The following is a 576716-nucleotide window of genomic DNA, read 5'->3' as shown; positions in this document are numbered from 1 at the left end:
CTGAGAATATTACATGTTGAAGCTTGTCTGTAAATTTGCTAAACCAAACTGTCTCTCTTTAGACAAGAATCCTCTCCTTGTTAGCATTCCATAAATAGCACATCTTCCTCTCTATTTTTCTACCTCATCTATGAATAGACTCAAATTTTGTGTGTGCTGTGGAGTGGAAGATTATGAAACTTCCTGTCTTTCTTCAAATATTGTATTGTGGGTAAACTTATGGTTTCAGCTGAGGCTTGTTCAATAAAGTTCTATCCCAATCACTGCTATAAGATTTGGGGCTTCTGTTATTCCCTCAAAGCTTCTATTACAATACAGCAACGGCTACAATGATGAAGCTGTTGCAAAAAGAACATTTTCAGGCTAGCATCTGCATCACAAAGCCAATTCTAAAGGAAAATTCATGCGGCATAACCAAGATTCAACTCATATTTTCAATTACTCCCCAACCACCTACTTCAGTGTTCTGCAAAAAATAACATGGAATTGCTTCACTTTTACTAAATTTGGTATTGAGATGTAACTACTGCACCTGTAACCAATCAGATATTTTAAAGTTAGGGCAGCAGACAAGTCGTAATGTACAGAGGTGAAACTATTTCTATAAATGAAATAATTTGCTCTTGAGCACATTCCACTTTACTGTACGCACGCACATTCCATATCACTGCACCTATACCTACATCGCCTTCCGCAAATTCAGTGCTGTCATGTGATTTATCTGTCAATGTAGAAAAGTTATAATGCTTTAAATCTGTTCATAGGGCAGTTCTTCATACCCTCCCCTTGACTGAGTGGAGCAGGAAGGGATAGAAAAGACAATTTAGATAAGCATCTTCAAAAATACTAATATTAATGCATGCTTTCTTTGGATTTCGTGTAGACTGATCCCTTTCCCCACTAGAGGAGACTCCCAACCTGGCTGCCCACCCTACTGCTACTGCTACTGGTCCCCTCAGTCCCCAAGCTCTGTTTTTGGTGACACTTTGTGGTCAACCTAGTTAGCAATTTTGAGCTCCCTCATCTGGAATTCTTCTATGGCAACGAGTAGGCTATGGGAAAGGAGGGCAATCTGTGTTGTGCCCTGCCCAGAGACATCCTACCACTGCGTCACTCCCCAGCTACTGCACGGCCCGTCATAGCAGACTTAGCCAAGAGGGCTGAAGCCTGGTAGACTCCAGCAGAGAAAGGATGGACCCTCAAAACCCCTTCTTGGAGAGACCTGTCAAAGAACTGCTGCAAGCTTGCAGCACCTGGGGACTCAGTCAGTTGAGTGGCTGACTCTTGACTTCAGCTCAGGTCATGATCTCAGGATCATGAGATTGAGGCCCATGTAGGACTCTGCATCAGGCATAGAACCTGCTTAAGATTCTCTCTCTCCCTCTGCCCTTCCCCTCACCCACCAACCCCTGGCTCAATCTCTCAAAAAAAAAAAAAAAGGAAAGAAATGGAAATGCTACAAATTCTTTTTAATCTTAACTGGAGTGGGGCAGAAAAAGAAAAAGAAAAAAAAAAGAAATCCTTTTTTGTCCCTTCATGCTAGTCTAATGTCACATTAGGAGTAACATCCTTTTGGCCTTATCTACTTAGAGTCTGGCATTTTTGTTCTTGACAGTGTGTGTTTGCCAAAGCAATGATTACCTCTGGGGAAAGGACTAACAGGTAAGATGAGGACAGGGTGAGTAGGTCATCCAGGAAAGGCATATGGATATTTTCCACTGAAACCTCAGATACCAGCAGCCTCCGGGTTAACATTCATCGAATCTTTTCTTGTGTTGATTTTATTTTCATACTATAATATTTTGAAGTTTACAATAACCTATGGGAGATAGTGGGCTCTGTAGAAAAAGCAGAGCTTAGGAGACAGGCAGATCAGGTTGTCTTTAACTAGCTGAGTAATATAAGAGATTGAGTCTTTCTCACAGATGGTTTGTGAAGTGATCTTAAGCACTGAGCATGTAGAAAATTAACTTTTTTTTGTATTTTAAGCATTCATTTAAAATATTAAATTAGTTGATAATATTACTATTCAATTCAACTGGCCATTCTAAAACTTCTGCTCTAAACTGTCAGTTCTAATATATAGGTTGATTAAGCTCTAAAATGTCATCGATCAGGTATTGGCAAAGATGCAGAGAAATTGTCAGTCTCATACATAGCTCATTGAAAGGCAGTTTGCCAGAAGGAAATAAAATCCTTTTATTATGTGCACTTTAACCTAACAAATATACTTCTAAAAATTTATCCGAGGAAAATAATTGTTTAAGTCTGCAAAAATGTAGGTGTAAATACTTTTATCATAGAACTTATACAACTATTAGGACAAATAGGGAATTAGTTAAATAATTATATATTCACCCAGCATGTATCTATAGAAAAATGATGTAGTTCTATTTATTGACTTGAAAAAAGTCACCACCACACAGTGTCTGTCTGTACATGCATACATAAAAATACACACTACAGGGGCACCTGGGTGGCTCAGTGGGTTAAGCGGGTACCTTCAGGTCATGATCCTGGCATCCTGGGACAGAGCCCTGCTTCAGGCTTCCTGCTCAGCAGGGAATCTGCTTCCCCTTCTCCCTCTGCTCCTCTCCGCAGCTCATGCTCTCTCTCTCTCTCTCTCAAATAAATAAATAAAATATTTTTTAAAAAATCATACACCACATACATGTGCACATGCATGTACACAAACATATACCACATACATTCTACATCAGTATTTAAATAAATATGGAAACATCTGGAAGACTATATACTATCATCAATGGTAAACATAAGGTATCGCTATGGATGACTCAAAAATATTTTTCTCTATCATTGAACTTTTTGTAGTAAATATGTATCTTGTCTTGAATTTCCAAGAAATGGGGATTCATGTGCAAATACTTTATTGAAGAAGAGCTGTCAAGAAAGAACTTGGAAGGAAATGAGATCATTCTTTCTCAGAAAGAACTTGGAAGGAAAAAGGAAGCAGAATAGCAAAGAGGAAGAAACTGAGCCAGAATGTCAAGCTTCAGCCTCATCCCATGGGAAGTTTTGGAGCAACACAGAGTAAGCCCTACCTCCACATCAGGAAGCCAGCTCTTTGTATGGACAGAGTCAGCCCTTGGTGATCAACTACTCCCAGGAGTGTGCATAAGTAACCTCCTGAGCAAAGGGGCTCCCTTGGGCTTAGGGCACTTCATTGGAGAGGGGAGCAGTTTTGTCAAGAGAAACCAACATTCATGGCAGCTGTGGGGAAAATGTACCAGATTGAAAAGGAGATCTGTGTAGGGCACCCAGTCTTCTGCAGTCTCTACTTTGCACTGTTTAAAATTCTTGCATTAAATTCACTACATCCAGGGGCACCTGGGTGGCTCAGTGATAGAGTGTCTGTCTGCCTTTGGCTCAGATCATGATCCTGGGATCCTGAGATTGAGTCCTACATCGGGCTCCCTCCAGGGAGCCTGCTTCTCCCTCTGCCTATGTCTCTGCATCTCTCTCTGTGTCTCTCATGAATAAATAAAATATATTTTTTAAAGATTTATTTATTTATTCATGAGAGACATAGAGAGAGAGAGAGAGAGAGAGAGAGAGAGAGAGAGAGAGAGAAAGGCAGAGACATAGGCAGAGAGAGAAGCAGGCTCCACACAGGGAGCCCGATGCAGAACTCGATCCCAGATCCTGGGATCACGACCTGGGGTGAAGGCAGATGCCCAACTGCTGAGTCAACCAGGCGTCCCAAAAAAAAGTCTTTAAAAAAAAAATTTACTACATCCAGACACAGGTTCTTTAGAATTCATATTGGTCATAAGAGCACATAAGTGGGAATTACATCCCTCCATACCCCCTAAAATTGATTCTAAGACCATAGCTGAGACTCATCATCTCTCTCATCTGTCATCCTTATTAGATCCTTCTCTTCCTCTGACAGTAACTTACTCCTGGTGGTATAGATGTCTTGCCTAGTGGTCTGACCTAGTCCCAAGGAGCCTGATCCCATGGCTAGCAAAGTTGTTTCCCTTCCTCACAAACTATCATGAGAGTACTCGATGCCCAGTGGGTCATCTGGCTGACAAACATACTCCCTCCTTTTCCTCACTATGTAGCAGCATCCCTACTTCCCCCAAACGATCAGGGTCAGTAGCCTGGCCTTTACAGTGACTACCTGTTTTGCCTACTGGCCTGCTGGCATGAAAATCCTAAGTGACCAATAGCAGCCATAGTTTTAAGTTTAGTGGGACTCTGGTGCCCCTGGGGAAAGTGTGAGACCTACAGAGCCTAAAGTTGCTAGGAGAGAAGCAGACTGTTCTAGTGGGACATTGAGAATGACAGTGAATGAAATCATTCCTCCCTCTACCACATACTTCGGCTCCCTGCTTACTACTTATCAAAATCTTTTAATATCCATTATTTTAAGGTACATACAGAAAATGGTATTATCTCCAAGCTGGCATCTCTGCCACTGCTTCAAGCGACACCTACTTTTACCCACACCTACTTTCCCATACAGTTGGTCCCTTAGTCTGAGGCAGTATCAGTCATTGCTCAGAAGCATCCCAGGGTGTTGGGGTGGGGATAACCACCAGAGCAGAGCTTGAGCCATTAGCAACTAGCACTCCCAGCAGCTGGAAGATAGGTACAATGTCCCAGTAAAATAGATCTGAGCAAGAAACCAAGAAGTATATGACTTCTATAATTAGAAAAATAGCAATAAAGCTTAAAAAATATTTTATATTCAGCTACATTTTTAGAATGTTGTACATTTAAAATGCTTTAAAGTATAAAGGTGTTTATTGTCCTCATTTATTAATTCATTTATTTATATCATCATGGACTTACAGATATTTTATACTTTGGGTGATAATCCAAATAAATTATTTATCTCTTTTTCTCAAATTGTTCTACCTTTGGCCACCAGGAGCTTTTCAGTTGGTTCCTGTGCTTCTTTGGAATACCACCATACATGTGGGTGCTTACTTCAGTTTTTTTCAGTGAGCATATGTATTTTTATTGATATTCATATAACAAACAAAATTTACCATTTTGAAGTGTACACTTGTGTAGTTTTTAGTATATTCACTCTATTGTGCAACTATCATTTCTAATTCCAAAACATTCCATTACCTCCAAAATAAATTCTATAACTATTGACAAGCCAATATTCTCCCTTCCCCCAGGTCCCGGCAACCAGTAATCTATGGATTTGCCAATTCTGGCCATTTTATATAAATGGAAGCAAACACAAAGTGGCCTTTTGTATCTAACTTCTTTTACTTAGCATTATGTTTTCCAGGTTCACCCATAGTGCACCATGTAACAGAACTTCATTCCTTTTTATGGCTCAGTAATATTCTATTGTATGGATGTATCATATTTTCTTTACCCACTCAGCCTCCAGTGGACATTTATGTTGTCTCTACTTTTGAGCTAGTATGAAAAACACTGCTATGAACATTTTTGTGCAGGTTTTTGTTTGTGCATTTCTCTTCAACTCTCTTGGGTGTATACCTAGGAGAGGAACTTCTTGGCCACCTAGTATTTCTATGTTTAATTTTTGAGGAACTAGAATATAAATTTAAGTCCATGAAACATCATCATTCAGCACTATTTGTTCACTGTCATGTATCATTCATAACTTTCTTGCCAAAGAGAATTTGAGATGGTTCAGATTAGAAATGTAAAATACACATCTTTAAATGTTTATTTATTTGAGAGACAGAGAGAGATAGCAGGAAATAGGAGAAGTAGGGAAGAGAGGGAGAAGAAACAGGCTCCATGCTGAGCAGGAAGCCTGACATGGGGCCTGATCCCAAGACTCTAGGATCATGACCTGAGCCAAAGGCAGACACTTAACCAACTGAGCCACCCAGATGCCTCTCAATATTATAGTCATTTTAAAAATTATTGTAGTAAAAAATCACAAGATATGTAATATATGCATAAGTCTTTCTTACTCTTTTGGGGCTATGGGTTCTTTCGAGACTCAAATGGAAGCCATGGAGCTAGCTTAAGAGAATCTGATATTCAAGATGGGGAGGCCCTTATATCTTGAACATGGGATAAGATGGATTCAGTAAATGAGTATTACATTTGATTTGGAAGTTTCCAGGAGCTAGAGAGCTCCTCCCACAATAGAAAGGAGATCCCACCTAGTGTCCCTAGCTCCTTGTTTCACAGCTGTCACCCAACTATAACTTTACCCTACAATTTAGCAGAGCAGAAAGCAGAAATACAACTGCATAATTTAAAACTGATCTTAGGAAATCTCTACTCTTAAAAGTTCATGGGCACAAACCAGTCTCAGAGACCTAAGATTAACTGGCCCAGTTCCCTGCCTGGAGTCAGCCTGCCTCCATGCTGCCAAGATTAGCTTACTCACACCATCTGGAATGTTCCCTGCCACATCCCAGTTTAGAGTCTATGTGGACCTGTTCACCAGTCCCAGAGAGGAGGAGGTTCTTCCTTTCCATGGTACCTGACCTAAATTATTTCCTATTACTGAATTGACCTCTTCTCAGAACTGACAATTCTTTCAGGGTATATTCTGGCACAATGATCCAGACAAGACAATCTCAACTGTCACCATTTTCTTTTCCCATCAGACTTACTTAGTTTTAAATTCCATTGCATTGAAACACTGACATCCAGTCATTTGTTGACCCTGGTTGGCACCAGTCAATAAAAGTGCACATCAATGCACTTATGCACATCAATGCACATCAATGTCCAATTCTACACTCAGTGACATCATGTTGTTTAGTTTGAAATGGACCGTTGCAGAAGTAGTTACACCATGGGAATTGGCAAACATTACACATCAGGGCTTTTTTTCCCCCAAAGAGCCAACTGTTAAATCCTTACCAGCATACCACGACTGACACCCTAATCCTACACACCAAATCTTACCCAGTTATTCCTTTTACAATGCTCTATCTAGCATCGTGCCTAAATATTTCACAAACCCATACTTCAGGACTGTCTCCATTTCACAGATAAGAAAAGAGATTTAGAAACACTAACCGTCCAAAGTTACACAGATAGTAAGTAGCATATATGAAACTCAAACTCAGGTCTTTTTGAGCTCCAAATCTACATATATGTGTGCATGATTTATACAGTAATGTTCTTAAAACCACTCACTAGTATGGTATGAAAAACATTACATATATCTATATGAACTTGTGCATTTGCGTCTTATACCTAGGCTGAAACACAACAAAAAAAATAAGTTAGAAAAGAATATTTCTTTGATGGTAGTTGCTAGAACAAGGCAGCTCTACTGATCTTGCAAATTAATTTGGGAAAAATTTTTTATCGTAAATCCCTTTTTGCATGCTATCCCTCATCACCTGAGGGATTTAAAGACTAATCTGAAATTATCTCATTTCATATGAATTTCTTCTTATTCCCTCCTCCTCGATTTATAGCTCCCCTTTATACCACTGTTTTAGGCTCTTTTATTCAAGGATCATTTTCAGTGTTGATTTGTGTTGTTTTCACTATACTGTGAGCACCCAGGTGATACTCATCCTGTTCCCTTTCAGTTCCTAGAACAGCACTGTGCACAGTCACGTCTCAATAGATAGTTGCTGAAATGAAATGAATTCATCTCAAAATGACCCCAAAGAGCTGATATTTGTTTTCATTTGTTTTATGACCATCCCTTTCACCTTGCCACAATGACAACCTATTGCTTCCATATTCAATACTCACCTTTTTTCTAAAGTCATAACACCCTGTAAGTTTTAGCATCAAATCACATATAGGGCAGAAATGCTATTCAAGACACTGGGCACTCTGTCTACTTGCTATAACATGGCACAACCCAAGAGTTTCTGTCTAGTATTACTTTACTATTTCCCTGAAGAGAGTTACACAGTTTATACTTCCTCTAAACAATTGCACAGAAGTGTCCCACACTCAGGAGAATTTGTATTAGGGAAATATTTTATCTCCTCTGTCTAAAATTATATATTGCTAACATGTGAATCTATAAATCATAGAAGGTCAGAAAGAAGCATTCTTAATATATGTTTTCTAAGTCTTAGCAGTTGAGTCAAAGAAACTGTATTTGCCAATAACCTTAGCCATCAATGTTCTTGTCTCTGAAGATCCCTGAAGCATCAATCATTATATTCCACCACTGGGCCTCCTTACCTCCAAATATATTGTGTGTTGCCATATTTTGTTTTCAGGCCCCCTAGGATTGGAGGGTATAAGGTTCTCTACAAAAGTACTCAGTATATCATTAATCTGAATGTCTTGATACTTGTCATAAGGAACAAAATTGTTTTCTTTTCAATTTCAGCCAGTTAATCTTACCTAGAAGCCTTTGTACCAACCTACATCATTTTTCTCCCATCTCAACCTTCAAAGGGACTTCTGTTGTTGTTAGACTTTTATACTTTGTAGCCCTTACTCATAAATCATCTACCTAGGCCCATAATCATTTAATTTTCCTCTTCAGTTAACTCTCTCTAGGTAGTATAAATCAGATTATTACATTATGTATTTGTATAATTTTCCCAAAGCAAGTCAAAGAATTTCTTACAAACATGATCCCATGAACCATTCTCACAGCTCTAGATAAAAAATGTGAGGGAAAATAGATATGTTTAGTTATGCAGTAAAGTGAGCCATGGAACATTTCAATGATGCTAAATAGTATCCTATATAAACCAAACTGGCTAAATCTTAGAATATCAGGCTACTACCCATGTTTCTATGGACAAGAGCATATGCATTCTGTTACCTTGAGAATACAGTGTTCCTGTGTGATTTCATAGAGCAGCACAAAAACACCATTTACTCTGGTTCCCTTAGAAATAACTTGCTACATGCCTCTAGCAAGTGGTTCCATGATGTTTATTTGTTGGTATTGACCCCGGCCATTCTGGCCTCTTGACTGCCATCCTGGTTCTAGTTCAGGCTGAACAATGCTACACATCTTGAGATATGCAATAGAGAGAAATGGTTAAGAGCATTGGCTTTGCTCTTGGATTTGAAACTCGGTTCCACTACTTGAACACATTTCTTCAAGCTCTTATCTTGCTGTTTCCTCATCGGCAAAAGGAAGGTTAGTGATGGTCCTCATAGGATTTCTGTGAAGGTGGAATGATAGAACACATGTCAAACCCCTGGCACTGTGTCTAGCCCAGTACCTGTTAAGGAACGTTGGCTATAATTACGATGATGATTATTTTTCTTATCACCAGCACTGCCCTAGCAAAACTGCTAATCTGCCAACAGTTACTGCATTGAGCAAATCCTACTTGTGTCCTGGAGAAGTATATGTAACCAGTTTTGTGCATTTTCTTCTCCCTTCCCTTCTCCCTATCCACAACTCACTTCTTTCCTTAATTTAACTCCAGAGAAAAAGACTTCAGCATCCAGATTTCCTCACCTCTAATCCAATACCCTAACTCTCCAGAATAAGGCCTAGGCATCTAACAGAGTAATCCAGGGATTTAAAAAAGAAAGAATCCTTTTTGAGAAGCAAAACATGGATTTGGATGAAATCTGGCTATCATAGCCTATGAACATCCCTCAGGGCTGCTTTAAAAGAAACTATTTTTTTGCCCTTCTGTATACAGAGACACCTGGGATTCTTTCAGCAAATTAGCAATGATGACTTTCTATTTTCTATCTCCTTGCCCCCACTAAAATCTGCTAATTGTCCTTGGAGGCCATTGACAAGACATGAGAAACACCTTATGGTCCAGACCATCTCATTTCCAAGTGCTTATTTCATGTAGTCCTGTACTTTTTGTGAACTAGATGGAACCACACAAAGCTTACAGATTTGCATTTCTGATTGAGTTACTCAAAATAAATTCACCATTATAACCTGATGTAAGGTATGAATTTATCATTCAAAGAGAAAAAACTAAAACAAACCAGCAAACAAAGACTTATAGTTTAACTGTAAGTGGGTTAGCAGCTCAACCAGGGCAATTGAGACAGTCAGGAGACTGAAGGACCCAAGGAGAGAAAAAGCTGATTTTTCCTCTGCTCCCTTTCCTGCTTCTGTTCTCACTAGGACCTGTACCTCTGTATAGCCTTAATATATATCCTCATTGTAAGGGACAGGAAGTTAGTGATTTCTCTGGAGTCTTCCAGCACATTAGATTACACCTTGTCTCAGGAATGGATGGGCAAGGCCAGCATGTCATATTCCAGGACACTGGTGCTCACTAGATGTCAACGTCAAGGCCTCCTGGCTCCAGGGAATGAGTGACTTATGACAGACACCTGGACCCTGTACCTGTTCAGACCAGTTCCTAGAAGCCTAAGAGGACATATGCACCAGACCACAATCATCAATAAAAATCCCAAAGTTGAGACTCATGCCCCTTGCCTTTCTGAGTCTTTGAGACCCTCCATCTGTGTCTGCTCTCTCTCTCTCTCTCTCTCTCTCTCTCTCTCTCTCTCTCTGTATCTTCAGTAAACTCTGCTCTCACTTCCTGCTGGCTTGCATTCGATTTCCAATCTGAGTGAAGCCAAGGACCTTCTTGACTGGTTCTGCAGGACGACCCCCCCACCCCACCCCGGGTCCTTGGATGTGCCCTGACTGCACCACAGTGATGGTGATAAAAATAATGATTATAACAATATTCCTTAGCAAGTATCATGAGAGACATAGTGCAAGATGCTCCACATGCATTTTCTTATTTCATCCCTGTCTGAAATGCTCCTGCAGGCATAATTCAGAAAACAATGTTACTCAGTCTCCATTGAGTGGCATTCAGGCACCTTTCAGAGGTTATTAATCCCTGTCCAGAGATTGCCCTCACTCTCAGAGGCCAAAGTTAGCTTGTCAAATTAAAAGGAGCAGGAGAATCAAAGATTCATTGTCTAGTTTCCCGTATATTTAAGCAAATAGAAGATCAAAACTTCCTTTAATGACTCAGGTTTTAACTCCAAAATCCAACATGGAAAAAAACCAACTGGATTCTATTATGTCTTCTAGCTCAAAGTCTTCACTAAAATTCCAATTGGCTACACTTTAAATGTGGGTTTCCTCATCCTGTTTCTAGTTAAACATCTATGCAATATAAAGATGGAAATGTCTGGATATTGAGTCAGGGGCTGATTTAAAAGTAAAAAGCCATGAGAGGAATGGCCATTTATTGGATAAAAGGTTGAACTATAACAGGGTTCACAACAGGGACAATATTGCTCCCCCAGGGAGCATCTGACAATGTCTGCAGGCATTTTTGGTTGTTAGAACTCAGAGCAGGGGGGACTGCTGGCATCTAGTGGGTACAGAACAGTGATGCAACTAAATATGCTCAATATAGGATGCATAGAACAGTCTCAAAGAATTCTCCAATCTAGATTGTCAATCCTAGCCTAGAAAAATGTAAAGTTCCTTCCCACAAGTATATTCCAATTCTCCAAAACTCCTCCAAAGAGACAGTTATACACCTCCATTGTAACCAACTCTGCACTCTCACTCTTTTTCAGGCAAGGATTACTATAGATCAAGTGAAAAATGGGCAGGAGGTGGGGAGGAGTGGTGAGAATCAGTCTTTCTTTCTGGGTGGATGTGAAGTGTCCAGCGAGGAAAGTCAAAGGTTGGAATTAAGTAGATCTTGAAGAGATAGGGAGAGAATACAGGACTGGCCCTAGAGAACACGGTGAACTTTGTGTCCCTATCCCCTCCATCTGACCCCAGTTCCTTTTCTCTGGCTGCTTTCTCCTCCTGGCATGTCACTCTCAGTTTTTGCTGTAGGGTGTTCCCCTTGCAGAGGCTACTAAATACCGATCTCCTCAATGCTCTTTTAATCAAAGAAACCAATCCTCTATTAGATAATACTTGTCCAGAATGTGTCCTATATGAAAAGAGGACAAAAATCAAGATGGGGCAGGTTTTTATCCAAACCTAAGCTAAATGTTTACATGCACTATCACAATAGAAGCAAGACATGTACCCTCAGCCTTGATCTATGGTGAAGTGCCTGACATGCCATACAACTAAGTAACTGACCTAAGATCATATGGTTAACCAGTGGTAAAGGTGAATTCAGATCTTTCTGTTCCTAAAGCCATGCCTGCCCTTTTCACTTTAACACATAGCTTCTCAGGTCACATTTTGCCTTCTCTCTATGAACTGGTGCATGCATCTAGAAATCTCTGAAGGGCTCATCATATGGTAGTAATTACAAACATACAACCATTTTGGCTTGACACATCTTCCAGTGGGCAGGTTCATCAATGCCCATTAATCGGGTCAAGTAGGCATGACATTCAACCACCTATGCAAAGTATCATACCTAGAAGGACTTTGAAGTATAATTCAAGCATACAAGTCTTCCTAAGACCAACTGCTCTATATGTTGGCAAATTGAACTCCAATTAATAAATAAAAAAATAAAATTTAAATTTAAAAAAGACCAACTGCCAATCAATACCATTTATGATTGTAATCGTAAGCTAAAGCCTAACCTGCTTTAATATATCCAGCTCATAAATGGGACATCAGTTCCATACTGATCTTGTTTGATTCTGAATCAAGCCACTCTTCTCTCCTTGAACTTCATAAATGCAATGAATTGTATATCTATAAGCTGTTTCCTTAGAAGGCATGAAGGAGAAAGTAGCTTTCTGTGCTCAAAAGGTAATACCTAGAAGGCACAAGGGCCTCTAAAAAGCTCTATCTTTATCCCATAGGTTCTTAATTCATTAGTGGGTTTCAAGAGGCCCATGTTTATACAATTTCATACAAGTATCCATTTTTTCTTCATAGATTTGATGAAAGCTTTCTTCAAATCCTCAAAGATAACCACGGTACCTAAATTTAGAAATCATACTCTCTCCTATCCTATAGAGCTTGTCCTATAATTTCTGCTCTTATTCTATTGTCCTGAATCACAGTATAAGGATTTCACTCCTCACTACTAGCCTCAGGTACTGGGTGCATGAGGACAGGAAGCATCCTTGGATTTAGACTCTCTATCACTACATGCCCAAAAGTTCTGGGGATCCCACGGTCTATCAAAAAGCCATCTCTGAGTGCAGGAAGAGAATTGGCCTATTAATAATTGATGTTTTAAGTTGAAAATGGTAGAGTAAATGTGACTTCCTTCAACTTGTTTCTGGAATCTCTGTGGGAATTCAGTAGAAGTAGAAAATTCAAAACTTCCTGTGTACAGTAGCAATCATGCCTTTTGGCAGTTCTTTTTCCACAAAATAGTCACTTTTCTATGCGTAAAATATTAAGTATCTTAAAATGGAAAGAAACCTTAAATATCTTACCTCCGAATCAGATCAGGAATTTGATCAATCTTTCAATTTCTCTTGCTGACAGAGTTATCCCACCTACATCTGGAACCTCTCAATATAAGGTCTTGACTTGGTTTTTAAGGCAGCCTATTCCAATATTTTAAAGAGAGTCCAAAGTATGCAGATCTTCATTCTGTTGAGTTACAATCTGAACCCACATAATATTTATTCAGTGTCATTTATTTAAAAATATTTCTTGAGTAGCTACTTTATGGAAGGTACTATGCTAGGCCAGGGAGGTAATAATGCAATTGTGGCAGACACTATCTCTAATCTACTGGAGATTAACATCTAGCTAAGGACTGTGAGCCAGAGGATACCCTCCCCCACAGGACAGTCTCAACATCTGAGATGGATGATCAGGATCCCTCCAATTGTCTCTCTTTTCTAGGTGCTATATATTCATTTCAAGTGTTTTACAGACTACTTCATTATCCCAGTCAGCCTCTTTCCACATTTCTCAGTGGTCATCTGAATAATGTGTCACCTAAAATAAAATGCAATACTCAAGCCTGGTGAGTCTAAGACAATAGATTGATTTATTGGACAGAGCCTAGATTATGTATTTCATAAAACTTCCCCCAGATGATACTGATGCTCTAATTAATTTATGATGGGTAAAGAGAACAGTGGAACCCATGAAGAATGCCAAGGTGACTCTCCAAAGACTCAGCCAGCCAAAGCAGAGTCCATTATTCTCACCCACCAGTACTGCTGTTCTTGAATGACAGCAATGAGCCTCCACCACTGGAGTCATGTCACCACTTCTGAGCTAAGCATCCCTGCTAGGTGTAGTACCCATGTCAGCTCCAGAATCTAAATCCAATCATACCCTCTGCCCAGCGCTTCTTTCTTCACTCCCTCCAGATACAGATACCTAAAGCACTCCCCCAGTAAAAGTCCTCAGCAAAAAAATGTCAATCTGTTTCCTGGGGGAATCTGGCCTAAGACAGAAATCCCTAGGGTGCAGGTTTATATTAGTCCAATTCAATCAAGTTCTAGAGTTGAAATGGCTCTTCCAAGTTGTGACTTGGCATGGCAAGTGGACCAGATCTGTATTGCCTACATTGTCTAACTGGTGCCTGGGTGTGAATGTGCCTTTAGGCATGGCATCTCTCTTCAGCTGTCCACAAGTCCCAACAGATGAAAGGATTGAGTATCTAAGCCCTATGGGTGGTGGCCCACAACATCCATTACACTCCCTGAGTGACGACATAGAGCAGTTCCATCTACCTGTACTACATAAATAAAACTTGTGTGTGTGTGTGCGTGTGTGTGTTTAACCCTGAGATCTCATTGCTGATTTGTTATTGGCAGCACACTTAGACACTACACTGCCTAATAAACCTACTTCCTAACATCACTAGAAGAATATATGAAAATAAATGTAAATCACCTTATATGAGAGGGGCCTTATCCAGCTCTTTCAGTGTTTGCACTTCTCAGTTCCCTGCATGATGACAAGAGTTTCAAGAACTGACTCTATTTATAGTGTTACCTCCCCATTCCTTTACAGTTCTCAAAGTGTGTTCCCTAGACCAGCATCATCAGCATTATCTGAGAACTTACTAGAAATGTAAATTCTGAGTCCCATCCTGGAGCAATTAAATTAGAAGCTCTGTTCTCCCTCTGCCTATGTCTCTGCCTCTCTTTCTCTCTCTCTCTCTGTATATCTCATGAATAAGTAAACAAAATATTAAAAAAAAAAGAAAGAAACTCTGGGCACAGGGTCCAGAAATCTGTCCATTGACAACTTGTCTAAGTGATTCACATTCATGTTAAACTTGACAAGCACTGCTCTAACTCATTTTCTTAGTTTCCGAGATTACATTCCTGCCATTCAGGACAAAGCCATGAGGTCATGGAGTGTCCTTCTTGCATCTAGTCTCTTGTACTACTTCTTATATTCCTTCATTTTTATTTATACTCCATGATCCATAGAAAAGTGTCTTTAAAAAAAAAAGTGTCTTTTTTTTTCATAGACTATGCCCTCCTCCAGGGTAGGTATTAGCTATGTTATTTTTGCATATCCATTGCTTTGTATGGTTCTTTAAAAAAATAATAATAAAAAGGGCTTTATTAGCAAAAACCATTAACAAAAAGAAAAAGTCAGTTTCCAGGATGAGAGATGATATTGGCAAATGATACATCTAATAAAGGGTTAATGTCAAAAAACATTTTTAAAAAAATTATATAACCCCAACAGCAAAAAAAAAAAAAAGCAAATTATGTGATTTATAAATGGACAGAGGACCTAAATATACATTTTTCATTCTTTTTTGTTTGTTTGTTTTTGTATATTTGCTTTGTTTGGTTCTTACACATAATGAATATTCAAGAAATTCATTCCATTAATAAATATGTGGCACATACTGTTAGCCATGGATTTTTCTAGGTATATCAGAAAATTCATATTTTTCTATTTATTTATTTTTAAAGATTTTATTTATTTATTCATGAGAGACACACAGCGAGAGGCAGAGACACAGGCAGAGGGATAAGCATGCTCCCCACAGGAAGTCTGACATGGGACTCGGTCCCAAGACCCTTAGATCACGCTTTGAGCCAAAGGCAGACGTTCAACCACTGAACCACCCTCAAAAAACTCATAGACAAATAACCTAAAAAAACGATGCAATAAACTGATGCAGATGCTATAGCAAAATATCATTAGTAATGATATTCTTTGTGTCTGGCACTCCCCTCAGTGGTTTGCATGTGTTAATTCACTTAGTCCTCACAGCAATCCCATAAAGTATGATTCTAGGAAAAGAATACAATGCATCCTAAGGAAAAATTATTCCTTTGTTTAGCTATAATTTTTAATGAGGCCTTTGGTTATGTAATGCAAGACCACAGGTCAATCTGGGGTAAAGAGGACAAAACAAAGGTAGCTAAAGTGAAAGATGATGTAAAAGGTTGTCTTCTTTGGAGGTTGATGTTTTGATAACCGATTTTGTTGTCTCCTGTGCATGAGTTGGGGGCGACAGAATACATAGATATATGGTAAATGTCTTAAAAATCAATACAATCTTAGCCCAAAGACTAATTCTCTAAGGGTGATGTTTTAGATACTGGGAACAGGAATGGAGATATTGAGGTAAGGGGTAAGGGATCTTCAAATCAGAGTGCCTAAGACAATCAGCCTGCTTTACCTTTAAGGTGGTCTTCCTGTCATTTTCCAAAACTATGGAAAACATTTCCTTCATGTGGCACTTCAAGCAGAAAATTAAGAAAGTTTGTCTTAAAATCTGAAATAGTTGTTGGAAAGTCATATTTTAATACTATTAATACATGGAATATTTCTTAGATTCCCTATCCTGAACTTATTTCTCAACAGACTCATGACTGGTGTTTGAATTATTCACCTCTATTTACACTGAGCAATTAATTCTCCCCAGTGTGATCTGACCATCTCTGAAAGGCTATATTATCAGGCAAGGAAAAAAATCCATAATATTGGGCAGCTAAAATGATTTTGTAATTAGCATGACATGGTTTTCTATAATGTCACATTAACTCTGAGCATGAAAAAAGACTGAATAATCGAGCTTGAGATGTTAAGTAGACCCGTTTCCAGCACATGTGAAGGAAACCATGCATTATCCACCATGTTGCATATATCACAATGCCTACTGTCATCAGAAATACAAGGCTAGGAATCTTTGAATAATAGGAATCCTAGGAAATCCCTAGTGTGGTAGATTGTAGTGATGGCCCCAGTTCTTCACTTCTCCCTCTATCTACATGTGATTAGTAGTTCTACCCTTAAAGGAAGTAGAATATATTTCCTTCCCTCTGATTTAGGGTTTCACCTCCGTGGGTTGCTTTGGTCAACATAACAAAGCAGTGGTGATAGTCACATCAGGCTTCGACTAGGCAATAAGAGGCCTTGTTTGGTTGTTCTTTCTTTGTTGACCTCTGCTGTCTCCATGAGAAAAGCATGCTCCACCTGCAGGTCCCAAGAGGAAGATGAAAGACTTGTGGATGAGAGCCACAGCAGGCAGCCATCCTAACCAGGCTCTTTCTAGGTGAGGCAAATCTATCCCCTCTGCAGGCGCAGTGTGAGAAATAAATGTTTATTGTTGAAAGCCAGGGACAGTTTGTGTTATTATGCAGCAATACTGTGGCCATGGTTGACTAATACCAGGGGGCATCTGTTTTTTGTTTCAAGATGACTTCAAATGCAAACTTGAAAGTCAGCAAATAATGATAACTGAGTTTCACCTTGAACTGTATTGGATACATTGGATAACCAGAAACAAGGAAACTAGAAACAAAGACTAAGAAAAATACATGGCTCCTTGAATTGGCTTTCATTTCAAAGATGATAACAGAGAAGAATCCAGTTCTCTCAGTGAAACTCAGGGACTACCGCTTGACACTTTTAATTAAAAAGACATTAAAAAATTAACACAGAACTCTTCCCACTTTGCTCCAGGGCAGCTCATGAAAGATTGCCTCTTCACTATCAGAATGCATAATATCTATGTCCAGGCCCATCTGCTTCCCCTTCTACAGGAAAGATTGTGAATGTCAGTGCCTCCAGTGAGAAACTGTCCTGTCGAGGCTTAATTTCCTCAGCACTGATAACATAAAAGCAATCTGGCAGCATAAATTAGTGGATGATTCCAAAGCACACATTTTTGATCTTCTGCCATAAGCCTGACAGAAATCATAACAGTCAAACTATTTTTCACTACCAAGAACAGAAAGACCTATTTGAAAAAGCATACTCCTGTTTTATCTTCTAAAAAAAAAAAAACACCTGTGAGATGCTGGGGGGTGGGGGTGGGGGCGTAACATCTAGGACGGTGCTTCTAAAACACTAATCTCCATACAAATCATAGCCAGAGCATGTTTAGAGTAGATTCTGATGCAGTAGGGAGTGGAGGGAGTTCCAAGATGCTGAATTCTAAAAAGCTCCTGTAGGCGGCTAATGCTGCTGGTCCAGATACCTCAAAGGGATCATTCTTCATCCATGAGCAATCTCTGTGAGATGAGATTACCCTGAACTTCAGGACTGCCTTTCAGTACTAGGAAAGAGTATGTTGTAGTGGAAGGAATGAAGCTCAGGGTCAATTTAGTGGGTTAAGTAGCGAGATTTAAATCTTGCCTATCTACTCAACCTGCCACATATTCTTAGGTGCTCTGCTACATGTCACTCAGATAAAATGGAAATAACCATTTCTTTGCAGATAAAATGGAAATAACCATCACACGAAAGGAGTTAATCTGGAGAAAATCTTGCTATGTGGTCATCGGTCAATAACGTGAGCTCCCATCTTTTTTTTTTTTTTTTTTATTTACGATAGTCATACAGAGAGAGAGAGAGAGAGGCAGAGACACAGGCAGAGGGAGAAGCAGGCTCCATGCACCGGGAGCCTGACGTGGGATTCGATCCCGGGTCTCCAGGATCACGCCCTGGGCCAAAGGCAGGCGCCAAACCGCTGCGCCACCCAGGGATCCCTCCCATCTTTTAATACAGTAACATCTCAATCATAATCTCACTTTCCTAATTAACTGTTGTATGTTTGGAGGGGAGCTGATGCATGTTCTGCCTCCTGTTTCTTTATTTGGATTGGGACAAAATGCTTCAATCATAAGGAGACATGGAAACAAGACGTTCTGAGATGTTGAGATGGTTAGATGCTATTCATCTGATAAAAAAAAAAACTTCATTAAAGGCACACTGTCCGCTGAAACTGATGGGTGCTTTGAAGTACACAAAGACAAGATTTCACACCCTAAAGGAAGCTAAATTTTGGGAAAGATCAGATTGCATTTTGTTTGGATGGTGTTATCTTTTTCTTGAATCTATTTAAGACTTCCCTGTATTCTGGGACTGAATATATTTCATTAGTATTGGCCTTATGCTATTAAGAGGTATTGGGTTTTATAGAATTAAAAACATTTTTTTTTCCTAGAAAGGGATTTTAGAAGCTGTCTTAACCAGTTAGTTGGTTATAAACAAACAGTTAAGTAGTCTTCATGCCTAACAAATTAGATTCTTCTATAGTTAAACAGTCCTAAATGTAACTCACTGGTAAAATGTCTTCTGAAGTGATTAGGATAAATAAAGGTAAGTGGTATCAATGAATAGCTCTTAGTGTATATTTTTCAATGGGAGGAAATCGTTGAAGTGATGGATTCTTGGAAATAACTTCTTCGTTGCTGATTAATCATGTACTACCACTAAACCTCATAACATTCATCTATAAAATGAAAATTAAGAGTATCTACTTTATATGATTTAGGAGGAACATAATAATTGTTCAACAAATAATGACAGTTACTTATTATTCCTTGATCACTTTTTTTGTACACTTTTCATATGATACCAGGTTTCTCAAGTCAATACAAGCTAGAAAAGTTGTTTCAAAGCCTTTTAGCTTGTAATTTCCCATGTAAAACACAAAGGGAATGTGGAACTCACTTTACATGGAAGTTTTTATTAAATTCAATCATTACTCTTTAGCTTTTCAGTACACTTTCTTTGTGGACACCTACTTACTTCCTTACAGAGCTCTTATACAAAGCATCTTATAGTCTTCTCCCCTGGAACTGGAAAGCCCCCACTTACATTCTGTCCACATGCCTAACCATGTACAGTCACCTGTGCCAGCAGCTGCTAAAGCTGGTGATAAGCCCAACAGGGCCCTTAACTAATAACAAAGCCTGAAGCTATGGAAAATCACATAGTTGGAAAGCTTCTCAGGAAATGAATTGCAGAGATGTGAAACTGAGACCCACGGGTGGGATTTTTTTCCAACTCTGAATGCCAACCCTAGGCTTCTCTAAGTTGGCAGAGTTTGTAATTCAATTGTAAACACTCCTATTATATATCTACGGAATTGTAACTGGATTATACCAAAGGATAGCCACCCCATGTACCACTTTACAATATTAGAAGAAGGTCAAAGAGAATGTGGGAATTTGAGAATTTTTATGTTTTTGCAAGAGTTGTTTTCCTTAATGGACATGCTTGAGATTCCTAGTGTAATCATTTGCCTCCATTTATTAAACACCTACTGTAGTCTAGATACATAATAACATTATGAAGTATGTACAGTTTTATCATGCCAATTTACAGATGAGAAAACTACAATTCAGAAAAGTTACGTATAATTTTGCCCAGGTCAGAAAACTGTGAACTGGTAGAGCTGAGATTTATACAGTCTCTGCAACCTCGGGATCAGTACTGGCTCCAGCATATAAAATTATTTTTATAAAACCACACCAATATATTAAGAAAGTGTCCCCTTTTAATTTGGAAAATCAACTTTACTTTAATATTAATGAAATAGGAAAATCAAATAAATGACAACCTCTAGACCACCTCTAATTGCCATTAAAGTTTCTCCCTCCAAATCTTTTATGAAAGTAGCACAAGAAACATTTGGCTGATTGGAGTTTCCCATGTCATTCATAAACCCCTATCTAATCTGTAGGGAAAATAGTGACTTAATGAGTAGTCAAATATCAAGAGAGTTGAGGTCAAGGAAGAGGGTTACAGAGCAGAGATCTTGGGGAAGCCACAGAAGACAGGGGGTCATTGGGAAATGGAAGACTCTATCTAGCAGGTCTATATAGCCATGGAAGAAATTTCTATGTGAGGAAGAATTTATTTTACTTGCAACAAAATTAAAAAAAAATAGCTCCCTTAAAGAGATCTGCTTTGCTGAGAAAATATTTCCTTAAAATCTCTTCAGGGCAGGTTTAGGAAGGGAATGTGCAGGGGTGGTAGCCAAAGGAAGGAAAGATAAGAAGGAAGAATGTGGTAGACTAGAGGAAAAGGATGAATCTGAGAGGAGCTTAAAGAAAAAAATGTCAGTTGGGGAGTATGCAGGATAAAATGCAGTGTGCTTCCTGAGGCGATCACTGCTCATGATCTCTAGGATTTTCAGTAGAGGCTGCCAAAAGTATTGAAACTGATAAAGAGGTGGGTTCCTTGTCATGATTGATGGCACTGGATGAGAGAACATCTGACTTTGGGTTACATCCAGAATATGTTAGCTAATCTCCAACATCACAAGAGAAAAGGACTCACGCTATACTCGGATGTGGGGAGAATTAGATCTTTTGATTCCTCTGAAGTTGACAACATTTAAACCTGTCACATGCCTCATGCCTTATATTGTGTTGGTAACATAGCTCTGTCCTCATCCTATAGCTCCTGTTAGATGAGAAAATAAATATGCCAAGGCAAGATTTACTTTAGAAGCATCTTTGTACATCCTGTGATGTCCAGTAGATATAATACTTGATACATTTTTACATTAATGAATAATTTAATAAATTAATGTTCCAATATATTTGGAATCCACATTAAGTTTATAGCTATATGTCCTTGGGAAATTTATGTAACCTCTTTGAGTCTTCATTTCTCTAAGTGTGGAATTAAGATAATACCCACTTCATAGACCCAGTGTAAAGATTTAAAGGAATACTCTTTGCTTGTAGGTATGTATATATAAAATGCACGTAAAACATTTGGCACAGTACCTGGAATGTGGAAAGTGCACAAATCGTAGGTATTAGCTGCTGTGTTTATGTTATAAATATTTTTGAGATTTTGTTTTTGTTTTTTTTACTTTTTTGAGATCTTGACTTTGATCTGAAGTACAATTCCATATATTGGAAATCAAGAATTCTCATTATATTTCTGCCAGACCCCAAAGTTGATTTTCTCTTTTCTCTGTCCACCTCCTCATTCCTGTACCCAAATTTGATACCACTCAGAATTAAAATAAGTGTAAATTGGGTCCCTTCATAACTTCTCTAACAGGGGATCCCTGGGTGGCTCAGCGGTTTAGCACCTGCCTTTGGCCCAGGGCGTGATCCTGGAGTCCCGGGATCGGGTCCCACATCGGGCTCCCTGCGTGGAGCCTGCTTCTCCCTCTGCCTGTGTCCCTGCCTCTCTCTCTCTCTCTCTCTCTCTCTCTCTGTTTGTGTGTCTTGTGAATAAATCTTAAAAAAAAAATAACTTCTCTAACAATTTCTTCCCATCTCCACACACACATATACCAGTACTTACACATTTTTGAAAAATTCATTATTTGAGACCATGTAGCATTCCTACCATCACACTAATCCCATCCCCTCTCTTCCTTTTCCCATTTTCCTCCACCTTGGAAAGTGACAAGAAAATCTGTTCTTTTAAGCAGTACACTGCTAGAAAGCCCACTAGGTCTAACCTTTAATTCTAAGTGCTTTTCATAACAAATAAAGTTGTTTTTCCCAATGGAATTCTGATGAAACATTCTGATATGTTATCACTAATATAATAAGGAACTCCCTGATGGTGAGTTTCACTAAGCCTATAATAAGTTTACCAGGGCAGCTACTGAGTCTTTTCCTTCTTTAGGGTTCTTCACAAGTAGATATAGATTAATGTGCTTGTGCAGAAGAGAGTCTGACTATTTTTCAGCTTGTCTCATAATATAAGAGCTTGCATTTATAATAGGTGTTTTCATAAATGATCTCAGATAGAAGGAGCAAGACTCACCAAAACTCAGAAAGCTTTAGATACCTAATTAGCAGCAGAAGAAAGACCAGAAATCGGATCTACAGACCCCTAGTTCTATGTTCTACCCACTACATACTACATTATACCCAATGCCCTAGCACAACTAAATAAACTTCTGTAGACCTCTGATTAGAGACCAGGAAGTGCCCTCCTTCCTGATCAAGGCTGACCTCAAAGTTCTAACTCCTTTATTTCTATTTTAGTTCTTAAAAAAAAAAAAAAGACATGCTTTTCTTCTAAAATGATGCAGTGTTTGGAAACACCCCCAAGAAAGTTCTTTCCTTTTTTCAAAAATAAATCTCAAGGTCTGGTTTTGTTTGTTTGTTTGCTTGTTTTTGGTGAGGTTGCTCTTCAAAAGGACCTGGTGCACTTGGGTTGTGCAGCCATCTGCCACTACATGCTCAAGTATTGTGGTTAAAAAACTCTGGCCACCCTGCCTTTGATATAGAAGAACCACATGGGGTTGAGTCATATGCTGTGGAGAGAACACAGCTAATTATGGGATGTGCTGGGCCCAGAGAATATGTTAACTGCTACATAATTACACCTGCAATCCAAGGGGACAGAGTCATGGAAATCCAGTTAATATAAAGAAGTCAACATAAAAATACTCAATTCTAAGCCACAAACTACTGAAATATAGTTCCATTCTTAAACTTCTATTCACATGAGCTTCCAAACTTAAGATCTGGTTTGTCATCAGGGATGTTCATGATCCTACAGCATTTTTGCAATTAAATAAAACATTGCTTTAACAATTCTCGGCTGTGATGGTTTGAATGAAGATGAAAGTTCTGGAGACACAAGACCTTGATTCTAGCTTCAGCTCTCCAACTAAAAACGTAAGAGACCTTGTGCAAGTCACTTAATTTGGGGAGGGGGGGAGGTTGTGGGGAGAGTGTTTGAAAGACCGTTTCAAGTATCCCCTCATGACATATAGAAATAGTCCATTTCAAAGGACTTATTGAGCATCAAATTTATGTCAGGTAACTGTTGAGAATTCAAAGATGAATAAAACATAGTCTAATAGCTAGTTTCACAAGGTTATTACACTTTCTCTGAATGATCTATAATTTAGAAAGCTCAGGACAGTAATAGAAAGTTTACCCTTTGGGCATTTTCTTTATTTTTTTGACAAAATTTCAACTCAAATTCTGATCAAGGAAAGTAACTTCTCACGCTTAATGGATTAAGAAGTTGAATGGTGGGAAAACAAATAAAACTTCCACTGGCAATATTTCATGGCCACATTCAATGATGCCTAGACTGTATTCTACAAATTTCTATCTATAGGACATAAGTCTACAGGCTGAAACTAGAGAATAAAGCAGAAGAACCTAAAAGAACCCTAGCACAATAGTGTATTATACAGGTGTATTTCTGTGCCTGTGTGTATACATGTAACTATGTAGCCCTGTCTCTCAGAGGTAGCATGGTGTGACACAGTCGTGGTTCTTAACCTGGGATCTGAATTATAATCATCAATGGAGCCTAGGTCATATCATAAAGTTTTCATTCAGTAGATCTGCTCTTTACTCATTCTGATATTTTGGCACCCCTACCAAGTTTACAAAAGAAATATGGGAAAGTTGTGGCCTTGAATTTTGAAAAATCTCTCTGGTTTGTATTTATTAATTTCCATATGGAAATTGTTTTGTAGGATATTAGGAGAAGCCATAGTTGGAATCAGAGTTTGAATCCCTACTATGTTGATTAATTGACTGAAGGACTTTGGCAAATAACCTAACCTCTCTAAAATTCAATTTTGTTTATTTGTAAAATGGGGATAATATCCAGCCCAGTTCTGAGGATTAACCGACACAATTTATATACCTAGTTCTGTTAGAGGCACTTAGTAAACTTCAAGGAATTATGATAAAGGTAATACTCCTGAAATGGATCTACAGACAGGGTTGTAATGGAAGAAAACATGATTTCTGATGCACCATCAACTCTCAGTAATCTATAATAATGAAAAAATGTTATTGTAGAAAGGAACATCATTAACAAATAATTTAAAAATCTCATTTTCCAAAATTAAAATCTTTATTGTTTTTAATTATAAAACATATATGTTCACTATAAAATTTTTAAATGATATAAATATGTATAAGGTAGAATTATAATTTTATCCTTCTCAACTCCAAAACTCAATGATTACTTTTTATATGTTGTTAGGCATGTCGGTGTGTGTTTAACAAATTATTTTAAACAAAAATGGATCATGTTATATACGCTTTTCTACAGATTGATACAGCTCTGTTGAATAATATATCCTAAGCCTTTTATGCAGTTACATTTTACAAACAACCTTTCATTGTTTTAACATGATGCATAATATGCTATATGGATATACAAGAAATATTTACCAACCTGCTTGAACATTTAGATTGCCTGCAAATGTTTTTTTTTAAGATTTTATTTATCTATTTGAAACTAAGAAGGAGGTGGAGAACATGAGGGGTGGGGAGGGGTAGAGGGAGAGGGAGAAGCAGATTTCCTAATGAGCAAGGAGCCCTACATGGGGCTTGACCCCATGACCCTGAGATCATGACCAGAATTGAAGGCAGACACTTAACCAACTGAGCCACCCAGGCACCCCTTGCCTGCAATTTAAAAATCACAAATGCTATAATAAGCAAAGACTGTACTTTGAAGAATGGTATCTATTTTCTTCATTCTTCTAAAAATAGATTAAAGCATTGTTGGAAGGAAAGAAAAAGTGAAAACTTTATTAATTTATCTACTCATTTGGTGTGTATAATGTTAACATATTTGTGAGATTTTTTGGTTAAATTTTACTGGTAACTTTCCAGAATGAGGCTTAACTGGATTGGACAGCACTCTTGGAAGACATGTTTGTGTAGCCTTAGATAAAAGCTACAGAATCCAATAAAACTGGCCTTCACTGAAAATGAGATGAATCTAATCTAATGAATCTAGTCCTTGGCTTCCAGAATTATTCTCATACTTCGACATCTTGCAGATATCCTATTGTGAACCACCTCTAGAGCCAGACAGCACAGCTACTCAAATGATATGCCAAGAACTTAACCAGGCAGACATCCCAGGATCTTAGTTCCATTTCATAGATAAAATGATTCGGGGATATTTTTCTACGGTGTTGACTTTGGGACTGTGTTGAGCAACTCAAACATTTTAGAGGTACCAGTTCTTGATAACATTCTGGCAGATATCCCGTGTGAGTAGACACCCTGGCTTGGAAAGATTATTCTCTTTTCTCTAGGGAGCCTACATACACTATATAGTTTCAATCAAAACTCCATTGAGATTCTTCAAGTGGACATTTACTAAGCTGCTCCTAAAGTTAACCAAAAGAGTACCTGTCTAAGAACAGTCATGAGATTTTGAAACAAAAACAAAACAATGGATCAAATCAAAATATAAAGTTATAGTTATTAAAACACTGTGGTGACAGTGTCAGGAATAGACAAATAAATTGGAACAGAATATAAAAGTCTGGAAATGAACATCTATAAGAATTTATTATGTGATAAAAATGACACTTCAATTTGGAGGTAAAATTATGTGCTACTTAAAATGTAGTTGGAAAAATTAGATTCTATTTGGAGAAAAATCAGCTAAATATTTCATTATATATACAACAGAATGACTGAAATGCTTAAAATAAATCTTTGAAAAGTATCAGAAGGAAACATACTAATAAGATAATAAATTGTAACTTGAATCATGAACATATAGCACTAGAAAAAACCATAGGATGTATATTACATGTATATAATTACATATATTTCCATAGGATATATATATGTATATATATATATAATTATATATATTTCCTATATATACCTATGAAAGTCTTTCTAAGCAACACACAAAACTCAGAGGACATAAACACAAATATTGGTAGACTTACCTAAATCTTTCAGCTTAGATACTTTGAAAAACATCATGAAGATCTTTAGAAAACAAGGAAGAGTAGGAGAAAATATTTTCAAAAAATCAATACTCATAATATTAAAAGCTCTTACAAAGCTCTAAGAGTAATGTAACAAGACCACTAGGGAAATGTAGAAAACATTTGAACAGATAGTTCAAAAAAAGAAGGAAGGCAAGTCACCAATAAACATTAAAAGACATTTAATCTGTGGTAACTGAGGAAATAATTTCTTTAGATTTATTTTTTTATTTTTTATTTTATTATTATTTTTATTTATTTATTCATGAGAGACAGAGACAGAGACAAAGACAGAGACACAGGCAGAGAGAGAAGCAGGCTCCATTCAGGGAGCCCCACATGGGACTCCATCCCAGGTCTCCAGGATTCCACCCTGAGCCAAAGGTGGCGCTAAACCACTGAGCCACTGGGGCTGCCCTAGATTTAGATTTATTTTTTTAGAAAGAGAGAACACAAGCAGGAGGGGCAGAGAGGGATGGGAAGAGAATCTCAAGCAAACTCCATACTGAGCGAAAGAGCCCAAAATGGGGCTTTATCTCATGGCCCTGAGATCATGACCTGCACTGAAACCAAGAGTTGGGCACTTAACCAACTGCACCATTCAGGTGCCCCTAAACATAACTAAAACCATACCAAGATGCCGTTTTTCAGCAATCAGATTTACGAAAATTAAAAAGATGATGTTTGGTATTGGCAAAAGTGCAAGGGCAAGAAATAGATACTTTCATGTTCCCTATGTAGGAGGACAACAGCCTTTTGGGGGTATAATTTTGTAATGTTCACCAAATTCAAATACATTTATACTTTTTCAGTTTCTCTCCTACAGGACTACTTAATGATGCTTAGATATTTATGCAAGGGTGTTACTGTAGCATTATTTTCATAGTTAACTATGTAGCACATACCAACTCCATAAAAACATAAAATGATTGACAGGATGTTTGGAAGGCTCATGAGGGAGAAACCTGGCTTGTTTACTCTCTACAGCTCAGTTCACTAAAAAGTCTGGAGGAGATCCAACATGAAAAGGAATGATATTTTTTCAGATAATCCCTCCTTTTCAGGAATGACCTGAACCCTATGTACAAAACAGTCAGGCTTCAGTTTCATACCTCAATTTGTGTTTTTTTCCAGTCCAAAGTCAAGAAAAATTAAACGAATAAGAAGTTCTGTGTCAGTGCCTTCTAGTACTGATGTCAGAAGTCAAATGTACTCTGACATCTTCATCTGAAAACAATCTTTCATGGCAGTGTACAAAGCCACATATTTGCTCAAGTTAGGAATAAAACTGTCATCAAGGAAACATTGTTCTTTTGGCCATGGTCTTATACCCTCACCAAAAGATGACTAGAATATTCTTTTCCCTGCTGTTCATTAAAGGTTCATGTAGTTCCAACTTCTACAGTCATGTTTATCTACCTAATTATATAGTGCAACCTGTGTTTGGAAGGCTAGTTCTGTTTTATTACAGTTTTCCACAGACAAAACAAAAATACTCGTTTAAACTTATCTATTGAACACAAAAATCACCCTGCTTTCCTATTCAACTGATACTAGTGTTGGATTTGAACATTAAACTGATGATGGTAGTGTCTGTCTGGCTGAGCAGAGATATTAGGCCCAGAGAACCACATCATCTCTTCAAAAAAGTAGGATATGACACTGCTTCTTGGATCACTGGGAAGAAACCATTCCAGTTGTTCTAAACCCATATTTGCTCCTGTTACGGATAAACCTCTCCCCTAAAACCAGGAGACCACGACTTCCCAGGATGGTACATGCTTCCCTTTCTAATGATTAGCACTCCCACAGCCTGATCTGGATCTCTAGCATGGTATGCTCTTAGAGTTACTTGCAAAGGGAGACTCCACTATGAAATATTGGATATTCAGGAAAATGATGGTTAAGGCTTAGCCCGTAGAGTTGGACTACTGAAGGAAATCTCAGCTCTGTCCTTTAACTTGTGTGTCTTTGAGCATATTACTGAACTCCTTCAGCATCAACTTCCTTATCTGTAAAATGGGAATAATAAAAGTACTTGCAGGATTGCCAAGATCAGGGCAGCCCGGGTGGCTCAGCGGTTTAGTGCTGCCTTCAGCCTGGGGTGTGATCCTGGGGACCTGAGATCGAGTCCCACGTTGGGCTCCTTACTTGGAGCCTGCTTCTCCCTCTGCCTGTGTCTCTGCCTCTCTCCCTCTCTGTGTCTCTCATGAATAGATAAATAAAATCTTAAAAAACAAAAAGGATTGCCCAGATCATTAAATAGACTAGTATGATGACCAGCATATAAAAAGTGCAAATAAATAAATAAATAAATAAATAAATAAATAAATGTTAGCTGTCATTGCTAGCATTCTCGTTATCTACTTGCACACCCCCTGCTTTGGTCAGACTCACTCAGCAAAACAGGTCACACCAATTCCCATGAAGCCAAAGCACTGCTTGCAGGTTTCCCAGGCTGAGAGCAAGCACATCACATTGGAGACAACTCCACCAACAAGAAGGTGAGCAGGAGAAATTCCACCCTGAGTCCCAACCATGCCTGCCCCTCCTTCTATTTCACTTTCTTAGGATCTAGATAAAAAGAAAATAAGTGCCGTGACTCCATGGCACTGTGTGTATACCTTCCTTCTAAAACCAGGCCCTCCATAGACCTAATTGCGCACATATGTCCTTTGCTAGATTGTGAATTAGAAGGAGGAGGAACCAAGTCTCCTTTCTCTTTGTATTTCTTTTGGTGATTTGCCTTGTACTGTGTCTAGAGAAGAAAGGAAGGGAGAGAGGACAGGAAGGAGGGAGATTTGTAAGCAAGAAAACTGGACCAGCCTAAGGTAAAAGGGGATTTGCCTTATTTCCCAATCCCTTCATTCCCAACTGTGAAAGATGTTCTTCCTCTTGGTTCATCTATGCCTTACAGCATGCCTTAGCTTGTCTCCACCATGCTTTGGATTCCTTCCCCCATCTCTCTATCAGAACTCTCTCTCTCTCTCTCTCTCTCTCTCTCTCTCTCTCTCTCCCAAGTAGCAATCAAGTGTGAATGCATTAGTACTCTAAAACAAGGTACTAATAAATCAATGTAACAGAAAACCAAAATCCTTAACCCACCAAAAGCTCTCCTCTACAAAGAATCTAATATGGGCCATTATCATGAGGCAATGTCAAGTCCTGTACCAGGTGAGTGAGAGAGAGATCCCTATGTGATTTTCCTTTCTCCTTACTTTCCTCTAACGGCTTCTTGAAGTGGCTCTGAGAAATGTCCCTGTAGGATCTGAGTAAGTCTGGCCACCCGCTGCTGCTATACTAATTCCATCTTCTCTGGTTTTTCCAGAGCCAGCCTTGAAAGAATCAAAGTTTGTATAGAAAGTATTGTGAGAAAAAGCCACTGCACTGTTTGCAGAACTCTATCAGAGAAACTGGAGAGAGCTGAAGGGCTATCTACTTGCTCCTTGGGGCCAGCAGCAGCATTGTTCTGAATACAATCAAGTATTTGATTTCTTCGCATGACCACATCCAACCCCTACAGACAGCCAAGGAGTAAATATGACCAAAGGCTGGTACTTTCCCTCAGTTGAAACCTCCAGCTAAATGAATCACAGTACTTCTATGAGAAAGTGAGGGGAAAATCCACCAATCACTTGTCAAAAAACTTTAAAATAGAACTAAGGAAGTAGCTAGGGGAATAAAAAGAAAGCCTAGCAAATCATTGCTTTTCAAATGGCACCCTCTCAATGCTTCAAATCGCCTTGAGTTCCTTGGATTGGAGCATGCATTTCTCTGCACTGATGGACTCTGTTCAACTAGAGTGTAAACTGCCTGAGGCATGGTAGTCACAGTGGATTTGGTGAGCCAGAGTGCCTGGGTTTGAGTACAGAGTCTGCCACTTTACCTTAACAAATTTAGACTAGTTTTTCCATTTCTGTGGACTTCATTTTCATTTTCGTAAAATGAGGACATTACTATCTACCTCAAAAAGTTATTGCTGGTACTGCCTCTATTAAAACCACTATGCCCAGGCATAATCACTAATGATCAATAATTAGCAGTTCTTATTGCTGATTGCTCTCCTCCAAATACTGAGCCCAATGCACTGAAAATTCTCAGGTTAGACGCGATTCAGTAAATAAATCCCCAGTGTTACCCCATGGAATTGCTACTTTGGTGAATAAATTAAATAGTTCAGAACAACTGTATCATCATCTTTTCTCATTTCTGCTTACCTTATCAAACAATTATTTTCCTTATTTATTTAGTGGTGGTATATGAAATTTTGCAGCTCTATAGGTATAAAGGGAACTTAAATGTATCAAGGGAATTATTTCTTTATTCAACAAACAATTTTGAAACAGTCTTCTAGACACTGTGAAAACAATAAGAAAATGACACAAAGATAAAAATGCCTAAATCATTATAACTGGCAATAACAGCTTAGATCTGTTATCCACCTTGTAATAAGCTCTTTACATATATTAGCTCATTTTACCTGACAAAAATTGGCAGGGTGATGGTTATGTCCATTTTAGAGAGAAGAAAACTTAAGATTCAAACAGACTCAATAACCTTGCTTAACATTTTACAGCTAGAATTTTCCAGGGCTAAAACCTCCTTTGTTGCTTCGGAAGTCTGTTCATTTTCTACTCTCTCACTATCCCTCTTTTAACATCTCACTAGAATGTCAGACAGAATGATATAAGCACTCTGTTGGAGGCATGAGTAAATTCCTGTGGAACTCTGGGAACAAGAACAATGAACTTGGATGATGGAGGATGAGGGCACTTAAAAGGAACCATATAAGGTAAGTGGGATAACAGAAGAGAAAGGCGAAGAAGAAGGGGCTCCAAGAAGTGAAAGCTATCAGCAAAGCTCAGCAGTATCCATTTGTTAGGGGTGGGGGTGTGTGGAAGTAGCCTACGTATCAGGATATAGAAAATTAGCTGCAAGATGGGGTGAATTACACATAGATTAGAACAGAATTTCCAGAGTGTTGGAAAAGATGGTTTTTTAAAGACCAGACAATCTTTCTGCATATTCACATACCTTGTTGTACAGCTGAAGGAAAGATAAACTTGAGCCCTACCTTAAGTTTGGAGACGCATTACAATTTCTGTTTGAGCAAGTCTGACTTGATGATGTTTGTACATTATTCGCGCAGACCCACACCCAGATACACCTACACACACAATGAGCAGCTGATGCCTAAAATAATCCTACCTTGATCATGCGCTCTCTCTATTCATTTTCTGCTGTAAGGCAAGATATACAGAGATTATTCTCAGTTCCACAAATAATCAATGAGCAAATATGTGTATGATGAAGTCAATCTGTTGCAAGACCTAAAAGAGAGAGAGTGCTTATTTTAAAAGTGGCTCAAAAGCAGGTGTTTTAAGAGGAATACAGGGTTTGGAGACTGACAAGCCTGGGCATCAATATACAGAATGGGCAGGGGAAATTTGGAGAACTGTGAACCTTTAAGATGGCCTATTTCCCCCAACTTTCTAGACAAAAGGTTTAGGGAGACCTAGACCTGCACTAGAACCCACCATCCATTTGGCCCTGGACTCTCCTACTACTTCATCATTTAGTTGTTCTGAAAGCAGTGGCTGCTTCCTCTAGAATACATCCCATTTGCCTCTACAGGGAAGGCTTTTTTTGGCTACAGTGAAAGGAAAGTGGGAAGATAAAACAAACTTTAATTCATCTGTTCTTACTCATAGGGCTTCCCATCAAGGATGGGTTTTATCCTTATTTAGAATCAATACTAAGTAAAGAAAGTATAAATATACCAATTGAAAAACTCTTTCTGTGGATGCCTTAGCAGCCACAGTTAAATTGCCTGAGGTTTCGAGACACCATGCATTTTCCCTAGCTCTTATTCTGTAACCATCGAGTGTTAAACTCAATCATTTCCTGGGATCCCTGATGTAACAGCATCTAGATCTGTTCATAGGGCTTAAAAAAATTTTTTTTAAATAGCTCTGGGGCAGAGTTAGATAAATCCCTAATAAACAAATGGAGTTTTAAATTGTTGAATATTTTTCCCCAAGAGATAAGAGCAACTATATTTTAGTTGAGTGTTACCATGCCTGACAAAAGAGGATCTGGGTGAAAGTGAGGAATTCCCCCTGGGCGTTTCCCACTGATTAGCCCTGTGTCAAGGGAATCAAACCTCAGGGTGATCCTAGGGTCTCTGTAGGCCATCACAGGAAGCAGCATAGACTGAGTCAGATGACCTTAATCCATCCCCTACTGCCCCTCATACTAACCAGGACTATAATCCAAGGGAAAGTCAAACTCCAAAGAATGTTTAGATTCTTCATCTGTAAACTAGGAGACTTGAATACATGTGCCCTCTTTAGGACCTTTCTAGGACTAATCTGCTTCATTTCCTTTGGTTGCCCTAGGCAAACAAAATAAACCACAAGGTAAGGGCTCAGAGCTGAGTACTTTGAGAAAATAAAAGGAAAGATGCTTGTTGGGAATGCATCTAAAGGATTTATGGCTGGATCTGTTCCCTGGTTAAGGAAATCCTGAAATCTCTAGGTCATTGAATCTCAAGTAGACCCACTTTGTTGAGGACAATAGGGGTGGATTTATTTTCATAGAAGGTGAAAGCAAAATAGCCCTGAGTGATGAGCCTAGGACTTGGGCTACTCTCTGTGAACTTTCCACTATATTATGCTACCTAGATTTTCTTCACCAGACCTAAAAGAAAGGAGAACATGAAATGATAGATGATTCGGAAAATGTTAAATAAACCATTGTTTCCAGCCTTTCTAAAGACTAGTTCCAGAAGATACTATATATAAAAATATTTCAAGGTGCAAAACGTGGGCTACCAGAAAATTTACCTTTTCTCTTGGAGCTTCCAAATTAGCAAAAACTAATTACCAAATTAGTAGGATCTTAGGAAGATCCTACTGTAGAGAAACCTATACATATTTTCTTTAACTAGCATTTCCTAACTTATTTGGTCACTAAAGACACACTTTACACAAACAACCAATTATCACTGTATCTGATTTGTAAATATATAGAAATGATCAATTACATAGATGTAAGGAAAGATCATTTTACCCACACTACCAAGTGACCATCTCTCTCCGCTTATATGTGTCCACTTGCACTCCTATTACTAATTACTTCATTCAGCATAGGCTTGGTTTTTAGTACAGTATTTGACAGCCTGATCTGTTGTTTCTTCATTCCAGCTTCTGAATCCAAACAATTACCTGGCTTAATACTTGCAGGTCTAGGATACTCAAATACTTGTGATGATTCTGTAACTAATCTCTATAAAATTTTTTAGCTATTTTAGTCATTCAAATGTGAATTTCCAAGTTGATCACATATACATGGCACAATTGACTTCTATAGCCCATTGGTTTTGTGGGATGCTATCCAATGATGCACACCCAAAACCTTCATGTGTCAGTGAGAAGTGTGTAGCAAATCTAATCTTTGCTTAAAATATAAACCCAGAGTGAAAAGAAACCACAAGAATCCTCCCTCAAAGCCAATACACACAAATCAGGGTAACCAGTTAAAGGCTCATGGTCATCTGTCCAGTGACCTATCTTTCCCTTTGGGAGTTGGTTAAGTTCCAGATAAGTCCTGGTGGGAAGGATAGATGGCAAGGAGGAATGAGTCCAGACCAGAGTGACCAGAGGGGCCATGTGGCCTGGAGTGGCTCCAGGCAGTCCCGCCCAGCTCCAGCTGGAATCCCAGATGATAAGGTCATAGGCAGTAACAAGTAGCCAATACAAATGGGCACAGATAACCAGACTTAGCCATATGCACATGTTGATCAGCATGAACAAAAACTAATTATTTAGGATGAAGTATGTTGAGGTGAGGACAAATGTATATGTGGGCAAACTCTCACTCTTGTGTACAGTTTTAAGAATGTAAAATGGTGCAGCCACTATGGAAAACAGTATGGTGGTTCCTCAAAAAATTAGAAATAAAGCTACTACATACTACACCCATATCACTTCTGGGTATTTATCCCAAAGACCTGAAATCAGGATCTCAAAGAGACATTAGCACGACTGTGTTCACTACAGCATTCTTCGCAAAAACCAAGATGGGGAAACAACCTGAATGTCCCTTGACAGATGAATGGATAAGGAAAATGTGGTATTTACACACAATAGAGTATCAGTCATCTTTTTTTTTTAGGATTTTATATTTTATTTATTTATTCATGAGAGACACATACAGAGAGAGGCAGACACATAGGCAGAGGGAGAAGCAGGGTCTATGCAGGGAGCCCGATGTGGGACTTGATCCCAGGACTCCAGGATCACGCCTTGAGCCAAAGGCAGATGCTTGACCACTGGGCCACTCAGACATCCCTCATTCATCTTTTAAAAATGAAATTCTGCAGTGTGTTACAACAGGGATGGACCTTGAAGACTTTATGCTAAGTGAAATAAGCTAGTTGCAAAAAGAAATACTGAACAATTTCATTGATGTGAAATAATAAAACAGTCCAATTCATAGAATCAATGTATAGGCTAGTGGTTACTAAGGGCTGGAGTGAGAACAGAAATGGGGAATCACTCATCAGAGGGCATCAAGTTTTAGTTAAGCAAAACAAGTTCTAAATACATGCAGTGTAACATTGCACTACAGTCAATAATCATATGCTCTATACTTAAAATTTTGTTAAGAGGGCAGATCATGTGGAGTGTTCTCACCATGATAAAGCTAAAAGAAAATAAAAGGTGAATGAGAGGTACTTGGGATGTTGTAGGCACTCAACACATCACATTATTATTCTTATAGTCAATGGGCTCTGCTAAGAGGGTTTAGCTTAGTGAATAAGGAAGGGTTAGACCAGAATTAAACATACTGTGTTCATCCTCCTGATCCCTCAGTTTTTATCATCTGTATGATTAAAATTAAATAGAATGATACAGGACATATAGCACAGAGGCAGGTCCTAGCATATAGTAAGCAAGTATATTTGAAGCATTTTTAAAAAATAGGACAGTGTAAAGACTTTACCGTTTTCTCATTATCTGGAAGTTGACAACCTTCAGATACTTTGACACATCTCTCTTGACCTACTCCACTTTTTTTTTTCTTTTTTTTTTTTTCCCAACTCCTTTTCCCTTTTCTTTCCTGCCTTGTCTTCCTTCCTATTCCTCTGTCCTACTTCTTCTCTCTGGCTCTCATATACCAGGTCTTTCCAATGCCTACTCCCCGTGTGTGTGTGTGTGTGTGTGTGTGTGTGTGTGTGTTGTATGAGAGAGAGAGAGAGAATGTTCCTGCTGGAGAAGGGAATGGGTAGGTTCTCCTCCTAGATATTGCTGGTTAGAAGTGAGCCGTGGAATGAAGGAAGGTGACAGGCTCTGGTGACAGTAGCTGCCATGCATTTCAGGACCTGAGAAGCAATGGAGTAAAGATCATTATTTTTTATCTACCATGGAAATGCCATAATCTAGCCCTACCTCCTGCCTCAGGAGAGGACTCAGCTCTTGGCTCAACTATCTTTGATTGTGAGGAAAGCACATATCAACCCATAATACCTAGGTATCCGTCAGGCCTAGACAAACTGGCTTCTTTTTTGTAACCAGAAATTATTGACAACAAATATCTCCCAGAAATCAAATGTCAGTCAGCTATTAACTTGAAGAAAAGAAAAAAAACAAGCACATACAGTTCCTTAGTTTTTTTTAATTTTTTAAAAGTATTTTATTTAAGTTCAGTTTGCCAACATACAGTATAACACCCAGTGCTCATCCCATCAAGTGCCCCCCTTAGTGCCCCTCACCCAGTTACCCCATTCCCCACCCTCTTCTCCTTCTGCAACCCTTTGTTTGTTTCTCAGACTTAGGAGTTTCTCATGATTTGTCTTCCTCTCTAATTTTTCCCCACTCAGTTTTCCTCCTTTACCTTACAGTATCTTTCACTATTTCTCATATTCCATATATGAGTGAAACCATATGATCATTGTCTTTCTCTGATTGACTTATTTCACTCAGCATAATACCCTCCAAAAATATGAAACGTTTCATGAATTTATGTGTCATCTTTGTGCAAGGGCCATGCTAATCTTCTCTGTATTGTTCCAATTTTAGTATATGTGCTGCCCAAGTGAGCACTAGAAGTTTTTAATAGCTCCATAATGATATATACGCAAGCAAACATCTCTCTGGTAGACATTAGCAATTTTAAATAATCTTTTTAAATTAAATATAAAATATATGAAGAATAATATACAAATTACAAGTATAATTATAAGTATTTCACAAAAGGGACACACCTGTAGAACCATCACCCTGACCAAGAAACAGAACATTTGAAACAGCCCAGAGCACCCCATCACCCCCCCTTTCGGTCACCACCCCTGCAGAAGGTCATACTTTGCAAACTTAAAACAACTTAAAGTAATTTGTCTGTTTTTTAACTTTATTTAAATGAAGTAAATCGATCCCTAGTCTCTTGTATCTGGCTTCTTCTGTTCAACATATGGTTGAACGGTTTATCCATGCTATTGGGTGTGGTAACAATCCATCACATTTTCATTGATATTGACTGACCTTAGCAGTAGACTTCAATTAGCTTTCTCTCTCAAATCTAGCACACTTCTGAGTGCTTACCAGCAGGAGCTATGTATGGATTAGAGGCAAGACCAACAATTTTTTTAACTTATAAACAGCTTTATTTGTCCTTTCTCATACAGGCTTCCAATTGGCAATGGCTTGACACCAGCCATAAAAATGGGCTTTCAAATTATATATTTCTTGCCTCAGTTTACCAGGCTCTTTTCCACTGGTCATCTTCAATCTCTTGTGATTACCTCCCCTACTTCACTCACTCTTCCCAAAGGTGTGAATATCAGAGAGTCTGCAATGTAATATCTTTCTTCCCTACTTATATGGAAAAAAAACTACATGGGCAGAGGATATTGGCTAATTTTCAATTGCGGTCTAGCTGGGTCTTCACACTCAAGCTTCACAATTTTATTTGAAGTGCTACAGCAGGGCAGCTCGGGTGGCTCAGTGGGTTAGTGCTGCCTTCTGCCCTGGTTGTGATCCTGGAGACCTGGGATTGAGTCCCATGTCAGGCTCCCTGCATGGAGCCTGCTTTTCCCTCTGCCTGTGTCTCTGCCTCTCTCTCTGTGTGTCTCTCACTCTCTCTGTGTCTCTCATGAATGAATAAATAAATAAAATCTTTTTTAAAAAATGAAGTGCTACAGCATCCACACAATTATATATAAGAAAAAAATTCATTCCCACACATACAAAAAATTATTTAGGGTTGATCTGAGCCAACACTTTTTTCTCCTACTACAGTGGGTAGAGATAAATGAAATTCTACTATAATGAACTAAAATGAGGGCAAATATTACATCAAAATTAGTGGATGCTGAGACACCATGTATGTGGTTAACTCAGGGATGGAAAAAGTCCTGGAGTATGGAATACAGACGGACATGCTAAAAATGGAAGAAAGGAAGCATACCAAGAAATACGGTTGCTCCACAATGTCATTCCTGCCCATCCCAAAGGGGCATAAATAGAAATATTCTGGAATTTAGCACCACTGATATTTAAGCCCAATTTCCAGCAAGGTCAAGGCTAATAGCGAGTTATTTGTTTTACTAACTTAGGTTGCAGTGCCTTGGGTGGATCCGCACCTTCTTCTATATCTCACTCAGCGCCAAGAATACTGTTAGCCATCAACAAAACCATAATAGACTGAGAGTCTTCTCCAAAGGCCAATGAAAACATGCACACTGAGCTAACAGAGACATTTACAGGCAGAGGATTCCAGCTTCCTTTCTGAAAATGCCACCAAGGCAGTCTAGCTAATTAGGTCTTAGTAAGTGACACCAACTCACCAGAATGGCCCACCTACCTGTAGCTTTGTGTGTGTGCACCAAGCTTGTTTTCTATTTATTTGGTTTTTGTTTTTGTTCTTCTGGCTATAAATGAAAAGGGCTATTTCTAATATTTTAAAGGCTCTCTCTGAGATCTGGCCTGTAAATTCACAGTAATTTCAGGGAAATGGGAATGCAATACTTAAGCTTGGCAAAGAATAAATTTATTAATTCCAGGCTATTCATTCCTCTCCCACTTCTGTTATCTTCCCTGAGGAGAAACAGAGAAAAATGATTATGTCCAAGGCCACCCTGAAATGCAGTGACAATTCCAGGAATGAAACTCAGATGTTTCTTTCAACCTTGTCTCTGATCCAGCCTGGGAGTAGGCATAATTTTCCTAGTATTTCCCAAAGAAATGTCCTTGGAAGGTCTAGTTCAACCTTTGTTTGTGTTTCTGAAAATAATGTAAATTGATGGAGATAGGGATTATGGACATGAGACACTAGAGTAACACAGACTCAAAGCTAGCAGGTCTTTCTATGAATAAGAATGGTGTTGACTTCAACCTAGGTGCTTTAAACTAAGAAAGACCACATGTGCTGAATATTAATCCCTGGAAAATTCGGTGAGTATTAATGCAGCTTATATTATTACAAGTACTCAGAACACAGATGTTTCTGTGTCCCTCATATTTTCTTCCACCAAAATACTAGTAGAAAATGATATCACTGCAAATCAGGCCTTTATCTATTCCCCCAAAATAAATTAATAAACACATATATATACATATATTCCAGGCAAAGCATACTAGAGAATTGTCATGCACTACAATAGAGCAGAGGGAATGGGCCATAGAGGCAGATACACCTAAATGCCAATTCCAGTTTCATTTGTTATTAGCTCTTCAGTGTCCTAAACGATTCTCAGCTTAATTTCCTCATCTGTAGACCTGGGACTCATATAGTTATTCAGAGCTCTTTCAATTCCAAAAATCAAAAACTTAACCCATGCTTTCTTAAGCAAAAAAATAAATAAATAAATAAAATACAAGTAAAAATAAAATAAATGTATTGACTATGTAATTGAAAAACCTAGGATCCTTTAGCTTCTGACACACTTGGATTCAGATTCTTTCCCATACGCCTTCTTTCTTCTGAAATGGCCTAATTTTCAAGTATGCTTTCCCATCATTATGGCCCTTAGAACTCAAGATAATATTATAATAGCCCAAGGCCAAGGCAATGAAGACTTCTCAGGTACCGAACCTCATTTACTCTGGTCAGTTACAGGTCCACACTGTAGGTATCACTGGCAGAAATCCCCAGATATATTAGAGTGCTATTATGTGGGTCAAGGTAACTGGCTTCCAGAGAGGCCAAAACAACATCACCTACAATGCATCTCAGAGTTGTAAAAACAAGCAAACAAACAAAACTTATCCCAGTGCCTCTAATTTCCATTAAGATAATAGTATGCTAATTTTTAGGAGTGGGCAAATCTTTGACATGCAGGAAATATTGGCCAGTATAGATTCCACTTAGAACACACAATACAGTTAGTAGTGGCATCTCCATGATCTACAGAATATTCTGCCAAAATGAGGTAAAGCTATAAGGTAAGATTTTCCCTGAACTGAAAGAGACAGAGGATTTATCTAAGCAGGGAAGAATGGAGATGTCATTTAAGGGAAGTAATAAAACAAGTTAATGACTATATATTTTCATATAAGAATGAGTATTGTGGGTAAGATGCACATTCAAAGCAATAGAAAATGGCATATCGTGAAGTAGATTTGTAAATATTAGTAGGAAGAATCTGTATACTTCCAGCAAAAATAACATCTATGGAATTAAGTCTTTAAAATGTCATTAGGAAGGAAAGATTTTTTTAAAGTACTCATTCAATGTACTTTTTGACAAGACACTCCTTATGCTGGTCTGCTTTCAATGAGGTGGCCTGTGTATAAACATAAATCTGAAAAACTAAGTTAAGACCTCTTCATTAAAAGACACAATTAGCTCACTCCAGTAAAGATTAAGATTTATTGGTTTATGCATGTTAATAAAACCTGGCTGCAACTAGAAACAAAAAGTAGTTTAGAATGAGAAAATTGCATTAATATACATGATGTGGGTTCTAACTGGGGCCAAAATGAAAACTATTTCCTGGATTTCAGATAGAGGTCTGTCCAACAAAAACCTTATTTTGAGCATTTTGAAGGTAGACTTCAAATAATAATGAAAAGCAAGACAGACACATTTAACCAAATATAAAAAGAGGTTTTTATTTAAAAAAAAAAATACATTGGGAGTGCCAACCATAAGTAATTTTTGCAAGCAATACTAAGCCAGACTACCATCCTTCCGGTAATGCACCTACATCAGGCACCAAGAATATTTATTTCTGGCTATGATGAATTCAGATGAGTTATTCCATTCTCCAAAAGATGTCTACAGAAGGCTCTCCTGGCTGCCAAAAGCAGTATTCTCTCAAAATAGAAATCCCTCCTCAGATCGACTTAGCAAGTCTGTTATGATAATCTCAGGGAATTTACCAGTCTGGGGAGATTTATTTCATGGAACTGAAGTGTTTCCAAGGTTTGAAGATACTCACTCCATATTTCGGGAAATGAGCATGTGATATATTTTGCATGTTGTCTTAATAAAAGAAGCATTTCTCTTCCTACAGGGTGCCGTGAGCTGGTGATTAAAAGCTGTTGCATGTTCACAATCAAGAAGTAAAAACAGCATTAAAATAAGTGAACATAATAAATTAAAATCTTGAGAAAATGAGGGCATTTTAAGGCCATGACAGCAACACATTAGGTTCCAAAACAAAAACTTTAATGACTTATCCAATTCTTCTTCATTAGTATAAAGTTGTTTCTTTTTTTTTTTTTTAAGATTTTATTTATTTATTCATGATAGACACACACAGAGAGAAAGAGAGGCAGAGACACAAGCAGGCTCCATGCAGGGAGCCTGATGAGGGACTCAATCCTGGGTCTCCAGGATCACGCCCTAGGCCAAAGGCAGGCGCTAAACCACTGAGCCACCCAGGGATCCCCTTATAAAGTTGTTTCTAAATGCAAACACCCTGAAGAATGTCTGCACCAACTATCCATTGAATGGTATGATGGCCACCAACCATCTCTACTGCTTTGGGTCCTGGACCTTTGTGTTTGTGGTCTAAAGGACCTTTCCTCAACTCCCCCCCAGTCAAGAACTCTGAAACCAAAATAGAGTTAATGAGGTGAGTAAACAGACTGAGAATTTTTATTACAAGAAGAGAGTGCATAGCTGTCTGGATGTCTGATTAGCTGTAGAAGATCAAATGGGCCTTGTGGTGAGGCTCATAGGAGAGACACAGAGCCTCATCTTCAAAAGATGGGTAAGGCTTCTGTGAATAGGGAAAATGTAAGCCATGGCTGAAGGAGGAGAAAGTCCTCCAGGTAAATAAGGCCTTGATGGGGACTGGTATGTGCAATGACTAGCAGACAGAGAGAGCATGGCTCTTTAGGAAATTGGTAAGTGTTCAATAGAGTAAAAGAACAGTGTATATTGGGGGAAGTGGGAATAAGAGAGGAAGTTAGAAACATAGGGCAGAAACAAAATCATGCAGGCACCTGGGTGGCTCAGTGGTTGAGCATCTGCCTTTGCCTTAGGGCATGATCCTAGAGTCCTGGGATTGAGCCCCGCATTGGGCTCCCTACAGCGACCCTGCTTCTCCCTCTGCCTAGGTCTCTGTCTTTCTCTCTGTGTCTCTCATGAATAAATAAATAAAATCTTTAAATAATAATAAAAAAAGAAACGAGACCTTGCAGAATCTTGTAGGCCATGACTAGGATCTGTGTTTTATTCTGATTTATTCTATAAATCATCAGAAAATCCTACCATCTCGACATATAAAGCATATCTAGAATCAGACCACATTTAAAAAAATATCTTCATCCCCATCAGGTCCAAGCCACCATCAACTCCTGCCCATTACAGTAGTCTCCTAACTGACCTTCCTACTTTGCTTTGCCCTCTTTAGGCTCTCCTCCAGATTCTCTTGCACCATGATCCTGCTCTCCAGAGCACATATCATCTGACCTATTCTATGCTGAGTTAGGTGTTCCTTGTCTATCTTCACCACTGGAAGGGCAGGAATAAATTGGTTTTATTCACTGCTATAATACTGGCTTTCAGAAGAGTGCCTAGTACAAAGTACATGCTCGTTAAGTTTTGATCATGGAGGACTGGCTTGTGCTTCCTATATTCAAAACTCCTTCAGTGGCTTACAATTTCACTTTGATGAAAAGTTCAATAAAATCTTAAAAAAAAAAAAAAAAAAGAAGGAAGGGGCTTGGGTGGCTCAGTCAATTAAGCCTCTGATGACTTTGGCTCAGGTCATGATCTCAGGGTCTTAGGATCAAGCCCCACATTGGGCTCCATGCTCAGCAGGCAGTCTACTTGTACCTCTGCCCCTTCCCCCTCACTCCTATTCTCCCTCTCTCAAATAAATAAATAAAATCCTTAAAAAAGAAAAGAAGAGAAAAGTTATACTCCTTACTATGGCTCCCAGAGCCCTAACAGGATCTGGTCTTCCAGCTTCCTGTCTACTTTCATCTCCTACCACGTTCCTACTTGCTCCCTTTGCTAGAGACAGACTGGCCTTTCCATTCCTGGTCATGGCAAGCCTGCTTTACCCACAGGGCTTTGCATTTGCTATTCTCTCTGCCTCAAACATTCTTGCTTCACACAGCTATATAATTTGATCCTACACTTCCTTCAAAAATGTTGAAATGTCCAGGCCTGCCCAGAGAGGGCTTTTCTCTACCATTCTCATACAACAGTAGTCTCTTCCTGACACCTTGGGCACTCTCTTCTCTCTTACCTGGCTTTATTTTTTTTTTCATAGTAATGGAAAAGTACCATTTATCATAATTCATATTTCTGTGTGTTACCTGTACAATCCTATAAGATTAATTCTATGAAAGCAGTGGATTTATCTGGGTCAGGATCATTCCTTGGCCCTTAGAACTATGCCTAATTCATGTTAAGTACCTGAATTAGTGAGGAGCTAACTGGGCATCAGAAACTATACCAGTTTGATGAAAGGGAATTTAACATTAAGAAGTAACTACTACTAGAAAGTTAACTCAGTACCTGAAAGAATACAAAGAAAATTCTCAAGTAACAACTGCAGGGAGCAACCTCTCAGGCTAAGGGAGCAAAGGAGCTGCTAGAATTAATAAATCTTGGAGACCTAGAGAGGATCCTTGCAGAGTTGAAATTCTGGGCTCTGTGGAGGGAGATCTCCATGGCTGGTATCTCTGAGCTTTGAGAAGCAATATCGTGGTGTTGCAGGATTCATCAGCCTTTAGTACCCACAGCTCTTAGTCACACCATTTCGAAGAAAGAGGAGGTAGACCAGATGAACAGTGGTGGGCAGCAAAACAAAGTTTATTGAGTGATAGCATAAAACTCCTGGAGAAGAAGTGCACCCAAGAGGGTTGCCCTTGGAATTTCTAAACTTAGGGGATTTTATGAGCTCTTTTGCAGAAATATCTTAAGCAATCAGGATGTGCTGAGTCATTCCAATCAGGGCTTTGGTCACATATCTGTCAACCTATTAGGTTAATGTCTACATGCTGATGGTCTTTTTTGCTGACATTTGAGGGCTCATGTCTTAACTGCCCCTTGCCTGTAATAGTGACAAATACTCTGTGATTGTCTTATTTTAGGTCATTTTGCAGAAGTCATTTCTGCAAAGGCTACAAAACAGAATGCTAATGTGGTCCTATCTAAGCTGCAGAACAGGATGTCAGTTGCATTTTATCTTAGCTGTCCTGACTCCAAATTGTCTTGTTGCAGACCCAGGCCCTGTCTGCCTAAATGTCCAACCAACTCCTAATAGTGGGCTTGGCACCCAGATCACCAAAAAGAGACTATGACAGGATGGGGCTAGCACAATAGTAAGTGGGATGAAATGGGCTTTACTCACACTGGAAGAACTAACTGTACATTGGATCCAGTGCTTACTATGGGGAAAAAACAACTGCTAGGGGATGAAGTATTACTGGAATGATATGCTGGGAACAGAAAGCTTAAAGGTAGTTGGTCAACAGGAAGCTGGGAGGAAGAATATCCCTTCTCTTCAAGCCTGGTGGTCTCCCACTGGAGGCCCCTATTGGCAGAACCCAACATGAAGCCAGCCTAACATGGAGCCACATGAGGCCTGCATAGCCCCAGCCAATACCACAAAGCTGAGTGTAAAGGGTAGGTGTGGAGCTGAGAAACAATAACTTATTGGCATAGTACTCAATAAATTTCTGCTGAAAGAAGTTATTGAAATTTGAATTTCTTAAAAAATCATTTAAATTGCTTAAAAAATGAAACATACTTCTGAATACAATAAATAACAATAAAAAGTTATCCAAAAGACACAGAAGCAATTGAGGCTTATCAAGAGGCTAGGGTCAAGTAAAATAGTCAATTCCTATCAAAAGTGAATAATATTCTGTTTCCTGGAAGCTGAAGCAAAAATGGAAACATGCCATGCATTAAATTTAACTCTAATAGTGGAGAGTAGCAGAGAGGTCTAGAGATAAAGTTAATTTTTCTTTTTTTCCTGAGCAGAGGTTTAATGCTTTCAAGCATGTGTATTTGTCTAAAACTCCACAGTTCAGAACCAGGAAATATGAAATAAAAAGATTTACTCTTACTTAACTTTTATCTCACAGAAGTATGTGTGTGTATATATATGACCAGCTGTTGGCCTCATCTATAAAAGAACATCAACACATAAACTAGCAAATATCTCATTTTAAGAACTAGATATCCTCAGGAGCCATTAGAATGAATTAGGAGCAAAATGCATGCCTGAATAAGAGAATAGATCCATTTGTGGATCCACAGTGACTGAATCCCTACAAAAGACATAATAAATTGACTTGTTGCCTGAGGGCACTTAAAATTGAATGCCTACCAAATACAATGATTTTTGTTTTGTTTTGTTTTGTTTTGCAGAATTTTATGCTGAGTTTTTCCTTATGGAAGTCAGATGCTAATGGACTCACACTGCTTCTTAAATTCACTCTTAGAGAATACAAAAAGGTTATCAGTATAAAGAAGGAAACTGCATTTCTCTTTGTTGCATCAGGAGAAGGCAAAGTCAATTCATTTCATACTTGTGCTATGTTGATAAAGTTTAAAAAATAAGTGCTGAACTTAGTCCTGTTTGACATCACTTAAGACCATATTGCATTTCATCTATATCTGCCTATTCTAATTTTGGCAAATATGTTAAATGAAAGAGGCAGTAATAATTGAGGTGACTGTCTGGAATGCATCAGTTGGTCCATAGACAACTGCTGTCCATAGAATCAGAGGTGGATGATGGAGCAGTGGTGAAGTTTATACATGACCTTGAGATGTTCTTAAACCTGAGGCATATCAGTGCAAGCCCATTAAAAGAAATGGTTTTATTTTCAATTTCAAAAACATAGATTATAAAGACAATCTCAAGAAAATAAGCCAAGCCAGATTCAAAGAAAATATTTGCATAGGATATATCTGATACAGGACTGTTATCCAAAATATACAAAGAACTCTTAAAAACCAATAATAAGAAAACAAACACTGATTAAGAAATGGCCAACTCTGGAAAATGGTATGGAGGTTCCTCAAAAAGTTAAAAATAGAATTACCCTATGACCCAGCAATTACACTACTAGGTATTTATCCAAAGGATGCAAACATAGTGATTTGAAAGGATACATGCACCCCAATGTTTATAGCAGCAATGTCCACAATAGCCAAACTATGGAAAGAACCCAGATGTCCATCAACAGATGAATGGATAAAGAAGATGTGGTATATATACTCAATGGAATATTACTCAGCCATCAAAGAGTAAGTTCTTGCCATTTGCAATGACATGGATGGAACTAGAGGATATTATGTTAAGTGAAATAAGTCAGAGAAAGACAAATACCACATGATTTAACTCATATGTGGAATTTAAGAAACAAAACAGATGAACATAAGAGAAGGGAAGGAAAAATAAAATAAGATAAAAACAGAGAGGGAGGCAAACCATAAGAGATGCTTAACTCTAGAAAACAAACTAAGGGTTGCTTGATGGGGTACTTGAGAGATGGGCATTAAGGAGGGCACTTGATGTCATGAGCACTAGGTGTTATATGCAACTGATGAATCACTATATTCTCCTTCTGAAATTAATAATATAGTATACATTAATTAAATTGAATTTAAACTTAGAAAGAAATTTTTAAGAGGCCAAAGATCCAAGCAGACACCTAACCAAAGAAGATGACAAATAGGTACATGAAAAGATGTTCCACATTATATATCATCAGAGAAAGTAAGTTAAAACTATGACGAGATACCACTATATCCCTATTAGAATGACCAAATTCCAAAACTCTGACAACACTAAATGGTGATGGGGCTGAGGAGCAACAGGAACTCTTATTCATTGCTGGCAGGAGTGGAAAATGGTACAATCACCTTAGAGGATACTTTGGCAATGTCTTACAACCTCTTAAACATCCTCACACACCTGGGTGGCTCAGTTGAGTATCTGACTCTTGATTTCAGCTGGTCATGATCATAATCTCCTGGGATTGAGCCCAGGGTTAACCTCTCCACCCAGTGGGGATTTTGCTTGTCTCCCTCTCCCTCTGCTTGCTGTGTTTCTTTCTCTCTCAAATAAATAAATCTTTAAAAAAAAAAAAAAAGAAAGAAAGAAACATAAAACATCCTCTTACCATCTGACCTAATAATCATGCTTCTTGGTATTTACCCAAATGAATCAAAATCTTATGTCCAGGGATCCCTGGGTGGCACAGCGGTTTGGTGCCTGCCTTTGGCCCAGGGCACGATCCTGGAGACTCGGGATCGAATCCCACATCGGGCTCCTGGTGCATGGAGCCTGCTTCTCCGTCTGCCTGTGTCTCTGCCTCTCTCTCTCTCTCTCTCTATCATAAATAAATAAAAATTAAAAAAAAAATCTTATGTCCACACAAACCTACACATTGATAATTACAGTAGTTTTATTCATAATTGCTGAAATTTGGTAAACTTTGAACACAAACAAGATTTCCTTCAATAGGAGATAAACTGTGGTATATCCAGACAGTGGAATATGATTCACTGCTAAAATGAAATGAGTGATAAAGTCAAGCAAAGAAATTGAGGAAACTGAACTGCCTAAAACTAAGTGAAGGAAGATTGTAACAAATATAACACTCTGGATGTTGATAATGGGAGGAGATATGGCACTGTACTTTCTGCTCAATTTTGCTGTGAACCTAAAATCACTCAAAAATAAAGCTTATTAATTAAAAAAAAAAGCATAAGGTGATTGTGTTACATTGAAACTAATATTTTACCCTAGATTGCTTTCTTCCTTTCTTATTTAAGAGAAAAAAGGAATGGCTCTATGTTTATATTCTTTGCCTTTAGAATGTCTATCTTATAACTCTTACTCTATTTTCTATCATTTCCCTCATGTTCTGTCTCCTACCACTTCTGCTAACAGCATATGTTAAGTAAGGAAAAAGGAGGTAGCAATCAAAAGTTTTATTTGAAATGTGATGGAGATTATTTAAATTAGTACCCTGGAGACTGACTAGTTAGAACTCTTCAAGAGATTCTGATCATGTCAGCCTTGCTAATCTCTCTTCTCATTACAAATCAATTCAAAATCCATTAATCCCTTGGCCTGAGTATGATGAGAGCTTTCCAGAAGTCTCTGTCAGAAACACTTCCTACTTCATGGCACTTCTGGCTCACCATTCAGTCTGCTTTTCCTCAGATGGTCTGATCACAAGGCACAATAGGACAGAGGGTAAGTGGGTCAGAGAGAGTCTATCACAAACAGGACTATATTGTTAATGGTAAGAACAGCTACCTACTAGGAATCACCAAGCACATATCAGACACCATCTAGGTGTTCAAATGCAAGCATTGTGTTCTTTAGAGTGAAGGAAACCAAGGCTCAGAGAGGGAAGGTACATAACTCACAAAAGGCCACAAGGCTGGACTGATTTCTGGATGCCCTGTTTTCAAGTGTCAGAAACAGGACTCCAATTCATTTAGGCAAAAAATGATAAAGTATGACTTTACAAATTCCAAATAAGTTTAAACAAGCAGACTGAATGAGGGTCACAGATATAGCAGGGCCTTAGGAATGTTTAGAATCAGCACCTTGAAGTTTGCAGAGTCTTTTTTGGTATCTCTTCTTCTTGGCCTTCTCCACACATACCTTTGATTCCCTCTCATGGCTGACAAGTTTTCTCCCTTTGGCAGGAAACTGTGCTACCAACAGCTCCGAAGAGTTATATCTTAAAATATCTGCCCCTGCAGTGATACTAACTTTCTTTGCACTTATCAATTCAAAAACTCCTGGCAAAAAATATTGTTTATCCTGCCTCCCCTACTGGGCTAATGAACTCTCTCCATTCCTGAAGACACCATATGGATGATGAGAAATGGGAGCAGAATTGGGAGGAAAATCCAGGAATTAGAGAAGACCCTCAAAAGACAAACTCAGTGATGTTTACCACAAAAAAAAAAAAAAAAAAAAAAAAAAAAACATGATATAGGGCCTGCAAGTATTATTCTCACCATGTAGATGAGGAAAATAAAAGCTAAGTGATGAGAATAAATTAAAATTTAACTGTCTTACCCAACATAACCCAATAAATAAGTTGATGGAACTGTACTCAGGTCTCTCTACATTCACTATGTTTTCATCTATATCTGCTTCCAAACCTATGAAGAAAAAGTAGCTTGGAGAAAGCTGTTGTTAAAAGGGTCCTACACAGCATCTCACAAGACTAGCTAATGCCGGTAAAACTTGAAGTCCACAGATTGGATGAAAGCCCAATTTAACTGGCATTTATCTTCTTAAGAAAATTAGAGATACAACAAATTAATAAAGAAAAATAGCAATGATATTGATTGATTATTACCTTCATGCAATAAAATTTGCTTCTTTATTACAGCAAATACAACTCTGAAAAGTAAGTAAAATTATCACCATTTTTTATAAAGGAAATTGAGACTAAGAGGAGTGGAGATTTTACCTAACACCGTGGTTGATATTCAAACCTATATCCAATGAGCTTCAAAGTTTTGTGCTTTCCAAACATCTACTTCCAAAGAGAAGAAGATAAAACAGGATGTATAAAGGTTTTCCCAAGTAAAAATGATATAAAGTACAGTAGCACCTATATTTGTTATGATCTCAACTAGATGAGTGATCCCTAGAGGCAAAGAGTACAATGGTCACCCATGGTCTCAGCAGAGCTGAGAATTTTGGCAACTGAGAGTGAGGTCTTTAATCCAATATAGAGACTCTAAATCTAAACTAACGCCAGAGATAGTTTAAAAAGACAGGGTCCTCCACCTGAAGAGCTTACATTGTCATTAGGATAATAGACCATAATTTTATATAAAACAGATAAACAGATAACTTATGTTATTAATATTCACTATGAAGAAGTTAAAATAAGAAAGTGACAGTGAGTGAATGTGGATGCTTGGGCTACCTAGTGTTATCAGAGAAGATCTCTTAGGAGGAGATGTGTGTATTTAGTCCTGAATTATAAGACAAAGGCAACTGTGAAGAAATCTGGGTGGAGTTGGAGGTTAGGCATGGGAAAAAGACATGGGGAAGATTGTTCCAAAGAAAAAGAAAATCAAGTACAAAGATCCTGGGAAGGGAACAAGCTTAACTTGCTCACAGGGGAAAAAGAAAAAAAAAAAAAAAAAAGGAGAGGTGAGCAAGATCTGGATCCCCTAGGGCTTGACAGGAGTTTAACATATGCTAAAGCCAGGAGCTTGACATTTTTAATGGGAAGTCATTAGATAGTTTTAACAGAGAAGTGACTTAATCTGCCTTGTTTTTTAGAATGATGACTCTGAAGAAGGATCTGTGTGAGAGAAGGGCACATCACTGTGTGAACGCAGGAGTTCATTGAGGCTGGAGGTCATTGTATAACAGAAATGATGGAGGCTTGAGCTCAAGTTTTAGCAGTAAGATTTATGAGTAGTAGCTAGATTCAGGATACATTCTGGAGAAAAAACCTGCAAGGCTATGTCCAGAGTGTAAAGAAAATAAAGTAATAAAAATCCCCCAATCCTAGAATTTTGACCTGTTGAATTTTTTAGGCTAAGAAAGAAGTAGGGTCAATGAGGTCAAAGTTTGAATGAGATCAGAGAATGTTTGCTGTGGGAATACTACAGGAAGTAAAGTAAAAATGTAGGAGGTGAGTAGAAGATGGTCAGAGGAGGGGAGGTTTGGAATTGAAAATCTGGGAAGTGATGATTACCATCAGTGATGACAAGATGGCTGAACTGGGATGGAAAACAAGACAACTGGAGCTAAAGAGGTCAAGGATCTGGGAGACCAGGGTGTAGGATGGACCATCCACATCCTGGCTTCTGCACTTATTGGCTGGTAACCTTGGGCAGGCTACTTTACATTCATATGCCTCTGTTTCTTCATTAAAAAAAAAAAAAAAAAAAAAAAGAGGGCAAGAGTATACACTATTTCACAGAGCTGTTGTGAAATCTAAGTTCACATATATAAAGTACTTTCTATAGTACCTAGCACACAGTAAGCATCAGGGAGGTATTAGCAGTAAGTACTATGTGCATTTGTATTACATATTTATTGCTTTATTATTGCTTTATTTTTCAAAGGTGGTGAAGGTTCTGAAGATAGATATTAAATATTTACTGCTGGTAAATATGGTAGGCACTGCTCTAAACACTCCTTTAGAAACAACAACAAAAAAATTCATTTAATTTTCACAATGCCCTTACAAGGGAAGTACTATTTTTACACACATTTCATAGTGTAAGAGACAGAGAACAAGTAAGCTAGGCTTTGAATCAAGCAAATCTGATTTCAGATTCTCTGCCCTTCACCACCATTCTATGTGGTGATTTACAGAGGCATAGATGAGGCCAGGAAGTGAGGACACAATCTGGTGATAGATGTGACAGCCACAAGGCAGGGTCATGGGTAATGAAGTCAATGACATGCATTCAAAGAATCTGGGGTTTTGAAAGAGGAAAGAGGAGAGACAGGCTAGAAGTGACAGCGGGGAACAAGGCTTACAAGACACAGAAGCATTTCAAGCATTTCCGACCAAAAGTACATCATGAAAAAACAACTTCAAATTTGGGCATCCAGTGGACTTGGCAGTTCCTTAGGGTTCTGTCCTTGTCATTGTATTTTTATCCCAGGGAGAGGAAGTTCTTGTGAAGCCCTTGTCCTCTATGCCAGCCTCGTTAAGAATCATACTCAGTTTAGAAGTAAGGTTATATTAACCTGGTAAGACAATACTGAAGTAAATTTTATTTGGGGGGTTGGATGGGCAGAGGGAGTAGGATTAGTTCTCAGACCAATACCCATGTGTAAGTAGTTTTTTAAAAATAGAGGAAAACTCAAATTTAGAAACTCTTATGCTTTGTGAGATACTTCAAAAAATGTAACTAGATGCACATTTTCAAATTCAATTTTCCATGACAAGCAATAAATCAATAAATTGAACACTTTTCAAAATCAGTCAGTATAGATAAGGGATCAGCAAAGAACCGTCTATGGGCCAAATCTAGTCCATCATCTGTGTTTGTATGGCTTGAGGGCTAAGAACACCTATTACATGTTTAAATGGTAGGAAAAAAAAACCAAAAGACAATATTTAGTGATATGCAAAAATTATATAAAACTCAAATTCTAAATGGAATAATTAAAATCTCATTACACTTCATCATTAATGAAGTATAATAAATATTTGCAAAATATTTTGATGATGGGAACATCAAACCCAATTAAATGAAATTTATGCCCTCCAAAAGAATTACATTCTTATTCCATTACAAAAAAAAAAAAAGTACTCATGGATCATTATGTTTTTAATTTCATCATCAAAATATAGTGGAAATTTGGTTTCCTTCATGTTACATTAGCACCTCCATAATATTCTCAATTTTGTCTCTTAGCCTAAAAAGTTTAAAAGTTTTGTTATAGAAAAACTTTGCTGACTTTTGATAATACATAAGGGATAGACAAAGTTTAAATTACTATAGGTATCATAACATAAATATTATAATGTGATATGTGGACATCTGTCTGTAAATGTAGCCATTTGATTACATATCCCTTTGGCCAGAAGACATTTATTGAACCAGAGACTATCTTGGTTGCTGAGGATATAAATTTAAAATATATGATCTTGGTTCTCAAGAAAGTCATAGTCTTATTATTTTATTGTTGTGGTAATTCTGGTAAAATTTAAGAACAGAGGATTTCTATAAATATCTCCTTCAAATGAATATGCCCTCCTCTCTCTCCCACTCAATTTCCAGCTTTTATTGGTTATTGAATTTTATATTTCTATGTAACTGTTAAGTGATTCACTGTTTTTCAATTTAGGATGGAAAATGGGAGTTAACAAATGTGACCTCTCTCCTATACCTGTAACTCCACTGGAATGTCTTGTGACCTCTCCCTCCTGTGCTTAACCCCTCTTATGTCATTTAATTTGTTGGGGTCCTAGCATACCACTTGAATAAAGTCATCCAAGGTATGTGTCTCTGCCAAGTGGAACTGAGCATTGTTTATTATTGTTGCAACTGCATTGCTCACACACAGAATCAAGACCCAAAGCCATTTCCATATTTTTCAGTAGCTAACTCCTACCCTTTTCTTTCTAAATTGCCTCTGACATCAATAGCCCTACAGGATTTCAATGTGGGTTTAAGGAACTGAACAACCAATGAATATGAGGCATTCTTGTAGCATGCAATCACAACTTGTGCTTGGCTTTCATAACAAAATCTTGTCCAAAACCATCTCAAAGAAGCCAAAACCAATCCAAAACCACTTCCTAGGTCCACATTGCATAACAAGTGGATATGTTCTTTCCCACCACATGATGAAGGGCACTAGGTAGCTAGATGCCTAATCATGTGAATGGTGAAAGTATTTGTCTATTAGGTTTAGGCTACAAAAATTGTAAGATTTCTGGTTCCATGCTGTTTATTAAACACTTTTCTATTCACATCCATTGCTATTCCTTCTATGACTCCTGAGAAGAGTGTATTGCTCTCTCTCTTCCCTCACATCCTAACAAAACTCTGTGGGACTGGGAGAATGGGGAGTTTAAGGCTTTCACTTAATACTCATTGATCAAGAAACAGAGGAAAAAGAGAGTGAATATTTAAGAGCTGCACTGATAGAAACAAAGGAACCAGGGACATGGAGCTTTTTAACATCAAAATATTTTCCTCATTTCCCAAGTATCTGGCTTCCCTAATCTCTATCAATAAATACTGTTGAGCTCATGTGTCTGAGAAATAGCAAGGATTTGGGAATGCTTACTTGGTTCAATAATCACATCTCTCCCAAACATCTTCTGTGGTAGCAGTAGAGATTCTCTGAATTCTAAGTCCATGGGAAAGTAACCTCCATTCTTCTCCTTTTAGATTACAAATACACAGAACAGGGAGGTCTCCATGCTGACACCAATGCACTTAGCATAGATGGGGGGGGGGTGGCCAATGTGGGAATGGTAAAGGATAAAAGAATGAATTAAAAGCTAAGGAGGACAGAAATCAAGAGCTTTTTTAAAATCAAGAACTTTTTTAAAAGTGTGCAGGGAAGGCAGGATCACATGTAAACACAATGACCAGTGGTCCAAAGCACACAAAGTAATAAGTAGGTCCATCACCTTTTCCACCCTACCATCCAAGCAAAAGAATGACATTTCTTCAACTGATTTGTTATGGTCTCTAAACACACCAGCATTATCAAAAATTTTAAGGGTATAAAAAAGAGATATGTGTTTTAACTTCATGAAACCACTCTGATGCCATTTTGGTAAGAAAGTAATTTCTGAGGTTGGGTTAAGCCTCATCTACACCAACTACCATCAAATCAAGAGTCTTCAAACAACTCTACTTTGTGCATCCCACATCTCTGAGAAGACACCATCATGCCCTAGCTTTCATCAAAATCCTAAAAAAATCTTTATCTCCCCCAAACAATGGCATAAGAAATCATCAAAGTTGCAATTTCTATTTCCTACATATCTCTCAAATCTGCCCTTCCTTTGTATCCACACTGCTACTACTTCAACATAGTTCACCTTATATCTCATCTGGATTTCTGCTATAAACTATGATCCTATTCGCTGAATCTCCTCGGAGACCTTTCTAATTTGCAGACCTGATCTTGTCACCTTGCATAATTTGCCTGTGGGTCTCCCCCAGCCTTTAGGATAAAGTTTACTCTCATCTCCATCTTTACAGTATACTTGCTTAGTGACCTTTACAGAACAAAGTGACATGTTCTGCCATCGTGACATTTTCTCCAATGTTTTATGCTGTCTCATGCCTTTATATCTTTGTTGTGATGGTGGATACTCTTTCCTATATGTCTCATGAAACTGTGTCCTCCATAAGCATAGGGACCATGTATTCTTCATTATTACAGCCATGACATTTGACATAGTGTCTGGCACATGGTAGAATGAGACAAAAGACTGGTAACTTTTAAATCAAGTTGACAATTCCAAAAGGAAGGAGTGTTTGCTGGCTTAGTGCAGATATCACACCGATGAGGGTATAGTTATCTGACAGTCATAAGAAAATATAAGAGTCTTGAAAATTTGGGTCAAGGGGAGTAGGACAGAGTGACTGATAAGCACCAGAGGGGGAAAAAAAGTACTTAAAAACAAACTGTCTACTGCATAATTTTGCAGAGAGCTGGCCCTGATGTGTGGGGTGGTTCAAAAGGAAACTACTGCCCGACATAGGCGTAAAGAATACCAATTATTTTCCTCTTAAGTAGGGCCAGACCAACTTAACAGAAAACCAGAGAGGGTGGGCACAGCATTCCTGGAAGTAGTTGATGACTCTGATGCCATCAGCTGGGTTGCCTAAGGAGACATGATCCAGGAGCCACCCAGCTGATGGCTGGTATACCACAGATGAGCATGCTTCTTGGAAAAGACCTGTGGCAATTAGGAATTCAAGCTTAGCCCCAACTTTTCAGATGAAGCCTTCTAATTTTCCTTTTCCCTCCCCTGAGCTTCTTCCAGGAAACCTGCTCCGTCCTCTGCTGCGGTTGGGAAAGATCAAATATGCTTTTTACCAAAAGGCAGGGCTTTCCTCTCCACCCTGCTCCTTCATGCGAACCCACATGCTCACACAGGGACACTTCTGGGGATCTGGCATGAAGCCACCCCCACTTTGTGCCTATGATCCTTTATGTAGAATGAGAAGACACGAAGTCAAGGTGGAAGGCCAGACCTGCTAGTCTAAGACAATTAACGATGATAGACTAATGTGATCATGAAAAACAGTTTGAATAGAATTTTTTCTGAGATACATTTTGACCCCAGACAGCTTTTGGATACTTCTGTTCCATGCCTTCATAATTTCACTCATGCTAACTAATTTTAACCAAAACTGCTATCAGGAGAACTAGATAAAATAAGGAAAAAAAAATTTTTTAAAAAAGCATGGCCTATCTACAAATTAAAATACAAATTGGCTGGTATAATAGGAGAAAGAAATTTGACTCTGTCTTGATACCAAATCTTTTAGTTCCATATTCCAATAAAATTTCCAAACTTGCCCAGGCATTCTCTACCTACTACCCATGGACACAGAGAAAACCTTCTAGCAGGTTTCTTCTATATATCTGCTTCCTCCATTCTGTGCAATACTGATAACTCTCTCACCATAGAATCATTCCCCTTCCACTTCGGTCCCTTTTGTCACCGGAGCTTCTGGAAGACAGGAATTTATACCAGTTACCTCAACGGGTCACCATTAGGTCACTCTTTCCTTCTAAACACCCCTTCCTGTGTGTCACTGCAGGACTGTAAGCTCATCATGGGCAGGGATCATGGCTATTTCAGTGCATAGAAGTCAATGAATGTGTAAGTACGAGTTGCTTGTCTAATTCGGCCAAAACAGTGGTCGGTCACAAGCTGCCGTGTCCAAAGTTTGCATGCAAAAACACTGTTGCTCTTTACTGAAACCTTCATTTTTCCCCATTAAGTTAAATACTGCAGATGGAAGGACTGAACTGTCTCTTGGTATCAGCCCATGAGAGGGATATGAAGGTGCAGGTGTTACTAGCACTTAACAGGATTTTGAACTTGAAGCATCATGTGGTGGTGATGATGGTTTAGGTTATTTCTCACTCAAAAGACTCGTATAGGAAAGACTCCGTGGAAAAATATCCACAGAGTTTAATCAGTGACCCCTATGAGGCTAGAAAAGCTGGGTAGTCCTGGTAGTGGAGGAACCATGAGGTCACAACAGAACAGTCATGAAGAGAAAAGTGCTGTATTTTATAAATCACAGGGTTCTTGACCCAAGGAACAACTCAGTTTCTTTGACAATCCCACAGTATTTTTAGTCATTGAGCTGGTTAGTTCCTTGTCTGAATAATATTCCTCTTTTGTTTACTCTACTCTTGATTCTTCCTTCCTTCCTTTCTTCCTGCCGTGAAATGGTATGTTTACTGTGTATTGCTAAATCACTACTATATTTATTTGTGCTTTTATTGCCAAGACACTCATAACCCTTTTTTTGGCCCAATCTGAAAGGACAAACCATAATTTAAAAAGAAGGAAAGAAATGAAGGAAACAAAAAAAGAAAGAAAGAAAAGAAAGAAAGAAAAGAAAGAAAGAAAGAAAGAAAGAAAGAAAGAAAGAAAGAAAGAAAGAAAGAAAAGGGAGAAAAGGGGAAAAAGAGAAGAGGAAAAAAAGAAAAGCAAAGAAGAAAAGAAAAAATAAAAAAAAAAGAAAAGAAAAGAAAGAAAAAAAGAAAAGAAAAGAAAAAAGAAATCTGGCTTTTACATTAACAGAAATGTTTTATTTTCTACCTCATTCTGAGCACTTTCATGGTATCTGTATCACTAAGCATTTAACACACATCTGTTTACACTCACTTCACTGATAGCTAGATACTTGTTATTATCCTCAGTTGTATTTATGGAGCAATAAGCATTGAAAAACTTTCCCAACATTATCTCTAATATATGTAAAGACAGAATTTGAACCCAAGTTAATAGGACTCCAAACTTTAACTTGTACTGTTAATCTTCTATGACTTTGAAGTGTGTCTTCATTACATGTAGCTCCCTCTAATTCAGACAATGTTCATCAGTTTCAAAAACATCCCTTGCCTAAGAGAACTGGGTATCATGCAAGACCACAGAAATCATAGATTTCCTCATCCTACTGATGATATAATGAAAACCTAAAGAATTTAAATGACTCACATAAGATGTCAAAGCTACTTCACGCCATCTCTTATCAAAATTAGATTTTCCTATCTTCCTGTTGGGTCTCATTCCTGTTACAACACTAATTTCTTGTGCCCTTTATATCTTTACCATGATTCTTCTGAAGAGCAGTATTTTTTTTTTTCCTCACTTAAGAAGCTTTGTTTTTGGCAAAGGAGAATGAAACATCTCAGAGGGTTCTGTTCAAATATATCATTTGAAGCTATTATGCACAGACTAGATACATTAAACCTTTTGGATGCTTAAGACATCTTGGTTATGAAAGATGATTATGTAAATGAAGATGTTAATTCACACTTTCTCACTTTATAAATTACCCATAGGAATTCACTTGGCCGGTGGATGAGACTAAACACAAGTCAGGCCAATGCTAGGCCAACTTCAAATTAGGCATATTTGTTTTGGATGACTTCCTATGTCCCTTCTACCTTCCCTCAGACCTCCTAGCATTCATCTTCTGCCCTCCTTATGTGTCACCCACTCTTTGGCTGCCCAAGCACACCCTGTGCCAACTTCTTTCTTTTTCACCTCCATTACCCTCTTTCTTCTTTTCTCCAACAGCTCTCCTTCCCTAAGCTGGATGATTTCCCTCAAGGTTTTGAGGAACTCTATTCTTTGTTCCTATGCTTTCTCTTGCCCTTTTTTCTACACTCTGAGAGCACTTGTGACCTTCCAATTCCTCCTTCAACCCCCTCCCTGCAGAAGAATTCCACCAGAATGGGGCATTTGCTGTAGTCCTGGGACCTTTCGCATTATTTCTTTTCCATGATGACTATCTGATCAACACTAAGCTGTCTGAATACCATTCCTTTATGTTCTGCTCTTTCAAGCGGTTAATGAAATTAACTATTAATGTTATTATTATTAGTTAATAATTAATAACACTAATTTATTAATAGCAATGCTCTTGTTAACAGTTATTATTTTCTTAAATAAATGTTGGTTAAATAAAATCAGTATCTCTGCCAATGTGTCAACTTCCTTTTATGTTACCTCACATAGTAAGCAATTCAAAAGCATAGGTAAGAAGCAGAAGACCTTCTAGGAGTTAACTACATTTAAAGACCGGTAGCAATACTGATATCTTTTTTTAAAATTCTTTTTTATTTATTTTTAAAATTTTTATTTTAAGTAGGCCTCACACTTAATGTGGCTCTTGAACTCACAACCCTGAGATTAAGAGCTGCTTGCTCTTCTGACTAAGCTAGCCAGGTGCCCCTTTTTTTTAACAATTTTCTTTTATTTTTCAGTAAGCTCTATACCCAATGGGGGGGGGGGGCTTAAGCTCAAAACCCCAGGATCAGAAGTTGCATCCTCTACCCACTAAGCATGACACACACTCCTATACTTTCTCTAATCACATTATAAAGACATATCACTGCCAGCATCCTTTAACTCTAAAGTTAAGATTATTCATCCAAGTCTTGTTAATTTCCATTTCATTCCTCATTGTGTCTATTACATTTATTTCCAAATAGATGGTTTATAATTTCCAGAAACAGTAGTAAAACCTTTATTTTTCCTTTCCTTTACAGGGTTTGTTTTTTTAATGAAAAAGTAATGTAAGCTTGTTCTGATAATCAACTCCAAAAATCCAGAGGGATAGAAGGGAACCATTAACAATTTCATTCTACCTCATTTCTAGTCAACTCTCAAGTACCAATGTTAAGAGTTTGGTATGAATCCTTCAGTCCCTTTCTCTATGATTTGAAAAATTGTATTCAAAATAAATACATATGTTCACACAAAGATATAAAAACATATAAATAAAATGTTTTATTTATGTTCCAAATATGGGATCATCTTATGCATATGGATTCTTTGCTTGCTTTTATTTTTTTTAAGATTTTATTTATTTATTCAGGAGATATACAGAGAGAGAGGAAGCAACATAGGCAGAGGAAGAAGCAGGCTCCCTGCAGGGAGCCCGATGTGGGACTTGATCCCAGGACCCTAAGCCTAAGGCTGATGATGCTCAACCACTGAGCCACCCAAGTGCCTCACTTGCTTTTATTCTTAATAATATATGGACATCCCTTTGATCTTTATATTATGGAGTACTATAATTTAGTCAACTTTCTCCCATTGATAAGATACACAGGCTGTTTCTAGTTCTATTGCCACTACAAATAATAATGCAAGAAATATCACTGACTATAGCTTTGCATTTACCAGCTATTTTTATCTGTAGGATATATTTCCCAAAATGGGATTGCCTGGGTCAAAGAATATGTACATTATTTTTCTGGAAAAGATTGGTTAGAGCAATTCACACTTCCATGAACAATGTCTAAGAGTGTCTGTTCCTAAGCAGATTTATAATGTGATAAAGTTTTTTTTGATAAAAATATGTGAGTTACAAACAAACAACAGGTCTATGTGGGCTTGTCTAAAATAGCAAGACATGTGGTGCCTAGGTGGCTCAGTCGGTTAAGCGTCTGACTTCAGCTCAGGTCATGATCTTGGGGTCCTGGGATCAAGCCCCAATTCAGGCTCCCTACTCAGTGGGGAGTCTGCTTGTCCTTCTTGCTCTGTCCCTCTCCACCCCAACTCATGCTCTCTCTGTCTCTCAAATAAATAAATTAAATTAAAAACAAAATAAAATAGAAGACTTCTAAAATGAGGGGTCTAAGGCAGAAGGAAAAGAGCCATCTTTCAAGATATATCCTAACATTTTATAGAGGTTAAAGCTTATTTAAAAATAATAACAGGCTGGCTCAGTTGGTAGAACATGCACCTCTTGATCTCAGGGTCCTGAGTTCAAGCTCCACATTGGGTGTGGAGCCTACTTTAAAAAAAAAAATAGCACCAACAATCCTTTTTGGAGTGTGAAGGTAGAGGTGGCCACTTTAGAAAGCAAGAATGTAGCTTTCAGGAAGAGATGGAAAGAGGGAGGATGGTGCTGTCGCCAGGAAAGCCTCAAGCAAATTGCTCTGATTTGATGTATATAGATGAATAATTTGGCCAGTTCCTCATTTTTCCCATTCACTGCCAAGCTGTGCAGCCAATTATTCCCTGAGGTGGGTCAGAGTAGACATAGGAGGCAGTAGAGTGAGTGTGTGTCTAATGGCAGTGTCATTTCCATTGGTAGCTAACAGTAGCTAACAGTGATTGAGGGCTTACAACAAGCCAGGTGCTCTTCTAAGTGCTAAATTCAATTCCCTTGATATCACTACCCACTGTATCACAAACACTCACAAACTTCTTAGCATGTCCAGTCCATCCAAACGACATAAACACCTCAATGGTATGGACTGTTGGAAATCATGCTTAAGCCTGGCCCATACTGCCTGCATCCTGACTTCCTGGCCCTATTCTCTTTTCAATCCCCTGCAATCCTCTGTCTCCTGCCCACATGGCTCCACAGAAACTGCTAAGGTAAGAATCACTGGGTGCCTTCCATGTGGCCAAATTAAGCAAGCATCATTTTCTGTTTAGTCCTTTTTGACATGTGATTTTTGTATGCCTTTGTGAACACAATTCTCATCTCTTGCCATGCATGATAACCCTCTTTCCTGGTTTCCTCCTCATATCATTGTCTTAGCCCAATCTCAATCATGGACTTCTTTTTCTCCATCATTCCCCTCAAAGATTCTAAACTTGCATCTTTTCCCCTTCCCTGGAAAATCCTATCCCCATATCCATGGAATCAGATAAAATTTATTTGCTGCTGATACATGAAGCTAAATCCCCTCACTTCTGAGAACCATATCCTTATATCCAACTACCTAACAAAGGCAACAGATACACTTATCCATGATTAAAATAAAACTCACCTTTTTTTCTTTAAACAAGCCCTTTCTTCCTCCATATTCTCTGCATATCATGACTATCCAGCTAATACTTTAAAATTTAGGGATGTCATTCTAACATCTCATTCTCTCTCAGCCCCCTAAGAACGGTAGCAAGCATTTACTCAATTTTGATGTGGGGCCATGTTCCTTTGATCCATTTCATTGAATAGTGCCCCACAAAATAGCTAGTATAATCCCAACTCCACAGATTATAGAACTTAATATCAGAGATATTACACAACTTGACGAACATCTTAAGGATAGTGGAAGGCAGTGATGGGATTTAAATTAAAAGATTTGAAAAGGTTCAACTACATTAAGTGACTTCTCACCCAAGTTCCAGTCCTGATTATAATTATAAAGCTGTGATGGTTAATTGTATATACCAGCTTGACTGGGGCATGGGGTACCCAGATATTTGGTTAAACATTCTAGATATGTCAGTGGGAGTGTGTCTAGATGAGATTAACATTTGAATAAGTAGACTGAATAGAGCAGATTGTTCTCCCCAATGTATTGGGGTACCTCCAATCTATTAGAGATCTGAATAGAACAAACAGTAGAGTAAGGGTAAATTTGCTCTCTCTGACTGTTTTCAAGCTAGGACATGGGTCTTCTGCATGCAAATTGGAATTTACACAATGAGTTCTCCTGGTTTTCAGGCCTCCAGACCCAGACTGGAATGATACCACCAGCTCTCCTAGGTCTCCAGCTTTTACATATTAGACCATGGCACTTCTCACCCTCCATAATTACGTGGGCCAATTCCTTATATTAAATAGGATAATATATACCTATATACCACAGGTTCTGCTTCTCTGGAGAGCTCCCACTACTAATACTACAGCCAACTTAGAGAGAATTACTATATTTGAAGCACTGGATACTAAGAACTTTTAGGAAATTATCTCATTTAATCCCTATAACAACCTTTTGAGGTAGGTACTATTATCCCATTTTACCAATAAAGAAACCAAGATTCAGAGGATTTCAAAAACTCATTCTGTATGAATGGCCCAACTAGTATGCTGCAAAGAAGTACTGTCAGGATACCAGGACTCAAAAACCAAATACTTAGGTTCTATGTTTTTATTCTCCATCACTACTACTCCCCTGGTCCAGATCTTCTTTATTTCACCTTAAGCTGTACATTTCCTCCCTTTCTATTCCCTTGAACCCACTACATTCCATACATAGCTGTATTATTAGCACATATGACATTATTTCCCTATTATTACTTGTCAGGGGCTTTGTAAAGGTAGATAGTTCATCTTATTCATCTCTATCTCCATGTGAACATCAATACATTTTAGATAAATGGACAGACAGTTGCATATCCTTCCTCATCACCAGGATAGCTTATTCATGAACAAATCTCTAAGGTTTCATACCAGTCACCCATGGACAGAGAGATGGATCAATGAAAAATGAAAAAGCAAATCAATAGAGTGAAATCATCACAGGCAGCTCAGTAATTCTATCATTTCTCATCTGACTCCCTCTACAAGTTCTCAAATAGTAACTTCACAATTAACACAAAAAGGTAGTCAAATGGAACATAAGTTTGTGTTGATTTTGAACACAATAAGGAACTGCAACTGATTATGGACATGGAAAGGATCTATTTCTTTATCCTATAATCACACCCAAACCCACATCTTAGCATTAAGTCTAAAAGAGCTATTCCCTGTCATTAGGACTTGAACCATGAGGTCATATAGTGTGTGTACACAGGATAGTGTTATGTGGTTTTATAAGCGATTTTTTTCCACAGCTTTTTAAAGATGTCAACTTCCTATGAATTAACATGATTGTGGGAACTTAAAGAAGTTTTCAGGTTTCAGAAGGAAATGGTCAATGTCCACCCAAACACCCAAATGTGTAACCACAAAAATTGATTCCTTTGAAAAGGACATTTTTTCCTCTTCCCACAGACATGTCAGCTGAGCAACTCTGCACATGGTGAGTCTAGAGAACCAGTGGAAAAAGGAAACAAATCATGGGCTTCTTCCCAACATGCCAGGAAAGAGAGTCGCAAAACTTTTAGAACATTAGACTTCGGTAAGACAATGGCCTATTTATAAATCTCAGTTCATTCTTGGAGAATCATTAGGTTCTATGCCTCTTGATATTGATGAAAGCTAGTTGGAAGGAAGGCAGGCAGGGACAAACCCCACTCCCCCTCCTTAAGAGGAAACTCACCCTTAAAGGATTTTACAGGGACCCCTCCACATAAGGACCCCTACCCACATAAAGGTAGATGACAAAAACCTGAAGGTATGACAGGTGCATGGAGGGTTAATCAGATTAAAACAGCCCTCCAACAAGCCCATAAAACCCCCTAGACTTAGACACTCGGGTGGCAACCCTCTTGGATCCCCTCCCTTTTTGGGAGCTTAGTACCATCTACTCAATAAACTTTGCTTTGCTGCCCACCACTCTGTGTGGTCCATTCTTCGAAGTGATGTTACCAAGAACTACGGACACTTAAAGGAGAAGAAATCCTGCCACAATATCCCAAACGTTGCTGGTTTCTAAAGATGGCCATTCAAAAAAGATACATTTAGTCATTATTCACTTTGCATGAAAAATTTTTTTTGGTCTATCCCAAATAAAGATGGAATGCCTTATCCATGAACAAATCACTAAAGTTTTATTCCAGGCCAATCTTTTTCCTCTTTCAATGAAAAAAAATCAATGGAGAATCTGACTTGATCTGAACTCAATTCAACTATTCTTCCTTAAAATAGATGAGACAGTTTATCCTTTATGATCTACAACTCAAATGAAAACTTTTACTTATAATCTATCTTTTACCAAGCTGCTAAAAACATTTTAGATAGTATCTACCTCACTAAACCAGATGAATAAAAAAGGCAAAAGTGATAGGCTAGGGAGTGGATTGGCTTCACACCCATTACTCTGACAGAGGCCAACCCAGGAAGACTTCAGAATGGCAGGGTTGCAGGTGGAGTTCAGTTATACCTAAGAAGTCAAAGTACTGGTGTGCTATGTAACCAGGTATAAACAGTTATTAAATGTGTTCTTTGTTTTAGAGGTGTCCTATATATTCTAAACATATAGAGAAAGAGAGTTAAAAAGAAGACCACAGGGGGTGCCTGGGTGGCTCAGTTGTTTAAGTGTCTGCCTTCAGCTCAGGTTAAGATCCAAGGGCCCTGGGATCCTGCAGCATCTGGCTCCCAGCTCAGCCTGAGTCTGCTTCTCCCTCTCCCTCCACCCCTCTGCCATCTGCTCCTGAATGCATGTGTGTGCTCTCTCTCTTTCTCTCTCTCAAATAAAGTCTTTTAAAAAAAGAAAAGAAGACCACAGGCCCAGGTGGAGTCAATTGCCCCCACAAAAACAAACCGAGACTTAATTGCAGTTTCAATCTCTTCAACAGTGGGATATAAAAGCAATCAGTCTGAAAATTTTCAAGACCAATAAAGTGATCTGTCACTGGGGCCCTCTCCATCCAGATCCTGGCAAAGGAAGATGAGATAATCTGCATGATAAGATCTGCTCTTCCCCTTCAAGGAAAGTGACCTTACCTGAACAATCTTTTCATTTGCTAATAACTTGTTGCCCCACTATCCTACAAAAACACCTCAGAGCTTCCCTCTACTTGCTATATGGGATGCCCCCTGATTTATGAGCTGCTTAGTAAAGCCAATTAGATCTTCAAATTTACTCAGTTAAATTTTCTTAACAATAGGGCACCTGGGTGGCTCAGTGGTTGAGCATCTGCCTTTGGTTCAGGTTGTGATCCTGGGGACCTGGGATGGAGTCCAGCATTGGGTTCCCCACAGGGAGCCTGCTTCTCCTTCTGCCTGTGTCTCTGCCTCTCCCTCTGTGTCTCTCATGAATAAATAAATAAAATCTTAAAAGAAAAAAAATTTTAATATACATACTTATATGTATTTTAAACTATATATATATTTAAACTATGTATATTTAACTATATATATAAACATAATATTACATATTCCAATATGTAAAATCTAGTGGATAATCTTAAGCAGAAACACAAGTGTAAAATATACAACTTCAAGAAGATTTTTTTCACCTAGTCTCTGGCCTCAACTTTATGATCCAGTATGAACCAGAGGATTTTTCTTCTCTGACTGTCCCTTCTCTCCAATAATGGTGACTATCCTTCTACTGCCCCTTTTCTTAAGGTTGTCTTTCAATATTCTGTCCTCAACACTGTGCTCTTCCATTCTAATGTTTTGCTTTTCTGAACTGCCTCTATCACAACGTAGCAAATGGCATGCATCAAAAAACAAATATAAAGTGGTCACTTCTGTGCGTAAAACTAATGGGCTCCTGATCTCCTACAAAATAAAATCATACACAGAGGATAATTTGCATTCCTAAAATGAAAAAGAAAAAAGATCCTTAAAATCAAAGACCAAATTATTCATTGCAAGCAGTTAGAGGTGCAAACTAAAGGCTAAACAAGAAAAAAAAGGGAAAAAAGGAAATAAAAATTAATGGGAATGAAAATATACAGTCAAGACAATAAACAAGCCAAAGTTTAGCTCTTGAAAAGACTAAAATGATAAAAGTCTAGTGAAACTAATCAAGGAAAAAAGAGAAAGAAAACGCACAAATAACTACTCACAGAGATGAAAGGGGACAATCACTACCCATTCAGACATTCAAAATATAATGAGAACATTATAGGGTTGCCAGAAAAATATAGGATGTGGTTAAACCTAAATTTCAGATAAGCAACAGATAATTTTTTAGTATAAGTATGTTCCAAATATTGTTTATCTGAAATAGATCAGAATAATTTTATATCTTTAAAGAAATTGAAACTATAATTAAAAATCTTTCCATATTAACTCAGAAAGGCTCCAGATCTAGTTGGAATCATTGAGAATTACATCACACATTTAAGCAAGAAATTACACCAATCTCACATAAAAACCTAACAAAGAACAGAAAGGCAAGCAAGGACTTCCCAATTCATTTTATGCAACCAGCATAAACTTGATAACAAACCAGAGAGCACATTACAGTAAAAACAAATAAATCTGGTCATTTTACTTATTAAAGTAGCACAAAGGACTTATGAACCATAACGATTATATTACACAACAAAGTTGGGTTTATTCTAGGAATGGAAGGTTAGTTTAACATTTTGAAAATCAGACAGTGTTACTCATTAATAGAAAAAATTATGTGATTTTATCATATGTAGAAAAAAAAGCATGTGGTAAGATTCTGATTTGCACAAGGAGGTTTTGCTTATACCTGGTACAGACAACAGTATGACTAGTTGGTTTCCAGTATGCATAAAGTGATCAGAAATATATGTAATAAATTAGCAATTTCAGACTTGTCCCAGGAAAAAAATAATTTCAAGCAAATAAAAAATGCCAAATTGGAAATAGTTTCACTGTGATGTGTATAAATTCTCTGGGGAGTTATGCTTACATTCCTGGAATCCTAAGAATATGATAAGACAGAAATGTTTTGGTTCAGAACACATGAGGCAAAAGTTTCTAAAAAGGTGACACTATGTCTGCTCTGCAATTAGCAGGGTAGTTATAAACCTCTGCCCCATGTCAATGACATTTTGAAAAAAAAAAAAAAAGCCCCATGCAAATCAAGTGAATAGTAAATTGGGTGGAACAGACCAGACTTTAGCTGGGTCTACCTAGCAGTAATGGGGGAGATGTCTGGAAGAAATGTTGAGGAATTCACAAATGTAAGATCATAGAGGTTTAGTGTTGGGTATAAATAAGCACAGTATACAGGTCTGCCTTAATCTATCGGCACAAAGAAACTAAATATTCTAACATCCATGTTGTCATGGCTGCTATTCTTTGTGGCCTTTCTCGCATGGGAGGAAATCCTAGAACTGAGAGAAAGCTCATTCCCCAGACTTGGGTTTCTGGAAAAGAAGGCAGCCTTTTGGCTTAATTGCTCTTGCTGGACCTTGAGCCCACTGAGGGGGGTAGAGAAATAAATAGAAACTTAACATATATCTTTATGTATAAAGAAAGGGGTTCTTCGACATTATTAATATCACATTGTATATTCTTCTTTATATTTAGGTTTTTGTTGTTGTTCAATTTTTAGAGTATGGGAATACTTTCTCTTGAGGCCAGTGTCTCTCTCTATTATGGTTTTCCTGAATCCTGCACTTGAATGAAAGCAAGTTCAACATTAAATACAATGTTAAAAGGTTAAATATCTGGACACAAAGGTTGAAATGAATTGAAAACTTCTAAGGAACATTAAGTAGAGTTGAATAAGATAAAGTAGAAAAGTATTGGGTGGGGCGTGGCACCCTTACATGCCAGAGTTTAAACTTTAAACTCTCTTATTAAACAACACTCCTGGTTCAAAAGCTTCAGTGGTCCCACTTTTCCTCTTCCAATGCTTTCTAACTTCTGTTAATCAGAACCCAGAAATTACACAAGGTGACTGAGGGTTTCAGTAATGGTTGGAGTAAGTAGGGAGGGGACGTGTGTGTAAGTTAATGAAAAGACTGCTGAAATAATATTTCTGAGTGTCATTCCTACTCCAGCCAGAACAGTGAGATAGATTATCTATCTATCTATCTATCTATCTATCTATCTATCTATCATCTATCATCTATCTATCTATCTATCTATCATCTATCTATCATCTATCTATCTATATCTATAGTTTTAACATACTAGTGTGCATAGCATGTTTTATTGAACAAAAAGTAATTCACTTACTTGGTTTGAAACCATTAACTGCTCGATGGTACTCTGTTGCATGTTAGGAACAGGGAGAGAGATGCACAAATACCATTTAGTAAACTATTGTAGTGGTAGAAAGGTACAAGATTAGTAGCTAGATTGCAGATGGAGTGACTGAACTTCCTAGATACTCACCAATCCTGTTCCCTCTTCCTTGTCATATAGGAAGACTCTCTTACCCAGCCTTTTTTGGTGTTAGCTTGGTCCTGGATGGCTGGACGTGGCCAACTGGCTGCAGATGGAAGTGATATGTGGTATTTCCAGGCCTATTCATAAAACATCTTGTCTAATCTTCAGCATTCTCTCATATTCTATATCTCCATCTGTTAGATGGATGGTAACCAGAGCAACTCTAAATCTGGTCGAGGTAGCAATCAGGGAGCAACCTGGTAGATGCTCAAGATGGTGGTTCCTGGAGTCTCCGCTACCAAGGGTTACCATCAATCAGGAACTTCCATACCTGACTTTGTGCTAGAAGCCACAAATGTTAATTGGACTAAGCCACTGAGATTTCAGAGTTTCTATCTTACTATAACAAAGCCCAGTGTGACCTATAAATATAGTGAAAGACTAGGCTGTTCAGCCTAGCATATTTGGCATCCAAAGAATCATTTTTAACATTTTGATGGGGTGCCAGGGTGGATAGATCAGTTAAGTGCTCGATTCTTGATTTCAGCTGAGGTCATAACATCAGGGTCATGAGATCAAGTCCCACATGGGACTACTCACTGGGTGTGGAGCCTGCTTAAAATTCTCTTTCCCTCTGCCTCTCACCATGCCCCCCACTTAGCTTGTGCTCTCTCTAAAAAAAATTTGAAAAAAAAAATTGAAACAAATTTGAAAAAAAACATTTTGAGTAATATTTATCACATGAAATGAAGCAAAGTCAGAAAATAGAAGCAGAATGAATTCTTTATTTTTTTAATTCTTTATTTTATAAAACTTTCTATATGTCTTAAGGGTTTTTTTTTTTTTTAAGATTTCTTTATTTATGAGAGAGAGAGAGAGAAAGAGCATAAGCAGGAGAGGCAGAGGGAGAGGGAGAGAGGATCTCAGGCAGACTCCAGGCTGAGCTTGGAGCCCGACACAGGGGCTGAAACCAAGAGTCAGCTGCTTAACTGACTGTGCCACCCACATGCCCCTTAAGTTTTTTAATACAAAATACAATAAATAGGACAACACAATGGAAAAAGATAATAGATTATTTGATTGCATTGCTATATTTTTTAGAGGAGAAAATTCATACTTACATATTGATCTATTGTAATAATGACAATAAAATTATAGTTTCTGTCATTTTAATCTTGTTCTACAAACTTGTCAATGATTTTGTCGAAATTATTTTCTTTACATCTTTCTGTTCGGTAGACAATATAAATTTTTTTGGGTCAAGAATGCCTTTTAAATTAATTGTAATGTCATAAAGTTTCCTTTGTTACAGGATTTCTTTTCCTTCAGTGTCCCCAGGGTTCTTGGTCATGCTGCTTGGAAGGATGAAAATGTAGACCCGATGAAGACAAGTGGACAGCAAAGAAAAGTTTATGGAGCAATAGTAAAGTTTACAGGGTGATAGTACAAAGGTCTCAAAGAGGGAAGGGACCTGAGAAGGTTGCCGATTTGGTGTTTAGACCTAGGGGGTTTTATGGGCTTGTTAGCAGGCAGTTTTAATCTGATTAACCCTCCATGCTCCTAGCACCCAATCAAGTTTTTGTCATCTACTTATCATATGGAGGAAAAGGGTGGAGGGCTTCTTTCAGGGTGGTGTAAAATCCTTTTAAGGATGATTTTGTCTCAGGGCTGGGCAGTGCGGGGCTTGTCCCTGTCTGCCTTTCTTCCATCTATCTTTCATTACTTTCACATGAAAGAACAGATATACAAATAGCTAAGAAGACTCTTAAATATAAGCATAAGCCTGTCAAAGTTCCATAAAAGTCTCATGTCATAATAAATTCCAGAAACTGCATACTGTCCATGTCTTTTTTTCTTTATCAGTTCTAGTTCCTTCCACATGTTTTCATGATCAGAAAAGTTCCACAGAGCACTTTCACCAGAAATTCATCTTAAATTTCTATTATCTTGAGTAAAAAACGAAGTTTTTCTTCTGATTTAGGACTCATACAGAGATCGTGATGAAAATGATCAGGATATTCAAACAATGCCTTGTTATTTCTCCAGCAACATTAAGACCACTATCTTATTTCTCCAGATATTTTTCTTCTAACTTGATTCCTTAGTCTATGTAAATGTTCAATTCCTTACACTTTATGTATTTAATAGCCTTTCCCTCCATTTTTTGTGCACCAGTCTTCAAGGAACAAGTTTGAAGGTTGCTGTTTTCACTATACCATTAAACTGATTCCAGCTGTTGCAACTGTATTTAGGTCTTTACCACACCAGAAAGAAAAAGCAATTCAGAAAAGAAAAATCACATACAGATATCTTTATTTCCGATGTACTGTTCAAAAGTGACAATATATAGTACCACAGGAGTTGGAAATATAAACTACGGCAAAGGCAAGCTTGAAAGATTCTGAACAATTACAAATTCCCTCTTGAAATGAACTTACTAGTCAAATCCATGTGTGTTGGAGGCCAACAGCATAGCAGGGACTTCTGTGAATTCACTACCATATAAAATGTTTACTTAAGAGATGAATTAAATGTGCTAATTTTAAAAAAGGAGATTTTATTTATTCATGAGAGACACAGAGAGAGAGGCAGAGACACAGGCAGAGGGAGAAGCAGGCTCCCTGTGGGGAACCCAATGCAGGACTCCATCCCAGGACCCTGGGATCACGCCCTGAGCCAAAGGCAGATGCTCAACCACTGAGCCACCCAAGTGTCCCTAAATGTGCCAATTTAAAGCATATATATATATATATATATATATATATTACAGAAACTCAACTGCCATCGTAGGAAATATTTAGAAATTAGACCAGAAAAATATTTTTCCCCACTGGAAGTGCTTAAGAATTGCTGGGCATGGTGATAATTTAAAAGCAGACCAACTGTTCATCAGTTTCATTATGTTTTTAAATTTTCTACAGGAAATGTACCCCGTGATTGTCTGTATCCAGGTGGATTGAATATCCAACCCCTGCTCAAATACAGATGGATGATCACATAACTATCCACTTACTGGAATGGAAAATAGGCAAACCCTCAGCAGACCTAGAACAAGCAATAGAATCAGGAAGCTGCAAATGCCTCTCTTGATGCCTTTATGGTTAAGTTAAAGTTTTTCATCATGATGTTGTGGATAGAGTTTTATCACTCCGTATTCCAGGATCTCCTTAAAAAGTTGAGTCAGTAATAGTAGTCCTAGTTTCAGTAGTTTCTGGGAGAAAAGAGACATTTGCAGAAATTCCTAACCTATATAGTCCATTTCCATGGGATTCGAGTCTTCTCCCTAACAATGAAATGTGGCCTTTTCTTAAACAGAGCCCTGTTCCCACACATTTCTGGTGAGACACACTCAAAAAACCAAACCAAACATAAACAGATAAAATGTGCCTTTTGCTCAGACACAGAAACCACATTGTGGGTGGAGAAATAGGAATGTCCTCTTAATGTCATATAACCCCTGCACCTGTCCCAAAGTCAGCATACCTTCTGCAAAAAGGCAAGGCAACCACTTAGCTCATGGGAAAGAAGAGTGGCCAAACCCACCTGAGTTGCAGTGGCAGAAATTCAGGAAAACATAATGAAGCACATGTTGGAATGTTAGTGATATATGCAATGTCTTCCTTCTAGCTGGAGAAAAATCCTTATTTTTCCTATAAAGAATTCCTTTGGAAATATCTCTATGGAAGAAACAAAAGTCCTAAGATTTCTAACTTCACTTCTGAGTTTCTTCTGTTTTTTCCCCTACCCTGTCTAGTCACCCAGAGCTCAGTTAATCCTCCTGAAAATAAAATACTTTTGCCGTTGTTTCCAGCCTTATTCTCTTGGCCATTATGTTTTCATGCCAGCTCCTCAACCATGATTATATTGATCCGTGTATCAGTGAAACAAAGCTCAGAATAAGCCCGAGACCTTGGGATGTTCACCTCATAGCTCATTTTGACAGATTTATTTAAGGAGGGGTTTTTGTTGTTGTTGCTGCTGGGTTTATAGCTTTTTTTTGCTTTGTTTTGTTATTTTACTGTTTTGTTTCCTTTTCCAATTAAAAATATCTCCAGGTTCAAGGCCAAATTCATATATTTATGTAGTGGATTCCCTGGGATTAGTCTCCATAGGAGCTATCCCTCCTGCCAAGCCACAGAGTGCATCAGACCCTCCCCTCTGTGAAAAGGACAAATTCCTGGGGTTCTGAAACTTTGCTTAGTGCCAAAGTGCAGTGTGCTGTGACTGCCATCTGCTGGCGGGGAGTTGACATTACAACATGGACCATTGTGCACTCCGAGGCAAAATAATCAGGGACACTTGTCCAAAAAAAACAAACTTTTCTCTGAAGGAATGAAAAACTAGTTTCTTCATAAACCTTGTCCAGCTTCAACACCAAAAAATAAATAAATCTTTACACTGTAAAAGCTGAAGAACAGAAGAAAATTCATTTATGGCAGATTCCCAAGAGCTAAATCCAGTGAGGAAATGGGGTTCTGGGCTACTAACCTCTTCATCTTGGTAGCATCCATTATGGAAACCTGGAGGGCAAACCTCATCGACTCTGGCAATGAGGTCCTCCCCTGTGAAGCCTGTTATGGGCTAACAGGAAACCAGTAACAGGGCAAGGATCTTCCTTAAGATGCTGGCAATTTCTATAACCTCGTTCCCCTTAAAAGATCTTGTTTCTTAGAACCCAAATGACTGAAACATAAACACTGACATTTGGGAGGGGGAGAGAAAAAATTTTTTTTTCTCATTATAAAACTCATTCTCCAATGTTTAAGAATAAGAATCACGCTTCAGAAATGTTTACACAAGCGCACCCTTGAAATCAGAGGCAGCCACTTTTGCTCAGTCCTGACTCTTTTTTTCCATCCCTCAGGATTTGTGAAAGTGCACAATTCATGGCAATGAAAGACAGATTCCTATTGCTGACTCCAGTGGGCGTTGCCCCTTATTTCCATGTCAAAGAATGGGAACTTGTACAATTGTGAATAGGCAACCACAGGGAAGAATTTCCCAGGGAGAACACCCCTGATGGTGGAATAAAACTTAACTTCTTGAAAGGACCTTATTCTTCACAGAAACAACACATCCATCACTGAAGGCACTGTCTCCTATTCATCAGCATATATTTCTTCAGTAAAGGCCATGGGAACCAAAACACACTTCAAATTTTGTAAAACTAGGATTAGGTAATTAATGGCGTATTTTATTTTTATTTTTATTTGTAATAGCGTATTTTTTTTTAAATAGGTAGTGTTTCTGTTTTTATTTTATTTTATTTTTATTTATTTATTTATTTATTTTACGATAGTCATACAGAGAGAGAGAGAGGCAGAGACACAGGCAGAGGGAGAAGCAGGCTCCATGCACCGGGAGCCCGACGTGGGATTCGATCCCGGGTCTCCAGGATCGCGCCCTGGGCCAAAGGCAGGCGCCAAACCGCTGCGCCACCCAGGGATCCCTGTAATAGCGTATTTTATACTTACATAAATACAATTTACCCCATCCTCAGCCTCCCCCATCTTAGAAAAATGCCAAACATTGGCTCAGCAGCTTGACCCTCAAATGATGAGAGCCAACTTTGCAAGCTCTGTGCCTTTGCTCACCACATCCGATCCATCTCCAGGTCTCAGCAGCCCTATCTCGAAACCCAAGTCTGTCTACATTTCTCCATATCCAAAAGTCTCCAGCTTAGTCCAGCCTGCTACACCAGCCACACAATAACTGGATCCTATTAACACTCTTCACTTCTCAGCAGTTGGGCTAAAATGATCTTCTAAAATCTAAATGCTCAGGGCTGACCCAGGAATAAAACCCACACTGCACGCCATGGTTTATAAGCCCTTCCATGGCTTTGTTTCTATCTTTTTTAAAAAAAAATTTTTTTTTAATTGAAATTCAATTGATTCACATATAATATATGTTTCAGAGGTAGAAGTCAGTGATTCATCAGTGCTCAATATATCACCTGCCCTCCTTAATGTCCATCACCCAGTTACCCCATGCCCCAACCCCTGTCCCCTCCAGCAACCCTGTTTGTTTCCTAGAGTTCAGTGTCTCTTATGGTTTGCCTCCCTCTCTGATTTTGTCTTGTTTCTATCTATTCTTTATTTTCTTTGCCTTGCTCACTATAACCATTTCAGCTTTCCTTTTATTCTTTGAACTTTCCATGCTTGCTCCCACTTAGGAGTTTGGGTTTGCTTTTTCTTCTGCAAAGTGCCAGATTTTCACATGATCAACTCCTTCTTTTCATTCAGGTCTCCCATTTCAGTACCCTTCCCTGACCCTCCCCTTGAAATCACACCCTCCCCTTGTTTTATCTGCTTCCTATCACTTATCATTACAAACAATGATCTTGTTCTTTTTTTTCTTTTCCTTTGAAAAATGTATTACTTTGATTCTGTTATTAGAAGGTAAATCCAGGGACCTTGCTATCTTGTTTGACCTCGTATCCCCAGCACCTAGGTCAGATCTGGCATATATGTTAAATACTTAATGAATGAATGAATGAATGTGTGGTCCATACCATGCATTTCATTACACTTGCTTATAACAGAGTTTTCTCTTATAAGGAAGAATAGCTGGCTAATGTTAAAACTGATACTAAGTCCTAAAATAGGTTTTGATATGTGTTTAGAGATGGTGCTGAGCTCTGCATGAGGAAGGAGGGTACTGGGAAACCAGAAATAATGTTCTCATTCTTTGCTGCCTCCAAGCGTTTAGTCCTATCCTCCTGACTGTATCTCCAATCAGAAGAAACATAAAAGTCTTGACCTGGACTAGACACCCCCTTCCTAAAAGGCAACTTAGTAAATATGGATTATTACTCTGGTTCTCCCATTAAACAGCCCCCCAAATGGCTTAAGAAAAATCCTTCCAATCACATATATTATTTCTCTGACAAGAATTCTGTTAAATTCTATTTTCTCTATGTAATTATCTTCCCTGAGCTGTTTTAGCAACCTGTATTAGTCACAGTTAGATCAGAGAAGCACAGCCACTAGGAGATTTATATAATAAGGGATTTATTATAGGGATTTGATCTTAGATGATTGTGGGTTAAAGCATTTACTGAGCTATGACTTTTCGGCAAGGGAAGGCAGGTGGTCTCGCATCTGGGATGGGAGGGAGATACAAAGTGGGGGGAAGAAAGCTCAAAAGAAACCCTGTAGGAATGTGCTGGAACCAAGGGAGATGGACAAGAATCTGTATCAAGACCCGTGTCAGGCTCTGTGTGGCATGGAGTCTGCTTGGGACTCTCTCTCCCTTTGCCCCTCTGCCCTATTTCTCTCTCTCTCTTTTTCCTCTCTCTCAAATAAATAAATCTTAAAAAAAAAAGAAAGAAGTCTTTTATGACTCACCTCAGCCTGGAGCTACTCACAGAAGGCAATGGGGGAATGGCAGGAATGCTAGTTCCAGATTAGCTAAATTGACACAATTTAAGTCTACCACATACCTCTTATGACTTGGTACCCCAGGAAAATTTTTGGCTGGCATATTTATGTCTCCAGCTATTGGTTAAAAATAAGTTTTGTGGTGTTAGGATATCAAGGAGAGACACAAGAGAATATTAGTACTAGAATGAGCTGAGAGTCATCTAACAGATCCTCCCATGCATAACATGAAAGATCCAGGAAGGTATAGAAACTTGCCCAGTCTCATAACTGCCTTGGGGCAGTGCAAGCAAGTGGTTTGCCTGTCTGCTAATCCATTATATGTGAGCTGAGAAAGGTATATGAAGCAGAGTGGAAATTCAGACAACGTATCCTTGTCTTATTCCATTACTACCTTGACTCTTGTCTTCTACTCATGATCTTTGCTTTACCTCCATACTTAGACATGTGTCAGTGTGCTGACTTGAAAAATCAAAGACTACGTCTTTCCCATATTATATGTCCATTGCAAGTTGCCAAGAGGTTGCTCTTCCTAGCATTCAGGGTTCCTAGTTGATACAGCGGGTGCCATATTGACCATTGTCAGATGCTGTGCCAGCAGAGAAAGAGCTCCGCAGTGTTTTGCTTCAGCAATTAAAGGCCTGACCCAAAGAGGCATGCATAGCTTCTTCTCATAATTAATTGGCCAAAATGGTCACATGGCCCCATCTAACCATGACAGGGCTTGAAAGTACCACTTAACTAGGAGAGGGTAAACTAAAAATAATTGGGGAAGCCCTAATGACTACACATAGAATTTCTATTTTATTTAAGACAGCAATATCTTTCTTATATTTGAAAAACCTCAACTTTGAGAAAGTTCTTTAATTATTCCATGTGGAAAATTTTGGCAGCAAGTTATAGCATATAAACATTGTGTGAAAGGATTTCAGAATCAGATAAGCATGTAGCATGTTCAATAAAACCTTTGGATGCAAGTAAATTTCAGTCTAGGAGGGTTTCTAGTAGGAAACTGCCATAGTATTCTAGAAAGCATCCTCACACTGAGTCTTACGTATTCACCCTCTCCTTTCCAACAGACGTGAAAGTGAGTGATGACAACCCAGAATAAAAGACCCATCCAAAAGTTCTACAAAGAACTAGACCTATTGTTTTGAACAATATGCCTCCATGATAATGTGTCTTCATTTGCAAAAACTGGATTTGACCATTTAATCTAGGCTTAAGATTCTAATTATTAGGTACTAGAGCATGAATGCTCATGGAAATAATAACAATCTAAATCTGCACTAACCAGTAGCCAATAGCCACAAGCATAACTCTATGTTTAAACTTAAATAAACTAAAATTAAATTAAATTAAAAATTCAGTTCCTCAGTTATACTAGCCACATTTTGAGTGCTCAGTAAGCATGCTCAGTAAGCACTAAATAATACTTAGTGGCTACTGTATTGAAACAGCACAGATATCGAATAGTCTCATCATTGCAGAAAGTGGTTTCTGAAATAGTTGAATGTTCCCCATTTCCTAAAGCCATACTTTCAGAAGAGTAAGCTGACTTCCAAGATCTTAAAGAACTAAATAGAAGAAAGTCCTGGTTGGAATGCCCTAACAGTCTATCTCCAGGATTGGAACACAAATAGCTGGTTTTGCTTAGATTTCTCTCATTGGTTTGATATGCCTTGTATCTCAGTTGCAGAAGGTCCCTATAGCAATACAAAAAAGGTTCAAATTCAAGACTATCCAAGCTAGAAAAGGAAAGCAGGACATCAGATATCCTATCGACTTGTCTCATTTCTACTATTCCTGTACTTCATAGCTTCAGGATAAAACTTAGCTTAACAAACAAATTGGTATAAAATTTGCCTTTTTTTTTCTTTGTAAATATTATAGAAAGTCTAGGTCAAGAGTCATAAGCAATACATAATAATTTATTTTAATTATCTGTTAACTCACTCAAATGCCCCCTTCTACACCACTCAATAAAAATAATGAGGTGGACCAGCTTGGGTTGTGAGGACCAAGAGTTGATGATAAAGAAGCACCCATTGTGCTCTTCCTCATATGTGATATTCATATAAAATGTGCATTGTTCCTCAAAACTGAGGTGAAGTGAGTAAATGATGACCATGGCCCCTAAAAACATGACGTGGCAACTAATCAGGCTTCAGGTCCTTCAGGTTGCTTTGTTTTGGAAATATACAAATACTGTCAAATAAACAAGATGCATTTGCTGCACCCCCAACTCCTAACTGTTCAATCTATGACATTCTTAGCTTCTGTTTAATTAGGCTCCTCTTCTCCATTTATGCAAAGGCTGTTACATAGCAAAGGAAAGCCTATTTTTCAGTGCCTCATCTAAGTTTGCCACGATCCAGTAACAGGACTGAAGATCTAATTATAAATGGCTTAAGTGCCCTATCTGATTTGAACAGACAGAGTAAAAGCACCAGTAAAAATTAAAACATTTCTCAGCTTGAGTTTTATTGAACCATGATGTATTTTAGGCCAAGACATATTCATTCTCTGCAACCCACATATATTCAAGAAGACTTCACCTTTTTTCACAATCCGAAGAAAAAAAAGAAGAGAATTTTAATTTAGAAATTGACAAATGCTTTGCCTTTTTGCAGCTCAATTCCTCAAATTATAATGACAAGATATATGGTTGGACTTAGTGATAACCAAATCACTGTCACATGAAATACCACCCCTAACCCCATATGCATGCACAATCGGAACTTCTCCTCTGAGAAAGAGGTCATCATGGTAGAGGCTTTGTGTTGTTTGCTGTTGTGGTGGTTGTTTTTAATGCCATGGATTTGAAACCTGGAAACCAAGGTTTAAGTTCCAACTCTGTCATTAACAAGTTGTGTGCCCTTAGCTACTAAGTATCTTGGTCTCACTGAATCTCAATTTCATCAGCGATAAAAATGGAGGTTGTCTTGAGCAGTATGATACTTGGACTTTTGAAAATGCTTTGCAACTGTAAATGCTAGTTATGATGTGCCTTAAAATCAAGTCACCAGGAGATGCAAAGCAACTATCTTACCAACTGTGCAACTAATATCCTAAGATTTCACTGTTTCTCACATTAGCCTGCTCTCACTTCATCCATTCACTTATCCACAAATATTTACTGAATGCCTACTATGCCTAGATGCATCTCTAGGGGCTGGGAATGCAGCAGAGGAAGTCCCTCTTTTCCTGAAACCCATATTCTAGGTTAGGAGACAGACAATAGCCAGATCAATAAAAATATGCTCTAATCCCAGGAAATAGTCAGTGCAATTAGGACAAATAAAGTAGCATAGGGGGTGGGGTGGTCAGATTTCTCCGACAAGGCAATGTTATGCAGAGACTTGAATGAAGTGAGAGAATGAACCATGTGCCGTGGGAATGTCTCAGAAACAATGTTCCTGGCAGAGAAAACATAAGTATACACTGAGATAAGAGCATAATTGGAATCTTAGAGGAACAACAAGGAACTGAGTACACCTGAAGCCTAACAGGAGCATGGTAGGAGATGGAATCTAGAACATTTACTACTTGGAAGCCATAGTGAGAAGTGTGAATTTTATTCGGTTAAGGTGAGAGATCCAAAGAGCACAGGAGCTGAGAGAATAGAAGTTTTGATGACCATGGGGAAGAGAGATGGAAGGAATTCTAAGATGGGCCAGAGTGGGAGAAGGTAAACCCTGACACAGGGTCACAATGGGCAGTCCTGAACCACCAGAGCCCTGTGAGTTTATAAAGTGCCAGGGGTGGGTGCAGACAAAGGCACCCATTCCCAAGACTAGCCAATGCCTTCAGGGGGCAGTGGGATCAGTATGGAGAACCGGCACAACTTTTTTCAGAACAGCATTTGACATTCATATTTAAAATGACACTTAAAATATGTTCAGATGCTGATGTGAACATGGGACACCTGGGTGGCTCAGGGGTTGAGTGTCTGCCTTTGGCTCAGGATGTGATCCTGAGGTCCAAGGATCGAGTCCCACATCAGGCTCTTTGCAGGGAGCCTGCTTCTCCTTCTGCCTATGTCTTTGCTTCTCTCATGAATAAATAAGTAAAATCTTAAAAAAATAAAAGATGCTGATGTGAATGTAGAAGAGGCCACAAAAACTCAGAGTAAGAGAATAAAAAAAGACATTGTATGTCCTCCAAATGGTATAATAAAATATTTTTAAATGAGGTTATGTCTTTTTATTATTGCTGTATCCCCAATTCCTCTAGAACATTGCCACCTACATATCAGGCACTCAAAGGTTTGCTGTGTGAATGAATGAGATAAGGAAAAAAGGAAGGGAAGAAGAAAGGAAGAGATGGGGATACTGGTTTCCTAGGATTGCAACAAATTACCACAAACTTGGTGGCTTAAAACAACAGAAACTTATTCTTTGTTCATTCTGGAGGCCAGAATCAAGGGGTTAACAGGGTCAGTTTCCTCTGGAGGCTCTGGGGGAGAATCCATGCATTTCTCCTATTTTTCTGGTGGCTTTTGGCAACACTTCATGTTCCGTGGCTTCTGCCTTTGTTACTTCAAACTCTGCTCCTGTCTTCATATGGAAGACACACTTCGCTCTGTGTCTCTGTGTTTTCCCTTCTTTTAAGAACACCTATCATTGGATTTAGGGCTCATCCTAAATCTAGTGTGATCTCATCACAAGATTCTTAGATTAATTACAACTGCAAAGATGATTTTTTTTTTTTAAGTTCTGTTAGTTTACAACAGGAGGTGTGGACAGACTTTGTTCAGATTCTCTTAACACTATGGTCCAAGTCAGAATCCAAGTCAGAACCCAAGTCAGTCCAAAGCCTCAATAACGCAACATGGCCAACACTTGATAGTGCACTGGGCCTGCCAAGCCCCTTAAGATACTCTTTCTTTTCTTTCTTTTTTTTTTTTTTTTAAGATTTGTATTTATTTCTTCATGAGAAACACAGAGAGAGAGAGGCAGAGACACAGGCAGGGGGAGAAGCAGGCTCCATGCAGGGAGCCCGACACAAGACTCGATCCCCAGACCCCAGGATCACGCCCTGAGTCAAGGGCAGACACTCAACCACTGAGCCACCCAGGCACCCCACTCTTTCTTTTTTTAAAGATTTTTTTTGGTCAGGATGAGGGAGGCACCTAGGTGGCTCAGTTGGTTAAGTGTCCAATTCTTGGTTTTGACTCAGGTCATGATCTAATCCATTGTGAGACTGAGCCCCACCTTTAGCTCTGTGCTCAGCATGGAGTCTGCTTTAGATTCTCTCTCCCTCTCCCTCTGTGCCTCCCCACACTCATTTGGGTGCCCTCTCTCTCTCACTCTCTCTAAAATCAAATAAATAAAATCTTTAAATTTTTTTTAAGAGAGTGCATGCACACATGTGAGAAGGTGAGAGCACACAGAGGGAGAGGGAAAGAATCTTTTTTTTTTTTCATCATATACACATCTCTATATTTATATATTAGATACAGGCACAGGGGTGGGCAGGGGCACCAGGCTGTCCTCGTGCCCCCAGCTCCACTTCTGTTCACCCACACGCAGAGGCAGCAGGGGGTGTTAGATGTGGCAGCTTTGAGGGAGGGGGTTTAGGCCTGGGCCCTGCTCCTCAGGGGGACTAGCCCTGGAGCTTTAGGAATATTCCTTCAGGGAAAACGGGGTGGGGTTTTAATGGGTCAGTGTCCCCCATCCCCCCACCACCCTTCAGTCAGTCCCCGGGCAGCCAGAGCCCTCCCATTCCAGAACTACCAGAGACTGGGATAGCTGGGGTAGACGAAGGCAAGCAGCAGAGGGCGATTTACTTTGGGGCCACCTAAGCCCCTCAGGTCCTGGGAGGGGAGGCGGGGCAGAGGGAGCCTTGGCTTGCCTGGAGCAGGAGGCCAGAGCAAAGCCGTGGAAGGTGGCCAGGTGCACCCTCTGCCCTGACCTGGGCCACCAGGGGTCTGGGTGGGGCACAGTGTCCATTTCCTAACAGTCCGGCAGGGGAGGGGCAGGCAGGAGGCAGAGCCAGGCCCCAAGGAACAGAGGTGTCTGTCCAGACTAGGGGGCTTCCAGCACCCCAGGCTGGAAGCGGGCTGTCTCCTGGAAGATGAGCTCCTTCAGACGCTCCTTGGGTAGATCATCCAGCTCCATGTCGAAAGTGAAAGGCTCCTCAGCCACTGGCTCATCTGTTGGGTCGTAGTACTGCTCCAAGTAGGGATGAGCCAGTGCTTCTTCCACTGTAATCCGTTTGTTGGGGTTAAAGGTCAACATCCGGTCTAGCAGGTCAAGGGCTTTGGAGTCTGACTTGGGAAAAAGCTTGGCCCATGCCACCTTGGTCTTGGAGGGCAGAGACTGTAGGTAGTTTCGGGCCTTCATATTGATGATACAGTTCAAGTCCTCCTGGGATGGGGAGCCTAGGATACCTAGAATGTGGTTGAGCTGGTCCAGGTAGTGCTTGCCAGGGAAGATGGGCCGGTTGGAGAGCATCTCAGCCAGAATGCAGCCCACAGACCAGATGTCGATGGACTTGGTGTAGCCCTTAGAGTTAAGCATGATTTCTGGAGCCCGGTACCAGCGTGTGGCCACATATTCTGTCAGGAAGCCAGTGTGGTCATGCTCAGGATCGGCAATCCGGGCCAGGCCAAAATCGCAGATCTTAAGGTCGCAGGTGGTGTTGATGAGCAGGTTAGAGGGCTTTAAATCCCGGTGGAGCACATTGGCTGAGTGGATATACTTGAGGCCTCGCAGGATCTGGTAGAGGAAGTAGCAAACATGGTCGTTGCTCAGCTGCTGGCTTTTGAGCAACTTGTATAGGTCCGTCTCCATCAGGTCCTGCACGATGTAGACATCCCTCATGGCGTCCAGGGTGGGCGCCCGCAGAATGTCCCGAATGCCAATGACGTTCTCATGGCGGAAGCGCAGCAAGATCTGGATCTCCCTCAGTGTGCGCTGGCAGTAGGTCTGATGCTCAAAGGGGCTGATTTTCTTGATGGCCACGCGAACCTTGCGCACGTGGTCGTAAGCTGAGCTGACCATGCCGTACGCACCCTCGCCGATGTAGTGCAGCTCCATGTAGCGCGGGCCCACGTCGAACGGCTGCCCCTTCACCACCTCCACCTCCCCCGAGACCCCCGGGCCGACCCCATCGGCTCCCCGGGGCTCCCCGCCCCCGCCCCCCTGAGCCGCCGCCGCCGCCGCCATCTCCACTCCTCCCCTCCCGCCTCCCCCGAGGGAAAGAATCTTAAACAGACTTCGTGCACTGAATGAGTAGCCAGAGGTGGGCTCAATTTCCCAACTGGGGGATTGTGACCTGAGCCAAAAATCAGGAATTGGATGCTTAACCAATCGAGCCACCTAGGCACTTAAGTTAAGATACTTTTTCAAATGACTTCATTTCACAGATTCCAGGTATATATGGAGAGGGGAACAGTTTAACCCACTACAGATGATGTATTTTTTTTAATATGATGAAAACTTCTCATAGGTCAGATCTGGTATCAGGAATAGCACCAAGTCTATTCCTACATTTTACTTTCATTGACATATAGCATGAAAAGTTCATTCTATGCAGCTGAGTTTTAAAGGGAAGAATAGTATGTTCTAAAACATTTTAGTATTCTTGATGAAGAATGCTCCAAAAATAGCTAACTAGACTCAGGAAGTCCAGTTCCTTTTTCTTTTCTTTTTTTTTTTTTTAAAGAAATTGAAGATACTAGTTGCTATGCTCACTTTGAAGCATTCTGCCTTTCTGTGATGATTTGTTGATGATGATGATGAGAATGATTATATTCTTATCTTTTACATAAAATTACCTTCTATTAGCAACAGATGCATGGAACAAGTTTGTGCAGTATAAATGTTTAACAGTTAACAAACATCAACTATCACAGGTATGTATTTACACTCTAAAACAAGATACATAACAGTCCAGCGACTACTAGACAGACAACATTCATCAACACAACTCTCAATTGGTAAATGCAATCCATAAGAAAATGCAATATCATGCATTCATGCATTAGATGATCTCTTTCTACAACTTTCTGACACTCTTTGTATGAATACATATTGTTACATAAAAATGAAAACCACATGTGTGTATACATGTGTATATATATATCAGAATTTCCTTTCTGACCTATTTATAATGAGTGTTATAAAGAAAAATATGGCTAATCTCTAAAGTAATAGAATGCTTTAAAACAGGTTGAAAAGTGCCAATTTGGGGAAATCCCAAATGGAGCTGCCATTAGAACAACCATTAAGAATGTGAATCAATGGACATGAAATCCCCCAAATTAGCCTAAGGGCACCAGAAAAGTCTGAAAGTTCCACAGAGTTGTGTATTCTTCTTAGCCCACGGTGTATCCAAAAAGATGAGTCTTTCAAATTCTTCCACTATTTCCCAACATAAAACCTTCCTCTCTGGCAAAGCAGGTATACAATACGCTCATTCTTAAGGTGCTGTACTGCTCCCACCCGAACACAAACCAAAATGTACTTTATTTCTTTCTATTGCATTCTTACTCATGTTTCATTTCTGTTTCCAATGTGAAGGATTTCTGGAGCACCCAAGTCCCAGAAGGACTACTATAGGTGTCACACTCAGTGTTACCCAAAGGGCAACTTTTCTATATTGTTGCTTATATTGTTTAGGTTTCCATTTGTATTGCCTTAATTCGAGTGCAAGCTCCTCATATGTGTAAACCAAGTCCTATAGCTTTATAGACATACCAATGAATAGTTTTTTATACACAGTACTAACTGAAATTACATGTGAAATTAATTAAAAAATAATATACTAGTTACTCTTTATTGAGATATTTGGAAATAATTAATAGTGCAGGAGTGAGGTGAAAAAATTAATGAAACTTCCCAAGGACGTTATCTATGAACAGGGAGAAATTTATGCACCATGAAGCTTACTTATATCCATTACTCACCAATGTCTTTCAATAATAAGCAAGTCTCTTCCAAGAAGAGCTTGTGGTTCTGCTCCTATGTGTGTGTATAAACTCACAGGATACCAGCCTATGGATTTTACACAATTGAAAATAATGCTACCATTAAGTTTCCATATCAGATAAATTAAAACAATTTTATTTCCAACTTCAACTACTGTTCATCAACTGAGCAGATGTTAGGAATTTAAACTGAGAAGAGCCTGCATTACAAAGTCATATTCCTCCCTAAGGCATTATATTATTTTTCCATCTCATCTCAGAAAAGGTCCTTTCTTTGTTCCTATAAGGAGCCACATCCTAAACTAGAATATGGCAAGTTTGTAGCATCATTTTTACTGCCCTCACACTCTAGAACCTTGGTCATCATCAGTAAATGATCATACTACTCTCTCTTAGTAAATGTGGGCTTTGTCTCAGAATCTGTCATTGCCAATCAAACAGACTGGTCGTACAAGATGCATCCTGATTTCAATTCCTAAGCCTAAACTCCTTTCAACCTGTGTATTGGCCCTTCCAGTTTTTCATTCAACAAATCATGACCATTTGGCCATAGTTATGTGGTGTTTTGCCTCAATTCCTTTGCTCAAAGTCTACCTTGATTATGCTGCTGGTTTTCCATCTCAAGACCTAAAGGAAAATATAACCCTTTCTGATAGTCATCTTTCATTTGGTATTTCAGAAGCAATATAGTGCAAATCTGCAGGACTTTCCCTCCCTCCTTCCCAAGGATGTAATGTGCCACAGTTCTATACCAAAAGAGGGCCATTGGTGAAAGGAGATTTTAAAAAGGGGGGGAGGGGGATGACAAACCAAATGCCATTAGAAGACTCTAAAAGTTACTTTTATCCAAAACACTTTCAATTTTAGCACATTCTTCACATTTAATAGTGCTTATCCTCCTGTTTACAGAGAGAAGGAATCACCCTGACAGGTGGATCTGTTCTTCCTCTTTGTGTTTTTTTGGGGGGGCGCTGTGGGGGGTGCTGAGGGGGCGGGAAGCCAGAGGGAGAGAGAAAATCTTAATCAAGTTCCACATCCAACTTGGAGCCCGATGTGGGGCTTGATCTCACAACCCTTAGTTTATGACTTGAGCCAAAATCAAGAGTCAAACACTTAACCAACGAATCACTTAGGCACCTTTTGATGGAACATCCAGCTAACTCTCCAACTTCAAGATTTAATAATTTGTTCACATGCGTATGATCTTTCTTCTCTGAATGTAATATAATGAAACAAATGATTCCTCCTTTAAGTCCCCCCAAAAAAGCAGTGACAAATAAAAGTATTATATTAAAGAGGAGAGCTCTTAAGAAAGTTGCTAATTACTTGACGGGATGAGTGACGGGTGTTATTCTGTATGTTGACAAATTGAACACCAATAAAAAATAAATTTATTAAAATAAAAAAAGGAAAGTTGCTAATTAAAAGAAGCTGAACAACCAAAGATATTAACACACAATTCACAAAAGAAGAAAAAATGTCCAATGAAATATAATATTTTCAACCCAAGAAATGCAAATATAAACCATCATTAATTTTCTTTGTTTTGCCTATGACTTTACCAATGTTGAAAAATACTGACAGGTGCTGGTGCACAAAAGTGGCAATATGCCACTAATGTACTGCTGATGCTGGAAGTCTCTTTGGTACATACTTCCTGAAGAGCAATTTGGCAATAGGTGCTGCATTCCTCTGAGTGCAATCGGGAGAAGAGAAGCCACCTGTACTGAGGCTTACACCATGCCTAGGATCCTGTGGGAGTATAGATCAGAAAGGCTCTTTACAGGAAACCAGAAGTATAGGACTGTAAAAGAGTCACCACTGATACCCCAGTTCCCTGCAACACAGAAATAAATAGTTCTCAGGAAGATACCTGGAGACTGACAACTTCTCTTAGAATTTCCGAAAGTCAGGCAAAACTCCCCTACTGGTTTAGAGAATGGCTTCTCCTTCCTTCCTGTGTGAATGCCTCTCATTGGTAGATTCTACACAAAACTGTAAGCCCAGAGAACCTGAGAAATACACTTTCTGGGCTTCAAGCCCCTATGTTACATGGTTGAACTTAAAAGGTAGCATCATATTTTAGATGTTTCTATCATTGACTCAGTGATTCCTCCTCTAGGAATTTAAAATGAATTAATCAATCTGACTACATGATGCATATGCAAATCCATTCATCATGGCATTATTTGTAATAGAGAAATAATGGTAAGTATCTAAATATCCATCAAGAGAGGATTCGTTAAATCAACGATAGGTCATTCATACAACAAAATCCCCATGTGGGAGACATTACTAAAGGTCAATAATTTCTGATTCTCCTTATCTTCTCAAGGTACACAGACTAGGACTATGTCTTAGTCTTCCTGAAATCAGGTGGTACCACATGCCTCGTTCGGGTCGGATCAAGAATAAAGTGTTTTATTTTACTTCTAGACTAAAGCCATGAAAAACACTCTCTTCCCTTGCTGTAGTGACTCAGAGGTCCCAAAAGGAGATGAGAGCCACAATATGGAAAAGACATGGATTGCTGAGTCATTGCTTTGGGGCACTGGACCCTCAGTCAATGTAAGCAAGAAGTAATCCCTGTGTCCTTAAACCGCTGAGTTGAAGGGGTTAATCTGTTATTGCAGAATAACCTTGCCTGTCCTGACTAATATAATTTATTATTCACAAAAAGATCAATCTTTCTGTTCATCAAAATAGGAAAATGGAGAAAACATATCGTTTTGAGTATATTGCTTTATAAATGTCAAGCTTTCAATAAATATCTTGACTGGAGGAATGAACAGATAAAAGCAGGTTGCAAATAGTATCTATGGTATTATTCCATTTACCTAAAATTGTATGATTATACATATGGTACAAAGACAAAACGTGTAGTGAAGGATGCCTGTTAAGATTCTCATAGGAGTGTTAACTGTCGTTATTTAGAACTATGGGATTTCTGACAACTATTGCTTTATTCTGTACATTCTTCTATATATTGCTTGATTTTCATAAAATGTCCATGTATTATCTCAATAAGTTAGATAATATCTGTATATTAATACTAATGCTAAGAACACAGTAAGCGCTAGCTATAAATATTATCATTACTAACAAACGGAAAATATTTTAAATATAGGTTTCTAAAAATTTTGATAAACTGAAGCTTTATTATATATTCATTGAATTATTATTTTTTTAAAATTTCATTTATTTATTCATGAGATACACAGATAGAGAAAGAAGTAGAGACACAGGCAGAGGGAGAAGCAGGCTCCATGCAGGGTGCCTGATATGGGACTCGATCCCAGGTCTCCAGGACCACAACCTGGGCCAAAGGTGGTGCTAAACCGTGGAGCCACCCCGGCTGCCCTCATTGAATTATTAAAATACAGACTTCGATGGCATATCCAGGCATCCTACAGACTCTGCCCTTGCCAGCAGCATGACCTTAGCGAATTTATCTCTTGAAGATTACTGCTATTCAGACAGGCCCTGGACTCAATACCTGGGTTTGAATTAATATTTCTCTCTTTAGCACTAGTATGATTTCAAACAAATGACTTAAATGTAGGGGGCCTTAGATCCATCATCTGTAAAAATGGAGCTCTATTATCTCCTTCCTAGGGAGGACTAAATGAGCTATTTGTGTCATGGGATACAATAGTACAGAAGTAGAGAAGTTTAACTCTGGAGCCAGAATGTCAGTGCTCTAATGCCAGCTCAGTCCCTGGCTGGCTGTGCTACTCTTGGACATTCTCTTCATCTCTCTATACCTTAATTTCCTTATTTGGAAAATGGGAGTGAATAATAGTATCTATTTAGAATGTTCTTTTGAAGACTGAATGAGTTAATGCTCATTGAGTTTCTAAACCAACGCCTGACACATTTAAGTGCTTATAAGTAAAAATAAGTAAATACTATATGTGATGTGCTTGAAAAAGTGCCCAGCACATAGTAAGCACTCTATAAATTTCAGTTGTGCATAAACTCAGCCAGATACATAGTGAGTACACTACAGAAAGTACATGCTTCTGTTAAGATAAACTAAAATGTTACAGAGGACATCCTTATTCTCTGAGAATGTTCTATAGAAAGTGGATACTGCAGACAAATCTTTCCATTCTCTAGAACGTTCCAGGGTACCATTTTACAAAGGGCACCCAAGGTGTCTATACTGGGGTTGGATCTGTTCCTCTTAAGCCATTCTTACATTCTGAAGTGAAAACGTCATAGTAGGTATATGTGGGCTTAAAGAGAAGTTATCCTCAAATCACAGTAATGGTTTTTAAATTGAGAACACAGACCCTCCAGGGCTCCTCAAGGTAGCTCAGGAACACTTGAGACGTTGGGGGGGTGCTGAGTGGGAAGGGCCTCAAGTCAAATCCCTCTTATACCATAGCAGCTATGCTTATGTCTGTTTTGCACATTGATAGTCCACAGATCATAATAGTTCAGCGTGATTTACTGAAAACCTAATATAATAGTATTACCTATTTCAAAAGTAAATTAGGGTATTTTTTTCTCAGCTAATCTATTATAAAGGAACCAAAAATATATCAGTCATATATCTTAGGGGAGTGCCCAGGTCCTATTCCTTAGGTCTATATTCCCTAATCCTCCAGGTCACAGGAAAAAAAGGCCTTTTACTATCCCTTTCTCCACCTCCCCTCCCACCAAGATCCAAGAACAGATTATCCTAATGATATCTCCTACAGAGACATCTGCAGTTCAAAATTCTAGGCAATGTTGAAACTACATGGAATCACCAAGGAGAGAGATGGAGGCTTTATGTCTTGAAGATTGTTAAGCAAAGCTCCTAGGCTCCGGTGCTGGACTTAAATAAAATAATGATGGTAGATGCCATTCTCAAACTACAGTCCCTCTGAGTCAATCCGGTCTTCGTCAGGGGCTGGCAATGTGGTTGCTTATCAGGACTTGGCATTGAGCACATGGCCTCAGAATCCTCAGCAAAAATGCTTCGTGATTGAGGTGGAAAAAATGAAGTGTAGTGGGTAGAACCATCTCCCCTGATGGATCCGGGCACCGTGATGGAATCATGGTAGGGACCCAAGGTAGCAGTAAGCACTGTGGAGGGATGACTGGGGTCATATTAGCCCCAGAATCTTATCAAATACAAGAGAGCCAGAGAAGGCAGGAGAAAGGGTGGATTTCTATCAATATTGGCAAGAAGAGCCTGGGAGACAGATTTGATTTGGTTTAAACAAATATGTAAATATGACATTATCTGTATCCCAAGCATCATGTAATTAAGAGTGTTGTTTTCATAAGACTTTGGAAAACTGGTTTTAATGCTTAAAAAAAAAAGTTAGAAAAACACTATTGTTGGGCCTTACCACTCCTTCTGACCACACTACACTTTACCTACTTCAAGGAAGGATTCCACTGAAAGAAATCTTAGTTCTTATGGGTTCATACCCCCAGGCAACATATACATGACTTTGCTAAAGTCAAACAGCAGATACCACAATGCACATGACAGGCCTCTATAATAAAAGAGAGAGAGGAAACCCGGGACAATGGAAAGATCAGAGTAGCAGTATCCACATGGATACTGAATATCATGCCATAAAGATAGCTGAGTTCTAGTAAACTGAAGAATACCTTTTTTCTATCTTTCATCTTACTCCCATTAAGCTTGCCTTGGACCCTCAGTCTTTTCAAAATGGTGAAAATACATTGGAGCACAGCTAGAAAATACGGCAAACCTTAGATTTTTACCCTCTGATTATTTCCACCCCAGGAGAAGAACTACCATGAAAGTCCTGTTTCTAGTGGCTAAAATTGAGGCCCTGTAGGAATTCAAATAGTCTAAGGAAAATAAACAGCTGATGGCACAAGTCTGGAGATTAAACTCTCATTATCACTTTTGTCTGAGAGTTCAGAAAGAAATGTGGAACAAAGTCACTGAAGCAGAGCCAGAAGCCACTCTCATTTTGGTACAAGCAACTCCTGCTGCCTTTTTTTTTCTTCTTTTTTTTCTGTGCAATTTATCATGAAAGCATGGCTTCTATTCCAGGGCACAGGGGAAGGCAGAAGTCAATTTTATCCAAATCTTTTGAAAAGAGTATCATGGGTGACTATGGGAGTTAAAACAAAAGAAAAAAAATCACATCTTACACCAGGAAAAATAATATTCAATAATATAAAGGAGATAACTACTACTATTTATGGTCTAGAATTAACGAGGACTCAGGGCAACCAGAAAGGCTTTCTTTTTAGAAAGCTGAATGGTATAGTAAGTGACTCTGAATGACAAAACCAAGGTGGGTATCCTTTCTCTTGAACGCTGAGCACTAGGACAGGTGGTCTTCTTTGATTTCTTCTTTGTTTTGAATGACTTATCTACACCTATGATCTAGCCCCCTGTGTAATGGAGTAGAAGGTTGGAAGTCAGAAGATGGATTATTTGGGAGAAAAAGATGTCAGATTAGATACTCATCTCATACATACATCAAAATGAAATCAAAGTGGAATTAAAGAGTGAAAGGTAAAAAATAAGTAAGACCCAGAGAAAATAGATTATGTAGGGAATATTGGCAGAGGAAGAGTTTATAAGCATAAAAGCAGAAAGTACAAAGAAACATTTTAATAGAATTTGTCACATAAAAATCTATAAACATTGTAAAAAAAATCATGGATAACCAACAGGAAATATTTGCAATGTTTAAGATAGACAAAAGATTAGTATTTATGATACATAATTAGTTCCTATATCTCCACAAGAGTTCCTCTAGTGAAAAAATAGATGACTTAGAGTCAACTCTGAGAAATACAAATGATCAATAAATATATCAACAAGACTTCCACTGCATATATACCTCAAAAAGTTTTGAAATAATAACTACTATTCTCACCAGGTGGCAAAGTTGTTTTTTTTTTTAATGACAAACTCTGTGCTGATGAAGATTTTGAAAAACAGGTAGTGAAAATTAAATGGTGAGGAAGGTTAACTTGAAGAATTTATAGTCTAACTAGTTAAGAGACTGGGGAAAATGGGTCCCACCAGGTCATGGGAAGACCAAAGAAGAAGCTTTCTGTCTTTGTACCTCTAGCATCATGACCACTCTTCTTATTAAGGACAGAGTTCTGGGTTCTCGATGTAAACTTTTCCTTCGTCACGAGCGTGATATTGCTGCCCGGGGCCAGATCATGTAGTGGTGTTTGGACCTCACACATGCCTCATCCTATGGGAAGTATATAATGAGAGCCAGCCTGCAGGCACATCATCTAAAATGTCTACTGAAGGGTAGCAGAATAGGTCACCCCAAAACATGCCACTTTGGCATATTGATTATTTTGAATTAAAGGCACTTAAAAAAACAGCTGATGCAATAAGGACAGACACTGGCCCTCTTTTGTCCCCTTGAAAGCAGGAGATAACTCTCTCATGTGAAAGGTGCCCTCCCTGTAACAGGAGAAGGGAAGATATTCTTATCACCAAAGACAGAGAATTCGAGGACCAAGGAATCTGTACAAACCAACCTTGTTAAACTGACTCTTATCTTCCTAGTTACTTCTTCACTATTTACTACGGTTGTCCCTTGAACAACATGGGTTTTAACTGCACGAATCCACTTCCATGAGGATGTTTTATACTATGGCACTATAAATGTATTTTCTCTTCCTTATGATTGACTTATGATTGCCTAATGATTTTCTTTTCTCTAGCTTACTTTATTGTAAGGATACAGTATATACCAAATATACAAAATATGTTAACTTTTTTTTTTTTTTAATCAGTAAGGCTTCTCATCAACTGTAGGCTATTAGTATTTAAGTTTTCAGGGGCGTCAAAACTTATACATGCCCTATACTGTGCAAAAGTCAACTGCATGTCTAACCCAAACCTCTTTGTTTTGTCAATTCTTCACACATTTATCATCTAAAAGGTATAAAAGCTCTCTACCTTGGTCATTTCTTTGGGTCTTCATCTTTTTGTCAAGGCCCTCATTTACATATGAAAATTTTAATAAAATTTATGTGCTTTTCTCCTGTTAATCTGTCTTTGTCAGTTTAATTTTCAGATCCGGCTAGAGACCCTAAGAAACTTGAGGAAAACTTTGTCCTCCCCTAGCCTACTGTAACATAACACAGTATCTGGGGCCATTGAGCTTGGTATGACCAGCTATGAAGGTCTACACCAATGCCTGTTGAAGGTCTTCATTTTTGTTAACCTAGTAAGTCCATTTTCAGAAATCTAACCTAATGATACAGAGATGCAAACAAAAACATCTGCCCCAGGATTATTAATGGAGGTACTTTTTATTATTGAGAAAGCCTGGGACAGTTTCAATGTTCTCTACCTGAGGAATAGTCAATTATGAAAAACTCAAGTGATGAAACATTAAATAATTTAAAATAATGTTTTTTTAAATAATGTTTTAAAAGAATATTTAATGACATGTGAAAGAACTCAAGATCCTGTAAGTAAAAAAGTTGAAACAATAATGTTTCTACAGTGTGATTCAAATTTTTAAAAAAGGACCAGAAGACAATAAAATATTAACATGGGTTATCTCTGGTACAAGAGATTTACATTGCTTTACTTAATTACAAAGTTAGAAGTAAAAAAAAAATTGTGGGCACCTGAGTGGCTCAGTTGGTTAACCATCCAACTCAGGTCATGATCTCAGAGTTATGAGATTGAGCCCTATGTCAGACTCCAGACTCAGCACAGAGTCTGCTTAAGATCCTCTCTCCTGGTGACAAAACATGAGAGACTCCTAACTCTGGGAAATAAACAAGGGGTAGTGGAAGGGGATCTGGGTGGGGAGTTGGGGTGATGGGCACTGAAGGGGGCACTTGGTGGGATGAGCACTGGGTGTTATGCTATATGTTGGCAAATTGAATTCCAATAAAAAAATTCTCAAAAAAAAGATCCTCTCTCCTTCTCCCTCTGCCTCTCCCTCCCAGTGTGTTCTCTTTCTTTCAAATAAATACATGTTAAAAAGAAAATATATATATATATATATATATATCTGCCTTTTCCTTGCTCCCTCACTCTCTCTTTCAAAAAAAAAATTTTTAACTATTAAAGTAGGATGTGATCGTTAAAAGTAAAACAACCTAGAAGCATATAAAGCAAAAAGGAAAGTCCCCTGGCATATTTCACTTTCATCACAGACTAAGTCAACCCAAGAATGTGTTGATATGTGTCCTTTCAGAAGCTTTCCTAGCCAAATTCATATTCACTACGTTTCAGGAAAACGGAGTCATGTTAGAGTCACACTCTGAACATATTTAGTTCTATAACTTGCTTTTTTATCACTCAAAAATATATCATGGATATCATCCATGAATGTGCATATAGATATGCTTGGTTATTTTTTAACAGCAAGCTCAATTTCTTAGTTTCACTTTTTTATTTGATTTTTTTTAATTTCAGCTTTTCCTTAATGTTTGATAATTCCACAAGGAGCATACATTGTTTTTAGGATCAGAAAAAATTATAAACATTTTTTCAAGACAGGAGTCTACTCCATTGCAAAGAGAGAGAGAGAGTGACTCCCGGCACACATTCTCTCACTATGTAAAGAGGAGAAGCATCCCTTCACTAAGCCATGGAACAGATGTCGACTGAGGACCTGCTGTGTGTCAGGCACCTCGGTGGACACTGAGGAGACAGGGTCTGATCTCACTCAGTGCCTGACTCAGAGTCAGCTGACACAAATAACAAAACTGCACTGTGCCACCACAGCTGGAGTGGAGCAGGGAGTTCCCCACGCCCAGCGAGGAGGTTAAAGGCAGGAGCAGGGAGGGGACTTTGGAGCTCTCTGCAGTTCAATGATTTTCTGTTAATGCCTACTAGGAATGAAATCAATCTTTTTCCCTGCTTCCAGACTCTAGTAATTTAGCTTGGTTTAGCCACCAGTGTGTAATCTCTAAATTAAGAATAATAATGGGTAGGGATTAAGGGAGAATCTGGATGTGATGCCCAGCAAGAGCGGGACACATGGTATATTCAATAAATGACCCCACCCAGAGTGTCTTCCATTCTCTGCATCACACTCCATCAGAAAAGTCAAGCAGCTTTATGTGGAGCTGAGTGATCCCTCTGCCCATTGCTGAAGTGCCATGTTTAGAGGCTCCGAGGCTGAATCAAGGTTCAGTGTGACTATAGTCTACCACAGGCATAGGAGTAGGGAGCAGAGTTATTTGCTCTCCCTACACTTGGATATTTTCAGAAGTGTGAGCTTATTTTAAAATTTCACCCAATGCAAAAAGAAGTAGCAAAAACAGTCCTATTACTACAAAGTGATTTTTTTAAAAGATTTTATTTATTTATTCACGAGAAGCACAGAGAGAAAGGCAGAGACACAGGCAGAGGGAGAAGCAGGCTCCCCACTGGCTCCCTCAATGTGGGACTCAATTTCAGGACCCCAGGATCATGATCTGAGCCAAAGGCAGATGCTCAACCACTGAGCCACCTAGGCGTCCCTACAAAATGGTTTTAAAATACAGTAACAGGTAGTAGGATTGCCTGCAATTCTGGCTTATGGACAACACCTCTCTCACTATATTACACGTCTCCCAAATCCACACCTGATTATGAAAAAAGAGGAGGGCAAAAGAAAATACTGAGTTAAGAGATGAGCCTTGAAGGGACTAGAGAAGCTGACCTCAGCATGGCTTTGAGTCAAACCTACTGTGGTTGCAAGGTTCTTTCCCTAGTTGTCATTGACAAAGCAAAACAATTGAAATATTCAACTACTGCTAACATTGTTAAAGTATGTGACCTCACATATGATCAAGGAAGGAAGAAGCTAGTTCTCCCACTGAAAATGAGAGTCTGTTACTGGCTTGCAAAAGGGTGTGAAACGAACTCTACAAAGCAGTTTTTTTTTTTTTTTAAGAATGTAGAGAAGTAATGGCCACTCAGCAAGTCTAGAGATATTACTATTGTGTGTGCAGATGTGTGTGCTAAAGTCAGGGTCAACTGAAGCACTTTGTAACTAGATTTCTGATCTACTCAATCAAGAATGGTCTTGCTTACGTATCATAGTATCAGTGGAGTTTAGTTTACCCAGGATTGGTTGTTCCTGTATTAACCATCACCCATCCGAAGTTCTTAAATCTTTATATTAGTGGTTCTGAAACCACAAATTTAGAAAAATATCTCCTACTTAATGAAGCCTTCATTGATGTTTGCTCCAACTGAAGTAGTCTTGAGCTGTTCTGAGTTCCCATGATCTTTTATCTATATATGTCTTAGCTTACACCACCCTATAGCTTGCACACAAACGAAGTGTGTGCATGTGTTGAAGTTCTACAAGAGCATAGATCCTATGAAAGCAAAGTCTAGATCTGCTGTCTTTGGGCCTCTCGTTACATTTAGCTCAGTACATAACAGATGCTTGGTAAATGTTTATGATGTATAAAAATGAATATACACATACTAATCACTCTACATAAATGACATAGAGCATTTGTCATACTCACCCTAAGTCAGGGTTTTCTTCACCAACTCCAATGTCTAGAGAGGACAAGCAGCTAAGGTAGATGCATGAATAAAGCAGGTGTGGGGTGCAGCATTTGATGAACTGGTAAAGGCATACTTTATCTAGAGGACAGCTGCTACTCAGCTCCACGTTCTTGCTCTGCAGAAAATTGTATACTGATTGGCCAGAACTTCCCATTTTTTTAGAGGCTGAAAATCTTGATCTATGTGAAACCGTTTGGTTTGAAAGTATTATCAACTAATAAATTTCTAAATGCAGAGCAGGATAAATAGAAGTTGTCTTTGGGTCAGATGCAGACCATAAGCCATCCATCAGCTTGCATCTTCTGTTAGGTATACGAATCATCATGTCCTTTACTCACAGAATTTTCTTCTTTAATTTCTCTCTGCCAGGGATGAGTAGTAATACCCTTCAGCCTGGAAACCTCTATCCTCATCCTCACTGCTTCTGTCCTCTTCTCTCACTGAAGGATTGTCCCTAAGACAGAGTTTGTTGTTATTTGCCTAAAACTTTTCCTGTTTTTCTTGACTATAATTAGGATAAACACAATTTCCAATCCCAAACCTGTGCCTGCTACTCTTAACTTTCTAATACCTATCTTGTATTTTTGCCAAGTGGAGGCTACCTTTTCTCTTTGCAGTACAAGCCACTGCAAGCCTTTTTATCTAATTTGCTTTGAAATACATTGATCTCAACTAAGCTAAGTTTCTTTCACTCCACCTCAACTCAAGTATCCTTCCTTTGTGTCAATCAATCCCCTTCCATATTTTAACTTAGGGTATTTCTCTTTGGCTATTTCTCTTTGGCTATTTTCCCATTGGGAATAGGTTTTAGGTTTCATGTTTTTCCACAGAACTATGCCCTTGACTATATACCCACTAACCCAGAAGCCCACTGGTTCCTTCTTGGTGGACTTGCTCATCCATTGTGGGATCTTAAATGAGTAGCCAGCCTAACTTATACAAGGTATCATTCAATATACTAAAACCCTGATCACCATTTTGTCAACGTGTTACGACTCTTAGGACTCAGAGATGGTGTTAATCTACCTTATTCTTAAAATGTCCTTGACAATACAGTCCCCTTTGTGAACACAGTAGAAGAGGGGCAATTGATTTTGATTCCATAGTTTTAGCAAGAAAGAAGAGCTTCTGAGCCAAGTGTAATACACACATACTTCTACAGAATAAAAGTCCTCTGCATTATCTCATCCAGTTCATCTTTTCAGAGTTTTTTTCCTCTTCCAGAGCCAAATAACCCAAACTATTTGCCATATTTCAAATAGAAATACGGACGTTCACATTCACATTTCTGCTACTCAGCTAAAAAAGCTTTTCACACTAAAAACCTTTAACTAGTTCCTGTCCTAGTATGAATGGGCTTACAGGTCTAATGTAAAAATAAAATTTTTCCGAATCTGTAAAAGGTGGATCACAAAGCATTTACATGATTGGGCTTGAAAATGAAGAGTATGCTATATTAGTTTTTAAAAACGGAAAGATATTAGCACATTTTAAAGCATGCAATAATCAAAATACTGCTAATCAAAATAATATCATCATAATACTAATCAGAATACTACTACTACTAATAATAATAATACTAATAAAATAATAATCAAATAATCAAAAGTAGCCTACAGAAAACACGAATAATCCAGAATAATCTTCTGAGGACACCTAGAGGACTAGCAAGATGAACTAAAATATTCATTCCATGATTAGTCTAGCAGTTAAACAATACTCTTCACAAATTTCATCAGAAGGAAACAAATAATTCCAAAGTAAAATTCAAAGCACTGGTGGGGAATGAAAAGATGGATGTGGGGGGTAAAAATTAACCAGGGAGAGAATGTAAACTTCACAACTCTGGGGGACCTGGTGACCTTCTGAAAATGATCTGTCAATATTAGAGCTTCAACTGAAGCCTGCATTTAGTTAACAAAATTGTGAGTAAATTTAAAATCAAATGTCTATTCAGTGACCGGCTTAAGTCTTTTTTTAAGAGCTCCCATGATTCCTTAAAAAGGGAAATGAACTTCACATCTTACTACCATCATCTTCGAAGTCTTCAGGAGTCTCAAAATTTTAAGCCACTTTACTTGCCCAATTTCATTCGCAGTCATATAGTCTGAACTAAGGTGAAAAATTACGATTGTTTGTTATGGCTTAAATCTAGTTTAGTGGTTCAGAGAATCCCCTCCCTGGAGCAGCAAGATATTTTACCTGAGAATTCATCTAGGCCTAAATGAAAATTTTGTCTTATCTTGTGATCAAGAGTGGCAACTCCATTACTACAGGCACCATAGACATGATCTCAAGTCCTGGCCACCAGGATTGCTTTTGCTTGGAACTTTTCCACCATTCCATCTACTCTTCACTAAGAGAAGGTGATTAAGTTTTAAAATAACAAACACCTTCCTTATATGAAAATGAACCACAATATTCAAACCTCAAAGCTATGTTTATTTTGAAGCAATGTGAAGGTGCTTCTTATTTAAGATTGACTCTCTTCCCAAAAATCATGTTAGTTCTAGCTTTCAGTTTATAGACTTTGTGTTTGGTATTCAAGGTTAACTCCCTAGTTGATTAGATGTAAGCCAATATTAACAGGAGCAACTGCCACAGTGAAAATGAGATGCTACACAACGTTTGGTCTTAAAAATCAAGAACCTATGAGTTAACTAGATGATCTAATCTAGCTTCAAATTAACCACATTAAAATAAATTAAATGCTCTTTCCTCTTCATGTTGCAAAACATAAAAATGTCATACTCTGTAATTTGAGAATGACTGTTCTCATTTGATTCAGGAGATGGTGTGGTATCTTTAATTCTTTTATCAATATTATCCCAGACCAACAGATGGAAGATCAAGTAATTACAGAGAAATGAGCATGTGCTGTACTTATCATGCTTCCCCCCCACACCCTCCCGCCGAAGTTTGCTTACTGAAAGCTGTTTTGCTAAACTCACCAGTCAGGGGGTGTTTACAGCCAAGAAATGACAAAGAAAAAATTAAAGAGCTTGGGGAAATCCATGATATATTGTAGAGGCAGGGACAGAGGACAAACTCACCTCTCTTTTTTTGGTATATTCCTCTGTTGCAAGATTTTTATTCTAACAGACGGATATCCAATAATCCTTGATTTTTTTTCCTATATGGGGAAATTGTGACCTAGATTTTGTCAAGACAGTAAATCAGTCGGCAAGTATTTATTGAGTACCTATTACACACTGAACCCATTGCTGGGCTCTGTAGACACACTGGTGACACCTCAGAATGCAGCCCCATCTACTAAGGAAGCCAGAAAACTAGTGGAGAAGACAAATACTAAGGAAATTATTTCATTTAGTAAATTGAAAAAGTTGAATTTTTGATCATAGCTCTAGGGATCAAGACAAGTTACACGCACTTTGGGTCCTAGCAAAAAATGGAGGCACATTTACGCAGGTAAATGGGAGGCTTTAATAAAGGCACTATTTATAAAGGTGTGAGCAAGATTCAGTCCCCTAAAAGGAATTGTATAGTACTCCAGGGTAGGAACAAGGAATAGTAGAGTCCTCCGGGGTAACAACAAGGAACCCTAGGTCTAGCAATGGCAGGGGGCTCCCTGCTATTACCCGCAGGTCCTTCTCCTTGTCCCCCAACCCCAACCCCACATATATACTTAAAGGAGTAGAGCCATGCTCTGGGGCCTAGAAGAACTGCATGGAGAGGTTGGCCTGAAAGGAACCATTGTCCCAGCACAGGAATGGATTCAACCCTCAGCAACCCAGTAGCAAGAGTTGGGGAATAAATGCCCCAGCCTCACTCTCCTCTATCCTGGCTCCCATTTGTGAATACAGGTCTGAGATGAGGTATAACATTGTAAGGAGGCCATCACAATGCTGCTTTCACCCTAAATCTGGCCCAGGGTAAAGCTAATTAAAGCCACAGGGCAAGAGAGCTTATTGATGTGGGCATGCTGGCCATAGAGCAAGGCTGGGAGAAAGCAGAGCAAATTAACAGAACATGTAGAATAGCTAACATACCTGATTAATTTTTTTAAATCAAACTATAACTGCTCAAAGTTTCCATCAACCTGGTTGGAAAGAAATTCAATTTCAGTAAATGTTGGGTCCCTTTTAACTCCTCTCTGGGATTATAGTAGTATAATAGTAGATTATACTAATGTAGTAGTTTATGTTTTTATGATCTAATCTAACTAGATTAGATCATCTAGTTAACTCATAGGTTCTTGACTTTTTTTAATTTTTATTTATTTATGATAGTCACAGAGAGAGAGAGAGAGAGAGAGGCAGAGACACAGGCAGAGGGAGAAGCAGGCTCCATGCACCGGGAGCCCGATGTGGGATTCGATCCCGGGTCTCCAGGATCGCGCCCTGGGCCAAAGGCAGGCGCCAAACCGCTGCGCCACCCAGGGATCCCCGGTTCTTGACTTTTAAGACCAAAAGTTGTGTAGCATCTCATTTTCACTGTGGCAGTTGCTCACATTATAGCAGAAATAATGTGAGGAGGTCCAGGGACTACCTATATTACTATTTTCTTGATAATGTCTTTTAAGTAAACTTATTTAGAATATAAAAAATTAATGGCCAAAAAACTACAGTTTTAACATGGAAATTATGTATTTTTCCTATATGCAGTAAATAATAAGTAAATGCCTGCCTACAATCCTCCTATATTGTTACCACTGTTCAAGCATTTTTTTGGCTTATTGACTATTGCATTTTATCTGCCTTGGACTCAGGAATGCATCTCCTAGGAGTTGTCCCCTCAGACTCTGATTCTATACCTACCCCTACCCCACTGGGACACAGTAGGACCTTGACCATGTCTTTAGTCTCAGAGGTCACTCTACCTCTGCCCATCCAAGCCCTGGCCTCCTCCTCCCTCTCCATGAGGAGCCCAAAGGTAATCCTTGGGAACAGACTCAAACCTTAAAAGCTCCTAATTCTTCTAGAAATAGTATCAGCTTCTCTGTCATCTATTAGGAGAGGAGAAAGGGAGTCACTAACATCACCTACATATGTATCTGGCCTTCTTAATCATTCATTCTGTCACTAAGTAATAATAGCTGTTATAAGGAGACAAATAGTGGTTAAAAAATTGTTGGGGTGGGGAGAGAGTATGATCTGTGTAAACTATGAGAGAATTGGCTGTAGGCAGCCTTGAGAAAGGTATGCAGAAGTCAGAGTGCCTGAGCTTGGCAGGCATCCTCGCTAATTTTGTAGGAGATCTTCCAAGTTCTTTTGGTACCTGCCTTTTCAGCTCTGCTAATGATGATAAACTGTTGCCTCCAGGTCCACAGCCAACCTTTTTTGCACTGCATATGTGTTTATCACTATCACTTTCAAACAACAGATAGTAATTAGGAAATATGAGTGTGGGATAGTATAAAAACTCACAGGTGTTGTTTTGATCCTAGGTGACATTGACATCCAATTGACTAGGCTTCTGGGGACAGATCTCCTAAGAAATATGTATCAAAGCTATTGATGTTTTTTTTAAAAAAATGAGGAAAATAATTGTCACTTGAGCAATGTACTATGATGGCCCATGTTTAGTGTCCCAAAGTAGGGAGAACTTTGAATCTGAGAAGGGACCACATGACAGGGTTGCAATCATCACATACTGCTATTGCCAAGGAAGTGGCAATAGCCACTTTTTTGTAGATTTGTAGAGGCACCAGGCACAAAATTCTCCAACCTCTTTCTCCTTTCACAAACTCACTTCCTCCTTCTTGTCTCCCATTGACTGAAGCCAATGAGAAGCCACCAGAAAGGGAGGTGGGGAAATGTAGTTCCCACAGATCAGCCTTCCAGGGTGCAGAGCAGAGAAGAATAAGATCAACGTGATGGGCAGATGGGAGATTATTTTAGTTATTTTTATTACCTCCTCTGTTCAGGCTCTGAAGATCCACTTAGCTCAACTGAACCTGAGTGAGATCAGAAAGAAGTATGGCTGAGAGACAGTAAAAAATGGTCACTACCACTGGGCAAAGTATGCAAAAGTGATGTTTTTTCAGTAATTTTCAAGGTAACATACTGACATGGCCCTAAGACTATGATATAAAAATGTGTTAGGAAAAATGTAAAACTGGCCACGAGATGCATATAAAAATATTAAAGCCACCTTTTATTATGGTTTAATTCCCTTAGGCACCACTGATGTAGGTATTAGATACTGAGTTAGTAGAGAATATTTCATAATAGGATGGCAAAGCAGTATTTCTAGAAAATTATCCCTCCATAATCCTCTCATTAGAGTATGTAGGACACAGTGATGCACCATCCAGATTCCTCATCCAGAATGAATGTCTTAGCCCCCTCACCCCATCCTAGTTGCTGGGAATGCTGTTAACAAACAGTTCCCAAGTGTCAGTACTGTCTTGGCTTCCCCAAGGCCACGTGCATCTTCTCAGTCACAGAACAGCTCACATCCCATGACTGATTAACACAGGCTTATAATTATAAAGGACCAACCCTCTGTCCCCACCTAGGGTCAGTTCTGAAGGATCATGCCTTTTTAGGACTCCTTCTAGGGATGGCTACAGCTTCCACTGACACTGTATCTCAGACTTCTCCCTCTGCACAATGCTGCTTACCTCTCTTCCCTTCCACAGGTTGATCCCAAGAATACTTTCTAATAAAAGCCCCAAAATTCTGGTCTCCATTTCAGAATCCACTTTCCTGGGACCCAACCTGTGTCACAGAGAACCCTTAAAACAAAACAAAACAAAACAACAAAACAAAAGACACTTGTATTACTCTTTATTGGAAAATAGTTAAATGAAGAAATTATTTTCCTGCTAATATTTCATTAAACTTTCTGCACCTTAGTTTCCCTTTCCAAGTTTCTAGTTTTGCTCTTGAAATGTACTTGAGAAAATAGACCTGGATATTTCCAAATAAAACCCAAGGCACACTAAGTTTTCTACCAGAAAATCAGAGTGAGAGCAAAAAGAACCAGGGCCAAGCTAGAAAGGAATGAGGACTTAAGAAAAATAGGTAGAAGAGCTACACATATAATAAAAATTTGTTTTTAACTTTAGGGGGAAAAGGAGGGGAGATGAAGGAGAGGGTAATAAACTCACAGATTTATACACTCAGTGGAAAACACACATAAAATGGTAAGTGGATGTCTGGTCTCATGGACTTCCTACACTAGAAATCCACTACTCTTAGGAATCAGAATCCTTTTCCTTTGTGGCAGCACCACAGAAGAACACCAGATTTGTCAGGGGTGCAAGTTCCCTCCACACTGTCTGAGCTCTACCCTCAGGGGATGTCAAAGCCAGAGTAGCCGAGAGCCCTCTTCGGCGATTGATAGGAAAGGTCAATCCTGCAAAATGATAATGAAATCATATCTTATTCTGTGATAATAGAATAATAATAGCTAACTTTTAAGGCACCTTGCTAAATGCTTAGAAAATACCTCATTTAAGGGGAAAAAGAGGAGATGCTGATAACTATAAATCATGTATTAAGTTTTCACTATTATTAAATGATTATGGGTATCCAAAAAAAGTGAAGAAATCAAAGAGGAGCAAGATATAGGGGTTTCTGCAACATGTTAAGTTGGCTTGGCTGAACATTTCCCAAAATTCCCTTTCCTGTATGATTCAGGCTAGGTCAGACAACCAAGGAGGTCCTTATGAGAGATTTGGAGGGCAGTCCTTTCATAGCTCAGATACACTTTTGCTGGTCATCTTGTTAGCCTGAGCCAGTAGCTGAGCTTTCAATGACTCAGTCTTTCCCTGAATCCAACTTTTTTGTTTTCACCTTACAGACATGGGATGGATCTTCCCACATGAATTTGGTTCAGACACTGTGGCTACACATGCAGCAGGAGAGAAGGAAGCGGTCTATTACTCACATAATGAGGTTTTCTGGGGGGAGCAAGGCAGGCTGTCAAGCATCTTGGAAAATGGCTTTGGAAGGCAGGGAAAAGAGATTCGCTGGGAGTTTTATGGTGGTCAGAGGGTGGGGCTGGGGTGATAGCATCCCTGCATGCGTTGGGGCTCATGCAGTTTGAACTTCCCACATTACTCAAGGCAGGGGTGTTTAGTCTTTCTTACCAGCCTGCTAGGTATGGGACAGAAGAAGCGACAGTGGTAAAGCTCAAAAGCTATGAGCAGGCAAACGACAAAAAATGGGATAAAAGAACAAAAGGAGTCAGTCTCTTTAATAGAAGCTTCTTGGATTCCTGGACCACATGTGTGTGTTTTAGCCTATGACTGAGGGCCTAGGCTTTTGTAGAGCACTCATACCACCAAGATCAGAGGCAATAAGAAGGTATACAGGTTTCAGCATATCCTTATGGGCTCCACCTCATGCTTGTTCTTAGTCTCCCCCACTTTATCTCTATCTTCCTTTCAAAATTGCCTGAACTATGTGGACTTTTAGCTCTAGCAGTAAGTACAAAGATAACAGCCTTAGAGAGAATACTTAACCAGCTCCCATCATTGCATATGGCCAAATCCATGAAACAAATATATGTGTGTATGTCTGTGTATGTGTACACATTAGTGATTCTGCTTCTCTGATTGAACTGTGACTGATACAGGAACCCAAATCCTAATTGTTTGGGTTTTGGGAACATGGTTCAAGAAAGGTTTGGCATCTCTGACCACATAATAATCTCATTCAATATATTTAATGGCTCTCATTGGGCTCCCAATTAAGTACACAGGTGTTTAAAGCCCCTACTATAGCCAAACTGAATGCTGGCAGCTCTCTGATCAGACAGGCATATTTACATACACAAAATGCGGTGATGTGGGGAGAAGGCCATGCTCAACTACCACTAGCTAAGAGGCTCTAGCCAATCATCCCTCTTAGCCATGATTAGCTTATTTGTATGGTGGCATGTGTGTTCTCTTTGGATAATCCTCCACTTTATCAGCCTCATTTTGAAAAGCATGTCTTCATGTGTGTAACTGGTGAGGTTTTTTTTTTTTTTTCAAAGAAAGACTATACATATTGAGACTGCCTTAATTATTATTTTTGTTAGAAATCAATTCTCAAGACCCCTCACAGAGTCTGTGTGTCATGATATCTACATATGGATTTCCTCCCTTTCATTTTTCTCTCACTTCCCTTAATATATTAAATGCCATAGCAATTTCTTACAATGCCCAGTTTGTGCCAAGTGAAGATTTTTCATACTTGTAGACAGGACTTAAAAATGCCAGCATTTAAAAGCTTAAGTTCTTATCAAGGCAAATGATTATAGTCATTTGTGTAATTCTTGTTGACAGTTTTCTTTAACTTTGGTCTCCATGTCATAAAAATTAATGTCTATAATTTGCTTTATGTTCCCACAGAGAGGGACAGCAAAAGAAAGAGGGAAAATACCTGCTCTGTTAGAGAGTGTGGCCAGAATTGATCATGTCAGTGAACATTCAGAATAAAATTAATGCTGCTAAGAGGGAAAGAAAAGGATGGAATAAAAAAAGCATTAAACAAATATACCAGGGGAGAAATATAAACTCTACAGAAGACAGGCCTGCTAATAAAAAGATAGAGTACTAAATTATTATGACTCTAAACTTAGCTGAATGATTGTAGTCATTTTTCAATTCCTGTTTACCAAGTCAAATTAGAAAAATAAACTTGCACAATAAGAATAATGGAGACACTGGAGAATAAGTACTGGCAAAATGCATGAGGGGAGTATTTAGAGTAACTGTGCACATAAACATTTGGTCTGGATGATATGCATTCTAGCATAATAAGAAAATTAGCAAACCTCTATTGAATTGCTTCTACTTGTCTTTAAACAAAGCACTCAAGACACACCATAAGATTAGGGGAAAACAGATGTGATATCATTCCACAGAGCAGGTAAAATGGCTGAGCCAGCTACTGTAATTCAGAAACTCTACTCTAGCAATATAATGAACAAATATAATAAAATGAAAAATCTTTAAACAGTTAGAACACAATGGGACCATAAGCAAAAGATAAGATAAGCTTAGAAAGAAAATATCATGTTAGACTGAAGTCATAGATTTTTGCCAACAAATTAGAAAATCAATGACCAAAGGAAATGAAGTAGATGTTTCATAATTGGCCTTTGGTGAAGCTTGTGACAAAATCTCATAAAATTCTATTTGTTAAATTGGTTTGAATTGGCTTAGAGATGAATATAGTCATCTAGACTGAAAATTGGTTGCTTCGTTGAAGGAATATGCCTAGAAGGCTCTGACAAGGATGAGTATTTATATTTTTCAATGCTCATAGATTTTCCTTCATCCTTTCAAGGCCTTGATGAAAATGAGGGTAAAGTTACACATTCAGGCACTACCCATATGCAGACATTAACTTTTATATTTTTAGCTAGCTAAATGGTAGTGTATCCATTTGAAGAATACAGATGTAGAAGGAAATGAAGGAATGGAATAAGATGAAATATTTCTGATAAAGGCATAAAGTACAAAATGTTGGCTGTTTCTGATCATGTCTATGTAAACAAACAGAGGCAGGTGGGGTTGTTTTGTTTTTGCTTTACTTTGGTTATCATCTCCACACAATCTGGATTAAAAATAGTTGGAGTATAACTAAGAACTTAACCCTTGGATGATCCCCTTTCCTCATCCTTGAATGATCCTTGAACCCTGGATCTCTCCAGCTACTCTTCTATCTATCCCCCACACCCACTCTTTCCACCCCAAAATCCTTCTTGTCAATGGAAAAAGAGCTGTCAGGAAGCTTCTCAGAGACATACTTTGTGTGACAACTAATGTAAGAGCCCTGCACACACAAGCCAGGTAACAAATAGAGCCTAGAACTAACTTGCTGATTTTCTCTCACCTAACAGGTGGAAACCAGTAAGGGACAAATTTTATGTGGCAGTATCTCAGGATGTGATTGGGGCCTTTTAGTCACTGAGACAAAAGTAATGAACAAATAGCAGGATTTTGTAAGATGCCTAATCTGATACAGAAGGTAGGAAAAACCATGGAAATGGATAAGCAAAGTAGCAGAGAGGAAGACTTGAACTGGATGTTAAAGGACAAGTAATCAATCATCTGGGATTTAGGAAAGAAAAGCAGGGGAAAGAATGTTCCAGGCAGAGAGAACCTTACATGAAAAGATACAGAAGAAGGTGCACACTGAAATTCAGGTAATTTGTTGTTAGAATGACTCTACACCCTGCCACCATGCCACCACCACTTAAAACTTTTAGTAAATGCTCTATTGTGCATAGGATAGTGGGGTGCATAGGGGATCCCTATTTTGGCCTATAAGACCTATATAATCTGGCCCATATCTAACTCTGCTGCTTTATCTTGCATCCTGTTGAGAGACAATTCTCCACGGGTCACTTGCGTTTCTCCACTTCTTGCAAGAAGTATTAACTGCCCTTTTTTTCCTTTTTTCCTATCTTTCCTTTCCTTTTTTTCTATCTTTTCAAAGAAGATTGTATAGGGAACTTCCCTGGAACTTCGAGATAGTGTCTCCCTCTGGAGCAGAAGGTGATTTGCTTATTGTCCAGCATAATAAAGACAATATCTCCTACAGACAGGCCTCAAACAGGCCTACTTTCCATTTTAAAAGCTCAGATTTCTCAAAGATAACACAAGTTCACTGTGTGTTTACCTCCACCTTGATCTCTTCACATTGTCTATGTCAGGCTATGGTGGTGGCGACAGCAGTGGTGGAGGATGGATGGTAGAGGTGGATGATGCAAATGTGAAGCTCTTGCTACTTGCTGTGTCCTGAGTAATGGAGTCTTTTGTCTCTGATCCCAGAGTCTTGTGTCTTCTGTCAACATCCATAAAATGGTGACACACTAACTTGTTTGTGTACATGTGGAATAAAATCCAAACCCATCACAGCTCTTGAACACTCTCACTTTCTGAACTCTAACATTATTATATATTAGAAAAATCCAAGTTAAGATCACAGAGAGCTATCACTACCTACATATCAGAATGGTGAAAAAAAAATACACTAAATACTGGCAAGAATGACAAGAAACTAGATCACTCATACTTTGTTGATGGGGACATAGAATCATACAGCTACTCCAGTATGGCAGTTTCTTAAAAAACTAAATGTGAGATTACAATACATTTCAGCAATTGCACTCTTGGGCATTTATCTCAGAGATATGAAAACTCTGTTCACACAAATACCAGTACATAAATGTTTATTCTAATTTTATTCATGATAGATAAAAACTGGAAATAGGCTGCTCATATTCAATAGGTGAATGGTTCAACAAACACACATTCATACCATAGAATACCACTTGATAATAAAAGGGAACCAACTATTTATATAACATTTTTTTAAAAGAGAGAGAGAGTAAGAGAGCATGAGCAGGGTGAGTTGACATAGAGGAAGAGGAAGAGAGAGAGAACCTAAGCAGGCTCTATGCTCAGTGTGCAGCCCATTGGAAGGCTCCGTCTCATGACTCCAAGATCATGACCCAAGCCAAAATCAAGAGCTGGACGTTTAACTGACTAAGCCAATCAGATGCCCCAGAAGAAACAAACTGTTGATACATACAACAATTTGGAGAATTGGGGAAAAAATTATGAGTGAAAAAAAGGCAATCCAAAAAGGATTACACATTGTATAATTCCATTTATATACCATTTTGAAATAGTGAAATTTTAAAGATAGAGAACAGATTAATGGTTTCCAGAAATTAGAGATAAAGGAAGAAGCAGGGAGAAAGTTGGATGCTACTACAAAGTGGTGGCATCAGGGATCTTTATAATGATGACATTGTTCAGTATCTTGACTGCTGTAGTACATACATAAACCTATACATGCAATAAAATTCTATAGAAGTAAATATACACACACACATTCGCACACAAATGAAGACAGGTAAAACTGGGGAACTATGAATAAGGTCAGTGGATTGTATTAATGTCAATATCTAGTCTTAATACTGTGCTATAGTTTTGTATAATGTCATCATTGGGGGGAACTGAGGAAAGAGTCCACGGGCTCTCTCTGTGTTACTATTTTTTAAATTATTTATTCATGAGAGACACAGACTGAGAGAGAGAGAGAGAGAGAGAGAGGCAGAGACATAGAGAGAGACAGAGACACAGGCAGAGGGAGAAGCAGGCTCCATGCAGGGAGCCTGATGTGGGACTCGATCCCAGGACTCTAAGACCATGCCCTGGGCCGAAGGCAGGCACTAAACCACCGAGCCATCCAGGGTTTCCCAGTCCGTATTATTTTTTATAACTGATATAAATCTAAAATTCTCTGTATCAAAATAAAAATTTCTGCAACATGTCAAGGATACTTTTTTTGGATAAGAAAGGAAATCTATCACAGGATATTTAAAAACAAAAAGAGAAAAAGGATGAATCATTTCCTGTTTACATCGCATCAAAACCAACCAGTTTAATTCCCTGTTACAACATTACATAATTCCACATTTATTTCTGTGTATTTTGATTGATTCCTCTTGCCTTATTATACTATAAGCTTGTTATGGCAGGGCCATGTCTGGTCTGCTCATTATTTTAGCCCAAGGGCCTGACAGTTTTTAGGTCATCAAATATTATTCAATAAATTAATGAAGGAAATTTTAAGAAGTAATGCTAATGAATCAGATGAAGCAGAATTTCACAATTGGGAATATAATATTTTAAGTACTGATAATGTCAAAGAAAGTGCCAGGACAACAGTGATCCAAGTGCACCCAAGTGTCTATTGCTTCTGCTACTTCTCTGATGGGTAACAAGGCAAGTGATATGGTTCTCTAAGTCTTGACTTCTTCATCTCTGAGGCATCCCTATTAATGGCATCTATCCTACTGGGTTGTTATGAGAACTGAAAGTATAAAGATAAAGCACAGTACTTGGAACACAGATGTTCAATAAATGCTGCTTCTTCTACTAAAATTATTAATTCCACTTTTAAAAGTCATGTTACAAAACCAGTGGGTCCAGTTGAAGAAGGAAGACACAGGTCAGAAGGTTTCAGACTGAAAGAGATTTTTTTTTTTCCTAACAAGTGTTTCTATAGTGAAAATGTTCTATAAGTATATTATTCTAATGGGAGATAAAAACAACAAATCAGTTAAATAAAAGCATTAAAAAATTCATATTCACAAGATATTCCATATTCTGGGCCATAATATATTCTAAAATATTTTTTTTTAAATAGAGACAATTAAAAGTATGTTCTCATCCCACAATGTAATTAAATGAGAAGTCAATAACAGAAAAATAGCTGGAAAATCCCTCAAATATTTGGAGATTATAAAACATACTTCCAAATAACATGGATCAAAGAAAAAGGTATAAGACAAATGAAAAAATATTTTGAACTAAATGAAAATGAAAATATAACCAAAAACTGTGGGATTCTGCAAAAACACTGCCTAGAAGGAAATTTATAGCATTGAATGCATATATTAAAATTGAAGAATGGTAAAAAATTAATAACCTAACTTTCTACCTTAGGAAACCAGAGAAAGAAGAATTTAAGTCAAAAGCAAGCAGAAGAGAAGATACAATAAAAAGCATGAATCAATAAAATTGAAAAAAATAGAGAAAATCAATAAACTAAAGCTGGTTTTTGGAAAGATCAATAAAATTGATAAGCTTCTAGCAAGGTTAACCAGGAAAAAAGAGGAAAGACACAAATTTATCAACATCAGAAATAAGAAAAGGGTCACCACTACTGGTACTGGGGATATTAAAAGAATAATAAAAGAATATTATGATCAATTTTATATCCATTAATATGAATACTTAGGTGAAATGAACCAATTGCTTGAAAGACATGAAATACTAAAACTGACAAAGGAGAAATAGATAATTTGAACAGGCCTATATTGCTAAATAAAAATTTTGTAAAAACAGAAACCATCGAATCCTGATAATTTTGATGGTGAATTCTATAAAAAATTTAATGAATATAATGACATAAGTTCTCTACAATCTCTTTCAGAAAATAAAAGTAGATGGAACACTTTCCAACTTATTCTATGAGATTAGTCTAATATCAAAATAGATAAAGACATTGCAAAAAGAAAAACCATTATTTCTCATGAAATATAGATATAAAAATCCTTCACAAAATATTAGCAAGTATATATATTGATGCTGTATAAAAATAATTACACCATGAACAAATGTGATTTAATCCAAATATGCAAGGCTGGTTCAATATTAGAAAATCAACATAACCTGTATAATAGGCAAAAGTAAAAAATAATATGATCATATCAGTATATTTAGACACAGAATTTGATAAAGTCTGATACTCATTCACAATTAAAACTCTAAGCAAATAGGAATAGAGAAGAACTTTCCCATCTTAATGAAGAAAATGTACCCAAAAATCTATAGGTAATGTAGGAGCCAATGGCAGGCCACTCCAAGATGGGCCATTTTGGCATGAAGGCTACTTTGAATTAAGGAGCCATCAAAATCCAGCAGACTCAAGAAAGTTCTTTATTTCCCCCTATACTGCCTTAAAAGAATTTATGTAGAGGACCTATTCTAGGAAGAGTGCTATCACTATAGAGAACTACATTATGATATGAACTAGGGATGGTAGATAGGAAAGAACCTAGCAAAGCCTGTTTGATCAGTCTTCTCTTTGCCCCAATTGTTTCTGAATGGCCCAGCAAATATTTGTTTACCTAACATTTACTCTTCATCATTCTTTTTAAGGATTGCATTCCTTACCTTGAAAGCCCTAGACCCCTAACCTTTCTCCTTAGTTCAGGATGACAGATATATCTCATGTTGCTTGACTGTCTTTGGAATGTCCATGCTTGTGTGGGTTCCCATATGTGCACTATCAAATCTTATTTTCTCCTGTTCATCCGTCTCATTAATTTGATTCTTGGTCTGGCTAGATATAGAAGGGAACAGGTCATTCTTGCTCTTTGCCAATATTATCACACTCAATGGTAAAAGACTTAGAAAGGGGAACAAGGTAATGATAGCCTCTCTTTACCAATCTTATTCAACTTCACCTTGGAAGTCCTAGCTAGTACAATAAGACAAGAAAAGGAGACAAATAGTAGATTAGAAATAGGTTTGAAATGAATAAATAAAACTCTTATTATCAAGTGACATGATTTCCTGTGTAGAAAATCCCAAAGTATTGGGCACCTGGGTGGCTCAGTGGCTGAGCATCTGCCTATGGCTCAGGTCATGATCCCTGTGTCCTGGGATGGAGTCCCACATCAGGCTCCCCAAAGGGAGCCTGCTTCTCCCCCTGCCTAGGTCTCTGCCTCTCTCTCTCTCTCTCTCTCTCTCTCTCTGTCTCCCATGAATAAATACATAAAATCTTAAAAAAAAAAGAAAAGAAAAGAAAAGAAAAGAAAATCCCAAAGTATCAGTAAAAGATTTGTGGAACTAGTAAGCAAGTTTGGCAAGGTCATGGGATACAAGGTAAATATATATGTCAATTGCTTTCCTATGTATCATAGTGAACAACTGGAATTTGAATTTTAAAAAACAATACCATTTATAATAGCATAAAAAATGAAATAAATTTAGATATAAATTTAATACAACAGGCACAGGGTCTCTATGAAAAAAAATTATAAAATTCTGATGAAACAAATCAAAGGAAGATCTTGAATAATGGAGACAAAATTCAGGTTCAGGGATTAGAAAACTCAGTATTATTAAGATGGCAATACTTCACAAATTGATATGTAGATTTGATATAATTCCAGTCAAAATCCCAGCAAGTTTTTTGTACACAATAACAATTTGATTCTAAAGTTTATACGGGGGCAGCCCAGGTGGCTCAGCGGTTTAGCGCCAGCTTCGGCCCAGGGCCTGATCCTGGAGACCCGGAATCGAGTCCCACGTCGGGCTCCCTGAATGAAGCCTGCTTCTGCCTCTGCCTGTGTCTCTGCCTCTCTCTCTCTCTCTCTCTCATTCTCTCTCTCTCTCTCTCTCATGAATAAATAAATAAAATCTTTAAAAAAAATAAAGTTTATACGGAAATGCAAAAGACCTAAAATAGCCAACACAATACTGAAAAATAACAAAGTCAAAGGACTCACAATATTGATTTCAAATAAACCTACAGATATCAAGACAGTTGTGATATTTAGTAAAGAACAGATTCATAGATCAATGGAATAAAATAGCTCAGAAGTAGATTCACACAAATATAGTGAACTGATCTTTGAGAAAGAAGCAAAGCCAATGTAATGGAGAAAAGGTGATCTTTTTAAAAAGGGTGCTACAACGAGATGTCTTTATGCACAAAATAAATAAATAAACAAACAAACAAACAATTGAACGAACCTCTATACCCTTACAGTTTTCACAATAACTTAACTCAAAATGTATTGTAGACTTAAATATAAAACTACAAAACTAGAAAAGAGCAAAGCAGAAAATCTATGTGAACTGGTTTGGTGGTAAGTTTTTAGTTATAGCACTAAAAGTATCCATGAAAGAAAAAATTGGTAAGTTGGACGTTATTGAAATAAAAAGCTTCTGCTCTGTGTAAGACATTTTTAAGAGGCTGAAAATCAAGTTAAATATTGAGAGAAAATATTTGGAAAACACATATCTGATAAAGGACTTGTATCCAAAACATACAAAGAATTCTTAAAATTCATCAAGGAGAAAACAAACCCAACATTAAAAAAAGATCTGAAAGGGGAGCCTGGGTGGCTCAATTGATTAAGCATCTGCCTTTAGCTCAGGTCATGATCCCAGGGTCCTGGAATGGAGCCCATTGTTGGGGCAGGCTCCCTGCTCAGTGGGGAGTCTGCTTCTTTATCTTCCTCTGTCCCTTGCCCTACTCATGTTCTCTAAAATAAATAAATAAAATCTTTAAAAAAATAAGATCTGAATAGCAACTTCACCAAAAAAGATAATCAGAAAATACATAAGCACATGTAAAGATTCTCTGGGCACATGGGTGATTCAGTTGGTAAAGCATCTGACTCTTGATTTCCACTCAAGTAATGATCTCAGGGACTTTAGATTGAGCCAGGCTTGGGGCTCCATGCTCAGAGTGGAGTCTTCTTGTTCCTCTCCCTGGCCCTCCCTCTGCTCATGTGCTCTCTCTCTCTCTACCACTCTTAAAAAAAAAAAAAAAAGTCTTTAAGAAAAGATTCTCAGCATTGTTTGTCATTGCGAATTCCAAATTAAAACACCATAATTTTACAGTGGAAAATCCTAGCAAATACTATCTTGGCCAAGTGAGCCAGGTCAATATTTTTTAAATTTTTTATTTTATTTTATTTATTTATGATAGGCACACAGTGAGAGAGAGAGGCAGAGACATAGGTAGAGGGAGAAGCAGGCTCCATGCACCGGGAGCCCGACGTGGGATTCGATCCTGGGTCTCCAGGATTGCGCCCTGGGCCAAAGGCAGGCGCTAAACCGCTGCGCCACCCAGGGATCCCGAGCCAGGTCAATATTAACAAGAATGTCACTGATTGTATGTACTCTTACCTGATTCTAGTTATTAGCAAAACATCAGCCAAATCCCAAATAAAGTACATTCTACAAAATACTTAACCAGTACTCCTCAAAACTATTAAGGTCATCAAAAACAAGGAAAGTCTGAGAAACTGTCACAGACAAGAAGAAGCTAAGGAGACACGACAACTGAATGTTGAAACTTTGATGGAATCTGGGAACAAAAAAAGGAACATTAGGTTAAAACTAAAAAAAAAAATGCATAAGGTATGGACTTTAGTTAGTAATAATGTCTCAATATCATTAATTGAAGTGTACCATATTAATGTTTAATGTTAATAGCAATGGAAATTTTGTATAGGGTACAATTTTCTCTGTACCATCTTTGCAATTTTTCTGTAAATCTACAATTATTCTAAGAACAATTTTACTATCATTTTAAAAGCTTTATTTAATGGGAATGGAGTTTCACTTTTGCAAAATCAAAAATTTCTGGAGTTACATTGTGCAACAATGTGAATATACTAAACACTAATGAACTTTACACTTAAGAATGTTTAGGATGGGGGCACCTGGGTGGCTCAGTCAGTTAAGCATCTGTCTTCAGCTCAAGTCATGATCCCAGGATCCTGGGATCCAGTCTGGTGTAGGGCTCCTGGCTGTTCAATGAGGAGTCTCCTTCTCCCTCTCCCTCTGCCCTCTTCCCTTTGTGCTTGCATGTGCACTTGCTCTCTTTCTCTCTCTCAAATAAATAAATAAATAAAATCTTTAAACAAATTTTTAAATTTGTTAGGATGGTTAATTTTTTAAAAGACTATTCATGAGAGAGAGAGAGAGAGAGAGAGAGAGAGAGAGAGAGAGAGAGAGGCAGACTCCATGCAGGGAGCCCGATGTGGGACTTGATCCCAGGACCCCAGAATCACACCCTGGGCCTAAGGCAGGTGCTAAACTGCTGAGCCACCTAGGAATCCCCAGGATGGTTAATTTTATATTCTGCATTTTTCACTATAATTAAATTTTTTAAAATTCCTTTATTTTTATTTTTATTATTTTTAAAGATTTTATTTATTTATTCATGAGACACACAGGCAGAGGGAGAAGCAGGCTCCAGGCAGGGAGCCCGACGTGGAACTCTATCCTGGTCTCCAGGATCACGCCCTGGGCCAAAGGCGTCGCTAAACCACTGAACCACCCGGGCTGCCCTTAAAAATTTCTTAAAGTCTCATTATCACTTTTAGCCACACAGCCAGGAGTTTCTCATTCTCTTCAATTGCTTTTAACATTACATATTAATTCTTACAAAATTACAATTATTAGTGTAGGTTCTAGCATCAATAGAATATTTAGCATATCTAAGCTATGCTAAGCATTTCACAAAAATCCTTCAAGTGAATCTTTATAGCAACTCCATCAGGTGGGTATTACTATGCCTCTCATGTCACGGGTGGTAAATATGAAGCTCAGAGGATTTAAGCAAATTGCCGCGATCTCATCGCTAGTAAGGAGTTCTAATTTCCAGAACTGTTGGACTACAAAAATCCACACTCACACCTACTTTGCTATATTTGCAGATTTCACTTATACAGTTCACAAACTCCAAGTACTAAAACAAACAAAAAAGCACAAGAGTAAACAAATGAATAAATGCCGAGGCAGCAGAGCAGCCAGCCAATTAAGTGGCTTTGAAATCCTTATGTATTTCCCACAACAGCTTTTCACCATTTTATAGATTGTGAGTCACTAACTATGATCGTAATAATACTAATACCGGGTCCTATCACTTCCTTATATTCAATTACTCTCACGAAAACTGGGAGGAAAAAAATGCTATAACCTAGAGACTGGAGACATCCTAAAGGTAGTACTTTTACACAAATGCTATATTTTTAGGAAAACCTGGTCACAAAAGGTCCATCCTAAATGTCTTTTCTCTTGAGGGGACAAAGAGTCTTAGGACAAAGAAGGGATGTAGTACCCTGAAGAAACAGGTTATTTCTTCATTTTGCTTAAAAAACAAATCTGCATTTACCTGTCTTATTTAACTAAGAAGCTCCTGTGACTTGTCAAGCAGGGGCTTTCACTGATGGAAAAGCAATCTCACACTGAGATTTGTAAAATCTCACGTTGCTCTTCTGGCATTTTTAAAAAGGCAGAAAGCTCACAGGAGGCAAAACTGGATACTTCCTTGCAGGTTAAAGTTGGAAACCTTTGAGGAAAATATTTTAAGCTCTGGTTGATGTAAAAATCAGCACCAGAGCTTACTTTTAATATGGAAAATCATAAATCGCTGGAATAAAATCCCTGTTTTGGATGAGGGAGATCATGTGAGCGGAACGTGGAAAACACATAAATAATTTTGAGTAGAAAAGTGAACACATTTTCTAACCTCAAAAGTCTACAGAATCTTAACCCAGAGTCCAAACTCTATGACTTCCTGCCCCCCTTTCATTAATTGTATTTTCACAGACTCACATGAAAGGAAGGCATAACCTCTATTATCAGGGTTCATATTTCAATACAGATTTATTAGCTCTACCCTATTGATCATGTTAGCTGAGGTTTCTCTAGCCTTACTGGTGTTTTGTTCTCTGATTTTCCCAGGACTGAAATGAAGTATGTTAAAACTCTTCTCATTAGAGTATCTCCAGTAGTTTCTGCTTTTTGAAAATTGTTACATGTTATTGGAGGCAGAAATAATAGTAATAATGATTTTTCCATCTTCTTGTGATTTTCAACCTTTAGTGTTACAAAATATCTTTGTTCACCTCTTTTAGTATTGGGGGGCTAATTCCATTTTGACTATGTTAAGACCTTTGCTTTGCTTTTCATCGCAATTGTCTATTCTTTTATTTTTGCCCTCCAAAATCATTCAATTTTAAGCACAGCCCTTTTAAACAGCGGTAAGCAAGAATTTGCTTTTATGGACAATCCAAAAATCATTTTTTCCCTTTGTAATAAGTGAAGGAAGTCTGTTATGTTTGTTGATATGATCTGTGTGTCTGGTCCCTGTTCCATCATATTGTTTTATGATATTTTTTGTTGAACGCAGAAAGTTGTTCACTATGTGATCTTTTCTCTTGCCCCCTCCCTCTTTTTAAGATGTATATACTAAAGTACTGGATAGTAAAATGATATAATGTGATTTTCTTTAAAATGCTTCAACCATAAAAAGTGTTGGCAGCAGGAGATAAGTAAGTACCGATACCACCGACAGATATTGAAGCTGGATATTGTGGATCCTTGTAGTTACCTTTATGTGTCATCAGAAATTTTTGTTTTCGGGATCCCTGGGTGGCACAGTGGTTTAGCGCCTGCCTTTGGCCCAGGGCGCGATCCTGGAGACCCGGGATTGAATCCCATGTCGGGCTCCCGGTATATGGAGCCTGCTTCTCCCTCTGCCTATGTCCATGCCCCCCCCCCCTCTCTCTCTGTGTGACTATCATAAATAAATAAAAAAATTTAAGAAAAAGAAATTTTTGTTTTCAAACATGGTTTGCTTTTTAAACAGTTGTAAAAAAATAATTTCATCTTTTTCATGTTCTACAAAGTTTGCATGTTTTTTATTTACTTTTATAATAAGCCAAGTTCTATCTCATGAACATAGACCTGAAATAATGAAAACTTAAGAGCTTCATAAAAAGAAGAGTTAGTCTCTAAATCAAATAAAGACCTTCTCTATTGCCTCGAGCGCTGCAATAAATTATACATACTGTAAATGAGCACAGCTTCTTTTAAAGTTACAAGAAACAATTTTGTCTTTGTGAGAATTTTATAACTACATCCAATAGCCTATAAAAAGCCTCTCTTGATGCGGTTCCCATGGTGACAGGACATAATATATGTGTCCATTAAATTTGGAAATGTAATGAAGTGTAATAAAAATCTACTTCAGAAAAATACACTTCTCAGCATATTTTTATTAATTAAAATATTGCATTGAGCATTTTTCATGTCTGCATGCCTGACAGCAAATAAAAGCTTTGCCACATATTAACTGTGACTCTTGAGTTTCATCCAATATTAATTGGTACAAAATAGGAAAGGCATTTTTGCAGAGAAAATATTTTGACTGGTGGCCCAGAGTGATTAATGGGTAAACAGTTATGCTTCTTGAACTGTGCATATACCATTTCATATGCCACGAGCAATACGGATTCTGACATTTGTGTCCACAGGGGCAGTAACAGACTAGAAACCAAGTATCGTTAATCCTTGAGGAAGAAGAGAAGTTCTAAGTCCCTACCAGAGCCTTGCTGAGAATATGTGACCATTTTACTTGTGGGGGAGGCAGAGTATCATAAAAAAAGTTTAAGAAAAACCTGCATAAGTTCAACTGACAACAAAGCAAAGACCACAACAAATATCATCCCACTAGACAACTAGAGGCACAGAAGTTGCAAAAAAAAAAAAAAAAGTTGGGGGAGGAAGGGGGAACCAAAGAGTAATGAGCAAATCACTCTCATATTCAACTTTGAATAGTTAGAGTTTTAAGCAGAATAAGAGGAAAGGGAAGAGTCTTATTCCCAGGATGATTGCTCAGTCATCTTCAAATAAGGAGCAGAAAATTCTCAACTACTTCCCATTTGATATCCTCTGTGTATGTCCTCCCAAATTAACAATACCTGAATGACTCTGACACACTTGAAAGCACCTGGAAAACATAACTGGTGAAAGCGTACATAGCTTCTGCTCAAGAAGAGCATGAATATTGCCTCTCTGTGATATTAATCTGAGAGGCATTTGCTTTTTGAGTTCTGTCATATTGCAATGTAATACCTACAAGAATCTTCACTGGCCTGGTTGCTGTTCCATGAAGAACCCAATTGATCAAATCACACTGAGCAAGTAACCAACTAAAGAACTAATGTAAGTGGGACTTACTATGTCATAAACTGTCTCCCAAAAACATTTTTTAAAAACACTCTTATAGTATTCCCATTATGTAACCCACATCTCAAGACCCTAGATAAATTTTCTGGAATTTATGGAAAACACCTGAAAACATCACTGCTCCCACATACACAGGACATTACTCAAAAATGAGAGGAAACACATGGACACAATATCTATACCAGTATAGATATTCTATTCTATTACCAGTGCTCTCTATCACTGAGAGCAGAGTATCAGTAGTATATTAGGTGGTACAGATTTGCCTAGCTGTTGCAGTGAAAAGGCAATCCATAAATGTTTGGAAGTTCCCCAAAGCAAATTTCTTTTCTTACTGGTTCAGAAATTTTTGGAAGTTGGAAACTCCGGGAGTTGCACATATATCAAGGCAAAATGGATAGCAAAAGAAGTGAAGAAACCAAAAACCTTCCAAATCTGGAGGCTCCTGAGGCAATGGAGCATAGCCAATTCCCAACAGCTACTCCTTACCTAATGAGGCACCCTCCTTTCACTAACCATGTGGAGGGATTCTCGACCAAAATACATCACAGTACTCTGTGAGAATTAGAACTCTGGTCAGGCTTCCCTGGTTTCCAACACATACACTCCAGCTCCTGTCTTCTCCAGAGTTTGTCTGAAGCATTCCCCTAGCCCCTGGTGCTTCATTCCACACTGAAGCACTCATCAGATTATCTTTAATGGTCTCCTTCTCTGTGCCTTCCCACTCATCCAACTGTGAGCCCCTTGATAGTGGGAAATGAATTTTTTTTCATCATTCCATACTTGAATACTGAATATATCAATGTTGCTTTACATAGATGGAAAAAGTCTTGATGATGAATTTATAAAATATTGCTTACATATGTATATGGATTCCATAACATTCATAATGGTGCACTCCCTCCTTTGTACCTCAAGATCACATTGTCTGGAGAGTAGATACATGAGGATGCTTACATTGTTCTCTGTACTTGTCTGACTACTGAAAATATTACTAAACTGTCAAATCTGAATATGGAAAAAGAGAAAATACGTATACCAAGTCGCTACTCCTGCCTATTTGTGCCCATTTATTTATTAATTCTTTCACAGTATATTTTTTTGAGCACCTATAAAGTGTTAGGCTTGTCCTAGGCATTGTACATGGAGTATTGAATAAATAGAAACACCTTTGCATACATAGAGTTTATCTTATCTTCTACTTTGTTTGGGGAAAAACAATAAAATAGTAAAATAGAGATACCAAGCAAACTCAGGTTGTGATAAGCACTTACAGAAACAAACCAGAAGATGTAACAGTGTGGCTGGAAGGAGGGAGGGGCAATTCTCACAGATGGATAGATAGAAAAGGCCTCTTTGAGGTTATTACTTTGACCAGGATAACTGCAGAAGCCTGAGGGAAGGAAGTGGGGTAAACTATGATGTCAGAGAGTGCCCCTTGGCTGAGGCAAGATTATGGAAGGTCTTAAAAAATGCTACAAGGAATTCAGATTTTATTGCAGTGCCCCAAGAAGCCATTAGAATGTTATAAGTAGGGAGGAGACAGGATCTTTCTTTAGGAAAGACCACTATGGTTGTTGGGTAGAAATGGAATGTGCTCTGCCAAGAGGTGAAGCAGAGGACCCCTCAGGAAAATTGGGCTGCATTTACTCTACTTCACCCTAATGATTCCCAAACATGGAATATTTTGCTTCCCAAGGGATATCTGGCAATATCTGGAAATGTTCTTGTTCATAACAACTAGGAAAGAGGGTTGCTAGTGGGCAGAAGTCCTGGATGCTGCTAAACCAATGAACAAGACAGCCCTTCTCAACAGACAACTACCCATCCAAAGGTGCCAAAGTTGAGAAACCCTGATTAACTCTATGCAGATCTGCTCTTTGACGTCTGGATTGCATGACAGAAGTAACAGGAAAAACAAGTTATATAAATTACAAAGCATGTATGTTCATGGAAGCACAGAAGCAAACTATGGGTTTAAAAAAAAGAGAGAGAGAGAGCCAATAAGAAGAAACTGTAAAGCTAGATTTAGAGTCATCGCAAACATAGAGTCATCCCGTAGTCCCACCTTTTGTACCAAAAACAACGATGCTTTGCTCTTGAGACCAACTGACCTCCCCTTAGTTTCTTATTACATCGTCAACATGGTGACCTTCATAGATAGAGAATACACATAGTTTTTTCTTTTTTTAGTTTCCTTTAAACTAAATAGCATTCCATTTAGACTATATTAACACTTAGAAATTTTTGATGAATGGCATTTCTTGTCCTTGGATGTGTCTTCCTTTCAATAGGTTCATAATTTGCCTTCAAAATTTGAGCATCTTATTAGTAATTGGGATTAAAATTATTCTTTACAACAATACCTGGACCTTCCCCGTTCATATGTCTAAAAACAGAGACAGATTCCACAACAGACAGTACTGTCACATACCGGGATTTTTTTTTTTTCATGAAGAGACTGATGCAACAGGATTCTCCCAACAAATTATTATGCTGAGTCTCAGAGAAGGTTTCACACTCAAAGAGAGCCCCTGGGATGCTGTTATTACTCTTTGAAGGACACTTGACTTTCACCGAGCATCTGCCTTGTTTAACGTACCTCCACTAAACGTGAGCACCTGTACTGAATATGTTAACCAAGGAAAACAACTAGCAAGAAACCATTCTGAAAGCCCCAGGACTTTGCCAGTAGGTTACAATACAATTTAGATCCTCAAAAAAAAAAAAAAAAATCCTTAAAAATAGGCTTCAGAGGTTTCCTTTAAAGTCTAGATTTTCTGAATGGCCACAATGAGTGAAAATGAACAAAAAATAATGGAAAAACAATGATGACATACTTATATACTAGCATGAACATTAGACCTACTAGAATAAACAGATTCTAACATGAGGCAGACAAAGATATTTAACAATGAAATACAAGTTAATACCAGTGAGGGTGGCAGGATGGGTACTCTCATGCACTACTGGGAAGGAGGGTTTATAAATTATTACTAACAATATTTGTATATTATTCTTCTTATTAAAATATTTGTATATTATTTGTATAATCTGCTTTTGTAGAATCATCTCCAAACAACTTTTTGAACAGTTTATGTTTTATAATCTGATGTAACTTCCTTTCTATCCTAAGTGAGTGATCAGAGAAGAACACAAAGATTTATGAATGAGGGTACTTCCTGCAGAATTACTAATAGTTGAGTGAAATGGTAACTACAGCAGCTAGGAATTTGTCTAATTAATTATAGTTAACCTAAAATATGAAATATTAATAAGTCATTAAAAATCAAGTTTTCAGGAAAACATTGAAGATATTAATGTATCCCTAGAATTTAAAATACTGCCTGGTACCTGATAGTAAACCTTCTAAATATTTGTCAAATGAAAGAATATGTCATTAAATAGAAGAGCACACAAAATCATTTTTTTAATATAATCCACATTCTCTTATAAGCATAATTTAGATAGATAGACCTGTACTGATGCATAGAAAAAGATCTGAAATACTCAGAATTGTTTAAAATGGTTTGGGGTTATGGGTTTATACATCATTGTTATTTTCTTTATTTCTTCCTTTATTTAAAAAATCTTCTACAATAAATATTCACCAATTCTATAATCAGAGTGATCTTTTTGAGTGTGCATTAGAAATATAAATCACCATTCATTTTTGTGGTGTTTCTTACTGGCCTTGACTCCATCTCTCTACTGAGTCTCTTGAGTATTTATGGGATCAATTAATTGAGTTTAAAAAATATTTGCTGATGCTCTGTTAGGGGTCTTCCATGATCTGGGGAGATGTGAATAAGTAGTACAATTCCTACTCTTAAAAATATTATGGTAAATATAAAGTTGTATTACTTATTTTTTTTAAGATTTTATTTATTTATTCATGAGAGACACAGAGAGAGAGAGGCAGAGACACAGGCAGAGGGAGAGGCAGGCTCCACGCAGGAAGCCCAATGTAGGACTCAATCCTGGAACTTCAGGATCATGCCTTGAGCTGAAGGCAGATGCTCAACCACTGAGCCACCCAGGCATCCCTCCTTATGTTTTTAATAGAAAGATAATACAGTTAGGATAAAACTACAGAAAACCTCCTAATGGAAGTAAGTGGCCACAGGCTATCATGGGAACAAAGAGGAAGAGTGTCTTCACCAACATGGAAGAGACCAGAAAGAGGAGGTAAAGCCATAAGAAAAAAGCAATGAGTATACAGTTGTAGAAGCCATGGAAAGATGAGCATAGAAGGCAGCCAGTTGGCGTGCTGCCAAGGAACCAAATAAGACAACACCTGAGATGTGAAGTGAACAGATAGCATGGGAAGCTCTGCTTTTTGGTGTGTATTCTAGTCACATTTTTATTTCTACCCAAGGAGACATGATAAATGACATGTCTACTGCCTTCTCCAGCGTTCAAGCCTATTTGCCACCCCCTACACCTGACTTTGTCAGTAAACACCCCCTCTTCTTGGTTACAGCTCCACAACCCTGATCATTCCATTCTCCACATCCCCAAATCTTCCACCTTCCTTTCCTGCCCAAGAAACACATTCCCTAATGTTTAGGACATTTTAAGACAAGAAAAAGCATCTTAGGACAGGGAATTCGTGACTGAAGCTGCAGAGAAGGTCAGTTCAAACAATGAAGTAACTGGTAAGATGGTAACTTTCAAACAAGACCCCTCTAGCCCTTCTCTGCTTGTTGCCACATCAGGCACAAAAGATTGATTACCTTAATGCAGGCCCTTTGCATTAATAAATACCAGGTCCAATGGGAAGAGCCCCAGCTAGGGGTATCCCAGTAAGGTTCACAGCAACATGCACTTCACTCAACAGCCATACAATTACAACAGTTACTAATATGAGACTATGTGACCAATAGAGCTTAATGCATTTTGTGGCAAAATGTATATATAAGCAACTAATGTGGGAATTTTTTTTTTAATTTCCTTTTTTAAGCACAGAGTTCAGAATTAATTCAAAACATAAGGCAGCCTAACCAACGCGTGGACCACAGAATGTTGGTTTCATGGGATAGTTGTTATAAAAAGCAAGGATCCTAACTAAAAATCTGGGAAACACTGGATAAAAAAGGTTTTTTTTATCATTGTCTTTAACAAGTCAAGGTGAATTGAATTTCTCCTAGAAGATGATAAGATATGTAACATTTCCCAAGTTTATGTGACCACAGAATCTCTTTGTACAGATTATTTTGCAGGCCTAGGGTTTTCTTAGGGAGCATACTTTAAAATTTAATCATAGTACCAAATCATATTTTAAAATTATAGAATCAGGTTAGATCTCTAATCTCAGCGAGGAGTGATTCTAGAACAGCTGTTCTCAATTGTGTCTGCACATTAAATCACCTGAAAGGGGAGTCTGGGTGGCTCAGTTGGTTAAGTGTCCGCCTTCGGCTCAGGTCGTGATTCCCCGGGGTCCTGGGACAGAGCATGTGTAGGGCTCTTGGCTGCTCTGTGGGGAGCCTGCTTCTCCCTCTCCCTCTGCCCCTCCACATTGTTCACTGGTGCTCTGTCAAATAAATAAAAATATTTTTTTAAAAAATAATAAAATCGCCTGAGAAACTTTAAAAATTCCTAATGCCCAACTCTTATTCCAAATCATTCAAATCAGAATCCTCAGAGGTAGGACCAAAATATCAGGATTCAGTAAAACTCTGAGGGCAGCCAAGTTGAGAGCCACCACTATCGAGTCTCCTACCAATGCCGGATGCTCTTCTTCAGCATCCTTGATATCTTGGTGTGCTAGCTCTCCAATATGGGGAACCCCTGTGGCTGCATGACAGAGCGAAACATCCCTCTGCTATATCAAACACAAGATGAAACCCACTGTGTCTAAGATAACATTTATCTCAGTAATATCTTATATTGCTGAAACTGTAGGGCACATGCTACATTCCTATCTTCCATCAATAAATGAATGGCCCATATTTTTTCTCCTTAGTAGTTTGAACATAGTGTTCCACATAAAATTCCCACAAAGGGAAAAACAGGCCTCAAATTTATTAATAAAGTTCTAACAGCAAATATTGAAAAGCTGATATCCAGACAGAGAGTACAGAATATTAACTGTGACATGTAATATTTAAGGGCAGAAATTTTTTATTAATATTTATATACCTAATATGTACAATCGAGAAATCTAAATAGCAGAGATGCTTTTTGCATTATGCAGACAAAGGCCCAGTGAATCTCTCCAGCCTCCAGGGCACAGAGTTAGACTGTCTTGGAGGTAGGAGCTAACACAGGCCTCCTTGCCAAACTTGTCCTTGGTAGGAACCTTAATTAATTTTATTTATAGTTCTACCAAGTACAGCTCTGCTTCTTCTTGGTGAATTACTCAGAACGCCTGTTTAGTTTTAAGACGCTGCTTTCAGTTGAATAGTTAAAATAAAATACGTGACCTCCAGGGACTCCAGCCCCACAAACAACCATTCAAAACTTAAAACCTAAAATCATATGCCTTTGAGAGAACTGAGCAAAAACCATTTTCATAAATGACACCCTAAAAAAGCACTGTCCCCGATTTGGGATGAATGGTTATGTGGTAGGTCATTCTGTTAAAATATGTAATATTTTATTCCCTTCCTTCTCATGGATTTCATGCAAAATTTGCATCAAAGAAAGCAAAATACATAGTGCTTTATCCTTAAAACTGAAAAGGTTTATGACAAGGTAGTTGTATTATTTATTTGAATAATAAAATAAAGCCCAATATCAACCTGACTTGCTAAAACCAGCTCAGCTATCTGATCTTTGAGTCACTAATCTTTATTTCCTTCATAATCCAATTTCCTTTATTATTTGCATTGCTAATGACTGTTTTGATTAAAGAATTAGGGATAGAAATGATAATGCTGTATAATTAAGTATGCAGATTTGGAGCTTTTTGCTTTTAAATGCAGTGTATTGGAAGAGCCAGATCTTAGTAGTAGATAATTTGTGAAATTATATATTGCATTAGTAACATGCTGGCATAGTTAAGGAGCTAAAAATCTCAGGATTATCCCATCTCCAGTAGCTGGTGGTCCATAAATATACCAAATGAATCTAAGTAGGCTTTTAGAAAATCCAATTTATTGAATTAAATATGAGTTTTAATAGCTCAATAAAACATAACTCAAAGATAAATATTGAAAATTACATTGCCCAATTTCAACACAGCAACTCATTGAATTTTATCTCCTTACAAAAAAAACAAATATTATAATTATTTTTCATGACAAATTTGTATCTAATTTAAATGATACTCCTTTGTGAACCTGAGAGTTTCTGTAATAATGGGGTAAAGTTATCTGCTTTTTCAACACAGCTTATTAGGTGTTTTAAAGAATGAATGAATGAATGAATGAATGAATGAATTTGAGAGAGAGGGAGTGTGTGAGTGTGTGTGTGTGTGTGTGTGTGTGTGTGTGTGTGTGTGTGTGACAGAGAGAGAGAGAGAGCACACCCAAGAGCAGTGTTAGGGGCAGGGAGAGAGACAAGCAGACTCCATGCTGAAGTCTCCATATCATTACCCTGAGATCAAGACCTGAGCCAAAATCAAGAGTCAGCTGCTTAATCAACAGAGCCACCCAAGAGCCCCTGCTTATTAGGTGTTTTAAAACTGAAATATAAAGAAGGCCTCAGGGAGTATGTAGCACTTATGCTAAAGAAGAGGAAACTCTGGGAAAGCAGCTGAGAGGATGCAGGAATTGGCATGTATTTCATGTTGTGGTTGGGCCACTGTCACACAGAAGAGGGACTGGACTTTCTCTGAAGCATCTGAGACTAGAGAACAAATAGAGATAGGCTGTAAAACAACATAAGGAAATATTTTCAGGCAGTCAAAATTATTTCAAGAATGGAAAATTCCCCAAAGGAAGTGATTCTTTCATTAATAAAAGCAATTGAGTCCAGGGTTGAAGGACACAGGCAGAAAGATTGAAGAAGAGGTCGGGCATCAGAATCAGGAGTCAACTGGATTACTTTAGAAGTTTGGTTTTATCCTGAGGTCCTAGAAGTTTCTGAGATTAATTAAAGTTCATTGGGGAATATTAAAAATCAAGGAATTTAAATGAATCACTTGAAAGAGCAGAAATCAAAATCTATTGAAAATGACTTTTAAACCAAGGTGCAACCATGGAGAGACACACACATTTTTGTAATTAAATAATTCTCTATTAAAAATCTGTACAAGTGGATGCCTGGGTGGCTCAGTGGTTGAGCATCTGCTTTTACCTCAGGGCATGATCCAGGGGTCCTGGGATTGAGTTCTGCATTGGGCTCCCTGCGGGGAGCCTGCTTCTCTCTCTGCCTATGTCTCTGCCCTCTCTCTGTGTCTCTAATAAATAAGTAAAATATTAAAAAATAAAATTATAAAAAAAACCTGTACAAGCATTGTCATCTTTTTCTATATAAAGTCACTTTTTGGAGAAAATCTGTACAAGAATGGTCTTTCTTGATATGTCAAACTAAAAATTATCAACTATTAGATACTTGCATGCTTATAATTGCTATCCTAGACTTACAGTGATTTTTTTCTTGATTATGTTAATATTTTGTTTTCTTTAAAAGGGCATGTTTAATTGAGAAATAGGAAGTTTCAGTAAGGTATTAGAAGTATGTTTTGACTATATGTAGATATTCACAGAAAAAAGTTAAAAACTGAGACACTTAGATAATTCTTTGTCAAAGCCTCCCTTTCACCTTGTCTGGGTACTACGTAAAAAAAAAAAAAAGAAGAAGAAGAAGAAGAACTTAAATTATGATTATCTAAATTTGTCCTTTAATTTCTCAGTGCAGAAACAGCATATGTATTCCATCATCTGAAAGCTCACATAAATCAATAAAATCAGCATCCTGGATATATTTTGCCAAAAGTAAGAGGGCTCTATCTTAGTGCCTTTCACAATTGTGTACTAAGGGGTATTTTAAATTTTATAGTATTTTAGTTTAAAATCAAATAATTGCTAATAATTATTTAGGGTTATAATTGCAACAGCTACACTAACTATGGGGGTGAAAAGTAGCAAGATTTAATTCTGGTTAAATTAAGCATTGTACCAAGCTATAGCCTTGTAGTCAAAATTAAGGCAATAACCACACACGTTACAAATTTAAAAGAAGAAAAATATTATTTATTCTGCTGCTCCCTGCTAATATCATGCAAGAGAACTTATGAAAAAAAACCCATAATACTTGCTGTGTACCTACCATCTAAGTACTCTATTTTAAAATCACAGCTGTCTTCATTTAAATGTTGTGACATATAGTTAGAGATATCATAGAAGGCCTTACAATGGGATTCGGGCACCATACTCTCAAGATTATTTGAAACTTCAGGAAATTAGTGTATTGGATAACTCAGGTTTCAAATAAAATTTCTAGTTTTTACCAGCCTTCCTCAGTGTGCAATTTGTTGTTTTAGGAGACTGCAATTTTGGGGTCAGGCCAAGTAAACTAGTGTGCCATTAAGAAAAATATGATTCTCTTCGCATAAGGATAGCACCATATACACAGGTGAGCAAACAGCTAAAAGCAGCTATCCTTGGAAGAAAAGGGTAGTGACACCAATTGCTTCTGCAAGCACTTGCTTCCTTCCCTGAGTTCCCATCCTATCCTATCCTATCCTATCCTATCCTATCCTATCCTATCCTATCCTATCCTATCCTCCTACTCAGAGCCAACTGATCCCCTCCCACAGACTAGGCTCTATTCTCCAGGCCCTATGATCAATTTGATCCTCCATCAGATGCATTTCAAGGGTCCCATTTCAGGACTCAGTAACAAACTTTGGGTCAGCTTAACTCTGGCCTGACTTTGGTTCTTTGCTGACTTCTGACTCAGACCCCCATCTTTCAGTTCTGTCCTGATCAGTGATTCCTGCCTCATTCTTCTGCACCTGATCATCTGCTTCAAAACCTGGAAGGTCTGGAAGCCAGTCTTTCTGAGGCTGGGATCCAATACTGTCCTTGTACTTAAGAGAGAGGCTCCCACATATTTAAAGAGTAATACAGACATGTACAGGTACAGGCACACATGTGCTAACACATAAAACTCTGTTTTTGTTTTGTTTTGTTTTGTTTTTTGGTATATTTCCCCATCCCACCAAATCAAATACTCTGAATCACATTGGTGCCATAAAACGTTCAATTTATGGGACTTGGCATATATGGTCCCTCTCAGAATCACTGCAACATCTTTGCTTCAGGTAGAAGAGGTACAGTGTGAAATAGGCATGTAGTCACCTCTCACTTTCAGAAGTGTGGTTTACTCTGCATTCCCTTATCAGCCTTTCCCAGTATGGGACACTAGTGGATACCCCTAGTTGGAGTATACATAGCTCTCTTTTCAAGCCTCTATTTATTAAATGTATTTAGGATGAAGCCATATACTAAAAGGCAAAATGGATCTAGACCTAGACCAGTAGTTACCATTCCCATTGAGAAGAGTCCAGAAAGACACTTGTGACACTGGTATATATTTGGGAGAAATGGTTATGGTTATTCTGCATGCACTACCATATGGTTGGGCCATACTGATTTATTTTGTAACAGGTAGAGCAGGAAAACTGCTCAGAGTTGCTCTGTTGATGTACAAAGTATACCACCTGCTTTACTGCTCTCTGTTAAATATCTAAGAACTTTTGAAAAAAAAATTGGAGCTAGCTTGAACCAACTCATTTTAAAATAGGTCATTTTAAGAAAAGCAGGGAAGCAGGGTGACTGGGTGGCTCAGTGGTTGAGTGTCTGCCTTTGGCTCAGGTCGTGATCCCAGGGTCCTGAGATCGAGTACCCCATCGGACACCCCGTGGGGATCATGCTTCTCTCTCTGCCTATGGCTCTCCCTCTCTCTGTCTCCCATGAATAAATAGATAAATAAATTCTTAAGAAAAGAAAAGAAAAAAGGAAAAGAAAAGAAAAGAAAAGCGTGGAAGTATTGTGCCCTCTCAAGGGCTGAAAGCAACACATGTGGGGAATTTTTATACCAAGTTGATAACATAACTGAACCCCTTGAAGAGACCAATTGAGAACTTACTTTTCTGTCAACTCCCGCCTAGAAGATTTATCTCATCTCATGGATTAATCACAAACTCCAGACTCACTACCTAACTGCCTCCCCTGTAACTCTGCATGGACATTGACTAAGCATCTCACAATGGACATGTCCGAAATGGAGATGATGCTCCCCCTTCCTCAATCTGTTGGCCCTAAAACCTTTCCTTTCTCACTAAATAACACCTCCATTCTTCCAGGTATGCTGGTACAAATCTTGATTTCTTTCTTTCCTCACATTCAGTTTATTAGCAGAGCCTCTCAACTCTTCCTTTTAAATATCCAGAGTGTGATCCCTACTCACCATCTCTACCATGACAACCCTGGCCCAGGCAGCATCATGTCGTACCTGGACTAAAACAGCCTCCTACCTATGGCTTTCCTGCTTGTACTTTTGCTCCTACATGTATCCTACAGAGAATAGGCAGAAGAAGCTTTTAAAATGGTAGGTTGGGTCATGCTATTCCCCTGCTTAAACCTTTGCAATGGCTTCTCAATTCATTATAGCATAAAATCTAAACTCCCCACCAAGGCTTATATGAGGCTAGCTGGTCCTTCCTCTGCCCCTCACCTACTTCTTCCTGCTGACACCTCCTATCACTCTCCCCCTTACCCATTCTTTTCCAGCCGTGAAGGCATCCATGCTGCTATACCCTTAAACACACTGCTATTCCCAGAACTTTACCATGAGTGCCTCGAACAATTTCCCCTGACATCTGCAAGTCTTATGCCATCACTTACTTCCTGTAGGTCTCAGCTGAGTCTAAGCTTAAGGAAACCTTTTCTATATAAAAGCATGTCACACCCATACCACTCCTTATTGCTTTATCCTGCTTTATTTTTCCCAATAGCATGTAATTTATTTATTTATTGCCTGTCCTCTCTCAGAAGATGTAAATGCCTTGAGGGTAGGGACTCAGTATTCTCAGCATCAAACGGTGCCTGATATAGAGCAGACACCATGTATTTGTTGGTTGAATAAATGAATGAATAATGTACTCTTTTGTTTCTAGTCTCCCTTGTAATGGAAGTCTGCATGTTTGTACATCCTTGTGCATCATCTGGAACACATCAGACCTTGATCCAGGCATTCACAATGTCCCAAGGATGGGAAATCTGGAGTTAATCATCCTTTTCAAATTGGCACTGCCCTATGGGCATTTTATCATCCTTACCCCAAAACTGCTGGAAAATCCAGATTGAGTGATGACAATGTTCTCCTAAGGAGCCATTTGCTGTTCATAAAACTCTAAAAAATAGCATCTATGGAACAAAGAGGCTGATGCAATGTTAGAGATACATTATCCTGAACAGCTTAAGATGGCTTCCAGGAATAGGATGTACCATGTAATGGCATAATCACCTAACCATTTCTCATTAAAAGGAGCTTGAGAGAGCATGGGCGCCACACATTCATTTCTAAAGCTCTTTCGTGAAGTTGTTCTTATAGACTCACTGTGGATGTGAAGGAGAAATACAAGATTCTAAATGAGAATTTCTAATAACCTAGAAAATCCTTAAAATATCTCATCTCTTCTTAATGAGGAATTAGAAAAGAAGGGAGTGGAAAACAGAGGGTAGAGATTACTGCAGAGAACACAGCAAATGAATTTTAGACAAATCTTACTCTTTCAAAATGAATGGACTAAATGATTAGAGCAAATATCCTATTTTTTGCGCATTATCTACATAAAGTGCTTGGCTCAGAGAAGGCACTGGGTATTTAGTAGTCATTATTTTATTCTCTGTGACATTGGTTAAGATCACAGACATGGATGTCAGATCCACAAGCGTTAATTCTTAGCTATTCTATTATTCTTAGCTATTTACTCCCTGTGGAATTGGACCAGCTACTTAGTACCTCAGAACTTCCATTCTCTTATCTCGAAAGTAGAAATAATAACACCCTTCATAATGCAAGGACTAAATAAAATATGCAAATAAGGGAATGCATATAGTGCAGCATCTAACTTATAAGTAATAATGACATTTTTAATATGAACAACAGATAAAATAGCAGGCATTGCACGAAGATATCAAGAAGAATGAGGAGTACCTAAAGGATGTTGTGGTTACTCTTCCATTCTTTCAAGTCTCTACTCAACTCCCCCCTGGCAGGGGATTTGAAGAGCTGCTAACAAAAGAAAAGGCTTGGACTCCTATTTCTCATAAAGTATGGAGGGGGAATCATTTCCCTCTATTTGCCAACTGATTTCCCACCTGACTTCACACTAACTTAACATCCCTCCCAGGGTTTGGGAAAGCCACTCTTTGCCTAGGAAGCTCAATCTCTTAGAAGTAAGGTGGATACATCCTTTCTCACAACTCTAATCCTGCCAGTTCCTCCCTTGCCCTAGATTGGCTCTACTCATTACACTGTAATCCAAGTACCCTTGACGGCTTCTCCCCTGCACCTTGTACTTTGTTATAGATGACTCCTCACTCCTCTCTGAAGGAAGAGGCTGGGCTTTCACCTGCTGATCCTTCTATTTGTTTTCACCCAAATGAACTCAGACTTGGCCATCAAGATCCAGCCTGTGCATCACATCCCTGTGAAAGGCCTGCTGTCCTCTCAAGTAGAGATGATTTCTTTACTCCTTTACCTCATCTGTGTACCTTTATACCTTCTAGAACCTGCACTGCCACCGCTGGTTCATCTACAAGACAGGTTAGCATCAGACAGATCTGATTTCTACTTCCAGCTCCCCCTTTACTGTGACCTTAAGGATGCTGTTTAATGTTCTTGAGCCTCAGTACCCTTATCTGTAAAATGAATAGGATAGTATATGAGAGGATTATTTTAAGAATGCAGTGAGATCATGGAAACAAATATTCACTCAGTGCTATCACATAACAAGTATTTTATGGGCAAAGTGTCTGGCACATAGAACTCAGTAAGTCACCAAAAAAATATTTATAAGGCATTTATTATGTGTCGGGCATATTGGGAGCTTATAGTTCAATGGAGGATGTAAGACCCAGTTTCAACATTTAAGAAGCTCCAAGACTATTATTGGAGTGGGTTAGGGAGTGTTGGCTGGAGGAGTAGGAGGAGAGAGCAGGCATGACATGGATTGGATAGTCAAGAAAAGCTGTAATCATGCCACAGTGTGGTAGGTGCTCTAATGAGGTGGGATTACAAGTGACTAGACCCACTCAAGTCTTGGAGGGGCAGAAAGGCTTCCCAGATATTTTGGGATTCAAGCTGAGATATGAAGGGTGAATAGTAATTAGCCACACAATGGTGGTAAAGGAGATACGGTTTGGTGGTGAGTTGGTACTAGGGGAGGCAGGGCATGAAGGATATTTCTTGGCAAGAAACATACAGAAATCAAGACACAAAAGAGAGCATACTGAATTCAGAGAATCAAAGGCATTTTATTATGGCTCGAGACAATGAAGATAACCAATAGTTGAATAAATTAATTACCTAAGTAATTGGTTAACTGGACTCTCCACCCTTCCTACCCTCACTAAGCTCTTATAGCACTTTTCTGATATATGCCACATACATATGGGGACGTGTTCACATCCAGTAGAAAACAATGGATAAGAGCTGGGGCTCTGGATTCAGACTGCCTACGCTCAAATCTTGGCTCTGCTACTCACTGGCTGTGTGACTTCAATTACTTACCTCTGGCTTCCTCTTTCATAAAACTGAGATAAAAATAGTCCCTTTGTGGTTACATAGATTTAGTTACTAGCATGGCAGCTGACACAGAGTAATCATCCAATAGATGTTATTATCATGACAAGTACTCCACCATAATCATCCCTGTGTGTACTTCCTGTCTTCTCACTCAGTTGCATGCTTCTTGGGTCAAGGAAATAGTCTTAAACATCTTCTCTTCCCTGATAGCACAGAGTGGTACTGGTTTAAATGCTCAATAAATGTGTGCTGACAGAGCTATATTAGTTCAGGCAGCATTGAAGAATGCTTAAGATTGTGGATTCCAGAGCCACATGTGCCTAGGCTCAAATTTATGGCTCTTCCATTTACTGACTTTTTGATCTTGGGCAAGTTACTTAATCTCTCATTGTCTTGGTTTTCCTATCTGTAAAGTGGGAATAATCACAATAATGGCCTCACTGGTTGGTTATGAGCATTTAATGGATTAAGCCCTTAGACAAGGGCTGGTATTTAACTAAGAGATGATATAGGTCATATTATGCTCTGTGTATTTGTAGCATCAGAATGGGAAATTGGAACCAGGGTGGCAATGTAAGATGCCTAAATATGCAGCTAACCTAAAGATACAATGGCAACTAGAGATGTGTAAATTCTATGTATTTGTGTAAATCCTGCCCATATGCACAAGTATTCACAACCTCGTTATATTAAAAATAACAGTGACTAATGTAATAGGTCATACATAGATTTCTCCCTGCTTCATACCTGATTTTATCCTATTAATCTTGAGTTGTAGAATCTTGGCTTTAGTACAACCCAAATAAGACACTGGAGGGCTTCCCAGAAAGAAGCAACCAAACAATAAGAGACCACATCTTAATATCCTGATACCAACAAATACCAAAAATTACAGCTTTAAAAAGTTATATATTAATGATTGATCCAATCCTTAAGAGACTCAGTGCAATTCGAGCCATCAAAGTCAGTTCTAAAGCTGGATCAAATCCACTTACCCATCCCTGATTTAGAGCTTATGGATTTTATTCTTCTAAGGATCTGTAATCCAAATATCTCATTTAGGGCTCACAGGGGAAAATGCAATAAAGTGTACAGAATGCTAGGAATTCAAATGGGGAAATTCCTAGCTCCTTAATTAAAGTTGCCAGGATAATGCTTTCTGCATGAATCAGATTCATAAAAGTATAATAACAACCATAGATTTATAGCTGGACAACAGATATATGTCATGCTCTGAGTTACAGCTGAGAACAGAGTTTGTTAAAGCTGAATTATGGCAAAAGCCTTCAACTGAAAAAATGTATGCATAAAATATTAGCCATGATACACACTTAGAATACTCTGCAGTATAATAAAGACAGTTACTTTTAAAGGTTATAAATTAAGAATGCTTCCTTTCGAATGAATTACAATTATCACTTTCTTTTTAAAAGTAGTTGAGCATGTATCTTGTGTCTAATTCCTATTTAAAGGATATATTCTTAACCTCAACATTGCCTATGTAACTTTCTCTTAGGTTCCCAGATTGTAAGGACACAGGTACTATAAAAATGAGAAAGAAAAACATCTCAGGCATCACAATTGGTAATTATTGTGCTTGCTACCAAGCTGCTTCTACATGTTCTTTGATTCAGTGAGCAGGTTTACAAATGTTCAGAGCACTCCTCCCCCAACCATCTTATTATTTTAAGAAAATCCAGGTAGGAATTGTCTAGACAGTAAATATTCACTGGACAACCACCATGAAAATATATTTCTTCTTCCAAGTCAGGAAATGAGAAGAGAAAAATTTTTTAAACATTTGAAGGTACATTTTCATTAAGAAACTTGGGGATTTGAGCTCATAACTCACCTCTTCAGGAAAGGAAATTTGTTGGATGGATTAAGTGACATCCCCTTCCCTGTCAGGTCTGCAAGGGGACTCTCTCACTTAGCCACTAGATGATGGAGTGAGTTCTGGTACCTCCAGTTGTCAGATTTGCAATAATATTTAGCCTTTGCAAATTACTTTACCAACTCCCAAGATCATCAGTCTGTAGTTTTCTTTCCCCCTTGAAACTCAACTTTAGTTCCTATGGGTCTACTGACTTGAGTTATTGTTGAGTTTATCCAAAACTCATCAGCTTTTGCTTCATCAGTTCTTGGCCAGGGCATGATTCACTGCTGTAAGCATCTTTTTTAAAAGAGAGGATATATGAGGATATATGTGTATATATGTATGTGTGTGTATATATATGCTATATATGTGTGTGTATATATATACACACACATATACATATATGCCCACACATATATAATACTATTAAAAGGATATTTTCTAGTTAATTAGGTCTTAAAACCATATCAACCATATCTTGCTTTAAAAATTGCTATTCTTAAAAAAATTGCTATTCTTGAAGATATTCAAGATTCCATTATGTAAGTTTGTTCAGCAGCTCAAAAAAAAAAAAGTTAGGGAATACAAATAAATTTTTGATCACCACTTCTTCTTTCCCTGTGTTACTTTTTTTTTTTTTTACTTTTTTCCACATTTGTGGAAAATTTTGAAATTATAGAAAAGATAAAGAAAACAGTATTGGGATCCCTGGGTGGCGCAGCGGTTTGGCGCCTGCCTTTGGCCCAGGGCGCGATCCTGGAGACCCGGGATCGAATCCCATATCAGGCTCCCGGTGCATGGAGCCTGCTTCTCCCTCTGCCTGTGTCTCTGCCTCTCTCTCTCTCTCTCTCTCTCTCTCTCTCTGACTATCATAAATAAATAAATTAAAAAAAAGAAAACAGTATTTTAAAATTTCATAATTTCAATACACTGAGATAATTACCATTAATATCTTGATACTTCTTTCTAGAACTTTTCCTATGTGCCTTCTAACAGCATTAGGATAATAACATGTATAGGTAACTTTACATACTGCTTTCAAAATGTAACATTATGTCTGAGAATTTTTCTATCTCCATATTCTTTGAAAACTTAATTTTTTAATGGTTGTATAATACACTGTAATGTGGATATGCCTTAATGAACTGAACCATTTCCATCAAGTTTGACATTGAGGATGTATTTAAATTTTCATACTTATATCTTTACTCTCATCTGTAATTAATTCCTCGTTTCTATAAGTGCAAATGTTGTATCCAAAGATAATTTAGAAGGCTACTTGGGACACACTGTCTGCTAGACTATAATCCTTAATTTTACTAATATTGGCTTATTTTATCCTTAAAACAGGCAGGCACTATTGCTATCCTTACTATACAGATGAGAAAGTTAAGGCAGCAAGATTCAGTTATCTCCCAAAGCCACATCACAGAGGAACTGAGCTTTGAATGCAGGTAAATGCTCCCAAACACTGTTCCCTGATGCCTTTTGGGACAAGCTGCAAGACTATTGATGAATATTGTCAATTTTTATAGAGATGCTATAATCCACAGCCATCTGTCAGAGTACACATCTCACTTTACATCACCTTAAATCCACCAACACAAAATATCATTGTTTCCAGTATCTATCTCAAGATTTTAGATTTGCATTTTTTCAACTCAGTTGTTTTTTTTCTGACTTACATATGTATTTTTGTTCTTTGATAAAATAATACTTTGAACATAATTGGAGCTCAAGCATATTTGTTGATTAATTGATAGATTGAGAAAAAAAGATAATCAGTCCAAGTTGTTATCAGTAAGTACTGACTTGGACTACTTGAATACATGCTAGCAGTCCTGAAAGAACAGTGCAGCCATCTGAGCTAGTATAGTTAGAGCAAATACCTGTTAGTATGTACAAAAAGACTTAGGGCATCCATGTGTCCACTCAGGGAGTCCCTCTTTTAACTTGGGCACAAACCGATAGATGACCCTTTGAAAAGCTTACCACTCTTGAAAGGTCAGATAGAAAGCATTTGGAATACAATAAAAAAAAATGCTATCTAGTCCTGAGCTAAATGAAACAGAAATGTTAGAGTAGATCTGAGAGGGGAGAAAACTTGCAAAGGCTGGACCCTGAGCAGAACCCCACACTGTCACATCTGTCTTACATAATTGCACTGACTTGGTTGAGCACATCTTTCTGAGCAATAGTGAGCTCACTCTTTCAGATGAAACCTAATTCAGGAAAAGTAGAAATATTTGCAAATAGTAACATTTTTAGGTGCCTTTTAAGATTTTATTTATTGGGGGAGGGGCAGCAAAGGGAGAGAATCCCAAACAGATTCCTTGCTGAGCATGGAGCCAATACAAACTTCAATCTCAGGACCCTGAGATCTTGACCTGAGCCAAAACCAACAGTCAGATGCTTAATTGACTAGCCACCCAGGCACCCCTAATTTTAATTTTTAAGCAGGAAATGTAATGTCTATAACTAAACCTAATCATTTTCTTTTTATTTCACTTTCTGAAAGTGGTTCATTTTGCTTCATTTTATGTCAAAAATGTAGAAACTACATAACTGGGCTGATTGTATGCTGTGCTTCTAAACACTCTTGGAGTTTGAATCAGATATACTGATGCACATGTAAGTCACTTAATTTTGAAATGTGCCTTATCTAGTTTATTTTTTTAATACATTGTTCTTTAAAATGAGGACTTATTTTTTGTTGCAGAGGCTATTAATAGTAGCTTCTTAAATACAGAACTATTTCTTTTTTTAAAGATTTTATTTATTTATTCATGAGACACACACACACACACACACACACACAGGGGGCGGGGCAGAGACACAGGCAGAGGGAGAAGCAGGCTTCATGCAGGGAGCCCAATGTGGGACTCCATCCCCAGACTCCAGGACCACGCCCTGGGCTGAAGGCAGGCGCTAAACCGCTGAGCCACCCCGGATCTCTTACAGAACTATTTCTCATGCTTCTGGAAACCTGGGCTTACTTCCAGACACCTTTTGAAAGCAAATATAGCAGCAGTTCAAATACTATACTATGTATTGTTTTTCAGTTGTTAAGAAAAATGTAATTTTAAAAAAAAGAAAAGAAAAATGTAATTATAAATTGAATACAAAATTTCAAGACAGGAGCACCTGGATGGCTCAGTCAGTTAAGTGTCTGCCCTCGGCTCAGGTCCTGGGTCCTGGGATCGAGCCCCATCAGGATCCCTACTCAGTGGGGAGTCTGCTTCTCCCTCTCCCTCTCCCCTCCTACCCCCCAATTCATGGGTGCTCTTTCTCTCAAATAAATAAAATCTTAATTTTTTTTAAATATTAAGATACAAACACATCCATTTTCTTCCACTGGGTGCCAAAAGCACAATGCATAAGGCATATAAAATTTTCAAAACCCATCCACACACAAAATGCAACAACATGTACTGACTCTAAAAAAAGAAAATTGCAAAACAGGAATTAATAAATGTTACTGTTATACCTACAGAATGTAACATTTTGTTAAGTATCCAATGACAAACCTTAAGACAATTATATCTAATTTGAAATGTAGCACTTCCCTTATTCATATATATTTGATATGAGTCAGGCCTCTCAAAACAAGAGCACATTAGATCTACAAAGATCTTAAGTTGGTCCTGAGTTTGAAGAGCTACTTTTGTCTAATCAAGCTGTTTTCAAGCACTCCTTTATTAAGTTTTCCTTTCTCCATTAAGTAACATATATAAGATATCAAAGGTATATTTAAGACATCAACAGGTATAACATTTTTACATCTGTCTACGGCCTCTGTAATAAAGGTCAGATGCTTCAGGCATTCACTTCTGATCATATTATTTGGGATACTTACAGTATGATTTCCTTTATTTCAGTCATTGTTTAGTCTTCATTGAATATATAGTTTCCACCTGCTTTTTACTCAGACTCTGTAACAAACTATTCACTGTTCCTCCCAACCGGGCACCCAGTTTGTGGTACTTTGTTTAAAAACAGCTCTAGTAAACTATACATTGTCTCTAGGCTGAAATTCCAAATTCTGGCAAGAAGAAAACTGATCCATCTTGGACCAGTTGCCCTTCTCTGCTCTAATCAACCCTGGGCATGGGGGCAGGTCTGTAACTTCTGTAGACTGAGTATACATAAGTGACAAAGGGGAGGGGTCTTAGCCTGCAACCCTAGATTATAGAGCAAGAGTGAAGAATTAAGTGCCAATGCTTAATGTGGGAAGTGCAAAGCCAGGGCAGCAAGATTGAAGAAAAGGTAGGACAGGATACATCCCAGTTTGCTTTAATCTCCGTTTGTATGCATTGTCCTGGTGGGTTGTGAAAGAGGGATTAGCAATGCAGAAGTGGAGGAGGAGGGCCTTGTGATCCCCCCATGGAAAAAGGCTGGGTGATACTCTCAGCTCCACAAATGAAGCACCATCTTTTTCTTCAAGGAAGAGTATGTGGCGCCAAGTGACCAAAAGATTCTCAAAAACAGAAATCAGGGCCGCAGAGTTGTAGTGTTGTTTTTGTTCTTGTCTTTCTTTTGCCTTAAGAATTTCCATGGAGTATCAGGTTTGGAAGCCACCTAGTTTCAGGTTTACTAACAGATGAAGGTTTTTTATAGTTAGCTTTGCATTTTAAAATACATTACAAAAAATAACTGAAACACCAAGCGTGCAAAATATCATTTTAAAATAAATTTATTGAAAAAAATTGAATGAATTAAAGATTCAATAAATAACAGTACAGAGAGCATTGCAGCAAAAATAGTGGGGGTGGTTCACAAAAGAAGCTCATTCATAAATCTGGTGTTTAATTCCTTGTGCAACATTCAAGATGTTGAAGTTCAGCCTGACCTTCAGCCTGAACAACATAGAAGATCAGTTTCTTCCGCTCCTCCTTTCCCTATGCCTCAGCCAGGTCTTTCTTCTTCCTCTGCTTTTTTTGTTTTGTTTTGTTTCACTTTTTCCCATTAGTCTTGATTCTATCTTGTGAAGTCATAGAGAATTTTTCTCTTGTTTTTTCTTCATGGATGTCCTTTGCATACTTGAAATCAGTAATCAAAACCTTTTGATAGTCTAGTCTTTTACTCAGGGCTAACCATTTCGATGGTCCTTTCTCACTGAGCATCTTTATATTCTCTTGCCTGTCATTCTATGAACAAAGAGAGACAATGCCCACATCTCAAGTATGCATTTTTCATGTGTTTGTTCCAGGAGAATAATAAGGTTCAACAATTCTATGTGGCTCAAAGTTTTGAAATTCTTACATAAAAATCTTCTCATTTGATCCCCTCTGTAACTTCACAAGGTGGACAGGTAATACTGGCCCCACTTATCAGATTAGAAAACTAAGGGACATAAGTATCAAGTGATTTCTTTTAATCAGAAGACAAATAATAAAACTTCTGAGTATAAAAATGGAGTCTCCATACACTAGTATTTTGTTGTTTTCTGCTAAATCTGATATTTATAGTCTTTGGTATCATGAAATTCACAGCACAATATGTAAGATAAGATGGATGGAAACACTGGAAATGAACAGGAAGGAAATAATAAAGCAAAAAATTTAAAAAAGGATAAAAACCTGGGATGTGGAGTGGGGCAGATGAGTAAACCAGAGGGAAATAATGGGTATAAAAGAGGTATAAGATTAATTATATTTGAGTATTTTAGAGTGAACTGTCTTCATATTGGCTCCTTATTTATTTATAAATACGAGTTTAGTTATTTATTTACTGGGAAAAAGAGCTGAGAGAAGGGCAGAGGAAGAGGGAGAGAATCTCAAGCAAACTTCATGTTAAGCATGGAGCCCAACATGGGCTGATCCTGAGATTAGGATCTGAATTGGAATCGAGAGTCAGATGCTTGGCCGACTGAGCCACACATGAGCCCCTTCATACAAGCTCTTGAACTTGAACTTCCTGAAATCAGATCCTGCTGCTTTACTGGTGCTAGAGAAGCTCCCCAGAAAATAAAATGAAATAAATATACTCTCTATAAGGAAGTAAAGAAATCTGAAGACCAGCCCAGGCTTGGTGACTTGCTACGAGGAATTACATTAGTATATAGTTGTACTCACAACTAAGATTTATTGCAGTGAAAAGGATATAAAGCAAAATCAACAAAGGTAAAGGAGCGTAGCGCAAAATCCAAAGGAAACCAAATGCAAGCTTCCAAGGGGCCTATCCTGCTGCTGTCATGCAGGACACACTTAATTCCCTAAACAATGGGTTGTTGCAGCATATTTGAAATACTGTCTCCTTCAGAAGCTCACTGGTGGCTATGACCTAAGTTTTTTTATTGGGAACTGGGCATATAAACACCCACTCCTGTCACATACCAATACTCAAGAATCCTAGAAGGATAGCAGGTATTCAGCATGGATATTGTTTGTACAAACAGTTGTAGGCACAGTGAGCCACTCTTATCATTGAGGGGCCATTTCAGATCAGTGTAAGGAACTCGTCACCATTTAAGTGCCTGGATGCCAGCTAAGGCCAATGCTGCAAGCAAGACTTCCTAAGGGTAGCGGTCTCAGGTCTACATGTTAATATTCCTGAACACACAGTAAATGTTCCTGCACACACAGTAAATACTCTGTCAATCATTACTACAACCCCAGGTTGATTAGGCTCTATTACAGAATTTCTTTCTTCCTCTTGGAAAAAGGGAGCCCAGTCTTTTCCAGTAAATAAATATATTGGGATAGCAGAAGACAAAGATTAAGGCCAAATAGCTAATGACTAAATCCATCTGATGGATATATAAATCTCTAATCTCATTGATGATCCACAAAGAACATTATTTCTCAGTCCCATTTGATAGTTAGTACTGGCAACTGAGCTATTTCTGCCCCTTAAATCCAATCTAAACTTTTCCTTCTTATTGAACTAGATTTTTCTATTTGGCTTAAGAAAACCTTCTATTCACTGTGGAAGTACAGTTGGTGGCAACCTTACAGATCATGGGCATCCATGATCATGTCTGCCCTGAGGTTTATCAGAAAGAAGTGAGCATGGGGTCCTTAGATCACCACAGCAGGCTTTAAGCTTTGACATATACAAATTTTTTTTAGGATTTTATTTATTTATGAGAGAGAGAGAGAAAGAGAGAGAGAGAGAGAGAGAGAGAGAGAGAGAAGCTGAAACACAGGCAGAGGGAGAAGCAGGCTCCATGCAGGGAGCCTGATGCGGGACTCGATCCTGGGACTCCAGGATCACACCCTGGGCTGAAGGCAGGCGCTGAACCACTGAGCCACCCAGAGATCCCTATACATACAAAATTAATTGATTCAGATTACTTGAGGAAAGCATGTTAGGACATCTAGTTTCCTTCAGAGAAAATTGAGTCGCCAGTTAGCTGTGTCTCCTTGGGCAATTAAGCCTCTATACCTCAGTTTTCTTATCTGTAAAATAGGCCTGCAAAGTCCCTTCTAATTCAAATAACCTCTAATGCCATGGATCACCCAACACCATCATGCACAACACCCTTGGCATCATTAAAAAGTTACAATGCTCTTGATTCAAATGCCTTTTATCTAACTCAAATTTAGGGGTGGGATGACAGAAGCCCAGGAGCTGGGTAGATAGGGAGTGACATTAAAAGAAAAAGTGAGAGGAATTAAAAGAGCATCTAAATAAAAAAGTGGTCTTCCAAATACCCTCCCTACTCAGACGCTTTTATTTGGATCATCTAGAACTATTTCTCTGTGCACCAGCTGAACTTCCCCCCTCCTTGGTTTTTAATAATAAACCAGCACATTAATTTTTTAAAACAGGAAATGATAGGGCAAAGACTCCATAAACAGCTGAAATGTTAATCACACAAAGGCTCCCAAAGCAATTTCATTCTGGACTCTTCATGGTTATGCATTACAATAGGAATTTTCATCAGAACACTAGCCCTAGGATGGCCTGCTAGGCAAATGACACCTACCACAGCCTGAATCCCTGGGCCAGCTCTTGAGGGGGCACCCAGGGCAGAACATTCCAAAAAAGGCATATGCACAGATGGTGGTGCCAGTGGGGTGAGGCAACAGAGGGGGTACTTAATCCATGTTGAGGGTACGAGGTACTCTGCGTATATTATCTCAATTGATTTCAACAACTGACTCTTCACAAGGGAATAAGATTATCATGCTCACTTCATAGATGATGAAAAATGAGGTTCGGAGAAGGCTGGTAACTTTTCCAAAGTCACACAGTCACATAGTGCATTAGTATTCCATTGACATGTCTTTGCTGCATAAAAAAATCACCAGAATCTTGGCAGCTTCAAACAAGACAATTGCATTATCTCATAGTTCTCATGGGTCAGAAGTCCAGGTATCAGGTTAGCTGGGTCTCCTTCTCAGATTTCTCTAAGCTGAAATCGAGGTGTGGGCCAGGGCTGTGATTCTTACCTGAGGCTTGCAGCACTCATCCAAGCTTACTGGTTATTGGTGGAATCCATGTCAGGCAGTAGAGGTCACATATTCTCTTACCCATATGACTCCAGTAGGCAGTTTACAACTTGGCATTTGCTCCCAGGCCAGTCAGGCTCTCCACCATGCTCCCCAAGATAATCTTCCATTTGGTTCACTCAAAGTCAACTGGTTAGTAACCTAACCACAAGAATATTATCCAATCATAATCACAGGCTCCACCCATACTCAGGTAGCAGAGATCGTACAGGGTGTGGGACACTAATGGTCACCTTAGAACTCGACCTGCTATGCAAAGCCAGTAAATGGAAGAACTAAGTAAGGCATGACTTCAGGTCCCTTTACTTCTGAAGCCATGTGCGGCCCACATACCTGAGCAGTGTGGGTTGAAGCGGGAGCCTAGACAGACATTCCCAATGGTGGCTACTAGCTTGGAGAATTAGGAAAGACAGGTGAAGCCCCAGTTGGCCTCAGTTACTCAGAGGGAAGGGTGATGGCAAGATCTAGTGCCTAAGTTTCCTAAGTATCATCTCTGAATGAGATCATTCTGAGATTCCTCGAAAACAAACATTCCCTGTAGTGAAGGCCTGAGACCATGGGGAGGCATCTGACTGCCCTACATCCGTGGCTACATTTCCTTACAGATTGGATCCTCCCAAGGCTCTCTCCCTTCAGCTTATTCTTTTTGCCACATTTACAGAATGCCTGCTAAAAGCCAAGAAATGAGAGTCACTGAGGATACACAGATGAAAAGACAAGGCCCTCCCCCAAGATTTTTAGATCTTAAGTTGTGGGAAACAGATGAAAGTGAATAGATATAAAATAAATGTATTCAGGTTCAGGAATACACACACACACACACACACACACACACATTATAAATCACAGAGGAAGGAGCTCTATCTCCCTGGGAAGGTTCCAGAGAGTTTGATCTGATTCTAAAGAGGAAGAGGTTGTTGAGTGGATTAGATGAGAAGTGTTGGGGGAAGGGGGGTTGGATGGGGAGATCATTAGCTGAAGAGGAAACATCTTCCTTAAAACTCTTCAGTGGCTCCCCATTGACTCTTAAGATAAAATCCAGGGCCTGAATATCACTTTGAAAATCCTATATGCTAAAGCTTCTTCTTATCTTCTAGACAATGCCCTCTCCCCCTTAATATCTGTGGTCTGGATTCTTCACTGGGGTTTTCACATGTGTGGTTTCCTCTCCTAGAACATTCCTTACCAGTGTACTGTTACCACATTTAATTCCCCAACCTGTCTTTACACACACACACACACACACACACACACACACACACACACACACACTTCTCCTGTCTAATTACTATCTATTCTTCAGTTCTTGGATTAGATATCACTTCCTCTAGAAAGCCTTCCTCACTGTCAAAGCTCTGATTTAAAATGCTTACTGTAGGTGCTTCTATACATTGTATATATTACCAGCATAGCATTTATCACTGTGTCCTGTACCTCTCCTTGAGGCTACTAGAAGATAAAATACAACTGACTTAAGGGACCAGGCTTACCTTTTCACTCTTCCATCTCCACAGATTACTGGTTACTTAGTAGGTGACCAAAAACTATTTGTTGGATAAATAGATAAAAGGCACAGAGGCATAGAAGAAAATTAAAGGGATCATAGACTAAATGGAAATGAAATTACTCAAATCTTCCACAGCCTAGTTCCTGCACTGGGTTACCTGACATAGACAATTTATATATCTAAATTATATCTACAATATAGGTGTTTGTATATATACATATATATGATATATATATATATGTTAGCCCTCAAATGAAGATTAAAGAAAAGAGAGAGTTCTTTAAAAAAATGCTTAGAATTCTGATTTTCTGTTCAAAACATAGTCAAGAAATGAGAACTGCTTTTCATAGTTGGCCATTCCTAGAATGTTGCTTTGCTGTGATAACAAATGATCCCCAAAATTGCAGTGGCTTAAAACAAAGGTTTATTGCCTGCTCACAATGTATGATCATTTAACTATTCCAAATATCGGGCACTCCAGCCTTGGGCTGAGAGAACATCTTCTATCTCTGATATATCTATGGCCATAGTACCAGAGAGAAGAGACACAATGAATCTAAAATGTTCATCTTAGAAGTGACGTATGTGACTTCTATCTGTATTCCATTAAATAAAGCATGTTCATATGGCCACTCTTGACATTGACAGGGTTGAGACACATACACCTCACACAAGAAGGGGTTCCTCAAGGAGAGAAAGTGAAATATTTGACAAACAATAATATAATCCTTCACACCAGGGATCGGCAGGCTGCAACCCTCTTTTCTGACATTTGGATTTTCCCTTTTTATTTTTTGGCCATTAAACTTTACAATACTGCCCTGCCGTTGGAGTAAACAAAACAAGCTAAGGTTCTAATGAGAAAGAACCAGAATGCCCAAGTGGGGATAGTCCCTACAGTTCACATAGTCACAGCACTATATTTTATGAATGTGAAGACTGACTCAGAGAAGCTGCTGCCTTCTCCAAGGCAACCTTGCATCATGTGAGAGCTATGACCAAGTCCCAAACCACTGGTCTTAGAACTTAGGCTCCTTCTTCTGTGGCCTACATAACATAACCCAACTTAATCTCTACGAACCAGACCCTTTGCCTTGCATACCACAGATACAGTTCCTGCCCTTGAACCTGATTTATGGTCTTGCAGTGAGAATCCTCCAGGGCAATGAGCTTCAATGGGGCTTTTCTCAAACCAGCCCTCCTCACTTTGTTGAGAGAGGCTGTAATTATGCTCAGTTCTTTGCCTGCTTCATAGCTTGGTACTGACATAGTGAGAACATCTACAATAAAAACATCTATGGGGCTTTGTTTCCTTTTGTATAAATTCATTGTCTGGAATCTGGCAGCCCCATATCTTAGCGATTTATCAGAATTAGTCCATTTAGGAAAGAGTGCCTTGTTCAACTAAAACCTCCTCTCTTTATTTTATTCAAATCCTGGTATTGTCAGGTGGCTTCAACAAGCTCTCATATCTATTTAAAGTGAAAAAACAAAACAATTCTTCTCCTAAAGCCTCTCTATTCTAATCTTTTTCATGCTTCTTGATTGTATAATGAACACTGCTTCTTCATCATCATTTTATTCCCCATTGACATTCCATGTAACTTGACTGCATAATCCAAACGCTACCTTCACTTATGAATGGGTCGAATCTTAGAAAGGGTAGCAAATGTAATGAAACAAAGAGCCATTTTTAAAGAATAAAGTGTGGTTTATTTAGACTTTTGTCCTTAGTTTTTAACATAAGCTTTTCAATATATCATGGATTTTATGTCCTTCAAATTGTCTATGAAAAACAAGGAACAAACACTCCAATGTTCTCAAATCCTTACGAAAAAAAGGTATGTGCATACTAATGCACAATATTAGCATTTTGTCCATTCTCTGACTTTTGAGTCCATTATTTTACTATCCCTTGTTTTATATTTTTGATACATTTATGGCTGCATTTTTTTTCTAATGTATTCATGATATTGATGTGCAAGGCTTAGTGCTAAGAAATGAGCAAACAGTAAATATGTGGAGGAGTCTGAGGATACAGAGATTGAGTGATTCTGAGAAATGAAATAAATGTTCAGTGCCTGCAGAGAGGTTAAAGAATGTTTTTTGGCAATTTCAAGATTTGGAGTTTAAAAGGTTGCTTTGGGGTCCCCCACCCCTAAATTGGATTTCGACACCCTCTTCTCATTTGCTAGCTCTGGCAAAGGATACCTAGAAGTAGTTTATGTGGCTTACCTTTGAACAGCTCCTAGGAATTTGAGAAGTGAATTCACCTTCTAATGATTTGTTGTTCTGCAATTTATATCCACACATACACATATATAACACAGGTATAGTATTTCCCTGAGGGTTCTCCAACATAAATAAACTAAATGATGTCATATCAGACAAGGGAAATTCTTCAGAGAAAGCCAACTTGGCATACAGAACCCAGCTATTGGGAGCACGTCTGAATAGGCAGAGTGTGTGCGGAAAAGCTGCTCCCTACAATGCCAGCCTGTGGAAAAGCTGAAAAGTTTGGTTATTTGAATAGGACTATTTTCAGAAGACATCATCAATGACTGGACAGATGACTGGACTAGGATGAAGCAGCCCTGGAAGTCTAAGAACTTAACTTGCTCCATGACTTCATTTCCACGGCTCAGTCTGGTGTGCTTCATATTTGGCCACAGTAACTACACTATGACCCTTTCTCTCTTTACCTAAAAAGACCTGGCATGATATAAAATACATTGATAAACACCAATACAATTCTAAACTATAGTATCTTTTACATATAATTATTCTCCTGTATATAAAGATAGCACATGTTCACTGTAGAAATGCTGGTAAATAAGTATAAAGAAGAAAAATTGCATGAAATGCTACTGCTCAGTCATAAAACTTCTAAAATATTTGATCTATTTCCTTCTAGCATTTTTTCCTAGGGTGCCCCATCTGTATCTCCCTATCTACATACCCACATCACATACAGAACACCCCCATCCCATCCAACACACACACACACACACACACACACACACACAGGGAGGAAGGCATCCTCTATCATTACTAGAAAACTACTTAACCTTTTCACTTCTTAGTTTTTCTCGCTCTAAAATGTGGATAAAAATAATGCTTCACACAACTAGTATAATGACAAAATAAGTGAGTTAGTATATGTAAATGGTTAAAACATTTTTTGGCCATAATGGATACTCAATAAATGTTGGCTACTATTATTTTACTGTATATAGAGTAAGTATATCTTACTGCTTCCTTTTTTTAACTTAATAAAATACAAACTGTCTCCCCACCTTCACTGCTATAACCCTAGTCTAAGCTAGCATTATCCCTCTCCTAGATTACTGCAATGATTATTTACTTGATGTCCCTAGTAGGACCTACAGTCTAGTCTCCATATAGTAGATTACATCATTTGTTACAAATATAAATCAGACCATATTGCTCTCTTGCTTAAAACCTTCCAATGATTTCTAGTTACACACAGAACAAAATATAAATTTCTTACTATATTTATCATTAAGGGATTGGATTCTAAGTCATGTCACAGAACCCTGGTTCACATAGCCCAGCCAAACAGGAACTGGAGGCAGGTATTCTGGAATAAGAGTAATAGCCACATGGCCCCCTCAAGTTCCCAGGCACCTTTTATGCCCCAAAATTGTTAGCCCAAAGCTCTTAGGCTCATGGTCACAAGGCATTGCTCCATTTCTAGGATGTTGTCTGTGTTCCAAGGAGAAAGGAGTAAAAGGGCAAAAGTCAAAGTCCTCCTTCCACACACTAATTTCACTAGACACCTTTATTGCCATAGATGTGCCAAAAACAAAAACAAACAAACAAACCCTAATCCCTACTTCAGGAGCAAGAGACATCAGGATAACCAGTATATTAATTATACACATTGATGCACAACACTAAACTGGTTGTCTCTGTGGGAAAGAAGAAAGATGGGATTCTAAGGTAAGCAACCAGCAGTATCGCCAGCTGCTGGCCTGCAACATCCTTCCTCATTCCCACCCACCCTAACTCTCTCCTTGATACCACACCCAGCCACACTTGCATTAGTCATTAGTATGCACCAAATACCTGCTTGCCTCAAGATAGGCCATTAGCTCTGCTTTCCCTTCTGCCTAGAAGGTTCTGCCCAGTGGTTGGGGTGTGACTGGCTCCTTCTCTTCATCAGGTCTTAGTGGAAACGAAACCCCTTCAGGGAGTCTTACTTGATTGCCTGAGCAAGGTCACCCCTCATCTGCCCCCACCCACCCAATTTGCTTCATAGCTCTTATCACTAGTTGAAATTACTCTGTTTATTGATTTATTTCTTTATTGTCTGTCTCCTTGACCAGGATTACTATGTAAGAGAGCTGAGCCTTCACTCTTGACTATATCCCCCGTGGTCAGATCAGATCCTGGAACATAGGAAGTATTAGATTTAGTGAACAAATGTTGAATGCACTACAATACTTTCTATTTTCATTAAATGCTCTCAAGATCATTTAATAGCTATAAAATATTCCAATGAATGTAACACTATTAACTACTTCCTATGGTTTGCTTCTAGAGTAAACTGAATTCTGGTCCCCCAAATATCCACATCATAATCCCTTGAACTGGAGAATGCTAACCGATACGGTGAAAGCAACTTTGCAAACATGAATAAACTAAGGATCTTAATTTTAAGAGATTGAGCTTAGAAAACAAGGATATTACCTTGGATTATCTTCATGGACCTGATATAATCACCACAGTCCTCATAAAAGAGATGCAGGAGGAGTCAAAGTTGGAAAAGAAGGCAACATGATGACAGAATCAGAAATTGAAATGACAAGCTTTGAACATGGAGAGAGGGGCCACAAGCCAAGGAATATGGGGGCCAAGAGAGCTGAAAAAGACAAGGAAACAGATGCCCTCAGACATCCCACAGGGAATCAGTCCTCATTGTAAAAGCTGCTTGTAGGCAACTAACTTGCGTGATGGAAACCTGAGTAAGGCAGAAGGGGCCACAGTGACCCCCATCACCTTGCTGAACGCAAGCAGGCCCATAGGCTGCCTTAGCATATCCATAAGCCCTAGTTGGCCGATGGGTTACTTACACCTGGTACACAAGTACCAAAAAAGTACAATTCCATATGTTCCTATACTTCCTCACCTTCCCCCTTCAACTATAATCAACTCCTCACCCCACCACCACCCAAAGCCTTGCACAGAGAGTCTCTCCTTTGCTTTCCTGCCCACTGCTCCCTTGCAATGTATTCAATAAACTTCTATCTCCTTTGTTCTCCCCTGGGTAAATTCTTTCACCACCTGTGCTGCTGGCCTCCATCCAACTGGGTCATCTTATACACACCTTGACTTTAGCCCAGCAAAAGTGATTGCAGACTTCTGACTTCCAGAACTTTAAGAGTGGCCATGTTTTTAAAGTCATTGAATCTCAGGGGATCCCTGGGTGGCTCAGTGGTTTAGCACCTGCCTTTGGCCCAGGGTGGGCCCGGGGCATGATCCTGGAGTCCCAGGATAAAGTACCACATCAGGCTCCTTGCATGGAGCCTGCTTCTCCCTCTGCTTGTGTCTCTGCCTCTTTCTCTTTCTCTGTGTCTCTCATGAATAAATAAATAAATCTTTAAAAAATTAAAGTAATTAAATCTCAAGCAATTTGTTATAGTAGCAATGAGAAACAAACACAGATATTTGTTTTCTTCCCCCACTAAGTATTTATCACTGTCATGATGTTGTAAATAACTTCATTTAGATAGGAGTCCAAGATGGTGGAGGTCTAGAAGACCTTACTTTCATCTGGTCCCAGATATTTAGCAGGAGAGCTATTAAATCATTCTGAACACCTGCAAACTGGAGATCTAAAAACAGAATAGCTAAAACTATACAAATAGAAAAGTGACTACTTTCTGCAAAGTAAGAGATGTGGAGAAGTGAATCCCAGGTGATATATGGGAAGATAAACCATTGGAGAGCAGGGTGGGAGCCTCTATAAGTCTCCATAAGCTGGCTACTGGAAAGTGCAGCAGTGTGCAAAATCAGAACTTTTAGAAATCTGCTCTGGTGAGGGACATCCCTGTCTGAAAGGTGCTTAGGCAGCAAAGTGGGGGGTGGAATCCCAGGTGGGACAGCATGGTCTCAGGATCCTTGGTGCCACAGGAAGACCAGGGGTGTCTGAATGCAGCAGAGTTCCCAAGCATTGGAGTGGGGAAGCCAGCTGCCATTAGTGAGCCCAGAAGTGGGCTTTCAGCTCAGGGTTGCTATAAACTGTGAACCATGGCATAGTTAGTGACCATGTTCTGAGCAAGGGCACAAGCGGAAGAACCAGCAAGACCCCTCTTCCTCCCTGGGGAGGAGCAGTGCAGGAGTAAGCCACAGCAGTCTGCAGGGTTTAGAGACTCAAAACATGGTCACATGCCTAAGATAAAAACACTCAGTCATAGGCTAGGTGAGCACTGAGTGTGGACAGAGACCAGGGAGACAGAAGTGATGGACCACTTTTCCCTGAGGGAGCACTGAGGAGTGGGACCCCAAGCTTTCAGCTCTGGGACTGGAGATTGGGAGGCTGCCATTTTCACTCTCATCTTCTAAAGCAGCAGGGAAAGGCTTCAAAAACAAAAGCCACATAGAGCAATCCAGAGCAGATTACTTAGCCTTGCCACCTGGCAAGGGCAGTGTAATCCCACCTGGGGCAAAGACACCTAAGAATCAATGTAATAGGCCCCTCCCTCAGAAGATTAGCAAGAACATTCAGCCACCATCAAGTTTACTGATCATTGAGACCTGCAAAGCTCAAGCGCTGGGGGAATATAGTATATAGAATTCATGTTTTTCTTTTTTCCCCCCATGATTCTTTAGTCTTTCAATTAAAATTTTTTATCTCTTTCCTTTTTCAACCAATTTCTAATTTTATCAACTCTTTTTTCCAAACTTATTCTAATTTTCACTTTTATAGTTACATTCTGTTCTTTCATTGCATTTAATTTTATATATATATATATGTTTTTATTTTTTTATAATTTTGGGATGTAGTTTCTTCTAACAGACCTAAATACACCCAGAATCTAGCGAATGGCTATGTTCTCTTCACTTGTCTGATCATGTTTGCTTTCTTCTTCTTCCTTTTCCTCTTCTTTTGTTTTCTCCTGTTTTGTTAAAGTCTTTTTTTAATTTTCATCTTTACAATCACTTTCATCCTTTCAATGTATTTAATTTTATTTTTATATATACATGTTTTTCTTTTTTTTACAATTTTGGGATGTAGTTTCTTCTAATAAACTGACCAAAATACACTCAGGATATAGTGTATTGCTCTGTTCTGTTCACTTATCTAATTATATTCTTTTTTTCCCCTAATTTTTGTTTTCTGGTTTCAGGTGTCTTCTGATTTGTTTAGCATATATTTCTCTGGGGTCCTTGTTGCCTTTTTAGTATTTTGTTCTCTCATTCATCTATTCTTCTATGAATAGAATGATAAGATGGAAAAATTCACCTCAAAAAAGAGAACAAGAGGCAGTACTGACTGCCAGGGACCTAATCAGTATGGACATAAGATGTTGGAACTAGAGTTCAGAATAATGATCATAAAGATACTAGATGGGCTTGAAAAAATGTATAGAAGACACTAAAGAACCTCTTTCTGGAGAAATAAAAAAGGCTATTAGTGAGATATAATAAAAAAAATGGAGACTCTAATTGCTAGCATAAATGAGGCAGAAAGAAGAATTAGTGATATAGAAGACCAAATGATGGAGAATAAAGAATCTGAGAAAAAGAGAGATAACTACTGGATCATGAGAGGAGAATTTAAGAGATAAGTGATACCATAAAGCAAAACAATATTAGAATAATTGGGATCCCAGAAGAAGAAGAAAGAAAGAGAGAAAGGGGCAGAAGGTATATTGAAGCAAATAATAGTGGAGAACTTCTCTAATCTGGGGAAAGAAACAAGTATCCAAATCCAGGAGGCACAGAGAACCCCCCCTTAAAATCATGGTCATGATCCCAGGGTCCTGGGATTGAGTCCTGCATCTGGCTCCCTTCTCAGTGGGGAGTCTGCTTCTCTCTCTCCCTCTGCTGCCACTCCCCCTACTTGTGCTCTCTCTCTCTCTCTCTATCAAATAAAATCTTTAAAAAAAAAAACAGAAGGAGAGATAAAAAGCTTCCAGAACAAACAGAAACTAAGAACTTGTGATGACCACACTAGCCCTATAAGAAATTTTAAAAGGGGCCCTTGAAGCAAAGAGCCCAAAAGTAACATAGACCAGAAAGGAACAGAGACAATATACAGAAACAGTAACTCTACAGGTAATACAATGGCACGGAATTCATATCTGTCAATAGTTACTCTAAATATAAATGGGCTTAAATGCCCCAATCAAAAGACACAGGTATCACTGGATAAAAAAACAAGACCCATCAATATGCTATGCTGTCTGCAGGAGACACAGACACCTCCAGATTGAAAGTAAGGGGACAGAAAACCATTTATCATGCTAATGGACATCAAAAGAAATCTGAGGTGGCAATCTTTATATCAGACAAATTAGATTTGAAACCAAAGACTATAATAAAGATGAGGAAGGACATGATTTCATAATTAAAGGGTCTATCCAACAAGAAAATCTGATCATTGTAAATATTTATGCCCCTGGGATTCCTGGGTGGTGCAGCGGTTTGGCACCTGCTTTTGGCCCAGGGCGTGATCCTGGAGGCCCAGGATCGAATCCCATGTCGGGCTCCCAGTGCATAGAGCCTGCTTCTCCCTCTGCCTATGTCTCTGCCTCTCTCTCTCTCTGTGTGTGACTATCATAAATAAAAAAAATATATATATTTATGCCCCTAACATGGGAACAGCCAATTATATAAGCCAATTAATAATAAAATTAAAGAAACACATTGATGGTAATACAATAATAGTAGGGGATTTTAACACCCACTGACTGCAATGGACAGATTATCTAAGCAGAAGATCAACAAGGAAACAAGATCTTTGAATGACATACTGGACCAGATGGACTTCACAGATATATTCAGAACACTCCAGCCTAAAGGAACAGAATACACATTGTTCTCAAGTGCACATGGAGCATTCTCAAGAATATATCATATATTGGGTCATAAATCAGAGCTCAACCAGTACCACAAGACTGTGTTCATTTCTTGCATATTTTCAAGCCACAATACTTTAAACTGGAACTTGATCACAAGGAGAAATTCAGAAAGGCTAAAGAGCATCCTACTAAAGAATGAAAGGGTCAAACAGGAAATTAAAGATAAATTTTTAAAAATCCATGGCAAAAACAAATGAAGATGAAAACACAACTTGTTCAAGACCTTTGGGATGCAGCAAAGGCAGTCCTAAGAGGGAAGTATTTAGCAATACAAGTCTTTCTCAAGAAACAAGAAAGTTCTCAAATATACAATCTGACCTAATACCTAAAGGAGCTAAAGAAAGAACAGCAAAAAAAGCCTAAGCCCAGCAGGAGAAGAGAAATAATAAAGATTAGAGCAGAAATCAATGAAACAGAAACCAAAAGAACTAGTAGAGCAGATCAATGAAACTAAGAGCTGGTTCTTGGGAAGAATTAATAAGATTGATAAACCATGCTAGACTTATCAAAAAGAAAAAAGACACAAATAAAATCATGAATGAAAAAGGAGAGATCACAACCAACATCAAAGAAATACAAACAATTATAAGACCATATCATGAGCGACTATATACCAACAAATTAGGCAATCTGGAAGAAATGGATGCATTTGTAGAGACATATAAACTACCAAAACTGAAACAGGAAGAAATAGAAAACCTGAGCAGAACCATAACCGCAAGAAAATTGAAGCAGTAATTGAAAATCTCCCAACAAACAAGAGCCCAGGGCAAGATGGCTTCCTAAGGGAATTCTACCAAATATTTAAAGAAGAATTAATACCTATTCTTCTGAAACTGTTTCAAAAAATAGAAATGAAAGGAAAACTTCCAAACTCTTTCTATGAGGCCAGCATTACCTTGACCCCCACACCAGACAAAGACCCCACCAAAAAGGAGAATTACAGACCAATATCCCTGATGAATATGTATGCAAAAATTCTCACCAAGATACTAGCCAATAGGATCCAACAAGTACGTTAAAAGGATTACTCACCCCAACCAAGTGGGATTTATTCCTGGGCTTCAAGGGTGGTTCAACATCTGCAAATCAGTCAGTGCAATACACTACATTAATAAAAGAAATGACAAGAACCAAATGATCCTCTCAATAGATGCAGAAAAAAGCATTTGACAAAGTAAAGCATCCTTTCTTGATTAAAACTCTCTACAGGGATAAAAGGAACATGCCTTAATATCATAAAAGCCATATATGAGAAAAGCCCACAGTGAATATCATTCTCAATGGGGAAAAACTGAGAGCTTTTCCCTTAAAGTTAGGAACACGGCAGGGATCTCCACTCTTACCACTGCTGTTTGACATAGTACTAGAAGTCCTTGCCTCAGCAATCAGACAATGAAAAGAAATAAAAGACATCCAAATCAGTAAAGAAATCAAATTCTCACTCTTGCAGATAACATGAGAGTCTATATGGAATATCCAAAAGACTCACCCCAAAATTGTTGGAAATCATACAGGAATTCAGCTAAGTGGCAGGATATACAGTCAATGCACAGAAATCAGTTGCATTTCTATACACTAACAATGAAACTGAAGAAAGAGAAATTAAGGAATCAGTCTCATTTACAATTGCACCCAGAACCATAAGATACCAGAAATAAACCTAACCAAAGAGGCAAAATGAAAGAAATTGAGGAAAACACAAAAAAATGGAAAAGTACTCCATGCTCATGGATAGAAAAACAAATAGTGTTAAAATGTCTATGCTACCAAGAGTAATCTATACATTTAATGCAATCCTTATCAAAATACTAACAAGTCATTTCATAGAGTTGGAACAGATAATCCTAAAATTTGCATGGAGCCAGAAAAGACCTTGAATAGCCAAAGGAATGTTGAAAAGAAAACCAAAACTGGTGGCATCACAATTCTGGATTTCAAGCTCTATTACAAAGCTGTCATCACCAAAACAGTATGGTACTGGCACAAAAACAGATACATAGATCAATGGAACAGAATAGAGAACCCAGAAATGGGCCTTCAACTTTATTGTCAACTAATCTTCAACAAAACAGGAAAGACTATTCACTGGAAAAAAAAAAAGTCTCTTCAATTAATGGTATTGGGAAAATTGGACAGCCACATGCAGAAGAATGAAACTGGACCATTTCCTCACACTATACACAAATATAAACTCAAAATGGATGAATGATCTATATGTAATACAGGAATCCATCAAAATCCTAGAGGCAGGTACAGGCATTATCAATCTTTGTGGCTTCAACCATAGCAACTTCTTACTAGACACATCTTGAAAGGCAGGGGAAACATAGACAAAAATAAATTATTGGGCCTTCATCAAGATAAAAAGCTTTTGCACAACAAAGGAAACAGTTGACAAATCAAAAGACAATCAACAAAATGGGAGAAGATATTTGCAAATGACATATCAGATAAAGGGCTAGTATCTAAAATCTATAAAGAATTGTCAAACTCAATACCTAAAGAACAAATAATCCAGTCAAGAAAAGGGCAGAAGACATGAACAGACATTTTTCCAAAGAAGATATACAAATGGCCAACAGACACATGAAAAACTGCTCCACATCTCTTGGCATCAGGGAAATACAAATCAAAACCACATGTGATACCACCTCACACCAGTCAGAATGGCTAAAATGAGCAAATCAGGAAATGACAGATGTTGGTGAGGATGGGAGCCCTCTTATGCTGTTGGTGGGAATGCAAGGTGGTATAGCCTCTCTGCAAAACAGTATGGAAGTTCCTCAAAAAGTCAAAGAGAGAGTAACTCTATGACCCAGCAATAGTACTACTGGGTATTTACCCTAAAGATACAAATGTGGCAATCTGAAGGGGCATTTGCATCCAATGTTTATAGCAGCAATGTGCACAATAGCCAAACTATGGAGACCCCAGATGTCTATCAACAGACGAATGGATAAAGAAGGTGTGAGATTATATATATATATGCCCCCACACAATAGAATACTACTCAGCTACCAAAACAATGAAATCTTGCCATTTGCAACATTGTGGTTGGAATTAGAGGATATTATGCTAAGTGAAATAACTCAGAGAAAAACAATTATTGTATGATCTCACTCATCTGTGCAATGTAAAAAACAAAACAGAGGAATCATAGGGGAAGAGAGGAAAAAATAAAACAAGATTAAATCAGAGAGGGAGACAAACCATATGAGACTCTTAATCCTAGGAAACACACTGAGAGATGCTGGAAGGGAGGAGGGTGGGAGAGCATAGTAACTGGGTGATGGGCATTAAGGAGGGCATGTGATATGATGAATACTCGGGATTATATAAGACTGATGAATCACTGACCTCTACTTCTGAAACCAATATATTATTTGCTAATTAACTGAATTTATATTTTAAAAGACTAACATAAAAAAATAGAGTAATTGTTGTAAGTTTACAATTGTGTTTTAACTGCTGTTAAGATACAAGTAACAGTTGTAAAGTTCATAGAATAAATCCAATCAATTAAAAAAAAAGAACTTCATTTTACAGATATTTTTGTCTGCCTTTTCAATGATTTCATTAGAATAGTTTCCTAGAGGCAAAATTCCATTAAGTAGCACTGCCATACAATTGCCCAGGCTGTGGCTGGCTAAATGCCTGAGTAACCTGGCTGTTTAGAAATCTGCTATTTTTGAACTATAGCCACAGGACCTACAAAGAATTAACTCACTTTGTGGAACAATCACACAAACACAAAGAGATTGCTTTCCAGGGGAAACAAGGCACATAAAAAATAAGCGAAAACAAGGGTACTTTTTTCCTATTTTAACTTATCATTAACATTATAACACAGAAGTGGGGAGCAGGAATGAGTTAAAACCTAAGACCAGAAAAAGCTCAAGTTCTGCTCCAAAGACCTACACACCTTTGATACCTGCCAGATGGGCTTTTGAAGTGTAAAACAGGATCAGTTCCCTAAGGGAAGGCTGACACACAGGTCCTGACCTGTGAATTAATCAGAGAAGGCTCTGGATGTGAACAGACAATGTGGGATAGGGTGTGGTCAGTGTGTAGGCTGCCTCACCAGGGTGGTATTCATGACAAAAGAGAGAAATCATTTACCTGGGGGCCAAGTGACAAGTGTGTGGTCCCTCGGGGCAGAGCATGTCAATGACCCTCCTTCAGCACAGGTAAGGAGCCTGTTGCAAATAATTCAGTATGGGAACTCGTGAATGATTAACTTTTGTGTTCTCCAAAATTTCCCTGCATTCTACCCCAGAACCCTGATTCAGAGTTTTTGTACACCAGCAGCATTACCATTGCACAGGAGTTTGTTAAAAATGCAGCTCTCTAGCAGCATCTAGATCTTTTGGAATTAGTAACTGCATCTTAACAGTTTTGCCATGTGACTCTTAGGCACATGAAGGTTTGTTTTGTTTTGTTTTAATTTTAATCATGTATTTTATTTAACCCAAATTATCCAGAATACCATTTCAACATGTAATCAATATACAGATTATTAATAAGGTCTTTTTTCAAAAAAAGATTTATTTATTTACTTATTTATTCATGAGAGACGCTCAGAGAGAGGCAGACATAGGCAGAGGGAGAAGCAGGCTCCCTGCAGGGAGCCAGATGCCAGACTCAATCCTGGGACTCCAGGATCATCACCTGAGCCAAGGCAGATGCTCAACTGCTGAGCCACCCAGGCGTCCCCTATTAAGGTCTCTTACATTCATTTTCTCATAGGTCATTTAAATCTAGTGTGTATTTGCAGCATATTTCAATTTGGACTACCCACATTCATTCATTCATTCATTCATTCATTCATTCATTCATTTATAATTCAATTTGCCAACATATACTATAACACCCCTGAGTGAAATGAGTCAATTGGAGAAAGACAATTGTCATTTGGTTTCAGTCATATGTGGAATATTAAGAAATAATGAAAAGGACCATAAGGGAAGGGAGAAACTGAGTGGGGGAAAAATTAGAGAGGAAGACAAACCATGAAAGATTCTTAACTCTGGGAAACAAAGAAAGGGTTGCAGAAGGGAAGGTTGGTGGGGAGATGGGGAGTAACTGGGTGGCATTAAGGAGGGCACATCATGAGATGAGGCACATTATGGTTTGAAATCATCAGTCCTAGGGCAGCCATGGTGGCTCAGCGGTTTAGTGCCACCTTCAGCCCAGAGTGTGATCCTGGAGACAGGGGATCGAGTCCCATGTCGGGCTCCCTGCATGAAGCCTGCTTCTCCCTCTGCCTGTGTTTCTGCCCACCTCCCTCTCTCTCATAAATAAATAAAATCTTTAAAAAAAATCATCAGCTCTAAAGCAGAGTCTTTGTTGGCTCCACTCAGTGACGCACCTCTAGGAGTGCCACAAACACTGCCTGGCATTACTTGGAGGTGCTCAGTAATATTTGCTTTATCAATAATTAAATAAGTGAATGCACCAAGCCTTACATGCTGAAGATGAATTTGAAAAGATAAGGTACTTGTGTATTGTTTTTACACACACAAACACGCATGTGCACACATATTAAAGTCAAAGAATATTTTTTGAACCCAGACTCCAGGTGCAGGAGCACAACCTAAAGAAGTAGCTGCAAGATGAATTTTCTTTCTGGCTGTTGTGAAAGCTGAAATCCAGGAAAAAGGTTATGATAAGAGGGCTGGAATGAGCCCCAGGGGAATTATTCTCACAGCTGACAAGAGGACATAGGTCTATGGTTCACCCCTGTCAAAAAGTCGTGCCCTCTCCTTGGGCACAAATGGATCAAGACTCAGAAGAAGGAAATGACAGCCAGGATCTTGAACCAGAAGGGATCTATGGAGGCTGGCTCTAAACATGGATACTAGAGACTGCAGACATTCCTCCTCTGTCCTTGACATAAATGCAACATTGTTGACTTCTAAGAATCATTCATATCAGAGAGTGGTCATATCACCATCACCCAGATGACTGGAAAATTTTGGGCATCACATGAGCCTCCCAGATTGTTGAGTGATCCTAGCAAGACACCTCTGTGATGAATGAGATTTAATTTTCTTTCAGCCTTGTGATACAAAGACCGAGTCAGACTTCATTTCACTTAGAGAAAAAAAAAAAAGAAGCATGAAATTTCCCTTGTTTATCATTTCTTTTTAATTTTTTATTATGAAAATTTTAAATGAAGACATAGGACAAAAGGAAAAATATATAATGATCCTTTATTACCTATCACCTAGCTTCAAGAAATATCAATTTACTGCTAAACGTGTTTCATGTGTACCTCCCACCTTGCATTCTGGTTATTTTTATCTAATTTTTATTAACAGCTTTACTGAGGTATAATATTCATAGAATTCACCCATTATAAAATTACAAGTCAATAATTTTTAGTGAAAGTATACTGATGGGCAAATATCACAATTCAGTTTTGCAACATTTTCATCACCCTAATGCCCCCCAGACTCCCTCCTCCCCACAAACTCCCATGAGTTTTTATAGTTAATTCCCAGAGCTACCTCAGCAACCGCTCAGTTCAGTCTCTACAAATTGTCTCTTCTGGATAATTCATACATATACAGAGAATTACATGATATGTAACCTTTTATTTCTGGATTCCTTCAGTTCTTGCCTTCCTTCTTGAGGCTCCTCTATGTTGTAGCATATATAAGCAGTTTCACTCATTACTGGAGAGTATTCCAATGTATGATGATATCACAGTTTATGCATTTACATGTTGATGGACATTTGGATCTAGTCTGAGGTTTTTGTGTTATAGTAAGACCATGAATGATCATTTAGAAGTTTTGTGTATTATATTTTCACTTTTCTTGGGTAGATATGTAAGTGTGGAATTGTGGAGTCATATAGTAGCTTTCTAAGAACCTGAGAACCTGTCATCCAATGTGGTTGCACCATTTTACCTCCCATCAGCAATGCGTGAAAGCTTCAGTTTCTTTACATCCTCTCCAACACTAACTTTTTTCTCTTTTTTATTAGAGCCATTCCAGTGCCTTGGAAGTGGTATCTCATTGTGCTTTTAATTTTCCAATCTCTAATGTCTAATGATGTTGAGCATCTTTTCATGTAACTTGTCCTTCACATATCTTCTTTAGTGGAAAGTCTATTCAAATAGTGCACCCATGCATTAATTGGGTTGTTTCTCTTATTATATTCTGGGCATAAGACCTTTATGAAATATATGATTCACAAATTTTTTCTCAAGCCAGTATGTGGCTTGTCCTTCCATTTGATTAATGATGTTTTTGAGCCCTGTGACCATGGATGGTGACGGTATCTGCTCATTCAGTGTGCAGGGGCTTCACTCACCAATATTAGTTCATTTGGCTACCACATATGACTGGGAAGCTGATTTCAATGGACACTTCTCAATTTTTACAAAGCACCAAGATCTGCAACTGGTGAAACCAACTCTGGCCCAGCTTCTGGCTAACAGGGTGGCTCAGGAAATAGGCAGCATAAGTGCAGCAAAATCCCTCAGGATTTTGATAACAATTAAGAATTAACATCTTCCAAATCATGAACATGGAATGTTTCTCCATTCATTTAGGTCTTTTCTAATTTTTGTCACTAATGTTTTATAATTTTCAGTGTACACATCTTACTCCTTTTGTTAAATTTATTTCTAAGTATTTTACTCTTCCTCATGCTATTGTGAATGGAATTGTTTGCTAAATCTCATTTTCAGATTGCTCATTGCCAGTATATAAAATTACAATTGATTTTTATAAATCGATCTTATATCCTGTGACCTTTTTTTAAAAGATTTTATTTATTCATTCATGAGAGACACAGAAAGAGAGAGAGAGAGAGAGAGAGAGAGAGGCAGAAACACAGGCAGACGAAGAAGCAGGCTCCATGCAGGAAGCCTGATGTGGGACTCGATCCCAGGACTCCAGGATTACGCCCTGGGCCAAAGGCAGGTGCCAAACCATTGAGCCACCCAGGGATCCCCTATATCCTGTGACCTTGATGAACTCACTTATTCCCAGTAGTTTCTTTCTGGAGGTTTCCATAGGACTTTATATATACAAATGTGACATTTTTTGCATCCTGTGTTTATGCAATAAAATTCAAAGCAAATTGATTTTAAATTAAATAAATTATAATGAACTCAAAATTATTCCAGTTACATTATGTAGTTGCATATGCCTAAAGAGCAAAGTGAGAGAGGTGTCAGTGGGCCACACTGGGAATCATAGGTCATCTGCAGCCTCCCTTACCTCTTCTACAGTCTTATGAGACAGTCTTTCATTTGGGAGTTTTGTCAAAATGTGCCTATTATCTATAGGATTGTGTCAGAGGGGAAAAATCATTGATAACTGCTGACTTTGGAAGACTGCTTGGCCTGAAACACATCCTTAAGGAAGATTCTAGGGAGTCAGATGTGGTCCTCAAGAGCAGGAGCAGCATGGGAAAAAACAAACCAGAAGGTAATGTATTTTGATGTGCCTATATGAAAAGTACAAAAATGTAATAAGAGGCATCTTCCCTACCTCACAGAGGATATAGATAAAATCGGCAAAATTGGCCTTTTTAGTCCTGTTCAGAAATACACAATTCAAAGAACTGGATGAAGTTAGGGAAAAAAGAGGTGTGGCAATGATAATTTATTGCCATAAAAGTCACAAAATCCTATCATAATATAATCGAATCCCAACATATCATTGAGTTAATGTGTGTAAAGCACTTGACTCAGAGTTTGATTAATAGTAAATGTTCAATAGATGGAAGTTGTTTATATTATTACTATTAATTTTGCAACTAAGGTGAGAGGCATTCTGTGACTTTATAACCAGTATTTGTATGGCTAAGAGCAGTTCCCTGATCAATTTGATGGTCATTTCAAAGACAATTATCATGAGACTCTGGAAGTAGAAAAGGAAGTTCAAGATAGAGGTGGGCTTCAGAGGACAAGGTTAAGAAATATGAAAAACACCAAAACCTTATACTAACCACACATGGCAATCAAAACTACCACTGCTTATCCCATGTCCACTGCAGCATTATTCCCAACAGCCAAGATGGGAAAACAACTAAGTGTCCATCATATATAGAGAGATATGTATGTGTGTGTGTATATATATTATATATAAATGTACTATATATATAATGGAATTATTATTCAGCCACAGAACGAAGGAAATCCTGACATTTGTGAGAATAGTTATGGACTTTGAGGGCATTATGCTAAGTTAAATAAGTCAGAGAAAGACAAATACTGAGTGATATCACTTATATATGGAATCCAGAAAAGTTAAACTCCTAGAAACATAGTAGAGTGGTAGTTACCAGGGACTGGGAGATAGGGGGAAACTGAGGAGATGTTGGTCAAAGGGTACACACTTCCTGTTATAGAAAAATCAGTTCTGGGTATCTAATGTATAGCATGGTGACTATAGCTAATTATGCTCTATTATATTCATGACAGTTATTAAGAGAGTAGATCTTAAATGTTCTTACTGCACATAAAAAAAAGGTAATTCTGCAAGCTAACACCATGGTAGCAATAATTTTGCAATTTATAAGTGTATCAAATCAACACATTGTACATCAAATTTATACAATGTTACACATCAATTATAGCTCAATAAAGCTGGAAGAAAAAGACTTCAGAGTGCTTACAGAAAGACTAGTGAATGAATGCGTGCATCTGTATATGTGAGTTTCTATTCAGAAAATCTATTTCAAGCTTATCTATAATTATATTTAATTGCATCTTTAATTTCTAAATTGCCAGATTAAGACACAAGCTCCCTTCTCATTGATACTGCAATTGCCTGACAAAGAGGAGGCTGTATGGCCAGCGACTGTAGTCAGAAGGGGCAGTTTCAGAACAGAGTCCTCTCCTCCTTTCCTCTTCCTTTCATTCCCTCTCCTTGCATCTTCTCTATACTCCTACTCTAGCTAAGCACACAGTCATCTGACCCTGGAGGTTACAGCATCACTGATTAGGGAAGAGAAGGGTTTTTGGCTATGTCTAGTTCATTTGGTTACAACATAGAATCCCAAAATCAAGTTCAACATGGTTGGAAGGTTTTCAGACCCTAAAAGCATGGGGACCCACATCCGGAGACAACACCTCTGTCTTGCTCAGCCCCTGTGCTCCAAGTAACTGAATGAAAGTCCAAGCCTGCCTGACAGGATGGCCCAGAGCAGGGACTCCCAGGAGTGGCCTGAATCAAGTAAGGCAGCAAGAATGCTCAGGTAGCCAGTCCCCCCCCCCCCCAGTCCCCCTCAGGAGAAACAGGCATTGTCCAGGCTTCCTGGCAACAAGGCAGTCCCTGCCCATCTCAGGCTCTCTGCTCCTAAGCAGACAGACAATCCTACAGCCAACAGAGAGAGGAGCCCAGGTTGCCGAAGGAAACAGGGAGCCAGTTCATTGATTTCATATGTGATACGTGGCACAGAGTGGCTGCAGCCTCGGGAAACATGGCACTGAATGGAATGAACATTCTAGACTCAACTTTGCCATGTGGCAAGTGAAGCCATTTCACTTCCTTCTCCGTTTCTGCTTCTGTGTATTGGAAACAATAATTCTTACCTGCAAGGTTGCATCAAGGATAAAAAAGGAGCATACTCGAGAATGCTCTCTGTGAGGTCCAAAGCGCCACACAAATAGGAACCAAAAAAATGACAAGCTGCCTCCATGGTGTGATGTCTAAACTTGGCCCAGATACTAATATTTAAGTGGCTAGAAGCAGGGCCAGTTTTCTTACATTCTTCTAACAAAGGTAATTTTAATTATAAGATTATACATAGTATTTTAATAGAATTCTATGATGTTATTTTCATTTGATTGAAATGAGTATGGTCATAAACTTTTTTTTTTCTTTTTTGTCCCTGAATGGGTCCCTGTACAAAACAACATTGTTTATCATGGCTCTAATTGGTTCCCTTGGTTCAGCCTGACAGTCTCTCAGATTCATCCTTCATGCCACTGCCAGACTGCTATGGCTCAAAGACAAATCTGAGGTTGACTCCTCTTTTTCCCTAAAGACCCATATCCCATCAGTCAAGTCTTATGGATTCTGCTTCCTTAATATCTCTCAAATTCATCCATTTCTCTCCATGCCACCTGACATGCCTCCATTTTAAGTCACTATCATTTCTCATTGGAAACTAATGAAATAGCAGCCCACACTCCTAGGGGCCACTCGGGTTGCTCTTTTATCTCGATTCCTTTCTCCATACTGCCACCAGAATGAGCTTCCTGAAGTGCAAATTTCCTCATGAAACTGCTGACTGGAACCTCTGGATGTCAGCATCATCAGGATGAAACCCCCAGCTGCTGGACCACGTGTTCTGCTCTTTCAGGTCCAGTCTTTAGGTTCAAGCTTGCGCTCAGCTGCTGTGTCTGACCTTGTACCATTCCCCTTGCACTTTCCACTCTAGCCCTTCCTAACTATGTAAGCCCCCCCCCCCCCCCCGGAACATTCTCACCCCAGGAGGACACTTTCTCTACCAACTCCAATACTGTCTTCACATGCCTTATTTCTTACCTCATCATTACCATTACCTCCTTTGGGAATCCTTCTCCAGGCTGGGCCACATGCTCTTGCTCTGCATCTTCACACCATTTACCACTTTCTTGTACTTTTACTTATCTATTTGGTACTAAGGCTCATCAACGAGACTATCAACTCCCTGGGAGCATGAATGGATCCTTGTTCCTGGTATATCCCAATAGTGGATGCTGAATTCTCCTACAGATTTCTTCCCACCTCTTAGCTCCTGTGGATACTGATAACCGATGACTCAAAGCCATGTTCTTTCCTGGGCATTGCCCCAGGCTGCAAAAAACTGCCTTCCCCGCAGTTACAGCCCCCTCTCAAGGACACTGGGCCATCAGTGACCAAATGACATTGGCATTCAAATGTCAATGGACTCCTTTCCTTTTTGGGACAACTCTATAATGTCAGCTCCGGCACTCCCAGTAAGATTGGGCATGGCCTTAGCTGTAATCACATGGAGCACCTGCTTCTCTCCCTGCCTTGTCCTGCTAAGTTTCAAGGAGAAACCGCAAGTGCAGAACAGAAGAAAGTAGAGGCTAAAGGTGTGTTTTATCAAATGGTGGAGGAAAGAAGAGTGTCGGGGAGGAATTCTCATGCTTCTTGTTGTGAAATTTTGGCTGGGGATTTTTAGAACATTCTAGATCTGAGTAAAGTGCATCAAGATACAGACCTCATAATTCAAGCATCATTTTCTCCCACTCTCAAAATACTTCATGATAATAGATTTTAGAGGTAGGAATATTTCACATAAATAATTTTAGAGGCCTTGATTTATGACAAGATCTACATCTTAGATGGTTAAAATCTATACCCTGGAGTTGACTGAGACCAGTTCCAAGCTGTATTACACTCTTCCATGTTAACATCCAACAAATTGCTTAACTTCTCTGTACACTTCAGTTTTTCCATCTATAAAATTGGAATAATAATGTCCATTTCCCAGGAATACTGTGAAGGTGCAATGGGCTTTTCCATCAAAAATGCTTAGCATAGGGCAGCCCGGGTGGCTTGGCGTTTTAGCGGCCCAGGGCCTGACCCTGGAGACCCGGGGTTGAGTCCCATGTCGGGCTCCCTGCAGGGAGCCTGCTTCTCTCTCTGCCACTCTCTCTCTCTCTAATAAATAAAATAAAATAAAAGCTTAGCATAATACCTGACACAAAGCAAACAAATTTAGCTCGTTAATTAACACTAGATTATTTGAGGTGGTTGTGGCACACCAAGTACTGTGCACAGTACCAGAGATGGAAAGAAACAAGATACTTTTAAAGTCTTCAAATACTGTGTTCATTTATTCGATACTTTTTTTCTAAGAATTTTACTTCTGTTATCTCTTGCAGTGATTTAAAGTATGATCACAAATTCTTAGAGAGTCCCTTCAAAAAACAGCCTGATTCTCCTCCCCTTGAGTGAAGTCTAGACCAAGTGGTTTACTTGCAACAAGTAGAATAGGCAGGAGTGATGATCTGTGATTTCCAAGACCAGGGCACAAGAGGCATGTGGCCTCTGCGGGCTTTCTTGGATCACTCTTTCTGGAGAAGCCAGCTGTCCTTTTGTGAGGAAAAATTCAGCAGTCTTATGAAGATATCCATGTTCCAAGACACTGAGGTCTCCTGCCTATAGCCAGCACTAACTTGCCAGTCGTGTGAGGGAGCCATCATGGAAGCAAGTCCTCCACTCCCTCAAGTCAAACCTTTGGATGATGGCAGCTCTGGCCAACATCTTGATGGCAACCTCATGAGACACAGAGTTGGAAACACCCAGATTAAGCTCCTCTCATATTCCCTGAACCACAGAAATTCTGTGAGATGATAAACTATGTTAAACCATTAAATTTGGGGGGTTAATTTGTTAGATAGATAACTGATCCTCAAAAACTCCCCGAGACAGACAAATTGTTACCCATTTTATAGAAGAGCAAATCAAGGGCAGAGAGGTTACTTTGTTTCAATTCACCCAGCTGATACGTGGTGAGAGGCAGATTTCAAACCCAGATCTATAGTTTCCAGGGTCCAGGGTATTCCTGCTCCATCAGTATGCTTCCAAAGGCAAAATCAACAATACATACAGCAGATGGAAGGCAGCACCATAAGGCACCTGAGCCTCAGGGAGTCTTTGTGGTTGGGTTTGTTTTCTTCCTGAGATCAGTCCAGGGAATGACAAAGAAGGACACCACATGCATATGCACATCAGCCTGAGTCCATACAACCCAAGAAGGGTTCTATGGGGAAAGCAGAGGTCACTTTAACAAACATACACTGCATCACCTAAGACACCTAACAGATATTACACCATTAGCATTTAAAACCATGGGGTGAAAATTGGCTGATGATATCCCTTCCTCTCATATGATCTACATTTGCAGCTTTTAGGATGCCTGAACAAAATTAGACCTCACAGAAATAACTTTTAAATGCCGAATTTTTCTCTAACAGTTACCACAGGCTGGAAAAAGCAAGTAGAAGGCAAATCTGGGGCTGCACCATGCAGATGCTTGCCTAATCTTACAAGGCACATCTTGGGTGTGCTACATTCCTTCTTTCCCAGGTGCAATCTAAATCATCTCCTATGTCCCATTTTTCTTTAACTTCTTTGAGTTTGGCAGACATTAGGATTGAGCCCTAGATCATGCCTTCGGGTTTATGAGGACAGTAATCTGTCATCAGCACCTGCAGTGCCTTTTATCGGGCTCTGGCTGCACAAATTCCCCTGACTCTTACTTTCTGACAACTGATGGACTTTTCTCATCTCTAACCACGAAGACTCAACTCCATTCTTTTCTTTTGCGACAACACAATATGCTATTTTTTTCTGCCCCTGGGAAAATGAAGCATAGAACTTGCTTGCTAAAAAGAAAAGGCTGCAGAAGGCTTGTTGTATTACTTGCCACCCTTCAAGGAGAGAGGCATGGGGAATAGAGGTGGGGGTGCTTCTTGGGGCCCATACCTGATATCAATGTATTCAGCTCCATGTTTTGATTTTGGTCTGCTCCAAAACTTCTTAAAGCAGAAACACAATATGTGCAAAATCAGAAAGGCGACATAGTACAACAGTACATAGTACATGGCCTCCAGGGCCAGAATGTGCATTTTTAAAATACTTAGAAGAATTTCTGGCAAATTGTAACCACTCCACATTTGATTCGTATAGGTATGTTACATCTATTGAACAAACTCCCATTTCTTTAGAGACCTACCTCTACTCTCAGATAGGAGTTTTAATTTCCTCATTCAATCCTCAAAAAACAAAAACAAAAACCATCCCAGCATATTAAGGTATTAGAATCCAAAATAAAATGTTTCGAACAGTCTCTCCATCTCCCACATTCAGGACTAGGAATGTATTTTAAAGGCAAAATGTTCTGAATATACAGACATCTGCATGAAGTCTTTCCTTGTAGTCTTTCCTTTGTGTTCTGTAAGTTTGAGGTGCTAGGGGTTACTTAACAGGACTGTATACACACAATAACATGTCCTATATTTGAAAAAAAATTTATTTAGATTCAATTAATAAACATATACTATTGGTTTCAGAGGTAGAGTTCAGTGATTCATCAGTCTTATATAATACCCAGTGCTCATCACATCACGTGTCCTCCTTAATTCCCACCACTCAGTTACCCAACCCACCCCCCTTCCCTCCAGAGACCCTCAATTTGTTTCCTAGGATTAAGAGTCTGTTATGGGGGCAGGCCCGGTGGCCCAGCGGTTTAGTGCCGCCTTCAGCCCAGGGCATGATCCTGGAGACCCAGGATCGAGTCCCACGTCAGGCTCTCTGCATGGAGCCTGCTTCTCCCCCTGCCTGTGTCTCTGCCTCTCTCTCTCTCTGTGTCTCTCATGAATAAATAAGTAAAAATCTTTTTTAAAAAAAAAAAAGTGTTATGGTTTATCTCCCTCAGATTTTGTCTTGTATTTTTTCCTGTTTTCCCCTATGATCCTGTTTTGTTTCTTAAATTCCACATGAGTGAAATCATGTAATTGTCTTTCTGTGACTGACTTACTTCACTTAGCATAATACCCTCTAGTTCCATCCATGTCATTGCAAATGGCAAAGTTTCACTGTTTTTGTTGGCTGAGTAATATTCCATTGTGTATCTAGACATTTTCCCTATCCATTCATCTGTTGATGGACACTGGGCTCTTTCCATAGTTTGCTATTGTGGACATTGCTGCTTTAAACATTGGGGTTCAGGTGCTCCCTTTGAATCACTATGTTTGTATCCTTTGGACAAATACCCAGTAGTACAATTGCTGGGTTGGAGGGTAGCTTTATTTTCAACTTTTTGAGGAAACTCCGTACTGTTTTCTTTTCCTTTTTTTTTTTTTATAGTTTTACTTGAGAATCTAACCCTAAATGGTGACTCCCTTTGTTAAATTTAGTTGTGCATTAGATGTGACTTCACTAGTAAACTAACTTCTTATGTTCCTGCCTGAAATGCTGTAACAAACTGTAGCATGTTTTCTTTCTTAGCTCTACATATATAGCCGGGGGCAGGTTACAGGGTCATTTTTTTCCAGAACTGGTTGAAGACAGAAGTATGGAGTCAGCAATAGTCTTTGGTAATAATCATTTCTACAAATGCTTTGAACACTGTAGAGAGCACCTCGGCTACAGTTTTTGGAAAGATTTATTTATTTTAGGTGTAGGGAAGTAGAGAGGGAGAGAGAATCCCAAGCAGACTCCTTGCCAAGCACAGAACCTAACCTATGACCCTGAGAACATGACCTGAGCCAAAATCAAGAATCCAAAGCTTAACTGACTGAGCTATCCAGGTGCCCCAGACCTTGGCTACCTCTTTTCATTGATTCTACCCAGGTAACTCATGCTGCAGTCTCAGGAACCAGTTCTGATGACTCCTCCCCATCTTTCTCACACCCACAGAAAATGAAAATTCAGTGATGACTTTGAGTATAAGAACAGTGCTGGGCAGCCCGGGTGGCTCAGTGGTTTAGTGCCACCTTCGGCCCAGGGCATGATCCTGGAGACCCGGAATCGAGTCCCACATTGGGCTCCCTGCATGGAGCCTGCTTCTCCCTCTGCCTGTGTCTCTGCCTGTCTGTTTCTCATGAATAAATAAATAAAATCTTTGGGAAAAAAAAAAATAGAACAGTGCTTTGTCAAGTCCACTGATCCATGAGGCAAATAGGACCTGGATTCCTTAGAATTATATTCTTATCAGGTAAGCAATTAGTTAAACCCACTCTACTGCTAACACTTGCCTTCTTATGAGTAATTCCTTTCCCACCACTTATTCCAATAACCCTACATACTCAGAAACACATACACAGAGACAGGTAGGGATTGGGTCCTACCTCTTGCGCCTTCTTAACAACAATGGCCAAATGTACCTTTTTGCAAAGTCTAACTTCTGTTTTCTACAATGGTGGTTCTCAAACTCTAGCATGAATTAAAATCACCTGGAGAACTTGTTACACCACAGACTGCTGGGTCTTACCCTCTTGTTTCTGATTCAGTAGGTCTGGGTTGACGCCCATGAATTTAAACTTTTTACCAGCTCCCAGGTGATGCTCAAATGACCTTATCTGGAAATTTCAAGTTAAGGTGAAGTAATACTGGGTTAGAGTGGGCCTTGAATCTAATGACTGGTGTCCTGATAAGGAAGAGAGATGTAAAAATCAGAGACATACTCACGAAGAACAAGACCATGTGATGATGAAGGCAAAGATTAGAGTGATGTAGCAACACACCAAGGAACCCTGAAGACTGCCACAACCACTAAAAACCAAGAAGAAGCAAGAGAGGATTCTTCTGTAGAGATGTCAGAGGAAGTATGGCTTTGCCAATACTTTGATTTCAGACGTCTAGCCTCCAGGATATAAAAGGATAAATTTCTGTTGTTTTAAGCCACCCAGCTGGTGGCACTTTGTTATGGCAACCATAGGAGACTAATAATACATAGCCATGGTGGGAGTTGAATAATTAACCCAATTTTTCATCCTTCCCTGCACACATTCTTGCCATGGCTTCTTCATGGGGATAGTATATTTCCCCCTGGCTTGACTATTAGATTGGCCATGTGACTACCACTGATAAATGACAAAGGGTAAAAAGTGAACACATTCCAGCTCAGAGCCAGGCTTTAAAAGTCTTGTGTGCTGGGCACTTGGGTGGCTCATTGGGTTAAGCAGCTGATTCTTTCTTTTTTTTTTTTCAAGATTTTATTTATTTATTCATGACAGACACACAGAGAGAGGCAGAGACATAGGCAAAGGGAGAAGCAGGTAGAAGCCTGATGTGGGACTCCATCCCAAGGACCCTGGAACACGACCTGAACCAAAGGCAGATGCTCAACCACTGAGTGACCCAGGTACCCTGCAGCTCATTCTTGATTTTTGGCTAAGGTCATGATCTCAGGGCAGTGAGATCAAGCCCTGTATTGGGTTCCCCATTCAGCGGGGAGTCTGCTTGAGATTCTCTCTTTCTCTGCCCCTCCCAAGCAAGTGCTGTCTCTCTAAAATAAATCTTTAAAAAAAAAGGCTTGCATGCTTCCTTTTGCCCACTTATTCTTTTGCCATTACTATGAGAATGGCTGTCCCTTGAGTAGCCACTGCCCCTGACCTTAAGGTAGAGCTACCCCAACCTATCCATGAACCTGAAGAAGGATAGCTGCCCCAGCCTTTTCCACTTAAAGCCACCAAGCAATAGAAACCTTCTCATCCCACCCTCCATCACTTCCCTAAAAAAAAAAAAAAAAAAAAAAATTAAATAAAAAATAAAAATAAAAAAAAGCCTTGGCCCAGACCTGGATTCTAGACATTGTCCTGCCATGGTGCTACCTGGGCATGATTTTCTCTGCCCTAATTGTGAAATGAGAAGGCTCAGATTCACTTGTCTCTAAGTTATTTTTGAATTCATTCCAGGTGTAGAAATATCTACTTCTGCTGGTATGGAACACTAACACAAAAACAAAATATTAACTTGAAGTTTCATTGGGCAGAATGTAGATCTAATCATGACCGGGTAGTTTATTCACGTACTCTTTCAATTAGTCATCATTTATAGACACATGATATATGTATTATGTAGTTATTACAAGGCAAATAAATAGTACTAGTGGCCTAAACATCGAAGGCGAGCAAAACCAGAGTCTACCCCTGTCCTCACAGAGCCAGTGGAATCATTCACATTACTTAAGTGAAACCCAGGTCTGAATCCTCTAGCAGGGTAGCAGAGGGAGTGGAGAGGAAGCCCACATTCAAGGGATAGGTTGCAAGGCCATGACAAGACTCAGTAACAGAGGGGAATGCCAAATATCTCTTCTCACCCAGGCATTTTCGTCTCTAACCCTTTAGTAAGATTGCTCAATAGAAGCTTCAGATTAAAATCTCTTGAAGTACTTGAAAAACTTGAAAAAATAAAATTCTAGGGGTGGGAGTCCTCCTACCTCCAGAAATTCTGATTTACTTTGTTGGCATTAAAATCATTATTTTTTAACTGACCCCATCCACAAAAATAGGTCCAGAATTGCTGTTTGTTGTATACAGGATGTATCCTGTGTTAGTTTCTATTGCTGCATCACACACTAAATAAATTAACAAATAGAAAATAATCAAACTTAGTAGCTTAAAACAATACTGATTTACCAGCTTACAGTTCTGTAGCTCAGAGGGATGTGTGGGCTCACTTGTATTCTCTGTTCAGGTTTTCCAAGACCTCAATCAGGTGTCATGTGGGCTGAATGCTTATCTGAAGTCTCTGGGGAAGAATCCATTTCCAGCCTCATTCAAGTTGTTAGTAGAATCCTGTTCCTTATAGCTATAGGACTGAGGCCCCCTTCCGCTTGCTGGCTGTCTGCCAGGGGCCACCTGTATCCCTACTTACATGCCTGTCTCTTCAAAGAAGTAACATATGTGTTGAGTCCTCTTCATGCCTGGACTCTCTGAGTTCTCCTTCTGCTCTCCCCTTTGGCTACCAGTAGTAGAAAATTCTTTGACAGATATTAGGTCCACCTGGATAGTCTTCCACTTTTATGGTCAGCTGTGCCTTTTAACATAATACAATCACAGGAGGAATGACTCATTTGTAATGAGTTTAGGGGTCATAGGTTCAGGGGATTCTAGTATAGAATCTTGAGGGTCATTTCTAGAAGTTCAGCCTGCCATATATTACAATGGTAATATATTACTATTGTTCGAACGACAGTAGATCAACTGTTGCTTTACTGCAGCAAGGAGAAGGCATAATCAAAGAGTGACTGGTAAATAGGTCATTTCATCTTCACTGCACATGAGAATCACCTGTGGGTTTTTAAAACTTAAGTGTCCCTATTCAAATGCTCAGAAATCCAGATTCCGTGAGATTAACGCAAGGCTTAAGATTGTGTGTCAGTAGAAGGCTGGTGCACAGACAAGCTTGGGAGCCGTTGATGCTGCCTGTCCCATGGCTTTCTTCTACAAACGTTCTAAGGAAAGACTTAACGAGAGGGGAGAGAAAGCACTTGGATTTCAGTTCCTTCCAGATTTTGAAATGCTTGGTTACAAATTAGGCTGGAAAATTATTTTACCCGTGGCAAATACCCATTGTGTCTCACTGAACAGGTCTCTGGCTACCATACCAAGGATGGAAGCCTTGGGTTTGATTTGCACACAGCTCTATGGACAGAGTTAAAGTATCACCAATGGCATTTAAGAGTGACATACAAGTATTTTTTTAAAATAGACAGCCATATTACTCAATAGTAGGACAAGGCACATATTCTCAGTGACCAGAAAAACAGGTGTACGGGTACACACTCAGAAAGTTAAAAAAAAAGAAATGACCAAGACAAAGGAAATCTAAAGAGTCATCTTTATGGGAAGAATCAAATATTTGTGCTTTCTTAGAATTATTTTCCAGAGTAGTTTTTAGAAATTATATATATACATATATATATATATATATATATGTATGTATATATATATATATATATGGGTAAAAGAGCTGGGCGCTGGGTGGAAGTGGCATCATTCAAATTTCCAAGCTCCTCAAGGCCTTTAAAAAACTTACTACAGTCCTGAGTTATTATTTTCCCAAAACCATTCACTTACCGCTACCAGTCATAACTGCATCTGCGTTTCCACATGCAAGAAAACAAAAGGTTTGGGAACTTCATTTTTATCAGTATTTGCCAGCTCTGGAACCCTATTGCCCTCCACGTGATTCTTTCTCCTGTCTGCTTACAGCACCAACACCGGGGGTTAGGACACAGGGTCAGAAGTCGAAAGAACGCTAATTCTTGGGCGCGGTTGTTAACCGCTGGGCCCCATCACAGACCGCCAATGGGCTTCCAGGCCAAGAAGCTGAAAGTCTCCCAGCTGGGAAGCAAGGCAGCCTAACATCCTCTAACATCCTCAGGTGGGGATCCTGGTTCCTGGATTTGAGGAATCATAAAGCCTTGAGGATGACGCCTGTTTGGAGTTTTTAAGCCACCCCCCACCCCGTGTTAAATTTATCCACCTCTAGCACCTGGAGGCTCGGACAACTGCTCTACCACCTGGCGGGATTCTCCAGAACCCCGCGGAGCCCGGGGCGCACAGCAACAACTTTCAGCCGCACCCCGTGCAGCGGCTCTCTGGCCCAGCCCGCCGGGGGCTCTACTCTCCTCGCTATGCGGTCCAACAAGCCCAGGAGACCCCAGCACAGACCTCGCCGCCTCCATCCCTCCGCACGACCCCCGCCAGGTGCTCACCCGCTTCCAAATGTCAGCGGAGAACTCAATCTCGGGTCTCTATAGTCAGCGCCGAACGAAGCCCAGCGCAGGGCATCTTGGGAACTGTAGTCCCTTCCTCGTCTGGGGATGGGGGAGGTCGCTGGTTCTGCCCACGGGACAACTCCGGGAAGGGTCGTTCCGCCTGGGCCGCCTGCGGCGGGAGCTGCGGCCCGACAGTGCGGACGGGGCGGTCCCCTGCCGAGGATTCGGGGCGGCCCCCCGGGTTAGAGGCACGAGATGGAACTACATTTCCCAGGCCGCCCTGCGCGAAGCCGGAGCCGGCAGCCTCGCTTTGCGTGACCGCGGCAGGTTGGTCCTAGAGCAGATGAGCGCAGAATATTTAGGCGAGAGCGCGAGGAGGGGGGAGCGCGGGGCAGGAGGAGTATCTCGGCCGAGAAAATTATGCATGCGTTAGGGAAGCTCTGAGAGAATGGCTGTGGAAGGTAAGGGACGCTTGGGCGTTTTAAGCTCCCTCTCCCAACCCGCGCACCCCAATACACACGTCCCTGATGAATCTTGGGGAACGTGGGGAGGAGAGAGGGGAGAGGGTGGTGGCGAGCGGGCCCTTTCCTCCTACACCTCTTGGCACTCACCTGAGCCGCGGAAGGCCAGTAGGCGCTTCCTTCAGTTGCTTTGGAAAGACACGGAGGTGCGCAGGACTTTGGGGTTGGAGGCGAAGAGTACCCCGAAGGCGGCACGGTGCGCTGGGAGCGGGAGGAGAGCCGGGGAGACCGGCAGGAGGTCGAAGCCCCGAGCCTCCCCTTTCGCCGTGCCTCGCACCGCGGTCGGCTGGGTGGCCGCCGGACGGGGGATTCTCGTTTTGCACCCCCGACACGTGGGAGGGGACCCCGGCCAGGTGCGTCATCGGGAAGCACGGTCCTCGACCGGGTCCCGGGCCCCCATCCTGCACACCCCCGGCAGCGGCGGCAGCACAGCGATGTACTCAGGGGCGTTGGAGGTGTTCCTACACCTGCCTCTGTTAATACGACCATCTCGAGGTTAGCAAACTTTGCAGAAAAGAAATGGAAATCAGCCAGGAATAAAAAAAAAAAAAAAGAACAACCAGCCTATTCCGTTTGGGTGAATCCTTTTCTCTGAAGACCACCTTCCTCTCTTTTCTAGTTTAATTTTGGCCTTTGGCTTTGCGGTTTTGGCTCTACAATAACTGTCTCCTCCGAATCTCCCGGTTGAAAGCAGGGGCAGGAGGTTGGTGAGGGATTCCCCAGTTTTCATTTTAGATTCTCTTCCCTTGGGACACAGCACAGACTTTTTTTTTTTTTTTTTTTTTTTGTGGAGGGCAGTTCATGGGGAAGAATATGTGGACCAGATGTGTTTGTGATGTCACATTAGAGGTAAAATTGTGCCTGAATGATAAAATAATTGTGTGACTGAAGGAGAGCCTACAGTTACAGAGTTACGTCTCCTGAGTGTGGCTCAGGTAAGGGGCACTGGGATAGGAAGGAGAGGGCATGCGGACCAGCTGCATCTGGCTCCTTGACAAGGGGAAATGAGCCTGTTCCTTGTAGTCTATAGGGAATCACAGGGCTTGCTTCCGTCTTCCCTCCCTGCCCCAGAAGAGAGCAATCAAACTACCCTTACTCCTGCTCTCATTATAATTACTTAACCACCTGAAGTAGCAACAACCTAGTTCTTCTGCTCAGTACCTTACCTCAAAAAACTATAGTCGTTGGACTGAGGTTCTGAGCTTATTTATATTTATAGTATTCACATCCCTGGTTTCTATATTACATATCCTAACATACATGGCTCTGGAAAAAAAAAAACAGCCAAAGAGGTTTGTAAGTTTTCTCAACAGTGCAAATGTACTAATAAGGTGAGAATCTGGCTTTCTGCATTGTTACAGTTGATGGTAAGTGAAATAAGACTTCAGATGAGTGAGAAAAGATAAAAAAGCTAAAGCTCATCTTGAGCTTTGGGCCAAGGTTAGGTTGACCTGCTGGCACCCCTTCTGCCTCACCCTTCACGTGACCTTGACTATCCTCTTTTCACTTTTTTGTGTTCCCAAGTGAGGGACACTCCCACTGGTTGCCAGCCCTCCGTGCATTTGAAAACAATTTCCTGTTCGGTGTAAGAAGTATAAAATTAGTCATATTTCTTGTCTGATGGGTTATTATACCAGCAACGGCAGACCTTGCAAAAACAAGAGCTTTGAAATGAAGTACACATGGACTGCAGAGGCTTATTTTATTTTCTAGAGATTTATTGGTTCAAGTGCTTGTCTCATAGGCAGGAGATCCTGAGTTTGAATCACAATGAGGTCTCAACTTGAATAAAGCAAGTCCTTTATACTTTGACTGCAAAGAGGATTCCTAGTTTTCTGTTTTTGCAAAGACAGTTTGCTCAGCTTAGACTGGGCCCTTCTTGGCTACTCCCACCTGATCTTTCAAACAGCTCAGGAAAAACTTCACCACTTCTGGGAACCTGTCTCAACCCTTCTTACCCTCTGCCTTCCCAGCTCTATGCCCCAGTCTGTGGGAGGTGCCTTCTGCACTATGCTTCCCTATTACCTGTGCTTACACCTATTTTAACATTTCCATACTTAATTTCTCAATAGACTGACTGTAAGACTGTAACCCTTTCAAAGGCTGGGATGTTGTATGCTTTGCTGTCCCAGCCAATATTGCAGTACCTGACCCATCGTAGGTAGGTACTCAGTGAATGATTATGGAATGTATGGGAAATAAATTCATGACCACTTTTGTAACTGACTCCATAAGTGTGCATAGGGCTTTCTTAGGAGCCTAAATGCAACAAGACTTCTGAGAGATTTGAAGGTAGGGGAGATTTTTTTTTTTTTAAGACTATTTATTCATTCATGACAGACACAGAGGCAGAGACACAGGGAGAAGCAGGCTCCCGCTCCATCACAGAACCTGGGATCACTACCTGAGCCAAAGGCAGACCCTCAATCACTGAGGCAACCAGGCACCCCGAAGATAGGGGAGATTTTTAAAGGGAGCGCCTCTCTTTAGTCTTTTGTCCTGATACTTGAAGAATCCTTTAGAAAAGTGGTTCTTATTGGAGGGTAACAGTCCTCCTAGTGCATTATTGGGATATATTGGGGCTACTATTGGTATTTTTTGTCCATGGGTCCCTCAGCTGTGTGTCCCTCAGCGCATGGCCATCCCATACAAAGTTCACAACCCAAAACCAAGTAACAGCTTGTGTCCCTTAGTTCCTTGAGAAACACTGATTCAGAGAAGGAATTTTGCCAGAGGACCTGGATAGGAAATAGGTACTTAACATCTGAACTTTAGTTTCTGTATCTGGGAAAAAGTCACACTATTTACTTCCCAGGAGAGTTGGGACGATTTAATAAAGGAGAGGGCTTACGGGAGGGTGCTTAGAACATAGATCCTCAGTAAAAGTGTTGTGCTCCCATCCTTCTTTAAAACAAACAAACAAACAAAAAAAAACCTTTTTGGCATGTTTCATATCTTGCATTTTCACTTACTCATACAAGCCTAATTAGTAGCAAATTAGAAGGTTTTTTTTTATCTTGTGTAACCTGTTTAAGCTTGACCTTGTGTTAAGTGTATAGTGTTAAAAGTATTAAAGGTGTTAAATAGGGAGGGAGCTCTTTCATTTTGCTGAACCTGTAGCCTTGAGTTTAAAATGACAAAGAGTTGCCCTTTGTTTTTGGCTACCATGGGTTCTGTTTTCTTTGAATTTAATTACAGTATCTTGTTTCTATTCCTTAGCCTGGTGGAGACCCATGCCTCCTGTTTATGGGCAGCTGGGCAGCTTAGAATTGTGCTTTCCAGCCATAGAGCACATGGTCTGCATTCAGGTTGGGATTATGTTTACATCCATTGTCTTTCTTCAAAAAAAAAAAATGTATTTTAGAAAGTTACCCCGAATAGCTGGAAAAATTAGGGCCACCAGAGAGTAGGTAGCATGCAGAAACCACAAAGTAATCCATTCCCCATGGATGGACTGTGTAGATGATTGTGTCCATGAGGTGATGTTTAACAGACATAGGTTGCATTATTATACAGGGAAAGGAAAAAAGTAGAGTCCTCAGGGACAGTGTTGTATTCATCTTTGTATTCCAAGATTGGTGGTTGGCACTTAAAGGACTGCGACAGTTTCACAAATGGGGTAAAAATGCCCCGAAACAAGAGAACAGTATTCCTACTCCTTATTCCCATTTTCTTTCCTCCTTGCTTTAACCTCAGCACTACATAAGGAAAGTGGGGAGGATAAACTTCACGTGTAGTGTTTCTATTTCAGATCTAATGGACTAGTCTCTCTTATGTGGCAGAAAAATGATTTCCAATATTCAGCACTACCCCTCCCCAAAGATTTCAAATGGAAGGCTGTATGCTCTAAATGACATCTGCGTTAGGGAATCTGAGTTTTCTGTCCTAAATGAAGAAATTGACTATCAAATGGCCTCAAAGTCATTCAACACTCAGGTTTTATAGTTTTCCTCCTATAAAAGAGCAAAATGCCCATCAGGAAGATATTGTAAGGATACATAATAGCAGCTGGGGGAAAGGGCAAATGAGCTAGTCAAACACGTATAGCAGAAGCAGTCATAAATGAAGGCTCTCTATTCCACTTGAATTCAGAACTGAATCACAGGGACTCATGGAAGACTGAAGTGCCCTCTTTATAACAAGATTCCATGGGTTTTGGGTTTTGGTTTTGGTTTTGAGTTGGATGATAAAGCAGACTCGCTAATATTGCATCTGAGCAGAGAACATACCCCTCCTAGGAGTGCCTCCCCCTGTATCAGCCTGGGGAGCCATGGAGTATAGGTTCCCGCAGCAGCAAGTGGGACTCAAGGGGAGGATAGAGGCCCAAGCCACGTGTCCTTTGTTCCCTTTTATAGACTTGCATCTCAGTAGTTATTTCCTCTTTTGGAAAGAACCCAGGAGAAAGTAAAGAGAGACTGGAAGTGTCCTCATGGATTTCCCCTTATATGAACCAGAAGGAAGGAGGGAGATAGCTCCTGGTGCTCGCCCACCGACATGTTTCTAACTGCATTTCCTTCTTGAGACCCTCCTTTGTAATCCCGTCTTCTACTTGGTGCTGCTGTGTGTGGGTAGGCACTGTGTCTTAGGCTATGCCCATGGTAGACCCTTCATGAAGCTTGTTGAATGAATTTGTTCATTGTTGAATGAATGACAGGAGGACAATTAACAGGTAGATTATGGATGCTTCTGATTTCCCACCTGTGTTCACATACAGAGTAGGAGCCGTAGAAGCAATGGAAGTTTAGACCGGTTTCCCTAACCATTTCTAATCTGCATCATGATGTTGTTATTCAACTAACTCCTGCCTGATTCTCTTCCACTTATCACCAAGGGGTCTTTTTTTTTTTTTAACCTAAATTTAATTTTGTTCTCTAGTGCATAAGATCTAACTTTCCTGTACCAGCAGCTTCTATGAATCCTTTTAAGATCTGAGCGTGAATAGAAGCCCATCATCAAAAATTCCTGTCCAGTGGAAGAAGCAGGTTCATACCCTGCCTCCATGCTTGCTGGGACAGTGGTTCCTGCCACTTCTTGAGGACCTCTCAACCAGTTCAGACACGGCTTCAGTTTAGTCCTACTCTTTAAAAAAAAAAAAAAAAAAATCATGAGAGAGACACAGAGAGGCAGAGTCATAGGCAGAGGGAAGAGAAACAGGCTCCTCACAGGGGATCACACCCTGAGCTGAAGGCAGACTCATCCGCTGAGCCCCCCAGGCGTCCCTCAGTTTAACCCTACTCTTGCATTGCCTGGCCCAGCCCTTTCTTTCTTAGTGTAGTCTTAAGCAGAAGAAACTAGGGCTGGTGCTCATTAGGGGAGATTGCATAGAACTTTGCTGCCGTAAATGTGTTTTGCTCTGCTGAGTCACAGTGGATGCTGTGGTGACCTGCTACAGGAGGGGTATCCCGGGATGTGAAGCTGGTACTTGAACTCCAGGAGTGTCACATGTTGTGCATTTAATTAGGAGACGGGTAGGGAATTGAAAACTCTTTTCACTGATATTCATAAAGGTTTTGCATCTTCTGTTCATAGCCAAAAGAACACAGCCTGTGAAGTCTCCTAGATTTGGGGAGGGGAGGAGTCTAATAAAGAAGGGAGCTTAGCCCATTCTGTATCTCCTCATCATTACTTTGCCGAAGAAGACCAAGATGCAGATAGGTGGAATGATCTAAGTGCTAAGTACAAGCAGCAAAACGTAGGAGGTATGAGAACAAATGGAGCATTTAGTTCTGAGCTGGATGGGATAGCCTAACCAAGGGGGTAGTGTTCAAGTGAGTTTTGGACCAGGATATTGATGGGGTGGGGGGATGGGAGAAAGGGCGTAAAACAGTGGTGTTGGTAGAGTATTTCTACCAAATGGATTCTCCCCCCCCCCCCCCAAAGTCCTGGTGTTGTGGTTGTTCAGCCCTTTTTGGGCAGGAAAGTGAATGAGGATGCTACTAAGCCATGTCTGGTACAGTCCTCTTCCTGTGGGCTCTATTATCTGCTTGGCCAAACCTCCAGCACTCCCCACAGTCCAGTTAGATCTTGCATATGGTACTTTTGAAACCACAGGAGCAAGCAAGGAAAGCTGCTCTCTTGTAAATCAAGCTGATTTCTCCCCAATTTTCTGAAGTGGAATGTAGCAGCTCCCAGCTCTGAGCTGGCTCATGAGAGCAAACTTGGCTATATTTAGTCTGGTTTTTCTAAAGTGTGGGTGCAAGAAGCTGCTTGCACAGCTTGCCTCCCCGAGTGAAGAGCACAAAGGGGTGGCAGCTGTTGGGTGACAGGGGCGGCCACCTCCCTGACTTCAGACTTTTTTCCAAGGGCACTGAGGTTGGGAGGAGCCAGCTGCCAAGTTCAGTTCTTTGCTCCTCAGCTGCCCTTGGTGCTGTGTTTGGTGCTACTCTTTAGGAAATCCCAAGTCTTCAGTGATTTGACATTTGCTTATGGATGATCCTAGAGTATGAAGCCTTGGCTATAGCTAATCTGGAGAGCGGGGACCGGAATGGGGTCAGTCCTGCTTGTGTCTCACCGTGGGGGCTCTAGCTGTATTTAAATGTATGAGCTCTGCAGCTAGACTGGGTGTGAACCCCAGCTCTGCCGAGGACCTGCTATGTGGGCCTGGGTAATTCACTGAATAGCTCTGAGACTTCTTTACTAATTTAGCAAATGAGAATATTAATAGGAATGACCTCATAGGCATATTGAGAGCATTAGATTAGTATCAGTAAAGTTCTTAGGACCCATTCTGGTAGTTGCTCAATAAATACTCAGTAAATGTTAGACAACGTGATGGCAATGATGTCTCCTTCCTGCCACACTTAAGAAAGCATCTAAGCTATTTTTATGGCTTTGTGATATAGTGTCTGGTATAATAGGTACTCAGTGAAGGAATCTAGGTTCTCAGCGTTGGCATAAGACCAACCAAATGTAATTGATAAAATGAAGCATCTTCAATTTTAATGTATTAGTTGAATATCTGATTCCCTATCATAATTAGGCAACAGAGGGAAGTAAAAGCTATAACAAGACTATATTCACTAAAGGGTCATCACTTATATGATCCCCCCCAACCCCAAAACCTACTTGCCACTTAACACCTGCTGTTTTGTTGGTGTGGCTCTCTAATGGTCTCAGGATCCTCCAGCCATACAATATGTAAATTGTTGCAAAGCAAAGTTTCAGATCTTGTGAAAGAAGAAAAATGTCAAGCACTCTGAAATTGACATTGGGTCACAGCTGTATGATTCCATTAGTTTTCCAGAGCAGATCTGCCTGAGTTACACCAGATGCATTACAGAAGACCATAATCAACCTAATGGTGACTTGATAGGCACCAAAGAAGAATATTAGGATCATTTAAGGATCAAGAAGTCTTTGGCAAAAATTGATGCCCTAATATATTTTTTTTTAGGGAGGGGAAGGTCTATATAAATAGGCCATAAAGAGTCAAAGGTGAAATGAAAAATGTTTTGTCCTGCTTATATAAATCTTTTAGAAGGTACATAACAAAAAATTGGATTATTTTTGTCTAATAACACATTTACAATCATAATCTAAATTTGCTTAAATAAATTTCTCCTTATCTCCTGAGATGAAATATCTAAACTATTCATGATTTTGAAACTTGAGTCCCCATTTCAAATATTCTTTGTTCTATATTAGCAGGTTAAGAAATTTAAAATTTGAGTTATATAAGTATCACTTACATACCATAAAATGCACCTTTTGTAGTTCTTTAAGTTTTGACAAATATAATGTATTCAGTCTTATAACCACTACAATCAAATTTAATTCCTACACCCCAAAATGTTTCCTTGTGCCTCTTTGTGGTTACCCTTCACCCACAGCTCCTGACAAATACTGCTGAGTCTTGCCTTTTCAGAATGGCATGTGATATACTATGTTGTCTTCTAGAATGGCTTCTTTCATTTATCTTAATGCACTTGAGCTTCACCCATGTTATTGTATGTATCCACTCAGTCCTTTTGTTACTGAGTTCTAATTCCCTGAATGGACATACCACAGTCTATCCATTCACCGAATGAAGTACAATTGGGTTGTTTCCAGTTTTTGGTAAACGTGAATAACTACTATAAATAGCTTTTGTGTGAACATAAGTTTCTCTTGTATAAATAGGTAGGAGTGAGGTTTTTGAGTCCTGTAGTAAAAGTGTTTTAACTTTATAAGGAACTGCCAAACATTTTTAGAGTTACTGTGCCTCATGTGTGATACTGTGCCAGATTTTCCTCAGTTTGGATTTTCTCTGCATTGACAAATCATTGGTAACGACCATCTTACAGAAACAAGGGAATTACATTACAGAGTAGAGTTTAGGCAGATGGGATTAGGAGGAGTAGATTTTCAGAGGTGGGCTCTTTGTGCTACATTAGACAAGAGTGTAGCATGGCCATGGCAACTATACATCCTTGGTCTAGATGTTAGTCCAGCTCTCAAACATGGATCTAGCCTAGAAATGCCACTGTTTTTGCATCCAAAAGAAAGCTGTTAAATTCTTGTGTTACTTACTCTAAAAGGGCCTTTTATCAAGCTCTAGATACTGAATCGTTGTCAAATAAGGAAAGAAGCCCCAAATGAGGAAAGGCTTACCTGGGAGAATGATAGGCAAGAGCAGGAGGACAGGAAAGGGAAGACCATGTTTGAATCCACAGAAGAGTTGCTTACCCTGAGTGGGGAACAAACTTACTTGTCCCTGAAAGGAGTGGGCCTTAATTGCCAAGGGGAGTCATGAATTCCGTTTTTGTGAAGCCTAAGAAAAGCTTAGTTGACTGTATCTAGTGTGATTTAAATTTTGAGGATGGCAGGGACCAGGGGCTTGTTTTGCAGCTGTGTGCCATTCTGATCTAGAGTCGAGTCTTTCATCAGTTGTTCCTTTATATAGTGGGAGCAGTGCTTGTTTCACTTGCAAAGACCACTTTTTACCTGGCCTCAAACTTGATATAAGACCTGATGGCAGAATTGTTTCCAAGCACAGTCTTAGAGGTATAATTTGGATAGTAATAAACTAGGATTTCCAGGATTTTTCCACTGGTCCATGTAACTGTGACATAGACCACTTGAATCTGGGATTGCTACAGAAATCCTGAATGCCTGTGCATTACATGGAGGTGAAAATGTTATTAACCAGACTTCAGTAGATGTACCTTGCCCTTGATTTTTGTCTTAGGTTTGCAATTGCCACCTTGGTGACCGGTGATTTGCAGGTGTAGGAGAGAGCAACCAGTCACCAAGCAGTGGAGGTGGAGCATCCCATCTCTCCACCTTGGTTGAGTCAGTAGATGTGTGTCAGGGCCTTGTGATGTCCGAGCTCTTGCTTTCTTTTTTCTATTTTCTGATAAAACTTATCTTTTTTTTTTATGTTGGGGGTCCTTAATAAATACTTCTGTGTGGATAAACTGGGATTGACAGTTTGTGTTGCAGTCATTTGAGGAAGTTTGTGTGGGTATAGCATTTCTGTAGCTTAGAATTAAAATATTTTTCATTTTATATTCACAAATATTAAGCACTTCTTAATAGTTGAGTTTAATAGTCCTAATATGGCTGGGTACGCTGGGGAAAAGAGGTATGCTGGATCCTGACCTCTTTTTAGGTCTTTTCTTAATGACAAAATTCTCTCCTGGGACACTTAATAACACCCACATTCCTAATTCCCTACCTTGGATGTATTGTTGTTGTTGTTTTTGTAAATCAGAAGTGGGGCCTGGGTCCTGAGTCATTCTTACTAAATACATTTGAGAGACCCTGATATAGGGGCAGTGTTCTTGATCTCCTCTTAGGATATTAGATTGTTAACCCCTTTACCACTGTATATACAATTTGTGTACGGACATTACAGGCATTTTTCGCTGGGAAAAAGACTGGGGCTTTCATTCTGTTTTCACAGAGGTGAGGGATGAGTAATATGGGCCCTATGAGAATATGCATTTGACTTGTACAACTTCAGTACCTACAGCTGTGTCTGACACATTGCAGGCATACAATTATTGAGGAAACAAGATAACTAATGTTTTGTGTCTACTCTGAGCCAGGTTCCTGGTGTCCATTCTAAACCTTAGTTTTCAAAATGCAGTGGGTTGGGTGGTTTTCCCATCTGGTAATTGAGGAAATTTAGGTCCAGGGAAGATAGGCTATTTCCCTCAGGCCACACAGCTCATTGCCAAATGTGCCATATTCCAGAGTCCTTTCTTGCTGTACTGTGTCGCTTTCTGGTTTTGTTCTAGTTCAGTTGTTTGGTTCTAGTTTACTAGCTCTGTCATGGAAATGTTAGTAACTTAAGAAAAACAACATTATAGTAAAACAAATCATTGCTTATTGGGCTCTGCAGTAGGAAAAACTCAGGTATTTGGATTGAATCAGAAATAAGGTGTTTATCTGATACAGCTCTGTACAGTTTTACTACTTTCCTTTTAAAGAGCCCCAGGTCTTCAGGTTTGTTTGTTTTCCCATGCTGCCTTCCAGGTTCACAATTAGTGTAAATTTCTACTTGATTTGGACAGGAAGGATTCACTGTGCACTCGTGATAGGCTCAGCACTCTGAATGGTGCAGGGCAATATAAAAGAATCTAAGGCTGTAAACCTTCCCATCGTGAGACTTACAATCATGTCAGAGATTCAAGATCCGTATTGTGAGTGTATCCCAGTAGAAAAGGTGCAGACATGGACAGGGCATGTGGGTAGGGCAGGCTGTGTGTGGGGGCTGTGCTCTCTTAATCAGGGAAGCTACCACACCAGCAGCAATGGCCCACCCACTTCCCTGGGCTCCCCAGGAGAAGTCAGCATAGTTTTAAAGAAAAGCATGAATGAACTGCTACAGAAAGCTTGGTCATAACCTGGAGAAATTGTAAACACAAGCTAAAGTAATAAGAGAAAAGGAAAGGAAGAGATGTGAGAAATCTTTCATAGGGGGAGAGGATGGTAGGATTTGGGATTGTTTTCTTATAGGGTGTGGCAGACATAATTGCTCCTGACTCTCCACTGCCAAAAAAATAAAGCCCAAACTCCTTCCAGAGTCCTTCCCAGGCTATGGCCTTCCTGCTCCAGAACATTTCCCTCCCTCTTCGTTTAGGATCTGCCCTGATAGTCTGTGGAGCCCAGAGATCAGCTGTCTGCTGGCTCTCTGTGTACCTTGGGATCCCACTCCCCACAGCTTTGCTTAGGCTCTTCTCCCCCCTCCAGTGCCTGTCTCCCACGGGTTCATTTGGTGTCCTTCTCCCATCCTTCTGTGCACATGTCTACAGCAAGAGGATAGGTGGGTGTGAGATGGAGATCTTCCCATATGAGAACTGTGTGTCTACCAGGCAATTGCAGTGCTGAAGGGGTAGGATGAGGAAGCTGAGGGAGATGGGAAGAAGCAACAAGTGGTAGCAGGAAACATGTCAGGATGGAGTGTGCCGGCATCACTGATGGTCAACACCTGCCAGCGAGGTGTGCGCTGGGAAGTGTCCACAAGGTTTGGCAAGTAATAAAATATATTCTAATGAAATGGGGAAGCAAATGCATATTATAATTCAAGGTTTAAGTGGGTGATGAGGACACCACTCTTGATGCAAAAGTATTGAAGAATGAGGGAGAAGTAGTTATAGCAAGAGAGTGATTGAAATTAAAGGAGCTTTAAACATGGCGAGAAGACCTAAGGAGAGAGGTGGAGGCCCTTACCTAGCCGGGAAGCAAGTTCAAAAGAAGCTTTTCTCTTTCTTTTCTTCCCTTTCCCTGTCCCTTTCCCTGTCCCTTTCCCTGTCCCTTTCCCTGTCCCTTTCCCTGTCCCTTTCCCTTTTCTTTAAAGCTAGAAATATTTGAGTTTGTAGATGATGTGTGTGAACTGACCAGTGGGGAGAGAGTTTGAAGATACAAAGAAGGGAATATTGGTAGAACAAGGACCATCAAGAGTTTAGATGGATTACCTCTTGGAAAAAGTATGTTTTTTTGTTTTTTTTTGTTTTTTTTCTGGAAGGGGTGGATGGTGCCTGGTCAAATGAGTGTCATAACTAAAATACTAAAGTACTAAACTATCAAGATACACTAATACCTGTACTATGTGATAGGCATGGTCTTAATTGCTTCTCCTATAATAAGTCATTCACCTTCACATCAGTCCTATATGGTAAGTAGTAGTATCATCCCTGTTTGTAAATAATGAAAGGGGCACAGAAAGGTTAAGTAACTTGCCCGTAGTCACTCAGCTGGAAAGTGGTAGAGCCGGAATTTGTTAAAAACAGAAGATGTCTGTCCATTTTCCTAGTTAAGAAACGTTCAGGAATACTGCATTAAGATACTACCATCCTTTGAATTCTCTTTAAAAATGAGGCTACGGAAAGATGACCTTTAAGAACATACAGGTCATTGCTGTTTTTCTTGTGAATTAGTTTATTTTGTAATAACTCCAGGTCAGATATGTATGGAATAGGACTTTGAACTCACAAATGTTGGAGGAAGGTATCATTTTCAGTAGTCCTTTTCCAGAGAGGTTAGTCCTTGGTGAGTGCTTGTCTGTGGAACCAGGTGTTGGGTGCACAGGCCAGCCAGTAGGTGCCCCAAGGGCACTCTGATCCTACAACTTGGGTTTGGGCTTTCAGGTAAACAGTAGGGTTAATGTCCCAAAGGAAAAGTTTTTACTTTTGGGTACAGAGAGTAAACTTGGCCAGTATCACAATTTGCCAAGAAAAGAACATGCTCCCTATTTCCTCCTGTATCTTGCTCCTTTCCTGCTTTTAAAACTTGAAGATTTAGGTTTCCAGGCTAGGCTGCTAATGCCGTTGTCCCGGATTCTTATGGTAATGGAGAGTGATTTTTTTTTTTTTTTCCGGCTGATTCTTGGACTGTTGCTTGCTAAGTGCCTCTGTACACCCCCATGAAATTCCTGCCTCCCTTTGACCTGCTTTGCCTGGCCAGAGTTTCTTAATTGAAACTCAATAGCTGGTAGCTTTTGGCACCGGCGTGTTTGCTAGGGCTCACCCCAAGGCCATCATCAGTGAAATCATACCGCCTTGGCTTTACACAGCACTCTGTGCTTTCCAAAGTACAGTTTCTCATCTGAACCACAGATGATCCATTGGCAGCTGGGACAGATGCTCTTGTTCCCGTTTCATAAATAAGGATGTGAAAGTTCCCTCACCCAAGGTCACATAACATATTGGTGGCAAAGCTTAGATTTAGAACTTGGTGTCTTGAGTCTTTTTATGGCTTCTATTATCTGCTGCCATGATTGAAGGGATGGCACAATGCCTACTGTGAAGGGATTTGCAAGTGGGATGTTCTACAAGGGATCAAGAATTTTTCTGAAATTATAGATGACAGCAGTCAGAGTGGGGCCAGAGGTCCTTTAGTTCTCTAGAGGCACCCAATCCTTAGGTCAAGTAGTGAGAAGTTCCTTTTTTTTCCCCCTCTCCCATTATTTTGTTGATTTGCCATAACTATCTTCTAAATAGCTATATTAAAGTAATATTTAAACATAGATATATTTTTTCCGAATATGAAAATCCTTCATAGTCCCCATAGACAAAAGAAGGAACAAACTAGGGATAACAGTAACTAGCATTTATTTAGGCACTCAATGATACTAGCAGCCAGGGTTGCTCTTCAACCGATATACCCTGGTACAGCTATATTGGTTTTTGATAGCCAATGACTTCTGAATATCTTACCTGTTCCCAATCCCATGAGATGGTTCTTAATATTCTCTCCATTTCCTACATGAAAAAATTGAGGCCCAGAGAGCTTAAATAATTTCCTCAGGGTCACCAGCTGGTAAATGATAAAGCATTCAAACCCAAGTTCAGTTGACTTCAGTGCCCTTATGTTGCCGCTAAAAAAAAAAAAAAAAAAGTCAGCTTCTAGACCACCCCAGGGGAAGTTCATATTTCCTTCTGGGCTTTGTATTAAATAACTCATTATAGCTGGTATAACTTGTCCTTCCAGCAAATCTCAATAGGTGTTTAGTTGATAAAATATTAATGTGTTTGTGTTTTTTGGTCACTGTGTAAATAGAATGAACAATCTCATTCTCTGTAGATACAGCGTTTAATAAGGCCCATGATGGGAGGTCTTGTGAGGGCAACAAATGACTGAGTTTCAGAAGGGTGTCCTCTCATTCAGTCCGTTCTGTCCCTGTGACTTGATGGTCATTTTCAAGGTCAGAGCCATAGAAAATGCCTATTTTTTTGTAAGGTGTGTCTGTTTTGAATAGAATGAGAGGTCTATGCAAGATGAGGATAGGATCCAAGTTAGTTGTAGAATTCCTACCTGTCACACATTTATGTTCCTCTACCACTATTACAGATTGGTTATTCACACAAACTACTTTTGATTATTGCCATGACCTTCTATTCTGATTTTTTTCGGTTTATTCTGACTAGGTTTTCTACACTTTTTTTAAGTTTCATTTGGTTTCCTGGTCTATCTAGTCATCCTGTACTGTGTCCTTGATCTTTTTCCTGTTAGTATGTGGAGTCTTTTTTTTTTTTTTTTTTTTTTAAGATTTTATTTATTCATGAGACACAGGCAGAGACACAGGCAGAGGGAGAAACAGGCTCCATGCAGGGAGCCTGACGTCGGACTCGATCCTAGGTCCCCAGGATCAGGCCTTGGGTTGAAGGCGGCCCTAAACCGCTGAGCCACCAGGGCTGCCTAGTATGTGGAGTATTCAGCCACTTTTATTAGTATTTAAAAAATTTTAAGTCAACATTCGGAAACACTGCAGTTCTTCTTTTCAACCAATATGTATCTTTGACCTCTTACTGGTTTGTTTATATTATATATATATAATCTCCCCAGTAATACTTTATATTATAAAGTAGTACTTTATATATATATCTCCAGTAATAAATATATATATATTTTTATTGGAGTTCAATTTACCAACATATAGCATCACACCCAGTGCTCATCCCACCAAGTGCCCCCTCAGTGCCTGTCACCCAGTCACCCCCAACCCCCTGCCCACCTCCCTTTCCACTACCCCTTATTTGTTTCCCAGTTAGGTGTGTCTCATGTCTTGACACCCTCACTGATATTTTCACTCCTTTTCCCTCCATTCCATTTCACTATTTTTTATATTCCCCAAATGAATGAGACCATATAATGTTTGTCCTTCTTTGATTGACTTATTTCACTCACTATAATACCCTCCAGTTCCGTCTACGTCGAAGCAAGTGGTGGGTATTTGTCGTTTCTAATGGCTGAGTAATATTCCATTGTATACATAGACCACATTTTCTTTATCCATTCATCTTTCGATGGACACCGAGGCTCCTTCCACAGTTTGGCTATTGTGGACATTGCTGCTATAAACATTGGGGTGCAGGTGCTCCGGTGTTTCACTGCATCGACCTCTTACTGTTAATATTTTAAAATTAGGGTTTCATTTTTCAGGTGACCAAACACAAATATTTTATATATGAGCATAGACAAATATCCTTTACTATTTAGTAAATGCTTGCCGTATACCATGGATTTTACTTATTCTGTGTAATATCTGCTACACAGTATTTATTCCCATTTTGCAGGTGAGGAAATAGGCTGTGGGTAAGTCACTTTCCTGAGGCTACTTAGTAAAAAAAATTAAAAAAAAAGTAGAGCCTGTGTATGTATGTACATATGGTTGAAATTATCATAATAGTGGCTAAATTTATTGAGTTTATACTATATGCCAGGGAATATGACAAGTACTTTATAAACTTAAAATTTAGATTTTATTTGAACATAATTTACAAATCATTCTTTAAAAATTGCTTCATAGTTATTACTGTTAGCTTAGTGTTTTATAAACTTACCACTAATTAGAACCAGAAGTTTCTCTCTTAAATCTCCTTCCAGTACATTCATGTGCTAGGTAATCTGTCAATTTCCATTCACTGAAGAAATCCCTGCCCTGCCCCCCCCCCCCCCCCCCCAAATCTGACTTGTTTCAAATAGGTCTCTAGACATGATTCGGCACTGTTTGGACTGCCTTTCACCTCAGTCCTTCAGATGCCTTTTTTGATGTCTGTGTTAAGTTCCCACTTTTAGGACCCTAGGTCTTTGTCCTACCTTGTTCTCACCTGGGTTTTGATGGAACACATTCTCCAGTTACTTCCTGAGGAAAAGGTACATAGGAAGCATGCTTTTGAGAATTTGCATATCTGAAAACATTCTATCCTTGTACTTAATAACCCAATTTTTAAAAATTTAAACTATTTTCCCTTATAATTTTGAGGTTTCTAGTTATCTCCTGGTTTCCAGTCTTTATTGTGAGAAATCTGAAGCCATTCTGATTCTTGATCATTTGCATGAAATATACATTTTTCTTCTTGAACTTATTTAATCTTTGTCCCTAATGTTGAGAAATGTCATGAGACTATGCCTGTTGTGAGCCTATTGTCTGTTGTGTATTTAGTGTTCTTTCAAAGTGGAAACTCACGTCATTCATTTCAGGGAATTTCTTTTTTTGGGGGGGGGGCAGGATTTCATTTGAATTACTTCCTTTTATCTAGTTCTGTTCTTTATTTCTCTATCTGCTATCTTTAAGATGTTAAGATGCTAAAATTACTGGACTAGTTTTCAGTTTCCTATTTCTCATCGGTTCTTTTTTGTTTGTACTTTTCGATTTTTATCTCTCAAGCATCGTTTTTAATTTTTTCTTGAAATTTTTATGGCCTTCTAATCTTTGTGGTTGTAATATCTTTCCATACTTCATTGAGGATATTAATGCTAACATTTTGTTCATACTCTGCTTTTCATGTTTCTTCCACGTTGCTTCCTCCTCCCCCCCCCCCCCCCGCCCCCAATTCATTCTGGTCTCTGTTCTTGTTAGATATTCAAGTGTTTATAGATATTCGGCTCTCTGCTCTTGAGTGACCTACTTAGGTTTTTTTTTTTTTTTTTTTTTTAAGTTCTCAACAGATGGAACCTGTCAACTATGGTCTTCATTATAAGATGTATTGGCTGGATTTTTAGGACCAAGGAGGGGATTATCTTATATTAGAAAGTATATGTCTTTTTTTTTTTTAATTGGACTGGTTAATCACTCAGAAGACCCAGTATTCAAATTCCAAAATCTGATTCTAGAATCTATGCCCTTATTTATTTATTTTCTTAATTTCCAAATAAGGTTCAATGTCTGGGTATAGTTCATTGTATTATTTCTAAGAAAACATCTAAATGTAGATTTTTACAAGGATTATGATTTTTTTGTTTAAAGTTTTTGAGAGAATGTGTAGAAGTGGAGGTGGGTAGGTGGGCAGAGAGTCAGGGAGAAGCAGACTCCCCACTAAGCAGGGAGCTCGATGTGGGGCTCCATCCCAGGACCCTGACATCATGGCCTGAGCCTGAGCCAAAGGCAGGCACTTAACCAACTGAGCCACCCAGGTGCCCCTAGGCATTATCATTTCTGAAGATGATTTAACCAGAAACTTCCATTCACTACAAAAAACATGGTGCGTGGTATGTGCTCAGAAATTTTTTTGTGAAATGAATTGATATTTTACTCATTGCATGAGGCCTTCAGAACAACATGTAATAGGATGTAGAAAAACCCAAGTTCCCTAACTCCCATCCTGGTGCTATGGTGTATGTGCATACACTCAGATGTGACAGAGGTGCTCATGCAAACCCAGATTCAACCTTAAGAGAGATGTCCTGCTCATGGGACATCTTGGGACAAGAGTGTTTCTTTATATTTGGGATCAGGAGTTAATATTGAGGTGGCATCAGCCATGTGTTAGCCTGAAAGAGGAAGAGAAAGGGCTGACTGGGCTCTTAGTAACTTGGCATTATACCTGTAAATACCTGTGCATTCAGGTTACAACATCTCGGATGTTGGACAGCTTCTAGAGAGTTTCCCATCTGCTTTCTGCTTACTGGGTCTTTTTGAACTTAAAATGGAGAGCTATACCCAAGGGCTACCCACAGCTGCCTCTTTCCATCCTGACTAGCTTTTTCTTCTCTTTCCTTTTGTGTCTATGCACTGGTTCCTTATCATTGGAGGGAGAATGGGGTTGGGGCTTGATAATGCCGAGCCAGTGCCAGTCTTTTTAGAAGAGTCAGCTGTCTAATCAAAAGGACATGGCTACCTATCCTCTCATTTTGACATCTGGGCTTGCATTCTCAGGGAGGGCAGTAGAGTCCAGATCAAAGGTGAGTGAGACCATAGCACTAAGAATTTTCTCCCAATGAGAATGTGAGGCAACCTGTTTAAAGATGTGTCCAGAAAAAACTTGAACTTATGATACTCGGTTGGCCGACCATGGTTGGGTTTGTCAGGAGATAAGGGGGAAAAAAAGGAGCTGTACTAGAAAATCAGATAATGGTGAAGAGGGTATGGTGTCTGGAAATACTTAAGGAAAAATCATTTCCCAGGCATGAAGAGAAAAAATAATTTCTGGAGTTATAAAGCTATATCAACTATTTAGACCTGAAAGCATAGTTTGTTGTAAACCTAAAGGTTGTTTAAATTTTTACATAATTTAATATATTCTGTTAATGTCCTAGAGCAAGATACTATTAGAAATTCAAGCATTTAAAAAAAAATGCAACATAGCAACACTTCTCTACCTTTTTAAATTAACCTTTTAAAATAATTGTGATTACATGCTTGTTATATATACTCTGGAAAGTAAATAGGAAAAAAATGATCCATAGACCCACCCTCAAAAGATAAGGTATTGCTAGCTAGTATTTGGCATACTTTTTCTAGCCGCCTTCTCTTTGTATGGTTTTTAGTTTTGCGTAGCAGTCATAAGGCATTTTGCTTGCCTTTTAGTAGGATTTTTTTGGTCTTCAATTGGAGTTGCCTGTGGTTCTGTTCTGATAATGCATGTATGGGATTTATTCTTTTCTTGTCAGGAGGCTGAATAAGCAGTTCTTCAGTTTTTGGCTTGAATAAATTCTCTGTGCTTTTAACATAAAACATTGTTCAGATTAGAAGTGAATAATCCTTAGAGCAAAGAAGTATGATGTATGTTTTACAACCACTTAAAAAATGTCAAATCTAAAAAAAATCAAAAGCACAAAAATGGCTTGGGGGAAATATGTATCACAAAGATAAGACTAAGACTCCTGAGGGACAGACTGTCCTAGGACCACAGAGAGAGTCATCATAGATGTCTAGTAATATTTTTTAAGTATACAATAATTACATGCAACACCATGGTCTCAAAGAAATCTTTATCTAGAGGCATAGAAGAGAGGAACATCATGTCATAGAGGTGCCACTGAAATCAGATAGGAATTCTGGTCCTGCTTGCACTGCTAACTAGTTGCTACCTCAGAGGGACCGGCCCTCAGTATTATCACCAATAAAATGAGGCTGTTGAGCTATATAATTTTAATGAGTTTCTATCCTCCTCTGATATTCAGTGACTCAATGAATTTAGGATTCTGGGACCAAGCACAGAGAACATAAAGATTAAAAAAAAAAAAAAAAAAACAACCCCTAGCAGCTACCTTGACTCCTTTCCCTCCTCCCTCACATCCAGTCAATTACCAGGTTTTACCCATTTTACTCTCTAAGTCAGGGGGTGACAAATAACCACCTGTTTTCTTAAAGTTTTAGTGGAACACAGTTATGATCATCAGTTGATGTATTATTTATTGCTGCTTTTGTACTATAGTGGCAGAATGGGGTAGTTGCCACTGTGTGGTTCACAAAGGTTTTGAAATATTTACTACCTGGCCTTTTATGGAAAACGTCCATCAACTCCTGATCGAAATCACTGGCAAACCTCTCATCCTAACTGCCTTTGCCTTAATTCTCACCTGCTGAATCCAAGAGCCTCTAAAATGAGTTTTCCTGACTCCAGTTTTGAGCCTCCCTAAGGTACTGTGCATAGCAACAGTATATTTAAAAAAAAAAAAAAAAAGAAAGAAACCTTAACACCAAATTTGCTTTTAAAACCTTACATGGTGGGATCCCTGAGTGGCGCAGCGGTTTGGTGCCTGCCTTTGGCCCAGGGCGCGATCCTGGAGACCAGGGATCGAATCCCACGTCGGGTTCCCGGTGCATGGAGCCTGCTTCTCCCTCTGCCTGTGTCTCTGCCTCTCTCGCTCTCTCTGTATGACTATCGTAAATAAATTAAAAAAAAAAAAAAAAAAACAAAACCTTACATGGGCAAGCTGCTGAACTCAGGATAAAATTCAAATTCTTTATCTAACACAGGACGTTAAAAAGTCACAGGACCTTACTGACATCTGAAGGCCTTTTTGGTCACAAGAGACAAGGTGTGGTTTAACATGATACATACACTAGGAATTGGAAAACCCAACTAGCCTTAAGTAGAAGAGGCTGTGTGTTCCCTCACCTCCTTGAGAGCCTGGCTCTACATCTGGCCTGGAGAAAAGTTTAATCCAGATTTCTAGTTATTTCACCTGGACTGCATTTCCTTTTGTTGATTCCTCATGTGTGTGGCCCTCTTCACCCAGAAGCTTTCCTCTTGAGAAGTCAGGACTGCTATGGCAGTTTCTGTCTCTGATCCTTCTGTGCACACATCTGGCAGGGACAGAAAACAAATCCCTTCCCAGTAATTCCCACACCAGCACAGAAGTCTCTGATTGGACGGCATAGGTCATGCGGTCAGGGGTATGGCATGTGCTGATTGGCTTAGCACCAGTTCACATATTTAAACCCTGGAGTTGGGTAAGATCCCACCTGAACCATAAAAACTGGAGAGGGGGTGGTGTTATTCCCAAGCAAACATTGCTCTGTGGTGGAAACAGGGTGAATGGAAGTGGACTGGAACAGAATAACCAAGATTCACCTGAGCACACCGTGAGCAGGATTGCATAGGCGGTCAGAAGCAGTAGCAGTTGCTGTACCTGGGGAGGCCAGCAATCAGTATTCCAAGATTTGGGGATTGTGGTTGTCTCACTCAGTGGTCCTTAATTCTGGCCAGTTGTTAGAAGTGCCCGATGCCTGAGCTCCATGAGGATGCATTAATTTGGGTTCTCTACCGGCTGGCTGGGTATGAGTAACTTGACAAGTTCTTTGAGTTATTCTAATGGGCAAACTGAAGTATTGACTGGGTTAAGGTCTAGATTCATTTACTGATTTTGTGGAATGGGAACAATCCTATTTACCCAGCAGGATTTTTGTATATTGTTGCATACAAGGAATGGCCTACTTAGGTGCTCAAATAAATGGTAGTTTCTTATCTGTGGTTCTTACCTTTACAGGGATACTGTATTAGATCCCTAAGACACAAAATATCACAGAGGAGAGGGGAGTGACCTCCCCCTGCCTTCCTCTCTTTGTTTTTGTTTGGGTTTTGTGTGTGTGTGTGTGTTTGTGCATACACATCCTTTCTTTCTCCTTTTTATAAGGATACCAGTCCTATTGGAGTAGGGTCCACTTTTATGGCCTCTTTAATCTTAATTACCTCAAGTGTCAGGTCTCCAAATATAGTCACACTTCATATGAGTTTGGAGCTGGGAGTGAGGGGACATAATTCAGTAATAAAAGATGTGTATCCTTTGATTCTCTGACAGCTAGGCTTCCCATACCTAGAAAAATGCAGACACACATGTACATCCAACTTTGCATGTGTTTATAGGACTTCAAAGATCGCAGGTAAACAGGAACACTGAAGCAGCCTCACAGAGGAGAACACCTACCAGAGAGAAGGATGTGTATAAAAGAAGGTATGTCATTCTCTTTAGTCCGGTCATTTAACAATTACTTAGTGCCACGTGTGTGTATCAGGCACCGTGCTAGGGTTACAACGATTGACCAGGCAAGACTCCTTCTCTTACCACTTAAAACTTTTGGACACTGACCATAAACACATATACCATCCAGTATCAGTACCAAGTGCTATGTAGAGAATCGAAACAATGAGATGGTGTTTGCCTGGGAGGCTACTTAGATTATGTGGTTAGGAATGTCTTCACGGAGATGATTAAGTGGAGACTTGCGCAACAAGGAGTTAGCCATGCACATGGGAGTAGAGGGCTTCTGGCTGATGAAATGCCTGTTATTCTCTGGCTTATTTTAGTATCTGCTGGCAGAACCACCTCCTCTCTCAGCAGCTGCTCCCCTGATTTGGTTCCGCCTGCAGAGCAAGAATTTGGGATCTGCTCTGAAATAGGCATAGCTACGCTTTTGGAGGTCACTTCCTATCTCTGAAATGTTTAGGTCATCTATTTGAAGGGATAAGACCTATCAACTCCAACATCTGTTGCTCTGAATTCTCATTGACATTATCAGGGTTCAGTCCTATTGTGACTTAGCATGAAATAGAGTAACCATTGTAAGGAGGGGCAGTCAGCACTAGTGATGTGGTAAGACATAAACAATAATTGTATTGTAGTACATGTTTCTATAATAGTATGCTGTGGCTCTGAAGGATCTAGAGGGATCCCAAATGACATCTGGATGGAATGGAGAAGACTTCTAGAAGCTGTGTCCTAAAGGCCCCCCCTGGCCTTAGGATAAAGAGCAAAATGGTATCGTGAATTGTAGGCCCCTGTGGGTCTGGTACCTGCTACCTTCTCCAGTTCTCTCTATCTGCCAAGAAAACCAGACTTGGTTTCTTACTTTAGGTTGGAATCAGTTCTGCTCTGTGTCTGTTTCTGGGATCCAGGTTGAAGGGGCAATAGCTCCTTGGGCATGCTGTTTTTCTGGTTATCACAAGTCCATAAGAGGCCAAAACAAACTTTGTAAGCATTTTTTTCCTTAAGATTTGAGAGAGCACGTGTGTGTGTGTGTATGTATGTATGGTGGAGAGAGAGAGTGAGTCTTAAACAGACTCTGCTCAGAACAGAGCCTGACTCAGGGCTTGATCTCATGACCCTGAGATCAGGACCTGTGCTGAAACCAAGACACCGATACTTGACCAGTTGTGCCACCTAGCACCCCTGTAACCGTGTTTAACTCCACTGCTCACATCTTGTCCACTTCTAGCCATTGGCTAAGTTAACCACATGGCCAAGGCCAAAGTCATTATATACACTCCGCTCTAAAGGAAGGGGAGTGAATACTTATCAAACAGAAAGTTGATCTACCCTGGCATGTAATGTGCTTAAAATGGTGCCCATATAGATCTGCCTAAAGTGTAAACAGTAATGTATTTTTATTAGTCTTTGGGGAAGGGACAAAGAAGGGACGAGTTTATTAAATAAGTAAAAAACAGAGTTGGAGGAAGATTATTCTGTAGGGCAAGACTTGAGCATGTTAATAATAGCCTTATGGGAGGAGTGAATGGGGTGAAGATTGAAGATAGGGCAGAGGTTGAAGATTCAGCTGAGATTTAAAAACATGAGGAGTGATGCCACCTTCCTCATGGCTTTTGTTAGCAGCAGCCAAGGAGACAAATGGTTAGATTCATAGACTTTCTCTGATCTGAGTTCTGTGTACTTGATTTTTCCCCCCTTCTCTTTAATCTTAAAGGAGAGTTTTAGATTGTAACAGTTGGTGTTTACAATGTTTTAATTTCTGTCATATTGAGAACTGACTAGAAGCATGTTTAGAAATAATTTACACCACCATAAAATGAACTGCTAATCTTTCAGAGTGTATTCTTTAGAATTTGTTTTTGTGTATACCAGCCAAGAAGATCTAGACCAATGAGGAACCTGGTAAAATATTTTACAAGCATCATCTGATTTGCAAAGCTAAGTAGGAATATAAATCCTTTCTCAAATACAGTCATGCTTTCTGCCATTTACTTGTGTTGTTGTTTCTTTAGCTGTCTCTTAGGGGAGTGTTTATATGTGTGATTAAATGTCCCCAGGATGCACGCCCACCCACCGGTGTCCAACTGTAGCACTCATGAGTGGGAACATAAGGGCTAGTGGGATATGTTGGCTTGTACCAGCAGTCATCACTTAGCCCCATTATAGGCCCAATATTTAAAAGGATGCAGGTAATGAAGTTGGTAATTAACAACCACATAATTTATTGGATGCCTAATTTTCCAGTAGTGACTTGAAGTGCCCATGTACTGCCCTGTACAGTGCAGATAAATGCTTTGGGAGTTAGGATAAAGTAATACTATGTGTTGGAATGCGGAGAAGGTTTTAATGAGAACTGCATCTTAAAGGATGCTCACATTTCAACAGATGAGTATTGTCACATGTTTATTCATCCTTATTGAAATACAACATTGGCTGTTTCCCTCTGCTCAAAGCATTGCTTCACTTTCTAGTTGTTTGGTGAAAAATCCCAGACTTTTGATCCTAATACGAAAAACCCATACACTCATAATCTGCTCCCTGATTATCTTCTTGTCTCATCTCCATAATTTCTTTTCAAATGACTAATCTTCTTTGCAAATGCACCAAGCTTCCCTAATCTGTATTTTCTTTGAAATCGGTCTGTCGGCTTGAACACCCTCCTTGATCTATGGATGCAAACCTGGCCTTTTCTTCAAAACTTACCTGAAATACCAACTTCTATGGAATCTTGCTTATTCTTTTTTTTTTTTTTCTTGGAAGTAATCCTTTTCTCAGTTTTTGAAATCTTTCACTACTTTCTTTGCAGTTCCTAATCCCAATCTCACTTGCTCTCATGCCATTTACAAGTAACTGTTGGCCTGCTTATTTTTGGTCATTAGCATAGAAGTACTCAAACCTCTAGCTTTTAAAGACAAGTAAACTTTTTAAAAATGTGGACATTTAAAGTTTATATAACTTTTGCTAGTGTTAAAACTCAATGTGCACAGAAACACACCACCTCTTCTCTAATTTCATAAAAGATAAGCATTTAACACCAAAAAATGCAGGGAAGACAATATTGAAGGACAGGGCTTTACACTGCAAACTTTGGCCAGTAGGAAACTCCTGAGGCTATCTGGATTGTTGTTGTTTCATTTTCCATTTCAGTGAGGACCAATAACATGTTCATCCTCTGTCTGTCTTCTCTGGGTAGACATTTGGAAGCCACGCTGTAAACTCTGAGCTTTGCCACAGCTGATTTCCCATTCCCAATTTATCTGGATCTCCCTCCAAAATAATCTTGGGTCTCTAAAATCTTATAACAAAAATAACACTAATCTGTGACACTGAAGCAACCAATTTGGATAATAAAGATCTGACTGTTCTCTAAACAAGAAGTCACTTTTATATACACTTCAGGTCTACTTCTATAAAAATTAGAGCAATAGGTTGAAAGTGCTGTTCATTCTAAGAGAAAAAAATTTATAAAACCCCTAATATGGCATTATCTTTTTTCTTATCCTTGAAATATACATATGGCTATTTAAATGACTAAAAACAATTTGAAAGTATAGAAGAGTCTAATTATTTTCATCAATCTAATTTTTTTAAGTAACATTTACAGAACAGAACAAATTTATTTTAACACTGGGAAGAAAGATATTGATCTTTTAAATTGCACTACCCAGTAGAACTTTGTGACGGAAATGTTCAGTAATCTGCACTGTCCGATATGGTGGTCACAGCCCCACGTGGCTCTTGAGCAAGTGAAATGTGACTGGCATACCTGAACTAAATAAAAAATTCTACATGAATGTAATTAAAATAGCCACGTGATACTAGTGGGCTCCCTTTTTTGGACAGTGTGACTTCAAAGATTGACTAAGGAATATTGAGCCACAATTTGTGATGCCAACTTGGATGGCATTTTATCAGTTTTCTTAGTAAACTTGAGAAATTTCAAAGGAGCATTTTTATTAATCTTTAGCAAGATAAACACACACGTATTAATGACTCTATTGATCTTTGACCTACTTTTCTTCCTCAGGTCACAAGTTTGAAAGATGTGGATTCTCCATATATTAAGATCTGTTCATTAACTCTATTATGGTTCTTTTAGCTACTATGATCTTTGACTTAAGTGTATCTGTGTATACACATAAAAACATATATATTTATGAAGATTAAGTGAAACAGTAATGGGACTGGTTAAACTTGAGCATTCCTGCAAGTCACTCTGTATAGAAAGTGTGAGCAAACAAGCTTTCCTGTCCTCACTCCAGCCCCTTGGGGAAGGGGGAGTACTCCAGTTCGTCAAGTCAAACCGGAACCTGTTAAGTCTTCTGCATGTGTCTGTGATTTGATACGTATTTTTCCCTGAAATACTTTTTCTTTAGTTGCCAGGATTACTTTTTCAAGAGAATTTTTAAAGACTTTAGAGAAGAAAGAGAAGTTTATCTGACCTTTTGTCCTCCTACACTGACATGACCAGTCACCTTCTCCCCCCCCCCCCCCAGGAGCTATTGCATGCGTGTACATGCAGATGTGTATACAAAGGGTAGTTGCTTCTGATGAAATCAAGATCCATTAAGAGATTAACAAGAGCAAAGGAACTAATTAAAGCAGTAGTTATCATTTGTTGAGCATGTAGTCCATGCACCAGGCATTGAGCACTTATTTTTTAAAAAAGCATTTGTTTATTTGACAGCATAAGCAAGGGGGAGCAGCAGGGAGAGGGAGAAGCAGGCTCCCTGCAAGACAGGGAGCCCAATGCCGAGCTTGATCCCAGGGCCCTGGGATCATGACTTGAGCCGCAGGCAGACACTTAACCAACTGAGCCATCCAGGTGCCCCACATTGAGCACTTTAAATACATTTCACTTAATTATTCTAAAATATAAAGAAATTAGGATTATTCCAATTTTATCAGTGAGATAAACTTAACCTAAAGATAAACCTAATTTGTCCAAGGTCACACAGCTAGAGAGTGGTAGAGCAAGATTCATTCAACTCCAAAGCTAAGGTTTTATCAACTAAGCAGTAATTAAGATGTAGAGGTGGTTAAAAGTAGCTTATTCCTGAGTATCATGGTATGGTGAGAACAATGCTGTATGCATTATAAGAGTCCTTGTTTTCATTCCCCTTTTTTCCATTTTCATGGTGTCCTTAACCAAGTTGATTAGCATTCCCCTCCCATCCCTTCCCCCTTCTCCCACTCTTTTTTTTTTTTTTAAAGATTTTATTTATTCATGAGCCAGAGAGAGAGAGAGAGAGAGGCAGAGACACAGGCAGAGGGAGAAACAAGCCCCATGCAAGGAGCCCGACATGGGACTCGATCCTGGGACTCCAGGATCATGCCCTGGGCTGAAAGAGGCCCTAAACCTCTGAGCCACCCAGGCTGCCCCCCATCTCCCACTCTTAAGGGTCAGGCTCTGGCTCCCGAGCATCCCAGGCTAGGGCCTGGGAGGGGAAACACAAGAGAGGGCTCTGACTGTGCATACTGACCCCACAGCCTGGGGGAAGAGATGGCAGGCCAGTGGGCCAAGAGTGTATAGCACATAGGGAGATGATAAATACTGCTGCCAGGCCAGGCACGAGACTCTAGGCCCACCCATAAAGGATGAAGAAGGCAGATGTGTGAGGACACCTGGCCTCCCAGATGGGAATGGAGGCAACTTCAATTTTGGCAATTTGGCTTTCACCAGCCCCTGGAGCCATCCCCACAGCCCTGGCTGGGAGAGGGGGCTGGCTAGGCCCTGGCAAGCTGGGGAGCAGCTACAGCACATCTCACACACTTGCCTGGGCTTATGGGATTGTGGATGGGGGCAGGTACCTGCACATGTTCATACTGACATGGGAGGTTAGAGGATATGACGGCCCCCACAGCATACCTTCCACATGTTAAGGCATCATACATGGTTAGACAGTTACTGACTGACAGCGATGGATGTATTGACCAGAGACCGGTGAAAGCATCCCTTCTTGGTTCTAATACCTTAGTGATATGGGATGAAAAGTCCTCCATATATGTTCTCTGTACTATCCCTACCTCCTCCTCCTCCTGAAATACCAGATTGTAATATGTAGAAACTTCCTAGACGATTAGTCACTTTTTTCCATTACTGTTATTTGACAGGGAATGCTATAAGCTCACCAGTAGAAAGTGTGTTACAAGCTGCAGGTATTGGCTTTTATCTTTATTCATAACCTCATTCCTCAATTCTCTCACCAAGGTGGTTTGTATATTTGAAAGGCTATTCTTCGCTTTCTGATCCCCGCCCCCTTCCATTTCACTTCAGTTTGCCCTTTTTATTCAGGATTGCTGCTTTTAAAGTTTATACTATGTTTTTCCTGTAAAGTTACATTACTATCATTTTGCTGACTTCACAGTTGTTAAAAATGTTAATGCCAAATATTCCTCCATTGTGATGGAGGATGGCAGTAAGATAAAAATAGAGATTGACGCTCATTGAACACTTGGTCGATGTCAGGTGTTGTATGGGTTATTTCAATTTATCAGCATATAGCAAGAAAGAAGAACTTGAACTTAATGGGTAGTTGTGTTGGGTGGGAGAGAGGGATATGAATGAAAACAGGATTCAAAAATCCTTTCTCCATCTAAAAGCCTATCTAAGGTTGGTATTCTGTTTTGTTACATTCTTAAGATACATGCTTGCTATTGTATATTAAATAATAAGTGTCGAGTTCTGAGTTTTGATTCTTTTATTTTTTTTTCTGAGTTTTGATTCTTGTGTTATGTAACCAAAACAAGATACAGAACATTTCCACTTATCAGAAAATTCCTTCTACTTTTTGCAATGAAATCTTTTGACTGTTGAACTCATCCATTGAGTTTTTCGTTTTGGTTATTATATTTTTTAGTTCTAACATTACCATTTGCTGGTTCTTTATGTCTTCTATTTCTTTGCAACTTTTCTTGGTTGAAGCTTTCTATTTTCTCATATGTGACAGGTATAATGGCTCATTGAAGATTTTTATCATGGCTGCTTTCAGATCTTTGTCATATCTGAGATTTCTGTCCTCTTGGTGTTAGCATCTGCTGATTGTCTTCCTGGTTCTTGGTTTGAGTGTTTTTTTCCCCCCAATCAAAATTTGGACATTTTCATTGTATGAGACTCAATCATATTTAAACTATCTGTTTTAGCTGGCTTTAAAACCACTTTAGGGGATCCCTGGGTGGCGCAGCGGTTTGGCGCCTGCCTTTGGCCCGGGGCGCGATCCTGGAGACCCGGGATCAAATCCCACATCAGGCTCCCGGTGCATGGAGCCTGCTTCTCCCTCTGCCTATGTCTCTGCCTCTCTCTCTCTCTCTGTGACTATCATAAATAAATAAAAAAAAATTAAAATAAGATATAAAATTTCCATTAAAAAAAAAAAAAAACACTTTAGGGCAGCCCGGGTGGCTCAGCGGTTTAGCGCTGTCCTTCGGTCCAGGGCGTGATCCTGGAGACCCGGGATCGAGTCCCACGTTGGGCTCCCTGCATGGGCCTGCTCCTCCCTCTGCCTGCCTCTCTCTCTCTGTGTGTCTCTCATGAATAAATAAATAAAATTTAAAAAAAAAAAAAGTACCTGGGAGTTGGGGCCTCCTTAATATTACTGGGTTGTGTTGAAAAGTCCTCTTTCCACCAGGCTTCCTCTGACACCATTTCAGAAAGGAGGGGCTGCCTCATTGCATGGTGGAGGTGGAAGTCCAGCCTTCTCACAGCGACTTGACTGATCTTTCAGGGATGAGGAGGTGGCCTTGATAATCGTTGACAGATATGAAACTCTGGGCCCCCTATGTGGCTTTCTATGATCTACCCTCTTGGAGGTTCTGGAATACCTTAGTATGGCTCCGTGAGGGTGGAAGTCTAAATTCTCACTGAACCTTTGTTGGTATGGGTGGTTGGGTTACATTTTTTTCCGTAATGTTTGAGTAGAGCAGTTATTGTTAAAAGTTTGTCTTTCAAGGCTGTACCTGATGTCTTCTGGCTAAAGAAAGCAGGCTTTTGTCGTATGTGTGCGCGCGCGCACGTGTGTGCATGTGCACGCACTTGTGTTCTTTGGGGTTTCTAGGTTGTAGACTTCTTCAGTTCCAAGTCTGGAATGTAAATGAAAACAAAACCCAAGGAACAAACTATCATGTCTTTCCTTGAGTTTTCGGGATCTTCAATGCCTGCCTTCTCCCTGCCTTTCAAAACTGTCTTAAGTTTGTGTTCTGTAAATCCAGAGTTTTTATTTTTACTTAGTGGGGCAAATTGAGAGAATTATGTCTATTTTGTCTTTTAGAAATCTCTAAGAGGCACTACTTTAGTTAAAAGAATAAAGGCCTGGGCAGCCCAGGTGGCTCAGCGGTCTAACGCTGCCTTCAGCCCAGGGCATGATCCTGGAGACCCAGGATCGAGTCCCATGTCAGGCTTCCTGCATGGAGCCTGCTTTGCCCTCTGCCTGTGTCTCTGCCTCTCTTTCTCTGTGTGTCTCTCATGAATAAATAAATAAAATCTTAAAAAATAAAGGCCTAAGAAAACAGAGTAGATTACATACAATAAAGAAAAATATTTTCATGAAACTTGGTTCACGTATTTACATAGATGTGTTTGGTTATGGGTTCACAGTATAAAATCTGTTTCTTACAGTCTCATACTTAAAAATGTTTGAGTCACCAGTGTAGACAACCTGTTTCTCTGATAACTGAATCCTCTGTTTAAAGCTTCATAGAACCTCTCACTGTATCTGTGGTTGTATTCTCCTCATGAAAGAGAGGAATTAATGTTTGTGCCTTAGAGCTTGTCCAATGCCTTTTCGCATTCTCATGATGACCTATGTTAAGCATTAATTTCTACTGTATTTAGATTGTCTAGTCCATGTATCATGAGTACAAAAGGTGAACATGGTTATCACCCTTCAGAGTAGTCTTTGGGGAGTGAGATTCCTTATAGCAAACTCTCTTTTACAAAGGTGAAATCATCTCTAGATGAATGAGCCAGGGTAAGGGTGTTTGATGGGGCTCAGAGGAGGCAATGTCCTGATACATCTGCTTGTGGTCTGAATATCTGGCTGGGATAGATAGTCATCCAGTCCCAGCTTCAGTGGCCACACAGTAGCTACCAAAGCTCCCATTGGGAAGATTTCTGAGGACAATAAGAGTATTTGGCGGGTTCATCCCTTCATGTCTCATGGTATCTGCTCCCCTTTCTTCTCATCAGTAGAGTGCCTGTCTCTCTGGCCCACTCTTAGTAACAGGTGAGGAGCTGTATATTAGTGGTCAGTTATAGACTTGTTTGAGAATGGACATGTCCTCTTTTAATGCCTCTAATTTGTATTTTACCCCATTCTCTTTGATTGTAGGAAAGGACTCCAACCTGTATTTAGAAGTATTAAGCTTCAGTATTATATAATTTTACACACACACACACACACACACACACACACACATCTACATGAAATATCACATTTAGCTGACCAAGGAGATGTCTGGAAGTCATATTCAGTCTCCTAGCCTGACCCAGTGATAAAATCAAATATAATTGAGTTTATTTAAATTGCTTGGGAGTAGGGGAGTATAGATAAGTAGAAGGTGAGTCCCTCAAAGACTCCTACATTTTTCCTGTTTGTTATGGTGGGGGCAGGGTGGGGGTCTAGAGTTCTCAGATCCTAAAGTCTTCCAGGACATGGATATACTCTACCCTAGAACGGGTCTCAGCAAATTTTTTTGTAAAGAATCAGCTGCTAAGTATTTAGTTTTTGCAGTTTACAGTATATCACAACTGCTCACTTCTCCCATTGTAGCAAAATTGTGGCTGTAGAAAACCTGTATGTAATCATGGCTGTGCTCCAATAAGACTGATGAACATTGATACGTGGATTTCATAGAATTTTCATAGATAACAAAATATCCTCTTTAGTTTTTTCCCTTCCAACCATTTAAAAATATAAAACTATGCCATACATAAACTGACAATGGGCTGGATTTTCCCCATAAGCCATAGTTGGCTGACCCTGCCTTAGTAGATGTCTGCTAGACAGGTTTCTTTGCCCAAAGAAATGTTGTGTCCTGCCAATTAGATTAATCCAAGCTTGTGTTTCTGAGACCTATGTTTCTGGTACACTTGATATATTTTCATGTTAAAAAATTTGTGATAAGGCACCCATGGACACATTCTTATTTGTTCATGCATAAGTTTTTATGCATGATCTAGGCACTTTTCTGGGCACCAGAATCTTCTCCATGAGTAAGAGTTTTGCCATCAGGTCTTTACCATATCATCTAGGTTGATTCTATCTATGATAACTTTTCTCTTGGTAACATGTATTTGTAACATACAGCTTTCTTGCTAGGGTATTACTATACTTATTCAGCTTTCCAAGTCATAATGAGAATGATAAAACCCAGAGCGGAATATTTTGCTAGGATTTTGGTTTTCTTTTTTATCCTTAAGGAAGAGCTAAGTAATTATATATTGCTAAAGTGGAATCGTGTCAGTTTAGAATGGTTCGTCTTAAGTCACAGAAGACCTGAATCAACAGCATCATAAGTAAAGGATTACTTTTCTCATGTAGCATCAAGTCCAGAGGTAGGTAGATAAGAATCCAGTTTGAGTAGCTCAGTGATGATAGAGCCAATGTGACCATTATTAGCCTCTTGGCTTTCATGTTTATAGCCTTATGTTCTATAGCAGCTCTGGATATCACCACTGTATTCAAGGCAGCAAGGTGGTGAAAAGGGTAATATCAAAATCCATTCTCTTGGGGGCATCTGTGTGGCTCAGTTTGTTAAGCATCTGCCTTCAGCTTAGGTTGACCTAAGGGTCCTGAGATCGAGCCCCACATCAGGTTCCTTGCTTAGTGGGGAGTCTGCTTCTTCTTGTCCCTTTCTCCCTCCCCCGACTTGTTTTCTCTCCCTCTTTCTCTGTTCCTCTCTCTCAAAAAAAAAAAAAAAATTCTATTCCAACAGTTACGGAACTGCATCTTTACACATCAACCTTCTGCGTAGGTCCCATTGGCAGGAATATGTTCACAGCCAGATGTAGCTGCAAGGGAGGCTGGGAAATTGAATGACTGTGGGCATATTGTAGGAAGTGGCAAGGAGGAAAACCTTGGGAAGGGTCTGTTAAAGAGAAAGGTCTCTTGTGATGCCCAGATTACTTCTAGAGGGTAATGCTCTGCTGAATTTAACTTTAGAGTATGATAAGATACTTCCATTAATTAGATGATTAGAGAATGTCTGCTATGTATATTGTATGACAGATGAAATAAGGATTGTGTTTTCCAGGAGCCTTAGCTAGAAGCAAGATATATACATAAAATTATAAACAATCGATCTCCATTTCAATAGATAATAATGGAGATTGAAGTACATTCTAAGGTCATGTATTTAGCAGCATTTATTGGGTGCCAAATATGTACAGCTGTTTAGTTTCTACAGGCACACAGATGAGTAAGATGGTTTTTGCAGAAGGCAGTAAAGTAAATCCATTTCAGAACAACTCGGGTTCTGTGACTTAAAACATTTTTGAATTCTACAATTAGCAACTTTTATTTGCTTTTCTGAAAAGTAAAGGCTGTAAGTTCTCTTAAGGGAATGGCAGTGAGTAGGATTGAATTGGTATCTTTCCACCATATTTCTGCTTATTCTATAAACAATGATTGAGCACTTAGAGTAGTGTAGTCACTTGGCTAGGCACTCGGTTTGTAAAGCTTTAATGAGAAGTCCCTTGCTTCAAGGGATTCCCAGTCACAGACTAGGCAGACATGTTAATTTTTGCAGTGCATGGTGTATACAGACATTGGGTGGGTGGAAGAAGAGTTGAAGGGGAGAGGGAGAGAGAGAAGATAAATAGGAAAAAAAGGTGAATTGTCCACATTGCATAGAGAGAATCTGACGGGTGCAAAATCAGTTAATGCTTCATGATGGAAAGAATAGGTGATTTCATATTTCCTGAAGGGTCATCCATGAAAATAAGGAAAGCGTATAATTCTGTCAAATTAGAGAAGCACAAAAAACCTCTCAGCTGTAAGCAGTTTCTGTGTGATAGTAGAAACTCTTGGTGCAGGATATGGAGCAACCTAATAGACCTCAGGTGTGTTTGCAGAGCATCTCTGTTGACAGCAAAGCTCCAAATAAAGGAGCTTTCAGCCTGAATGAGGCTCAGTCTCTTGTTTCATTGCAGGGAGAGTGTGGTGTGGGTGAGGATTAGAGCTAGAAGCTGGATGACTTCTTGACAAGTGGGATGCACTTGTTCTTGCAAATGGAATGCACCGCCAGCATATCCCTTGGTTCTCATCTTGAGACAAAATGCCTGGCACTTCCTCATAGTCTATTACTGTGAGCTCAGTCACATGGGAATGGGATCTCTCCAAGGTCAGGTCCAGGAGGATCCAGGCTCACTTCCAGCAATGAAGCACCTCTTCTGCCAGTCACACTGGGGCCCCTTTTTTTGAAAATATGCCCTTTCCAGGAAAATGCTAAAGTAATATGATTGAGCTCTTCATATTTTTTTAAGAAAACATGTTCTAGTTGAAAAATCAGTGAGCTTATTGGGGGGAAAAGACTCAAAACTTTTGAATAGAATGTCCTTGGAATTTCTCTTTCCACCTATGGAGGTGGTACAGGGAATGAAACGAGGAGGAGTGGGTTGTTTTTGTTTTTGAATTTTGTTTATTATAGGTTACACAGAACATAAAACTTATCATTTTAACATTCTTGAAGCATATGATTTAGTAGCATTAGGTATATTCACATTATTGTACAACTATTGTCACCACCCATCTCCAGGACTTTTTCTACCCCAAACAGAAACTGTACTAAGCAGTAACTCCCCAGCCCCTGGTAGCCAGTGTTGTACTTGGTCTCTGTGAATTTACCTTGTAAAAGTGGAATCATGCAATATTTGTCCTCTTGTGACCAGCTTCTTTCACTATTAGCATAATGTCTCCAAGGTTCATCCCTGTTATAGCCTCTATCAGAATTTCATTTCTTCTTAGGACTGAATGTTCTGTTTTATGTACCACATTTCATTTATCCATTCATCAGTGGACATTGGGGTTGTTTCCACCTGCTGCCTATTGTGAATAATGATTCTGTGAACATGGATGTACACATACCTGTTCAAGTCCCTACTTTCAATTCTTTGGTTGAGTCTCTCAGTCAGATGATAATTCTATGTTTAATTTTTTTAAGGAATCGCCATACAGTGTGACAGCAGCTGTGCCATTTTACATTCCCAGTAGCAGAGCACAAGGGAATGGGTTCATACATGTGAAAAAGAGATGGTAGCTTTGCTCTGGCATCTCAGAACAATCTGAAAGCCTCTGCATTTGCAGTCAAAAAAAAAAAGTCCCTATTAACTTTTTAAAAGGAATTTTATGAAATCTATTTTGGTTTTTAATTCTTGATTTTTTTTTTTTTTTTGAAGACTTAGTATTAGCAATTCTAACATGAAAATGATGAAGGAAGTCCTTGAAGGAAAGACCACACACCCACAGCTTGCAGGGCCCATTCAGTAACTAGAAATCAAGAAAGCACAGTGGGGTCAGGAAGACCAGGGATGCACGAAGAGGGTCTCTTAGCTGACCTGTGCGCTGCTGAGCCCATTAAATTGAGTAAATAACTTGAGTGAAAACAAGAAAGGGCAGCAATGAGGACAGAAAAGAGAACTCAAACAGGGCACCTTTTACATGATGAACAAAGAAATGGAGGTCACAGCTTGTAAAGAGGCCATTGGAATGTTGCTTGATTTGTAAATATTAGGGACATGAAATTTCAGGGAAAACAAAGCAAAGCCTGTCAGAAACGGTTTTAAATAAATAAACCCAAGCACGAAAACCTAAATCAACTACTGGGTTTGCAGGCGAGGAGGGAACAGCTATGGAGGATTAAAATATTTGTGTGAGGAAGATGGCTATGTGTGTAGAAAGTCAAAAACATTGTACTCTGCCTTATGTTATAGTTACCTTACATTTTAAACACTAGATATTTACTAGCAGAGAGAAGCTTCCCTTTGATTTAAGGCATGGTTGTATAAAGAGAAGAGATAGCTGGTTCACTCAGCAGCTGAACAAATGTTTCTTAAATGCCTATTGACCTTCCAGGTTCTAGACTGGAGAGTAGGGGTCATGGAGGTGACCACAGTGGGGCCTGCCTTGAGGGACTTGTAGTTGTGGAAGGAGAGGTGTACAGATCAATGAGCTAGACCTCCTCAGTACAACGAGGGAGATGAAGCACCAGGGTAATACGTGCATGGAAGAAGCATAGCCAAATGGTTCTGGCTCTGGTATCCAGAAACTCCTGGGGGGGGGGGGGGCGCTATCCTTCCAAAACAGCAAGTAAGACTGGGGTGGTGTAGAACCTCTTTCTAGGAGGAGGGTCCAGCATGAGCAAAGGTGAAGGAAGTGTGAGAGTCTGATTTGGTGGGGAAGGAGAACAGAAGGTACTGGCAGCTACCAGCAAATCAGTGGCATTTGTAGGCTGTGAATTGCAAGGCAAGAAGCAGCCAGGGATCATACTGGAGAAAAAGATCAAAGCTGTACATTGATCATCTAATGTCCAAATCTATCCCATGTTAATCTTTCATCTCCCTTCACAAACAGACCTTTTTTTAAATCATGATTTTTAACATACTGAATATTCATTGCAAATAGGCCATTCTTTGGAGATGGAGAAGCTGATTTGTATTAACAGTAATTAACCTCTTACAGATTTGGCTACTAAATTCTCTTTCTCCCACTTTGAATTGGGCATTGTGATTGGTTCTCCAGCATCTATTCTTCCCCCGCCTTCTCGAATAACAGCAATGTGGTTTGAGGAATTGACTTTAGTGAAGGGTCGCCGGGTCTAAGGATAACCCAATCTCCACTGCCAGCATTTTAGTTTATTAATGAGTGTGTGATTCACTTTGGACTGATGAGGAAAAAATAAAAGCTTGGAGGAGGATTAGGGGAAAGAGAACAATGTCACTATTGCTAGATGAGAACTAAAAGCTTGTAACTATAGGTGCCACGAGAGGACCCAGGCTTAGGACATAGGTGATGTTCTGAATAGCAGAATGGAGAGATGAAGAAAAAATAAAATCAGAATCCTCATTGACCGTGTTGAGCTGGCAAATCCACACTCTGAACTTTTATTGTTACTGGACTTCTTGTTCTGAAAGCTAATAATTTTCCTTACTATTTAATCTAGTTTGGTTTTGCTCATCTGAAACTCAAAGTCATCTGCATCCTACATGATGCTTGATTTTTTTTTTTTTTTTTTTTTTGACCTTCAGTAGAGACTTGCATCACTTTTAGTGACTGTACACCTTGGGTCTCCTCTCCTTTATCTGTGAAGTGAATGTAATTCAGTCTCACCAAGTTTTTATGAAGATCATTTGAAATCCAGAACAAAGCCTAAGGAAGGACATATGAACTAATACATGATGAATGTCTACTGTGCACCATGAAATAGGCTGGTTCTTGGCTCTAGGAAGCTTAGAGCTAGAAGAGAAATTCACAGATAATTTTCATATTAAAGGATATAAATAAGGCCACATGCCCAGCTTTGTATAATTTTTTTCCAGCTTTGTATAATTAAAGATTATTCAGTATCTGAATACTTATGGTTTCAGGCACCATGATCTAACATGGTGGGGGCATGGGGATGAGGAAGGGGATTAAGGGAAGGCATATCTGAAGGAGTGTTCTTTAAGCCAAAACCTGACAAAGCAGTAGGAGTTAGGTGAGGAATGGGGAGAACATTTTAGGCAAAGAAACATGACACAAAATCCAGAAAGTGTGAAAGAACTCAATGCGTTCAAGTAGTAGGAAGTGTGAAGAGGAAGTGTGTGGTCAGAGTGAATGAGGGATAACGTGGGTGATGAAATTGGATAGGTAGAAAGGGGACAGATAATGCAGGGCCTTGTTGGCCATGCTAAAGCTTTTTGAACGATGTAAGTATAAAATGAAGCCATTAGAAAGTTCTAAGCTGAAGCATCTCATGATCTGACCTGTACTTTTTTTTTTTTTTTTTTTTTTTTTAATGGAGTTTGGGAGCTACAGTGAGGAAGAGCAGTTGGGCCAGTCAGCAGTGCGGATGAGAGACGTGGGTGGCTCAGACCAGGGTGATGGCAGTGCAGATGGAGCCATGAGGATGGATTGGAGCAGCACTGTGGGTGTAGAGCTTGCTGGACCTGGCGATAGATGGAAGGGACGTAGTGAATCGTGGGGAGAGCCTTGCCAAGGATGACTCTTCAGTGCCTGTGTTACTGGAGAGGACTGGAAAAGGCATTTTTGGGGAGAGTGATAGAAAAACCAAGAATTGATTTTGAACACGTTAAATTTGATATATCGGCGATACACTGGAATTGGGATATTGAGTTCCAGGTTTCGCCTACGTCTGAAGCTCCTAACGGGTCTATCCGGGCTGCAGTTAAAATTTGGATGTCACCAGCAGATTGATTGTTGGAGTGTGGGAGTGGATGGTTCCTGTTAAGGAGAGCATGGCGAGCAGGGAGGCAACCCCTGCCTCACTTCTGGGAAGCCTGCCCTCGTCTCTCAGGTGTCACAGACTCTCTCAGAAGCCAGGTAGGAGGAGGAAATCCTGACCTGAATGGGGGTGATGAGTTGAGAGAAGAATTATAGACCTGCAGCAGTTGCTAAAAGGGAAGAATGCCGAGAAAGGGGAGATAGTGAAGATACTGAGTAAAAGGTTATCAGTGAGGTAGAGACCCAAGTGGGGTGGGAGGAGGGAAGGTTCTGGCCTTGAGTCCTCTGAGGCTAAAGGGAAGGGGGTAATGAGTTTAATCTTGAAGGGGTGAGGTCCCAGGGAGGTGAAGTAATTTACTACCAGAAACCTCAATGCACAAACACACATATGTTGTGTGTGCATGAAGATACACACCCAGTCTACACACCCCTGGTGGTTCATGGACGTCATCTAAGGGGAAATATATGGGTCCCATAACATTCACTGCTATTTTGTTGATGATACTGGGTACATTGGAGGGGCTCAGTAAGTATTTGTTGAATGAATAAATATGTTCAGAAATGGGCTGTAGATTTTATTTGGGGAGGTATCCATGTCTGAGAACGTGGAGAAGTAAGACAGGAAAAGTTGAAGCCACTAGGCTAGACTCCTAGGAGCCCTCCACTTGGGTCTTTCCTTCTCTTTAAATGTAACAATAATAATGGTTTCAAAATCACTTGTTCTTTTGTCTTTTATCGGCCTCTTCTATTGGACCATGAGATCTTTGAAGGGAACACATCTGTCATACATAAAAACATGTTTCTGGGATCTAACCCAGGGACGGCACATAGTAAGTGCTCAGCAAATAGTTGTACAGTGAATGCAAGAGGGTGCACTTGAGCAAATGCTTGCAGCGATTCAGAGGGGGAGGGAAGGAGTGCTCTTCCAGATGGAGGCAGAGACAAGAAGCTAAGTTGCAGGGGTTGAACTATTTGTGCTTGTGTGGGAGGCTGTAACAACCTTGCCTGATTTGCTATTCTCATCTGTCCTGTGGGAATTAGTAACTTGCTCAAGGTCAAACAACTTGGAAATGATGGTATCTGGGTTTGTACTTGAGTTGTTCTGACTTGAGAGCTCAGGGTTCCCTCCATGCCATGTTCCCTGCTCCCCAGATTAGTTCCCATGTTATTCCACCACCTCTAAATTTGCTGCTGCCTTGTTTCTTCCCATGTAGGCCGGATGAAATACTCTGTCATGGACACCTTCTTTGTGGGACTTGTATGGAGTTGAATTTTTTCCTCTCTCCTAGCTCTCCACTGTGGCTTGAATCCGCGGGGTATTGATCACTCTGCCCGGGCTGAAGGCATTAAACTGCAAATTGAAGGGGAAGGTGTTGAATCTCAGTCCATTAAAAACAAAAATTTTCAGAAGGTGCTTGACCAAAAAGGAACCCCCAAGCGACTGCCAACAGAAGCTGAGACGGCTAAGGTAGGTACTAAATTAGGGAGATTCTGAAGTTAAAATTTTGATATTTTGTGGTCCAGCCACAGAGAACTGATGGCACTTTTTCACTACTCACTGTTGTATCTTCAGTTAAATGAACCCTGACTGCTGCTTGGTTCTAAGCAATAACAAACAAAAATGTTGACTGCATCTGCTTTGGAGTGAAACTAAAACACGTTTGGGGGCCATGTCATGTCATGAGGCTGAGTGTGGTATAGAATAGCCTATCAAGAAGGATGCGTTGGACTCAAAGGTGAAAGATTTGTTTGCCAAGCTCAGATTTATCATTTTATGATATGAGGCATGTCATGTGACTATCCAGGCCTCAGATTCCTCTTCTGTAGAGATCATAAAAACTACCTCCACCATTGAGGTGAACAGATAAAATAATACCATTCATTGGCAGGATTTTGTAAAAAGGGCCAGTGCCACGTGTATGAGGGACTTTTGCTGACAAGCACACTTAATTAGTGATGTTTTATTAAATATATGCATGTATTCCAGGTACGGTTTCAAAGACTCTCAATGTACTGGCCTGTTGTGTCCCTGTAACAATTCTGTGAGTAGACGATATAAACAGGACTCTAATTAATGAATGATCTAACCATTTCTTTTGTTTTAGGATCCTTAGTTCTTTTAAGTCTTAGTTGTAGGCACATAACACTCCAGTAAGAAGGGACTGGGTGAGGGAGATGATTCTTTAGCAAGGACAACCTGTTCTAGGGTTCTTCACAATGGAACTGGCAATAGATGGATTTTTATCTGAAATCAGTGAAGATGCTCATGTTTGGGGCACAGTTGAAGACATTCATATTAGCTGGCCCCTTGGAAATTGAAGGAACTTGTCTTCATATGGTATTTGGTTTCTCCCTTGTGCATTCTCTGCAAAGGATTTTCCTTTCAAATGTCTGTAGGAGTGAATCTGTGTGTGCCTTGGAAAGCAAGGATTACGATCACCCAAGAAAAGCTTGAAGTAGACAGGTGACTTTGCTGTCCTACAATAACCAACTCCCTCCCTGCTCCAAATGTCTTCCAAAATCAAATATGATTTTTTTTACCCACAATTTTGAATAATTACATTGTTGCTTCCCTTCTTTAGTGTGGATAATTAAAACTAGTGACATGAAGTACATGCTTGTGTATGTTATAAAGCATGGGAAATGAGTTGCAAGGATATTGCAGATATTTTGCACTGAGCATTTTAGTGGAGAGAAATTGCATCTCATAGGTAATCAGTTGATGGTTGAAGTTTGGTTTCTGAGCAGAGTTGGAAATAAAGTGAGCCCTGCTATATCCTGTTATATTTAAACCTCCTCAATCTCTGATGCTACACAGGCATCTTGAAAGACAAGGGGGAATAAAAGTATTAAGGATCTTTAGGAAGATAAATACCTTGACTAGGATCTTTTCAAAAGGATGCTTAACATATTAAAAGTTAGAGTAAAGAAAAACTATTACTTGTCTGATTTTAATTCAACATTAAACATTTCCAGATTATCTCTTATTTGAAAACACATCGGTAATATAAATTTTTATTTAAATCTGACATGATGTGATAACTTGTGAGTTATTTGGAATATGTGCTACTGTATTAATTCCTGAATCTCACGTTGGTAGCATTTGCCTTCTCTAGATCACTTTGTTTGCTTTGCTAAAGACGTACTTCATTGAGAATGTAGTAGTCCATAATGGGCCTTCAGGAGTAGACTGGACCACATATTAGAGACCAGATTCATTTGAATTATCCAGCTTATCTACAGTGAAAAGGGGTTAAGGAGATTGAGTGTTTTCATATTGAAATCATATTTAGGAATGAATGACCAGAGGCTTTAGTAAAGCTTGGAAAAAGTTTTTATTCCTTTTTTCATGGAGGACCCGATGACAGCGGTGGTTGCTGCAGGGGGTGGGGGTAGAGGACGGAATTAAAAATGAGTGTGATTGCTACAGACCTGCAGTGTTACCTGCACTGAACCTTCTGTGCCACAATGTGAACTTGTTTGGGGTCATGTACAAACACATTTCAGTGTTTCTGTTGCCTTGAGAGGGTTATTAGAGTTGTGGGTTTCCTTTCTTTCTTGGACAAATAATCGAATCTCCGGTAACTTGACCTACTCTAAACTTAAAAACAAAATCCTCAAAAACCTCTGGCTAGAAATGTGTGCATTTAAAGCTACTTAGTTGTATAAATTGGTACACTTTTTCTGGAGGACAGTATGATAGTAGTTATTGAAATTTTAAATATGTGTGATTTTTTTTTCAAGAATTTCCCTCTCTAGGAACTTGTCTTAAGAAATAATCATCCAGGGATCCCTGGGTGGCACAGTGGTTTGGCGCCTGCCTTTGGCCCAGGGCGCGATCCTGGAGACCCGGGATCGAATCCCACGTCGGGCTCCCGGTGCATGGAGCCTGCTTCTCCCTCTGCCTGTGTCTCTGCCTCTCTCTCTCTCTCTCTCTCTCTCTCTCTCTCTCTCTGTGACTATCATAAATAAATAAAAATAAATAAGTAAAAAAAAAAAAAACTTAAAAAAAAAAAAAGAAATAATCATTCAGATATCTAAAAATGACTGGAGGATGGTGGTCACTCTGGCATGGTTTATAATATGAAAATGTTGGGAAGAGCCCAAATGTCCACTCCTGGGTTGCTGGCTAGAGGAACTATGTCCATGCAATGAAATAGAATCCTCCCTTTATAAGGTAAAAGAGACCTATGTATTTATCTTAGTCTGTTCAAGTTCTTATAACAAAAAGGCTAGGTGGCTTATAAACAGTAGAATTTTTTTTTTTATTTTTTGAAAGATTTTACTTTATTTGAGAGAGAGTGCATGTGTAAGCAGGGGGAGCAGTTAGAGGAAGAGGAAGAAGCAGGCTCCCCACTGAGCAGGGAGCCCATGGGATGTGGGGCTTGATTCAAGGACCCTAGGATCATGACCTGAGCCAAAGGCAGACACTTAACTGACTGAGCCACTCAGGCACCCCTAAACTATAGAGATTTATTTCTCACAGTTCTGGAGTCTGGGAAGTTCAAGATCAAAGTGCTGCCAGATTCAGTATCTGATGAGGGACTGTCTCCTGTTCTTAAATGGCCATCATGTCGCTGTGTTACGTGGTGTAACGGGACAAGGGTGCTCTCTAGAGTCTCCTTTAGAGCACTGATTCCATTCATGAGGGCTCCAGCCTCATAACCTATGAAAGGCTCCACCTCTATCACATTAGAGGTCAACTAGCAGAACATTCAATATCTAGCAGTATTTTAGTGGGAACATTAGTGTGATGATATTTTAAAGCGAGAGAGGGGAGAAGGGCACAGTGTATATAGCATGTTCTCATTTATGTAAAAAGGTCTTTTGTATAGAAGTATCACTGAGTCTGGAAAAGTTAATCCACAATTTGAACAGTGTTTCAAATCTGGAGTTGAGATTATGGGGAAAATGTTCACTTCTTTTCTGAGGTTTTTGGTTGTCTTTTTGTTTGTTTTTAAGTGTATAGACTTCAAATCCTTTTTCAGATTGCCCTGTTAACTTGAGTAGCTCAACTGTGACTTTTGCTGTTTGAGTCGATATTGGGCCTTAAAAGGTGCTGTATTTCCTCCCAGGGCTTCCCATTGTTGCTAGTAAGTTATTCACCAAGGGAGTGCGTTTTCTTGGAGACTTTTTGCCTTCATGTGCCTTCAGTTGTGGAGACCATTTTGTGAGGTGCTTTTGTGTTTGCCTCTTTTTGAACTTTCTGGGATGTAACAGCTCTGACCAAGAGTTATGTTACAGTTCCATTTGACTTTCCCTTTGCTACTGATTATGCAAATCAAGGTTCTCCCACAGCATCCCATATGCACTTTCCTGTTTGCAGGCTTCACATAGGGCACCTGGTTCTGGTTCCCCATCCCCATCATGCCTGTGGCCTTGCCACTTTGAGTCCAGCCATGTTGTGTTTTGAACATCACCTGTTCTAGATCCCCAGCAGGCATAGTGAGCTTCCTGAATCTTGACTGCTGTGGTTTTCTGACATCTGTGATTTCAAGTTTGACTTTATATCAACTTAAAAATGTACTTTCTAGTACCTTTAAGTTTCTAGAGCCTGAGGAAGGGGAGATTATAGCATGAACTTTCAACACACCATCTTGACTCTGAAATTTGTATTGCTTTCATAATCTAAAAATATATATATCTTTCTCTCTAATCTCCATTTTTGGAAAAATTCTTTTTTTCTTTTTCTTCCCTTAGAATGTAATTTTAGAGCCTTTGACTCTAATCCTCAAAGACTAGAACTCTAGTTCCAGAAAGAGGTGGTCTGTGCCAGGAGATTCCCATAGCTCTTACAGACCAAAGAGAAACCAGTGGAGAACCAATCTCACTCTTAATTAAGCTTTATTACTGGGCAGCATCAAGTCTAGTTGGGGGGAAAAAAAAAAAGGAGCCAACTGAAATGTGGATCTGCCAAAGATATTTACCGATGTAAATTCTAAATGCTTCTGAACACTTGGGACTCAGGAGAGTGTACACATGCATACCAGAGCTATAGTTATAAGTTTAAGATAAAAAACAAAAATCAGAAAGCCAAAAAATACCCCAAACCTATGTTAACTATTAACTTAGTTTTACAGTTGGATACAGGACAAGAGATAGGTATGGCATTTTCATCTCCTAGGGAAGTGCAGAAATTATAAAGGTACATGGCTGCTTTTGTCTGCTTCCTCATAGAGGGGTATGTACAATTGTGACAAAGGAGAGCCATGGTGGTCCTTTTAACACAGAGAGGGTATGGCCTCTTTCCCATTGATTTATTCTTTTTACCATTGTAGTCATCGAGGCCCAAGACCAACTCCTAGTCCTACAGACCAGGTGTAGTTCCACAGAGCACCTTCCAAGGAAATAGTCCTATGAGAGACTGAGGTCCTTCATGATAGGCCCACACCCAAGGTTTATTAACCCATTTTTCACAAGAAGTTAGGGACAGGGCATCCAGGGAGTAGGCACCAGCGGAACAGAACCGAACCAGTGTTATGAAGTGCAGGTAAAACTCAAATATGCAGCAGTAAGAATGGAAGCAATGAAGTCAAAGAACTTCGAGCCAAGGTTTGGCAGCAGACATCCTCAGGGGTGCTCAGCAGCAGTTTCCTTGGAGTCAAGATTCATGTTTTGGAAACAGATTAGAACAGTAGGTTAGAGCCAAGTTTATGGAATGTGAATACTGCGATGAGGAGCATGGATTTATTTTCTACCTGTGCTGTCCAATATGGTAGCCACTGGGCATATGTAGTTATTTAAATTTATTGCAATTGAATATAGTAGATTTACTTCCTTGGTCCTACCAGTCAGATTTCAAGTGGTCAGTTGCCACATGTGTCCAGGGACTACTATTCTGAATAGCACAGACTTAGAACATCCTAGAAAGTTCTGTCAGACAACACGGCTCTGACCTACAGAAAGCTACCAAAGTTCTCTGGGTTATAGGAGTAAGATGAAAAAGTACTAACATCCTCTCTATTGTCCTTGGGCCTTGGAGGACATTTGCATCAGTCATAAGAAATGTTGAAATAGGAGTCTGTTTTGAAAGTGGTGTTCCCAAATGCTCCAATGATTAGGGTTTCTGTTTCCATGGGAACTTTGGCTGTGGAATGAATCCGCCTATCAGCAGTCAGTATCCTGGCCCTTCCGCACTGGAATTCTGGGATGTATCCTCACCAATAGCCTAAATACAACATTGGGAAATGAGAAACTTTTGCCTTCTAGACTTGATTTTCCAGGTGCTCACGAGGAAACTCCCATTCTGTGCTCTTAATACTATAAAATAAGGATTTCCTATAATAAGTCCTTAGGATGATGATGGATGTATTTTTTTGTCAACAATGGTAGTTCACTAGAGCCTCTAAGGTTGTGAGTCAGTGATAATCAGTAGTCTTGGTGGCTTTTTGAGTGTTCCTTGTATATGCATGACTGCCTAGTATTATGTGTAGGAGTGTGTGTGTGTGTGTGTGTGTGTGTGTGTGTGTAGAGCACGTGCAGGGGAAGGGGCAGAGAGAGAGAATCTAAGCAGGCTCCACTCTCGATGTGGGGCCCCATGTCACGACCCTGAGGTCATGACCTGAGCTGCAATCAAGAGTCAGACACTTAAATGAGCCACCCAGGGCCCCTGTATTTTTTTTTTAAATAAAATGTATATCCTCATTTTGTAGCTAAGAAAACAGAGTATTCAAATGACTTGCCAAAACTTAGTTTCTGGCTAACAACTAAAGGAAGTCAGCATTCAAATATAAGTCAAATGACTCTAAACCCAGGGTTTTTCATTCCCTTGATGTTAAATGTACAAATGACCTATTTATTTGAAAAGAAAATGTAATCTGTTCTATTGAGAATCTGGCCAACTAGGCAGTAGAAGAGGTTAAAAAACAGTACATGTCATCTATATTCCTCAGAGAGAAACACCGAAAATCTTGATCTCTGTTTTATATAAGGGAGAAGCAATGCCAGCATCTAAAACAGTGAATAATTGCCTACATTTGGCTTTGGGATGCATTATGTGAATCTTTGGCAGCAGGATAGCCTTTTCTCATTAGGCTAATATTAGATTTAGTTTGTATTTCTTTGGCACAGAGTTAAAGGAACTGGCCTGAAACTTGGTGCCAGAGGCAGGAGGAGGAGAAAGCCTGGTGCTTTGGATAAGCCACAGGCGGATAAATGAGAGTTGACTGGAGGCGGCTTGTGGACATTTGTAACTACTAGCAGGAAGCATTCATCTGGGATTAAAACAGAAAACTAAAAGAATTTTGATTTGGGTTAAAAGGTGAAGGGTGGATTGGTACTTAACCTTGATCAAATTACATGGCTCAGCTGCCTCTGAGAAGGTCTGTGGCAATTTGGGGATAGAATGATCTAATTCTTGGCTCTCTGTATCTCTTGGCTTGGGGAGCAAGTGAATCTCCAAAAGAAGCTGCCAATCCAATATAATGTCACCAATGATATGAAGGGGCATAACACATGGGAAACATAATGAGCACACACTTTAAGAATTGTCAGAAGGGTCAGAACAAGAGAGACAAGCCAGAATGACTTCATGCTGTGTGAGTTCCAGGGCTCTAGTACAGACTGGGCACTTGGAAAGATCTCAGGAAAAGCTATAGCAAACCCATATTTGAAGAGGTAAGCATTTATTACTGAAGTGTTGAGTTCTGAAAAAATGTAATAATTAGGATGTATGTGAGCCATAGATTGATGGTATGATCAACAAAGAACGAACATTAGGGAACATCTGACCACCTAATATATAGGTAAGGGAACTGAGAACTCTGGGCTTCTCCAAGATTTTGAGACCAAATAGTGGCCCAGTCTAGTGGCCCAGTCTAGCCTGAAACATGGTTCTAATCCATGGCCAGTGCTTTCTACTCTATTCTGACAAATTTATATGAAAAAAGTTCTTGGAACCATTTGGTTAATGCTACTTTTCTGGTATATGAAGACCATTGTGGTATGTCAGTGGCGTGTACCATTTGAAGCTGCAGAATGAAAGGTGATGTTTAGGGGAGATGGAACCCCTAACAGCAGATGGATCAGAACCCGGTTCCACTGATGGTTTTGACACAGCAAAAAGGGCATTTGAGTTCTAGGGAGGCTTGTCTGGTAGCCACTCTGCCCAGATGCTTTTCCTTTCTGAAGATCAGTATCAAACCATGGAAGCAGTTAGTCCGTAACAGTCAGAATTAAGATATTTCAGAATTCTGTGCATCTGCGTTAAAAAAAGGTACATCTCATACCTGAGAAAGAGACAAACATAGGTGGGACTCATGACAGCAGTGAGCCTGTTCTGTAGTTGTGATGAAGATGACTAGTCTTTGATGAGTGAGATTGGAAAAGCCTACAAGTATCTAAGAGCCTTGGTCAACCTAGCTGAGTAAAGAACTCAAGAAGCAGGCAAAGCACAGCCACACATTCAAGTATAAGAGAAAGATGAATGTCAGAGGGAGGTAGAAGAAAGCAGAGTTTGGCCTTTGCCTACACCCATAGCTAGAGGGCTGATGCCGGTTCCTAGGGAGGGGCATTATAGATTAACAAATACACATCTTCTCTTAGCACATACAGTTTTACTCTCTATAAACATATACATGCTAAAATAGCTTCTTTACAAAATACATGTTTAGGAGGATTTTCAAGTAAATCTCTGCTTTCCTTGGTAGACTACACTGTAGTTGCTATTGAACTATAAACACTTGAACTCAGGTGACCATTTAGAACCGGTGTTTGCAATCTTTATATTAAAAAGCCAGATTGTAAATGGCTCTGCATGGGGCACAGGAGGGGGTGTTGCTGTCTCCATGTGACTTTGAGGAAGTGGATGCATTTCACTGAGATAAGTGGTGGACCTGTGGCTTGTATGCATGTCTGCATGTCCTCACTCTTCCACATCACCTTGCCTGTGCCTCAGCCGATGGGAGGCACTAGACACCTCAGCTTCTAATGGTGCACACCCAATATTATAGAGAACTGTGGAGAGAGAAGTGGGAGGTAGAAGGGGTACTTCAAATCATTTTAAACACTTTCTCTGCAAACCTGCAAATGAGCACAACTTATGTACAGTTTGGATATAAATTGGCAAAAGTTTATAGTGGGAAAGGGAAAAAATAATTGTAATATGTAATCACTTAAAATTGCCCTGATATTACTTATACATTTAGAAAGATTTTGTAATAATTGGAAAACAGGAATTCCACTATGTAAAAGAAACAAAATGCAAATGACAGACAGTTCTGTTTTAGAGAGATGGCCTATCATGTTCATTTATTTGCCCCAACTACCTCTTCTGAAATCCATTCATGTTGCTTCTCCACCTCACTTAACCATCTTTTCTCCCATGGACCACAACATAGCCTCTTAATAGGCTTCCACTTCCCTCTTGTCCTCCTGTGATCCTTCTCCACACAGCAATATTGAATCAGAGAAAGCCATTCACCTGCTAGGCATCCTTAATAGTTTTCCATAGCATTTAATGCATCTAGATTTGTACTTTATCATGATTGATAATACCGTAAGACACTGGGTTGTGCTTGCCTTCTCAACTTCACTACATAGCAGGCTCCCTTCTGGTTGTCTGAGCTCCAGACATACTTGTCTTTGTTTCTTGAATATACCAAGGTCCTTTGTCTGGAGAGCATTGGTATTCCCTATCCCTTCTGTTTTCTCCCTTGATCATTGGATGGCTGATTCCTTGTCATTTAGGTCCTAGCTCAAATGTGCCTCTCTAGAGAAGACCAACCACCCTAGCTGAATTAGTCCCCGGGGACATTCTGACCTCACGGTTTGTCCTTCATAGAACTTCTTCCCGTCTGAAATCCTCCTGTTTATCTTCTGTGTCTCCAATAAAATTGAAACTCCTTGAAAGCCGTGATCTTGTCTGTCTGGTTTGCTGCTGTAACATGATTACCTGCTATAGTGTCCAGCACATAATAAAGAATACATTTTTGATGAATGAATCAATTGATGCGAGACAGAAGTCTCTTGCCTCTACTCTCTTGCCTTGTGGTTGTTTAATTATCTTTAGCCTCTCTACAAATGAGCAGAAGGATAAATCTTGCTGCTTCCTATAATGGTGGACCATGTCAGGGGAATACTTTTCTGAACACTGAGTGCAAGTGAGCTATCCTACATAAGGTGAGCAAGGAATACTTCCATAGCCAATATGCTATCGTTCATCCTCACAAAGTCTAGATTGTCCCTAAGCCAGGGAAAATAGCTGTCTTGCAGTCTATGGCAAGCATTCCAAGCTTAAACACTCTCCTACCTCCGTGTTGGGACCTAGTGATCTCTCTTGCCCTCCCGGGTTGGCCAAGATTTCAGATGGCAAGTTTCCTTCACCTCCACCTGTAGCTCTCTGCAGGGTCCTCCTCATAAGCATCGTTTGAATCCCCTAACCTATTCTTTTGAAGTCAGACTTGAAGGAAATAGAAAGCACCAGCTTCTCCTTAAATAGTTACAAATTTCTGATTAAAACTGAAGATCACACCACCGGGTACCAATCAACACCTAAAACATTATTTCCAATTCTTTATGAATTAGAAATAGCTTTCAAGTGTTGCTTTCACAGGTAACCTTAGATACACAGCATCATAGTTGGCTTAGGTTGCTGTAGCAAAATACTATAGGCTAGGTAGTGTAAACAATAAACTTGACCTCTCACAGTTCTGGAGGCAGACAAGTCCCAAGGTCAAGGTGCCAGCTAATTGATTCCTGGTAAGTGCCTTTTACCTGGCTTGCAGATGGGCAACCTTCTGGCTGTGGCCTCACATGGTGCGGAGTGAGCTCTTTCTTCCTCTTTGTAAAAGGACATTAATCAAATGGAGCCCCGCCCTCATGATCCTCTCTAAAAGTATCTCCCAAAGGCCCCCATTACCAAATGCCAGCACATTGGAGGTTAGGGCTTCAAGATATGAATTTGGGAGGATGCACAAACATTTGGTCCCTATCATATCAAACGTGCATTTTGGCCCGAAGCCGAATAGCTCAGTGTTAAATCATTATTTGGCTGAAGCTCAGTATCACCATCATAGAATGAATGCCTCACATACAAGAATAAACCTGAAATATTAATAAGCATGTCTATTTATTACAACTTAATTAAAATTATACCAAGCAGATTTTGTTTAAAATTGGCATTGTAGTTCAGTGGTAATAATTTCTCTGAGCTGTCAGCTCTTGTGGTTTTTACATTGCACATCTATGATACTGAAAATATGCTCTCTTTCAGCTAAGGTCAGTAATGAAACAACCTACATTTTTATCCAGCTCTGTCATTACAGTGTCGTGCTAATGGTGCTATTTCCCTCTCAGGTCATTAAGTTTTCTCCTCCTCCAACAATAACTACTATACTAAAGACTTCTACTCTTGGGCTTGCCATCTTGGTTGAAAGTCATGAGGTAACTTCATTGAAACAATCCCATAAAGTAAAGCTTTTCGTTTTTTAGTTCTTGAAAAGATGCTTTTAAAAAATTCTCAAAGTGAAGCTTAATTTTGTTCTTATCCCTTGTGGTTTTCTTCTTTAAAGCAATGTTTTCACAATATTCATTGTAAAACATGATTCTCAGCTCAACAGCCAGAATGGTCTTGTTAATGTGCGAGTCAGATCCTGTTATTTGTCTAATGGTTCCTTGTTTTTCTCAAAAGCCAACGTCCTTTAGATGTCCTACCAGGCCCTCCCTGTGTGATCTGTCCCCTGCCAAGTCACTCATGTCATCTGCTACTATACTCTCTTCCTTGCTTAGACTGCTCCTAGATTAAACCAGGCATCTTCCCACTGCAGAGCCTTATATTGGTTGTTCCTTCTACCTGCAGTTCCTTTTCCTCAGGAAGCATAGGCCATGCTTCTTCATCTCTTTTAAATCTTGGCTGCTTAACCTTCTCATTGTGGTTTGCATGGGTTATTCTATTTAAATAATGACCTCTTTCCCAATACCCCTGATCCCCTCCCCAGCTCCAGTATACTCACAGCTTGCTAAAACAGTATATCACTTCTTTATTATGTGAATTATTATCATACATCATCTATCAGAGTGTAAAGTCTGTGAGGGCAGAGACCTGTTTTGCTCAGTAATGGATCCCTATGTCTCGTAACCATGCCTGGTATATGTCCTAGAGGTATAGCTATTTTTTTGTTGTTGACATGAATTTTTGTAATCTGTATACATTTATCACTTGGCTGATAAACTTTTAATTGTGTGAAGCAAACCAGAAGAATCTTACTCTAAGTTACATGTCTCATTCTACTGAAAAGGGAATTTTCATACAGCAACAGTAAACCTGAAGAACACCCCTATTTGTGTTGCTGATGATGCTATGGTAATCAGATATGTAAATAACTTGTATGATCAAATGATCATTAATTGCACACAAGCTTGGGGCTGCCAGAAACACAGTTGAAATGGCATTTGGCTACTTGGCCTTCCAAAAACCAAGGTCGAAACCATAGCTAATAGCAGATTTTTGGCCAAATGCCACAACCAAAGTTGGACTCTGACAGCATCTTGTTCTTAATTACGCAGTTTAGCTCCTAATTGTTCACATGTCTACCTTACACACTGTGTAATCTATTTTGGGGGAGGGGGTCAGAATCTGACAGCATTTTCTCATACTGTAGTAAATAGGGTTAGCCCTAAAAATTATATTATTAACACTATAAATATAGGATTGACTCTCTAAAAGCCTGGATAATAGTAACCACTTGGAGGTGGCCAGAACAGACCAGAACTAAAACAGAAGAGAGGAAGACATCAAAACTTGGATTTGTTATAATGCAGGCATTTTTATAGAGGATATATAACTTCACTGTTTTATCTTCAAATTACATAGTAAAACTCACAGGCTCTGGGACCTAGGTTTGATCCCTGCCCTGCTACTTAATAGCTGTACCACCTGGGGCTAACTTCTTGACCTCTTTCTGGCTTCTGTGTCTTCATCTGTGCAGTAGGGATAATCCTCATATTTACCTCACTATGTGGTGGTTAGAATCACTGCAGTTTATATATACAGTGCTTAAAACAGCTCCTGGCATATTGTAAGCATGATGTAAGTTTGCTACTATTGTTATTCTTAATACCATTATCCTCAATCCTCAAAATATTTTGGCCAGATGGATTAGAGAATATACTTTTTTCTTTTCTCTCTCTTTTTTTTTTTTTTTTTTTTTTTTTAGCAGTCAGTTTCAGATTGGGTGCCTACAGCCATACTGGGTTTATCAACAAGTTTTGTTTGCCCACACAGACTTAAAGTTCAATGATTCAACAGTGGAAAAACCCAGAAATTCTTTATTTAAAAGCTCCAGATTTCCCATTTCTCAGACTTAAAAAACCTGGAAATGATAAGCCTAAATTTATACCAGCTGCAGCTGTCAGCAGTTGCCCCCTTTAGATTTGGTTCTGTCCATGCCTGGCCCTCTTTACTCTTTCTGTTTCTAGCTAGGTTTCTACAGTCCGTTTAGTTTGTGACCCTAGGGAAACAGGATCCTGACATAGTATAAAATGTAGACTTAATCTTTTCTCACTCTGTGAGAGTGGCTTCTATATCCTTAAAAATGTTCATGTCATTCTATATTTAAAGTATCTATTAGACCCCTTTTCTGGTGATACTATATTGAGCAAGACAGAAGTGGAAACTGGATCTGAAACATGTACTGTGATGCAAATTCTAATATATATTTGGAAGGAAACCAACTGAGGTCTGAGAAACTGTTAAAAATGTTAAAAATACATCCATGCCAAAAGAAGCAAGAATACTTCTTGGGAGCAAGAACACTTCATGGAACTAGGTCAGCTTGTGCATAGACCCTCAAGTACAGAAGACTGCTTAGAAAAGAAGACCAGTGTGGCAGGTTTACAAATGGCTCAAGAGGATACTGGAGGAGAGATTGTGTGGTTTTATCTGAATTTTATACTTAGTGCAATGGAAATCATTGAAGGGTTTTAGGTAGGCGAGGGACTTGGAAAGAAAAGACTGTAGCTGCTCTACAGAGTTGTTGAGAAGCAAATAAGAGTAGAAATGGGGACATTGGGAAGGGGCTATTGGAGTTTATGGTGTTGAGAGACAATGCTGTGTTGTTCCAGAGTAGAGTAAATAGAAATGGAGAGAGGTGGGCAAATTTAAGTTCATTTTGAAGGTAGAATTGGTAAGACATGATTAGGTATAACCCATGAGGCAAAGGGAGGAATCAAGGATGACTCCTATGTTTCTGGTTGGAGCAGCTAACTAGACATTGGCGTTATTTAGTAAGGTAGGAAAATTGGCAAGGGAGGGTGTTAAAAGGGTAAGCTCTGGGGGGAATCAGAAGTTTCATTTTGACCGTGTTGATTTTAAAATTTCTGAGATACCCAAGAGAACGTATCGAGTAGGTTATTAAACTTGTGAATCTAGGTTTACAGGGGAAGAAGTCTTAGCTATAGGACTACTGAAGGCCATATCTGTCACTGTGTATGTTTGAGTGTGTGCGCGTAGGAACCAAGGAGTCTTCCATTGATCCTTATCTCTAGGAGGCGTAATCCCTTTGGTTTCTCTGACTTTCTTGCTGCTTCTTTGATTCTTCTTATCCTTAACCTGCATCATTGGACTTTGAGCCTAAGAGTTAGACAGTTTAGTTTAGAGGGTATTCGTAATAGCATGAAAGCACTTGGGGAGAAGTAACGAATCCTGTCTTTTTCTGTCTGGCCTAATTTTGACGACTTTCACCTGTAGCCATACTTACCTAGTGAAGAGACTAGTGCATATCATTAGCATTCAGAAAAAGGTTGGGGATAAGCAGCTGATACAGTTTTTAGGCTTTAAGGCTTATTAGCTTTGTATAGGAATGTGAGGGTGTATCTGCTTCTGCTTTCACCAGTGCTGTCATGGGAGATGACACCTGTGTTTATCAGTATCTGCTTCTCTCATGTGCTTATGGACCTCTGCACTTCCCAGTCTCTTAAACTGACTAGTTCTAGACATTGGCCTCTGGAGAGAAAGAAGTATCTACTAACATCAGCTAAACCCTGGAGCAAACTTCATTTCTTTTTGGAAATGACGGCGTCTACATGTTCAGATTGCAGAACATAAAGTCTTCCCAAGGAGGACAGCTACCTAGGAGCTGACTTGTAGCTGACTTTTTGTAGAAGCAAGAAATAAACTTGTGTCCCGAGGTTTCGAGAGATGTTTGTTACTGCAGCCTAAGTCTAGCCTAACCAGATCAATCCAGGTGACATCCGGAGACAGTGCAGTGATGCTTGCTCAAAGCATAAGCTACTCACAGGGAGGCATCTGGCTAAACTTCAGGCCAGATATAACCCCCAGCAAAGATGAGTGTGCTTAACAATTACTTAGAAGTCAGTATTGATCATAACTTTCTTTTTAACAGATGGAGACTCTGCTCTTTTTACTCTCAACTACTGAACTGAAATTAAATCCCTATATGAAGATTTTAAAGCTCTTCTCCTGGGTCCCGGTGACAATTACCAGTGTTGAGACCTCCTTGGGCCTGTGTATCCCTACTGCCTCATTTTGTGTTTGTAATTGATAGCAATTAGCCACCACGTCCTTCTCATTTTGATGCTGTGATTTCCTTTCATATGGTTCTGGCATGTGCTATCAAGTGCTCAGCACTTACAACTGGTCTAAATTGTTAAAAGTTCGAGGTGAATGTTTCCCCCCCCCTTTGTCATGGGGGTGGTGGTGGTGGTTAATCTGCTTAAGTAATTACTTTGTTTTGGAAAAGGTGACCTATTTTGCCCTCCTGAATGCAAATCTGCTTTGCATCTCACTGTTTTCACACTGACTTTCTGAGACACAAGTGCTTCTCCTTGAATGACCCCTTTCTCTCTTGGGCTTCCATGGCTAATATTTATTGGCAACATCTGGGGTTTAGTGCAGTGGAAGTTATTTACAGCAGTGCTTATTAGTGCACTTCTGTGAGTCCTGGGAGTTTCTCGCCAGCTCCGCCATTTTGTTGAGGATGGCCCCCCGTGGAGCCCCAAGATTAGCAGCTATTTTTCAGGAAGCAGCAGGCTTGTGTGCCTTGAGGAAAACTCAGAGGATAGAGGGGAAAGGAATGGTTACAAATAGAATGGACATTAGGAATCTTGTAATCCTGCTCTCACTTTACTGATGAGAAACTTGATGGGTAAAGAAGTGAAATGACTTGCAGACAACTGCAAGAAATAAGTTAGAGACACAAGTAGGTCTCAAATTTTTTATTCTCATTATGACTTTTCCTTCTTGGGACTTTATTCAATATTTATCCAGGATGTTTGCAAAGAAGAAGCTTTTCTTAGATCATAGATCATTGCTTCATCATAGACCATCACTGAGAAACTCAGGTTGTGTTTGGGTCCCCCCAGCATCCTGACATTTTAAGAATTTCTCCCCCTTTCTCCTAGAGATATTCTCCTTAGAGCCATCACCCAGAGTAGGCAGTTGCCTTGAGCTTTGTGCTCTGGAGACGGATGGTGAGCACTACTGCTGAGAGTGGAATGGGAAGGATATGGCTTCTTTTTTTCTTTTAATAATTGTATTTGCTATAATATCTATTCCTTAGTTACCTTTTGACTTGGGGACCATGAGAACTAGATTCTGAGCTTCCAGGTTTCCACATCTAAATATTAGAAGAATTTTCCAAAGAGTAACTTCGTGCTTTATTGTATCTGAAAGCTTACATTCTTCACTGCAGAGGTACTTCCAGTGCTAAATGCTATAGTGCCATGACAGTCCACGGTCGAAGTGGGCTAGAAATATTCTTGGAAGCCATCTCTGTAGTGAGATGGTTAATAACATGGAAGTAAATCAACTGTACAGTACTTTATAGACTATATAAATACATCATGCTAAACCCAAACAGAATTCGATTCTACTTAAACTTCTCCATAGCTGGATCCCTAAAATGTATGTGGATGCCTCAACACTACCCAACATGAAGAAGGTTTGACAGAGAGTGTAGAAGGAGAGAGTTTTTATCTTAAGTAACTGTAGATGAGATACCTTGTCTTAGCAAATCTCAGTTTTTAACAAAATCTATGATTATCTGATTCAGTCAGTAAGGCGCTTTCTTGGCTCTGAGAAAATGAGTCTGGAAGCTTCCCCAGAGTGAGTCCTATTATATTTGCCCCTATTTAGCCTCAAATGTATATGATGATCCCTAAAAAGCATTAGCTTTCTGAATGCTAGCTACTTTAACTTTGTGTATGATGTGGTACTTTGTGAGCTTTTATTTTTAAACTTGTGTTTTAAAGTAAAAAATGTATGTTGAATAGAGAGCAATTTCTTTCAATTTAAAATTGAATTTAAAAAAAAAACAGATTTATCTTATAGAAAAGGGCATAGCTTTGTGTAATCATTAAGTATGACACACTAAGCTTGCTTGTGCATTCTATGCAAAGAAGTTTGAAGGAGAGAATGTTTTTATTTATTTTTATTTTATTTTTATTTTTGGAGAGAATGTTTTTAATTACAGTGAACACTTACATGGCAGTTGTCACGTGTCAGGTGCTGCTCCAAGTGCATTTCATGTGTCACCATTTATACTTCTCGCAGAGTGGGTAAACCAAAAGCCCTCCCATTACAAATCTTAAGAAATATAACAGAAATCTTAATAAATGCAGGCAGAACTTGTAAGGCAGTAAAGGAAGCCTTGCTGGAAACAAGGGGACTGAAAACCAGGAGAAGACTATGAGAGGGCACTCTGATACCTTTGTAGACAGTTGACATTTGAGTTTTAATATTCATGTGGAGTTAGAAGTGAGAGAGTTGGAATGGCAACCCCTGCATAAAATAAGAACTCTCAAAGGGGGAGTATTGGGAATGAGTGGTCTAAAGAGTCTTTCATTAATTCAAGAAAGCAAAAGGAAAATTTTATCTGTCTTAACTTGAGTTCTAGGTAAGGGGATAAAAGGTCTTCCTGGAAAAACTTGACTTCATGTACCTGATGTCCTGTGAGTTTAGGATTTATAATTCCCATGTTCCATGAGCTAATGGCTGAGAAATTAATTCCCAAATTAGTTTTTGTGCTGGTAATAGCCCTGGGACAAGTCCCAGAACAAAAATCTACTCTGAAGGGAGTCTTTTTGAGATATTAGGAAATCAATAAATAGCTCTCCTTTCTTTTCCTCCTAAATTGGGACCCTACTAAATTATTGAGTCAGGCAGCTTAGTCAGAAATTCACCTCTATTCCTGATGAATCTGGTTGGACAAGGTGCAGTATGAGCTTGTACATGCTTTACCATCTAACCTGATCATCGTCTTTATTGAGCTCAACTTCACGGTTACAGGTCACCCACATGGGCTAGGCCATTTATATCAATCCCCCAAAGATTGTGTATGGCCCAGAGTTATCTGTGTCACTGTATAATGGTAGAAGGAACAATTCACTAGTAAGAATAGAACAGTTCTAAAGTTTCACACATTTGATGAAATAGCCTCAAAATGTATGTAAAAATTCCATGTGAAATTGACAAATTTACAATCATAGGAGAAAGCTTAAACTTCCATTTCTTAGTAATTGATATCCTAAGCTAGACCAGTGTTAGAAAGGACATAGATATAAACAACACAACAATCTTAATCTAGTAGACAAAGTTAGAATCTTGTACCAATAATTAAAAACAGGTTCTATTGATGCATACAAGCCAGTAAGCTACACATGGCAAATTAAAAATTCATGTGCTATAACCTAAAGATTGTATCTTACATCCTTGCATAGGGAAGGTCTTGGACATTCAAAAGAAGACATTTACAGAAATGTTAAAGGATTGTTTATAATACACGAATAAGAATGTAAATATCCATGAGAAGATGACCAGGTAAGTTAATTGTGTTGTGTTCCTACAAGGAATACTAAACATTTAAAATGATTAGATTTGAATTACCTGACTTAAAATGGGGAAGTCTCATAAAGGTGAGTAGACAACCAAATTGTAGAATAATCTCTGACATAGTGAGATTTTTGTAAAGTTTGAAAATGTAAAAAAAAAAAAGAAAACAAAAACTGAATGTATATATAAATACTACACTATATAAATAGAACATGCTAAATTTTATAAACAGTATTAGGATATTTTTTCCTGTTTCTTTTTTTATTAAGTTTCTATTTAAATTCTAGTTAACATAATCCAATATTAGTTTCAGGTGTACAATATAATGATTTAACACTTCACAACAGTTAGGATGTTAGGACATTATTTTTAGAGATAGGGTAAACTCAGAGGGAGCAAAAGTGATGGAGAATTGGTTTTACTACAGTGCTTTTAACTGTTTGAAATTTTGTATTTCTAAGAGCTCTGGAGTACAATTAGACGTAATTTCAAGATTTTACGTATCTAAGTGAAACCGCAGACACACAAATGTACAAATTAGCTATGTGAAAAGTCTGTATACCACCGGGACTCAGATTATGTGTCGAGATGTTCTTTAGTTTTGATCATCATGTGTCCTCAGACTGTGGAGCCCTTTCCTAACTACTGTGCATGTTCTCCTGCATAAAGATGAACTTTGGATACTATCATTCTCCATGAAAGCTGTTCTGATCTATCCTAACCCCAGTCAATATTAACCTTTCTAAGTGTTCCCTCAGCATTTTGCTCTTTCTGTATTATGTCCCTTATGTTGTAGTTAACATGGTTGCATGTCTGCTTCTGTCACTAGACTGTGAGTTTCTTGAGGACAAATTTTGTATCTTTATCATCCCTTACTATTAGCATCTTTATACTTACTAGATTCTGAAAATAACCTTAACCAGTTTTATTGACATTTTCAATTCAAAGATTCATGTAATCCAAAAATTTGTCTTTGGTGACAGACAGAAAGACTCACACATACATGTCACTCACCAGTTGGCAAAGGTAGATAGATCATTGGGATGCCCAAATACTGTGACACATGGATGGCCTTTTTTTAGGGAGTCTTAGTCATTTCTGCCACATGAGTCCTGAAGAATGTCCTATGATATCTGAAACTCCTTTGCCCTCATCATGACCTTACTAGCAATTCTAGAAAGACCATGCTTGGGGGCATGGGAGTGACATTTTTGGCTATAGAATGTAAAGGGATGAATGTTGGATCTTTGAGGATATTTTTTTTTAAATACTCTAATTTAAATATTTAATTTTTCCTTATAAGGTGATTGGTTGGTAGATTTTGCCTTGCTCTCCATTTTAAAGAAGAAAATACAGATGAGCACAACAGCAAGGACTCCAAATCTAAATTTTATACCTTTTGCTCCGTGCTCTGTCCATAATTATTTTACCCTGACATTATTCCCCATTTTCAGGGTGTGATTTCTTCCTTTTCTTTTTTCTAAGCCACTATAGTAGAAATAACTAATAACTAGGGCACTCACTGAAAATCATCAAATACCAGGGATTGGTAATTGTGCCCAAAAATCATTTTAAAATCCCTTTACTATGTAGTGAGCTGATACAGTGCTCAAAGATACCTATTACCTAATTTCATGTTGCAGTGAGAAAGCATCTTCACTGGTTGCAGTTAGGTTACTTACAGTATAACGAACATTTTCTTATGGTTTGTTTCTGTTCAGGAAAAGTAATGATAAACACATGACAGAGCCAGGAGCTGGTCTGCATTTCATTGGCACTCTGATATTTAGTGGAAATGGGGAGATGTATAATGTGCTGATCTACAGAGTAGAAGAGCCCTCTTATTTAAACTTTATGGTATTAATATTTTTGAATATTGATTTGGTTGTCAACATGGGCTGTAGAATTCATTCAGCTGTTTGATTCATTTAACAAAAGGTTTTATAATCTAGTATCTCTGTGATCATGTAGAGAAGACAGGTTTGTATGTATATCAATAATACAAAGTGATGCATTAGAAGAAATCTGGTTGGCTTTATTGTGGATGAGTGAATGAAGAGGTGGAGAACTGTTTTGGAGAAAGAAATTTAGTATATTCCTTCTGGCACCCTCTCAAACTGTGAAACTTGGGTAAGAATATCTTAGTTGTTTTATTAGTGATTTAAACAAAACAAAGAATGGAAACCAAGTGTAAAGATAAACAACATCAGGAACATAATTTTTCATTATGTACCCAGAGAAAGTTGTAATGGAAACTAATTCATAATTATTTGATTTGTGGAGCCACTTTGTGTTGCTTGGTTTGCTTTATTCTCACATTTGCTGTGTTAACAAACAACAGATGAATGTTAGCTCTTTTGTAGTTGAATTAACTGATTATTTTTCTCCCAAATTCCTGATTGGTCATCTTAAGGTATGCACCCCTCTCCTGTACATGTACAGACATGGAAAAATATGGTGTGTTACAGTTCTCTGGAGCAACAGAGCCAAAAGGAAAGATAGACATCTATGTGTCTGTGTCTTGGCACTGTGTCAAGACACTAACTAGTTAAGGAAGTAGCTCATGTGATTGTAGAGTCTGGCAAGTTTGAAATCCACAGGGCAGGGGGCAGGTTGGAAACTCGGAGTTTCTATGTTGCAGTTTTACAATTCCTTCTTTGAGAAATCTCAATCTTTGCTCCTAGGGCCTTTAACTGATTGGATAAGGCCCACCCACACTATGGGGGGTTTTTCTTTATTTATTTTTAAGATTATTCATTCATTCATTCATTCATTCATTCAGTCAGTCAGTCAGTCAGTCATGAGAGAGAGGCAGAGACATAGGCAGAGGGAGAAGCAGGCCTCCTACAAGAATCCTGATGTGGGACTGGATCCCAGATCCTGGATCCTGGGATCACGCCCTGAGCCAAAGGCAGACACTGAATTCCCGAGCCACCCAGGTGTCCTTGTGGAGGTGTTTTATTAGGATTCTCCAAAGAAACAGAACCATAAGGTATAGGGTGTGTGTGTATGTATGTATGTATGTGTGATTTACTATAAGGAACTGGCTAATAAGATTATAAAGTCTCAAGATATCTATAGTCATCAATGCACTGGAGACCAAAGAGAACTGATGGTATGGTTCCAGTCCAAAAACCAGTAGGCTCAGCACCCAAGAAGGTCCAGTATTTTACTTTGAGTCCAAAGGCAGGAAAAAAATAAAAAACTGATGTCTCCGCTCAAATCAGTCAAGTGGAAAAAATTCCCTCTTGCTCATGAGGAGGTCTGCTTTTTTGTTCTATCCGGGTCTTCAACTGATTGCCCATGTTAGGACAGTCTGCTTTATTCAGTCTATGAATTCAAATATTATTCTCATAAAACAAACAAAACCCTCATGGAAACACCTAGAATGGTAATTGACCTGATATCTGGGTACCCATGGCTTAGTCAAATTGACATAAAATTAACCATCATAGAGGATAATCTACTTAATGTCAACTAGGTTTTTGTTGGCAGGGAGGTAGTTAGAATTTATTTGGGAGAAAGAGTGCACACAAACAGGGGAGAAGGGCAGAGGGAGAAGCAAACTCCTTGATGAGCAGGGAGGCTGGAGGAGGACTTGATCTAGGAACCCCTGACATCATGACCTAAGCTGAAGGCTGATGGTTAACTGACTAAGCCACCCAGGCACCCCTGACTGAATATTAAAAAAAAAAAAAAAAAATGCTGTGGGATGCCTGGGTGGCTCAGTGGTTGAGCGTCCGCCTTTGACTCAGGTCATGATCCCAGGGTCCTGGGATCGAATCCCACATTGGGCTTCCTGCAGGAAGCCTGCTTCTCCCTCTGCCTATGTCTCTGCCCCTCCCCACCGTGTCTTTCATGAATAAATAAATAAAATATTTAAAAAAAATGCTGTTATAGGAGCATATAGACTATTATTTGACCAAACCATTGGGCACTGAAGCCTAGTCAACATGTAAACTAATCACTGCATAAGGTATATTTTTATCTTTTTTTCATTATAAAAGTACTGTAACCACATTGTAAATTATTAGGAAGCTAGGAAGGAGAAAAAGTAATAAATCCATTACACCACCAAAACTTGTTTTATTTTCATCATCTTTTTAATAAAAGGGTGTATTTTAAAGTATCTTAAAAATACTTGCAGTAATGTTTTAGATGTTCAAAAGGTTTTATCTCTTGCATTTGTTTCAGTGATCAGAGCAAAAACGCTAGAATGGGAGCTGGAGCTCAGGATGCCCATCCCATCTCTGTTACTCACTAATTTCATCAGCTGGGAAAGAAATCTAATCCTCCTAAGCTTTGGTTTACATATCTGTTTATTAACAGTTTGCACTTGGAAATCTCTAATGACCTATCCAGCTTGAATATTTTATTAATCCAGGATTTCTTAAAATGGCACTGTGCATTACTGTATGTTGGAAGGTTGGAGGTAGTACACAGATGAACAGTGCTTACTAATCAGTGTTTTATTATGTATTTGAACAAAAACTAAGCACACAAAATCATGGCTTCCTCATTGTTGCTTAGGGCAGGGTGGAAATTAACAAACAAGGAATCGTTTTAAGGAAAAATATTCAGAAAAAACATATTTTAGACTCATATGGACAAACATTAGAAATGAATGAAGTCTATGTTCTATTGATCTGTGAACCTAACTTGCACTTGAGGTGTTTTCATGCTGCTTTCCAAGAGATCCCTGAAGACCACAGTTCTTTTAGCAGAAAGCAGTGTAGAGAGTTGTTTGCTTAATATTTTACTCAACCTGAATTGAATACAACCATGTGCCAAGTTCTGGCCAGGTGCAGGGATCCTTGGGCAAATGGAATGTGGCTGGCTTTGGTCCTTAGTACCTTACAGTCTCCTGGGGCATCAGGAGTGTCGATGATTAGTTATAACCCAGTATCATATCTGCAGTAATAGAAGTATGTACTAGGGATCCATTTTGGGGTAACAGAGGAAGGACACTATGCCTTGGGGATATCGGGTAGAGCCTCAGTGTGGTCATTCTTGACATAGCTGACAAATTGGAGATGGGCACTCTAGGTACAAAGAATAGGATATCCAGAGGCTTTCAGGAGACCCTTTGGTATTTTCAGATACATATTTTTATATAGGCAGTGCCCATAGAAGATGTTGTTTTCAGACATTCTTCCTAGTTCTAGGTGGCAAGCCTGAACTAATCTTTTAGTATTCATGGATTAGATTCTGGAAGATTTGCCGTTTTTTGCCTACCTGTTACCTGACTTGGGGCTTCTATTTCTCTACTCCTGGGCTAAGTCTCAAGCAAATGTCTGCATATCCTATAAACATGCTTTCTCAACATGGTTTCTGTCATTTAAAAAGAAAAAAATGCAAGAGAAGAAAAATGATACTTAGTGATCTTGGATTGAGGGAAAACTTTGTATCCCCGATGAAATGCCAGAGTTTGGTTTTGTGTTTGCTGGGAGCGTACTGTAAAGCAAACCGATGTGGCCTTCTGTTCTGTCCCAGGTGCCAAGAGCTTGCTGGGCTGGGTTCCCACTGAGTCTGTGTAATGCGTTCCTTCTGTCCCACCCCATATTGCAGATCTGCCGAGGCTGACATCATCACCTTGGATAATAAAGCCATCCCCAAATGTGTTACAAGTCGCACTGCCTAAAGGAGGCATGGAGGTGGGGGGTGCAGAGGGGCTTGCCAATTAGCTCAATATTGTAATTTCATTTGCCTTCTGTAGAAAAAAAAAAAAGTCCTCTGTAGAAATAAGAGTGATTACACATTTAAATTAGAAGTATTTTACAGGGCTAATTTATTGCTCCATTGCTGTCTGCCCTGCAAGCAGATCTGTTCATCTGTTCTCTTGGCAGCCTGCCGGGTTGAAGTTTGCTTTCTCTTCCAGTGGGCCTCATCTGGACACCTTGGGAGCTGATGGGAATTGTATGGACAAAATGGGTGTGTGCTGCTGGGGAGAACTGTTTGATGCAGTGTTAATCAGGTTGAGAGCAGAAGAGTTCAGGGCTCTAATTTCTCCACCAGGGCTGGGATTTACAGGAACTTTGTCTCATTCTACCCCCTTGCTTTGATATGATAGCTAAATGCTGCTGGTTACTGGTAGAGCCCCATCTTAAACATCACTTGGTCCAGTTTTCCCTGACCACCCATAGCATGGGTGAGTCCCCTAATTACGTTCTACGACAACACCCTGTGCTTCTTCCTCAATGCACTTGGTAGCAGCTCCTTTGCTGTCCCTTCACTGCACTGCAAGCAGGGATGATGGCATTTCTCAAGATCGTGCTTTATGTCAGGCTCCTTTCTCAACATTTCTCGTGTCTAACAGTGTAGGTTGAGGTCTAGACCCAGAGCTGCGCTGCTCGTACAAACTCCGGGCGGTGGGGGGTTGTGTGAATGAAGGCAGTACTTGGGCTGGGTTTGGTGGCAGGATAATAAAGTGCCATGGCTTTCAAGTTAGAAATGATCTTAGCTGGGTCTCTTATGAGCTGTGTAACTGGGGGAACTTAACTTCACATATAACCACAGATTGACCCTGACTGTAGCGGGCGCTTGACACATGTTAACTCTATTTTGTCAATTCTAAGCTACAGATTTTGTAAACCTTTCAACATTATTGAAATTAAGAGGCCTCTTGCAATTGCTTGCATATCCTGGTTTAATTAGCAGTGTGTTTTCTTTTACAGGGATACATAAATGTAATGATGCATCTTAGGGGGAATCAGGACTTATAAAGTATGGTAGCTCGCTCTCTTCTATGAGGAACAGAGTGTCACATTCCTCTGCTTCAGTGTATAATACCTGTGTAGCATTTAAAATTGGCTGGGCTGCTTATTTTTTGATATGTATGCTTATATATGTATGCACCTGTGCACATTACACAAATGTGTGTTTATATATATGCAGTTGGGGGCCTCATTCCAGGTCTAGTGCTTTTTCTGCCTGAGGCCTGGGCATCTGCATTCCAGCAGTTGCCCTTGGGGTTCTGTCACGGGTATCATGAAACAAGTCGAGAACCAGTGCCTTCACTTATCTGCTGCTGACTTGATTCTACTTCTGCCTTTTTCTATTGGCTTTCTTCCTCTCTTTACATATGGAATCATCTAGCACAACACCTGGCACAAAGCATGTTCTCAATATATCTAACTTCTCATCCTTACTCCTTCATATTTTCAAAATCGGTGAGTGAATAGGAGATATAGGGGATGGAGTTGGCAGGATGTGTGGAGGAAGCAGGGGAGTAGAGGGAGAGAGCTACTGACTGGCCTCTCTCCATGTTGTTAGCAGGAAATAAGGATTGGAGATGGGGAGAAAGCCAGACACCTTGCTTGTGTACTTCTGGGCTATACCCATATCATGCTATTCCTGTTTCCTTGGTATATTATAGTGTACATCATGCACTTTAGTTTCTATTTGGTTTTTCATGGCCTGTGGTCTGGGGTGAAATCCCTAGAGCAACTCTCTACCCTTTTGGGCTGACTTACCATCCTGACCAACCTAAATAACATGTACCTAAGAAACCAGGCTATAGGAAGGCCTTGTGATTTGCCCATTATTGCTGGTCTTCTGAGTTACCTAGAAAACCCGGAACACAGATATTTCTTGTGTGCTCTCCCCTACTTCCAAGCTACTTCTTCTTTTGGCTTTAAATTGAATTCTTAGACCTTCCAGTAGGAAGATTTTTATGGAACACTGTGCCACTTAACCAAGGGCTCTAAGAGAGGAATGGATTCCTCTTGGTCTATGTGCTCCTCTTAGATCCTTCACCACCCTTAGAACTAATCTGTTTCTGGTCAAAAATACCTGTAAACCTTGTATAGCTAGTAACTTCCACATAAAGTATTGTAGAATAATTAAAGAGTGGAGTATAACCTACCTTTGTGACCCTATATGTCTATCACATAAGTAGTTACTAAATGTGATTATGCAAGTGGGAAAAGGTGGGAATGAGCATTACCATCTGAGAAGAAACTGGTGGATCAGCTTAGATCATGGACAGTTTCAGTCTTGGGGAGATAGGAAATGTAGGTTGGGGACAAATGGTTAAAGATCTATGACACCAGACCCAAGAGCTTAGGTTATTCTGTACATGGTGGGGCCGGATGGGGGGGGGGCAGTTTTCGGCAAAGGAGACTAATGGAGTAAAAATATGTTGGTAAAATTCATTTGGCTCAAATGGTTTGCAGCTGGGAGACGCTTTAGGTGAAGGTGGAACATGAAGATTAAGACTATTCCAGAACTTCCTGAGTGACAAAGATTTTGAATGTTATCAGAAGGGAGGGAATGGAAGCAAAGACTCCAAAACTATGTTATGAAGGAAGAATCTGTGTTGTTGAAGGATGTGGGGTCAGGATCCCTGAGGTTTCCAGTGCACACTGAAATAGGGTGTGGGAAAGGAAGGCTAGCTAGAGGAAAAGAAAAAGGTGATTATTTTGTTTGATTTCATTAGGGTTTGAAATGAAGGGAGCTCTTCTAAAGGGAGGTGTCCAGCTAACAAAGACAGACCTGTCTTTGATGGAGATAAGAGATTTGAAAGTTGTATGCCTAGAGGTGCAGTTGGCATCATGAGTGTGGAAAAATGATCTGAGGATTATAAATGCACAGACTCTGGTAAGGCCCAAAGTGAAGACAGGCCAAGCAGGAAATCTGCAGGGCCCTAGGCATGGAATAATCTATTCCAGGGTCTCTGTCTTCTCAGCAATTTTGTGTGTGTGTGTGTGTGTGTGTGTGTGTGTGTGTGTGTGCGCGCGCGCGCGCGCTGGTGTGGGGGGGGGTACTAGGACCACCGAATAGCCCTTTTTGTCTTCATTCTTACTGTTTAATTATTTTTTTCCCCTCTCACCCTCTCTCATGGATCTACCTTTAAAAAAAAAAGAATTATATTTTATTTTTTCCAGCTTTAATGATATATAACAAAGGCTAGATAACCTACCCATTACCTCAGTTATCTCTTTGTGTGTTTGGTGAGTACGTCTAAGAACTGTTTTCTTAGCAACTTTCAAGTATGTGATACAGTATTTTTCCCCAACTTTGAGATGTAATTGATATATGTCATTGTAGAAGTTTAAGGTGTACAATGTGTTGATTTGATACATTTATATATTGCAAATTGATCACCACCTTAGGGTTAACTAATGCTCCCATTATTTCACATAATTACTGTTTCTTTTTTGTGGTGGCAACATTTAAGATCTACTCTGTTGGCAATTTTCAAGTATATAATACAGTATTCGTTCACTGTGATCACCATGCTATGCATTAGATTCCCAGAAATAGTCACTGTGCTTTCCATTATATTGCCTTCCCTTTTCTCTCTTCTTTTTGTCCCTCCCTCTTTCCTTCACTTTCATTTTTTTCTGTCTTTGGTTCCCATTTCCCTAACCTAGTGCAAAGATGCCTGAGTATTTATTTAGGTAGGCTAGAGACAATATTGGATGCAAGAGGCTACAAACAGAAAGGAAAATGTAGACAACCTTGGGAAGTTTACGGTTTTGTTTTACATATTCCTCACAAGACTACTACTTTGTCCCTCAAGGGCATATTATTCCTCATTATAGAAATAAAAGGCATTTTGTTACATGGTATTTACAGATAGCCTGATATTGCCTGAGTGTGTATAGATTCAGAAATTAACTTTCACTTGGATCTAGTTATAAACAATCTCATATAAGTAATTGTCATAAAATTGTTTTTTTTTTTTTTCCTTCTTTTTTTCCTGTACTCTGGTTTCCTAATACTGGGAATTCTTGCATTACTATATAGTGGCATTGGAAGTTGAAATCTGAATGATACCACCTCCTGCAAATATGCATAGTATTGTATTCCCATAGAAATCAGACTTTAGGGACGTCTGGGTGGCTCAGCAGTTGAGCATCTGTCTTTGGCTCAGGTCGTGATCCCGGGGTTCTGGGATCAAGTCCCACATTGGCCTCCCTGTGAGGAGCCTGCTTCTTCCTCTTCCTGTGTCTCTGCCTCTCTCTTGGTCTCTCATGAATAAATAAATAAAATCTTTTTAAACAGATTTTAAAAGATGTATCAAAGATTGTGCTCCTTCATTGGCACAGTATCTTAAGTACTAATTTATATTCATAGCAAATATCTCAGGGATATTTTAATTTATATCTAAATTTTTATACACAGCAATCTTAATTTTATATGTAGATGTTTTACATCTAAATAATTTATACTAAATCATAAAGTGACTTGATTTTATTATTTTTAAAAATTTATTATTTTTCTAAGATTTTATTTATTTGACAGATACGGAGCACAAGCAGGGGGAGGGAGAAGCAGGCTCCCCCCTGAGCAAGGAGCTTGATGTGAGACTCAATCCCAGAACCTGGGGATCATGACCTGAGACGAAGTCAGATGCTTAACTGAGCCACCCAGGTGCCCCAAAAGTGACTTGATTTTAAAAACAAATGCTGTTTGGAAAGTAATGGAAATAGATGTACTTCTTTCCCCACTGAAAATGAGATCATCTACTTGTAGTTACCCATCTCAGAGAATAGCTTTTTTATATCACTCCGTTTTCTTGCTATTGCCTCAGTGTCCCCAGCACATTCTCCATGTGGCCATGGAAGCCCACTTCTCACTGGCTTAATAGTTCTTTCACCTTGACTTTCTTTGGTTTATCACCCGTAAGATATTTGGCACACTTATCTTTAAGAATCAAAATGCTGAGGGGTGCCTGGCTGGCTCAGTTGGTAGAGCATATATAACTTTTGATATCGGGGTTATAAGTTCAAGCCCCGTGTTAGGCATGAAGCTTACTTAAAAAACAGATTAAGAATCAAAATACTTAAAACCATGATATAACATTTATCTAGTAGATTAATTAGTATATTTGTGTACTTTGTTTGACAGTTTTCAGTTACTGAAGTGTGTATGTGTGTACTTAGTCATGAGTAAATTATAAAGCAACATAAAAATATTCGATAGAGGGAATTTGTCTATAAGGAATTTACAATCTTTTGCATGGTGAGTCAGAGCTTAAAATAACAATCTGTTACCCCCAGACAAAATCCTACCCTCTCCTCCTGCCTATTTTATAAATAAAGTTTTATTGGAATGTAGCTACAAACATTTGTTTACACATTACCTAGGATTACTTTCAAACTATAATGGCAGATTTGAGTGGCCCACAAAGTTTAAAATGTTTATTATAGGGTCCTTTAGAGATGAAGTTCTCTTGACTCCAAGCTTGAAAGCACTAAAGTGTGTCAACTGATGCCCAGAGATTTGGCCCAAGGTCTCATAGACAGACATCTTCAAATTCATATAAAACATTATATACCTACTTGGAAGAGGGCAAGCCAGAAAGACACAGGCTGAAACCTCTACTCTTGGCTGATTGTATGATTTTGAACAGGGACATAAACCCAGAGTCCTAGTTTCCTTATCAGAAAAGTGGACTTAAGGGGTGCCTGGGTAGCTTAGTCAGTTAAGCATTGGGCTCTTGATTTTGCCTCCAGTCATGATCTCGGGATCTTGGGATCCAGCCCCTTGCATCAGGCTTCACTGAGTGTGGTGCCTACTTAAGATTTTCTCTCCCTCTCCTCTGTCTTACTCCCAACCCCCTCTAACATGTATACTCTTTCTCTCTTAAAAAAAAAAAAAATTAAAAAGTGGGCTTAGTGTAGCTATCTACTTCCCTAGGTCATAAGAATGTAATGAAATAACACATATATACTACCTAATATGGTTATGTGATAGTTTCTCTGGGGAAGACTTGCCCTCCTGACTTCAAGCTTATAGGATTCTGCTACCTGACAGTTAAGAGGACTCTCTTGCTCTCTAATTTCAACTTAGGAGAAAGATTTCTGATTGGCCCACTCCAGTCATGCCCACCTCTAGGTCAATCACTGTGTTACCAGGATCCTATGACCTGAAGAAGCATTTCTCATTAGAAAGGGATGCAACATAAAACTAACATGTTAACTACTTGCCTTTACCTGTGTTTTACCTCCTTTTTTGACTTTACCCAACCTTTGCATATATTCCAGCTTGAGATAATCTTTTAAGGATGAAGGCCTAAAGTTCACATGTGTATTTATTATGTGGCTAATTGCAATGGTGCAGGCTTGAAGATTCTTTACTGCAGCATCAGGAGTAGCAACCACAGCAGTTTATGAAGCTCCTAGGACATGCCCAGGGTTATGCACAATTCCCTACCTGCTGGCAATATCAAATTTCTCTTCCACTAAGAAAGCATATGGTGGTGCAAGTGAGGCTGATGACATTACAGATGACCTTGGATCTGCTGGGAGGGTGGGAAACAATCATAAAGCACTAGCCAGATCGAGCACTGCATTATGCTTTAAAAATTACTGATGACAAACCTCATCACTGATCACAATGCACCGGGGACCTGTGTCATGCTAGTTGAGAACCACTACCCTGGAAGAATTTGGAGTCACCTGAAGGTGATGGCTTGTAAAGTGAGACATGATACAAGGTAGATAGACTGAGAGCCTAAAAAATAGAGATGGCATCTGGAATAGTTGAGAGTGTAAAACATCCTACAGATAAAGGGTCTTTGCATTTATGGATCTGTGTTATAGGTCTCTGGTTATAACCCCTTTCACTAGCTTAAGCAAAAAAAGAATTTATTGTAACAATGAAATATATATTCTAGTCTTCAGTCATCTAAAATAATGTCTGACAGAGTGCCTGGGTGGCTCAGTCATTTAAGCATCCAGCTCTTGGTTTTGGCTCAGGTCATGATCTCAGGATTGTGAGATTGAGCCCTGTATGGGGCTCTGCTCAATGGAGAGTCTGCCTGAGATTCTCTCTCCCTCTGACCCTCCCCCGACTCGTGCATTCTCTGTCTCTAAAATAAAATCGTAAAATGATGTCTGGCATGTAGTTGGTGCACAGTAAATATTTGAATGAATGAGTGATCTCAACCAGGAAGTCATTCTAATGAACTCAGACAGTGTTCGGTCTCCAGGTCTTTCCGTCTCTCAATGCATAACACCCGATTCTACTCTCCCTTGCAGCTCGTGTGTACTTCCCAGTCCATATGGCAGCACATGGCCACACAGCTCCTGGGTGGATACTTCAGCCATGTGATAAAGCTGACTTGATTCCCTTATTCCCAACTCTATATTCTGGTAGCTAGGAATCTGATTAGCCCAGTGTCAGTTAGCAGTCCCCCCTTAGTAAATCACCGTGACATAAACATGATGGCCAGTAGCATCATCGCCAGAATCCTGTGGTTCTGGTTTGGGCAATATAGAAAACACTGTAAGACACAAGTTCATGATAGACTGGTAACAGTCCCAGGGGTATCTACTGTGTACCCCATTAAATAGATAGTTAAAAAGTGTGAAAGCCAACTTTCCATGCAGCTCACAGCAGAACAGGATTTGCTAAGGATTGGTTGGTGATTGAAGCTGGAGTCAGAATAGTTCAGTCTTGGATAGAATGTCAACCCTGTTCATTTTTTTTTCTTTGAAGATCCATTTATTAGTATGTGTGCAAGCAGGGAGGAGGCAGAGGGAGAGAAAGAATCTGAAGCAGACTCCCTGCTGAGCACAGAGCCTGACCTGACACTCTATCCCAGGACTCTGAGATCATGACCTGAACTGAAATCAAGAGTCAGATGCCCAACCCACTTAGCCACCCAGGCACCCCAACCCTACTTTTCTTCTGTGGTTATTATCTCTTAGGTTCCATGCCAGCCAAGAGAGCACAGAATTGTCTTTTGAGAAAGTGTCAATTTGAGGCATCCTCATTTTCATGATAGCAGCTAGTTGGTGTTGAATAATAATGCAATTCTATTCCTGGACTTCGTGATTCCATCTCTGAGCAAATGCAAAGCAGATCTTGGCAGGTATATCTATATATGATCAGGAATGCCAAGGCACCTCTCGCTGCTAACGTAATGCAGCAGACGTGAGTGACATTTTTAGGTTGTTTGTACTGAGTATAATAATGTTTTAATGTGGAATGTATCCTGCACTACTCTTGGGAAACAGCTTGGTTTGGTAGAAAGGGTCAAATAGGTTTATATCCCCTTTAGACCACTTGCTAACTCAGAATTAGCAGGCAAGTTCTTCAACCTTTCTTGAGTTTTAGTTTTGTTATTTGCAAAATGGAGATGCTGACATTTCAAGAGAAGGAAATAGACACCTTAACTTATACCATGCGCAAAAAATAAATTTCAGATTTATTCCAAGTTAAAGAGTTAATATGATAAAGCTTTCCAAGTTTCAGAGGGTGATAAAGGACAAAGGCTTAAGCAACACAAGCCTATTGCTAGATACAAAGTCACTGTGAACACAATTAAACACAGCATGGGAAGAGAATTGCGATGTATGTATATTGCAGACGTTGAATTAATATCAGTACATGTTCAGTAAAACAAATATCCTCAACAAATCAGTAAAACAAGCTATTTAAATAAACAGGCAATTTGGAGAAGAAATTTTTAAATGACCATAAACTTAAAGACTCAATTCATAAATGAAAAAAAAATTTTTTTTAAATGAGATTCCTTTGCATAGGATTAACACAAATGAAAACGTATTAAACTGTCTGGTACTGGCAAGTAATATGAAACAACGAGCACTTTCATGCACTGTTAGTGGAAATATTCTTAGCAAAGCTTCTAAGTGATTTTGGCATCGATTATGAGATAGGAAATGTCTATACCCTATGACCCAGCAATTACACTTCCAGGAATCTATCAAGAATTCTTACATTGTGCACAATAATGTATATACAAGGATTCTTATTTCAAAAAAACTTTATTATAGGAAAAAATTTAGAAACAACTTTAATAGTTAAATTATGGTATATCAGAAGAATTGTAAACGAATGTCTACCAATAAGGGGGTTGTGAAATCAATCTTGGTATATCCATTCTGTGAAATATTATACAGAGGTCTGAAAGAATGAGGTAGATCCACAAATAGTATGAAAGTAGCTCTCTGAGACCTATTGGTAAATGAAGAAAGCTGAATCACAGAATGATACAGTACAATCCAATTTATATGACCAGTACTTATGTATGTAAGAATATGGAAAAGAGACACAAAGGGTCACACCCAATTTGATACCAGTGGCCTTGGAAGAATGTTTAAATGTATGGAAGAAAGGATAATAGTAACAGTTTGTTATTATATTGTTTAACTATTTTAGGGGAATCTCTTATTGTTTCTTCTGAAACCTAAAGTAACAAAGTATATTTTCAATGGTGATAATGTAAAGGTAAACCATTAAATGGAAAATACTTAAGACAATGCTTGATTATATAATAGGTTCTTGGTAATTATTAGTGTTTTTTTTTCTTAAGCTAGAAAGAATAGGAATTGTATGAATTAAGAAATATTAGTGCACACTCTGTGTCCTGGGGAGGACATATGTGTGAGGACATTCCAATGTACCTGTGAAGACAAGATCGATTCATAGATAAATTGAATGCAATTTGGATTGATCACTCCAGTAATCTTTACAGCGAGACTCTGGACCATTTACTAGAACCCAAATATCCTTTTCCTGTTGTATCAGCACTCAGTGTAGAGTATATTTTTTATATCCAACTCACTTTTGTTACAGTGTTCTTAAGCCTTACTCAGAGGATTTTGGTACAATCAATCCCCTCTGTCTACCTACTCCCTTTTATGAGTTGGCTCTTGTCTTTTGTCTCCCAGGTTTTGTTGTACATGTACCTTTTGTTTCAAGCTGCCTTGACTTTTTTTAAGAAGACAAGCGTGCAATAAATATGTATTACCTCTGTGTTACCACAAGCTTCCACTAGCGCCACTGTATCCCTTGTTACAACTAAGTTCTTAATTTTCTTTGAGTTAGCTACCTTTTTTTTTTTTTTTTTTAAGTTTAGTGTGGGGCTTGAACTGATGACTCTGAGATCGAGGCCTAAGCTGAAATCAAGAGTCAGACCCTCAACCGACTGAGCTACCCAGGTGCCTCTAGTTAGCTGTATTTCTGATCACTTATCATTCCTCCCCTTCCAAGCAGAACAAATTCATCCTTTCATGAATGTTTGTTCTTCCTTTCTGCATATCCATCTACTATAGCATGTCTTACTTACCTGGCTCTTCATGGCTAGATTTGAGAGTTCCAAAGGGATCAAAGATCATGTGTCTTCATTCATGGGCTAGACACTATACGGATCCAGGACTATAAGAGAAAAGGTTGAGTAGAGCATAGCCTGAACATGCACATGTTGAAGATGTACCATGGTACAATAGTACTTAGAAAGGACATGGAACTGAAAATAATGCTAGTGGGCTTGTGCCAGGGGACTGAAGGTGAGTGGGTATGAAAAGTAAAATAACAGCCTTGCTATCATATGACAGAATGTGTAGCAGACTATCAAAAGCCCAGAGTGAAATAAATGGAATGCTGAGACAGATGATGCTAGAGAGAAGACCGCAACCAGATCAGAAGACTGTAAGTTCTACCTTGGAATTTGCCTGAGAAAGTGGTGGCACAGCATCAGATACCTGCTGTTCTCCTTCCTAATTCTAGCCTAATTGCCTTCCATCTGTCCTGAGTGGAACAGTTATGGGTTAGGCAGGAGCACCTGGTGATTTGCTGGAATCTGGAACCAGAGGGCCAAGTTGGGAGCCAACTCAAGCCTGAGGTGCAATGGTGGGGAGCCTTCTGGGAATATCAGGACACCTTGCCTCCTGGAGAGCTGATCTTGAGAGTGCTGTGTAGCCTTTGAGATTAAAGGCAATGCCATCCCTGAAAGTGGCTCCTGGAGAGAAGCCCTGACCCACCCCCCCACCCCCCAAAGAGCCATGAGGAAGAATAAAAATACACAGGTTGAATATTTCCTTTCATGTGAGCAGGAGAATGCCAGCTTTTTACAGCCAAGGGATCCAAGGAGGAAATTTGATAATTTGTTATGGTATATTAGTCCTAGTAGGCTCAGTTTAATCTGTGGAAACAAAAACCCCCTAAACTTCTGTGACAAAAATATACTAAACTTTTTTTTTTTTTTTTTTTTTTTTTGTCATATTACATGTCAGTAGTCCATGATCTGAGGTCTCTGCCATCAGGGACCTGGGCTGGTTGAAGCTCCACCATCTGGAAAGTCAATGGTCACCATGGCAGGAAAGAGGAAGGATGAGTGATCGCATACTGATCTTTAAATGTTTTCACCCGTAAGGATGCATATCACTTTTTCTCATATTCATTGGATGGAACAAGTGACATTGGTACACATACTAACTTTGGGAGCTAAAGGCAGGGACTCATTTCGATGCCAGAGATAGAGGGAATCGTATATTGGTGAACAATAGAAATGCCCACTGCATTTGGGAATGACAGCTACCAACCTGGCTGCTGCTAGTCTTTGGGCCCATTGTGCCTCCTGCCTCTTTCCAGATTACTGCTTAAAGGGTCTCCACAGTTGGACCTGAACCTCAGGAGTGAATGGAGTTATGTAGGGGCCCAGAAGCCATAGAGAAGAAAGATATGCAGAATACCCAAAATAGGTAGCAACTCCTGCAGGGATTGGCACACTATAGCTATGGACCAAACCTGGCCCAACTGTTTTTGTATGGTCTGCAAGCTAAGAATAATCTTACAATTTTAAGTGGCTGGGAAAAAACTGAAAGAACATAACACATATCAAATGTTTTATAGTGTGTAATGTTTCTTCGAACTCTTTGCGTTTATCAGCTTACTGAATCTTTCTCCAATCCTGTAAAAGAGGTATTAGTAGTCATTTTGGAGAGGAAGTAACTGAAGTTTCTAGATAGGTTAGGTAGGTAGAGCTGATGAGTCATCCAGCTGTATTCAGATCCAGAAGGTTTTATCCCAGAGCCTTTGATGCTCTTAATCTGCTTTCCTAAATGAAAAGTTCTTTAACACTGTGAGTGAATATTTAAGGAAAAAAAGAAAGATATAGGTGTAATACATTCTGGTGAGTTCCCAGGAGAGGTGATCTGATCACTCTTTTTCAGAGAAGTGCCAAAAAAAAAAAAAAAAAAAAAAAAGGCTCCATAGGAAAATGGGGCTGTGTTTCTACCATGATGGTGGGGAGGCCTAACTTTGAACCCCAATTAGGCAAAACTAAGAACCTCATCCAAAAAGTCCCATTCTTCTTATAGGCAGATCTTTTACTTGTATTACAAAAATTATATTCAACTATTGCCATGATATTTTGCGTTTAAACAATGAAGAATCTTGTGGAAATTGATTCTTGTTATGTACGTACCTACATAATATCCTCAGTTTTGCCTACTGGCCCATAAAGTCTGAAACACTTCTTATCTAACTCCATACACAGATTGTTCGCCCCTGCTTTCCTTGAAAGCAGGAGACCATCAGAAATATTTTAAGATGTTTTTTTTTTTAATTTTTATTTATTTATGATAGTCACACACACACACACACACAGAGAGAGAGAGAGAGAGAGAGAGAGAGAGAGAGAGAGAGGCAGAGACACAGGCAGAGGGAGAAACAGGCTCCATGCACCGGGATCCCGACGTGGGATCCGATCCCGGGTCTCCAGGATCGCGCCCTGGGCCAAAGGCAGGTGCCAAACCGCTGCGCCACCCAGGGATCCCCCACCAGAAATATTAATTAAAAGAATCATATGAACACTGAGGAGGTTCAGTGACAACATAAAAAGCTTTTGTGTAGAGGCACCTGGGTGGCTCAGTCAGTTATGCATCTGCCTTTGGCTCCGGTCATGATCTCAGGGTCCTGGGATTGAACCATGCGTCAGGCTCCCTGCTTAGCAGGGAGCCTGCTTCTCCCTCTGCCTCTGCTCTTGCGCGCTCTCTCTCTCTCTCTCTCTCTCTCTCTCTCTCTCTCAAATATTTTTTAAAACTTTTGTGTAAATAAATGATTTTTCCCTTAACTTTTTTAATATGGAATTTTCAAACATACGTGAAAGAGTTAAGAGTGGTGGAATCAATTCCCAGGTGCCCAACACTCAGTTTCAAAAAATGCCTAGCTTCACATATTGCCCCAACTGTTCCCAGATATTGGGGTATTGTAAACAAAGACATCCTGAATTTTCACTGGAAAATATTTCAGTATGTATCTATAATAGATGAGGGCTTCTGGTTTTTGTGGGGTTTTTTGTGTTTGTTTGTTTTTAATACATGGCCACAATACCATTGTATTACCTAACCAAATTAATAATACCTTAAAGTAACTATGTTCATGTTCAGCTTTTCCTGAATTGTCTCTAGAAAAGCAGAACTTAGAACTTAATGGGACACAAGTAAGAGAAGCAGTGAGTAGTAACTTAAGCAGAGAAAAAAAAAGGGGGGGGGGCGGACAATAGGAAACAGTGGAAGATATAAAGAATAAAATGAAGTATATCTGTTGCTTATTATGAACGTAACAAATTCCCTTATTTTCTATAGATTCAGTTAAAATCCAGAAACGTGAAGCACTTTTAAACCAAAGAGATGAAAGATGGTGTAAAATACAGGAATATGCAGAGATACTAAGAAAAATAGGTTATAATTTTGATATCAAGCTTACACATGTGTAAGGTTAAAAGCACTGAACAAGAAGAATAAGGACATTAATTAGAATAGGCACAGTATAAAAGATGCATTAGTCATAAGCATAAATGTACAAGTGAGACTAAAATATAAAGCAAAATATATTAAAATGCAGAGGGAATTTGATATTAGTAAAATTTTCAGAATGTGACCTTGCTGTGTATCTTTCAGGATAACCCAGATCCAGGCAAGCTAAGTGTTATAATAAATAAAATTGAATATATTTGACTTGGGATTCTTTGAAGGGGAAAGGTATGTATATTTTTGTATGCCTGCGGAATACTTCCAAGAATCGATTATGTTCTTAGCCTCAGATTTTCATAGGCCTTGTTTTCTAATAATCTAATAAAATTTTTTTAAAGATCAATATTACTGTGATGGCCAAAAAAGTTTGTGTTATTAAAGTTCTTAATTATCTTTGGATCAAAAAAGTTTACAATTCAAATTTTGATTTCTATCTAAAAGGCAATTACAAGGAGAAAATCTTATACCAAAATCCATGGTGGACATAACCCAAAGCTAAAATCAGGAAATTATATGGTCTTAAACATCAATATTTGAAAAGTAAAGGGACTTAAGATGAATCTCAAGAATTTAAAAAAAGAACAAACTCTAAAACATAGAAAAAGAGAGGTATTAAAGATGGAAATTGTTGAAGTAGAGAATAATGTTGAAAAGTTAGGTAAGTAAAAATCTGAGTCTTTGAAATGACTAATGAAGTTGATAACCTTTGTTGTAGTTGAGAATAAGGGAGGTGGCAAAAAATGTACATAATTAAAAACACATCAAAAAATAAAAACAAAGATAAAACCAGAGGGAACAATTCAAAGACTTCCAAAGGAATACAGCAATCCGTGAGGAGAAATTTGAAAGGACACACATCGAGGACATGAATTCGAAGTCGTCTCTGCTGCTGGCCAGGATTAGAATCCCCACCAAGCCTCTGTCCTGGACCAAACACCAAAAGTAACCACCTGTGGCCTCTGCAAAGTAAACAGAACAGACTCGATTTGGAGGGAAGGCAGAAGAATTGTATGGCTCCTGGTTTTTCCGTCTTTCACCGCCAGCTGGAACCTGAGGGTAGCCTTATCAGGGAACTGTGCAGCGGGTGTCCATGGCCACAAGTTAAGAGACTTCCAATTCTAGCCAGAAGACAAGGGAAAAGGGGGTGCCTTGCAAGCTAAAAAGTATGGGAGGAATCTTTTTTTTTTTTTTCCTCTCACCCCAAGGGTAGCCTCACTGTAGCACCTTGTGGGCCACAGTAGAGGTGCAGAGATCTAAAACCTTGAGAGAAAATTATCTCTGGCCAGAAGAATTAAAAAAAAAAAAAAATGACTGTGGTTCAAACTGTGATGGGAGAAGCTAACCCCCATTAATTTTTCTCTTATCTCTGACCACTTTGCCTAAGAGCAGCCCCATTTATGCATAAGTGTGGACAGTGGGGTATCAGAAACTCAGCCTCACCTTTCTCTCTAGAGGAAAGGGAAGACAAGCTCCTGTCATGGTTGGTAGGCATATGCATTGGTCAAGTTTATAGATTTGAATGCCAGAAAGAATGAATTTTACTGGGTATAAATTCAAAAGTAAATTTGAACCTGAAAAATTGTGTGTTCGTTCACCAGAGGAGGTTTGCGTGAATTATTGTAGAAGATATTAGAAACATGACTAAAGATCTACCATTATGCAACCATGTTCTCTACATATCAGAAATCATTTGATCTTCATACGACTGCACCATTCCTGACTACAAAGGAAGACAGCATAATGTTAATAGCAAAACATGATTTAAAAAAGGTAAAAACAAAACCTACAGACCCACTGTTATATGATTATATGACATAATTAAGCATTGAATCAATAATGTATTATGATTAGGCTTTTTTCAGGAATAGAGAGCTATCCAAGGTAAGGATACATATCTGTGTAATTCATTACAATAACAAAGAAAAAATAATGTATTAAAAGGCAGTTTCTAAACTTCATCAGGTATTTCTAATTAAATCCAAGATTAAGTGGGAATAGGTGGGAACTTAATCTAATAAAGGTTGTTTCCAAAAAAAAACGTAGAGTGGCTAATAGCTTAAATGGCAAAACACTCGAATAATTTCAGTTAAAATCAGGAACTAGACAAGGATGGCTACCGTCACCATTATCATTCAGCATCATTTTGGGGACTCTAATACACTAAGGGAAAGAAAATGTAAAAATTGGCATGAAGAGAACAAGGAATACAATTATATCTTCTTTGCTTATAAAATAGTATGCCTAGAAAATTTAATATGCAGGCTGGTAGAGTACTAAAATTAAAGACTTGGGCCATGGTAAATGTGTAAAAATCAGGACCTTTCTTCTTTTAGCAAAAATGATCTGGAAATAGAAATAGGAAAATATTGCATGCACAGTTGGTGTCTGCAGTTTGCCTGTATGCTGTGGGCAACTACTGTGGGATACTAAGCCTGGGAGAAATATGAACAGGTTTGCATTTTGAAAAGAAAGCTTCAGCTCTGAAGAGACTAGTTTGAAGCAGGGAGACCAATTATGAGGTTCCTGCAGTGATCCAGGCAGAGATGACATGGCCTCAAGCAGTGACAATGGCAGGAAGAGAGAAGAGCAGAGGAAGGACCTGAGCTATCAAGTAGAGAGAATAAAGATTTCCAATCAGCTAAGAAGGAAGAGTTAGAGATGAATCCCTAGCTTCTGGCCGGGAGCCTGGGGGAAGGGATGGGTACTGTTCGATGAGTAGGAATGCAGGAAGATAAGCAGGTTCCATGTGTTGTGGGTAGGGGAACATGTTCAGTTGGGGCATGTCATGTCTCTGGAATATAGAAGATTTCATCAGGCAGGTGATTTTATGTTTGGAGCTGAGAATGAAAGAGGCATTTGAGGAAGACACTGGCTATCAACAGCAGGTTGGTCTGATATGCTTGGTGTGATTATCGGACCAATGTTTCCATAGGAAACTGATTCTCAAATGTGTGGCATACAGAATGTTTTCCTTTCAGCCTTATACATTGGTATACCTCTCCATTTCTCCTCACCTTGGAAAGCTGCTCGGTATGGACTGTGTCAAGCCTTTCTTGCTCTCTGGCTTCTGATTGCCTTTGGTCTTGACTGAATGTTTGAGCCCCTGCCAAGCTGTCTTCTGAGTGGTAGCAGTTCTGTAGCCTTCTGGCAACTGCTCCGTTACCTTGTTGCTTTCAGCCTAGAAGTATTAACAAACAGCTCTCTGCTGGTTGTCTTCTACTTTAACCCTGCCTGAACCTTTAAAAAAAAAAAAAAATCCCTTCATTAAATTCCTCCTTCATTAAATTCCATCACCCATTTGATGTGCTTTTTGTTTCTTCCTCACCACCCCTGGCCAGTGAATTGGCCCCATCAAACTCACCTGGGGTGCCTGTTAAAAATAAGGATCTCTGGACTCCATCACAAAGCAGAATTTCTAGGAGTAAAACCAAAGACTCCAACTTATCAAGCATCTCAAGTGATTCTGATCTGTAGCTAGACTGGGGAACCTTCCCTGGTCGTCTTGGCAACCCTTCCAAGACAGCGCAACATCATGAGCCAGATGGTCAAGGTTAAAGAATTCAGTCCGGTTCTGCCATTGCCTTTGGGTGACCTTGGGCAAACTTTTCATCTTCCCAAGCTTTGGATTCCACAAATGTAAAAGGAGTTCATAGTTCCGACCGTATCTTCTTGTTCAGAGGCTTAAATGAGATAATCCATGTAAAACAGCAGGATGCTAACCAGCTTCCAGTGTTAACCATCGATACTATCCATTCAATCTTCACATTCACATGCTCCTATTTTGCCAGTTTGGGGGCAAAGAAGACTTGGTGTCTGGGTTCAGTCTTGTGAATGACACAGAAATAAAATAATAAATGCCATTAGATGCTTCAATATTCATAAACTTCTAATTTAGGATCTTTCACTGACCTCGACAAAGCTGTGGCCCAGAGCAGATGCTTGTCTACTCTGTCCTCCTCCTGTGGGGTAGGGTTATATTTATGAATGTGATTCCATAGAGATGTTATGTAATGAACATTGGGGCATATAGAAGGAGTTAGGAGCAGGGCAGGTTTCAGAGACATTTGTGCAATGTCACAGACATGTCAAGCTGTCCATCCATTGGACAAGGAAGCAGGGCAAGTCCTCCAGGCACTAACATGTGGAGTCCATAGAATGTGTGAAAGTGTGAGATCACTGGCAGAGGCACAGTTGGGTATGGCAGGAACACAATGTTAAAAGCAGCTGATGAACTTTGCAGCCATTATTTCACTCAATAGTATTTATTGAACTTCTGCTCTGGGCCAAGCCCTGCTGTGAGTGTTGGAGGCACAGATGAGTGCAAAATAGTCATGGACCTGATGGAGCTTATAGTCTAGGAAGAGTTTTAATTGATGAACAAACAAGTAGATATATAATGTGAAGTGATGACAGCTGTCACAGAAAAGTAGTATTAAAAGGGTAAAGAGAAAAGGATATGTGGAGCAGGGTGAATGAATAGGGGGTGGGGGGAAAGTAATATAGGATGACCAGGGAAGGTCTTTGAGAAGATAAGCTTCTTGAATAAGCTAACTTAAAGAGGATGCAGTACTGAAGCCAGTGGGTATCTGGAGGAAAGCATTTGACATAGGGAACACAATACAAAGACACTAAGACAGAGTGTGCTTGATGTGCTGGAGAAACATCAAGGAGCCTGAGTGGGTTGGGTAGGCAGAAAATGAGAAAGGTGATAAGAAACAAGATCAGAGAACCTGGTGGGGGTTGTAGCTCATGAGAAGGCTGGTTGGGGATTGTGAGCAATTTTGCTTTTTATTTTGAGGTAGCAAAACCCAAAGCATCATTAGGTTTTGATAGCATCTGACTTATTTACAAAAGATAACACTGGCTTCTGTGTGGAGTGAGGGTGGAGTGTGGGGGAGTAAGAGGGAAGCAGGGATACCACTTAAGAAGCTGTTGTAAATAATCCAGGGGAGAGTGTGCTGAGTCAGCATGGGAGCAGTGGCAACAGTGACAAATGGCCAGATGTGATGTATTTGAAGATACAGCCATCATGTTTCAGTGATGGATGGCATGTGGGTATAGGCATGAGAGAGGGAGCAGTTACCAGTGACTCAAGGTTTTTGACCTAAGCAGTTGGAGGGTGACACTGGTTAGGAACTGTGAGAACAGAAATCAGGAAATCTTTAGACACTTTTAATTGGAGATGTCGAACAGATGAGTCTGAAGTTTAGGGGAGAAGTCCAGGCTGTGGGTGGGATTTTGGGAAGCATTAGTGTATAATGGTATTTATGTCTTGAGGTTGGGTAAATTCCCTTGGGAAGAGAGAGGACACTGAGGAGAGATACCAGGACTGAATGCTGGGGTGCCTAATATTTAGATGTTGGGGAAACTAGAAGGGATTGGGGAGTCTAAGAAGTAGCAACCTGTGAAGCTGGAAGGGAGGTGAGTTCTGTCCTGGGTACTAAAACGAGATTGTTTCCAAAAAGAGGCGGGGAAGGGAAGGGGGGAAGCAGATGATCCTGATCTGCATTATGACTGAGAATTGGCCATCGCATTTGGCAATATAGACTCAGTCATTAGTAACTCTGAAGAGCTGTCTCAGTGGCATGCTGGGGCAAAAAGCCCAGGATATATGGGTTCAGGAGAGAATGGTCCCAGAAGATTTGGACAACGAGAGCAAGAACAGCACTTGTTAGGCTTTTTACCCTAAAAGAGTTAAAAAGAAATGGAGGTGGAGTTGGAAGGGGCACAGAGATAGGACAGCTGGATGGTAGGATGGTGGGGAAGCTTGGGGAACTCTGTTCTGCTGACTTCTTTTTTCTCAGAAATAAGAATTAGTTTCTCTACAATGAGGACAGATATTGTATATTGGAGGGAGGGGGAAAGCATTTGGATTAGGGATGGTTGTGAATTACTCTGTAGCCTTATTCAGCTGGGGCACGTGCAGGTATTAAGTAGACAGAGTTGGATTTATCTAAGAGTGGAGTTTGGCGAGACAGGTGTATCAGCCAAATGAAAGAAGGGCAAAATATGCCATGTAAGAAGTTTAATTTTCTAAGCCCTGGGAGTCCTCTACAATTACATCCATGTCTACGAGGATAAGTCTGAAAGCAATGAAAAGGGGGAGAACCTGCATTAGTTATAACAGATGATGAGAGCTGATTCTTAATTGATTCCATTTCAGCCACCCTGACATCAGTGCTTACTTTCAGTTTGATGTTCTGTTACCATTCTGGTGATAGGTCCACACTGGGATCTTTTCATCCACGGGCAAATTATACCTTCCATTTGCACAGGAGATTGAGGGAGCATCACCCTTGCCCTCTTCTTTCCCACCCTAATCTTCAGTAAGCCATGCACCGAATCAGCAGTCTCTAAAACGTTTGTGGCTCCCAGAGCTAACTTTAAAACTGCTGTACATCAAAGTGCACACATGTTGTGCCACCCTTTTGGCTCAACTGGGCCAACTACTTTCAGGTACAAAATATATTTTATGAGTTAGATACATATCTAAAAGTACATTTTGTAAAGCCAGATAAAATTGCATTTTCAGCTAGGGAAATATCAAATATCGGAATGACCTCCAAGGACCAAAACAGCCAGGAACATTGTGTATTTTATTAAGTAGAGAGATCTAAACAAAATCCATCCTGTGGGTATGTATAAAACGTATTTACACCAGAATAATCTTAGAATGGCCTCCTCATGGCTACTTGCCTATGCCCTCAGGAGCAGTAGGATATCTTGATTTTGCTTAATTCATGTAAATAAAAAACCTTTAATACATGTTTATTCTATTAAGCTGTACCAGTTTTGTTTGGTATCTGATACATTTGTTTTTCAATGGAGTAACTCGAGAGCCCTGCTGCAAAGGCTTACAGTTAAACTAGATATTAAATTCTGTAATCTGGAATTGTCACCAATAGAGTAAAAGTTCACAGCAACCTTGTAAAAAAGTGTCACTTGAAATGATTGTTTCTCTTTGATGGAAATTTCAATAAAGCTCATGTTTGCTAAGGGAAGATGATTATTTAGTACTGAACTGTGTACCAGTCTTGGTGCATGGGCATTCATATGTAGTTTGATTTGGTACAGGAGTTTTTAAGTTATTGTGAACCTGGCGTTGATAAGCTCACATTTCCTCCAAAAAACTGCAAACAAAGTAAAACACAAAACAGGGACACCTGAGTGGCTCAGCGGTTGAGTGTCTCCCTTTGGCTGGGGGTGTGATCCTGGAATCTCGGTGGAGTATGGCATCCGGTTTCCTGCAGGGAGTCTGCTTCTTCCTCTGCCTGTGTCTCTGCCCCCCTCTCTTTGTGTCTCTCATGAGTAAGTAAATCTTTAAAATAAAACAAAACAACCTCCCCCTGTGTCCACCAAGCCATTAGGAGTGGTTTCTAAAACATGAACTTGAAATTGTTGGGTGAGGTGCTTGGGTTCTCTCTAGAGCTTCCCATCTATCTCTTCCCATTTGCACGTGTGCACACATGCTTGCTCACACTCGCTGACATGTTTGCATGTGTGCTCTGTCCCTCAGACAATCCTTGTTCACTAAGCAGCCTCCACAGTATTGGATTCTGTAAATATGCCAGAGTTGTGGGAAGACACAATTCTCTCTCCTGAGAGCTCACAACTGGGAGGGGAATACTGGGTGGTATGTTTATTACCATATAGTTAGCTAACCAGTACTTCTTGGGACAGGACTTTTTCTATGGACAAATAAATGTGTGTCATAAGTCACTTTAAGATTCCCTGTTGAGGGGATCCCTGGGTGGCTCAGCGGTTTCGCGCCTGCCTTTGGCCCAGGGCGCGATCCTGGAGTCCCAGGATCGAGTTCCGCGTCAGGCTCCCGGCATGGAGCCTGTTTCTCCCTCTGCCTGTGTCTCTGCCTGCGCCTCTCTCTCTCATAAATAAAAATCTTAAAAACAAAACAAAACAAAAGATTCCCTGTTGAGTAATCCAGAGCACATTTGAAAAGTAGGCAAAATACTCCACTTTTCCCTCCCCTTCCAGCCACCCTACACACGATGGAGGGGGGAAAGCTGCTCTTGTGCATTTGTTCGATAGCTTCTGATTCTGGCTGAAGGCCAACAAAGTGAGGTAGTCACAAGGATATGACAGTTAATTACCTGGGAAGGAAGAAGCCTAATAAATTCATGGCCTTATCACTTAGCATTGTTATTACCATTAAGGAAAATAAGGACCTGGATGGAGATCATCAGGAGACCCCAAACAATCATCTTGGATGAAGCTCAAATGTGTGTATTAAGCATAGAAAACGCTGAAGGTCACGCATCAGTCACTTCAGCTATACATGTGCATATCTCATGGCATAACACTATCAGCAATAACATTGTCAAATATGCAGGCGGCTGGAGGATAAATATGGAAGTAGTGTGAAAGGTAAAAGCGAGAATGAAAGAATAAATGACAGGGAACACTTATCTCTCAATAAGAGAAATGATTTCAAATGTGCCCTCCTTCCGGCCAGCTCTGACAGGTCTCTAATACAAAATCCTTCGCATAACGCAGCCTGCATCCGAGAGTTACAGACCCTGTGCTCAGCCACCTCTGCTCAGCAGAGGGATGAAGGAGATAGACATGGCAGCCGGTGGTAAAGGAGCTTAGCTCAAAGGGAGGATCAAGGGAAATGTGACAGTGAGTGCTGGGCAGAGATAACAGCTGCATGATGGATGTTTAGAAATGTGTGAAAAATTGGACAATGCAATAAATAAAATGGAGAGGGGGAAGACACGACCATTTTTAGATCGGCATGCACAATGATAGTTGAGACTAAACAGAAAGAATCGAGCCGCCTTGGACTAGAAGACATGAAGGAAGAGAAATTTATATATATGCATTTAATATATGTTTTAATCATATACACGGAGTCCAGCAAACCTTTGGAGGCTGAACAAATACAGATTGACGAGACTGATGGTGAATCTGTGCTACATAATAGGTTTACCCTTGTCCTAATTATTTTTTATGGATCACTACTCAGAATGGATATAAAAAAGAATGGCTTTAACCTTTCTCTCAGGCTGATTGGAGTTTTACTATCTTTTTTGCTCTTCTTTCTAAATCAATGAAAAAAAAAGTTTGTCTAAGAAACAATAAATTGAGCCACTCTGACCTTTTGATATTTGGATAAAGCAAAAATGTAAGTGATTGTCTTTAGACATCTTACTGATCTTACTGATGTTCTCTTCTCCAGAAGAGAAGTATAAGCCACCTGGTTTTCTGATTACGTTTCCTCAGTCTGGTTCTTTATCTCTTCACATTTTACCATTGGGAGGCCCATATCTTCACAACTAGGTTACATGTTTTCAGAAACAGTTAATTCATGTAAGTTCCCTGGATTAAATGTCAGTGTATAGATTCCAGTGAGCATTTGTATTTTAAAATGGTCTTTTTTAATTTCCTCTATCCTCATCCTCCTAGTGTAGAGGAAAATCAGCTTGCATTGTGTTAGGGTGCTTTTTCTTTCCCTGGAATAATGGCCATGTTTTGAAGTACCTCACACCCATGCAGATCTCTGACCATGCCTGCCAGTTCAGATATTTCAGATGTAAAAATGCTCAGGTAGGCTTCCAAATGATTTAAATTGACTTTTCTGAAAAGTTAGGATTTTGAAGATGGAAAGACTTTTATATATAGTTTTTCTTCTTTGCTAAAAGCTGGTATGTTTCAACATATGGTTGTCCTATGAGGTAATTAAATCCTTAGATTCTAGCAATCTACTTATTTTAGAGAATAAACCAAGCAAATTATACTATGAATACTCTCTACCCCTCCCTCCTCAACTCCCCTCTCAGCTCTGTAATGCCTTCCCTAGAGTAATGCCTAGTGTGGGACCACAAAAAGCTCTTTCATATTGCTGACAATTACCTGAAATTATCAGTAATCATACAAGAGGCAATTATAACTCATAGAAGCACCAACATAATTATTACATCTTTTCACTGCTCTAAACTTAAATGTACTCTGATAGCTTGAGCACAAATGATGTTGCTGTGGCTTTATTAGTCAAAGTATATAGAATTCACAGACTACATGTTAAGTCACTTTAGTCGTGACCTGTGAAAGCAAGTTCTAATTTTAAAAGTGTACAGCTTTGGACAATCTGCGGACCTCTTTCTCCTTTTTATAATTACAACATGTTCATTAAGGCCATACCTTAATACTGACCATCAGATCATCTTTAGGCTGAATCATATTATTTGGAATGCATACCCAAGTTGCATCAGCATCCCTCAACCCAGATAAAAATCACCAAACACTATAGGTCACTTGAAAGCAAAGGTACCGCCACTGTTGTACCTTTTCAGGGGGGGAGCCTGCTTCTCCCTCTCCCTCTGCTGCTCCCCCTGCTTGTGTGTTCCTTCTCTCTCTCTCTCTCAAGTAAATCTTTAAAAAAGTATTAACCCTATAGCTAACAGGATTATATTTTTATGGAAAGGAACTTCTCTTGGTTTATCTCCCCCTCCCCCTTTTCCCATTCCTGTACTGGTACAGGCCCTCAGTCTTATAAAGGAACCTTTTAAAGGAACCCATTGCATAAAGTTTGGTGGAGTCAGCTGTCCCACTTGTAGTGATGGGCATTGATTTAGGCATGGCCATTCCTCATCTTTTTGGCCATGGTGATTGATTCAGAGGCAGACATACCCAAACTAGGTCATTAGAAATTCATATAGGACACTTTTTTTTTGCCCAAGCTAATGAGAGCAGTCTATTTCCTTCAGGTTGGTAAGCTGGTAGAGCGTGAGTCTGGTGCTCCTGCTGACCATCTACTTTGCATTTTGGAAAGAAACAGAACCTGAATGGCACTAAGGCCCCAGATTCAATCATGAGTGAAGATATCCTTTCCCAGTTGTGTGTGTGTGTGTGTGTGTGTGTTAATCACCCACCCCAGTCCATTCTGCAGGCAGGTGGGCAGACATAGCTAATTTAAAGTTGATGGAGTAGCAACCAAAATTATTCTTACAAACTCATGCATTTAAAAAGTAAGACATAACCAAGACATGCTGGTTAATTTTAGAATAGTCTGCCAATCTTGAGGCCATACTGCCTTTGGAAACTATCTAATGTTTGTGTGACTGATTCTGATGTTTTATATGACATGCCCCATCCTTGTGATGGGCAGGCACCAGCAGACACCATGATTACTTGTGGTTTTAGTAATCCATGTTGTGTAAGCACCTGGATGATGTATCATCTGGAATTCCTATGAGTTGCCCTTATGGGTATGATATACCTCCCTTTTATCTGTTTTAAATTCTCAACCACTTACCGTGTACTAAGAACTATTATTAGACATGAGCATTATAACCTTTATATCCCTGGAGGGGATGGTACTATTACTATTCCCATTTTACAAATGAGGAAATTAAGGTGTAGAGCAGTTAGGGAATGCAACAGTGCTAAAACTGTGGTTGACCTTTGAGCCTGACTCCAGAGCACTATTCACCTGACATGGTTTTGGTTTATGCTTATTTGAACTCATTTTAGACAATCTTGCCCTTTTCTTCTTAGCTCCTTTGTTCCCCTGGGTGACTATGTGTAGCACCACCTTTGAGCTTGAAACTATTCAGAAATTAAAATGCTTTCTCCTCCACTGATAATTTGTGGAAGAGGTATTCTTCATATAAGGAAAATAAGATCAGCCTAAAAAGAAGGTTCTAGATTTTCATGGAAGTTCCTGGAATATAGAACTTGTTAGAAATTTAGCCTCTGCACAATCATGTTAAAACATCAATAGCTTGTCTGAAACAAAAATGACAACAATAGCAAAGAGCTACAGATTAGATATAAGGAAAAAGACAACAGGATATGATAATTGGAACGAGAACATTTATAGTTCAACAAAGGAGAAATGGACACTTTTGAGCTCTTGTAGAAATTAAGCTGCCCTTCTATACCAAGGATAGCCTTCAATATACCCAGAACTCCTAGGGTTTCCTGCACCAAGCAGCTATATGTGTCTAATACGAGCAGTATGCTGTAAAAAATGTAAAACCTTTGCCCACAATTTATACAAAATTGAGATGTCATTGCAACAGCCAAAATGACCATAAATGAAATGACTCAGAAGCAGTTGTAAAGTGATATTTAAGGCAGTACATATTAGGTTATCAACTCTAAGGAATACCTATGAGATAGAGACAAGAAATGCTAAGTATGTGATAGAGATAAGAAAGGTTGGAGAAGTCAATGGCAAAATATACATACAATAGAATGTCATTCAGTCTTAACGAAGGAAATCCTGCTGTATGAAATGACATGGATGAACCTGGAGGGCATCATGCTAAGTGGAATAAGCCAGTCACAGAAGGACAGATATCACATGATCTTACATATGGAATCCTTAAAAAAAAAAAAAAAAAAAAAAGTCAAACTCTTGGGTAACAATGGAGTGGTAATTACCAGAGGTTCTCATAACCTACAAATGCCATATTTAATTATCTTAGCTAAATTGGTATTTCATGTGCAGAGAGCACAATGACTTGCAGAGGGTCTATCTATAATCTGCACACTTTGTGAGCCACTTTAAATACATAATAGACAAGAGAGAATGTATACATCTTCCACTTGGCCTTCCTCATCCTGTCACTGTGAAGAGAGATGGAATGGGAATGTCTGGCTCATAGATGGTGCTCAATAAATATCTGCTATGAACAAATGGCAGTGAGGAAACTACTGACTCAGGGGACTCCCTTCTGCCTTCTCCAGACCCTGCTGTAAAGTTGGTCTGAAAACAGGCATATCTTTCTCTACGGGTGCTCCAAGGATGAACTGGAGAATGCATAAGGAAGCACTTTGTAAACGGCACTATACACTTGTTCATAATTCCTATTTTGGTCTCATGGTTCATTTTACGGTATTCTATGGTCAAAAATTAGAGAGGGTCATGCAAGTGTAAAAATAGCTTTAAATGCTAGGTGACCGGAGAAGCTTGCTGGCCTCACAATACTCATTTTATATCAGAAAGGCTACAAACCTGAAGTTTAGCCAACACGTGCACTTAGCTGGTCTGCCCAATGCTTTAAGTCTTACTAAATTAGTTACTAGCATTTAATAACGGCAAACTACACTTAAAATACGGATTTTAAGAAGTTCTTGGAAAATTGGATTTTCTGGAAACTTTGGGCCCAAATTCCCACGTAGAAGTAGTAAGTGGGAATGGGGCAGTGGGGACTCTAGGAGAAGCATTCCTTTTTGGTCAGCTCTGATCCCCACTATTGCCCATTTTCCCTGTAAAACTGAAGGTAATTATTTGCTGCTGTTAAGAGCTTCCCCCCTCCTTTGACCTTCTCTATTGATTTTCATTACCTGCTAGCCCCTTAGGTGGTCAGGTTTGTGACCTTTGTCAAGAGGCTCTGACACCCCCTACATATGATACTCCCATCTTCTCCCTGCCCCCTACGCCTGAATTATTTGCCCTAGAGGCATCTTCTTTTCTCTCTGCAGCAACCAAATCCTATCCTCCTTATAGTTGACTCTGCTGGTTTGACCTGGTCTTTATTCTACCACCTGTACAGGAATATGTATATAGCGTAGTTTGGTGTGTGTGTGTGTGTGTAGGGGGCAGTGTTCGGGGATGAATCCTCTGTCCCCATAGCCTTTCCTGCATCCCCTGACTTTTAATATTTAATAGATCTATTCAAATTCATTTTCCTTTAAGATTTTTCAACTCTGTTCATACTGAGTTATTTATATATTTTATTTGTTAAAATATTTAAATTTACCTCTCCTTGGACTAACTGCATTTGGGATTGGCAGATTTTTAAGTTTTTATGGGCTTTGGTTTTGCAAGAGAAAAATCAAATGACTAGTACATGTCTGGAATACATGAATACTGTAGTATTTATTATGCCAAGACAATTAACTAGGCTGTAGAGAAATAAAACTGGTCCCTGCTTTCAGGGTGTTCAGTCTAATGAAGGTGATACACATATACAATATAAGTACAAGAAAGTGATACAAGTGCTCAGTAATATTAAAAATAACTGACCTTTGTATAGCTTCCATTAGTGCACAAAATGTCTTTCACATGTGTTGATAGAGGCAAAAGCTTTTCAGAGAAAATAATTAGAACTGACTGGAAGGCTTGGGAGAAACTTCATGGAGATGATATTTGAACTTGTCTTGGTAGGTAGGATAGTCTGTAGTCCCACAATAGAGATGAGGTTGGAGGGGTGCATTCAAGCCAAGAGAATGACATAAACGATATTAACAAGGCACAAAAGAGTAAGGTACGTTTGGATATGATTAGTAGATCAGTATAGATGGATCTTAGAAATCAGGGAACTGTGTCCTAGGTGATTTTATTACCAAAATATCTAGGACTGGATCATAAGGAATCGTGAATGCCATGCTAAGGATTTAAGCACTGAAATGAAAAACAGTGTTTCTGGTGACATTCTGGTAATCTTATGTTCTTTTGTTGTGGGCTCATAAAAATATAGTTTGAGTATCTGATATGACCCTCTTTCAATGCAAACTCATGTGTATTTGAATTCTCTGGAATTCGTTCAACCGTAGGTGGTAGAAGAGTAGCAAACTATTTTATGCAGTCAGATAATGGGGTAAATATTTATTGTTTCATAACACTAGAAAGGTCAGTCAGTCATAGATAAAGCATGGTAGATTCAGGGCTCACACAGTGTCATGAATCTCATCTTTTAGGTGTGTTGCGTCTGTCTTTGCTTTACTGTCCGACGAGATATCTGCATGTAGCAGACTCCAGTTTCAAGTCCAGTAGACAAGTGTGTCTTTATTGGAAGTTCTTGCCAGAGTCTTCAGAATTAAGGAGTCACTTTGTTGTATTCATTTGCCCAACTGAGATATGGTCTGAGAGCATTAAAGAAGTGGCTCTAAGGAAAGTACAGATCCTATTTCCAAATGAAAGGGAATGGATCAGAGTTGGAAGACAGAAAGTGTCTACTACTATGCTGTGTTCTTCTCAGGTCCAACTACTGATTTACTCATTTACTAATTCATTTATTAGGATTAGAGGCTCATAGTTCATTGATAGAAAAGGCAAGTTTGATTTGTCTTAATAGAAGTAGCAACAAGTGCTTGCAAAAGGCCAATGCTTTATTCAGTGCAGCTGTGGATGTGTCTCTGGTATGTGCTTTTACAAAATAGATGCTTTTTAAAGTCCTCACAATGGGAAATGATTTAACTACAACCAAATTGTGTCTGTTTAATTTTCTACTAACTGACCTACACGACGTTGTAGGGCCAAATGCAAACCTTCATTCTGTTGAGTTTGTGTTGCATTGTGTTGAGAGATATTTTAAATTCTTTTTTTTTTTCCCTTAAGAGTTTGCTATTGAAGGTTGAATGAATGTAGGGCTTTAAGGAAGAAAGTGCCTTTTCAACCGGAACTATAGAGTTGCTAGGTCCCTGCCATGATAATTGACACAGCAGAGGTTCAGCAAACATTGCTCTGAGGTTTGCATTATCAAATCTACCCAGATTTTCCAATCCACAAAACGTCTATTCAAGCACTTTTTTTAAGCATCAAGGGATTTCTAAATTTGTCAATTGACCTGCTAGACATTACATATTATGGTACCTAAAATAACAACATAAACTGGTTTAAAAAAAGGTAGAATTGTGAAATGGTTTTCTCTTTTATATGAACATTTCAATTTCAATTGCTGTCAGTTCCTCCAAATAGGAATCGATCTTTTTTCCCCCCTCTTCCTATTCCCGTCATTTTGAGTGCTTCCCAGGGAAGTAACCAAATTAAATTAATCTCTGCAGCTTTGAGTTTTTGTATTTATTTATTTATTCTTTTCTAATTTGGTTGAATATATTGCCCTAAGACGTCTCTTTTGTTAACAGTTCAATTTCCTCCTACCATTCTAGATGAGTTGTCAATGATAAGCAAAGTAATATTTGAATTCTGGTAGGTTCTTTGTGAAGAGTAATATACCAGACTGTCACAGTCAGTTTATTCTTTAAATGACGGAGGTATTGTTAATACCTTTTAACTTGAATTTCCTGAGCAACTTCAAGCTTTAATAGTTTTAAAATCAGTAGAAAAGTAACCACATTCATACTTTCTTTGCTTGGAGGAAATGTATTCCATCTACTGAATATGTGAGTTATTAGCATTTTTAACTATTAACCAAATTTCTTAATAGAGGAACCCTGAAAATTTGTTAAATGAATAAGTAGTGCTTTTGGGAGGGGGCTTGGCTGGAGAGGGTTTAGGGATTTAATACATACTAGAGCTAGGTTGTGATAGCTAAACTTGACCAGTAGGTGCCTTCTCCAACATATGAGGTCCCCTGTCCACTGACTATGGCCAGACAAAATGTACACTGCAGAATGGGGAGGAAGGGGTACTTTCATTTATCATATGAAATGATTCTTCCTGGAATTGCCAAACCTGTTATATAAATGAAATTATGACTCTCTTTCATAGGCAGTAATAGAATATTATAAGTGAAATTTCCATAAATATATGTAGTTTCCTTGCTTAAAAAGAAAATGATTGTGGTGCTAAACTCCATGAATGATCTCCTTGTTTTAGTGTGAACTGCCTCAGAATCACACGACATTCTTGTCAGCAAACATTCTTGGGTCCCACCCTAAGCCTCAGGTAGAATTTTTTTGATGGGAAGAGTGGCAATTAAAAAGCTTCCCAGAGGATTCCTCTATAACATAAAAAATTAGCACCACTGGTTATAAAAGACTGTAAAGTACTAAGAGAGTGGCTTGGCCACTAAAATGAGGACAGTGGGAAAAAGAATCATATGTATTTATATGTGTGTGTCACTACATCACCTTGCGTGGTAACTCTGACCCTCTGTATTACCAGCTTTAAATATCAGTATTTAATTGTATCACATTACTGCTTATGATGTTACACTTTAGGGTACTATAGAGGTTATTATACAGATGTCACCTTTCTAACAAGGTTTATGACCTAAGAGAGACAGTAGTCACTGTTGAATGCTTAGGACACATATTAAGGGCAGAAATTTTAAAAATATATTTAACTTACATATAAATGAAAGCTGTTCATGTTATATTTTAATTAAATAAACTAAATATAATCTGGACTTCATGCTATAAAAGGTATCAGAAGGGGTGGGTGTATAATGTTCAATTTTAAGTTTGGGGGAAGCTGTGTCTGGGACTGTCACCAAATCATGCACTCGTACATTTCAGAAATGAAGCCACTTTAAAAAGAAAACCTACAAATATGTTCATTCCTGCCCTCAGAGTCAAAGCCAGTTTCATGAAGACACAGTAAAATTTCTGTTCTTTGGGGAAGAGATTTCTGAAGCTCTTATGCTCTTCTGGTGCATTTCAGGTGCCAGCCACTCGGCCCCACTCTCAACCCTTGCTCAACCACACTTAGTCTAGCCTGTGGGTTTAATCATGATAGACAAGTGGGATTTTGGCTGTCATTGCTTGGGGGTTAAATATTATTAAACTTGGATGGTTGCCCAAATCCATTCACATGAGAACTTTCAAAAAGTTTGAATATAATTATTTGGCACTTAGGAGATACAAACATATACAGATGAACATTTCATTGGACTTATGATCTTTTTGCATCTTCATCGAAGATCAATTTGGAATCACCCAAGAAAGTAATGCTTTTCTTCTATCAGAAAAAATTGAACCTTAAGGGAAGAAGGCTAATATTCTTGGTATATTTTTTATCATCCACTTGCCTCCCAAGTGGCAACTCACTGTCAATATTTAGACCAGAGTGTTATTAAGAATATGAAATGTTATTACAGAGCAGATTTCATAAGAAATTTGATCCATCACTTCAGTATGATACCAGACTTTCAATCATGTTGTAACATTAAAGTTCCATTTTTAATGTTGCCTGGCCCTGGACTTATGTTCAAAGTTGAATAAAATGAGTTTGGAGAAAATGCGTTCATCCTTTTCATTCATACCTCCGCCTCTGTCATGCTCTGACTACCTTTTGACTGCTCACAGGAATTTGGTTTAAAGTAAGACAATACATATTGATTGGGTGCTTGCTATGTGCCCAGAACTGCCCCATATTTAACAATAATGAAAATAACTCCCTACCCAAAATATGAAAAACAAGTACAAGTAACTGGTGATTGTACCAGTGATGTTGAGGTAAGAATATAAGGTCACTTGGAGATAGGAGTCTTTATCTTACTAGACATGCAGTCATAGATAAGTTGAAATGTTATTAACAAGTTAAAGTTTATTCTGAAAATGGTAACTAGATGGGGGGGAGAAAACCTTGAGAAGCAGCTTTAGTCTTTGATTCATTAATTCTTGAAGAAAATTATATTGTCTGGGAGTTCAACTAAGCAGGCTTCATCTTCCTTTTCAGAGAAAATAAGATCTGGCCTTAGAGAATACGTCTCATAAATTGGAAGTTTGAGTTGTTTTCCACTTCTTTTGGGGTCTAGTTCTATATTCCATGCAATAGCTAATATGTAATTGACTCTTACTATTGGTATAGAGTTCAGAATTCAAATCCCAATTAGCTCTGAGCCTTGAGCAAATCACCAACCCTCCCAAGCCTCAGTTTTTCCATTTATAAAATAGGAATAATAGGGAGTAAATGAGATGATGATTGCACCATGCTTGGCATCAGACTTGATACATAATAGCCCTTAATATGTGTTTTGTGGTAGATGTTCTCTGTGTTTTACGTACCTTCAAGGAGTTTTACAATCTAGTAGTTAAGAGGGAGCAGATATTCATGCAGTTATAATTTAATACAAGGTAGAGTTCAACATTAAGTGCTCAAAGCCATAGGAAAATTAGTAAGTTTCATTAATAATCAAGATACTGAAAAATTGAAGATAACAAACCAAGTCATTGATTAGTAGGTAGATAGAATCGGGTGTAGATAAAGAAGGAGTTCAGAAAATCTCTAGGCAAGACAGGGTGTCAGAGCTGGAGCTTGGTTTTCCTTGGGTTGATGCCTCCTCTGATCTGTCTTGCTGCTTTATAGGGACCAGTGTTCTGGTCTGCAGGGTTCTCTACCTAAACTGTAGGGGTGACCATGGGTATGGTCTGTGAGTTCTGTTAGTGACTGGAACAGTAAGCAAGAGAGCTAACATTGACGGAAAGGTTCTTTTTAGGGATAACAATGAGATTAAGGTATTAATTGATGGTATGATGGAAAAATATATATACTCAAATCCTAGTTGAAGGCCCAGGAGATATTCCAGTGACTGCAGCATGGGAGGCAAATTATGCATCATTTTGGGCTCTGACTTCACCTTAAATCTTTTTTTTTTTCTTCACCTTAAATCTTAATGTAGACTGCTCTATAACTGAGTGAGTTCTCAAAGAACATTCTGGTTTTTTAAAAGCTGGTGGACATATTAGAATCTGGTTGTTACAGAAAGCCCAGTTAAACAGTAGCTCAAATATAGGGTTGAATTTCTCACATGAAATGAAGTACGGAGTATGCAATGCAAGACTGGCTTTCAGATATACAATATCTTCAATGTCACAGGCTTATTCTCTTCTCATAAGACTTTTCCATTTTCATAGTTCTCATATTTGCCAAGAAGGAAGGGGATTAAGACCCAAGGCCACATGTGAGTGCCAAGAGAGTCTTCTCCCTTTAAAAATCGTTTTCCTGGAGGCCAACCTAACCACTTACATTCTCTCTCAAACTAGAACTCAGTCCCATGGCTAGCTGCAAAGGATCCTGGGAAGTGTAGTTTACACATTGCTGCCCTGAAAAAATTGGAGTTGTGTTCATAAGAAAGGAAAGAATGAATATGGCAGAAGCCAGTAGCACCAGTTACCAAGGTCAGTTAATTCTGAAAAACTTCAGAATGTGAAGTGGGTTCTGAGACTTGCTCGGCCCCTGTTAATGCTCACCAAAACCTAAACTAAGATTTTTTTGCAATGCTGCCCTATTCTAATAGTGCCAGGTAGGGTAGCAGTTGGAAGCAGAAATAGAAAGAGGAAGTTCATGTCTATCATCTTTGTTTTCTCTTCCTAGTGTAACAAATTACCACAATTTCAGTACCTTATAACAATAGTAACTTCTCACATTTCCGGAGGCCAGAAGTCTGAAATCTTAAAGGAACTACATTCCCCCCAGAAGGCTCTAGGGAAGACTCTGTTCCTAGAGTCTTCCTTGTTCTAATTTCTGGCACCTCTAAGTCCTTGAATTGTGACCATCTCTGTCTGTCTCTGTTGTATCCTCATGTTGCCTCCTGTGAATCCATGTCTTGTCTTCTATCTCAAATCTTCCTGTACTTTTCTCCTATAGGGGAACTTGCCATCGGATATTAGGGCACCTGGATAATCAGGATGGTCTCATCATCTCAAGAACCTTAACTTAATTCGATCTGCAAAGATCCTTTTTCCAAGTAAGGTCCCATTCACAGGTTCCAGGAATTAGGACATGGGAGACACTGTTCAACCCATTAAACCCTCTGCTAACCGCTGAGTTGTCCCAGGTCAGCCTGAACCTTTTAGAAATAGCAACTCAAAGAGTCATCCACCATATGGTGTCACCAGCTGTGTATATATGTGGAGAGGGTCATTAACAGCCAGGTCATCTTCCACTTATGGAAGGGTTGTCTTGAGCGTCTTGAGCACTTAGATGGAAATGGCACTAAATATGTATTCAGTAAAGAGAATCCATTATTGCTGTGTTACTTTTATCTGGGCTTCGCTATAATGCCTAGTCTAGGAGAAGCAGATCATAGGAGTATGTGGTTTTGCTCTGGGTTTAAAGAGCTTGGTACAGAACTGTGTTGTAGATATTGACCTTTCCTTCCCACTCAAGTATAACCTCAGGATATAGTTGAAGGCACAGCAAATATGAATTGCAAAATATGCCAACGGACGGGAAGGATGGGGAATCATACCTGATTTAAATGGTAGCCAAAGATGGAAGTAAACCCAGGAAACCATGTGACATGGGTTATTTCTAGGGCATATTTAATATAAAAAACTGTTTTTTGAGGTCGTAGGTTTTGAGGCACCACAAAAGACAGTTAAATAGGTTGGCTATGCCTTCCACCCAGTATGGCTAACTTACAAAATTTGTGTTCCTGCTCCTCTCAGACTCCACAGAATCACCTCAGGCAACCATTTTATGGTAAGATGAATTTTTCTTTTAGTTCTGCTTTAGGTGTTTATTTTAATTGGATTTTATAGGGTACAGAAAGAGGTGGTAGTTATATATCGACAGGAGAGAATGAGGGAAGATGTGGTTGGTGGTGATTCCCTTCCTACCGCCAGGTGGCGCTTGGTTTCTGAATGTTTAGCCTCACATCATTGTCTTTTTCCTCAATTTTCTTAGAAATGATGTGAGGCAACATCATTTTGAAACAAATAAGTGGGCAGTGGGCAGCCTGGGTGGCTCACTGGTTTAGCGTCGCCTTCAGCCCAGGGCGTGATCCTGGAGACCCGGGATCAAGTCCCACGTCACACTCCCTGCATGGAGCCTGCTTCTCCCTCTGCCTGTGTCTCTGTCTCTCTCTCTGTGTCTTTCATGAATAAATAAAATCTTAAAAAAAAAAAAAAAAAGAAGTGACTCTACATGGATTCTTTTTACCTTGAGGATAAATTTCAGCCTTATTTGAAGGTCTCTGTAGGGTCATAAGGAGGGCTTGCCGGGATGAGCCCTCAAAATGCTTTTGGCTAGAGGGAAGGGGGCCTTGAACCCTTACACTCTTCATAAACATTTGTTAAATGAATAGATGACATACCTTTCCATGAAAGAGCCTCCCCCATTTAAGGCCCAGTCCCAGCCATAGAAATAATCACTTAAGTTTCTTAATTTCCTTTCATAAACACTACTGGTAGGAGAACTTGTTGTCTAGTATTAAACCAAACCACAGTGCATGATACATTTCCTTTGACTTGCAAGAAATCCCCACAGACAGCATTAATGGATTTATTTTAAATTGTTGTTTGTAAAATGAAAGCAAACTCCAAATAATTATATAAAATTGTTTTTTAATGTTTGCATAATTTTTTCATCATTAAAAGCCACTGAGCTCTTTAATATTGAGGCAGAACCATCCATTGAACATAAAAAATTGTTACCTTGATGCTTTTAATATCTCTGCCTCACACACATACACACAGGCATTCTGTGCTTTGCATAGTTATTTATAGTGCTTGTCACATTAGTGGTTTATTCTGACAAATGTTTTGGTGTGAACTTCACTAGAAGAGGGAGTGGGGGTGGGATGGGGGTCCTTTATCCTAAAATGTCCTGGAAACCAAGCCTTTGTACTTGGCTGGCCTTAGAGAATTGGACAGAGGTGCTACTCTCACTTTATCATTTGAGAGACCCTTAAGTGTTGCTATTCTTAGCACTACCCCTGTTTTCAAAATCATTCTTCGTATGGACCATAACTCAATGCTGAAAAACCCTACAAAATCTACTTATTAGGATCAAGGTGTGGTTTTTAAAAAATCTGCCTCGAAATTGCAGAGGTAGCTCAGGAATTGAACAGATGTCTGTTTTGAATTTAATTTTACATACACTTTTACTCACTGAAAACCATAATGAAAATTAACCCTTAGAAGTATTCCAGATGTGCATATACTGGAGACCGTATTTTAACCTGCACTGACTTTTACACAGATATCAGAGAGCAACTTTTCCTGTCATTTGTTTAACACCTAGCCTAACGTTGTAAGGCATGCTGCTAAATGGTTGTAAATTATTGTCATTTTTGTTTCTATGCATTAGAACAATTTTATGAGGAAACATCATGCAAAATTAAACTACTAATGCTAAATATGTATTTGTCTTTCATAAACCATGATTTCAAATTTTGCATTTATCAAAACAGCATGACTGGTCTTTTGACTGACTTTTAAATAAAAGTTGTTACACATTTGAATTTCTATGCTGAAGCTAATAGAGTATCACTTTTGTCTGTTGTAAGACTCCTTGAAAGATATATTTTTAAATAGCTTCCTAATCAAGCTAACAAAACAAAGTATGGTCTTGCTCCTCGAAGTGTGCTATCTACACCAAAAGCTTGGAGGTTTTTTAGGAATGCATGAGCTTAGATCCCACCCCAGGCCTGCTGAGTCAGAATTTTCATTTTAATGAGACCCCCAGGTGATTCAAATGCATGTTAGCACTACACTGGGCAAAACAGCAGATGTGTCAGCTAAGAAACTCATAGTGTGCGGGAGTAGCACATTATCAGCCATGAATACTTTTTGTAAAGGTGCTTTCCAAATGTCGCTCAGAGAGCCAGTGTCCAAGCTGGATAGATTCCCAAGCCACATACACGAAATGATGCTTTAATAGGTCTCATGGGAACAAGAAATCTCTATATATATTTTAGAAATCTTCCCAGCCAATTGTGATAAACGGCTAGTTTTGTAGAAAGCAAGGCATTGGAGAACAGACTTTAAAACTAAATTTTTAAAATTTGGACGAATAGGGAAGGTGCACATCAAGGAAGAGGTCATACTACATTGGCTCTAAAGTGCCAAATCCGAATCAGTCAGGGGCCCTTTGAGAAGGACAAGAAGATGGAAAGGACAAAAAGTGGCTAGAGAGGCATTCCATCCTTCCCATGCCTATTGGTGTCTGTTTTATACAGACCACCATGCTAGACAGTGATAGACAATGAGGTTAAGTAATTAGACACTCTCTGCCCTCTAGCACTCTCTAAGAGAGTAGGGGTGACACGAATATCAATAATTTGAATCCAAGTGAGTATAAATATGAAAACAAGGTGAAATAATTGCCTTCTCACCATAGAGGAAGGAACGATTGGTTTTAGCTAAAAGAATCAGGAATGGCTTTTTGCAGGGAGACTTCTAGGCATTTTCTGATCACATGTGAGAAAGATTGATGTGGAAGGAAAAGCTAGAGGAAGGGGTTCAAGGACAGAGCAGAACTCTGTCATCAAAGGTCTCCTGGGGTCCAGATCAGCAACTGCTCTGAGGTGGGTGCAGAGGAGGAGGCATATGGTGAGAGACACCATAAAAGGGTACTTGGTTGCACTAGCATCAGGACCATGAAACCATATTAAGGACAGTTTTCTCTGGATGCTGGCTACAACCTTGTTGAGTCTTTTAAAGAGACTGAGGTTGAGGAGTTCAGGATCCTTCCCTTCCCCCACACCCCCTCCCCTGCTCATTACCCAAGGGAATAAATGCTTGAAGTTCTTGGCCTTTAACTGAGTCATCTTGGAGTCTGTGGTCAAGATTCATAAATTATTTGTGTTTTTATCCACACTGATCTTTTGGCAGCTTTCAATGTTCATCACTTTTTCTCTAGCACTGGCCAACTATGTCCTTCTTGAGCATGTGCAACTCCTATGCAACAGTATTTTAAGTATTTAGGCTTCCAGAGAATCTTCATATACTATTGTGTCAGTGAAGCTTTAAATCCACCATCTAAGGTGGGTTGGAGAGAGATTATTGCCATCTAACTTTGTTTTGGGGAAGTTAAGTGACTTTGCAGGCATGTGGCTGATAAATCTTGGTGTTGGGAATAGAGTGTCCATTCCATATTTCCACACTTTCCCTTATTCCCTATCATAAATCACTGTGGTAATCACTGGTTCTAGTTAATCATATTTGCTCCTCCTCTCCTGGGTGTGTGGAAGAGTGAACTTTGCAGTTTCTACTCCTATATTGGGCATGTAGTATAGGCAGGAAATAAACTTTGTTGAGTTATTGAGACTTGGGAGTTATCTAGCATAACCTAGTCTATCCTGATGGATACAGCTCCCATATCAAACCACGTATGTAAGCCAGCATGTATCCATGGAAGAGTGAGGACATGGTGAACTTAGCAAGGTGATAAAGCATATACCTAAAACCCTTCACAATACAACCATATACTCTCAGAAAATGTTGTGTCTACCTCTCCCCAGTTGTATTAATCATTTCTACTTCGTATCTCATAGCTCTTGTGCCCGGTCTACACTTGTTGAATAAACATATACTTTAAAGTAAACTCAGTGGATATGTCCTTTCTATCAAGACATGCCTTAGCAATATCGTTTCTCTTCTCATATTTTCCATGTTACATACCATAAGCCATGTGAATTCTAGTTGCCAACACCAACCTTTACCCAGGAATTTAGCGTGGGTAGGATATCTGTATTACCACTAAACTGCTCACCTTGTAGGTTTTAGAAGAAAGGGATGAAGTAATAGTATTAGAAATTCAGAGCAAGAATTCCTCAGCTTGATTTGGTGGTATGCCTGAAGTGATCCATGTACCCTCTAGGAGTGTTGTGAGTGACAAATGTTATAACATCCTGATCTAGCAGATCTTAAATAGATCAGTATGTTATTTTTATGTTTCATTGAAAACACTTCTTCATCTTTTATGTACCATACTAATGAGCCTGTATTCAGAGGAACAGCATAGAGCTGTGTAAACGGCTCCTTAGACTCTTCTGGGCCTGGTGGTCATTGAAACATTCAAGGGATCACAAAACACCTTTCATTAAAATTGAAAAGTACCTCTGTCACACCTGGAATCTGAAGTGGGTTGGGCCTGAGAACTGTGATCACTGTGCTGTACACTCTATGGTAGCACATTCCTCACCTTATTTCAGTCCATTATTTGCTTCCAGTTTTCCTGTTTAATTAGTCCTATGTTGCTTCAGTCTTCCTGACTTTTTTTCATTTCCTTCATACTCTCCATCTGTTTCTGTCTCTGAAAATTTCATTTTGGTCTTTAAGTTTAATTGATGTGTCCTCTAACATTTCATAGTTCATTAACATTTCTTATCAGATTTCTTATATTCGGTTTAACCATTTTGACATATCTAAAAAGTTTTAAACCTTTGATTCAGCCCTCAAAAAGCCATCTATTTTTTGTGTAAATATTCCCAAATGCTTATGATTCATATTTGTTCAATTAAGGCCAAAGTAGATACCCTGTATGATACCTACCCTTGACGTTAGAGATTGTATTTCAAAACTTTTTTTTTTTAAGATTTTATTTATTCATTGAGACACAAAGAGAGAGAGGCAGATGTGACACAGGCAGAGGGAGAAGCAGGCCCCATGCAGGGAAACCGACGTGGGACTCGATCCCGGGTCTCCAGGACCACACCCCGGGCTGCAGGCGGCACCAAACCACTGCGCACCGGGGCTGCCCCTGTATTTCAAAACTTAATAGTAATTGCTAACATTTAATGAGCCCCTAAATGCGCTGGGTACTTTCCTTAAATGTTTTTTGTATTATCTCATGAAATTCTTACTAAAACCCTAAGAGGTAAAAACTATTGTTATCCCCATTTTACAGAAAAGGAAACTGTGACACAGTGTAATTATCAACAACTATGGAGTTCAACCAGGCAGCTGGATCCCGGTCCCATTCTCTTAGCCATTGTAGAGAGTTAAAGAAATCAGATAAATAACTGGTCAGAAATACGTGTAAGTCTTTGAAGATTATCTTCCTATCAATGTCAAAATTCTTGGACCAGTTTTCAGCTGGTCATTATGTACATATTAGCCAACTGAAGTGATCATTTAAAAATTACACCCAACTGAATTTGAAAGAAAAGTATTTCAGAGTCTATATATTTGGAACTATTTTTTAGACTGAGAGAGAAAATAAATGTCATGATGTTACACCTTCCCAAAGCTTTGGAGTTTGGGGTTCTGAGACTCACATGCTGTGGCTTGCTTGGTGTCCAAGAGCCAACTGGTCCTGTATCCACAGGGGCACATACATTCCGTGACAGTCTGGTGACCACCATTGACACATTTAGTTCTCTTCCCATCTGATGCACTATTGCCTGAGCTTATCCTATGTTCTTTATCTTCTAGTGACAAGAATAATGACAACTAATATTTACTTTAAACTTTGTGTTAGGTACTTGTGCTATTTGCTTTCTGGGCTTTTTATCATAGGATTCTTACAACAACTTAGCAAGAGCCATTCTGTAATGCCCCCAGCCCATAGTTAGGGAAGCTGAGCCTAGGGAAACTTATGTAACTTGCTTATAATGACACAGATGGGTGAGTGCAGAACTGGGTAATCCCTGTTCTCACCATATGTAATTTAAGGTGTATGGCAGGCAGTTGTTCACCAGAATTTTATTACACCATACTTTGTATAATATGTGCTAAGTACTCAGAGGAAGGAAAAAGTCTTTGCCCTGACAAACTTATAGTCAGACATGCAGACAAATAATTGAGAAAAAGAGATGAATGGTGTTGGAGAAGCACAGTAGAAAGACCAACCAGGGATCCCTGGGTGGCTCAGCGGTTTAGCGCCTGCCTTTGGCCCAGGGCATGATCCTGGAGACCCGGGATCAAGTCCCACATCGGGCTCCCTGCATGGAGCCTGCTTCTCCCTCTGCCTGTGTCTCTGCCCCTCCCCCCCCTCAAATAAATAAATAAAATCTTTAAAAAAAAAAAAAAAGACCAACCAATTCCTTCGGGGAAACTGGGAACAGAGTCAATATATTTTATAATTGAACAGGAATTTGACCAGAATAATAAGAGAAAGGCATTCAAGACCAAGGAAGCTTCACATGTAGAGGTCTCCTGTCCTTCACTGATTCATTCCACAAATATCTTTGAGTATATGACTTCAATACAGATACGAGGAACTGCCCTCCTGGACTTTATACTTCAAACATGTAACAGCCTTGAATGGAATTCATGAAAGTGCATAACACATTTAGCACATGGCTGCATCCAGGGTTTACAGATGGAAAGTGTGGGAAGCTGTTGTATTTCCTATAGGTGCTGTAACAAATTACAAAAAAATTGTAATCTTACAGTCCTGGGAATCACAAGTCCAAAATAAGTCATATGGGCTAAAATTAAGGTTTTTGCCGGGACTGTGTTCCTCCTGTAGGTTCTAGGGAGGAATCCATTTCTTGGTCTTTTCAGCATCCAGAAGATCTGTATACCTTGATTCATGGCCCCTTCCACCATCTTCAGAGGATAACATCTTCAAATCTTTCCTACTCTGATGCCCCTGCCTTCCTAAAAGGACCCTGTGATTACATTGGACCCACTTGGATAATCTAGGATAATCTTCCCTTAATCACAGAGTGCTTGCAAAGTCCCTTTTACTATGGAAGGTAATATTTTCACAGGTTTCAAGGATTGGGACATGGATACCTTTGAGGGCCTATGATTTTGTTATAGAGGCAGATGGTGAAGAGCTTCATTTAACATACTAGGATCTGGGCTTTGTTTCATAGGAGCTGCAAGAGGATAGGGAAAAATATTTAGAGGCTTTTGCTGGTGAGAGCTGATGAGGGTCTGAAGCAAAGCAGTATCATTGGGAGAGAAAAAAAGTAATCAATTTGAGAGAAATGTAGTATGTAAGGCACTTGGCAGTTAACTGGATATGTGGATGAAGGGAAGGGAGAATTCAAAGATGACCCAGAGGTTCTTACTTGGTCAGCTGGTTAGCAAATGTTCTTAATTTTCTGCTTAAAATGGTATTTTCTAAACAGCTCAGAGTCAGCATAAATATTCAGGGCAGTACAACATTAGCTGCATTTGACTTCTAACAAATCACTGGCATTAGGCTTTTACCTGAGGTTATTCAGATCTTCTGTTTTCATATTTTTATATCCTATTTTCCCCTATTTCCTTGATTTTACTAGGCTATTCTTTAATATGGTATACTCCTATCTTTATTAGATTGCATTTTAGTGTAGTATCTTAAACTGGCCTATGATTGGAGCTTTTAAAGGTATGTTAAGGCTTGACACACACATCTCTGTTTCTTCTATCTCTTGACATGTTTAAGAAAATAACTTAATCTAACAGTCCCACTTCTTGAGTATTTATCCAAAGGAAATAATATCATTGTTTCAGTGAGACCTCTGCACTCCCATGTGCATTGCAGCATTATTCACAGTAGCAAAGATAAGGAAATAATTTAAGTGTCTGTTGAAAGATGTGAGTGGATACAGAAAATGTGTTCCATATGTGTGCATGTGAATTTGACTCCAAAATTCCATGCCTAGGTATATCCAAGAGAAATGAAAATCTATAGCCACACAAACACTTATACATGAATATTCATAATACTTTTATCCATAATACTCCCAAAATATAAACAATTCAAACATCCAGCAAAGGAATGGGTCGACAAATTGTAGTGTACTTCTATAATGGAATTTTCTGTCGCATTAAAATAAAACAGATAACTTATATACCCAGCAAGATTGAATCTTACAGACATTGTTAAGTAAAAGAAGTTATACCAAAAAAGCATATATAAAGTATGGTTCCATTCAGATGAAGTACAAAAACAGGCAAAACCAATCTTTGGTGATAGGAAATAAATATAAGTTGCTAAAGGAGTGGGGATTGATTGGAAGAGAACATGAAAGGATGTTAGGATGGAATGTTCTGGATTTGATGAGGGGGGGTCTTGGTTACATGGATGAACACACTTGTCAAAACTCAAATTGTATTCTTAAGGTATGTGTGTATATATATATATACATACACACACACACACACACACCTTACAGTTTTATATATATATAACATTAAGAAATAAAATACTGTACTTAGATATCAGGCACACAATGATGAGCAAAATAAATGAGGTCCCTACCTTCATGGATTTTGCTGTCGAATGAGTGAGAAAGATGTTAAAGAAGAAACTACTTGTGGGGTAGGCCTTACAATATAGTGGTATGGGAGCATAAAGCAAGGGAAGACACTCAGGAAAGGTTAGTGTCCCAAGGGAAATGACCTCTAAGCGGACTTTTAAAAGGATAAGGAAGAATGACTTGGGTGAAGCTGAAGAGGTAAAGTTGAGGAATTTCCTAACAACTTGTAAAGTGAAAGTTTCTCAAGGGACTGGAGCATGGAGAAGGATCAGGGGAGTGGCAGAAAAGGACTGGAGAGGCGGCCAGGAGCCAGACAATGAAAAGTCTTGTAGATTATATTAAGGGCTTTGATATTTACCCTGGGGTAATAAGAAGGTGGTGTTTGGTGTTACTTGGCAGAATGACATTATTGGTGTCTCAGACCCTGCCAGGTTTTTCACTGTATTCATTTTCCCTTTCTTTAATATTAACAACAATTTTAGCTGGGCATTGCTGGCCAAAATAAAAGCTTTGTTTTCTTGCCTAACTTGCAGCTCTCTGTGGTCATGTGGCTAAGTTCTAGCCAAGGGGATGCAAATGGAAGCATTCTTTGAAAGTTCTGGGAGCCTTCTCTAGGAGAGAGCTAGAATATGCCCTCCTTCATTTCCTGCCTCTTCCTGCTTCCAGAAACTTGGATGTAGCCTTTGACCTTGAGGATGCTGGCCCCATCCTAGGGTTAGATCCTGAGACTTCACATAGAAGAGCCTATGTATCACTCCTCAGTTTCAAACCTCTAGACTTTTGAAGGTGGAGGAGGGAAGGCAGAAGAGAAAGTATCTTTGGAATTTTGCTACTGTGAGGTAAACCTAGTCCTAACTAACACAGTTTGACACTTTTAAAAGATCATTCTGCCTTCATTGTGATTCCTAAACACAAAGTTTCATGTTCCTGTGATATTTTGCTTTCTCTTTTGTTTCCTTGTCCCTTAGAGATAAAGATGATGAAAAGGAAGCAATCCTTCCTTGACATAAATGACATTTGATGGGTTTTGCTTTCAATTTCTTAATTTTTTCAAGTGGTTGGTTTAAGGTATAGAAAAATGATAGACAGGATACACAATTATAAACTAAATTGCCAAGAACATGGGAACTGAATCTCAATAAATAGGTTCCCCCACGCCAGTTTGTATTGAGCAAAGTTGATTAGCATCTTAAATAGGGATGTTACATGACTCTCATATCTAAGTAGTTGTAAAATGTTAACATATAATAATTTGCTACATCAACAGTATCAGACCCCTTATTTAAAAAATACCCAGCTCATAATGACTTACTGCATTTTACTCAATAAAGACTTTCTCTGTCTGCAAGAAGGAAACATAGGGACTGTACATTGCAAAGAAACCATCACTCCTCTGGCTTAATCTGAGTTCTCTAGTATGCTTCTGGAGAACAGAGCCATTTTTCCCCCTCCATCCCCCTATCCCAGTGTCCCACCAGGACCTCAGTCTCCTAATTACCCAGCAATCTGCATAGTCATTTTGAACAATTAAATCACATTACTTTCAGTGCATCAAACAAAAGGCAAAGCTAACATAAAAACATAAAACAAAAGCCATTACAACTGTACTTAGACTATCCTTAGAACAGAAGGATATCATGGAGCTAAAAATGTTTTAAATTAGTTTTTAATGTGAAAATTAAAGGCATTATAAATCCATCATGTGAACAGGATTGTAATTTCCAGTCAATATAGAGAAAAAAAAAAAAAACATCCTGATAGGAAGGGTTTTAAAGCACCGGAACAGATTACTGAAGGAGATTTGTCAAGGTGGTTTCTCTAGAGATCTTTAAAGGGGAAGAAGCTCATCTGTCTTAGTTGGTTTAGAGGAAACTTGCTAGCAGGCGAGAAGCTAAAATTTGCTGGCATTTAAAGGGCTCTTCTATGAGAGTATTTTAAAAATTCTATGCAGAGGGAACATCTTCATGACCTTGGGGTGGGCAAAGACTTCAGAAACAAGTCACAAAAAGCACTAACCACAAGAAAAAACGATAAACTGGATGTCATTAAAATTAAGAACTCCTGAGCATCAAAGATACAGTAAAATGAAAAGGTAAGCAGCGGATTAGGTGAACATATTTGCAATACATAGTTCCAGCCAAGGGCTTGTATCCAGAGTTTATAAAGAAGTGCTATAAGGTAGTGAGAAAAGAGACAAAGACCCCAATTACAGATGGTCAAAAGATTTAAGCAGGCATTTCGCTGCAGAAAGGGATATAGAAATGGCAATAAACACATGAAACAGTTCAGCATCACTGCTAATCTAAGAAATGCAAATTAAAAACAAAATGAGATACCATGGCATCCTTACCAGAGTGTTTGCCAGTTGAAACTGCCAAGGCCAGGATTTGGCCAGGATGTTGAGCAACTGGAAGGCTCACACATTTGTCACTAAGGTATAAATTGATACCATCTTTAAAGAAAACTATTAAACCGTTTATTTTTATGTTTTTGGTAAAGTTAAACAAATACCCTGTGATTCTACAGATCCAGTTCTAGGTATTTTTTTTTTTTTAGGTATTTTCTCAAGAAAAATGAAAGTGTGTCCAAACAAAGACTTGTACAAAAATGGCATAGCAGTTTTACTCAGAATAGTTATGAACTTTATTTATTTATTTATTTTTTAAAAGATTTTATTTATTTATTTATTCATGAGAGACACGGAGAGAAAGGCAGAGACACAGGCAGAGAGGATAAGCAGGCTCCATGCAAGGAGCCCGATGTGGGACTTGATCCCAGGTCTCCAGGATCATGCCCTGAGCCAAAGGCAGATGCTCAACCACTGAGCCACCCAGGTGTCCCTAGCTATGAACTTTAAACTAAGTGCCCATCAATAGAAGAAAGTAGAGGAAATAGTAAGACCAATGTTGGTATGGTCTCTACATGGTACTAAAGAATGAACTATGGATACACATAGCAATAAAGAAAAATCCTAGCACTGAGCACAAGAAGCCAGGCACAAAAGGATGCAAATAGGGTCATCTCATTCATGTGCAATTTAAGAGAAGGCAAAATTAAGAGATGGAGGGAGGCACCTGAACAGTAGCTACCTTGTGGCTAGTGGTTGGGACAAAGGAATTGTGTGACAGATAGGCAAGAAATGGGAGTGGAAACCTTCTATAGTAATGGAAATTTCCAGGGTCTTGACCTAGATTGTGATTGCATGGTATATACATATGTAAAAAAAAAAATCATCGCATTGTACACTTAAGACACTAGTTTACTGTTTATGTACTTCAATAAAAAGGTAAAAATAGTAATAAAATAGATTCTCTGTTGTGGTTCTGTCTGAATCCCTTTGGAGTGTTGTCCAGTATTTCCATTGGATGTATTATGTAAAGCACCTGTGTTCAATCACTTTAGTCCATATACACTGTCATTTTTAAAAAAGTAATTGTGGGGGGCACCTGGGTGCCACAGTGTCTGGCTCTCAGTTTTGGCTCAGGTCCTGAGATCAAGCCCTGATTGACATTAACATTGTGCTCAGTGTTAAAGTCTACTTGGATTCTCGAGTCTCTCTCTCTGCCCCTCACCACCCCACACTCGCACACTCTTGTGTGCACACACCCTCTCTCTGTCTCTCAATAAATCTTTAAAAAAGTAATCGAAGGAAAAAGTAATTGTGGAATGAAGGATTCGAGCATGTACACAATCCATGTGTTGTCAAGGCTGTATTTCTTTCTGGAAGCTCTAGGAAATAATCTGTTTCCTAGTCTTTTCTAGCTTTCAGAAGTCACCGGCATTCCTTGGCTGACACCCCTTCCTCCCTTTTCAAAGCCAACAGCAGGAGTTGAATCCTCATGTCACATCTCCCTGACTTCCTCTCCTGCCACCCTCTTCCACTTTTAAGATGGGACCCTCTCTGATAATTTAGGATAATTTCTTTATCTCAGAGTCCTTCACCTTAAGCCAGCAAAGTTCCTATTGGTATGTAAAGTAACATAATCATTGGTTCCAGGGTTTAAAAGTGGACATCCTCGTGGGTCATCATTACGCCTACCACAACTACCTTCACTAAATTATCAATTTCCCTTTTGTGTCATCTGCTTCCTGCCAGGACACCAGCTGACAAAGCATTGTTTAATTCTATTCCATAGAGATTCTGTGATGTAGATATTGTTTCCACAGATGAGAAAATTAAAGATGGAAAGTAGTTAGCTGTGTTCATATTTACCATACCAGTATTAGGTAATTTTAAAGATACTGATGAGTTTTAAAAATCAGAAAATCCAAAGTTATTTATGCCCGCTACCTCAAGGCATCCAGTGAGGCAACTTAGTTTTTTCTTCCTCCTTTCTCCATCCCCAATCCCACCTCTGCCATTTGCAGAAGAAAAGTGTGTTTAATAAGTTATTGCAGCTTTGGTGTGAATTGGTTTAATGTGTTAGCTCTCAACAGAATTGATGTCAAAGAGGAGATCCCCAGGGCAACGAGGTATTTGCAAACCAAGCCATCTGGTCTGTTTCCTTAATGTTAGTAGGTATCTTGGGCCCAGGGGTCTTTTAGTAGGGAGCTACTCCATCTTCTTACTGCTGATCCTATGTGCTAGGTTAACCAATGTAATATAGGAATCATGCTGGTGAAAGAGCACATAGCAGAGGAACAGTACAAGTGAACAGCCACAGCTGGGGTCTACAGATCATAATGGTACATTTGTAAACAAACCAAGAGCAGATTCCAAGCAGGGAGGCCAGGGCCACCAAAAACATTATTGAGTAGATCCATTAGCATGAAATTCCTACAGGACCAGGGGGCATTGGCTGGAATATTTGCTCTCCATTGTCCCAATACCCAGAGTAAATATTCTATAGATCTTCGTTAAATAAAGACTCTAAGAGAAGAGAAAGAAGTGATGCTTCAGGGTTTGTGACCACTCTTTCAAAGACAAAGCCTGTTTTTCTCTGGTCATCTTTTGCCCCTCTGAGAGTAGAACACTTAAAGGTCAACAAGTATATTGACAGCCAGAGGGAATCAAGGCTCCTCAGGAGATATAGCTGTTGATTTTGCCAGGGAATTTTAACTAATGTGTTATGCTGTGTTGTAACGGTACAGTGATATTTGAACCATAAAGCTATATGAATAATACATATTAATTTACTGGTAATAGAATATCTGAGATCAGTTAGGAAGGACACTTGGCCAACACATTTAAACCCATTCTTTGGATATCCACATGACCACTTCATCCACGTGACTTACTTCACTGGGGTCTCTGTTCATATGTTCCCTTCTCAGATATGGTCCTTTCAACCCTACTCCCACCTTATCCTACTCACTTTTTCCTCCTGGCACTCATCATAGTATGACATCATATGATAACTTTTTATTGTCTGTTTATCCCCACCAGAATGAACTTCCATGCAGATAGACTATCTGTTTAGTTTCCTTTTCCAGTGCTGAAACAATACTTGATACAGAGTTGGTGTTCAGTGAATATTTGCCAAATGCATGAATCTAATTTGACTCTATCTGGTGACATTCCCCTGGCCCATCTCTCTGAGCATGTTTTCTCACTTATGAAATAGGTAAAAATTACAATATATAATTATTTTTTAAAAAATATGTGAGAGATCTTGGCACAGCATCTGGCCCTTAGAAGGTCTTCAAAAATGTGAGCTTCTTACATGTCCATTTTTAATTGTATATGTTCTTCAGGTGTATAAGTGATTTTTGTTATATAGAGATATTAAGAAACTTGTTCATATTGGTCTAGATATGAGCTGTAGTCATCAAATTTTATCATTGAGACAGAAAATCAAAGTTGGCCACTGACCATTAAATAAAACATCATAATGAAATTCACTAGATGGCAATCTTTGTCTGGTATGACAAGAGTTGAGTGATTGACAGAAGTTCTTATTTGTTAAAGCAAATTGTAAATGACCACATTAGATGACACAAGCAGAGCAGTGAATGTAGAAAGTGATTTAAGATTAAGACTAGTTCTTATAATGTCAGTCTTTTTCAATCTACAAATCTAAGTGGTATGTTTCTCCATAAAAAGTACAGGTTAATGCAAAATAGTGTCTCCTTAAAATGTCAAGTGCAGTGAATTACTAAGATGTGGCTGATGGTTTGTGTTTTAACCTCAAACACTCCCAGTTATTGTCTTGATTGTTACAAATAGCAGGTATGCTTTCTGACATGATTATTACTTTATTAAATAATTTTGTTTAATGACCTTATACCTCTTCCATGTCTCTGTAATAATTTATTCATGAGACTCATCATATTCTGCATAAAACTAGCATGATTATATTTGCACCTGAAATTTTTTTAGATTGAGATGGATGGCAAAGATCAGATACTTTAAAAAATACTTTACTGTACTGCCCTCTAATAGCCAATTTTATTGAATGTGAAATGTATTTACTTTTTCTTCATTGTGGCTTTACTGGGAATAATATTCAAAAAGCCAGTGAAAACCCTGTGTACCGCAGAGCAGGCTTTCAGGTGGGTGCTTCTTGTACCCCTTCCAAAAGAGGTTTGTTGTTGTTGTTGTTTTTTGCAAAAGTATCAGAATGTCTTTATTATATGGTTATCTCTGGATGTCCTTAGTTATTGATCCTTGGACAGCTTTAAAGCAAGTAATAAAACATACCTGTTTTACCTATCTTTCATTCAGTAAAAGTTGGAGCTGTAGTGTGGGAAGTGGGATGAGCTGTGGCAATTTAAAATGATCTTTGCTTCAAAAAGTCTCCATTAGTCTAGAAAGAAAACTGAAACAGTGCTTGTTTTTGGATGGTGGGTATCCTCTTGTATCAAGGGCCTGACTTGCTGCATTAAAGGTTCATTTCGTGTCTTTGAAGCTGTGGATCCTGTACCTATTGAATTAAGATATTGTACTCATGACCAATTGTAGGGAATACAAATGGTCATTTAACAAATTTCACTGGACATCCTTTGAGAAGCAAGACTGCCTCGACCCCCTGCTTTTTCAGTAATTAGCTATGTGATCTTGCCTCTTTTGTAAAATGGATATAATAACTGTAATCTACCTCATGGGGTTGTTGGGGGAATTAAATGAGTTAATATATGTAAGGCTTTTGGAACGTTGCCTGGTTCCAAGTAAACACATCTATTGTCTTTCAAGGCACACTGCAGATCCTGTGTTCTGTTTGGAGCCTTCTTGTGTCTCTTCTTTTTCTGGCTGCCTATGTGACTTAATGTCTGAGCCATATATTTTGGAGCTTTGTTATATTTATTTATTTTTAAAGATTTTATTTATTCATGAGAGACAGAGAGAGAGAGAGGCAGAGGAAGAAGCAGGCTCCCCATGGAGAACCTGATGTGAGACTCGATTCCAGGACCCCAGGATCACACCCTGAGCCTAAGACAGACTGATCCACCTAGGTGTCCCTGGAGGTTTGTTATATTTAATGTAACCCTTTCTTGACCTTTATTTTTCCCCCATGTGTCAATCTTGCCCACACATTTATAAGATTATTAAAGGCAGGGATAATAATCAAACATTTCTAAATCCCTCCTGTGCCCCTTAGCCAGCTTTCTGCTTTGGCTTCAGATCTTTGTTGTTGTTGTTGTTTTTAAAAAACAAACAAAAACCTAAATAACCCTCCTGTGCAAAGTCTTTTGGGGTCTTATTTTTCCCATCCCTAGGGAGAATTAGTGAAGTTTCGTTTGGTGTATTTATTTATTTTAGCATTTCTTTATCTCCTAAAACCTATTTCTTTCTTCTTTCCTTCCAGCCAAGCCAGCCACCTAGCCAGCCATTCAACACTCATATTTTTAACCTTTTGCCATGAGCCAAAAACAGTGCTAGGTGTTAAGTATACAAATGGCCAACCTAAAGATAGCCCATGTTTTCATGAAGCTTATAGTATATTGTAAACAAATAGTTGAATACTTAATTACAAATTGTTTTAAAGGCTAGAAAAACTAGAGAAACATAATGTTATGAATGAATAACAATAGGGACCTACTTTAAATTGTGTTGGTGAGGCTGCTCTGAGGAAGTGATGTTTAAACTGAGATGAAAGTTGAGAAGAAACTATCATGCTAAGATTAATGGAGAGAGGGCAGCCCCGGTGGCTCAGCAGTTTAGCACCGCCTTCAGCCCAGGGCCTGATCCTGGAGACCCAGGATGGAGTCCCATATCAGACTCTCTGCATGGAGCCTGCTTCTCCCTCTGCCTCTGTCTCTGCCATTCTGTGTGTGTGTGTGTGTGTGTGTGTGTGTGTGTGTGTGTGTGTCTCATGAATAAATAAAATCTTTAAAAAAAAAAAAAGATTAATGGAGAGAAAGGCGAGAAAAGTCGTGACAGAGGGAACTATATGTAGGGGGAGGCAAAGAGGCCTTCCTGGAACCGAAGAGAGCCAGTGCCACTGAAGCCCTGTGCCTGGAGGCAAGCCCCAAGGCTGACACCTCAGTAGCAGATGGTGGCAATCCCACCTGGGGGTATAGATCTGGCATGTCATGGAAGTCAAGGGAGGGCTAAAGGGTTCCACTTTCTGATTTCCATTAAAATTTTATTTCTGATTGCTATTGTGGAATATTGCTTTGGAGGGGGTTCATGGCAATGTGAGGGGACCTAGAGGCTACTGTAAAAGTAACAGAGAGTTACCATGTTTAATACCATAGGATTATTTTAAATATTACTTTACTTGATTATTCATGTTTGCATCACTGGGTAACGTACTGCCGTGACATACAGTAAGATATGTCAGAAAGCATTGTGAGGGGTATGAATGCCTGACCTAAAGGCCTTTGGTAGCGCAGGCCAGGAAGATTTTTTTCTCTTGTTTGATTGTCTTCAAAAGGCTCACAATACTTTGGTAATCCACCGCTGCCTCCTACTTAGAACACATGCGTGCATGCTGCCTAACTCAACAGATACCAGTAAGCAAGTATAGCATCCCCTCCTACTGAAGTGCACCTGGGAGAGAAAGTCACTTTCTTCTCCTTGCCAGAAAAATGGAATTATTCGTGTTCTTTAAGGACCTTCCCTGTTAAATAGGACTCTGGTCCTACTGGGTTTATACTTTTCTCACCCTCTCTCATTTATACTATTTTCAGAAGGTAATTTGTAGAACTTCAGAATGAGAGGTGCTGTGATAGTGTGTTGGAATGAAACAGTGAACACAAGTGACAAAAATACCTGCCCTTACAGCACTCTATTTTCTAAGAGCAACTGTATAAGAAGATGATGAGTATTCAGATGGGGTGAGAGTATTAAGGGAAGAAATCCTTTGGTTGGGGTCAGAGTCACAGAAGGCATCATTGAGAAGGCACCGTTTGAGCAAATACATGAAGTGTGAATAGAAGAGCATTCTAGATGAGGAGAGAAATTAGTGCAAAGGCCCTGTGATATAGTGTTCCTGGCAAGTCAGAAGAAGGGCAGGGAAAGGAGTTAGCTAAGATGATTGGTAGATGTGATGCAGTGGAGAGACAGGTGGGAAAAGGCCTGTGGTCCACCAGAAGGACTTGGATTTACTGGGAGGGAAACAGAGAGCCAGGGCACAGAATCGACTCAAGGAATTACAAGTGTATTGACTGTTAACTGCTCATTAAGTGACAGAGAGAAAACAATCTACCACATCCATTTGTCTCAAAATTGGTGTCCCAGGTGTAGCATAGGAATTTGCTGACACTGGTCTTGAGTAACTATGACATATTGTCATTGCGCGGGTAGCTTGATATCAAATAATGGAGTGTCAGCTCTTCTGTAATGAGGTCCTGGAGCTCCTACTCCCTGTTAGAGAGAGGCAGGCAGGATCCTGAGGAGCAGGTCTATGCAGCAGAGACCCATGATAACAGGAAGCACCGCAGGCAGCTGGCCAGTAGGAAGAGACTCTCACATAACTGAAGTGGAGAGGCAGCCAGGGTGGTAGTTCACAGCTGGGATCCCTGGGCCAGGCTGCCCGGCTTTGGAATCCAATTCTGCCCCTTGCAAGCTTTGTGATACTAGGTAAGTTAACTTATTTGTGACTCGGTTGCCACAACCATGAAATGGCAATAATTATGGAACCTCTTAGAGTTACCATGAGGACTAGTTACTACATGTAAGGTGCATTGTTGATGTTTTAAATAAAATCCACAGGGGGCACCTGGGTGGCTCAGTGGTTGAGCATCTGCCTTTGGCTCAGAGCATGATCCCCGGGTTCTGCCCAGGGATCGAGTTCCGCATCGGGCTCCCCATGGGGAGACTGCTTCTCCCCCTCCCTATGCCTCTCTCTTTGTGTGTCTCATGAATAAATAAATAAAATCTTTAAAAAAAATAAAAATAAATAAAATCCGCACATCCTCCTGCCCTCTTGGGGCAATGTGGGGGTGAGCTCAAGGAAATGAGATTGCTCTCTGCAAAGCCTTGTTGCCTCTTCCCTGGCTTCTTGTGTGTTCCTCTCTGTCTCTGCAGGTTGATAGCTCTGCAGTTAAGCCTGATTGTTTAGGGCTGTCTTCCAGTCCTGATTGAAAGTGGAACAGCAGGTTTCCTTTAAGGCGAACATCCTGTTAGAAGAAAATATGTTGGCCAAGTCATCATGCTAATTATCTGGGGCTCAAAGGAATTAATTTTCTGGTAGTTGTTGAGCTTGCTGCCTTTATAAAAAAATAATTTATTAAAATAATGTGATATAAGAGGATTTATATGTAAGTAATTGGATAGTGCCTAGAATAAGAATGAAGGCATATTGAGAACTAGAGGTACAGGGTCAGTGGGCAATATTATTGAATATATATATTAATTCTTCATAGGTTCTTAGGTTTTTGAGGGATTGGTACTATGTGATGGATTCCACACTGATGAGAGTGGCTCTTCTTTACTCTAGAATCAAATAATTATTGAGAGAGATGTGACCAAGTACTGAGTATTCCAGGTACTTTTTAAAAACTATCTCCATCACCCCTCATTTGGTGAGATAAACATCTCTAACTAACAATTGGAGGAAACAAAGCTAAGTGGCTCATAGCTACAAATGGAAGAGCCACTTTTCAGAACTTTGTTTCCCAAGACCCCATTCTTTCTTCTGTCCTCTCCTTCCTTGGCAGGTCACTATGGGCAGTGAGAGCAAAGGGCTTGATCTTTTCTATCCTAGTAGGTAACATTAATGTTTCCCAGAAGAATGTTGGATCCTACAGCCACCTATTGTAGAATTGGCCTGGGAATAAGTCCCTGGGTGTATCCTATTATCAATGTTCATTGGAACGTAAAGACTTTAAACTGATACTCAAACCAAAGGATCATCTTAGGCATTCCTATGAAGGTCTTAGCCATTCATATAAAGATGAAACATGAGAAAAATGACAAAGACACTAGCTCAGAATAGAAAAGTGGAAAAAGTAAATAATTTGAGTTAAACATCTCTGGGTTATGTTACTACAAAGGATCTTTTATCAGCTACTGATTTTGCATGGCTGTGTCTCAGAGGACAAGTAGGTCCTATTGAGGATTTGAGTATTTTGAAGGATTGCTATTTGAGGATTGTGAAGCAGCCATCATGAATTGGGCATCAGACAAACTACAGAATCGGGATGTGCTCTGCCCTGCACTCATCCAGGTGAGGGGAAAGGTGTGCTGAGGTGTATAGGTACAGAAAGTAATGGGAACCAGGTGATAATAGGTTCTCTAGGCAGCTTGCATTTGTATTAGTGCCAGCAGTTGGGAAGAAGCATGGGACATTGCTCAGAGCTGGCAGAGAGCCACTTGAGCTAGAGGAACAAATGCCATTTCTGAGCACTAAGGTTTCCTGGCAGCAACCTTTGATATTTGATGCTGCCAGAGTGGGAATGAGGGCACAAAATAATTTTAGTATTTATTTTTAGTAATTTTAAGAACTTGCCTAGTATTGTCTTGTTCCTAGAGCCACCTGTTCAGATTTGTTGAATGGGGATAGAAGTAACATCAAGGCTTTTTGGTTTCCTTCCCTATCACTTGGAAGCCTCTCCATGTGATTTCCGTCCATTCCCTGTGTACTTGTTTGTTGGTAATATCAGCCATGTAGTGGGCTGAACTGTAGTCTGGAAGCTTTGGAATTGTTGGAGGGCCTGGCAAAATTAAAGGTGTCTCACCTTTCTGGGCTAGAGTCTACTTAGATTCTTTATCACCATAAAATGAAAATTTCAAGCACCAAGGGACAAGAAAACATCCAAAACATTCATTCTTTCTCTTTAGTTCCCCGAAAAAGCAGAGTACCCCACAAAACCCAGAAGTTACCCACACTGTTTCTGGACTCCACATCAAAGTGAGAGTCTTACTTTATCTGCATGGTCCAGGGCATGAGAATGAGGTCAGTTCACCCAAGCTTTGGGGAGGATGGCAGAGGCACACCTGCAACATGCAGCTGGGACAGTGCCATCGCCAGTTGGGTGGTCATTCCAGTGTGGGGAGGTGTTCTTAGTCTGCTTTTCACTCTCCTCAGCTCAGGAAATGTGGACTGCTGATGACAAGTCAGTTTTCTTGATGATTTGGGAACAGGTGTAATGGTGACACAGACTTTGCCTACCATTTGGGATACCAAGTGGTGAATGTTTTATACCTGAATTATTTCCAGAGAGGGGAAGGATTTTTCACAGGAAGCTTTTAAGGATTATACTGTCTCTGCCCACTTTGTTGCAGATTCAGGTAATCTTCTGGGAAGGAGCTGCAAGGAAAGGAAACTCCAAGCAGTGCCTTGCTGGAGAACATTGAGTAACTTGTTAATCTGTCAACCCCATCTACTTCTTATGAGAAGGGGAGAAAGGGGAAACGACATGGTGATGTTAGTGGACTTCAGAAATCGGGATTTTCCCAAAAGTCTTCTATAACCAGACTAACCTGTGTCTACCTCTTTTTGCTTTCCTTATATCCAGTTGGACAACTAGTAAGCCCGTTAACATTCATTAATCCAACAAAAGTTAATTTAGTGCCCCTGAGAGGTAGTAGAACTTGGAGGTTAAGAATACAGAACAAAGCTAGACTGCCTGGGTCGGTCTCAGACCTGGCTCTGCAACTAGCTACTTACATGGTCTGGTCAATTAATCATTCTGTGCCTCAGTTTTCACATCTATAAGATGGAGGTGAAGTTAGCATCTGTTTCATTGGGTTAATGGGAGCAGTAAATACATCAAAAGCACACTAAGAACAATGTTTGGCACTGTGATAAACACTACTCAGGAGTTTGTTGGATGATGGTGATGATGACGATGATGGTATTGTTGCTGTGAGACTGAGAATAAAAATTTCTATTATCAAGTGCCAGTGATCATGGGTTGGGGTACAGCCAAGTCAGTCAACAGTTTCACAAATTGGTGCTGTGTTTGTATAGAAGCATGCCGTAGTGTAAGAGCATGGAGGAGACTTGGTATGAGGTAATGGAATGAATCCCAGAGGGTTGGATGTGCCAGCCACATCCTAAGCAATAAGCACTAGTTACCAAGGGGGAGAGCAGTGCCTTCCAGTAGGAGAGCAACATGTGTGCAGATAAGATTGAGAACCCCAGCTAGGTTGGTATGCTTAGTGAGCACGTAGGGTGCAGATGTGGGAGGGGTGAGAGATTGAACTGGAGAGAGAAATAGCCAGATCACAAAGGGTTTCCTAGTTATTGGGTTTCATCTAGAAGGTCTGAAGCACAGGAATGACAAAGCCAACAAATTAAGGAATTGAAAACAAGTAAAAACATCAGTAACTCTTAAAGCATTTTGAGCTGCTTCACTATAAAATCGGGGACTGAGGGACTGCTGGGTGTTCAGTACAGAATGAATAGACTGAATGTTCTTTCTGGATTCTCTATCAATAAGGCAGGAAACAGATGGCATACTCATGTAGGAAAATAACATACGAAAATAAATGTAAAGGAAGAGGCTAGAGGTGTGGGTGGAGTTTAGGAAACCAACAGGGCCTAGTGCGGGGCAGCAATAGATGGGGGCCTGAGAGACATGAGGCAACAGTATGACAGAGCCTGGTTCAGAGCTGAAGCCCTGGATGAGGGGCTGCTGATAGAGGGCAGAGAGGAGGGAAGAGTCATTGCCAGGACTTCTGGAAGCAGATGGGGAGCAAGATACCATTTCCCACACACTCATCTCTTACTGGTACACCCTCATCACTCACCCCCACTAGAAGCAAATGAGTGATGTGTAGAGGTCAGGAAAATGGGAAATAACCAGCGCTCCTCTCAGGACAGACAATTTGAAACTATAGTGAGTCTCCCCCTACCCCCGTGAAAATCCACTGTAAGACAATAGCTGTGGATACATAAGATTGGAATTCATGAAATTTTTCAAACCACCTTCCTATTCTGAGTCAGAAAGTTATACAAGGCTTTAACTATAATCAGCTCCTTTCTTCTAGTAGAGCATCGTAACGGGAAACCGCAAAATAAGTACAATAATTTCACCTCTGCTCTATTTCTTGAAACTCATCTGTGTGACAGCTCTTGAGACTTATTATCAGTCCTTATAACAATCTGGAAGATACTTGGTATTATTCATACTTTACAGATAAGGAAATTGAGGCAGTGGTTTTCCAATGACACTATAGCCATAAGTAATTAATTTGGGATTCAAACTCAATTTGGTTTTTTCGTTTATGCCCTACTGTCTTCAGGCAATAGGAGTCCTTTACATAGGTCCAGCACCCTTCTTTGGGACTGGGTACCTGGGTCTCTGTTATCCTCACCACCACCAACAAAACAGAAGCAACAGATACAAAGACTCAGGGGCGAGGTTGATGAACACTAAACCTGAGCATCTTGAGGAAGAGTTATTTTTGTCTGTTTCAGTGTTGGTTTTATAACAAGACTTTTATGAGATTCCTTCTTGCAAATTCTTTCAGTAGTGACATATTGGTTATAATTTGATGCCATGAAGCATTTCAGTAGAATTACTGGTTTAGCCATGACTTTAATACTATTTTGATGCAACTAAAATTTGTGCAGCATAGTATAAGAATAAATTGCGTCGTGTTCAGGACTGTCCCTCTGCTCTCATCCAAAATGGTGGTGGCTAAAAATCCTTACAACTGCAGAGTAGGTAATTGAATAATTTGTATACCAAATTAAGGTCCAAATGATGCTTTTAATAGCATAATTACTCATAATATGGAAAAGGTCAGCATTCACTAGTAATTATCTATTCTCTATAATTTTTAAAACATGAAAAAAATGCTGTGGCCAGCACATCCAAAGGGGAAAAGGCACTGTAAAACATCCCTGGTATGAGAGAACCATGCTTTATTAAATTAGTAATTTCATTTGAGAGACACAATGTATAATTGATCAGCTAATTCGCCCAAAGCCTTTCATTTAAATGCTGTATTTCAGATTCTTAAATGCACATTTTCAGAGTCTGGCATCATCGTGTGACATAGTTTCTTTAACATCTTTCTTTTCCAGTTGTAGTGGTATGTAAAATAAATGCACATCTTAAAATCAATGGCACCTTAAATCCAATGAAATAGGGATTCAGACCTTTTTATTTTTATGTTTTCTCAATGAGATATCCCTGAAAGACCAAAGAACCTTTGGAAGGAGCTAATGCCAAAGACTAAATTCACATATTCTAATAGAGTCGTTTCTCTGATTTATATCATGTGCCTTATCTGTGTGAGACATTGCGTTAGTACTTTATAGTAGTAATAATCACGATGATAAATAGTATCTTCTGCCTTTGGATGGTGCTTTATAGTTTTAAAGGGGCTGTTGCATGCATCATCTTCTTTATTCTCAGAGTTATCTTAGAAGATAGATATCATTTCTACTTTCAGGCTAAAGAATCAGCAACAATCCCAAAGGTTGGGTGATTCCATTAAGATTATCTAGGTCGCTTTTGACAGAGCCAGAACATGGGTCTCTCTACTCCCAAGTTCATCCCTTAGAGCAGGGGCTTCTGAAGCAGATAGACCTATGTCTAGCTGTTGCCCTGTACTCCAACATGTTGATAACCTGTTTTTTTCCTTCTTATATTTCAACATCCAGGCAACCTTTTTTCTCGTCTTAACTTTTTAATTATATAAGTAACTCATAAATATAAACTCACTATTTAAAAAAAAATAAAATATGGAGTAAAAAGTGATATATCCCAAACCACAGTCCTTTTTCCTAGTATATACTGTGTATCTGTAAATAGCTTTTTAGAATAATTGGAGTTATACTACATTTAGTGTTTTGTGATTTGCTTTTCTTACTTCTGGTATATCTTAGAGATTTATTCATTGAACAAATATTTACTGTTCTCTACACTAAGAAACCCTCATGTCAGTATACATAGTTGTATCTCTTTCTTTGAGAAAAAATATCCCATTCTATTCCATTCTATGTATTCACCATAATTTCTGAAATCATTTCCTTGTCACCAATTTTACTTGTTTCCAATGCAATTTCAGTGACAATGCTAGAATAAAAATATAAAAGTCCTAACACAGGGATCCCTGGGTGGCTCAGCGGTTTAGTCCCTGCTTTTGTCCCAGGGCGTGATCCTGGAGTCCCTGGATCGAGTCCCACGTCGAGCTCCCTGCATGGAGCCTGCTTCTCCCTCTACCTGTGTCTCTGCCCCTCTCTCTCTCTTTCTCTCTTTCTATGTCTCTCATGAATAAATAAAATCTTAAAAAAAAATCCTAGCACATAGCAGTTTGTGAAGTGTGTACACTGTGGGCTAATTCTGTACATGGAGGGCTAAATGATGAGGATACTTAGATTTTAGTTGATTTTGCCTAACTGTCCACAAGGAAGCTGAAACAGTAATGTGTCAGAGTAAGCAAAGTCAGTCCCCATGAACTTCTCTATTTTTTTTCATTTATAAAAGAGGAAATAGCAAACCTAATAGTGTTTTATTCCATAGGATTTCCAATAGGAGTTGGAGCAAAGTAATGATGGCCATCCTGCAGGATTTCACCCTCTTTCATGGATAAGACAAATCCATAAAAAAGTACACAACAAGACAGTACATTCCAAGACCAATCTGTATGACACAGGCAGTTTTAAAGGTCAGAGGAAGACAAGAGGACTTCTGGCTACCATAGGGTAGAAGGACAGAAGAGTGAGTTGTGGCCTGCTTGCTGGGTGGGTAGAAATGCACCAGGCTGCAGCATTCTAGTAAAAAAGAATAGTGTGGACAGAGGCAGAGAGAGAGGAGAGGAGTGTTGGCCCGTGATTCTTGACGTCCCCAGAATCCTATATGGCAGGATGGAGCCATACATAGCCTCTCACCAGATTGAAACTTCTGCATTGCATCTCATTGGTCATGCAGTAAGGTAGGCCACTTTGCTTTGTGTCCCCAGGTTGGCCATTGCATTTTGTACTCCACTGCTCTGCACAGTTACCAAAATCATACACCCATGAGTAGGTTATCAAAAGTCCTGCGTATTCCTCTGGTAGGGAATATTGTTCATAAAAATTCTAGTGATAGAGTTGGAACTGGAGAAGAAAATCTTGTTTATTGCCATTATGAAGCTACATTTTGGTTCAGTGTAGCTGAACTGCTCTGTGCCTAGCATTTTGCTAGGCACTTCTGAGGCAAACAGAGAACAAAGAAGAATGAAGGGGATGAGAAGGTTATGAAACTCTGAACCCATGAAACTAAAACTTTCCTGTTAGAGAATAATGTTTCATATTAACAAAGCCCTGTAAAGTACCTTACCTGATCTCTCTTTACAGTGGGTTATTTTCTGAAGGCATCTCTGAGCCAATGGAAATAATAACAGGATAGTTGAAAGAAGTATTAGCATTTTTAAAAAATATTTCCTTTATTTTTATTTTAGAAAGAGAGAGAACGTGAGTGGGAGGAGTAGCAGGGAGGGTGGAGAAATCTCAAGCAGATTCTGTGCAAAGCCCAACACAGGGCTCAGAGTCACTACCCTGAGATTATGACCTGAGGCCGAAACAAGAGTCAGATGCTCAACCAACTGAGCCACCCAGGCACCCCACATGTTAGCATTTTTAAAAGGGATGTTCCTGCCAGTAGAAGTGGGTTTTTTGTGAGTGTATGAGGACGGGTTGGATTTAGAGGCAGTTGGCAAAAACCCATCTGTCCTTTTACTTTGTGTTACCACTTGGTGAGTCTGCCAAAGATCATGATGATGTATTTTTGGTCTGCTTGCTGAAGCTGTTTGCCCACCATCCACTACCATTCCATACTATGAGGAATTGGGGCTGGGTGTGCGTGTCTATACACTTCCTGTGCTAGGGCAAGCTGCTATATGTTGTTCACTGACTGCCACATTTGTACTATGGACATACTATACTGTAAGAGCTGTGGTTTACAGGGAATGGGATTACCAAAGTAGAAAGAGTTGGTGCCTTGTCGCAGAACTCAATCTCCCACTGAACCAGCATGGTGTCACCCTAGCCTACATCCTTATATGCTGACAGGACTTAGAAAGCCACAAGTCTTGTGATCTCCTCAAAGCCTTTTGGGGTTTTCAATTGGAAGACGTATCTCGGTGATTTGAGTGTGTAGTCTAAATAGCAACACTGAGTCATAAGTACATTGACCCTGTCATTAATAGGTTGAATCCTGCCCTATAAATTATGATCTGAGACAAAAATGCAGATTGTGTGGTTCTCAAACAGATCCTTACCAACTAGCATGTTTGGCCTATGCCAAACTGGTTAAGAGCTGCTTGAGCCCAAGGATGTCCTAGATACAGTGTCTAAGAAGCCTCTAAGGTAAGGAGCTGCAGCCTAGATGTCTTGACACTGTCTACACTGCAGCAAAGATCACAGCTATATATTCTTCTGCAGGGGAGCACACAGATGGTTCTCCCAGTTTTCTACCTGAACCTGGATCAGAGATCCTAACTTTAAAGTAGAGGTAGAGGGATCCCTGGGTGGCGCAGCGGTTTGGCGCCTGCCTTTGGCCCAGGGCGCGATCTTGGAGTCCCGGGATCGAATCCCACGTTGGGCTCCTGGTGCATGGAGCCTGCTTCTCCCTCTGCCTGCGTCTCTTCCTCTCTCCCTCTCTCTCTCTCTCTCTCTATCATAAATAAATAAAAAATAAAAAATAAAAATAAAGTAGAGGTAGAACAGCTTTTGAAATATAAAGCAACAAAAACAGTAATGAAAATAGAAGTAAACCATCATGTAAAATTTTCCATGGAATAGACATTATTCCAAGCACTCTACATGAATTGTACCATGTAATACTTCAACAATTCTGTGTGACTTTACAGACAGGGAGCCAGAGACATACTAAGATCATATGCTCTGGGTTATACAGCTGTTGAGTGATGATTTGAGCCCAGGAAGTCTGACTTTAGGATCCCTAGGCTATAATTGTTAATAAGTGTTCAAAGGGCCCCAGAAGTAGCCATGTGGACAAAGAGGTATAGACAGGAAACAGAAGCATTTGATGACTGGGCCATTGTCTCTGAATAGATGACATGAGAAAATGCAGTCCTGTCATTTCTGTTCACAGCAGCCTGGTGTCGTCTTTTGTGATTCCTACTAGGAATCATTGATTACCGAAAATGGTTTGTGAAGCAATCCAATTAAGTGAGCCAAGAATTACATGTCAAGTGTTACCATCTTTATTTGCTTATGTCAAGTGGAGTCAGAGCCCTTCTGTGATCAGCAAAGCAAGTGTAAAGTGGTTGATTAATTTCTTTTAAGTTTTGTCAAAATTTGTGGGCAGGGAATCTAATTTTCAGTTTAATTTTCCTTACACACACATTCCATTCTTTTTTCTTTCTCCCTATTACTGCTAGCCAGAACACATCATTTGTAGTTTCACTTTACTTGAGTGTTGGGTTAATAATATTAATCTGGATCCTTCTCCCTTCTTATCTCTAAGTAATTTGTAAAGGATGACCAGTTACAGGCCTGCTTAAATGGATGTCAGCCATTTTGCGAAATATCTGGGAGAAAAAAGCAAAAGATTTTTTATTAAATTGTATTTTAAAATATTTATCCCTCCTACACTTTAAAGGTGTGTGTGTGTGTTTATGTGTGATTAATATTTTTGTGTGACTTGCTCCATGCATATTATGGGCTGGAAATACAAGGGTGATAAAATCCACACAGGTTCAGTTTTGTCATATATAAAAAGGAAGACAATAGATTTATTTCATAGCTTTCTGATAAATTACATGATATTTGTAATGTCTTATTCTAAGTACTCAACAAATGTTAGTTAAGACCACATGGCTTCGGGGATCCCTGGGTGGCTCAGCGGTTTAGCACCTGCCTTCAGCCCAGTGCATGATCCTAGAGTCTCGGGATCAAGTCCCACGTTGGGCTCCCTGCATGGAGCCTGCTTCTCCTTTTTCCTCCGTCTCTGCCTTCTCTGTCTCTCTCTGTCTCTCATGAATAAATAAATAAAATCTTAAAAAAAAAAAAAAAACACATGGCTTCAAAGTTGTCTTGGCTTTTGATTCTGGGACCTGGGACTAGCTGACTGTCTTGGTCCAAGACACCCCCTTGCTCTCCAAGCTCACACTTGTGTTGAGACTCCTCTATACTCTTTTCATGTTGCCAATACCTGAACTGTGACTGTTTTCAACCCTATACTGAGATTTCGTCCATAGAAACACTGCACCAGGTCTTAACTCTGAGCTGTGCAATGGAGTATTTGCTGCTTTCTCATTCTTAGTGTAGAATTGTGATGTGAGATGGAGAACATCTTTAATTCCTCTTCCAACCTGCTTGTTTCCCTTTAGTTATCATTAGGTGATCAGTGAAACCTCTTTTGTAGAGTAGATCCATCCTAGAAGACTAGGAGTGTGCATGGGGTGACCAACTCATCGTCCTGTATTTAACTATGGAGATCTTGAGTTCCAGGAAATACCTCCTCCTCCCACCCCATCCAGGGGATTTTTTTTTTTCCTCCAGGACAGCCTCAGTTTTAAAACTGAAAATCCCAGCTCCCAGGAACCTTCTTGGTTCCAGGCAAACAAATTATTAATTACCTTAGATGTGGAAGACCAAGGCAGTCAAGAATGCATACCTCACATCTTATTTGTATGTAATTATTTTGCCATAATAAAAAAATGGAAATTAATTATTCCCTTTGAAATACAATAACTGCCTTCAAAGTTCTCTCACAGAGATGAAGCTATTTAATACAAAGCTCTCCTAAGGGCAGCACCTGAGAGAGTCATGAAAGATCCAGATCTTATCCTCTGCTTTGTATATATTTGAAGCCGTGTATATTTCTTCCTTACTAGTTAAACAGATTCTGGAGATTCTGTAGGACTTTTCAGAATAACAAGACAATAAAAAAGAAGTCCCTTTTATTGATTTAAAGTAAGAATGATAACTGGCAAGCAGGCAGATTCCTTAGGTCAACTGATCACCCTCTGTAAGCCCTTATAAAATAGCCTAGAAAATCAAATAACCATAAGAAGATTGCTTATTAATCATGGTACCAGAGCAAAGGAAGTTGAGTAATCATATTAGAAAGCCATCAGGTTTTATGAGTTCCATTCCCCCCATCTGAAAGCATATGTCAATTCTCAACCCTGTCTATGAAGTATAATAATTACTTCCTAGGTCTGCTCCCCTCTAACCATCCCAAGATTCCACTTTAACATTGAGGTAGATCTTAGACATGGCTCTATGGCTCTTTAAAAAAAAAAAAAAAAAAAAAAAACAAGCAAACAAAAAAACTCTTCAGGTTATCCTACTTTTCATCCAGGGTTGTAGCCAAGGAAGAAGGGAATCTTGACCTTTGCCAATATGTGGGACCCTCTCAATAGTGGATAGTATTAAAGACATGGAAAATCACATACGTGGCCTCTGCTTTACGTCCATCAAGATCAAGCCATTCTGTTAAGACAACACAGCAAATGGTAACATCCATGACTTTCTGCTTGTAATTTCCTGGGGGGAAACTCCATGTTATCTCAACAAAACTGGAGGGTGTTTCCAAACTATTTTTCATGGAGGGATAAATTTTTGAGTTTCCATTTAAAATTGATTAATATTAGCTCCAGTTTTAGATAATGCCATTTTCAAATCTTGCCTCCAGATCTTAGAAGGGCAGCCCACTGGGAGTCTTTTAAGAAACATGGTATTAGGTCTAAATAAAGAAGCCAAAGTAATACCAAATAGGATTGTACATGTGTATCCTTTACTGCACTTTCAAAAGACTTTGTTTCTTCTTACCTTTGGAAACTTTTGGGAGAAGCCTTTTATTCTTAGTTAAATAGCATTCTCCTGGTTAGACTCTAAATTACTACCATTTCCCCAAATATAAATAGCCCTCTACTTAATCTGATTCTTTCCCTGGTTCTTACTATGGTCAGCCTCTAATACCCGTTTTTGGGAGCCACTTCTTTTTCTTTGAAGTGTTCTCTGTAGTGGTTTTGATCCAACTTTCATGGGCAGGTGGCAATACAAAGTCTCTCTGTCCTTGCTATTTCTCATCTGCAGGTTTCTTAAAGTTAATGGTTCAGTCCTATTATACTGTTTTACAGTACAACCAGTGTAGGTTCAGCAAAGTTAACTCCATGACCTATCATAAATACAAAGCAAGTGCATTTCTTTGCAATGATTATTTGAAGCCACTTCTTCCAGCTTTGCTTTATTTCATTTATTTATTTTTGCAAGGCCAGAGGGTGAAGGGCAGTATATATAATTGAAGGATCAGCTGAAATCCTAATCCTTTAGCAATACTGTTGCTCTTTAGGGGCTCTCCTGTAAGCTGCCTCTGAAATATTTTCATTTTTTTAGATGTGGAAACTCAGACATAGTCTCCTAGAGAGATTAAACAACCTCCCCAAGGACATTCATTGCTAGTCAGAGGTTGATCCAGTAATCTAATTAAGGCCTTATAATTCCAGCAGTGTTGCCAAAACCACACTTTTCCCTCCTCCTCCTGCCAAACCCAGTAATTGAGTATGATGACTTGCCTGGCCCCTTGCCCTGGAATCCCTCTGATGCCCACAGCTGAAGCCATCTGACCATATTTAAGGGTTCTACCCCAAGGGGAAAGGTATAGGATGATTAGTGATTGTTAATCAGAGGGAACTTGAGGACCCCTCTTCAGGAGTCAGGTCTTGTTACTGGGGTTTCTTTGGGTTTGACCATTGTGGCAGTGACATGGCCCCATTTTGTAACCTCGTCCTGGTAATAAATAGGATGACTATTCTGTTCCTCTTGGTTGGATTCGCCTGTTTGTCCTTCAAGCCCTATAAGACTAGGCTGCCCTGTCTTGGTGCCTGGCCTACCATCCCATAGTCCATCATCTTTCTGTGAACCTTTGCCAGGAGGTGGGAGCCCTGCCTCCTTCTTCCCACTCACCACCTGCTCACCTTCCACACGACTCTGGCATTCAAATGTGCCATTCTCACTGTGACTCCTTGATAAATCCTTACCTTTATTTCACACCTCCTGGTCTGCTAAGGCTGCCTTCCTGATCCAGTGTTCTCACTGTATGCCCAGCATTTTGCTCCCCCTGCCTGCCTGGGCATCTCCCTATTACCTCCAGCTAGACCTGCCTTGATCTGGGAGTCTATGTCCAGGTTTCCAGTCTTATCCCACCACCTGTGAAGTTCCAGTCTCTTGGCCTGGAAAGGAGCCATACATTCCCTATACCAATTGAAGATTCTGTTTAGACTCAGCATTTTCCTCTACTTTTTCATTTATTTCTTGTAGGACTTAACCTTTTATTCTGGCCTCTGTGGGTAGCCAGAAATTGCCTATTGCATTTCCAAGTGACGTTAGACCTCTCTGCTTTTGATTTTGTAAATTGTCCTCATTTCTCATTTCCTTATTTTCAGCCATGGTGTCAGGTTTGGTTTCTTTTTGTTCTTTCTTCTTTCTTATTTGATTTCATGGAGGGTTCTATTTGATTTATCTTTTCGCTGCATCAATCTAGCCAACAGTTAGATGGATAGATGGACAGATTGGTGGATGAACAAACAAACATACCAACTTTCTGATCACTTTCTTTTTAATACCATATGGCTGCCACACTCAGCATCTGGTATATGTGAAACAGTGATATGTCTTTGCATTTTGTCACTGTCCTTCCACAGTCTCTTAAATGTGGCTAACATTCAACACATGCCTATTATTATTAATAAAGCAAAAACTATTGTCAAATTCAGGTTTGGTGTCAGAATGAAGGAGAGCCTTGTATAAGCTTACCAGAATAACCATATCCTTCACTTTGTGTAGGAAGAGAAGCAAGACAAGGCTATTAAAATCTCTGAAAATAAGAAATGTCTCTAAAGGAATCCCATTATCAGATGTGCACATAGTCCTGAATTGCAGTGTTTGAAAATATTAAAAATGAAAGAGACTTGAAATATAGCAGCCTTAGGAAGGGACAGGCATGTGGCTGGAGTAAAGTTGGGTTCGTTTAATCCCATACACCCAAAACTGACAGAATAAATGCAGATATTCCACAATTTTTAAAACCCTTATAGATGTTGAAGGTATTTCAGTTTCTGCTATTGCAGATTCCATAGCTATGGACACCTTTCTATGTTCGCTTACACATATGGATATGTGTTTTTTCAGTATAGAGACCTTGAAGTGGAATTACACATTATAAACTTCTAGAAAAATGTTAATTTGCACTTGGAAAACACAAAACTAGTCTAAGGGCAAATTCCCACTAAATACTATCAATCTTCTCTATGCTTGTATATTCCTTGAGTGAAAACTCAATCATGGTTTTCCTTTGCGCATCTTTTTACTCATAAACACTGTGCAATAGTTGAAAATGGGGTGACTTTATATGTTTTAGGGTGGCAGATATCTCTATTAAGTAAAAACAAGTTGAAAAGCAATGCATATGGTACTGTCCCATTTGTAGGAACGCATGTGGCTCATGGAAAGCCCTATATTCCTATTTTACATGTATACATGTATAAAATACAATGAAAAGAAAATGTGCACAAAGTGTGTGCTATACCTCAAAGTGATTATACTTTACCCCTGCTGAGAAGAGTGAAATTGGAAAAAATAGTACAAAAAGACTATATGTGGCTCTTTATTATACATCTCTATTGTTTGAATTGTTACAGTGAGAATGCATTCATGAATAACTGTATATAATTTTTAAAAATTGAAACATGCATAGTATAATATTTTCTGTCTCTGAGTATCTGAGCCTTTGTTAAGTGACTGCTAGAATAATAAATTATATAAAAGGAAACATTTATATAATCAACACCCACTATATGGCAGACCTTGTATTAAAGCTGTGAAAGATAGAAATGATAGATAGAACTGTCAGTACCCTTGAAATGTTCATGATTCTGTGTGGGAGCAGATATTTAGACAGATAATTAAGCCTCACTTGGAAAGGGACTCTCATTGGAGAATGTTGCCAAGAACTATGGGAATAAGGTAGGGAGAGATTGGGGAAATCCTCCAATGAGGTTTTATTTGACTAGGGTCTTGAAAGGTATACAGGAACTCTCCAGGGAAAGATGGTGAAAGTGACTTCTAGCAAGATAAAATATTATGTGCCAGGGCAGAGAAGCATAAAAGGGACAAGTGTTTATATGGCTGGAGAAATAGTTCTGGGGAAATGATGGGTGACGAAGCTATGCTGGGTACCAATCATGTCAGGTTTGCCAGATGGGTGTGTAGAAATAGTTGTCTTTCACCTTTGCTTCACCAGCATCCTGTCTAACAGTTTGAGAGACTGCATGAGTATGTACATGCAGGTGTCCCTACTATGAATGGGAACACCACTGCATCCATGTTCATGGCATCATCATCCCTAGTCTATCTCAGTTTTTCTTCCATCCTCCTATACAATTCTTTATCAGTAGTGTTTCTCAGTTGGCTGGTTTCTTTTTTCATCACATTAATATCCTCATGTGGCTCTGTCCTAAAACTGCCTGCTGTTGGCTCTACCTCCTCTCTGACTCCTTGTCACTTTCACTCCTGCAGGTAACAGGCTCAGGTGCCATCCTGTAGGTGCCCAGATCACCCTCTGCATATGTCTGTCTTGGGCCTTTACCACAAACTGCTCTGACCTAATTATCTTTTCTCTCGGTTCTTCTCTTTTGAAACCCTTGGCCTCAGCCCTGATTTTTCATCTTTCTGTCCCCAGCAGATAGCACAGTGCCTGGCATATAGTAAATGCCTAATATATGTTGAATAAATGAATCTTCACTCCATTTAATGGTGGGTTGTTGATGGTCAGTGTGTATTTTTATACCTGGCCCATAAAACAGTATGTTTTGAGTGCTTATTGGACAGTGTAATTATGTGGTTACAGGATGATGTAAAACATAATTCATGGAAGAAAAAGAATAACGAAGATGGAGCATTTGTGAAGGACAATATCCTAGAATTCCGAGCAGTTTGGAAGCCATGATATTACTGGAAAATACATTTCTTTTGAAAAGTGGAAACCTTTCAATAAAATCAACGTTGTAAAACAATTTTTAATTTTCCTTTTCTCATGCTGAGGTTCATATATATTAATTTTAAAAAGACAAAACAAACCTCCAACTTAAAAAATACCTCCAACTTGTATGAGAGTTTCTATTTTACAGACTAATCATATGAAATAAGCCTGCCCACCACATCTGAAAGAGCACTTGCCACAGTTCCTGTCTCCTTTGTCCTGGTCCTAAGCTCTCCTCATCCAGCTTTACTCATGACACTCACCATCATTGGTTGACTTACTTTGTGTCTGTCTCTTACGCTAGAACATAAGCCATGTGTAGGCGGGTGTCTTTTCATTCTTCCTCCCCAGCGCATCTCAAAGTGCCTTGAGTGTAGTGGATACTTGATAGAATATTTCACTTTTGGATGATTCTTCTAATTATTCTATAGAAAATGCTGTCTAACCATTTCATTTGCCTTCTGCCTGATATTAAAAATTCATCATCTTTAAGTTTTTTCTTTCAAATTTCTGGGAGTTAACAGGGGCCACTTATCCTATAGGTTTAAAAACCCTTGCATGCACCTGACACAAAATAGTCATCCATAGTTATTAATAATTGTTTGCTTGTTTAAAGAGGCTCTTACATAATTTGAATTACAATATGCAGAGGCATTTCTCTGCTCTCAGTGTTGCCCTCTGTCCAGTCCTTCATCATCTGAGTGTACAGTTGACTTGTTTAAGGTATAAAATAAAGAAAAATGTAGAAGTGCTACTGAATACGTTAACCATAAAAAATCAGACCACTTTGCAAATAGGAACTACAAAGCTAATGGGATAAATTATAAATTATTATTTGACACCTTTCCTGTATAGCAGGGTTTTTTTAAATAGCAATATATTAATACTGTAAAAACTAGAGCCATGAACTGAATATACACACATACACACAGCTGGGGACTTAACTACTATTTGCTTTGAACAATGGGGCAAACAGAGCATGAAATTAAGTGTTGGGCACATTAAATCTATAGATTTTAAACTTTTTATATGGTCACTTCTCAATGAGTAATAGTAACTTGAAAACTAGTTTGACTGTAAAAAGAATTATGGAATAAAATACATTTGATGAGAAGAAATAATATGATTGAAAAGATAGCTGACAGAGAGGCTGGAATCGCCCTGCCTGCCATATGAAGGATTTCTACTGCTTCATAATCAATAATCCCAAATGACTCTGAAGGGCTCCACTGATGTATAAAAGGTACAGAAAAATAATGTAATGGAGGAACAGAGAATCAGTGGAAAATTAGTTTGGAATCCTCTTCTGGGCTTTTCTTTAAAGGATCATAAAAATGTCCTGCACTCAATTCTCTCTGCTCTGTATATCAAATGTGTAACCCAGATATTTTTATTATTAAGGTAACGTGCTTTCAAATCAAAGAGGTCAAGAAATGCAGAAGATACCTTTGAACTTCCAGTCTCTTTTTGCACCTGCTGAGAATGCCAAATGGCTAAACATTCAGAATTAGGCCCCAGAATAGAAATGGGAAAATATTGTGCATGCAAAGGCAGAGAATGAAGGTTTTTTAATTTAAAAACCTGTGTAAATTCAAGGAAAAATGGAAATGGAATGAAAAATGAAAAGGCAAGCTTATTAAAAAGGAATAAACAGGAGATAGAAAAAATGAAAACCTGAAAGAGGATTTTCGATGATGATTTGTGGGGAAATGCAGCTTTAGTTCAGTAGGGAAACTGCATTTGTGCTGTATTGTTTAGTGTCATTATTCATTCCCACAGACTCTGGATGATGCTTGTTGAGCGGGAGAGTTTTTCTGGTTTTGGATTTGTTCAGCACTTCCAGAGGAAACCAGATTTCATTTCCACAAATAACATTCATGAGCTGGGGAGGCATTGCTCAGTGAGAATTCAAATTTCTGTTTATGGCCCCCACTGATCTTTCCTGGAGAAGGTCGGAAGCCACACAGACCCAAAAGACAAGACACTTTGGAAGAAAGACTGAGCAAATGAAAATGCTTCTCTTGGCCAAGGTGTGTGTATATTGATTGGGAGCTATGATACATTTTCAATTGGCTATCTGTGGCCAGAGAGAATGTGAAGATTTTTTTAATGAATAATAAGTGCCAGCTTCATGCCTGGATCCTAGAAATGACCAGGATATGATGGCATGTTTCCTTTCATGCTATTTTCTGGAAAAGAACTATAAAATGGAAGCCATCAAATCTTTTGTATTTTTGCCATCCTGTGGGTCTGGGTAAATTATGCCACTGGAAAATAACTAATGTGGTTTATTATGTACCTATCAATGAATATGGCTAAAAATATGTTTTAACCAATTTCCACCTGACCCACACTTCTTCAATAACAAGTGGTAGAGGAGGAGTGATGGGAGTAGCAACTGTAGTAGCAGCTGAAATAATAAAATAACAATAGGAGAGACTAGCATTTATTATCATTAGTGCCTGGGACTGATTGACATGTTTTATGTTTATTTTCTAATCAAATCATTATAGAAAACCTATGAAATATATTATCTCTCTTTCCTTTATGGTGAAGCAGAGACTTTGAAAAATCAAGTCACCTGCTTACAATTAAATGGCTAGTCAATAGAAGAACAAAGATGGAGATCCCTGGGTGGCGCAGGGGTTTGGTGCCTGCCTTTGGCCCAGGGCGCGATCCTGGAGACCCAGGATTGAGTCCCACGTCGGGCTCCCGGTGCATGGAGCCTGCTTCTCCCTCTGCCTGTGTCTCTGCCTCTCTCTCTCTCTCTCTCTCTCTCTGTGTGACTATCATAAATAAATAAAAATTTAAAAAAAATAAAAATAAAAAAAAAATGCAAACCTAGATCCCTGGAATTCCATTTTAGCAAAGTTAGGCTGAGTGCCTGTTCACAACATCATGCAGTCTCTCCTATTTAATCTTTGTCAGGCTTATGCTTGTGGGTCAAAGTATACAATGAAGGGGGAAGACCTCTTCTGTGTTATCCAGTACTCCACACATATATAGTAGACATTGAGTAAATATATTTGAATGAATGGGCAGGAAAGAATCCTCACTCCTCCAATTCAAATGCACAAGACTGCTCCTGGGCTTTTCAGGTTGCTTCATTGCCTCCAGTTGTCTTACCCCAAAGCCTTGCTCTACTGTCCAACTGAGATGGAAAACACACAAGGAGAATTTCTGGTTTATGGTTGAGTATGAGAGAAGCTTGGAGTTGCTACTTCATCCTAACAAGTAAAAGATTCAGCAAACTGAAAAATTAGTAACTCTTCTTAAATTCAGAAGAGAAGTGAGGTGTCAGAGAAAATTGCTGCCCCCAAATTGGAGAGACTAACAGGTGAATATAGAGAATCACAACTTGGCTAAGGCGTCTCGGCGCGCGATTTAAAACCAGCTCCGGAGCAGGAGAGCAAGATGGGACCTCCTTGCCCAGAAATCCGTGGGCGCCCCCTCAATGCCTCCTCTCCTTCAGAACGGGTGTTCTCAATGGCCCTGCCCCGGAAGGCCCCTCTCAGTACTCCTGGCACCCCTGTCCTCGAAGACTTTCCCCAGAATGACAACGAAAAGGAGCGACTGCAGCGGCGGCGCTCCCGAGTCCTAGACCTACAGTTCAGCGCAGACTCGCCTCATTTGCTAGCCTCCCCCTCTGGTAGTAGGAATATTGACATTTCAGCCACGATTCCTAAGTTTACAAACACACAGATTACAGAACATTATTCCACCTGTATCAAACTGTCCACTGAAAATAAAATCACTACCAAGAATGCTTTTGGCTTGCACTTGATTGATTTCATGTCAGAGATTCTTAAACAGAAAGATGCTGAACCGACCAACTTTAAAGTGGCTGCTGGCACTCTGGATGCCAGCACCAAGATCTATGCTGTGCGCGTGGACGCTGTCCATGCTGATGTCTACAGAGTCCTTGGGGGGCTGGGAAGAGATGCAGCATCTCCAGAAGAAGCAGAGAGCCATGATGCAGATGCAAGTACTACTGAAACAGGAACAACCAAAAAGGCCCAAAAGCCAAAGAAGAAGCACTCCTACAAAACCATTGAGCAGAATGTAAACAACCTCAATATCTCCGAAGCAGATCGGAAGTGTGAGATTGATCCCATGTTTCAGAAGACGGCGGCCTCATTTGATGAGTGCAGTACAGCAGGGGTATTTCTCTCTACCCTCCACTGCCATGACTACAGAAGTGAGCTTCTGTTTCCCTCTGATGTCCAGACTCTCTCCACTGAAGAACCCATGGAGCTACCAGATTTAGGTTGGGTGGAAATGACAGATTTAAAAGCGCCCATGCAGCGGTGTGTGGAAGATGGCCAGATTTGCCCTTCGCTGGCTGGGTTCCAGTTCACAAAATGGGACAGTGAGACACATAATGAGTCTGTCTCTGCACTGGTAGACAAGTTCAAGAAAAATGAGCAGGTGTTTGACATCAATGCTGACGTGGAGGAGAGTGACTGCGAGGACTTCCCTGATGGGCCCATGGAGGATGACTTTGATGCCAACAATGAGCCTGAGCACAGCATAGCCAGGAATCACACCGAGCTCAGGAGCTGGAAGGAGTCCTGCCTCGCTCAGACCTGCCCGGAAGAAATGATACGTCTTGGGGATGGAGACATTAGGACTATGTGCCCTCTTTTGTCCATGAAACCTGGAGAATATTCCTATTTTAGTCCCCGTACCATGTCAATGTGGGCTGGCCCGGATCACTGGCGCTTTAGACCCCGACACAAACATGATGCTTCCTCCAAATCAGAGTACAAAAAGAAGAATTCAAAGAAAGATTTTGAAATTGACTTTGACGATATTGACTTTGATGTGTATTTTAAAAAAACAAAGGCTGCTACCATTCTGACCAAGTCCACTTTGGAGAACCAGAATTGGAGAGCCACCACTCTTCCTACAGATTTCCTCTATGAGACTGATCATCTTGTCCAGCTATATCTCAAACCAGGCATCAGGTTACTTAAGACAGCTCAAGGCCAGAGGGCAAGAACTGAACATTATGAAGAAATTGGAGACTATGATTACAACAACCCTAATGACACCTCCAACTTTTGCCCTGGATTACAGGCTGCCAACAGTGATTATGAAGAGTCGGATGACTTGTTTGTGGGACCAGCTGGAACCTTTGACCTTACATCTTGCCATCCACCTAAGACAGCACAAGAGAATGGTGACGTGCCTGAAATCCAAGGATTGGACATCACCACTTATGGGGAGTCCAATCTGGTTGCTGAGCCTCAGAAGGTAAATAAAATTGAAATTCATTATGCCAAGACTGCCAAAAGGATGGACATGAAGAAGTTGAAGCAGAGTATGTGGAGCTTGCTGACAAAGTGCTCTAAGCAAGCAGACACAGAGGCAAACCACAGTGAAACTGGAAAAGAAGGGGACCCGGTGAAGGTGGCTGATGAGAAGATGCTCAGCATGCTCACAAAGGACCTGCAGAGGAGCCTGCCTCCCCTCATGGCTCAGAACCTCTCAATACCTCTGGCCTTTGCCTGTCTCCTACATTTAGCCAATGAAAAGAATTTAAAGCTGGAAGGAACTGAGGACCTTTCTGACATTCTGGTGAGGCAAGGGGATTGAGTTTGCCCGAAAAAAGTTGGCAGAAGGAGGCTCATCGCTTCAGTGACCAGGACATCTCCATTCTGGGAGCTGCTGTGTGGCAGGCCTGTGGCAAAGCTATATACCCCACTATGAAAGTATCAGTTGTTTTGTCTGTTGCTCTTCCCTTCTCTCCCTCACAGTCTGGGAATCAGCACCCTGGAACTGTGTCTTTGATTAAAGTTTTCTGCCCTGTGGTGACCACCTAGCAAGGAGGAGATGGTGAGGATACTGTTCTTGATTATGAAAACCTATATCCATACTTTGTATCCATGTCTAGTTTTTGTCTCCTAAGTTGATCTTTGTTATTTTCCACACTTTTGTAGAAAATAATTTCCCAGCAGGCCCTGGTTGTCCTTTAAATAGCTATCTAAGCTATGTACATAAAATACATCACATGTATACTTACAAATGTATATATATTGTCTATCCTTAAAATCATTCTGAATAATGCAAAAAAAAAAAAAGAGAATCACAACTTACCAGAGCAGAAACTTCCATAGGATCAGGCCAGAATGGGAAAACATGAACTGTGGCTGATGAATTGCTGGAGGCTCAGTGTGCATAACTCTGAAGAAGAAACTCCAGGGGGACCCAGTCATTGGGGATATTATACTTTTGTGAATTTTACCTTCTGGAGCTTTACTAGGTTCTCATAGTTTATACCAGAGATGAATTCCCTTGTACATCTGGCAGAGAGAAGGGGAAAGGATCCATTTTGAAATGCAAGAGAGTATTCTGTTTTTAATAAATTTTGCCCTCATGAAAAACTATTTAACCAGAGCCTAACTGACCTGGGAGAAGAAAAATATCCAACTCCAGCCCTTCTAGCTATCCTGTTCTACCTAAAGGAAGGGGGGAACCTTACAAGTTCAAAGTACAGAAGTATAGGCTTACTAAAACACTGAGGGAACTCTAGAAATCTTTCCCCATCACAACTTACCACCACATTACTAAAGATCTATCGATAGCATTTACTTTTGCTTGGTTCGTGATGTCTGCCTATTAAGAAAAAACTACAAGACCAACTAAAGATTGAAAAAGCATCAGAATCAGACTCAGTAGGAATGCTGGAATTACTAGAAATTTAAAACTTGATGTAATTGATAGACTAAGAGGTTTAATGGACAGACAATATGCAATAACGGGCAATGTAGGTAGATAGATGAGAATTCTAAGAATTAAAAAGAAATGCTACAGATTAAAAAAAACATTCTAACAAAAATGAAGAATGCCTTTGATGAAACATATTAGACTAGACAGAGCTGAGGAAAAAATTATCTCCATTTTTGAGGCTATCTCAATAGAAATTTCCAAAAGTGAAAAACGGGGGGAACCCCAGAAAATATCTAGGAACTATGGGACAACTACAAATTATGGAACATATGTGTAATCCCAGAAGAGAAAGAAAAAAATAGGAAGAAACATCTGAAACAATGATGACTGAACTTTTCTCCAAATTAATGTCAGATACCAAACCACAGATCCAAGAAGCTAACAGAACACTAAGCAAGATAAATGTCAAAAAACATATATACCTTCATAGATCATATTTAAACTACCGAAAATCAAAGATTTAAGAATCCTGAGAAAAGCCACAAGGAGAAAACATCTTACCTGTAAAGGAATAAGTATAAGAATTACATTGACTTCTCAGAAACCGTGCAAACAAGAAGAGAATGGAATGAAATATTTAAAACATTGGGGGGCGGGAATTATGAATCTAGAATTCTATAACCTACAGAATTATCCTTCAAAAATGAACGAGAAGTAAAGACATTCTTAGACAAAAATTGAAGGGATTTGTTGCCAGTAGTCCTGTCTTGTAGGAAATGTTAAAAGAAGTTTCTTAGGGAGAAAAATGACATAGGTCAGAAACTCAGGTCTACACAAATAAAGGATAAATTTCAGAAAAAGAATAAGTGAAGATGAAAGAAAAACTTATTTTTCTCTTAATTGATCTAGCAAATATGTTCAAAATAATAGCTACCAGGTGTTCAATAATTATGCATATTCATGTATATGCTTATATGTAAGTGAAATGAATGACAATTATACAAAATAGAGGAGGGAGGAATTAAGATTATTATGTTAGGATAAGGTACTTATATTCCCTTTGAGCCAGGATAGTGTTATTTGAAAGTGGACTTGGATTAGTTAAAAATTTATATTGCAAACTCTAAAAGAGCCAGTAAAAATATTTTTTTAAAGTATACCTGATCTGCTAATAAAAGTGAGAAAAGAAAATCATATAAAATGCTCAGTTAAAACTAAAAATGCTAGAAGAAATGGAAGACAAATAGGAACAAAGAACAAAGGCAACAAATAGAAAACAGTTACAAATATGGTATAAATCCAGCTATGTCAATAATCACTTTGGATGTCAGTGGTCTAAATGCATCAGAGTGGATCAATAAACAAGACCCTATTATATGTTGTTTACAAGAAACCCATATTATATATAAAGACACATAGATTAAAAATAAATGAATAGAGAAAGATAAATCATGCTGACACTAATCAAAAGAAAGTAGGAGTAGCTATGTTAATTCTAGAGCAGTTTTTAAAGCAAACAGGGAAAAACGGGACATTATATAACAGAAAAGGGGTCAATTTTCCAAGAAGATGTAATAATTTATATGCATCTAACAACAGAGTATCAGAACATGTGAGGAAAAACTGATAACCACAAGGGGCAATGGATTAATCTACTATAGAGTTGGAGACTTCAAACCTGTCTACAGAAATGGGCAGATCCAGCAGGCAGAAAATTAGTTAAAAATAGAGTTGAACTCAACAATGCCATCATCAATCAACTGGATATAATGAACATCTGTAGATACTTCATTGAAAAACTCTCAAGCTCTCTTCTCAAGCTCATGTGGAACATTCACCAAGATAGACCACATTCCAGTCCATAATACACACCTTAAGAAAATTAGAAGAACAGAAACCATACAGTGCCTTCTCTTAGACCACCAGAGAATTAAATTGAAATTTAATTAGAATTAATAACATCTTGAAAGTCACAAAATATTTGGACATTAAGGACACACTTCTAAAGAACACATGGGTCAAAGGAGAAATCTTAAAGTGAAATTAACAATTTATCAAAATTCATAGTATAAAATGAAAATAGTTCTTGGAAAATGATGACCTTGAATGTGCATATATTATAAAATAAGATCTAAAATCTGTCATCTAAACTACCACCTTAGGAAACTAGGAAAAGAAGAGCAAATTACACCAAAAGTAAGCAGAAGAAAAAAAATAATAAAAATTAGACAGCAATCAATGGAATCGAAAATAGGAAGTCAGAGAAAATCATGGACACCAAACACTGGTTCATTTAAAAGATCAATGAAATCAATAAACCTCTAACCAGGCTAAGAAAGAAAGAAAAAAAAAAAGACACAAGTTACCAATATTAGAAATGAAAGCAGAGACATGGCTACCAAACCCCTGAACATTAACAGGATAATAAAGGATTATTATAAATAACTCCATGCACATAAATTTGACAACCTAGATGAAATGGACTAAGTCCTTGAAAGACACAATCTACCAAAACTCAAAGCTTATACAATAAGAAATAGGCAATCTGAGTAAGTTTATATCAACTTAAAAATTGAAAAATTTGTGACCTTCTGAAACAAACCACCAGGCCCAGAGGGTTTCACTGTGAATTCTGTCAAACATTTAAGAAGGAAGTTATGCTAATTCTCTAATCTCTTTCAGAGAATAAACACTGAGAGAATACTTCCAAACTCATTCTATGAGGCAAGCATTACCCTGATAATAAAACGCAGAGAGACATTACAAAGAAAGAAAACTGCTGACTGATCCCACTCACAAACATAGATGGAAAAAGCCTCAACAAAATATTAAATCCAACAATGTATAAAAGGAATTATGCACCATGACCAAATAGGATTTACCTCATGTATGCAAGGCTGGTTCAACATTTAAAAATTAATAACTGTAATCCACCTCACAGGCTAAAGAAGAAAAATCACATGATCATATAAATAGATGGAGAAAAAGCATTTGACAAAATCAACACCATTTATGATAAAAAAAAACCTCTCAATAAACTTTCAAAAGAGGGGAATTTCCTCAAGTTGATAATAGCAAAAAATCTAAATGTAATATACTCAATAGTGAGAAAGTCAAAGCTTTCACACTAAGATGAGGACTAAGACAAGGATGTCCTTCTCACCACTATTTTTCAACATCATATTGGAAGTCCTAGCTAAAGAAATAAGACAAAAAAAAAAGGGATGTAGATTGGAAAGGAAGAAATACAACTCTCTTTATTTGCAAATACCATGATTGTGTGTGTAGAAAATAAAAATAATTGACCCCCCAAAATTTCTGGAACTAGTAAGGCATTAGAACTAGGTTGTAGAAGATAAGGTAAATACACAAAACCCAATCAATTTCCTTTATACCAACAAAAGTAAGTGGAGTTTGAAATTAAGAACATTATACCATTTATATTGGCGCCCCCAAAATGAAATACTTAGGTATAAATCTTAAAAAAAAATATGTCCAAAGTCTATATGAGGAAAACTACAAAACTGATCAGTGAAATCAAAGACGACTAAAAAGGAGAGATAGTCCATATTTATGCATAGGAATACTCAATATTGTCAAGATGTTAGTTCTTTCCAACTTTGATGTATACATTCAACGTAATGCCAGTCAAAATCCCAGCAGGTAATTTAGTGGATATTGACAAACATTTTAAAGTTTATGTAGAGAGGCAACAGACCTAGAATAGCCAACGCAATATTGAAAACAGCAAAGGTGGTGAACAGACCCTACCCAAATCCAAGACTTATTATAAAGCTTCAGTAATGAAGGCAGAGTGGTATTATGAAAGAATAGACAAATAGGTCAATGAAATAGAATGGTGAGCCTAGAAGTAGAATTACATAAATATAATTGATCATTTTTTAAAGAATTTATTAATTTATTCATGAGAGACATAGAAAGACAGGCAGAGATCTAGGCAGAGGACCCTGGGATCATGCCCTGAGCAGAAGTCAGATGCTCAACTGAGCCACCCAGGTGTCCCTAATTGATCATTGATAAAGAGGTAAGGGCAATACAATGGAGAAAAGGTAGTCTATTCAAAAATGGTGCTGGAACAGCTGGGCATCCACATGCAAAACAAAAAGAACCTAGACTTCAGCTTTACATCTTTCACAAAAATTAACTCAAAATGGATCACAGGCTTAAATATAAAATTCAAAATCATAAAATTCCTGGAAGATAACAGGAGAAAAGCTAGATGGTCTCAGGTTTGCCCATGGCTTTTTAGACAGGGCACACTAAAGGCATGATCCATGTAAGTAGTAATTGATAAGCTAGATTTCATTAAAATTAAAAATTTCTGCTGTGTAATACACTGTCAGGATGAAAACAAGCCACCATCTGGGAAAAAATATTTGCAAAAGACATATCTAATAAAGGACAGTTATTCAGAATATACAAAGAACTGTTAAAACTCAACAATAGGGATACAACCCAGTAAAAAAAAAAATGTAAACAGACACCTCAATAAAGAAGATATACAGATGGCAAATAAGCATATGAAAGGATGTTCCGCATTAGGCCACCAGAGAAATAAGAATTAAAACAAGTTACCACTATTTACCCATTAGAATAGCCAAAATTTTAAATACCGATAATACTAAATGCTGATGAAAATGTGGAGCGACAGGAACCCTCATGGAAATGCAAAGTGGTACAGCTACTGTGGAAGACAGTTGACTAGTTTATTACAAAACTAAAAATACTCTTACCTTGTAATCTAACAATTACCACTGTTATTTTCCCAAAAATGCTGAAAACATCTGTCCACACAGAAACCTTCATGTGGATGTTCCTAGCAGCTTTCCTAATTATTGCCAAAACTTGTAAGCAACCAATATGTTCTTTAGAAAGTAAGTGGATTTTTAAAAACTGTGGTACCATGAAAACCCTACAAGAGAACACGGATAGTAACCTTTCTCCACTGTCAACCTTAGCAGCATATTCTAGATATGTCTCCTGAGGCAAGGGAAACAAAACTGAAAATAAGCTATTGGGACTATATCAAAATAAAAAGATTTTGCACAGCAAAATCTATCAACAAAAACAAAATTAAAAAAAAAACTCCAGAAAATATCAGCAGAACAAAAATTCAATCTAGTGAATTGGAGAAGATATTTGCAAGTGATATATCCTATTAGGGGTTAATATCCAAAATATATAAAGAACTTTTACAACTCAACACATGCACACACATACACAAAAACAGTTAAAAAATGAGCAGAGGACTTGAATAGACGTTTTTTTCAGTGATCTACAAATGGTCCACAGACACATGAAAAGATGCTCAGAATCACTCATCATCAGAGTAATGCAAATCAAAACCACAATGAGATACTACCTTATACCTGTCAGAATGACTAAAATCAAAAAAGAAATAACAAGTGTTGAGGATATGGAGAAAAAGGAACTATCGTGCACCATTAAAGGGAATGTAAGTTGATACACCCACTGTGGAAAACCTCATGGAGGTTCCTCAAAACAATGCAAATAGAAATACTATATCCCATAATTCCACTATTGGACTTTCCAAAGAAAACTAAATGCTTATTGCAGCATTATTTATAATAGCCAAGGTAAGGAAGCAGCCTAAGTGTTCAATAGGTAAATGGATAAGGAAAATACACATACACACAATGGAATATTATGCACGACATCTTATATAGGCTACATATATAAAAGACCACATACTGTGTAATTCTAACTGTATAGCATCCTGGAAAAGGCAAAATTATGCACACAGTAAAAATATCAATGGTTGTCAGGGATTAGGGAGGAAGGAAGGATGAATTGCCTGAACACAGAAGATTTTTACAGCAGTGAAATTACTCTTTATGATACTATAATAGTGGATACCTGTCACATGCATTTCTCCAAATCATTAGAATGTGCAACACTAAGCGTGAACCCTAAACTATGAAGTCTGAGTAATAATGATACATCATTGTAAATTCTTCTAAATGAAGAAAATGTACTTCTCTGGTGGAGGATATTGATAATGAAAGAGACTGTGCATGTGTGAGGCAGAGAAGTATACGTAAGAATTCTCTGTACTTCCCACTGAATGTTGCTGTGACTCTAGAATTGCACTAAAAACATTTTTTAAAAAGCTATGGAAAAACATAAGGTGAAAAATGATCGTGTCATCTTTTAGACTTTATATATTCTATCATCAAGAAATCAGTCATGATGAGAGAGATTTACTGTATTTACTTTATAGTTCATTCATTAAAGAGTAGTTACTTTGTATCTAGGTGCTAGTTATAGGGAATATTGTAGTAAATAAGTAAATGTAAAACTATCAGATAAGGTGTCAAAAGCATCGTGGGGAACAGTTACCATCTTTTGCTCAAGAAAGACAGCCCTGAGGAAATGACATTTAAACCAAGATGTGAATGACAAGCCAAAGCTAGTAATGAGGAAATCTGAGAGAAAGGCTAGCTTTCATTCATTACCTGCCCTAAAATAGGATAGGCTCCATGTGTTAGAGGAACAGACAAGAATGTCTTAGTCTTGGAACATTAAGACCAAGGCAAACAGCAGTAGTAAATGCATGAAGAAAGGGCCTTACAGACTGGAGGGTGGAATTTGGATTTTAAGTGGAAGGAGAAGACAATAAAGGACGCAATGAGGCCTACATATTTAAAAAATTACTCTGAAACTATGGAATAGATTATAGGAGGCAAATGTGGAAGATGGGGATTTGGATAGCAGATTATTGGGGCAGTCTAGGTGGGAAATGGTTGCCTTTTGAACTGGGTTGGAAGCGGTACAGGTGGAGATAAGCATTCAGGTCCTGAACACATTTTCCATGGGATTTTATGGATCATGTGTATCTGTGTGCTAGGAAGGGGGCAAGGGAAAGCTAAGGAATGAAAGGATTACTGACCTTTTGGTCAGTACCTACCAAAATATAGAAACACTTGTGGAAAAATAGAGTTGATGGAAATCACGCATTCTGTTTCAGGAACATGTTATGTTTGAGAGTCCTATTTGACATCTGAGTGAGCTCTCAAGTAGGCAGCTTGTATAATTGAGTCAAGTTACAGAGATACATTGAGGGAACAGTATAAACTTGAACATCATCACCTTATTGACAGTATTTAAAGCCAACAGGACTTGAAATTACCATGGGAGGGAATATCAACATTAGTAGGGGTACCAGGGCCAAACCATGAAACATATTATTTAGAGTTTGATCAAAGAGGGAGAACTGGCAATAAAGAGTGGCTCAGCGGTTTAGCGCTGCCTTCAGCCCAGGGTGTGATCCTGGAGACCCAGGATCGAATCCCACGTTGTACTCCCTACATGGAGCCTGCTTCTCCCTCTACCTATGTCTCTGCCTCTCTCTGTGTGTCTCTCATGAATAAATAAATAAAATCTTGAAAGAAAAAAAAAAAACACTAGAGTGAATTATATGGAAGCCAGGAGAAGAAAGTACTTCAAGAACAAGCAGTGTTTCCTTTTGTCAGATGCCACTAAGAGGCCACATGAAAGGAGATAGGTTATTGGAAGAAGTGATACCAGAAGTAGCAGCTGGCTGTGGCAAGAATATGTTTGGTGAAGGGTAGGGAGGAAAGCCCAACCAGAGTGACAGCACACGGTGCTGAAACAGATTACCTCAGATAATTCTTTCAAGATAGGTTTCTGTGAAGAGAACAGAGAAATGAGACAGTACCTGGTGGCAGAAATGGGGACCTGGAGATTAGGATTTTCAAAATAAATAGTGGCCCAAAACTAGAAACAATGTAAACATCTAATAGGGAATGAGAAAATTATAGCTTTTCAGTGGAATACAAGTATGTATGTACATGTCCCTGGACGTATGTTCTTTTGTATGGATAAGATATATCATGATAATTTTAAAGATGTGGAGACCTACAAGATGACACACCCAACAAAAGTATCCATTTCCTCATCCAACTGAACCTAATTTGAAAACAGTAAAGAGGGACACCTGGGTGGCTCAGCGGTTGAGCGTCTGCCTTTGGCTCAGGGTGTGATCCCAGAGTTCCAGGATAGAGCCTGCTTCTCCCTCTGCCTGTGTCTCTGCCTCTCTCTCTCATTTCTCATGATTAATAAATAAAATCTTTTAAAAAAGAAAATAGTAAAGAAATATGACAGTAACAATGAGAATGGAAGGGGAGACACCGGTAGGTTTGAAGGTAAACTCTCAGAGAGGCTTTAGACTTGGGGACAGGAGTGAGACACAGTATATAAGATAGGGAACAAGTAAAGAAATATCAAATAGTCTTTGCCTTGCCCTCGTCTACTGTAGGAACAAAGCCCAATGGCTAGATTATTATGCTGCTTCAGGCAAAGAAAAAAAAAGTCTGTTTCTTAAAAGTTTGTTTTTTTTAAATATCTAGATTGAGTTGGAACATATTTATGTATCAGCTCTCTGGAGTGATGTCATCTTCATTGTGGCATTTGGGGAGCATTCTGAGTAATTGGCCACTCAGGCAACAAGCCCAGTGCAAACATACAGAAATCCAAGTCTGGTCTCCATTGCCTAATTGTTTTTAATAGATCTATAAACCACATATTTAACTTACAGATAAAATCAAATATGCACATCAAAAACGTTTGAGAAATACCAACCCTCCCTTTAAAAACTTTAATTAGTATCCTCGAAGCAATTCAAAACAATATTGCATCCACAGAAAATAATAATCCCCAGTGGCTTTGAAAAAAAAACACATCAGAGAATAAGACAGCCCTTGGAAATTAAAATGCAATTTTGAAATAAATTTTAAAATTTAGTAGATGATTTGGCAGATGAAATTGAGAAAAGTCTCTTACCATGTAGAAGAGGGGTTAGCAAAGTTTTTCTATATAAAACCAGATAGTAAATATTTTTAGTTTTCCAATCTGTTTGGTCTCAGTCACAATCCTTCACTCTGGCTTTGTAGTATAAAAGCAATGGGCATGGCTGTGCTCCAGGAAAATTTTATGAACGCTGAAGTTTGAGTTGCACATGATCTTTACACATTATAAAATATTATTCTTTTGATCTTGTTAGCCATTTAAAAATATAAAAACCATTATTAGCTTACAGACCATATAGAAATATACAATGGGCTGGGTTTGGTCCTTGGAGCCATGGTTTACTGACCTCTGTTGTAGAAGAAAAGTATGGATGACCTGGGGGACAAGCAAACTACATTGTAGCATGAATTTATGCAATTGATGGAGTATAAGAAAAATTCTATTTGATTTTTGTCATGGGAAACTTCTTTGAGATTCTGAGCAGATGCAACATTAGACAGCTGAGAATGTGATACAAGAAAAATAAGGGAAATCAGAGCAATTGGTCCAGCATTGAACAGTATTTTTACATAGTCACAATATAGTAAATGCTACTTATTAATTTTTTTTTTTTTTTTTTTTTTTTGTGAGAGGTGAGGGAAGCATGTGCATGAGTGGAGGGGGCAGGAGAGGGACAGATGGGAAGAAAGAGAGAAAGAGAACTTTAAGCAGGCTCCATGCCCAGCACGTAGTCAAATCACGTAGATCTCATGACCCTGAGATCATGACCTGAGCTAAAGCCCAGAGGACACTTAACCAACTGAGCCACCCAGGCACCCCAACTACTTATTGATTTTTTAACTTCAAATCAGTACAGATAATATCGATCTGTTGGAGATGTAGGATAGAAAATATGCACTGTTGTCCTTGACAATATAAAAATACTGCAAATGACAGAAGGTGGGATGTGAAAGGAGATGGACTATTACAAAAGAGAATAAGAACAAAGAGGATCCTTATTTGGAAAGTCATACAGATTTAAATATATTAAGCTTGGAAAAACCACCAGTTAAAAACTAATATTAATAATCCTAACAGCAAACCAGGGAAGGGAAGAGGAAGCTGGCATGTATGTGCTAATTCCTGATCATTCTCTTAAGGATATCCAGAGATAATTATCTAAGTCTAATCAATTAAGAGAAATTGCTATGAGATTGCCCCCCCACCCCGAGATTGTGACTAGGGTTGGAGAAGAGAGATATTTGAGTTTGATCATATCTGTGTGCTATTCTGAGGAAATAATATCTTCCAGTGAGAACAAATGGGACAAGGGACTGGTGTTTTTCACTATACACTCTTTTGTTTATTTTTTTAAACCATGTGCATGCTTTCTTTGATAGCAAAAAGAAGATTAAGGATGGACCGGAAGATTATAAAAGCATAAAAATTAAATTGTTAAATAGTATGGAACTTTTTTTGTTTTCAGGGGGGCATGTGGCCATAAAGACATGTACAGGGACACAGATTCTAGGAAAATAGTTTTTAAAAATGTAATTGCATTAATGAAATAAATCGTAGGTTAAGATTTTCTTTAATTATATAAAAGTCAGTATTTGAGGGGATCCCTGGGTGGCGCAGCGGTTTGGCGCCTGCCTTTGGCCCAGGGCGCGATCCTGGAGGCCCGGGATCGAATCCCACATCGGGCTCCTGGTGCATGGAGCCTGCTTCTCCCTCTGCCTGTGTCTCTGCCTCTCTCTCTCAATCTGTGACTATCATAAATAAATAAAAATTAAAAAAAAAAGTCAGTATTTGAAAAGTAAACATAGGGGCACCTGGGTAGCTCAGTCCATTACGCATCTGCCTTGGGCTCAGGTCACAATCTCAGGGTCCTGGGATGGAGCCCTGCATCAAGCTTCCCACTCAACAGAGTCTCTTTCTCCCTCTTCTGTCCCTTTCCCCTGCTCGTGTACACTCTCAGGCACTTGCTCTCACTCGCTCTCTCTCGCTCTCTCAAAAAAAAATCTTAAAGAGAAAAATGAATAAGAAAAAATCTGCTTTTTCTGTTGTCTTCATCTCTTCTCTATTTTATCTTCCTTATTAAACATATGTAGCAAGATTTTCCAAGTTTTATCAATTGTGGATTGTCAGACTATTTTGCAAATTGACCAGTTTATCTGAACCAGAGTGTGGCCCTGTATTAGTTTGGGTTGCCATAGTAAACTACCATAAATTGGGGGCCTTAACAGAAACGTATTTTCTCAGAGTTCTGGAGGCTGGAGTCTTGAGAGTGCCAACATGGTAAAATCTGGTGAGCGCTCTCATCCTGGCTTACAGATAGCTGCCTTCTTGCTGTGTGCTCACATGATGGAGAGAGAAACAGACCCCACTTTCCGACCTCATTTAATCTTAATTACTTTCATAAAGACCCTATCTCCAAATACAGTCACATTGGGGGTTAGGGCTTCAACATATATGTTTTAGGGGTTAGAAACTTTAATACATAACAAGTTCCATTGAATTGTCATTTGGCTGAATCTAATATAGGGACAAATTGTTTTGCCACCAAGAAGTCATGGAAGTGGGAGAGTAGCTGTCCTTCATGTAGGCTTAACTTTTAAAATCCAAACACACTAAATTCTGGAATCTTGCACCGACTAACTCCTTCCCTCACAGCGCCCAGAGTTTTTAAGCTCTCCAGACCCCAGAGTGCCCACCCTGTCCTGCTAAATACAACTAGAATATTTTCATAATGCCTTAGTTTTCTCTGCTTGCCAATAGTCTGGTAGCCTCAACTTCCCAAGATCCATCAGCCCTCTTTTTTCTGTAAAATCATCAGAGCAACTGCTCAGCCTTATGATCTTTATTTTATCTTTACAACAACTCTGTAAGGTAGAGAAGTTGTTCCTGCTCACATTTTGCTGGTGATGTAAATGAAAGACTGATTAATAAGTACTGCCTTACTATACAGAACTGAAAAATGTGCTGCCTCCCATAATGAAGAGAGTAGAAAGATCCCAGGTCTAAGGGACAGATGACAGGTGTTGATCCTAGCTCTACCCTGGGCATACCCAGGTTAGCACAAAGGCAGGATTGTTTTTCACAGATTTATCTCAATGGATTCAATTAAGGAAGCGAACCAGCACTAGGAACTTCAGTTAAGAGAGCTCATGTCCTTTTTTTCCCCTATGGCCATCAAGCCAGAGTGATATCATGAGCCTCATTTCTTCTTGCATGTTTATCAAGCTAGAGTGATGTCATGGCATAAGCATGGACTGAATGCAGCTCTGAAATTCACTAGCAGAGTGACCTTGTATGAGTTACTTCAACTTTCTAACCTGTTCCTGTCAGCTGAAAGTAATAAGTACTTTTTAGGTTGTTGGGATGATTAAAGATGATTTATCTAAAGTGCTTAGAACAATTCTTCTTATATGCTTTGTTACAAAATTGAATCTAATGTTCTGTCTAGAATGGCATTAATAAGTTTTTCTGCCATGTTTCCAAATATGAAGTGGTCAGACTTGACCAGGCATGTTCTCATAATGATTTCAGAGGAGCAAGCAAAAGTGCATAAGCCCAAAAGGCCTCTTGAGAACTCCTTTCAGACCTGGTTCATCATCACCTTTGCCTTGTTCTTTTGGTCAAAGTAGGTCACACGGCTCCCTTTCCTTCTCCCTGCATCCCCTGGTGTCAAGATAGGGAGAAATAGATGCCACCTTATGCCTGAGGGACCTCTAGCTGTATTCAGAATTCAGAGAATCATTTTGTACTTAGGACATTTTTTTTTTATCAGTCCACCAAATTGTTATTCCCAAGGAATTGTCATAGAAATATGAAGTAAGGGGCACCTCAGTGGCTTAGTTAAGTATCTGCCTTCGGCTCACATCATGATCCCAGGGTCATGGGATCGAGCCTCACATCAGGCTCCCTGCTCAGTGGGGAGTCTCTTTCTCCCTCTCCCTCTGCCCTTCCCCTCACTTATATGTGAGTTCACTCTCTCTGAAATAAATAAAATCTTAAAAAAAAGAGAGAAAAATATGAAATGGTCATAACCATTTTCTGGTTCATACTTGTTTTCCTTTTTGCTTTAGCATGCTTTCATTCATCCAGCATTCACCCAGGGGTTTGACCATAAGGTATATGCTCAGAGCATATGTGTGTCTTTGTACCTTGCGGCAGAGCAGCTCCCATAGGGTATGCTTAGTTGGGCAGATGAGGAATGGGTTTTCCTGCTGTACTAAGATGAAGCAGACACAAAGTATAGTGTGATCCTCTTCTTCCATATTTCTCTTGACAAACATAACAATGTGGGCTCAGAGGAAGAGCAGGCCTTGATAAACTGAGCCATTCAGGATGCCACAGACATCTTGTTTCCTGTTGACTGCCTCTGCGTGTCTGTTTACTCCCTCCTTGGGGTTTTAATGTTGGAAACTTTTATGCCCAGCAGCATGCATTTGGAAGCCAGCAGATCTTCACCAGCATGACGTGCAGGCGTCTGCTTCACAGCTTGTAAATAGTAGTGTCTATGCATCTGGATGGTGCGCCTTTCTAAATAGTTCCGTCAGATGCCTGGGGAGTCCAGGCCATATCATTGGCATGGGATTGGGACCCTTTGTGCATGAATGTCCCTAGAGACAGGGAAGAGCTGATTCTGAGTCTCAGGGAAACCAGTGGCATGACCTATCATGGGAAAACACAAAGTGATATTTGTGTAGTTGCAGCAAAGTGGGTTTGAATAAAGGGACCATCCCTGTGACTCTCCTAATTTGGTATATTTATCTTTCCATGCTTTTTTTTTCCTATATTTTCTCATTTCTTATTCCTATGCTTGCCTTTTTTTTTTTTTTTTTTTTTTTTTTTTTTTTTTTTTTTTTTTTTTTTTTTTTTTTTTTTACTGGTGCCTTCTAATACTTCCCCTTGCCTTCAGTTGTCTTTGAGGTCACTAATCTTAACAGCTCCCAGTGCCTGCAACTCAACTCGAGTCAGCTGGACTCCATAGATCACCTGTGTCTGCTGTACTTCATTGATGCTTCCCTAGATCAGGCTTGGGAATCCAGCAGGAGAGCATATCACTGACATTCAAGAGATAAGAAGATATACTTTCCTGAACACATAGTATGTGGCAGGCTCTATTAAAGTGTTTTGGATAAACCATTTTTAATCTCCACAAATGACAAGATAGGTTTTAGTGTATTGAGGGACATGTTTAGAAAGGTTCAGTGAACTGCCCAAGGTCACAGTGCTAGTGAATGCCAGAACTAGCTTTCGGCCTAGGTCTGCATGACTCCAAATGCCAAGCTTGTTTCATTACATCACTCTCTGTGTCAATCGGAAAAGAAAAATCGAGGATCAGAAATGTGAGCTGTCTTGCTAAGAATTATAGTGCTAGAATGTCTCTGCATATTTGGCTCAGTATAAGAGAAATCTAATTGGAGAAAAGGCTGTTGTAGTTCTAACCTGGGAATGTCAAGAGCACAGCTGGGACTTGAATCATCTTTCTGACACTCAAGGATATAGGAGCTGTGATATATGATGACGGACCAGACAGTTCTTCATTCGTTCAACAAATAATTATTGAGTGCCTGCTATGTGCCGAGTACTATTCTAAAGTTTGGGATTCTTCACAAAATAAGAAAGATCTCTGCTTTTTGTGGAGATGGCAGGCCAGTGGGAAGAGACAGATGAGGATCATAATAGACAAAATGAGTGAACTGTGTAGTATGGTGGAGGATACTTGCTCTTGAGAACGAAACATTGAAGCGAGGTAATGAGTATCAGAAGTGCCAGAGAGAGGAGGGTTGCATTTTTAAATAAGGAGATCTGGGCAGAACTTAGGAGGTAGAACTTGAGCAATGGTTTGAAAGAAGTGAAGGGTCAGTGCCTGGGAGAGGAGCCTCCCTGGCAAGATATGAAGTGGGTATAGTTGGCATTCATGAGCAAAAGCAAGAAGACTGATGTAGTAAGAGCAGTAAGTATTAGGGAAAGGTGGTGATGGTGGCCATCAGAGATACTGGGTCACCAGATTGCTTGAGGCTTTGTAAGCCATTTCAAAGTTTTAAAATAAGGGGGAAAAAAAACTAATGCATCTGTTAGGTGCATTAGGTACCTAGATGAATTGGACTAGGTGTGGCATGATAGTGTTTTTGATCAGGGTTATAGCAATGTTGGTGATGAAAAGAGATTGGAGTCTAGACATATTTAAAGGTAGACCCGTGGGGGCAGCCCCAGTGGCCCAGCGGTTTAGCGCCGCCTTCAGCCCAGGGCATGACCCTGGAGACTTGGGATCAAGTCCCACATTGGGCTCACTGCATGGAGCCTGCTTCTCCCTCTGCCTGTGTCTCTGCCTCTCTCTGTGCCTCTCATGAATAAACAAAATCTTTAAAAATAAATAAACAAACAAATAAATAATAAAGGTAGACCCATAAGGCTTTGCCAACAGATTAGATGTGGAATACAAGAGAGAGAGAGAAATATATGTTGAATTTAGGATTTGGGGCTTCAGTAGCACAAAGTATGGAGTTTACCTTATTAGATGAAGTGAGAAAGTCAGTTTTGAGGGAAAGGACAGGTCAGTTTTGGACATGAATTGAAATGTTCATTGAATTTGAAATGTTTATTAGATCCGCAAATGGAACTGTGAAATCTGTTGTATGTGATTCTTTAGTTTGGGAAGAATGGGGGCTGGAGATATAATTTCTGATTTATCAACAAATACCATGGTTTAAAACAAAAAAACTACGAGACCCAATGGAGAGCACCAGTACAATGTGTGAAATGGAAATCAGTGCATAGAGTGGTGAGATTTGTCTTGCATTGCTCCAGAGGGCAGGACTCAGAATCCATAAGAAAGAGGATAGAAGTCTGACTTTGGCTTCAATACAAAAAACTATTTTAAGCCCTTAGAGCTTATTAGCAATGGAATAGCCCATTTCACAAGATTTTTTTTTTTTTTTTTGAGATTTTATTTCTTTTTTGAGAGACAGAGTGAGCAAGCCAGGGGGAAGAACAGAGGGGGAAGGAGAAGCAGACTCCCCGCTGAGCAGGGAGTCCCACATGGGGCTCGATCCCAAGGCCCTGGGATCATGGCCTGAGCCAAAGGCAGACTCTTAACCAACTGGGCCATGCAGGTACCCCAATGGGATGCATTCTTTGATGCTACAAATTTTCAGGGAGAGTCTTAAACCTAGATCATTGTTTTTCCAAATTTTGTACAGCTCTAAAAAAAAGTACCTTCAATCACTATTGGTCTTTATCCAGGTAGCTTACACACAAACATACCTTGATATATTTATCGTAGTCCTAGCTTACTAACCACCATTTTAGATGTCTTAAAGTGGATTGGATTTTTACCTTGGGTTTAAACTTGAACCTACTGACTGTTTAGAGTCCTCTAGAGACTGGTTCTGAGCATTTAGGAATGAAAAAGGCCATCACTAAATTCAGGATAAAATTAAGGAAAAAATTAGGTCAAGTTTTTTTTTTTTTTTTTTCAATGATGTACTCTAATAATGTCTTAGAAGAGTGGTTATCAAACTTTTAATCCCAGGACCCTATTATGCTCTTAAAAACTTTTGAGTACCTGAAAAAACTGATAATTACATGGATGGTACAAATATGGGAGAGTAACCAATATGCTGATTAACAAGGATTCCAGATGATGGGGCGCCTGGGTGGCTCAGTCAGTGCAGCATCTGCCTTTGGCTTGTGATCCCAGGGATGTGGAGTTGAATCCCACATCAGGCTCCCTGCTCCACGGGAAGTCTGCTTCTCCCTCTCCTTCTGCCCCTTCCTGCTGCTTGTGCTTGCTCACTCACTTGCTCTCAAATGAATAAAATCTTCAATTTAAAAAAAAAAAAGGATTCCACATGATGTATTGAAACCTGCAAAATAAAGTTGAAGTTCTTAAAATTTTACTTTCAGGAAAAGAGAACCCCTACTTTGACACAAGTTCCTCTGAAGAAGACTCAAAATTATAGATTTCCTCTAAGTTCAGTGTAAGCCAATGAAATGACTTTGGAAAAAAAAAAAAAGAAAGAAAGAGGGATCCCTGGGTGGCGCAGCGGTTTGGCGCCTGCCTTTGGCCCAGGGCGCGATCCTGGAGACCCGGGATCGATCCCACGTCGGGCTCCCGGTGCATGGAGCCTGCTTCTCCCTCTGCCTGTGTCTCTGCGCCTCTCTCTCTCTCTCTCTCTCTCTCTCTCTCTCTCTCTCTCTCTCTCTCATAAATAAATAAATAAATAAATAAATAAATAAATAAATGAATAAATAAATAAATAAATAAAAATTAAAAAAAAAGTCTTTAAAAAAAAAAAGAAAGAAAGAAGATAGGTAGATAGGTTTGGGTTTCAATAACATATTTCCTTTTGTAGTCAGTACATTTAAGATCCTTCTTAAGGCAATACTAACAAGCTATCATGCCCCGTAGAGGAGAATGAAAATTTAAAGGTCTAAAAGAGATGTATGTGAAGAACAGTTGAAGAAACTCATAATGTCACACTGTTTATTTGGAAAAATTCGTAAAGTTGCTTCCCCATTACTGTTGCACAGCTTAGAAGAGATGAACACCGCAATGAGGACATATGGACTGACTGAGGTGATGTTAAAGCAATGGTCAATTAAAGACCAAAAAATGTGAAATATCACTACATATATTTATCTTCTATTTATCTGAGAGGAGATTTTGCTTTTATCTGTAAACTTGCTAGCAGTGAGATATCTTCTCTTGGAGGGTATAAAGTTTAAGAAGCTTCCTTCATTTTAGTTTCATTTAAACCCAAGAATGACCGAGTGGAGCTCAGAAGCTATCCTGGGAACAGAATAGAATAGGAGGGAGAATCATTAAAACTTTCTAACTACCTCCTTAACTCCTGAAAGAGTTAAGGCAGCAGAAGATGGCATTATTACTACTAGAAAATCAATGAATTCCAAGTCAAGGATTCTGTGAACTAGCCCATCCTTCCATCTTTTGGGGGGGGTGAATGAGCTTCAAAAGCTGTGCCTGGAGACATAAATACCTTGTTGTATGCATGTTTGTCCTTTTCTTCAATCTCTTTTCCCCATCTTGAGTAAGATTACACAGTGGTTAAACCAATGGAAAAGAAGACCGGATTCTAAATGGAGAACATTGCACGATTGTAAGGGAACTTGCAAACACCTGTTTATAACGAGAGGCTGCAAATGTGTTTACCACTTCCTGGTATTTGGGCACAAAGCTCAGTTTGACTTGCCAGTGGGTATAAATGATCTATGAGTTCTCTACTTTTCCCCAGTTAGCCCACTGGGCCTCCTGTAAGCTTACCTACTTGAGTTTATACAGCCAGTGGGAGTGTAAAATTGCAGTGTTCTCTTATAAATCAAAACCTAGTATATTAAAGAGATTTTATGTTGCAAAACAGGTAAGGGATAATCGAATGACAAGATAAAATTTAACTTGAAAAACATTTTGTAACATGTTCTTTCAATATCAAATTTCCTTAAAGCATTTAATTATTTTATAACTTAGAAAAGCTTAAAGTTTACCTCCAAGAACTCAAAACTTAAGGGTTCTCTCCATGTAAATACAAATTAAAAATTACTGTAAAACAGGGCTGAAACGTTGAATAACAGTAAGAAATCATTTGCCCAAAAAAAGTAATTTGCAAACAAACTTTCCCTCAGGGATGCATCTTCCACCCCAAGTGAGATCTCCTTGTAAAATAGACCCTAAAAGCTCCTGAAGTGCATTTTCAGCTTGTCTATAGAAAGGCCAGGACCAATTCAGAGAGGAAATGCCTGGGATTCTGTTTGGTGTCACAATGCATGGAGTTAAGATAACAAACTGCCTCTGGCTTCTTTCAGGGCAACAAAACAAACTCAAATTGTCTCCAGGGCTATAAATCCAGTGAACGGTATGGTAGACCTGAGCCAGGAGAAAGGGAACTGGGGCAAATGTTTTTTTAATGTTTGCCTTTGGGCAGGATGGGTTTTTTTTGTTGTTGTTTTTTTGTTTTTTACTAGTTTACTATTTCTAATAAATATGAAATACTCTTTGTTTTTGTGAACTGTTTTGGTTTTGGCTCCCACTGGGAAACACAACATATCAGAATATTTTTGGCTAGAGTCGCATACAAAGAGAGCTGTGAGTAGAGCAGAGGAAAGGTGGGTGGTTGAAATAACATTGTGGAGCTATTAAGTTTGACGATGCTGCACCTCCCGGTGGGACAACCATACATGGATTGACATGAGTTTAGCATATGCTCCTCGTTGTTCCAAATTGCACATGGAGGTTTAAACTCTTTAAAAGGATCAGGTTATGGCATTCATGCCCCAGATTTAGTTGCTGTTGGAGATAGGGCAATCATGATAGGACAAGTGGCTGAGGTTCACCTAGGTGCTACGCAAAGAGCAGCTCAAGCAGAAAAAATAAAGTCAGCTCTGAGAATCCATAAGCAGCAGCAGACTGGGGCAAGTGGAGTCATTATGCCTCTTAACAAGTTGATGTGTAGCAAACTAATAATTTCATAATAAAGCCAAGGCTAAGAATCAGCTAATAAATGGGGCCAGTACTTTTATCACTCTCTGATTAAGAAGAGACAAGCAGTGCTTAATGATAGGACTCTTCATCCCTCCCCCATTTTATTTATGCCAGTTTACATGGAGGCAGATCCCTGTAGGTTCCTGCAGTCTTAAAAATCTATGCCTAAGGCTTTGAATTAATTGCTGTCCAAGCAAGTGTTACCAAATTACTTCTTAGTAAGAGTATACTCTGAAGGCAAAACAAAGCACCTCCTTGAGTATTGGCCTCAAAACACCTGAATTTATGACAAAGGGAAAATCTGAGACAAAAGCAAACATGGTGGGCTGATAAGGCGCCTCCTGAGTCAACTTGGCAGGAATGGGTTAATCTCTACCTGAAGCTCTTTTGAGGGGCTTTGACTTGATGCTGAGAGCCCTCTGTTTCCTAGGAAGGGAGCAAGTTAAAGATGGTCTTTCAGAAAGTTCAGTATATTAATATACAAGCAACTTCATTCGCCTGTCTTTCCCTTCCTAATTTACAGCCATCTATGACTGGTTTATAGGGGTTTTCAAAAGATGTGATTAGCTTTCCTTGCAGGAAACTTGTAAAGGGTTTCAGGGTAATGATGTGTCAGCTACGAACTCATTCAGCTAATCTGAAGAAAAGTTTTAAGAGCAGGAAGGAGACAGATTCAGAGGTGCTGACTTGTGAAACACGACAGTGAGTGCATTTCTAGCTTAAAAGAGCCAAAATTCAAGTTCCTAATCATGTAAAGGAAAGGAGGTAATGATGAGCAGAAAGGGAAGAAACTGAACAACAAAACATTCACTTATTTGTGCCATCCACACCAGAGGTCCTCCTTGCTCATCCAAATTAGGAAAGTGTTTGATGCAGTTGCATACAGAGCTTGCAGGAACATGGCTAGCAGCCCGTGACTCGAGGATGTGAGGTGGAAGAAGAGGCTGACAATGTTTGACTAGGAGCCACATGAGCACAATAGAGTGGGTAGAGAGCAGCAAAGAGCTACCCTTGAAATTCACCGCTGGGTTATTTTCATTAATACATTCACTTACTCCTTGTGGCTATGTAGCACCTATTAGAGACAAGGCATTCTGAGACCACAGTTACAACAGATCTGTCCTCAGCAGCATATAACTAAGTGTTCCAGTTATTACTGGTGTTGCAGAACAAATTATCCTGAACTTAGTGGTGAAAGACAGCAATCTGTGATGCTCATGGGTTACATGAGTCAGGAATTCACTTAGGGCACAGTAAGGATGGCTTGTCTCTGCATCGTGATGTCTGGGAGCCTCAGTTGGAAGACTCAAAGACTGGTGGCTGGAATCATCTGCAACTTGTCTACCTACTCATTTGTTTGATGGTTGGTGGTGGCTGTCGGCTGAAACATCAGTTGGGGAATTGGCCAGAATTTCTACATTTGTCTCTTCGTGTGATCTCAGCTTTCTCACAGCATGTAGTTGGGTTCCAAAGCTGAGTGCCTAAGAGGATGAGCTAGGCAGAAGCTGTATCTTTGTGACCTTGCCTCAGAAGTCACACAGATATCATCAATTCCACTACATTCCATTGGTCAGGACCATCACTAACCTTGCTGAAATTCAAGGAGAGGGAACATCAACCCCAAATATCAGTGTAGGAATGCCAATGAATGAATTTTCAATGAATGAAAAGCAGCTCTGTGTATGGATGTTTATATATGTACATGTATGTGTATATATATATACATGTATAAAATCATCTATCACAGAGTGAAAAAAATTATCACAGCATAAAGTAAAAATATTGTGATGATTTTGTAAGCCATGGTCCAAAGAATCGTACAAATGGAAATATACTAGCAATAACAAAGCAAAGAACCACCTGAGCACTATGTTTCACAAATGTAAATTGTACATGTCATGTCTATTATTATTTTACCATCTCTCCTACTGTTCCCTTCATTTTTTAAAATTTTTTTTAATTTTTTTTTAAGTTTTATTTATTTATGATAGAGAGAGAGAGGTAGAGACACAGGCAGAGGGAGAAGCAGGCTCCATGCACCGGGAGCCCGACGTGGGATTCGATCCCGGCTCTCCAGGATCGCGCCCTAGGCCAAAGGCAGGCGCCAAACCGCTGCGCCACCCAGGGATCCCCCTTCATTTTTTTTTAAATTGACCATTCTTACAAACAGAGGGTTGTGGAAGGGGAGGCGAATGGGGGGGGGGTGAGGTGAGTGGATGACTAAGGAGAGCACTTGATGGGATGAGCACTGAGTGTTATACTATATGTTGGCAAGTTGAATTTAAATGAAAAAATCTAATAAAAATAAATAAATTGATCGTTTTTGAACAAATTTTTTAAAACGAACTAGATATTACTAAAAATTTTATTTTTTACCATAATTTATTTACCGTAAAACAAAATTAACCTTAAATATAACTAATATAAAATTGAACAGTTGTTAGGTTTGTTGCTTTCTGATGAAGATCGTAAGACTGAAGCAAGCCCTCATTGTCAAAAATGTTAGCAGGTGTTTGAAAGATATTAAATCACAGTCAAACAAAATTGGGACTGTCTTCTTCCCTTAACCTGAAAGACTGAAAGAGAAGTAAAAGCAAATGATCTCTAATGAGAAGGTCAGTGATATTTAAGGCCAGGTCTATGTGCCAGCCAACATCCTTTAAAGAATTTTTGATTTTATAATCCTATTTGTTGACAAACACTGACCTGGAATGATTAAAAAAATTATAAATAAGCTTTCATCTTGCGTCAGCCAAGTTGCTGGGATCCATGAGGAAGACCAGCATCTGGCACAGAGCTGATGCATGTTAATTAATGAATGAATTTGTAACCTGCCATCTGTCAAAGGCTGGGTCCTCTGCACCTCTGTTTTGTTTTGTTTCATAAACCTCTCCTGAAAGATCTAGTAAGCAATAAAAGGCCTTGATGAGTTGGCTTCTACATCAGGTTTAGCCACCCCGTTATCTGATTACCATTCTCCACGGGCTGATGGAATTGACTTTTTTGCTTCCCCTCTATGGCATAAATAATTCCTAGACTTTACAGGACCACTCCCAGGCCATCTTACACTCTTTAGTATGTAGGTATCTAAATCCAACAACATTCATTCCTAAAATAATTATTAGCACCTGTCAGGGCTGCTGTTGCACTAGACCCTAGAGGTCTCAGAGGAGGAGAAATGGACACTTTCTTACAGTACAGAGAATGGCCACTGGGGGGCAGCTATTTCACCCCTAAAATTTAATTAATTGCTTAGCAACAGCATTGTCTTGTTGTTGAAGTATTTGTCAGAAAACACTACTTCCTGGGGATTTTTTGCTGGTAGAGATGATAACTTGAGAAAAAGTATAATTTTTATGGTCTTTTCCACCTAGACCTTTTTTTCTGGTTTTCAGGGGTATGGAGAAGGTCTGTAGAGGTTAGGAGAAAAACAGCCAGATCCTTATCTTCAAGGATTCCAGCTGGTAGCCTTGACCACACACACTAGGACTTCTAACAGTAGTACCTTTCGAGACGTGGTACTGGCATTCACAGACCTTTTCCTTCTTCATTTATAGTCGGCTACGGTGAAGCTGTCAAAACCAGTGGCTCTGTGGACTCAGCAGGATGTCTGCAAGTGGTTGAAGAAACATTGTCCGAATCAGTATCAGATCTACAGTGAGTCATTCAAACAGCATGACATTACTGGTAAAGTATGCGGTATCCAAAATATTTTCTTCCCTCTTCCTCTCCCCATCACGGTGGCCTTTCCCATACCCTTACAATAAAATGCCTCTCCTTGCTGAAATTTTCTGGCATGGGTTTACTTTAAAAGGGGAGGATGGATTGCAGATCCGTGCAAGCTATGCTGCTTAATAAGCATAAGCAGCTACAGAGAAGCATAGTTTCTGACTGTCCAGGACAAGTATGTGGAAATCAGGGTAAGGGGTTGGGAAACTCTAGAGAAAATGAGTGTGTACCAATCCTAGAGGAAAAAAAGAAAAAGTCATTCAAATTAGCTGGGTTACAGGATCAGTATTAAATGTTCTAAGTAGGAAAGATATCAAAATAGGAAAATTCTGAAGTGAATATAACACTTACTGTCCCTGAGATGAATATCTTCAAAACAAAAATGAAGATTCCATTTAGATCCAAAGGGCTTTGAATATTATATGTAGAGATCAAGAAGCCCTTAGAAACTATGGGCACCTGGTGGCTCAGTGGTTGAGCATCTGCCTTTGGCTCAGGCCATGATCCCAGGGTCCTGGGATCGAGTCCCACATCAGGCTCCGCACAGGGAGTCTGCTTCCTCCTCTGCTTATGTCTTTCCCTCACCTCTCTCTGTATTTCTCATGAGTAAATAAAATCTTTAAAAAAAAAAAAAGAAAGAAAACAAACAATGACAGTATAATGAACTGCAGAAGCCCTTAGGATCATGTCTCTCCGTTGAGAACAGAGCAGGCGAGCAGGAGCATTGGGGCCACGATGGAAGCCCATCCAAGTCAGGGACGTTTTCCCCAGACCTCACCTGCGCTCCTGCCCTGAGGGTCTGCATGGATATGGGTAGCATCCTCCCTCCACTTTTGCAAGCACCATAATGAAAAATACGACTAAAGAACATGCTCTGTGCACCAAAACTGTGCTTTAGAGGGAAAACATACTGGGAAGTCCTGATTCTAGTCCAGATTTTTTTCTAAGAAAAAACTGTTATTCTTAGTGGGCAAGTGACTTGCTCTTGAGTAGCCCAGCACTATGGATGCCAAGCCTCTTTCCAAAATGGGTGGTTTTCATAGTGTGTTCCTTGGGTACGCTAAAGATTGCCAGAGAGACAGGGGGGATATGCTTTGGGTGGAGATGGGTGTGTCAACTAAAGCAGCTCCCTTTATGCCTGTTTGACATATTTGAATTGTACAAAAAAAAAAAAAAAAAAAAACCTTTGGAAAAAAAGGATTCTAATTCAAAAGAACAGTGAGTTAAGTTTATCGTAGATTCCCTGCTGACAAAATTGGTAGTGTTTTAATATGTAAGGAACACACTCAACTGTAGCTCAAGATGAGTTAACAGAGCATGAAATCCTCATAACTTAAGTCTTAAAATTGTCCTGAACACACTTTGCTTCCCCTACACCAACTAAAATAATGGCTTTTTAGATGAAATTCCTAAAATTGTGAAGGCAGTGTCAGAACTTAGTTTAGATTCCAAGTGTTTAATTTCTTTTCTTGGTCTCTCCCTAAAGAATATAAGAAAATCCCATACAGGGTGTGTTATTCCACCCCTAAAAGCAATCAATCAGTTAGTCACCATTTGGCTGATTATGGTCGCCTTCATCTGATAATGTGTACTTAATGTTTCTTAATGCCTGTGTGATAGAATAATGGCAAAAGCTTTTTTGTGATCTTATTTGAAAGTAGTGTTCTCTTTATTATGAACGGGAATTGTGAGATGCCCTTGAGGGAAGGGTAGGTATTTATCCTGGTTTGTAGAGGATGAGTATGACATCCCGTAGAAATAAAGGTCTTATGCTGCAGTGCTCGGAGTCCATGGTACCACTTCCCAAGGCTTTCTGCTAAGTGATATGAAGGAAGAGGCTGTGGGCCTGAGATACGTGTTTTGAACAGCCGTCATATTGCTTTTGATGGCCCATTTGGTCGCCAAGTACCACCACAGATATAGGTACATCACAACCTTCTTGGAATCTTAGGCAAGCTGCTTCAGCTGAATAAGTTACCCAATCTCACTGCTCATCTCCAAAACAAAGATAATAATAGTACCTGTCCCCAAGAGTTGTTGTGAAGATTACAATGAAATAATATTAAGTGACCCACTAATTTGACCATTTATTGACACTTTCTACATGCTAGCATTTTGCCATTATTCATGTCAAGACTCATCTGATGGTGTCTGAAAACACTATTCATTCTAAGAGGGCAGCCTGCTTTCAGGAAAGAAAAGAAAGCAGAATAGTTTTGGGGGTTTAGGGAACAGAGAGGAGGATTTCACATTAACATTTGACCTACATCTTTGTCATTCAGCTATCTGAGGCCTTGGAAAACCACTCTCTTCCCCTGTCCTCTGGCCCCTGCCTCTCCAAGGGTGAAGGTGAAATACCCAGGTGATCACAAGTGCCAAGTGGCCAGAGAATAGAACTCCAGCCTGCAGTTACCAGCTGCAAGATGCTGGAAGCCGTGAGGGTCTCTGTACCCTTGGAGGCTAGGCTGTGAAAAACAGGGCAAAGAGGCTTGTGAAAAATTAAGATCTGTGGTGACAGAGCAAACTTCACCCACCCCTGGAAAACAGTGGAGGGCTGAGGGTGGTGACAAAGGCCAGGCTGAAGCCCAGAGCTGTAGCTTCATTGTGTGATTTTGTGAAGGTTGCTAGTGCCCTTCAGCTTTCTTTATTTGCAGAAAGGAGATGGTACCTGCCTCATGGTGTTGCTGTGAAAGTAGTTCATGGTCCTAGGAAGCATGAAGATCTCCTAAGTGCTATTCTGATCTCTAGGAAAACAAACAACACATATAAACAGTGTTGAATTCATCTATCTTTATTATCCTGAAAATTGGGAAATGAGCACCCAGGTGGAGTGGAGGAGTAGAGGTAGTCTGGGCTGGTAAATAGCCTGTGCTTATCTGCAAGGTTGCAAAAAAGATGTTGATGAGTCTCTTACTTTATGCTTAGATTCTCTTGAGTGTTGCTGTTCATTTATTTTTCTCAAAGCGTGAAACTCCAATATCGTGCTCATCAAGCAAGTGTGTTTGTTATACCAGTGTAACCTATAAACAATCCCTTAATTTAGAGGCAGATGGTACAGTGATGGCAAATAAAAAGAACATATATTAAACGGAGAGAGGGGAAAAGGGCTTTCACAGACCTGAGTTGTCTTCCCTTGTCCTCCACCCCCAACCTTTGACAAGTAATAGCTATACCACATCACACAAGTTATTTTTTCATTAGTGAAATGAGAATAATTATTTTAAAGGGTGGTGTTGGGAGAGTAAATGGAAGGATGTATGTGAAGGGCCTAGCTTAATTCCTGATACATAGTAGAGATTTATCCATTTAGTGAGTATTTATGGAGTATTACCCTGTACCGGGGGAATACAGCAATAAATAAGATGGTCAGCGATCTGTGCATGGAAAAAATGATGCTTCTGTGAAAAGCTATGCATCATCAATAGCACACCATTTGGGGCTATCTAATTCCACGAAACTGTTTTTACAACTCTGTGAGTTGTAGATAACTGATAGCAATACAAAATAATCCTTGTTGTAGGTGTGTAAATTCTGTCCCCCAGAGGTTCAATTGGCTTTTCTTGCCATTGTGGAAAGGGTGAATTTTGCCTGCCATTTATATGTTCATTTTACTCTCTGATCTATTGGCTGTTTCTTTTTTGGATTCTCCTTTGTAATGTCCTGGTTTTACTTCTTCTTGATTTCTTCTTATAACGAGTTTAAAAAAAAAAAAAAAAACTTAAATGTATTCATTTTTCTATCTGATGAGTCCAAATTTTAACCTTTTTTTTTTTGAAAATTTTCCTGCTTTAACATCAGTAGCTTAATTTTTTTTATGTTTTAGCCAGCAAATCCACTATATTAACCTTTTTTATGCCTCCTTTTGAAGGACATTAAATTCTACACAAACATTCCCATTTTCTCCAAAGTCAAAAAAACTTAAGATATGTTTCAATATATGACCATTCAAAACCTATTGCAAATTTCCTATTAGAATTTCTGAGACTTTCATTGTGTCCAGAAGGCACCTGCTATTTTGTGGCAGATGTGTTTAATCAGAAGAGAAGCTACTAGTATTACCTCCCTGTAGAAGCTCTCTTAAAAGGCATAGGATGGCGAGAACACCTGAGAGGCATTAGGATAGATAGATTTAAATCATCAGATTAGGCTTGAAGGAAAGAAATTTGTCTATTTTCCTGTGCTTGCAAGATTCTCTCTCCAGCTTTCTGAGGCCGGCTTGGAATGTTGATGAGGAAGCTCTACTGGGGCCAGGTGTAAGCTCACAGGCAACTTTCAGATTCTCTTTTATGCACAGTTAAGAATATTTTCAGGTTTGAGGCGATTTCAGCCCCTGGCTGTGCCTTGTGTTGTTCCTATGGCTGCTATGCTAAAGTGAGTTTACCTCCTTCAGCATTGAGTTCTCCATCTGGAAAGGGTTCTTACCCCTGCCAACTTGAAAGACTTATTTTTATGGGTGAAGCACTCAGAGTTCCCCAGAATATAAAATATTTTTAAAAGCCATTTTGAACATGTAAAAGGTTTCCATGTAGTCTTATTTGTGGCCCAGCAATGGGAATTCTTTTTTTTTTTTTTTTTTTAAATTTTTATTTATTTATGATAGTCACAGAGAGAGAGAGAGAGAGAGAGAGAGAGGCACAGAGACATAGAGGGAGAAGCAGGCTCCATGCACCGGGAGCCCGATGTGGGATTCGATCCTAGGTCTCCAGGATCGCGCCCTGGGCCAAAGGCAGGCGCCAAACCGCTGCGCCACCCAGGGATCCCTGGGAATTCTTTAGATGTCCAGATGTCTGCAGGAATAAATACTTATCATATGAATATCCCCTGCAAATGGTCAGTATTGATTTGTAGTATTTCCCAGTGGACTCCTGCAAAATAAATGAGTATTTCTGATTCTTTTTGTGCTCCAACCACCCTCCGTACCTCATTCCCCTTTTTAAAATATTCTACTGAGATGTAGCACCCTGGGATTTGTCAGTTCTGCTTATGCTATTGAATAAAGTGGAAACCTCTATCGGACCTCTGGATTGTGGTTCGGTGTGTTTGCTAACAGTATTCCCTTCTGTGCTGCTTTCTCTGAGCTCTTCTACCTCTTTACCCTTCTGCTATTGTCTTCCTTGTCTATAATAAAGACATAATAAGTTAACATAAGTTACCCATAGAGGCCAGTGGGGTGTGTGGTCAACAAGTATCAAAAGAAGTGGAATAGTTACTTTATGTCATCTACTTGTGAGTATACTACTTATTAGAATCCAGTGTAGCCAAGTAAAACTTGAGCATATGTAAGTACCGCAGCACTTCATCTCTACATTTTTTTTTCATTATTGGTTTCCTTCTGAATACTGTGTTTTCCTTTTCTATGTCTTTGTGTTTTGTGTTTTTGTTACATTTCTCTTTTGTATAAACTACTCTACATTTTTTATTAAACCTCAAGCCATAATGTATCTGCACAGTAAAGTTTCTGACATCATCAGGGCCTATTTCCCAGAAGTTAATTTTCCAGTAACAGCATTTATTGTTTTTTAACACCTTTGAATAAAAAGCTTACTAATATCACCTTTACGCTCCTCAACTTTCTTAAACCAGGGGTGCTCCATTCAATTGTCTTGATGACTCAGGATAATAGACTTCTAAATGTCAGAAAGGGCTGTAGATGTCATCCTAGGTTTGATGAGGTCAATTAAAAAAAAAACTGCTTTGAATGAAAAGTATAAATGGAGGTCGGACTGTCAGCTTCATTTCTTTTTAGAGATTGTCATTTAGGTCTTCAGAAAAATTGTTACCCAGGGTAAGCCCTGTTGTATGATTGGCACATTAATAGGCGAAAAATTTAAGTATTATAAAGTTTTGCTGTAGTTTAACTGAAACCCACCCACAGATCCTGTTTAGGTTCCCAACTGAGAGACCTTTGCCTCAAAAAGCCCTTGGTGCTGCCCCTAGGGCAGATTGTTGCTGCCAGCTCCAATCCTTTCCTTCATCCCAGTGGACTGTTGGTGTGTTGCTGAATACGTGTAGCAACTAGATGTCTCATACATTGTTATTGGGTATAATGTGATGCCACCTGATTCAAAGACTGTAAAGTTTTTATGTGGTTAATCACACAATTATTAAATGATCCTGCAGTTCTGCTCTGGGGTATTTACACAAGGGAATTGGAAACATATATTCATAAAAATTCCCGTCCACTAATATCCAAAGGAGTGTTACTCAGGCAAAAATTCTAAACAATCCTTAGGTCCCTCCAGAGTAGCATGGATAAACAAACTGTGCTATATTCCTACCAAAAGCACTATTCAACAATAAAAAGGAACCAACTACTGACACATGCAACAGGAAAGAATCTCAAGTTGTGCTGAGTGAAAAGAGTATATACAGTGTGATTCAGTCGTATGGAAATTCTTTTTTTTTTAATTCAGTTAGCCAACATAAACTACATACTTCGTTTCAGATGTAGTGTGCAATGATTTATCAGTTGCATATAACACTCCATGCTCATCCCATCATGTGCTCTCCTTAATGCCTGTCACCCAATTACTCTATCCCTCCACCCACCTCCCTTCCAGCAACCCTCAGTTTGTTTCCTGTAGTTAAGGTTCTCTCATGGTTTTTCTCCCTCTCTGATGACTTCCCATTCAGTTTCCCCTCCCTTCCCCTATGATCCTCTGTGCTGTTTCTTATATTCCACATAGAGTGATTGATAGTGATGGCAGTCAAATCAGTGGTTGCTTGAATTGAGATGTGGAGGGGAGATGGTAAAGAGGACCAAGGGAACTTTCTGTGGCAATGAAAATGGTTTATATCTTTGTCAGAAGTTATCTACTTGGCACCTCAAATGTGTGAAATGTGTTGTATGTAAATTATATCTCAGTTGGTTTTTGGAGACTTGTGTGCTTTCCAAATTTTCTAAAATGGCAAAGTGTTTTTAAAAGGAAAAAATGAAAATGTCATCCTGTGTCTTTCCATACGGGCTGTGTAGGATCATTTGTACTCAGGATGATGGGGAGGGGCACCTAGGTGGCTCAGTCCGTTAAGCATCCGATTCTGTTTTGGCTCAGGTCATGATCGCAGGGTTGTGAGATGGAGGCTGACGTTAGGCTCTACACTCAGTGGGGGAGTCTGCTTGAGATTCGCCCTCTCCCCCTCCCCCAACCCTGTGTATGCATATTCATACATATGCTCTCAAATATATAAATCTTTAAAAAAAAAAAGATGAAGATAGGTAAAGTGGTTTTATATTCAACTCTATTATAAATCTAATGTATGCAATCTAATATAGCATAACAAATATATGTAACTAGAAGAAAATATATATGTTATATATAAAGAAATTGAGTTTGAAAATCCACTTTATGCATTTTTCACTCAAAGAATAACCTGAAGATAGCAGAACATTCTTGTACTGAAAGGTATGGTTTTACCAATTGGTGGAAGATGACAGCTGACAAAAAGAACAGCTTTCTTGTCTTACTGCGATTCTCCTTGTCTGAGCTACACTCATGCATCCAAGGCTTTTGGATTTCACAGATGAGTTAAATTTCAGAAGATATTTTTGCAATAGCATATAGTTGCCACCTTAGTATTTTACTCATTCATACTTTTAAATTAAAAATTACTCTCACCACATTTTATAAACCAAAGGAATCTTAACACACAAAATCTCATTTAAAAAATATGATAAATTTTACATTAAGAAAAATATTTCATTTTCATCACAGAACAGTGCCACTTTATAGACTTGTGTAAGGAAACTACTGCTCTTAAGGGGACATTAATTGATATTCTAAATACAACATTGATTTAATATTACACTTGAAAAGATAAGGGAGTTTGTCACCAAATGAACTATTTGTTTCATACATCAAAGAACTAGAATGATTTTTTTTAACCAATTGTGTAGACTTAAAATAATCAAGAATACTCTTACAAGGGTGAGGATTTTTACTTGCTACCTGATTCAGTTTTTTTCTTGGATTATCTACCCCCACTCTTCACTGCTTTTATAGATTCTGTAGTTTGGGAAATAAGACTTGAAAGGTTTGCCTACATATCACGGCCTGGGAATGCAGGGCTGGGGTCAGGAGCTAGCTTTCTGCACCCTTACCCAGCACTCCCCTTGCCTGCCAGATATCCTTCTCTTTCTCCCGGTCAGCACCCGTTAGTAGACCCAAACCAAAGGCTTCTGAGACCTTAGAAATGCCAGTGCCAGGCAGGTGTTCTTATCAAAGTTGTAACTAATGAGACAGTCCTGCTTTAGAAAACCCCTGAAATCTTTAATCATACCTGTTGTGTCTTGGAGGCTTTGTGTATGCATGAGGCTCATCTTGCAAGCTGTTACAGATAGGAGGAAGCATGGCTCAGAGTGGTGGGTACGTCCAGGTAAGCACAGTTTTGCTGAGCGATTCACGTCAGCAAGACCTAGCACACAGGTTTGTTGGCAGGTGAGAGACGTTAACATCTAGAAAATACTTAAAATAGTGTCTGACACATTGTAGGGGCTCAGTAACTGTTACTTCTCATTATCACATTACTATGGGAGAATAGGAGAACATTCTTAGGAAAAGTCCAGCAGGTTGCCTCACAGATAGAAGTGGAGCCAGACATGGACAAGGTATTCCCTTTTATTTTTTTAAAGCACACCACTCCACTTATTTTCCCACTCCAAATTCCAGAAGGCTTTATAGCCAGAAACTCAATCTCATTCTTTTTTTCAACCAGATCCAGTTTTTTCTCCTTTTTTCCCCTCCTAATTCCACCTAATTCCCTATGAGACTGTCACATTTAACCAAAAATCCAGCTTCTTTTGCTGCTCACTTTGAACACTGAACTTTTTACTCTGTCAGAGAAACGAAGTTGATAAAACATGATCTTTTTGGATACGTCCACTTTTTAGCCTCTGTGTCTATTTCATTCCTTTTTTTATCGATGACTTTACCTCCATCTTGTTTTTTACTTTTTTTTTTTTTAAATGTAGTTTGGGAAAGTACTGAAGACAGATTGCAGAATTCGATATCTTTTTCCCTTGGTTTTGCTCCCGATCCCTGTTTGAAAATGAACATACTGTGTACTCATCCTGTCAAATCAAATTTCTTATCCTTCAGGGCTCCAGGGTTCTTGGACAGAACCTCTGTCATGACACTCAGTGTGGAGATTGGGAATCATGCCCTTTAGAGGCATTCTGCTCTGTGGAACAATGGCTCACTTCCTTCAGATGGCATCAGTTATGGTCGTGTGGTGCCATGTTTGTTAATGGAAGAAATGGGAGTCCACACACATGGGATTGGTTATATTTAAGATTCTGTGGCACTGTCTTGATGAAATACAATTGTCCTCAAGAGGTCTTGGCCAGGATCATTCTAGGCATTGTGTTTGGACTCTCATCTTCCTCATTCAGAGTCTCATTAAATGTATTTTTCAATTTCCATCCTAACCTTGGGGTAATGTGACTGTTAAGTGTTTAATTGCTCTTGACATGCTTCCTATCTCTGATAGTTGCAAAAGGTCAGAAAAAGCCTGGCCCGTGGAAACCCATGATAGAATCCCTTCCACTGATTATTCACTGTGTGTGGCCTTGGCAAAGTCTATTTCACCTCCCTGAGTCTTGGTTTCCCTTTCTCAAAATTAAAATGTATCTTACAAGGTTGCTACTAGTTATTGTTATTGATCTGTGATTGTATGGACTCCATACATAGGTTTATAAGAAGCAAAGGGGAGTGTAGAAATCACTTTTCAAATGGGGAAGAATTATATAAATGCATGTGTGTGTAGTTTTGTTTCATTGTTTAATATATGGTTGGAGAAAACTCATATTTTAAAAAAATATTTGAGTGTGTGCATGCTGAGCACTCCAATAAGTACTGTGCATACATTATTTAACTTTATTGTCACGATAATCCTATATGGTACTATTGTTATTATTTCCAATTTACAAATGGAGAAAGTGATTCTTATAAAACAAGTCTCTTGTTTATGGCCTTGAAACCTAAAAATGGCAAAGTCAGGGTTTTAACCCAGGGCCATCTGAATCCAAAGCTCGCATCCTGACCTCTGTGCAATGAAAGATAGCATCTTTTAAGTACAAGTGAGTGATGAAAAAGAAAATGCGGGTAAGCACCAAGGGAGACTTGAGAAGGAACTCCTATATAGGAGTCTGATTGATTGGGAAGTCTTCTTGGAGGAGGCTGGATTTGTCCCATGTAGTAATTTAAAACAGAAAGTCCTTGAAATGCCAAGTTCTATTTATGTATTTTGTTTGACCCTAGAGAGCAAGAAAATGTAACAGCTTTTAATCCACAGACCTCACCACCCCCTATTGTATCAGACCCTGCCTCTTCTCACACTGGGGTTATGTGCCTGAGCCTGAAAGCATTTGGATTTCTGAACCTGAAGAGTAGTAAGTGATGGAGGTGGAGATAGATCAGAGAGTAGACTGAGGGCTACATTAGAAGAGGCTCTGAGTGTCAGACTAAGGAAACTAAATTTTCCTCTTTTGGATGTCATTCACCACCTATCAGAGATAATAGCATCACCAATGATGAATGAACTGACAAGCTCAGAATACCTACTCTTGGAAAAAATGGAATGTGTGCATGAGAGAGATCAGCAATGTGTGAGTTGTTAGCCCAAGTGGATCCTGGGTCAGAATCTGTTGGATTATTACTTTTATGGATCTCTGGCTTTTCCATTTTCCCAGCCTCCAACGGTGGTTCCCACCCAGCTCCTTTTCCACAGAGCCCCATCCCTTTCCCCTTTCATTATTCTGAGGAGGCACCTATGGTGATAAATCTTCTTAAATTCCTCCCTGCAATATTATCTCTACTTTTACCCCCTTCTTATTGGTTTCTTTTATGTCTCTGAGGAAGAGATATTATCTCTCCCAAGGCCGATCTCCTAACCTTGCTCTTCTCCCTGCCTGTGTGACCCTCCCTCCTTCCACGCCAGAATTCTGTTCATCTCTCTTTTTCTTCTGAGTCTTCAGACTTTCTGCTCCCACTTTTGCATTCCAGTTTGAAGGCCTGCTCTCCCCAGTATGTCCCCTCCTTGCTACTCCTTCTGTACTCCCTGTGGTCTAGATTTTCTTAGTCTCTGCCCAAACAGTCTCCTATGACCCTACTTCATGGCTCTCTGGGAAAGCATCTTTCCTTTTGTCTCTTTAAATCAGACTTGACCAGATCTCTAATTGCTTAAAAAGACTAAATGCCTCCTGGATAAAATCCAGATTCTTAAGCTGAGCATATGAGACTTTTCATAAACATTCCTCAGCTTGGTTTGCAGCCATTCCTTGTGTCCATCCTATCCTGAAACTGTAGCAGACCACTCTCCTTGCCCCCACTGTCTGCCTAGTGAACTGTGAGTAATTTGTGAGGTCCACCTCCAATTATTTCTCTTCCCTACCCTCCCTGGGCCTTTCCAAGCAAACTTAATTTTTCCATCTGTATTTCCTTTACATTTTTTGCTGTGCATGTATAACCGCTATTGTTGTTAGTATTTAGAACACATTATATTAACATTATTTGGTTACATATTTATCTTCCTTCCACCAACCAGCCCAGAAACTCCTGTAGGGTAGAAATAGCATCTGGTTTATCTTACTATTTCTAGCTGTGCTAACCCAGTGCCTGGCGTAAAATAGGCATTTAATAAGTGTTGATTGGATTAAATTGAGTTTGTTCTTCCTTTGATAGGCTTAGTACTGAACTTAAAGCCCTTCTCCATTTCCGTTGATAAGAATACTTGATTAGTCTTTCAGTTTCCTGATTTGCCTCCTCTTCATGAAGCTCATCCTATACTTTTCTATCTGCAGCTTCTCATAATTATGTTCCATTGATGTTCAAGTCTGTCTTCCTGTCTCATTCTTGGAGGAGCCCCATTTGATTTTTTTTTTTTTTTAAGAACTCCTATGTTGGATCTGTACTAAGCCTCAAAATGCCATCTTTAAGTGCACTTGAATGACAGACTCTTGAAGTTTTGTAGGATCCAGAGTCCCATCTTTCCTTCAAGCAGGTCTTCCCACAGATGTTGTGGCAGGCTGTGTCTGGATTTCTGCTCAGTGCTAAGAGTGATTGTCACAGTGTTGTGGAAGCTTGCTGGGCCTGCTGAAATTCAAGAGACAAGTGTTATTTTGGAGGATGGGAAGAAGATCTTTTATCTGAAAAGCTGCTATTTGTGGCAGCAGGACAGAAACACAGAACCTGTCACACCATATATACATTTAGTGCTAATTTGCTAGTGTTTCAAAGTAACAAAGCATAATACAAATACAGCATTATTGTTTCAGACATCCATATTGTCTGGATTTGGGTACAACAATGTTAGATTTTTTTTTTTTCTCAGCTATTCATGGCAAATTAGCTAACCCCAAACTGCCTTAATGACATTGACACTCTCTCAGAGATTACAACTTACATGGGAGAAATGAAAACAGTGAGTGGTGACATATGGTTACATTGAGCCATATAAAATTGCCAATATTGACCAATTTTCACCAACAAAGTGGCAGTTTCATTAGGTTTAACCTAATAAGTGGAATAATGTATCTGGTTTATAAGGAAGTAGGTAGTAAGTAGAATGTTTTTGACCGTTTCCTAATGTGCCAGGCACAACAGTAAACAGTGTTTTTTTTTTTTGCATTAACTCATTTAATCCTCAAGAAAACTCCAAGATGCATTACCCTTTACTTCATATATGGGGAAGCTGAGACACAGAGGTTATGACTTCCTCAGGCTGACACAGCTAAAATTGTGCAGTGGATATTCCAATAGCAGAGGAAGGATTCTTCTAGCCCAGAGTTGGCAACCTTTTTTTGTAAAGGACCACATAGGGCCATTTGGCTTTGCAGGCCATATGGTCTTTGTCTCAACTACTGGATTCCACCTGTGTATGTAAATGAATGAGGTGGCTGTGTTCCAGTAAAACTTTATTTATAAAAATGGGCAGCAGGATAGATTTGACCCACAGGCTATGGTTTGTAGATCCCATCCCAACTTCTTCCTCCCTATACCCAAATATATTTTCTCTTTTCCACTTAAAAATATATGGCAAATACATTTCTTTATTAGCTAAATGCAAAATATTTTCTTTGGCTGTTATTATCCAGATGTATGTACTTCTGCTTTTCAGATGAAGTGTGTTTCTGGCTCCACATGCTTCTCTTTTTAACACCCACCCTCCCTTCCCTTGCTATGTCCCTCCTATACTCTTACTTGTGTGCTGGAATCACAGTTTTCTTTTTCTAGTATTTTTACCTCTGATATCGATCTTATCCCTGCACCTTTGCCCTGGTTATGACCAGTAGCAGTAGTGAAACCAGCCCGGTAGGTAAATGAGCACTAGAAAAATAATACATCTCCAAATCCCTGTCACTGTCCTCTATAGATGCCACCCTTGGGGGCAGTGTAATTTCTTTGAATGTTTTCTTTATGTCTGCTTCCCTCTTCCCCAAGGCTCCTCCAAAAGAGAAGCTTGCACAGCTTTTCTTAAATTCATTAAATTTTCAGTGTCTTTCCCCCGTGATTGGTACGCGGCAGGCAGCACAAGGCAAAGAGGACATTAGAATTCCTTCTGGGAAGAGAACATAGTGTGAGCAGTTTCAAAAGGTCGCATGTTGCCACAGTGTCCTTCTTTATAAATCTTTCAGAGGACGGTGAGTATATCTAGAGGGGAAAAGATGGGATTGCTGTAGTCATTCCAGAAGGATCTTAGCCTCACATCTGCCATTTGGCAGTACATTCACAGAGATGTTCAGTTGAGCACATAGAAAAAGGGGCACAAGATAGTTACCTCTGTTTTTGCAAAATACGCTCCCATGAAGTTCAAGTCAAAGACTAGCCTCTCTCCCAACAAATGTAGATGGCTACAGGGCAAAGGATGCAGCGATGACTGGGTACTGGCAAAAAGTACTGCTATAGAACGTAAACAGGGAGCCACTTTGTTTCTCTAAGCAATTTCCTGCATTTGCGTTGTTAACCATTCTGCGGATATCCCTAGAATCTCAGGTTGTTTTACTTGTAAGAAATTTTCCCAGTGACATATCACACCTGAAATGTATAGAGTGATATTTCCAATACATTATCTTCAGAACCCTGTTGATCTAAGTGTGAGTCTTTCTTCAGATGAGGAATCTAAAGCTCAGGGAAGTGAAGAAAATTGACCCAGACGTCGTGGCCAGTAGATGGCAGTACTCAGCTCCTGACACCTCAGGCTGCATTTTTTGCTCCAGTCCAAGGCAAGTTTTGCCTTCTTTACTCCCGTCATTTTGCCCTTGTTACGTGCTCGGTATGGTCATATTTCTCTATTATAGAACGTGCTATGTTGTTCTATGCTATAGAACACGCCGACTGTAAAGGATGATTTTTGACACCAAGGAGAAGATTGTCTTAGGAGATTCAGAACTCCACACTAGTGTGTGTATATGCCAAGCACGGTTGTTCAAGATCATTTAATAATGAAGCTGTTATTCACCAAGAGATATTGTTACCTTTAACTAGAAATAGAAGAGAAAGGAAAATTATACCAAAACCCATTTTTGAGATAATTAGCAAAATGTCAGGGACAGATGGACTAGAAACTATGGAAAAACATATGTTTTACTGATGTTTTCTCTTTGATCATATGTTGGATGCTATAATGGCAAAAGCCTGTTTCCTGGCTGGAAAACTCTCCTTTTTCATTTTTTTTTTCTGCTTTTTATTTAACAAACTGGCTGGCTGGCTTTTAGAAGTTTTTGTAGTCTGTATCCCTCCCTCCTTATCACCTCTGACTGCACACACTTGAGTTGGATTTTTCTTAGTACATTCAAAAAGACTAAGAAATACACTGAATCTGCAAACAGGACTACTCTACTTCCTTGAAGCAGCATCAGTAGAAACAATTGTTGCAACCACTGCTACGGTTAAAACCAGATCACCAAGGTATAATCAATAGTGTAGTACCTATCTTTGAAACTTCATAGTTTAAAAAAAATGAGTGTGACAAATATACCCTCATTTATTTGCAACCCACTACCTTTCAGTTCACAAAAATTGGACTAGTGCAGAGAAATGACACATGGCAGTCACTGGAGAAATGGGGATTAAGTTAACGACAGGCAGGACAGAAGAAAAGAAAGAACCAATTGGAAAGAAGGCCAGTGGTGTACTAGCCAAATAAACTTGGGCAGGTTGCACATCTGAAATGGGGCGCAGATTTCTTATCTGCAAAATGGTGGAGTTTGAATAAAAAACCTCTCAAGTATGTTTCAGCAGTAAGATTCTATTGGGCATCAAGCAGTTGACTGCTAAAGACCTCTTTGTTAAAAACAGGTGACGATGCAAGATGGCACAGTGACTTGCCCAGCTCACAGTGTATCTAATTTTGTCTCAGTGCCCATTTACAGCTTATAGTATCTGAAAAAAATACCCTTTCTTTTTCCTTGCAAATATTCTGTAGTTTGGGCCTCGGGTTTTTTAGTACAATCTTCCTTTTTCATTCCAGTAATTTGTTTACTTACTGAATATTTATCATTATCTCGTTTGAAGTTTAATTATTTACGGATTAAATAATTTGTAATTTATTATAAATTGCTAATTTGCAGATCATTCATTACCTACTAATTGTTCAATTATCTTTATATTAGTGCTCATTAATTTACTCACTAAACATTTGCTGAGCAATCACTAAGTGGCCAACACTACAGAAATGGGCACACAAAAAAGGTTGAGAAGGAAGTTGGGCTCCTTCTTTCAAGAAGGAATTCTCTATGTGTCCCTTCTGGATAAACTGCATCTTCTTTAGTACAAGCAGATATATTCATCTCTTTTCTTTAAGCTAATTCTGCTTAGCTCCATATAAAAATAAAATCCAAAAAGAAAAAGGTGAAATTTAGAAACTTTTATTTGCTTTTTTCCCCCAAGATAGGTCAAATGAAAAAACCTTTTAATCTGGGAACACTTTGAAAAATCAAAATGCACAAAGTTAATGGAATCATGAAAATCATATTTTTGTATTATCACAAATACTATACACATAGTAGTCTTGTAATGAATATAGATGTTAAGTATTTGAGGGATGAAACAGAGGTGGACAGAGATACAGGGGCAGGAGACAAGCTTGAAAGAGTTAAGTGGGGCTTAAGGGTTATCCTGTGATATCTTGGTGCTTGTTATCATGGGTAGTACAGGTTGAGGTTGGGCTCATCATGCCCAAATGAATGAAAGTCTATACCACTAGATGGTTTGATTTTTTTTTTTTTCCACACAGGACAATTCCTTCATTCTGGAATTTTCGCAGCTGCAATATTCAGTTCAACAAGCTCAAAGTTACTTTAGATGAAATTTAGTCTTTGTTATTTGATTTTGCCCATGTTTAAAGATTTTCTTGATTTCAGCTGCCTCCTGAGAGTACGTTGGAAATGTACTAAGTAGAAGTGTAGCATCATTGATTATCCTTTGCCGGAATTTGAGTAGTATGCCCTGGTGGCAGGGTGGGGGTTGGGGGGGGGTGGTTGGAGGGGAGTAAATGCCCCTTGTCCTCAATTCATTCCCTGTTCTGATTAACTTATTATGGTTAATAATAGTTAAATAGTTCATATGATCATGAAGCTCTTCCCACTTCATAAGACATTTTCTGTCTTTCCGTATATCCAACATTTCATGCCATCATCCTGTGACTTAGATGGACAGTACGTATTGCAAACTTCCTCCTTGATTCCACTTCAGTAGGAACTATTAAACTATTATTGGAACTGACTTGCCCTGATCTGATAGAAAGAAAACCCTGTTCTCCTTTTATAACATTGAGCATTGACGTCTATTCTTCATTGCACTGAGGGAAATGTCTCCAAAAACTTTAAAGTACAAGGGGTAAAGCCATGCTAGATAAATGGGAATATTGAGACAGCTTTCATGGAAGATCTGTTCCCGTCATCCAAGGCCTCAGGCACAGTTGGTCAGGCTGAAGCCCGCTCCTCAGTTCTAGCACTACCTGGGCGGATCCAGACTTGTAAATTCACCCTTCTGCCTGTGGAATGTGCCCCCAAGGCTTGCTTATTTGACTTATGTGGGCAGATTAGATAGCTCATTCTTAAAACATACTTGGAAAAGGATCCTGTTTACCCTGGAGGAGAATGGTTGCTAAAGACACTAGACTAGAATACCGCCTCATTCTTTCTCTTTCCAAACCTCAGTAGAGTCCACTCTGGGGTATGCTCATCTTGAACTTAAAGCAGAATCTTCAAGTGCTCACCCACCCAAATTTTTTTCCAATTAATTACAACCTCGGGTCAAGAAGTGTTTTATTTTCCCTTTGCAGTATTCTTGGAACATAAAGCAACTAACTATTGGTAGCAGTCTACACACAAAAAAGTAAAATCTTAAACGAGTTTTCTTTTATCTTTTTTTTTTTTTTAATGGTTTTTCCTCAAGTTGATTGAAGATGAGTCCTGGCTAAAGACAGGACAAGTGTGGCAGTATGGTTAATTATATGTGTCTCATTTCATGTTACAGGAACCAGTTAAATAATATCTTGGATGGAGGGGGGAGAAAAAACCCATAGTAAAATAGTCTTTAACAGGAATATTTGTGAAGGATTTTCTTTTTTTTTTTTTGTTTTGTTTTGTTTTGTTTTGTTTTGGTCCTAAAAAAAATGCTTAGGCTTTTCTTCTGAAGGGCAAGAGCTGGCGATGTAAGTTTTCCGCTGAGTTTTTGCAGTTGTTGTGAGCTCCTCAAGGGGGAGCTTTCACACAAGCTAACTAGGATACTCACCTCTCAGGTTTGACTTGGACTTTCTTCCTTATCTATCCATTTAATCTGAATAGGATTCTCCCTTTGATACCCAAGTTTTGCTGTCTTAATTGACCTGAAGGGAGATGACAGCCAGTCAACTACAGTTTTAAAATAATGATGTCAAGTTGTACTTGGATATGAATTAATCACTGTTAGGTGTCCTACCGGATGTAAGTGGAGTGCTCAGTCTAGTCAGTGTCCCCACTAGGGCATTTCAAAAGCAATGACATCTAGGTCTTAGATTGTACTTTTCATTAGAACGTTCTTTGTGGATAGGGTTATTCAAACCTACCATTTCATATTGCCACATAAGCAGTGCCAGTTTATCGTTGACACACAAGAGATTGCTCTCACCTCCTACTAGGCCTCAGGAGGTACTATGCCACCCCACCTCCAAACCCTGTCCCTTTATCATAAATCTATTTTGGTGTAGGATGCATATTTACCCTCATTTTTAATGTCTGGATATAAGGACTGGTTAAGTCCTATTATAAGTCTTCTTTTGCGAAGGCCAGAGGAAAAATAACTGGGCTTCCTCTTGTAGTTGAAATGAAAGTTACAAAGATTTTAGTTTTTCCCAACAAATGCTAAAAGGTTATTTCCTATTGCCTTTTTTTTTTTTTTTTTCAAGAAAAATATGGTATGGTAAATTGTCACTAAAATGTGGTTTTGGGCAGGTGATTATTCGTCCTAATTCAGCCTTCCCATCATCCTCAGAGGTAATTTCCCTGGAGGAAAAGGTAACACTTCTCTTTATAATTCTTGGAAAAATAATGTCCTTTCATGAGAAATACAATCTTTTAAAGGAAAATGATTCTTCTGTTTTAACTCTAAATACAGTGGGAGGATTTCTGTGAAATATAAATATTTGCAAACTCTTTATGTAAGCATGCTTTAACCAAACACCTGGTAAATGTTGCACAGGCTATTAATGACTTGCAAAACCTCCAAGTTGGGAAATACAGCTCTGCCATTATGATCAGTCATTTGGCAGATAGTGAAGCCTGACAACAATTGTTTGATACCTTTTTACACATAAAGACTCCGATTCACTGAAAACATTCAAGATTTCAGCACATTTCCCTCCCACCCTCTGACCCTCCACCAAATTGCTCAATTATCTCCCATAAGGAGTTCATAATTATTATTCTTTCAAATTTGAAGTATAGGTTTCCCCCTGTTATCTGAAAGTAGAAAGTTCCAATGAAACCTTTCCTAAGCTGAAATGGTGCAAAGAGAAGACCAATACCATTAATTCATACAGAAAAATTTTTGAGCATTCCTTGACCCAAAAAATCACCTCTTTTAGGCTTTCTGATACCTTAGAATACCTCTTCCTAATGGATGCACAAAATAAATCAAGATAAAGCACAGACACAAATCCAGGCTCTCGTGGCTGGATGCTGAGTGTAGGTCTCAAGGAAGGAGTTTGAATGGGGAGGGGCACTGTCACTGCTTAGGGTGTGGCTGCCTCTATAATGGCTACTGCAAAACCAGCAGTGAACGCTATGTTCGCTTTTTGCCTTTTTTTTTTTTCCATAAAGCAAAAATCCTCTTCAGATTCCTTACAGTCAGGGAAACCAGGTACTAATGTAGGCCTTACATAAAAGTGAAGTGGCATAGTGGGAACTTTGGAAAAGCAAGGGGAATACCTGTAATAGGAAATGGTTATAAGCATTGTTACAAAACATGTATTTTGTTGCCGCTGCCTAGCAAGACCCTTTCAAAAGCTTTGGTGTGTTCTTTACTTCCTATTTAACACCTACTATTTGCATGAAACTGGGCTATGGAATGTAGGGTGTTGAGATGGATGGTAAGAAGAGTAGGATATAAGGTATCACCCACCCTTCAGGGATCTCAAAATACAGGTAGGGAGAAATGACTAAGTAGCATCTCAAAGCAATATACAATTAATTGTCAAGAAGATGGTGCAGAAAGTGAATTCTACATGAATCCAGAAGTGAAGCTATTGTGGAATAGAGTGATGTAGATTGATTATAGGATTATCGAACTTAAGCCAGCCTGTTAAGAATATGTAAGATTAGGAGAGGCACAAAGAAGGCAAAGGGCATTCTGGAAGGAAGGGGAGTAAGAAGAAAAAAGACTAAATTGAATATGCCAAGTGTCAGGAAGAATGCACAGAACCATATGATTAGAAACAATGTGTTTTTAGTGGAGAAATACCTTGAAATGAAAATCCTCATTGTGTTATCTATTGCTACTAAAGGTGAATAGCAACACACATATATACTCTCCAAATGAGTGGCGTAAAACAATACATTAGCTCCCAAGTTTATGGCCTGGTGATCTGGGCTAGATTTGATGAGTGGTTCTTCTGCTTTTGGCTGGGTTCACTCACTTGTCTGTGAGCCAGCTGGCTATTCATTAGTGTAGGACAGACTTGACCAGGATGACAGGAACAACTGGGACCTCTGCCGCCATGTGTCTTGCCTGCCAATAGGCTGGCCCAGGCATATCTTCTCATAGCAATGGTGGAGGTTCCAAGAGGAGAGAACTCCAATCTTCTGCTTGTGTCACATATATTAACATTCCACTGACCAGAGCAAGTCACATGGCTCAGTCCATAGAGCCACTTCATCGTAGAGGGTCCTACATACACATAGTAAACTGTGCCAGTTATTTATTACTGCTTAATAAAATACTCCAAATATTAGTTGCTTAAAGCATTGGCCACATATAACACCTCCTAGAATCTGTGTGTCAGGAACTCAGGAAGGCTTGGCTGAGCTCTTTTCATCCTCATGACATTAGTGGTACTCAGCTGGTAGATGGACTGACATGGATGGTTCGAGACCACATCACTCGTGTCTAATATCTTGGCTAGAATTTAAAGCTCAGCTGTACTGTCAAGAGTGCTGAACTCTGTTCCACTTGGTAAGTTCTTAGGGTAATCAAAATCCTTACATGACAGGGGCTTTTCCTAGACCAAGTCTCCCAAAGGAACAAGGCAGAAATAACATGACCTTTTCTGACTTAATCTTGGAATTTATGCAGTAAGCTTCCATTCTACTCTGTGGGTCAGAACAGACACAAGCCCTCCCCAATTTCCAGGAGATGGGACACAGACCCCCATCTCCTTATGGGAAACATAAAAGAATTTGCAGATATGTTTTGAAACCACATGGTCATTCTGCAAACAACAAATTATATGCATTTTTACCATGTTGTGAATCATACTCCTAATAAGATCCATGTACCCAAAGATGTACCCTTATGATAGCAGGCTCAGGTGCCTGATCCAGGATCTTGTTATCTAAATCAGGTGCAGATGAAACTCCTGCCTCAAGTGCCATTCAGTGGGTATCGGTCCTTTTGATCTGAAAATAAGCGAACACAGAAACTGGTTTTCTGCTTTCCAATGTAAAATGGTAGAACAGGAATGGTTAACCTCAATAAACACAAGTCCCTATCAGTTATGAAATATAGGCCTACCTATATTTCATACTATACTCTCAGTATACCATACTCTCAGTTTTGTGATCAGCACCCATTATTGCTTCCTGAGAATGATTCTCCATATTTCTTGGCATCACCTTCCAGGTAAAGGTAGGTAAACATTTTCTGTAAAGGGCCAAATAGTTAATAATCTTCACATGCCATATGTAGTCTTTGTTTAATTGTATTTTTTTAAACAATCCTTTAAAAATGTACAGACATTTGGGGCACCTGGGTGACTCAGTTGGTTAAGCATCCAGCTCTTGATTTTGGGTCAGGTCGTGATCCTCATGATCATGAAATGGAGCCCCATGTTGAGCTTCATGCTCAGTGGGGAGTCTGCTTGAGATTCTTTCTCTCCCTCTGCGTCTCCACCAACTCGTGTGTGTGCGCGCGCACTCTGTCCCTCTCTCTCACTCAAATCTAAAAAAAAAAAAAAAAAGTGAAATAATTCTTAGCTAACTGGAGACATAAAATCAGGCCGCCACCTACATTTGGCTTATAGGCCATAATTTGCCAACCTGTGCTGTATACTTGTGATCCTACCCTTGAGTCTTTTTTCCTTTCCCACTGAAAGGAAATAGCCTGTGTTTATATCTGGGTAATCATCTCAGTGTGTTTCCAGCTCATAGAATTCCGAGGAATGCAGGGCACTCTTTATTTGACTTTTTCTTGACCAGGTCCAAGCTGCAATATATTCTACCAATACAATTCTTTTAAAAGCTTTGTGGGTTTTCTAGAACCTTACTAGAATTCATTGTATCAGACCAAAGTCACATGCATAAAAGTCTTTGAAATAGGCCTTTTTCTATCCTGGGTCCTCTGAGACTATTGAGGGACAATGCCCTTAAGAGTTCTTTATCAAAGAGAGGCTATAATGCACACCCTTAGGAGCTTTCTGAAGCTTGAGTTTTTGTTGTTGTTACGGTTCTTTTGTTTCACTAAAATGATCTATGATACAGCACCTCGAATCTTTTGAGGTAATAAAAAGTGGTTTTATAGCCACACCCAGTGTTCATATTTACTCTGAGACCACATTTCCCCACAGCATTCTGGTGTTGGTCTTTGCTCTTATACCTTTCTTTACTTTCTTACTTTGGTAATGTTCTGCTAAGTGGCACTGGGGCTGAGAAATAGTTTTATTTTTTAACTAAACAAGTCCAGACTCCTTTATATTTTCTCTAAATTCTGCTTGAAACAGCATATTTCCTTTTTTAGTTCATCTCCCTATTTTGGTAACTTCTGAAACACAGTTAAAAGAAACCAATTGAAACTTTGGATGTTCTGCTGGAAATTTCCTTAGCCGGCTTCTTCAAGTCATCAGCGCAGTTTGTTTTTGAAGATACTGCAGGCAACAGTGTTTCTAAGGTTTCCACTACCATACAAGGGCAGTTTCCTTTCCTCCACCTACCAACTGTATCCTCCTCACTTCCATCACTGAGAGCTTCCTTCGGGTCTATCTTTTGCCCACCACTTAGTCTCAAAGTCACAACCACTTGTTTACTTTGTTACCTTAGCACTTCACTTCTGATAACAGGTTCTTTTAGGGTTATCTATTGCTATATAACAAAGTATCCCCACATTTTTTACGGACTTAAAAAGCCATTTTATTATATCAGAGAATTTGTTTAAGGAACTTGGGCAAGGCTCTGCTATGTGATTGTTCTACACCTTGTGATCTCAGTTGAGGTTGTTCACTGGTATTCATCATCTGGTAGATAGGGTGGTTCAGAAGGCACAAGGTGGCGTCACTTATGCATATGGCTCAGAAGATATGACTCAACCTGAACCATTCACCTAAATGTGGCCTCCCTAACATGGCTATCTTAGGGTAGTTGTGACAGATAGCTTCCTCTGTAGAATAGCAAGCATCCCAGGTGCCAAGAAAACGATTAATGGCTTTTACTGGTCAGAAGAGATACATACCCATCCAGATCCAAGAGGAAGGGACATAGTCTAATCCCTGCCTGTCAATGAGAGGAGAGTTAAAAGATTTAAGTCTATATTTTAGGGCTACCATAGGGGACCATTAACACAGGTAATATTTTGTATGAGAAGTTTTTCATATTGCTTGCAGAAAGGTTTGAACTTGAGCTTGGACTGTCTATATTCCTTTGTTCAATTAGACATAGCACAGCTCTCTATCAATCTTCATTTCCCCAAATCTTGCTTTCTTACAGTTCCAGTTTTTTTTTTTTTGTTTTTTTTTTTTTAGCACATGTCCCAATGTAAAAACACTTTGGAACATGTATGCTCAGAATGTGTTAATACCCTCACATATACACTCTATAAATAAGATTATGTTAATTATAAAATAGAAAATTAAAATGGACCAGGTAAAGTCAAATATAAATTATTTGTAAATATCTTGCTAATTATGATGACATATTATCATATTTCAAGGCAGAAAGATATACTTAAAACAACACTCACTGTTAACAATAATGAATATAAATACATATGTTTGAATTTGTCTATCTCAATAATTTGGAATTCAGGGGCCATTTTCTTGTCTGAATGGTATATTATTATGGCTTTTACCTCATAGTGCAGCTAATTAAATGTTTTTCATTGGAGCAAAAAGTGCCAGTTTCACCATTTTATTAGTTTTCAAGAATCATGTTAACTTTTTTGTCTTATATCTTATGTAAGGCAGTTTAGTTAAAATAGTTATAAGCTACAAGTTCATTTAACCAGACATATGTAAATATTACACATCCCACTATGCACTGATCAGGAACCAGTGAGTGGAAGCAGCCCAGCTGTCTATCAAGCCTGTAGAATCTCACTTTGCTCTAGGGGATACTTTAGCTACAATATGACCTTCCAACTAACTTTTAATATAAAAAATAAGTTAACCATCAGTTTGTTCTCCATAGTTAAGAGTCTGTTGCTTGGTTTGCCTCTCTCTCTCTCTCTCTCTCACTCTCTCACTCTCTCACTCTCTCTCTCTCTTCCCTCCTTTACTCATTTGTTTCTTAAATTCCAAACGGATGGTGAACAGAGAGCAAGTGGGTGGGAGGGAGGATGGGGAGAATAAGTGATGGGGATTAAGGAGTGCGCTTGTGATGAGCACTAGGTGTTGTATGGAAGGGTTGATCACTATATTGTACACCTGAAACTAGTATTACACTGTGTGTTAACTATACTGGAATTTAAATAAAAACTTTGAACAATTATTTAAAAATAAGTAAGAATAGGGCAGCCTGGGTGGCTCAGTGGTTTAGCACCACCTTCAGCCCAGGGCGTGATCCCTGCATGGAGCCTGCTTCTCCCTCTGCCTGTGTCTCTGCGCCTCTCTCTCTCTCTCTCTCTCTCTCTCTCTCTCTCTCTCTCTCTCTCTCTCTCTCTCTCTCTCCTCTCTGTGTATTCTCATGAATAAGTAAAATCTATAAATAAATAAAGAAGAATATGTCACCTGATGTTTTCTTACCACACCCTCAGAAGACATTTGATGTACCCCCTGGAGTGCAAGCATGCCATGATGAAAGCATCTGACAAGAGGACCTTTAATAAATACGTTGCACTAATTTTTGTTGTTTTTTTTTTACATTGCACTAATTTTTAAGAATGTCTGACATAAAGTAGGCACTCAGTATTTGTTGAGTGTAGAATAATAGTGCTGTATCTGCAACAAAAAGAAAATTGCAAAAATCTCCATTGTTCTCGACAACTCACCTCCTCCATGAGCTAGTCAAAACAATTGTGGAAGATGAGAACTTATTTTCCTATGAAATACATTCCCACTGGAGGCCGCTTTGAAAAATTAAGTTTCTATATCAGTGAAGATTAACAATTTTTCCTCCCCTTCACACCCTTCCTATTTGTAACTTCATCTTGATGTCTAGGGTTTTACATTTCCTAACAGCCTCATAAATCATTTCATTTCCTTCAACAATTAGCAGAGTTGAGTTAGTATTAATATCCTTTTCTTTACAGTAGAAGAAGTAAGGCATATTGGGTTGAAATTTCTTACTGAAGGCCTCACAGAGCATCAGTAACCATGCTGGGATTACATTTTTAAGTTTGTTACTCAGAATCTTTACCTGGGTTCCTTTGAGCCACTTTGATCTTTGCTTGAAATAGGAGAGTTCTTGATGATTAAATAAGTGGACTTTATTTTAGCCCAGCAAGTAATGGAACTTTCAAAACTAAAAGCTGTTAGCAAAGCACATTCAATATGAATGATGTTTTGTGGAATGGAGTTGCTGTAAGATAAGCCTATTAAGTTGGAAAAACCAAGATAGACTATTTTGGTGCTTTCATCATCCTTTTGAGGAAGGTGGAAGATGAAAATGTGTCTACCTCTGTCAGGGACACTCCTGTAAACCTCACTCAGTTCATGACATGGAATGGCTCCATTATTCCATGTCGCCTTCTGCTCCTCCCAATTTTCTGACCACCACCATAGATTTATTCAATTTTTAATCTGTTGGTAGGTGGTAGAGCATAAAGGTAAAAGAGTTCCTGCCACTCTCAGGTCTCCATGCAAAGCAGAACTCTTCCCTCTGATGGTGATGTTGAGTAGTTGTCCAATAAGGGGACTGGGATCCTGGAGAATGTGGAACAGCAGTGGTGCAGAGTTGAGAACAGAATCCCAGGAAGAACCACTGAATGTGGGGATGAGGGTCCAGGCAGGATGAAGAACATGACTTAGCTTGTAGTGGCAAGAATCCACAGACTGCTCTCTGGTGATGTGTAAGTTGGGAAGACAGATGGTGGGTGTGATCTTTGAAATTAACCAGTCTTTTGCAGCACAGGTGCAAGGGATTTGAGGATAGTGTCAAGGGAGTCTGGTATGCAGTTGAGTGTAGGACTGGAGTGACAGTGAATACACACAGGAATTGATAGGTTTGGGGGAAAGGAAAGTATAAAGAACTTAAGTGTTCATAAAGTTGGAGGACAGGAATAGTTGGGGGAGGGAACAGCTCAGCAGAGAGGAGGTTGGTGATGAAGTTTAAACTTTAAGAGCTCAAATAATTCAGTGATGAGAAAGTATAAAGTGTGGCTATTGAAGTAAATAGTAGTTGAAGTAGGGTAACACTTGGATAATTGATTCATTTGTGATGTGGAGAGGAGTGTTTGAAGTAAAAACGGAGTCTGGGATGCAGGTGCCATAGTCCTTTAAGAGACGTGGGTGAAGGAGAAGGCGGATGATAATGAGAGAGGTAAAGATGCAATTGGAGGATGGTGCAAACATCAAAGGAGGAGGATCTCTTTTAAAAGGAGAGAGTAGTAATTTGGAAGCAGCAAGAGGAAGCTGTTGCCAGCAGTCACCCTGGACCTGCCCCACGGCTCCTCCAGTGACATTTGTCAGGGAGGCAAGGAGGACATTTCTAGTTGATTATTTTAAAAATAATAAAAATTGTAAAAAATAAAGTGGAGATTCTGACCCATGTATTGTCCTTCCTAGTTTAATGAATGCAAAAATAGAAGATTGACCTCCCTCTTCTACCTTAACATTTTCCCTGCTGAGTTTATCACTTTGTGATTTATTTTAAGAATGCATAATGTTTATTTTAACCTAATTGTTGCATAAGAAATGCTGGAGCCAGGAATTTCAAGGAAAGCCTTGTATATTTTTCCTCAGTAATTCTCTTTTTCTGGTCAGAGGGAAATACTTAAATCTGGTTCAATCCAGTTTACGTAACTTAGTTAAACCAACATTCCCCAGCCTCCTGAAGCCTTGTATTTATCCAGGGAAATCTTTTTTTATGACTGACCATAGAGAGAAAACCAAAAAGAAATCAGCAAGATTTTCCTTATTATCTATGTGCCCATATGATTTCCATTGATTGTTAATATTTATTAACAAGGGATATTTTCTGCATCCAGACTTGTTTTATGATTTGGGAAAATGATAGGTAAAAAAGAACATAAGAAAAATCTGTGAAGAAAAAAAAGAAAGAAAAATCTGTGAAGTCATTAGTGGCAAGGACCAAAGGGCTTTCAAAGTTGTTTTCCAGATTTTCAAGTTCTAGAACAAAGTGGCTTAGCTTTATAGTCTTCCTTCCTTCCTTCCTTTTTTGTTTTTCTTGTGTAACTTACAGTAAAGAATACAAATTGTAGACATACATCTCAATAACATGTAAACTTCACTCAGCTTGTTGCTCTGGAATATTTCTGTCATTACTGTCCTCCCTTGTGCCTCTTCCCAGCCGACTGTCTTCAGAGTGAACCACAATTCTGATTTACCACCATAGATTAGATTTCTTTTTTTTTTTTTTTTTAATTCTTTGTGTCTGGCTTTTTTCACTTAATATTTTCTCAACGAGATTTATCCATGTTGTCAAATATAGCTGTAGTGTGTGGTTTTTATTGATGAATAATATTTCATTGTGTGAATATTTTCTAATTTCTCTATTCCATTGCTAAGAGACATTGGATGACTTCCAATTTGGAACTATTTTGAATAAAGCTAATATGAACATTGTTGTACATGTTTTGGTGGAAAGGAATACTCATTTCCATACCCAGGAATGGACTTTCTACGTCTTAGGTATGTTTAGCTTAATAGATACTATGAAAGTTTTAAGAGTAACTATTCTGCTTTACACTTTGACTAGCAGTTCATTATAATTCATATTGTCCACATCCTTGTCAACACTTGGTATTGTTAGTGCTTTTAATTTCAGCCATTCGAGTAGAGTTTAAAGAACAGTTCATTCTTGAACTAAAGGCTATTCTAAAGTACATAAAAGAAAATTTATATTCAAGCAGAGTACCATTAATCTTACAGAGCTTCTTAGAGTACCACAAGTAGAAAATAGTAAAGGATTTGTTGAGCTGATATTTCTGTAAGTGTAATACTCTGATCACTTTTCTCAGCCTCATTCAGCATACTTGGTAAGTATATATACTCCTGGTCTCACCCCTGGTTCACTGAGTCAGAGTTCCTGTCCTAGAATTCTGCATGTATAGCAAGCCCCACTCACTCTTACAGACATTAAGGTTTGTATATATGTACAACACTGCATGCATAGTTAACTGACAGAAACACTCAAATGGCAACTGAGAAATATTGAGTTAAATCTATGCTGTACTTCCAGACTAACAGTTGAGGTTATCTAAAATCAGGACAGCCTCAGAAAATTTCAGCCACTCTTGGTATCAGATGCTCCAAGATACAGATAGTTGGAATTCCAGAAGAAAAAAAAAAAAAAAGAGAACGAAGCCAAGTTTTTTAATGTTTTTCAGGAGGCAGAGAATTGTCCAAAATTAATTCAGGCACCAAACGACACATCCAAGAAAGTCCTAGAACACCAAGTAGGATAAATACCAAAAATCAACCAAACTAAAAACTAAGCACATCACTCCGAGACCTATCTATTGCTAAAGACCAAATGCAATATATTGTCTGTATTCCAAAGGCATGGGAGTGTTTTTGTCATTGATCACCCCATGGCTTTTTGAATTCCAGTTATAGGTTCTTCTGTTGTACATCTACCTCATGTGAACTTCCTCTCCCTCTGATTTATTTCTCATGGTGCATGTCACTGTATTCGTTCATAATAGGCCTTTGGATGCCAGTCTTTAAAATTGACCCATTAAAGTCATTTTCTCCAAATATTCACAACTTATTTTTTAGAACCTATTTTTCTTTAGAAACTATTATTGTTTTTAATAATAGCATCTCTCACTAGGCCCTTCCTCAGAGTCAGGTACTAGCTATATGTGTATATCATCTCATTTTATCCTCATTCTCATGGCAACCTTATTAAAGAGATACTATTTTTTAATACATGCAGAAATTGAGAAAGGAACTTAAAATATTGTTCAAATTCACCACGCAAATGAGAAAAACAGCTAGTATTGAAATCCGGGCAATTGAACTCCAAAACTGCTACTTTTTTCCCCCTCAATCTTTATTGAGGTATAATTGGCAAATGAAAACTGTATATATTTAAGGGTCTATAACTTTGTTTTGATAGGTGTTTATGAGGGAAGAGAAACCCCTACTTTTAACCATTCTCTGCCTGCATCTCAATTTTAAAGCACCACCACCAGAAAGATTGTATATTATGCATAATATTTACAAAATTATAGCAGACTTTATTCCCCACTTCCACCAAGAATCATAGCCTAATTTGCTCAACAGGTTAGGGAACATTTTATCTCTTTCCCTTTGCTTTCATTAGCCCAGTTGCAACAGTGATCTGGTTGAAATGACCAAACTCTCTTAAATTCCGAGAGTTCCTTAAAGGAATTGGTGGGCTGGCATGAAGGTGTAGTGCACTATACACAGATGCTAGCCTGGGTGTTTGTGTGCAGAGCCATGGCACCTCAGGAAAGAAGATCTGTATCCATCCTCAGTTCAGGGTGTGTGGGTGGACTCTCAATGGATATTCTGATAAACTTTAGAGAACTTGCTCACCGGCAAGTTCTTTGTAACCTCATTTTCCTACGTTTTCTGGTAGGTTTCTCCTTTGAACTGGCTTCTAGCAACTAGTTAGCAGTGCCATAATTTTTAAAATAAAGGAAAGACAATAAAAGATCAACAAGATCATGCCTTACGAAAGATTTGTCCCATCGGAGGTCATATGGTGAAATCTGAAGATTCTTAAAGTTTTGAGGTGATTCTGATCTGATTATCTTGGTAAATCCCAGCATCTGCTTTGTTACAGTTTTGCTTTATCAGCCAGAGCCCCTATCCCGTATCCCCTCCCTCCCCAACACACTCAGAAGAATGTGTGACTAGCCTTTGCTCTTTGCTAGAAGAAAAATAGCAGATTTCTAAGGGTTAAAGTACATTCCTTAGATGAAAGGTTAGGGTTTTACACACAACAATATCCTGTAGCCTTTGACCCCTCTGGCTTTTCTGGCTGTAAATTCCCTTATAAAATCCCAATCCCTGTACACTTTGTCAGCGTGAATGTCACAGGACTGGCATCTCAAAGTTTCATCTCCTTGATGTTTCAGCATTACTTCTCCATTTGCCTCTTGTCTTCATCTTACATATTTCTCTCTGATATTTTGATCTGGGAGGACTTGCCTTTGATTAAGGACTCTGATTCCTAAATGTTCTGTTTTAGTTTCTCTACTTTATCAAAAGATTGGAGGCACCTTGGGGTGACCTGACGTCTCTGGCATATTAAATCTGGGTGTTGAATGCATACACTTCCTTTGATAGATGACCTAATAAGCCTTTTCCCTCTCTAATTTCAGTGATTTTGTAATACTGAATTATTTCTTTTTGTGAGCAATTTTCTTCTCCAACTTTTTCCTGTGTTGCACAGGTTTTCATAATTACATGCAGAGAATTGTTTAGAATCTAATCTTGGAGACATGTGCCTTTTTTCTTATGGAAAGAGAAGGAAGTGGAGCTTCATAAATCAGAATATTGAACTTAAAATATAATTTATAAGGAACAAATAAAGGAAATGTAAATCATGCTCAAGAAAGGCTTACTTTCATCTTAAAAGTTGAAATGAAAAATCATGTGGATATGTTTGTAAGTGATGAAAAGACATTCCAAAAATAAAATCTCAAGGTTAAATGTAGAAGCACATTTAGTATATATTTGAGCAATCCTGATATCTTTAAAAGTTTTGTTTCTGTGTGTATGTGTGTGATCCCAGCAGTGGATCTCCTGACTTAGCTCATCTAAAAGATGAATTCTCATGGGTTCAGACTTCTATGTCTTAGAGTTTTTGATATTTTGATATTTTATGTATTTATTAAAAGATATATTTATTTACTTTAGAGAGAGCATGAGCAAGAGGAGTAGAGGGAGAGAGAGTCTCAAGCAGACTCCACAGTGTGGAGCCCAAAATAGGGTTCTATCTCATGACCCTGAGATCATGACCTGAGCTGAAACCAAGAGTTGGATGCTTAACTGACTATATCACCCAGGTACCCCTGTTTTGGTATTTTAAATAAAGCCCAGAGATGTAATCAATCCAGAAAACATACAGGACCTTAGGCAAAAAGCAATCTGAAAGACTTGCTTCACTATCAAAATCTGAAAGAAATGTTAATAAATGCACATTTTCAAATGTGTCCAGATTCCACGGCACTCTGTGATTATGGGAGAACTCTTTGTTAGAAGCAAGATACAAAAATGGTCCAGGTGGCTTGGATTATACAATCCAAACCAAGAGAAATTTGATGTTCCAGTACAGATTTAAGGTTTTAGACCCAACAATTCCATAGTCATTTCTAAGGATGGTATCATCTAATTCTTCCGTTTAGGCTCATTTTGAAGCTATTCTTCACTGTAATAGTGAAGTTGTAACATTTGACATCTTTATGTAAAAGACTTAATTTAACCAGTATAGTTTTCATTGACTTCAAGCTGTTGATATTATGACAGCAATACATTTATCAGTTATAAGGTGTTTTTCAGTCTCACTTCTGTTTTTAGTGGCTGTTCAGTATTCATTGGAATCAGCCCTTCCTTTGACAGATGCTGTCTTCTGGCTTGTGAGGGTGTCCTCACAGCCACAACATGGTGGAGTGTGTGTTGATTTACAGATTTTTGTAGCTGAAGGCATGTATTCTGCTATGCTCCATTACTCTGCATATAAAGGAAAACAATTCGATTGTAAAAGCAAGCTTACTTCAATTGTTGAGTGGAAGTAGCTTTTGCAAGGGGCAAAGGACAATGGTGCATTTTCCCTGTGGCTTCATTGTTTGTGACTTTGACTTATTTGTATATGTAGGTGTCTCCTACTTTAAGGAAACCCATTTTACAAAACCCAGATTTACACAACGAGGGGTCAGTGAATCTTTCTTTGTTTTTGTTATCCTTTTACCACATTCACAGATTGTTATAAGAAATTTCCTCAAATTAATGTTCACTGTGATGTAGTGATTAAAAGTACAGAGTTTGAAAAAAAATCTGGTGGTCCCAGAAGTGACTCAAGGCATCAGCTTTTCTAGCTGGAAGTCTTTGTCAGGATTCTTAATCTCTCTGGGCTTTAGTTTTCTCATCTGGAAAATGAGAGAATTGTGCCTGCCTGTGAAAATACAATGAGTTAATTCAGGCCCAGCACTTATCACAGTGTTTAAAATATAGCAAGCGCTCAGTAAGGTGGATCATATGTAGGTTTTTGTGTATGTATGAAAATGTGTATGTGCATGCATATATACCTTTGTGTTTTATGATTTGCATAGTGCCCAAATACAGTGTGCACTATGATTAGTGTTCCTAGTGTTATATGGAAAATGAGGCACACTTACAAAATCAATAGAGGGTATACACACAGAATTTTTAGTAGCAGATTTTTCTTACTAATTATATATTGCAGAGGCCACTATTAAATTCATTTTCATTCCCTGCACACACACCTACTAACAATGGAGGTAGGTGACCTAGAAGCATGTTGGATGATACAGTGAAGCCACCCGAGCTGTTTTAAAATCACCACAGGCAACACATAATGTTTATGTCAGAGAATCAATCAGGAATCCCTTTGCCCAGTGAAACCCTGTTAGAGTTTCAGTTTCCCAGAAGGCAAGCTCAGAGAAGAGCTGCACGTTGGAAGTGTATTGGGTGGTATCCTAAAGTTTAAAACCAATGGAGGAAATGAAAGAAACACAGCTGGACAGGGGAGAAGTTGGGTTGTTACTCATTCATGAGAAGACCGTGGTCAACCACAGCCCTGGAGCTGGAATTGACCTTTGGGGTTGTCCCAAGCTGGGCCTGGATTATTTTGGGGGCCTGGATCTTTATACCTTCTCTCTCCACCCCTGTCCACCAGGATCGGATGCAGGCTGCTCTCAGGAAGAGAAGTATGACCTTGGGCATGGTGGTTCTTTTGCAGCCCAGGTTGAAAGAAGGGCCAACAGCTGAGAGAGGACACACCACGCAACACTCCCTTGCAACAGCTGGGAAGTTCCTTAGTTTTTAAGGGAGATCTGAGTGGCACAGCACTAAGTCTATACCAGTTGGTAGAACAACATTGATTTGACTTAAGTTATCTAGTTTCTAGTCTTCTCTAGTTAGTCTCCCTCAATTTTTTCCTTCTCTTCCATCCTTCCATCAACAATTTATTGATGGCTTACTATGCAAGAGGAACTCTAATGAGGGACTAAAAATTTTTTTTTAAATTCTCCTCTTTTTTAAAAGCTCTGTTCATATGCATAGAAAGGCCAGGTTACAGAATAGGAGAAGATGAGTTTTTGAATAGAAAAATAATAACTGAAAATTCTGTCTCTTACTATCCATGTGATGATCGTAGTCATTGAAATTGTCGACTTCCATTTTCCTCCTTTTAAAAATGAGGGTAATAATAGAACTTGTCCAAATGGCTATTCCAAAAAAGAAAGTGAAGAATAAGAAATTGTCCACTTATATCCAGACCATCATAATTGTCCAAATGAACTGTTGATAATGATTTTATTATTGATAATGATGATGTCAAAGGTTTATGGAGCCATTTCCATACACCTCTTTTACCGTCATCTGTTGGGTCAAACAAAACCTAACCTAGGAGAAAAGTTATTGAGTGACCCTTCACCCTTCACACGGTTAGTTCACCCAGGGTTCCTATGCATCAAGGACCTTACATTCCACATTGTGTTCTAGTGACTACACTTTGGTAGGCTCCTCAGAGTCCCAAATGGCCCCTTCTCTTTCTTGAACCACACTCCTCCTGACATCTCATGCTCCCACATTTATTTCCCTGTCTTCAGCCACTCCTTATCAGTGTCCTTGTTGGCTTATCTCACTGATTTACCCACTCAGTGCTAGTGTTCCTCAAAGGATCAGTCTGAAGACTACCCCCTGTTCATGCTTCTTTCTCTTTGTGGATTTCTGTGTCAACTCTATAATAGCAACTCCAAGATAAACTCCAGACCTGACTTCTGTGTGGAGCTCCAGTGTGAAAACCTACCAACTTTACATTTCTACTGAATATCTCATAGTTCAAAGGTATTGCATGTTCTAACCAGAGGTATTGATCTTTTCCCTTGAATTTGCTCACTCAGTACCCCCCATGTCAGCAACTGCACTTTCTTTTATTGCCCAAACCAGAAGTCATCCTTAACAATCCCTTCTCTCCTGCCTCAAATAATACCTAATCTACCACCAAATCCTTTTGATTCTACATGCAAAATGTACATCTTTCATCACTGTCTTTCTAATAGAAGCAACCACCATCTGTGGGTTCAACAGAAGCTCCAGTCTTCTGACCAGTTTCTGTACTTCCAGATGTCACTTAGATCGTCAACTGAGACTATTTTTATAGGCAGCCAGAGTTTTAAAATAAAAATTGTATCATGTCACTGCCCTGCTTGAAGCTCTATGCTGACTTCCTATTACACTTGCAGTAAATAATGAGACCCTTGTTTGCCTCCAAGACCATGAATGATCTTTCTCTGGTCTGCCCCTCTGTCTTCATCTTGAGCTGATGGCCTCCACTCTTCCCACAAGCTCACCTTATTGGCCTTCTTGCCTTCTCTGAAAGTAATACTCTACACAGAATGTTGTATATTTTTTCCTTTGCCACAGAGCACTTTTGCTCTTCTACTCTTGTTGCTCTCATCCTTCATCTTAACCTGAAGATTCCTTCACATTTGTTTTCCCCATTTCTCAGTCTCACCTGGGTTTCCACTGTTTCTCTCATGAAGAACATTTATTTGGCTGTTAATTTTTTTAATGTGTACTTCCCCACTAAACTGTAGCTCTGTGAGCACAGCAACCGTATCAGCTGGATTTGTGGCTTATACCCAGCATGTAGCCTAATGGCTGACATTAGAAGATCATTAATTGTTTATTAAATGAATGCTGAACTTTTGTAAATACAGGCAGCATGAATTTGAATCAGGTGTCTTGGTTCTAATTTTTGCTCTGCCAATTACTAGCTGTGTTCTTTGAGTGACTCACTTCACTTTTCTGGGCCTGTTTTCTTTAAATGAGCTCTCCCTTTCTCACAGAAGAAATCCATTCATTCATTTAGCAATACTTTAATGAACATCACCAACTTCATAGAGCCCTGGATTTATTCAGTTAAATGAAAGCCACATTCTCTTCGTTAAAGAATCTAGGATTTAGAAGGGAAGACAGGCATGTGAACAAATTCATGACTATAATATAGTAAAGGTAATTATAGAAGACTGAGGCATGTCTTTATATAATCTGTATGTTTAATTTGAAAGAAATGTGTTGAGTCACATACTGTGGTAGGCACTTCCAAGTGTACTTTTAATTAATTTAACTTTTACATAGAAAACTCCAAGTGATTAGGATCATTATTCCCATTTTTCATATGAAGAAACTGTGACTCAGTGGCATTAAGTAAGCAGTCCAAGTACATAGTATCCATGGTATGGAGGCACCAGGCTTCAAATCCAAGTGTTCTACTTACAAGTTCAGGTCTCTCCCCTCAGAAATCAACATGATTAAAGTATGAGTTATTAATTGCATTATCACTAGAAGAATGAACCAATAGTGAACCAAATATTTTATAACCAAATCTAAATCAGAAGGAAAAAAATCATATCAAAGAGTCTCACTTTTTCCTTCATCTTCCATTTTACCAATTTATTTACAGTCCATTTTATCATTTATGACTGATTGTAAAGAGTTCATCATTGATTATAGTATGTCTTTGTGTCCACAGTGAACAAATTATTATACTTACAATAATAATTTAAAACCTTTTGAGGTTGGAGAACCCTCATACATGGCCATTTGGTCCCAGAACACTGGCTCTAGCATGCTTCTTGGAGAAAACCCAAGTTGACCTTGCTTTGCTTTCTTTCCAAATAATTCTTGAAATGTCTCATTGCAACTAGAGTTTTTTAGAAAAAAATTCAATTTGACATTACTTTAAAGACACACTTCCTATAAAGTGGAATTGTAAGAAGAGAAATTGAGGGCAGCTAAGTGATTTGAGCCATGAAGCAAAGGTTGCAGTAACAGTGAATAAAGAGGTGTGCTACGTCAGTGTCGGTGTTTGTAATTAGCATGGAGGTTGCCGTACATTTCATCTGTGGGAACACAGGAGCCACACTGCTGATCATAGGCTCATCTGTGGCTAGTCCTCCGTCCTAGGACTGATCATTATCATCCATTGCTAACTTTTTCTGAAGGCATTGTGCTATTCATGTATCATCTCATTTATTCTTTATAAATATTTCTGTGACAGAGATACTCATACTCACTGATAAGATGGAAAAATGAACACTTAAATCAGGTTAAGTAGTTTGCTTAAGGTGGCATGTCACTTAAGTGACAGAGATGTGATTCATACCCAAACGTCTGATTCCATGGGTTGTACCCATAATCATCATAAAGCCATTTGTCCATGCTGCCTGGGCCATCCAGTGCCCCTTCTCCTTGTGCTGCTGCACTACAGGAGTGATCAAACTCATCACAGCATCAGTTTTCTCCCTCATTCTGTTCTTCCCATCTTCCTACTCTAGCATTATAATCTCTGAGATGAACGAATAAGAGAAGAAAGCCGTTATCCATTTTGTCTCAAATCCTGCAACCATTAGCACCATCACCAGCCTGGACTATTTGATGGCTCTTGCAAGCCTGCAGATCTTTTTTGCAAAGTCAAAGTATTGATGCTACAGACATGGCAAAGCCATTTAGTTCAAATGTATGTGACAATGCAACATGGGACTGTTATCCTTAGGGTCTGCCACGTTCTCTAACTTGGGTTTCCTTTGACACACTTTATTGTGACACTGTCCAAGTATTATTTCAGTAATTTATTAAGCCATTTCCTGGATATTGGCAATATATAAATGAAAAGATACACCTTTAAGAACCTTTAGGTAAAAAAAAAAAAAAAAAGAACCTTTAGGTAGAGAAATAGAGATCCTTACTGTAGCACTTACCACCTTGTATTTTACCTGCTCCAAAGGTAAGGTTGCAAAGGGAGTCAGGGGGCACTTGCTGAAAAAGATAGACCCACGCCAGTCCTTGAAGCCCATCAGACAAGAAGGGAAGGAAGGCATTAGAAGGGGTAACATGTATGGAGACATGGAAAAATAAGACTGAGAATGTATTCATGTTGCTTTTCTTAATATAACACAACTTTTAGTGATGTAACTTGTTGACATCAAATTTTGGACTTCAAGTTTGCTGAGCTTATTTTTACTCTTTACATGAAGATAATATTATGTTGATGTGTACCTAAATTGCCAGTGTCAGTCAAAGCTTATGGTCTTGGTTCCCTCAGTCAACTTTTACTACTACATGAGGCCCCTTAAGTTAAATCTCATTTGAAGTGCTGTGGTTACAGGATTGAGACATTTCAAAATCAAACACGTGGAAATTTTTACTTGTGGAACTGGGTTGAAATCCCTGTTCTGCTGCTTGGGTGCTTTGGTGCTATCTCCATTTTCTCATCTTTAAAATGGAGTTAAGAATGCTTTCCAAGGTGCTTTGTGGATTAAATGGGACAATGAATGGAGAAAGGTCTAACACATAGTAGATGCTTTTCCCAAAAGTGAGTTTTGGATTGGTTTGTCTCCTCAACCACCTGAGTCCCATGAACCTTCAATGCTGAGGATTAGTCTGTCTCTTGGAGATTAGCATTTTGAGAATCTGTGGGAAGCAAACATCCAGATACATGGTCCTTAACCGGGGGGATTTTGCCCTCTAGCAGACATTTGGCAGAACTTTAGAGACATTTTTGATTGGCACAACTGGGAGCTGGTGCTACCAGCATCTATCAAGTGGAAGCCAGAGACTCTACAGAACATCCTACAATGCACAGGACACCCCCAACCCCCCACAACAGAGAATTATCCAGCCTCAAGTGTCAATAGTGCCAAAATAGACTAAGTTAAGGAGAAGAGTTCCATTCTACTTTCATGTCTTGTTGATGGCTTTTGAAATTTGGCATGTAGTAAGTAGAATTTCTTTTACCTTGTTACCACTCATTCCCGATAAAAGATTCTTGCTCTCACCATCAGGGTCCCACCCTTTCAGGTAACCCCATCAGTTTTGAAGTGAGCTATACCACTACCCATAGGCTCCTGGGTGGGTTTCTTACCATTCTTTCTAAAAGTGGCAACATTATTTTCTATTTGCTTACTTTCTTGAGTACTTAATCAGGACAACATGAGAGAGAGGGTGTCTCATCATCCCCAGTTTACCAGTAAAGAAATTGAAGCCTAGGAAAGTGAAACATTGCTGAGAAATAACCAGGTAGCTAATAACTGGTTAATCCAGCCCTAACTTTCAAGATCTTATGGTCCTCATGGTCATTGCTACAGGTTCTTTCAATAATTGCTTTTAAGACTTTTTAATATTTTCTGATCTTACATCACAGGTAATTTTTCATCTCACCGAAGACAGGAGAAGTTTCCATGTCTTCTGTTGAAGATATCTGGACCAGGGACAGTTCTCACTTATTGATTTTTCTACTAAAAAAAATCCCCAATACTAATAAAGTTAAGCATTTAAACATTTAAAGAAGAACAAATTCCTAAGCATCAGAAAGAGTCAACGTAGCTTAAAAACTTTTTTTAAACATTACTTTGGCTCTGAGTCACTAGTTCAAATTAATTCACATGGAGAAGCTAGTATGCCCAGTGCTTGTTTTCAGCATATGAACGCTGTACAGTTTTGGCTGTTATGGCCATGAGCAGAATATCAAGGGCTGGGAGGACACTTGTCAATAGATATCTCACATGCTTCTTGGCAACTAATTTCAAAAAATGCCTAGTTCATGGTGGGTTGCTCACCTAGTGGCACTCAATTAACAGAAAATCCCAAAACAATGCATACAAATGCTAATAAATAAAAGCAAACATACCAAGAGGTTGGGTCTACCTATCAAAAACAGAAAAGACCTTGAAGGTTGTTTATGATATCATAAATCTTCAGCTCTATTCTCCGTTATGTCGGTACTAGATTTCCTTGCTTGAAAAATCTGCTCTGAGGTACAAGGGAAGTAATTACTGAGTCTTCCCAGGGACTAAAGCAGAATCCCCAAACAAAATGTTTTAGGGGTTTCTTAAATTAATTTTTGGAGGGGATTTGGTAACTCTATGTACTACCAACAACATAAAAGGATTTAACCTTTAATTTACTGTTTGGAAGATGTGTATTCCTTCTTGGAGGGCTAAAGAATAGTGCAAGGCTACATATTCACTCTGTTTGAAAAACACTATCATATCCTTTCTTTCTGAATTTATATTTCAGATGGGAAATAACATTATTCCAGTTTCTTCCGATTAACATCATAAGCACCTGAATGTATTGAACCAAAAAACTAGATTGTCAGTAGAGGGGTGGGGGATGGGGTAACTAGGTGATGGGCATTCAGGAGGGCACGTGATGTAATGAACACTGGGTGTTACATTCAACTGAACTCTACCTCTGAAATTAATAATACACTATATGTTAATTAATTGAATTTAAATAATATTAGGTTTAAAAAAAAACTAGATTGTCTAAGACAGCCCTTTTAACCTAGACTGGTTAAAAACAACAGAACAAAACAACCAATGCATACAGTTCCCATCAGTATAGTAAATTACTTACAGCAACTACAGTGCAAATAAATGTCCATGAATCCTTCTCTTAGCCTTCAATTAATGGCTAATCATTCTTAATGTAACCAAGTGAGTGACCAGGCTTGGCAAGTGGGCTGTGCTCTCAGGTAGAAGTGAGAAGAAATTTATTGGTCTTGGAAGGTTTTGCACGCGTTCTTGCCAACAAATGAGGCAATAGGTTGGCTGACCTCAAAGTCCTTGTTAGCTCTGGTATTGGTTCACAGTCACTTTTAGGAAATCAAGCACTGGGATGGGGGTTACTTATGAAAATGGATTTTTAAGGCATATCCAAGTTAGAAAAAACAGAGGGCCAGTTCGTGTTAGTCTTCAACTCCCCTTGGTCTCAGTTGGCTGTTAATTTAGAATAGGCTGTAGAGAATGGAATCACAAAACTTGGAGTCTGTTCCTAAAGCCTGATGAGACGCTGAAGGTGAGGTTCCGGAATCACTTTCCATTGCCTGTGGGAGGGATGTGGGAGGGGGTGGTTAAAAGTCAGATGTTGTGGGTGGAAACCTTTGAGCCAAATAGGACCCATATTCATGAATTGTTTGGCTCTCATAGTATGGAAAAAAACGGGCAAATTTTAAATTGGGAGGCTTCATAAAACTTCTAGATTTTCAGTTGTTCTTAACTTAAAAATAGTAGAAGTAGCAACACTCAGCCTATATCTAGCATAGCAAAAATGGATTGGAATTGCTTATTTTAGAAAGTTAAAGAACCAAATTGTCCAATCTACTGTGGTCCACCTACTCCCTGTTGTCCCTTAGAGTGGTTCTCTTCACACATTTGACAACATTTGTATTTTCGACCACTGGTCATAAATTTGGTAAGTAGTTTGTACCAGGTGCATCAAATAAAAATGTACAGTCAGATTTAAGGTGTATACCAAATAATTTATAAGTAATAAAAATTAAAATACCAAAATTTGCCAATGATTAACTTTCTGAAAACCAATTATTATAAGGTAGGTTACATATCATTCTTACCTATCATAATGGGCTTTCTTGAAATGAGAATAAGAGGGGCAGTGCAGTGCCTCAACTAAGCATTATATATGAGCTTGGATCTGTAAGTCAAGATTCACTGGGAATCATGTGGTATAAATGCTATAATCAAGTGGTGTAAATGATCTCACCTTGCTAACCAGCCCCACCCCGTATTGCCTTACATAAATGAGAAATCCAGGGGTATCTGACTTCATGCAGGGCTGTATTCAGGAGATCCCATATTGTTATTTTCTTTCTCACTCCCCCCCCTTTTTTTTTAATCTCTCAGCTTTGCGTTTTCTGTTGGCTTAATTCTCTAGCAAATTCTCTCCATGTGTTGACAAAGATAGCGACTGACAGTAAGTCTAGGCTTGTATTGTCCCTTGGGACATGATCTAAGAAAGAAAGAACTTCTCTCTTATAAATCATGGCAATTCTAGTGCATTTTAGTAATTCCAACAAATTCTAGTGAACACACAGCATTAATTTAACATATATATATATTTTTTTAATATATTCATTTTAGAGTGAGAGAACATGTGTGCATGAGTGGGGAGGGAGGGACACAGGAAGAGAATCTTCAAGCAGACTCCCCACTGAGAGCAGAGCCCAATGAGGGACTTGATGCAAGACTCAATCTTATGACCCATCAGATCATGACTTGAGCCAAAACCAAGTGGGACACTTAACTGACTGAGCCACCAGGTGGGTAACCTATATGTATCTAGTGCCTACTTTGAGTTAGGCTTTAACTACATGCTTTGAAACATCCATGAAGCCCTGCTGTTGTGGATCTTACATTATGGGAAGAGGTAGAAAGGAATCTGAAAATGAAAAATAAATATAATAAGCAAGAACATTGTGGGACACCTGGGTGGCTCAGCAGTTGAGCATCTGCCTTCGGCTCAGGGTATGATCCTGATTGGAGGATCCAGTCTCACATTGGGGACTCGATGAGGAGCCTATGAGGAGCCTGATTCTCCCTCTGCCTATGTCTGCATCTCTCTCTCTCTCTCTCTCTCTCTCTGTCTCTCATGAGTAAATAAATAAAATCTTTTTAAAAAATAAGAATATTGCATAGTACTTTAGAAGTAAAAGGTACCACAGGGAATTTTTTTTAAATTATTAAAAGGCCCACCAGATGAGGAGGACCAGTTCCCAAAGGTCAAGAGAGATTCTTTTATCAGAAATGGGCAGGGGGACGCCTGGGTGGCTCAACGGTTTGGTGCTTGCCTTTGGTCCAAGACATGATCCTGGAGTCCTGGGATCGAGTCCCACATGGGGCTCCCTGTGTGGAGCCTGCTTCTCCCTCTGCCTGTCTCTGCCTCTCTCTGTGTCTCATGAATAAATAAATGAAACTTTTAAAGAAATGGGCAGCGATATAATGTAGGCAAAAATGAGGTATTCGTCCTACAAATGAAAGTGTTTTTTTGTACCGTGCACATCATCCTTTGGTGTATCCTACGTGCTACTTTGAGGTAAACAAAAAAGAGTAAGACGGGCCCATCTATAGGGTAGAACATCATGAAATGGCAGGATCCTACATGATGTGCTCCCTGCTTCATGTTTCACACACAACAATCTCAAGGTTCTTAAGAGTTCCTTAAATGTACCTTTTGGTTCTCAGATCCCTGTCTTAGCCTATGCTGTCCCATGCCTTGAATGCCTTCTCCCTCCTACTCACCATCTTGGCTTTTGTTGTTGTTGTTGTTGTTGTTGTTGTTCAAGGACCCCAGCTAAAGTTAGGTACCCCTCCTGTGGGCTCTGAATGAACCTGTGCTTGTCCCACTGGCAGGGAAAATCATCTTATCTTTCTCTTCCTAACACCTAGTGGCATGATCTGTTCAGTTCATGGTGCAGACATAGATAATCTACTTAATGGCTGCTCTCAAAGACCATTCAGTCTCCTGGGATACACTACCGAGTGAAGACCAAAGAATGAAGGGCATCGCAGCTTGTGTATTGTGAAGTTATGCCAGTGTTTGCACTGCTTGCCTTTAACTCATCCAAGATGATGACCCTTTTCTGCCCCTCAGCCTCTCTCCTGACCTTTGGTGCTCCCTGCTCAAGAATTGGCAGACATGGGTTTGGGGACACATAAAGTCTGCTTGAAAAATTTTGGGGTGGCAGTTTAACGCATGGTTAAGAGCATGGTCTTTATGTATATTTGTATCCTAGATCTGTAGCTTAGTGGGTATATGACCTTCAGATGGGGATAGCCACTCTTAATCAGGTATAGATAGTAGAAGTATCTTCGAGAAATTGTTGAAAGTAAGGTAATCTGTGTCAAACTCTCCGGACAGTGTTTAACTCTGTGACTATTCAATAAATGTTTGATAACCATGATCATTGCTATGAGGAGGGGGAAGCATTCTCAGCCAGAGAACTATAGGAACCATATTGCAGGGATCCCTGGGTGGCACAGCGGTTTAGCGCCTGCCTTTGGCCCAGGGCGCGATCCTGGAGACCCGGGATCGAGTCCCACGTCGGGCTCCCGGTGCATGGAGCCTGCTTCTCCCTCTGCCTGTGTCTCTGCCTCCCTCTCTCTCTCTCTGTGTGTGTGTGTGATTATCATAAATAAATAAAAATTAAAAAAAAAGAAAAAAAAACATTTATAAAAAAAAAGGAACCATATTGCATGATGTTAATGATTTCAGTTTGCAAAGGGCATGTGTTTTATGTTGATGGATCCTCAGTCTCCCTATGAAATAGTGTCATTTCATCCCCATTGCAAAGATGAGAAAGCTAAGACTGAAATATGCTTTCCTGGGCATTTATTGAAACCTTTTAGTTCCTGATCCTGTGCTTTTAGCCATTCCACCTCTCTCCTTATTTCTTTGTTCCAGATATTATGACTTTGGAATGATGAGGAGATGGAGATACAAGGGTTCAGGCTGTGGGACCCTGGCCGTGTGTCCAGCATTCATCACTCTGTAGCTTTTGAGCAGCCAAGAGTGGGTAGAGCCAGGGACACCTACTTGGTGCATGGCACAGGCCTTTATCTGAGAGCAGGTTTGGCGCTAGCCTAGGGTACAAATGGCCCTTTCTTTGGGGAACTGTAAGTGACCTTTATTTCTAGCAGAAGAGAGGCCCTGTGGTTCCTCTTTGCTGGGAAGAGTAGAAGTCCCCAACCACTCAGAGTGGTACTAAGACTTCCCAACAGGGTAGGGCTTGGAGCCACATCCTTTGCACCACTGCCAGCTTACCCAGAAATTTCTACTTGTGCTTTATGGCATACAGTCACCATCTTAAAAAGCTGGGACAGGGCTTCTGTTACAATATTCTGAGCAGAAGGTAAGGAACACCTGAACTCAAGACCTAAGACCAGATTGGGCCTGAAGGTCAGAAACACTTGTCTAGACCTAAGTCTTCCCCCCCCCCCCTGCTTTTCCTGTGTGGCTTTAGTCAGCTTCCCCTCTCAGCCTCACTTCTCTATGTAGAACACAACGAATCCTGTGCCATACTCTGAAATCCCAAAGATTCCTTCCAGCTTGAAGTAGACTGAATGGCAGCCGTTTAGTGAAGGAACTGGTAAATGCTTATAAGGCAAAAGGTCTTCGAAGATGTGGTTTTCATCTGAAGAGGTTATCCAGGATTATTTTATTGGACCCTAAGTCACATCACGAGCGTGCTTCCAAGAGAAGGGAGAGTGAGATTACCCACACAGAAGAGAAGGTGATACCAGGATACACAGATTAGAGTGATGTGGTCTCCAGCAAGGCAATGCTAGCAGCCAGCAGAAGCTGCAAGCTGCAAGAATGGATTCTCGCCGGCAACTTCCAGGGCGAATGTGGCCCTGATGACACTTTGATTTCAGGCTAGGGAAACTGATGGTGGACTTCTAGCTTCCAGAGGATGTGGAATACGTTTCTGTTGTTTTAAATCCCCATGTTTACAGTTTGTTACAGCAGCTGTAGGAAATGAATACACTGTTCTCTGTGTCCATGACTCCTCGTCCATTCTTCCTGCCCATCTGCCCATCAAGGCTTGCAGTCTCACTTGGTGCCTGTTCAAAAGAAGAATGAGGGGGCGCCTGGATGGCTCAGTCAGTTAAGTGTCTGCCTTTGGCTCAGGTCATGGTCCCGGGTTGTGGGATGGGTCCCAGTGGGGCTCCCTGCTTGGTGGGGAGTCTGCTTCTCCCTCCCACTGCTCTTGTGGTCTCTTTTTTTCTTCCTTTTTCTCCCTCTCCCCCTCTCTCCCTCTCAAATAAATGGATAAAATCTGAAAGAAAGAAAGAAAGAAAGAAAGAAAGAAAGAAAGAAAGAAAGAAAGAAAGAAAGAAAGAAAAAGAAAAGAAGGAGGAGACACTTGTCTTTCTTTAAGCCTGCCGGAAGGCAAAGTACTCATTTAGCGTCAAGTTCTCTATTCCTTTCAACTTGGCATCTGCGGCCACCACCAACACAATACAGCCTCCTCCCTCTGCTATTTTCAGTTTCTCCTTGTCCTGGGAGTCGGTTTCCAGCCAAGTCTCTTACATCAAGAAAGATAGTCATTTAATGACCTTGAGATCATCAGTCGGTGAGTAAAGAAGAGAACATTCATTTAGTAGCACTAAGTGTATTCACTCAATAAATATTTGAGCATTACATGCAATCGTAGGGAACAAGGGACAGTAAGGAGGCTGACAGGAAAGATACTGATTCTTACGGAGCTAGCATTGTGGTGGGCCACACTTGATAAAGCTTTTATATCTATACTCAAGCTTAAATTGCAGCACAGTACTAATTTTCCAGGCCCGTTAGCAGAGCATCAGATCCGTGTTTCTGCTGGGTGAACTTTTCTCACTGAATATTCCCTGGCTTGAGCTTTCACCAAGGGTCCTAGGAAAGCGTTTTTAGCCCTGAGGACCATTGTTGGGGTTGAAGCAGTACAGGGCGTGGGTCATAATTGCTCCCTCATATTTCTCTAAATTCCACCAGGACCTGCCTACAATCAGCTCAGAGCTTTGGGATTTGGGAAGAAGAATATTCAAACCTTCTTTTGTTTAGTTCTGTTCTTTCCATTACTTCTCTATATCCCAAGTGACCTCAAGAGAAAAAAAAATAGCACTCATACTACCATGATTTTCTGTGCCTCCAACACATCCTCATTTGACTCAACTTCCTGCACTGAAATGGAAGACCCAGCCCTTCGTGGCTTCGCTTGAAAACCTGATCATCTCTGAGGTGTGCCTTCTTTTCACACCCCACTTCTAGGTATCACAATTTAGAACTCTCCTACTTCTTATGACTTTTTCCCCCTCCTTCCTCATCCAAGGCAGCAACACCTCGTGTTTTGAGTCCCATGGCAGTGTACTAACTCTTCCCACCCCCACCTCCACACCCCCAATCTGTTCTCCACATAGTGACCACAGGGATTCTTTTAATAGGTAAGATCACGTCCACATCATCATGGGAAGTTATTAAAACTTCCCATGTTCAGAATAATATCCAAAGTCCTCACCAGGGCCTAGGAGGCCCTGTGTGATCTGGCACTTGCCTTCTTTCAGACCGCCTTTCTTATCATTCTCTTGTCCACTTGACCCTCATGACACTAGCCTTCCTGCCATTCCTCTCATTGCTTTAACACTTCCGGATGTTCCAGTGTCACCTGTGGAGGGAAGCCTTGCCTCACCACCCAAACTACAAAGTGCCATCCTTCCGGTAAGGGTCCCGGTCTGCCCCTGTATCAGTTCATTTGAAAATTGTCTGCCCCTCGAACTAAATGGTAAGCTCCATGAAGACAGAAAATACTACTCCTATTTATAGCCTCAGGACCCAGAAAAGTGTCAGGCATACAGTGATGCTCAATAAATGCTTAACAAAGGAAAGAAGTAAAAGGTCGGCATATGATCAATGTGAATGAAGGACTTTAAGCTTCTTCCCACTCCAAGAATCTATGGGTCTGTGAAGGCCGAGCAGCCTGGGTTAACTAAATTTATAACAAGTGTGGAGTATCAGGAACTTTAGTTAGTGCTCCTCTTTTGAGACTGAATTGATTTTTCTCTTCTTGATTCCTCTCTATGTGGAACAGCTGAATGCAGAGCGAGGTGCCCATGACCTTCTCAAGAGAAAAGGCAGGGAACGTAAAAACTATAGCAGCATGCCTCTGTTCTCTCTCTGCAAGAGTGGGCTCCTTCTTCATCCACCTTGTTGCTGGACTTTTAAAAAAATCTTTGCTTTATCCAGTGGTCTTGGTCTGACTACCTCTTACTTACTCCTCAAGTGGTTAGGTTAAATGTTCTTTACTCAGTGACAGTCTCCTGGTCCCCAGACAAGGTCAGGTCATGCAGTTCTGTGATCTCATATTTGCCTTTTCTTAATACTCATGTCTGCCAACAGTTATCATGAGCTGCCTGCCTTGCCATTCTGAAGGCACCAAGATTGACCCTGTCTGTCCTGTTCATCATTATATAGTCAAGGTGAATAAAAAAATGACAGGGACACAGTAGGTGCACAGTAAATGTTTGCTGAATTAACAATTGGATTTTTATGCTAAGCAGCAAAAAATGACAACATAAATTGCAAAAAAAAAAAAAGTGTTGATTGTTTATCGTTTCCCTGACACCAGCATCAAAAGCAGCACCACATTTATTTGGACACTGTTTTGTGGTCAGCAGTAGGTGATGGGACAGGGGACATTTGCTGCTTGAAATGCTCTAATTATTGGGCAGATTTTTCAGAACTAAGGACCTGAGTGGCTCTGTAGAAACCATCCAAGGAAGACAAATCAAATTTTGTTCATAACACTGTCAGTGTGCAGATCATGATCTTTTCTAGAAGTTGTTTTATCAGGAAGTTCTGTACAATTTTCCCATAATCTCTCTTCTTATAGTCTGGGCCTTTTATTTTCCTCCCAAGGAAGCGAAAGCACAACTAAAGGTATAGTAGGAAGAATTAGGAAAGGCTCTCGTGTTTTGAATATTTTTCAACTTCCCAATTTCCTTTCTCCAAAAATGGAAATAATATCTATTTTCTCAGAATTTACATAAAACAGTTTGAACAGCTGAGTATTTAGCATGTGAAATGTTGATAGGCACAATTGTTTACACCACATAGTCTAAAAAGCACAGATTTTTTACAACTAATGGAATTTTGGAACTTGCATTTTCAGAGCTAATGCTATTAACTCACCCAAGTAGGGGATAACTTTCTGAAAGGGCTTATGGATCAACCAGGCAGGTGCATTACTGGAAAGACCAAGGCTAGAGATTCTCAGGGGGCCACCTGACAGAGAAGCTGAGCCATGCACACTGGAACAAAATTGTCATCTTGACTTACTAGCTTGTGCTCTAGAGACAGACCAGCCAGCTTACCATGACCAAGCTCCAGTGTATCTTACCAGTGCCTCAGCAGTGTGAGCACCCGAATGTCACAGCTTATGAAACCACAGCTCAATTAATGGAGAACAGAAAGGAGGATGGGTGATCTATATTTTGGTATTGAGAGGGATTTAGAACATCTGAACTTCAGGGAGTCTTTTTATGCAGCATTGTAAGTTGAGAGCATGTATAAAGAGCTGGATATCTTATTTGGAAGCAGATTATCCGCATAGAGGATACCCAATACCATGCTTCCTGAAATGAAACTTCAGGACCAAGGTCTGACAGTAAAGAGGGCATTTGAAGGCAGGGTTGTCCTGGAAGCTTCGGACTCAGGCTCACCACCCCTTGGTTCTCTACCTTTGAGTATGTCACTGCCCAGAAACTAGGAAAGGGAATCTAAAGCCATCGGTTCATTTCTTAAAAGTATGTTAAATTTCAATCAAAAGAACAATTGCTGCTGAAACAGATGACCACAAACTTAGTGGCATAAAATTATACAGCTTAACTGTGTTATAGTTGTAGAGATCATAGAGATCAGAAGTCCGAAATGAATCTTAGAGAAAATCATGGTGTCGGTAGAGATGCTTCCTGATGGAAGAGTATGGTAGAGAATCCATGTCCTTGTCTTTTCCAGCTTCTAGAAGCCTGAATTCCTTGGCTTGTGGCCACCTCACTCTGACTTCCGCTTCCATTGTCACTTCTCTCTCTGTGGCTCTCTTTTCCACTTATAAAAGCCTGTGTAATTAGATTAGACCCATCTGGATAATGCCAGATACTCTCTCATCTTAAGACCCTTAACATAATCAGACTTGTAAAGTCCCTTTTGTCATGTGAGGTAACAAATTCACAGGTCTCAGAGATGAGGATATATACATCTCTGGAGGGGAGGGCGTCATTCTGTCTATCACAGGAGATAACCAGAACTACTTGGAGTCTATGTTCTTTCCTTTTGTTCTCAAGGCCACCACAATCTGCCTTGTGTTGTCAAGACTCAGCTATGGCCACCTAGGATTCCTTTCCCCTACCTCACCTTCCTCTTCCAGATGTAGCTTTTACTGAAGCTTTAGACCACCACAGCTCACTGCATTCACTTCCCTGCCAGGCACTGGTCCAAAGCCAAGTCCGTATTGGTGTTTAGTTCTTATCAGGCTGCCCATCCAATATTTCTCTCCCCGCGTCACCTTCCTGACACATGATGGAAGTGCAGTTTATGTGTGAACACTGTGTGGTGGGAAAGTTCATGTGATTAGCTCTGGCTAATGACCCTTACATTAGCTCATGTAAATGACCTCTAGGCTGTGATGCCATGAGACCTTTTAACACCTCTTTTCTCTCTGGTACAATAAGCAGCAATGTTCAGGATGGATGGATTTGAATTTGATGTGTACACTAGGCAAGATATAAACCTTATTGTAACCACTGATATTTGGGGGATCATTTGTTACTGTAACATGTTACCTAACTTATCCCAACTGATACATTTAGCAAGGGTTAATGGGAGGTAAAAGGGAAAAGCAAACAGCACAGATCACTCCTACCTGATTCTTTCCCTTTGCCTGTCTCTATTCACAGGACCCAGACTTCCCTATTTTTCTGATGAAAATGTCCATTGACCCCATCTTCTAGCTGTTGGGTTTCTGTTCTGAGGAGGTAGAGAATTTATTTTCTGAAGTGTAGGTGATAATATACCCAAGGATATACCATTCATCACACATAGTTGACTCTACATCAGTTGAAATGAGAAAGATCTGCAAGTATGATGATGGGGTGCTGGGGAGAGAGAACAGGGTAATGCTACAGCATTTAACCACCATCATTCTCTTTATTTCTTGTGCTAAACTCTCACAATGGAAGTATGCTTCTTTCAGGGCAATCACAGAGTGGCAGAGAATTGTGGAATTTGATGGAAACTACTGTAGGAAGGGAGTCATGCAGACTTCCTGGGGAAGAAGAAGCCATGCCAGGCTGCCTAGGGCCTTGGGAGTGTCTGCACACTGCAGGCACTCACTCCTGGAGGCTCCTTGTTTTGCAATCTTTAGATGCCCTCACCTTGCTCCCCTCACCCACGGCCACTCCTGTAGCCCTTGCCTGAGGCCAGAGGCTGAGATTAAGGTTTGGCTCCCACTGGCTAGAAATGAACTCTAGCCCAGCACTAGGGATGCAACAGGCAAATGCCTGCAGATTAAAACTGGAACTTCACATGCATGTTTCACAGAAACATTATTGCAACCCAAGTTAAACATTGATGGAGTTTCTCTATAACCACAGCTACAATATCCAGGTCTTCCACTGGTCTGTCAGTGCATGAGTTCCTACAGGCCAGCCTCAGGACCCATCACTCACCAAAGTGCGTTGTTTCTATGGAAACCTGCAATCTGTGTCCAAAATACCCAGGTTAAAATTGTGCTATTTTATTTGACTCCGTGTGTTTTCAGCTGAGAATTGCCAAAATTAGATTAAAAAGTGAGGTTCTTCTCTAAATTTGTGCATTTTCTTTATCCATATTATCAATTTTTGTCAATAAGAATAATTGAGGACCCTCAATTCTAAAGCATCTGTTTAGAAGGAACCTTACCTTTAAGGAAAGATTAGCCAAAATGGGGATGGAAATCCTTTTTAGCCATTGTTCATTTGCTTTTTCTTTTATTTCTTGAAACCCCGCAGGGCGAGCCCTGCTGAGACTTACTGACAAAAAGCTTGAGCGGATGGGGATTGCCCAGGAGAACCTCCGGCAGCACATCTTACAACAGGTGCTCCAGCTGAAGGTGCGAGAAGAAGTCAGAAACCTACAGTTACTCACACAAGGTATCCTGCTGCTGCCTTGTGGGTGGATGGAAGGGGGGGAGGATGGGAAGAAAGAAACCTTTACCACCATGACAAAGGGGAGCCAGGGAGAAACTATTTTTGTGTTTTTGCAGAATTTCTTTTATTTTTTTTAAAGGCATATAGATTTAAAGCCCACTTCCCTCCTAAAACTTCTCTTTTTCATGGGTCACTGGGGAAGGATACACAAATAAGTAATGGATGAGCAAAAGGAATTATCTGATGGCCTAATTTCAAGAACATCACATAGCGTTATATAGGTTGTGCACTGCACAACCCTAGAGAACTTACATAGGATATGGATATGGATACAATCACACCCCTTCAATTTATAGTATAGTGCTGCCCAAGCTCTCTTAGTCACGGGCCTCAGAATTCGCATGATTGCATAGTTCATAGGATCGTGATAAAAGTGGGATTTTTGTTGTGTTTCATTTTACTTTGCTTTTCATTGACTAATGGAAAAAATAAACCATTTTAAAGGTATGTGTCTGTATATATATGCCTATGAACACATACTCTTCAGTGATTTTTGAGAATGCTCTTTAGCATCCTGAAAATAGAATCTTTTTTTTATAAAAAACAGACTGTAAAGAATTTAAGCCTGGGATATTATGACCATATAATTCTTAACAAGAATCATTTATAAATTCGATATATTGGGAGTGCTTCAGGGACCTATAACAGGAAGTGACAGGAGAGAGCTAGAATTTGAAGAAAACTTTAAGTTGCACTATGTGTAACTCGTGTCTACATAAGATTGGTTGCTACCAAACTCCACTGGCTATAGTCCTTTATTTATTTTATTTTAATGTCCATTACACACCATTTTAAGTGAAAGGGTGCTAAAATATGTGTTTTTGAGAGCCTGGGGTATTTTTCAATCTGTTGAATATTGTAACTGTGTGCATACTGATATTGGAGAAATCTGGGTCAGCCAAGTTTCATGTTGTTGCATTTAGATTATAACCCAGTAATAGACCATTTGCCTAGAGAAAGCGATGTACTGCCTAAAGATGACTGCTCTAGAAGGATGAATACAGATTTCGAGTGATATGAAAATAGTGTGTTTATTTGATATGCATTATTTGCATTTGTCTCCAGAGGCTTCCAGTGGTAAATTTATAGGTACAAATACACTGAGTGATTTAAATTTGAATCTGGCATACTGATATACTTGTTAGTTTCTTTGAAGAAGTAAATAGAGATTCAAAGATTTATTATAAGAAAGTCCATCCTGGTGCTATTTATAAAACTGAAAAATTATGAACAACCTAGAGGTTCAGCAATATGGAAAGAAATAATTCTGCTTTAACTCATAAGATACAATATAACACAGTCATTAAAATTAAATCTTCAAGGAATATATGACAATGTGGGGAAAGTACTCAAGAAGTAATAGGAAGTGGGGGTAGAGGGGAAAAGACCATATTTTACAGTATGAACCAGTTTTCTTAAAAAGAACATATTTTTATATGTACACAGAAAAAGGAATGCCAATGAACGTGCCAATATTTGGATAATGATTCTCTCTAGGTGGTGGGATTGTGGGTGATTTTAATTATTTTCTTTATATTTTCCAAATTTTCTAGTTTAAATCTACATTATGTTTATAACCAGAAAGTATGTCACATTTTTTAAGCTTCGATCACATGTATCATTCTCTACCAGGTCTGGTTAGTGTCTTGAGGTTTCCTCTGCTCTTTTGTTTTCTTCTTCTGATGATATGGAGAAAATGAGACCTAAACTCATCTCATGTGCCTTAGACTCCTCCCCCCCCCGTGCTGCTGTCAGCCTGCAGTGTGTTTGCTTTGCAAAATCATTTTCTACAGCTTTCATTGCCCTAGATGCATAATATATAAGATTTTTCCTGAGATAGTACTCAAGTCTATTAAGCTAAATATATGTTTGTGTTCTGGGAAGGTAATGCTAAGTTCAGCCTTTTCAATTCAGTTGTTGTCACTTCCTTTAGCTTTGAAGAGCTGTGCATTTTGCATTCTTTCATTCCATTCCCTTTAGAAGAGATCATGTTCACTAGCTCTTGGATATTCTATCTGCACTCATATTACCTTTTTTATTGCTTGTCCTTTACATGTTAATGTTCAAACTCATTTCATGCCAGGCCGACTTTAGAAAATCTATAGCCTTGTTGAAGCGATGGTTTCTTTTTTTAAAAAAGTGAAACAAAAAAAATTGACAAGTTGTTTTTATGACTGATAATAGAAGTTCTAAAGGCAGCTGGGGTAGGCTTAAAATATTTTAGGTCTGGGTTTGCTATAATAAAAATTGGAATGTTATTCTACCCAAGTAAAGGACTGGCATAACATATAGATCATAGGGAAATTCACCACAGGGGTGATACGTGATTTGGTATTGAATATTTGATTCCTCATCTCTGCAAATATTAATCAGTAGAAATAATATGCCGAATAAGTCCAAACTAAGATTTTAGAATGCTACTTAGCTTCTGGAAATCTCTCAACATGTTTCTAAAGAAAATAATAGCTAAGCCTCCTTTTGCGACTTTTTGATGGCTGTTTTAAAACTGGTCTTAAGCTATTGATTCTGTACCAATCATTTTCACACAGTTGGCCAGGAACCCCATTACAGTAATTGGACTAAGATGGTCTCAAAAGGACTGGGGGAGCTCCTTTGGGTCATCTGAACACAGAGAATGTGAAGTTTCTACCCTGCTTTTTCTTAATCTCCTCCTCCTGGATGCTGACCCAGAGACAAAAACTATAAGGTATTTTAAAAGTGTACATGGTGGATTCATAGCAAGCATATCAGTTTATAGGCACTGACAATGAATCATGACAAAAAATTTATAAAACAGCTCATCATCTAAAGCCAGAACTGTCCTTCAGCTGAAATGCTGGCCTCTGATTTCCCTTCTTTTGTTCACAGTGGCCCTGTAACTATCTGATATTTGCAAGAAACATAACCCATGTCTGGTCCTGCTTTAAATGTTCCCTTGGAGACCACTGAGGTGGTTTCTTCCTCCATACAGCCTTTTGGTCTTCTGTGTCCTATCCACGAAGTGGCCAGGACGTCAGTTTGGTGGTCTTGCTAGTTTGCTCATTTCTGCAGAAAACTCTCCCATGTTATGGCACCTCCAGTTATCTTGGGAAATGCAGTACAGAGCTGGAAACATCATTGTTCTCTCCTTGATTCATGAGAGACAGGAGAAAGGTTCCTTATGTAACACACAGCGGTGGTGCAAAATATCAAATTAATTCATAACCAAGCATTTGAGGGGGCATCCGTAGCTTTTTTAGTAATGGACAGTATTTGTAGGAAGAAAAAGACCCCAGGGATACTGAAAGCTGACTGTTTCTCAGATGGCTAATGAATTTTAAATTTTACTATACACACAAATCACTGCACTAATTGTCACATCAACTCCTGATAGTTACCCTACCATGATCAATGGTGTGGTTAACCCCAACTTACATACAGGGAAACAGAAGATTAAGAATTTAAGTAATAGGGATACCTAGGTGTCTCAGTGGTTGAGCGTCTGGCTTGGGCTGAGGGTGTGATCCCAGGGTCCTGAGATGGAGTATCACATCAGCTCCCTACATGGAACCTGCTTCTCCCTCTGCCTATGTTTCTTGCCTCTTTGTGTGTCTCTCATGAATAAATAAATAAATAAAACCTTTAAAAAAAATTTTAATAGACCCGAAGTCAGACTGCTAATAAAGAGCATAGTACAGGTCTGTCTGACTCAACAGCAAACTTTTATCCATTATATTTCACCACCTCTGATCTGTCAGATGGGATAATAATTCTATTTCATGGTGGTGCTGTGATGGTTAAATGAAATTTTATTTGTAAACTGTATAGCCTAGTTTATGGCATATTCTATGAAAATAGGTTGGCAGACTTTTTTTTTGAAAGGGCCAAATGTATGTATTTTAGTCTTAATAAAGGCCATATAGTATCTGTGGCAATCTGTGGCAACTATCACATCATGTAAAAACAACCACAGATAATCTGAAATGAATTGAGCTGTAGCAGTGTACCAATGAAACTTTATTCACAGACATAGCTGGTGGACTATAATTTGTGGACTTTTGTATTACAGGGGCAAAAATGTAAACGTTAAACATCATTATCAAGATTATTTTTTATTCTCAGTATCTTCCCTTTTGAAGTTATAAATGTTTCCCTCATCTCAGGAACACTATATATATATCACTCCTGGGTGTCCTTTTCAGTGTCTTCCTTGGCTACAAATACATGGATAGTGTAAAAATGTAATCACAACTATGAGGGTTGAGTTACTTTGGGCAGTAGACACTAGTATCCAAACTGGCAGATAAAGCAGATGAAGGCAGTAAATGCCACCATCTCCAAATGCCTTTTTAATTAGTGCCTACAAAGTGAAAAAAGACCATGATTGTTTACCAGGGCCACTTATAGCTCATTAAACATTAGTGTTTCTTGAAGGACTTCTTCCACATTGTCCAAATATATGTGTCAAATTTTAGTTAAGAATTGCATGACCAGAGGACTTTCCTAGAGCTTCATCTTTTGAGTTACACAAATTAGAAACACTACTTTCTAATCCAAGAAGACTTTTCAGAACCATGTGTACAGATTGGGTATTTTAGTCCAGTCACCCCCACAGTGATACTTCAGCAACTGAAGTAGGCCATCTGATCTGAAATAGGCCATCTGGTCCACCACATTGCTTAAAGAAGGAAGTCTTTGTAGAACATAGCAATAGACTCTTTGAGAAAATTTTTCCAGTTGCATTTTACAGTTTTGGGTTCCAAGACCCAAAGAGGATTAGATAATAGTTCGTGGTTACACAGCTGGTTAGTGGCATAACTGAAACTAGATCCCTATTCTCCTAATTCCCAAATTAGTGTTCTTTTTTTCTTATTGTTTGCAATGAAAGTTTAATTTCCATACAATAAAATTCACCATTTTTAGTGTACAGCTCTGCAACTTTTAACAAACACATATACTTGTGTAACTACCACCACAGTCAAAATATAAAATAAAAGTTCTGTAAATCCAGAAAATACTCTCCCTGGTGCCCCTTTGTTGTCAGCCTCTGGCAACCACTGCTGTGTTTTCTGTCCCTTTAGTTTGCCTTTTCTAGAATGTCATAAGTGGAATCTGACTTTTTTCACTTACTGTAATTCACTGGGACTTATCAGAGCTGTGGTGTATATCACCAGTTTATTCATTTTAATTAGTTCATTCATTTAATTTAATTAGTATTCCACTCCATGGATATCCCATAGTTGAATATATCACATTCTCCAGTTGAGGGATATCTGGGTTGTTTCCAGTTTTGTAAATATTAATAAAACTACTACATGCATTCATGTGCTGGTTTTGTATGAACATGAATTTTCATTTCATTGGATAAGTATCTAAAAATTGCTGGGTTGTATCATAATTATATGATTATTTTCAGAAGAAACTGCCAGGCCAGTATTCTTAAGATAATAAAAGAAGAAAAACAGTGTTAGAGACTGGTTTTAATATGTACAAAAATAGTGTAAGGGGTGTTTTAACCCTCCCCTCCTTTACAGTGACTCTCAAATACATCTTAGACCTCAATGAAGCTTCAGATTTTTAATCTCCATAAAGGTCATGAACTCTGAATATTCCACTGATATCTCAAATTTAAAATGTTCCAAATCAACTCCATTGTCTTTCTCACCATCTCCCCAGCCTACTCTTCCCCCTTTTTCTTCTCAAGGTTAATGCCATTACTCATTCCATCACCTAACATAGAAGGCTGAGTCACCTGACCTGTGATTACTCCTCCTCTCTCATCACCCATATGTAATCAGTGACCATATCTTCTGAATTTTGCTTGTAAAATGCGTTTCCAGCCTTTCCCTGACTCTGTTAGTCACTGTGTTAAAGCTCCTTCCCAGGCCATAAGAATAACCTGCTAGTTATTTGATCTCTGGTCTCTGCCCTGTCCCATTCATTCCCCTTTAATTAACTTCCTAATTCTATTGCCATACTTAATTTAAATATATTTCTGATGACTTTATATCCTTGCTTAAAACACTTGATGGCTCCCAGCTGCTTACAGAATAAAATCCAAACTTTTTAGCGTTCCAGAGAAAGCCATTCTGGGCATTTCATAGATATATTAACTTTGAGCAAGTTACTTGTCAGAGATTAAGATTCTTTAGTTGTAAAAAAAAGGGAATTAGACCTATTTCACAGAGTTGTTATGAATATGGTATAAAAAAACTCATGAAAGGACCTAGTCTTGATGAGATACCGCCTCTTCTGAGATGCCTTACCTCATCTCTCAGGCAGAAACAATCATTCTCTCTTCTTAATTATTAGGCACTTTGTTCATATTAATAATGTATTCATTACATACTATCTATTTAGTATCCATTTATTCTTCCATCCACTGAGCACCAGGTTCTATGGTATTAGGGATAGACAGGAACACCCAATCTAGCAATGAGGATAGAATGTGTATGCCCTTACAGAAATACACAGATGTATAATAATGCCACAGAACTGGAACTTAGCCTCACCTGGAAATAGGTGGGAAAAAGGAAGACTTGCTAAGAGTATAATATATGAACTAGATCTTGAAGGATATAAGTTTTCACAGATGGCCAAGGGCTGGCATGAGGCAGAAGAAGAGCCTATACAAAGACACGGTAGCAAGAAGTCTGTCTGTCTCCCTGTAGAACATAGACAACCTCACTGTCTTTTGATTTTCCTTTGTTCTCCTACCTCCAAGCATAGTACTTAGCAGAGAGTGGATCTTCCACTTATTTTTTACTGATTTAAACTTAATTGTTCTCCTTTTCTCTTATTTATTATTCTCAATCTTCTCAAAACAGTAAATGTAATATCAATTTTTTATGGATTCATAATAAAAAATAAGAGTAGCTACAGAGCCACTTTGCATCACCCATGAGCAAAATTGCAGAAGACCTCTTTTATTTTGTTGTGATCTTTTTGTATTATTTTGACCATTAAAGGTGATGGCAAGGCTCTTAAATATATACACCTTTTACAAGGGCTCTTAAATATAGAAGCCACTCCTTCCTTAAGTTGTTTTTCCTAGTATTTTTCAGTTTTAAATGTTCTGAGGGATACTATCAAGCAACTATAAATTGAGCCTTTTCTCCTAAGGTCCAATAAATTTCCCAGTGGCTCATGGTAGATGAGAATGTTGGATCAGGAATCTTATAGGACTTTATGGAGATAATTCTTCTATAACTGGGGTCTTTCATTACCACTTCCTCATCCAGTGTTACTTGATTTGGAGCTGCCAACCACATGTCACTTCTAAGTTGCCTCCAAAAAACATTTCCTCAATCTGCTACCTTCTTGAGCTTTTCCCCAACAGGTTTCATAATCTCCATACCCTATTATACAAATGGTGCGGCCAGGAATAGTTCTAATTTTATCAAGCATTTGAGCCTTCAGAGAAATTCTCTTCAGTATAGTTTTATGTTTAAAGGCCTAAATATAGACTTCTCTGGGAGATTATTGAGCTCACACATCAGTATGTCAGTAGGGGTTAGCGTTGTGCTGCATACACCCTAGTTAGCACCCACTGCAATTTCATTTTCATTGTGGGAGTCCATTATGGCTGGGTCATTCAAGAAGATGTTTGAAGTGAGGCTTCAAATGGACCCTTCTTATCTGCTGCATTCTTCACAGTAGAAAATGCCCTGATGGTTCTCTAACCAGCATAAGGGAGAGGTATCCACACATTATATATTTTTTTAGTATGGACATGTTCTATCAGGAGTTATCCTTGTTCTGACTTCTGCACAACTCTTTTTTTAATGGCATTTTTCCATGCTGAGAAGCAACTGTTAGGGACACCAAATGTTTCGTGTCTGCCTCTGCAGAAATCACCAACCTCAGAATTCTTTACTGTTGACTTCTTTGCATTTAAATGTCCTCAGTGAAATTAAAAATATATTTGATGTCTTTTGTTTGGACAATTCAAGATGGCCATGAGATTGCATTCTTATTTCACCTTGTGGTTTGTGAATTTGAAGGACCTTGAGTGACTGATACTGTACTGACATATGTTTCCACAACTAACACTGTGTTCCTTTCTTTAGGATAAGGCTAGACCCTGCAATTTGGGTTCGAATCTCCTATGGGCTCATTAGAAAGGCAGTTGTAGGGCAGCCCTAGTGGTGCAGCAGTTTAGCGCTGCCTGCAGCCCATGTCGTGATCCTGGAGACCCTGGATCGAGTCCTACGTTGGGCTCTCTGCATGGTGCCTTCTTCTCCTTCTGCCTGTGTATCTGCCTCTCTCTCTCTCTCTCTCTCTCTCTCTCTCTCTGTGTGTGTGTGTGTGTGTGTCTCTATGAATAAATAAATAAAATTTAAAAAAAGGCAGTTGTAATAGGACAATGGCATGTGGACATGATGTGAGAGAATTGAAGCCATTTTCAGGGATTCACTGAGCTGCTTTGCCTTTTCTAGAAGAAACAGAGAAATATACCATCCATATAATATAGAATATTGACCCCTAGTATTATTTATTACCTACTTTCTCTGTGGCCTTTTTCTTTGGGGCCACTAATTCTCAGTGCACGGAGTAAATCTTTACACAGGGTAGATATTCAAGATTCTCCTTGCATCCATGTTTCTACCTACCAATTCCAGAAGGCATTGCATACATAGTCTACACTGTGATTGCCCCAACCTTTTCCCCCAACAATGAGTCAAAATGTTCTCTCCTTCTCTGAAATAACACCTTTGTTACTAGTATCCCTTTTTTTTTTTAATTGCTTTACTTGGTAGCAATTACACAGCTGCTCATTCAATAATTCATCCCGAAAACATTTACTGAGATCCTATCACATACCCAGCACTTGATGCTTTGTGTTAGGGATACAGGGATGAATATAACAATCCTTGATGTGGAAGTCAAATGAAAGAGATATAACAGAAGTAAACATAGAATTCAAGGATCAAATAGGAATTGTATCTAAACCAGAAAGAATATGTCAGGAAAGTTTCCAAGAGGCAGTGACCTCTAAACTGAAGCCGATATTTAGTTAGGGTATGTTAATTTCTGATGTTGTCATCAAGCAAATATAAAATTGTCAAGATGATCGGAGCCTCAGAGAGATATACTATGCTGTAAAACTCCTATTTACAAAAAAAAAAAAAAATCTATATTTACTAAGTGCCTGACCTTTACTGAGTGTTGGTGAAATTCAGTAAGCAAGAGAGACATGGTTCTCAGATACATAGATTTCACATTTCAAAGGCACTTCTAAACAAATAATCTTTGTACCAGTGGTGAATGATCTTAAAGGTGGTGATAATTATGCTTCGGGCATGAGGAAGCAGAGGGACTTCCCTGACTGATCAGGAAAATCTCCCTCAGGAGATGTAGCAGAGGAGTGGAGCAGGTGGGGCTGAGGAAGAAAAATGTCCCAGAGATGCCTTGGTGGCTCAGTGGTTAAGCATCTGCCTTCAGTTTGGGTTGTAATCCCGGTTTGGGTTGTAATCTCGGGGTCCTAGAATCAAGTCCTGCATTGGGCTCCCCGTAGGGAGCCTGCTTCTCCCTCTGCCTATGTCTCTGCCTCTCTCTGTGTGTCTCTCATGAGTAAATAAATAAAATCTTTAAAAAAAAAAAAAGAAAAGAAAAGAAAAGAAAAGAAAAATGTCCCAGTTGGAGGGAACTGCCTGTTCTGTGGCCAACATTGAGGAAGGAACTTGGTGCATCCCAGGAACATGTGGAAGGCCAGAAGGAAGGCTCATTTAGTTAGAAGGTGGGTGGGGGAGGGAGACAGTGGTGGGATGTGAGAGATGGGAAAGAATAAGGGAGGAGCCAGAGTGAAGTGAACACCCTCAGTGCTTGCTCTCCTAAGGAATTCAGAGTGGGGGGGGGCAATAAAGGGTTTGAACCAGAGACCACCCTGATGAGCTTTGTGTGACAAAAGGAGAGCAGCTGCACTGAAGAAGGACAAAACAGCAGGCAGGACTGCAGTTTGGAAGCTCTTGTATTAATCTGTGCAGAAGATGAGGATAGCCTGAAGGAGGCTGGTGGCCAATGGGAGTAGAGAGAAGTCAACTCAAGAGATGAGGCAACCCATGGTGAAGAAGGGGATTGTAAAGGGTCATCTTTCATGTCTCTGCATCACATTCTCCTCCCCCAAATCCATGCTCTCTGCAGCAGAATTTTCTTTGTGCTTCTTCACAATTCTAGCTTCCTGGACCTGACCCCTGGACCTGTGGAATGAGGCTCTCCAGCCCAGGCATTGGTATTTTCTACATGATGCTTAGGCAGATGAGAGCTTGACTGTCACTGCCCAACACTACAGATTCCACATGCACAGTGTACCAGGCACTCTGCCCCTTCACGGCATAAGACTCTCTTGGGCTTCATGAGTTTGCCTGCCATAACCTGGTAAACTCAGATGAAAGCTTCAGCCCTTGAGATGAATGAGAATATCTTATATTAAAGCCCAAAATGGGGTGGAGCCCATCCTATGCTCTCACCTAACCTTGCAGGTGTCCTCAAAGTCCATGAAAGTGGCCCAGCCTCCATAGTTCCCAGGAGACCACCACTGTAATTCCACTCCCGTTTCCCCAGGCAAAATGAAATAGGTTTCCTTGGGCAATCCCCCAGGGCAATAAAGAAGGTACTTCACATGGAGACTCCACTATTTCCTGTGCAGGGCAGGGGAAAGATCAAGCTATTGTGGTAGGACCTCCTCTAAAGATAGAAGGGCGAAGGAGAGAGAGAAAAGTGTTTCAGCTCTACAAGAAGCAGTTTGGAGATTAATATTTGAAACCATCAAGGTTTTGTAAAGTTTGGCAGCTGTTTCAAAATCATTAATATCTAACATCAGCATTAGATACTGTCTTTATTTCCACACAAAGGCACAAGTTACTGAATCTTCAATTTATTATGAAAGGGAAGTCTGGAGCTAAGATTGATGGTGCACCTAATTTGCACATTTGGCATTTTGAATCCTATAATTAGCCCCCACAATAATTTTGCAAGATGGATATCATGAGCCCCATTCTCTAGATAAAGAAACTTGGCCCAGAGAGCTGCAGTGCTCTTTCCACAGTTTAAAAGTGCAAATATTAGTCAGGGTTCCCCAGAGAAACAACCATTAGGGGATAGATACTTAATGTTTTAATTATAATATATATGCAGAGAGAGAAACTTATAAGGAATTGGCTCTCAAAATTATGGAGGCTGAGAAGTCCCAGGATCTATTGTCACTAAACTGAAGACACAGGAAAACCAGTGGTATTCTAGTTTGAAAACCAGAAGACCAAAAACCCAGGAAGAGGCAGTGTTTCAGTTCAAGTCTAAAAGGCAGGGAAAAACCAATGCCCAAGCTCAAAACAGGCAAAAAGGATCCCCTGTAACTTGATGGGGATCAGATTTTTTTTCTTTTCAGACCTTCAACTGATTGTATGAGGCCCACCCACATTAGAGCAATCTGCTTTACTCCAGCTACCTATTCAAATGTTAATCTCATCCAAAAACACCATCATAAACATGCTCAAAATAATGTTTCACTGTGTGGATACCCCATAGCCTAGTCAAGTTGATACATAAAAGTAACCATCACAGTGGGCAAGATAACTAGTTGTCTCCAAAACCAGTGCTCTTTGTTGGTGACCTACCTGCCTGCTGGTAAGTCTCCCTTCTCACAAAGATACATTTTTTTCTTTTATAAAATACTCTTGATGCCAGTGTACTTTTAAAAATTCAATTAGCCAACAGACAGTACATTATTAGTTTCAGATATAGAAGTCAGTTGTATATAACACCCAGTGCTCATTACATCACGTGCCCTCTTTAATGCCCAGCACCCAGTTACCCCATCCCCTGACCCATCTCCCTCCATCAACCTTCAGTTTCTTTCCCATTCTTAAGAATCTCTCAGGTTTGTCTCCCTCTCTGATTTCTTCTCAATCCATTTTCCCTGCCTTCCCCTATGATCCTCTGTGCTGTTTTTTATATTCCTCATATGAGTGATACCATATGATAATTGTCTTTTTCTGATTGACTATTTCACTTATCATTATACCCTCAAGTTCCATCCACATTGATGTGAATAGTAAGACACCAATGTACTTTTAAAAAATTAATGCTTGAGGGGGAAACTGGGTGGCTCAGTTGTTTAAAAGTCCAAATCTTAATTTTGGCTCAGGTCACGATCTCAGATCATGAGATCAATCTCTACATTGTGCTCTGAGCTGGGCATGGAGCCTGCTTAAGATTCTCTCTTCCTCTCCCTTTGCTCTTCCTGCACCTTGCTCACACGTGCTCTCTCTCTCTCTCAAAAAAAAAAAAAATTCTTGAGACTATTCATATAAAAAGATTCTTCTCTCTTTTTTTTTTTTTTTAAGATTTTATTTATTCATGAGAGACACAGAGAGAGAGAGGCAGAGACATGGGCAGAGGGAGAAGCAGGCTCCATGCAGGGAGCCCGAGGAGGGACTCCAGGATCACACCTGGGCCAAAGGCAGATGCTCAACTGCTGAGCCACCGAGGCATCCCAAGATTTCTCTTAATATCTTCCTTATCACACATTGTTTTCACTCTCCATCCTCCATTTTCCATTATTTTGGGATGCTAGATTTGGCAGGTGGATGGTTTTGCTAAGCCCCTTTTGCCTACCCAAGATATTGGGATACTAAGAAACTCATTTCCCAACTGACATAATGAAGCAGAGATGCCAGCCTAGCGTTTCCTGATGCCCCCAAATACCCTGAGTAGTCTGAATCTTGTTGGATCAATGATGTGAAGTTTTGCTAGTTGCCATTTTTATTGATTTAATTGAAATTGATTCGACATAAATGAATGCACAGAAAATTATTAACAGTGACCTCAAAGGTTTCAAGTATCTGCTATGTAAGATGTGATGTGGCTTTTAGGTATACATCTGAAAGGCCACTTCCACAACACAGATGTTTAGTATCAAAAACTGTTAAACTCTAAACATTGATAAAGGTAGGATATGGTGATTCTGAAAATATATGAGAAGCATTTGAATATATGTTTTAGTTCATCCCATTTCTATCACATTGGTTGGTCAAGTTGGTTCATGTTTACTGTAAACTACATATATTTGAATATTTATCTTCCTAAGTATTTTTCTTTTGTCATTTGGTGACACCATGGAAGGGAAGAAGAGATGAAATAGTAACAACAAATTTTATTGACCTAGATTTGTTTTTTGTTTTTTTTTTTTTAAATCCTTTCCTGAGTCTTGAATGTTTGTTTTGTTACACAAAGAGTTTTACTATAATACTTTTGGTCTAGCAGGATTTGACATGTATTCAAGCATAAATAAATGGTTTCTAATTTTCTTTCTATTTCTAAAAGTTTAAACATGCATTATGTTCTGGGTTCTCCCTCTCTACTATCCTCTCTTTTCTCCCCAGTGTACTTCTCCACTACAGACTGCTCAGCCCGCAAAAGAACTATTAGAAATTTATTAATTAAGGACCAGTTTCTGCTTCTTTGTCAGGGATAATCATTTGTTTTAGAGCTGATTTTCTGCTTTAATTAAATGAAAATGTCACTCAGTCAAATGAATTCATTTATATTTATTTATCCAGTTCTCCAGGCTTGAATTTCTTAGTAGGGACTTGGGCTCATCACATTTGTTCACACAATGAACTGAAAAATGTCTCTTTCAGCAGTTTAAAAGACTCACAAATGTTTACTCCTCTGAGTAGAAGCACTATATAAGCAAAGCCACGATTAACAAATGTGTGAATGGTGGTTTGCTTGTGTAGATGTTATCTAGGTGCATGTGGGGGGACATATTTGAGGATATCTGTGCACACACATGCACCTGTATCAAAGGTTGTACTTGAACCATCTATGTGTTTTTATTTGCCGTTTCAAAATAGCAATTGGAGTTGTAAGGTTTGAATACCTAATCTTTCCCTTCATGTCTTTTAAAGGATCATTGACTACAGTCTATGTATCTAACATTGTAATAGCATGTTAACATACGTATTCACCCATTTGATGACTTTTGAGTACCTACTGTGTGTCAGGCTGGGTATTGGGACTCAGTGATTAACAATGTAATCCTTAAAAGTGACAAATGGGCTAGCTGCCAAAGTCTTTTTGGCATGAGCAAATTATGTTCCATTTCCAGAAGGTTGACACGCTGGTGCTAATAAGGCTGCCTACTCCACTTTTCCAGAACACATCCTGAAAGTGTAAATGTTACCTCGAACTCTTTTCAGGAAAAAACAAGAGTGGTTAAAGCAGTTCTCTACCTAATTGACAGGGTAGAAATGGGCGCTGATGTCCACCTGGCATGAGGAAACTTTGGTTTAGACTTTCTGGTGATCACACAGCCACAGATATGAACTCCTTCATCACTCACCCTGGGGCAAAATCCCTGTGGGTACACAGAGCAGCTCTGAGGTATTGTGCTAAAAAAACAGTCCTGGCACCTGAGTGGCTCAGTCGGTTAAGTGTTTGACTCTTGATTTCATCTCAGGTCATGGTCTCAGGGTTGTGAAATCAAGCCCCACGTGGGGCTCTGCACTTAGTGGGGAGATGCTTGAGATTCTCTCTTTACCTCTGCTCCTCCCTCTACTCACATGTTCGTTCTCTCTCTCTCTCTCTCTCAAATGTTAAATAAATCTTTTAAAAATGAAGTAGAATGAAAAAACTGGGTCCCTCATATACACATTGCTATTATCCCTCCTGTGATACAAGCAGGTTTTTAACTCCATCTGTTTTGTGGTGGAAGGTGGTTGTTGGCTTAAATAATCTGGAGGCAAAACTGAGTTCAAAGGGCTTGAAAGCTTAGTTTCCAACAGCTTAAAGAGTTACTCCATTAAGTAGGCACAATTTTAATCTTTAAGCCACCCTTGTGTTTCCTTCTCCACGTCATAATAAAAGCTAAAATTATGATGGCTCAGCAGTTTCTGTAGGGAGGAACAGTTGTACTGGGAGGCAGCTGGTCTCCTGGGTTAACCCAGCACCAGGGTTAGGAACTGCCAGTACTTGACTTTCTTGATCCTTAAAATAGCTTCTGGTCGCTTGTAAGTGCGGTGACAGTAAAGATAATTGAAATAAATATTACTTAGACTCCAGGGAACCTATCCTATTCAAGCCCTGGGCTTAAAAAGGAAAGGTTGAAAAAGAATTGACTTCTTTGTCCCTTGAGAGGGGATATTGAGCATGTTGACTCTGGCCAAAACCACACTGCCCAAGTGCAGAGAAAAAGGTAATGGGTATCTCCAGAGGTAGGATGGCGGCCCCTCCCAGGCCCTCTAAGGGCAGCTTATGGAGTATTTGCATAAACATTTATTGAGCATTTATTCTCTGCTAGCTATTGTACTAGACCCCAGACAGCCCCAGCCCTCAAGGGGCTTTCGGGCCAATGATTATTCCAAAAATTTAGACTTTGCCCACATCTTACCAGAATTGGTTCTGGGACCCAGGATACTTAGTCCCACATGAGGCCAAGGTGAACAACAAGAGCAGTGATCACTGTCACTTGTGTGCTGATTACATGTCAGCAATGCCCTAAACACTCTGTTTGCACTGTGATTTTATCCTTACAACACCCTGTGACATAGGAGCTGTTAATGTCCTTATTCAAATAAAAAAACTGATGCACAGAGAATTGAAGTGACTCTTGAACCAGGTCACCCAGTCTGAGAAGTGGTGAAGTAAGGATTTGAGTCCTGATTTTCTCCAAAGTACATGGTCCTGGACACCAGGTAGGTATGTTACTGTCACCCTGTGAATACATTTCATGAGGTTGAGGAGAGTTATCACCATTGTCTCATGTCAGGTAACTCTATAGGAGCTACATTGTACTGTCCCCTGCAGAATTGTTCAGTTAGCATATACTTTTCTAGAGTTCTACCCACAGGAAATGAAGTAGGTGTGTGTGTGTGTGTCCCCCACAAAATTGTGGTAAGGACAGGGAAGGAAAAATATGAGATTCAAGGAGAGGCCTTAAGTTAGACTGGGGGATTACTGACATTTAATGGTTATAAGAAGAAATGAGGGTTCACAGATGAGAGCAGGGGAAGAGCAAGCAGGCAGTAGGAAAGTATGTGCTAAGCTCTGACGTACAGAAGAGTTTAGTATTATCTAAGAACTGAACAAATCCCTCAGGTGGGACCCCAGAGCTCCAGAGAGAGCCCTGTGGCCTGGAAATAGCAAGGGACAGATCCATAGGACCTCAAAGTCACATTAAGGGTTTGGAGCTAGGGTCTCCAGAAGTGCAGTGAGATGCTATTAGCAGATTTTAAGCAGAGAAGCAATGAAATCGTATTTGTGTTTTAAAAGATCATGTTGGCAGCTACTTGGAAAATGGACTAGACAGGGCAGACATGGAACCAAGGAGGTTCAGAAATCCAGGTGAGAACAGGTGATGGTCAGAACTAGGGTGGTGGCCACTGAACCAAACAGGGACAGATCTGTCTGCCAGTAAGATCTGTAGGGTGTGATGATGGATTAGATGTGGCCAGGAGAGAACCAAAGTGAGTCAGGATTTCTGGTCTGAGCTGCTGCAGGGTGGGTGGAGCAGTCTGTGCTCAGGAGGGACCTACCTGGAAGGGGGAGTGTGAGGCAGAGGTTGGACAGGAATGATGAGGTCAGTTTGCAGCATGTTATGTTCACAGTCCTTTGAAACATTGAAGAAAGCATTTAGATGTCAGGGGATGAAAGTCTAATAAGGAATCTGTACTGAACAGTAAATTGAGGAATTGTCCAAATACGTGTCAAAGATGCCGTGGGGGTAATGCAGTTGCTTGGCCACTAAGCCTTCCTGACCTATATTCACAACAGGTCTTGTGTAATGTCAAATAAGAGAGCTATTCAGGTAAGTTTCCAGTGCTCTGCCATCAGCTTTTGTATATATCCTGAGTGTCTTCTGATGGTTTCTGCAAATCAACATCAGAAAAGGCCTTGGGAGGGATGAGAAGCTGTCCTGAGGAGAGCCATCACAAAATGGTGTTGTGACATGCCACCATGCCCTGGCCTGGGCCCGGGTTCCTTATTCGCAGCATCACCTCTGCTGATGTCCAGGTGAACTCTGATAGAGCAACCAAAGTCATGGCCTTTGTAGTAGAAAATCTAAGTTGTTACCCCAGCTCTGTCTCTCACTATCTATTTAACTTCAGGCAAATGACATAATCCTTTTTGAAAGCAAGTTTTCTCCACTGTAAAATCAGAACAGAAATACCTAGCTCAGAGTTGCTATGTGGATTAAAAGAGATTTTTGTGAAGTGATTATTAGCACAGATCTGAATAAACGATAGATGGGAAGTGGATCAATATCTAAGAGGACATTCTTGCCAGAGATTAGCATAAGGCTGAAATAATGTATTTCATAAGACTATTCCAATAAGTCAAACACTGAATTTTTGTTAAAATTCTGCAATCATCTCAAGGCAGAGAAATGAGAGAGGGTGTTGTATAGGATATATAGCTTTATCACTTCCATTAAATTACTTTTGACAGAGGCCGGTTTGTCAACCAGAATCACAGTCACAAATGTGACTATCTAAAGACAGTTATTCAAATATCTAAAGACAGTTATTCATTGTCTGTGAACAAGTCTAGAGGATGGTATAGAAGCTTCTATATATAGCTGTGTATTTGGGTCCTTTGGATGACTCCATTTGATCAGACTATGTAGCTTGTTGAAGAATCATCCCTAATATTGTGGATAGGTTCTCTGTGAGTGCATAAAGAGGACATTGTCTAGGATGCCTGTGTTTTTGTGAGACTAGAGGAACCCCTACTACCACTACCTGCAAGTTACCATTGCTTCAATTATTGCTTCCTGTGTTTTAATGTTCTACTGAACAATAGTCACGGTCATTACCCAAATCAGCAACTGTATCTACTCAATATTTCCTATGTTTCTGGCATTACTAGGACTCAGAATGAAGAAGGCAAACTCTTCCTTGTTATTCCTTATATTCTTGACTCTGTGGCTAGAAAACAGTACCAGAGATTTATGATGTAATACTTTTTGGAATCATATATAATTAGGTGCTCTAGAAAAATGCCATCCAATAAAACGTTCTGAAATGGAAAAGGTCTAGATCTCCACTATTCAGTCCAGTAGCCATCAGCCACATGTGGCTATTGAGTACTTGAAAGTGGGTAGTGTGACTTCGGAACTGGCTTTACAATTTAATTTTAATTGACTTAGATTGAAGTAGCTATTTGTGATGACTCCCAACTAACATGTTGAGCGTCACAGCTTCAGCAATTCTGAGGAGAGATGGTTGTGGGCTCCATAAATTCAGGAAGGAAATAGGGCTTCAGACAGAGCTTAGAAGTAGGGAGGAATGTGAAAGACTCTCCGTCTAGGCTAACAGTCTGAGCAAAGACTGCGAGGAAGGGGAAAGCATGTGGTTTGTGAACATTACACAGGCAGGAGAATTGAAAGAAATTTGATGAGAAAGACTTGCTGAAAAATGCCAGGAAAGATGTTTCTAGAATCTGGACCATTCCTCTATTTTGCAAGTTTTATATGAGTATTTTGCCCGTGCTAAGCCTCCCAATATTTGGAACGGGTTACATAGTGTTGATTTTGCTATACTTCTCAGAAATAAGTGATCTCCACAGAGTTATGCCATGTAGGATACAAGCTGGTCAGTGAAATTTTCCATACCTGTGAGATAGCAATCTAAAGATAGTTTAAGGAAGTATTGATGTAACCGAGGTTAAACTACAAGGGTTGAGTCTCCTAGGGACTAGCAAGAGCAGAAGCCAGAGGGGACAGAGAGCTGGAGGCATGGAAGAGGCGTCAGCTGACCAGACAACCCTGTGGAGAGGTGCAGTCTGTGCCCCCAGCCCCGGGTCGTCGTGCAGGGAAGGAGGAAGAGAACAGTCAAACCTCCTGCCTTCCGCCTCGCACTGGTGCCTCTCACTGGTTAAACACAGCCAGAGACTAGGGGCCCTGGGATCGGAGATAATACAGTCCTCAGGGGTCAGCCTCCCATGGCGAGATGGATAGAAAAGGCGACAATGGATTGTGGGGAAAAGGCAAGTGGGGAAAAGGAGTGTGAATAAATAGCTCTCTCTCTCTCTCTCTTTTTTTTTTTTAATGTTGAAATAGTAGTGTCTTCATTAGGGCTGCTAAAACAAAAACACCGTAGACTGGGGGCATCTAAACAACAGAAATTTTTACAGTTCTGGGTGCTGGGAAGTCTAAGATCAAAGTGCCAGCTGATTCAGCTTCTGGTGAGGACTCTCTTCTCGGTTTGTAGATGATTACTTCTTTGGTGTGTCCTCACATGGTGGACAGAGAAAGAGAGAGAAGCAAGCTCTCTTGCATCTCATCAGGACTCTAAACTCATTCCTGAGGGCTCCACCCTCATAACCTAATTACCTCCCAAAGTTTCCCTCCCCCTAACACCATCCCACTGGGGATTAGGGCTTCAGCATATGAATTTTGGGAAGACACAAACAGTTAATAGCTGATAGTAAAATGGAAACCATATAAATATCTAATATGTTGATTAAATTATGAGAAAATTGTACAATTGAAAGAAGTGTGCAACCTCGAAATTACATACAATGGCAAGAAAAAATCTTCACTAGATAATAAGTGAAAAGAAGAATATGAACAGAGCATATACTGGAAGATGCAAATGTTATTTGATTTATTTATTTATATTTTAAGTAATCCAACATGGGACTCGAACTCACAACCCTGGGCTCAAAAGTCATGTTTTACCACGTGACCCAGTCAGGCGCCCGCCCCACCCCCAAATGTTATTTTTAGATAGTGCCTCTGCAGTAAAATACAAGTGCATATTATTCACACTCACGGGGGAAAAGAAAGAAAACTGGAAAGAAATGCACCCACATTTTAACAGTGGTATCTGCGTGGTGGTGGTTTAAGGCTGTTATTTTTACTTCTCCTTTGCATCCTCCTGGGCTTTCCAGATTTTCTAAAGCAACATGATTACTGTCTATTTCTGATCTAAAACAATGTTTCTGTTGTTCTTGATCTATCTGCAGGGTAGATCTGTGGGGCTGTACTCAGTAGAGAGAGGTATGTGACTAAGTTCCATTTTATCCATTCAGTTAGCTTAAGCTTCATTGTGTACCCTTTTCTGCAGGAATTAAGTGTTCTTCTTCCAAAATATTCCAATGAGAAACCCTTAGGTCCTAGAGAGTGGCCTGATTTCCCATTGATCTTTTTATTCATTCATTTCCTCAATCACACATGGTTAGTTAAATCAGATCCCCATCATCAGCCACCTTTCCTCATTACTATTATGCTCAGCTTTGTTAAATATGAATCTTTGGTGGCACTTCCATTATAAAATTGACAGTCGAGTAATGCTTTATTGACATCTGTAAGATTGAAGCATATTTCTTAGGAACCATGGTGACGGTGGCCATGCTTTTTTTCGGAACCACCTAAGCATAGCCAGTTTTTTGTGCTCTTGTAATTTTCATCTTAAAAACAGCAATCCATCTGTTTCATTGTTTCATTCTTCCTGATATAGAAAAACATTTTCCTCCACTGTCTCACTGATCTACAATCATCCAACCTTGATGGACTCTTGTAAGCAGAATCGTCGCCAGTGATTTGATGACTTCTCATACTGGTTATCATTTCCGTAAATCCGTTCCCTCTCCGCGGCTTGCTTTTTAACCTCCAGCTGCTACCCAATTATTAGTTCTTGGATGGCTGCTTCCGTAGCATTATTCTAGCACTTGCTTGTAGCAGATATTAATAATAATAATCAGTTAGTAAATGTGTGCACAGTATTAAATGCTTGTACGGATTATTGTTGATAACCCTAATTGTAATCATAGTTTTGCGTTGGCTAAATTGAGATTCTTGTGATTGCAAGGAACAGAAATCTAGAAGTGTCTTCAGCCAAATGATGGGGCTTGGTGGGGTATTCTTAATACCCAGACAGAAGTCCTTGACAGGACTTTCGAGCAAAGAGGCAGCAGCACCTCAGAAAGAAGTAGAACTATGAAAGCCAGGAAGAATCTAGACGACAGACTGCTCTCTTTCTCCACTTCATTCTTTATAACACATTATCTCTGTGACTTAAATGACAGAATGGTGGGCGATTTCTTACCCCTCTCGGGTTTACAGACTATGGCTAGAGAGCTCATAATGCCCTCAAGTGCTCTCTCAATTTCTCATCTTTCTGCTCCCAGTTATTTTCTGCCCCTTCTCATCTCACGTCCATAATCCCCGGACAGAGGAACTCTGATTGGCCCAGCTTTGATGCGGTCAACAACAGCCAGCACCAGGGTGTGATGCTGCCCAGAGACAGCCCCTGTGGCCATGGTGAGGCAGTCACGCACCCTGAAAGGTATTGATCTCAGTAATTATGTACTTAACGCTTTCATTGTACTTAATGACATAGATCTAAATTTTCTGGATTAACATTTTGGCATTAATATTTAGAAGAAGCAATGTATGGCTCATATAGATGGGGCTGTGGAAAAAGGGACTTTTCAAGACTTCTTTCCTACATAGCAAGAAAGAGCAGTTTTGTGTTTTCAACGTAAGGAATGGTTACAGAGTGATGTCAGGGAGATGATGGGATATGATCAAAGGAAGTGAAGTAAAGTATCAGAACTAGCAATAACACCAGGAAAGTAAAACTAGCCCACAGGAGGCAGGCAGGTTTGCCGTGTGAAGATGGCTGCTTCTTAAGAATCTACTATGCTGTGTCTAGACAGCAACCCACGCATATTTTATGAAGCTTGCATCCTGGAAAGAAAAAAAGATCACTTTTAAGGCAACCAAAATACAATTAGCTGTTCCGTGTGCATCCTACTGCATTGGGTCCCCAAACTGAGACAGATAAGCATTAGTTCATCTGATAGACATTTGTAGAACACTCCACTTAGCCTCAGGCAAATCTTCTTAGGCAGTATGGTTATCAAACAAACCTGTCAATGAGTGTTACTATTAGATAAACTTTGTGCTAGGCACTTGAGTATGCACTTCATGTTCTTGAACTCATTTAATTCTTACAACAAATACCATGAAGTAGGTTCTGTAATTGCCATTTTATGGAGGGGAAACTGATACTCAGAAAGACTAAAAGAATATGGTCAAGGTCACAGTGTTAGGGTTTGGAGAGGCTGGAACTCAAGCCAGATCAGTCTGTGAGACCCTTGGTTTTATTTTTTCAGTGTTTGAGTTGGATTGTCATGGGTTATTCAGTCTATTCTATTGATTATTTGAGGAATTGTGTAAGAAACACCCCTGCCCCATCCTAGATAGCTCCCAGGCTAGCACCATGATAAGCCATGTACTATGATTGAGACATCTAGACAAGAGACATCTGCCATTTCCTAGCTATGGAACCATGGGCAAGTTCTTTTTTTCTCCGATCTTCACTGCCCTGCACCTGTAAAAATGAAGGGAGATAAAAAAGACCTTCTTTGTCGGTGATATGTGGAGTACAAGAGTCGATTTGTGTAAAGGTCCTGGAGCAGTGACAGTAAGGGCTCCCACAATGGTAGCTCATATTACTATCCACAAAGTACTATGTACTGCAAGAATTGGTGCCATCTATGGGAATCAGGCAGGACTCAGAGAGGAAACAGGCTTTGACATATCAGATGTTGCCAGGTAGGGAGGCAAATGTTGGACATTTAAAGTGGAAGGATCTGTGAGTAAAGGCCTTTGTTTATCCATCTATTGAGCATCTATCTACATGTGCCAAGTACCCAGCTCAGTGTCAGTTTGGGATAAAGAAGCATGGCACTATGAAACTATATGGAATATTCTAGATCCTGACTTCAAAACAGAGATGAAAATGGAAAATGACCATAAGGAATCATCTGTGAGAACAATTATGGCCACGACAAGCCTAGGATTGTCTCAAGGAGATAATTTCTTCACCAAGCCCTTAAGAAATTCTTCATTCAAGTGAAGTGCTTCATTCATTTAGCACCCTGTAGCACACTGAGGGGTCTTCCTCTTCCCACCCCCTTGATTTTTTACACCCACTTGTACCTGCACACTGTAGAATATATATAACTGTCCTTCATTTTCCAGGATGGCACTGTTGACTCTTCATATATCTCAGTGAAGGATTTTTTAGTTACATAGAACATTCCTTAACTGGAGATAGCATGAGAAGGGATAAAGAAACAGTGTTAAGGCATATTAAAAACTGGCTTTTTCCTGGTGGCAGTTTGTCATTTTTCAATTTGGCATCTTTCCTTTTTCTTTTTTTCTACCACGTAGATCTGTATGAGATTTGAATCAGAGGGGATTTTCTTGCGAGGTGCCTTTCTTCAAGCATGCGGATAAAATTGCCAGGTTTAATGGAAGTTTGTTTAGAGTCTTGCTCTATTTACAGTCAAAAGCATATCATTTCTGTTGCTGGCCTCAGTCCTAGACTCCCAGAAAATTCACGGTGCCTCTTGGCCTGTACATTCTGCATTTACTCCCTGGAGTGGCCCTGGTTTTGACTGGCCTGGGTGTTGAGGCTTCCTGGAACTGGAAGCAAGCTCTACCTGGGACTATCCTGGGTGCCCCCCAGGCCACCCTCACTTGACCATCCCATCCTGTCATTTCTGAAGCCCCTTGAGTCTGTTGCTGTGCTTGCCATGTGATTCATGGCATAGAGCAAAGGATCGAACCTTCTCAAGCTGTAAACTTCATTTATTTAAAAAAAAAAAAATCACCAAGCACATTTGGAATTCTTCCTGTGTGTGAAGCACTCTTCTCCCTTTGCAGGTGAGGAAACTGAGACACACCAAGGTTAAGAAAGTGGTCATACAGCCAATAACTGGCAAAGCCAAGAAACAGGCACAGCAGCAATCCCTCCTGTGCTGTTTCGGGCCATCTCGTCCAGCCTCTTTTTTGGTCAAATGAGTTATAACCTAAAAAGCTGCTAACATGCAGTGAGAGCAATTTATGAGCTAGCTCTCATTATTTGTGTGTTTAATAAAGGGTAAAAGCATTTGGAAAGGTAAATGCAAGTCTATACAGTTAGGCTAGGATTTCCCAAACTGTATTCCTAGAAAACTAGTGTCCAGAGGATGTAATAAGTTTTCTGTGTAAAAAAGGGGGGGAGGGGAGTATATTGATCAAAAAGGTTGGAGAAATGTTGGTTTAAAAAAAGTCTTTTATACTGCAATACTTCTCAGATCCTTTAATATACTAATGTTCATTATTTATTTTCAAAAGATGGCCATGGCATACAGGGTACACTGGACTTACTAGACCACCATGTAGGAAAAAGTTCTTGAAGCGAGCCCAAGACTCTTTTCGTAGAAGGTCCTCCTTGCAAGGCTGACTCTTGCTGGTGTTTGGAAATTTGGATTTCAGGAGGATTCCCAGCATTCCCTGATCAGAATGGCCCATGTGCCTAAACTGGCTGTACAAACAGTCATTTCTGCTGAACACCTGTTGTCCTTCTGGGAGTCTGGAGTTTGGGTACATGCTAGGCAGAGGATGCCCATGTGAAACAGCCTCCAATAAAAATCCTGGGCAGTGAGTCTCTAATGAGCTTCCCTGGTAGACAGCATTTCACACAATGCTGTCACAACTCATTGCTGGAGGAATTAAATGTATCCTGTGTGATTCTCCCGGGAGGGACTCTTGGAAGCCTGTGCCTGCTCTCCTCCAGACTTCGCTCTGTGCGTCTTTCTCTTTGCTGCTCTTGCTCTGCATCCTTTCGCTATAATAAATCCTAGCTGTGAGTACGAGTATTTGCTGAGTCCTGTGGGTTCTCCTAGCAAATCACCAACTCTGGGGATGTTCTTAGGGACCTCCTGTCACAACCAGAATATCCTCTTCCTCACAAGTGCTTTTTAACATCCCACGGCCACAGGGGTTCTAGAGCATACGGTGTGGGCAGTGATGAACTGTTTAGTCCCACGAGTCAGAGGCAGAGATTGCCCCACACCACCACTCTGGGATTCTTGGTGAAAAATCTCAGGGTTCCTGAAGCCCACATGGAGGTCATTACCAAGTAACGATTTTCTTCCTGGCTAGAACACATGGATTAAATATATACTGACAGAGCAGAACTGACTGATACAATTTCATCATTCTTTTGGAACAATTGGGTGGGAAGGGTAAGGATGGAACCAATAGCCAGCCTCGAGATAGAGCCATCTGTTACATTCTTCCATTTTTAGACTTAGCTCTTTAGCCCAGGATAAAATTACTTGTATAAATTTATACAAAATTATATTAGCATTTATGTGAAAATGTATTAAATTATATAAAATTACATATGTGTATAGGAGATTTTTTTTATATCTATACAACCCTACTAAAAGGACTTCATGGCTTTTTGAACCCCATGGATCATGACTTACCCTTAGTGAATATGATTTCCCTGAGTTCATTTTACAGAATAAACAGATGCACCACGGGTCTCCTGAGAGCAGGTAGACTGCTATGGTGCATGAAAATCCAACTGGAGAGGGTGATTGGCCTCAGCATGTGTTCCTCCAAGACCTTTCATGGTACTCCTCCTCCTCCGCATTCTTCATGGCTGACTTGCCCTCCTCTTATGCTTTTCACAGCTGCCAAAAGTTATATTTGCACATCCTCTACCATGGGTGGGGAACCACGCTTCCTGCAATCCAGCCCGCTCCAGCACACTTTCCTGTGTTGTATGTCTAGACCAGCCTGCCCTGTGTTTCCTTTGACCTTGTTCTGCCAACCCTTGTGGACCTGTTTCCAGAGATAATGGCCCGTCTTACACCAGAGCCCTGCCAGGTATTACTTGGCTGGCTCTTTGCCAAGCCGATTAGCACACAGATAAGTCTCTAAGCACTTCATCCTCTGTCTCAATACCCCATGTTTGTGCTGCTTTATGTCATCGTTTGTGGGTTTCTTCTGTCACCTTTGCTCTTTTCAACCTGTCTAAATCCTATCCCAGGTCCCACTGTTTTCCATGAAGCTGACCTTCTCCCTTGTACCTTCATGGACACCCCTGGACCTTGAATCCCCACCAATCTCCGCGTCTGTAGCACACACCTCATCACTTATTTTGCCTATACATCTAACATACAGTGATTGAGCTCCTCCTAAGGGACCATCCATTGGTCTAGAAAACAGGGGTATTTGAAACAGAGCCCCCAACCCCCCAAGGAACTCAAAGTGTGGTTGGGCTGCCACATGGCTGCCATACTGTTCTTTTTCATATGCTGATCCTGATTCTTCTCTGCATCTCAAAACTCTCTGGGAACAATGAATTCCTCTTGTGTTTTTTGCATTTCCAGAGTGACAAATGTTCATTTCTAAGTAGCCGGTAAGAACTCAGGAGAAGGTCTGGCTTCTATTCACTGCTACAGCTTATGAGCCATATTAGCTTCTATTTCCCCATATTTTTTTTTAGTTTTTAATCTTTATTTATTTGTGTTTTTAAGCAACAGAACCACCTGTCTTTAAACAAAATCTAATGAAAAATTCCAATATAAAAAATGATACTATTGCTAATATTTATTACTATAAACATATTTATAAAACTATAATAAAATCAACTTAAACTTAAGCTTCTTAAAATTATAAACATAAAAATGTTTAAAGTTGGTGACACCTGACAGCTGCAATAATTTCAGCCTTGGTAGCCACGTTACTCCTAGGTTTTGGTTGTAAAAAATTTGTTTTTAATTCAAATCACACAAATAGAAATAGTCATATCTGCTTCTTTATCATACCGGAAAGACTGACTTTAAGGTTCCTAAGTGCCTAGCACTGGGCCAACACCATACTAATTGCTTAAATGAATGGTAGCTATAATTCTTACTAGGGAAGCCTGTGACACAAGGTTTGTCATTTCCCTTTTCCCTAGAACTTTGGCCTCAGAGCAGCACCAGGAGACTTTTCCTGGTGAGCAAGATCCTACCATTGTACTGTCAACCTTCCTTCACTAGGTCCAACTTGAGCAGAATGGGTGGATTTAAAAGAGAAAGCATTTATGAGTCAGAAAGCCAACAATGCATGTAAAGACCTGCCGGACTTCCTCTGCGCAAGGATGTGGATTTCTGCATCCATTTTTGGCATGAAGTTTGCTGTGGCTAGCTTGCTTCACTTCCTGACATTCACTCAAGGCAAAATGGAGGCTGGAAAGAAAGAAAGAATTATGTACCTGAATGCTACATGCCAGGTGCCCCATATGCATATCCTATCTTCACAGCATCTCTGCCAAGAAGCTGTTCTTATTTCCATTTTGCAGATTGGAAAACTGACACTTAAAGAGATTTAGTAACTTGACAGAGTTGTACAGCTAAGCCAACATAGATCTGAAGCCTCTGCCCTTAATATCAAATGCCCTTCAGAAAATCAGATCTGTGGAATTCCTGGCCTCATCTGGCCTGATTCATCTGCTCTTTCCGATCTACACAACCCACTCCCACTCTGCTCAATGGGTCTGTGGTGGAGAGGAGAGCTTCGAAGCAAGCCTACAACTCCATTGTTACAATCCCCCTCCCCAGGGCTGGGGTGAGGGGTGGGGCCAGGTTGAGGCAGGCAAGGTGCCTGGTGCCAAATGTAAAGAGGCACTCACTCCCAGGTTCACGTATGTTCAGACCCACGATGTTGCTCACCCTAATCCCAATCCTGCTCCTCCTGATGCTTGTCCTGGGATGTAGTCACTGGGATTTGGTGGAGGCAACTATACCAAGACTTCCATCACCAAGATAACCAAGACAAGCCTAAGACTGGATGGCAGATTGGCACTCCTACCCTTCAAAGATCCCACAGTTCCACTTCCAGATAGCTCCTGCCCTAAAACTATTTTCCCACCTTCAAAAACTACCTTTCATGACCTCTTATTGCCTGACTTTCCCTCCAAGATTGTAAGATGCCACACAATCAGAATAAACTACAGAGAACCTCCACCATAGCCACGAAGTGGGTTTCAACCCCTGTGTTAGTTCCAGTCTTTTGGAAGTGACTGGAAAAGAAGGCCTGGGAGGCTAGGCCAGGGCTCGTCAGAGAGCATGGTGCTCAGTTTGCAAACTGGCCCTTCTGCATGGTGGGAAGAACAAAGGAAGATCAAAGAAAGAGGCAGTCCCATCCAGATTGATAGGTGGCAGTGTCAATAAGCAGGAGAACTTAAACACAAGGCTTGTGTTGAGCACCTGCAAGGAGAGTGGATCTACCCACCCACCCACCAGATTCTTAAAGCTTATGTAAAGGCCCTAATGGGGTTCAGTCACATATTCATCCAAATGGTCTCAACAGCACCTTACTCTGTTAAGACTCAGTCCTTGGAATAGCTCCCACTGGAGATAGTGGGCAGAATATACATTCCAAGGACAGAGTGGGGCACTGGATTGGGGGGGCAAGGCATTGAGCCTTTGATTTCCCAGGTCTGGTTTTCAGGTCTCCATGACATCTCCCAACAACAGGGAACCCCTTGAGCACAGAATATGGGTAGTTGTACTTGCTACTGTTGGAACCCAGGCCAACCATCCTCATCTTATAGAGGAGGAAACTGAGGCCATAGCAGGGGAAATGACTTCCCTGAGTTCAGTTAGCTATGCAGATCAGAGCCATAAACCCTATTTCTCCTACCCCCAATACATTTTTGAGACTGAGGGAAGTGGGGCCCACTGTATGCATCCTTCTCTTGACTCCATCATTACTGTAGCTTAGCACCAACTCACAAAATGAGGCATGATTCATACTGTAGCTGTGCCCAGTTTTGCTCTCTCAAAATTTACCCCTGTAGTTGAGTACCAGTGATAGGGTTCTCAGACCACCTCTATCAGAGTCATCTCAAGTATTGATTCAAAATGCAAAGTCTTGGGACATTACTTGGTTCTTTTGAGTCAGAAGGTGCTTTGATCATTAAGTGCTGTTGTTTTTTAAATCTATTTATTCATGAGAGACACAGAAAGAGGCAGAGACCTAGGCAGAGGCAGAAGTAGGCTCCCTGCAGGAAGACTCACGTGGGACTCATCCGGGATCCCAGGATCATGACCTGAGCCAAAGGCAGATGCTCAACCACTGAGCCCCCCAAGTGCCCCAGTCATTAAAGTTTAAGTACTAATGTAGAGTTTGTACTCTTTCTATTGGTGACTTCTTATTTAGTTTCAGGGGCCCTCTTTGGTTTTCTTTCCTTTGGGGCATTAAGTCAGTACCTCTATCATCTTGTATTTTTAGTTCTCAAATTCAAGAAATGAAAGTCACTGTACTTTTCATCAAAGGGTGATTTGGCTAAGATAGAAACGGAGAAGGGAATTCTCAGAATAGGAGACATTGAATTTTCCCTTGTGGGTCATGATAGTTATATAGAAAGATCCCTCACTTCCCCACTGGTGTGTTTTCAATAAAAATCTATTGTTAAAGATAGTAAAAAAAGCTCTTAAGATCTTCATTTTCAGGTGTAGGCAAAATATTTCCAAATGAGTGTCAGTACTTTCTTAGATCTTCTTTATAAGAATTTGGTTTATTGCTGGAAGGACAGGGTACATGCTAGTGGGCCTGGGCAGTGTCTGCAAATGTGTGTGCCTGACACAGTTTTTCAGAAAATTTGAGTCTGTTGACAGCACTTAAAAGTCAGGAGTTTGTGGGAATGCCTGAGTGGCTCAGTCAGTTAAGCATCTGCCTCTGAATCAGGTCATGATCCTGGAATCGAGCCCCACATCAGGCTTCCTGCTCATCAGATAGTCTGCTTCTCCTTCTTCTTCTCCCTCTGCCCCTCCCCCACTTGTTTTTTCTCTCTCTCTATCTCTCTCTCTCTCTCTCTCTCTCTCATAAATTCTTTCTTAAAATATCAAAATATTAAACATTTTTAAATTTAAATTTCCATCTTTCAAATATTCCTAATATTTCATTGTGAGCTATAGTCCCACAATGCAACAACCTGGTATCTTGATAGCTACTGTCTGAAACAGACTATGCCAAATTATAGATGTTCATAAATTCCTTAACACTCTTCCTATTGAGTTGTGTAGTCTGGGTATCCTCCCAGAGTCCTCCCAGAATCCTTCCCTTGAATCTGGGAGGTCTTAGTGACTGCTCGAACCAGTAATATATGCAGAAGTAATCGTAAGTCAGGTTTTGGACCTAGGCTTTAAGAAACTGGCAACATTTACTTCCTGTTTCGTTAGATACCAATCCAGGGAAATGAGCCATCACATATCAAGTGCAACTACCCAGAGACCATCCTGCTGCCTAAAGCCCAAGTCACTTGAAGAAGCTCTAGAAGAAGAGACACCATATGAACAAAGACAGAAGGTCAAAGAGCATCAAAGTGCCAGACACATGATTAAGGGAACCACCTTGGAAAAAGATCCTCCATTTCCATGAGGGGACAGCACGTGGATAAGAGATGAATCACCCAGCTGAGCCCTTCATGAACTCCTGACCCATGAAAGCATATGCTAAATAAAGTAATTGCTTTAAGCCATACATTTGGAGTCAGTAACTGAACAAGAGCTTGAGTTTTTAGTTCGCTCTATTCTGACCTCCATTCTTTCCCCTGGCTTCACTTAAATTATTTTACATCCTGGTTCCTGTATGAATCTGGATTTCTAATCTTGATTTAAACCGTGGTCTGGAGACCCTTCAATTATGTGAATTTTTGAAAATTAAAATATTAAAGATATATATAGAAATATATGAAAAGTTATGTTCGGAAGGGAGGAGGGATACAGAGAAAAATGGAAATTTCTACTTGAAGGAGAAATTTACCTTCTATGGACCACCTTAAGATGAAAAGAGCACAAGATCAAGGTTTGGTCAGCTCTTCCTTTGTGTTGGCTTCTTTATCTTTACAAGCAAATCCCATTCATCTTTGACATTCGATGAGTCTATGAGTAAGATAGCTCCACTTTTCTATTATTTATTTTGAGTGTGTATTTGTATCTTGTAATATATTAGAAAGTATATTCATTCCATGGCATTCCAGCCTATGGGGCAAAAGAAATGTCTAGTTCTTTGTTGAAGACTCTGCCTTTCCCATCTTGTACCTCCAGCTCTCAGTAAATATTTGTTGAATAAATGAATGGACAAATGAATGTGTGTTAGTCACCAAGAATACAAAGACAAATGAGACACGGTCCTTGCCCTTGAGGAGCTCACAGTCTATCGAACACAAGCAGCAAATTAAAATACTGGTTATGCCTCCTGGGTAGCACATTCTTTTATTCAAAAACACCACTTTATCTGTGTCTAGCTGGCTAGGCTATTCGGCTATTCACATCATACCCAGATGAAACAATAAGCTACATGAAAAAAATTTTTTTTCTAACTTTGTATGGTGACAGATGGTAAGGAGACTTGTGGTAGGGCTCAGCTGGCGATGTATGCAAATATCAAATCCTTACTTTGCACACCTGAAGCTAAAGTGTTATATGTCAGTTATACCTCAGTGAAAAACACACACACACACACACATATAGTGGAAGAGCCCAGAATGAGACAGGGCTCCAAGCCACCTCCCCTGAAGAGACAACCTCCCCGTGCTGAGTTTAAGGAGGAAGGGAGCTCAGTCCCATCGGAGCTGCAGGAAGCAAGGCACAATCACTCAGAAGCACCCCCAGGGCCCATCAGGAAAGCAAGAACAGAATCACTGATGCATCATTCCATCAGGCTCTGTTTGCACAGACTGCAGAAACAGCAAGGAGGCTGCTCCATCAACAGCACTCCTCAGAGTAGCTAGCACTGAAAGGTTCAGGGCAAACACCAAAGTTTTGTTTTCTTAAAGGAGATGGAGGAAGGCTTGGTTTTAATCAGCCTGCCCTGTATGGACTTTGAGGAATTACCTTTTTTCCTTTCCAAGTATGTTGGGCAGGTTGTCAACCTATACATTTTCCCCTTTTCTTTCTAATTGAGGATTTTGTGAAGTCAGGAAGCAAAAGCATTTGTTTAAAGATAAGTGGCTTCTTATTCTTTATTCTCCCAGTGAGATTGAGTATCAGTGTCAATATATTTATATGATCAACATTGCACAGAGTGTTGATTAAAATGCTTTTGGGGGCTCCTGGGTGGCTCAGTCAGTTAAGCATCCGGCTCTTGATTTCAGTTCAGGCCATGATCTCAGGGCTGTGAGATCAAGCCCCGAGATGGGCTCTGTGCTCAGAGTCTGCCTGAGATTCTCTCTCTCCCTCTGCCCCTCTGCCTGCTAGCATTCTCTCTCTCCTGTTCTAAGTAAATAAAATCATAAAAATAAAATGCTTTTGGGTTTTGAAGGATGTCTCATTGTTTATGTTAAATAGCATCCAGGAGGATGTCAGGAAGTCGTCGGTGGATGACGCTGGGGCTGTCTCACCGATTTCCAAGCAGCAGAGCCATATCCAAGCCAGGGAAGCCAAACCCCACAGGTGGAAATGACTTTCTATTTGTAAAGTAGAACCCAGCAAAATACTTAACCAGTAATTAATTTGCCATATTTTTTCAGGGGACTCTGGGCTTCTGAAAGTAGAAATCTTAGAAGGAAAGGAAAAAGCCAGAACCACAGAGACCAGATTTCCCTCCAATTTCTCACAGTTTTTCAAACTGTCAACATGTTTATATTCTAAGGAGAAAATATCTTTATCAAGGGTTATTTTCTTCTTTAAAAAGTAGCTTTTTCATCATTTCAACATTGGAATTCAGAGAGTCGGTATAAATTCGTTGTCTTGGGAATTAGGTAAAATCATCAAAACAAATCAAGGTATTATTAAAAAGTGCAGAAAGCATCGACAGGAGGTGGTGATTAGCCCCTACGTGATGTGCTGCTGCCCGTCAGCTTCACCCAGTTCTTCCTGAAGAGATCCAATCTCAAAGGGAGAAGAACTTTGTATCTTCCTGAGAACCAATCTTGCTTGCTAATTTTTTACTTTATTCTTTGAAGTTCCATTCACTTTCTCTGATCTCTAGGTCAGTGGTGCTTTGCTCTTAGCTGTTACAAGCGTTTCCTGTGTGATCCGCTACCCCCTGGTTGTTCCAGTACATTTAAATCTAGAATCTCATATCCCAAGATTCCTGTCTTTCAACAGGCAGTACGTTCTTAAGTGAGTCAAAGTTTTATTGCGTAACCTGCAGGAGATGACTAGAAGGTGAAATAAGGTTAAAGAAAGAATGTCAAGACAGCATGCTTGGTCTCCCTGCCTCGAAGGGATTGAAAACACTGAGTACCTGGGGACCCAAAGCATGGAAGAGATGCTCACTGATGTGGAAAAGCCGAACTGGCAAGTGACATGGACTACTGGCCCAAAGCCAACAATTTCAAGGGACCTGCTTGGTTGCATAGTCTTGTCCCCTTAATCTGGTGAGCTGAGCATTTTAAATGAGGACTGCATGGATGAAATTCCTGAAGCATGAGGCCCATTCTTCCTCAATTCATGAAGGCTATTCTACGATCGTAAAAATCACAGACCCAAAGGAATTTGAAGGATTACTTGTTCGTGCTCCCGACTTCAGGTAAAACCACGCACAACTTGTCCACAAAGGAACACAATTGACCTGTTTTTAAGCACTTGGGAAAATGAAAGGAGCCAGCTTTCCTTAGTAACCTATCCTGATGCTGAATTACCTTCCCCAGAAGGAAAATCCTGGAATAACTTTGGAGGCAGGTCTGGATTCAGATGTCTGTATTGTTGCTCTGTGGCTTCTGTGATTGTCAGCAGATTACTGATCTTGATAAATCTGATTTGTAACATGAGCTAAAGAACAGTCTACTTACATCACAAGATGGTTTTTCAGAGTAAACAAATATGTGCAGTACCTACCACAGAGAATACAGACTACCTTTCTGTTCCTCCTTCACCTAACTGGATACCCTCCTGTTGGGTTCCTAGCATCCTCTGGCTCAGTGTGGAGACACAATGTCAAACATCTAATCATTCTCTAATGTTGTAGACAGCATAATGTAACTGGGAGATTTGGCACAAACTTTAAAGGGAAACTGGCTGGCTACCTTCTGGATAGCAAGATAGAATGAGAAAGCCTTTAGTGTATTTGTTTTCTAGGTCCACCATAATAAAGTACCACTGACTGTCTAGCTTAGAGCAATGGAAATGGGTCACCTCACAGTTCTGAAAGCTGGTAGTGTGAGATCAAGGTGTCAGCAAGGACATGTTCAATGGGATGATCCTAGGGAAAGGTCTATCCCATTCCTCTCTCGAGCTTCTGGTAGTTTCTTGTACGTCTACATAATTCCAGTCTTCATGCAGCATTCTCCTACATGTGTGTCTGTGCCCATAGTCCCCATGTTTATAAGGACACTAGTCATATTTGATTGGGGACCTCACTACTCCTGTTTGACCTCGTCTCAACTAATTACATCTACAACACCAGATAAGATCGCATTCTGATTTACTGGGGAGTTAGAACTTCCCAGGTGAGTTACACAATTCACTTAACACACCAGGTTGTGAGATAGTCATTTCTAAAAATCTTTTGTCAGGCACACTTTGATATTATATTTGGTACTTAGGACCAAGTAGCTTTGCAGCCAGCCTCCCCAGTAGTGTAGGACAACCATTCTTTGGAAAGCCAACCCTTCATGTGTGAGGAGAGTAGGGAAATGCCCTAGTGGAGAACCCCAGAGTCATACGGGCAGATGGAGGAGAGAACACATGGACACAGAAGGGTGAGACGGCAATGGAGATTCTGGATGAGCCACATCAGGAATGTTACATGATAAAGGGCTTTAGAGGCAGGGGCTGTTCACTTTTCTCAGATCTCAGAGGTTTCTCTTCCACTAGCCAGGGTCATGCCCTCATCAGGGCTAGGAAGCTTCTGGCCTCACAACTACAGCATAATGCAAAGGCCTTAACAGTCCAAGGAGAAAAATACTTTAAAAAGAGCTTGAGGCACCTGGGTGGCTCAGTCCGTTGAGCATCTGACTCCTGGTTTCAGCTCAGGTCATGATCTCGGGGTCATGAGATCAAGCCCTGAGTCAGGCCCCACGCTCAGTGGAAAGTCTGCTTGAGGATTTCTTTCTCCTACCTCCCTGCCCCTCCCCCTACTTGTGTGTGCACATGTGCTCTCTCTCTCAAATCTTTAAAAAATATAAAAATAAATAATAAGAGCTCTAGCCTTGAAAATTGGCCTCTATGAAAAGGATAAAGGTAACAGATTCTCAACACCACATTTTTGGGAATTTGGAACTAGCTGAGAAAAGTTTAGAATAATTTTCACATATATGAAGAGTGATGATGAACAACATTTGTAATTTCAAAGCAAGGGGGAATCAAGAGGAGGCTTGAGTTATGGGAGATGTGATTCAGATCAGAGAACTTCCTGTTAGTAATCTGTTTAAAAAAGAAAGAAATTATGGTATTTTCCCTACATATCTTAGATACGAAGGCACTCATCTATGATAAGCACAGCCATCCCTGAATTTCAAAGAACCGGGCTTTATCTTCCCATCATTTTTTCAGACACCAAAGAGATACTGTGTGTGCAACCTATCCAGGTGCAGTGCTGAGGTCTAGGGCCCTAGGGATGATGGACACAGGCCAGGTCTTCATAGAGCTCCTTGACTCATGCTTCATGCTCAATATCTAGTTGTTGAATAAATATATAAATGGAGATGTATAAATAGATAAATTCTAATACAATGACATAGTACTATTAGCTGCCCCAGTACTGGAATTATATTTCTAACTATGGATAAAGTAATTAGTGCTTTGCTGAAGAGTTGGCTTTGAACTTTTTTGAACTTTTTTTTTTTTTTTTTTGGCTTTTGAACATCTTGAACGATGACTGTTTGCAAGGTGGGCATGAAGGGATGGGACACACAAGACACATGACGCTGGGCTACACTGACTGGACACTGACTACAGTGTGATTGGAGTAGAGGTTATATAGTAGAGACAAGAGGACTAGTGATCAGAGAAGAGTCAGGAGGAGAATGAAGTATACAAACCCCAGTTTTTCAGAGTCTCTTGAGCTCCTAATGATTCTCATGCTATATTTGCTCTAAGTCAAGTCCGACCTTATTTAATACTTTCCTGGCCTGAAAACATGACCGTTCTTTTTGAGCTGCATCTATAAATTTGTAAAACAGAAGAGCCATGGCTGGTTCATATTCTAAAAATAGACATAAGTGAGGTGATTCTTCAGTTTGAAGATATTTGACCTCAGCCTTGGAGTTTGTGAACATCCCTTCTCTTTCAGTAGTGACACGTTTCATGATCCTGATACAGAAAGCTGAACAGGCCTAGCATCAGCTTCTTTCCAGAGAGTAGTGGGGCTTTGTGTAGGAGGTACATGAGAAGAAAGCACAAGCGAGCTGGGATTCTCCATGAGGTTGGAGCCACAGAGCACAGGGAACTTGCCATTTAGCTCTTGCCAACTTCTTGAAGAAGCATCTCTGTGCAGAGGGGGAGGGTTGGCTCTGCAGAACTCAGAAGCTCAGGAAACAAACTGCTGTAAAATGCTGCCTCTTGGACCTTCTGATCTCTCCCACCAAGAAAGGAGATGTGAGCAAGGGAAAAAGGGGGTGTGAGCTGAGGTGAATCAACTTTGAGAGAAGCCCCCTCACAGGACTATCTACTGAGTATTTTCTCCTCTTCAGGCATCCTGCTAGTGCTGGAAGGCAAATACCATACATTCCTGACCAGCAGGCATCCCAGGTTTTCCTCTTGAGGCAGACATTTCCATTGCAGAACAGTTGAATAAGCAGTCCCCATACAACATGAAATAAATAAAGAGGATAAGCAGAGGATGCTGTGACCCTAGAGGGGCCCCTAACTCCCCCTAACGTGGCTGAGCCTTCCGGGCATGATGGCAAGAGTCAATAAATGACTTGCTCAGTATGGCTGGAGTTTGCTCTTTGTGGCATGGTGGGGGCTGAGACTAAAGTGTAGATAGAAGCGTATGGTGCTAAGGGACTGGAATGTCCCGTCTAAGCCCTCATAAGGCAGGGGACCCAGACTCATCTGACTGTAAGCCGAGGTCCCCCACCTTCTGCACACACACGCACAAGCAATCATTCAAGGGCGCTTTCCTACCATTGCGATGGTTATGTTGAGAAACCCAGAGAAGAGCACAATTGTAAAGAGTAATTAGTGTTGTGACTAAATAAATGAACACCACCTGTGCATCCTGTTTGGGGAAATGAGTCAAATTAGTGAAACAAGTTGCATAATCACAGCAAATGCCAATCTCAGCCATTGCAGCTCTGCTGGTCATTTCTAGTTCTAATGAGTGGCTTCGTGATCAGTGCTCATTCAGATGAACGAAGAGGAATTTTAGGTTTATGTTTTATTTTCAATCACATACGTAATATGTAATCATTGCCAGAAATGTTTTTAAATTTAGTTATGAAAAAAAAAAGTTACTGTAAACCCACCGGGCAGAAATGACCATCAACATTTTGGTGCATATATTTTCAGACTCTTATAAACATGTCTATATTATTATATGTCTACTACATTATAATCAGAAAACTGATTATTCTATTGTCGTAATCTATATTGGATTTTTGTTGTTTTTCCCCCCCTTTTATTTTAAGTGGAGGCCAGTTTTGCTACATGATCTGAGTTTTTCTTTGGTTCATTTCTCCTTCCCCATCCCACTCCAGGAATTTGGAAGGTGTGGTACTTAAGTTCCTCTGATAGCTCCTAATGAATTTTTAAATAATAGTGATGTTTAGAACCCATATTCTAAACCTGTGTTTCTCAAATTATTGTCAGGAATTAAGCAGTATATGTTGACACACCACTGTATACAAATGGAAGATGACCATAGACTCCTTCCTCCAGCTCCCCACAATACCCCTCCCACCCAGGTTTTGTTATTCTTTGAGGTTGTTATCCGCAGTCTATAGTTGCTAAATTGTTGATTCTCATGTAATTGGACCTCCTGTTTCAGGAATGACAGTATTTACATTCTCCATAGGAATGATGCTATCTAGTGATGGCAACATTGTGCAGTTTCCATGATGTTGGTTAATCTCAGCTACCATAGAGAATATCCGTGTTCTAGAACCCTTTCCCAGCAGAAAAAGTCTTCCGGTTGCTTTTATTTCGTACTGACAGCAGCTTGGGCAGATAACAGAATGGGGGAATCATAGCCTAAACATTCTCCCTGAAAACTACATAGACAAATTCCACTGACATCTTTTTCTTTTATATGGGATATGTTTCTTTTTCCTGGATTTGGGGAAGATTTTTTTTTTTTTAGACTTACTATCCAGCAGATCAAAATATTTCTCAGTTTTCACTAAGTCCACAGGAAAAACCTTTTAAATTGGAGATATTTTTCTCATTTCAGAGAAATTTCCTTCACTATAGGAAGGACATTTTTGTTAGGGACTACTGGGGAGGGGCAGAGGGAGAGGGAGAAGGAGAATCTTAAACAGACTTGCACACTTAGTGTAAAGCTCGACACTGGGACTTGATCTCATAACCCTGAGATCATGATCTGAGCCAAAATCAAGAGTTGGATGCTTAACTGACTGAGCCACCCAGGCACACCCATTATACATTTTTGAGATTGGTTTTGTTGCATTGGTTCTGACTGCTTCCTCCTTTACTCCCATTATGCATATGCCACAGATACTAGTCATGATTCTTAGTCTACTTCTCTTTCTTTATTCCACTTGGCTTTTTTTCTCCCTCTGAACTCTGGGTGATTGTCTTAAGTTTGCACTCACCTTAATAGTTTCTAAACCAGATTGAGTTTAATCTGGAACTTAATAGTTTCTAAACCAGATCCTCTTCAGGGACTTTTTCTAAATATAGATTTCATGGCTTCACCTGAGGCCCACTGACTCAAAATCTGTATTTCACCCTAGGAATGTATTTTTTAAGTGTGTCCCCCCCCCCCCTTACTCATCTAGGTTTGAGAGCCACTGTCCTATTTCACTAATCTAATTCCATTTAGTTCGGGAGTGAGAATCACTGCTCTTTACTGTTTTTCATGCAGTTTTAAATTCTGCAATGGAATTATTTGCTTGCTTGTATTCTTTTCATAAAATCCCTTTTTTATCTCTGTTTGTTGCCTCATTACCTCTCTTATAGCAACTTGGAGTGTTGAGTAATTACCTTGAGAATACAAAGTAGTTACTATTAAACTTTTGTCTTTGTCTTGTGGCAAATCTTTTCTAAAGGATGCTATTCTTTTCCCTTTTATGCATTATGTTTAATTCCTCATGTTTATATTATGTTTGTGATTTGTGCTGTGGTACTTTTCTTTATTCCATGTTGGGCCAATTTGATAGCTCACTCTTCAAAGGTGTCATTGGTGTCTTCTCTGCATCCCCAGGCACTCTTCCCTTGAAGGCTGCATGATATGCCATTATATAATTCTTGTTATTCAGCCTGCGGAGCATGGAGAGCAGCAAGCTTTATGAGGAGACCCGGTGGTAGAATTTTACCTTACTCAGCATTTCCTACACATCTGGGAGCTCTTGCATCAAGACCCACCTCTTCATATCTTGGATACACTTCACCCTGTCCATTATTCTGTGTACCTAGAATGACTGACTCTACGATTTCAGACTCTATGTCTAGCCATCTGAGTTGGGTAGAGCTTACATGAGTTGGAACAGTATCCTGTCTAGTTCCAGGATGTTTTTTCCTATTTTTTTTTAGGAATGTCCACATCGGTGACAAATGGATTAGGGAAAAAGCCCCGCTTTCACTGGAATTGCAGGTAGAGCCATGGGCATTTCTTCCCCGTACTACATGTTCCATGTTATTCCTTATCAGTGAGTCCCTCTATCTCCTATAGACCGCAGTTGACTTTAGATCTCAACCTTCCATAGGAAGAACCTCTCCCCTGGGTGTCAGAGTAAGTTCATAAAAAAGGGCAAGTAATAGCCAAAAACTGAAAATAAGCTCAATATCTATCTGTAGCTATGGTAAATAAATTGTGTAGTTGTACAATGAAATGCAAACTCTAATAGCCAGGTGTTATTTTGACATATAAACAAATATCAAAACCAAAGTTGAACCGAAGAGTCAAATGGAAGACAGCGAGAGAACTTGTATGTCTTCCCTTAGTTTGAGGCCATCTACATTGTATCAGATGCAGGTTTCTAGATGCTTCTAAAACGACTTTGTTAGGTGACCTAGTTCAGACTAAGGGGAAGCTGTTCCTTGTTCTTACTTCTCTTTGCATTTTCTGAAAGGAGGAAGGGTGGAGAGCTTGCTTTCATGAGAGATTTTTCCCAGAAACCCAGAAAGAAGGGTTATACACAGGGCATTATTACCAGTAGCATAACAGGGTCATTTGCAAGCGCAAGCAGCAGCACTGTGTGCATACATTTTCTTCAGAGGTAGGGTTAGCACCATGACACTTAGAGTGATGAGGACAGTGAGGCTTGGTGAATTGAAGTGACTTATCCCTCTGTCTGTTAAAGACAGAAGCTAAATTCAAACAGTCCAGAGTCCACTCACTGTCCAGTACATCACAATGCCTGATGCTTCAAATCTAGTCAACTCAAGCTGAAAGATATGTCCAGTGATACAACAAATATTTATTGAGCACCTGTTATGTGCTGGGCCAGGTGCTGAAGACACAGCAATGAATAAGACTTATCTTTTCACAGCTGTCATGACACTTAATATAGAATGGAACATGGACATTAAAGAGAGAATTGCATGAAAAACCATCAAGTGACAGTTGGAAAGAAGTTACTGTATAATAGTACAAAGGAAGGAATCCAGACTGGTGCCAGGGGAAGGATTTCTTAAGTGACCAATAATATAAGACCCAACTGATAAACAGCAAAGAACAGCAATACAATAAAATCAGAGCCAGGAGGAAGAGCCCAGAGCTGGGAAGAACTTGGCAAACTAAAGAAATCAGCATAAAGGCACAGTGAGGAAAATGGGTAGTGGCCGAAGATGGGGGGCAACACACTTTACAGAGCTGTGTAAGACATGATGACCAGAATTTGGGTGTTGCACTGAAGTTAGGGCAAGTTCTGCAGGGTTTAAAAAGTGGAGAGAGAACATGGTCATATCTGTTGTGTTATATACTAAAAAGAGGCTGAAGAGATCAAACCAGCTTATTATTGAGCCCAAATATCTTTGGGAATGGTTAATAACCTGTTAGGCTATTATAGATTTGCTTATAAATATATGGTATCTCAAGCACTTTTTAAATGGTTGAAAATACATCACTCTCAGTCTACATATTAAAAATTGAACATAGATCTGATAAACCTTAAAAGACATCCCTGACTTTCATAGTTTTTCAAGTTGAAGATGTGTCTTCTGATTAGGAGAAGTAAGAATTTTGATGAAACCCCCAGATCTTGCCCCAGTCCACCCCTGCTGTTCAGTCTTGCCTGCCCTCCTGCCAGCAGAAAGTTGATGCCATGAACTCCATGAACTGAAGACAGCTTAAACTCTTCAGTAGGCTAAGGAAATATACCACATAGCAAAATGGATAGGCCTTTATTCTAAATCAGCATTTTATTTTTATAGATTCCCATTCAATGACTATAAAGGGTCCATTCAGTAGATATTTTTCAATATCAGAGAATTCATTTCAATATAACTTCATTTGATTGCCTGCCATCCTTTCCCCCCTCTCCCCACGTCCTCTGATTTGCCTATTGTTTCTTCAGATACTGGGAAATAACTAATTACTTTTCAGAATAATGTGGCCTACAGTGATGAATGGTCCAATTCACACCTGTTTATTGAATACCTATGGCATGAAGGTACTTCATCATATACTTTGAAAATGAGTGACAGAGATAAATGAGCCAGGTTTTCTGCCTTCAAGAGGCCTCCAGTTCCAGAGGAGATCAGAGGGTCACAATAGCTATGACCTAAGCACTACCAAGATAGCTAACAAACTCAGGGTTTGCAAAAGCAGCAGAGAAACGAGGAGGACTTTCAGTTACCTGAATCCCTGGCAGTTAAGGATTATTTTTAGGAGATTGCTTTAAATATATATATTGAAAACCCATGCTTCTGAAAATTGATTAGGTCAGAATTCTGAACAGTCCATTCATGTATTCCCTCTGTAATTCCTTTCACTAAATCAATCTCTTTAAACAAATCTTCTCTAAATTAGCGGGGCATCTTTGGGGATCACTCATGCGCATGTTTGCAGGCCACCATGTGTTTACTCCCTAGAAGGGATCAAAATAGCTATTGTCTAGTTCTCATTTTTGATCTGCTTCACTGTAAATGCAATATGAAGCTGACAGTGTTAAGCTAGTTATACTTAAGAATTTATTTTTTACTGCTAAATGGAATCATGTAGAGTTCAACCCCCTACCCCAGAAAATGTAGAAAATGGAACATTTAATTACAGTAACCATTTTTACATTAGATGAAGCATTTTGCTATCCTTGAGGACCTCCTTGCCATAAAGTATCTACTAGCCAGGGAAATATGCACAGGTCCCTACAGAAATACATTGTGTTTGATACTCAGTATAAACCCACAGAAGCCATAAAGTAGCAGTTCTTTAGTGATGGGCTGGGGAGGGAGAGGTGATCTCCCTAAATACCAATTCTAGTGCAGATTTATGAACTTTTAAACTCATGAACATGCATTCCTAAATAAGCTGAAATGGTTCATTCTCCCTCTTTTTGGTATCTCTCATCCTCCTGGAAATCTGAAGCAACATGAATCACACACTTGGCCATTAGGCCAGAAGAAGATTATAGCCTGGAGTATACTTTGGGTACTGAAATACATCGTCTTCCCCAAGCCGCCTCCAACCTGAGACCATGAGGTTTGAGCCTCTTTTAGGTGGTGACATTTTACTGCCTACTCCTCAGTTATGGTAATTTTATGCCAGTCCAGGCCCAAGGGTAATTACTCTCAAATTCTTTATGAGGAGACCTCATTTGTCATTTGCATATTAGATCCCCTGCCATGGATTGGCAGCATCAGAAAGTAAATCTATCCCCTAGCTGTAATTCATACACATACACACACACCCCAATTTGACACAGTGGAGCAGGGTGCTGTTATTGAGAAATTGAAGCACCAGGTGTGATTAAGTAAGATCACACATTTCATTCTCTCTTTAATTTCACATCATTCTTCAGCAGCTGAATCCATGCACTCCCCCCATGGAGTCAGCCTGCACTGTGCATTGTTAGTATGCTCAGCAGAGCGGTGGCAAAATGTTTCCAAAGTAAGCCACCCTGCTGGGCTGCTGTGAGTCAAGTCTGTTTTTGCCTCCAAATTATTCAGTATTGCTAGATCTGGTTTATTAATCCATTAATCTCCCTAGAAGGTAGGACTTCTGGTACTTCTACATCATTGATGCTCAATTTCAACTAAAAGTAGTTTCAAAACATAGAGAAGAATAGAATCAAGGACAGAGAAATGAGTAGAAGTCTTCAGAGCCTTTCCTCTTAGGTCCTTTCCCTCCTCAGCTCCCTCACATCTCTCCCCACCTGCCTCGATTCTCTGCCTTTAGGATTGGGAATTGGAAGTGGCATGAATACATCAAATTTGCAAGCATGTCCTGAGAAGATACATGTGTGAAATTCTTGATGCCATTAACAAATGAGATTGAGCTAAGGGGACATTTTGCAGATTAGGGTTCAATGTGTCTGACCCTACTATTTAGCAGTTCAGGGCTACCAGTAGTAAAACAGCATCCCTGAGGTGAGAAGCAAGAGGTGGTCACGTGGCACACCCAACATGGCAATAAGCACCATCATAGGTGCAATCTCTAGAAAGAGGAATAGTTGTCTTTCACAGCTGTGTGTACTCTTCCTTTGTAATGAGAAGCCAAGCACTATGGGTCAACTGTGTAGCATGATGTAGGTTAATTCATTCCACAAACACAGGTGGAATGCCTGTTTACTAGGTGCTGTCCTAGGTAGCACAGAACAAACACCATCACTGCTCTATGGAAGTCTATCCACTCTTTCATGATCTGACCTCTACTTCTCATTCTTAGACATTCACCACCAGTGGCTCTCTTAATGTCCTATCAGAATAACTTGCATTCCCATGAATACCATGCGCTTTCTTCTCTTGATTCTGGTCCACAGGTTTGGGGAGCCTGGACCACTGTCTGCCCCATTACCTGCCAGATCCCCAGCCAGATGCCATGTCTCATTTTCTCCAGCTACTGCTCCTGGCCTCATTTGTCCTCTGAGATCACCACAGTGTGTTGTCTTGTCTTTCATTCCTACTTTAATTTTTTCAAGGATAGAGACTATGTTTTATGGTTCACCTTCTGCTTAAAACATAGTGGGAACTCAATAAATATTTGTTGCATTAATCATTGAATTCATTTATATCCTTGAAAAAGATCTGTATACACTCATTTGCTCTCCATGTAACTTTTGTAAGACCCACAAGATAGCTTTTAAATTGCAAGTGGAAAGATTGTGACATTTGCGATCTTGATCACCCTAATTGTAGCGAGAATTAACACCCCCACATACTTTCTTATGAAAATCACCTCCTCTCCCTGGTATACTTTTTAATAAGAATGGAACCCCTTGGCAAAATTAAATTGGAACTGTTAGAAGTATTAGGTGGTTTTTTGATGGAATCACTTCTGGAGAATTACCAAGTCTGTGCTTTCCTTACCAAGTACAAATTAAAATTTATTTTAAAAATAAAAAGGGATGCCTGGGTGGCTCAGCAGTTGGGCGGCTGCCTTCAACTCAGGTCGTGATCCCAGAATCCAGATTGAATCCTGCATTGGGCTCCCTGCGAAGAGCCTGCTTCTCTCTCTGCCTATGTCTCTGCCTCTCTGTGTCTCTCATGAATAAATAAATAAATATTTTTAAAAATAATAAAAATAAAAATAAGAAAAAACAAGTTTACCTCTACCAAAAATAGACATGGCTGTAGTTGGAACGCAATGTATTTGGATGATGAGATTAAGGGTCTATTTTCCCTTTTTTCAAAATGCATAATATTTTATAATTTATTTTGGTGGAAAACTATGAAAAAGAAAAACAAGAATCTTCTTGAAAGAAGCTCATTATCTAGGAGTTTGATTTTACTTGTATGAGCTCAGGTGAATCGATTAAAGGTTTTCCCTGGCCAACAAGTATTTTGCCAAGTGTAGTTGTGTTGGATAGAATCTTTTTTTAATCTCAGGCTTTTTATCAGCAAGATGTTTATTCATTAATTCAATAAATAAATAATAAGTATGTGTCAGGCACTCTAATACGCACTTTTCTCTATTAACAATAGTGATGATTTGCAATATATACGTGCATCAAATTGTTACATTGCATACCTGAAGCATACAGTGTTGTATGTTACCTACATCTCAATAAAGCTAGGGAAAAAAAAATTGATGACGAACTTCCAGAGTACTTGCTACCTTTCAAAGCTCTTTCCATACATTAGAACTCTGTCTCACAATTTTATAAAATAGATAGAACATGTGTATTAGTCACAAATATGCTACCTGCTGCAACAAATATATTCTGAAAAGCTAGTGGCTTAATTCTCTCTTACTCAACAACCCTAGGCAAAGGCTACAGATCAAGGAATGACTATTTTGCACAATCATTTAGGGATCCAAGCTGACAACTGCTCTCCTACCTTTAATAAGCCATTTTTGAGATTTCTCTGGTCCTTGACATTCCAACCTGGAAGTAAAGGGCCTTGACCAAGTAAACACAGATTACAAGCAACACTAGTACTTACATTCTGTTGGCAAAGGTTTAATCACCTAACCACATGAGCCTTGAGGGAAATTTGGAATTGTAGTCCAGTCTTCTATTCAGAGTAAAGGAAAGAATGGATTTTGCTTGGTAGGTGCATTCTCTGCCATAGCAGATATTTTAAAATTGCCATTTGTAAGATGAAAAAAAATTAAGGCTCAAAGAGGTTGACGTGCTTAAGATCACTCAGTTAAACCTAAAAAATCGGAATTAGAAGTCATGTTCCTGAATGCTAGATGAGTATCTCTTCCATCACTTGTGTTGCTTAGAAATGAAATGATAGCTGAATACTGACTTTGTAGATGCATCACCTGTGGATTTCCTAGGCACTGCCTACAGCCCACATGAATGTGAATAGTCATAGCACAGCCCAGAATTTGACATTCTTGTCTTGCTTTATTTGATTCAGTCTAGACCAGAGAGGGGGTCCTCCTAGTGCTTGAAGAATGGCTAAATTCTATTGCAGACATTTTCATGTAAGCAGGGTGTTTGGCTTTCCAACAACTCCAAAACAAGTCGGGGAACAGTCTTAATAAAATCCATACCACACTGAAAGTTGAAGCACTGTTTACTGGCATGAATATAGCCCAGGTCTCTTCAGTTGCTCCCTATCCAATGGCTCATTTAAAGACTGTTTATATAGAGCTTATTATGTGGTAGGCACAGGGCTACAGAGAGGTGGTAGGCACAGGGCTACAGAGAGGATCAAGACAGGCACAAGCTCAGCCATTATGGAGCTCACCATAGAGCTTAATGGCGGAAGGCCTCTTTCAGAGATGGCTTCTGGGAAAGCATTTCTGAGTAATATTTAAGCTGAGTCACAAGGGATGAGGAGTCAGTTATGTGAAGAACAGGTTGGAAGAGTCTTTCAGACAGAAAAAGCGCAGTACAAGCAGTGGTCTGAGCACCTGGGTGGCTCAATCAGTTGAGCAATGACTCTTGATTTCAGCTCAGGTCATGATTTCAAAGTCATGAGATTGAGCCCTGTGTTGGGCTCTGCACTCATCCAGGAATCTGCTTGAGGATTTTTCTCTCTCCCTCCATCCCTCCCCCTGCCTGTGTGCACTCCCTCTCTCTCTCTCTCAAATAAATAAATCTTTAAAAAAAGAATGAAAGCAACAAGCCACCTCTTTCTCTTAGCTGAATGTTCTTAACCTAAGATTTCTGGATCCCTTTCTCCTCCAACAGAGCCATGGAAAGATTTTAGTGGGGTTGATGAATTTGGGTATATGTATAGATAATATTGTACAGAATATGTATTACATATAAGATCTACCTTTTTTAGTCAACTTTTTACTGAAATTCTAACATTTCTTTCTATCATGAATACAACAAAACCTCAGTACTCTTTTTTTTTAAATTTATTTACTCATGAGAGACACACACAGAGAGAGAGAGGCAGAGACACAGGCAGAGGGAGAAGCAGGCTCCATGTAGGGAACCCGACGTGGGACTCGATCCCGGGTCTCCAGGATCAGGCCCTAGGCTGAAGGTGCCGCTAAACCGTTGAACCACCCGGCTGCCCAAAACCTCAGTACTCTTAGCAGTTTATGTGACGCTGTCACTAGAATCACAAGTAATTCTTAATCACATAAAACTTGTTGAAGCATTCTTGAAATATCATTTGCACTCATCACTACTGTCAAATTACAAAAGTTATTATTTCTGCCAATAAATCTTATTCTTTAATGCATCAATAAAGAAACACATGTATTGTTCCACCCACAAATTTTTTAAACTATCTAAGGTGTTTTTCAATATAAGTTGTTTATTTTATAATCTTATATATTCCCTTTTTGCGTTTAAATAGCTTCTTGAGAAGGAATCCATAGGCTTCTCCAGACTGCCAAATAAACTTCAATTTATAACTCCTCGAAAAATTTCTCTGTGATTTTTAACTATCTTTTCCCCGGCCACAGCTTCCACCAAGAGCCACCAGGCTGACTTATGACTTAAAATTCTAATTTTAATGGATTTCTCTCTTTCTTAGTTTGGAACATGTTGAGAAGTCCATAGTACACAAAAAGAATCCCTTCCCTTAACCTTTTCTGTGTTTAAACTTTTGCCCTCCTTGTCACCGGATTTCTAGAATAGTGTAAGGATTATCTTGGCTTTCTCATGTCCCATTTGTTCCCTAGTTCTATGTTTTCTGGCTTGCTCCCCAACTTCTTTTCACAAGGTGATCATTCTGGGATCCCTGGAGTCCTCTGGTGTTAAGTGAATACTTCTCAGTATTTCTTTTCCCTCACATTTGTAGAATTTTTCCACTGTTGGTCCCATTTTTCTTCAAGGGACTCTCTCTTTCTTCACCTTCAGGAAAATCACTCTTTCTTACCTACTTCACTATGTCTTTACAGGCTACTCTACTCTTCATTTCTCATAAAATTAAGTTCCAAATATTCTCCTTGGGAAACCACATCTACCCCTCAGACATGAACTGAATCATTACACCGATTATTCTAATCTGAACTAGTTCTTCCAAACTTCCTTCCTCAATTCCCAGCTATCCAAGGGAAATTTTTACTTCAATCATAGCCCAGAGGCACCACCAACATGGTACATTAAAGTTGAACTCACATATTGCCTCTACCACCCAGCACGCTCTTTTCTCCTGCATCCATGTTTTGATTATTGATCAGAGTCTTCTGATCAACCAAGGGAAAAACTTTAGGGCTGTTGTCAGTTCTTCCCTCTCCATCACTCCTACCTCTGCTTAACACTGGTCTACTCTACTGAAGAAGTGGGGTTGATCTAGCCCAAGAGTGATTTAGAGTACTGAGAGAAGTAGGCTTTCTAGGTATAAGTTTTGTGAGGATAAGATCAATTTGTAATCTCTTGGAAATTTCTTTGTAATTTTAACTGTTTTTCAATGGGCTACAACTTTTACCAGGGTCCTGATGACTGACCTATGACTTAAAATTCAAGTTTTAATGTTTTTTCTCTCAGTGTAGAACATGATGGGAAAACGGGCCACATTCTGCTGCCTGGTGCCCCATAGAACTCCTTCCCTTGCTAACTAGGGGTTTTTAGCCTTTTCTTGATTAGAGCAAATTGAGGAAAGTATGTGGATCAGGAAAGTTCTTATTTGACAAATACTAGTATGAGCCAGCCCTCACTCTTTTTTTAATTTTTTTTTTTATTCATTCATGAGAGACACAGAGAGAGAGAGAGAGAGAGAGAGAGAGGCAGAGACACAGGCAGAAGGAGAAGCAGGCTCCATGCAGGGAGCCTGGTGTGGGACTCGATCCCAGGTCTCCAGGATCAGGCCCTGGGCTGAAGGTGGCACTAAACCGCTGAGCCACCCAGGCTGCCCCCAGCCCTCACTCTTAAGGACTGATAGATATTTAGTCTTGATGGGTTCTTTAGATACCACTACCACCCCACCACCCCTGTGCTAGAAATGACTCGCTTGTGATTCCCTTGACAAGAGAAAATGTGTCCGTGTTCTTCCACAAGTTTATTTTTCTTCAGTAGCATTTCAGCTTGAGTTGTGTTTTTACCTTTTAAGTGCCCTTTTGGAGAGGTCTTAGCTTCTCCACACCAGCTGTCTCCTGTGGGATGGCCCACATCTGGCCCATGGGAAATGCTTATGTAGTCCTTGCCCTGCCAAACAAGGGCAGACTGTCCCTAGCATGAAAATCTTTTGTTTGGTCTGCCACCAGAGCAGTTAGCAAGCCACAGGTACAGGCTCTTCAGATGTTTCACTTTGTCCCCCAGAGACACACACCAAGTTCAGAGTGATCTTGAAGCCTCCTTGCGAGACTTGGGATCAGGAAGTAGCCCTTCCTCTCTCTCTCTCCCCTACCCCCAAGCAAATAGAGGCAGGTGAGGCTGTCATGGACTCATGCCAAGCTTTCTTAATAGAAAATCTCCTTCTAAAACTTTTCCATTAATGTGTGTGTGTGTGTATACTGTATAGGTCACTGAATTTTCACAAATGGAGCACACTTATGAAATAATACCCAGACTGAGAAATAGAACATGACTAGTATCCCAGAAGTCCTCCTTGCTGCTTCCTTCCAGTTGCTTCCCCTCAAAGGATGAACACTATTCTAAGTCCTGATAGTAAAGAATAGCATCATCTGGTTTTGTTCATTGCATAAATAGAATCATCAATTATGTACTCTTTGTGTCTGACCTCTTTCATTCAACATTATACTTAAAATTTGTTCACATTGTTGTCTGCTGTTTTGGGCTGTTTATTCTCATTGCTCTAAATTGTTCAACATGTGAACATATCACAATTTATTTATGTATTCTGCAGTTCACGGGCATTTGGGTAGTTTCCAGTTTGAGAGTGCTCTGTAAAAAGGGATGTTCTGAATATTATTTTTTTAAGGATTTTATTTATTCATGAGAGACACAGAGAGAGAGAGAATGAGAGAGAGGGAGGCAGAGACACAGGCAGAGGGAGAAGCAGGCTCCATGCAGAGAACCCGATATGGGACTTGATTCCAGGTCTCCAGGATCATGCCCTGGGCTAAAGGCAGCACTAAACTGCTGAGCCATCCAGGCTGCCCTATTCTTACTTATTTTTAAATAATTGTTCAAAGTTTTTATTTAAATTCCAGTATAGTTAACATACAGCCACCCAGGCTGCTTAATATTATTAAACGTGTCTTTGAGTGATAAAATTATTTCAGTCAGTGCATACGAGAAGTGGATTTGCTGAGTCATTGGAGAGGTATGATGTATTGGTTTGCTCAGGTTGCTATAACCAAGTACCACAAACTGGCTGGCATAACAACAGAAACATATTCTCACAGTTTGGGAAACTGGAAGTCTGAGATAAAGGTGTCAGTAAGGTTGAGCCTCTCTCCTTGGCTTATAGATGACTGACTTCTCCCTCTGTCTTCACATGGCCTTCTTTCTGTATGTGTCCAAATTTCCTCTTATCAGGATACCAGTTATATTGGATAAGGGCTCAGCCATATGACTTCAATTTACCTTAGTTACCTCCTTAAAATCCTGTCTCCAAATATGGTCACACTGTAAAGTAATGAGGGTTTGAACTTCCAACATAGGAATTTGGGGCTGGGTGGGGGTGGACATAACTCATCTGTACGTACATATTCAGCTTTGGTAGATTCCTCCAATGTCTCAAAGTGATTGTATCAATAAGTATTTCCTCCAGGAGTATATGAGAATTCTGGATGTTCCACATCATCACCAACACTTGATTTTTTTTTTTTTTTTTAAGAAATCTTTAAACACAAGCTCCCAACTTTTACATGGTCTCTATCTGACTGAGAGATAAAGGTAATCGAACTGGTTTTCACACCTCTGTTGCAAACCTTGCATTATATGTGCAAAGCGTGTGGCATGGAAAATTTTAGCCCAACATCATGTTAACTAATTATGGAGTTTTTGTTTACTTGTTTTTCACATCATTAGGCAGAAAAATAAGTTGATAATGCCAGTATCTTTATTACTATTCTTCTTATTTTGAAATTTGGCCCCTCCACACCTGTCCCAGTGTTTTGAGGGTAAATCATGCCAAAAAGAAGGTGGTACCAGAAATCTCTAACCAGTTAGACCTCTTCATTCTGGTGTTGGCCGTGAAGCTCTCAGGCTGAGTCTTTCAATGGATGGTGCCCCCATCAGAAGTATCGATCAGTTTTGGCAGAGGTGGCTGCTCATGTATGGTGTGTAGCAGGTCTCCCTTACTCAGTTCTTCCTCCATACTGAGCTGTATATATCAAAGAATAATGTACCACATCTGAATCCTAGATAACTGATAAATTACTACTATATCTGTGTGGTATAATCTATTCTTTATGGTTGCAAATTCTAAATATTTCTTGTCTCTCAGTTTGGTTCAGTTATCTTAAGAAAAGACAAGATTCCTTAGTAGTAATATGAGAATATTGTTATTTAATACCAAACCAAGGTAACTGAGTTTGCCTGTACTCATTCTGCATGTCATCTGGGAGTCGAGTCTGGGAAGAGCAGTTTTGATGTTAGCCTGACCTAGGAACCACATTCTTGCTGGATGTGCCTCCTTAGGCATGTCATTTAATCTTTCTAACCCTCAACGTCCCCAATTATACACTTTAGATAAAATTATTTGATATCTTTAAAAAAAAAAAACATAGAGCATGTCCTACCTGGATATCTACTTTATAAAAGTTTCAATAGAAGCTATAGCAGGAGATGGTCATGTAAGGGAGGGCAGTAGCAGTTGTGGAAGAGAGGTATAGACATAGTCACATGGAGGAGAAAAGACTAATCCACATAAATGTTCAAGGACAGTATGTCATTAAATGTAATAAAGACCCTGAGGGCTTAGAGAACAAAGCAAAGTTGAGGGTGATGGGGTCACACAAATATTCATGAGCTCAGACTTGGTCTGAGCTTTAAGGAATGCTAAGAACTAAAAAAAAAAAAAATTAAAAAAAAAAAGGAATGCTAAGAACTGACTTATTTCACTTAGCATAATACTCTCTAGGTTTATCCATGTTGCAAATGGCAAAATTTCATTCTTTTTTATGGCTAAGTAATATTCCATTGTATATATACCACATCTTTACCCAATCATCTTTCAGTAGGCACTTAGGTAGCTTTCAAAATAAGGCTGCAATAAATAAACATAGAGGTGCATGTATTTTTTTGAATTCATGTTTTTGGGGTTTTTTAGGTGGTAAATATCCAGCAGTGGAATTACTGGATTATAAATGATTTTACCTATATCTGGAAACTAAAAAAGCAAAAGAACATACAAAAACCAGGAACAGACTCATAAATACAGAAAACAAACTGGTGGTTGCCTGAGGAGAGAGTATGAAATAGATAAACAGGATTATGAGGTACAAACTTCCAGTTATAAAATAAATAAATAATGGTGATGAAAAGCACAGGATAGGGAATATAGTCAGTTTAAAGAATGGTAAGGATTGGAGATATAGACCCCAATAGGAGTCTCAAGACTGTTATAAGAACTCTAAATGGTTATTAAAATAATCCAGAGAGGCACCTGGCTGGCTTAGTCAGTAGAGCATGCAACTTTTGATCTCAAGGTTGTGAGTTTGAACTCCACTTTGGGTGTACAGATTACTTAGAAAAAACAATCCAGATATGAGATGGTGAGTGTTTGTAAAGGAGTAGTGATTTTTTTTTAAATTTTTATTTATTTATGATAGTCACACAGAAAGAGAGAGAGAGAGGCAGAGACATAGGCAGAGGGAGAAGCAGGCTCCATGCACCGGGAACCCGACATGGGATTCGATCCCGGGTCTCCAGGATTGCGCCCTGGGCCAAAGGCAGGCGCTAAACCGCTGCGCCACCCAGGGATCCCAGGAGTAGTGATTTCAAGAATGAAGAAGAAATAGCATATTGCAAGCCTTTTCTAAAGCAAATAAGACTGAGGAGGCCACTCGATTTCAAGCCTGAATATAAGAAGCATCATAAGATGGTACTAAAGACAAAACACTGAAGAAGAGACAGATAATTAATTGCTTTTTGGACATATTAAGCGTAAGATATAAAAGCAAAAATGGTTGACATGCTGTTGGGCATTTGATTGTAGATATCAAAGGAAATTAGAGAAAAAGCTTTGTGATTAAAAACACAGAGGAGGGGCAGCCCGGGTGGCTCAGCGGTTTAATGCTGCCTTCAGCCCCGGGCGTGATCCTGGAGACCCTGGGATCAAGTCCCACATCAGGCTCCCTGCATGGAGCCTGCTTCTCCCTCTGCCTGTGTCTCTGCCTCTTTCTCTCTCCGTGTCACTCATGAATAAAATAAAAATAAAAATAAAATAAATAAAATAAAATAAATAACACAGAGGAGATTGTTTGAAATCAGATGAAAAGGTGGCTTTCCTAGGGACAGAGAGAAGAGCTAAGAAAAGCACAGTTCCACAGAGGAAGGGTCCTAGTCAAAGGCTGGAGGAGAAAGATTAGCCAACTAAGAAAATCAAAAGAGGAATGTCTTCTGGGGGAGTTGAGGCCGAGATGCCTCTGTATCAGTTCCAAGTACTCAGGAACCTCAGAGTTCATGTCTTATTTTCAGTCACCTAGACTTGCCTTATAAATTTAGAGCATTTGTTCTTCCCATCAAATCATGTCAATTAGGAGTGAATATTTCAGACAGGGAGAAAATGCAATAAATGAGGTCACAGGAGATGTTTCTGATGAAGATGTGTAAGCTAACCCTCTCTGCTTCATCCAATCCCCAGGTACCATATTCTTTGTGGAGGAATCATATTGTTCTTTGAAATTGCTTATTATATATCCTGTCTGCTATCCCAAATGGTCCCAATATAACATTCTTTCTCTAGAAAAAGAATGACTTCATTAATCTCCACATACTTCTTGATGAGCATTGGCACTTTCAGGTTGCCGATAGATCACCAGTCTCAACATTTAATATGTTGGAGGAATGCCATAATCACCATCTCAGTCATTCTATATTTGGCCAAGTGGAGAAATATAAGTGAAGAAAACCCAGAATACCTCTCTCAATTTGTAAACTAGCAAATTACCAAGAGATTATCTAATTTTCCTCCCTGCTGTTCTCACACCTGCATGCCATCAGTGTTCAGAACTAATTAATATGTCAATATGGGGCCATAAAGTGGTTTATGTTCTATATGGGCTTTCTAATTTGGGTGTATGAATGTTTGTGATAGAAAGTGTCTCCCTTAAATTCCACAAAAGGCATGTGACAGGAAGGAATCTCTTAAATACTTCCATTAATGGTTTTGTACAATGGCTCTTAATAAAGGGAAAATTAAAATTGTGAGGTCTGTATCTTTAACAACGTCTTAGTTTGCCCACAAACATTCTATTGACCACTTTGTGACTATAACAGCAAAGGCATGAGGGTGAGTTATATTCCAGGGACCACTATAGACCACTTCCCACAATATCTAACACACACAGTAGGAAACAGACTATTTTAGGAAAGTAATCCTTACCCTCAGGAGTCAAATTTTTCAGCCCTATGATAGTGTTTTCAATAAATCAGTAAGATAGTCATATATTTTCTGTTTTTTTCTTGTGAAATACCTTTAATGTTATAAGAAGGCAGTGGCATAGTAAAAGGAGCAAGAATTTTGAAGACTGAAAAGGTGAGTTTAAATCTGGTAGTAGGGCAGCCTGGGTGGCTCAGCAGTTTAGCACCGCCTTCAGCCCAGGGCGTGATCCTGGAGACCCAGGATCGAGTCCCACATCGGGCTCCCTGCATGGAGCCTGCTTCTCCCTCTGCCTATGTCTCTGCCTCTCTCCGTGTGTGTGTGTGTCTCTCTCTCATGAATAAATAAATAAAATCTTTAAAAATAATAAATAAATAAATCTGGTAGCAGATACCAAGTTATATAGCAGATTCTTTGAGCAATCTGCTAAATCTCTCTAAGCCTATTGCAACACGAAGCAAATTATTCCCACCTTATAGGACAGTGTGAAAATTAAATGAGTTCAAAGTTAGATATTATTTGTCACATGATTGGACTCATAAACTCCTTATTGATATCAGCATGCTTTACAGTCTTTCTGCTATGCAACAGGCACTATTTTAGAGACCAGATACAAATAAGATACCCTTCCATCAACAAGTCTCTACCTGGTAGAGCCATTAGTCAGGGTTCAAATGTGGGAGGTAAAAAATACTCTGTTTTATGCAGTAAGTATTAAATGTAGGGAATTAGATACTTACAAAATCATTGGAAGGGCTAGGGGACGCCCAGGTTCTCTGAGAATTCTAGAAATGACTCCCAAACAATACCCATCTGGCCTTGCAAGGTCAGTTACTCTCTCTGTCTCAATGAAGAAGGTAGGAATTCAGGAGAGTACCAGGGAAATCATTGAAGAGCACAACGCCTTAGCTGTTATCCAGGGATAAGGGAGATCCATCATTGCAATGGATTCTGGACCCTTGGAGTAATGGCTGTCCCTAAGAGATCTGCCACAGAAAAATGCAGTGTCTCCACCACTGGGGGTACCCAGCCTCCAACTTGCTTTCTCTATGAAAATCTCATAAAAGAGTAATTTGTCAAACTTACAATCTAGCTGCAAGGGAGTCTGGAAAATACAGTACTTTAGCTTACTAGCTTCTGCAGTACAATGAAGATGTTAGAAACAAAGTAGAGTAGATGTCGAATACCTCATTCCCACCACTGGAGAGATAAGCAGATAAACCAGTCATATTAGGACTGAGGCATAAGTGGAATTAAAGGAGACTCTATAAAGGAAGGAGGGTTTCTTTTCAAACTGGAGAGGCAGTTGCTGGGGAGAAAGGATAAAAAGAAACTAATGAGGTATATAGAGAGAAGACAAGATTTCTGAACAGAAGAAATAGCTTAGACAAAATGGTAGTGCTTCTTCCCATCCCTATTCCTGGAAGTGACAAAAAACATCTGGAGTATGGAGATTCACTTTTCCTTAAGGAAGGCAGGAGAAGCCTCAAAGATTTCTTTCCTTCAAAAATTATTCTTCTAGTACCTCCAGTGGTCCCTGCCACCAGAAAGTAAATTCTATGAGTGCAGGGAATAAGTCTGTTTTGTTCCATGGATGCAGGGCTATACTGAGTGTCAGGAGCATAGAAGGGGCTTAGCAGGTAAGAGCAGAATTAGTTTCCTTAAGCATGAGCCAGACAATAAATATGGAAGTAATGTCATCAGAGACCCAAGAGCTAAATAAAGGTGATAAGGGACGTCTCTTTGGAATTAGTAGAATTCCAAGCAATGAGAACCCCATAAGTAAAGGCCCATATGTTTTGAGCATAAGACATATTCAAAGACTGTGGCTCAATCATGCATACAGTTTGATCTTATAGACTTCTGATTATATAGGGGAATAGTTGCACTTAAGGCTAGAAAAATGATTTGGGAGTCAAAAAAGATCTTATCCTAGAATTCTGGTTTATTTTAGCAGTAATCCTTGAATTATATTGATAATTTCCAGAGATGTGACCATATTCAGAATACATTCTAGGCACATTTATGTAGCACCATGATAAGCAGTATGCCGAGGAATACAGGGAGAGGCTGGAAGGTGTTAGGCAGCCATCATAACCTGCCACATGGGCTATGGAAAGGTCTGAACTGAGTTGTGCTCAAGAGAAGAAAACTATTACAGAGCACCATATTCCTTTTTGGAATGAAATGCATTTTTTTTTTCAAATTCAAGCCTAAAATGTAAGTGATCTAGGCTTTTCATTCAACATCTTTATTTTTATGAATTTTATTCACACAGATTTAGCCGGGGAAGTAACATGATGGCAGTGACACTGGTAGAAGGAGTAAGTACTGCCCATGTACCTCAGCACCACCCCTTAGTGGCTCCGCTGGATTCTACTACTTAATCATACTGGTCTTCATTTTCCTCCTCTATACAATGGAGGTAAAACAGGGCCTAATACCTAGGGTACTTGTGGAAAATAAATAAGAATGTCCATGTGAAGCACTCAGCACAACTTGTATGTAAGTGCTCAGCAGGTGTGGTCATTGTTGCCGGCTTCATCATCATCATCGTCACCACAACCAGCAGCACCAGCACCACCATCCTCCATCATCACCAGGGGAATGATATAGGCAGTATAGAACAGGGGGAAGAGGAAGACTTTGGAGCCACACAAACTGTATCAGTCAGATTCCTGGCAGGAAACAGATGAAACGTTCAAATGGGGTTATTTGGAAGTGAATTTAATAAAGAAATAATTGTATTTACAAAGTTTTGGGCAAGCTGTGAAAAAAAAAATGGTCAGCATCCTACTTCATCCTAGGTAGAAGGGGAAGGACACCAGTTATCAGCCTTAGACCTGAAGGGGCAAGAAGAGGGAATAGTTACAGGAGCATGGAAAGAGACAATCAGATAGCAAGAGCCACTGATAAGAACTATGGTATGACCTGCAGTGAGTGATGCTGGGGAATCAATCCTCCCTCCCCCTAGTCCTCTCCCAATGGCAGGACCCAACCCAACTGGAGGGCAGAGGACCCTGGGATGCAGTTACTACAGGTCAGTGTCTAGAAATACAGAGTATTGGGAGAGGCACAGAGCAAAACTAGAGGAATAAATAGGATATATCCAGCACACACATGCCCAGCTGTGAAGCCACTTTGCAACTTCAGGCAAGTTGCTTCATCTCTCTGAGCCTCAGGTTGCCTCTTGTAAAGCAAGGATAATAATAATAGTCATTATTAATAGTTACACAGGTTCTCATAAGCATAAACTAAGATGATGCCTGGAAAATTCCTAGAAGAGCCCCTGGAACATAATAGACGTCCATTAATGTTCTCCAGCCCCTCCCCCAGCCGATGACAGCACTCCCCACTTGTGGCTGTTTTATAGGACTTCATGAGTTCCTCAGGAGCAGCATCGCACATGGTGTGGTCCATAGACCATGTGCTTTAGAGGCACCTGGGGTCCTTTTTAACAGGCAGGTTTGTGGCCCCTGCTTCAGACCATCTAAATCACAAGCAGAAGGGTGGGTATCCTCATTTCAGACAAGTTCCCCCAAGTGATTTTTATGCACAATAAAGTTTGAGAGCCATCATCCTAGACGTCCATATTTCTAATTGATGCCCACTTGGGTAAAGTGTAGGTGAGATTTATCTGTGCTTGGCAGCTATTAGGTACAGTTACAGCCCATCAGCTCTGTGAAGAGGGGCCATCAGACCAGGACACTAACAGTCTGTCTTGTGGTGTTAGGCTGTGCTGATTCTCCATTTTACTGGCTTTATTAATGCTTGAGGAACAATGTTCCCAAGCTTTTAATTAAAAATTCTCTAACATCCAAGGCCCTAATCATTTTCTAGGTTGGATATGGGCTGGGTGAGGGGTTGGATTCCCCCCCACACACCCTTTCAGAGAAAATTTAATAAGCAAAGCAGAAGCTGTTAAAGGGAATAAAGCTTTTTGAAAGATTTGTAAATGATAATAGGTCAATTCCCAGTATAAACAGGAGGTGTCCAAAACTTAGAATAAGATCGTAGGATCAAGGACCTTGCTTTAATCTAGTAAGAAAAGGCAGAGGAAAATTCATCAGCGGTGTGGGACAGAAATCAAGCTCATGATATAGGTTCTGATTTGTAAGGATTCAGATTGGCTGCGGTAAACAAACAGACTCAAAATAGCAACAGCTTAGACAAAAGAGAATTTTATTTGCTTCTCATGTAAAATTGCAGAGGTAGGGCTGTGGTGGTCGTTTTACTCCACAGGGTTCTCAAGGACTCAAGCTATTCTTCTAGCTCTGAGTCCTGCTTTCCCCAGGATGTGGCCCCTGCCCTCTTGTTCCACAATGGAACTCCAGTTGTTGTGTCCATGCTCCAAAAGTGGGCCAGAAAGTATGGAGCTTATAAAGAAGGTTTAGAATTTGCCACACAGCACATCTGATTACATAACTTTGGCCAGAACTTGCTCCCATGGCCACACAGAACTGCCAGGGAGGCATGGAAATGGAATCGCAGCTAAATCTTCTATTGAGGGGATGGTACACTGGAGACGGCTAGGATTCGCTGCTATAGATAGGTTCTGCGTCCTGAGAAATTCCAGATCTTTCCCCAATAGAATGCTTAATAGTCAAGTTCCAGTCAAGAACCCAGGAACCATACCATTTATATTTAGAAGAGGGAACTTAACGAAGGGAATTGGCAGCACAGATGTGAAAGTGAGATAATACAGAGATTAGCAGCCAGAGGAAGCATCTACCCTCCCTGGGGCACATCTACCTTCCCTGGGGTACAAAAGAGGAGTGAGAGCTTGCAAGTCAAGGTTGCCTGGCAGCACTTGGAACCCCAGTGACCTATCCTCGTGGGAGCTGGAGCCAGAAGAAGATGCAGCCATGCCCAAGGTGCCACCAGAAGCAAGGTGATAGAGGAAGAAATAAGCTGGCCTTTCTCTTCTTCTGCCCCCTCAGCCTCCTTTTAGTGCCTCATTGGTTAAAACTGCCTGGTAAAGGGCATGGGAGCCTGGGGAATGTAGTTTCATGCAAACAGAGCAGGCCAAGAAGAGTAAAGCATGGATCTGAAATCCCAATAAGTAACTGGAGCAATAACCAAACCCAAGCTGTGGATCAGGACAAATGAATAATTGCTGGATATTATTTCTGGATGAAGTTGAGAAATTTGCAAAGCAAAAGAAGGTCCTTCTACCCCTCTTTTGAGGTAGAAGCAGGGGCTCACACTGATCCTTGTACATCCAAATTCACAGCATTATTCACACTGGCAAAAAGTAGAAACAACCCAAACATCTATCAATACATGATAGGCAGAATGGGATGTGTATGTGATAGGATATCGTTCAGCCATCAAAAGGAACATGATTCTGACAAGTGCTAGAACATGCCAATAGAAAACAATCCAGACACAACAGAGCAAATATTATATGATTCCATTTATATGAGGTACTTAGAATAGGCAAATTCACGGAGCCAGAAAGTGGACTGGAGGTTACCTGCAGCTGGGGGTTTGGAGACAATGGAGGCAATTGTTGAGTGAGTGCAGATTCCTATTTGGGATGTTGAAAAAGTTCCAGAAATGGATAGTGGTGATGGTTGCACAACATTGTCAACATACTTAATGGCACTGAATTTTACGTTGAAAAATAATAAATAGTTTGTTTTTTAAAGCAAAACCATGTCACATCAAAGGATAGATAAAGAGGGTTCTTATGCCTCCCAAATATATTTACTGATTGTAGAACCCTTTGTGAAAAGGTGAATGTTGGCAATAAAGCCATAGAAGCTGAATCTTGGACAGAAGTGTGGGATCAAAAGAGCATGAAGAATTTAAAAAACAAAAACAAAACCCTGTTTCCAGGATTCATTGTGAAGTTTTAATTGCACTTGCTGGGGAGAGAAATATCACTGTCCCCTTTCCCAAACTGAACTTGATACGGTCAGGAAGCACAAGCATACATCCAAATGAAAAGGCAAGGCAGTATCAGAGGTATACAGGTAGAATCGGATGTCACCTATATATAGAGAGATAGCATGCATCTGAAAAACTCAAAAATAGGTAACCTTACAAAGGAGTAGGAGAAGAGACAAGAACCCAGAAATCCTGCAAGGGATCCTTTGAAGAATGGAGATGCCTAGGGAAAGGTTCTGTTTCTGGGTCACCTGTTAACAAGGAATGGAAAGGGTCAGGCTATCCTCTGCTATGTCAAAAGCAGCCCAGAAATGTCACTGAGGACAAGCACTTAAAGATGGTTGGTGGTGCTTGTACCTGAGAAGGTCATTGGCTTCTTGATGAAGGCCATTTCTGTGAATGGAGGGGGGATCTGAACTGGGATGGGATGAGCAGAACAGTCTTTTCTGTATTTCTCTATTTGCTTGCTCAACAGAAGCAGTAAACAAACCCTATTCCCAGAACTGTGCTGACAACATTGATGATGGCGGCACACAAATTAGGAAGTAAACAAAAAGCTATGTTAATTTCAAGCTCCATTAGAAACACAGGCTGGAAAAAAATAAATAAATAACGTCTGCCAAATAGAAAAGGTCAAAATTGGAAAGGAAAGAAACTTTGATTTTGAGATCCTAAGAAGATACTACAAACATTGAAAACTATGGGAGGATTCTGTTTCCTCTTTCACTTTTGTTAATCATGCAATTTTTTAAAAGCTCTCTTGTTAACGTCTTCTCTGATGAAATATGTGAGGTGATGGAGTCTGAGCCGCATGTTCTTTCTCCTAGAAAAGGAAACCATGCAGTATTTGGAGTGTAGCCACAGGGTTCCATTCCAGAGCTGTCTGCTGTTTTGTCCCTTATAATTTTTTTAAGAACCTCCAATACTGTTTATGGCCTTAGCATAATGCATAAGTACTCTTCTTCTGCAGACTCCAACAACATAAGTTGTCTCTGATGTGAAATTGGCATAGCATAGTCTTGTCTAAGAGACCTCGGACCCTTTAATCCCTTTGTAAAATGCATTGCATACCCCAGATCAAGTCTAGGAAATGCACACATGTCTTTCTCATAGTTACTTGTGTTGAAGGGATGGTACACAAATGAAAACAGATATCTCTCTTAAGTTCTTTTTTATGTCACGGCAGCGATCATTCTGGGTCTTTGATGATGGATGAGTCTTCATTTATAAATGTAAAGCCATATGTATTAACTTAGTTTCCTTCCAGGCATTTTGTATTAGTGAGCCTCACATATGGCTTTATAATGTTCCAATTCCAGATGCCTTGCTGTACTCTGATTCAATATATGCAAGAAGAAAATATATACAAGAATATCACTGTAACTTTTTGGCTAGGTGATCAGTCAGGAGTTCCATCCCACCTGAAGGCAAGGGATTGACCCTGCTGATTTCTCAGCCTTCTATCTCTAGATTTTATGATCCTATCACATCTTTTCCCAGAGGTACTAAATCTGAACAATCAATCACTAAATGCAATCAAATCCACCCTGTCTTCCCCTGAAACTAACTAGGTATTTTTCAACACGTATACACATATAAACATATTACACATTTCGAGAACAACAGATTTCCCTTTTGAGAATGGAAATATAGTCATTGTTAAATCACATTACTGGACTGAACTCCAGGTATTGGTTACAGTAGAAAATGCGACATTGTAGGAGGCTCTTTTCTTAGAACCAGGACATGGATTATGGCCTGAATTTAATTAAGTGTTGCTCATGGCACCATGCAGGCTGGCACTTAATTATATTCAGTTTATCTTTTTTATATACCATCTTTGACTATTCTCCAAATGTTTCGTGTGTGCTCATCTTGTTTTCTCCATCTCTGTTATAAACTCTTTGAGATCAGAGCTAATGTCACACAGTAGACAATAAATCTACCATAAATTAACAAGCAAAGGAATAGATGTGGCTACAGATTCAAGAAGCCACCATTTACATTTGAGATGTGAGCTAAGAAACTGAAGAACAACGAACAAGTGAGGATGGTCCCCATTCTTCCCTGGAAGGCATCCAAATTTTCTTCCTCTGGCTTCCATGAACAATATACAGGTTTAATTTCTTTCCCTTTGATTCCTTACCCTTTTAATCTACCCCAGCAAAAATGCTCAACTCTGTTACTAGAAAGTATTGTGAAGAGCTTTACAACATTCCAGCATCTGTGTATGTATATGCTTACTTTATTCTTGGCCCTAGCTTGAGCTCTTTCTCTCAATTTCCACTGTTATTTTAAGTGTGTTGTCTTTGCCTTATTTGTGACAGCTTTTTAAGATGCCTGTTTTAAATGAGATATTCCTAAAATACAGGTCAGGGACTCTCTACCTGTAGCAGTTGTGCCTAAGAAGAACATAAGGAACTAGTGGCAGTAGCTATGTGTGGGAAGCGTAGAAATGTGGAAGAGGACAGTGTTTACGTTTTATTCTGTAACCATCTGTATGGATCATTTTTGTCCACAAGCCTATGTTACTTTTATAACTTATAAACTGATTAGAAATAAAATACCTACATTCATCATGACATATGCCTTTCTAGCAGATGTTAAAAATGTCAATGAAATATTAATCCAGTTTATATGTTTGTTTTAAACAAATGAATAGTCTTATTGTTTTAAGATACAACATTTAATGAGTCCAGTATTCCAGCTATGGAAGCATTTCTTGGGTGTCTGTAATTAAATGCTAGTCACTGATTCATGCTGGGGTCCATTTAGGGTGGACAATGGCTGAACTGCTTTTAAGTCTGTAGCTTTTAGCTTTGAATGACACGCCCCCAATAAGCATTTTAATAATATAGAAGGTATTTCAGTGAGTGGGTCAAGAGAACCACTTGCATCGAAGCTTTTCATATTTTTATTTCATGCTTTTACTCTTGGCTTTGTTCACAGTTGTAACACATTTCACGTGGTACAGGTCCTCCATGATGATTGCAACTTGCTAATTATTCATATCTAGTGGTCCTACCACATTTCACTCTTTGCATTTCCATTTTTTTTCTTTCTCTTTAAGATTATGTCGTTTTTGTCCTGGGGTTTTATTCCCATGCCAGTCTATTTGATCCTGCTTCTAATTTGTCTTTAGCATTTCTACTCAAGCTTGTCTATTTTGACTTTCTGCAGATGGTTCAGCCTTGGTTAGATATCTTTAAACCTTTTAACCTTTAAGTAAATAAATGCTTACAACTGTATAAAATTACTTGACTCCATATATGAAAGCTCAAAAATGCAATTTGGTTCTTACCGACATCTTTGTGTATTGCATTAAGTTTAAAATTGGTATGCTATGTTTAAGTCTGCACATTGTAGAAACTGTGTGTTTACTTCCCAGTAGAGTAGGTGTATCAATGCTCAAAAGCTTATACAATTTTATGAACATGCACTCTCTAGATGTAATCTGCAGCATTTACACATTAATAAAAAACACGTAAAAGAGACTGGCTAAACAATCCCCTGTCCCCATGCTTTTCCAACTTTGATTACATCAGAATCACCTGAAGGGCTTGCGGAAACACTTTTGAGCCCCCTGATTCAGTCAGTCTGTGGTGGAGCCTATGAACTTTCTTTTCTAACAAGATCCCAGGTAAGTTTTATTGTGTTGATCCAGGGCCACATGTTGAGAACCATTGCTATCCCATTTCTCTTGGAGCACACAGAAACACTGCATTTCCCAGCTGCACTTGTAGTGAGGTGGGGGGGGGGGCAATTACTGTGTCCACGCCAGAGGCATGCATATACCACTTCCAAATCTAGCCACAAAACTCTTCCACTCTCTCTCTCTCTCCCCTTTACTAGGCAATGTGGAGGCTATGTATTAAAGATGGTGGCCTGCCAAAATAGAAGGAACCTGGATCTGTGAGTTTGTCCACAGAGGAAAACTGCCTTACATCTCAAAAAACTGTCCTGTAAAAGAGGAATACACCTTTGTTATAGGAAGTCAGTGAGGTTGGGGGCAATATTGCTTCACTTACCCTAATATACATAACTTTCATGTGATCACAAGATGAACCATGCCCAACTCTGAAGACAATTTTTTTTTAATTTATATATTTATTCATGAGAGGCACAGAGAGAGGCAGAGACACAGGCAAAGGGAGAAGCAGGCTCCATGCAGGGATCCCAATGTGGGACTTGATCCCAGGACTCCAGGATCACACCCTGGGCCAAAAGGAGGCGCTCAACCACTGAGCCAGCCAGGCGTCCCTGAGGACACTTTTATTATGTAAATTTGAGTGGAGATTAATTATCTACCATATACTCTCCCAATCCAAAAATATATATATTTAAAATTTTTTATACATACTTAGCCTAAGGCCACAAGTCAGTAGGCCACAAAGAGATTTTTGCCAATCCTTCAGAACATCTCCTAAATCTACCTTAGTACATTTTGGGTGAGCTTTCATCTGAAATTTTCTGCTTGCTGCTTCTGGAACCCCTATATTCTTGCATTCTCAAAATGGTTATATCCCCCAAATCCTTTGCTTCAAGTCGGATGAGACCAATGCACTTTCCCCCTCAAAGTCCATTATAGGACAGATGTGCCTTACTCTGTCCTCTGTTCCTCTCCTACCTAGTTCTGCCAAGGAGATCATCCCAGAATTTCTAATTCTAACTTGATGAAGCAGATTTTCCCTTTAGGCATCCTCAGAGTGAGGTCAATAGGCCCCAGACGACCTACATCTTTCTTCACAGTCCTAAACCATGAGACCATCCAGAAAAATCCCTTTTCCTTAATTCTGTTGCTAATACTGCTTTTGGTGAATATAACTCACCCCCTTTCCCTGGACCCTGCCTAGATGTGCATGTTGCTGTTCTAGCACCTCCCAGTCTTGCCTACTTTCCTCCTTGTGTTTCTGCTAAGCATTGGTACCCCATTCATCTGTCAGTTCTCCTGTGTAGACCTCCACAGCCATTGCATTCCGTGACTAAAGTAGACTGTTGTGCAAATATTTTCTTTCTGTTATGCAGATGCTGTATAATCACCCTTATTAATAGTTTCCCACACACAGAATTGGACCAAAAACAATGATTCCTCCCAAATATGTCTTGTGATTTCTCCCAAATATGTCTTATGAAAACATGCACATCCCCTCAATCCTTTTCTTGCAAACTGCCCCACACTATATGACATGAAATCAAAGTCTCAAGATTACAGAAAAGATTCAATCTTAAAGCAGTATCCATTTTTCTGATTATAAGAAAACACACATTTATTGAAGAGAATTTTGAACTGAAGAGAAATTAAGAGAAATACACAAAGAGGTACACAAAGAAAAATTCATCTTTGATACCAGTCTCTACCCAAAGGTAATCTCATATACATTTATGGAATTTATAAGTGTTTTTATTTATTGCCATGCCATTTATATATAAGTGACTGAATATTCAGTTGTATGTTTAGGCCATCATTTATTCAAACAATCCATACAAATGTTGCTTTTGATTTTCTTATTATAAATAATAACAGAATGAATATCCCTGTATCTAAATTTTGTACCCATTCCTGGTAATATTTCTAAGGTAGATTCTTTGCAAGGTAATCCCTTGGTAGAAGTATATGAACAATTGAAGTAAATACCACAAGAAAGAGCTAAAATGGTTAAAAGTGATTATGCCTGGCAAGAAGTTTACAAGGATGAACAGAAAGGGACAGATTTAATACTGTTTTCTATTATAAGTACTGTGCTTTACTTATGATTAAAAATAAACATATTATGAAAATTATTTTTTCCCAAGTAAGACACAACTATGCCCTCAAAAAAGGGTATGGCCACTTTAAAGAAGAGTTCATATGAATTAAAAAAAAAAAAAAGTTCATATGATATTCCCATATGGAATAAGCTGCCCTTCTGAAAATGTATTAACAATTTACCCTCCCATAGTGAATGTGAAACAGTTCCTTTCCTATAAAAGCCTCTACAAAATAAGTATTTCTTTTTCTTTTTAAATATTTTCTAATTGGGTTTAAAATGACATGCAATTTAAATTTGCATTTATTTTACTGATAAGGTTGAATTGCTTTCCTATCTGATTTACTGGCCTTTTATATTCCTTCTTTCGGCTTTTAAATGAACATACCAAAGCTCATACAGTCAATGTTTGCCGTCCCGGAGAAATCAGTCACTTTAGAAGATGGTATCCTTATAGCATGACACGACCATGGCTTCAACATTTGAATAAGTCTGTTTTTGAATGACCATCAAAGTCAGAGTGACAATCTTTTGGATATCCTTAGGATCAGTTACTTCATCAGGTTAGGGACAAATGGTAGAGCAACTGCATGGTGATAACCTCAGTTTTCTTTGTGGTCCTAAACCATCCATAAAAACAAGTCTATGGAGCCATGAAAACATGAGCAGAATAAATGCCTGGCTCTTGTAAAGCACCACAGTCATTTGGATATATCTGTTATGGAAGGCTTCTCACTACATCCACCTCATTTCTTAGTCTTCATATTAAATATATTAATTAAAAGTTGTCCATTAATCTACATGTCAATGTGTCATGCAACCTTATACACATAGCTTATATATGCCAGACACTTAAAAATTGGATCAAGATTGTAGACTGTGCATATTTTTTACTAGAATGTCATTCATCCTAATAATTTTTGTCTGTTTTATTCACTGTTCTATTCCAGACGGCTGGGAGAGTTCCTAGCACACAGACCAGGTGGTCAACCAATATTTCTTTTTCTTTTCTTTTTTTAAGATTTATTTATTTTAGAAAGAGAGAGCAGGAGGAGGGGGAGAGGAAGAAAGAGAATCTCAAGTGGACTCTGCTTAGCGTGGAGCCTAACACAGGGCTTGATCTTACAATCCTGAAATAATGACCTGAGCTGAAACCAAGAGTTGGACACCCAACCAACAACCACCCAGGTGCCCCCCAAACAGTGTATCTTGAGTAAATGAATATGTGATGAAAATATAAATGAATGAACAAACCAGCACTTAACAATTGGACACCAAGATCCAAACTTTGTTCACCTTATTTTGTAAGATAATACATGATGGCCAAATCTTTTGAATAATACTGATGAGAAATACATGATGAATGCTGAATGGTACTGAAGAAAACAAGCTTCAGTTCTAACCTTGGCGCTATCAGGGAGTAGCTGTTAAGTCATTCACTCCACCAGTGTGTCTTAAGTACTTACAATATGCCTTACACTATTTTTCTTCAGCTTTATCGAGGAATAACTGACAGGTATAACTGCATATATTTAAAGTGTGCCTGATGATTTGATACACATTGCCAAAATTAAGATAATTAGCATACCCATCATCTCACTAGGTAACTCTTTGGGGCTGGGGGAGAACTCTTAAGGTCTCTCAGCAAATTTCAAGTGCACAATACAGTCTTATTAACCATAATCACCGTACTGTACATTAGGTCCTCAGAAATTTTTCATCTTATAATTGAAAGTTTGTACCCTTTGATCTACATCTTCCCATTTCCACACCCCTGGTCACTGGCATCTACTTCTATACTATTTAGATGAGTTCAGCTTTTGTTTAGATTCCACATAAGTGATACCATGCAGTTTTTGTGTTTCTCTGGCTAGCTTAAGTGAACTTAGCACAATGCCTTACCAATCCATCCATGTTTCGCCATGTCACAAATAGCAAAATTTCCTTCTTTTTACAGATGAATAATATTCTACCGTGTGCAACCTTATACACTTAGCTTTATCCATTCATCCATCAGCAGACACTTAGTTGATGGGTGAATGGATCCATCTTTCCATATCTAGTGATTGTGAATAATGCTGGAGTGAGCACGGAGTGCAGGTATCTCTTTAAGATACTGATTTCATTTCCTTCAGATAATATTCCGAGGAGCAGGACCGCTGGATCATATGGTAGTTCTCTTTTAGATTTTTTGAGGTACCACCATAGCTTTTCCTATAATTACTGTACCAAATAGATTCTTGCCAACAGTGCATTGGTGAGGTGGAATATAGTATCTCTGGTTTCAAGAAGAGCACAGAGGCATAGTCTCCAAGAAGCTCCATCAGTTTAGGTTAATTTTGGCAAAGACTAGGGGGCCTTCAGTGACCAAAGCTGCAGGAATCCTGGAGATGCCTGTGGTCACAGTGGCAGTTAGGGCTCTGGAGAGCCTCAGTTGCAGTGGTTGTTGGCATCTTCCCATTCTCCCTTTCCCTCAGGGGGATGTTCTAGCCATGGGAATTCCTCTTGGCACCAAGTGTGGCATGCTGGCACTCAAGAGGGCAGCATAGCTGGGGTTCTGGGCTCAGGGACACATGGAGTGACCTTAATTCCTGGGTCCTGGAGATGTGCTTGCTGCAGTGGGTGCTGCTGTCTGGACTATGGGCTTGTGCCTATTCCTCCTGGAACCTATCTCTGAGTTTTGGGGCTCATGCAGTGACTTGGGCTCCAGGGGAGGTGGAGTAGTATGCAGCAGCAGCACAGGCCCAGAAATAACAGGGGGCTGCGGGGGCAGGGGCCATCCCCAGGATGGCAGTCCGAGTACATTAGGACTGGAAGGGCTTGTACATTAGTCCTCAGGGGACACGATGCAGAGCAGCAGCAGCTCGGCTCCTGTGATCATGAGTGATATCTATGACTCAGGACCCAGAGAGCATTATACAGCAGTGGCCTGGCCTTGTGACTGAACAACAGAACCCTGAATCAGGACCCAGGCTGCAGGTTGCAGAGAGCAGCACCAGCTCAGGCCCAGTGATGGTGGATCAGTGCTCAGACCCTGGACCCAGGGAGTGGGGCTCAAAGCAGCAGCAGCATAGCCAGGTGATGGCACTTCAGAGCCCGGACCAGAGGCTCGGGAGGAGGGGGAGCCATGGTGCAGCAACAGCTCTGGTCCCTATAAATGGCAGGTTTGACAGTGTCCTGGTCCTGAAGAGCAGGGCACAACGGCAATTCAGGCCCCTGAGTCAGGGCTCCCCTCAGTGACAGCTCCAGGCAGCTCCATCAGCTGGGTTCTCCTGTGCCTTGTGTGGTGCCATCCCCTCCCTACCCCAGGGACTCCCTTCTGGTATGGAGCTCTTCAGGTACAGAGATGGGATGCTGCAGATAAAGCACCTCCTGCACTTTGCTCTGTCACCACCTTCAGTTGGTGAGCTCCACAGGATTTTTGGAGCTTCTTCATCGTAGTCCGTGGCTTTCCCAGAGCATTTTTCATCAGTTTGAAGTTGTTCATTTATTGTTTTTGTTGGGGAAATGCACACTGGGAGCCTCTTCATCCACCCTCTGGCTAATGTCAGCCTTGCTGTGCACTTGGCTGAATGCCAGAGAAACCTGAGGAGGATGAGCTGCAGGCCCTGCCCCCAGGGAACTTCCCGTCTACTGAGAGACAGACAGTGATCAAATGTTCCTAGAACAGTAGGGAATAACAGGCGCTGTTAAGTGCCTGGCATATAACAGGTTTGCCTGGCCTGAGAGCTCAGGGAAGCCTGCCTTCTCTGGCGAAGAGATATTTGAACTGGATGCTAAGGCAGAGGGAACATTTTGAACACAAGTTCAAAGACAAAAGCTAAGAGCACTATGCATTGGAGAAATGGAAGAAAAATGATTATCGGGAAGCACAGAGAGAGGGCGGAGAGCATTGAGAGATGCAGCTGGAGAAAAGGGCTTCACTGCTCTTTGCAGTGTGATGAAGGAAGACATGCCCTGACCTTTTCCAGCAACAGGGGCTTAGTAGCACCTACCTGATAGGTCCACCGCAAGTATAAAGCCTATGGGTAGTTCTTGGCTCAATGTCTGGGCCATAGGAAATGCTCAGCTATGATCACTTGCTTTTCCTCTTTCTTCCCTTTTATTACCTGCATTTTGAGGTCATGAAGAGCAAGAATTTGGTCTTATATTTCAGTGGGTCCCCTTATTGCCCATCCTGGCTGTGAACTGCTTGGTAAATGCTCAGTACACCACAGCTGGGTTACCATTATTATTACTAAGCAGTCCTTGCATGCTAGGATTTTACATATATTTTCCTACTCGGGTTTTTACTTAATAAAAATTACTTTGGATTTACAGTAATAAATTGAGTTTCTAGCTTCTGATACTTTCATATGTGGAATTAGGCATCTTTGTTATCCACTGATATTTGGGGTTTGAGTAGTTTGGACATGGTTTTATTTTCCAATAAGTGGAGTATTGGTTATTTCAGAGCTTCAAAGCATCTCAAAGATTTAGGATGATGAAAAATGTAATCTATAGATATTGAATTGCAACATGTATTTGAATCATAGCATTTTCTGATAGCTATTAGAAAAGTGTATAAATACAGAGATTAATTGAATGCATAAAATAAAAATATCCTTTCACCAATAATTTGCTTCTCAAACAACAGAGCAATAATTTAGAGCGCTGGTCTTGTAATTCAGCTGATTAGAGGAATCTAATTCTCTTTTTATTTCATGTTATGTTGTATCTAATTGATGGAGACGTCTAAATGGATCAATATGCCAAAAATTGACCTGGACAAACTCCATTTCTTTTGTGTCTAGATGACTTGTATGCCCTGTTTTCCCAGTTTCCAATTGGAAGGAGAAAAAAAAAAAGTATTTTCTTTTTTATAACTGTCAAAACTGCAAAGTAAAGCTGGTTCTTTCTCTCCCACATAAGCACATAATAAAGCTCCTGCCCTCCAAACGTTGCTGACAATTCTAGTGACAACACACAAGTGGATGAGCCTAAACAATTATAAAAACTACCTTGAATCAGATGCATGTATCCAGACCCAACCTGTTGCTCAGAGAGCAGATGGGAGGAGAAGGTACAAAGTGTCACCTTTTGTCCCATGAGCCTACGTGGGTCTTTTCTTTGTTCCCCCCAATTAGTGATGGAAGCTACAAGGCAATATTTACATTTTGCATATTACTGACAAGGGCTTATGTTATTACTGTCTTTTTCATCCTTCTGCCTTTATTAAGAAGATAAGTTCCTATTTACCCCACCTATTGGTCCCTCGTACAAGTACAGTTTTGTGCACTGGCCTATTCATAAATTATTAATGTCATGGTGTAAAAAACCCTCCCGAAACAGGCCCTCCTGCCATGTAGCTACTGGTAATTTAAGCTGAGCATCAGGGTGCTTGAAGCACGCCCGGCTCTCCCAGTGAAGCAAGCCTCTGAAGCTCTCCTTCTGCCGGTGAAACAATTAATGTTACGTTCCGTTTGCCCACAATGGCACTCACAGAAGTGGGTCGTGTTTGTTAAGCTTGTGTCAGTCTGTTCAGCTTGCTCAGCTCAGAGGGGGAAGAGTCAAGATGTGTAGCCGGGCTCCAGAGGTTTGGGGTAGAAATGAAAAGATTTGCACTCATCGAACAAGAAAATGGCATTCCTGGCTGTCAGTCTGGAAGGAAGAGCTTTTCTCTCCAACATCACACAGCAGGCTCTGCTTGTGTCCCCAAATGTCAGCTCATGCCTCATTGCTGAGTGAGCATTTCCCCACCTAATCTGACAGGCAGATGTGTCTGACACAGAAGCGGGCTACCCTCCGATCAGGATGCTGTGATGCCCCAAATCTGGGCCCCATTCTGTTTAGCTGAGATGGTTGTGCTGAATCTTACTTTGGTGTTGGGTTTACGATCAGTTTTCAGATGTGCCTTCAATGCCAAAGAAATCAAGGGTGAGCGTGTTTGGAGAGAGCCAGCTTCTATCTGAAGACCTACTGAAAGACCTGCCATCTCCCACCACCAGCCCTCACCTCTCCCTGCTACACCTCACATGTTGTGAGGACCTGAGTGTGCCAGTCTGAGTGGTTTTAGAAGGAGTTGGGATTCCTTGAAGAAATGGGCTCTGAGCCCTATGGGGAGGAACTATCATCAGATGGTACCTAGGATTTGACTGCATATTGGGGTATTTTGCATTTCACATCTTCAGCTGGCTTCTAGCAGCACACATCTGGCTCTGATTTTTTTCATCAAAGTGTTAAACAAAAAAAAAAAAAAAGGCAAACTGGCTGTGGTAATCCTAAAAAAGATATAATTTCCTAAGATAAATCTGCTGAAGAGAACATGTATTTCAAAACCCAAATGTAAATTGACTTACATGTTTTCTGTTTTCAGTTTTATGTATTGGATTTTCATTCACAAATATTGATTACATGCCTAGAATGTGCTACTGCTAAAGGTGAGCAAAACAGACATTCTTCTGGTCCACAAGAAGCTCGCTGTCAGAGTTACGTTCCATCCAGTTATCATAAATCTCAGACTGGACTGTGTAGAAATCCATAGCCTTAACACTTCAAACCCACTGTTTTACCTTGTCTGAATACCTTATAGCTACAAATTTCAGCATCTTGCATGTAACACAAGGGGAGTGGGTCTGGGTAATCCTTAAGGTACCTAGAAAACGTTCAGCAGGCCTCTGCTCTTGGCACCTGTGTGTTCTTGAGATGCTGCTTCACATTTCTGAGTCATGAACCCTGCATAAGTAAAATACTGCCCAATTTGCAAGGGTTTACATTTTTATGTTTCTTAATGGAATAAAGATTAAAGTCCAGCCTGCCCTAACAGTATTTCAGAACAGAAGTAGCTATTACCGTATTGTTGCAATTTTTTTGTGTGAATCTGTAAATACTGCTTTTGATCCAAGGATTCCAGAATGTGTTTTATTAGGTTTACCAATATCCCCTGGTTCTGGCATGCCACAGTTTATAGTAGGCAATAGAATTGGGTTTCTAACGCATCACTCTGTAGCATTTTTTTTTATAGGCCCACATGCAGGAGCATAGATGAAAAGAGACACATATATTCATGTTTGCCTGGTAATTCAGGGGCACGCATAGGGTCCATTGCTATGTGCCTAAGGAGCTATCATCAGAGAGTCAGCTGCTGCATATTGACCTCCACAGTGACAAATTCTTAAGTCACACTATTACAGTTTCAAGAAGCAAAACATATGTCAGTTTACATACATCTCTTCTTTTCCTCCAGCTTTTTCCTTCCATGTTAGAAAAGTGACAAACATTTTTCTGGGAACTAAATGGAAATAGAGGATAATAAGGAAACTTCAGGAAGGTAGTGAATATTTTCTTTCAGAGCCAAGGACACGTGAAAATCAGGCCTCTGAAACATCAGCCAAACGCTGGAAACTCTTATGATTTGGTTTCATTAAAGATACCGAAGGATAATTAGACCATAGGGGGAATTCTGTTTTCCATTTCCCAGAGACTATGATTAGTAGGTGACTTTCCAGATCATTCTTTTTTCCACTTCCTGTTTTTTCCTCCTTTAAGAAAACTCAAGCCCCCTGAGCTGGATGGCTGACCCAGGGTGTGCTACTGGTTTTTCATTTCAATCCAGGAGACATAGGCTCTCCTGCAGGCCTGGACGAGGACTCTTTTTTCTCTTCATCTAGGCAGCTAAAATGATAGAACATGGGGATCTTTTCTTCGCATTGTTAATCTTAAAAAAGAAAAAGAAAAAAAAAAGATGGAGGAAAAAAGGAAATAAAAGATGTATGCTTAGAGATAAAGTGAAGTTACTTTGTTAGTGTCCCTAACAAAAAGACTCAGTAAAACAGTGTCACAAATAGGGAAAGACTTTCAAGGTTTTCATTATACTAGGAACTGTACACAATTAAATTGAAATATAAATATAAGCCAGCATTTCAGTTAAGCTGCTTATTAAAATAATTAGGCCAGTGAAGCGAGGAGCATGTAAGCCAAGGAAATTGTGAGGTTTGGTTAAAATGCTCTCACTGCAGATATACACAGAGTTGAATGAAAAAGTTGTAAAGTCCTGGGTTTAATAAATAAGAACTGTCCTATATTAAAAGTCAAAAGACAATAAGAAAAGGACCAAATATATATATTCAGAGTAATAGAAATCCTGAGCTGGAAGGGATTTTTGTGAAACCATTTCTAAACTGGCCACCACCAAGTTCCCATTTAAAACTTATTTTTGCCTGTGAGTTTTACTTTGTGAAAGATTCCCTTTACAATTTGTGCCTATTAAGTGCCAATTAACTTGATTTCCCACTAAGTAAAAACATGATCTTCCAATTAGAGTATGGATAAGCACGAAATAACTAGTGGTACCTCTTTCAGTTAATACAATTTAAGCAAAAACCAAATAAATGTGACATTTTGATTATCCTGTGTAATCTTATTATGGGTAAATGTGTGATTTCTGTGAGTCTTTTTCTGAAAAGCAAAAATAGGGCAAGAAGGCCCACTGCCACCTTTGAGGGCTACTGGTTGGAAGCCACTGTCTCTTCCAGCCCCTTTATTGCATAGTGGGTTTAATGGCTCAGCCTCAGACCATACAGTTTTGTATAGGGTCAAGGCTAAAATACAGATCTTCCAATTTTTCATCTAGCCCTCCCTTTGCTAAACCACACCACCATTTTATAAACTTGTGAGGCTGAGGAGTTTTGAGTACTGTTAATTCCAATTTTAGAAGTGCAACTGCATTTGAAAGACCATAGAAATAGCACTGTGGTAACCCATTTTCTTCTTAGGGTTTCTCATTAGATTTTCTTAATATCAAGTTGGTCATTTAAAAAAAAATTTTTTTTGGTCTCATGTGCCATGCTGTTACATAAGGTTCATAATTTCTACTCAGCTGCTCCACTGTAAGAGTTTGCAAATCACTGGATCTTCCCTATGTGAGTCCTTTAGTACAAAAAGTGCCACCCTCAAGCCTTCCTATTTGATCATATAATCAAGTAAGACCTGGAAGAGCTCAGAAGACCCCTCTCTTAAATGAATAAGTGTGTTAAGATTGCTTCTTTCTGATTATAGCTACACTTGGAATCCAATTCTATACTCTTTGTATCACAAAACAAGCTGGCCAGTAATTCACATGTGCTGTTGGGGACTTAATAAAGATTATGTGAAAATTATTTGAGTCATGCAAAAGTATGTTTAAACTGTGTTCTTTTAGAACTTTAGGGAGAGTAGACATTGGAAAAGTCATAACACATTAAAAAAAAAAATGCAGTGTGTCCAAGAATTAGAATTGGTGACAACAATTTAGGGAAGTGTCCACAGCCTCTGAGTCTGGTTAGTACTACTGTAGGCTAGGATGCCGTAATGAATGGCTGGTCCATGACACCTGATGATATCCTATTTTTAGACCACCAGAGCATGTGGTGAATGTGTGGGAGGCTGCCATTGCTTATTAAAGCCCTTTGGAAAATGTGGGCTCGATGAATGTCACATAGTCCCCCACCTCATATCAGTCAATTTACATTTGGAAAACAGAATGCTTAACTGCCTGCCATTTTGAGCCGCTGCTGCCAAGGCACCTCTATCCCAAGGCAGCTTCAGGGGGACAATTGTGAGATCTAGCGGGTGTCTCTCTCAACCTATCAATTAGGAAAAGAGCGGAGTCAGATGTGATATATTAGATGGCCCTAAGATGGATCACTCTGAAAAATCTCAATTGGCAAGAGTAATTCAAGTTGCCAGGAATCCAGAGTTTGCCATGTGACATCCCCAGAAGTCTGATGAGGTTTGACTGGTTTACTCTGCTAAATGAAACTGCTGAGATGGCTGTCACGAGGTGATTAATAAAGTACATAAATCTTAATATGGGAAAAAAAGAAGATGAATCGATGCATGCATATATTGGAAATGTAATGAAGCCAAATTGAAGCTACCAGGATTTGCTAATATATTACAGAAAAACAATATCATGTTTAGTGTTTCTCACTGGTGTTCTTTGGTTGGTCTCCTTTTGAAAATGACCAGGGAGATGTGTTTGGTTTTGTTATTTTTTAACACAGGAAACCTAAAGTGGGAACAGAGCAGGAGAGTAATAATGACATAGTGAATATGTACGGCATTTAGCATTTGTCATTTATTCCCACCATGTTAATGGAGCAAAAAGAAAAAGAAAGAAAAAGATTGGTTCAGCTTCCCTCAAAGCTGCTATTGAATGCTGTTAGTAATCATATACAAAGTTTTGATAGTTTTCAGAGTAATTAGAACCCCAGAGCAAATAAACACTAGATGAGTTCTCATCTTTGAAGTTCTTTATTTCTAACTAAATAGCTCTGTTCTGCTATAATTATATACTAGTTATTATAAAATTAAAAATAATTTTAAGTGAATGATTTTTTTAAGAAACATTTTTTCTTGCTAATTATTATGAACTAATTGTAGTTCATGATGGTCTACAAGAAATCTGAAATCACTGCCCTAGAGCCCCAGTCCTCAATGGTTATAAGTTGAATTCCAGAAGGAAAAACTAATGATGGGAAAGAAGGTCCAAGGCCATCAAAATCTGAATTTTCATAACTTTGAAAAGATCTGACTTCCTGAAGGTCATTATGGACAGCTGTGCAGGGATGGCCTAAAATATCTTTATTGTCACATCGACTTGGAATTTTATTCCAGCACTATTGACGCTAACTGTGATTTCTGGCATGTTATTTAATGTCTCTAATCCTTGACTTTTGCATTTGTAAATGGGGATAACATCTACCTTGCAGCCTTGTTTTCAGAACTAAAGATGCAATCTATAAAACTTTGAGCACAGAGGCTGGCATCATTGTTACTGTTGTTATCATTGCTTATCATCATTTCCATTGTTATTTTTGTGGTCAGAAAAATACTACTGCTCAGAGGCCAGAGCTTGGTCTTCAGGACAGTCAGTTCATGACATCCTGTGACAGTGTCATTTTCTTTTTTCTTTTTTTTTTTAAGATTTTATTTATTTATTCATGAGAAACACAGAGGAGGGAAAGAGAGAGTGAGAGAAAGAGAGAGAGAGAGACAGAGACACAGACAGAGGGAGAAGCAGACTCCATGCAGGGAATCTGGCATGGGACTCGATCCCAGGTCTCCAGTATCACGCCCTGGGCTGAAGGTGGCACTAAACCGCTGAGCCACCCGGGCTGCCCTGACAGTGTCATTTTCAATGGCAAGCTTAGGTCTACCAAGAACAAGGGATTGAAGTTCAACAATCCAGAAAAGCAGAAGTTTTCCATGTAATTTTCCTATTCTTGTGATCTAAGCCAGGATAAGCATGGGTAGAAAGTGTGACTGTATGGACTATTAGGGGCTTTCCCATGAACCAACAAGTCTTAAAACTCCACCCTTTCTTAATTTCATGAAGGTCCACACTTTGCCAATATATCTCTAGGACAACAAGGAAAATAAAAGGTAAACAGCAGTAATAGTAAATCAGAACATTGAACAACAACAAGAAAAACCCCTACAGATGTGCCTCATATGTGACCCCTTTACTCTAGTCCTCTTTTTCTTACTATTTATTACAAATTAATATCATGAGTTAAATGATGAGTAAAAACTGGGCACCAGCTGATTCTCTCAGGAGTTGGGGATGATGAATATCAAAGTCAGGGTTTCCCTCTGACTCCCTGCATTATCCCAACTCATTTCATCGATAAACTATTTCTTTGTACTATCCTTAGCTCTTTTCTCTGGCTGCTCATTTTTTATTTTGTTGTTGGCTTAGAGAACATTCTTCCTTCATTTCTTGGTTCCAGATAGTGAGTTTGCTGATTGTTTCTTATATTCCAGGCACAAGGTGCTTCACATATGTTATCTTAATTAGTCTTTAAAACAATTCAGTATTAGGGCTAAGAAAAAAATGATAGGGTCATAGAGATAGTAAATGGTAGAGCAGTGATTTCAGTGAGTTATTTCAGGTGCATTAAACCAGGTGAACTCCCTGGCCATATTCAACATGGTGGGCACAGATTGGTTATTTTAGATGGAAATCCAACCAGAGAAACCAAATTTTTATTCTGAATGTAGATGCTCTGATGGATACTGAGACTGTGGATTTTTAATCTGACTTAACCAAACCTCTCTTACCATTTCATTAGAATCTACCCAGATCTTCTAGTGCAGAGGTTGGTCAAGAGTCACAAATCCAGCTGATATCTAGGCTTTCTTCCTTCCTCCCTTGATCCATTCTCTTCCTAGTCACAGCCTCCTGGTCCCACCACCCTGGATTCCTAGTTAAATGAAGCAGGAGAACTCTGCCAGCTTATGACACATTGCCTCAGGGGTAACAGAAGAAAATGTTCTCATCTCTGTAGAGTAAGGGAGTGGTAGTATTAGCCTTTATTACTTTTCTTAAAGATACTGGAAGGAAAAGGTTGGATGGATTTCAGAAGAGAGGAGGAAAAGAGATTGATGAGAAACAGGAAACCATGTTCAGACATGAACAGGCCCCAACAAAGACAAGAAAATTGCTGTCCCTAACTACATCTTGGACAAAAGAGCCCAACACATCTTTCTAACATAGGCTTGCCCCCACCCACCAAACTCAAGCATCACTATTATATAAGCAGCCATTCTGTGTCTTTCTCCAAGTATCAAACAAGGGTTCTCATGGGGTCAGACTTTTACAACAGAAATTGCTAGCAATTATCATACACCCACCCTGTGCCAGGTACTGGACTAGGTCCCATTCACTTTCTTCAATAACTGTGAAACTGGTAAATTATTATTCCCAGCTTACAAGAAAGCCAAGGCTGAACAAATGTAAGCAAATTACTGTGCTGCCACACAATTAGGAAGGAACCGATCTGGTGTTGAAATGATGCCACGTTGTCTCCAAAGCCTGTGTCCATTTCAACTATGTCATATTTCCTATGGCAGGACAAGTTTTCAAATGTGCCATTCTAAATTAGTAGATCTTTTAGAGAGACAGAAGTAGAGAGGTGAAAAGGGTTTTAGAGAAGTTTGTTCATGCCACAGCAACCTGAGAAAATTAGCATTGGTTTCTTATTTTTAATGGTAGCATTCATAGTTCATTAAATACAATAAACCTTGAACAAACCTTCAAGCTGCCATTTGTTTTTTTTATTTTATTTTATTTATTTATTCATGAGAGACACACACAGAGAGGGGGGGGGCAGAGACACAGGCAGAGGGAGAAGCAGGCTCCATGCAGGGAGCCTGATGTGGGACTAGATCCCAGGATCCCAGGATCACGCCCTGAGCTGAAGGCAGGCGCCAAACCGCTGAGCCACCCAGTCATCCCATCAAGCTGCTATTTGGATTGTTTGGCTTTTTCTGCTTACCTACTTCTTTTTAAGAAATTGCTGGGTTCTTCCAAAGTGTATGTGATCACTATTACATGGGGGCTATCAGATTTCGCATGGAAAGATTCAAGTCTCATGAATGCCCACTGTGCAATTTGGGCAAAATGGATTACAAACCACTCAGAATTGTGAGATGCCGTCCAAAAGTCTACCCATGCAACTAATAGTCCAGGCTCTTTCTTGTAACCACTTCTGAACAAACATGACTAAGAGCAGAGAAATCAGATAGGAAATTAGAAGGAACCTGCCTGAGTATAAGAGGATAAAGGCAGCACATAACCCAGACTTCTGAATCCACATAGAAATTAGAAGAATTAACTAGGTCATTTATCTGCCTGGGATCATGCAGTTTCAGCATCAGATGAATTTTTATCTACTACTTCTCCAAGAATCACATTTTCTAGAGAAATGCCCATTTTCCAGTCAATCTTGATGTTTCTTTTTTGTCTAGATAGAAAGGGGAAGGCAAACTATTACACACTTATTGATGGAGGTTGGAAGAAATACAGGTACATCAGGTAATCACAGTCATTCACAATCAGTCTAAGTGTGCAGATTTTCCAACAGGATATGCAGATTCTTGTCCAACTCAGAGGGAAAATTTATAGAATTCTATCACTTGAAGGGAAATTATGAGGTCATCCTAGCCAGTTCTGCCTCAAGCAAGGTACAAGTCCAAACTGCCAAAGACAGGGGGATTGGCTTATTATTTCATCTACCTTTAAAAAGTGCAAGAAAGCTGGTGCTTTCTTCGTTTTATCATAAAGGGGGCAAAGAGTGACTATCAAGGTTGCCTACAATGCATCTAAAAGAATGTATTTGGAAAGGCTTAATTTAAAGAGCTTGGTAGCGTAGCCCGGGTGGCTCGGCGGTTTAGCGCTGCCTTCAGCCCAGGGCCTGATCCTGGATACCCGGGATCAAGTCCCATGTTGGGCTCCCTGCATGGAGCCTGCTTCTCCCTCTGCCTGTGTCTCTCTCTCTCTCTCTCTCTCTCTCTCTCTCTCTCTGTGTGTGTGTCTCTCATTAATAAATAAATTTTTAAAAATAAAGAGCTTGGTAGAAGATTTGGCAAACTTTTAAAGTCACCTTTATTTTACCCATTTTATTGACATGAAAGCTACGACTCAGAGTAATCTTTGTTCTTTGAAAATGAGCTAATACACCTTCCAGAGTGTGATACATAATACTTTAGGGTGCCACTAGGCATCTATAGATCAGACACCACTGGGTCTCCATGCTTAGAATTTGTGAATCAGAACATAACCACAATAGAAGTTTCTGAATGAAACTTCAAGATAATGAGAAGAGAATCCTATTCTGCAATCCCAAGGCAACCCCTATTCCGTATTCATAATCTATATTCATCTGCTCTATCCACATATTTGCTCTTTGGAGTCTGTTACTCCTGGTCCCCTTCATCTCTCAAAGTTCTAGCCATACTTACAAGACCCAATGGAAACCCTCTCTCTTTACAGAAGGCTCATCACCATAGTAGGATGTACTTCCCTTCCCTAGGATTCATTGCTTGGTTTTTCTTACTCTTGTCTTTAGCTTTGTCTCACAAACTAGTTCAGGAATAGCCAGTGGGCTTTTCATCTCATTTTTGTTCCAATTCAGATATAGCTTAGATAAAGCTGATTAGATGAAAATTGCAAGACTCTTTACCCAAGTCTGTGTGAAGGATGCTTTGGTGGATTAGCAGCATCTTTCTTAGGTATACAAGGGAGAAATAGAACATTTGGGCCTTGTAGCTTTGTATATCCCAAAACCAGCCCTTAAGTATCTAAAGAATAAGAATCTCTCACTCTGGCTTATATTCCTTGCATGCCAAGTGTGGTTCTGACCTCATGGTAGGGGTTTAAATGGTATTTGTTGATTGATGTCCCAAAAGGTGCCATCGACACAATAGGGACTAAGTTCTAAATGAGTCTGGAAAAGTAATATCTTGTTTTTACCAAGAGACAACACTTTTCCTAAAAATAAAGTGTCAGAGGAGTATTAAATATTTTTCTTCATGAGTCCTAGCCAAATGCAAAGTGAAACTCCACATGCAACCACATTTCAAACTAGATTTATTTGTAATATGTCTAGGCTCATTGGAATTTTTGTTTGTATATTTAGTCCATGGTAGTAGTTGTCCAGCTCCTTCTACCTGACGTCTAATTTGGGTTTAAATGATATGTTTCAAGGGGAAAGAAAAAAATACAAAATGAATCTGATGAAAAAATAAAATGAAACTATGGCAGGGAACCACAGCTAATGAAAACAGCCTGCCTGATAAAAATAGTCATATTTGCTTTGAAAACCTGCACCTCTTTCTGATTTTCTAGGGGGAACAACCTGGGTGGTGTCTGCTGAAGCATCGGAATCCTGATCTCTGTCCAGTTTTAGCAAATCCCAGTAACATATGAGGTTCATTCTCATTTCATAAGAGACAAAAATTCCCTCATAGTTACAATACTTACTGCTAGGGTTAATTGGAATTTCAACTTCAACGATTTCTGTAAGCTCAGAGCAAAATGTATATTTGAAAAGCAAGAGAAACAAATTGCAGAAGACGGACAGGCTGGGTTTACATAGAAGTTTCACATTCTTTAGATCACAGGAGAAAGGGGCAGCTGCTGGAGCCCAGCTTTCAACCTGTTCAGCAGATAGCTGGCACCAGCCTTTCTGGGGAGATGAGAGGCGAGGAGAGCCTTTACTTTGCTTGGACCTCATGTCCTTAGAAAAATGGAAAGGATGGTGGACTTAGAATGAGAAGACCTGAATTAAAGTTTCCCCAGATGTTTGACCTTACACATGTGACATAGCCACTCCAAACCTTGATTTCCCCTCTCTGAAAAAAGGAAATAGTCATTTTTACTTACACTATGAAGTCATGATGGCCAGACAAGAAAATGGAAGCTGGAGGACTTGATAAACTATAACCACGACAAATTAAGCTGTTACTGCGCAGTGTCACTCAGCCCAAGTTGTTTAGCCCTTTCTCCAAATAACTAACCTTCTGACAAAGATCATTAAAGTCTTTCGTCAGAGGTAGGGACCTCACTTCTCCCAAAAGCCCCTGAAGGATACACCTTCTGTATGAAACAGTGGCTTTCTATATACATAGATAGTGGAGCAGGAGATAGAATTTGCCATGACACCCTAGTGAGAATCATAGCCTTTAATGTAGAAAAATGGATCCTGAGCAAACTTTAGGGAGGATAGAGGACATGGGTTTAGAAATTGGGGACTGACTTCTAACTCTCTGGAATTCTACTTAGTAGGGAGTCTCCTGAGTCATACTGAGGGAGTCTATGACTGAGCACTCTACCAGCTTGTCTCAGGGCCTGATTCGGGACCCCTCCCCCATCCAAGATAGGTGTCTAAGCTACTTCTAGATGTTTTGTATCATTTACAGAGATCATTGGTGGATAGATGGCATATTGTCTTTTTCTCTGGTCAAGAAATTGTTACTTTATGCCATATGTCAGCAATCTATTCCTAAAAATACCTAGTAGCTACCAGAAGACATATATCCATTTACCTAACATCACGGAAGGATTCCTGTGCTAGGAATGGACAATAATATGGTAAGCAAGATAGAAAGAGTCCCTCCTCACAGCATTTTCAGTCCTGGACCAACAGCCACGGCACATAGGAAAGCCTTTGAACAAGAGGGGCCTCCCATCTAGATATGTTCAATACTACTTTTTAAAAGAGCACTGGATTCTGAGTCTTTCTGAACTGTCAGTTCTTTCTCCCTTACTAATTCACCATGGGACCTTTCATTGTCATCCTCTACTTACAAATCTGCGAAATTGGAGGCCAAAATGAGTTCTCTTGGGACCCTTTCAGTTCTAGAATAAGATAATTGCTTGACCTTAGGAAAATCTGTGCTTTGGTTTCCATATTTATTAAAAAGAAATTATGATACTCTCCCTACTAACACTGCTAGCTATTTCTGAAACTGAATTCAGATAATATGTGAATGAGTTTTAACTGTATACATGTAAACATAAGGTGCTGTGAAGACTATTATTAGGATGTGATCACTAACATAGGACAAAGGAGGGCAGCTTTATGATTTCTTCCTGGGGGCCCAGAGTGTACATTTCTGCCACTTAAAAGCATGGAGCTACCTGCTACTGTGCAGGTGACTGACATAGCCTGCAATTATTAGAAACTCTTCTGTCTAGAGGACTTAGAGTGCTTGAGGCACAGTACACATATAGTAATACAATTGAGATAAGTCTCAGTTGCCTAATGAGGAAATAACCTCCTGCCACCATTTATGTGTGTTCCTTAGAAGCTTGGCTCAAACGGGTTTCTTCTCTTTTCTGAAGAATACTTGAATCTTTTCTTTCCCTTTTACTGCTGTTTGGAGCCTGCTCTTGGAAGCTGACCTACAACTTCTTTATTTTTCCTAAGCTTGATTGTCCAAAGGCATAGCCCTCCCCTGACCAGGTCATTAAGTCCCACCAGCAGCGTTCAGACCACCTTTGCCACAATTCTATTGAGGGCTGTAATACAAAATCACCCCAGAGGTATCAATGATGATAATTTTGTCCTTGATTCTATCTCAAACTTGAGTTTACCCTGCCCTTGTAGCATACAGTGGGCAATGCAGCCGATTGGAGATAAGCTGTACGTGCTCTGAGTGACCGTGCTCCTCTCTGAGTTGCTTGGCTACAAGATGGCATGAGGGGAATGCTTTGCATTTGTTCTAACACCATAACAATCAGACTCAAAAGTGTATTTTGACTAAGAATGAAGACATCGTGCTATCATTTACACAGGGATTTGTTTTTGGAATTCCTTGTTCAGCTAAAGAAAATGTTATGACTATTGATTTTGTGGTTTATCTGGGCACCTGCAACAGAATAAAGCCTACAAGCATTTATTGTGCTTCCCTCATCACTGCCACAAAAATGGAAAAATGGCCCAGTCCCATGTGCGAGTGGGGAGAAAGTGGAAGGGTCAATTCTGAATCTGAGGGGTATCCTTTAAAAGGGAGGTATTTGCAGATGAGAAATTTGCCAAGGTAAGTCATGTATCCATGTGTTGGCATGTGTGTTGCTGTTTGAGCTCAAGTTGTCTTACCCCACTATCTCTTTGGTAAAGTGAATCCCACAGGGCCATGCATTACATCTCCCTTAGCTGTCCTAAAAAGAAATATAGATGTCTCAGACACACAGGGAACAGAATTGTGTTACACAGAAATCAGCAAAATGCATCAAATATGCATGTCTTGATTACAATGTTAAAATAGACTTTTTACATATTCCCTCTTATGTATATATAAAACACTGACAATGTACCCCACAATGTCAGAATGAGGCTATGGTAGGGGAATTAACTATTTCAGTTCTGTACCTAACAGCTATAGTCTTTGCTACAGTTCAAAGCATAATTCGCATATGGCAATGGCTGATTAAAATCAAGTTTAAAAAGATAACAGTGTCTGATTTTTCTTTAAGGTTCTCCTAAGTCACTCTAACTCATGGAAATGTCTTCTGTCTTTAAATTATCTTCTTTTTCTAAGCTGTTTTATGACCTTCAGTTGGAAATTATGTACAGCTTTAAAATATCTTGATTGAAAGGTTAAATTTGCTTAAATGTCAAAAAAATAATAAATGATACAGGGGTGTCTGAGTGGCTCAGTCAGTTAAGCATCTGCCTTTGGGTCAGCTCATGATCCCAGGGTCCTGGGATCGAGCCTTGCATCAGGCTCCCTGTTTAGCAGAGTCTGTTTCTACCTCTCCCTTTGCCCCTCTGGCTGCTTGTGCACCACCCCCCTTCGGCTGCTTGTGCAACACCCCCCTCAAGTAAATAAATAAAATCATTAAAAAAAATTTTTAAAGATACAGTGTTCGCATCATTTCATGTAACCATTTCCAATTAATGTTAATCACACATTAATGAAAAGAGCATAGTGTATGATTATTGCATAATATTAAAATACACAAGGCACACCCAGTTTGATCTAGATTTCCTTCCAGTTAAAATCATGAGAAAGTGTTAGGATGTTTTTTCTTTTCATGTGTACTCAGTGGTAAAAGTCTATTAGTCTGATCAGTAGAAAGGCTTAAAAATAATAAGACTAACACCAGCTGATTGTAATTTATCTTTCAGAAAAACAGTTGTTATATTTTCCATTCCAAGGAGGGAAAAAATTGTCAGGGGTGAGCATTTCTGCTCATTTTGATCACTTGGAATTCATCTTCATTTTTGAATCAGAGGCTGAAGGAGCCCCAGACCCAGATGTGCAATTGATTTTTGTTCAATTTCAACTCTGGGGAAAATTACACAGAAGTGCGTAATGCCCAGATTATGTAAACACACCCATTTCGTTTTAATAACAAAACTAGAGACATCCACTGGGAGAGAATGCTAATACTTTATTCCTCTCTAAATTGTATTTTGGGGCAAACCTTGCACAAAGAAGGATTTAGGGCCTTTTATAACCCAGGGAATGATAACATCTTATGAGCCATTTTGCAAATACATATGGCTGCATGTAATGGAAACAATGCACCTTCACTTCTCTTCACTTTACACTGCCATATTGGTCTCTTTGATCATATATGAAGCCTTGAAATAGAAAACTTGCCTGGCTTGGTTTGCATTTGTGATCACTGACCTCTGAATTATAGTGATCCAAACTCTAACCCCTTCCCATATGGCTCGAGCGTGAGTTGCCTGAGAATGTTGCTTCCAACCTGGTTTTGAGCAGAAATCGTTATGTTCCAGTAGCAAGGCAGCCCATGACCAGTAAATGGTCCAGTAACATGACCATTGAAAATAGGCCCATGCGCCATCTTTTATGGCTTGTTCTCTAAGCTGCCCAGATACCAGATTTCTCTTGGATCTGCTTTAGACGTTTCAAGTTCAGCTAGGGAAAAAGCGACATGTAGAAAGGGAGAGAGCCTTTTCCTCAACCCTTTCCACAGTGATAAAGCAGAGAGATAAAATAAGATTAGCTGATCTATGGCACTCTTGGGTCATCCATTAGACTTGGCAACATGGCCTTCAATAACAGTTTAGGCTTAGCCTGCAGGGCTACATAGGCTCTTGCATAAACAGATATATATTTTTTATGAGATTTACTATATGAACTGACATTAGGAGATTTTATGGAGGGCTTAATTACTCTCAGAGGTTTAAAGAGTGTTAAATGGGAGATATTTGGTCAAAAGTAAAAATGACAATTAGAAATAAAAATGACACTAGGACCCAAACAAAGGTTTGCTTTGCAAGCATTTGTTTGTGTTATCACTGTTTATGTTTTCCCACAATCTGGACTCTTTCTGGAGTCAATAAATACCATGTTTGCTAACAGAATAAGTGCTAGCAATTAGAGTTCTAAGCAATGCCGGGTAAATAGCTGCATTGTTTGCTATGAAAATTACCAGGGAAAGACTAACCAGGATTGTTTTTACCAGCTCCAGAAAGAATCCCTTAGAGCCCTCAGGAGAAAGGCAGCATAATTCAGGAAAGGGTACAGAGTGTGGAATTAGATAGGCAAGAGTTTGAATCCCAATTCAGTAATTTAATAACCTCAAAATGTGATCTCGGGTACTTCATCCATAAAATGAGAGTAATAATAACTATCTCATGGAGTCATTCTAAGGATTAAATAAAGTGAGTATATGAACATAATATGCATAGTGGAAGGAAATAATTTTATTAGGTTCATCCCTTTTGTTAATTCCCTCAAGAACATGATCTGAGAGTTTATTTCTGCAAATTTGCAGGAGACATACAAATCAAATATATTACTTTTCCCCCTTTGTCCCAGGCTTTCGTCAACCTGTCAAAGCTACATAAGGAAATGATTGCATCGAAGCCAAAGTGTGGTCTTCCATTTCTAGCAAGATGAATGACCTAATGTTTAGAGAAAACCCTCCCAGTTTGCACTTAAATACACTAGACATAGATAAATAGGTAGGTAGACAGATACAGAGATTGAAAGGAGAACAAAGTCAAGAAACAACCAAAAGCTCTACTTCACAGGGATAAGCAAGTTTTACAACTGGCATCTTGTAGTCTAGGTGTTAGAGCTGTGACCAGTGTGGGAGAGAGATGGGCAGGAGTTAAAGAGGACCCTGATCAGGACAGGAGATTGAATCTTTACAAAAAGCCAGGATCCCATCCCAAAAGGTGGCATTCTTAGTAGGTGAATATGGCGGGGGGGGGGGGAGCCCACACTACAGAAGAGTTGCTGTTCATGATTCCAAGTGATAGAGGGTGCATATAGTCTGCAATTTTGAAGCTTGTAGAAGAAAAACTGCAAAAAGAAAAAAAACTTCAAAAACCTCAATAAGTCAAGAAAGAAAAGTGGCAATAAAGGAAATATTGAAAAGTGGAACAGAAACCCCAAAATGAAGTTGTAAAATGAATCCAGATTTTTCAGTAACCAAAATCAATGCAACTGTATCATCTTTCCATGTTAAAAGACAAAAATTGTCGAACTAGATTAAAACACACACACACAAAATCACACAAAATCCAGCTACATGTTGTTTATAAGAGGCACAGAATGGTTAAAAGTAAATATTAGAAAAAGGTATTCCAGGCAAACATTAACCTAAGCCCTCATTAATATAATAATACCAGACAAAAGTGGTATTAAAGGTAAAAAATGCTCCAGAAATAAAGAGGTGAATTTTCTTAACATTTCTCAGGAAATATTATGTTGAGTTTGTATGTGATGAATAGTAGAGCTTCAAATTTTAAAAACAAATTAATAGAATTACAGTGAAAAATATACAATTCCATATCATAGTAGGAAATTTTTACTTAACGGTTTTCAGTAGAATATAGAAAACTAGAACAGCACAAAGAATAAGCTTGACCTCAAGCACATATGTAAAACACTGTTCCAATAGCTAAGGAGTAAAAATTCCTTTGAGGGACACACAGAAAATTTATAAAAATTTATCATGTTGTAAGGCATAAAGCATGTCTCACGTAAAGAATCAATTTTATCATAAGAATATAAGCTAATCAGTTATAAAAAGATATATGGATACATAGAGAAATTTTAAAATCCACTTTTAAATAACCCATGGATCAAATAATAAATTATAACAAACTAGGGAAATGATAAATACTACTTAACAAAATATGTGAGATGAAGTTAAAATAGTAAACAGTACTTAAGGAGAAATTTATAGCCTTATATGCTTATATTAGAAAAAAATAGTAAAAAAAAATTAGCTAATTGTCAACTGAAAAATTTAGGAAAAGGGCAGAATAAACCCAAAGATAACGGAGAAAAAGTTAACAAAAACTAACAAAGTAGACAACAAAAATAGAAGATCACCAACATCAAGTCCATTCTGTGAAAAGAATAATGAAATAATAAGATTAAAAAATGAAATTGCACAAATAATATATAGGATGTAAAGGATCTTTACACATGCATATGAAATTAATTAGATAATAAGGCAAAATTATAAACTATGCAGATAAATTTGAAAATTCATGTACAATGGACATTCTAAGCATACATATTTATTATCAAAACTAATTTGAGAAAAAACCTGAATAATCCTTTAACCATGAAAGAAATGAAATTGGTAATTTTTTTTCTACTGGAAAACACTAAAGCAGAAGGTCTTGCGTATGAGTTATGCCAAATATTCAATCCAAAATACATAAAGTCTTTTAGACAACAGAAAATGTGGGAATATTCCCAAACTTACTCTACAAGGCCAATATTAACCTTGGATCCAAAACTTGACACAGAATAAGAAAATAAAATTACACACCATTCAAATATCTAGAACATTAACAAGTAAAAAGAATATTAGCAAGCCAAATGAAGCGATGGATTTTAAAATGATATATCATAAATTTGGGTTTATTCCTGGAAGCAAGGTTAGTTCATTATTAGAAAATTATTTAACGTAATTCATCATATCAACTAATTAGAGGAGGAAGCTATATGTCATCTCAGCATATAGCCATTCAAATGATCATTCAATAAATTTGTCCATGATAAAAATTCTTAGCAAACTAGGAATAGAATGGCACTTTGTTAACCTGATAAAGGATACCCACAAAAACTTATGGCAAACATCATATTTGATGGTGAAATTTTTTTTGAAGCCCTTTTAAAATCAAGATCAAAATGAGATGCAAGCTCACGACTTTTATTTCACGTAATTTTGGAAGATCTGCAGTCACGTGATCTAGAGAATAACTGCATATGAGAAGACAAGCAACCAGCATGGTCAGCTTTGATTTTAATAGCAGAAAACTGGAAATTACCCAATTTTCCTTTGACTTAGAATTGATAAATCAGTGTGGTATCTTCATGCAATGGCCTTCTGTACAGCAGGAAAACAAATGGACCATTTCTATGTGTGTCCATATGGATAAATAATACTGAGAAAAAAAGCCCATCACAGAATATGTATACAGTATAAAGTTCATAAGCAGGCAGATTTCAATATATCCCTTAAAATATATATTATGTGTAAACTATAAAGAAAAATAAAATGATTAGCACAAAATTCAGAATCTTGATTGCATTGGAGGGGAGCAGGGTCAAAAGGATCCAGGAAGGGCTAATGTATAATTTTCCATATCTTGAGCAGGTAATAGATGCATTGTTGATTCCAACAATGAATCATGGCTTCCCAGACTAATAAGGGAGATATGATAACCTCGCTCCATTTGGCTTAAACTTAAAACACCTGTGACCCCCACCTCAGTTACCCAATAATTATATTCAACCTATGCGGTTACTCATTGGTCTGCTCATGGTATAAATATCTTATCTCTTCTTTATCCTTGTTTGTTTTCTGGGTTTGTTAATTTGGGTTTTTTTTATTGGGTTCCCCCTCTCCCCATGTGTCCTTTCTCTCTGTAATCCAGAACTTACGTCACTGTTGTTGTCTTTTGGATTATAAGATCAAGTGTATGATCTAGAGAATGGCCAAGGATGTACAGAGAAGATTGTTAGGAAAAACTATCTTATATCTGTGTCATTTATTTTCCTTTTAATAGCCGAGCTCCAAAAAGTAATAAAATTCAGCACACAGTGTGTTCTGTGACTCCTTAACCTCTCAAAAAAAAAAAAAAAAAGACCAAATAAAAATGAGGAATGTTTCCACTCAGTGTGCTGTGTGTACAATGCAAAAATTGTAATCCAAATAAACATTTAGAAAAGAAAGATGAAAACTCAAATAAGACCATTTTACCCTCTGGGAATTCACTATCTAAAAATGACAAACATATAGAGTGAGATAGGAGAAAAGAAAGTGGGTGGTAATGATATTGCTGACACTAATGTCTATTCAGGAAATGGAAATATATAGAAAGAAAAGTCAGCTGGTTCTTGGGCATTGATCAAAGAAAAAAACATATAGAAAGAGAGGAAGGTCACTTTATTTTATAAAATTCTCCTTCTGACTGTAGGTGGTTACACAGCTGGTCTACCTCCGCTGGCCCCAGGGTTCTGGGGTATTTTGGCTAACGCTTTTGCAGTACCCATAAACTCAAAAGAGTTTAGTGCTAAAGGGGATATGACAGAGCAGTCGTTGTGCAGAAAAAGAAAAAAACTCAAATACATTTAAGAAGTGGAAAAGTCATAGGATTTTGTGAAGCAACCTGGTGATGTTACCAGAGTACTGGAGAACTATGGAGTACTTTCCCCTCCCCCACTATCACTAAAGGCAGTCACATTCCAAAAACTTCCTTTATTGTACCAGCCCCACTAAATATGTCCACTGACTCCAGCTGACCCATGGAATACCAGTTTGTGAGCTTTAACAACTCCCATTGCACAGATGGGAGATACCTACAGTGGGAGTGATTTATCCAAAAGTGCACAAAGAGAAGCAGATATGAATCTAGGATCCAGATCTGTTCAGCATGATGGACTCAGTCTGAAACCATGAAGGAGGAGGCATGTGCATGTGTGTTTTTTTTAAAGACTTTATTCATAGAGACACAGAGAGAGAGGCAGAGACACAGGCAGAGAGAGAAGCAGGCACCATGCAGAGGCCTGACATGGGACTTGATCCAGGGTCCCCAGGATCATGCCCCGGGCTGCAGGTGGCGCTAAACCGCTGCGCCACTGGGGCTGCCCTGTGCATGTGTTTTTATGCAAACAATTTTTGCTAGCTAGAATCAAACATGAGGAGTATAGAAGTTTTGTAAACAGAGAAGTTTTATATTGGGGTCAATAAAAGAGACCAAAAACTTGATTGAATAAAACATCCTGCTTCCAGCTCATTGCATCCTTGTCCGTATTGATCAGCTGTAATATAGCATGACAGAAGTATTGATTGACTGAAGCAATTCTCAGGTATTTGGGACCTGAAAGCAACCATAGACTATTAGGAAGGCAGTGCTCTACAGAAGCCTACAATTAGGAAAATGAAGCGAAAAGGGGACTTGGGCATAAGGTGTTCTGTATTTCTATCAATCTAGCAAATGATACATTTGAAGCAGAATGTGCCTCATTTTCTTCACCTATGAGTTAACAGATAAGCATATGTTGGTTATTGTCTTATAAAGAGATGTTGATGAAATGCCTACTTAAAGTATTTTTGCTAATATTGATTTCTAAAACATTGTCAAAAACAATGACAGCAGATTGGATACACACTTCTACATTTGTCGTCTACCAGGGAAAAAATGCAGAAAAACAACAGCAAAGAAAAATGTTAAGGACATAAATTCTATCAAGACACGGAAAGCAGAAGGGAAGATGGCAGTACACACATTTTGGAAGCTGGAAAGCAGACGGGCGCATGGTAAATGCCTTAGCAGACCTAAGATTCTAATATCTGAGCTAAAATAAAGAAGATGACTGAAAAGTTTGAGAAACAGCCAGACCCCCAGACCTCCTCTCCCACTCCTTATATTCAATTCAGGAGACTGCCATGCTCCCAGCCTACCCAATGACTGAAGCTTTATTCCAGAGGAGGGTAAAATAGTCCCTGGAAATGGAGTTCACCAGGCACAAATGAGAGCAAGGCTCCAGAAGATACTTCTCTGGGAAGATGAAATTGATAGAAAATGTAGTATGGGGATATCTTAACAGGGTAGTTACATAGGTGGTGAAGATTTTGAGGCTAAGGTAGTCATAAGTGTTTAGAAAACCCAATAAATTAAGAAACAAGGTAATTTTATCACCCGGGAAAGAGTAGTCATGCAGGGGAGGAATTGTGATGATAGTTTACTCTGGGTTCAGTTTGGGGGCAGCATTTAATTACTATAATAATGATTCCAGGGTCCTGGGATTGAGTCCCTCATCGCGCTCCCTGCAGGAAGCCTGCTTCTCCCTCTCCTATGTCTCTCTACCTCTCTCTATGTATCTCTCATGAATAAATAAATAAAATCTTTAAAAGAAACAAATTCAATTTAGTTAACGTATACAGCATTATTAGTTTCAGGGGTAGAATATAATGATTCATCAGTTGTATATAACACCCAGTGCTCATTACATCAAGTGACCTCCTTAATGCCCATCACCACCACCCCCGCCTCCCCTCCAGCGACCCCCTCAGTTTATTTCCTAGAGTTAAGTGTCTCTTATGGTTTGCCTCTCTGTGTTTTTATCTTACTTTATTTTTCCTTCTTTTCTCCTATGTTCATCTGTTTTGTTTCTTAAATTCCACATGTGAATCAATCCTTTTTTTTTTAAGTAGACTCCACAAGCTACGTGGTTCTTGAACTCACCACCCTGAGATCAAGAGTAACATGCTCTACTGACTCTACTGCTCTAGCCAGACATCCCTTAAAGTTGGACAATTTTTTTTTAAGTAGCAATAGAAGTATGTGATTTAGAGATAAAGGAAGTAAATAAAATAATCAGCTGTGGGAGTGGGGAGGGGAAGGAGCGCTATCAGAGGATGTTTTTTATGGCAAAGCTTTTTCTTTTTTTTTTTTTGTGATTTTATTATTTATTCATGAGAAACACAGAGAGAGAGAGGCAGAGACACAGGCAGAGGGAGAAGCAGGCTCCATGGGACTCCATCCTGGGTCTCCAGGATCATACCCTGGGCCGAAGGCAGGCACTAAACGCTGAGCCACCCAGGGATCCCTATGGCAAATCTTATAGAACAATTCAGTTCTTTAAAATTCAGCCTAGGTATCTTTGATTTAAAATCCATATATTATTTATTGATTTCAAACCAATTAATAAAAAAAAGTATGTGCTGAAAAGCCAACGTCATGTTTGTTCCAACAGCAAGAAGGGTGAAGAGGAACCGAAAATGATACTCTCTCCATCCTTGTGTCTTTTCCTAGCAAACCCACCGTGTCCACATGCTATTCAAGTTGATGGCCTGGTCTTGAGCAGATGAAATAATGTACCCCAGCTTAAGGATAATGGGAACCAGATGGCCTCAGCCTTCTCAAAACATCTCATTTGTAGCTGCTTTTATTTATCTTCCACTTTTAGTTGTCTTTCTTTAGAACATTTTTAGATTTTACAGATAGTAAGAATTATTTTCTGAGAATCATAACATCACTATACTTGAAACATTCTTTGGGGCTTATGGATTCTACTTACCTACCTATTTCCTTCAGAATAAATTGAGTATATGCCTTTTACTTAAGAAGGCTGGGTGGGAAAGGGAATAGTCACTGCTCACTCACCTTAGTGTGTCTTACATTATATGTCTTACAGTCTTGGATGTGGAGCTTGTGGCTCTTAATCTTTTTTCAGTTATGAGGCCTTTCATCTAATTAAAGCTGTGGCTTCACTCTGTATACAGATTTTTGCATATACTTTCAGAGAATTACAGAGTCCCTGATGCCCATTCATGGATCACTTGAGTGTTCATGAACTTGTTAGGAGTCTGATCCATATCACTTGCTATACTAATAGATTCTGAATAAATGTTGAGTTAAATGAATGGATCCAAAGAGAGGGACTCTAGTTCCAGCTGACTTATTAGGTGAAAACAAGGACACACAATCAATGCACTGTTTTATTTTATGTCTTTGATTTTCCTCTCGGAATATGGAAAATTGGTTTTGAATCTCTTTCTCTGTTTGCTGTTTGGATTCCGTCGGGCCTTATATCCTCCTCCATTTATCCTGAAGCAGCACAGAAAGAATGTTTTCCCTACTACCCAGACTCCTGAATTTCTAGCCTCAACTTGTAAAAAGTACTCTCAACAGTACATCTTGCTATTCTAAAATAAGTAAGAAAGTAAATAAATAAATAAATAAATAAATAAAGCTTCATTATGCCCAATTTGTTCCGCATATTCAAGGTTGCCATATGGCTTCAATGGATGTCTAGTGAAAATGTATTTAATATCTCATAAAACCTACATAAAGATGTCAAATGCCCGTAATTAAAGACGAATCCTCTTTGAGACATTGCTTTACCAATTAGCCACCTGGAGCTGTCTGGCCAAGTCCTAATCAATTAGGCAGTCATGGACATTTTGAAGATGTACAAGTCCTAAGGAGAGTTGAAAATACTTATTAGCAAGTTGAGTAGTGATGATAGTGCTGGGATAACTGGGCTCCGGATGTTCTCATTAGGAAAATGCCTCGTTGCGGTCCATTTCTACTCCCTTAGGTAATCACCATTGGAAGGAACAGCAACATTACCTGAGCCCTGTCCTGCATAGGATAATAAAACTTTCCATGGCCCTGCAAAGAGCAATACAGTAGAGGGCATAAAAAGGTACTTGAGGAATTAACCTTGTTCTGTTGGTGGTCCTTCCCATTCTCCAAAAGGTAGTTATGTCTCAATATGAGTCCTCACCTTGCATTGCTGCCAGCTCCACAGGATTCCATCATGATTCCCTTCTCCATCAGTTAGTTCTCCAACCCGGTAAAAACAGCTGGGGGAATATAAATTTTAGTAAGCCTCAGAACTGCCCTGGGAAGACATATAAAACCAGGCAGATAGATGTACGTGTCACAATCCCAAAGATTCTGCTTGTCGCTCCAAGTACATTCAGTTCATTCCCTTCCCCTGGCCTCTGCCTTCACCTGTTTCACCCCTGCACATATGGCCACAATCTTATTTCCATGCTAGTGGTTTTGAAGCAATCAGCAATGAGTACCCTGAAGACTTGGTGATGGGTCACCAAGGCTTGTAGAATGTTTTCTATAACAACAATCTTGTCTTCCCTTTTTGGCTACTCCAGTGCATGATTACTGACGTTGTTAAATTGAAACATGAGGACACTTGTTAGGGTAGAAAATGTTGTAAAGATGGCCAGAAATCCCAGATGTGAGCATATCCTTTAGTGGATCTCAGGAGGGACAGAAGGTGGAGGAGATGGTGTCAGTGCTGATATTACCAAGACCCCTCCAAGGGTGGTAAAGGTGCCAATAGAACAAAAGCCATGGGGGTGGTTACCTGGGAACCACTTGCCTATGGATAGTGAGTTAACTAGGAGACTGTTGATTTTTGCAGGTGTTCTCAAGAAAAAGAGTAAGAAAGTTGGACTTAACCCTAAAATAAAACTGAAACCTATGTTAAGAAACAACAGAATGTAGCACTATTTCAATTGCAATGGAATCTGGCTTTGGCTTTCACAAAGTAAAGGAAATCTCAAATTACATGATTAAAACCATCTTCTTGAGGCTTAGGAGAAGAGTGGTCGGTGCATTTCCATTTTATGCAAGCCTTTTAAGGAGTGTTTATGCGTTTACTGTCAGCGCCTTGACAGAGCACCATCTCCATCCCCACTGCCTCACAGGCTGGGCCAACTGCTCTCCACTTGCCAGCGCTGCCTCTGAGCAGGACCCATTACTCAGCATCTCCTCCGCATTTACATTTACGTAGAAGATTCTTCTGCTGTATTTTCCCATGTGCTCTTCTGTATCTTTGCCAGGGTCTTTCTCCTGAAGTGCTCCAGCTCTGGGTTCAAACATAGAAGTCAACTTCCTCGAAGCTAGCAGCCATTTTTTTCTCCATCTTCTGGTGGCGTTTAGGGCAATACTACAAATAAAAAGCCCATAAACTTGTGGACTGACTCACTAATAGATTTTTTTTCTGAGGTGCACGTCTCCACACTTTGGAACAGAATCCTGTTACTTAACTTCACTTAAATGTGTGTCCAAAGAGTTTCATGTTTCCTCATAGCCAATACTTAAAACAATGCCAGAACATAAAAGCACCTAATATTCCTGTCCTGTTTTGTTCTACCCCACACACTTGACAAAGTCTCATTTTCCATACCTTCAGCCGTTGTTTTTATGTGTCCACAACATAAGAATTGAAATGAACATTTATTGAATACTTTCCGTTTGCAGGATTTTGTGTTTAACATCTTTCAGCCTTTCTCCCCAACATCAGCTCTAGGAAGTTGGTACATTTTATAAACAGGGAAACTAAGACAATGCATTTTATCCAGACTGGCTTAAAATTACCTAGAAAAATAAGTAGAGAGGGAGTAAAGAAATGAAACAAGAGTGGCAGACATTGGTGGTTATTGAAACCAAATGGTGATTGATTATAATGCAGTTTCAAAATACTATTCCTGCTACTTTTGTAAATGTTTGGAAATGCCCATAAAGGAAAAGTGTTAGAATTATAAAAATACAACTAATTAAATTTAAAACTTGGGAGAAATAGCATCTCTTCTTTATCTAACCTATGGTTAAGATTATTTGGGTACCTCTCCCTGTTACGGAAAATGCTCCTAATCACTGAGCTCTCTACTAGAAGTCCACTGAAACCCTGGGTCGTTTGTTTCCAACCATTATTACCTACCCATTGCTTTAAATTGTTCAGATTTCCTTTAGCTTTCCTCCTGAGTATTGCATGGAAGCCTGAGTTGTATCCCAGGAAGACATAAGGGGATGTCATTTCAAATGCCATGAAATAATCTTTTTGCACTGTTCAGTTGTGATAATGTGTGCATTTCCCTGTAGCTTCTCTCCAGTGTAAACTGCTCTTTTTCCATGTTGTCTGCGCCGCCACCTCATTTTCTTGTTGTTAACTGAAGAATTGTTCATCTCTATTTAGACTTCAGATCTGCATCTGCTTTATGCTGTTCCATCTGTTCTGCATTGTAGTTTCTTTGTAATATATTAGGTGCTGGGTAACATTTAAAGAGACAGTCAAGTTAGGATGAGCCTTGAGCTTTCTTTCCATCTCTCTGTATCTATCTCTTCTATCTTAACAGAGATAGAAATGGTGTTTGTCACCAGGCAGAAATCACTTTACCTTTGAAAATTTGTGAAACTGCTGTGTAAAACATTCTTTTTTCTCTCCCATTCTTTTAAGATTATTTTTCTCTTTACCTTCTTCCTTAGCACCACCCCAAACCCACTCTCAAAACTAAGTGACTTGGTGTCCCTGGGCAGATTGGAAGTCAAACACTTCCACACCAAAAGGACCCGTATATAATGGATTAGAAATTCAAGGATTCCCCATGTGTCTGCATGTCTCTGATGCTTGGGGTAAGGAGCTATTGATCAGAAAAGGGCAATTTCCAATTTTTGGCTTCTGAGTCAGCATACTTGAATTGAATTGAATCCTCTGTAGAGCAGCAGGATGATGCCTACCTTGTAGTATTGTCATGAAGATCACCTTTAAATTAAAAAGTTTCCAGCATAGGACCTGTCACCTCTTGTGGAAACTTCAGAAATGGTCAGTAGCTATAATTACTATTAGTTCTATAAGTCACTGACAGCATGGGAATGTGCTAACTATGGACCATAATAGCTACAAAAAAAAAAAAAAAACTCATGTGTTTTCTTGGTTGCCAAATTAAGTTGAAACCAATTTTCACATTAACAGCAGGCATTCACTAACTTAGAAAACACAGCTACCAACGAGGCTCCAAAAGAAGGTCTTTGAGGCTGATGCTCATTTAATGTGTCATATTCACTTTGGGTGAAAACTTTTGCTGAAAAGTGAGAGGATCGTTGGATTTATTTTTTCCTTTCTTGTCTACCCAACTGTCATTATGTGTATCCTCAGAGGTGGAAGTCTTCTGACCAGGGCTTGGTTAGGACAGGAGTTTCGTGCTTTGATTTTGTTTTGTGTTTGAGGTTTGTAATGAAGAATTCAGAAGGAGAATTGTTAGATGCTCTAGGGAAAGCACAGACGTCACCATGCTTCTGTTTTCTGAAAGTTGAAAATGACAAAGAACAGCAATGCTAATAAGTGGTACTGTGTCTAGTCGAGTTCAAAAAATATAATTCACTACTTCTGAGGAAATCGAAGCCTTTGATGAGAGTAGCTTTTTTGACAAATGAAAAAATTCTAAAACTAGCTGAAAAAAAAATTTGTACCATCTGTATTCATTCATTTATACTTTTAGCAAAATTCATTGAACATCATCTTTGGTCAGGTATGTTGTTAGACACTGGGATGCTAAAATGAACAAAACTATTGTTAAAAGGAAAAGAGTGGCTCAATGACATGCTATGATTTTAGGAGAATTTTGAAAAGGAGCTGATTGTAAATGTATGGACTGGGTTTAGATAAAGTCATAAGGATGGTGCTGGTACTCCAGGCATCATGACAGTGGTGAGCCGTTACCACCCATTGGCCTAAGTGGACAAGAGGAAGGAGTAAGTACTGGGACCTGGAGGAGGCTGGTCACAGTCAGCCATAGATAGATGCATGGCCTTATGCAGCAAGCTATAGGCAATCCAAGATGGCTTGCCCAAGGAGATAGCCAAAGAGGATAAACTCTACCATTAGGCCTCTCCTACTATCTGAAACTCCTGCCAGTGCTGTCTGTTGGCAGGTTCCCCGCTGGTAACCAGAGAGAAAGGGAGCCCACTGGTGCAATTCACAGAGGTCAGCCTCCCCGGGCACAGAGCAGAGTGGAGAAGGATCTGGAAAGGGCAAAGGGAAAAATCAGCACAATATGACCTCCCTCAAGAGACTGCCAGTATAAGGTAGAAGACTGAGGCACGAGCAGATAATTTTAATACCCACAGTAATTAACATGGTACTGATATTTACAGAATAATAAGAGAGGCTGGATGACAAAGCTACCAGCTCTGTGGTACTAGGGAACATTTATTCTGGATCTCAAAAAATGAGTACAAGTTTGCTGGATGACAGAGGAAGAAGGAGGAATAGCACAAGGGGCAGAAGAAAAGGCAAGTATCTAAATCACACAAATGGGCAAAGCCTGTTAGAAATCAAGCATGACTCTGGTACAAGGTATATAGGACACAGGGAAAGGACTTGGGATTCTGCAAGGCTTTGTTTGGAATGGAAGAGAATATTATCCAGAATCACTGCAACATGTCCAGCAAGCAAGTAAGATACTTCTGACCTGCAGGCTCTGAGAGAGGAGGTGTCTGTACATGCAGCACTTAGGATAGCATATGGCACATGTCCCGTGCTCAATAGCTCTCTGGGAAATGGATGACAAAGTGAACCTAAGTCCCAAGACTGCATTTTAATTTATTAAAATTAAATTTGATATGGATTAGTTGTGAGTACTATTTTGATTCTTCTTTTTGTTCTGGAAATAAGTAGATCTGCAGAACAGTGGTTTTGTGGAAGAGGCATAGGATGAGGAGTCAGGACATCTATTCTTCACTAGAAATATCATTTAGCCTTCTGTGTCTCAGCAATCCTGTCTGTAAAGTGAAAATTGTGCTCACTCCCTCAGCTATCTCGTAAGATTATTGTGGAGATCAAATAGATCAAAGGTGCCTTGACAGGTATAAAGAACTTGACAGATAAGATGCAGTGATGCCTCCTCCTCCTGCATCAGTAGCTTCTGAGATGAGCCACATAAGCGAATTTTTCAAATAATGTAATGTTCCATTAACAAGGGTTCCTCATTCTCAGCACTATGTTCATTTGGAAGCAGAGTACTTCTCAGCAGCCGGAGTTGGGGGATGGAGTTCTACGCATTACAGTATATTTTGCAGCAGCCCTGGCTTCTTCTCGTTGGCCATCAGCACCCACCCCTGCCCTCTACCCCTGCAGCTGGTTGTGACAACCAAAAATGTCTCCAGACTACCAGATGTCCCCTAGAGGGCAAAATCATTCCCTGGTTGAGAACCACTGCATTGAACATTCATTTTTCAACCTTAACCATTCTAGATGGAAATCTTTCTAAAATATGTTGGTCACATCCCTGCCCATTGAACATGGTCTCCTGAGTTGCTACATGAGAATACTGGCTGCAAGAATCAGAACATCTTCAAGGTGTCTTAGAATTATTTGCTCATATCCCTGGTCTGCTATATTTTTGTAGGCCTACATGCATTTTCTTTTCCCTCCCTCTCTTCCTGTGAGGCTGACAGCTGTCATTTTCCCGTAAGCTTCAAAGTGTACTAATTTGCTATTTCTAACCTGCTGAGGATTTAAAAAGCAGTTAGCTAGCTTTCCTAGAACGCATCTCAAATGAGAATCAACAGTCCCTGAGTTTGGGTGTTCAGGAGCCTGGCAGATGGACTTGGTCTGTGTGAGCTATGCAGTGGCCTTCCTGTTCTCACTTCCTAGCTCCTCTGCTGTTAGAGACATCTGCCAAGTAAGTATGGTGTCATCTTGATTATTATAATGTGACTGTATGATGTTACAAACATCAGCTTTCCCATATCCTTGATTTAGGATGAAATAAGAGGGTGTGGATATCTGATAACAGTTCAAACATCCCTGCCAATTGCATACTAACACTACAGCAAACAATTAGTCTTTTACTTTTCCCACCACCTTCCTCACTCCTGCTTCTATCTCATAGAAATTATATGAGGGGCAGTGCATCATTTGTATTATCTGTGAGGCTGCACCGAGCACGGTAGAAAGTAAGCCAATAAGATAGCTTTGAGATCTTCAAATAAGTCTGATGTATTAGCACCTCGTCTAGTGGTGCCAGGCACGTAGTAGGCCTGACTGTGGAAGAGAACCCCTGAGTAAACACAAGAATATAGCCTCACTTTTCAGGTGTCAGTGGGAAAAAACTCATGTGAGGTGTGGCAAGCCAAAGATAAGGATTTCAAAACTCCAGATGAGGAAAGTGGTTTGTAGTGAAAGCACGGGCTAATCTCTCATGTCACAGATAAAGAGAGAACTGTAATAGTCCCAGAGACAGGGAAATAAAATGACTGAACGTCAGCCGGTTTCCTGTTCCACTGCAGTTCTCTTGAAAGTTCGCTGATTGGGGATGGCCCGGTGGATTCCAGCTTACAGGACAAATCCGCCTCCCATTATTTCCTCCATTGCAAATGCTGGTGTTTTTCACTGGGCAGGAGGAAAGGTTAAGATTCTCAGTGTCTGCCTGACACCGGTGGGTAGGATTCTCAGGTATCTCTAACAGCGCACTTGTTCACGTTGTTAGGCTATTTCTGTCTCCTGTAGCAAGGAATAATCCTTCACACCAGAATAAAGCAACCTGTAGGGGAACTTTTACCTGAATGGTGTGCAAGGTCAGAGAAAAGCATCCCATTTAAAAATGGCTCTGTACATAATAAGAAAGGGATCCGTATCCAATAGGACTCTAAACATCGGCAGAGGAATTGACTTGCTGCATTTTCTCAAGGTCATGACTGGTCTTAACAGTCCCCATGGGTGACAAGTTTCCAGATGGTGATTCTGGACCAGCCAGACCCTTGAGAAAGGAAGCCAAGCCTAAGCAGTTTGCTCCGGGGAATATGAAACCTGAGATCATGCTGGTAGCAAGATCATCCTCAGGGCTTGTCCCAGAGTCCATGCTAACACCAGAGTATGTCATCTCCTGAATGAATGAACTCTGGGATGCTGTGACTTGCAGATTTTATCCAATCACTTCAGTAAGGAGTTCCATTGAAGCCATCAAGACAATCTGACCTGGCCAAAGTCAGGAAAAGAGCCAGTTCTCAAAATATAAATTCTTAGAACATAGTAACCATCTATTTGTATTTTCCAAAAAGGCAACAGTAGTCAGAAAACATCTATGTGTCTTGGGCTCTGCAATCTCGACATTTCAGATAGGTCACTGGTTAATTGGGCTGGGTTAATGGTTCTTTTCATTATGGTGACTTTTGACCATCTTTCTGGCAGAAGGGGCCTGATTAAATCATGAGCTGCCGTGGGCGAAAGATACTGCTTCTATGGCATTTAGCCTCCCCAGAGACTACAGAGCGGGAATTACATGGAGTGACTTTGGAACATGGTGGGAACTTAGCTTTGTTTTGTCTACATTCACAACAAAGAGCAGCAGTCAGTGGTTCTGAGTGCCTTTTCTAAGGAGATGATTACACAGAATCTGTGGCAGTTTCTTGAGGCCAGTATATCTACAGTGGGAGCAAACAGGGGAATGGGCTCAGGATTAGAAAACTATCAGGAAATGAGAGCTAAGGGGGGTTGCTTAGGCAAAGGTGGGACCTGTGCAGTTGATAAATGAAAAACTCTTGGTTGAATTCTTGCAATCTGCTCGAATCCAAAGTATCCTAAAAGAAAAACTCCTTGAGCAGTGAGTCTGTGACTCAAAAAAAAAATGCAGAGGCTTTAAAGAGAGCCAGAGATGTTAAAGAGGTCCTGCTGCCCATTTCATAATCATTTATTGAGTCCTTGCTAGGTGCTCACCATTTTCATATCTGTGATTTAAGAGAATTTTTACAAGCCTTTGAGATATGAATTATTATCTTTATTTTGAAGATGAGAAAATGAGGGCTTCGTCCCCATTTGTCTTACACACCTTGGACTGAAATGACCTGTAGTAGCGCCTTATTTAGGAATGGTAGAACCAAAATTGGAAAAGTGATTTTCTGATTCTGTTTTGTCCATTTTCTACTAGATGAAGTTCTTCTTATCCTTCATAAGTTAAATTAGTTTTTGAGTTCTAGTCCAGGAAACCAAACACCAGGAATAATCCTGTTTCAATGAGGGGGTAAAAAACAAAAGTCTTCTCAGAGGAAATGTAAAAAGAAGTCAACATATAGTCCATTTGTTACTTGTAGGCTAACCACATGTTTACACTGGTTATAAAGAATAAGTTCTGTATATAGTAAGTAAATACATGTCTAGGTGTGTGTGTGTGTGTGTGTGTGTGTGTGTAACCTATTTATTTATGTATTCTGTACCCACTACACACAGAAAAATTCTGAAAGAATAGACATTAAAATGTTAACAATAGCAATCTCCAGAAAATAGGGTTTAGGGTCTCTTCATCTTATTTATTTATGTGTTTGTTGTTTGTTTATTCCTAATCTAAAATTTGTTTTCTATAACGGAAATGGAGCACAAAGTATATTTCTCAGAGACAAGAAATAAAGAAGCCACACACCTGGCTTGTTTTAGATTCAGATGTATTTGATTTTCCCTCCTGTAGTTTGTTCTTTCATCAGTATTGGTTTCATTACAATGATGCAGCACGAGTGATCAATTTGAAGGTGATTCTTATTAAAGTTTGATCAGGTATCAAGATTACAAAAGCATCAACTCAATAAAACTGAAGCCCATTGTGATAATTAGGATTGAGAGAACATTTGGGGAAGTCACTATGGGGAAGGAATAGAAATACCTAATCTAGAAGACCCTCACTGAGAGGCATCATTCTCTGGAAGGTGATGAGCAAGGAGAAATTAACACCAGAATTGTCCGTCACAACCCCTGAAATCAGTCTGGGAGAGGAATAAAGGACAAATCTCAAAGAAGGGTCCTAGAAAGATAGAAAAACATATGCCAAGGAGACTAAGTAAAAACAAGTCCTGAGCTGTGTGGTGGAAAGTTTGAGGAACAGCACCTACATGCACTGGGCACTGGCGTGTTTGAAAGCCTAGTCATGTGGTGTGATCATGTAGGAAGCAGAGGGATTCTCATGACTCATTTGTCATGGGAAGAAAGGGGCAGGCGAGTGGCACAGTAGGGGTGGAGGGGTGCGGGCGTGTGTAGGAGGAAGGAGCAAAGCCCCCAAGACAGAGCAAATGGAAACAATTCAGATATGTGTTATTAATTATTGTCTCCAAAGAGCTTGGTGTGGCAAGACAGATGATGACATAGGGGGTATTACTTAAATCCCTTCCAACATAGCTCACTGTCTCTTTCCATGTGGCATGAATCATAATCTCTGGAACTTTCTTGTTTCCAACAAGGAGGCTGCAACACTGATAAAGGCTATTGGGGAGATTAAGTGTTACATCACCACCATTTTTGCAACTGTTCTTCACCTTCCTGTCAACCCAAGCCTGAAAAACCCCAGGGTGGAAGCATTTGCTGCAACCTAATACTTGATAAATAGGGGATTGACTTGAATGATTTTTCAAAACTTAGATTATATTCTAAAATGAGTGGTTTCTGGCCCCTATTCCCACCATCCTTCTCTACATCTTTTATCTTTTTCCCACAACAGATGTGGCCAATTTTCACATAGATGGAATCTATTTTACTTGCAAGAGAGTATGGTTTAAGCTTTATTATTGTTATGGTGGTGGTTGTCATTGTCATTTCAACTTCACCTATTTCTAGAAAGTGAGACAATTTTCTTGGATACAATAGAACCTTTCAACAAGATTGAAATGTAAGAACTTTTTAATAGAAGGGATAGTTACAAACTGTAAGCCCAAGTGTTACATTTTCCATTCTGGGCATTTTCTTCTTGGTGCGTAGCAGGTACTTGATAAACATTTTAGAATTAAGAATAATGGGTTTTGATTTCACATAATACACCTCTCTGTTGCCTATTAGTGTCCTATCCATTGGTCACATTATCTTCCTTTTCTGGGGCCACCTGGTGTTGGTTGGGAGATAGGTTAGTTGATTAATTAATGTGTTAATTCAACTAACTGAACACATGCTAAACCACAGCTTATGTGAGGCCTGGGGAATGCATCACTACCCTGCATACGTCTCAGCAGCAGTAACATCATTAGGAACATAAACATCCCCAAATTCCTGCTGTCCACCAGCCATGATTCCCAAGACAAGTTGGGGACCTACTGTTTGCAAGACAACTTGCTAAGCCATGAAATACAAAGACTCTATAGGATATCCTCATAAGTACAAGAAGAATGTAGAGTATTTTATTTTGAAATAAAAATACATAGTGCAGAACTTTATCATATTTTACTATAGATAATTTGCACTGAAATGGTACAAAATCTATCTTGTCATTCATATTTTGGCACTGAGAAAACCGAATTTTGTATCTCAAAACTTAGAAACATGATGTATTAGTCTAGGTTGTCCAGAGAAATTGAACCTATAGGAACAGAGAAAATGGCGGGGGGTTGGGGGGGCTGATTTACTCTAAGAAATCAATTCACACAATGACGGAGGATGAGAAGTTGGCAGGCTAGAAACCCAGGAGATCTGATAGCATAAGTTCTAATTCAAGTCAGGAGCCTGAGGCAGGAGAAGACTGGTATCCCAACTCAAAGACAGGAAGAGAGAATCTTATCTATCCAGTCTTCTCTTCTACTGAGGTTTTCAATGGATTGGATGAGGCCCACCTATACTTAGAAGGGCAATCTCCTTTACTCACCCTACTGATTCAAATGTTCATCTCATCCAGGAACACCCTCACTGGCACAGCCAGAAATAATGTTGAACCAAACATCGAGCTGACTTGTGAAATTAACCATCATATGTGACTTACCTGCGATTGCACTCCCATGAAGAGGGAGTCTAAAGTACACTGCTCTTCCACAAGGTTTCTCATTGAAACATCATCCACTCCCAACTCTGCTTAGTTTTGGCACACATAAAAGATGGACTATGTTTGGATGTGTGTTATCTAGGGTTGGCTCGCAAAGAATATCCCATCTCTCCACATGGGCCAAAGGGCTCTCCCATTTCCCAGATGGAAGCTTCCTGCTCTCCCCCATCAGAGCTGCCCAAGAGGTGCCTGTGCTCCGCTCAGCTTCTCATTACGTGGAGCCCCTCTTCCTTTCTCTGTGCCATCACACTCTGCTTACCCCATGGCCATGTTCCATAGCAATTCCCACAGGACTGGGCCCACTGCAGGGATTAGCACAGCAGCTGGGTCTCACAGAGGACAAAGGATGGGACTTGCCTTATCTCTGAAGGCTTGGCACAGCCTCCAGCTCGTGTGGGGATGGGACAGCTTGGGCCTCCTGTGTGTTCCCAATGCCTGCCTGGTACAGTCACTGGCTTTTAATAGACAATCCATCAGGATTTGCTAGATGAAGGGAAGAGAGGGCTGGAAGGTGTGGGGAAGGAGAGATGTGGAAGAGGGAAGAAGACAGAAAGGGGAGTAGAAAAAGTGAAGCGTAAGAGAAAGGAGAAGGAAGGAGAAAGAAATGAGAACAACCAGAGGGAAGAAAAGAGAAGCCCAAAAAGCAAGCAAGGCAGCAGAAAGGGTGCTGGGGCTGGGCAGGGTAGGTGCATGACCCTACCCCAGGTAGAGGAGCACCATTTGGAGCCAAAAGGAAATGACTTTGAACAAGTCACCAGCCTTCGTGGACCGTGGAGGAAGGCTTTAACATGTGACAGGAGGGGATCAGGCCAGATTCCCCAGAGTCCCTCTCTACATGAGCACCCCTGCTGCCATGCTGGTCGTCCAAGGATTGACAGAAGCCACCTGGCAGCCAGCCCTCTGACCCAACCCCATTCTCCGTTCATCTTCCCCAGTCTTTATTTCTTGCTAGGTGCAGAAGTGCCCTAAATGAACGACATAGGGGAGAAAGCACAACTACGGTTTCCATAGGAGCTAAATTGCAGCACACAGAGAGAATTTGAGGACAAATCTGACTTCCCGTAGCCTCTTCTTGAAATCCAAGATCCACGCAAATGCAAACCTCAGGTTCCGCCTTCTGCAGCACCCAGGCAGAGCCCGACTCAGAAGCTTCAGAAAGGAGAATGTAAAATGAAATATAGATATTTATAATTGAAGTATCTCTCCCTCTGGGTATCTGTCTCTCTCTCTCTTTTTTAAACGAAAATTCAGTCAACTGAATATTTAGCTCCCCAAGGAAGACTCAGCTGTCTATTACACTGTGCGTATGGGGAGACACTCTAACCGAAAATGACACCTGCTCATGGCTAATGATCACCTTGCACAGGATCAGTACAAGACAAGGTCTTTGAGGTCGGCCCCTTTTGAGCTTCGAATTAGATATTAGGTACAGAATATAGCTAAAAGCATTTCGTATGAGCCTGCAAACCAAATGGGTGCCGGATCCAATTTTATACATGTACAGGTATATCAAATAAATTTAATTTCCCCATTGAAGATGCTTGTTTTTAATTCTGGGGCCAGCAGTGCAGAACAGTTTTGAAGATTAAATTTCCATTCCGCGAAAGAAGTAGTCGGGGATAGAACTTCTAAAGCAAGAGTAACCAAAAAGCAAAGATTTTCGGAGCTCACAGAGAAGGTGGGGGCGGAGGAAGATCTAGGGAGCACTAGACAGATGAGAAACCTTCAGGGGCGAGATTACCCCTGCCATCTTCTTTCAAATCAGATAATTACCTTATTTATAACCAAAGCAGGGCTGACTTTGATAACGTGATTGCAGCATGGGGACCCTGCTGTTATCAGAGATACCTGGTGCTCCTCTGTGTTATATGTGACTGCCCAACATCCTTAAGGCATAATTTTAAGACCAAACTTAAAGGTTTTAAAGAATAATTCTAAATCACTTCTTCCAGAAAGGGTTTCCTAGTTTCGGCCGTCATCTGACCACTCCAGCTTGTGACTCACAGACTTAGACCAGGTGCTCATCTCCGTGACGGCAACTGGAATGTGACGTGGTGTTGCCTCAGGGTTAAGCCCTGCAACCTCAGGCAGTTTACTTAACCTCTGTGTATTAAGGTTTTATGCATTTTAAGTGGAAATAATAATAGCAGGGACAGGAGGATTGAGTGCAAAATATTTAAACCGGTACTTGGCACACACAATAAATGTCATAAGGTAAATATCACAGGGCTGTGGGGGGACAGACCCTGTCTTTGACTCTAGAACTTAGCCCAGCTTAGCAGCAAAAAAACAGTTGATTGGCTGGCTTTCAATCTCAATGTTTCATCTGCCCAGCATTCCATACTTCAGGCCCTGTATGGGTTTTGAGGGGCACTCAGCAAACTGAGCAAGTTTACTCTATGCCCGTGTATTGTGTGCCCACCGCATAACAAGTTTCCAGGTCCTCAGTAGAAAATAGTCTAGTTTATCCTTATGTAACCCTCTTATGTTTTCTGATCTAAATATTAGGAAAGTGAGACACAGAGTTTAAATGGCAGATTTAAGGTGATAAGCAGGTGTTTAAAGAGACAGGATTTTAACAGGACCCTCGAACTCCATGCTTTTCCCACTTTCATGTACCAGGGATTGGATGTCCAAATGGTGTGCCGGCACCCTGGCATGCTCTGCCTACTGACACAGACGGCTCTCCCATGTGATTGAGGCGATTCTGAGGCAGCCTAACTGCCTGTCCCTCCTGCCCCAGAGGCCAGACACTCCCCTTAAATTCAGACACGGGGGGATTTACTCAGCTTTTCCTGCAGCCTCCCATCAGGCCTCCCACCCCAAAACCTGGAGCATGGAATTGCCTGTTTGCTTAGAGGCTCCAGGTCACCCAGTTAGTGACGAGGCCAACAGCAAGCACTCTGGGCCTCGAACGCCTTCCACCCATGACTCCATCAGAAGTGTGTGGTGTGGTTGAAAAATAATCCTATTTAAAGTTTATGTGTCATCTGTGCTCACTCTCAGGAACCATCGCTGCTGCTACAAGCAGGAACGAAGGGAGCCTGCTGGCATATAGACAGTACACAGAAATCCTAGAATTACTGCATGTAATTTTTATTTTTTATTAATGAGAAGCTAGCTGCCGTTAGAATTATCTTTTTTGCTTTCTAAAATACAAAATCTTTTAGGAATTACTGTTGTATAGGATTTCTGAAGTGATTTATGAGAATTGAAAACTGCTGGTGAAGAAAAATATGTATGTGTGTATGGGTATATATGTATATTCCTTTTTAATAAAGTGAAATAACTCAGTTCAAGTAGTATTTTGACAATAAGAGCAGTTCCATTCAACGGATGGTCCTTGAGCATGAACAGATTCTCATGAATAAAGAGGTTCTCATAGCTGTATTTATCTTACAATGGATTTGTTTTAGTGAGTTGAGTATTTTAAGGAGAAGCGTATGTTAAGGACTTAAAAGAATGTTTTAATAAAGATTTCTGGGGCCTTTTGTTGGTACTGATCATATTTTAATTGGCCTCCATTTGTTGCACTTATGTTTCAGAAGAAGGTGTATGTCTTCTGATGTTTAAAAAAACAAAGTCACCTACTCATTAATCATTTTATCAGATAGTGGTCAAAACAGACAGTGAACTAAGACCAGGTTGGCCATTATACAGTCTTATTACCATCAGATCCTGCCTGTGCAATGGCAGACGTCAAAAATCAATCTGAGCAATCTAACAGATGCCTGGGTGGCTCTGTCGGTTAAGCTTCTGCCTTCCGCTCAGGTCATGATTTTGAGGTCCTGGAATCGAGCTCTGAGTTGGGTTCCCTGCTCAGGAAGAAGTCTGCTTCTCCCTCTCCTCTGCTCCTCTTCCCTCTTGGGCTCTCTCATGCTCTTTATCTTTCTCAAATAAATGAATAAAATATTTTTTAAAAATCTATCTGAGCAATCTTAACATTATTTTCAACACTACTCTTCATGCAACACCACTCCTATGTAACACCATACTTGAAGAGTTCCCAAAGCCTGAGACCAGGGCATTTGACTCCAGCTCCCCACCATTGTGAGTACATGTTATTCATTGCCTGGAGGCCTATCTAGTCCCTACTCCACCCTCATAAAGCATTGTTTACACACACACACACACACACACACACACACAAAGACACCAACCCATTGCTGTTGGCCACCAGTCTGAACCTGGGCTGACAATCTTTTTGTCTTTCCATAGTCGAAGCCAATGTTCATACAAGAGTCGCCAAGAATAAGAATAGGATTCTATGTAGAATAATAAAGATTGAAATATTCACTGTGGAAATCACACCATGTGATCCATATATTATCAACAGAAATGGAATAGTAGCTTTCAGGGTAGGAAAATAATTGACCATTTGGAGTCAGGCTCCAAATGCGTAGGGTAAGGAAAGCACAGTTCCTACTGCATATAAATTTCATGTCTTCCACTGCTGAAATGTCCTTACTCATCTATCTGCAGAGACATTATCCCAGTCTGCCACTTACCATCTCTTACCCTAACTTCTATAAAACTCTCAGCCAACAGTAAGCTTGTCAAGGGCAGGGACTGTGTCTGTTTCCTTATCATTCATTGTTATGAGTGCCTAGTACCATTTGGCATCATGAGTATGTGTGAATGATTTCATCCTCCCTAACTGAGCTCCCTGCCTCCTCTAATTATATCTTCCACCTTACAGCTATATGTAAATCTAGATACATAGATACTCTCCTGCCTAAAACCTTATCTTCTTTTCACCCACTGAGTGAAACCCAAATTGCTCTCCAGCTACATTGCTAACCAGCCAAGCATTGCACTTTATTATCTAGTAATACTAAACTTTGAAGTTCCCCACAAAAATCATATAGTTCATGGCTTTGTGTCTTTACTCCTAAGGTTCCCTCTGCCTGAAACTCTTTTCCCACCTAACTCTAGTTCACCCTTCAAAACTCATTTATTTAGAAATGCTTCCCTTGGGGTACCTGGGGGGCTCAGTTGGTTGAGCATCCAGCTCTTGACCTTGACTCTGGTCATGATCTCAGGGTCATGAGATTGAGTCCCATGTAGGGCTCCCTGCTCAGTGAGGAGTCTGCTTATCTTCTCTCCTTCCTCTTTCCCCTGTTAGCAGGCTTATACTCTTTCCTTCTCTCTCTCTTTCTACCTCTTTCTATAAAATAAATAAATCTAGAAGAAAAGAAAGAAAGGAAAGAAAGAAAGAAAAAGAAGAAAGAAAGAAAGAAAGAAAGAAAGAAAGAAAGAAAGAAAGAAAGAAAGAAAGAAAAGAGAAAAGCTTTCCTGTATCCCAGAGTTAGGGTCAGTGCCTCTCCTCTAAAATTTCATGTCACTCTGTTCACATTTTTATCATAACACTTTATGATATTGGAATGATCTATTTTTATATTTCCTTAAATGATGGTGTTTTTGCTGCATGATACAGAAAATCCAACTCAGAATATATTGGTCCACATAAATGAAGAGCTATGAGGCTTCAGGTATACTTTAATCCAGAGATTCATAGTCACTAGGCTTCATTTTTACGTATTTCTTTTGGCCCTGTCTTCCTAGATTTACCCTCAGATTATTCCCTCATGGTATCAAAGTGATTGCCAAGTTTTCTCAGTGATATCCAAATGACAAGAAAGAATTTATCTTTCCCTCACTAGCCAATGAAAGCTCTAACTGATTAAGTCACTGAAAAGACTAGTGCCCTTCCCTAAACCAATCATGAGTACAAAAGAAATGAGAGTCTGCTCATTGGCCAAGACTCTGTGGCTGAAAGGTTCAGATCCTTGTAGGAAGGGGTAAGAAGTAAAGATACTTTGGAAGCCATCAACAATATTAAGTGTACTTTCCAATGAGACCAGGCTCCTAATGGTCTTGCATTCCCTGCCACAGTCGTCTTTGGTTTCCAAGTATGTAGCACAGAGCTTGCAACATGCAGAGCAGGTCATCAATTTATATTTGCTTACCTGAAGGAAATTGACCCTTCCTGGAACTGAAAAACACATCTGTATCCATGCCCACCTTTATCTATGCTTCTCACTTTAGCCCTGCTGATCCACCTCCATGCTGACTACTTCCTACAGCTACTTCTTACCTTTCCACTTTATGAAATCTACTTAAAATGAGTCCCCACTTCCCTTATCCTGGGTTGTTCTTTCTCAATCAAATTCACCTTAACTGCACTCACCTCACCCCCACCCCAATTCCAAAAAGATCTTGTTTAGAGGTTCTCTAAAGTTTCCCTGCAATTTGAAGATTCTGTGATAAATGTACAAACATATCACCCCAAATGATGGAAATATCAAAAAAATAATGGTTTGTCAGCCAGTCTTTTTATTTATTTAATATTCCCTGAAGGTAGCTGCTATATGTCTTTTGATTGTTTCTTCAAAAGAAAGAGCATAACAGAGTACAAAGAGACTAGACTTTGCAAACAGGCCTGGGTCAAATGCTGGTACCATCACTTCTTAACTGTGAAATGTTGGGCAAGTGATTTAATCTTTCTGAGCTCAGCCCCCTCCTGTGTCAAATGGGGATAATAATACTCACCTCCCAGGATTATAATAAGGGTTAAATAAGATAAGCTATATAATGTGGCTGGGACAGTACACGGTCAATTGATGTCACTTCCCTCCTCTCTCTGTGCCATCCAGAGTGCATTATTGGCACATCTAACTTGAGTTCCACAATTCTTTCCAATTTTCCTGTGATCCAGGCTGTTGAAGAAGTTCATTGTTACTGAAGGTTAGTCTGCCCTCCCAATGTCTAAGCATGGGAACTTGAGACTCGTTAGCGATCTTTGAGAACTTCTCCAGTTCTCTCCAAAGGCTGATATCTGCCTACTTTGGCATGCCCTGGTTTTGTTTTCTGGGTGAAGCAGAAAATAGCTTGCCAGCTGTGGTCACTGTAAAGAAATAGATAGGATGGTGTGAGAGTCAGGACCACCTAAGAGTCTACAAAGCTTTAAGTGTCCTCAGGGTCCCTCCATCTCGAGGTTCTGGCTTCTACACATGCTGTCTCCCTGATATAAAACTCAGCATCATCTCCTAATTCCAAAAATAAACTTTACTTAAAATTGTGGCAGAGAAGGGAAGTTTTTTATTGACCTCAAACAACATCAGATTTTATCATTAAAGATCCTGTTTCTAGAACCCCACATAGGGCTGTTACCTGGATATTCCTTCAGCCCTTTTTACCTCCTCTGGATTCCTGTCTCAATAATCTCTTCCCAGTGTTTGCTCTACTTTCCTTTTGGGAGCAAACAAAATCTCATTCAATGTAGTTTATCATCAGTTTTTGTGATTTTAACAACTAATCTCATACCTGGGAGCTCATCAAAAAATTTTATTGAACAAAGATAGTTCCCTTCTTCAGAAGAATTCTGTTAGCTATTAGTAGTCATTATTAATAACATATTCATCTCATATATAAATGTGAATGGATTTTTTTTTCCTGCAAAATGTACAGAAAGGGCTATCCCATGGAAAGGACTGCAAATGTTCTAAATTTCTAGTGACTACAAAACAGAAACTAATGGCTTTATTTGACACCTGAATAGGAAGAGGGCAGATATCTTAAGTGTTCCTTACCAGTGGACTTGATTTGGCAGCCCTTAGACTAAGACATTTTTTAACACTTGGATTTCTTGGGAAGCCAAAGGAAAAAAAATCATTACCCAAGTATACCATTTTCTCTCTCTTTGTACAGAATTCTTTCTTTTGGTAAATACAGTTGCCAAGGCTCAACTCTTTAAAGTTCTGCCCCCTTTCTATTTTCATGACAAGGACAACTAGAAACAAGGACTTCCAGTTATCTTTCAGGGACACGAGTCTTCACAGCCCCACACCATGGGCATGTGTGCAGATTACTAAGATAGAAAAACATGGCACTTATTTTTAATATTTTGCCATCTCTACATCCAGCATGGGACTCAAATGCCCAGGAGTCACATGCTCCACCAACTGAGCCAGCCACACACTCCACCTGTCTTCAGGATTCTTAAGTAAAGTCATTTGCCTTTGTCCATCCTCAATAGTTAAGAAATAGACCTACAAGCCAGCAATTGCACCACTAGGTATTTACCCAAAGGATACAAAAATACTGATTCAAAGGGACACATGCACCCCAATGTTTATAGCAGTATTATCTCCAATGGCCAAATTATGGAAACAGTGTAAATGTCCACAGATTGATGAATGGATAAAGAAGATGTGGTATATATATAATGAAATATTACTCAGCCATAAAAAGGACAAAATCTTGTCCTTTGCAATGATGTGTTAGAGCTAGAGAGTATTACACCAAGCAAAATAAGTCAGAGAAAGATATACCATATGGTTTCACTCATATGTGGAATTTAAGAAACAACGACAAAAAAATGAGCATTGGGGGAAAAAAAGCAAGAGAGAGGGAGGAAAGAAACAGACTCTTAACTTTAGAGAACAAACTGATGGTTACAGAGGGAGGGTGGGTGGAAGGATGGGTTAAATAGGCGGTAGGGATTAAGGCATGTGATAACCACTGGGGAGTTGTATGGAAATGTTGAATCACTATATTGTACATCTGAAACTAATATTGCAATGTATGCTAACTGGAATTTAAATAGAAACTAAATTTAAAAAGGAATGTATGTCCATTTTGTCCATTATGGAAAGTCTAGAATATGCAGATGCAAAAACAAGAAAATAATAGTTGAATCCCTTTCCAGAAGTATATAGAAATAACCACTGTTATTATTTCATTGCAGATGCTTTCAACTTTGCAGGTGTATATGTTCACTTGGGTATATAGTTTTTATAAAAATGAATCATAGTTTTTACATGTAGGTTTTCTTTTTAGACATCAGGTACACAGGGTTGAGTTAATCGCACTACTTGGTTCATGGCATACAATTTTTTCAGGTCTTTCAAAGGACTCTTGTTGGGTTTACTTCTCCTTTCTTTTTCCAAATTTCATTGCCAATCCTACCCACCATCCACTTAAGCAAAAACTCCAGTGTGTTTGATATATTATTAATATATACTGTCACTTTGTATGAATGTTTATAATCCATTATGCAAATGATATTGTGTTATAAACCTTCCAGTTTCTTTTTTTCCATTCAATATTTGAAATCTCTCCGTGTTGCTTGCTATATGTATATCTAGTCTATAGTCCTATTGCTTCTTAGCATTTCCTCACATTTCACTTAGCTACAACCCTACATATGCTTGGGTTGCCTCATACAAAGGCCTGGGAAGAATTTATCTACTCTGGACCAAGGGTGGAGATTCCTGGGTCATAAAGGTACCTTTGTGTCTAATTGCACCAGTTGGTGCCAGATTATTGCTCATAAGGGTGAACCAGTGTATATTCCCTCTGGAGTGGTTGTCATTATCTAGATTTCTAATTTTTGCCAATCTGATAGGTGTAAAGTGGTATCTGGATGTTTTACCTTATGTTTTCTGATAACCAAGGAATTTGAGCATAGCCTTTCATACTTCTTAGGCAGTTAGATTTCCCCATTCCAACATTAGACTTTTTAAAGCCTTGGATTATTTAGGATGGAAGGTTTCCTGCCTCTTGTTCTGCTTATTTGTCTGACTTTCTTGCAGATTTAAGATAATACATACTTTGGGGCACCTGGGTGACTCAGTTAATTAAGTATCTGATTCTTGATTTTGGTTCAGGTGATGATCTCAGGGTCATGAGATCAAGCCCTGCATGGAGTTTTGCACACAGTGGGGAGTATGCTTGAGATTCTCTCCTTTTCCCTCTGCCCTTCCCCCCCACTCCAACACACTCGTGTGTACTCTCTCTCTCTCTAAAATAAATAAACAAATCTTTTTACAAAAAGATAATACTTTAAGGTTTTTGACAGTGCTTGTGTTTTGACGATCTGTTATCTTTGTGTTAACTTTCTTTCTGTAGTGTTTTTTTGCTGATCATAAATTCTTATTCTTTTTTTGCCCGTACAAGTTGATTTAAACATATTGTGCATATCTTTCAAATGTCATTACTTTGTGTTGGCAATGCTGGTTAAACCTGGTGTATTTGTTGTAGAGTTTCTTGTTACAGCTGGAATGATTATATAAATTGAAAGTATTTAAATTATTATTTTTGGAATACTTTTATTGATACCATCTCATTTGATCTTTCTAAAAACCCTGAAAACCAAGTGAAACAGGTATTATTCTCCCCATTTCATGAATGAGGAAACTGATTTGACTCATTGACATGTAGTTACCTGCCCAAGTTCATATAGCTAATTGGTGAGCAAGCCAAGATCAACAGTCAAACGTCTTGTCCCCTGTGCAGCTTATTAAGAGTTAGGATTGTTTCCAACAAAGAAGAATTATCTTAAACTTCTGCTTGAAAGAGTCATTCACTGCCTGATGAGATAGTCACATCAAAACATGTTTTAATAAATCTGGATTGACTTATGATTTTGGTCTGAGATATGAGCCAAATGGTCTTCTTAATAAAAGTAGAGGTGTCGGTGTGGGAAAGGGTCCTCATCTCTTTGAACACTGTTGTGGGAGATAAGTTTCCTTGTTGAATCTTATTCTGAAGGTGGTGACTGCAGATAAATAATGGTTTTCAAGGGAAACTGTCTTCCACACTTGCCCTCAACTCAGAGATGGAATGAATCATAGGGCCAAGAAGAGCATAAACCTGGATATGCAGATGGGAAGCAGGAATAGTTTCCAATCACTGTCACATCAAAAAATGTCATCCCAGAAAATGAGTATGTAGTTCATTTTGACCTCAGTGCAGACCATAAAAAGACAGATTCAAGAAAAATGTTGGACTCTGGCCCCTAAAATCAATTCCCGGGGATGGGACTAATGAGCTGGAGGTCAGGTGATTGTTGTAGGGGAAGGTGAAGCCCATCTCTGGGCTCCTGCTGGTGAAGGAAAAGGTAATTGAATGATGGGGTGATGGAGGACTCATTCTTCAGTGTGATCTTAATTACATTACAAAATGCTGTTCATCAGCATTTTGTGGACAAGTTGAGGAAAGCTCTGTTGGCTGCTGGTTGGTTAAGGCTTTTTAATCCTGGCATATCCTTCAGCACCACGGGCAACAACAGGCAAAACCCGTGTTCTTTGACTGAGCATGTCTTCCTCATAAAAAGACTCCTTCTGTATAATCCAACTAAGCAAAGCTTATGGTTGGTGCTTTAAGAAGAATGAGTATTTCAGATATTTGCCAAAATGAGCTCCCAAGATTGTGATAGCAATAATAATTATAACTTCCAAATACTGACTGCTTACTGTGTGCCAAGCATTGTGTTGAACAAGCATCATTTTATTTACTCTGGAGAGAAAAAAAAACTTGGGCATATGTACTATTATTATCCCCCTTTTGCAGATAAGGAAATTGAGACTTAGGGAGATGGAATGAGTAACCCAAGGTTACAAAGCTAATAACTGGCAAAACTGTAATGCAAATCCAGAACTGTCTGACTCTGAAGATGAGTTTCTGTGCTCTCAAAATTTGTATTCATTATCTATTTCTGCATAACAAATTGCCCCCCAAAATAACAACAAATGTTACTATTTCTTATGAGGTTTACCAATTTAAGAGAGGCTTGGTTGGATGTTTCTGGCTCAGAAACGCTCATGAAGTTGCAGTAAAGGTGTCAACCAGCTCCTCACTATGTGAGTCTTTCTGGAGAGCTACCTGAGTTTCCTCCATAAAATAAAGATATCCTCAGGGTTTTTATGAGTATCAACTGAGACAACCTATGAAAAAGTGCTATGGAAGCTGAAATAGCAATAATATTATATGAATTTATCACCATCTTGCATAGAGCATTCAGGGAAGTGGAGATATCCCTGACTTCTGCAGAAGAATAACCAAGATCATGCCTGATTCACTCCATGCCCTAGGAAAAAAGCCCAGCACCTATGAAGGGGACATCTAATCCAGGACACTTTAGAGTGAAGAAGGCAAGGAAACCAAGCTTCTGCACATAGCCCCCATGAGACAGTTCATAGTCAGTGGTCTGACTGGGCTTCCCTGCTTTCCCTTATAATGAAAAGAAGGGGAGGCGGGAGAGGTATTCTTACTTAGAGAGACCTGGTAGCTTCTAGAAAGTAGGCACCCAACCCCTTTTGCTTTCTGGTGCAAGATGTTGGGATTTAAACCAGGGTGGAAGTAACAAATGGCCTGGATAGAAAATGAAGCCAGAGCTTAGCCTGAGAGGAGACTGTGGTAAAAAGTCTATGGTGTAAGACAGACTCATTTGTGCCCATTTTTGTTATGAGGAAACTAATGCTCATTGAAGTTCTTTAATCTGCAGAATGACATATTTTGTGTGTAAAGCACATAGAAGACTGGCACACAGGAGGTATTCTAAATAGAAATTTAGGGGTAATTTTCATTATGACTGTCATCATTCTAATCTCATATGGTTGTTTTGAGGATCAAGATAACATATCCTATTGCTTATTAGATTATAAGCTCCATGATCTTGCTCCAGGGTATCTTGTATAGTTTGAGACTTTGTGTGTCTGTCTTATTACTGTATCCCCAGCATCTATAAATGGACCTAATACAAACCTGGTATATAGAGGCACTCTATGATTGCTAGTTCTTAGCATTTTCATCATTACCTGTATCATCATCAACACCATCATTATCACCACCACCATCAGCACTCCCATCTCCAAGACATAAGATGATTCAATAATGTTCTTAGTCTGTGAACCTGAGACTTAATTATTTTTTGCTTCAGGTAGGCTTCGTTCACAGAGGAGTCTGTGTCTCTTTCCCATAGTAACAAAAAAGGTACTCTGCCATATTGGTATTATGTTATGTTTCAAGTCAAAACAAAACCAAAACCAAATCCCTAGGAAATTTTAATAAGCCCTGTCACCAGGTTCATCATAATATGTTGGAATTATATTCCCCTGGTATTGGATCCCATCTCTACTATTTACTATGTGGCCCTGGGTAAGTTACCAACCTTCTCTGGCCCTCCATGGTCTCATGTATAAAATGAAAACATAAAACCAAATATTGGTATTTAAATATGACTGTTGTAAGGAATAACAGATTCTCTTTGCCAGATTTCTTGCATGCACCCTTTCCATAGCAGGTAGATGCCCAATAAGTATTTATGGAATAAATGTGTTGATTAAATGAATGCTGTAATTTTATCTCCAACTTCACTTCTCACTCTAAAACTTGGGTCTGCATGAAAGGAAGATGAGATCCTTTCAAAGTCTGGGGAATTCTGATGGAGTAGAATATACAGATTCCAGGACTCATTGTAAGTTTGGGCAAGTCACAAGGTCTGATTCAGAGTCTCATGAGACTTACCCACAAAATAGGAGGAATTGATGGCTGCACAAAATGTGGATGTACTTAATTCCCCTGGCCTACACATTTAAAAATAGTTAAAATGATAAATTTTATGTTATGTATATTTTATAACAAAATGGAAAAAAAAGAGGAAAATCTTAGCTGGCTGGAATATTAGCTTTCTGAACTTGAGACAAATACTATTGGCTAGCAAAAATTATCTTTTACTGTGTGCCAGGCACTGCCCACATATCAAAAGCATGATCTTATGTAATGCTTTTAGTGGTCCTGTGAGTGAGGGAGAATTCTTACCCCCATTGTACAGATGGGAACATACAATCTCAAGCTAGTGTTTCTAGAGATGAGATTTGAACCAATCACAAATGCAGTCAGCTCAGATCCTGGTCAAGAAGAACCTTAATAGAGAAGAAGTATCAAGCCCAGGCAGAGTTTGAGAAAGGCCCTGGCTACTTCTCTTCTTTGAAGCTCCAGTATATTGGAATAGAGGGAAAGAGGGAATGAGGAAAAGGAAGAATCAAGACAGAAGAAAAAAAAATGAACACAGTTAACAATATTTTGCTCTTTTTAAAATATTGACATTTAATTGTTATTTTTGTGTGATTCTAATGATAATGAAAATATTTTATTGAGCGATGACATCAAAAGTCCGAATCAAGACCCCACAAATTTGGGAGGACTGAGCAGTTTCCAGCCTCTGCCTCTTTCTTCCCATCCTCCAGTTCGTGTGGAGAGAGGCTCTGAGTGACACTGTGATGTAGCCTCGGGGGGTTCATCTTGGCGTACCTGTGGATTATAGATGGGACTTTGAGGACTCCATAGCTGGAGAGGAACGGCAAGTCTAAGGCTCCCATCAAGTCATTAGTTTGACAAGATAGAACTATCAGAACCACATTTCAGGAAAGGTTGTAAGGTGGCTCCCTCCTAGTCCCCTGTCATGGACTTGATGGAGTCTTAAAATAGCTGTAGCATTAAAATAATTAATAAGTTGTAGTAGTCATAGTAATAATAATAACAATAATAACAGCAGCTAACACACAGAAGACTTATGTCTGATGATAAGCACGTTATACGTAGTCCACTCATTCCTCCCAACAATTCAGTCGGGTAGGTACAATCATTCATCATCATCTTCTTAAATATGAGGAAACAGCTGCATGTAGAAATTAAATAATTTGCCCAAGGTCACAAAGTTTTTAGACAAAATGGAATTACACAGTGGCTACCATTTATGGCATATTTACAATGGAGTTGTATGGAATAATTCATGTGAACATGTAACCCAGAGCCCTACAGCCACCCCAGGAAGAAGGTCCTATGACTACTCTCCTTAATTTACCAACAGGAAAAGCATGGCTTATGGAAGGCAAGAAACTGCCTAAAAATACACAGCTCAAAAGTGGGGGCCTGTCTGATGCCAAAGCACAAATGTGATTTCTGTCCTCTGACTTTAGGAACTGACTAGAAACCAAGAAGGTAAATTTCTGACTGTTGTGATACCACTTGCCTGCTTTCTGTGCTATGAACCAGTGTTTTTTTGTTTTGATTTTTCATCCACATGAAGCATAGGAGAGGGTTCCAATCTCCAAAAAAAAAACATGTCTTCTCATCTTAAGGGTCAGATTCGATCATGAAATAAACTGTTCTCTTCAGTCCCTCTATCAAATTCTCCTGGAAAATAGATATTGTTTGTGGTGTCTTTCATAGGCATGCGTTGTGATTGCTTTTCAATAATCTTTCCATATAGCAATGCAGAAGCACTCCAGGAAGCCCAGGAAGGGTTGTTCCCATAATTGTGCCAACAATAATCCACCATTTTATATTTATTTCATCAGTTTCCATAGTTCACAAGAACACCCATAATCTTAGATGCAGTAATCAACTGTTTCAAAATTGTCCCATCCTAAATTTAGGCCCTGAACTTGGTAATTTAGCTAGAGAGCTTCATTGTTGAGTGCCACTCTTTCACGGATGAAGGAAAGTGCTACTATTTGGGCTGTATTTAATTCATATTATTTCGCAAGTTGAACTGGATACCACGGAGTTTAATAACGCAGGGTATAATTGCCTTAATGCCATGAAGGCGCAAGGCTGCCTGACTTCCCTAGTCTTTGCTAGGACTCTCTCACAAATGGGTTGCTGCTGCTCAGTGGGGCTTTGCTGCTTCAATATTTTAATAAAACAAATATCGTTGTAATGTGGAATTTGTGGATGGATCCGCAGAGGCTATGAAGTAGTCACTAAACAGCTTTTCATCACTGCTAATGCTCATTGGTTGAAGACTTGCTAAGTATAACCACTGTACCGTCAGCTTGTTCAATGACCACAGCAAGCCTACAAGGTAGATGCTATTACTGTCACATTTACAGAGCCTTGAAGGGATTCTTTAGAGTAGGTTACATAATCTGCACTCGGGGACAACATCCACTCCAGAGTCAGAGTATACGATTCTTGCTATATTGTCTTCCCAGCTGCTTTGTTATTTTTGCAGACCCAAAGAGGGAATGAGAGTCCGAGGCAGAAAACTCGATACGTATGCCTTGGGAGGAATGGAGTCCCTTGTGAGTTGTGAATTCTGGGTGTTCATTCTCTAAGTGGGCTGTCTTGGCATTAACTGCCAATCAGGGTGTCCTTATTCCCTGTATTCCCTCCAATCTACTTTAAAAAAAAAAAAGATTTATTTATTTTAGAGAGTGTGTGTGTATGCAGAGGGGGAAGGACAAAGGGAGAGGGGAAGAGAGAGAGCATCTCAAACAGACTCCCTGCTGAGCAGGGGGCCCCACACAGTGTTCCATCCTACGACCCTGAGATCATGACCTGAGCCGAAATCAAGAGTCAGATGCTCCACCAACGTAGCTACTCAGGTGCCCTACCTCCAATCTACATTTTTTTTATTTTATTTATTTATTCATGAGAGACACAGAGAGAGAGAGAGAGGCAGAGACACAGGCAGAGGGAGAAGCAGGCTCCATGCAGGGAGCCTGATGTGGGACTCGATCCTGGGACTCCAGGATCAGGCCCCAGGCTGAAGGCAGGTGCCAAACCGCTGAGCCACCCAGGGATCTCCTCCAATCTACATTTTAAATGTGACCCCAACATCCAAGAGCAGAATGAATTTTATCCTGAAAAATAAAGTGTCTTATGAAGTACCAATTCCGATTGCATGGACCTCTTTCACATTCTAGTGAGACTCACATTTAATTGCCTGATGAAAGACCATTCTCCCTTTATCAAAATGTTTATGCCCTGTGGATACCAGTACACATGTGAAAAAATAGACTTATGGTAATCATGTTTATTTAAAATGTTTATAATATGTATGGTTTTCTGTTCATAGACTGAGAGTGACAACATGCTGACCCTAAAATACAAGGCTTATGCATTTGAGACAAGGGAGCCAATCTTAAGATAAATGATGGTACAAATGACAGCTTATTTGGATAATACCTTCTGATTACCAAGAACTGGGATGAAATTCTAAAACGTAAGCATATTTATCTAAACGTAACATAGAATTCATTGGCCAAACACTGAACTTCTTGACGATACTTCTGTAAGGAAAAGTGGATAAAAATCAATTCTGCTTCTAAAAGTACCTATAAATCAAGAAAAAAAATTGGCTATATTTTCCAGAGAACTATCTATTTATAATATCTCATTTTACAGCAATAATTTTATTTTTACTTAATTGTCCCCCTAATCTCTAAAACTAAAAACAGCAATCATTATACACAATATATGTTATTTTGTTCATTGATTCCTCTGATGCATGTTTCTGTATCAGGCGTCATGCACTAGGGGTACAGTAGGCAAGCTGGATGCAGTGCCTGCCATCACAGGTGCATTCCACTGGGGAAGACAAATTATGAACACAAAACCAAATCAATATGTGTCATTTTGGATGATGATAAATATTGTGATGAACGTAAAGCAAGGTAGGGAGGCAACTTCTTTGGGGAGAGGGGTAGTCAGGGAAGGCCTCTTTTGGAGAAAACATGTCAGCAGAGACTAATGAATGAGAAAGAATGTTCCAACTCCTTTCATGTACAGACTTCTCACCAAAAACAATTGGAGAACCACCCAGTCCTACCTAAAGGAAAATAATTCTTGCCTGCCTTCTTCCCTGCCATTTTGTTTTTCCTAACTCTGTTTTCTTTGGAAAATATGCATTTGTCTAAGATAAAAAGATCTCAGTTCATCTCTCCTTACATTATTCCCCAAAGTGAAGCCAGAGCATTTCACTTGTCCTACAGCTGAGCCAAATCTGAGTGGCCCTGCTGAGGGAACCAGTTGTAAGAACTAGCTTGCAGCCTGCTTTTTTAAGGCCCATATGTGCTTGGGTCTACCTTGTTCTTTGGACCCTTCAGATACCTCTCTCCTCATGGGAAGCACCTTCACATTTAACCAGCCGACATTTTCCTCTGATCTACCTATTTTGCCAGGGCTGATAGTGACCTATGAAGCTTTCCCATTCACGAGGCTGAGAGTAAGGAGTCTACATGCCAACATGGAAACAGTAGTTGTCCTGCTGTCCAGTACTTCACGACCCTTCTCTTTGCCTTAAGGAAAAAGAAGAGTAAGGGAAATGCCATTGGGTAGGATTCTCCTAAAAGGCAGCCTCTATCCCAGACATTTGATGCACCATACTTTATCTGATCTTTCCAACTTACCTGGGAACTCAAGGATCCCAGAGTGCTTAAACGCTGTCTTCAAAGTCACCCAGGTCATAAGTGGGAGAACTGGGATTTGATCCCATTTCAGTTTCCAAAACTATCTCATGTTCTTTCTACTACATGGATCCAAAAAGCTGTCAATTTTCCTTGTCCCAGAGGGAGATGATGTATGGAACTCTCCCACTATTCGGCATATCCAAAACCTCTGCCTAATTCTCATAGTCACTGCCTGGCAAGTGTGATATCAAAGCTATAAATGAAGGTTTCAACCAAATAAGATTCTAGTTTCTAGAATACAATTTCCAATAAGAAGATATTTCAGGCAGTGAACCAACTACCTTAACAGTGGGTGCCAAAACCCTATGGGCGATTTATAGAGAAGTTGAAATAAGGAACAAAACAAATACATTTAGACTTTACTGAATTCCTCTCCGTTTGGGAGGAAGAAAAATATTATTCTCTGCAAATGGAAAAAAATAGATTCATTTCTCTCTGCTATTACATGGGTCCAGCTAAGCAATAATGCACGGCAAAGCCAAATGCTCTGATCGGTTTCTCTGAGCTGTTATTAAAGTCTGCAAAATATTGCTCAGATTCTTCCTGGCAGGGTTTCAATATTGTCTGTTTAAACTAGAATTGGGCTGGTACTCTTCATTTCTGTTAAGCTTGCCAGGACTGGTGATCCCACCACACAAATCTCCTGGTGCCATGGCCTTCATCCAGCATAGGCTGGCAACCCCCTCTGTTGCCTCTCTGATATGACTCAGTTTGAAATGACTGAATCAACTCTCTTCCTTCCCTTTTTCTTTGCCTCCCTTTTTTACCCCAAACATATGTGTACACGTGCATTTGCACATGCACCCACACACACATACACATATACACACACACTTTGGGCTTTCACGCTGGGGTTTGAAGGAGAATGGGGAACTACAAAGAACAGTGTGACTTAGAAGGCATTTCTCCAATGAAGTTGAGGTTCTGAGCCCAGAAATCTAAAAGGGATATGAGACTCTTTTTTCCCTCTGTTATTAGACATAGATGACCATTTTGATTGTCACCCTCCTGCTCCTTGTATTCTCCTGCTCCATCCACCTCCTTAGCAACTTTTTAGGTTATGTCAAAGCAACCATTATAGAACACTTCTTCTCCGGGCCACTAAACCCTCCCCCCCTTTTTTTTTAATCCCTTCCCCACATGGCAGATTCATATTTCTTCTCTCACAGACAAATTATATCCCAAGAGGAAGTGTGGTATTTCTGCACCCCAGAATTAGCAGAAGTTGAAGCATCTGATGCAATAAATGTGATAATTGGGCTTCGGCTGCGAACTACAAATGGCAGTCACCACTGGTCATAACAAGGCAGCCATACATTCTCTTCTTCCAGGGAAGTCTTTCCATAGGGGAATCCGAGATGTGCAAATGTCTGTAATGAAGGGGGAAAACCAGAGAGAGGAAATGGAAGCTCATTTTCTGAATGCTTTTATCCATCCTGATATGCTTAGTTGAGAGTCAGAGCTTGGCCCAAGTTAACTCATTAAGTTCCCAGAGTTTGTTGTGGATTTTTAGCCATTAGTCATCCTAGTCAACACCACATGAACAAAAGTAATGAAAATGGTACCTGGGGAAGTGGGAAGGGCAGGTCTGAAAGTCCAGTATGAAGTGAGAAAGGAGGAAGGTAATAGGCCAAATGTAAAAAGCAAAACAAACAGTAGTTAATGACAAGGTGTGATGTGGACTTTGGGAAGAAAGAAAGAAGTCCGGGGAAAAAAAATCTGGACATTGTACAGGAGACACATTTTTCCTAAGTCTTATTTGATAGCCATGGGTCACTTTTCTTTTCCTTGTGGTTAAAACCTGTCCGTATACAGTTGGGGAATGGAGAGGATAAATTCATTTATAATCATAATAATTTGTACTAATAAATGTTCTTCTTAGAGCTGCAGAAATGTTCAGACACATCCCTGTGAGTGGGAGATCAATTAAATATCAATATTGTTGTCTAATGAATGAGGAAAGCAAGTCTCAGCAAGGCAAATGACTGATCCAATGTCATACTTTCATGTTGTGCCATGCCCCAGGAGGAAAACACATGTCTTCTAATTCCTACTCCAGTGTCCTTCATTCCAAATGCTGCCAGTGGCTTCTGGAATGTTCCATTCATTCTCCCTCTTACTGTTCCTCAGTTTTTCCATACACACTCAAAGCTGCCACATTTTTCTAAGCAACTCTCATCAGCTTACATGTCAGCCCGTCTGGAAGCTCTTGATTCCCGCAAGCTGACCTACTTCCTTCTTCCCACAGAACCTTGCTTCATCCTAAGATAGAACCCGGATATCACTGGATCCTGTTCTTTTTTTTTTTTTTTTTTGCAAGACCCCTCCACACACATGATGATGACTTTCTTGAGGGCAGAGACTGTGTATATATTTATCTTTGTATCCCCAGTACTTTACACAATGCTTAGCACTTAGTGGACCCTCCACAAATGTTTGCTGAATGGTTGATAGAGAGATGGACAGATGGATGGATAGAAGGTCTTTCAAGGTTGAAATTTAAATAATATATGAGAAGCTTGCTGTCAACAGAGGGCTTTCTTGACCTGCTGCTAAAGATAGAATCCTTCTGATGTTCTTGGTTTACATCTGCTACCATAATCATTTATCCATATTCTACCAGAATTACCATTGCTGAAATATCTATTTGATATCAATCTTCAATATGTCCCAAGGGAAAGAGCTTGTCCCAGGCACCAGTGTAGTAGGAATAGCCGTCTCCAGATAATCAGAATTTGAATCTTAATTCATCAAGTTATTGAGTATATGGATTTTTGCTAGTAAACTACTTCACCTCCTCATACCTCAGTTCCCTCTTGTGTTAAATGGGACAGTCACAGCCCCTCCCCCCTCAACCTGTACAAATGGTTTGTGAGGATTAAATGAGATAATAAATATAAAATGCTTAATATGCACCAGCACTTTGGACAGCGCCTGACATGGAGTACGCACTCAGTATGTGCAAACTCTTCTATTTTCATGTTGCATGAATACGAATCCTGTGACCCAGAAAGTTGGCTGAGTTAAGTCTGTATCTGCAGATGCAGTTCCTAGAAAACCTGAAGGGGTGATTGAAGCTACTCTGGGGACTGAACCAGCTATAATTCATGGCATCCTTAGCCAACTTACTCCCCATCCCCGAGCCTCAGTCCCTTCATCTGACCTTGCAGAACTGGTTCGATGTTGTCATGAGCTCCAGACCAAGCTGCTCCCTGCCTTTACCTCATCCTGAGGTATGACATGAACTGTAAGCTCATTGAAGGCAGGAACTGTTTAAACCTCATCCTTACACATCCTGGCTCCTCTGGATTCCCTTCGTAAAGTTTTGCTGAGCTGAAATAAACTTGCCCAAATCGCTTAACATGCTTTTTTGGGGACTTAGTCAAACTCTTGAACACTAAGCTCCAGAAAGGTTCTGGCCCATTACCCCAATTCCCCTGCAAGCAGTTATTGAACTTAATGATCCTGCTGCCCCCAGCATGGCACCAAGCCCACTCCCTCCCAGATCACTCCCAGGTCCTCTCTGGGAGCCAGCAGCCTCCGAATGCCCTGGCAGCACAGCTTTCCCCACAGCATTTAGCAAGGGAGGCCAAGTTCTCTGTGAAGTTAATGAAATGACCTTCTTTTAGGTTCTGGGAAATCCAGCTCATGTTCATAGACAGAATGCTCTCCCTGGAGTTGTGAGCTCTTTAGTGTTTATGTCTGTGCCTGCCTATAACACAGCACCCAGAACATGACAAACATTCAACATATGATGAATGCATGCGTGCTTGCATGCATTAACGAATGCATGAGGCATATTTTTGATAGTATCAACCTGAAAACATATAGCATTTACCTAATACAGGAAGAAGACCATCCAGAGGTGTTTTTACTGTTTTCTAATAAAAAATGTCTTCTCCCGTGAGTGATTTTATGACCTCTATAAGCAAAGGGCAGGGGGGAAACAACAAAATCTTTTGGTCATTTCAATATATACTCTCGAACCCTCTGCCCTTTCAAGAAGTCTCAGCTGAGAAATATCTGTAATAGGTGAGCAATGATAATGTCATTGCATAAAGATTGATGGAAACAGATATAAACCCAAAATGTTTTTAGTGCCAGAAATACTGTTTGCTCAACAATAAGTTACATCAAAGGACTTAAACATTTCCCACAGAGGTCAGCATTTCTGTAAGCAAGGCACTGAAATTCATACCTCTGCCAGACGTGCACCGTGTCTGGCATGAAACAGAAAAAGTCAAATCTGTTAACGTCAATTCCCAGAGGAGGCAATTTTGCCTTTTCTGATTATTGTTCAGGTGTGTCATTCTCCAAAGAGCCAGCCTCTGGAGGCTTGTTAGACCTGTAATAAAATTAAAAAGTCTTTGTTTTAAAATGTATAAATCTTTCTTTTTTTAACTCCTGGAACTAAAGAGGTAGCCTACAGATGTCTGTCCTGTGTGAATCTTAGAGGCACTCCTGTTTCAGCAAGCATCGCTGTTCCCATAATTGGCCATGTCTTGAAGCAAACCACCGGGACTAAACTACATCCTTGGCTTTCTTTGTGATTTTCAAATATTGCCCTTTGTCATTATAGCACCTACTATCTGAGAATTGTGATTTTGAAGTCAAAAGTATTTGAGATTAGAAAGTATAATAATAAGAAAACTTTTAAGGGGAGTGCCTGGCTGGCTCAGTCAGAAAAGCATGCAACTCTTGATCTCCTGGTTGTGAGTTCGAGCCCCATGTTGAGGGTAGAGATTACTTTAAAATGAAGAGTAATTATTAGAGATTTTAATTAGGAAATATAATAATAGTAAACATATGAGTGCTGGGTACTTTTTCTTCTCCTACTCTGTTGAGTCATTATAACCCATGATCTGTGTACATTATTATTTACATGGTATGGATGAGGGGAGTCATCCATCACCTATCAACTTCTGAAATACAAAATAATGTACTTAAGAAGTGTATTTTTTATTGTCTCTACCGTCACCAGAATATGAGTTTTATGAATGAAAGAAATCTTCTTTTTTTTTTTCCTCTGTTGTTCATTGATGTATCCCAAGTTCAAGAACAGAGCCTAGCACATAGTAAGCCTTCTACCCATGTTTCACTGGCGGAAAAACTGAGGTCCAGAGCCATGTGGTGATTTATTGAAGATGGACATGGTGTGCACATTGGCAAGAAAAACCAGGCCTCCTTACTGCCTGCCCAGTCCTTTGTCTAAATCCCAATTCAATCTTGCCACGCTTTTATTATGCTATAAAATGAATAACTGTTTATGAGTTCATTCCCAGGCACATTATTGCTTTTATATCACATCAAATAACTTGAGACAAGCAAAAGATATAGCCCTATCGATTTTTCTCAGAAACTCAACTTTTCCTTCCTCCTTGGAATCTGTCCTCAAGGCCCATTTTGAGGACAGGAACCAATCGCTAATAGAAGACTGTCTCCAACGCCTCTGACCTCCATGTCAGGGCAGGGTTGCTGTAGGGTTTGGCTTTAGGAATCTTGAATCAGTCATCTGAATTGAGGGTCCTTTAATTCTCCTATCTGCCAGATTCCCACAGAACCTTAGGACTGGCCTAAAGTTGAAATGCTGAGATGTTTTCAGCTCTTGGATACCTGAGCAAATTGATGTCTTCTAGGGAAAATCCAGATGCTGGAAGAAGTAACATGAGAGTGTCTCACCCCTACCTGAATCAGGCATGGAGTCCATGGACCTCATGTAGAGGTGGGAGTTCCTGGCTGGTGGCTGAAGAAAAAAGTGACAATTTTAGAAGTAAGGGTATATTAAAATAAAGGGACTTGTGTTTGGCTTTCTGAAAAGAGGAAAGGTTCCAGAACCTGAAAAGAGGATATATTCATTCAAGCATGAGTTGTTTTCTCAACACCAGCAATACACCATATATCCTAATCCTCATATTAATAGCTCCTCATTCTGTTAAAACTGGAATATGTCACTCTCGGTAGAAGATGTGTGTAGAGATATTTTCCTATTTCTGATGATGTGCCTAGACTACTCTGCTGTCATACCCATTCACAAGGCTGCTGGCCAGGAGGGAGGGACTTACCTGTACTTTTACCAAGTCAGGTGGCCCAGGTTTATTAAATCTGCGGCCTTTAACTAACTAGTACCATGCTCTATTCAGGGATGCACTGCAGTCTTCTAGGGTAGTGATAATAAGTATGAGTCCTTATAATGTTCTGTACACTCTATAAATCACTTTCTGCAACATTTTTAAAGTTTAGATTATTATAAAATCACCCTAAGTTAGTTATGGCAGGGATTCTTATTTCCATTTCATAAGTTAGAAATCTGAGTTAAGGTGAGTGAAGCTAATGACATGCCCTGGGACACAGAACTGTAAATGACAAAGCCCAAATTCAGGGTCCCCTAGTTTCTCAGTTCTTTCTACCAAGACATTCTGTACACTGGCCATATAATATCTCTACCTGGGTTCCTGTAAGCTTCTCAAATATATGTGAAAACCACCCAATTCTTCCCCTATTTATTTATTTATTTATTTATTTATTTATTTATTTATTTTTCACTTTTATTTATTTTTTAATTGAATTTCAGTTTGCCAACATATAGCATATCATCCAATGCTCATCCTGCTCAGTGCACCCTCAGTGCCCGTCACCCAGTCACCCCATCCCCACCCACCTCCCTTTCCACTACCCCTTGTTTGTTCCCCAGAGTTAGGAGTCTCTCATGTTCTATCATCCTCATTGATATTTTCACTCCTTTCTCCTTTGTTCCCTTTTACTATTTTTTATATTCCCCAAATGAATGAGGCCATATAATGTTTGTCCTTCTCTGATTGACTTACTTCACTCAGCATAATGCCCTCCAGTTCCATCCACATCGAAGCAAATGGTGGGTATTTGTCATTTCTAATGGCTGAGTAATATTCCATTGTATACATAAACCACATCTTCTTTATCCATTCATCTTTCGATGGACACCGAGGCTCCTTCCACAGTTTGGCTATTGTGGACATGGCTGCTAGAAACATCAGGGTGCAGGTGTCCCGGCGTTTCACTGCATCTGTATCTTTGAGGTAAATCCCCAGCAGTGCAATTGCTGGGTCATAGGGCAGATCTATTTTTAACTCTTTGAGGAACCTCCACACAGTTTTCCAGAGTGGCTGCACCAGTTCACAGTCCCAACAGTGCAAGAGGGTTCCTCTTTCTCCACCTCCTCTCCAACATTTGTTGTTTCCTGTCTTGTTAATTCTCCCCATTCTCAGTGGTGTGAGGTGGGATCTCATTGTGGTTTTGATTTGTATTCCCCTGATGGCCAGTAATGCGGAGCATTTTCTCATGTGCTTCTTGGCCGTGTCTGTGTCTACCTCTGTGAAATTTCTGTTCATGTATTTTGCTTTCATGATTGGATTGTTTGTCTCTTTGCTGTTGAGTTTAAGAAGTTCTTTATAGATCTTGGACACTAGCCCTTGATCTGGTAGGTCATTTGCGAATATCTTCTCTCATTCTGTAGGTTGTCTTCTAGTTTTGTTGACTGTTTCTTTGGCTGTGCAGAAGCTTTTTATCTTGATGAAGTCCCAATAGTTCATTTTTGCTTTTGTTTCCCTTGCCTTCATGGATGTATCTTGCGAGAAGTTGCTTGACCAAGTTCAAAAAGGGTGTTGATTGTATTCTCCTCTAGGATTTTGATGGATTCTTGTCTCACATTTAGAACGTTCAACCATTTTGAGTTTATCTTTGTGTATAGTGTAAAAGAGTGGTCCAGTTTCATTCTTCTGCATGTGGATGTCCAATGTTCCCAGCAACATTTATTGAAGAGACTGCCCTTTTTCCAGTAGATAGTCTTTCCTGCTTTGTCGAATTTTAGTTGCATAGAATTGAGGGGCCATTTCTGGATTCTCTATTCTGTTCCATTGATCTATGTGTCTGTTTTTGTGCCAGTACCACACTGTCTTGATGATCACAACTTTGTAGTACAACCTAAGATCTGGCATTGTGATGTCCCCAGCTCTGGTTTCTTTTTTAATATTCCCCTGGCTATTCGGGGTCTTTTCTGATTCCATACAAATCTTAAGATGATTTGTTCCAACTCTCTGAAGAAAGTCCATGGTATTTTGATAGGGATTGCATTAAATGTGTAAATTGCCCTGGGTAACATTGACATTTTCACAATATTAATTCTTCCAATCCATGAGCATGGAATATTTTTCCATCTCTGTGTCTTCCTCAATTTCTTTCAGAAGTGTTCTATAGTTTTTAGGGTATAGATCCTTTACCTCTTTGGTTAGGTTTATTCCTAGGTATCTTATGCTTTTGGGTGTAATAGTAAATGGGATTGACTCCTTAATTTCTCTTTCTTCAGTCTCATTGTTACTGTAGATAAATGCCACTGACTTCTGGGCATTGATTTTATATCCTGGCACACTGCCAAATTGCTGTATGAGTTCTAGCAATCTTGGGGTGGAGTCTTTTGGGTTTTCTATGTACAGTGTCATGTCATCTGCAGAGAGAGTTTGACTTCTTCTTTGCCAATTTGAATGATTTTTATTTCTTTTTGTTGTCTGATTGCTGAGGCTAGGACTTCTAGTACTATGTTGAATAGCAGTGGTGAGAGTAGACATCCCTGTCATGTTCCTGATCTTAGGGAAAGGTTCCGATTCTTCCCCTTTCAAGAACACCCACTTCTCTTCCTCCTGAGTCTTTAACAAGTGCACTTCCCCCAGTCACCTACTCTAGAAACCTTAGAGTACCCCTTTTCATATCCATCCTTTCTCCTAATCTCTTAAGAGTTAACCTAGGATTTTTATTTTAGGTGTGTTAATCAAAGTTCTCTCTTCCATGTTGAAACTGACCTTGCCTTGATTCAGGCCTTCTTCATCTGTTGGTTGGCCTATGCTAATATTGATAGTTTGATTCCTTCAACCTTGTTTACATGGTGTCCTGTTCTCTAGTAGTAATCAAATAATCACTCCAACGTATATAAAAGGGCAACTGTGACAATTGCTACAAAGGCAAATCCATGATCATCCTACTGGCAGTACCAGTACAAAATATTTCTAAACCATAAATATAATCATGGCACACCCTATGGTTCCTGACTGCCCATTGTCTACATGATAAAATCCAAACGCATTAGCCAGGTTTACATGTCTCTTCATGATCTGGCTCCGAACTTGAGATTAGGTTGCAAGCCACTGCACCCCATTTCTCCCTCCACCCCTCACTCAATTAACTCATCTTATGACTAAGCTATATCTGATATTTTTTCACATCTTGCCATTCTGGAAACAACTCTATGCCTTCATTCTTCCACATCGTGGCTTAAGCAAAACTCTTTTCCAGAAATTCCATTCCTCCAGCTATACATAGAGAAATATTCTACTCATCCTTCCGACTCAGCTTAAATGCCCATTCTCACTCCCTTGATGTAATTAATTATTCCTTATGTTTCTAGAACATTTCCCACACCACTCAGATAGCACATATCCCATTGGAATGTGGCTACTTTCTCTTTCTACTTCTCACCCTGCCAGATGGTGAACCACTTGTGGGCAGAGATTGTTTTAATTAATATACGTTTGAATTTGTGTTTATGTGATTGCATGAACCAGACCATAAACACATAATAGGGAAGACAAAAATATTTTGTTCATTTGTTATCTCTCTTCAGTATGGGTCTGTAACTTCTCATGAGCACTCCCTTGTCTCCAATTTAGTTTTGAAAAGTTTTTTCTCCTATTGTTTATTACATATATGTTTTTTTGTTTGCTTTTTGTTTTTAGAAATGATGTGCAAATAATTCCAGAGGGTTTTTTTAATACAGATTTTATTCATTTAATTTGAAAGAAAGAGTGCATACACATGCAAGCAGAGGGAGGGGCACAGGGACAGGGAGAAAGAGTATCTCAAGCAGACTCCACACTAATCGTGGAGTCCATCTGTGAGGCCCCTGAGAGCACTATTCAAGCCGAAATCAAGAGTTAGCCACTCAACCAACCAAGCCACCCAAGTACTCCAATTCCAGGTTTTTACATCATCATATTCTACTGTTATCTCTTTTCTCGGCACAGTGAGTCTCCTACCTCTCCTGTTTTTTAAACCTCTGGCCCAAGGACAGCTTTTGCATTCAAAGGACAGGATTTGCATAATCATTGGTTAAATGATTACAAAGTAGACATATCAAAATATTGAAAAAGTACTCTTTGGGAAGACTTTGATCTGTTTGTTTAATCAGGAATGGATGAAGTAACTATCAACTCTGTTTCCATTACCTTTCCAGCCTTAGCCAAGTCTAGATCTTGTCTCTCTGCACTTAAATCATGATTATTGCCAATTGGTTCCCAGGGCTTGCTAAAGGAAATTGAGAAATGCATGAGAATAGTTGAGAATAGTTCTTTGAGAAACTGATTTTACAATGTGATAAGAATGGTAGAAGAAAAATGTAGTGATTAACTAAAAACAGATTGTTGGAAAGGAGCTAAGCTTTTATTTAAAATGTACACTATTTTTAAAGACCTAAAGATTTCCAGGATCTGGCAACTGAAATGAAACATTTCTTAAAGACTATAAAATTTCATATTCCACAACCTAACAGTCACAGAAACAAAGTCATAAAATATAGAATTATGGCCAGAGTATTTATGTAGATCAAAATAATGGATAGATATCTTTGTTAAATATAAAATTAAAAAATTAATAACCCAGCAGAATTGCTGTAGAGACCAAGATATGACTTACCATGCCATTCCTGAAGGACATGACAATGGAATGATGCATCAGCAAGTGCTCACTTGCACCAGTGTGCATGCCAAGAGACACTAATTCTCTCAGCAGCAAAACTCCCAGGTCAGCCCTTCCCTTCATGAGCAGCCTCAACCACTACCTAGAACACCAGGCAAGCATTATCATTTTCATTGGATGTCATAACTTTAAAAAGATAAGTAAAGACTTGAATGTTGGTAATAATGATGCTCTTCTGGTATACAGTAGAAACTCAGGCTAAATTCTGTTTCATGTATCCATCACTGTGTAGTAACAAACTGCATTCACAATGTAGTAGCTTAAGGTAACAACCATTTTATTATATCTCACGGTTCTCAGCATTGGGGATTGGCTCAGGGCTCACCTGGGCAGCTCTTCAGCTTCACGTGGCATTGAATGTGGTTCCTATTTGGTACTCTGCTCCTGGTAGGGCTGGTCCATGACAGCTTTACTTGCTTTTCCTGGTGCTTTGGCAGAGATGGCTGAACAACTTGGCTCAGCTGGGCCCTCCCCCTCTCCATAGATTCTCAAGGTTTCTCGACATTGGACAAGAAGGTCCCAACTGCCAATTTTTCAAGGAAGTATAAATCTCCCAATTTTTACATGTGGGCAATTAATTCGAATTAGGCCTCTGTACCACTAGTTTTTAGCCCCTAAAGTGGACAACAGGTGCTTTGATGACTTAGGAGATGAAAAGATGATGTTAGACTAGAGCAGTGCTATTTACTATAGGTTGCAAACCCCTGGCAGGCTGTGGACTGTTTATTACCAATCCACAGTGGAATAAGTAAAAGACTTGAGAATAAGCATTTAGGCTTTCAGGGCAGTTTAATACCCAAGCCTGTAATGGGTGCACTTGTTTTGTTGGGCATGAGTCGGCTCTGGTGTTGCAGAACTTGGGCTGTGAGCCGTGTTTGGTGTGAGCCGTGTGCAAGGCATGAGTAGCAGTACCCCAGGGAACCACATGCTGGAATGGAGCCCAAGAAGTTGGCCCACAAATAATGAGTTGGGATAAACCCGAGAGGACAGAAAGCTTTCCTAGGCATTAGGAATAGCATCCCCAAAAATCAGAGTCTAGAAAGCACCAAGGTCTTCAGGGGAGGGGTTATTTGGGAGGGATGTTGGGAGAAGTTGGCATGGTTGAGTAGTGACTAGAGAGAGCTTCAGGTGAGGAACAGAGGTGGCTTTGAATGAAACCAGGTGTCACTAACTTCCACCTGCTCCAAAACCAATCCATGAAGCAGCCAACACTTCATTATGTGAAATACAATAAACCGTTCTTTTTCTCATCATATAATTCCTTATACTATTAATTATCCTTCTATAAGTATATTGTGTCTCCCTCCTTATATTTTCAGCACTTTAGGAACCAAAACTCCCTTACCCCAGCTCCAAATCTCCTTCAGAATGTAGCACAATCTGTTGCCTGTAGTGAATATTCATTTGGTATGTGCTGATGAACGAGATGGGTAGTTTTTCCGGGGAGACCAAGGTATAGGAGTGTTTTGAATAGATTAGCACAGAAGAATAAAGAGTTGGAAAGCAGATAAGAAACTTTTGCAGGTGCCTATGAGGAATGCTGAGGCCAGGAACAAGAAGGGACAGACTTCTGTGGGGAGGTGGGTAGTGAAGGAATATTTTACATGCAGTGCACACAAAGCTGTAGCATTGGTGTCCTGAAATCTCACACCACATTCATACAGGGCCAATACTTTATTGAGAAACATTTAGAATAAGCTCCAATACTTAAAAGTTTTCCAGATTATCAAGATTTACTCTTTCAAGCACCTAAATATATTTTTTAAATCTCTCACTGTGTACACCAGTTTATTTATGTAGTTTGTTAGTTATCTGAAGAACTACATAGTAAATATTTTAGGCTTTGTGAGTCATATGATCTCAGTAGCAGCCACTCAACTCTTCCATTGTGATTGGAAAGCAGTCATAGACAATACATACATGAACAGGTGTGGCTGGGTTTCAATAAAACTTTATTTATGAAAACAGGTAGTGGGCTGGATTTGCCTTGTAGGTGCTTAGCTCCTGTTCTAGATTACTAAACCTAGATTACTAAATCTAGATTTAGTAAACTAGATTACTAGACAGCCAGCTCCTATTCTAGATTACTAAAATTGCCAGAGCTTAACTTTTGAAATAGAGGAGTTTAGCTATAACTTGGTTTATAAAAAAAAAAATAACAAATAGAATTTTTCTTATGAAGAAGAGTTATATTCTTCTAGCTTGATCTTTTTTATTCAGAATTGTTTAAATGCTTCAAATAAATTCTCCTTACGTTGAACAACTGCAGTAACAGCCAGACCCCCTTGTATAACCTCTCTTCTGAACAGTGGTCCTACACAGCCTCTGCCTCCACCTCCCGCCACTGCTCCACTGCGCTTTCCATTCCTCTCTATTGTGTCCATTTGCCACAAGGCACTGTCTCATATGCCACTGATTTCATTAAGAAATGGGAGCTTTGCCATCAACCAGCAAGTCATGGGAAAGAATTACAATTTCATAAGTGCTCTAGCTTTAAAGCAAAGATAAACAACAGCCATTTGTATTGAATTCAACAAGTTTATGTTCTCTTCCCCTCTTGATTTCCAAAATAAATTAAACACCAAGCTTCTAACACTCATATCCATGGTAGATAGCATCCTGCATATACGCCTATTAAAAGGTTTCCTGCTTCAGTGATATTTGGAGTTTCTCTGACACAAAGATCTGTCTCCTTAAGCCTCTTTAGCTGAACATTGCACTGCAAGATGAAATACTTGACAGCATAGCCTGCTTAGAGGTAGATGTCTCCACCAGGGGCACAGACGCTTACCATTAGCGCTCATGTGCTGCACAAGCCATAGCATCAACACATAGACTGTTATGTGTGGAAGCAGAAGATCTTGACGTCCTAGCATAGAAAGGGAACAACAGTGTGAAATATACTTGGTTGCTGTCTACAGTGACATCGTGGTCAGCCAGACTTCTATCTCTATGTGGAGCCTTTCTGTCATAAGGACATGACTGGTTCCACTCTGTTTTCTTTTTTTTTTTTTTTTTAATTTTATTTATTCATTCATGAGAGACAGAGAGAGAGAGAGGCAGAGACACAGGCAGAGGGAGAAGCAGGCTCCATGCAGGGAGCCCGATGCAGGACTCGATCTCGGGACTCCAGGGTCACACCCTGGGCCAAAGGCAGGTGCTTAACCACTGAGCCACCCAGGTGCCCCCCCACTCCCTGTTTTCGTCTGTCACCAAGGTAATCTATGTCTCCTGGGGATTCGATTCCATTCTGAATAATCTATGACTGATATGAATGCATCCCCTGAGATTCCAACTTATTTCCACTAAGATATTATTCCTTGAGGCCACCACCAAATATGTTAAAAAGCTTGGGAGCATCGTAAGCATATTTGCATCTAATTCATAAAATCTATCCTCAAATTCCAACTAAGCTTTAAGATTGGGGGGGGAGGGGCGCAATGGGAGAGAGAAATTGAAAGATTGAAACTTTTCCACTCTTGAGTGTTCTCTTTCCTGAACCCACCGGAATTGGTCTAGACCAATTGGCTCTCACCATATAGTCAGATGAAAGCTAAGGAGTAAGACAGTAAGAGCCCTATAAGCCCTGTTTAGCTCCTAATAACTCCATTGTGCAGAATAATTATGCAAGGGCCTCAGGCCAAGGATCAGAAGGTCTAGGTTCACTTCTGTGTTCTACTCTTTGGGTTTCTAGAACAGGCCTTGCTCAGAGCATCTGTGAAAATTAACAAGGTAATGAATTTCAGTTATCTATTGCAGTATAACAAACTGCTCTGTATTTTAGAGGCTCGAAACTCAATAGTCATCATTTGGCTATGATTTGGCAATTTGGGCAAGGCTCAGCAGGGACCTCCCATTTCCCCCACATGCTATCAGCTGAGACTGGAAGATCCACATCCAAGATGGTGCACTCAACTGGCTGGCAAGTGCCTCCAATCAGTTTGGCTGGTTGTGCAGTTGTTTCAGCTGAGAGCCTCAATTTTTCTCCTTGTGGGCCTCTCCATGTAGCTCGTTGACTTATATGTAGCATGGTGACAGGTCCTAAGGAGAGAAAAAAAGCTTCCAGTCCTCCTAAAAGATTAGACCTAACTGGCTCAATACCATTTCTGTCATATTCTATTGGACAAAGCAGTCACAGAGCTGGCCCAGATTCAAGGGAGTAGGAAAAAAGACCCCACCTCTGGCTGGGAGATATAGATAGGAGCTGCAACAAAGAATTTGCAGACATACATCATTCACACAGAGTTTGGAAAAATACTTTGATTTCTCTGGAGATCTTTCATGATTTTGTGTTTCTGAAATGTAAATTGTATCTAACAGGAATCAGATTTAAATCCAATATCTTATTTTTTTGCAGAAAAAAATGAGGTCCGGCCTCCCTGCACCTTTGATATTTACCACATTCTCCTTCTTTATTTAAAAGGGAAGGGATTTGAGATTTGTTGGGCATCTACTGGGTGCAAGACCCATAATATATGCTCTTTCATTTACCATGTTTCACTGCATCTAAAATGCACTTTTTTCATATTTTAACATTTCTGAATTGTACATTTTACAATCTAGGCAGTCTTATAATCATTATAGGTCAAGTGGCATCTTACATCCATGAATTTGGCTCTGATTGTTCGCATTTTCATCACTTCACTCAAGTTATATATACTGTTAGTACTTCACCTGTTGAGTTTAATTGCTATTTTAAAAAGTCTTTAGAAATATTACACTACAATTTGGCACTGAAGAGAAAATTTATCTTGTATGCCAAAAGTCACTGAAATAGGGTACCATTAGTGAGGCAAATGTTTGACATCAGAGAGATGGCCTCGATTTCATATACTTCTGCAAAGCAGCAATTGTGAGCTTTACACTACCACCTTAGAGTGGAGGGTATCACAAGTAGATGAAGGTGTGTTGTGTTTTATTACTGAAAGGCATGCAGAAGGATTGCCTTTGATACACAAAGCTTAAAACTGAAGGCAGAGAAATTGTCAGCTTCTTCAGAATAAATGAAAGAATTTCAAAGCAGCAAAAGGCTAATATTGTCCCTTGTCCCGGACAATCAGAAATCATTACATCATAATTTAATTAGCACAGGTTTTTTTTCCCCTTTGTTCTTTCTTAGTAGTACATTAAAAATTGTATCTTGGGGAGTACCTGGCTGGCTCATCATAGAGCTTGCGACTCTTGATCCTGGGGTCAGGAGTTTGAGCCCCACATTGAGTGTTGAGATTAATAAAAAATACATAAATAAACTTTAAAAATAATTGCACCTTGGAGCACCTGGGTGGCTCACTTCATTGGAGGTCCAACTCTGGTTTGGCTCAGATCATGATCTCATGGGTTGTGAGATAGAGCCCCACATGGGGCTCTGCACTCAGAGGGGAGTCTGCTTGGGGATTCTGTCCCTCAGCTCCTCCGCTCACATATCTCTCTCTCTCTCTCTCTCTTAAATAAGTAAATAAATCTTTTTAAAAAGTTATCCTGAATTCAATGAAAAGTAGTAGTTCTCACAAAAATGTCTGCAGTTTCCTCCTTTTACAGGTGGGGAATGCATGAATTCCCTCCTCTTGCAGATGAAGCAGCTGTGGCTTGGCGAGGTTCAGTAATATTATTGGTCTCAAAACTAGCAAGTGGAAGAAACTGTTATTTTTATTATCCTACACTGACTCCTTAAAATTGTTGGGCAAGGAGCACCTGGGTGGCTCAGTTGGTTAAGTGTCTGCCTTCAGCTCAGGTCATGATCCTGGGTCCTGGGATTTCCCTCTGCCCCTTTTTGTATGCTCGCTGTCTCTCAAATAAATAAAATTTTTTTAAAAAATTGTTGGGCAACACAGGTTGGTGATTCTGAAAAGAGACACATGTTGTTCAGTGACAGCCATCCCACCTTCCGTCTCCAACAAATTTCAAAAATATGAATGAAATGCTGTTCGCAGTCTCCAAAAACCAAACTTGAACTCTCTAGAGAGAAGGCTTTCATAGGGCTGGGCCACTGCCCAGGATTCCGTCGCACTCCTGTTGAGAAGAGTAACTAATAAAAATAGCTTGTTTGTACAGAGAAATTTTTTAAGATTTAGTTATTTGAGAGAGAGAAAGGGAGAGTACGGAGAGGGAGGAGTAGACTCCCTGTTGAGCTGGGAGCCCTATGCAGGGCTTGATCCTAGGACCTTGAGATCATGATGTGAACTGAAGGCAGATGCTTAATCGATTGAGCCACCCAAGCACCCTGTACAGAGAATTTTATGAGGGGCCAAAGAATGCTAAATAATGAGAGGAACTGCTCTAAAATGGGAGCAACTTAAAACAAGAACTATTTCCCAACATTTGAAGATCGGAGTACGTTTCAGGAAGACCTGCCCAAACTCTGATGTTAAGGCAGTACATTAACCATCCCTTGACCCCTTACTGAAGAGCGCTACAGTTTGGGCCAGTGGTCTCACTGACCCTCTCCCTGTCCCTCTGGGCCAACACCACCGTGAGGCTGCTGTGAGCAGCCATGAGGGTCTGCCTCCCTCTTCTGCACTTCCACCAGAAAGAGGGGAGGTGGGAAGGCTATGCCTGTACCATAGTGACAAAGACCCTAGCCCTTCTACTACACGTCTTCATTGTTTACCATATATTTGCTCAGGTTCGAGACTATGCTGAATGCTCGGCACTGTACATAGATGCAAAAAATATAACCCTTATGAACATGAAGTTCCTCTAACTAGGAGGGGTGACGAGGCTTGGGCAGATTTTCCAAGCATATCTGCAAACAGCAATGAGGACCCCCTTTCTTTCTGCTCCCCTGGAATCTCACCCTTCTATGGTAGCATACAGGACATTCTGCGGTAGTGGTTTGTCTGTGGGCCCATATCCCCAGTGTTTCATAGAGTCCCAGGTACAGTGATCAAGAAATGATGTTATTTTCCCCTTTCGTCCATCCATTCATTCAACAAAATCATAAGGGGTTCAGAACAGGAGAGATAGGCTTTGTGAGAATATGTGAAGGCTTTGTAAAGTGGCCTGTGACCTGGCCTTGTAGGAAGGGGAGAATTTGAACAGGAGGATGAGGAAGGAAAGAGGGACCATATAAACAAAGGACAGGCAGCATGGGACAAATTCCATCAGTTCCTGTGTCTGGAATGCAGAGTGCAGAAAGCTGAAAGGATAGGCTGGACTGTGATCTACAGGGCCTAGAATATTAAGCCAAGTATTTTACTTTTTCAAATGGGATGCCATTAAACAGAATCTCCCTCCTCCCTCAGAGCATTCAGGAGGAAGCCTTGCTCTGGAGGAGAGCAGGGAATAAGAGTGTAGAGAGCTTCTCCTTAGAAAAGTGTGCCTAGCATTTGTCTTCTGTGTTGCAAATGATGGAAAATGAATGTTGCATTAGCGACAACAGACTCTAGGTCTTGTCAGTGATGCCACTGATACCTCCTTAAAGAGGTGACAGGTGTATCATAACGGAGCCTGGCCCCAATCAGGGTGACCCAAACACTGTGTGCTTTAGTTTTCTGGGTTTCAAAGTGGAGCTGATAATCATATCTGTCTCAAAGCTGCTATAAGGCTTAAAGGAAATGAGGCACAGAAACCCCATGGGAACAGTAGTGCTTGACACATAAGAATGCCACAAATGTTTCTATTATTATTCAATCTTTTCTGTGTACCTTGGTTTCCTCATCCAAATGCAGGTCATAATACCTGTCCCAACCCATTTCTTCTAGTCCCTGACAAAATAAAATGCAATTAAATGTGTGAAGGCAATTTGGAAGTTAAGCTCTGTGTAGTGGCTGTACTGGCGAGGTCCTGGAAGGCTGGTAATTACCATATCCTTGGCTGAAAGGTAATCCCAAGAGCAGGGGCAGGAAGGCAGGGAGCTCATGCATCTCCAGGCTACGGCTACAGGTGCGTAGTTGTGAATGGCTTCTCTAGATGCAGAATGCCAGAATAAAAGGCCTTAGCATTTGACTGGTCCAAGATGACATAAAGATGGGAACAGGAAAATTTACTAAGCAAGAAATAAATAAGGTTTAAGCCCTGAAGCCTTGCAAGCAGTATAATTTCAAACATCATGGTCTTGGACATCTGGGCTCTATTACCTGAAATCCCATTAAACCTCCAGTTTCATAATTCTGTGTAGAACCTGGTAAATTGCAAGATCCTGTTGATGGCCACCAGCCAGTTCAAGCAATTAATCACGAGGGTCCCCGAGCAGGTTTGCAACTCATGCCAAGTGGATTCTTTAAGTGGAAACTGTGTACACAAAAGAAATAGCCCAATCCATGCAGTTTCATAGCAACGCTCTTTGTAGCTCTGCCAACACAGAGAAATTATCTGTTATCATTAAGACATCCAAGCCTCATAACTTTTTTCCTCAATGGAAATTAGTACTCACTAGCCCAGGGAAGATTCCCCCAACCTCGTTAGCTGTAATATAGGCTGTAACCTGCTGAGAGCTGACAAATCCAGTTTAGACAAAACCAAACCCTACTGTCTCCCCACCCTCAGCATTTTCTCATTTTGGGAACTCAGTGTGAAGTGGGCTCTTTTTCCCTTTGAACTTTTCTAGACTATATGGACTGTTCACATCTGCTCCTGTGTTCCAGGCCAAAGGGCCAAAATCCACAATAAAGAAATAACCTTGGAGCCTATATTCCGAATCCTATGAGGCATACCCAAAGTGAAAGGCCTATAACAAAAGAACTCTTTCTTTTAAGACTGGTTGCTTGGTTTTTGCCAACTCAAAAGGATTTATGTAAACGAGATCATTCTCTGCACTTCAGAATGTTTATAAAGTCTTTCCTAATTACATCATTTTGTTTATAGAATGATTCTGAGAAAATGATAGAGAACAGAGGGGAAGCCTGGAGCCCTTGCTATAGAAAGCAGGAAGGGGAGATGAGGATCAGAATAATTTATACTATGGTTGAGGGGATCTGTGGTTTCACCTGGTTTTTTAGTTTTTTTCTTTCTGAAATTTTTACTAAATCTCTCTGTTTTCTCCTCTACAAAGCTGGTTTCCAATATGGTAGCTACAAGGCACATGTGACCACTTAAATTTAAATGAACTAAAATTAAATGAAATTTAAAATTAATGTCCTCCAGGCACTAATGGAGATGTCAGATGCTCATGTCAGATGCTCAATAGCCACATGTGGCCAGTGGCTTACCATATTGGAGGAAGCCAGTATAGGACATCCCCATCATTGCAGAAAGTTCCACTGACTGGGCAGTGCTGCTCTAGATTAAGAACTCTATGGCCTTGCTACTCAAAATGTGGTCCACAGACCAGGAGCACCCGTATCACCTGAGAGCTTGTTAGACCTGCATGATCGGCCTTTTAACAAGATACCCAGGTGACTCACGGACATTAAAATTTGAGAAGTACTGTTGTAAAATACTCTTCCACTCTAAGATCCTGTATGGTGAAATTTATCATCGTTATCAGCATTATATCTTAATATTTATTTAGCTTGTATGGCATTAATTCCAAAAGATACTTTTGTACTTTGAGACTTGGCATGCAAAAGGAGAAAGACTATACCTTGTATACTCCCTTTAAAAGCATGTTTTTCTCTTTCTCTTGGAAAAGTTGCAGGGCCTAGAGAATTTTTTTTTGAATGTTTTTTTCTGAAGAAGTGAATCTTAGCATTTTTCCAATGAAGCAGCTATTGGAATAGTCAACAGAGAGGCCTTTGAGATTAAAATAAGATTAAACAGAGAGGGAAATAGATTAATAAAAAAAAAAGAAAGAAAAAGGAAAAGTAATTTGACTTACTCAGGGGTGCCCTGCTCTGGGAGGGAGTGAGGTGAGAAGCAGAAGCAATGGGAGAAATGAGGAAACAGTCCCTCAGGATATAATCTGCCAGCTGGTCCTGCCATTGTGGAAATGGAGTGGGAATTTCAATGGCAACTTGGATTGAACTTCAAGGCATGTTTTCATGATCTCATGTTTTCATGAGATTCATTGTTATTTGCACCAGTGGACAGAGTTTTCTTCTGGATGGTTCTGTGGGCTTTTAGAGTAGCTATTGGAATTTAATGACTTGAAGTGCTTACCTCTGTCCAGTGCAAAGAATGGAATCACTGAGTTACCTCCTACTAATTGGCTGTACAAATGCATCCCTGCTGAGAGCATCTGGCCTGATGATACTTTCTCCCAACAAGGCATCAAATCATATTGATGTGGTGCAAGATGGCAGCCACTGTTGTCAGCAGTTCTAGTTCAAAATGGCCATAAAGCTGGGTGAGGTTTTGCCATTTTCTTCAGGACATCATGCCAGGACTGAAGTTATAGGTGTCCTGGATTATCACAGAGAATTAATGGAGTTCAGATGCTTATATGAAGCATTTATACTGATATTTCTTTTTTTTTTTTTTAATATTTTTTTTTTATTTATTTATGATAGTCACAGAGAGAGAGAGAGAGAGAGGCGCAGAGACATAGGCAGAGGGAGAAGCAGGCTCCATGCACCGGGAGCCCGACGTGGGATTCGATCCTGGGTCTCCAGGATCGCGCCCTGGGCCAAAGGCAGGCACCAAACCGCTGCGCCACCCAGGGATCCCTATACTGATATTTCTAAACCAGCTTTCATTAGAGAACAATACCATGGTCCCCAAACAAATTCTACTACTTTAAGTAGCTGCTAACCTTACTTGTGTAGCTTAGATATTACATTCTTTCAACAAACATTTTTGAGAGTACCTTTGATATTTTTTTTAAGATTTATTTATTTATTCATTCAGAGAGAGCGAGAGAGAGGCAGAGACACAGGCAGAGGGAGAAGCAGGCCCCATGCAGGAAGCCCGATGTGGGACTCGATCCCAGGTCTCCAGGATCACACCCCAGGCTGCAGGTGGCACTAAACCGCTACGCCACCGGGGCTGCCCTACCTTTGATATTCTAAGCATTCTTCTACACACTGCAGAAGGAGAAGAAGACATATCCTTTGCCTGAAGGAGCTTGGGGTTAGGAGCAGTAGTGCCTAAAGAGTGCTCCTCAGACTACCGACATTGGTGTCGCTGCAAGCTTGTTAGAAATGCACATTCACAGACACGCTCCAGACCTACTGAATCAGATTCTTCCCTTGTGGGACTCAAAATCAATGCCTTACCAAGCTCTCCAGGGGATTTCAGGCAGAGTAAAGTGTGACAAGCATTAGTTTATAGACAGACACATCATCAGGTGATTCTAATACAGTATGATAAGTACAATGATACAGATATGAAACTCCACCAGCCCTGAAGCCCCCAAGGCAATGTTGGGCATTTTAGTAAGTACTCAATGGAATAAATGTTGCTTCTTGCTTGATTGATGCATGAATCAACTTGTACAAACTAAACAATACTGGGAGGATGGAGCATGCCTAAGTTTCCCAGACTTTTAGTGGGCTGGATGGCTTGCTCAGGCCTCACCGCTCTTGCCTTGTCCCATTCTAAAACCTGATGTTTGGATCACTGCACTGGATTATATCCAGAATTCTTGGTATTTTATTATGTGAACTGAACAAGACTGTAAACCAAATTTCCCCCACAGTCTACATACTTTTCTCTGCCTGAAGGAGAAGTAACTAGTGGTTATGTACAAGGGAGAAGACAGAAGTGCTTCCATGGACTTGTGCCAAGCTGGCCTCACGACAATCACATAGAGGTTTGCAGACCTGCCCCTGGACATTCTGAACCAGTGGAAATGGGGAGTGGCTGGACAAAATTAAAATTTTAAGAAGCTCTTTAAGATGAATCTGATGCAATTAAGTTTGAGAACCTGTGGCCGAAATGCCAGAGTTCTTAAACCCTGGAATCCAGAGACTCAATTTAACCCACAGGAGCCAGAATGGACTTCTGTAAGGTTTTGAGTCTCATAATATAGACTAGCAGCTTTACTTGTGGTAGAACAGTAAGTGAACAAACATAGTGTCTTTGCTTTTCTATGGCTGAGGAAGAAGAAAGGGATAGTTTGCAGAGAAAGTGTATTCTTTCTCTCACTGTGTGTCTGTGTCTGTGTGTGTGTATGTGTGTGTGTGTGTGTTTGCGTGTGGTATTTCAGCTTCATCTCATGGACCCTCTAAAGCCCCAAAGAGAGGTGACAGTCCAAGCCAATGAGGACTGCAAAGCCAACTGCAGAAAGGCTCCTCTCCTAGTATCTGGAGCCAATCACATTCTAATTGAAACAATAAAACCAAGGACTGAGAAGGTGGGGGATGGGGGCCAAGGCTTTCCTACCCCATCTAGATATAAATGCTTGCCTGAAAATGTTCCCAAGGGTCCTTGGGACTGCACATTTCCTGCTTAGCACTTCCAGAATCAGCAGGTCCCTGACATGTCATAACCAGATCAAGGGTCATAGCCTGGCCTACATGCAGCCTGTGTTAGCACATTAAGCTCTCCAAGCCTAACTTCCTTCATCTGTGGAGTGAGGTCACTGTATCTATCTCCTCAAGTCGCTACACAGTGGACATGGGTTCTTTTTTTTTTTTTTTTTAATTTTAACATTGTTTTAATCAAGTAATGTAGCTGTTTGAAATAGGAAATTTTAAGACCATCAAATAGATTAAAGTGAAGGATTAATTTATTAGGATAGCCTCTATGGATAAAACTTCTGGTCCGTGGATTTGAATTCCATCGGAAGTTTGGCACTGAATTCCAGACTGAATACTAGTCTAAGCCAAAATTTTCTCTTTAGTGTTTAGAAGCCCCAAACAGGTTTTCCTTCAGATTAAAAGAAAAGAGTCCCAAAAACTAACAGAACCCCCATGCTAGTCATTTGGTAAATACTTGGTTAACAATCGTGCTTACTATTATGGTCATTGTTGTCTTCAGGCTCTGTGTTAGTATTCTCCAAAGAAGCAGAACCAATAAGAGATCTTGGTTCTTCAACTGGAGATATATCAATTCATCCATATCTACCCATCTCTCTAGTTATTGAGAGACAGACAAATCTATCTAAAGAGAGGGAGTGTATACAGGGGAGAGAGATATCATATGGATGGATGGATAGATATAGATGATAGATAGATAAAGGAATTGTTATAAGGAACTGGCTAACACAATTATGGAGGCTGAGAAGGCCCAAGATCTGTAGGCTGGACACCTAGGAAAGCTGATGGTGTGTTAGTCCAAGTCTGACTCCGACTCCAAATGCAGGAGAGCAGTCCCAACTCAAAGAAATATATATATATATATATATATATATATATATATATATATATATATATATTTTTTTTTTTTTTTTACCAACTAGTGATGAGTTTATTGTTTATTTTTCTTTGGCTATCCCTGGCTTAGACTCAAGTTGTAAGTATCTTGGAGCAGCCTAAAACCTGGAAGTGGGAACTAGGGCACGGATAAAGAGAGCTCTAGGAGAAGCCCTCTTGTTTTGTCTGTAAGGGGACAAAAAAGATTTCTTGATGCTTAGATGCTTAGACTTGACCTTTTTTTATTTAAAGCAGTTTTTTTTCTTTTTTCTTTTAATCCCAGTATAGTTAACAGTGTTCTATTAGTTTTGAGTACAATCTAGTGGTGATTCAGCAGTTCTGTACATGACTCAGTGCTCATCATGATAAGTGCATTCTTAATCCCCTTCACCTATTTCACCCATCCCCCCCATCCACCCTACCTCCCCTCTGTTCTCTAGTTAAGAGTCTGCCTTCTGGATTTGTCCCTTTTTTTGTTGTTGTTCATTTGTTTTGTTTCTTCAATTCCACATATGAGTCAAATCACATGGTATTTGTCTTTCTCTAACTTATTCAGCATTATCCTCTTTAGATCTATCCACGTTGTTGCAAATGGCAAGATCTCATTCCTTTTCATGCTGAGTCTTACTCGGCCTTTTGTTCTACTCGGGCCTTGAACTGATTGGATCCGGCGCACCCACCTTGGGAGGGCAATCTACTGTACTCAGTCTACTGATTCATATGTTAATCTCATCCAGAAACACCCTCACAGGACACACCCAGAATAATGTTTAACCAGATATCAGGGCATCCTGTAGCCCTGTGGGGTTGCCACCTACAGCATCACCATAGTTTACAGTTTCCAAGGGTTTATGAGAAGTCACAGGCTAGTTTGTATGCATCGTCTGTTTTCTCACCAGTAACCCAAGTCCTCTGCCAGCCTAATACTCATTTTGCCCAAGATTCGGACCTTGATTTTCATGCAGTCAGGGGGTAGAGTTAATTTCTTAAACATACTCAGAGGGCAAACACCCGCGAAACTATCGGGAGGCAGGCAGTGGCAGAAATGAAGCCAGTGCAACAGACAAGGCATACAAGTTCTCCCACCAAGGAATTGGTGGCAGAGCTGAGCTTTATTACCACATAAATCCCCCTTTGTCCTTTTATCTCCTAACTTCTCCCCTACATGCTAATTAATTGAGCATACCTGTTTAAATCATCCAGTCTTGATTCTTATAATGGTATGCCTGAGAGAGTTCTAAAAGTTAGAAATGATTTAGTATTAGAGGTTTTGATTACATTGAATATAAAATTAAATAAAATAAGCAAATGATGAATAGAAGAAAGAGTGAGGTTTGAACTTAGCCTTGTATTCTGCACACACAGCAGGCACACTTAAGTTGGTTTTTATCTTGGCCTATTTTGGGAGTGATATATTTGGCTCACAACCAGGAAGAGAAGATAAACAAGGACCTGTATCCTCTAAACCAACCTCAGCACTATTGACATTTTGGGCTGGATAATTCTTTGAGGGTGGGGGGATCTGTCCTAAGGCAATTCTAGGATGTTTATAGGGTCTCTGGCCTCTACCCACCAGATGCAATAGTTATCCCTCTACTTGTGATGACCAAAAGTGCCTCTTGACAGTTAAGATATCCCTTCGGGGGGCAGGAGGGATTGCTCCCAGTTGAGAACTACTGCTCTAAACATAGGAAAGATTTCAGACTGTTAAATAGGAATGCGCTAGCTTTCTCTAGGTCATACCTCTTACTTATGGCACTTTAGGTATAGGATTTGTGTTTGATGAGCATTCTTTTACACAAATACAGCTACTTGCTTTCTTTCTTGCATTCCTGTTAGGAGTTAAGGAATTTACTTTCCTAACACGTGCTTCTTATTGAGTCAGAAAATCACCGTGGTGAGAACAGCTCTGGGTTCTAGTCTCAGTCCTATGCCTTTTGGCATTATGACTGTGAGGAGTTCATGAACCTGGCCTCGTTTTTTCCAGGGGCATTAAGATCTTATCTTTTGGCCCTCAAAGATGGTGGTGAAGCTCCAATGAGTGACTGCCTGCAGAACTTTGGCTGGCTCATTGTAGCTGCTCAACAAATGTTAGTTCTGCTAATTATTGGCCATTATCCAAGGGTGACTGGGGATGTCCTATGGAATGTTTCTCTCACACCTGACATAAATAGCTCCACATCAAAATGCAGTTCAGGTCCACTCCCAATACCCTCTAACTTGAATAACATAAAATAACACTTTCAGATAGAGGATATTTTATTTATTTGTTTACTATATGGCTCTTCTTTTGGAATGGAAGACACTAAACAACCTTTTTGTTTCTTTCCTTCAGCCTTGTGAGAAGTAAGGCTGCCTCTACATGGTATCTTTTCTTCTTCCCAAAGAAACTAATCCCATCAGCCTCTTGTTGCTGGAGTAGGGAAAGGTGGGGCTGGATACACTCAGCCCCAGATCTGTTCTTAAATCCTCTGCCAAGCTGGCCATTACCTCCCTGGCCCCTTCCTGCCTTTGAAGTGAAATCTCCTTATCATGGACTGGTCTGTCAATGTCTGCACTAATGTAGGGCAGAGTGAAAGCCATGGTGTGTTGACTATGGTCTTGGCAGGTGAGAAGAGTGTTATCCTTCTCCTGGAGGGTGCAAAGGCTTGACCTCTGGGCATGGTGATTCTTTTTTCCTGGCCCCCAGCTGTGGCATTGGAACATTGCCCTATTTGTACTTTCAGTTCTCTAAGGAATCCTGGGAATGCATGGTAATAATAATAATAAATAGTAGCCATCACTCAGCAGGTGTTTGCTATTTGCCAAACACCATGCAAAGTGTTTTTTCTATGAGCCCATTTTATCATTCCAGCAACCAAGTAAGGTAAGGATTATCATCACCATTTTAAAGATGAAGAAATTAAAAGCCGGTCAAATTCATGTTTTCAACATCATACAGCTGGTAAGTGGTGAGTCTGGGATGTCAACCCAGATCTGCCTGATTCCAGAGCCCACGCCCTTAATCACTGAACTCAAATCCTTCTCCACTCATCCCAGGCTCTCGAGCCATTGGATTTAGGAGGTGATTAGTTCCCAGAATGCCTGAATAGTAATGTTGACCCATTAAGCAGAGATCAGAAAAAGAGCCCTTTACTTTATGTTAGCTGCAAATCCATTCATAGCCAGCACTAGCACACACATTTATCTTTAGTCCTTAGATGGCAAGAGAGGAATTGGAGCAATCTCCCTTTCCATATGCAGCCCTGAGCTACAGGATTAAATCTCCTATAAAATTAAGCATTGAATTAAGCCAAAAAGAACAAAAAGAAAAAAAATCTCTTCTTCTCCAACACCATTCCTTTCTTCATTAATTTCACTGTTCCTTAAGCACTTTCTGTACATCTAGCACTGCACTTTGCACTAGGAAGACACACACTCAAAAGACATGGCCTCAAAAAATTTAGGAGCAATGGATACATTAAAATAAAGTGTTCATGGTGGGTATGGTGGTAAAGATTTCAGATGCCGTGCTGGCTGCTAGGGGGATGTTGTCAGCTACATCTAGGGGAAAGAAGGCTTCGTAAAGAATGTGACACGTAAGGTGGTCTTGGAAAATGGAGGGGTATGTATTCACTAGCATTAGAGAGTGCGTAAAGAAGGCATCTTGGCAGGAGGAAAGGTTGAACAAAATCTGTGAACGACTCAGTATATGTTGGGAGCTGAAAGGAATCTGAGATGGCCAAAGCCCAGGGGATGGAACGCAAAAAGTGCACACATTTCTCCCTTTAACGAGCCAGAGCCATCAAAAGCAAACTGCCACTTTGTATTTTGACCTCAGGTAGCTTTTCTATGCCCGAAGACATGTTTCCAATTGCAGATAACAAAACTGTTGAGCGAAGGGAAAACAGCAGATCCCATCACTATACATCTGGGATTGAAAGACAGTGGTCCAAGCCTTACCCTAGGCAGCACCTGGCACATACAACCTAAGCAGAGGCCTCTTGCTCCCACATAAAGCCCAATTCAACATAGTGACACGTTCAAATGAAAGGCAACTAACTATAAAAGATCAATGAATTCTTTACTGATTCCATGGAAAGATGGTCACAGGGGCATTATGCCATAGCACACTCTTCTCCAGCTCTTTTCCAAAGGCCTGACTCACAAGGTAGTGGTCGCTCTGAGTCCCCTATGTCACTCTCTAAACCCCCACTTTGTCTCTTTGTGGCCTCTACTTCTCCACGTTATCAATTTCTTTAAGGAGTATCCCTCTGCTCTCCCTATCATCTCTGTCTCATATAAATGAATTAAGTCTTTAATTTTCTTCCGAGCCCAACAGGGCCCTTTATTGTGCCGAATGAGTTTACGGATAAACACAGAATCCTACTTAGGAGAGAAAAGAATGAGAAAGGCTCTGAGTATTTATACTTTACACATGTGTCCCTGTCACTTCTGCATGACTCTAGAATGGGACATACCTAAGTCTGAGCACAGATTTGATCCTCACAAGCTGTGTGACCTCAAGCTAGTATACTGCTGGGCCTTAATCTCCTTATCCATAAAATGGGGATATCCCTACCTCTCTGAAGAAGTCTACAGGGGAACTACAGGTAAAGAGCTCTGAAATACAATGAGCTCAGCTTATGTTCTTGGTTATAAGGTTATTATAGCCTAAAATTAGACATGTCTGCTTTCCATTGGCTATTAGAGGTTCATGTGGAAAACATGGCTATTGGGAAAAACAGCAGCTGTGATAAGCCTAGTTATCAACTCCTGATTCAGCATCCAATCCAATCTATAGTAATTAATTAGAATTCACTATTATCATTACTCACTTTTAAATTTTATTTTTATGGCTATTTTTTTAAGATTTTATTTATTTATTCATGAGAGAGAGAGAGAGAGAGAGGCAGAGACACAGGCAGAGGGAGAAGCAGGCTCTACACAGGGACCCTGATGTGGGACTCAATCCCGGGTTTCCAGGATCACGCCCTGGGCCAAAGGCGGCACTAAACTGCTGAGCCACTGGGCTGCCCTTTTATGGCTATTCTTAAAAATACTTTTCCAAGGTCACACATTTAATCAGAGCTGATTTTTTTTATTAGTTTCAGAGGTAGAGTTTAGTGATTCATCAGTTGCTCATCACATCGAGTGCCCTCCTTAATGTCCATCACCCAATTACCCTATCCCCCCCCCACCTTCCCCCTGCAACCCTCCCCTCTAGTTTGTTTCCTAGAGTTAAGGGCCTTTTATCGTTTGCCTCCCTCTCTGTTTTCATCTTATTTTGTTTTTCCATCCCTTCCCCCATGTTCAACTGTTTTGTTTCTTAAATTCTGCATATGAGTGAAATCATATGATACTTGTCTTTCTCTGACTTATTTCACTTAACATAATACCCTCTATTTCCATCCATATTGTTGCAAATGGCAAATTTCATTCTTTTCAATGGCTGAGTAATATTTCTGTGCGTGTGTGTGTGCGCGCGCGCATGCCACATCTTCTCTATCCATTCATCTGTCGATGGACATCTGGACTCTTTCCATAGTTTGGCTATTGCAGACATTGCTGCTATAAATGGGGCCCATGTGCCCCTTTGAATCACCGTTTGTATCCTTTGGATAAATACCTAGTAGCGCAATTGCTGGGTCATAGGGTAGCTCTATTTTTTAGGAACCTCCATACTATTTTCCAGAGTGGATGTACCAGTTTGAACTCCCCTTTCTCCACATCCTCACCAACATCTGTGGTTTCCTAAGTTGTTAATGTTAGCCTTTTGTGAGGTGGTATCTCATTGTGGTGATCTATATTTCCCTGATGCCGAGTGATGTTGAGCATTTTTTTCATGTGTCTGTTGGCCATTTGTATGTCTTCTTTGGAGAAATGTCTGTTCATGTCTTCTGCCCATTTGTTGACTGGATTATTTGTTTTTTGGATGTTGAATTTGATAAGTTCTTTATGGTTTTGGATACTAGCCCTTTATCTGATAAGACATTTGCAAACATCTTCTCCCATTCTATAGGTTGTCTTTTAGTTTTGTGACTGTTTCCTTTGCTGTGCAAAAGCTTTTTATCTTGATGAAGTCCCAATAGTTCATTTTTGCTTTTGTTTCCCTTGCCTTTGAAGATGTGTCTCTCAAGAATTTGCTGCAGCCAAGGTCAAAGAGGTTGCTACCCGTGTTCTCCTCTACGATTTTGATGGATTCCTGTCTCACATTTAGGTCTTTAATCCATTTTGAGCTTATTCTTGTGTGTGGTGTAAGAAAATGGTCCAGTTTCATTCTTCTGAATGTCACTGTCCAATTTTTCCAACACCATTTGTTGAAGAGACTTTTTTCCATCGAATATTCTTTCCTACCTTGTCAAAGATTAATTGACTATAGAGTTGAGCTTCCATTTCTGTGCTCTCTATTCCAGGGCTGATTTTAGCAAAAATCCCAAAAGGATGTTATACTGTGTCTGGTTCCCAGAAATCCATGTGGTTCTTCTAGGCTGCTCGTCCATTGCAGGTTGACCTGGATAGATTTGTATTCATGTTGGTTTCTATTCGCCCCTTCAATATTACTGGAGTGTTATCTCTTAATGAAACTGCAAAGTAGTTATCTTTGAGGTAGTATTACTACTAGTATGGATGCTTTAGTGCTCATTAGTCACATCTGCATTCTTGTGAACCTGATTTTTGTTGTTTTGCAAAATATTTAAAGAAACAATAATAAAATCCTAGCATCTTCCTCATTTTACTTAGAGTTCTTTTCTATGCATATTGTAGTATACCATACCTTTAACACGTAGCTGCATAATCATCATAATTACTACTTTGATAGCCACATGAGCATCCATCTTGTTAATGCGCCGTCATTTATTTAACCTACACTTTGAACAATGGGAGAATTATTTTCCAATCTTCCCACTATTATAAATAACCTCTAGGTTATATATCTGTGTGTACAGTTTCTCTCATATTTTAGATCATTTCCTTAGGATACACTCCTTGAATGGGAACAATGAGTCAAAGAATGTGAATTTTTAATAGTTTTTAAATAAACTGACATTTTTCCAGTTTACAATGCCATCAGGAATATATTAGTATCCTACTTTCATTACAACCTTATCAGTAGTGTGTATTATTTTATATTTAGTACACTTATATAATACCTTACTTTTGTTTTTACATTGTCAAAAATAGCAAGTTTTTTTAATTAAATTTTTTTATTTATTTATGATAGTCACAGAGAGAGAGAGAGAGAGAGAGGCAGAGACACAGGAGGAGGGAGAAGCAGGCTCCATGCACCGGGAGCCCGATGTGGGATTTGATCCTGGGTCTCCAGGATCACGCCCTGGGCCAAAGGCAGGCGCTAAACCGCTGCGCCACCCAGGGATCCCAAAAATAGCAAGTTTTAATCAAACATTTGCTTAATAAATTTTGCATTCTCTCATATTTTGAAAAGCCAGTTTTAAAACCTAGGTAGGATTTTTTTTTTCTTTTTAACATCAAGAACTTTTGGTATCTTTCTCTTTCATTGTCCAATAGTTTTGTGTATTAAATAAAGCTAATGTTGATATTTTTATAACAAAACATTCAGTGGCACTCCCATTTTAACTAATAAATGAGGAACTATAGGGAGGACTCAGATAAAATGATAAGAAAAATATAAAATAGATAGTTACAAAACCCAGGAAGACATATCTATGCCAACATTCCCAAAGTCAAAAGCAAGGTTGCAATGCAGGTAGTTCAATCTCTGATCAGACTTTGATGACTTTCTCTGTCCTTGACCTCCTGCTCAGCCAGTCTCACTCTTCACCTAGCAAATTCAGGAGCTCCAGCCATACTGCTTTCAACATTTCCTTCTGCATTTTATCCCAGGAAAGCTCTCTAATGAATAAAACCATCATTATCCCCACCACCACCCCTCACACACACACACACACACACACACACACACACACACACACACATGCCTTCATACCACTCCCAATCTGATCTTGTTCCAGATCAGGTAAAGACATGAAATTCCACAATGTAGCAAATCACAGACCAGTGAGGGATGAATGCTAGTTCCAGAGGCCTGATTTTGCCTTGCCTTCCAGGCAACTTCGCCAGACCCTGAGATGGATGTCTTCCACGCTCTGCCAAATGGTGGAAGGACATTCCAAGAATACAAACCACCATAAATTTGTCCTGGAGTTGAGTAACTATTATCTCTGTTAGAGATTTCTCTTTGACCTAAGGATGTAGGATTTGTTTGAGTGGGATAATTGCTACATACCAGCATCTGGGAACATGAAGAAATGACTCACTGCATTTTTCCCTTTTCATCTTACAGCCTCCACCGAAGGTTCTCCATAAATGTGGTTAGCCTTCCAAGCTGCTGTCCTGCCAGCTGATATGAACATGGCCTGTTCCTCACGGAGAGACTAACTCATGGCACTGCCCGAAGATATCCATGGAGCATTGACAGATTAACCAGATTAACTGACCCATTCAGTCAAGATTATGGGCTTTGGAAAAATCTTAGTTTGCTGTGGATTTTAAAATGAGGTGCATAATATACAGTGCCAACTGGTTCCAAGTGGTCATTGGCAGACCACTAGCTGGAAAATTGCTTCCAGTTTTCATCACTGTGCATAACTCAAGCTCCCTTCAGGAAGCTGTCTGTGCCCTTCACTAGAAGTCCTATTTTAGCATGGCAACTACTGGATTATTTTATTATGTGTGCAGATGGCATGATGTGTTAGAAAAAAAATCACAGCAGTTCTGCAATCTCAGTGGAAGTGTTCACAATATTCTGCCCTGGTAGGAATGTAAACATGTCTTGATTACGTTAGTTATGGTGTCTTAAAGGTGTTCTGTCCAACTCTTAAGCACTTTACCTGAGAACACTACACCAAAACGAATCAGCATGTTCAGTACATGTGGGAAAAGCGAGTATTCTCTTTTTTTTTTTTTTTCTTTTATAAATCTCATCCTTGTTCTGGCTCAGACTGTCCAAGACAAACTCCACGCCTAGCATATCCCCGGTCATTTGTGGTAGATTGGTGTAAACATGGCCACAATACTGTTAGACTTAACCTGTTGACACTTTACTCCACCAACTGGATTTCTTGCAGTGCCAAAGGGAAGTAGAAGGGGGCTGGTAGTTGAAGTATCTTAGCTCTTTGTTCCTAAGCTGGGAACCGAGGCACAACGTAACACATCCACATACAGATGAACCCAGGAGGCTTCTATGTGGCTGGTGTACATGCTCTCTCCTTCTATAGAAGAGTGTTTTCAATGGAGAAAAGAGATGGCTTTTTAGTCAAAGACCATGGTGGATTGAGGGTAAGGAGAGAAGAATGCAGTTTTCCTGTGTTGGTCTGGCTTTACGACTTTAGGAGACTTTCTAGGTCAAGTTTAAATCACAGCTCTCTGAAGAGGGGAGACAACAGGTGTCCCCCTGCGTGCCTAAGGAAGGGGAAGGGCCCGATTCATACTAGGTTCCTACCTCCATAGAGAACCGACTAGTCCCTTTTAATCCTTTCTGGGATTCTATCCACAATTAATTATTTTTTTTTACTACATCTTACAACAAAGCACAGTCCTAGGAAACTGATCAACCCAGTTATTGCTTGTCTTTGGGCATTAGAGAGATTTCCATATTGACTGACCCTACACAATACTTTAGCTTTGTTTTCCCCCTTGAAAATATAAACTTGGCTGAATAAAAAATTCAGCAAATATATTCTGTGTACTCACAATCCCAATCTGGGACTGACAGGTACCAGAGACTTTCCTTTAAATATGCATAACAACCCTGGGACCCTGCCAGTACAAGTAAATTTGGCATTTTAGGAGGGGGTCTCCATACAAGCACTCATGATCTGCTCTCCCTTGGGGCGGGGGTCTCAGGAAATGCACAACACATTGGAAAATACCCCCACCTGAGATCAGGAAAGTTGACAGGGGAAGGGAAAGAGAACCGAATGTGATTCGGGTGAGTCACCTCATAGGATGACTCACCACAAACCTGTCAAGCTGTTATTGCCAGAGAAAGGGGCTTTGGAGAGGGAGCTCAGAAGAGTTTTCAGTCACCATCAAGAAGATCTGGCCTTATGACAGGTCAGCACCAGGACTATCAGGCTCTCACAGACCCTAATTCTTTACAAATCCAGAATGAGGCGGCCAAACCCTGGCTGTCCATACCCCTGGAGATAACATTCCAAACACTACTGCCCACCCCCTGAGTTTCAATTCCAACAGCAGGGCTTCCTTCTTCTTTCATTCTTTCTTTTATTTAGAAAGGATTTGTGGAGCACCTACTACGTGCCAAGCATTGTGTTGGGGTAACAACAGAGTACGAGACAGACTCCCCATGCCCTTCTGGAACAGTATCTCCTCCCCCTAGACACTGCCCCCATCTTGGCTTTTCCACAATGGAAACACAATTCAGACAGCTTTCCCCACTTCCAGAGTAACCTCACAAAATGCACAAGGCAGCAGGCTGTTCCATTGCCTGTGGAAGTAGACAGTGGAGGAAGTGGTAGTAGGCAGCATGAGGCCACATATTTGCATCCTTGTGTACATCAGACCCTTCCCAGGCCCAGACTTAGCTGGTTAGAGCTTCCCAAAGCAGCTTTCGGTTGCTTTCCTGGATGTTCACCTTGGTCATCTGTATTCCCATCCTTTACACAGGCACCAACATTGGTCATTATGCCAGATTTTCTGAAGCTACGGTTCTCAGTATAGTTCAGGGGACCCAGAATAGGGCCTCCTGAATCCAGAAGAACGACTGTCAGGTGCTGAGATACTGTAGCTGGGAATTAATTGGTTTATTAATTCAGGGTCATTCTGAGACTGTGGCTAACAACCTTGGAAAACTGGATACGCTTTATGGCACAGTCAGTCATTAAATGATAGTGGTTCATCCTTTCTTTGGCCTTCGTAAAATATGTTCTGAACAATTAAATAAGTAGAGTTTCCTAGCCTCTTTTTTTTTTTTTAATGTAGCTACAAGTGTGCTGACAGATTATGAAAAGGTGACAGGTAAGGGTGGAGATGGGAAAAGGCAAAATTGAAGATGATGAAAGAACCCAGTTGAAGATGGCATCTCTATAAATGCCTTAATTCCCAGCACACCACGTTATTTGCCTATGAGCTATGACTGTTTTCCAAACTGTGGACCTCATTATGAAATCACTTGGGGGGGGGATAGTTTTGGAAACGTGGTGGCATAAAAAATCTGAGCATTCCCTTGCTAACCGGCAAAATGGAGACACGAGTTCCTTCACAGCCTCCACATTCTTCGCCCCATGTTCATCCACCATTTCCCGCCATTACTTCCTGCTGTGCTCTCCCTTCTTCCTGAGATGTGTGTAGGAACTTTTTCCTCCCAGAAGTTCAGGAATGGCTGTGGGGAGTTTTGTTTCAGTAGGCAGCAGGAGACCAGGAGGTAAAGGATAAATATTTTGATGTCTAAGGGCTATAAACTGTTGATGCTTAACTTTTCCTGTTACTTAAACCTCTGCTACACTTTTTATTGAAAGGCTGACACCCACACTTGTGCGGGGAAAGACACTCTTGGGAATGATGAGAAATGAATAATTATCAGACTCTCTGGGGTGCCAAGGGGATTAGCTTGTTCCAGCTTCAGAACGAATTTAAAATGCAGAGCATCATCCGTGGTTCTGCTAGGGTGAAAAAGCAAATCACTTCAGTAGTTTAAGACATACCTAGGGGATAGAGATCCTATAAACTTTCTTATGGGTAATGGCGGCCCTTCAGCCCCCTGCTCAGGCTCCGTGAGCTGTGTAACTGCACATTTGACTTCTACCTCCAGAATGGGGGAAGCAACCCCGAGTTCTCTCCCAAGTCACTTCTCAGTTGCAGAGACAGATGTTAACAGTCCTCCGTTCTGAGGAGATTCTTCCATTTTTAGCACTCAAGGGGAGAAGGACTATCAACCGTACTCACAAATATAAAAGAAGGATAGAAACCTCTAATGGATTTACCCCAGTGTTACGTGCAAAGGCTTCCTTTGTCTGCAAATGCCACATGATTGATTTTGGATAGGAACAATAAAAGTCTCTGGGAAGAAAAGTTTTCACGACCCCCTTAGTACTTTAGCTTTACCTAAACCTCCTCTTCCCTGTGCCATTAGCTGCTCCATTCTTTGTGATGTTTTCCTCTACATTCTTTAGAGTAATTTTGTTACTTGACAACTAGACTTAAGATTGCCATAGACTCTTTTTAAAAATCTAATCTTTGAAAATGACATAAATTCTTTTATGCCTTAAAGGCTGTTTTTATTCACCTCTCCCACAACCCTTTCCACCCCATTCTTTTGCTTTTTTTTTTTTAATCTCTTCTTTTAATACAATTCTTTGGGTAGATTTTGAGTATTCTATAAAGAACTCAAACAGAAAAACTTAACCGTCTCCTTTTTCCCCCAATACTGACTAATAATTCCTTCTTTTTTTTTACCATTTTATTTTTATTTAATACATTGATTTGTCCTTTTGTGGTTTTCTTTTTTTCAAAATAATAAATTTATTTTTTTATTGGTGTTCAATTTGCCATCATACAGAATAACACCCAGTGCTCATCCCGTCAAGTGCCCCCCCTCAGTGCCCGTCACCCATTCACCCCTACCCCCCCCGCCCTCCTCCCCTTCCACCACCCCTAGTTCATTCTTATGCTTGACGTTGGTGAGGGTTCGCTGCCCAAACAGCAGTGGGATGTGGATTCACATCTCTAGGGAGTGGCTGGTCAAAGCTGCTAATCAAAACAGAACCCATGAGATTGTGAGGGAGGACAGACCAGGAGATGCTTCTGCACAGGGCACAGCTGGGGACTCTACTTCAAAGACAAGGAGGTCCTGCTCCTTTGTTTCTTAAGATCTCACCTAATCCTGTAGCCAGAGAACTGCCTCATGAATTCTCCTTTATCAATATGCTTGATTCCTTGGCACCACTGCATAGTTTCCAGGTCATACAGAACCACATTTCCATTATTTTGCTCTGGTGACTTACTCTTGTGGGGAGACAGGGACATTCTTTTGAAAGCTAATCACCTGTGGGCAGCTTGAGAAAAAGTTGGCCATGTGCACAGAGAGGTTCTTCCCCACCTTAATAAACAGAACAAAATAGATCCTTCCCTGGAGATTCTTATATGGGAAGGTGCTAGAGGGATGTATCACGCTGGTTCTCTTCTGGCCATCATTTTTGCCCTGCAGGGAAAATTCTGGAGGTAGGGGGTGGGAGGAGTGCAGAGCATCATTCCTAAGATCTAGAAATTTAAAGATGAAATTCACCTATAGGATAAATGCAAAGGGGAAGTGGCAGTGAGAATGGGATCAGTTTTAGACCTTCTGCCCGATAGCACAAAGACTGACAAATGACTTCCACAGAACAGCAGAAAATGCGTGTTAAAGGCTTTGCAAGATTGGAGGTTTATGCACCTTGTAGGGCTATTTTACAATCTTGAAGAGCCCCAAGCATTCTTACTTCAGAGCCTCCCTTCTCCAATTACATCAAGCACTAAAAGGAACCAACAACATACACCTAATAACATTTCAAAGTAACCCTATGACTTGCGCTGAATTGCAGTTGACTCGTTGACATAATAAGTGTTGTAGATACAGTCTTTCTGATTATACATTATTCTTTTCATATTTTGGAGCCAGTGGTTCAGGGGTTTCATTTCTTTAATGGCTTGTTTGGTTGCTGTTGTTGTTCCAAACCTCCAACATTTCCAGAAGTCTTAGAAAGGCTCTTAAACCCAGGCCTTTCTGCCTCAAGTACAGAGTGATAGAAACAGCCCTACTGATATGAATGACACAGAGACTGTGACATTAATCCAGCTGGAGAGGCTAACACCCAAAACACTGAAGACACTGAAGCCTCTGCTGGTTGCTTTCTGCATTGTTTAAAACCTTTTACATTTCAGTTGTTTGGATCAAAGGAAGTAAACGGGCTGCTCTCCACTTGGCTTTGCCCTGTTAGGGCACACACATAGCTATCAAATGTAAAATTCTAAACTGGGTTGATATGCAAGAGCTCACAGATCTGTTATGTGTGATTGTATTTAAATACCATTCTCTCCAAATTCTATAAAAACATATTCAAGAGCTTAACTCTGTAAAAAAAAAAAAAAAAAAAAATCCAAAACAAGAAAGATTCTTATTAGGTCATTATTTGTCCTGCAGTGGGGGAACTGCTTTTGTGACATAGCTTTGAAGAAATACTTGCTTGCCATTAAATGCGAGTGGCTGGTGGTTGCTCTGTTCCACAAACTGATGGTGGGCTTCTCCCATCCGCAGAGGAAGTTGGCCTGCCCAGCCTCACCCCCATTCCACCCTCTCTCAAGATAGCGCAAGGACCATGAAGACACCTTTTGAAGCTCTGGATAGTCTCCCTATTCATGCATAATTTCAAGAATATGATTTGGGTTGAGCACTGCCATGGTCTTTGATTATGTGACCCCTAAATCAATTAGAATTTTATATATATAAATTTCCAGTATTTTTTATTGACCACCATCAACTGCCTTTAGTGCTTTGCATTGGGAGCTGCCTGCTTATTCTCTGGTAGCTTCAAACAGTCCCCATACCTATTTCCCGTACAGGAGAAGGACTGAGAATGTTTTCCCACACATCAACTGCAGAAGTTTTGAAGCATGTGACCAGGTTCTTTTTCACATCAACAGGCCCCTGTTTGTAGGAGGTAAACCTAAAGAGAATTGGGTCAGATTGGGGGGGGCTGGGGAGAGGCTGGGGGGTCACATACTGGTGTTTGAACACTGGAAACTGTCTTTTCCATTGTAATGCAACTCTCATCTCCAGTCACTAGAAAAGAGAAGCATTAGCCTCTTCAGTGAGTGTTGGCCACCCTGGGGGTAGTTGGGGTTCCACTTGCTTAAACTCACACATAGACAATTTGAAGGTGCTCTGGGAAGTCTGAATGGCATGTCCACCATTATCTTTTCCCCACCAAAAGAAAAATGCTATCCCTTCAAGGCCATGTTTGAGGAGACCAAGGCTTGGCTAGTGAAGTTCACACTGCTGAACTGAATAATGTTAGGCTCTTGACTTTGCACTGTAAAAGTTTCAGTCATGATTGGCACAGAAGCAGCTAGTCTGTTGAAAAGCCAAGCCAGCACAAATGTTTGAAACTAATTGCACTGAAACTCTTGTGCCATTAAGCCATACTACTGTAGCTCCAATTAATCCAACTATTTAATATCATTAGCCACTAAATTAAATAGCTGCCCCCAAAACTTTAGAGAAGATCAATATTGTAACAAAATTACTTATTAGCAGTAAAAAGTACTTGAGAAAAGAAAATATTGATCTGTTGTGGCTTATGTAGTTGAGTTATTCTTAGGACTTTGTGGATCTGGCACTGCTCTGAGAAAGGGGAGGAAGAGGTTTTGAATTCAAGAATACTTGGATTCAACAGAAATTGCCAGTCTCTCTAGGCTTCTGCTCATCTGTCACCTTAGCAGGCTGGAATGTTTGCAAGCTAAATAAAAGGAGCTAAGGGGAGGTATTCCATACCACTAATATATGTGCAATTATCACAGGGACCTGGGCTTTACTTGTGAGCCCTTTCTCTTTATGCTTTCTCCTTGTAGCTGGTACTACTGAGAGCCCATCCTGGGATTAGAAAAGAAAAGAAAGAGTGAAAAGAAAGTAACAATCAGCATTTTGCATATATACACACAAGCTTTATCTAATGTATGGGGACCAGTCTGCAGAGCCCATGGCCTAGGTGCCCATCTATCTCCACTTCTCTGTCTCCAAAAGGCTTAGAGTTGACCTAGCTGAGGGAGAGAGCCTCAGGTTTGGCTTAGTGCACTCAAAAATCGCCAATCTCTGAGTTGGAGAAGACCAGTGAAAGTATGAAGTTGACAAATAGAGGGTCACAGGAAGCAGAGAGGCACACCGAACTTCATTGATGAGCTACTGTATTTTAGTATTTGTTCTAGGCAAGAAAGGAAGAAAAATCACACAATGTGAACTGAACGGAAGACCAGTGCTCTCAGTAGGGTATAAGAGGGGAAAATCTCATGAAAAAAATTGGTTCAAGGTTTTACAAACACTAACAAACATGGCTATAAAAGCACGTTTCATAATACAAAAGCCTACATCGAGGGTAGAAATTTTTATAGCTTCCTTAAGTGAGTAGTTAAACCAGCAGTCTGAACTCTCTTAGTCCCCTAAGAGTGGTTAATTAAATAAGTATTTTCCTTATCCATTGCCCACATCTGTGGTTTTTTTTCTCTATGCACCCTAGAAAAACTCCCAGGACTAGACTTCGGAGGACTCAAGCAAGTTACATGGTAAAATCAGAGTGCCTTTTCTGTTGGGTTCCCAGGGCATACAATGTTTAGAAACTTTTTTCTCTAAACATAAGAATTATTGTGCACCACAATCTTGAACCAACGATTTCCATATCTTAAGCAGCCCTCAACTTGGCAATTCCCTCTGGGTCTCCTTTATATTTTCTTATAATGTTTCTTTCTGTGTTGGGTTGTCGTCAAAAAAAGAGTTAGGGGGCATGATTTCTTTTTAAATTGATAGAAATGAAACTGTACAGATTTTTGCCCCCTTGTATCTGTGAGCATGATCTCTATTGGGCTTGAAAATCTGCTTTATCATTTTGTATATCTGACTATTTTGTATTCAGCATTACTTGATTCCTTATGTGCATGGCAATGTATTAAAATGTGGGATTTCTATTACCGTGTAAAAGTGTTTTGATTCTGATTTTCAACATATATCCTTAGAAAAAAATCACATTAAACTTTTTATTTCTGTTTTCTTCAGCTCATCAGCTTTGCAGAAGGAAAAGAAAAGTTAACAGCATTTCACTTTCCCTGTGTTAGCTAATGATGCAATTCATGGTGGAAAATTGTCCTCAATTATGCTGTGTTTCCTGGAGAAATAATATATGTGAAATGAATTGGTGGCCTCCCTCCAGCTCCCAGCACACAGAACTCCCCCAGCAATGAATCCCACCAGCGTGATTGCTATTACCACTGAAGGCTTTAGTGGTGAGCACAGCCAGGCAAAAAGACACAATTCTTTCGGTCTGCAGATATGGTAACACCCTGGGAAGAGATGGGACAACAGACCTTGGTCCACCAATTTACTCTCACCCCAGAGTCTTGAGTGCTTATAATAGCATGATTGATGGCATTCCCCAGCGCCTCCAGTGCCATCTGTCTCAGGTAGTGACCAACTGTAAGCTATCAGTTACAGTATTTTATTGGTAGAGATACTGACCTTCAAATAACACCTGACCAAGAGATCTGGGGGCCGAAACTAGTTCTCCAAAACAGATGTGGCATAGCTGGTTCTTTATTTCAGCAAACATGTGGATATACTCCAGTCTCAACCACGTATTGAAGGGATGCCAAACATTTTTTCTCAAATAAAAAAAAATTAACTGAATAATACAATGTACCAAATATAAACAACGGACCATTTTACCTGCTCCACCATTTCCACCCTTCCTTTACTCAAGGAAACATCCTAATGAGTACTAATAGCCACTATGACTTTACTGAATATGATGAATTGCTTTGACTTGTACTATGGAAACACTTCTTTCCCAGAAAGGAAAAGGCACTTATAAATTGCATGAAAAAGAAAGGAAACTCTCACTGCCTTTTTTATTACAGGTTTACTGTGAATATAATTTGGGGGAGTTTCCTCCCGCTTCCCGAAAAGTTTTCCAAAAGCAAAACCTGCAATAATCTTTTAGGTAGGCTACTGACTCGGTGTGTAAACCTTCTACATCTGCCTTATGACTCTAAAAGCACAATTTTCTGCTGCTCTTAATTCACACACAACATGGAAACTGGGCAACATTTTGCCATTTAACCTCTTGAGAGGATATAGAATGAAAGCCCCCAAGCCCAGTGTCCCCCTGTGTTGACCTTTCTTGGATGATTTCCGACCATTCCTTCTCTTCTATTTGTCTTTCTTAACCACTGGTGTTCTTCTTTGCCTTACCTTCCTCCCTATCTTCTCTCTTTCTCTTTCCCTTCTTCCATCCCACCTCAATTCCTCTCCTCCAACTCACTTTACCCTTCTTCTTTCTTTTTTCTCCCTGTAGGTAGGGCATTCATCTTCTTGGTATTTGCATTCCCATCTCTTGATACATAATAGTTGCTCAACAAAGGTTAGGTCTCGGTAAATTAAACTTGGTGTCATGTTCCTTCCCAGCTAATTTCCCTCCGTCCTACTGAGCTCATCAAGCTGTTCTAACACTCCACTAAGCAAGTTAACTCAGGGTACTAAAGACTAAAGCCAGGTGTCTTTTCTTACGTGGGTGAAAGTTTTAGGTAGCAGATCACCAAGGCAGCTTCCGGTAGCTCAACCCAGGCCGAGGCAGATGCCCCTCGATACCATTTTGCCAGTACAAAGAAAAGTTTTCTACCACCTTAGTGTTTGGGAACTCATACTTGCCTGGGCAGATATGGTGGCCATTTTTGGATCAAGTACAGTGATTCATAAGAAGCTCAGTTGAGGGCACCAAAATTATTTATTGACCTAAGATTATCCAGATTATGAAATCACAAGAATTAATAGTACTTTCCCCTTCACACATATCTATTTTTATGGCATATAGGTGTACATACGCTGAAAAATAGCTTTCCATAACCTTTCCTGATTTTGTACATATATTGAAAAATCAACTAAAAATAAGTGTGAAGAAAGGCAACCACATCCTTCTGTTCTTGTATGGCACTGGGGAGGTGTAAGGTAGGAGTGGATAATGAGAATTGTATACATTTGTTTCACAAATGAACATGCCCCCATTCTCATGAGAAATGGAAAATTTGCTGGGGTCCTATTTTGCTCTTGCATCTCTGTCCTCTGGTAGTAGAATCTGAATATTATTAGCTGCCCCACCATTGCCCACTTTATGCTGGGAATTCCAAGAGAGAAATAGGAATATATCTGAAAGCATTTCCAGGTTTTAGTTGGTCCTTCATGAAACTTCCAAAGTGGGATGTGTGGGTGTTGGTATGGGTAAATGTTACACAGAAAATCTTAAAAGTCCTTCTTCCCATCTATGCAGCCCTCATTATCCATCCAAAGGCAGCTGCTTCCCTTCCTTACCCCAGATCTTCCTCCCTCTGCCACTCTCAACTCCCAACCAAAAATTCTCCCAGCCACCAAACATCTCTGGTTCTCACCTACTTCTACAACCTCTTTCATTCTATTTCCATACTTCTCTTCTAAATCACAACCCTCTTCCATCTAATTTTCCCATTTTTGTCTCTCCAGCTCTGCTTTTCTCTACCTATTGCCCTGATTCCACCTCACAAAAGCTAGTAAGCATTGGATTTTTTTTTAATTTTTAATTTCTTTTTGTTTGCAAGCAAGGGAGAGAAAAAATGTGATAATACAATATGTTTTCTTTATAGTTCTCTTTATCAATTTTTTTTAAAAAAGTCTTGCCCTGGAACTATAGATTTAATAAAAAAAAAACAAAGAATAACAGAAGATTAATGCAGTTACCATCGATGGCTCAAATTCTACCTCCAGAAAGTAAGTCTGATGGGTCTTGAAGTCTTTTTTGTTTATTCCTTTAACAAGTGTAGATGGATCTTGTGCTATTCATCCTGTGTGCCAGGAACAGTGCATGGCGCTGGACTAAATGTTAGTGACTCAGAGATAAATGATATTTTTTCCTGCCCTTAAAGATTGTACACCCTAAGAGAAATAAGGAGCTCAACATAATTTCTTCTTTAAGAACCCTTATTAAAATGCAAAAATCTCTGGAAGGATAACCTAAATCCCACTCATTCTCACATCCTGGGGCTGGGGAGAGATAGAAAGTTCCACCATCAGGTAAGCTCTAAAAACTTGATTTATGTACTTCACCCCACTCCTAGAGACATATGATATACATTAGCATATTAAAGGCTCTGAGAAGTCTTGCAGGAAATAACCATATACATTTATTCAGTGCAGTATTTTCCAAATTCATTCAAGCATCAACATTTTCCCTCAGAGAATACTAACAACTCATATAACAAGCCCTTTTGGAAATGCTGATCTCTGCCAATCATTGGCTTGACAGCAATATGTTATCAACCAGGTGAGTGCAAAGGCCCTCAGAAAATAAATGGTGCAAAAGATGGGGTCCCAAGAGAATGATGGAGGGGCCAGAGAGTGGGCTAAAAATGGAGTTGCTTATGTGTATTAATAAAAATAACTATATGGACACCTGAATGGCTCGGGTTAATCATCTAAATCCTAATCTCAGCTCAAGTCTTGATCTCAGGGTCATGAGTTTAAGCCTCATGTTGGGCTCCACGCTGGATATGGAGTCTACTTGAAACAATAATACTAATAATTATAGAACAACACTGTGAGCTTATCATATCCTAGCCTTACCATCATCCACAGATGGGAGAGGGGAAAACAGTAGTGTGATTTGGACCAAGGCTCACATACCTCTGGCTTTTAATATTCTTTTTGGAAAAATAGGGATTTGGAATAGGTGGACTCCAACATCCTTTCTACACCACAAAATTTTAAGCCCAACTATAATTTTACCATACTTTATCTCCAATTTTGTTTTTAAAGAGAAGTAAGCATACATTTAAAAATCTAGATGCTCCAGTCTGCTGTAGCTTTCTTTCCTTCTCAAGATTGAAAAAGACTTTGGGGGTAAGGGGGCACCTGGTTAGTTTAGTCAATGGAGCTTGTGACTCTTGATCTTGGGGTTGTGAGTTTGAGCCCCACGTTGGGTATAGGGATTACTTAAAAATAAAATTAAAAGAAAATTTGTTTTTTAAAAAAAGCTTTTTTATTTTATATAGTTTTGTCTCACAAGCATTATGCAAGATTTTCAAAGGAAACGAGCTTGGAACACCATTTGAGCAACTGGGCAAGCGCGCAGGTCCACAGACGGCATCTCCAGCAGCACGAAAAGGTATTAATTTTAATTGGTTAAGAAAAAAAATCTTTAAAAATTATTCTTGGCTACAGTGGAACTAGGGAGGAAAAAGTCATTCAGAGAATTTGAAAAAAAAGAACAAGTGGTATCAAATTTGACACCTTTGTTATTCATCCTTTCATGACGCCCTATTCAGAAATTAAATTAGGAGAGTGAGAGGCTGAATTCAGAACTCTATTTTAAAGATGGGTTCTGAACGACTGCCACTAACTCTCAGCAGAGATCCTTGAACATTTGTTTAGGGGAGCGTGTGTGTGTGTGTGTGTGTGTGTGTGTGTGTGTGGTGTGTGCACATGTGTGCGCATGCACACATACTTGCGTGCGTGTCTATGTAGTTAAGGATGGAGATAAGAAGAGGGAAGGAAGTGGGAAGGAGGAAGAGATTGAGAGAATTTCAAATGAAGGCCTGTTTCTACTTAGGTCTGATCGATTTCCTCTCTCATCCTGAACAAAATAGGTAAATTCCTGCTTTTATTTGTTCCTTTGTATTTGTCTCTATTCCATTCCAAAATCATTCGAATAATCTTTTAAGTTTTTAAATATATTTTATTCTGAAAACCAAAAACAGTTATAATGAGAATCCGTCCTGACCGAGTATCTGATAATTGTGTCTGAAATACAATTTAATTGACGATAAGCAAAACAATAACTGTATTGACTGAGTGCTCACTAGAGGTCAGGCGTTCTATGTTTTACCTCATTTAATCCTTACTATATTCTGTTAGGTGTTACTATTCTTTTTTAATTTAACAGTGAAGAATTCAAGTTTAAAGGAATTAAATTCTTAGATTCGATCCTACAGCCAACTTAGCTGTTTCTGACTGGGAAGCACAGAACCTCAACTGTTAGATATACTCACATTTATTGAGCACATACAATGCACAAGGCACTCTGCTTGACATTCCCTTGCACCAGTGGTCCTTAACCCCTCCAAATCACATGCGTTTTCAAAAATCTACTGAGAGCTATGGATGCTCTTGTCAAAAAATGTACCCAACACACAAATCTTTCAGTAGGTCCAAAGACCTTGCGGACCACATCCCATTGTAAGAACTACCTTTACTTGGAGAATGCTGTTCAGAAAGGGAGACCTGTATGTAACCAAGCCTTAGATCCATAGCCCTCATTTTGCATTTTCAAGCTTCTCAGTGCTCCCAAGGGTGTCCAAAAGACCAGCTAACTCAGTTCTGGATGTATGTAGTAAAGGTACTGCTATTGCCCAGCCTCTGTCTCAATGTATGAAGTTGAAAGTAAAGTGAGTGTGTCTATTAACAAAAAATATTTTTCATTATTGCCCTTGGTTTAAAAAGGAAGCAGATAGACCCCCTATTTCAAATGCTGATTCCAACATCTGTCCTCCAAAATCAGTATTAATGTATTCTCTTCAAATTAGGACTTTTGATTTTCTGTGGATAACAAGAATATTAGCTATGTCTTTTTCATGCGTGCTGTTTCTGTTAAAATTTTAAACACCTTCTTTTCGCTCAATGTGTTGTTCAATTCAGCTGAGGTTGAGGGGGGAGGGGCAAGATGTCTATCAGTAGGAAACCAAGTACACATCCTGTGTCCTCATATGGTATCATTTCAAGCTTGTCAATTCTTTTTTTATGTTTATATGAATGCTTTTACTTATTCATAACCCATTTACTTCCACAAAGTAGTTGTATCAATTCACAAGAAAATATACCATAAAATAGAAAGCTTTAAATAAGCTACAATCAAGATCAGAGAAATTGTAGAGCAATTAGAATATCAAGACAAGGATGTAGGTTGTAGTCTATATACTTTGGCCATCATTATTAAAGAGGAATCATAAATTTCATGTCAACCTTGGAGGCAATCAAAGAGATCTGTTGCAGGATTTACAACATCCATAAAAATAAACATGGATGTCTAGTGGAGAAGAATACAAAAGTTATATGAATTTTTAACATAAAACAGAAGAAATTGTACTCACTGCTTAGGGCTATGCCTCCAACCCCTGGGAGTATGAGTGCAGTCTTTTCTGATGATGAGGGTGAAAAAGCTGGAGAAGTACCACCTTGGGGGAAGTCAAATTTTCCTTCCCACATAAGTCTGAGAAAAATTTCTTAATGTATTTTTCTAGATTGGACCCTGAGTGAAGCAGTAGACAATGTCCCTATAGCATATGCGATAAAGATTTTCAAATAGTTGCTTCTTAGGATGTCTCTAAAAGGCAACAAAGGACACAGTAACTGTGTGAAACCTAGTGGAAAAAATTCTGTGGCCCAAAATGTGTGATTTCAGTTTATGAGCTCATCAAATGTTAAGACTACCTAAAGGCAGGCAGTCCAGGTGGCTAAGCAGTTTAGTGCCGCCTTCAGTCCAGGGCGTGATCCTGGAGACCTGGAATCGAGTCCCACCTCGGGCTCCCTGCATGGAGCCTGCTTCTCCCTCTGCCTGTGTCCCTGTGTCTCTCATGAATAAATAAATAAAATCTTTAAAAAAAATACCTAAAGGATTGAGAATAAGGAATAAGCTAGAGCCCCTAGCCACCAACCTCAGTCATAACAGCATCATGTTTGGAACACTTGTCATGTGGCAGGGAATTTAGTGAGCTGTTTTGTTTAATTTTGCAATAACTCCCCAAGGTAAGGGCATTGATCAAGACTCTTTCTGTTGCAAGAGATTAAAGCCCAAATCAAACTACCTTAAGGAAAAAGAGAGAGAGAGAGAGATTTAGTAGAGGGTGTATCTAAAAGCCCCAGGCTAGATGGAGCTTGTGGGTCTCTTAGCATGCACAGGTTCTGCTTTCTTGTCTGAGCGGGAAAAATGGCATCTCACAACATCAGGTTTACATGGAAAGAGACCCTCTCTTATGAAACATCCATGCCAGTCTAGAAAGTAGACTCTGATTAGCCATTATGTGCTCTCTTGCCCATCCCTTGGCTCAGTCAGTATATTCACGAGGATGTGGCCTTCTGATTGGCTGGCCCACGGGAGGGAAGGTGAGTTCCTGCATTGACCACACCACAAGAATCTCATGGAGTTAGAGGAGAAGGAGAATTGCCCAGAAAGAATGGATGCAGGGCAGACAAAAATACCAGATGGACTCTGTAGTAGGTATTATTATCACACTTTACAGATGAGAAAATGAGGACCAAGAACATCAAGTGGCTGAGCCCAGATGAGATTGTAAATCTGCCTTCGATGTAATTGGTTGAGTTATGCTGTGGTAACCAGAAATAAAGCCCCAAATTTAACGGCTTAGTGCATCAAAACATTAGTTCTTACTCCCCTTACATGCCTGACTCAGACTGAAGTTTGCGGGAGGCTCTGATCCCCACAGTACTCAAGGACCCAGGCCAACCGCGAAGGTTCTAACATCTGGAAGACCTGGATTCCAGGCCCATATAGCAGAGGGAAACAGAAGCACGAAACACTCACAACCATTGCTCACTTGCCAGAATGAGTCACATGCTTCTGCCTAACAGCAAAATGGTTAGGGAATGATGTGGGGGGATGGGAAGGCTGCTGGTATGTACGTGGGGATTTGTGAGTATTAAATATCGCTCCCATTTAGGTCTGTAGGACTCCAGACCTTTATCTCTCACCTGTCCTATCTCAGTCATATCTTCCTTAACTACCTCAGAAGCAAATGTGAGCAGTAAGAATTTGTGGGCAGGCTCTCCCCCCAGTAGCCATGAATGAGAAAGGGATGGATACACCAGACCCCCATGTGATCCTAGGAGAAAGGATTGAGAAGACAGCAGGCTTTTAAAGACTGCTCAGCCTCCTCTTGCCTTCACCTCAAGAGTCAGAGATAAGGGGGCTGGCATGGCGATTGACCGCTCTGCCAGAGTGCCCAGAGCTAGTCCAGCCAAGAGACAGCGTCCTTCAGGCTGCCAGGTACTGGGCTAAACCTCCAAAGCCATTGTGCTTTGAAGCTGCAATTGTGTTTCTGAATTTAGCTCTTTACATGATTTGAATTCTTGTCTCTAATGACAACAGCAGGCTGTGATGGGAGATGCAAAAATCCAAGAGCATCTGGATTAATCTGGAATAATCTAGATAAATCCTTGCCTTATTGGTACCCACTGTTTTGATCCTAAACCTCTGCCTAATCCCATATCTGCAAGAGCCAGACTGAACCATGAACACCCACTTTGCCTCTTCTGGCCTAAACCAGAATTTGACTGAAGAGGTGGGTGGTATTGGGCCTCTTTTACCTGGGCCCCACCTAGGAAGGACTTGGTCTTCAGAAGGTTCACAAGGAAACATGAGGCCAACAGGAAAGAGAAAAGGAAGCTTTCTAGAAGACAATGCTAAGAGGAAGCAATCCTTTTAACTTCTTTGTTCCTCCTACTGTAAACACTACCCCTCGTACTGTGGCTGCCACCTGAGACGGCCCTGGAGACTTCAGTGTTGAGAGCCTCCTACTTTCACATATGGGATCTGGGATCTGTAGAGACTACTGACTCTCACCAATTATTCCAAATACTCCTATACGTTACCCAGTGGTGAGGCTGGCTGGCATCGATGAAGTGTCAACAGAAGTGGTGACACTGCCTAAGCCCCTGGGGAAAAGCAAGGAACAGCCAGTGTCTTCTTCCATCCTTCCCCTCCCGGCATCTGAGGCCACTTTGGAGGCTACAGACACCAGATGGTGAGAGATGCCCTCACATTATCAGGCTTTACATGTACAAGAAATAAAACTTGATGGTGCAAGCTGAGATTTCAGGATTTGTCTGCTGTGGCAGTTAGCATTAATTATCCTAATTCAATATGACAAATGTGTAAAAAAAAAAACCTTAATGTTTAAAAAAATCATACAGTAAGCTCTTTCGGAAGATACTTTGTTCTTGAAAGTATCTTGAAAGAGCTAGTGTATAATTCTTAGCTACCCCTCACTTTTTCAGGAGTCTTCTGGCACAGATTGCCAGCACTGTGGATGTGATCTTCAGTTTTCTTCCTTTCCTCCTCAATTGAACACAGCGTTGTTTGGCTTAAAATAAGCTTTCCCACTTCTGACGTTGATGATGTCAGTTCTGGTATTAACTGCATTAAACTTACAGTGCTTCCACATCTTAGCTCTAGTCTCAGAACACTTAGTGTTCCGTTTTCCACTTAGTTGTGCAAAATAATAAGATAAAAAAACAAAAAATATTCATAGGATTTCCTGAACACACCTGCCATCCCAAACTAAACTGCTGGTTAACAAAAAGGATGTCTTCTTGTCCCAGGTGATGGCTTCATGTTTTCAGATTTATTTGAAAGTTTGAATTCAGCATGGGTCCAGGGCTTGAGGGGTTTGGAGAAAAGTGTCTGGCAGTGTGGTTAGAGCAGATGGGAGCCTGTAAACCTGTATGAGGATCTGCCGCCTGGGCTTCGGTGCGGGCCTTCCCGCCTTGCCGTTCCCCACACCTCGCAGGCTCACATACCACATCAGCGCCTAACTCTTTTTCAACATTCAGTTTTTCCCTGCAATGTCACATATGTAGAGAAGTCTTTTTTCATCACCCGGGTAACCGCTCTCCCACACAAACAACAACAAGAACAAAACAGTGGGATGCCTGCGTGGCTCAGTGGTTGAGTGTCTGCCTTTGGCTCAGGTCATGATCCTGGGGTCCTGGGATCGAGTCCCACCAGGCTCCCCGCAGATAGCCTGCTTCTCCCTCTGCCTATGTCTCTGCCTCTCTCTCTGTGTCTCTCGTGAATAAATAAATAAAATCTTAAAAAAAAAAAAAAGAACAAAACAGCTACATAGGATTTTGGGGAGGACAATTGAACATTTGAATTTCACACCATTAAAATACTGTTAGTATATATTGTTAAATTTTTTGAAACTTAATGGCATTGTGGTTATACAGGTGAATATCCTATTCTTGGGAAGTATTTGCTGGACTATTCAGAGATAAAGTCTCATGATATCTGTAACTTACTTTAGAAGTTTCAACAAGAACAAAACACATAAACCAACACAGAGACGTGCACATACCTAGAGGAGGGAGAGAAGGCAAATGTGGCAAAACAATGTGGACTTAGGCAATGAAAAAAAATGGGTCTTCATTGCATATTGTTATTTCAGCTTCTCTGTAGATCTGAAGTTGTTCAAAAGAAAAAACAGAGTCTCCACTCCCACTTTCTGTCCTTTGCTTTGGTATATTTTCTGCAGAGAACCTCCAATTCCCTGAAATCATGTGTTTATTTATTTCATTAATGATTAGATCTTTTTCTTCCACTGGAATGTAAGCCTCTGCGAGCAGATTTTTGTCAGTCTGAAAAACCAGTTTATCCCAAGTGCCTAGACCAAAGTAGTGCTCAATTAATAGTTGTTAAATGAGTGAATGAATGGCCCAACCAGATACCCTTGACCCATACCATAACTCGGCCTCCTTATGGATAAATCAGGGGAAAATATCTTAAACACCTCCAGCTCCCCAACAACCCGAGGACCCCCAAACAACCCACCAGTCAGCAAACCTGACCTGAGTGTCCACACTCAGCCTTGTGGAGCTACAAAAGATTTCAGTCCCGGTGGGAACATCACACAGACCCACATACAACAAAGATGACCAAGAGGGTCCTTTTCACTTTATGAAGGAACTTTAGTAATATTGCCACACTGAACCCTCAGGTAAATCTTACAAGACAGGGAAAATGATTAGCCTGCTGACAGAGGGTGATCGAAAACACAGAAGGATATGCATGACTTGCCGAAGTCCAACAGTTGGCAGAGCTAACTGAACCTGCTCTCCTGACTCAGAATAGTTAGCCCTTTTCACTATATATCAGACCATCTGAAAATATTGCAGTTACTAACAGGCAGCATTTCTACTTGCCAAATGAGTTACATATTCATATATATATGTATATGTATACACACACACACATCAAAAGCACATCCCAAAATAGTTCATTACATAAAGGAAAACAGAGATTGCTTGTCTAAAAAGTAGCCCCTCCAAATGTACAATGACAACTGCTTATTTTGTCATTAAGCTGGAGGTTCTAGGGCCAGTAGGTCACTGGTTTTGAACTAAGCCTGGGTCCTTGAAGGCAAGTGCTTCAGTTCCTTAATCCACCAGCTTGCCCTTCTGCACTTCCATTGCCATAAAGACAGTTAACCCCTTACAACAGTGGCCTCAGAGCTCTAACATCACACCCTGACAACACCTAACACCTTGTAAGCTACACAGAGCCCTGTCTCAATCAATACTTGAATAGAAAGCAAAAAACTGAAAAGAAATTTCAAGCATTCCAAGGAATGGTGCTGCACTCTGAAGGTTGCCCTCTTACCATGAGTCTTACCCATGAGTCAACCTCTTACTTGCTTGGTAGGGAAGGGGGGCTGGTTAAAAGTATTGTTCTGTCTTATTCAAGGAAGAGAAAGCCTGACTCCTAGGAGCCAGCACTTATTAAAGATCCAGTAGTACTTTCTAGTTAGACTAGACTGCCTTTTGATCATGGTTCAACTCAGGTAATTACATTCCCATCCAAATTTCCACTGGTCCCCAATTAGCTCAAACAGACTTGCAGAATTTGCTATAAAATAGTGTTAAGCTTAATCAATGCAATGATCAAATATATATTTTATATTTTAGAAACCTATGGAGAAAACGGACTATAAAGTCTACATTTAAGACCTGTTTGGGTTTTTTTTTCTTTGTCTTTTTAAAGTAACCTTATTGAGATATAATTAATATACCATAATTCACCCATTTTAGGTCCACAATCCAATATTTTTAAATATATTCACCGGGCTGTTCAACTATCTACCACAATGTAATTATAGAACATGCTTTATCACCCAAGAAAGGAACTCTGTACTGGTTAGCAGTCACTCCTCATTCCCTCCAACCTTCTCCTTCCTCCAGGCCCTGGCAACCACTAATCTACTTTCTAACTCTATAGATTTGCCTATTCCGGACACTTCATATGTATGAAATTATACAATGTGTGATATTTGTAACTGGCTTCTTTCACTTAGCATAAGGCTTTAAAGGCTCATCCATATGGGTATGAGTACTTCATTCCTTTTTTTAAAATTCTCAACCACCAGTCCAGTGTATGGATATGCAGCATTGTGTCTAGCCGTTCACCAGTTGATAGACATTTGGGTTGTTTCTGCTTTTGACCAGTAAGGATAATGACGTGTGCTTTAGTTTCTCCTGAATATACGCCAAAGAATGAAATAGTTGGTTTTTATGGTTACTGTATGTTCAACTTTTTCAGGATCTGCCACACTATTTTCCAAAGTGGCTGAAGCTTTTTACATTGCCATTCACAGGGTATAAGGGTTGCAGTCTCCCGGCATCGTCAGCAATACTTGCTACTGTGTGACTTTTTGATTCTACCATCCTAGGCAGTATGAAGTGGTATCTTAGTGTGGTTTTGATTTGCATTTTCTAATTGGTGCCTATTGGTTATCTGTATATCTTCTTTGAAGAAATGTCTGTTCATATCCTCTGACCACTTTTTAATTTGGGTTATTTGTCTTTTCATTGAGTTGTAAGAGTCTTTTATATATCTTGGATATAAGTCCCTTATCAGATATATGATTTGCAGATATTTTCTCTCATTCTGTCTGTTGCCTTTGCACTTTCTTGATGGTGTCAGGAGCTGCACAAAAGTTTTAAATTTTGGTGTAATCTATCTATTTTTTTTCTTTTGTTACTTGTCCTTTTGTTGTTCACTAGGAAAACCTCACTTTTTTTCCTGTGTTTTTCTCCTTTACTTTCAAATGACCACCATACTCACAACTCTTCTGACATCAGATGTGTGTGGGGTTTTTCCACACCAAACAATTCTCTGACACTAGCTGGATGTCCTACCATTCAACTCAATTCTGACACTATTTACTGGACATAGCATTAGATCCCATAAACTAAGGGCTCAGTCCCACAGGACTGTCCCCTCTTCAGATACCAATCACAAGTTCACATTGTTACTGACCGACCATAAATTGAAGATTCCCATGACCCCCTTGTGGGTTCCATTACTTTGCTAGAGATGCTTGCAGAACTCAGAGAAACATCTACTTGCATTTGCCAGTTTATTATAAAAGATTATAATAAATGGGGCACCTGAGTAGTTCAGTGGGTTAAGTGTCTGACTTTGGCTCAGGTCAGGCTCATGATCTTAGCATCCTGGAAATAAGCCCTGCATAGGGCTTCCCACTCAGCAAGGAATCTGCTTCTCCCTCTTCCTCTGCTCTTCCCTTTGCTTGTGCTCCCTCTGTCTGTTTCTCAAATAAGTAAATAGAATCTTAAAAAAAAAAGATTTATGATATAGGATACAGGTCAATAATCAGATGAAGAGGTACATAAAGTGAGGTCTGCAAGAACCCTACATGCAAGAGCTTCTGTCTGTGGAGCTGGGGTGCATCATGCTCCTGGTACATGGGTATGTCCACCAACCTGTGTGTCCACCAAACAACCTGGAAGCTCTCCAAACCCTATATGTGGGGGATTTTTGTAGAGACTTCATTGTGTTGGCAAAATTGATCATTAATTCAATTCCTAGTCCCCTCTCCTCTTCCTGGAGGATAGAGGATAAGGTTGAAAGTTCCAAGCTTCTAATCATGGTTGCTTTCTCTAGTGACCAGCTCTGATTCAGGAGCCCACCAAGCATTGGCTCATTAGAACAAAAGATGCTTTTATCACCCAGGAGATTCCAAAGGATTTAAGAGCTGTGTGTGAGGAACCAGGGTCAACGACCAAACATTAGAGCCAGAGATGCTCCTAGTACTCTTATCACTTAGGAAATTACAAGAAGTTTTAGAAGCTCTGTGCCAGGAATAAGAGGCAGAGACCCATATAAATATTTTCTATTATTTCATAGCTGTCTTATCCAAGAAACTATTGCCTAAACTAAGGTCATGAAGATTTACTCCTATGTTATTTTTAAAGACTTTTGTAGTGTTAGCCCTTATATTTAGGTCTATGATCTGTTTTTAGTTCATCTTTGTGTATCATATGAGATAGGAGTCCAATGTCATTGTCTTGCATGTGGATATTTGGTTGTCTCAGAACCAGTTGCTGAGATTAGTTTCTCCCCCTGAATTGTCTGTTATCCATGTTGAAATCAATTAACCAGAAATGTAAAGGTTGGGTTTATTTTTACATCAGTGCACCTTAAATACTCCCCTAAAAGTTCCAGTCAACTAAGTTGGTTTGTTTTATTGTTTGGGAAATATCTGCTATGTTCCTAGAAAAGATCATTTGCAAAGTATATATTGACTCATAGAATATGATGTCTTAAAGATGACTTTAAGCCCCTTCCATATTTTATAGGGCATATTAATTTTCAAATCCCAATATTAAACTACTATGTCTGTAGTAATTATCAGGATATTAAACTACTATGTCTGTGGTAATTATCAGGATAATAAGAGCCAGCATATGTTGGGCCTGGGACTATGCTGAACTCTTTGAGTATCTCTGGCATTTATTTAATCTTCCTAAGAAGATTACGCGTTCAGGGCACACTTGTCTCCTCAGACAAGGAAATTGAGGCTTTAAGGGTTTTTGTGGGGTTTTTGCCTCACACAGCTAGGAAGTCGCTTCTGCATTTCCAAATCTCACATGAGCGGACCACCCTCTGTATAATGGGTATAACTTGTAGGTATTGCCTAATGGCATAAATAAAAGTCTCAACATTCCCTCAGGGTCTGGGGAAAAGGCCCGAAGCAGCTAACTACAGCCTTGAAATGCTCATGAAAGTCCCATGTTTAATCGTTACAGTCATGCAAAATTTTCCATCTCCATGATATGTGTGATTTATTTAAACTACATAACGTATGTGTTTATTTACAATAAATCTGGCTCCTGAAGATAATACATAGAAGGAGGGAATTCCTATATCATTGCCCTATCCTTTTTTCTCTTTTAATTACAATCAAAATGTTACAGGAACTGTATCTATTCCCTCTTCTGAAACCCTCCAGAGCTATCCTTAGGTCTCCCTGAAAGAGCCCTTAGGGTCACAGGATTCTGCTGTGACTGATGGACTCCACATGCTCCTGAAGCATGCCTATAAAAGAATTTCCTTTAAGCAAATCTTATTTTCATACTGACTTACATTATACCAGTGAAGATGTATTCCCACAGGAACAAAGAAATGTAGCCCCAACATGTAATTTTGAAACAATTGCATCTGCAGGAAAGCTTTTCAAAATCACAAATTTTTAAAAAGTGTATCATTTTTGAAAAATAATAATAAAGCCAAACTAAGTCACAAGGAGAATGAATGGTGTGCTAAAACTTAAAATACTGTGCCAACAGCTACATTACCTTGTGGAGTAGCTTCCACAAAAGGAAATTGTCTACTGTGTTCTCTGGCCTTTAATTAATCAGTTAGTAGTTTTAAAAGGTTAAAGAAAAGTGTTAAAATGTTTAGCATTTTTGAGTGTATATATTAAGGGTGATCTCTTAGGTAATCCATGGTTAGAGCCATTGATGTGTTTGCTTAATAGTCCATGCATTTTCTTTATAGTGAAAATGGGTTGATTTTGTATATATATATATATATATATATATATATATATATATCTGCATAATCATAATTCTTTTTTCTGGGACTTAATTTCCACAACTGGTGTGCAGTTTTCTGATATACAAGAGGAAAGGAAAGACTTGCCAGTCAGCTGATCCTGAAATTTAATACTTTCTGAAGGTCTTTCCTAAACCTATTAATTAAGCTTGATAGGGCAACAAAAGGGATAACTTGTTGAAGCATGAATCTGCCCAGCTGGGATGTGTCTGGCAAGCTGGTGAAGCAAACAAGCCAGAACTCTATTTGTAAGAGGACTGAAATGTATCGTAGGAGGAACACATCCTAAGAGAAAAGAGTCAGAGTGTAACAAGGAGAATCCAGTAAGAGAGTTTGGTCCCAGGGATAAATCAACAGCATTCGCAGATTGGAGAGTGGAAGAGCTTTTAATAAAATGACTAGTAACAAAGGTGTCGTCAGGACTTAGGGAAACCAGCAAGACCTGGTGCAGTGTCTCAGGGCTCACAACACAGGGGAGCCTTTTTGGTCACTGGAATGTGGAAAGAAAGGACATGGGTGGGGGGAGGGGAAATGAAGGGGGAATAAATACTCTGACATTCTCCTCTCACCCTCCATCTTCTCCCATTGGCCAAACCCAACAATACCAGAGGGCAAGGGAGCCCATTGTTGTTCCACTTAGATGTCAGTGCCCTCCAGCCAACGACCTCAGGATCATATCTGCAGTTGAAGAGTTGAGTTTAGTATTCATTAGAGTGGCCAAGAATGAACACCATAAAGGTCACTACTAAGACAGGGATGTTAGAGAGGACTTATTTCTAGGATTGGGACTGCTGGTAGGAAATTTGGGAAAAGGCTGAAGAAGGAAGAGGCTTTGCCATGGGCTGGATGCTAAGTAAGGCAAAAGCAACTTATTTACCAATTACAGCTTTAGCCTCCCCCTTGTTGTTTCCTAATTCTAGATAAGATTTATTTGGATACCCAATCATAGAATTCTCGCCACTTCCTGACATCATCCCCCGCTCTTCTAACTAAAATCATGGGCATTTTTGTGACTTAAAGATATTCAGTTTTTGTCCATTTTCCTATGTGATTACTGGGTGGACTTGCTGTTTTGATGCGTCCTGGTCACAGAGTGGCCTTGTCTGATGTTGAGGTTCTTTGCTGGATTCCATGCTCAGGCTCTCCACATCCACCCAAGTGTGTACTCTGGGAGGCTGATTCGTGAGCAAGTAAAGCAGCCCCTATTCTCCAGGACCTCACCTGATAACAATCAGCTTGACCGTGGGATTCTCTTGTTGAACATAACACTTGCATAGAACCTCAACATCAGTTAAGATCACTGAAGATGCAAGTTCTACGTCCATCATGATACTTGTCATCAGCCCACATCTCTGAGTCCAGCTCTCTAGGGAGAAAGGTAAAGAGGGATGGAACTTCTGAAAAGAAAAGCCAGTTACAAAGCACTAGAACTTAAGATGTTTGCCTTGGACTGTGTTCTATCAGAACATGACACAAAGGGAAGAGAGTCTTTTCCCACACAGCTGCAGGTCACTGGGCACTGTGCAACCCGGCATTTAAAGAGTACAGGTACCTTTGTGAAGATGTCTCCCAGGGCATTAGGGAAAACTGCATTTCAGCACATGATTGGAAACAAGCTCAGTGAAGCAGAGGAGGCTCAGCAGGGATGGATGGTCCATGATAGCGGAAGGAATGCCCCCTGGGGACACCCAGATACAAACTGGGGGCTTTGCAGGAAGCCAAGGTCTTGAATTATGTAGGAGGGAAGAACCAGAGGAACTTGGGCTTACTATTATCATAACTTTGTTAGTAACCATGGGCTGTTGAGGCCTAGAGGAACCTAGTATACATATTTTTAAACACCAAGCAAACTAATTTTATATTCATTTAATTAAAATGGGCTTCTTCTTGAGTTTGGCAATGATGCACAATGCACTTTTAACAGCTTTGTGCATCATTCCCAACCTGTAAATGTGAATAATCATGCTTACTTATTTATAAAGTTCTTTGAGGTTTTTGGATGAAAGGCTCTTTTAAAGTACAAAGCATTAATTTTTTGTGACAGAGCACTATACAAGAAATGAACATGAAGCAATATAAAACATTTTTTTGTGTTCTTTCTTGCGTTCAGTTTTTAGTTGCTTTCTTCACAGGGACACAAAAGCCAGTATCCAACAGGAGATCTGGTGTTTGAGATAACAGAGCTAATAAAGTACTGTAAGTATAAAATCATGGGTAGACTTGAATTGGCTACTCCTTTTGAGAATGTGAGAAATAAATTGATAGACAAGGTATTTTGTACAAATGAACTCATTTCAGTTAAGTTGCACTGATCATCTTAAGAGTATGTAAATGGACATCTATTTATAGACTCGTTATATCCATTTTTGACCAGGACGAGCAAGTGAAGCGGTAGCAATAGTCAATCATTACAAGTAACTAGACCACAAGAGAAAAATGTGCCAGTTGCTAGGTGATGACTTTCAATCTATCATTTTAGGCAATAAATATAAGATGAAGTTATGAGGAGAGAAGCTATTCATAGCTAAGACTCTAGCTAAAATGGCTATTATTTATTGCACGGAACTGAAATTGGATGAAGTTGAGAAACCCAACGTACAAACCCAGAAGCCAAGATACTACACAAGCGGACATATTTCAAGGACAAATCCAAAGCTAAATAGAAAGCAAAAGCAAGGATTTAGGGGAGGGTAGACAGGATAAAAGGTTTAAAATAAAAATGGACTCGACTCTGTCACTTATTATCATGTTTCGAATCATAAAAAAAAAAATGGAGAAAACATTTTTCAGAACTCTCCCATCTCTGAAAAAGAAGAAAAGTCTTTCAGTCCTTATCAGTAACTTAGCAATTAGCAATAATGTATTTGGCACGATGGCATATGCAAATGCTACGTGAGACCCTATGTTTTGCCCTCTGAGAGCATAGACATTGGTTTGGAAATATGGGTAACACAAATGAAATGATCTGAGAATAACATGGGTGTTAAAACCATTTGACTAAAACCTATGCCTGGCAAAAAAAACAAGCACTCAATCAGAATAAATCACAATAAATAATTGTGTGCTATCAGGGTACCTATTGCTGGCTCTCTAAGGCAGAAACCTTACCTGTCTCAAACACAACTGAGAATTACAAAGCCTACCAAAAAGCCTCCCTCGTTACCCATTTACTTTAGCAAGCCCGATAATCTAGAACCGTGGTTCTCATATATTAGCGTGCATCAGAATTACCTGGAGAATTTGGTGAAACACAGATTACTGGGTCCTGCCCGCAGTTTCTGACCCAGTAGGTCTGAGCAGGATAATTTGCATTCATAGCATATTCCCAGGTCGATACCCATGTTTCTGATCTAGAGAGCACATTTTGAGAATTACTAGGCCTAAAAGATTGTAAGTAAATTTAAAAGCATGAACGAGGATACTGATAACAGTTAGCATTTACTGTGTACCCACAATACCATCATGCTTCCGATCTTCCCGGGTGATAGATGATAGATAGATAGATAGATTGATAGATAGATTGATAGATGAGACAGAGACCAAGAGAAAGTCTCTAATTTTTAGGCACACAGAAACATAAAGAATAAGCATTATTATTTCTATTTTATAGCTAAAGAACTAGAAGTAGGCTCCAAGAAGTTACAATTGCCCGTAACACCGAGGAGGTATAATACGGGCTCGAGCTTCAGTTGTTGCTGCCATACCATCCTGCATCCCTCTGCAGACACCTGCTAACAGCAAAAAAGTACCAGCTTACAGTGTCGGAGGAGCTTGAAAATCAACCAAAACCAGATGGAAGCTCACAAAATGCACAGCAGCCTGGGGGCTTGAAGACAATACAGCTGCCCCTCTTTGGGCTGGAGACCTGGGGCCAGTGTCGAGCAGCACAGTTTTATTGTTTTGGGTGACCCTTGACAGTGGTGCAGGTAGCTGCGCCTCCCTCATGGCTCTCACGGTGTTCCAGCCGAAGCAGACGATGGCTGGTGCGACCCTCCGAATCCAGAGAAGGGACAAGACGACATGCTTCAAAATTATGTTTTCTCTTTGGAGGGTTCATAATTCTCCCATTGACCTTTACCCCAAACAATTGTAAGAGGAAGCTCAGGGGGTAAGAGCCATAGAAAGTGTCTCCTGACCTTAACAAACACCAAAGAAGCAGGGAGGGCTTCCTCCTCTCCCTCCTCCCTCCTCTCTCCTCTTTTGTGGAACCAGTATAGTCTTCAGTCGCCCAAAGTTGGAGGTCATCTTTGGTTTCTTTCTTTCCTGCCAATAAGAGCACATTCCCTTAACTATGCTAATCCCTTTATTGAGGTACCATTGGCAAACAATAAAGGTGCCTAATGTTTATACTTTGATAAACTTTCTTTAAAAAGATTCTATTTATTCATGAGAGACACAGAGAGAGAGTCAGACACACAGGCAGAGGGAGAGGCAGGCTCCATGCAGGGAGCCCGACTTGGGACTCGATCCCAGGACCCCGGGACCATGACCTGATGTTCAACCACTGAGCCAACCAGGTACCCCTACTTTGATAAATTTTAACACACACACAAACACGCATACACACATACACCCACGCACATATAACTCCATGAAACACACTAGATAGTGAAAATCACTTAAACGTTTTAAGAGTTGCCTCAGGCTTGCCTGTCCTTCCTATTCCAGGTGACCACTGTCTGATTCCTATCACTAAAGATTATTTTGCACTTATTAGAGTGACACTCACATTTTCCTGTGATTATTGCCATTTATGTTCTTTTGTGAAGCATTTATTTAAATCTTTTGCTGACGTACTAATGTATTAAATGAATCAATAACAATAACCATGTATATATGTATATATCCTGGATACAAGCTCTTGGCCAGATATATGATCTGCAAATATTTCCTCTCAGTCTGTGCCTCTCAGTCTCATTCTCTTCACAGTATCTTTTGAGGAGAAGCTCAAAATTTAGTGAAGTCCAATTTACTTTTTAAATAGATTTTTGGTGTATCTGAAAATTTTTTGCCTAATATAAGGTGACAAAAATTTTCTCCTATGTTTCCTTCCTGAAGTTGTGTAGTTACAGGCTTCACCTTTAGGTCTGTGCCTCATTTTTTGGTCAATTTTTGTATATGGCTCAAGGTATAGATTGAAATTATTCTTTTTTTCCCCCTTTTGTATAAGGATAGCAAATTATTCCACACCATTTATTAGAAACTAATGAAAATCTTTCTTCACTGTGTTACTATCAGTTGGCCATATATGTGTGTCATTGTTTTGGTTTCTGGACCATTTTGTACCATTGACCAATTTGTCTCCATTTATACCATTATGATACTATCTTGATCACTGTAAATCATGATAAGTCTTGAGATCAAGAAGTATAATGTTTGTTCTTCATTTGAAAATTGTATCGGCTCTTCTAGGTCCATCATATTTCCAAACAAATTATATGGTTTTTGACTGGGATTGCATTGAATATATAGATCAACTTGGAGAAAATTGGTATATTAAAATGCCAAGCCTTCAGATCCATGGGCATAGTATATCTTTCCATTTTTCAAGCCTGCTTAAATTGACTTCAGCAACATTTTGTGGTTTTCAGCATACAAGTATTGTTCATGTTTTGTTAGATTAATCCTTAAGTATTGGGCAGCCCCTGTGGCACAGCAGTTTAGCACC

The 576716-nt window shown here is 39.6% G+C and overlaps 3 protein-coding genes and 1 non-coding gene across 9 annotated transcripts; 2 read left to right on the top strand and 2 right to left on the bottom strand.

The window, feature by feature from the left end:
- Positions 1-36737: 36737 nt before the first annotated feature.
- LOC129502680 (U6 spliceosomal RNA) lies at positions 36738-36844 on the bottom strand. The gene has a single exon (XR_008663004.1). It is a non-coding gene; the product is annotated as a U6 spliceosomal RNA (small nuclear RNA).
- Positions 36845-81390: 44546 nt separating this feature from the next.
- Positions 81391-83139, bottom strand: LOC129502349 (mitogen-activated protein kinase 3-like). Its single transcript, XM_055313865.1, has one exon. It carries the CDS (start codon positions 83137-83139, stop codon positions 81997-81999), a length of 1143 nt encoding a protein of 380 aa, XP_055169840.1. The 3' UTR covers positions 81391-81996.
- A 93729-nt stretch (positions 83140-176868) lies between these two features.
- SAMD12 (sterile alpha motif domain containing 12) lies at positions 176869-555293 on the top strand. 6 transcript variants are annotated; one of them, XM_055314074.1, is made up of 5 exons: positions 176869-176994; positions 216419-216597; positions 339758-339887; positions 390554-390694; positions 546904-555293. In XM_055314074.1, the coding sequence occupies exons 1-5, from the start codon at positions 176982-176984 to the stop codon at positions 546924-546926; spliced, it is 486 nt and encodes a 161-aa protein (XP_055170049.1). In that variant the 5' UTR covers positions 176869-176981; the 3' UTR covers positions 546927-555293. The 6 variants fall into 6 exon arrangements, with proteins under 6 accessions (XP_055170049.1, XP_055170048.1, XP_055170047.1 ...); XM_055314073.1 differs by lacking the exon at positions 546904-555293 and adding an exon at positions 462634-465929 and having other exon boundaries at positions 339758-339857; XM_055314072.1 differs by lacking the exon at positions 546904-555293 and adding an exon at positions 462634-465929.
- On the top strand, positions 313604-316087 carry LOC129502470 (condensin complex subunit 2-like). The gene has a single exon (XM_055314071.1). The coding sequence runs from the start codon at positions 313643-313645 to the stop codon at positions 315824-315826; it is 2184 nt and encodes a 727-aa protein (XP_055170046.1). The 5' UTR covers positions 313604-313642; the 3' UTR covers positions 315827-316087.
- Positions 555294-576716: the final 21423 nt, after the last annotated feature.

The sequence above is a fragment of the Nyctereutes procyonoides genome, unplaced genomic scaffold (genome assembly GCF_905146905.1).
Source record: "Nyctereutes procyonoides isolate TBG_1078 unplaced genomic scaffold, NYPRO_anot_genome, whole genome shotgun sequence".
Taxonomy (NCBI): Eukaryota; Metazoa; Chordata; class Mammalia; order Carnivora; family Canidae; genus Nyctereutes; species Nyctereutes procyonoides.
The sequence above is the reverse complement of the archived record's forward strand: the minus strand, read 5'-3'. Positions and strand labels throughout refer to the sequence as shown.

What these genes read in the sequence shown, in the direction of transcription:
- LOC129502349 (XM_055313865.1), bottom strand. Translation starts at nt 83,139, where the DNA reads ATGGCGGCGGCGGCGGCGGCTCAGGGGGGCGGGGGCGGGGAGCCCCGG.
- SAMD12 (XM_055314072.1), top strand. An exon ending in CAGAAGCTGAGACGGCTAAG is followed by an intron (nt 216,598 to 339,757) that starts GTAGGTACTAAA and finishes CTTCATTTATAG; the next exon opens with TCGGCTACGGTGAAGCTGTC. An exon ending in CAAACAGCATGACATTACTG is followed by an intron (nt 339,888 to 390,553) that starts GTAAAGTATGCG and finishes GAAACCCCGCAG; the next exon opens with GGCGAGCCCTGCTGAGACTT.
- LOC129502470 (XM_055314071.1), top strand. Translation starts at nt 313,643, where the DNA reads ATGGGACCTCCTTGCCCAGAAATCCGTGGGCGCCCCCTCAATGCCTCC.